At 39.6% G+C, this 576,716-nt stretch overlaps 7 protein-coding genes and 1 long non-coding RNA gene across 29 annotated transcripts; 5 read left to right on the forward strand and 3 right to left on the reverse strand.

The window, feature by feature from the left end:
• Positions 1-50,680: 50,680 nt before the first annotated feature.
• Positions 50,681-213,791, forward strand: DLG1 (discs large MAGUK scaffold protein 1). 18 transcript variants are annotated; one of them, XM_063338639.1, is made up of 25 exons: positions 50,681-51,096; positions 51,386-51,517; positions 65,210-65,376; positions 106,604-106,768; positions 148,641-148,739; positions 152,860-152,913; positions 156,238-156,288; positions 157,278-157,402; positions 158,796-158,965; positions 159,652-159,788; positions 161,648-161,792; positions 170,428-170,554; positions 172,734-172,890; positions 173,895-173,997; positions 184,398-184,512; positions 191,042-191,218; positions 191,976-192,045; positions 197,178-197,277; positions 200,297-200,338; positions 203,540-203,590; positions 204,776-204,877; positions 205,141-205,313; positions 208,693-208,802; positions 209,165-209,256; positions 212,046-213,791. In XM_063338639.1, the coding sequence occupies exons 1-25, from the start codon at positions 51,078-51,080 to the stop codon at positions 212,150-212,152; spliced, it is 2,790 nt and encodes a 929-aa protein (XP_063194709.1). In that variant the 5' UTR covers positions 50,681-51,077; the 3' UTR covers positions 212,153-213,791. The 18 variants fall into 18 exon arrangements, with proteins under 18 accessions (XP_063194709.1, XP_063194710.1, XP_063194711.1 ...); XM_063338640.1 differs by having other exon boundaries at positions 197,181-197,277; XM_063338641.1 differs by lacking the exon at positions 197,178-197,277 and adding an exon at positions 197,952-197,985 and having other exon boundaries at positions 50,682-51,096.
• Positions 213,792-213,905: 114 nt separating this feature from the next.
• MELTF (melanotransferrin) lies at positions 213,906-235,517 on the forward strand. 5 transcript variants are annotated; one of them, XM_063338661.1, is made up of 16 exons: positions 213,906-216,824; positions 218,647-218,801; positions 222,513-222,612; positions 223,384-223,566; positions 223,883-224,039; positions 224,901-224,968; positions 225,698-225,885; positions 226,065-226,245; positions 227,197-227,348; positions 227,761-227,857; positions 228,699-228,893; positions 229,982-230,138; positions 232,896-232,963; positions 233,068-233,255; positions 234,093-234,289; positions 235,326-235,517. In XM_063338661.1, the coding sequence occupies exons 1-16, from the start codon at positions 216,770-216,772 to the stop codon at positions 235,450-235,452; spliced, it is 2,268 nt and encodes a 755-aa protein (XP_063194731.1). In that variant the 5' UTR covers positions 213,906-216,769; the 3' UTR covers positions 235,453-235,517. The 5 variants fall into 5 exon arrangements, 3 of the variants coding, with proteins under 3 accessions (XP_063194731.1, XP_063194729.1, XP_063194730.1); XM_063338659.1 differs by having other exon boundaries at positions 234,093-235,517; XR_010071594.1 differs by lacking the exons at positions 233,068-233,255; positions 235,326-235,517 and having other exon boundaries at positions 232,896-233,067; positions 234,093-234,217.
• Positions 235,518-235,666: 149 nt separating this feature from the next.
• On the forward strand, positions 235,667-241,169 carry PIGZ (phosphatidylinositol glycan anchor biosynthesis class Z). The gene is made up of 2 exons (XM_063338662.1): positions 235,667-236,707; positions 237,192-241,169. Exons 1-2 carry the CDS (start codon positions 236,497-236,499, stop codon positions 238,751-238,753), a joined length of 1,773 nt encoding a protein of 590 aa, XP_063194732.1. The 5' UTR covers positions 235,667-236,496; the 3' UTR covers positions 238,754-241,169.
• Positions 241,170-241,280: 111 nt separating this feature from the next.
• Positions 241,281-242,097, reverse strand: NCBP2AS2 (NCBP2 antisense 2 (head to head)). The gene has a single exon (XM_063338663.1). It carries the CDS (start codon positions 242,058-242,060, stop codon positions 241,785-241,787), a length of 276 nt encoding a protein of 91 aa, XP_063194733.1. The 5' UTR covers positions 242,061-242,097; the 3' UTR covers positions 241,281-241,784.
• A 199-nt stretch (positions 242,098-242,296) lies between these two features.
• On the forward strand, positions 242,297-246,056 carry NCBP2 (nuclear cap binding protein subunit 2). Its single transcript, XM_063339619.1, has 4 exons — positions 242,297-242,427; positions 242,547-242,728; positions 243,536-243,674; positions 244,266-246,056. The coding sequence occupies exons 1-4, from the start codon at positions 242,347-242,349 to the stop codon at positions 244,335-244,337; spliced, it is 474 nt and encodes a 157-aa protein (XP_063195689.1). The 5' UTR covers positions 242,297-242,346; the 3' UTR covers positions 244,338-246,056.
• A 14,191-nt stretch (positions 246,057-260,247) lies between these two features.
• On the reverse strand, positions 260,248-281,357 carry CPB1 (carboxypeptidase B1). The gene is made up of 11 exons (XM_063339744.1): positions 281,287-281,357; positions 281,105-281,180; positions 279,366-279,490; positions 276,871-276,970; positions 275,284-275,385; positions 274,411-274,512; positions 271,968-272,078; positions 271,779-271,869; positions 270,855-271,057; positions 261,670-261,754; positions 260,248-260,435 (listed from the first exon to the last, which is right to left on the reverse strand). The coding sequence occupies exons 1-11, from the start codon at positions 281,355-281,357 to the stop codon at positions 260,248-260,250; spliced, it is 1,254 nt and encodes a 417-aa protein (XP_063195814.1).
• Positions 281,358-303,264: 21,907 nt separating this feature from the next.
• On the reverse strand, positions 303,265-331,862 carry AGTR1 (angiotensin II receptor type 1). Its single transcript, XM_063339547.1, has 3 exons — positions 331,751-331,862; positions 326,586-326,703; positions 303,265-311,887 (listed from the first exon to the last, which is right to left on the reverse strand). The coding sequence occupies exon 3, from the start codon at positions 311,832-311,834 to the stop codon at positions 310,785-310,787; it is 1,050 nt and encodes a 349-aa protein (XP_063195617.1). The 5' UTR covers positions 311,835-311,887; positions 326,586-326,703; positions 331,751-331,862; the 3' UTR covers positions 303,265-310,784.
• Positions 331,863-541,365: 209,503 nt separating this feature from the next.
• On the forward strand, positions 541,366-550,428 carry LOC134516845 (uncharacterized). The gene is made up of 3 exons (XR_010071468.1): positions 541,366-541,490; positions 548,758-548,916; positions 550,345-550,428. It is a non-coding gene; the product is annotated as an uncharacterized LOC134516845 (long non-coding RNA).
• The last annotated feature ends 26,288 nt before the right edge of the window (positions 550,429-576,716 follow it).

Below are 576,716 nucleotides of genomic sequence, written 5' to 3' on the forward strand. Positions count from 1 at the left end.
ATCTGCCTCTGTACCAGACTCACGCAGATTACAAAGGATTATTATGGATTATTCCCAGGGAGCAGGAAGAGAAACTGAGCTCTGAAGAGGGGAGGGGGATGGCGGTGATTCAGCAGGCCAGGCACAGAACAGGTCACTGACAAATCCAAACTAAAAACCTGGGAGAGACTTGCCAGCTTCCAGACCTTTGTGGTGATCTCCAGAGTCCTAGCAGTGGTAGCTGCATCTTGTGGTGCAGGGTGCTAGTGCCTCATTTTCCAACATATGAACTTCTTTCGGGGACAAAACGTAAAAGTATGACCCACAAGAGACCCAGCAGGCACGGGGCTAACTTGCAAGACAGAGCAAAACACCTGGATAACAATATTTGCTGCAGATGACATAGCAGAAAGAGAAAAGCCTTTACAAGAAAAGTTCTTGTAGTCTAAAAATTTAGCCCCAAGATGCTAAGTTACACAAAAAAAGTAATTCCTCTTGGGATGCTAGCTCCCAGTTGCTGGGTTTTAATACAGACATCAATGAAGTTAGATGTGGAAAAGACTGAGTGCGCAGCTGAGTTCTCTCAGTTTAGCTCAGAGATGCCTAAGAGCAAATGTAGCAGACATTTAACAGTGTCACATTCGTTCCCAGCCAGAAAGGTAAAGCCGAAGTGATGACTGCGCTCACATCTACACAGCATCTCTTCTGGAGGCTTCTCTTCTGCATGAGGTGCCCACAGGGAGCTCTGAAGCCGTGGTACCGCTCCAGGGCCAGAGGAGATGTGACAGTACCGCTGCCCTGCAGCGTGATTCACAGGGGACTGTGTGGCCACGGACGATGGGGAGGATGCTCCTGTGCATCATGGCCATTCCTAGGTTTCTGTGGGAGTTTGGTGGCTTATCCATGGCCAGGAGAGCAACAAGCTAGCTAGTTTTCCTTCTGGGATCTTTGCAATCCCACAATTTCAGGGTTTGCCCTGAGAAGCGCATTAAAAGCTAATCCCCTCTGGTTTTGCATGATTGTCCTAGGCGACTCAGTGCACTCCAGGTCCTGCCTGCACGGTGCCACCGCAGCTCCTGGAATAGCTTCAGCCCACCAAGTTTATTTGAAAACTAAAAAGAACAAAAGCATAGCAAAAGAGGACTTGGCTGGGCACCTGATTCTTTGCACTCCCAGAGCTGTCTCGGTGGGAGCTTCTGCCCCCTCGGGAGGAGCTGGGGAGCCTAGAGGGGTCAGTTTGCAGTGGTGCCCAGCCCCGGGCTCTAGTCTGATCCCAACTGGCTGGAGGGAGGGCTCTCTCTCTTCCTAAATTTCTTGCCAAGCAAAGACCGTTGGCAATGATGCAACAGATGTCACTGTGCAGCATCCCTTGGGCAACCTGGAGTTAAAAATAACTTTCCTTTGTGTGGTGGGAGGCAGCAGAAATGGGGTAATTTTAACTACAGCTGTTACATCTTGTTCTGAGCCTTAATGAGGAAATCATGAAGCCCTACCCACTTCAGAACTTTCTGCTCCTGGTGGTGAGGGTGGTGAACGCTGCACTTGAGACCTCTTTACTGCCACATTGTCTGGATGAAGTGCAGGGATTTCCCAGTTAAACACAAAGTGATTTCACAGCCAGGAAGGCGCACAGCTTTGGGAGAGCCGGTCCCAAGCCCATGTCTCAGGTCCGACATCCTGGCAGAGGTCTGGCACGGGCTCCCCCCCAGGTCTCAGCCCCGTGCGTCTGGCTGAGGCTCACGGTCGTGGGCTGGCAGTTCAGACACAGAACTGCTCTGGATGCAGAAAAGAGGAAAGGACTGCTCCTGTTCAGGCAGCATTAAATAGCTGAGTGCAGGGTGTCTTCCCCAATTGAATTATATATAACAATTAAATAGATAACTCAATTAAATATGAGTGGCTCAGTTGCTGAGCTGCAAAGTCAAATCCCTGCCTGTACTGAGACTGGACTGAAGCCAAGGGCCCTTGCTGCAAAGCGTGCGTGCACCTGCTGGTACTTTGTGGACTACAGCTTTGAAAAGAAAGTATCTTCCCAGCAACCAAGAAGGGAATCGTAAGCAGAACTCACAGAAGATCTGATGGCACCTCCCTGGGGAGATACCACTTAGGAGCACAGCGCCGGTTTCTCTTCCCTCTTTCCCAGCAGCGATGTAGGGCTTGTCGTGCAGCCGTGGGTGCTGCAGACTTAAACCAGTGCTTCCCTGTGTGATATGAAGTGGTGGCCTGGTACCACCAGAGCAGCGAGCAGCGAGTTCTTCCTCACCATGCAGGAGTGCAAGAAGCAGGAGATGCCAGGGCCAGGAGCAGCCCATGCACCCATCACACGGATGGCAGGTTGCGCTGGCAGTGCCACCCCCTGCTCGTCACCACTCACCCATCACCTGGGCATCACAGCCCTCGCTGGGTGGCGGGTGAAAGGGATGCCGTGAATGTCCCTAATTTTGGCAGTTGGCTGGGGTGGCACACACTAAGCCAGCCGGACAGACTGACTGCCGGGAGCACCATCATCCCTCACGCCAGCAGAGCCGGGAGGGTGGCCATGGGAAACACGGGAGTCCCAGCCTGGCCTGTGTTACTGGGCGCTTCCACCCATGACCGCGCAGAGAGGGACATGCAATGGCACAGGTGCCGTTCTGCAGCTCCCTAGCAACTGGTGAGGGACAGGCGGAGGTGGTCATCTGCCACCTTCTACCTCCCAAAGGGCCCCAGGACTTCAGAACTGGAAAACTGCAGATCAGCTGCTCTGCTTCCATGGCCAGAAGGCAGCTCACTGTGGTCTGTGGGAAGCGCAGGGGCGAGGAGGCTGGCTAAGATGTAGGTTGCTATCTTAAAATAATTTTTGCCAACGCAGTGTTTTGTTTGTTACTGAGTGTGGTTATTCGAAGATGCCTTCTTGTCAGCATCTGTCCCCTATCGCAACTGAGTCTGTCTGTCTTTGTGGGGCTCTATCACCATAATGAACTGGAAAAGGACTGGACCTGGCTGCAGAATCCTCCAGTATCTTCCCCCTTCCCTTCTCTAGCACAGGGTTGTGTAATTACTTGCGTGATGTGGGACATCTTCAGTAGAAAAACTTGGGAGACCTGTCCTCACCTCCCACAAGAGTCCTGGGGAAACAGAGCTCTCCCAAAGTGGGGGTGCTCCGGTTTCACAGCCATGCAGCAAGCGGGTCATCCCACCTGCAATCCAGTTGGGATGTGACTATGGTGCAGAGGAGCTGTGTCCTGGGAACCGCTGCCTCACAGCAGCCACCTGAGGTGTGCAGCCCTCGGCGGGGACTTTGGCCCGTCCTCCCTTTGCATCTCTGACAAGCTTCAACGTGCTGGTCCCTGAGGTGTTTGCTCCCCTCACTGCTTACCCCTCCATCAGCACACGGGGCCGGGCACTGACGAGGGGTCATGCCTTTCCCAAGGGAAAAAAGGACATAGAAGACTAAAATCCCCCTCCTGGGTTTGCGCAGGTATTCATCCTTCAGCACAACCTTACTTTATTTTCCACCCAGAATAGCAAGTTGGGGAGTAGCTGGAACCTGCTTTCCCCCTCCCGAATACCCGCACACCAAACCCCCAGAAAGCTCCTTGCCGGAGCCGGCGGGGAAAATGTAAATGTTCCTGTCCTCATTTCTCCCTCGGTTGTGAATGTCAGAGCAGTAGTGTAAAAAACGCGGTAATATCCGGAGCCATCACTGTGGTGGTATTTCTGACTTTGCCTGGAGCAGAATGGACCATAAATCTTGCGAGATAACATGTTGCCACAGAGATTTCCAGCCAGTTTTTCAGGCCTTTGGAGTCTGAACACTGTGGGCGCATCTAAGCCAGCCCACCCAGGGCCGGGCATCGCTGGCACGGAGCAGCAGGTTTCTGTTATACCCACGAACGCAGGGTGAGTGTTTGCTGCTTCCCCTATCATGAGGTCTTGGGGGCATTGTGGGAAGCCTTACCAGGATCCAATACACACCACAGTGAAATCGGGATATTTGTTGTCATTAGACTGAAAGTATAACAGGTCTGGAGAGACCAGGAAAAAATGTGGCTTGGTTCAACAGAAGCTTTGGGTTATTGTTGGTGTGTCACACCTGGATCTGCAAGTTTAACACCACTGAGAAAGATCTTATTCCCTGATGGACCATCAGGACCTGACCAGCCCCAGCTGGGATCCCCCGCCCTGTCCATGGCCCAGGATCCTATTTCAACCCCACCTGTGGCTGCTCATCCCCACCGGGCTGGGGATAGAAGATGCTGGTCTTCAGCCCCACTGGGCTGGATTGATCCTTGCAGCCCCTGCCCACCCCTCTCTCCAGTGAGCACAGCCCATCGTCCCGCTCAGGGTGAAAGCAGCACCTGGGGGGTAAGGGATGGATCTGCTCCAACAGGGGTGTTCCTGGCAGCCCTGACACTGCTCTCACTCAACCTGCCATACTTGGGAACAGTCCTGGTGGCACCAGGAGGTCACCCCCTCCCTCCTTGTCTTGCCTCTGCTTCTTGACCCTGCTGCTGCCTCTCTCTGCTGAGAGGTCCCTGCTGTCCCGGTCGATGTCCCTGCGGCTGGGTGCTGGATGCAGCAGAGGGTGCTGGATCAGCAGGAGTGGAGGGAGCCGCTTTCCTCCGGCTCACCAGCGCTTTCCCTGAAGCTCCTCTGGATGCCACTCTGCTCCCTGCCTCTCCGAGCCCGCTCTGTGGGGATTAGCCATGCTTGGCAGAGACCTTTCCAGATGAGGGGATCACTCTCCACCCTACGGAGACAGGGATTTGCATCCCCTTTGCTGGCGCTGTGGGCCAGCTCTGCCTCCGTGTTAGTTACAAGTCTTCTGCAGCACCGAATCCTGCAGCAAGGAGCAACGCGGGGTTCTTCAGCTCACCCGCTGCGGAGCGGCACTTCTCATGAGCAGCATCAGGGCTCTGCGCAGGAGAGAGGGGGCTGAATCCCCAGCATGGCACGGCACAGCCCAGCCGTGCTTGTACTGTTGCTGCAGGGGCAGCACCCCGCAGGGATGCAGCCCTTCCTCCTCCTCCTCCTCGCTTCCTTCTGGACCCTTCCTTTGTTTCTCAGCTCCTGGGAGGTCCCTGAAGTTAATTGCTCAGCCAGATCAATGCTCTTCCAGCTGTGCTTGGGCACTAATGGGTGAGGGGCTTGGAGGGGTGAATGTCCTGGGGGGCAGCAAGTAGCTCCCAGGCTCCTCTCGGCAGTGGCTGTGTTTTCGTCACTGTATGCTTGCCTTTGTGTGGGGCCAGACTGATGCCTCTCTGTGTTGACGGGGCCACCAGTGCAGGGGCAACTGGTGGGTGGGAAGCACTGGTGGGCACAGGGAGATGCCAGCTCCTCTGCGTGGGGATGGCATGTTCAGGGCTGGGAGTTCGGAGGCCAGGGGGTGACTGCAGGAGCAGTGAAACCCCGTGTTTCACAGCGCCCTGTGGCCCTGGGGGTGCCCAGTCTTCATTCTGTTGCTGAAGAGGAGGCAGAAATGCACAGGCAGGTGGACAGGGTCTTCTGAAAGATTTAGCTCAACTATAGTTTGCCATCAAGAACCGATTCCGTGCCTGGGGGATGGTGACCATTCCTGGCTGAGCTCTCTGAGCGCTCTGCACCAAAACCCGGGGACCAGAGCTGGTGCCCCCTGCGCCAGGGAAGGTGAGCTGCTGGCAGGGACATCAAGAGCACCTCAAGAGATTGGTGGGCCTTTTTTTTCCCTTCTTGTTCCTTAAAGCAAGTTTCCCTCACAGTCTCAGCTGGGCCAGAACCATGGTGCCGATGGGCGGCATGGGTGGGGGTGCTGTGGGGCAGCTCACAGGGAAGTGGCAGGGGTGCCACAGGAGACAGTGTGGCATCTTGGGGAGGCTACAGGGGCACAGGGCAGTCTGCCCTAGGCTGGGTGTGAGCCTATGTGGCTAAACAGCAAGTCGCCATGCGCTCCCCAGGGGTTCGGAAGCCTAAAGCAGCCCTGCCTGCAGCCCGGCTGGCAGTGGCAGGGAGAGGGCTCATCCTGAGAACAGCTTTCCCATGTGCAGCATTTCCCCCTGGCTGGAGCAGCCCTGGGAAGCTCTGGACCCACGCTGTGCTGATGCCAGACCCTCCCACACAAGCACTGCCAGAAGACACGTAGTGCTGACCAGCTGCCAAAACCACCCCAGCCTTGCGACCTGAGCAGATCTGCCCCACTGCCTCCATCCGGCTGCCACAGGAGGGGTGTGGGGTGGTGGTGGGAGGACGGGCTGTCCCCAAGATGCTGTCCCCAGATTGAATCCCCCAGGGTCCTTCCAGCACCCATCATCTGCATGCAGAGGGGAGCTGCCAGGGCATCCCCGGCTCCCAGGACAAGCATCCACCAAAGCCCCTGTTGTGCATCAGCTCGGCCCTGCTGGGTGGAGGAGGTTGTAGGAACGAAGTGGGCAGAGATCCGGGTCCTCGGCTCTAAGCATTAAGCCATTGCTTATCCCTCTCCCAGGGGTGTTTTATCTTGCCTGCGAGCCCAGGGCACCCCCCACAGCACCAGGACATGGTACCTTACAGCTGTGCTGCTCCCTGCAGTTCCCCACAGATGCAATGGGTGTTGGTACCATGGCCCAGACAGGTGCCCCAAGTGCTGGGCAGAGGTGAGCAGCCATCCCTGAGCCCAGACAAGGTCCCTTTCAGCCCTGGGAGAGGGAGAACAACGGGCGACGGATCCACCAGAGACAATTCAGCTGTCAGCACAAAGCACAGACAGAGCTGAGCTGCGTGCCGGTGCTGCTGGCCATGCACGGGCTGGTACCGCGCCACCGGGCTGAGCCCCGGCTGCCCTGAAAGGCTCTTTGTGGCCCTGGCTGCTGCCACCGGCTCCTGTGCCACTCGTCTGCGTGCCCAGCCACCGGTGCACAGCAGGGTCCTGCGGGCTCATGCTTTTGTGACTCTGAGCCACAGCGGTTGTGCTGCAGTTCGCACCATAACTGAAACCCACGCTGAAATCCTCCAGAAATCCCCCAGAGTGAAGAGTGGAACAGCAGCAACATGGGCTTTTTTTGGTTTGCTGTAGATGTGGCCACTCTTGACCTATGCTGAGCAGAAGGCCTCGTGTGACAGCGTCTGGGGTGTGATGCTTTCCCAGGACACTGCTGTCCCTGCATGAATGTGTCCCATCTGGATGCAACGTCCCACACGGCGCTGAGGGTCACCAGCTCCGTTCCCTAACAAAGACCCATGCCAGAGCCCCCCACGTTGCCCTGAGGTCTGTGGCCAGGAGCTAACCTGGCCTTGGGGCATGCCGCACACAGCTCTGCCCAGCAGCACGGGGACTTGGCTTTCCTGCCATTTGCTCTTCCATGGGATGGAGGATTTGCTGCCAACACTGTCACTTGTGACTAAAAGGGGCCTCCAGTGGTCTGAGGCTGGGCTCAGTGGTGGTGTGTGCCTGGGATGTGCAGGGGATTTCACCAGGAAGCAGAAATGGAGTAGATATCCTGGGATCTGAGAATAACCCTGGGCATCTTGCTGTCCCATTTCAGGGAAATGTTGGTGCCCTGGAGGACTGCGTTTTCTGACTGTTGTTACCCTTCTTCTCTAATTCTTTAGAAAAAACATCCAGCCATGCTAACTCCATCCTGGGGATGGAAAATATGTTCCTGGATCCCCAGCCCAGCTGATAGCCAGGTCTCCAAGAAGGCAGGACACACGATACAGCCCTTGCACTTGGCGTCTCCATCTCCGGGAGATGCCTGCCAGGCTGAGCTCCTGCTCCTGGAAAACACTGCTCTGGCGCTGCCTCCCAGCCAGCGGAGACGGGACTGCCAACATCGCAGAGATCTTTGAAATGTGCTTTTCGACCGGATTCATCCCGGTTTGACACAGCAGAGAGAAAAGGAATCCGCAAGGAATTACCCGGGGGCCTGTAGATGTCTGTTAGACTGCAGCGAGGATGAAAGCAGATGAGCTTTTTTTAGGACTCGGCTGAAACGCTCTTTAAGATCCGCTCTCAGCAGTGCTTGGAGCTGAGCTGCCGGCTTTGATCCCGAGAGCAGCGGGAGAGCTCGCGGGAGCTCTTGTAGCGCTGCAGCGGGCGGACGGGAGAGGTTGAGCTAATAACAGCGTTTCCAAAGCGATCACAACTATTTCGGAGGATTTCTGCGAGTGAAGGCAGCAAATGGGCAGGGCTGGATTCTTCGCCAGCTGGTAACCAGGCGGTGGATGCGTCTGAAGCTGTAGCCCCACCAGTGCGCATCGCACCCCCACGGCAGAGTTTTGAAAACATCGCATTCCTTAAGAGACCTGATTTTGGAAGTGGTGTGGGTGCTGGCAGTGCCAAAAGCTCCTGAAGCTTCTGCTGCAGCAGCAGCCCCTGAGCAGCCAGGGGAAATGCTTAGAGATGCTCCCCCAGCCCGGGGGTCTGCACCCTTGAGGACGAGCCGTGGGTCATTGAGCTCGGGCTGTGACCCCGCTGACAGCCAGATCCTTGTCACCTTCCCACCCTTACGGGATCAGCCCTTTTCCAGCCTGATTACAGGCCTGGCTGGAAATGCAGACAGCTCATGGTTTCGGTGTGAGTCACAGGAGGTTTGGTGGCTTTTCTCTCTGTGCTGCTCCAGGCTCGGGGCTGAAGCGGTTAGCTGGCAGCGTCAGCCGCCTCCCCCGAGGAAGCGGATCCGCAGCCCTTGTATTTGCGGAGAGAAGTTCGGATGTGTCCTGAGCCGGCTCAAGGGGAGCAAGTCAGAGTCCCAAGTGTTATTTTGAAGACCTTTCCTCTTTTTGAGGGGGGAAAAAAGAGACCCCTGAGGTGGGTGGTGGGAAGGCTGGGCTTCCTGGGGACCCCCGGTATGGGGGCATCTGCTCTGGGGGGCCCAGGCTTGGTGCCTGTGGGCAGAGCCTTTCTCCTCTCCCGGGGGGCACAGAGACCTGCCAAACTCGCTCCCCTCTGCCCAGAGGAGTTCCTGCCGTGCCAGGTTTGCAGGGAAGGCGGGTTTTTAATTAAGCAGACTTTTGCAGCTGGGGGACACAGCCAAGTGCTCGGGTAGGCAAACCCTTGTGCCTGTCGGGCCAGCGCAGGACCTCGGCTCTCAGCTCTCCCTGCCCGCGTGGTCTCGTGCTGCTGGGGACAGAAGCAGCAGTTCTGGTACGCAGAGGGTTGCCCCGGAGGTCGTGTAACATCTGGGAGGTGAGGGGAAGCCTGGCTGGGCTACGGTCGTAAAGCACTTCAGGGAGGAAATGTCTTATCTGTGTGCTACGTGCCGCTGCCTTTTATTTGGCGTGCTGTGTTTGGGGAGAGCACGGTGCTGTGCCAAGGTGGGGACCCACAGCTCGGTCTCCCCCCGCTCAGGCTGTCAGCCATGTCCTCCCCTCCCTAGACCAAGTGCCCAGCCACACGTGTGAGCATGGAGTGCCCACGGGGCTGGGACGGGTCCTGGTGCCCCCACAGACCAGCTGCGCTGGACGGGCTCTCCCACGCGGTTTGCTCAGGTACCACCGTGTCTGGGCTCCACAGCATCCGCAGCATCTTCCAGCTCAGCGCCAGGCAGAGTCCAAATGTCCCCCACCCTCCGCTTTGCACCCCTCCCTGTCTTTCCTTTGCCCATCACCCTCCTGTGAGCCCCCTCCCCATCCACAGCCCAGCAGGGACGGGCACCCTGGGCTCAGCTGGCTCTCCCAAGCCCACGGGCAGACTCATGCCGCCTTCACCAAGGCTTCCGCATCCTCCAAGACTGCTCCCAGCCCTCAAAATGCTGATAATACCCCTTAGTACTCCAAGGCTTAAAGAGGCTCGCAGCAGTTGTAAACTATGGGAGCTGTCTTTTGTGTAAAACACTATTATTTTATTTTGTTTCTACTAAAAAATAGCTCAGAAGCGCTGTCGATGAATAGCTCCTGAAGCAATATGAAATATCTCGGGGTGAACCTTTGCAATGGGCACCACCTATGTCCTGCCTGGGAGCCCACTGACCCCAGCAGCACTTCTCTGGCTTCAGCATCGGTTTGTAATGTCAACATAACCCTCTGGTATAATAGCAGCCCTGTCATTTATGCTTACTTATCAGTCTATTTATAATACCTCTAAGCAAGCCCATTATTTATTGGGATAAAATTGGCTGTCCGGAGAGGTTGAAGTCTGCACGGGTCAGGAGGAACACGAATATCCATTTTCTAATTCTGACACTAAAAGCCTCCCAAAGGCGGAGGCTGTCAGTACTATTAGCAGACATTACTGCGCAACGGGAAGACAATTACCACAGGAGAACCATTTCTCCTGGGCTTAACGATTCACCAGCACATGTGAGTGCCATTCATCCCCAAGGGAGCGGGGGCAGGTGGCCTCATGAACACGCTATTCCCCACCCGAGCGTTGCAGCGATGCTGTAGAGAGATTCTCCCTTCTCTGGGTGTCTCAGAAAATATTCTGAGAGGGCTCAGGGCTGTTCTGCAGCTCATGGGGCCGGGCACTTGAGTTGGACCACACTTTGGGCTTTTCCGGTGATGCTGGCTACCCTGCAATGGGAATCCTTGCTCACCTGGTGGGGCCTGCTGTAGAGCAAAGGCTGTTGTTGCAGCAGCTGCCATCCCACACAGAGTCAGGAGAGAAGCTCAGCGCATTCACTTGCCTTTTAGGTGTCCAGGAAGCTCCTAGACCCTCTGCAGTTCCCCGCAGGAGACACCACAGTTAGGCTCCATGGAGAAACCATCTCCAGCTCTCCCCTAACGGCAGCGCATCGCAGCCCCTGTGCCGGCTGCTGGGCTTTGCTGGGGTAGAGCCTGGGGATGTTCCTCTGCCTTTGTGGCCACAGGGCATCCTGGTTACAACAGCCAGCTCCTGCACGGGGCTGTTCTGTGCCGGCTGGTCCAACGTGCACAACACAAGCTGGCGTGGGCTGCGGAGTAGTGGGTTTGTAACAGAAATGCTGCCTGCAGAGCTCCCTCTGCTCCTCAGCAATACTCTGAAGCTCCTGTGCCTTCTATTATATGGTTTGTATGAAATCATAGGAAATTTCTGGGCATAATAGGAACAATTAAAGGTATGATGATACGCAGAGGAGCTCACACTAGGGCTGCAAACTGAAGAGATTCTCCTTCCCGGCAAAGGCTTGCACATTGGGTTTACTGACTGCCTTTGCAGAGGGAAGGTTTGTAAGAAAAAATAAATAAAAGGCCTTTTTTCCCCCAAGCTTGAAAAGCCGGGTAAAAATCTGTGCTCGTTTGTTATTTATTGCCACAAAATATTTGTCTGACAGTTGTAATCACTATTAGTACCTCCAATGTGTCATAAAGCCTAATTGCTTGAACTTTTCTGTTAACAACGAGATAATGCAATGACCTTCTTGCATTGACAATTAACTTATCCCAGAGCAGCTTGTGGCGCCTGCTGCCTCCCTCCTCCGCCAGCTCCGTGTGCTCAGGAAAGGCCATTTGCTGGCTGTGCCGCACTCCTGCGAGCCCCCACGAGGCACGGCACCTGCAGCGGAGCGATGGCGTGGGTGGGGATGGAGGTGAGGAAACCGGGGGGAGGAGCGGCTGCGGGGACCAGGAAGGCGAGCAGCGACTGAAGAGAGACATAACTATGAGGAGTTGAACCAGCACAGGTCCTTCTGGCGGAGCGATGTGCCTGGCGAGCGGAGAGGTGCCCCTGGGCTGTTTTTAGGGTCTCCCTGGCAGAGTGCCGTTGGGGTGGGTGGGGAACAGCGATGCTGCTGCCCCTCGACACGGGTTGGCTGAGGGCTGTGTGTGCACCCTCCTGCCCTGGGCAAGAGAAGCTCTTGCCCACCTGAACCCCCGGGGTGACCCAGTGCACAAAGGGTCCCTGCGGCAACTGGATCTCGGGGCTCCCATGGTAACAGCAAAGCCACAGGGAGGAGGAATTGCCCTCTAGCACGCTCCACAAGGCAGCATGCCGTAAAATTCACCACCCTGAGACTAGTTTCGGCCCTCCTGTAAAACCCATTTTGTCTCTAATCTAAGAGACAACGCAATGTCTCTTCACCACCAGCCTGGCAGCGCGTTTCACTGCCGATGATTAAGGAGAGAAGCCTCGCTGTAGCGGAGAGAGTGGCCCCGCTTGGCAGGCACACATAGTCCCCTTTTTCTGGAGACATATTTTCCCCCGTCAGGCTGTTTTGAGCTTCCTTAACCTGAAATCACCAGCTCTTGTTCTACAACGCGTCACGTGCCGGGCGAGATGCCGCCTCTCTGGCTCTGTGGTGGGGTGGATGTGCCCCAGGGGTGAAGTGCGAGGCTGAGCTCGGCGTCCAGCCCCGGCTGCCCACAGCCTGAGGGTACGTACAGGGCTCGCACCCCTCCAGGAAAGCCTTCAGTCCGCAGTCAGAGGCCCACAGGCACGTCTGCCCTCCAGAATGAGCCACAAGAGCCGTGTTAGACCAGGACAGGGTTCATTTCTCCTTGTGGGCACCTACAGACCATTTAAATCTATTTAAACCAGTCCGCAGAGAGGAGCATCTCTCCACACTACCCACAAAGCAGCCTATGCTTTGCTTCTCGTGTACAGAAAACCAAACAGTCTTAATTTCTTCACCAAAGGAAGGCTGAAGAAATATTATTGCTTATGGGGAACCTTTGCTGAGTGAGAAAAGACAGGCTTTTATGGGTTGTATCAGGCTGGTGGAGGTAGCTAACGAGAAAGCCAACCCCTGAGGGAGGCTGCCAAACCAGCAAAACCCCCGTGCACCTGGAGGTGCCGGGCAGAGGCTGCCTGTGCTCCCTGCATCCTGCATCCCGCGCCAGCTCTGCCTCCGGCCCTGCGGCATCCCCAGCCTCTGAGCCCTGCCGCTGCCTCCTGGGCGCTCCTCGCCAGCTCTGCTCACTGTCCGCTGCCCGGAGATGACCCCAACCGCAGATTACTATTTGGTTCACGTTTCGATATAGGGGGAGGTTGTAGCATCCGCCTTTCACTCCCGTTCTTGTTCCAGAATGAGTCACTGGGATGAAGGAACTGAGCAACAGGCAGGAGGATAATTTGCCTTGTGATGGTGATTCAGCCTCTGCGGGGTGGTGACAGAGCGAGGAGAGCTATTGTTTCTCCTCATCAGCTGATGACAAAAGCCTTCTTACCCCTCTTATGACATTTCATTGTAGAAGAAGAAATATGAACAAAGTGGTGTGTAAAACGGTGATGAGTGATGCCCCGGCTTCAGGGAACACCCTCTGGTTATCTCAGTCTACCCTGGATGCCAGGGCAGCTTGCTGCACCATCAGCCAGCCCCTCTCTTGCCCAGGGACGCTGCTGTTGCACCGCCAGTCCCCGGAGCAGCCCAATGCATGGGAGGGATGGAGCTAGCCCTGCACACGGGAGGGATGGGAGTTTTCCCTGACACACGGAAGGGATGGGAGTTAGCCCTGCACACGGGAGGGATGGGAGTTTTCCCTGACACATGGAAGGGATGGGAGTTAGCCCTGCACACAGGAGGGATGGGAGTTAGCCCTGCACACGGGAGGGATGGAGCTATCTCAGCGCCTGTAGACGGAGGAGCTCTGCTGGGGCAGCCTGGGAGTGCCACACCAGCTGCTGGTGCAGACCGCATCAGCAAATTCCTGCATCCGTGTGTCACCCAGTACCACCTCAGTCAAATGGTTCATTAGGGACATGGCACGGTCATCCACTGGGAAGATGATCTAGGATTTGAACAGTTTCCACACAAGGAGTGGTTCAGTAGGTTAAGACAGTTCTACAGATGGCAAAAATGCATGACCCGGGGAGAATGTTATAGAAGCCTCCTAAATACTGTGACTAATAGGGAATAGCTGTCTCTGGCTTTTCTCATACGAGCTTTGGGGGCATCAGGTGAAACTAGCAGAAGCCTGTTCACAACAACAAATGAGGAGATACTCATTAACAAAATTCATAGCTAAGCCTTGAAGCTCTGCTGCATGGCAGAGAGGCTACTAAAATTTTACAAGGATTCAAAAAATGATTCCTTGGATTCATGGAAGAAAATACCTGTTGGTCACTAATAATTCAAATACAATCCCACTATGAAGTGCCAGAATTAAGCACCAGCAGACGTGGGGAGCACATTCAGGAGTCATTTTTGCAGGCTCCCCTGGACACTTACTCTTCCCTTGGCACGCCCTGGGGAGACGTGCCACCGGTCTGGCTCACTGCGACTGTTTCCACCTCCCTTTGCTCAGCCTATGTGTGAGGTTCATAGGTTTCTGCGTAAGTAATATGTGGACTTGCAAAAAATGCTGCGTGATTAGTTACTGCTCCAAAATCCAGAATGGCAAAATTAATAAGAAGCTGAACTGGGAAAGCTTAAATCAGCATTTACTCACTTCAGGGTTTTCTTCTCCCGTTCTTTACATTTTACATACTTTGCATTTGCATTTTAGATGAAGTCCTAAGAGCTGTGTGTAAGATTAATGCATGATTGATAGCAGCTTCAGGATATTCAGGCAGCAGTAATAAGTCTATTATTGACAGTGAATATTCATAGCTTGGAGGAGATCAGCTTGGAGGATTAAAAGACACATCCTAGAGGGGTGGATATAATGAAAACGGGGGCAATCAAATAAATGAAGCAGAAAAGGTGTAGGTTTATTGGCCCTTTATAGTCACTCTCTCTGAGTCTCCTTCGGTTCATAATTACTGTTGCCGGAAGATAACAGCTATTAGCCGTGGCTGCAGATCCCCGGGCTCTTTGAAGTCCTGAACAATAGACCACAGGAGGTGCTACGAGACCTTCTTCATCTTCTCCCTAGTCTACGCCATCCCTGGGTCATGCAAACTGCTGATGGCTCTTCCCACCAGCAGCGTTCTCTGTTGCCTTTGATCGCAGCCGCCCTTGTAATAGCTCCGAGGAATAGGTTTCATTTCGGTAGAACAGAAATAATTTGCTGCCTGATGGTAAGAAAACAACCACAAGGGAGGCAGTTGCTGTATCTGTCGGGGCTGAGAGGAGAGGGGAGCTGCTTGGGGCAGAGCTGAGATCCCGCAAGGGAACTTTCTCCCCTCCCAACCGTCTGGTCCAGCCCAGCGACAGCGGCACCCCAAAGCCAGGCTGGGTTCGCCTTGGCCACAGCTTTGCCATGTGTGAAATAAAGCATCAGGCTCATCCTTAGATCCAACAGGCACAGCAGGATGCAGAGGGTGCAGAAGGCCAGCACTCATCTCTCAATTAAACCTGCAATCTAATAATAACATCTCAAAATTAAAACCAACATGTTTCTTTAGTTCCAGTGTGTTTTCCTCAACTGCCAGCAACTTACAAAGATGTTCATCCTGTACACAAGACCCATAGATACATGTTAATGTCTCCATAAGATAAAAACACCATTTAACTGTTTGCTATGTGGTTTTGCTCTGATTTCATACCATGAAGATGTTAGATGACGGCAGCCCCGTTTTCGCACGCCGCATGGGTACGAGCAGATACCTGCCCACTGCCACCTGATTTCATCTGTCTTGTCCAGGGCTTTGCAGCACCAGTAATAAGTGACTCACGCTGAGCATGGGGGTTTTATGCTTTCCATGTGCAGAAACCATAGGAAGGGCGGACCTCTCCCTTCCCACGTACGACACCTGCCAGGTGCTGCTCAGCACTTCCTGCACCATTTCTGCACAACACCCTTGTGATGGCCGAGGCGGCCGTGCGAGTGCCTTCGCGGGTGGGGAGATGGGTTTGGCCTCTTCGCAGGTGTTCTCCGAATTAGCCAGCTCTGAACGCGGAGGCGAAAACACCCTCTCCTTGCACCTCAGAAAATAGGTCAGGAGGAAATTCATGGATGCTCAAATCTGATGGCTTATTATCTCAAGCAACGACATGATGTAATCCCTTTCATAAACAGCGGGGCTCGGCCTGCACTATTTCTATATGGAAGCTGCTGCAAACACCCCTGGTTCTGAGGGATAGAAACCTTTTTTTAGAAAAGATAAAGTATCACAGCCCAAGTTTTAATTGGGGCCAGATGATATCAATTTGTTCCTGTGGCAACACCGGCCTAGACGGCTCCTCCCCCTCCCAGCTGCTCAGGTACCCCTTAGTATATAATCGCTTCTACTCTCAGCTTTGTTTTCTCAAATGAAGGTGTGAGATGGTGGGGGCTCATCTGGACTACCAGTTTGCTGTCTAGGTGAGTACCTGATGCGGTGGGAGCAGCATCATGCAGTGCTGTAAGCACCATGTGAGGTGGGAGAGGGCTCTGTAACAGCCAGAGGGGGAACTGCCCCATCTTTGTCTAATGGAGAGGCAGCAAAAGGTTTCTGACCTCTAAACCTGTGCTTTGCTGTAACCAGAGCAAGGTCACCCTTTGAACAAGGCAAATATAGATCTCCTGTATGAGTGACCTTGTTGTAGACCTTGCCATTTGATTTCCTCCTATTGCTGTGTCCTGGGAGGTTATAGAAGGCACTTAACTCCAGTCTTGCTATCTACTTCAGCAGGTTTCAGTGTCTCCTGAGATATTGCAAAAAACTCTGAAAAAAGTCTTCTGGGTCTCTAGGAAGTCTTTCCTCAGCTCTGTCTCTAGGGCTGGTTTTGGCTTTGTTTTGTGCTGTGCTTGTTTCATCAGGGTCTCCAAGCTGGAGATGCTCGGTGCATCTCTGACTCTCTGCCTGCCCCAAGTTGCACCTGAGAAACTTCCTGAGCCTGGTGGGTTCAGGTCCCTGCCAGGAAAGGGCTGCCCCTCCCTGGAAAGGAGACGGAGCACAGCAGGGCTGGCAAAGCCCCTCTGGCTCCTAGAGAGGGAAGCAGAGGGTGTTCAGCTCCTCCACAGCCAGTGGACAGTACACATGTCTTTGCAGTATGCAAAGCTGGAGTTTGTGGGAAGAGATGTATTGCAGTGCCAGGGATGTCCTGCTTGCTTGAGCCTCCCTGGACCAGCCGGGTCCCATCCTGCCCTGCTGCTCCTCTGGCCCCTGCCCTGGGGGCTGCCTATGTGACAGCTCTGCTCCATTCCTGCTGAGCAGCAGGGGTGTTAAAGGAGGTAGAAAACAAGACCCTCATCCCCAGCCATATAGCCCCAAACCTTTAAAACTTCAGGATAACACAAATGTTTTTTGGAAGTCACTCATCCACCATAGCCTTGACTTTCAAGGTGAATCGACCTGTGTTTAGCCTGGAAAACTGTTCTCCTAGCCATCTGACACGATGTGAGTTCACGGCTCCGTTGGAAATCCTTGCTGTCAGACCTGCAATTCAACATGCTGGCTTCCAGCTCTCCAGGATGGTGGTTGCCTGGCCTCCCCAGCCTAACATGCTCAGCTTTGGAATTTTCCTTTTGCCTCCACTGTGGTTATTTCCTTGCTCAACTGTTCCTTCCCAGCAGCCTGTGCCTTTTCCCACACCCACTATTGTTGTTCTAGAGAAAGGTAATTAAAACTGCTTCCTTCTTGCAGACCTGGAAGACCTCTAGTTATGCCCCAGCGTCAGCATGCCACAGCCTCACTCTTTCCTTGCTCTCATTTGGTTGTATGGCCAAAAATCCCAGTGTTATTTACCGATTAATTCTCCCTGCAAGCCCAGCGCTGCCCACTGCTCCACCTCTCCATCTGGCCCTGGGCTGTGCAGCTTCCTAGGGCTCCCTCCCCCACTGGCTGGAAGTGGCTGTGTGGATTTTTCTTGTGCTACTAGCAAGTCTATTTTCCTCTTTATTTTGGGTTCAGTTTTCCCTGGGCTGTGCAGTACGGATTGCTGCTTGGCTGCTGTCGGTGCTGCAAACCACCCCTGTGGTCTGGAGCCGCCTGGAATTCTGCTGTGTAAGAGGTCTCCTGTAAGACTTATCCCTGCTCCTGCTGCTTTGCCAAAAGCATGCCTTGCCTGAGGAAGCAAGAGATTCCCCTCTTGTCCCAGAAAGTAGGACATGGCAGGACACTGGTGGCCGTGCTGGCTTGGGGCATGTGCTGTTGGTGACTGGTGGGCTAGCTGAGTGTGGGCAGGTCTGGGTAGATGTTTGCTTGGGGAAGATAGGTGAGGAGCGGTTGGAAGGGGTCTGGGATGTGATGTGGCTTATGGCTGGCTAGCAGCTAAGCTGGTCCTGGGGCAGCAGCTTGTCCCTTTGGCAGCCCACGCTTATTAACATCCCCTTTTTTAACTCTCTTCATCAAGGTCTCTAGGTCTTCTCTTTGATTTCCCTGCACTAGGTGGACTTGTGCTTTCTGATGAGTGGTATAAAGCTTGTTTTTGCTGAAGTGTTTGAAAGTTTTGAGATGTTGCAAACACTCCTGCTGCCCAGGTGTGAAATGCTGCTCTGCACTGGTGACTGCCCCGGGGCTGGTCCGCCAGAAACCTGTCTCACGGGGGATGGTGTGGAGCACGCTAGGCTGACGGCAAGCAGGCTGGGGGACAGAACTGGTATGCAAAATTATCTCCATAAATTGAAGAATTATGCAAATCTGCACTATGTTTCTGCAGTAGATGTGTAGAAACAAAATTTTACTGAGGCTTTTTTGCCAAATGCCTTTTTGTCTTTGCTCTGGCACTCCTGTGTTGCTGTAGATGCTGTCCTGCAGGCAGGGGAACCTGTCCCTGATGGCAGCGCGAGCACTGTCCGGGGGGTATATTGCAGTGAGTGGCTTGTTGTGCAACCACCATGAGATGGCACAGGTGTTACCTTTTGCACAACTTTTTGGTTTTGCTCTTTTTGCTGCCCTGGTGAACACACCTGTGTTCCTGAACACTGTTTTGGCTTTGCTACAGCTCTCATCCGTCAAAAAGCCCTGTTAGTTCCAGGCTGCCCATCACCTCCCAGCTCAGTGAATTAGACCCTCCTCAGCTCCTGTCCCCTGCTGCTTTTTTCCCCCCACTCTGCTGCTCTAATCCTGCTCTGAGCTGACAAGCAAAGCACAGTGAAAGAGTGGCTAGGATATGCTACGGATATAATGCTTCCCTCTTAAACCTTTGGCAGTTCTCTTCTCTTTGGTCATTCCCCAAAACTTCTGCTTACCTTAGTCCAGTTGATGCCACAGTCTTCCCTATATTGACTACTATAACCTGCTGCCAGAAACCTCCCCATTAAAACCATCAGTGCTTGTATCTCCCATGAGTGAGGAACTCAAGGGTAAAATACATCTATTCCGATTAGCAGTCAAGCCGAAGGGGGGGATGACGTACCATGCGTGTGCTGAGGAGCTCAGCACGCTTGCTGGCAGGCGTGCAGCCAGAAAGCAGGATGGCGGTTGTCCTGAGGATGTGGGGTGCCAAAGGACTGCAAGCGGCTTTACCAGTTGTATACATTGAGTTGTCTTTATTTGCTTCTGTTCAAGGGCTCGCAGTCTGGGGTTGAGTTTTTTGTGACCTTTCTGGCTCTCACTCCTTTGAGCGAGTGTCACTGCATCTGATGGCCCCCAGCAAGGGGACTGCTGGTGAACTTAGAATCATAGAATCATTAGGGTTGGAAGGGACCTTAAAGATCATCTAGTTCCAACCCCCCTGCCATGGGCAGGGACACCTCCCACTAGATCAGGTTGCTCAGAGCCCCGTCCAGCCTGGCCTTAAAAACTTCCAGGGATGGGGCTTCCACCACCTCTCTGGGCAACCTGTTCCAGTGTCTCACCACCCTCATGGTGAAGAACTTCCTCTTAACGTCCAGTCTGAATTGACCCAGGAAAAGTTCACAATATAATTTCAGCTCGGTGGAGAATTTCCTGGCAGGGCGTGTGGGTGTTTGAACCCTGAGAAGGTTATTAACTGTTAATTGAGAGGAAAAGCGAGGACTATCTGACAAGGCTGATGTTGGTGTAATAGACGAGCTGAGCTCGTGTCCTCCCAGATGCTATGGAGGGGCCCAAACCACCATCCTTAAACTTTAGAAGAACCTTTATCCATATTACACCTTTAACTGGCCCCTTTGTCAGCTTTGAGTTTACCCTGAACCCCAGATTTAATTGCTTCCATGCTTCTGCAGATCTGTTAGCTTCCAGTTGTATATTGCTCAGAGGAAAAAAAATAAAAAAATTTGCAAAAATCAGCATGTGAATTATTCAGCTCAAAGGCCTTGGCTCATTCTCATTCAAAAGCGATGTGTGCTGACAAGCATCAGCGCACAAACAGAGCAGAGACCTGGGGAGTGATAATTAATTGCGGATGGGGCTGTGAGGCAGGAGAGGGGCAGCTTTTACTGGGGGGGATGCAGCATTAGAGCCCTAAAGGGAGCAGCCTGGGGGAAGGGGGGGAGTGGAGCACTGTGCCTATTCTAAAACTTTGCAGGCTTTTGTAGAACTCTGCAGGTCTGATATTCGGACAATCACCAATTTCTGCACATTCACTTGGTGGCTTATAACTTTTTTTGTAACACCTTCTCGTGTGGAGTGCTGCTTTGCTTAAAGAATAATACAAAGTATTGATGTAATAGTGAAAAAATTGTTTTAAAGCATTCCTGTAGCATCTTCTTACATATGCTAGTCCAGAAATGTCCCTTATTACATGGAGAAGCCAGTGATGGTGCCTCTGTGCCGTGTGGCATCCTGTTCCTGCGCACTCGTTATTTCCATGCTTTTGAGTTCTCATTCTCTTCAATGTCTGATGTGCGAGGTAGGAAAGAAGGGGGAGAAATGAATAAATTGGAATAATGAGGAAGAAAACTTGCTCTATCTGCATTCAGAGTTCTGAACAACCTAAACGTAAGCCTTTTTGATGAAACCCAGAATGTATGAGTGCTAGTTGTCAGCAAGGAACAGTATTAATAGACAATTGCAAAATATTCTTTCCACAGGAAAGGGCCTTGCAGCCTGAGGCAACATTTCCACAGTTTTCCAATGGCTCTGGTCACTTATAAAGGGTTTTCTCTATGCAGCTGTGGTCTGGCACTTTGTATGACAGGGAAAATTTTCAAGTTACAGTTTGCAGACAGTGGGTTATTAAATAAGTCCTGTACAGACAGAATAATAGCTGCCTGTGTCTTTTCTGAGTTGGAGCAATTTCATTCTCAAGACAGAGGCTTTGAACAGGATGGTTCTGTCCTCTGACGTGTGAAAATATGCAGTGAGTCTTTTTACCTCTGCTCTTAGTACACAGGACAAAGTGTAAGGGCTCCTGGGGTTTGTTTTCAGTTGACTCCTGTAGAGGTCGGGTAGTCGAGTCCTCTAATCCTTTTTGTGCCTCTGTTTACGCCTGGGACACTTACCTACTTCCCACGTGTCCTGAAATGAAGCACTGCAGAAATTAGGATTCTTATGTCGAAGGTATAAAGAGCAAACAGCTGCTGCTTCCTCGTGCTGGTCTGGGAACAGGCATGGTGCTGGGGAAGGGTGGGTTTATGCGGGGCGGCAAAACAGTGTGTGTTGGGGTCTGACGCTGGCGATGCGTATCACGCTTGTAAGGTGTAGGTCAGGGACTTCTGTTTCTCAATACTGAGCTTTTCTTTTACGACTTGCTGAACAGAACTAACTATACTCAGTGCTGTAGCCAGCAGAAAACAGATGAATGCAGCCTGGTCATGGCCAGACGATGCCAAGCCCATGAAGAGCAGGTTTATGGTTTGCATAACACTATACAGCCCGCACTGGCAATTTTCTTGTGTGGGACATAACTACAGCTTCACAAAATGTCTCCTTCCAACAAGGCGAAACCCCCAGGCAGCAATACAGAAATAACAGGCCATATTGGTCCATGAAAGGGAAGCTCACCTGCCACTGGGCGGCTTCTTTGTGCTTTGCTGTGGCAGATATTTGCTCCCGATCCTCCCTCCCTCCTGTCCGGTTCCCGGATCCCATCCTCAAAGCTGCACGGATGTAATAGTGCAAAAGCCTTGTGTGGAAGAAAAATCCAAGGAATGAATAAGGGAACAGAAATACCACTAAACCTTTATACTAAAAATTTCCTTGGGAATAACTCCCTCATTTGCTTAAACTCACAAGAGAACTCCCCTGGCTGACCTTGGGGCCGATGTCTGTCACTAGAACTGTCTTGAAGCATTTCCCCAGGCAGTGACCCTCACCAAGGTCCTGTGTCTTTGCCAGCAGGTCTGGATACGCAATGGAGGTAGCATCTCCCATCCGTCTGTAGTGCCATACTAATGCACAATGAATGGTGAAACTACGCACTAAACCCACTGAAAAGCCAAAGCAAAACATCCTCAAGGGTGTCCAGTTTCACCTGGTGTCAGAAAGGGAGTTTCTAAATCAACACCAGTGCTGCTTGTCTAGGAAAAAAGAGCAAGTTAATTATTCCCTGCCTGACACAGAACTGGTTTTGCGTGATTTGCAGATTCTGATCCTTGTCTCCTTAATCTGCCTTTTTTCTCTCTCACCACCCACACAAAGCTTCTCTTTCTATATACTTCTAGCTCCTGCGTGATGATACTAGTTATTACCTCCATTCATGGTGCCAGGCTCAAAATATTCTCTGACATCAGTCTCCTGCCACAGCTGATGGAAGCAGCCCTGTGGTGCTGGTCACCTGGGGGGAGCAGCCCGTAACCCAGAGTCTGTCCTGACCTGCTGCGTGACCACAGCCATCAACAACCTGCGAGACCTCTCCATCCACCAGCGCAGCAACCGCTGCTGTGCCCAGGGCACTGTAGAGTGCCCTGCAGGCAGCGCTCTGTATGGCCTCGGACAGGCAAAGCCAGCAAAAAATAAAGCTAACTGACTAGCAGCCCAGGAGAACGCCTTATTTTGTGGGTTCTGTCCAAACTTAATCCTGGAGAACCCTCCTGACTTCCAGTGAAGACTTATTTTTGTGACACTTCTTTAAAACACCCACAGTGCATTGCTCCTCTGTGTGTTGTTACCTGGAGGAGTGTGTTGGTATCTGCACAAACATGCACAGGTACAGCTGCAAACAAATTTCAGTATGAATAAAATTCATATACTCTTTGTATATGTGATTTTTTCTGACCTTTGGACAAACCAGACAAATAAGAAAAAGCTCTTATGGTGGATTATATAAAGGCATTTTCTATGAAAAAGCCATGTCAGACACTAATATTTCTAACAGATCATTCTGTGGCTACTCTCTCTGCTTGGAACAGCTAAGTAAGCATGTTTTATCTACTACCTACAGCAACTCAGAAAATGCATATCACCTGCAAAACAATCTTAAGATACAGTATAGTCAGGCAAAATTCCAAGAGCAAGAGGCCCATGGTCCTGTGACAGGACACTCTGTTGGAACAGCTGTGTCTACCTCTTTGCTTCCAGAGAAGAGGTCTCATGTTTCTGGGTTTACACTAAACGACACCCTCGTTCACAGATACTTTAACTTTAGAAGAGACTCTTCTAACTTGAAAGAATCAGATGGAGAGGGGACTGAGGTGGGAAGCAGACAGGCAAGAAATGGCACTGCTATAGGAATCCAGGTGTAGTACAATCTGCGCTGCTGCTGTTGGCCCCAAAGAGCTGCGTCTGGATGGGGGAGATGATGTTTTGGCGTGGGGGGGAAAAAAGACCAGGCTAGACTGGACTATGGGGTGAGGACAGGTCTTCACTCAAATTTGTCTGTTTGTGCAACTGGTACACACAGTCTCCGGTCTCCCGACATGGGTCCGAAGGTGGCTTCGTGCACCTACTCAGTGGTCTCTGAAAGCATCCCTCTTCAGAGGTGAGGAGCCCCCCGGCTCCTGTTAGCTCTAATGGGGCTTGGGGGCTTGGCTTTTTTTATGGCTGGGCCTCGAGTTTCAGGTATTGTTAGCACGTACTTAATGGAGCGGACTTTGAAGGTGCTACTTCTAGTATTTATTTCATTGTGAACCAGCACAATCCTGTTCTGTTTTTCAAAGTCAACTGATAGAAAAGCTGTTGCGCACACTCCTGAGGTCTGCATTTTCAGCTTGTGCTTCTGTCAGGAAGGACAACAGGAAGCTTTTGGTGACTCAACTCAAAGCTGTTTCTCTACCTGTTACCTTCTCACGTGTCCTACAGACCAGAGTCAAGTCGCACTGATTTTGCCGAGCGGTTGCTTCTTTAGACAAAAATTAAGAGGAGAACTGGGTCTAGGATTTGAAGTTATTAATGTGAATTTGCATATGAAAACTTTTTTAATAACTTTCCACATCACAAAACCTTCCCACTGGAGAAATAGGGCACTTCACAAAAATCACTTATTTGAATACTTTTCTGGTTCTCCAGGAGACTTAGTAGTTTGCTATTGTACAAATATTTCGATATTAATTCAGCTGGCACTGCTGTGAGTTACAACCGTTGCTGGAGTAAGTGCACAAGAAGGGAAATGAAAGAACAAAGATGCCTTGATGAAATATGCAAATCTGTGAACACAATTTCTAGCGACATAAATATAAAACTAAACTTCTCTATAAAGTAGGCTTTTATGTTGCAAGATTGTTCTTGTACCTAAAAGGACAAACACATATCAGTTACCCAGATGTTTCCAGAGGCCTCTGCCAAGGTCAGTCCTGCTGAGTGCAAGACGAGTGATGCAAGGAATTAATGGGCAGCAGAACAGAAAAACACTGTGGTGCTTCCAGGGGAACGTGATTACCCTGGACAAACCTTTGCTCTGCCCCAAATGCTGCATGCGCATCTGCCTACTGGCTGCTGAAAAAGGAGCAAGTGTTTCTCTTCCAAGAAGCATTTATGTAACTGCTGCTCTGAGCAAAGGAAAGGTTGTCATCTGTTTAGAAACAAGGCTGGGACTTCCATTTTCCCCCTACTCTAGCCCTCTGTGAGAAAGGGTCAGGCCTGTTTGGGGAAGCAGCTCGCTTTTGTTTCTGGCACTCGCTGTTGCTGCAGTAATGCTCATCCTCCCCCAACGTGTCCTGTCCCCAGGGAGCCCAGCCAAAGCAGATGGGACCCTCCATCCCTCGTCCCATGACAGACTGCAACAAGTTCATTACAGAAATAGGTGATATATCTGCTGAGTTTTCCTGTGTTACTTTTCCCCGTTGAAACCTTCTGGCACTCTTGAGCTCCTCTCTGCCTTTGCCTTCAGGGGCTCTCGGAGGGTGGGTGCTGCCCTGCAGCAATGGCTGTGACAGCGATGTCTCTGCTCTGATGCTTCCCTAGCTGCCTAGCTAGCACTGCGCTAATGGGGTGGAAGTTTGTGTTCTTCTGATCACTGCTGCCTCCTTTCCAAAATTGTTGCTTCCCCAGGCTTGAGCTGTTTGGCAATTTCACGGTGACCACATGGGATGGAAACGATTAACCATCAGGAACTGGGGCACTACCAAGAGACAGGGCTCAGGAGGTGGAAAACCTCTCCCAGACTGCTGCATTTATAGATTGAGAGCAGAATTAACCTGTGTATTTCAGTGCGACTTCATTCTTTCGCTCGGGAGAGCTGAAGCTATGTGTGGTATCACAGGTATAGTCAGCTCTGGCAGATGTGAGGGCCTTGGGGGACACAGCTTGGGATGGGTCCTTGAAGGCAGGGAATAACTGAGGGTCAAGTCCTACAGGCACGCACAGCTTGGTGACCTCAGCTGCCTGCAGTGAGCTGCCACACTGCAACAGCAAAATGGCCTGTGGATAACCTTTCATCAGTTTCATAAACTGAAAGCAGCCTCTCCCTTTCTGCCCTGTGCCATCAAGACCTGAAGAGACCTGGTGTGGGCAAGACCAGGAAAGGCTGAGGGAAGCTCAGATCTCCTTCCTCAGCGTGGCACCGGTGCCAGTATTGCTACAGAGGCTTTGCAGAGGGGTTACTGAGCTCCGGACGCTGCCAGCTCCCAGCTGGGGGAGCAGCACAAGAGCCCTGTGCTGCCCTCACAAAAACCAAACTGGTTGAGCAGTGCTAGGTGTCCTTGTAGCTGCCTAATAGAGCAGAGGGGCTGATTTTTAAAATTATTGTTATTATTGAGCACTGCATCATAATGTTCAGCTTCTAAAACCACTAGTGCTGGTGGAACAAAACCCAAAGGGGATGCTCCTGCCCTCCCCGTTGCCATGGCACTGCAGGGACGGATGCAGGACCATGTGGGGGCACACAAAATGGCCCCGTTCAGATCAAACACCTTTCTGCACATTAATGTCATTCGTAGGACTGTGCTTTTTAGGCTCAGTTCTGTAACTCTGAATTGCAAAGGCCCATCCGTGACTAACCACTTCTACGTAAGGCTAAATTATCATAGTAAAAGGCTTTTTGGTTACTAGCCTGACACAAAGCACTACACCACTAGCAGGCAGCAGAAGGTTTAAATGAGCTCTGCAGGCTCATAGAGGCAAGAAGATGGCTATAAAGGGGGTACAGCTTTTTGGATAAGGAGTGGACAGTCTGCATGACCAAATTAGTTAAATAATGATGGGAAGCAAGTGGCAAATATCCACAGTAAACCATGGGGGAAAGAGTTGGTGGGCAAAGATGTTGGGAAGCTTGATCTCTGAAGGAGACACAGAGACCTCTGCACAGTTCCCACGCTTGTTCCAGACCAAGGACTGCTAATTTTCTGGCTATGCAATTAGCCTTGCTGTGAGAGCTCAGTGATGGATATTCTGCCATGTCCCTTGGGAACCTCGTTCATTAGTTTATAATTTTAATTAAAATTCTGCTGCTTAATTTCTTTGAACTGTACTGACTTCACTGGAGTGGTGCCATTATCTGGCAGAACAGAAGGACACACCTGATGCTGGCTGTCTCTAGCCATTGCTGTGCATGGTCCCTAGGGAAAACTAGGAGGCCCAGGCACTTTTAGTGCTTTTGGGCCCATGTTGTTTCTGGGAGTGCTTCCCTGCTACACAGCCATTGCCACCTCCTGCACGGAGCCACTGCGCCTTTGGCTCCCATCGCCGCTCCCACCCCTGATGAACAAGTCATTAACTTCCTTGGTGCTGCAAGACACTGGACATGTCTTCAGTGGTGTGTGAGGCAGATCGGAGACGCAAGGGGCAGAATGACAGGCTGGGTTTGTGCAGTCCCGCAGTGGGTTGCTGGCCATGGACATGGGAGAGAATATGAACATACTGGTAAAGAACCCTCCCACACACCTTAATTGGTGGTGCCTGGCTGATGCCCAGCCACATCAGTCAAAACCTTTGCTGGAGATTAACAGGGGAGAGATGTATTAAGTGCTCTGCAGAGCTTGAACAATGAAATTAACCTACAAGTGAGGAAAGAGCCTGTGCCAAGAGATCTTATCTTCCATGAATGAGCTGGATACAGAAGGGCTCCTGGCTTTTATGAAAGGCAGGAAACTTAAGCTACTATTTTATGAGCCAAGAGATTCGACCACTGTGAAGCAACATCTGTGTCGTTAACTTGGCTAGACGGCCCAGAATGTGTCCGGACAAGGGCGGTGACTAATGCTGCTAGAAATGCTACCAAATTACTTGGGAGCAGCCGCTCTGGGGGCACCAGCTGTCACCGAGGGCTACATCCCGGCAGCGGGGCTCCCAGCCCCTCCCTGGCAGTGCCGCAGGTACCGCCACCGTGTGAGCCCTCCCTGGCCAATTTGTACAGCGCCTTGGCACAGTCTGAAGTGAAACCCTGCCCAAACGCAGGCAAAAAGAAGCAGGCGGCGAGGAGAGGAGTGGCGTGTTTCTAGGGAATGGGGTGACTTTGCTGGCGTGGGTGTCTCCGCGGAACCGCACTCACTACTTTGCCCTGTCTGCTGCTCTTTACAGACTAATCCCTTTTGATCTGGAAATGAGTTTGGCTTCTTGCCCCCGCTGCCCTGGTGGTGAGAGGGCTGCTGATGCACGCCGGGTGTACTGAAATAGCCGTTTCCTCTCTTGTGCCTGTTTTCTGGTCTGTTTTAGAGAGGAGCGAGATCTCCTCTGGTTTTCTTTTGCAGCTTGAACTATCCAGCCAGTTAGTCCTTGCTGAAGCAGGCCGGTTTCCTGGTGGTACCCTCTTTCGTGTCTGTTGAAATTTACCCAGCTCTCTTGAATGTAGGCAGCAAGAGCAAACTTCACTTCTTGCGCCAAAGGCACAGAGAAAAATATAAAACTCAATGGCAGACCCTTAAGGACCTGTGAGAGCAATTCCTCGTCGGGCTCAGCCTGCCTTTGTCAACACTGTTTTTCATTGCCTCCCTTGTAGCTAGTTCCTTCCAATTTTGTATCTTGTCTTTTAGCAAAAGCATCTTCAGTTTGCCAATCTCCCTTTGATGCCACGTCAGCTGTTTCTCCGAAGTCCAAAGGGATGAGCTCTAAGGGGCTTCCTCTGGCTTTCAAAGGAAGAAAGAACAGCATCTGACAAAATTTCTCTTTGCAAAGAGACTGTATTTTTCATTGTCTTGTACTGTTTCAAAATTTGTTTTAAGATCTAAAGTCCAGCTTTCTACTGCAGCTGGACTACCAGTCCTCGAGCTTACCTCATCACTTCTCCCTTCTTAAGTATAGATATTGTTTTGCTTTTCCCTAGTCATATGGTAACGTCCCAGACTTGCTCACATACTGCTATTTCTGCAGCTTCATGTGCCAGTCCACTCCTGTAAAGTATGTGAAACTGCTTATTTTCCCCAACTCTGGCCTGAAAAAGTGTCCAATTACAATATTTTTCATATTTAACCTATTTTCCATCTTGCCTTTTACCTCATATCCAACATTATTGTTTTCCTATTGAAAAGTAAGGCAAAATGTTAATTTAGCTTGGGGCCATCCTGAGATTAGTATTTACCCCATTTTCTCTGTAAAAAGACCCTCCCTTCTCCTTTCTTTTGATCTATTTTTTCTCATATAGCTGACTAAACTTTTCTATTTTTTTTAATACACACCGTGAGGCATAGTTCAGTCTGAGGACTGCCAGAGGTGATAACCCAATGGTTTTGACCTGCCCTGTATCGGTACCTTTGCTTTGATTCCCCATTCCGTTCCACTCGCAGTCTCTGTGAGCTCCTACTACTCTTCTAAGGTAGCGGAGTGGGGACTTGGGCTTGCAGTGCAGCTCCAGACCTTACCCCTTTTGCATGAGATACAAATCCCAGAGCAGTTTAAGAGCTTTGTTTCTATTTTTTGGTCCTTGGATTCCTCAGCCTAGCTGATTTCTCATTTCTAGTGCTGATCAATTGGCCTTTTAGAATTGGAAACTTGGAATCGGACCTATTTTTCTTTGAGGTTTGGTCTAAATTGATGTGTGCTAAATTGATAATAATTTATTTTTATCCATTCCCTTTTCACAAGCTCTGTCACTGCCGCTATATAGTGGAGCAACCATCACCATGTGTCCCTCTCAAGGGTTACGTATACCTTGTGGCACTGCAGTCTCCTGTTTCTGCACTGTTTTGCATTACCTTCGTGCTGCCTTCGTAACTGTCCTCATCTTTGTCTCCACTTCCCAGGCAGATAAATCCCTGCTCTCCTGTTCGCTGCCCTTGGCTGGTGGCTGCTTGACTCCTTTGCTCTCCGGCCTCCATCAGACCTGCCCTTTCATTCAGGGCTCAGCGGTTCATGGTCCATCAGCTGAGAGTGAAGCTTAAATAGGAAAAGGCTTATTCACGCGGATCAGGTGATGGGGCACTCCTGCAAAGCCTGCCTTGGGGAACAAAGCATTTTTGGGGCTTGCCAAGTTGCCTCTAAGGATGCAAAAACCACCTCCTGTGCAATTCCTTCCCTTAACAGAGGGGATTCAAAGTTCCTTACGTAGCCATGGGGTGCATGTGATTATGTAGGCACAGTTACACACTCGCAGCTGCTGTGCCCTTGGAGGGACTGGCAGGGAACATCACAGCTGGTTTTAGCTTCCTCTCTATCCGCTTTAGCTAAAAATTAATAGCAGACACGCTTCCTCCCCACCCTCAAAGTTGGGCAGCCAAAGCCTTCCCTTGTTGTAGTTTGCAGGTATTCACATTCTGGTTAATTACATAATTGAGATGTTTCCAGTGATTTAAAAGGCTTCTGACTAAGCTGTTGGCATAAAGGGGGAAAACTGAAAGCCAGAGTCAGGGGGAATCAAGAATTCAACAGAAGCCTTTGAACCAGCTTTTGATTTACATATGAATAACGTTGATCTGCAAAAGGAATTGTGTCCAGCCATCCCCAACAGAGGCACCAGGCGGGAACGGGTTCCTTGCTGGGAATGCTCCCCCAGTTCCTACTAGGATTATTTCCACTGTCGTGCTTTCATGACCATGTATTTCTGCCTAGCGACATAGGATCTCATCCAGATATAAATTCCCTGGATCTCAAGGGCTCTGAACCACAGAGTCCAGTGACTGTGGTGCATGGAATAGGGACAGATGTACAGAGCGGGAGGCCTGGGAGGTTCATGTGCTGATGTAGAAACAGAAGCAGCAAGGAAGATGTGTAAATGCATCACTGCCCGTGCTGGCGGTGGGACCATCCTACAGGGACACTTTCTCTGCTGTGCTGGGACACAGTGGTACCTCTGTGCTGGGCGCTGACCTTGCGACTTGTGTCAGCTTCTGGTGTGGCTGGTCATCAGTTCTGTTGCTCTCAAAGGTTGTCAGAGATGAAGGATTTTGTGGGTTTTTGCTTTACTTAGAGGAGGCACTCGAGCATAACGTATAGCCTATAAACGGCTTAGGAGACTCTAAGCTTTACTTACCGTTCCTTCTGAGGTAACCAGCGTCACATGCCTACTCTGACTAATGCTTTTTAAAATGCAGTAGATTAAAGGTGAATGTGTTGTTTTGGATTTAGCAATGAAGTGACAGCATTTCTCATCGCTCTTTGCACGCAGCTCGTCAGGGAAGAGGAACACTTCCTCTGCCTGAAACCTGCCAGTCATCCCTGAACGTGACAACAGCAGCTCCGTGATTACATCTCTGCCCTCTTCACACACATCCCTAAAACACACCTGTACGCTGTCGCCCTAGCCTCATGCTACGTGAGGATATATTAGCAAGTCAAAGCTATGAATTTTCATATAAAGGTGTTTTTGTTCTTCTATTATTTTTCTGAATGTCATCTAGAAGATCTAGTCAGTAGGTTGGTGGATTGCGTTGTTACCTGGCCACATGAAAGGGGGAAGCAGCCAAAGGTGTTTTGAGGAGCGTATAACAAAAGAAGACTTGCAAATAGTTTGTCTGCCTCTCCCTGCGCAGGCTGGCGATCCCTCCCCAAAGGGGGCTCTGCAGCCGCACGCCTTAGCTCCCGGTGCGCTAACGTTACCATGAGTGTAACTGAGGCTTAAACTGTACTTTAATTCCCAGAAGGTCCGTGCAAGCCTTGTTTGGATCTGGATGTTGCTCCAGATCCCTCCGGCGCTGTGGGATGCTCATGCCATGTTTCAGAGTCCCAGCGCAGAAGGTAACAACCAGTGCTTTCAGACTGCACAGGGACCCTGCGGACTTAGTTCTTTCCTTTCTGTCACCTGCCTTTTGCTGCTTCAAACTTATCTTTTCCACTCGCCCAAAAAATATTTTTGGTACTGGGTTTTGATTTGGGATTTCTTGCCTTTGTTGCAGGGAGAATTTTTACTTACAAGCGCTCTGTGCCTGTGGTAGGCTGCAGGACATCTCTTCTCTGTCTTGCTGGAGCTGGTTTAGACCAACCCCACATTCACGGCAATTTATATTTAATCTGCTGTCCAGATCTAGTGCTTCTGAGCCACTTCAGTCCATGCGCCTCCTTCTCCTTCCTATTTTGGGCTCCTGGGTGTGCGTTGACGCTTCTTCCATGTAGCTCAGCCTTCCAAGCTTCAGCTTACGTGAAATCCCCAAGACAGCCAGCTTATGTCACCATCATCCATCAGGGACAGCCACAAAGAAATCTGCAGCTCAGCAGAGCTGCTTTTGCTCCCATTCGTCTGGGAAGGGGCAATACAAGCTTAGTGAGAAGGCAGGCGCGCTGCAGAGTTACATATGCAACATCGCAACATTTGAATGAAAGAAAAAAATGTAAAACACAGATTTGTTATAAACCCCACTTCTGAATGTGTTATATAAAAAAATGATTTGCTGCTGTGTTAGGATAAAAAATTAAGTCAAGCATCATGCTGGTAAGAGAAGTGGTTCTTCTCTTAGGAATAGGAAATTACTTTATTCATGAGACGATGTGGAAGAGTGTCCCGTAGAGCTTGTCTGAGCATATGGCCAGGGTACTGGACACAGACAATGTATGTCTTCTGCCTCTTTCTTTCTTTGATGGAGCTTGAACTCATCCCATTCCCTTTCGGTCTCCTTCTGGCAGGGCCGACAGAGGCTTTAAGTGAAGGATTGCAGCTTTCTCTTATTTTGACAGAATTTTGAACGGCGCTACCCAAAGCGCTGTTTTGCAGAAAGCCAAGTGACTTCTGTGTCCAGCTACAAACGCACTGTCCCTGCCCCACGGTGAACTTGGGACACCATGCCCAGACCATGGTCACTCCTTTCGATGGAGCTTGGCGTGCTGCTGGTCTGCTGGGTGACTTTGGTCAAGTCACTTTGCCTCTCAGGTCGCCTCTTTCGGGCTCCTTGCCCTGCCAGCGTACAGGGAGAGTACTGCTCCTGCAGTACCGGTGGGAGAGCCCAGAGGTTCAGCTGGTCCCGCGGGCTCCTCGGCAGGCACCATCAAGCGCAGAAAGAGAGCACAAGACAAGGTGTTGTGCAGCGACTCTTCTGCTGCGCTGCCTGGCGCAGCACAGACCCGATCTTCACCAAAGCAGGCTGCCACCGCAACAGAGGTAATGGAGTGTAACACCTCATGTTGTTAATCAGCTACCTATTATCTGCTTTTCAATCCCTTTTGGCCCTTACTAGATCCACATGCTATTTGTTTCCTAAACAGCCTCGTACCATGCTGTTAAATAATGTGAGAATTTTGTGCTCGAGGAGCTGGATGCAGGGCTGCTCTCTCAAATGGCCGTTGTTGTTCTGTGTGGCAAATTAACAAGATTGCACTGGGTTTGTAATCAGCAAGAATTGACTTGCCACAGAGGTTACAAGAGAGATCTTCAGCCCACATCACAGGCTCTCCTGGTCCTTTTCAGAGCATGGAAAGCCACGGCTGCCGATGCCTTGCACAGACACACACAATCTCACAGCTTTTCTTCTGTACAGCAGCGGGGCTCGAGGTGTCTGCAGGTGTCCCCCCGAGCCAAAGTCACCACTTGGGAGGGCAGAAGGGAATAGCCCGGGGTTAACGGAGTCCCACAGAAAGCTGCTCTGTGCCCTGCCAACTTTGCCTGTGGCCTTGGCTCCCACCACCCCCCCGCCAGGCTGACCTCCCCTCACTGGGGCCGCTCCTGGTAGCAGCGAGGTGCAGGCAAGCCTGACCTCTCCGCAGATCCCACAGGGAGGATCCCAGCGTGCCCACTGCCTTTCCAGTCTCACCTGGCATTTCTCTCACTTTTCCTTATGATGGAAAGAGCACCTAGGAAACACGCCCTGGACCTGAGCCTCCACCCAGGGACCTACTAAACTTGTGTTGAGTTTCCTTTTAAAAAAGGTTTGACATCCCTTCTGCCCCTCCAATCCTGCCCTTCCTAGGCTACGCTGTAGTGAAACCCTTCCATTAGCTCCGCGTTGGATCAAGTTGGTCTCTACACCCTGGGTTGAAGGAGCTTGTCAGGCTTGCTGCTTAGGGAATGTGCCATCCTTGGAGCAGGGCTCCGTGCCCAGCCCCTCTGATGGCGGCAGGGACACAGCTGACCAGACAGCTGCTTGTGCAGATAATTGCAATATCAGTGAGATATAATTAAGTTATGTCTATTTCATGATCAGTTATATTCAAGCTCTTACAGAGACATCTTTATTATGTTAAATTAAAATTAATTAAATCATTGGTTCTGGGGAAAGATTAGCATCTAAAAGCTACGTCAGACTTTCAGGGCTTGTCTATTTAGTAGTGCTTCACTTATCTGTGAAGACTTGATCTTTCTAAGTCAAGAATGAAACATGAAGTGCATCAACCACGAGTGAACTGGATGTGGGACCTGCACAGGAGTTTGTACTAACTTCACACACTGCTGGTAATTGCCTGCTTCATTTTTGCTGGTGTGCCTGAAGTGTCCTGGATATAAACTGGCTCAGCTGGTGGATGACTGAAGACACCTGTGACGTGCCTGAGAAGGGCAGCCAAGAGGCAGTCCTACCTGGGGCAGGGCATTCATTTTGGTACCCATGGCAAGGGGTGCTTATGGAACTGGGTGTAGCTCCAGCATCTCCCTCCCACATCAGAAGTATTCCTGCAGATGAGCACTGCCCTCATCCCTCCCTGCCCACCACTGGGAGGCAGGTCCTGTCCAAGCAGATCCGGCAGATTTCTGGAAGGTGAGAGGATATGTCCATTTTTACCTTAAGCGTCCCAAGATTTCAGGGTGTTGAGGTGTCATAGTTACCCAGGGAGCTGAAAGAAACTCTCTAATCTGCATTCTCTGCATCCACTAAAAGATGGAGCAGCACTGCACCCAAAGACTCTAGCTAAAAGTGTACCAGCAATATGTTTGAAAGCAGATAAAGTTGCTCCTGCAGAGGCAAACAGGAGATAGTGGACAAGGACCCTAATCAGCCTCTGAACGTGGGGCTCAGTCCTTGGTGTCTGTACTTTTCAAATGGCTTTTTGAAGTAAACTTTCATGGTTGGCCACTGTGTTTGTAACCTGCTTTCCCTCTCCTGTCTTCCTGCCTGTTCCCGTATCAGCATAGACGTTCTGACACCTCAGAGACTAGTGTTTTATTTCTGTCATTCCAGTTTTTCTCATGTATTGTTAGATCAAGATGGTTGTCTCTGTCTCTTTTGCTTCATTGAAACTACTATAATGTAAAAGCAGCACTGACAGAAGGGTATTACCTCATCTACAGTATTTATCAGAAAAATTCTCACTTACCCTAAAGCAGAGTAACTTTTTCTGTGCTGTTTGTGGATGTCTCCACTGTGGTGAGAACAGGGTTTTCCGTCACTGTGAAAGCCACAGACCACAGAACGTGCCCTAGGTCAAATGCCCCAGCGTAATTCTCTTTAAGTACAGATCTCAAAAGGAGATTTGCATCCCACTACACAGGCTTTCTCCAGGATTTTGATGCTTTCCGGTAAAACAATCTCTATTTTTGGTGGAAGTTTTCTTTGGCGAGGGACTCCAAGTAACACCTGCGCTGTGCAGAGGAAGCATTACTCCAGATCAGGGTTGCTGTGAGCATGGGTGAGATCAGCTCAGTCCCATCTCCAGACCCCCGGCACCCACAAGATCCAAACCCAAAGCAGGATGCAAGCCCCCTGTCCTCCTTAGGTACCTTTGGCTGACAAAGAACATTAATTCATTCTGGTTTCCTCACCTGTCTCCTGCTTGGTTCAGACTTGAGACTGAAGGAGCTGCAGGAGCAAATGCACCATGTCCACCAGGTGCTATGTTGTGTTGATAGTGACTTTTAATTAAAAAAAAAAAAAAATCTCCATTTGAGTCTCATAACCTCTAACTGCTATTTATCCCCTCCTTTTCAGTTTCTTTATGGGTTTTGGAGTTGGGGAAGAACTTGCTGTAGGAAGAATAACGGGGAAAAAATATCCACTCTTTTCCTCTAGGCTCTACAGAGGGACCTGGGCAGGCTGGATTGATGGGCCAAGGCCAATTGTATGAGGTTTAATAAGGCCAAGTGCCAGGTCCTGCATTTTGGTCACAACAACCCCAAGCAACGCTACATGCTTGGGGAAGAGTGGCTGGAAAGCTGCCCGGCAGAAAAGGACCTGGGGGTGCTCGTGGACGGCCAGCTTAACATGAGCCAGCAGTGTGCCCAGGTGGCCAAGAAGGCCAACAGCATTCTGGCTTGTATCAGGAATAGGGTGGCCAGCAGGAGCAGGGAAGTGATGGTGCCTCTGTACTCGGCACTGGTGAGGCCTCACCTTGAGTACTGTGTTCAGTTCTGGGCCCCTCTGTACAAGAGGGACATTGAAGTGCTGGAGCGTGTCCAGAGGAGAGCTGCCAGGCTGGTGAGGGGTCTGGAGACCAGGTCATATGAGGAGAGGCTGAGGGAGCTGGGCATGTTTAGCTTGGAGAAGAGGAGGCTGAGGGGAGACCTCATTGCCCTCTACAACTACCTGAAAGGAGGTTGGAGAGAGGTGGGTGTTGGCCTCTTCTCCCAGGTGAATAATGACAGGACCAGAGGAAATGGTCTGAAGTTGCGGCAGGGGAGGTTTAGGTTAGATATTAGGAAGAATTACTTTACTGAAAGAGTGGTCAGGCACTGGAACAGCCTGCCCAGGGAGGGTGTTGAGTCACCATCCCTAGAGGTGTTTAAGAAACGTCTAGATTTGGCACTTCAGGGCATGCTCTAGTGGCAGAGATTGTAGGTTGTTTGGTTGGACTTGATGATCTCAAAGGTCCTTTCCAACCATGAAGGTTCTATGATTCAATTTACTTTCATTTTGCAGGAAATAAATGACAGGCTGCAGCTGTCAAATAAGAAGGGGCAGTGTATATTTATCATGTGCTGTTCCCCTTTGATTGGTAGTGTCTGCCCTGGCTCATGCTACTCATGTAAAGGCACAAAACCCATGTCTTGGTTTTAACTCCTTGTTTCTTCTCCCTGAGGGAAAACAACCTTGTAAATTCTTGTGGCTCTTTTCTGGGGGGAGAATATTGAATTGCCTGGTGGCATAGCAGCTTTTCAGGCTTCCCTTGTCCTCAATGGATGGCGGGTCTGTGCCCTGTCCAGTGCCAGGAACTGACAACCGCAGCATGTCCGTTCTTTGAATGGAGAAGTTCACCTGAATATTTAATTACAGTATTTCATAACACATTTAGACGGGGCTAAACAGATACAACTCCTTTGGCTCTGTGGGTAGGTGTCTTGCTCTGGATCCAAGCTTGGCTGTTCATTTCTGTACATTATTAGAGTTCAGATGAAATTGCTTCCAGCTGCTTTCACAAAGCCCATATATTGCCAGGGTCCCACATGATGTCCCTTTTCTGCCAGACTGTGGCCTCCTATAGAGAGTTCTTCAAAGACCAGTTTCAACAAAACCAAATTATTTTGGAATATAATTGCCTCTCGCCCCCTAAAATTTCATTGTGCTCCAAAGAGTTTCCTGTAAATAGATCCCATTCTTGAGAAGAGCCGTGTTATTCTGCAGTGCTGATGGAAGCCAGCCCTCGCCAGGCTCCGCTCCATTAGCAATTCTTGGACAGGCAGTGCTTAAGTAGCTTGTTATGTGATAAAACGTCACATTTCTTCTCCCCCCCACCACCGCTTGTGCTGATATTCAGCTCCTGCAGGAAACCATATGGCTTCCAGAAGCCTACCCACATACCTATACATGCCTACACAGCCCATGAGTCACACTTACTGTTTGGATGCCCCCTGAGTCACGCTGAAAATCTGTGAAATTTCCACGTCGACTTTCCATGCAATCTCTTAAGAACTTTATACAGTTATGCATAACCATTCACATATGTATGGTTTTTTTCCTGTTCTGCTTTTAGTTTCATGGGTGGAAATGCAATGGTACTTCTTACTTTGAAGAAAAGCGAATCGAGATGATTGCAGAGCACTGACTGCAGCTGTCTCAGGCTATGGGATCAAACTGGTAAAGTGAGAGTCTTTTGAAAGTAGGGGGAGCTTTAGGAACAGAAAGTCCAACACAAAAAAAAAACAACAAAAAAAACAAACAACAAAACCCACGAACGGGGTCACATTCAACTCCAGTTGCTTTAGCCCTTTGTCACTGCTCTGGAATGACCCTTTCTCGGTGGGTTCCTGTGTCTGAAGGTAGGTTCTGCGCTGTCTTCGGTGGGATGTGGGCACCCTGGAGCCTTTGCTGCTGCTTAGCTGTGCTAAGGATGTGGCGCAGATGGGGAGCACGCTTGGATGACTCCAGTGTGTCTTGGGGACCACTGACCCAGGCCAGCAGAGCTCAGGACAGAGGGGCAGAAGTCTGTCTTCATGCCATCAGCTCCTCAGATGCATGGAATCCAGCCTCAGACAAGTCTATCTGCTCTTTATCAGTCTCATTACACAGTAATTTTGCCACCTCAGCAACGTGTAAACTTTGCCTGTTGCTTTTTACTGATGAAAGTCGATAAAAGATAGCTCTTCCGCCTTCCTCTACAAAGGGCCAGCATGGGAGATGCATTATAGCCCAACTAAAGAACAGCAGCCCCGAGGTTTGCTGCAGCAGCAGCTGTGAATGACGTAACGAGCCTGCCAGAAATGGAGCTATTTTTGCAGCTGTACCTCAAATGCTAGCAGCATTAGGTGTTAAGCAGAGAAATCTCACAACCAGGCTCAGGGGAAGGAATGTGTAGATACACCGTTCCGCTGCAGAGTGCGCGAGTTGCCTGTTTGCGTTAAAAACACCTATGTCCCCTCGTAAGCGTTCCCCAACCTAATGATAATTCTGTGGTCTAATACATCCAGAAAAAGTGGCAGAGGCCACATGTGAGCGTTTTGGAGAGCTGGAAGAAACAACATTAGATTACAGAGAAATTCTTGGGGTGATTTAGCATAGTAAAATTGCCAGAAATATTCATTAGGCCAAACAAGCCAGCTGCCTCCCCCACTGTGAGAGAATATGTCACTTTACTCCTCTGCCCAAAACGCAGGTCGGTGGAGGCAGGGGCTTTCCTAGTGTTAGTGTGCTGTCGTGAAGCGAGTCTGACCTGGGAAGCCACACACGGGCACGCGAACCCAGTGCTAATTTAGACCCCTCCCACCCTCCATTCAGATTGGTACTGTTTCAAAACATTCACTCTGAATTATTAAAAAAAAAAAACAAACAACAAACCCACAGATACTTTGACAGAGTGTGCTAGTAAACCTGGATAACTTGCTATATAGTATTGAATCAAACAATATTGATAATTAGTTGTGACTGAAAGGACTTAACAGTCCGATGGCTGCTCTGGAATGAGTTTGTTTCAGCCCATTTCCCAGAGGGGAGGTGTAACGAGGGTGGGCAGTTTTGGTGTTTCGTATCAGCAATCTTATTGGAGACAACCAGGAGGAAATGTTTGCATCCTTCCATGGCGATGTTCAGGTGCTTTGTAATAGAGCTTGAAGAAAGCTTTATTTTGGCAGCCTGCACAGCCAAACTGAGCTCAGGAATGGCAATACTGAGTCCTTTAAAAACTTTAAAGGCGTTTTTATTGATATTAAAAGATCAGGCTTAACATTACTCCAGTGAGCCACAAGGTATGCTATATACAGAGTTATAAGGACCATGGGTGCATGAGGCACCAGGAGAGCTTCAAGACAAGCTCTGCTGAACCTGCTTTGTCGCAGAGGGTGCCAGGGAGGGCTGCTGGCGTGCTGAACCCCCACCCAGCACTGCTGGGGAACCGTTCTGCCTGCAAATGGAACATCACCACCGAATGTTTCTGTAATGACCGTTTACAGCAAAGTAAATGCTGTGGTAGAGTGCCTGTGTCCCAGGAAGCCTTCTGGTGGTCCCTGAGGGGCCTTGCTGCTCTGTCAGCCCCAGGGTGGCTCTCTAGGAGAGTGCATTGCATTCCCCAGCCAGCCCTCTCCCTGGCACTGGGGCTTTACCCGTTCACGAGTGGCATTTCTGAAGCTGTCTCTGGTTCAAGCTGAGAAAGCTTGAGTGATCTCAGCTGACCAGGGGAACTTGGTCCCCAGCTGAGCTCCCAGTAACTCTTTGAGAAAGGTGGTGTTCCTCCTGTAGCCTCTCAGGATGAAGAGGCCACCAGAAGCAGCAGCAGCAATGTGGCACACATGTGACAAAGCTGGGCATCCCAGATCCCTGCTTGCTTGTGCTGCTCCATCAACATGAACTAGCAGGGACCTCCTTTGCACTTCCCACACGCCACCTCATTGTTCCTTCTAGCTGAGTGGTTTTCCTCAAATGGTCTGTGGATCTCTGGAGGACGGGCTGCTTTTAAGGATATCGTAAGAGTGAACCAAGAAATTAAGCCTATTGCTTAATGAGGGTAAAGGTGACCCCCCAGGTCTGGACAGATGTTGAAAAGCTTTTAGGGGTCTGTAAAATGAAAAGCTGCTGTTGTGCTTTCAATGTATAACACGTATTCTGCTTTCAATGTATATAACATTGCTGAAATTGTCGTGGTACGAGGCTGATGATTTCATTCTGACTGTGGTCATTGTGGAGTGATCTCCCCGGTTTTAACAGTGACACTGTTGTGAGGGATTGGACTCTGGCTGCCTGGGCCGGCAGTCTGCTTTCCATTGTGGGCACCAGCAATGAAGTGGAGTTGGTCCATGCGTCAGCTGTTAAAATCTGCAGGGTAGTTGGAGGAGTTTTATATGTTTTCCACATTTTCAAAAGTACTTTCCACCCAAAAGGCTTACAGAAATAACTTGCCGCAAAAATATAAAAAGCAGCAAGTGTTTGTATTGTGTGGAAGTGTTAATTTAAACTTACTGGGGTTAGACCACATAGTTTACTTACTGGCACTTACTGCATGGCCAGTGACATTTTTGAAGCACCACGAGTTAATAAGGGCTGAAAATCAGCCAAGCCTCCTTCAGTCCCCTTGCTGGTAGGGCTGTGGCCAGCAGGGTCCTGTGGCCCAGCACGGAGAGCACATAGACGCTGGGGCAGCAGCAGAAGCGAATGTTTCCTGACTAACTGCAGAAACTCAAATGAAGTCCACATGAGGAATCAAACAAGCAAGATCTGAGGGTGCAGCTTTATTCTCATGCAACGTCCCTTTGATGCTCTCGGTTCTGCGGGCCTATATGAAAAACAGGCACAATGGGTATCTAGCAGCTCATTCCAGTCACAGATAGAAATTAGCACACTTCAGTTGCTAATTCCTTGAAGGTATGAGCTGTTTCTGATATAAATATGAGCATGTGGCTCACTGTGCAGGCACTACCCACAAGAGTATCATTTTTAGTTACATTAAGCCGAAGCAGAGAAAAATGAAATCTGCAGAGATGCATCAGAAATTCACTGGAACCATGCCGAAGATGTACCCTGCATAAATAGCCTTAACAAACAATAATTAAAACAGCCAGCATGTTTCATCATATTATATTGTTAAACAGAATAGAAACAGAGTTAGTTGATCCCATCTGAATTGTAACGTAATGCCATAAATAATGATATAGTTGTCTGTCTTTGGACTGCTGGTTTTGCTTTAAATGACGGAACGGCTTCAGAGGGTCTAAATTAAGTGTTCGCAATGAAACTGGATGCTTCCTCCAGCATGTGATAGAATCATAATCAAATGAGATTTTAATTAATAATTGAGTAAATCCTTAGTGAGTTTCTGAAATGTGAGGCATGCTCTACATCTGCACGATGCCAGGAGATCTATGAGAATACTGAGCTGTTTCTGACTAGGAAAGTAAGCAGGGAGTCCTTGAATCCAGACCAACGATGGTGGACTGAGGTCTTCTCTCAAGACTACCCTCAGTGTGATCCCACAGCAGAAACATAAATTCAGTGCAGCTTTGATGAGAGGGATACCACTCTTCCTCACTAGCTGATTTTTGTCCCTTCCTTGATATGATTAAATATAGATCAGTAAAAAAGCCCACAAAACCAACCCATAACTAGCAGAGATTTTAGTCTGTGTCCCCCCCATTCACCTTACAGTAGAGGAGTGTATCTAGTGTTTTACTATGCTAGAGATGTCCTCAGCTAGTCCTCAGGACTCCAGGTTTTCAGCGGCTTGTTACCTTGAAGCCACTTTACCTTACACTGTCCAGACCACCTACCAGAGGGCCCAGAAATGTCAAGAATGAAGGCACAAGAGAAAATGTGTGTGAGAGAAAATTTACTGGAATGAAGCAAAACCAAAATCCATATCTTTGTACACTTTTTCCACTCAATATAGAGCAATGCCAATGCAAACGCAGCCCAAATCTGGCTATGAAATCTAATTTTCTGTTTAAATACATGTTGTAGTCTGTGAGTACGAAAGGCAGCAGTTGTCTAGGACGTGGAATTGCAAGGGCATTGTGTGCACTTAGAAAGCAACATTTTACTGTGTTTGGTCTACCATGATGTGTGGCTACAGCAAGTCCCACCTTGAAACCAGCTCAGTGACTTGTCTGCACTCTTCTAATTAGGAAGCAGCTCCAAACCTCACTACTCTTGTCCCTGTAAGCTTTCTGGGAGAACCTTGTTCCTTTTCCTCAATAGCCCTGCTGACCTGAGGGTATCCTCTGAGGCTCTCCACTCCAGTCACCATCCCAGAAGCCCTCCTTTGCCTTCTAGTGCAAGTTCACCTTCGTTGAACACAGACGGTCATGGTTGTATATCATTCTGGGTGAGGTCTCGCTAGTGTTTTTTACAGGGCCATTAGGATAACCCTACCTGCTGAAAATCTCTTCTGAAGCCCGCATCAATCGTCTTCCCCTTTCATGGTCACATCTCAGTAAGGGGTCACAGTCATCCTGCATTGAATACCCGCACTTCTTGCCTCTCCCTCCTGCCTGGTGTGACTTTCATCTCTACACTATCCAACTTCTCAGCATTTCTTTTGCTGCAGCTCTTCATGTCACCCCACGCTTCTTCTGTAAGTCTGACTCCGCAGAGTGTAAAATATCTACTGATGAAAGAAAAGGGAAAATATTTTACCTTTAAGTCCTAGTCCACATGGTCTCTGCAACCAAAAATAACTAAAGGAACTTTACTGCTTTCAGCATTAAGCAAACACATAAATGTAAACCATTCCAGAAGAGGGGCCTGCGCATCACCAAGTCAATGTTTTCTTCTGACCCATTTTTAAATTATCAGGGAAAGGGGACCAGAACTGCAAGCACACACCTGTCTTCCAACTTTTCTTGTCCTTATAAGTCAGTCTTGATATAGGACAAACTAGTTACTCAATGCACTCTGCTGTTGCAATAGTGTAGATCTGAGAAGGAATGTGGTACAGCCTCTAGTGATACCACTTTTTACCTTGCAAAAAACACGGTCATGGGTAGTGGAAGAATTTTTTTTTTTCCCCTGTAATGAAACTCTAAAAATAAGGAAGGTTTATAGATTGTTTCCAGAAATGCTGTATTTTGAGGACAAAAAGCTAACGGAAGGAGTAGAAGCACTGGAATATCAGTAGTAAATAGCCTTACAGTACTTGTTGTCTCTGGGTGTGTGTATTTGATTATCGCAGCCAGATTCCCTGTAGCTTTCTGGAGTGTATAGCTAGATCCTTGGAGCTAGCTGAAGAAGTTATCTGTCTGTGCGAGCCTTTGCGAACAACAGCAAAACGCTTAGGTCGGTGTGTTCAGAAGTAGTTCTGATTCAGAGTCTAGTACAAGCTCCTTGGGAACACGCCATCAGAAACTTAAAATTTCCATTGACCTCAACTTGCAATAGTATTTGATCACGGAACTGGGGCAAGATAAGTGATATGCAAGCTACAAAGCTTAAATGAACTATCTATAACAGAGGATTTACTGAAAGGACAAACTGGAATCTGCATGTGAACCAGTAACAGATTCCTTTGGACTCTGACAACCTCTTTTATACTAAGTAAGAGCAGATACAATACCACTAGGATTTAAAGGGTGTTTTTTTACAAAGCCCACATGAGGGCTCTCTGCAAAGTCCTTTCTTGAAAACAGATCGTGTTTACAAGGACTTTCTGCACCTAAACACGTATCAAAATATAACAAAAAAGCTGTGTGGGCACTGCAGGATGCTCACTGTTAACAGCACCACTGAGTGCTCAGTTCACCTGGGACGAAGGGTGGGATGCATTAACGGTGAGCAATTTCTGCAGCCCCTACGTCTTCATCATCAGTAGATCCCTGCATAGCTAGACACAGTTTTCCAGGTTTCGCCACTGCCCATCCAGGGTTGCTCCAGCTCTGCAGCTTTCAAGTGGGACACTGGAGGACTCACCCTGCAGCTTCAGTCACTGGCAGCCTCTCCCTCCTAGAACGTAAATTATTCATAAAATTCCAAACAAGACAAAACTCTTCTTGAATTCTTTAACTGCATTCCTCTTTAGCACTGCTCTTTTCCTTCACATAGCTGTGGAACATACTCACCTTTATCCTCCCAAAGCTTCTGCACAAACAAGGAGGAAGAAAACCCATTAAAGGGAAGGTGTGCCTGATAATTCAATTACCTGCTCACCACCAGCAGCAGCCCTGGGGGCCAGCTGAGCCTGCTAGCTCCAGTAACTCCTTCCCTCAGCTGATGTCTTTGCAGAAAACTTGTACCATTTCAAGCAGCAGGGAGTGAGGAGGGACGGCAGGGGAAGCTTGTGGCTTGGTACCCATAGCGAGCGTAGCCTGTAGCTAGTAGCAGGCGGAATGCTACAGATGGAGCTACCGTTTGTGAAGGGCAAACCAGCAGCCTGCTGTCTGGGCTCTCGCCAACAGCTCTCAAATATGTATTTCTCCAATTATCTGGTGAGCGCAAAAGGTAGGTGTTAGCACAGGAAGAGGGAATTTTAAACAAGCTGTCCGTCATGCCAGGAGAGAGTGGGGTTACTATAAGGGCTCCTCATGCTCAGGGTGTTCCTGCAGCATTTAGGAATATTCAGTGTTGGTGCAAAACAGAATGTCTCAGTACCTTGCAAGGAAACTGTTTATTTGGAGACTGATTCTTAGCTTCTAAAAGAAGGCACTTTCTGAAAGTATGATTTTGTTTCCTCTAAAAATCCACTGGCAAACTCCCTTTCTAGTTTTTCCACTCATGTAATCTAGCTACCTGTGCCTATAATCCCAAAATACAAAGAGGACTTGTTTCCTCAGGCGCATGTGTTGGAAAACGTGGTGGCAGCAGACGTACGTAGATCTCACCCTTGTGTAAGAGGCATAAAGCTGGGCACAACCCCATGCTCTCTGCTACAAATATGACATTGTTCGGGTTGGGAAAACAAAGGTATTTTGATGTGATACGCGGTGATGTCATTTTGCTGTGTGCTACTGGATCACATGGTTCAGGCACACCGTTTTCTGTACTCCAGGGGTGGTTGGGCTTGTAGAGATGCCTGAACTGACACTGGGACAGTGCAAGGACACTGGCTGAGGTAGCTCCTCCAGAGAGCAGCTGCCTGAAAATCAGCACACAGTAAACAGACCCATGGCAGCGGTTCCACTTCAAGACATGTTGTGGACTTGAAAGTCTAGAAAGAGGGAAAAAGCAGCAAAGTGGCTTCTGCGCTTTCTGGGAGAAGGTGCTACTTTGCATAGCCAGTGACTGAATCCCACAGTGAGATTTAATAGCACTGTCTTGTCTGAATTAGATAACCTTGCTGTTTTGGGGGGAATTTGTGATATGTTCATATGACGTGAAGAGTTAAATTCATTTCAAATAGATTTTGTTTTAATTGGGTAACACTTGATCATAGAAAAAATTCCCAAATTAACTTTCTAAACACACCTGTTAGCATTTGATCAGGCAAACCTCAAAGCGACCACTGCAGCTCCTCACAGGAACACACTGCTGAAGAGCATCTAACCTGCTCTTTGAGGGTTTACTTCTAGGGTCAGGTTTTCACAGAGACAAACCTATTCCATCCAATTCACCAACCTCTCTGCTTAATTTGTCTGGGAAAGTTAAAATAGGCAGGTTATATAATGATGTTTATCTTTCCATCGGGAAGTCAACTAAGAAGCTGTTAAGCTGATATTATATAACACGGGCCCGATTATAGAAAGGGTGCAGGAAGATGATCTAGGTTGATGCATGTCATATCGGCACTAGTTGTTAATGGTTATCATTAATATTGTTTTGTATGTTTTTGGTTTTTTATATTTTGCAGCCTTCCAGAAGGTGTTAGAGCATTAGCAGCCAGGCAGTGAACTTTAATTGTTTATAGAAATTCCAATTAAACTATTCTATATATTAGGTGAATGCATTTAAATAAAACATTCTAAACAATGAAATAGAAGTCACATATCATTTCCTATAATGCCCTAGTTCCTGAGGTTGCCGGAATAACAAAACTCACTGTCTCTTTTGTAGGATTGTGAACTGTCCCAACTGAATGGACACACATTATTACAAGAGCAAAAGAAAGATGAAATGACTTTATACACACGGCATACAATCCCTAATTGAACAAGAGCTCAAACAATTTCAGAGCACACAAACTGCACAATAATAGGGTAAAAAAAAAAAAAAAAGGTTTTTTTTTCGATTAAAAAAAGACTAGTTCTTTGTTATTCTCCCTGTAAACAGGAACATGTTCATCTACCAGTCATACTCAGCTGGACTCTCTAACCCTAAGAATAAAGGCATCCTTGTATTCTGGTCAAGATCGAATTAACCTAAGACAAGTTTCAGTTATGAGGACAAACACTGGATATAGAGTTCACAAATTAAAAATATGAAGCTTGTATTACTGGGAAACTGTCTTCTCTGTATAAGATTCAAATCAAACAATCAAGGATATGTAAAATGATCCCATAAGAATTCTATTGAGTAGGCTTAATTAAATAAGCTAAACTGTGATTTTTAATAGAACTTTGATTTTAGCAATTGCAATAAAATTGGATCCTTCAGCGTGTGATAGGCAGCAACTCATTTTACCCACAAAACCAAAGACGACAGAAAAGAGTGAGCAGGTATTTTGACTGAGGCACACGACTCACTGGATCGTGTGACACAGTAACTGTACAACATAATGAAAAGAGTAGCTTTACCCTTGAGTAGCCTCATGAAAATTAGCTAAGTGTAGTAGCTCTTGCAGAAAAAAGACACATTCGACCATTCTTTCAAGCAGAATGCCTCTATAAGAAGTTGTTTGCATCTCTTATAAGCAAATTACAGATGATAAAGAGAAGGCACTCTCCTGAAAAGACGGCTCCTGGAAGGTAAGGCTGTCCACGTGATCCAATCTTATCAGACATCAGAGAGTCCAGATGAGTGGAGGCATAATGAACAAGCTAACTTCACTCAGGCTTCATTCCTTATTTACCAGGGGAAATTAGGCTTCATTAGTTTCATTGCTTCCCTAGTTAGCTGTGAAGTGAAAGCTTTTCTGCAGCTGTCAGAGATCCTTTTATGAGTAACAACTCTCAGTTCTTTATGAAAAGCGGAAATCATCTGCTCTGTATACTATATGGAGACTGCTATACTATATGGTGACTTTGGGCATTAAACAGATGACAAACATAAGATAGAAAGGATCAATTTTATTGTTCTTGTGTTTTCTTTCATTAGTAAGCCCAATATAAAAAACTCTTGAGTTTTACTCATTACTCTTCAACAGGCAGCAACTCTTTTTTGATAAATTTAATATTATTGATTCTAGCAATATGCTACCTAACACACCGCTGTCCAACTTGAAATGAATACGACTAAGTGCACCAGTATTTATTGAGTTAGTCTACCCCACCTTCCGCTGGAACGGAGTTTGTCTGAGCTCATTACTATTGTATTTTCTTGGCCATACTGGTAACTGTAAACTCTTGCAATGTGGTGGTGTCTGCTGTCCTTTTTGTCTTGGTTTTCAAATGGTTGTTGCTGTGTTGGTTGGTATGTTATGCGTGGATCTAGTGAATGTTTCTTGAAGTCTCATGTTCTGAGTTCACCATACCTCTCTCCTTACTGTGTGGGGCACCAGCTGCCACACATTTACTTATATTGCCACTTTGTGCAGTCCACGTAGTTGTCAGCTGGTTCCAGTGGGACTTAAGGGATCCACCAGTTACCCGGCATGAAGTCTGACCCCTCCACAGCATGTTGCCCTGCCTGTGGCCCATGAGTGACCACTGCAAGACGCAAGAGCCTGACAGCATTCCACCAGTGGGGTGCCAGCTGTGCAGGTGGCGTTTCTAGAGCATAAAGAGCTGTTTTCAAAGTGGCATCTGGCAGCTGGCCTGCCTTGAGGAGGTGGGAGCAGGTGTGTGATCAGGTACAAATCCCTGACAGGGGTCACTACGGTGATCATTTTCAGAGCAGGCAGCCACCAACAAGCTCTGGCATAGTTCTCAAAATGGGAAAGCATTGTCTCTGTTTCACTACGGGTTTGTAAACAGGGTTCATCAGCCTCTCACACAGGGCTTGCTTTTCCCTGTGTGCACGAATGGCATCGGTTGGGATCAGGTGGCTGTTACGAAGTTCCTCCACATCTGGGCAACATGTTTGTGCTGTGCTGGTCTCCTTGCTGCCAAAATCTGTCTGCTCCTGTATCGTGCTTCCCCCCACTAAGCACCATCTCCATGCAAAGGCAAAACAATACACACGTTGTAGCAAGCTGCCTGCCCCTGCCAGAGGTACGGTCCCAGACAGAGTATCCCACGCAGGCTGGTGGCAGCGGTCGCAAAAGAAGGGGTTTTAACAGTGAGACCTGCAGGCAGGGAGCGGGGGCTGTAGGGTCCTCAGCTGCTTCTGGGGCCAAGAGGGCTACAGCTGCCCCAGGCTGCTGCTTCATGTAATTGTTCTGGAGTTCCCTCACCAAGGGTCATTCCGGAGTGCAGCCAGGAGATGCTGAGTGCAACATAATGCTGACTTGTGTGCTGACCACATCGCCCACAATTTAAGTACAAGCCTTTCTGTATGCTGTCTATAGTGCTTTGATTTCAATGATACTGCTTAAGTTCTGGCATAAACGCTCTGCTTCGTACCCAGTTTTCCCCTCCTCCAAGGGAACTACACAATTTCCTGAAAACTGGAGCTTGAAACAGATGATATGTAATACAGGACAGTTTTGCAACACTGACTCTTATGGCCATGTGCTAGTAAAAATACCACTTTACATTCATGGGGTATTTTCTATATGCACTGGAATTTCAAAACCACTTTAGATACTGAAGTTTAAGACTGTGCTTTCTGGTTCAACCACTTTCAATCAACAAATATCCTCCTAGAACTGAAACAGAAGTGCCGGGAACCAACACCGCTCTCTGAGGTACAATAAGGCTCACCTAATTGCTTCCTGGCTCACTGATCCGTCATCCTGACCCCCTCTTTGATGTTTTCTTTTTTTTTTTTTTTTCCTGGAGCATTAGTAACAAGTGAGAAATGCTGTCTCAGGGTGTTATATATGGGATTATTTCGCTATCCCCAGCACAATGACCATATGTAATGGGATTATCTCTGATTTAAAATAAAAAAGCCTTGGAAACATCAAATCCTGTTTATGAAAAAGTAGTTTCTTTATGGTGGTTCCTTTAATTGCAAAAAAAAATAATATTTTTTTGCTTTGTAATAATACATTTCTGTCAGTCAGCAAAACCAAACTAACTGCTGCAGATGTCTCCTTTCTCCTAGCTAAATTTAGGCTGTTCTTCCTCTCCTTCTGTATATATATTCCTCTGACATCAAGAGGACTATGGCCCCTTTAGAGTACTTTTATTGCTGTTGTAAACAGTGAAAACTGATGAGGCCAGATGATGAAGGCGTCTGCCAATGTCCCTTCTTAGCATGCTTTCATTTCAAAATATAGGAACTGGTACCAGTTCCTGCCAAAACTCTGAAAGTATGAAAGTACAACTATAAAGGAGGAAAATGGGAAATGTGTGTCAGTTAGCACTAAATGTATATTCTGTTTTCTTCAATGATGTATGTGAACAATTTTGCAGTACACAGCTGTGGGAGGAGGAGAAACTCCTGGTGAAAATCTAAGTACAAAGCACGAGAGTATTGGGGCAGGGGGAGAGAGAGGGATAAGAGAGACCTTTTCTAGATGTGGGTTAGATTTATTGCAGTGTATGTTTTCTTTAGGATTAGGACTTTGCCACAGCCAAATCTAGTCATGATTTTTAGACTTCAAATTTGCAAGAGTTGCCCCGGAGATTCTTTTTAGGTACCTGGGGCAAGCTCTTGTACATTTTTAGTTGTGTCTAAATCAAAAGAGTGTAAATGGAGATGCAAACTTGGATCAAAAAACCCCACATCAGCAGGATTTGCTTTGAACTTTCAAGTCTCTCTCTGCCTCTCACATGCACATACATACAGAGTTTGAAGTGCTTCAGATCTGAGGTTCCGGCTGATCATCGATCTGATTGGGAAATAAGTAACATTCTCCCTCAGGACAAGCATTTGCGCTACCTCCAAATTAACCAGTTTTAATATACATTTTCCCTTTGATGGCATCTAGAATATGCTGCAAAGGTCATTTACCTCACGCATATTTCTATCCAAGTCACTCATTTCTATGCTCCGTCTCCTCTTTGCTATCACGCGAAAAAGCAAGCTGTTTGTATTGCCTTTGAAGGCACCTCAATACCATTTCCATGGTAGTTTTGAAAAAATAGCTTTCATAATTCCGATTGGTCCATGATGTTAGCCTACACAGGCCACTTCTTAAATTTTCAAACAAGCAAGGCTTGTTGCTTTCTTGTCATGCTTTGTCCTATGATGTCCTTATGTTAACCTCATGTCCTCTGTTAACCACAGCAAAGCTATTTCTTTATCCTCCTTCATGCAAGCCCCTCCTCTCCTTCTCATGCTGTTCTTTGCCAGGATGGCAGAAGGAAAATCCCAGCAACAGGTGGATGCCAGTTCTCTGTGGATTGCTCTTGTGCGTAGGCCGGTCCTGTCTGTAAGGTGCCTGTGTCCCCTCCCTGTCCCACCACCTCCTGCCATGCAATTAGCCATCAGCTTCCTGGGGCAAGGAACATCTCCAGTTATGTGTTTTTTACAGCAGGAGCTGATCCACACAGGGACTCCTACAGCATCAGCGCAAACACAGGTATTTAGGCCATTTTGCCCCTCAACTCCTGCCAGCTGCACACACATCGTGCAAACGGCAATTAAAGGGGGGTGACAGAAACCGCCAACTAACTTTGCCGACGCACCTGTGGCTGTCCCGCTCTCCCAGGGTACAAGCCGGCCGCCCCGGGCGTTGTGCTGGGGAGAGGGGCTCCGCCACACCGGGGAGCGATCAGGGCTGAGGGGAGCCGAGGCCGCGCCGCCTCAGCCGGCGGGAGGGAGTACGCCGCAGTCTGCCCGTCGCTGATGGGCTGTGCGGAGCGGGGAGCTGGGCTCTCGGCAACGGGCGCTCTGCTCGCCGGCGCCGCCCCGGTACCCGCCGGGCGGGCGGACGGGCCGGGCCTCAGGGGCCACCGCCCCTTTAAGGCGGGCGGCGAGCGCTCACCTTGCCTCCTCCCTCCCCGCCCCGCCGGCTGAGGTACCGGCCCCGAGCCCAGCCGAGCCCTGATTGGGCGGCCGCCGGGCCCGGTCACGTGGAGGGGGGGGGACGCGCTCCCCACAGGCTCTAGGCCGCCATTTTGGCTGGAAAGTTTGGAATTTCCGAGCGGTGCGAGCGGGAGGCGGCGGGTGGCGCGAGCGGCCACAGCCCGGCCCGCCCCGGCACTTGCCCGGCCCGCCCCGCCCGGCCCAGCTCGGCCCGTCCCTCACGGAGGCACCGCGGCGGGTGCCGGTGGGACCCCCCGAGCGGAGCCGTTTGCTCGCCGGCCGGCGGGTGGGTCGGTCGGTCGGTCGGCGGCTCGGTGAGTCAGGCGGGGCGGCCGCCCCCGCGCCCGGCCGGCCGGCGGGGGGAGCCGCGCCCCCGCCTCGCCGCCGCGAGTCGGGCTCAAAGTTTGTGAGGCGGAGCCCCGGCCGGCGGGGGAGCGCCGCCGCCGCCCCGGAGCGCCATGCCCGTCAGGAAGCAAGGTGAGCGCTGCACGGCCGGGGCCCCCCGCAGCCGCTGCCTGACAGCTGCGGTGGTGGCGGGACGGGCGAGGGGGGGCGGCCGCCGTGAGCCGGCGGTCCGCGGGCGGTGCGAGCCCGCCGAGGGGCAGCGCGGTGCCGCCCGCGCTCTCCTGGCCGGCGAACAAAGGAGCCGCCGGGCTGGGCTGGGGCGGTCCCAAGCGCGGTGGCTCGTTGCGTGGCCGGTGTGGGCATCCCCGGTCCTCCTGCCCGGTGCGGCGGGGTCACCGGTGTGTCTGGTCTCCGCTTGCAGATACCCAGCGAGCCCTGCGCCTCCTGGAGGAATACCGCTCTAAGCTGAGCCAGGCGGAGGACCGGCAGCTGCGAAACTCCATCGAGCGTGTCATCAGCATCTTCCAAAGTAACCTCTTCCAGGCTTTGATAGGTAAAGGCTGGCTTTTCTCGGTTTATGCTCGAGGCGCTCGGTTCTTGCTTGTGTTGTGCCTTGCACAAAAGGGTATTTTGCCCTTACGTTATAAGCCATGTGTTTTTTGTCCATGTGTTTTTGTTTTGCATAGTAACACACGTGCTGTTACAGATCAACAGTTCGCTTGTTTTATGTACTTAGTGTATTTAAGGCTTGTGGCTGGCCCAAACTGCTTAAAACTGTTGTGCATTTTTTTCTTCTGTGATGTGTTATGGTAGACTAATTTATGTAGACTGTTTTTTCTCATGTCTTTATTCACCTGAACAACTTCTAAGGACTGCTTTTTTTTTTTTTGTGACTCCCTATGTAGCAGGTTAATGAATGAGTTGAAATGGTTTTAATCTAAGGTAGGATTCAGGCGAGTGTTCTGCTGAAGAATCTAAAAACACGACAAAGGGTATATATGCAGTGCAAAGTTAACTTAAAGTAAATGATAAGATATCTCTAATCCTTCAGGGAATACTACAGTCATCTTTTCTCCTTTGTTTGTTGCATATTGAAGTGTAATGAAAACACTACTAATTCTTATTTTAGAGCATTCATAGTGCTTCAACTAAAGTGTTCCCATAAGTCTTGTTGAACTACTTACATGTAATTTTGAATTTCCTGTGTGTCTGTCTGGAAAAAAAAATAAGCATAAGTACAACTTTATTTTCACCCTGCAAATTTCAATGTTGACTACCACCTGTCTTGTTCTGGGTATGTGCGTGGATTTTTTTTATTTTTTTTTAAAAACTGTCTTGAAGATCTGTGCAGTACTCCCTTTTTCTCCTGCTCATTGAATGAGATACCGATCTATTAGGCTTTGATATTCTAACCTGCAAGACATAGTTTCTTCTCATATCCACATACGTATCTTCATTGTTTTAGTAACTCTACACCTAGTAGTAAACTTGAAACAGCAGGCAACCTCATGCCTGCGGCTTCCTTCTGCAAGAGCAGAAAACAGGAACGTGTTGTTGCCTGGGTGGGCCACTTGGCCTGTTTTCTGGTCTTGTGTAGCAAGTTGCAACCATATGACCCTAGTTCTTGTTGAGTTCAGTTCATCTGTGCGTGCACAATAGGTATCATGCTTCTTGGGTGTGTTGCATTAACTTTGTGTTTACTGGTCCACTGTATGTTTGTTTATTACGGAGGTTATGCGTATATTCCCAGAATGTTTGCCTGAAAGGTGATAACGCAGAAGACTAGTACTTTCCAAGCAATTTATGCTGTCAACTTGAGTGTCTGTCCTTTAACCTGATCCTTTCTGTGGAAATATGTTGGGGGAGTTTTTGTTGTGGCAGGGTGCTCCTGGCTATTGTTTTTCTGGGAAGATCTTGTTATGGTGTGACTACTGCATGATGGGGGTAAAGAGTGGGAGGACTCCCTGGAAAAGATGCTAACTGGAGGATGCCTGCAGTTACTGGGAAGACCTTGGGTCTGCTTATGCCTGTCCTGTTTCCGTGAAGATTTGGGAGCAGGCTGGATGAAGTATTTGGTTGTACTGCAGGTTCATATTACTTCATAGCAGATTTTTAAGTGTGCCTTTTAGAGGAGTTGTGATGATCCCCAACTTAAATAGCCAGTGCTGCTCTGACAGAAAGTTTCAAGCTCGACTACAAAGTTATGTCTCATATAGATTCTTTTTCAGAAAGCATGCTACTTCTAGTTTCTGGTTGGTTTTTTTATTTTTTTATATAATACTAAAAAAGAAAAAAAGCTTCATCCATTTATTTTCTGCTTTTTCTGCCAAGTTACTGCACTATATCCAAGACATGCCTGTCCATGATAGGTGAGAATGTTTATGAAGGCTGCAGTCAGGAACTGCTGTCAACTTCGTGTATCTTTTTTAGTATAATTTTTAACTTGGCAATCAAATGCTGTTCTTTCAAGCAAAAAATAGACATTACTTTATGCACAGAAATGTATCTTTAGGCTTATAATGGGGGAAATAAAATATTCCTGAAAACTACACATTTTATCATTTTTTTGTATATTTAGATACATGTGAAGGAATTAAAGGTTTGGGTATGTTGTGTTTTTTTTTTTTTTTGTGAATTTCCATTTGGATGCTGAAGAATAAGTGGTATTATTTTCTCATTTAAGCCTTTTTAGATGTTGTCTGCTCCTTTTAATTCTATCAATAAATCATTAGTTCAGCAATCTACAAACCTGACCTGGTTCTTAAATATACAATTACGGCTTTAAATGCTTTGAATTAGAGCAATAGCTAGTCAGTGTGGACAACCAGTGTTATGAAGTTGACATTATTGCAACAGTGTTATACTTTAAGTGAAATAACTGTAAGAACTTCAAATGAGTAACAAAATTGGTAACCAAATGTGTCCTCCTTAAAACAGTCTGTGAAAAAGCCTATTTTTATGATTTTCCATGTCTTCTGTACTGTGGTATTTCCCATTGCCGTTGCTTCAACCAGCCAAATGTGATGATGTTTAGTACTTTAATTAAATGGATACCAATGGCCTGTAATTAAAATCAGCTTGACAATAGTGTCAGTTTTAAGTAAACTTCCTACTGTACAGTTTCAGAATTGTGTGGTATTTTTTCTAGCTCGTGATTTCTTGGTTGTAGTTAAAATAGCTTGTTATTGATATTCTGATAATTGGTGAGTCAGTTTATTAAGACATCAAAGTAAGATATACACATATGGAGGCATGGGATAGACTTAATTTCACTTTAGTAGAGATTTGGTATTTATCTTCAAATAATGAAGTAATAATTCTGAAGATAAGTTCTGCTTCTAAGTTAGGCATTTTTTACCTTCTTGAGAAAGTACAGGTTCATGTAAATGTACAGATATGATGTATTTATCTATTTGAAAATATAAGAGGAGGAACACTTGCAGAAGTCTAACACTTCTGAGGGGAAAAACATGTGAAGCAGTCTTCTGTTTACACACGGAATCTTTTTCTGTAATTAACGTCTGTTTTTCATGGGTTGTGTGCTGCAGTTGACCATATTGAAATAGTCTTCTAAAATAAAAATATTACTAGTTATAGCCAGAAACATGTTGTTTACTAATTTAAAAATATTTCTTTTCCTGACAATAACTAACTCCATTTGCACAGGTGTCAGAAAAAGGGAATTCTAAAAGAGTCTCTATGTACCCTGTCAATGGAGTTGGCTGTGCTGCCTTTCTTGCCTTGTCCATCTTAAGTGTTTTATATATATATATTATTTTATTGCTATGCATATAAAGACTTCGTAGTATAAAAAGGCAAATTTGACTAGGGACGGTTGAATGTGTTGAATTTCATATGTGTAAGCAGTCTAATTTATTTTACTTGGAGTCCTTTTGCATGAAGATCTGCCTTAAGAATTGTGCTTACGCGGGCTATTCCTAACACTAAATATCCAGTGTGGGAAATTTGGAAGAAGAAAGTTGTAGGGGTTTTGGTAATCCTTACTGCACTAAAGAACAGCTCCCCTCTGGTAATCATTAAGTTTTTTTAACCATAGTTTGGATCCCTGAGCTGTATGAATTGGATGCAATGTATTAAAATCCCCGTTAATATATTTTTACACACCAGAGAAAGAAGTCCTGTCTCTAAAATTCTTGTAAAATTGATGGTTGCATTAAGATAAACTCTTTGTTCAGATTTATCAACAGTCTAACCAGGGCTGAAACTTAAAGGAATATAAAACACATTCTGCATCTTTCTCAGCTCTGTCTGCACTGGCTTTCTGAACTGAATTAGGGGAATGGAACAACCCTAAATTTTGGTCTGAAGTAGACTGGATTGGGTCAGCACTCTAACTAACACAAAGGGTTAGTACCCTTTGGAGTGGATTGACCACACTTCTGATAGATGCCATGTGGCCCCAGTTAGCTGAGCTGTGTGTGGCATTTCTGTAGACATTCTTGCTCTTTTAGCTCCCTCTCAATTATCCAGCGTGGAAATATTTTCTGTACTTGCTGGCCAAATTAAAATCAAACACAGTTAAAGCAGAAGCTCTTCTTCATAACTGAAACCAAAAGTACTTGCTCTTGGGGAAACTTCAGTTATCAGCTTTTATTTCAGTGATATAGTTAGTTAATAGAGCTAATGGCATGATGACACGGTTAACTTTTCAGATCAGCTCAGGCCTTGGAGAATTTTAGTTTTGAGTGTGTGTTATTGTGTAAGACTGCTCTTCAGTTAACTTGAGGAAGTTACTTTGTGAACTGCTTCCCATTTTCTAAGTGTTACTGAGGCCCTAGTACAAGTTCTTTCAGACTCAGTTGAATAATATTTACATTAAGAATCCAGAAATTCTTGACAGTAAGTCGAGGATCTAGTTAGATAGTGAGTATTGTTTTGTTTTTTTTCTTTTATTAGAGGAAAGTTCAGAGGGAATTGGGTCCTCTCTTATATTGGATACTACTGAAATTGTTGTGGATGCTAAATAGGGTATTTTCACATAGAAATCTTACCCTTGCTGCGTTTTTGTGACTTTTTCCCCAGATTGCAGCTTCTGTAATACAACATCTTTGCTCACATTTGAGGTTGAAATATCCATGGATATAATTCCTGCAACTTCGAGGTGGTTGTCTGCTTTTAGGACAAGTTACCTAAGGGTGTGCTGTTGTTATGCTTACTATGGTCTCCTTCTGAACCTTATGCAAAAGTTGGTCAGTTTCAGAGAGATTTGACCTAGAGTTGTGTCTTCAAAGGTAGTTAGTTACTTGATTATTTTAATATATTCTTCTTTTTCTAGATGGGGGGAGGATAAAACATTTTAGTTGGTGTCCAGATGATTGGTGTTTTAACTTAGTCATTGTTAGGATGCTTACTGCCATGTAGTTTGTTGTTGCTTCAGAATGTCAGTTTTTCTAAGAACTGCGTGTCTTCCTCTTCAAGGAACGTAATAATGAGTGAAACAGTCTCATTGCTCCTCCTTCTTAAAGCATTACTTCTTGTTTTGTATGTATGTAATGCACACAATAGCATGGAATGTTTTGGGGTTGTGTGCTTTAAGTGTTTTCCATGCTGTAATCTGTGTGTGTGTGTCAGTGCAATGCAATGAATTTTTGGGATTAGGTGCTGCTTTTGGTAGCCTAAAATAGCAAGTAAGACTAGTGTAAGTTGAGTAGCTACTGGTATGCAGAGAAATAGTATTGTGGCAAAAAGACTATCCCTGTGGTTATTAAACTGACTGTGTATTCAGTGTTGAATAGCTACACTGTAGGATTTATCAATTACAGTATTATTCTCTTCACAGGGTTACCATTAAAAGGGGCTATTGACAAGAAAACTGTCAATTAATCTGTTCATCCAGGGCCTGAAAAGAAAGTCGAAGCTGGGGATAATTGGTATAACTTCCAGATTTTGTGGAAGTTTATCTTCTGTCCTGTTCTTCTTGTTTCACTTTCTTCCCTGTGTTCTTTGACCTGTGTTCCCCAGTTGTGATGCCTGTCTCCTCCCATGCTGCTGCATGCCTGGCTTTGCTCCTAATCTCCCTCAACATTTGCTTCAGTGCTTGGGTACAGTGTAGAGGAAGGGGGAAAGCACAAGAGAGGATATTTGGTCTTAATTTTACACCTGCTTCCATGATGATCCCAGCAGCAAGAGCAGAACATCTTGTTCAGCTCTGCAGCTGGAGTGCCTTCTGCCTCCTGTGCATCTGGTTGCCTGTGTTTTGAGGGATGGTGCTTGTTTTGGTGCAGGTAGAATGAATCTTCAAAGAAACTGAACTCTAGCAGCATACTAGCAGTCTCCTTGCACAGATGGCTTCCTGAATTATAACTAGGCCAAATTTGCAAGAATGGTAAGAGACAGCAGAAGGTGTAGGGCTGACACTAGAATAACCTCCTTAGCTTCATGTTCCCTCTCCAAATTAGGGGAGGCTCTAGAGCTCTTGGGTAAAGCTTTTATAGGAATCTTGTCATGGGCAAGTATCTTCCCAGTCATGTCCTCAAAAAAGTGGAGCTATTTTGGCTTGGAGTTAAAAGGTCAGTCTAAGACAGAGATGCAGTAAGGAAAACTCGTGGAGAAATTGTACAAGCATTGCAAATTTAAGTCCTGTTTGCAGAAACGTTTTAGAATTTGGCTGCAGGAAATGTTCAAGTGTTGCTGCTGGTGGAAATGCTAGTATGTGGTATCACCCATCCTTTTGTTGCCACCAATGTTGGATAATTGCCTTGGAGTCTATGAGCTTACTGTTGGTAGAAAAAACCAGTGTGTACGCCCTCTCTTTTAAGCAGAGCTATGCACCTGTATGAAAGCTCAGCTTGGAGTGTTGCGTGAACTCATCCTAAAAACAGGGTGTGTTTTTTTTTTTTTTTAAGGCATTCATCTGGAGAGAAACCTCCTCAGTCCTGTACTGGCACCGTTTAGGGGACATCCTACAAATTAGACTTGCTAGTAACACTTCCTTTGGCCTGCCAGGTTTTTGTTACCACTAAAGACAATAGTAAATACACACTTTTAAGAAAAAGAAGTACACTGTTATACTGGCTGCTGATTTGCTACTGGAGTTGAGGTAGTTGGAGAAGGTGGATAACTGGGAGTTCATTTTTAGTTTGTTTTTTTTTATGCTTAGGTTGATGACTAAGTGTGCATGAGGTGGTACAAAATGGAAAAGAGTTTGGACAGCAGAAGGTTGTGCCAATTTTTGGCAGTGTGATGACAACTTTAATTTTTTTAAGTTTTTCCTACCTTAAGTTCTGAAGACCCTGAGAAGACCCTGTGAGTTTCTGAAGGCAAATTGGAAAGAGAGCATGTGAAGATATGGTGAAAGAGTGATTAGTAAGCAAAGAGGAAAATATGAATGAACAGTTTGGAAAGTGTAAATGGACAGGCTGGAAAGGAGTTGAACATGTCTGACTAAAAAGCAGCCAGAGGAATAAAAGCAAACAATTAGATTCGAGGTTAGATGAAGATGGTTTCAGTTGAACCCAAATTAAGGAGCATTTGTGTTTGAAGTGGAAAATAATATAATCTGTAATTTGAGTTAAGCAAAGAAGTGTGTGGAGAAGTTTGGTTTAAAGGGTAAGACACAGTTATTGAAATGAGTGGAAGGGCTGAGGTTGAGTGGTTGGATGCTGCCGCTCATCGCAAAGGATCTGGTAGAACACAGCATGTGTGGTGAGAAAGTTGCACTGCAACTTGCAACTTTCATTTTTTTAAGAAGTCTTGATTGTGCCAAGCAGTAGTTGGTTTAACTTCTTCAATAAGAAGAAAAACAAACAAGCCAAACCTACCCTGAAAGGGGCTTGTGATGAGGCTGGTTTTCACTTTTCATAGTATGAATGCAAACATTTATTTTGCCCAGATACATACAGGCACCATGACACGACACAACCAATGAATACACAAAGAGAACACTTAGTTGACTCTGGTCATTGGCTTGGTAGATGGATATGAAGCTTTTCTTTGTTTTTGTACTTTCTTGCTGACCACTAATCGTATACTTTTCAAGTCTTGGTTTACTTGTGTTAAATGGATATTAGCTTGATATAGCAGGTGAGGTAAGCATGCAGGATTGAGAATTTGTTAGAATTAGTAGGAGTTGCTTTACAACTGAAGATAGAAAGTCCTGTAGCGTTGGCAGACTCTTTTGCCTGTTCTGACAGTGACTCTACTTACATTTTTGTCTATACATTCATTATGTAGGGCTGCTAAGAATTTGGCAGATGCCATACATCTCAAATTGCCCTGAACTGAAATAACATGTTGACCTTTGTTTTCCTTTCTAGTAGTTTTAAGACTTAAGTTTTCAGTGCTTCAGGTGCTTTGGAAAGAACCCCTAAGAAAGATAGATGTCTCTTCCTCCCCTCTCCCCTAGAATTAGAGAAGCACCTAGTTTGTAATGGGAGGACACCTCTTTTTACTGGACGATGGACAGGTAGTCAAATTCTTAACAGACCTGTTTGTTTATGAACTTGCCCATATTTGAAAAAAACACAGGCATTTGCATGTGCTGTACTCGCATGAGCGATGTCTGAGAAGAGGCAGATCAATGATGACAAAGGAATTGCTCAGATGGATGGATCTTCAAGTGAAATACTAAACTGAAATAAGTCAATTTCTGAAAGAATTCATAAGCTTCTTGGTTGCTTGCAAGCCTGAGGGGAGCATGGTTGCACTGAAACGTTCTCCTGAACAAAGCTGGTATTGAAATGCTTTGTGCTGTAAAGTTTGTACATTGATGCAAATGTATCTAGTGGTTTTCTGACTCACTGACTTTGACATTGGCCAAAATTGGTTTGTTCTGCTCTTGAACATCTATCGGAAAGGAATATGTCATTGATGTCAGTGCAGAATTAACTATATAGCTGGAGCACGTAAATCCTGGTCATGCTGCTGTGCAGAGGACCTCAACAGGCTGGAGAAATGGGCTGACAGGAACCTAATGGAATTCAACAAGAAGTGTAAAGTCTGGGGAGGAGCAATGCCGTGTACCAATATATGCTGTTTGCCAGCCCGATGGAAAGCAGTCTTGTAGAAAAGGGGGTCCTGGTGGACACCCAGTTGAACATGAGCAAGCAGTGTGCCCCTACAAGAAAGGTGGTGAATAGTGTCCTGGGCTGTATTAGACAAAGTACTGCCAGCAGGTCAAGGGAGGTGACCCTTCCACTTTGCGTTTCAGAATGCAAAATATGAATTTAGAGCTCATAAAAAATGAGCAAACAGAAAACAAACGTGAACTTCCTAAATTAATTCTTGTTCATGCACAAAGCTGTTAAATACATTAAAATTGAAAATCTTCAAATGTGGATACAATTAATACCTCATATATGAATGTGGTTGTTAGCTTCATGTGTATTGTGGTAGCAGTTTGCAACTTTGTGTAGTATACCATGTAAGGGCAACAGGTCACTGTTTTACATGCACAGTGTCCAGTGCAGTCTGTTGAAGTAATTGTGTCAGTGTTTTAGTCCTTGAAATGTTAAGCTTGTGTGGAATTTCCTGGCATTTATTTAAGAAAAAAAAAAATTACAAACCAGAAATGGTCAAGATGCTTAAAGCATAAAAATGCAAAGCCCAAAAACAGTAGGTTACTGTGATCATTGAAGGACTGCTTTTAGTTTTTTTTAAAAATACTTTCAATGAGTACTAAATGCCAATTAAATTTTAGTGATTCCCTCAATACCATAACATTAAAAGTCCTATATCAGAAACCTAGAGAACATCATCATGTAAAAAATTACAGTGAGTTGCTTAGTACTTGTTGGAAAGCCAAAATATATTAAAATATGGGCAGGGAAGGGCAGGGAATGGGAGACTGAGTGGTACAGGGAATCCTTCCCATGGAGATGTATGATGTTGATAGTTTCTTCCTCCTCATTGTGTTTTCTTGAGGTTATCTGCTAACATACTCTGTGCTTCATTCTTTCTTCATTACTTTTCAGTTCCATGTTGCATTTGAATTCCTTGTATATACGGTGTTTTTATATATATGCTGGATGCTTGTTCTTTGTTCTGTTATCCCACAAACTGTTTTTGCCCAGTTCTCAAGGTTGGTTTCCTTTGACCAGTAATTAGGAGTTGAGGAGTTGTTTGTAGCCTTGAGGCCTCTGATATCATCCTGTGCCTTTATTCTCAAGGCCTCTCCTGTCATTCTGTGCATGTGCTCCCCTCTGCAGTTTTTTATTCTGGAGTCATAGGTAATTCATTCCCTATAGAATAACTACTTGTTATTGGAATCTGTTAGTTACAGAAATACACCCACCCACTCTTGTTTGTATATACGCTCTATGTGTGTGCATGTACTTATGTATAGCATTTATTTAGCTTCGGACAATTGTGTAATGTAACACCTATTGGTTTTACGTGTATTTATATATAGTATATATGGAATGCATATATAACATTTATATGAAAAATATATATTTAAATATTATCTATGTATAAGCTGTGTGTATTTATATATAAGTATTTATGAAAATAGGTGTAACATCACACAATTGTCTGAAGCTAAGTAAAAGCTATATAAATTAGATAAGTCACCTGGTCTTTAGATAATTGCTGTTAAGAGTTGGACAAGCTAAAACAGAGCTCCACACAGGCCAAGACAAGTCCAAAGGCCTGGTTATTAGCTTAGCATGAGGCCCGTGGCCTTTTACAAGCAATGTCAACACCTTGTTTATGGGGTTACACTGTTCTCTTAAGAAAATGCCACTAGAGGTATCCCATCTTTGACTTGCAAAGTTACAGCTATCAAAAGGTTCATGTGTAAGTGAATACAGAGAATAATTCTGCTCAGCTTTATTTTACTAGCTGGCTATACTAAAATTACATATTCCTTTCTGCAGGAAAGGTGTATGTGGAGAACTTGGCTCGACAATGAGATTTTTAGAACATGCATGCATCTTAAGTTTCCTGATTACAAGTGTACTCTCTGTTGAATATACAGCAAAATGTGTCAGACACTCCACATACCAGTAGAAGTGGCAAGCAGAGACCTTATGTCTGATTTCTAAGGAGCACGGAATAACTCTATCTGAAGGAACGGTGTCATGTTGATGGTTGTCCTCAGTGGCAGATCGTCTAGACAGAATTGATGTAGGGTCTTGAAGTGCCATGAAATATACTTAATTTAGGAGATGTTGTAAGAATTTGTTTGCTTCTGCAATTCTGCAGTTCTTTTAATTACTGTGCTGTGGTTTTTAATGAACCTGGAACTCCCTTGTGAAGCTGATTTGGATTTCAGTTTATATTCGGTAGATAACTTTTTCTTGTTTGCTTTAAGAGTGAGCAGTTTTAGCTTCTAGTGTATCATGTTACTGGTGAACGAACCTGTTCAAAGAACAAAACTAAGATGAGTGGGGAATACGAGAAGGGAAAAGAAAATAATACACCAGCAAACCGCTTGTAGTTAGTTGGTCAACTTATACTGTAATGAGTACTGGAAAAAAATACTCTGTGTGTCACCATTGCTTAGCTTTTCACATTACTAATAATTTAAATTATTATAAATACTAATATGTTATTATAATAAAATAATTTTCTTTTTCATGTCTTAAGAGTCCTCCTTTTCAGAACTGGTGGTCTGTCACTTGCTTTATATAGACTTTTATTCTTGTTGCCATCAAACATACTGCTGATTTGGCTGCTTAATGTGGATTTACTTAAAAGCTGACCAGGGTGATTTTCTGTGTTGCCCACCATTCATCACTTTCTGTCACTTTCACTTTCCTGAAACCTTGTGCTCCTATTTTTTTCAGTGTCAGTCAGATGTTCTTTTAATGTTTCCCCACTGGTTAGAAATCTTCCCTGTCTTTATTTCCTTTTACTGCTGTGTGATATCTGATTTGAATTATTTCTCTGTAACTTAGCTTGAGATATAATTTGTCTTGAAATTAGTATGAGAGGAAAGGTCTGGGACATGAAAAAAAAACACATCCAGCTTGAAGAGGGAATCTAACCATAAATTTAAACTGCTATTTGTAACAATCAGGAAAACTTTTCATATACTAATAATGCATCCACAGCTAATTATGACTTCAGAAGATATTTAAGTGTGTTCATGCGATTAAATATGTTTTTGAGCTGATACATAGCAGTAGACCAGCAGAAGAAATTTTTTAGGTTAGATTTAGTATGCCCTGACTTTCTGACTTTAAAAAATGGAAATGTCCAGCACTCATTCATTGTGTACCTAATGCATTCAGGGTGCATAGACTGCTTACCTATACTCATAAGTACTTAATGTTTGCATTCTGAATAGTGAAATTGTAAATCTATGTTTGTTTGGTTTGTTTGTTTTTTAAAGATAGATATTATCATATAGACACCAAGTTTCTAGAAACTTTTTTTGAGAGTTTGGAGCAGGTTCAGGATAGAGAGAAACTAATCGCCATATTAAGTGGTATTTACATTTTTGACATCTTTCAATAGTAAGTCTATTGTGATGTCCTTCATATAGAAGTGGAGGAGGTGTATGGGAAATAATGTGCTTTTTGAAACAAGTTATTCTGAAGTATGAATAAATGGCTACCTTCTCTGTCAGGGACTTAAAAGAATCATAGCAGAATGGAGAATCAGTGCCCTAGATTTCTGTTGCAAAACAGTTGCACAAATAACCCCTTCCCATAAATAATGTAATAATCTTCCTGGCTTGGTTGCTGTGGATTGCAGCTATAGAATCAACTTAAACCACTGCCTATTTTAATATACAAAGTACTCTCTATTGAGGGGGGGAGGGAAATATCTGTATTTGGTGTGCTTGATTGATGTATTAATGTTAATGCAGCTACAAGATAAATTTACAACTGAGGGAGCTAATGTGAAAGATAGATTTAAAAGCAATTTGTATCTCTTAGGCTGCTTTGCTCCTGTATATCTAGGTCACTTAACATCTTCTGCAACCCTCACTGCTATTTCTTCCAATCAGCAGTGCTAAGAGCAAGTATAACTTTAAAAATTAATGTAAGCAGTTGATAGGAGTTTGACTCTTGCTCAGAGAAGAAGATACAAATGGAACTTGAGAATTGCAGTTTTCTGAAGTGGTAGAGAGCAGGAGTGCAATGTCTATATAAAAAAAACAAACAACCTAAGACTGGAACACCAGCAACAGTAAGACTTCTCTTATTTGTGTGGTCTTTCTTTTGTGGTGCAGCTTTATAAAGGAATTAGTTATTGTGCCTCTGTTACTGACTCTGGGCAGCTGCTGAAAAGCTACAAGATTTGGCAGATTAGAGTCCTCCTAATCCATGGCTGGGTCCTATTTACTTCTTGGGCTAGCTGTGTCTCTATGTTTGTCTCTTATGAAGTTGGTGTAATTAAAACCATGAGTTTACAACTCCTGTTTAGCAGATTCTTACTTTGAAGAAGAGACTAAAAGCTTTCCAAGACAATGTCTTCATTTGTCTACTCTTCCCTTAGCCTATATTTTTTCAGATTTTTTTTTAATGTGAGCGTTTACAGATGTGATTACAGTTGTGGTAGCAAGTTTCATGTGCGTATACTTCCATAGAAACACATCTGATGCTTCTTTAGGTTGTGTTATTTCTGTTGTTGCTTCATGTAGTTGACAGGATGTCAATAAAAACTAGTGCAGACAGATTCTTATTCCCCAGAATTTTCCATTTGAGTCTTCAGGAAAAGCTGTTTATTAGCTCATAAGTATGAGCTGTAATTCATACTGTTAAAGTCTCATTGTATTTATGTTACTTAGACTGAAAAAGCAGACTATGAGCCACCCTGATCAATCTCCTTTTGCTTAACTTCTTGCAGCTTCTTGCAAGTTCTCACTCTTGCCGATTTCATCAGTATACTTCTATTTCTGTGGACATTTAATTAAAAAATATACCCAAAAAAGACCTTCTAATATTGCCATTGAGCAGTAAATTTCAGATAGCCAAAGGCTACACTAGCTGAAGTTACATATACCATAACTTGAAGCATGGACACTCATCCATTCCACTGCTCCGCTGCAGTTATTCTATATGCTTCTGCTGTTCCTGCTGCAGATCGTTCTGCCAGGGTCAGTGGCAGGAGCCCAAAGTGAGCAGGGACACACAGGCTCTGAGATGTGGGGCATAGAGAGTGCGTTGCGTCTCCTGTGGGGAGGTTCGTGTGATCTTGGTGATACAGCTTTGTTTGTAATAGGTAGATAAAGTAGTAGGTATCTAATTTGTTTTGCAGGAGGAAGATGTTGTTAAGATCAGAATGTTACAGAAACTATAAAGCCTAATTTCTTAATTTTTTCACATCTTTGTAGATATTCAAGAATTTTATGAAGTGACCTTATTGGACAATCCAAAATGCATCGATCACTCCCAGCCATCTGAACCAATACAGCCTGTGAATACCTGGGACTTCTCCAGCCTTCCAAGCACAACAGTGACATCAGAAACACTGCCGAGTAGCCTTAGCCCAAGCGTAGAGGTATGATATAGAAATCTCTGGTTTATTTTTCTTGTTGAGACTATTAGCTCAACGTTATTCTCTACATTTCCTTCATTTTATAAAATATTTATTTCCATAGAAATCTTACATTATTAATATCAATAGTCATAGGGGATTTAATTATTGAAATGTTTAATAACAGATGCGCGCATTTTGCTTATTCAAAAATTTATAAACTTGTTTGTCAAAGGTACCATTAAGTGACCATTAAATTGGATTTATACTTTGAATTTGGAACCTCACTGACAGGCTTAGTATGTTTGTACTCATCCATACTGACGACGCTTCAGTCATTACTTCATTAATAATTTGAGAAATCTGAATCTTTCTGATAGTAAACTTGGGAAATCTGTATCTTTCTGATAGTAAACTTTTCCATCTGTTCACTAGAAGGTCTCTGCTAATTATACAGCTGTGTTTTGGAAGGACTGTTTTTTTGAAAATTACATTAATCCAGTTGTCACTAGTGAGTGGTGAGAAAACTGAGCAGGGAAATGCACATTGATATATATTTTCACTAGATGAAGATCTTCCTGCCTAAGTTAAAGTTACAATATTGCTTGAATTTTTTTTCATCGGACCTATTATTTGTCACCAAAGAGGTGAACTTTGTTTCAAGTGTGCCCTCAACAGTAACAGCATTGGAAAAGGTGCGTGGACTTCTCTGTAATAACTGAAGGCAGCGTGCTATGATGACCCACTTTCATGAAATTGTCCTAGAGCTCAGGAAGAGCAATGGGGGAGATCAGCCAAGGGACCAGTGCTGCAGCCTGTAGGGAAGCTCGGGAGCTTGTGGTACCCAGCAAGACAAAGTGGTGCCTTACTGAGTGCACTGGATCAGATGCTGTTTGGACTATGTAAGAAAGTCCACTTAGTGGCAGAATGTAAGTACTCATGTGATGTGGTAGTGAGTTCATGCAGTTAAAAAAAAGTGCTTGTGCTTATTGTAGCTTTTCTGAAATTTGTCATATTGAAGCTGTTATGAAATGTGTCAGAAATGCCTTAAAGGAAACTATAGAGGAAATCCAAGAGTTGTGTTGTGTTCTCTCAGAAAGTAGAAGGTGGCTAGTAGATAAAAGATAAGGTTTTTAACCTAGCCAGGGATGAGAGTTATATAGCCAAGAACAGTCATTAAAATCTCTTTACATGAAAAAACTGAGCAGCCTAGGTATACCATATTTTTCAGGTTTTTAGGTAATTGAACACTGAGGGATTAAAAGTCTACTTAAACTTACATTGTAGGAATGGATTATTTTCCCTTGATTTTTGTGAATCTTGATTATACACTGGAAAATTTAAATTATGTCTCTTTGGAATCTTAGTCACCTGAAATTGTGTGGAGAAGGCCACTGTCATCACAGTCACCTTAATGAAAACTTTCTCTGTTGTCATTTTTGGAGAAAATGGAGTAATGCTAGGTTATATGAGAAATAGTATGGAAAACACCATTGTGATATTTAATTGTATGCCATGATCTAATTCTTAGGCTTAGAGCTGTAGGACTTCTCTTTCTAAAGGTATGGTGGAAATGGAGTCTTTTAGAAGCAGGAGGAAAATGGACTGTAGATAATCGGGTAGGCAAGGATAGGCGAAGTTTATTTTGTCTACTGAGGTGTTTTAAAATAAGCTGGTTCTAATGCGTTTCATGTTTGCATGTGCAAAGGACTTAATGAGGCAATTTCAGAGTCATTACAGTTGCCCTTAGTCACGGAGGATGGATGAAGTTCCAGAAAATAACAGATGGGCAAACACTACCTTTTAAAAAGGGCCCATATAGGAGCAAGGCAGGAAAGGAGGATCCAGGTTTAACAGGTACAGGGAGTGATTCTACAGTCTTTTTTTAGCTCCTTAAAAGCAATAAAGGAGCCAAATAATAGCCATCATAGTTGTTGATGGTAGTTCTGTCAAACTTAGTTTCATTCTAATGTGGTAATAGTTCTTGTGGTAGGAAGAAACAGTAAATGTGATCAGTTCTGACTTCGGTAAAACTTTTGTCGTGGTTTAACAGGCTATCTTTGGAGATAATAGTTGAAGTTTCTAAAAAATGCATCCTAGTTTGAGTTATTAGTGAAAATATCCTGATTAAATTAGAAATTAAACCCTGTGAGAGGAGTGGTATGGTGCTGCTTCAGAAGCTAAGATTAGAATGAAGCCTGTAGCAGTCGAAGTAATTAACGGGCAGGCTGTAGTTCAGCAGGACCGAGTACGGTGTCCTGCACTCTGGTTGTACTTCAGCAGCAACCATAGAAGTTGAATAGCTAAGATGTGGTTTCTCAGAAAAGATCTGGGTCATTTTTGAATCTCAAGGTGAGTCAACCATGTCATGTTAATACATGAAAAGAAATACCTTATTAACATAAGAGTGTAGTGTAAAACTTCTGTTCTATTTAGTCTGCATCAGGCTTTGCTGGAGATACTGCCAAATTTAAGGGTACTATGGTGTAAAAAAGATGTGGAAGAATTTAAAAATGCTTAGAAGAGATTGACAAGGAAGATCTAAAGCTTGAAAAGAAATTAAGACCGATGGAAAGATTTGATGCTGCTTAAAAGAATTGAACACTTAATTGTGAAATAGAATTTTCCTGTGTTTGTAGGCAAATGCGAAAAAGGAAGATAATCTTTTGGCCTATACAAGAATTATTAGACTTACACTATAGTAATAGGCGTAGCAAAAATGTTTTAAATGTTTTCTTAAGCACCAGAATAGCTGTACATGGGCAACCTCCCTTATTGAAGGTCTTTAAAGGCAGCTTAACTGTCTTAAATGGCTTAAATATTTGGGTTTTTTTTCCCCTCTAGTATACCTAATACAACAGTGTAATGAACTTGAGGATTTATGTACCTAGCAAGCCATTTTGTTGTTAAACGTGCTTCTAATTCCAGCATCTGGGATTGTGAAGGAAATATCTGCTGCTGTGAGTTTTGTGTTGCGATGTTCCAACTGTAGCACATGTTCTCTGCTTCCCCTATGGCGGAAACCAGCTGAAATCTCAAGTATAGTATAGGGCATACCATTAAATCCAGGCTTTGTGATGATTTTCCTTCTGGCCCCCTCCAGAAACTGGAAAGCTTATCTTATGAAGTTTGCTTATTTTGCTACCAAGAGTCCACAATTAGAAAGATTAGCATCAGCTAAAGGGTAGTGTTGTCTCTGTCTTTCTAAATTTTACGTGAAGAGGCATGTGAAGGTGTAATTCAAATGTGAAGTTGCATTTTTAGTTTTTATTCTCATGCGCTAGTAGACTGCGAGTAATGCAAGGACTTGTCTGTGGCTCTGGAGCAATGAAAACAGGTACATTATCATGGCAAGATCACTAATGTGTTGAAAGGAAGAATGGCCTAATTTAGGAATTCTCATCCTTGACCTAAGTGTATGTTCTTAGCTGAACTGTTTCCTAGATAATGCAGCTGCTTCTCCAGTACAGTCTGGTGGTCATGGTATATAATGTTACCTAACAGAAACTGATATAGTATGGGTTACTTTGTTGTTTTTCTAAGTGGCACAGATTTCAACACTTAGGACAAAGCCACCTGCCTTTCTTCAGATTTTTTGTCTCACATATCATATGAAAGTCAGACAGTTGTTTGACCTTCAGTATATGAAGGTCAGATTCTACATTTACTGCCAGTATTTAAAAGCGTAGTTGCATGTGTTAGTATTGATGCTAATGTATGTGAAACTGAAACAAAACTTTTCTCACAGTCTCTGTCACCTACAGTAAATGTTACTTTGTATTTTGTTAGTTAGAATTCGGCTTCCACATTATAGTTGTAAAAGTGGACAATTTTGAAGAGTGATTATTTCAGTGTTGGCTTCGTTTGCTTTTTCTAGTATATCCGAATGTCTTAGTTTAGCTTTCAGATATCTATGAAAATTTTTATAGTAAACTTATCTTATACATATTATTGGCCTTAATTCTTTTTTTCAGTGACTGTTGTTTTTTAGTTCATATACCCATAAGGCAATACCTTTCCCTCAATATTTTGAAATTTAATAAAAATTATGAGGAGAATGTCTTATGTATTGACAGTTTATATTCCACATACTTGCTATGTGTAGTACGTGAAAATGAATGGTTTTGTCCTGTAAAACTTAATACATTTTGGTTTCAATAATATGCTTCTTTTTTAGCACTTAGGTGTTTTATATATTGGGTTTTAATGAACGCAAGGGTGTAATGATTCTGGTACAGCATGTGTTTAATGATTTGTTTTACTTGCTGAAACTTACTAGGGATTGGAGGGAACTTGAGTTTAGTATATCTGATTTTGTTCATAGACAGCTTTTTTTTTAACAGAAACTGTCACTTTTTGAACTTGCCAGGCTGCTGTCCAATTCAATCTTAGTTCACTAACCAGATCAGCATACCAGCTGCACTTTGAGGTTATTTTAGCTGTATTCTGTTGCTTGCCAGGCTGGTAGGGCTGTAGGTGGTAAGAATGGGACAGTTTATTCTTGCTTGCAAATTCTTAGCCTTGGAAGTAGTATCATTCAACCCTGTTTCTTTTACCTCGATGATATATTTTTGCTGTAGTTACTCTGGGCCAAATGAGTATTCTTTCAGCTGACACTTTGATGGTACATGTGAGAGTTGCTTGAGAGTGGGAATATAGTGCTCCCCTAAAGTGATTAAGGATTGTATTACAAGAACTTTCTACACAGCTGACTTTGGGAATGACTTTTTAGCAATGTGTGCTTGTGTATATACATAGAATAGTGGTATACAAGCTTAGGTTGCCTGAGGACTTTTAATGGAACATAGCCTAGTTCTGCTTTTGCCTTCCTACTTCTGGATCAAAAGACTGGATTTTGTAATCCCCACAGGTATTGTATTAGAGAAAGTTAGAGCTACAGATTGCAGTTTTCCTGTTCACAGCAATCTGTTTTCTTTTCTGTGCTTTATTTTTCCTGGAACCTTATTTGACAGTTTTATTTGTTTTATTCTTCAGTACAAAAAGTTGATGAGGAGGTAGAAAAAAAAAGATACAAGGCAGTGATAAGCAGGAAAGGAATGTTAATCCTTTCAATACTAGGGACTAGCAAAAAAGAATATAGGTTTAATTTGAAAAGGAAGAAGGGTGCATACCTTTTCCTTATGTGCATCAAATACTGAGTTTTAGGTGTGCATTGGCAAAGCAGTGAACAAATCTAAAGCAAGATCTCTTAATGCTAATAATCGTGTGAGAGAAGTATGTGTACAGGAGGGAGCAGTCTTTTAAGGTGTTTGCTGTGATCTGTAGTGCCATCTGTGGGTGGGACAGTTTGTGTTTGGGAAATACGTGGTGAAACTTGAATCACTGGTAGAAATGTCCTTTGACCTAATTGAGTAGTGTATTACTAAGGAAATAGTAGTGATATTCTTTTCTTTTTTTATCTGTAGGGTATGTTTTAATGTTGTGATCATTTTAATTGAAGCTAAAGAGCGAACACTTTTTAACTTAACTTCTCAGAGTTAAAAGTAGCCGCAATAACTTGATCTTCGATGCTGAAAAAAACCACACACTGAACACAGTCTCAAAAGAAATGTTTTATCTTAGGAGGTGGAACTCTATCTGGAGTGTCTTTCTTCTTCTTACAGTTGGGCTAACAGATCTCTGTATATAGTGAGTAATGGTGGCTGAAGTACTTTGGTCTGATCTGTGGTTTCCCCGTTTATCTGCACATGCCCATGTGTTTAGTGTCTGGCATGTAGAGACTGTCTGGCTCACTGTATTCTAAGGCTGTTTGCCAATTTCTTTTAATAAAAAGAAAGCAAATGAGGAAATAAGGAAAATAGCTGAAATTAGACATGTCAGCTAAATTTGAGCCATGGGAGGGTGGAAATGAAACTTTCTAAACACCTTGAAATCATAAAATAATTCAGGCTCACCTGTGAGGTCGATCAGATTGCAAAGAGTTTCAACCAGCTGAGTCCTGAAAATCTCCAAGCATGGGAACTGCAAAACCTTTCTGGACCACTGGTTTCAATGCTTGACTAACCTCATGGTGAAAAAGCTTTTCCTTATTTCTGATTTAAATCTCCTTTTCAATTTATTTGCAGTTTCTCATGTCTTTCCATCATGCAGCATGCACTTGGCTCTGTCTTCTGGGTAACCTCGTTGTAGGAACTGGATGGTTGCTTTTAGGTTCCACTGAACTTTTTTCTCAAAGCTAAAACAAGCCTTGTGCCCTCATCCTTTCTTTAAGTGGCAAGTCTTCCAGCCCCATCAGCATCTCAGTGGCCGTCCGCAGAGCTTGCTCCACGTTATCAACATCCTTGTAGTACTGGGGTCCCCAAAACTGAATGCAGTATTCCTGATGCCTTATTAGAAGTGCCAAGCAAAGGGTAATAATAGTTTTGCTTGATACTACTGACTGTTTCTGCTAATGCAGCTCCTATTAGTCTACGTTTGCTATTAAGACATGCTGCAGACTTGTGTTTGGTTTGTTCAGTATCTGTAAAAAGACAAATAATAGTCAACGGGAATATTCTGAGAAGGTATAAAGTCAAGCTAACTTAATTTTCAGCTACAATATAGGAATTGGTTTTGTTTACAAAGCAAGTGGTGAAGTATTTTTGAACTTTGTAAGATTTTGATAGAATCATACAATCATAGAATTGCTGAGGTTGGAAGGGACCTTTAAGATCATCAAGTCCAACCATTAACCTACCCTGACAAAAACCACTTCTAAACCATGTCCCTAAGTACCACATCTACCCTTTTTTTAAACACCTCCAGGGATGGTGAATCTACCACCTCCCTGGGAAGCCTATTCCAATGTTTAATAACCCTTTCAGTGAAAAAGTGTTTCCTAATATCCAATCTAAACCTCCCCTGACATAACTTGAACCTGTTTCTTCTTGAGGAAGAATATAGGATTCCTCTTAAGAAGAGCTGACATAGTCTAGAGGAAAGAACTTTGGGTGTATGGTTTCTAAGGGAATGAAAACAATTTAATCAGTAGCAGTTTGTACTCAATGGTGCATCAAGCAGTTAATCGTGATCTTAGAGGAAATCTCGGAAAGAGATAACTTGCATATGTAGAGTGTGTTATTAAAGTGGCAGGATACTCTAGTTCTGTTTTTCTGTTTCTGAATTTTGTTGACTGCGATATCCTCACCTGGCCTTTACAAATGCAGGCAATCGTACCTGTCATAACAGCAAGCTGTTCCTGGGACAATCCCAGACCTATTGCACTGTTTTCAAATACCATCTTTGCCTTAATATTTACAAAGATTCAGTACTGGCTAGGTTGATGATATGATATGCTGTGTCTGATTGTTGTATTCCCTGTTGTCATACTGTTTTTTCTTTGTGCTTGTAACTCTGTGTATCTGTTGCCCATTACTTATATCAGCTCCTTTTCTGCAGAAATGATGTGTTTGTTTTATACGAGTGCCTAGCAGTGTATAGTCTTGGGTCACTCAGGAGCCTCATTGCCTTCTCTGTGTTAACTTTACAGTGGGGAAATGGTATTTGGCTTGCTATGTATTTTGCCTTCAATTCTTGAAATCTAGGCTGTTTTTGTAAATAAAAGAATGTAGAGTCTTGAACCAAAGCTTAAAAAAGTCTTCCAGAGGCATCCTTCTTGTCACACTGAATGCAAAAGCAAACAAACAAAAACTCCATTCTTGCTTCAGGATGCGTACACAAGCAATAAAAATGTGCTATTTTAAAAAACTTTTCTTTCTCAATTCAGAAGTAAATAGAGAACTTACAACAATGATGTAGATTTGGTATCTAATTATGTTTTTTTAACTTGTAATAATTACATCTTGCAGACAGGTTCAAAGGTAGCTAGATAAATTAAGTTACAGCATCTTACAATTTTAATGCCTTCTTTACTAAAGGAGCTGAGAAAATACTTGCAGTGATGATAGTGCTTGATCTTTCCTGAGTCTTTGAAATGTCTCCTCAAATATGCTGAGGTCAGGCAATTGACATACCCTTGCAAAGCTGAGCTGAGCCTGCTTCTCTGGTTACACCTGTGACAGCTGTGTGTTTTATGCAGGTTTTCTCATAGAGTCTGAGGGCAAATTAGCATTTAAATAACCATATGCACTTTTAAATTTGTGGGTAGATGAAGAAATTATTTATCTGCAAAATCAGTATTTTCCAAAGTATTGTTTTCATTTGCATGATTTATTTCTATGTATTGTTTATCTCTGCATGAGTTTTCCTTTATTTAGTTATCTGATGCCTTTGTAGATCAGATCTCTCACACTGGAAAATAAAGAAGCCTGTGACGGCACAAAAAGTGATTGCCAAACATAGCCTGAAAGAATTGGTAGATAATTTGAGGCAAGAAAAAAATACCTCTTTCCTTTGTGTTTCTCACATGAGAATCATCCTTTGTTTTTTAATATTAAAGCCACAAATAGTGCTGCGTTTTTTTCCTGATGGCTAAACTGTGCAGAACGGTTGTTGCTGATTGTTACTGAGATCACTTGGAGCTGACAGGACAGCAAGGTTTATTTTCAATAAGTATGAATGATGTGAACAGGTTGCAATGCTTCTCACAAGTTCAGTAGAATAATAGTGATTTTAATGGCTAACGGCACTATGTGGAAATGTCATACTCTTCAGTGTATTAAAAAAAAATGGGCTTTTTATGCATTTCATTATTTTGATTCAAGTTTTGGTGTGTCCTTTAATATGTTTCTGTTGCTTCTCTCAATAAAATTTAAGGGAAAGAAGGTTCTAAGTTATTTTATTAAATTGTTTAATTCCAGTAGTTTTAGTTTTCATTTCCTTACCTAGTTCTTATTTTGAAAAAAACTGTCTTCTGAGCTCTAAAATTTAACACATGCTTGCTCATTCGAGGACTTCTAAAATTTACCTTCAAGAACCTATATAATTGTTTCTCATGACAATGTTAAACCTCATGAACGTTTGAGTCTTGGTCAATCTTTTTCAAATCTATTAATTTCTTCAATGTGCAGAATTTCCAATGAAAAGTCTGCAGAAACTGCTTTCAGGCTAGGAAAAACTTTATGTACAGTGCTCTCCTCTTTGGGTGCTTATGCATCTGTGTGCTATATTTATGAAAACGTGTATTTGTGCTTGCTACAAATTTTTTTGCTCTACAAGTGTGGTATGTGTGATTGGTGTCTCTCTCTGGGTGGCCATTCTGTTGTTTGTGCTTAGCTGAAGATGGGTCTCCAGAGAACTGTGCAAACAGCTGCCAGGGAGGGCTTTTGATCATCGTAGTGGTGCATTGATTGGTAAAAGGCTCTAACGTAGCTTGGTTGTCCATGCTATTCTGATCCATGCAGTGGATGTGCTATGACTTTTCAAGCATGCTTGTTATGAGACTTCTCTGTGCCGTCTGCGCTGACATGTTTAGTGTGCCTGTTCATGATAAGCAGTCTAATCCACAAATCCTCAACTAAGAAATGCCTCTTCCCACCTTTCGATCGGTCTCTTTCCACATTACAGTCTGCATTGGCAACCTGAAAGAAGTGATGTGCTTCTATGGGAAAAGCAATGGGCCTCAGGTCTTGTTAAAAGGATGATAGTGAGTGGGAGGGGAAAAAATGGTGTGAGGATGATCCTGGGTTCTGAAAGAATCCCAAAGAAGGCAAGAGAATAAAAAGGTGAGGGAAAAGAAGAAAGTGGTTGCTCCTGAATGTAAGCTTGTTGTAGCCAGGATTAGTCTGCAGAAGCTTAATCTTGAACCACGGTGGCTGAGAGAAATTTAAGTGTTGAGAAAGTATCAGTGATCTTTGCCCTTTGTAGACAGAGCATGAGGGACAAGCAGGGTTTATGTGTGCTCCTGAAGTGAAGTTTGTGCAAGAAACATACATGTGGATTGACTGCATGTCTTGGACTAGTCATTGGAGATGTTTCTGGGCAAGACACTGGACATGTGCTAAGCCACCTAAAAATACATTTCCTTTCTTTACGAGTACCTTTTTGCATACTTGCACTTAATCAGTTTCTCTGGCCTTTATAGTCTGCCCGACAGAAGACTTGGGAAATTCAAGGATAATTTCTATGTGGGGTACCTTGTGTCCATTCAGTTATGAGAGTAAACTATTATTTTTTTTCCTCCTCTCACAAAGAAGACAAAGCATCAGCTTAACTGGTGCCCTGCTTTTCTGCTTTCTAAAGTCAGAACTTTTAGACTTTTACATGGGTTGAGCCTTATCAATTGTAAAGATGCATTATTTTTTTTTTCCACTGATGCTTTGCAGCAGGGAAAACTTCACCTACATGTTCATTAATAGAAATTCTTCACAGACTTTATAGACAATATGGGAATGAAAAGTTTCTCTGGCTTGACTTGGACACACAAGGTGAAAATCCTGGTCTTGGTGGCTGAATGGTGTAAGATTTACCTTGAAATTCCATTCAAGGTGAATGGGATTATTTTTACTAGTGTGCAGTCAAGCTTTTCTTTAATTGTTTGGGTTTTTTTGGATGTGGTTTGGTTTTCAGGTTATTTTTTGGGAGGATATTTGTGTGGGTTTTTTTGTTTTGTTTGGTGTTTGTTTTTTTTTGTTTTTTAAATCAGAGAAGGATTTTGCAATGTCCTTTTTTTCTCTTTGCTCTGTAAACACACCACCTACCTGCAAAATTAAAATTAAAAAAAAAAATTAAAAAAAAGAACAGTTTCCTTATTTCTTAACTTTTTCTTTTCTCTTCCATGCCTTCCCCTCTATGTATGGCAGGGTCAGGGAATCAAGCAGAGTAAAGTTGCAGGAAACTTAAAGTGAATAGTGGGAATGCTCTAAATGCATGCTTAGTATATTCTAGAGTTGTTTACTGATGCGAAATCTAATTGGTTTGGGTAGTTGTACATCTTGTGCTAAAAGCAAAATGATGCAGATGATATTTAATAGTTTGCAATAATTTATTAAATTTTTTCAATATACTTCATTGTGTTTGTAGCAAAGGTGTTGGTGCGAGACCTAATAGGACAAGATAGTGGAAACTGAGTTAACTAGTTCTTTTCAGTGCCTCTTGTGGGGAAATTAATGTAATATGGTTCTTAGCAATGTACGAAACTGACAGTTTAGTCTTTCATAGTACCTAGAAGGGGTGTTTTTTTTTGTGCCCAAGTGTTTGACTTTTCCCAGCTGTGCTAATTAGGCTGAGAAGACAATGCCTGCACATACAAACTTCGCCTTGTCACTGCATTATAGCCTTACAAAAGGAAATGAAATTCTAGGTTAATTCGAGGCTCAAAATAGCATTTCTCTTGCAATATGCATTACTCTTTCCTTGCCACTTTCATTTCTCCCTGTTCTACATGGAATATTCCATTCATTACTGCCTAAGAAATCAGTTATTTTGCAGTCTGCAAATGCTGAAATGACGTTAGAGGAAAAATACTTACTTGCAACCAAAACTATTTTTGAACAAACGCTTCATTTTAGAAATTGTAACCGGCTAAGAAAAGCTGGATTGAGATTTTTTTGCTGTAAAATAATTTTGTTTTGCATTTCATCAAATGATTCCCTATGATGCTCATGTGTTAGGTAATCCTGAAAGAGGAGTATATGAAATAGAATACGAGGAGGTACTTAACTGGTATGGAAGAGGATTTGACATCTTTTGTAGGATATTTTCAAGGACAAATTTAAATTTTTCAGACGTAGATAATCATAATAGGTTAAGAATCTTTCATGAAACTTAAAGCATTTGTATTTTAGCTCACTGCTTTTTTTTTCTTCCATGGTGTTTCTACCTCTGAATGAATCCAAAGGGAAACCTGGCACACATTCTACTGTTTTGACTATTAAATAAGTGTGCTCTTTCCCGTTCTGTTGAGATGCTGTTTAGCTGTGATTGAAAATAAATCTTTTAAATGTTTGGAAAGATACCTGCTATGCTGAAACGATGGATTGCTTATGCATTGTAACAACAAAGGTAAGATGATAAAGCTTTTGATTAATGCCTACAATCTTGAAAGTTCTTGTTGAATCTTTCTTCCAGTTTTTGTCTACCTGTAATGAAAATGTCTTGATGGTTTTCTAGTGTTGATTTTTAACTTTAACTGCACAGATTGCAAAATAAATTCTGTAGTTTTTGCTAAGAACTATCATAGATGTTAATTCTTCTAAGAGCTAATTATACACATATTGAAAAACTCAAGTGTAGTAGAATGACGAATTTTTGTCATTTTGCAGTAAGATTCTTTTCTACAGAAACTCACTCTCTTCAAATGTGCTAAAAAAGTTGTTTGCTTTTTATTCCAGAATGAGGAATTCCAAGTGATGTTTTACATAACCTTTATTGGGACATGTTTAAAATAATCATCAAAGAGAATAAGATGCATCTGAGAATAATTTGTGTTAGGGATGGATATATTTCAAGATGCTTTGTAATTTTGACATTTTGCTGCTTTGAGATGAAGACGCCTGGATAGCTTAGCGTCGTTACTTCTGTGCTAGGACAAAGTTTTGTGTGTGATTGTTTTTAATACAGTCCTCTTGCAACTGCTAAAGATAAAATCTGATGCATAAACAGAATGTATTAGTAGTGTGCTTGTGAAATATTGACATGGTGAGTTTGGTTTTTTGGAAGCTTTTTATTTTTCTGTATTGGTCTCTTTTCCCTGGATGTTCAAATATTTGCAGGTTTAATTTTTTTTAACAAGTTACTTTGACTTCTAGCATTTTTCTGGATAAATTGAAACCATAAAACTTCTTCATGCAAACATCCTTCTCAAGAAGTAGAATAAAATGGAATGTCTTCGAGAATATTATATGGGTTTAGTGATAGCTTTTATAAAAGAAAATGTCGAGATGCTTATCAGTCTGTTTGACACAAGGAAGCACAGGCTGATTGGAATGGGAGAAGTTACTTTGTCTCTCACCAGCAAAGGAGTCTTTGTGGTATCTGAGCTGTTGGTTGGGTTTTTTTGGAAGTGGAACTTACCCTTTAAAATCGTGTTTGATTAATTACATTAACTTATGGCATGTCTGCTTTATTTCTTTTAAAATATTCTCTTCTGTACAGTGAGGTTCGGATCGTCTTATTAATTCCTTGACTTTGGTTATATCAATATGCACCTTAATTTTGTTGTACTTATTTAAAAAAGGGAGGGGCAGTGCTGTCATTTTTATAATGGAACTGCTCAACTTTAGCTTTATTTTGTGCATTTATTTACTTTCTCATATCTACTTGTCTAAGAGCAGAAAGAAAACTTACATGGCAAGTTAAGCCAACAGAAAATGTATTCTGGGGAAAAAAGTGTTGCTTCTTAGTATGATTAGCCTAGCTCTGAGTGCTAAACGAGCAAGACTGCTCACAGAAATGCTGCACGGGAGAGGAAGAGATCATCCTCTCTGCACAGTGTAGTCTTAGATGAGCTTAGACTGATTATGCATTTCCACCTGGAGTCTTCAGCACTTAATCCTTCCTGCCTGTTTCATGTGAAGTTTTGGCCTCATTTAACTAAATGCCGCTGTACCTTGCAGCTTCAACTAAAGCTGTTTGTTTAAAGTGGGGCTTATAAAAGGACTGTGAACATGTGTACATCTCATGACTTGAAAGTTGTAATCTCCTGAAAAATACATTCCTTAATTTTGTGCATAAATCTGTTTCTCAGATGTAAAGGAAAATGAATGCATGTAAGGCAATTTTGAAATCAGCATTAAAGAAACGTATCACAGGATTAGTAATAGTGTTAGATGCTTCCCCCTTCTCCACCTCGAGGTGGAAACAATTTGAAACAATTGTTACTCTGTTTTCTAGTGAGATAAATTTTATACTGAATTTGAGAAATATTTCATATTTTGATCTTTGGTAATTCTGTTTTACTTAGTTCAGAATTAAGCTCTAGTCACGATAGGCAAACAGCTCCTTAAACTACTTTCTGTTCTGCCTTCTAAGGTCTATGTGGTTTACTTTGCCCTAATCTAGTGCAAAGTGTACTGATTAATACAGGTTTTTTTTTTTCCTCCTTATGTGGGCACATTTGGTTTGATGTAGGTAGGCAAATTTGCATCACTGCAACCATGGATACTATTAAGAGCAGGCACGTGGGCTGAGCTTACAGTAATGATTTTTATTTAAGTAACAGTTTTAAATGAGTTCATGGCACTTAAAAATATAGAATATGAAAATTCATTAATTTTTCCAGAAAAGCAATTTTTGAGCAGTCATTTGTAGCTTGTTGTCCAGTAAAACAGTTGAATTTAAAGTGATGTAAAATTTCTTCAAATAGCATGTCTAGTAAGACCACTGCAAGAGATTGTATTTTGAAATAAATATGGTATAAAAGAAGCAAAGAAGCAAGCCGCTTGGACTCTACCAGAGCAGTATCAGTCTAGTCCAGTACTTTGTTTCTGACAATAGCCAAAACCTGGTATCGTGGGAGAAGGGAAGCATGTATGATGCATCAGCCTATTACCAAGGGAGAAAGATGAAGGTTTTTATTCCAAGTTGTTAAGAATCGTAAGCCCTCATAAGTTCTGGGTCATCTCTGTTCTGGACAAGCACAGTGATGTGGCTGTGCAAGGTGGGAGGCTACATGGGAGCACAACTACAGCCAGTGTGACTGAAGTTAGAAAGATGACACTGGGTTTGTGTGATTCCTGCAGATTTCCTCACTTGGTATGCAGTGTACTGTATTTCAGAGAGTCCCATTGTTATTATTACCCTCAACTTAAGAGACTTGTGCCTCCTCACCTGCCAGTTGCAAGTGCAAAAGGAAATGACAGAATTTCCTGGATTGGAGGTGATCTAGTCCAACACCTGCTTAAAGCAAGGTCAGCATTAAATTCAGACAAGGTTACTTAGGGCTTTGCTTAGGTCTTGTGAATCCCGTTGCCCTGTCTCAGTTTTAAGGTTGTCTCTCCTGCTGTGCACAACAAGGGCCAAACTTTTGTTTTCTTGGTAGCCTCCTCTTGGACATTAGAGGGCTGCTACTAGCTACTGGAAAGCTGCCTTTTCTCCAGGTTGAACAGACCCAGTTCCCTGAACCTTTCTTCATCGTACTTCAACCCCTTGACCATCTTGGTGGCTCTCTACCATAGTACTTGTTTCTATATTGAAACAAGTCACCCTTGTGATGAACACCTAGCCCTCTATGGTGAGGGACTTTTTAGGATGTCAGGTAATGGTAGGACTTAGAGGGAATGGATTAAAACTAGAGATGGAACGATTCAGACTGGACGTTAGGAAGAAGTTCTTCACCATGAGGGTGGTGAGACACTGGAACAGGTTGCCCAGAGAGGTGGTGGAAGCCCCATCCTTGGAAGTTTTTAAGGCCAGGCTGGACGGGGCTCTGAGCAACCTGATCTAGTGGGAGGTGTCCCTGCCCATGGCAGGGGGGTTGGAACTAGATGATCTTTAAGGTCCCTTCCAACCCTAACGATTCTATGATTCTGTGATATTCCAGATATGATCTAGCAAGTGTTTGAAAAAGCATAAGGAGAGGCTACAGTGCAAGTTTTAACCTTCTGGAGGTACTGTGCACATAACTAAAAACTCTGATGTTGGTAGGAAATAAAATATGATAGATGCAATTGTGTGAAAAAGGAAACAACTAAAATCTAGGCTTTTATGTGTAAACTTGATGCAGAAATTACTTGGTGGGCCCAAGAGAGGATGTTTTCTTTAATTGGAGGAACAAAATATAGAATTTCATGAATTTAAAACCGTAGAGGAGATGGAAACAGTTATATGGGAAATAATTATGCTAAAAGCTTGAGAGAGCTAAATAATCCACAATAGCCCTTCCAAGTTGGCACATGAGAATTATGTGTCATGATGGGTTTTGGCAAGGAACTTCATTTTGCCAGCATTTCATGTCATCACTAAACAAATTGCTTTCCAAATGTGTTTGATTGGATTGCATTTAAATCGTAGTTATCTGGTGAGCCAATTGAGTAGTGCTAATAATACACCACTTGGATTTGATATGCCATCTGGTTATAGTGTTGAAGAAATGTGTGCAGAATCAGTCATCATAAAAACTTTGGAAAGTGAAAAAAATTGTGCATCACTGATGTTGGCAGTGTCAGCAGATGGTATGAAATTGCTCTTGCACGTAGTCTTCAAGTATAACGTAGTGCTAAAGAAACAGCTGCCTACTAAGATAGTTGGTAGATGTCAAAATCAAGGATGGTTGTCTGCAGACTAAAGGAATGGACAACTTTCATTTGGAATAGGAGACCAAGTGTGTGAATAATGTACACCATAGGTGGGTTTAAAGGTTATTTGATAAAAACAATGAGTAATACAAGCAGAGAATACTGATCTTGTGGTCGGGCCAGGAGAAGTCATGTCCCAGCTGTGTGTATGCATGATCATGAACAAGCCTTTAAAAAGTTTGAAGTTTTAATACACAGAATGGATTTTGGCAAGAGGTCACGCTTCTAAGCCCTACATGGCAAATAAAGAAGCCCATTGCAACACGAGATAGCGTGAGGTTGGTTAAATCCAGAAGTTGTACATAAAGAACTTTAGTACTGCATTTCAGATTCCATGGATAGAACCGAAGACGGCTTGTCTGAGTTTTGAAGATGAATAGGTTTGAAGATGATGAGTAAGGACACCAAGAGTGACAAAGAACCTAGTAGAAGCTGATGTGTGCATTTTGGATTTCTGCTGGTTAGTGAGTGAAAGCAGCTCATGGAAAAGGTAGCTGCTGGAATGGAGAGTTGGAAAGTATTGAGCAGTTAAATTGACTTAACTGCCTGTGAAAAGGCAGGTGAAATGGTAAGACATAACAGCTCAACACTTTTGGAAGAAGGGGTGGAGAGCAGCGGTTCCCTCTTCAGCAGAATCAAAATGTTTGCTCTCTTTGGCTGCTGCTCTTGAAACCAGACCCTCAGAGTGAACGGCTTTGGCATAGTTTCCTGTTGTAATGAAAACAGTGGGAGAAAACAGTGGGTGAATAAATGTAGGGTTGTTCATAGTTGGACATACGGTCTCCAGCACGATTCCTTCAGTAGGCAGAGGTATTTAGATTTCTTGATGGCAAGAAAAACAAAAGGCTTCCTCTCTTACTTGAAGTGAGATTTCAGGATGGCTGAGCTCACTGGCTGATTATCTGGTATGCCACTAGGCAGTTTGATTTTACTAGCCGGCACCGTGCTTGATCACTTCTCTTCTGTGAATGCAGTAAGTTGCACTAAGGCTTTGTTAACATGAGGTGTTTTTACAGTTTATTCAAGGCTTAATCATAGCCTGATTTATTGTCAGTGGGTATTACTCATACTTTCATAAGTGCTAATAACATTCCTTGAATCTTATTCCTTGGACTGGTATATACCAGACCAAAAAAAGGAAAATGCTGAAGATGTCTTCAGGTACAGGTGGAGACTATCACTGTTTAAGTGATAAACAGCTTTGTTAGGTTTTGTTGCAGTTTTTTTGGGTTTTTTGTTGTTGTTCTTGTGGGTGTTTTTTTTTTTATTATTTTTTAAGACATGGTTCTTTGAAAACCATACGCTGCTACATCTTGGCTTTGGAGGAGGGAAGGACATCCTTTAATGAAATTCTAATACATACTAAAAGTGTAACTGAGGGCTGCTGTCTTAAAGGTCAATGTGGGTAGACTCATCTAAATGCCCAACAGAGAATGAACAGTCCTTTGGGTGTTTTAGTGACAAATCCATATTGCCTGGAAGAATGATTCCCTCCCCTCCATTGTGTGAAAACGTGAGAACAAGGATTAGTTCCTTCTTTTGGTCTTTGTGTGTTCTCTAACAGTGAGTTTACTTGTGCCCACATATAATATATGTTGAGGACATTTTTGCTCCTTTCTTATCTTGGCAAGGCTGAGTGTGCCAGCCACCATTCAAGTTTTGCTCAAATGTGCCATTGAGATGGAATGCTCCATTGCAGTGAATTTTCATTCCTCTGTGGCCTATTCTTTCTTTCCTATTGGAAAAATAGTGTGATAGTTGCATTTAGCCACTCACATTTGGGGTGCCTTTGTTACCTGGTGAAGACAGCACCACTGAGGAATGCTTTGTTTGCATGTTGTGTATGTGATAGATAACGTGCAAGTGGCGTAGCTCAAGCTCCAGAGCTTTTCTCTTAAGCAGACTACAGGGGCTCTTCTGACTTGGGCTCTCGCAACTGCTGGGGTGGTGGGTTGGCCAAATGTGGTAGCAGTGAATCTGAAGCATGAACAGTCCTGCTGCTTACATTGTTGTACTTGGTTTTTATTTTTCTTTGTGATAACTCTGTTGAAGTCCTTGGAGTGTTATAATGATGAACTTGGTTATTTTTTTTTTTTGTAATTAAAAGATGGTCTTTCACTTTTGTACATTCATTATTTCTTTGAAAGTATATAGTAAATTCAAAACTATGGGTGTTTGACTTAGAGTATATTCCTGTATCTCTTTGTAAATGTTTTACCCAGAAGGAGACTTCTTTCTTGTTCTTCAATTTGCTATTTTTATATTTGAAAAAAAATAAAAATAATTCATTCACGTGTGATAAAATGTGACTATTTATTACATGACTGAGTCTGAAAATCTGCTTTGATTGCTTTAGCTTTACTTTAGAAAAATGCAATAGTAGTTAAATCAGATAGTTTTCCTCAAAAAAAACCAAAACCCCAAAAAAGCACAACACAAAATAAACAACACAAAAAACCCACTCAAAAAAAGACTAAGAAATTTCTGTTATAATCCTGCAGTCTAGAGTTATGATGCTATTGCAGTGTACTTAAAGAAACCCAAAACACACACACACCTGCCCCAAAAACAAAGAAACAAAAGACCCCTACAAAACCAAACCTTCTTTCTGCTGCTACTTGTAATAAAGATTGATAATAACTCTAACTCAAGAAGGCAAAAGTAGGACTATTTTATTACCTGAAACTTATTTACCTGCAGCTTTCATGCTAAGAAAATGGCCAAGGAATACTTTAGCTAGCCACTGGGGTTTTTTGTTGAAGTTTGACTTTTTATATGCTATAAAAATTCCAGTTAAGATGAGGAGGAGTGGTTGTCTTCGTGACCCATTATTGATAAATGCATCTTAAAATCTGCTTGTAGAAAATTTCCTGGAAATAAGCATCATCTGTTGTATAATGCGAAATGCATCAATTTTTCTATTTCCTCACTTCCTAATAGGTTATTTACAGGATTGGATGTACACAACTGGTTTTATGCAAGTAACTGGAGTTCAGGTGACTGGAGAAAAGCTTGAAGTTGGGCTAGAAGTGGCATGGTCTTTATAACTCTTATTCCTCACCTTATTTTGATTGATCGTGAAATACTCCTTGGAGATAATATGAGTATTTTGAGGATCTGGGTTTTATACAGTGTTATATAGATGCCACTCCAAATTGTACATACACAGCCACATAATTTTACATGTACAGTACATTGTACATACATAGTATTATTAGACCGGTGAGGGGAGTGCTGTCTGGGAAGGAGCCGGGGAGGGGAGGAGCTTGTCTTGATGATGTATGGAATATTTTTCCAAAATCAAAAGATGGCAAATGACTTTTCAAACGAGAAGATGTTAAAATGGGAACAGTAAGAGTTAAGCCAAAATAAATGAAGGCTAGAAATCAAAAGCTTCCTTGCTACTAAAGTAATTGGTTCAATAAAATCCTTTTATAACAATAATGTAGATAACACGAGTTCATTATGGTGTAGCTGGATGATTTTTAAAGATCGTATTAAGTTGTTTACCGTGGGTTTAGGTTGTTTGAGAGACCTAGCAGAAAAATCCATCTCACTTTGTGTAATTTTGAAGGAAAAGCATCAGATTGGGTTGTATCCAAAACTAAGGTTTGTTAGTCATCTAAAATCATGTAAGTACTGTTTGTAGCTTATTCTAATGTAACTCTCCTGTCAAAAGGATTGTAAAAGTACGTATATAATAATATTAAACAGGAAAGTTAATTTCAAAGTAGGATTGTTTCAACTTCCTGAGTACTCACTGGCAATCTAAAAACCTTTATTTTTTCCTCACATTAATTAAAATGTTTCTTTATGTGTTCCATCAGAGAATAGAATCAAAATGAGTTTTTGTGCATTGGTTCACCAGTGCACTGCAATTTATAAACAGCATGTTGGAACAACTTCGCTAGCAGATTGTGACTATAATGAAGGAAATGAAAAACTTTCTGGCAGAACCGACTGTTGTGTTCTCTGGCTTTGTCTCTACTTTAATTCTGATGCTTGGATATCATAGTGTATTTTTTGGTTTGTCTTTATAGGCTGTAGAGTGTATTTCTGTAAAATGAAGACTCTGGAAAAAGGAATATAGTATACTATAAGCCCTTGTGTTTTACATCCTCATCTTTGAATGCTGCTATTAGCAAGCAGAGAAATGCTTTCGAGTGGAAATGGAGAAATGCTGCCCTCTACTGTTTATAAAGTGTTTTCCTCAGATTGACAAAAGCAAGACAACGTGGTTATCTGTGCTTTTGAGAACTTGGCGAGGGTTTCTTAGCCCTCTGAGATTTGAAATACATGAGGAGGTCCTTTGGAAAGTTAGGGAGGATCACAGAACTGTAGTTAGGGTACAGGTTACAGAACTAGAATTAAGTTGTTGGTTTGCTGATCATGAAGCTGTAAAATTCTGGTTGATGTTACTGTATTTTTTTCTATTCCTATATTATTTGGGGAATTCCTTTATACAGTTAACATGCTTCCAGATCCACTACAAAAAATATGCATGTGGTAATTTTTTTTTTTTAAAATTATTATCTCAGCCCTTCATTAGCCTAGGTAATGATTTCCTGTGATATGAGAACTGGCAACACTAAACAGTTTTTGGTTTTGTGATCTCTATTTTTTTCTAAGAAACGTTCTAAAGGGCCTTTGAAAACTTCGGCACGTACTGTTTGTATCATTTTCCTTAATTTAAACTCCTTAACTTTTAAACTTCTTGTGTGTCCTCAGCAACCCAAGTATTATGAAAGTTTCCTCAACTCTGTATGATGACTTCCCTTATAATATCAAATAAAGATACGAGAAATGCAAAAACCGTCTGACCCGCCTTTAGTATTATATGGCTTATGTAGACACTATAATGCACAAGTGTGTTAAACCTTGTGTAATTTTCTTTCCCTTTGTTGTTCCTGTTTTGTCATTGTATTAGTGTCTCTAACCCATACTCAAGATGCCCAGTGGAAGCCTTGAGTTGATCTGAGTCTCTGATGTTCTGCCAGTAGTAGGTGATGCAAATATATACTCTTTAAAAATGAAGCACTGTCAAATACCATGAACCAAAAGTTAAGTGAGAGTTCAATTGGCAAGGGTCTCTCCCATCTTGAACTAACTACTCTCCAGCTGATTTGGTGTTGCTAAAGGGGCTGAGTGTGCTGCTGCACTTAATGTATGTAACAATAATTATCCCTTGGTTAAACCTTTCTGCTTTTCCTCATGCTGGACTGTTCTCCAAAAAAATGCTGATACAGTCAATCTCTCACGTGCAGCAATACTTTTCCTCTTCTTTACTGCCTCCTATTGGTTTAATTCAGTTGTACCTTGTGTTAGTTCTGGATAATGTGTAACAGAATTTGCGGAAGTTAAATCTTAGCTGATTTCACAACAGGTAGCTTGTACAGGTTCAAAATATGCTTCAAACAACTACTCTTTTTTCTAGGAGTTACTAGTCTCTTAGCACTGGTTTAGTTGACGGAAGTCCTTCTTGCATCTTGGCTTTCATGCTTATGTTCAAGTGCCAAGCATTAATAAGGCCACTTTGACTAGAGTTGGAAATATAGTTTGAAAAGAAAATTATAGGATTGTACTGGACGTGAGTTTCCAGGTACAAAATTGCTCTTGAAAGATTTTTTCTTTAACCTCTTATGAGGATAGTATCTCTGAATTCCTTGATTGCCTCACACAGCCTCTTTTTAGTGGTAGAAGTGGCATAAGAATTGAAGTAAAGGAACTGAAATTTGCTTTGTTGTGACCTGACTGCTTTATTGATGGATCAGATTGCGATGCTGTAGGGAAAGAGCAAAAAATCTGCTCTTCTGCTTCCTAAGTTTAAAATGCCTGCACTCCTATCAAAAATACCTTCTCTGTTAGGTTAGTGAGACATGATTCTTATGTACTACCTGAAGTCACCTTCAGATATATGTAACCTCTGGTTAATGACTAAAAAGGAATTACTTTGACAAAATAACAATAATGCAAAATTCTTCATTTCTTCTAAACAGTTGGTGCACAGAAACTGAGGAGTGTATAATGTATGGAAAAAACATGTACAGGACGAGACCAAAATCTTCATGTAGCCTAGGACTCTCTTTTTGAGTTTGATGTTGTAAGTAAAAGACATGTGCCCACTTCAGTTACTGTTCCACTCCAGCAGCCAGCATCTTAAAGATTTCCTGAGATAGTGATTACACTTGTACATTTTTATTAGACCTTGGTCTGCATTTAATTTACTACTTTGTAGTTCCTTTTTGAACACTTGATGTCCTTGGCAGTGAGTTCTACAGTAGTTTCTTTTGTTGCTTAAAACATCTGCTGGATAATTTAATTGTCTGCTAATGCCTGTGTTGTCTTAAATATTTAGTAATTGCTTTTGTATGCTTTTTTTATGCCATTCATCTCTTTAAAGATCTAATATCGTGTTCCCATGTTCAGATGCTTTCTTTATAAGGTGAAGAGCTTTGTCAGTTTAATCTTTCCAAATGGAAGGCACTGAGTATCTTTATCCTTGCTGTTGTTCTCTGTACGTTTTTGATTTTTATTACTACTTTTCTCAGATGAGATGATCAGAAATGTTTTCAATAATCAAGACTTGTGAACACCTCAAAATTATGCAGAGAAATAATACTTTCTGGTTTTCTCCAAATTTCATTTTTGAAAATTGGAACTCTTCTGAGTTAATAGCTTTCCTCTACTTGGTGGTTTAAAAACTCCTCTATCTTCTTTGATAAAGTACTATTTTTTAGGTGTTTGAAAGGCAACAGAGGGTAGAGGGAAGGGGAGAATGACCTACATTTGCTATAACATGCTGTCACATTCACTCAGTTATTTGGGTCCTGACTCTGAAGTAATTTCAAAGCTGAAGTAGGGCACTATTTTCTGTAGCAAGGTATTGCACCTTGCTAAAACATACTAAGAAGAAATACTCAGTTTTAAAGAGTTGTGCAATTAGTTTGCCAACAGCTGCTGGTGTTTCTTAAGGACTGGTGTGTGTGTTGCCCTAGATTCCTGCTGAAGTACTGTGATTTAGAAATATGTTTTAATATGCAAAGGCTCCTGGGTTGATAACTAGGATTGAGTTTAGGATCAGTATTTTGAAAGTTTGCTTCATAAACTGTGGATACAAATCAAACCAAATTTAAGTTTGATTTAAGCTAACATTGGAAAAGTTTTACTAAGCTTAAAAACTATGATTTAATACTCATATGCTTTATGCCTTATCTTCTAGGTGAGAAAGATTCAAGAGGCTCTGTCAGAAGCCTTTCGAAGCCTTTGTCTCTGCCTGCCTGTCTGTTCTGTGCTTTATTGCAGCTCTCCTCTTTACCTTTTAGGTTCCCAGAAAATGCAGGAGGGTCCGTGGCCTGCAGGCAATAACAGTCTTCCTTATCTGTTCTCAGTTAGTAACAAAGTGTAGATCGCCAGTATCCTTCCCATCTGGATTGAGATGGCAATCTTAGTCCTTTCCTGTAAGAGGATTTGCATTTTAAGATGGAGAAAGTGATGGAGTTGCAATGAATTGAAACTGTAGGCTAGCAAATTCTTTTATCCATTGGAGTTAAATAGTCCATAATAGCATTATGGATCTTTTCCCTTTTAGAGGGAAGGGGTCATCTCTATTTTTGAAATGTTCAAATCTATTAGAATGACAGAAGAAATATACTATGGGAATTTCCCCTTTAAGTATTGTACCAACTTTGTTGTATGAAAAAGTCTTTTTGAAAACAGTTGTTTCTTATAGAACCTAGTGACAGTCTTCTGTGTATCAGAAATGCATGGCAGATACTACAGCATCGACAGAACAGTATTGCTGCCTAGATTTTGTCCTGCTCTCAGTAAACTATTTTATAATTGAGATGTGATCTGTTTTTACTGTTTTTAAAGCAGTAGGACTGGTTTGAACTAAGGACTGACTTGTGACTTTTGACTGAAGGACTGGTTTGCGTTTGTCTCTTGGAACAACCTTCTCAGTGTCTGCAGTGTGGAAAAAAGAAAACAGTTTTTAGTATTGTGCAAGCACTTCATCTCCCCTGGCTCTACTAGCTTCTACTCTGTTGGTGCTACATCAAAGCAGTAGAGCAGAAACATGTCAAATTGCAGTCTCTTCTTGATGTTGTGTTAAGGAAGCATGAATGGCTATTGAAATGATTCTGGAGTAGTATGGGGCTTCACCAGATAAAAGATGTATTATTAGTGTATTTCCTCTCCCTCTTTTTCACTATTTTTTTTAATCTGTATGCCCTTTTTTCCCCAGTGGAGGCACAGATGCTTAATTAATACTTTGAGAGTTATTCATCAGCAGTGACACTTCTCTTGGCTACATTGCATGGACCATTTAAAGGGTATTCCGCTGCTGAAAACTGCTGCTCCAGACGGAGCTCTTTCACAAAGATAGGGTGGGATGACCCAGATTCAGAGCAATCCTTCAATAACTGAAGGATCTTCATACGTTATCCATTCTGGAATAAGCCTTGAAGGTGTTGTCTTTCTTTCCTCCCATGCTTCCCTCCAATAAAATTCCTGCCTGACAGTCTGAATCAAACTAGCCTTCTGTCTCAGCCTAATAGATGCTTAAGGAAAACAATGTTTTGCAGGATAAACTTAGCCTAGTCAGCCTTGGTCCTACAGGGAGGAATCCTGAGTGAAAAATTGCATCCTTGCTCCAGCCTGGTCTTTACATTGGGGAAAGCAGTCCCAGCTAATCACACCCTGCTGGATTCAATCTTTATCACTTAGTATAGTCTTGAAAGTATAACTTTGCTTGGCTATTAATCTTTACCACTTGAGATTAGGGTCCATCCACTTTAAATATAAACTGGGTAGAAGGTTCATTGAGGGTGTGGGGAAGAGATGAGACAAGGGCACGATGCTTTTGAGTCTTTCAGAAGGTCTGTTACTTAAGGGGCTCTTACGTCTTATCAGTTTTATCTTTGGGAATCATTATCTGTTGTTCACGAGAAATCCTTTTGAAAGTTGGATGGAACTATCTGGGGCTAAATATATATACTTTTTTCTCCTCTGTGGACAGATGGGAACAACATATCAAAGGCAACTTTAGAATAATCACGTACTTTTATTTGAAGAGTGATCTCAGCAATGTTTCTGATCTTGCAGTTCTTAATTGTAAAGGACTTTTCAGGTCAGACTGGTACCGGGTTTGGCTGGGATGGAGTTAATTTTCTTCACAGCAGCCCATATGGTGCTGTATTTTAGATTGTGACAAACTGTTGATTAACACACCAATGTTTTAGCTGGTGCTGAATAGTGCTCACATGGTGTCAAGGACTTCTCTGTTTTTCACTCTCCTGTGCTAGTAAGTAGGCTGGGGGTGGGCAAGAGGTTGTGAGGGGACACAGCTGGAGCATCTGACCCAAACTGACTGAAAAAATGCTCCATATTTTTTAATATCATGCTCAGCAATAAAGCTGGAGGGAAGTCTTTCCAAAGTAGCCGTTGCCCAGATTGGCCGTTGATTTGCTAGTGGGAGGTAGTTAGTGATTTGGCTTGCATCACTTGTGTGTGTAGTTGTTTTTTTTTTTTCCCCTTCACTTATTTATCTTGACCTATGAGGTTTTTTCCCCCTTGCTTTTGCTGTTCTGATTCTCTCCCTCATCTCTCTAGAGGGGGGCGAGAGAGTGACTGGATGGGCGCTTCCCTGCCATCCAGCGTCAACCCACCACACACAGTTTCTAGGCATGTTAAATATGTTTGAAGTAATGTGGTACTTCTTGATTTTAGGGATTTCCTAGTTACATTCTAGTTACAATACAGTCTACTCAGATTCCTAGTTACATTCTAGTCACAATACAGTGTACTCAGAACACGGTCACCTTTGTTTTGTTTTGTTTCCCCCACCCCGAGTTGTTACTAATATAACGAAATTAATTTCTGCAGTGAATTTTAACAGAGAAGGTCAGGTAGGCTTCAGTTTATCTGCTGCATTTACATTCTCTTTATTGGGTCAAACTTGAAGTCTTGCAAAAGGAACTATTTATTTTCATTCCTTTCTCAATCTGTTTTGAAGGTGTTCTCCTGATTCTGGTGGTTTCCAGCTAGGATAAAGTAACACTGGATTTTGGATTTCATAGTAGTCTCATAATAGTCATTTCTATAACCTCTCTCTAATTCTCAGGAACTTTTTGTGTGGAAACTAAAGATGTAAAGGCGTGTTCCAGTAGTGCTGAAATACTTTCAAAACATCAGAAGAAGGGGAGTAGATTTCACTCTGGGCCTTTTTAATTTCGAAACATGAAATGGCCTCATACCTGCCTTACAAAGCATGACTTCTTATAACTTTTTGTCAAGGTGTGCTAACATTTTAATATAAAGCTACCATAGACCATTTTACTATAATTGCCCCCTCCTCCCCCCCCCAATATTCTTAATATCTTTCTCAATATATACATTTTGACTCTTCTTGCTTATGCAGCTTTCCCCTTCCCCTCTGCCCTTTCCTTTGGTGGGGATTTTTTGATACTTATTCCCTTGCCTGCTGCTTACTTTTAAGAAACTTGCAAATGATTGATACCCTTGGAGACCTCTATCCTTCCAGTAAATTTGGCTGAAATTAACCTATAGTATTAGAATTGCTAAGAGGCAGAGGCTGACACCTGAATGATATGATTAAATGTCTTTGAAATCACACTTTGAATACATAGGATGACTATCCAGTGGTAATTGTCAGAAAGGTCTGGTTTTTGTGAAGTTTTCTGAACACTTTTCAATCTGTCATTATTTTCCAGCTCATATTTTGAAGTCTGATTATTTTTGCATATAGAGGACATCATAACACAGACACCTCTGGGTTCTTTCTCTGATGTGGCGTTATATATTCCTCCTCTGTTCTGGACTGAAGATAACTCCAAAGAAAAGTTTATAAAAATGCCCATAATGATGGTCACTCAGTCTGGAAGGAAAGTATTCTTGTCTGGTTTTTGGCTTGACTTATCAAGGCTTATGAGGGACTTCATTGGAGTGATGTCCCAGATCTGTCTTATACTTAACATAAGACTCAGAATAAACTGGGAGAAAAATCACAGACACCCACTGAAAAGTTTCTATTCATAGGACTTGTTCTGGGCTTAAATGCCATTGCGGGGCAAGTTTTAAAAATGCAACTATTAATCAAATTCCTTTTTTGCCAAAGTAATATTTCACCTTCCTTCTGAAGTTAACGGGGCTGTGGTATTCTTGAAGATTTTCGAAACTGGAGACATACAGATGTATTTACAATCTGCTAATTTTCCCAGAAAATACTTTCCTATTGTTGGCGTCAGAACAATAGAAAGGATTCTCTCAATTTTTGAGAGTTTGGTGTTGATTAAGGGTCAGATTGAGTGGGCACTGCAGATTTTGTATATGAGAGTATTAAGTTTCTTAAGGGTAGATGCACATCAGCGTTCTGGAGGTGCAACAGTGGCTGCCCATTTAACTCTTGCAGATGTGTTTACCTGCCAAGCTCACAAAGAGGTGCTTCTAAGGTATGGATACCTGTTAAAGATGCCCTTTAGCAGGGGAATTTTCAGTTCATAGCGTTTTCAGTGAATAAACCTGTTTGCCTGAAAGCTCTATGGAAATGATTCTTCTGTCAATTCAGGAGCATGCAGGAACAACAGTATATTTTTTTGCCTGCTTTCTCAAAATTGGCTTGGATGGTCATCTGATACTTCAGGGAGCAAGAACTGCAAAGCCAAAGAGAGCTTTACGGGTGCTAATGGATGCAGTTTGCACTGGATGTTGGTTGTTACGAAGCTAGTGTTCAAATTTCATTTACCTTATAGGATATGCTTATAAAGTTACTAATTATTGAGTAAGGAATCATTACAACCATTACGTTAGAGCTCTCTGTTAATATGAGGTAATCTTAAACCAGTATCCAAGATGCTTTCTAGAGACTAATTTTGGAATTCTGTGTATTCTTTCAAGACAATACAGACTAAGGTTATGCAGAGCAGAGCTTAAAATAAGGTTGTTCTGGTGTGGGGTTTTTTTTTTTAATTGGATTGTATTAAGTATCTTGGAAGTATACCAGTTCAGGCTTCTGGGGAAGGGGGACCTAAACTAGAGTCCCACCAGCTTATGTCCCGGCAGTGATACTTAAGGGATGTGTTCTGTCTGAAGAAATCCAAAGATTAGTATAGCCTTTTCCCCTTTAGTTTGGCAGTCTGAACAGTTCATACATTTGTCAAGTTAGACCTTCACTTACTCATTTCATTAAAAGCTCCAGCTCTTACTGCCTACAAGTTTGCCGTTTCCTAACCTGTGTTGCATGAGGATATGGGTGGAACACACGGACCGATGAAAATGGGTACTAATGTGTGTGTTCAATCAAGAATAGTTGGCAAGTGCTGAACAGAAGCATTAAGTTTCTGAAAGCGTTGTAGTGTGGTTTTTTGATGGTGCATTACTCTTGTTTCTCTCTATCCAATGTTCATACTGCTTGGGGAGACTTGGAAGTAGGAGCCTTCTTATTTTATGTTAACAAGAAAATTAGTCTTGCTCACTAATTAAAGATCTTAATGATGTTGATGTTTTTATTGTGCATGTGGGAGCCATGCATAAAGATGGATTATTACCAAGTAAACATTCAAACAAAACTTGAAATAGAGCCAATTAATTTTATGTAGTATTTTCACTAGGACGTAACTAGTCAATGTTACTGGTAACACTTCCGAGTAAACATGAGTTTTTAAAAGTTTTGAATTGCTTTCTTTAGATTGTTGTGTTTAAAATTGTCACTTCAATGTTTGTATAATGCTGGGTGGAAGCATCCTGTGCAATAAGATAATTTAGGATTTTGTTTTTCTATATTCAGGAAATGCTAATGTGTTCTTGACTGTCTATGTGGCAGCACTGGATGATGTCCTGGCACTGTGTCTATCTTGCAATCTCACAGTTTAAGAATTGTTGCTTTGTATCATCAGCATGGAAACAGTGGGCTCTGACTCTAGGAGCTCAAGCTTGTATGTGATAACACAAAATACAGACTGATAAATTGGAAGGGTGTATTGATAGATAGTTAAGGAGTTAAGGCCCTGTTCTTCTTGTCAATCGCTTAGTTATTGTGTTAATAAATTGGTTTTTGAAATGTTAATCTAACCTTCACTTTGAATCAGAGCAATAGTTAAATAAGTGGGGGTATGTTCTCTTTAGAGCTCAATAGTAGATTTCCAAATATTCTCTGTTCCAAATGTTTCCCTACATGATAACATACTGTATGTTCATATTTCGGAAAATTTTATGTTCACAACTGTGTATTTAAAAAGTCTTTGGGTACAAATAATTATTTTGAACAAGTGGAACTTTCATTAGAATTAAATCTCTGGATTTAGTCAGCAAAATATATAGGAATATATTTTAATTTTACAAATTTAAATATTGTATTTTTAAGCTTGTGTGCAAGATGTGTAAAAAGTTCCATCTTTTTGTATAAAGACCAAGACAATTTCACAGTGTAACCAATTTATTTGTTTACAGCTGAAAATATATGGCTGAAAGATTCGGATGTTTTATGTAGGTCTTCATCAACAATCTAGATGTAATTGCCTGAAGTTACTTAAGCTTTCTCATCTTTATTGTATCTTACTGATGGAATCCTTTGTAGATGTGTAGACTATATCTTCCTCTTACTGATTCTTCTATGCCCATGGCACATTAGAGCTCATATTTTCTGCATCACAAAAAGCTATTTCTGCAACATTCAAGAACTGCTTTTGGCTCTTTGACTTTATTTGTTGTCATGAAATTGCCATGCATTTGACTGTGTATTATTTTAGTGAGAAATTATATTATTACAATGGGATTAGAGGTATGGAAGTAAGATGGATTGTTGATCTGGTGCATAGAAAAGGTGTGTTTGTGGCATAGGAACATCCTTGTGTTCTTTTGGCAAGAGGCAGTGCTCTGACTGTTTCCGTCCTCTTGTTCATTATTTTTCCTTTTTTCATTTGTGGTGTTTGAGTATGTGTTCAGTTATGCTCTGCCCTGTTTCTTCAGACAAGAGGCTGTGTACTGTGACCCCCAGCCAGCTGAAGAAAATAAAGGGGGTTTTAGGTTCTTGTGTCATTCTCTTTTACTTAGGGGTACCCTTGGATTTGAATGTTCTTGCAAGAAAAACTTAACCTAACATAGCTAAACAAAGAAAGTGTATTTTTTTGTTATTTATAGTTTTTGTTTCTTTTCCCATGATGTTTAAGCAGAGTGTTAGAGATTTTTTTTTTTTCTTTGCTCCTGCCCCTATTGCTGTACTTGCATGCAGAAGATGACCTACTGTGGGAAATTATGTCTAAGGCTATTTGGTAAAAATTTGTAGGTCATGCGCATGGTGGAAAGAAAACTATGCTTATTAGTGTAGAAATGCTGTCATGTGTAGTCCTTGAATATTCTACTAAGAAAGAGGTCCTCATGCAAATGAAGTTTATTTTGAGTTTTACTGTGGGCCGAGTTACACATTTTTCTTCAGACATCTTGCCTTAGTATTGGTTTCATCAATCTGCACATTTATATAAAGATGACTGTCTTGGTATAATTCATGAAGTTACTCGTTTCTGAGCTGTAAGTGTGGATGCCAATTTTACACTACGTTAAACTTTCTACCTCAAGGGGTGCTTATCAGTTTAAAAAAAAAAAAAGCCTTTTTCTTCAAACTGTTTTGTTTGAATGTTGACACGTACAGTTGCTTGAAATAAAATACTTTAACCAGAGATCCTCATAACCAAATTGATGCATAGTCCAGATTATTCATGACTTCCTAGAGACAACTAGGGAAAAAATAGCAGCTTCTGATTTCATTGTATGTTGAAGTTGGAGAATATTCATGTATTTCTGCAGCTGTGGTTTTTTTATTGCTTTTGGTAGCCCATTAGGAGTTTTACTCAGCAGTTAAAGAACATTTTTTAACGTGTCAAATAACCTTGAATTTTTAATGCTTGAAAATGAGGATTAAATATCCCATAGCCATTCATTTTGTGGTCTGCTGACATTTCCTTGAAAAAGCTGGTGTAAACTGCAGCTCAGCAAATTCCCTGCTGTCAAGCTTACAACTTCCCTGGCTTTATAATTACACACAGCTGATTTCAAAAGGGGTTTTCACATGCTCATTGGTGCAGTGCGAAAGCACCTTGCAGGAAGCGTTGGGTTTCTCTCTGTCGGGCCGCGTAACGAGTCCCTTGCTGCAACATCTCGCCCCTCCCCTAAGCAACCAGCACACACTGAGCGTAGTGGCTCTGCTGGAGTTGCTTCTGTTTTCATGGAGGAGACACCAGACCTTGCACTGCAGCAGGTGGAGCTGCCTTGGTGGATCTAACCCTGGGTTCTGGCTGAGAGGATCTGAGTATTACTTTGGGCTGCGAGACAGTTGTCACTTCAAGCTGCTGCTAACGTAATTAAATATAAAGCTGACTTGAAAATTTTAAAAATGGACACAGGATTTTTTCCTTGCCTTTTTTTAAAGATCTGGTTTCTAACGTGAAGCAAAATTTTTCCTGAAGGATTCAACCTCTTTTATATAAAGGCTTATTTTTGAACACTATGGACCTAGATTAAATGTCAAAGACAGGCAGCAAGCAGCGCTTACAGAGGCATTTTTCTGGAATCTCAGTCACGGATCGATTGAAGTGCACAGGGTCTGAAAAAATGTCTCCTAGCATAAAAAACTTGGATTGTTTTTCTCCGATGCTATGCCACTGTAAAGTAGCATGTACCAACAACACAATATCTTTAATGTTTGGATGTAAGGTGGGTCTATAAAAGGACTTTCCTGGAAATGTAAGCTGCTTTTAGTGAATGATTGCCATTATGTCTAATGTAACTGTACCTTAAATTTCTGATTAAATGGTGCGTATTTTGTTCCATGCCTTACTTGATTATCGGAGCTTGTGGTGATTGTGACAGAAGTAATGAATTATCATGCCTACTGTTTAAAGATCCCTTTGAACAACACTTTGAATTTACTGAATGCCGCATGTAAAATGTCGTCATTCTCCATTAATCAGCATTAATCATCATGTAATCAGTTTATTGCACTTGGCTTTCATTTTCTTCAGCTGTAGAGAATTAAATACACAGGAGACTTGTGCTGAGATGCAGGGCTGGAAATGCCTCCTGACATCATATTGATGGAAGCAATTGTTAGTGGCAGGTTTGGGTTTAACAGTGCCCTCGGGCATTTAGTCATTTTAGGACTACATCAACGGTTTAGGTTTCAGAGTAATAAAACATACGTAATTTGGTAATCCTCAGAATAGTAAACAGAATATATTCAGTGTTGTGTCAAAACTGCTTTTTTTTCAGTAAAATTAATGTGCAATGTGAAGGATATAATGAAAACACAAAGTACTGGAAAGCCCCTTTAAAATTCAAGGGATATGTATGTGAAGTTACTTTTGAGACCAAGATTCAGAAATCATTCTCTCTAAAAGTAGCTGTGCATATTCAGTGTTTCCAGGTCAGCGTTTGTTATTTTTAAAAAAAACATAGTTGAACTGTATTTTATTTTATAAATTTGGAACAGTTCTGTGTATGTATACACATACATACATATATGCGTATATGGGTAATACATTTTTTTATATATCTATCACAAAATGTTGAATAAATGTCACCTAGGTTGGGAGGGAGGAGTCTAAATTTTTATGGATCTTTTGGTAGTGTGGATGATTTATTATGAAACTTTAAGTTGAATGCTTTATTTCCAGGAGGGAAGAATTTGACTTCTTTTGAATCAATCTACGTATGTTTCATGTGTCCAAAGCATTTTTCAATTTGAATTATGTATATATTTATTGATGCAATTTGGAAACTACTTGCTATAAAACTACAATTTTTTTCCTGCTTTTTGTGGATCTGCACGTCCCTATTTTTTTTTATTAATAAGATATTCTCATGTTTAAATAATAAACTTGGGAAGAAAGCCATAGAATGAAAATACCATCTTGATTTTAATTTTGCCAGTTGAACTGCAGAGAGGAGAGATGCTGTTCACTTTAAGACCAAACTAAAAATATCCAGCAAACATCCAGAATTCACTTTAGGCATTTTGTGTCGGATGTGAGCGATGGCGGCATTTTCTGCTGTACTCGCACGTCAGCGGCTCTCTTGGTCTGTCTGAATGCCTCAGTGACTCCTTACCTTGCTCTCCTTCAGCCCACCCCAGGCATGGGCTGGAGGGACCCCCCATCACCGGCGCCTGTGTGGCAGGCAGAGATGCCAGGGGTGGGAAGAGGGAGGTAGAGCACCTTGTACAAAATAGTCAGCAGAATTCCTTATTATTATCTTTATTAATGTCGTCGTACGCTAACAAGTAATGTATCTGGCAAACTAATAGTTTCTTGACTGCAATTTATTTAGCACTGTTGTGTTTTAAAAATCTTAGACTATTTATGCACAGGCTTTAAATAAACGCGTATTGCTGTTAATACAGAGTGGGTACTCCATACTATCTGCATCCCAAATGAGCTGAAATATTTAGGTTTAAATAGCATGAACTGCTGGTAGTGCAGAGAGATTTTGAACTAGGCAGTTGTTGATATTTGAAGAAAAGTTGCAGGGTTGTATTGCACTAAAACTAAAATACTCTTGTCCTCTGAGGAGATAGCCTTTGAATACTGAAAGGGTCAATATTTAAATGACAGTGTGAAACAGTAATACAGGATTACCTGTTCAGTCCTTTACATAAAGAAACAATTCATCTCACACAAGTAATCCTATGAAATACAGTGCTTTCCATTTTCCTTTACTGTTTTTTTGAACCACATAGGAAAAGAACATCCACAATCTGACTGTTCCTTCTTTAGTCTCTCTACCTTGGCATTCTGGAACAGGTGAACTTCTTCACTACAAATATTTCTGGTGTTTTTGTAAATGTATGTACATATTGTAAATTGTTGTATTGTTTCTAGATATCTGTGACATGAAGCATTACATAAATACTTACATTTAACACTAGTTGTGCATTTTGACATATGATGGAACACTGTGACCTAAATAAATATGTTATAAGCAGTTTTATTCAGGATAGAATGTCAAACTGAAACTGTCCAATGGGGTGAAATGCCTTATGTTTTTGTCTTGGCTCCAATTATTAAAAGAAAACTTAATGCTTTTATTTGAGAATGAAGCAGTTAGTTACTCAAAGTACTGAACTTGTGTTTAAAAAAACAACAATAATAAAAACAACCAAAAAAAACCCCCCAACAACCCAAAGATCAAAAAACCTGTTCTAATATTTCAAGTCATTCAGTTTATCATATGTTGAGGCCTAAATTGTAAATAATACTGAATGTCCTGTTCCATGGTCAGTGAAGAAGTTCTGAAAATACACAAACACATATCCTCTTTTCTTACATTACTGAAATGTCTTCTATTATTCACAGGCTTTCAGGTTTTTGGTGTGCATTGCTGTTCACCTGCAAAGAGACTTTATTTGGTTTTTGTAATCTTCCTGGTTTTTACAAATGAAAAGCTTCCAAGTTCATTTTGGTTCTCCAATAGCGGAGCATACCTTTTGTTTTGTGTCCTTTTCTTTCCTCCATGAGGAAGGCACTATTATTTTCCTAAGCACTAGTTTCTGATTTAGCACTTCCCATAGACTACAGGGAAGACTTGTACAAAATGCGTTAGCATCTTAATGTACTAATCATTTTGGATTAGTTTTGTTTTAGCAAGATTATGCAAAATTTATCTGTGTTATTGCTCTTGTTGTTAGAGTTGTTGGAGCTCATTTTCTGCTGAATGGTACCTGGATGTCAGAGTTGTGAACGCTGGTGTTTGGGGAGATGGGAGGAGCACTGAGGGTATTCAGATTTTTCTACGCATCTGCTTTTGACATGTTGATTCCTAGTCCTTTTATGCAGGAGTGGAGATGTTGAACATCAAACAGTGTTTCCCAGCAACTTCAGTCGCTGAAATCATCTTTTGAAGGGTCCTTTCAGATTTAGTTTAACTTCTAAGGTGTAGCGGTGACTCAACAAGGACAAGTACTTAAACTTGGGGAGTCGAGTGCAAATAGTCTAAAGCCACTTTGTTTTATTGTGCTGCCTGTTCATACTGCATCAGAGGGGGTATGACCCTGTGAATGTCTATATATTTATCAAATTAAAATGATTAAATTTACGTATTAAAATCCTCACTTATTCTTAACCTCTTTCACAACATGTACAGTGAAAATTAAAACTTACATGGGTTTTTCTGGGTTTTGTTTCTCGTTTTTGTTTTTTGAAGTGTGCAGTAACTTGGGACTCCTATTGATGCCTGGGTGGGGAGAGTTAAAACCCGGAGGAGAAGGGACATGAGTACAAGAAGGTCAATTTACAAACTTTTTAATTTTCTAAGCACCCTTTCACTCTTATATTAAAGCTAGTTTGGTACTGATTTTTTTTCCTTTGTGTATAGAGAAGATACTGTGCTTGCAAACTTGTTTTTGTGTAAGACTGTATGTCTAATATGAACTAGATTTTGACACGCATCCGATTTTGAGGAGAACTGTAGTTACTGCTGCCTTGCACTTTGTCATTAAATTATCTGATAGTTAAGGATGTTCTTGTGTAATTAATTTTCTACCCATGAACATGGCATTCTGTATGGCCTGAATCTCTGGAATAACAGCATTGCATGCTGTTGTGGATATGGGTCACCAGTTTAGGGCATGAGATTGTTTAAGTGTTCTTTAAATAACTTCCTTTAATTTCTGTTTCAGTAAGACTTCTCATTAGAAGGTCTTTTAAAAAAAAAAAGTAAAATAAACCCACAGCTTAATTACCTTTAGGGGGTAAATTATGTATGAATCTGTTTGAAATATCTTTGTAAAATACAGATACGAGCTTAGGCAGGCTAAAGTGAACCTTTTTTAGAATGAGTTTCCTAAAGCTTTTCTGTGTTTATTCTGTGAACAGGTGATCTGTATTCTGAAAAACAGTGCTATAAAATGTCCACAAAATCCTTGTTTGTCCTGGACATTGTTGCAGAAACTTTGTTCCTCCTTATTTTTGTCTAACTCTGCTAGGCCTGTGAATTCAAGCAGAGAGGCTGTGGACCTGAACAGTTAACACAGTGACTGATTTCTCTGTGGTGAATTTAGAACCTCTTCTTGTCTCATGTAAACTGGCATTAGTTTATTTAAAAGTAAATGGATTTTTCAGTGGCTTACACCAGTAAATAATTTAGTTCATAGAATTTGGTGACATTTCAAAAGTCATTGAAGGTGTAATCTAGCCTGAAGAAATTTTGTTAACTATGTTGTATCAGAAGAGAGATGTTTTTAATTAATTTTGACACACCTGCATACCTGCAACTGAATCCTTTGGGGCAGTATCTCTGTCAGAATTATGTGTTACATGTTTAGCGCTTGGTTGCTTTGGACTAAAATTATGATTATAAATTTTACAACAGTCCATAAAGCTTCTTAAAAATAGTTAAATTGCTTGACTACTACCTAATTGAGTGCTGGGAAACTTCCGTGGTGTGCAGCAGAGGCAGTCTGTCTGCAAGCTCAGAGCTGCCTTGCCACACCTGCCTTTTTTTCTTTCCTTTATTCTGTCTTGCCCATCGCTTGGCTGACTCTTCTAAGCTGGGGTCTCCTTGGAACCTGGATTTGGGTGCAGGATTGGATACTCTTGGTTGTAAGCAGAGAAATGGTCTTCTGCTAGCCACGAGGGGATAGGCTGGTCCTACTCTCTACCCGCTTTTCTCCCTATTATGCCAGCACTGGTGCATGCCTTATCTTGCTGTGAGCCACTTTAGGGAATTAAAGAAAATTTAATATTGCTGGAAGAAGGAACGAACATTCTGCTGGGTCAGCTTGCTGAGCTTGCTCACTGTCTGAATTGAGATGCGTACTAACAGCAAGGGGCAGGGAGACGTAGTCGTACGGCTCGACCAAGAGGGATTGATTGAGTCCTGCTCCTCTGGACGGTAGCTGCCCTGTGAGTGAGCTAGGCTATATTGTGAAACAGTATCTTTAGACTCCCATGGAGGGTAACTTGCATGGGATTTCACTTCGTAGGTAGCAGCAGCATTAACTTGGCATGACTGAAACAGTTGACTGAATTCTCGTTCAAGGGTTGGCAGCTTCTGGGAGAGAAAAGGAACAGGCAATTTTGAATGGCGGCTGTACCACCGTGCCATATCACTTGAATGCGCTACTTCAGTCAAGGGGCAGAGTATTTCAGAAGTGATGTTCCATAGTAAAGCAGTACAAAACACTTCCACTCCTGTGGAGAATTAGCTGTTGTAAGAGTCAGTGATTTGCTTTACTTGAAGCACTTTGTTCAAGAGTAATTTCAGCAAAGGGCAAGGATAGTGTGGTACCTTTCAGAATAAGTATTGTGGATATTAAGTTTTCATGTACTTTATGTCCTTGTCTTCTATTTGCACACTTAATTTGTAAGTATTTCAGTTAGTGTATTTTAAACATTAATTCTGGTGGGCGTTCAGTAGTTTCAAGTTGGGAAACGTTTTGCAAATAATGAAGTTAATCTTGAATATTGCATCAAAATCCAATTAGTTCACATTTAAAATGTTTTTTTTGAGAAGCTTATAGCCCGTGTCAGTGCTACCACAAATTTTTTTTTCGTTTCTGATGTAAATAATGACATACTGATCTATTAAAACTTTATATGCGCTATGCACTGATACATTGTATAATGTAAACATATAGTTCTTAGTGAAATCTAGAGTCTGCTTACACTCAGGCATGTCCAAATACCCTTTTCTAATAAATATGTCTAGTTTAAGGAAAAAAATCAAGGTAATTCTGTGCTTTGCCTAAAGGTATTGACTGTTCTGTAAAGGAAGTTAATTTTGATTGACCTGTGACTATTCTTTTCATTTATTTTTTTAAAATAAAGCTGGGATGATCTACTTCTAGCTTTTCACAGTGTCTTGCCTGAGATGATCTGGGAACTCAATCCACTGTCAGGTCTCGTTTTCCTGCATTTTATAGTCAAATCAAAGCTTGAGATCTGGCAAGGACACTTTGGATTGCAAGTCCAGCCAAATACTGCCTTCAGCAGCGGGGCAAGCTCCCTTAAGTTAGTAGACATCCTGCTTTGTCTGATGTTGCAAGATATTTTCTGTGCTTCTGGAAGCTCTAATGTTTATTTTCTCTAATTTCCAGTGTGATCTTACTTAAAATGCTTTGATAATGCTCACTTATATTTTTTGCTAATGCCGTTCTTTAAATGATTATTCTTCCCTGTTTCTGATGTTTAATATGGCTGCTCTAGAGAGTTCATGTTGAACTCCTTTCAGGGTTTTGTTTTGATAAGATAAAAACAAGTCAATCTCAGAAAACAGATGAATGGCAGGAGTCTGAGGCTGAGCAATCTACCATCTCCCTGCTGCAGGGAAAGAAAGAAAAAGAACTTCTGCCTTCTGCTAGTAGTGAGTATTAGGTTGGCTTGGTCATCTCATGAAACCTCTCTGCTGAAGATTTGAAAAAATAAGGCTTTTTGAGTAACCGTTGCAATTTTTCACAACTATCAGCATTCACCATCTCTCCTTTGCCACCTTTGCCATCCAGCTAAGGAGAGAAGGTATGGAAATGTTTGGAGGTTGATTGTTATAATAACAGAAGTCTTAATGTTTTTGCTTTCCTCTTTGGAATAACTACTTCTGCCTTGTGCTTCTCTGGTAATCGTTGGTATTTTTAGTGAAAATATACTTTTATTGCTTCTAGTTTATAATTTCTAATACTTAAAAAGCATAATTTCTCTCACATAGTAGAACTTGATCTCATATGGTCTCAGCAATGAAGGGTTGAATTGAGTAGGGTGGATAAAGATATCTTTTTTTAAATTTTATTTTTTAAGTATAAAAATAGAGCAGGGTTATAACTTCAAAGATCTCTGACATCTCATTAGTTACTGACAAAAATAAACTGTGCATCTTTAGTCTCTGCCTGTATGTGTGTGGTCGGGTGTGGGTTTTTTGCTGTTGTTTTGGAGTTTGGAGGCAGGGTGGGGATGGCGTGCTGTGGGGTGGGCTCTGACTGGGTAAAGTGCAATGGGTGATCAAAGTGTAAAGCCGCAAGTTGTTCCTTCTAAGTTAGTAAGGGAACTTTGCTTGTCTCCCAAGGAATCTTAGTGTTGGCAGAACAACGTGGCAGGGAAGAGAAGAGCAAACAAATCCTTTCTCTTTCAGCATGAGTCAGTTATGTGACTTCAGCTGCCTTATTTAACCACTTCTTTACTGGCAAAACTCTGCAATATTGCTATATGATGTGTGAGCTATGCATCAGTCTACTCTGTCTTCTATAGACTCATCAAAGAGAGTGATCCTGTCCTGATTTCCCCCCTGCTTTTGCGCTCTCTGGTGTTCTTTGAGTCCCTGTCTGGATCAGGGTCACTAATCCAGCACAAGTCTAACCCAGCAAAGGAGGAGAAAAAAGTGTGAAATTCTCTGCTGACTTGAGTGCCAGAACCAAAGAAAGGAAGGGGATATGGTGCCTTCCCCAGGCTTTAGGTGACAGGGAAGAGTAAGAGTAAGATTCCTGTTGTTTAGCTGTCCTATTTGACCATGCTTAGAGATGTTTTTTGCTGGATAGACAAAAAAATTAAGTCTTCCTGGAAGACAACCACAGGAGGCGGTTGTGAGCAGGAAATGAACAGGTTAAGCATTACAGGAGTCAATAATTGATGGACCTTTTCAAGCAGCTGCTTTATAGTTTTTCCTGTATGCTTCAATTTCGTAATATTGCAGGACTTTCTGTGAAGGGCAGGGATCTTTGTGGTAGCCTGAAATCGTACTTTCATGTAACTGTTAACAGGGTTAATTGTCATACACCGTTTATTCGGTACTGCTTTGGTGTAGTGCTCATGTGCTTATAGACACATGATTTACTTGCAGTGGTCTACTGGATTATGATGTAGAATTGACTTACCAGGATGACAACTATTTTTGATTTAAATTATAGTACGTAAATCTTAGAATTCTGTTTAAAAAAAACAAAAAACAAAACAAAACCTCATGGAAATGTCTTCTATCCTAAGTATACTTTATTAATAATAGGAGTAGCTTTTTCCAAGTTTAAAATCATTACACGTTTAGGTCTTTCTGTTCCTTTAATGACATGGTGCGCTTTCCCTGTAAACTAGTAGCAACTATGTATGTACTCCAGAGTACAGTAGTAGTGTGTGAAAGTGAATGTGGTTATAAAATGTTGGGGTGCCTCTTATGGACACAGTAAACACTGCTGGAAAAGTTACATGACTTCAGACTTCAGCTTTAGTTTAAACTAGCAATAAAATGCATGGACTACCTGAAGTACCTTGGAATTGACCAAAGGGGTGAAGCTTATATTTAATTATGTTTGTAATGTGAGCCCATGTTAGCTCTGGAGTTTGGAGGTGCTGTATGAGCCAGATAACTCTGCAGTCCAGAGAACAGGTGAATGTTATGCATCCTCCTGATTTCATTAATACCTTTTAGTAGGGATCTGCAAGTGTGGATACAGCACAGTCTGACTAGAACTCATCCCTAGTGGCTAAGTAATAGGTTCTGGTTTTTGAAATTGAATGCAAATTAATAAGACTGAGGCTGAATAATATCTTGTGTTTCTTTTTGAAGACTTACTTGTTGGTGAAGCTCCATCTGTCTAGTAGGAAAAACACATCTTTATTGTTTCCTAATGAAGTTAGCAGTAGTGAATTGCTATGTTGATGCCCCAGTATAAAAGCTGAAATTATTTAGCTGACAGAAAACAGTTTTGGCAGATGTGCTAAATTGGGCGTACAGAAAAAAGGTTTTGAGGCTGATAGTTTTTAAAGGCAGGACAAGGTGATAAACCCAGTTGGTGCTGAGCCTCTGCTATTAGTGAATAATGTAGTGTTAAAGTGTTTGCAAGAAAAAAATAGTAAAGGGGAAAGTTGTTTGGAGAAGTTTTTGGGGACATGTTACTGTATGCAAACAGGCAAAAGAAAATTAGGTAGATGTATAGTAGTTCTAGAGAAGACTAAAAAGGCTGGAACCTTTTTAGACAGGATCTAAAAACAGTAATTTAAACTTTTATTTCTAGATTTTTTTGCCTTTAAGTCAGCCGGGTCAGAAAATAACTGTTTCTGTCTGACCTAGTTTTCTGGATAGTCTTTTCCTATTTCTATGGTGGACTGATCTTTTTCTGTAATTGTTTTCTTCAGAAATACCGCTATCAGGATGAAGATACACCTCCACAGGAGCACAGCTCTCCACACATTGCCAATGAGGTGACGGGTCCAGAGCTGGTTCATGTATCGGAGAAGAATCTGTCACAAATTGAGAATGTCCATGGATTTGTTTCCCATTCTCACATTTCACCAGTAAAGGTAGGCATTTTAAAAGTTATTATGAGTGAACTCTTTTGATATACTCCCCAGGGATATAATTTTCTGGGGAAAAAAATAATGCATGAGTTACACCTGCTTCTGTTTTTTAATGGAACTGCTCATTTGTAAAATTCACTTTGTAGATGTTAAGGCATTGACTTAGTTCCAGGCATTCTGACTAAAAATGCGTGGTAGTAAAATGCTCAGATAACAAATGCATGTAACTTAAGGGCGCAGTTGTAGTTATGATGGGCACTATGGTTACTGGTGTCATTACGTGTTTTGGGTTTTCTACCAGGATCCTGTAGAATCACTTCAGAGTTTTTCTAGTAAATATTTTAAATGAGGACCTATGTGGAAAATGTAATAAGCTAAGTGCAATATACGTCTCTGGAGTTTTTCAGCATACGGTGCCATTATTTACAAAACAACTTCTTGAGTTGTCTTGAGACTCTTGAAGTTACTCTGCAGTAACTTCAAGATAGATTAAAAAATTTAGAGAAAAAAACTGAGAGGGGGGTTTTCGGGGGTTGGCGGCTGTAGCAGGCAGTTTTATGTGCTGGGTTAGTAGGGAGATGTAGCTGAATCATTTTCAGAATAGCATATTATTTTAGTGGACCAGACTAAATACTGTTTTCTGTAACACTTCTGAATCTTTATGGCTTTTTAGAGGAAAAAGTGGAGAAGTGCTTTGATACTAATGAGTATTTGGGCTTTAGAATGATGAGGTGGGCTTACATTGTGGTAGGCCTACAGTTTGGTATTTTTAGCATGAACTGTTGGTGTGTGGTAGTAGCCTTTGTGACTGAAATTTTCAGTGTACTATAATGCGTGCTGGTATGATTTAAGAAAAAAAGTTATTTTTGAATTTAGTTACATTTCCAGATATATATATATATATATATATATATTTTTTTTTGCTATAAAGAAAAATCTTTTTGAATGTATCAGCTCTTTATAACTGATTTGTGAGGATTTTGCAGAGGAACCAACTGTAGTGGGCGGGTGTGTTTAATAATTATGTTCCAGCTTTTCTAAGATTTTTAAAACGTACATGCTGGTATTGAACACAGTTACTTATTTTTACTTACAACTCCGTAAGGAACTCCGTGTGTTTCCATAGTCTTCAGGAGTTAGGCAAAGCCAAATTCTTTAAGCCCTAATGAATAACCTTTTTGAAGTGGGCTATATTAACCTCTGAAGAGCCTTGTAAGAAAGCTAATATGACAAACCTTTCATTTTGAGAATGGCTAGGACCTCAATCTTCTATTGTTTATGAAGGTAGCCACAAAGTAACACTTCTACATATCTAATTCCCTGAATTTATTGATATTCAGAAAGTAATACATCACACTTTGTGTGCAAACATTAGAAATAAAAAAAACCAATCCTCTGCCTCTGGGGACTTAAGGTCAACTCTGTTTATTCACAAGCTTTTTCTTGTTCATAGCACAGTTAGTCTTGCATTTCAGAAAGCATACAGGGATCAAAGAGGCAAACAGTAAAACTGTCTGTGATAAGTGATCACGTATAATGCATTTCACAATCCATAAACTCAAAAATAAAAAATAAAATTCTAGAATGGATATGTGTTGTGGTTTAACCCCGGCTGGCATCTTAGGACCATTCAGCTGCTTCCGCAGTTCTCCCTCTTCTGCCCCAGAAGGGCAGGGAGAAAAGGAGGAGAAAAAGGAGAAAAGGAGGAGAAAGGAAAGAGAAAAAACCTCATGGGTTTAGATAAAGACAGTTTAATAGAACAATAACAGAAAAAGTAAGATAACAGTAATAATAATGGTAAAAGAACATACAAGATAAAGTAATACAATGCAAGTGACTCTCATCACCTGGTGAACTGGTTTCCCAGCTCCTCCTGAGCAGTGATTGTGGATTCCTGTCCCTGGCCAACCCCCATTTATATATGTGTTATATTTATACCAAGCATGCCGTCTATGGTATGGAATATTCCATTGGCCACTCCATTGCTCTATCTGTACGCCTTCCCAGCTTCTGTGGGAAGCTGAAAAAAGTCCTTGAATAGTATGAACATCACCCAGCAACAACTAAAACAAATGCATTATTGAGATTCCTTTCATACCAAATCTTAACTCTGTCCCAGCTGAAACCAGGACGGTATGTGAGACTGAGGACCTATTTCTTGCAACTGACTAGTGTTATTTCATTGTACTTGAGACTGTTCAAAGGGCTGGAATTACCTTGGTGTTCTTCTGGCTGCTTGGATCTAAGGGAAGCCAAACTACTCGGAATAGTTCCTGTGTTTGATTTTATTTCAGAGAAGTGAGGATTTGATATTGGCAATATTAACTTTCCATGGAAGATGACTTAATTTCTTACCTTTCTATAGTGTGAGTGATCTCTAAGTTACAGAGGTCCTACCAGGCAGTTTCCTCAAACAAGTGAGGCTTGTATTTAGAGTGTTGTATGGGATCCTTAATTATCTGTTTCAGTTGAGCTTTATCTAACTCCTGTAACTTTCTGTAAAGACACAGATGTAAAACCCAGAACAGTTTTACAGAAATAGATGTGAATGATTGTACTCTGCCTTTCTTTACTGAGATGTGATCTAACCTGAACATTTTTTAGTTTTCTTGGAGTGCGTTGAATGTAGAACTCTGCTACACTGTTCTGGAAGAAAGAAACCACGTCTCTAAAGATGGAACTATTATTAAACTTTTCTGGAAATTGAGTTAAGCAGCCTGTAGGTATAATTACAAAATATGGTGAGACCTCTTCAAAATACTGGGTATCATAGGTCTCTGAGGAGGATTACTATTATCTTTCTTAGATGGGTAAGTGCTGGGAAATCACCATGTGATAGGAAGGAATGTGTATATGAGAAATACCATCATGCAATTCATATTACCATTTATACCCTACATCTGATTATTTTCACAGGGCTACTCTCTATTAATTTCAAAGTTATGTGTGGTAGAACTGAAATTTCTGAGCTTTGTTAATCTGAAAACTGGGGTGGGTGCTCCAGGGGTCAGTTGTTTACCAGCATTTTGTGGAACTTTGAATTCCGATGTTAAGTTGGCTGCTGGCTTGCTTCTGTCCTGCAGAAGCTAACTTCTTTGTGTAAATAGTTTCTAATCAGAGTCTGAGGTCTTCAGGTGTTTGGAGTTGAGGGATGCACCCATAGTTTCATAGGCCCTGGGAGTCTTTATGGGACCTTTTAGAGTAAAATGCCTTTGAGCTCACAAAATTTCTTCTCAATCAGGAGATGGTTTGCTAAAGTTATTGGAATAAATGCTGTTAAACTTGAACATGAGTATGTCAGGAAAAAAAACCCAAGGTTGGTATGGTATTATTAGTATAGCTGGTCCTCTCTTTTGGCTTGATGATCTTCCAGATTTGGCATAGCTCATGATGATCAATTTAGCAACCAGGTCTGAGGTGAGCACTATGTGTAATTTATTTGGTAGGTTGGCTTGATGCACTGTGTAGGGACTGGGTTTTGGCTAATGTACAAGATCCTGATTAGCTTTGTTCAATAGTGCATTTGCTTAAGGAAACTAAATGTAATAGAGGATGTTGTCTTTATTCACTAATAAAATAACAAGAAGCTTTAAAATATGTTAAATACACTTGAAATTTCAACTACAGAGTTATTAGTTTAAGGAACAAATGTAAACAGTGGTTTTATGATCGTATGCTCCTTTTTAAGAAATGCTGCAGAGGGCAGTAGAATCAGATTTTGAGGAATACCTTATTTTGTAGCAAGCCCTCTGCAGTCTAGAGCAATAACAGAAAACATGAATAGAAAATAGTGAAGAAAGGAGATGCCTGGTTGTAACTGGTTTACATTTTATTCTCAAGAGAAGCTTTCAAATTTTCTAGTACGTAAAGAAGCTTTTACAACTTGCTTGGACAGGTAGATGATTTTCAAAGAGCAGTCTTCAATGACCAAAAAGACAAATTTGTATCCTAAATTTTTAGAAGATGAGCATGTAACTAATATTTATCAAATGTTCCACATTAAGTACTGAAGTAGCTCGAGGTGGTTTACCTTCTTGATGGGGAGGGGGGTGTTCCCCAGATTGGGGTTGGGATAAGATATTGCACATTTGTAATTAGCATTAAATGATTGTTTAGCATGATTTAAAGTTTAAACATGAGACAGGATTTACAGGTTTTGTCTTGTTAGGGTGGAGCTTTATCAGTTAAGAAGAAATGTATGCTTTGTATGTCTCAAGCATCAAAGAAGTAAACTTGACCCAGGAGATTTCCTGTCCTCTGTTCCCTATTTAAAACTGTGTGAAGTAGAACTCTTCCTCTGTAAAACAGCTTCTTTTTTTTTTTTTTTAAATGTCATGAACGAATAGTGAAAATGGTCAAATTCCAAATCCTTCACAAATATTCTGTCCCAAACATTTTAAAGAATATTTCTGGGTAGATAAGCAGCTAGTACCAGAATTTCTTCAGTATGAGGTTTCCAAATTCCTCATTGAAATTTGTGATTACAATGCGAGGTTCCTTGACTTGTTATGAAATAAAATGGGATGAAGTTGAATTGACTTTGATGTTGATTTGACTTTCCAGTACCTGAAGGGGGCCTACAGGAAAGATGGGGAGGGGCTGTTTGCAAGAGCATGTAGTGATAGGACGAGGGGCAATGGCTTTAAACTAGAGCAGGGTAGGTTTAGAGCAGACATTAGGAAGAAGTTCTTTACAGTGAGGGTGGTGAGACACTGGAACAGGTTGCCTAGAGAGGTAGTGGAGGCCCCATCCCTGGAGACGTTCAAGGCCAGGCTCGATGAGGCTCTGAGCAACCTGACCTAGTTGAAAATGTCCCTGCTTACTGCAGGGGGGTTGGACTAGATGACCTTTAAAGGTCCTTTCCAACTCAACACATTCTATGATTCTAAATGAAGCAATACATTGCTACCGAGATTGACCACTAGATGGTGATGCTACAAAAGGATTTATTTCAATTGTAAAGCTGAATTTAACTTCTCCATCATACCTTCAGATTGCTGGTTTTGAATTTAACATTAGTTTTTATTAAATAGCTGCAACCAAGTGAAATTAGTCATAGATGTGATATGATACTAAACAAGTTTTTAAATTGTGGAATGGAAGTTGGAGTTTTCTATCAAGGAAAAAAAAGCTTTGAGTAATAGATTATTACAAGGTTTTAAAATAATGGTCCATGATGTAATAGGACAAAAAAAAAATCTTCCTTAAATTGCAGTATTCTTTATTTAAAGCAACCTGTACATGAAAGGGAAAATACTTTATTTATAGCTCTATATTTATGATGCAGCATGGCAATTCAGTATTTAAGTGTAGACCTTGATTTGGGCTTGTATGTATTTCTGTATTATGTTTGTGTATTACATGTTGGTATTTGGGGCTATTGTTTCACTGATAATACAGAACCTCCAAAGGAAGCATGCAATAGTTTGTAAGCTACTAAATATACCTTGTACTGGAAAGATATACAATGACTAGTGTGGTAAATGTTAATCTTTATCGTTCTCTGTAATAAATTCTTAGTATTACAATATGCACTGCCCATACAATATTCACAATTCCCATTCAAAATTTGCACGAGGCTGTTCTAAGAGAGTTTTCCAAGTATTTGATAAGTTCATAAATTATATTATGGTGTGGCTGCCTGCAGTAGCAGGAAACTAGACTTAATGATTAAGAAAAGTCTCTTCAGTTCTTTTTTTCTTTAACCAAATCTTTTTTGCTGATCTGTCTCTGGATATTTTCACCATAACAGTAATCTTCAAAGGGTGTGAGAAAAATGCTTGCCCTTGGTTTGTTCCATAGCACACGTAGCAGACATTGACAACTGAAGATAAATGTTTTAGTTGGAACATTGTACTAGATTTATTAGTCAAGTAAGGTATCTCAAATTTCTTATTCAGGCTATACAGTAAAATTTTAATTGCTGACTGAATAGCACAGCCAGAAGGAACTAAAGGTATTCTACTGGTTGAATATTTGTCATCTTTAGAATAGCTTTGTGCAATTATCAATGAAGTAGCAGAAGACTCCAGGAACTGTGAGAAATAGGGGAGGGGAGTATGTTAATCTTTACTTTATGCTTATGTAATTATGGACTCTTGTACATAGTTCATGCAACATAGTCGGCTACTTTACAGTTCTCATGCGTTCACAGAAATGATCATCTCTGTACAAGTGGTGCCTGGAACAGACAATACTGAGCAGGTCGGGCAGCACAGTGATCGGCCTTTTTCATTACTGGCTGCCTGTTTGATTTCATGTGAAAACCTGTTGTTCTGGCTGAGTGCTGTTATATTCTGCTAGAGTACTTCAGCTTCAGATAATGCGGTAAAAGTCCCTACTTCCATATACTAAAGATTTTTTTAAAAAAATGTTTTTCACATGCAGATTAATGCTGCTTGTACATTTAAAGCACAGTGGTGGAGTCTCTTCTGGTTATATAAACTTCATTCAGAGAAGAAAACTATGACTTCATAATATTATGACACTAATGCAAATGAGGTACTGCTTTCCTTTCTTTGAACAGTGAAGTATTTCAAACTAAAGAGGAATACTATTCCGCATTGAAAAAAAAAATATGAAAATTTTACTCCCAAATTTTAACTAGAAGGATCTCTTTGCCCAAGTGAAACATCTGGTGCTGGGTCAGAAACTAATCTCATAATGTGTTGAATGCCTTTGAACCAGTAGCTTTGCCCCAAGTCAGTGCCCCTCTGCTTTATCTGTCTTTACCTAGCAGTGTCAGATCTAGGAAAAATTAAAGTTATTCAGGCTCAGTTTGCATTAGAGTGAAAGTAGTCCTTTATTAGAGTAAAAGCAGTAAAACAGAGCTTACCTTCTTTGGCTTTATGAATCTCTGAGCTGTTGGAGCTCGGGATGGTATAGTGGGGATGGAAAGATTACTCTGTGCTTATGCTGTTAGCTACTGAGACAGGCAGTAGGTTAGTCGGACATTTTATTTGACCTAATGCTGTGATTGTGTGCTTTTTGGTTAAGTAGTATGCTCTCTAGCCTTATCTTTCCTCTTGCTAAGAAGTAGTGACCCCTGCTTTTTGTGCCAGATACCCTCTACTTAATGTAGTGTACACGTCACTTCAAAAAAGTTTCTGATCGTATGTATGTGGTACCCAAACCTTCTACATGATGAGTTTTGTAACCCTAGTAATAGCAGTCTAGTTGACTACATGCACACTCTAGTTTTACTCTGTGAAATAAATGTCTTGTCCCCACTTAGCGTATGCCTGTTTTTTTTTTTTCCCACATATTTAGACATATTTGGAAAAGTATTTCCAGGACCTAATGACTTTTAAGCTTAATGGTTTTAAATTAACTCTGATATGAAACCACTTATCTATTGGTGCTGCAATGCTGTAGAACAGTCTACTTAAACTGACAGTGGTATCACAGGAATGAAATATGGCAAGGTGGTACTCGTTCTTAAAGTAGCATCCGGAAGGGAGAGGAGAAATGAGAACTTACTCTCATTTCTGTACTGGAAAACATGGTGAAACTATTCTAAGGAGCAGAATAAATAAGTATGTGGAGAAATTACAAATGAAAAAGCAATGAAAGCTTTGTAAATAGAAGTTCTGCCATATAAATATCTTAGACCATGTGCATAAATAATCCTCTTAGTGTAGGTTTCTAGGTTTTCATAGATGCATGCAATAGAACTCCTCAAAAAATGCTTACGGAGAAATTTAAGCTGTCATGGAATAAGGAAAAAAAATCTTGGGATTTAATTATTTAAAAAACCCAACAACAAAAGGAAAGTAAAGGGTAGGAAAGAAGATCAGTAGCGATGATGGATGGACGTTACCAGAAGAATCTCATAAGAACTTGTGTTCTCATTGCATCATCTCAGAGAAATGAGAGCTCAGGGTTATAATAGATTAATGGAATAATCATCTCAGTACTCAAGTTACAGTCAAAAAGGCAAATGGAATATGAGGAATATCTGGAGAAGCAAATGGGAATAAAATTGCATTATTTTATCACTCTAGAAATCTGCACTGTTCCTTATCTGGATGAAGGCATATCAGTCTAGAAATGGTTCACAGAAGAGGAATAAGAGTGGTCAGAGGGTGTTCAATAAAAGATGCATCAATTTGACTCCTCAGTTTGTGAAAGAGCTGAGTCAGGAGATACCAATAAAACCTACAGTCAGTAAGCTTGAGTCACTAACATTGTGAAAATGACTAGGCAATGGTTATTCCAGAAATACAAATTTACATTCAGAAATATAAATTAGCAGGTGATGGTTGTCTTATAGCCCCTAAACACAGTGATCTACAGTCAGCTGATACAGCTACACCGATAAAGGTGTTACAGCATACATTGCTTGTCTCTTCTGCCCTTTTTCTTCAGCTGGAAGCAAGCACCTTTATTTAACTCTTTCTCATTAATCTGTATGGGAAATAACTGCTTGTGTAAATTTTGCATATACACACATGCTTCCTTTAATGCAGAACAACATCCTTTCCTTGTGAACCTGAATCTTGTGCTGCTAAGCTTAATACGTTCCCTTCTCTTTATCTCCTGGTGTGTCTTCCCTCCAATCACCCCATTCCCTCAAGTGCTTGCCTCGAAGTCTTTTAGAGCTTGTGGTGCTTCTTTTAAGAGTTCTCTGCTCATTAGAAGAGTTTTTCTGCTCTCAGAAAGAACTGATGGTCTGTGATTCGAGGAACTATGAAGGGCACCTTCAAGGCTAGCCAACAGTCAAAGTAATTGTGACTTCGTATTTCACCTAGTACATTTTCTTGCTTCTGTTATTTCCTGAATCCTGCTCCTGGCTGAGCAGGTAGGTGAGATTGCCCTGAAGATGAAAGATGCAGTTTCTATTTAGAAATTAAGGATCGATTGACACGTAATTTGCAAGATTGATTATGATTGTGAGAAAGTTGCAATCTGTTACCTTTTTCTAAATGGACGCCTTTCTAAAGCTTTATGACACCTTCATCAGGAAGACCGTACTTCTGGAGTTAGGAACATACCTAGAATAGTGAAGACTATAAAGATAAATTTGAACATACCCTCAGAAATGCCCGTTTTTAGACAAGGAACATACTTTGGTGTTCACGCTTGAGAGGAAGTGCTCTACAGTCTTTAAGTAAAATGCCTTGCCCAAATTCTTCCTAGTTAACTACTTTTAAATTTCCTGTAATTGAAAAATATACAAATATGAGCAAAGATGTCAGTTTGTGTCTTACAGTAAGAAGCAATTGACCAAATCTGCCCCTTTCTCAGTATGGATCTGCTCAACAAATTCTTGTCAACAGAGACAAGAAAGAAAAACTGTAACAGATGGACCATGGATTAATCCAAACATTAGAACAACCTGAGATACAGTAATCAACATCAAGTCGTCTTAATAACTGGTTATACTCTTTTCATCTGAGATTTCCCCTTAGCTCTCAGTGCAGTTGGGTTCATTTTGGTGACTGAAGAATGCCTAAAGAAACTCACATTAAACACAGGATGTTTTTATCAGTCTGGCGTGCCAAAAAGATGGGCGGGAGATTCATGAACAGGGTACGGAAGACCAGGCACTTTAATCTGCAGAGGCTGGTAGGTTCTCTAAGGTGTAATATGAGTAATAATGTAATAATCTTTTATAATCAATATTTATACTAAAATGTATCACTATAGAATAATCATGCTGGGGTGTTTACTTATAAGGTAATTTCAGTGGTAAAAATATCGACTTTTTATTGACCACATAAATCAAACTTGATCAAGGGCTATTGTTTCAGTCCTGTCTCTCAACGAAAAGCTAAGATGAGTTTCCTAATGTATCTTAGCGGAAAGAGTTAACAGTTTCTTTTTCCACAGTATCCAATTTGAGTAGTGTATTCCTGGGCTTTGGCTTAAAATATTGTATATGCTTGTTAATGAGACTTAAAATTTGTTATGCCAGTAAAAATGTATTAAACATAGAATTCTGAAAAGTCTAAAGAGTAAACATGAATTTATATCTACATTTTTCAGTGGTGTGTTTTGTTCCCCTGCCTGGAGAGTTAAAGTTGCATAATCTATATTTGAGTATTTAAATTGCATTCTGCACATTTCTTTTGTCTCTATTTTTTTTTTGTAAAAACCTAGGTGATACTGAAAATAAAATAAGTCACTGCCATTGTTTTTGGTGGTTCTTGAATTTTCTCTATTAAACATATCAGTTTATTCCTTTAGGATCTGTGCTTATTTTAGCCAATGTTCTGTTTAGCAGTATGGTAATAAAACTAATATAAGACACTTCTCAAATGCTTCAGGGGTTTTGTTGTTATTGTTCAAAAAGGGTAATTGAGATATGACTGCTGTTTGCATATGCAAACAGTTTTTTTTGCTGCGCATTTTTAATTTCAAGGTATGCATGCAGCTTGTAAAGGTATGTCCAGGAAACCTTTATCTTTGAGATTAAAATATGGTATTATGTCATGTTTTAACTTGTCCTGATAACAAGCTGATAATAAGAATTGGCTCAGGTACAAAGTCAGAGGAACTTTGTTCCAAGTATTTGATGTTAATTTTTAAATTCAGTAACCACTGTGATTACTGTATCTTGTTAATTGGCCACAGAACAAATAATGTTACTTTGCATCCACTACAAATGCAGATGTTTCTTGCAGTAATAGTATCAAGCTGTACAAAGGTATGTGTACTGACATAGAAATTGTAATTATGTGCTGGTTTGGTTTGTGGTTTATTTTTAGGATGGGTGTGTTTTGGGTTGTTGTGTGTTTGTTTTTTTTTTTCCTTCTAATCTGCAGAATCTCAATTCTTGCCTCACAGTAGATAGGGGCTTTTTTTGTTTTGCTGTGGTGTTTGAGTTTGGTGTGGGGTTTTTGGTGTGCTGGTTTTGGAGTCTGGGGGGGGCGGGGGCGGTGTTTGTGAGTTGGGGATTGTTTTTTGGTTTTATGTGGGTTTTTTGTTGTGTGTTTTTTTTTTTTAATGGTATCCACATCAGTTCAATATGAAAAAGGGATGATGGAACCTCTCGACACTAGGAGTTCCTGAGATTCCCTGGTGAGCCTCCCTGTTCTGCCTCCTGACTCCAGAGGCAGTCATTCACAGGTGCAATTTCAGCTACCATCTCTGTGTTGATGATCCTTAGATTGTCTCCTTTGTCTGGATACTACTTCTTTTTCTGTCCAAATAGCAATTTCTCTGTTATCTACTGCAGGTGTCTGACCCTCTGTTGAAATGTTCTTTGACCCTTGTCTTTACTCCCACACATAGTTTTTTCAACTGTACAAGTGGCCATTCTTCTAGTCTGGACTCCTTTTGCATTATCCTGACATTGTACCGTCTCTAGCTTTAGGGCATCCCTTTAACTTCAGGTTGCTTTGTAACTTGCAAAAATCAGGATTTGTCTCATCACCACAAGTACAAGCTCCTTCTACAAATAACTGCAACTGTTATCTTCCTAGGCATCAGCAACTCTTGCTCAGTATCATTAACATCCATATGGAGTGTAGGTGACACAGATTGCTGTCTTTTATCACCAGTGTGATTGCATAACCTCTTCCTGAAGTACTTTTCTGGATTTCTGTCTCCATTGACATTAAATCATCATAGCTTCACTTTCAGGATGTTTTTTTGTCCATAAGAGCTTTTCCTGAAGTGCCGATTTCTAAAGTCTCTTTGTTAGTGATGCCACTGTTGATCGTTGTCTGGGTGGGAATCATCCTTGAAAGAAACTGCCTTAAAAAACAGCAAACCTGTCTCATCTTCAGACAGATTGATATAACAGCAAGAAAAAAAGAAAAATAGGTACTTGGTGTGTTGCTTGTCCATGTATTGTGGTGTTTCAGAATTTTAAACAATACTCTCCGACGTGACTCTGTTTGGTGCCTATGGAGACATGCATATAGAATCATAAAATGTGCTGGGTTGGAAAGGACCTTTAAAGGTCATCTAGTCCAACCCCCCTGCAGTGAGCAGGGACATCTTCAACTAGATCAGGTTGCTCAGAGCCTCATCGAGCCTGGCCTTGAATGTCTCCAGGGATGGGGCCTCCACTACCTCTCTGAGCCACCTGTTCCGGTGTCTCACCACCCTCACTGTAAAGAACGTCATCCTAATGTCTGCTCTAAACCTACCCTGCTCTAGTTTAAAGCCATTGCCCCTCGTCCTATCACTACATGCTCTTGCGAACAGCCCCTCCCCATCTTTCCTGTAGGCCCCCTTCAGGTACTGGAAGGCCGCTATAAGGTCTCCCCGGAGCCTTCTTTTCAACCCCAGCTCTCTGACTGTCTTCATAGGAGAGGTGCTCCAGCCCTCCGATCATCTTGGTGGCCCTCCTCTGGACCTGCTCCAACAGGTCCATGTCCTTATGGCTGAGGGCTCCAGAGCTGGACACAGTACAGTACACAGTATAAAAATTCTTAAAGATGTTTTTTTTTAAAGTTATACTAATATTCTTGCACTTAGATCTTTTAAAAATGTACAGCAGTGTTGATGCTCAAGAATACATGAAGAAAAACATAAAAAATATTTTCACTTTGACTCTTTATAAAAAGACTCGGGATTCAAAGCATGTAATTTGTAGTTTGTTGCAAACGTATTCAGTCATAGCCAGGGATTAAGAAGTTTCTCCAGTAATAAATTGATAGGCATTTTTTTCAACCAGGTATTTTCTTTGAGTCTGGAAAATATAGGGCTCAGGTAGGGCTGCAGTCTTCCCATGAAAAGAATTCACATTGTAAAAAGCTTGTCCATTTCAAAGGATCGTTGCATCTACTATGTCTCAGGCATTTCTTTAGCTCCATTATCTATCTTATGAACATAGCTTTGAAGACACTGCACAAAGCAGATTGAGTTTCATATGACTTACACTGATAAGCCATTGTGTTTTATGAATATTAATAAAGGCTATCTGAAAGATGTACTCAGAATATTTGTATGTGATATATTATTGAGCTGTACTAGTGAATAGAAGTAAATGGTGCATTGATTTATTACCACAGCTTTAAATTAAGGTACTTATTATTTCTGCTTCTAATGTAAGCTGTCAGGAAAAATTTGTTACACAGAATAGGATAGCTGTCAGTAACAATTCGTTAAGCAGAAGATCATATTGCACCAAAAAAAAGTGTATGAGGGAATTTGGTAATCCCCACTGGTGGGTTTGTAGAATTGTGGTGTTGTAAGTTGTGATAGCATTGTAAGGAACTTTTCTGCATTTGTTCATCATATGGAGTTTTCTTCTTTTTGAAAATGTTTGCCTCAGTGTTATGATTATAACTATTAGAGTATTTTGTATAGAAATATACCACAAACCATTTTGATAACTTTGCATTGGATTTCCAGAGGCAAGCTTGTACTGAAAACATTGACACTTAGCTGATTTCCTAAGTAATCTCTTTGTGAGCTGGAAGATTTTTTTTTAAATAGTTGGCTATAAAAATTTGAATGGTAAATTCTGTATGGTAACTTGAATTCCATATAATCTTTTAGATAATTACTGCATGAATTCTTTTTTACTGTGAAGAGGGCAGAGAAAATGCACATCTATAGCAGTAATACCCTTGTGATTTGCATTGAAAATCAAAGTAATGCTACTGAAAATTCGTGCATAATAAGAACTCTTCATTTTTTGCCAATTCGTGTACTTTGAGAAATAATGTTGGGTCACAAATACATATATTTATTGTTTTTGTATTATGCTTACAGTAGTCACAGAATTTTAGAAATGGGTGGATCATGACCTAGAATAAGAACAATGGAGTGTTGACTTTTAGTGTTTAATCTTACTATCTCTACTCTTCTTGCTGACTTAAACCACAGCAAAACAACCCCACTAGACATCCATTGATATGCAACACAAAATGACTGTTTTGTGGCACAATCATATCTTCCCTGTATAGTTGTTTTATGCAGTAAGGAAGGGAGGAAAAAAGAAGAAGAAACAACCAGCAAATGCTGCTTTCTTGAATATTTTTTCTGAATGTGTTGTTAAGGTCTTTGTATTCTGTGAAACATTTTCAGAAAGACAGGATCAGTGAACAAGTGCAATTATACTGCATGCTCCCTGTTTTATTCGGTTCAGGTTTATAATTTATGCAAGCAAGGAAGTGAAAAGATGCTATTGGATCTTACTACAGGCAGTGGTTGAAACTTGGTTATTTTTGATCCATGCTTTCTCCACCCAGTAGCTGTTATCATGCACCACCATCCTCATAGCTGTGAATTTATAACATTGTACTGTACCTGCTACCCAGTTTCTCTTAAATATCTGCTGTCAGCTAGGAAAGAGAAAACAAGCTTTTGATCCTGTGGATTCTGAAAAAGGAAAAATAAGAAAATAAGTTGCTTTTTTTTTTTGATTGCTCAAGATTATGCTCATCATTGTAATCACAGGTAGAGAAGGGATGTAGGGGGTGGAAAAGCTTGGAAGAAAAATAGCACCAGCTATCAAGAATTTTGTTTTCCTGCTTCGTAAATGATGCTGCTGTAATTCTATCTGCATTTTTTTTTTTTTTTTTCTGCTCATTCACCACTCAGCAGCTGGTAGGGAAGTAAGACTGCCTGGCAACCACCTGCAGAGCTGCAGAGATGAATTACATTTTCGGAAATAACACACTCCTCTATTCTCGCGCCAATCGAGGCAACACTAGCTCAAGCCACAGTTCTGTAGGCCCAAAGCAAAAGCAGTGGGCAAAGAAAGGCTCGACAGATGAGTTACGGAATGAGCCTTCCCGTTGGCAGCAGATAGTTGCATTTTTCACTCGGAGACATGGTTTCATTGACTGCATTTCTGTTGCTGCCAGCTCCACCCAGGTAATATGCCACTTGTTGAAATTATTGTGTCTGCATGTTTTCTGGTTACTTGCTAGTTAGAAATAGCAATCTATTTATATATGCATGATTTCACGTAATCTCCAATTTATGAATGGTGATTTCTGTCTGCTTTCATTCTTATATTTTACAGAGCTCTGTATGATTGTTAGCATTAAAGCATGAAAATGGAAGCACTTAAATGAGATCTGATTTTTTTTTTTAAAGTTATTTTGCAAGTGGTGAGCCTCCAGCAAATGTAAATATGAGGTATTTTAATGAAATACTGAAAAATATAGTTTGCATTCTACTGCCTAGCCCTGGAGGGGAATAGCGTAGTTAAGAAATACCAATTTCATAGCTGTAGTAAGATCACAGTTCAAATAAAGATTACATGTTTCCTGGTTAAGAAATTGTATTTAAAGGATTACATAATTTAAAGTCTTAATTATGTGTAGCACAACAAATTCTATCCTGTAACTGTTTTCTGGGATTTTTTTGCTGCTAATAATCCATAAATAAGGTGAAGGAATACCTTCCTTCATGCATACATACATAATACATATTTCATAGTGCAGCCTGTAAGAAAAACATGACATTTTTCAACTTGACTGTCAGTCTGCTCTGAGTGATGTTTTTAGTAATCATTATTGAAAGTCGGGTAGAAGGAGGCAAGCCAAATTTCAAGTCTGTAGATTTTGGGATGAGTTCTTAAGGTTGATAATTGGGAGAAGTTTAAACTTACTGGCATTAGCAGATGAGTATCTCTTTGGAGAATGCTGAGGTGTTAGCATTGTTTAAAAATGTGACATTAGATTAGTTTTGTTTAACTAAATTCAGCCTTAATCAAGAATAATTGCTTTCTTGATGTTGTGTAACCTGAAGTACTCCAAGAACTTGTAAAAAAAGGAAAAAATTATTACTCTCAGACACTGTAATATTATTAAGATATTTCATATCTCTTGGTAATTGTTTCAAAGATGATAAACTGGCACTTCCTATAAAAGTCTGCTTTTTGCCTGTTTTTTGCTGGTGAATTTAGAGTAAACACTGAATAGGAGATCTTAGAAGAGGATTTTAATTTTCCTGTTGCAAATGTACATGAATGTCAAAGAAGGATCCTGTAGCTTCTATAATAGGTTGTTATACAACCCTAAGTGATGCATTAGGCAGATATAATAGCCTTTAAGTACTCTTATTTTTTTAAAGCCAAAATATACAGTATGAGCCTTTTGAATAAATATTATGATTGCTTTTATTTGTTTAATGCTCGAACAAGTAATATTGGAACATGTGAAAATTGCAGTTGGACTGACTAGTCAGGACTAGATATTGGCTGATAAATAAAATATCAAATAGCCTCTGCTTTGGGTGTGGGTTGGACCAGGTAAAGGTCCCGAGATCCCTTCAAACTGAAACTGTTTCTGTGAATATTCCAGTCTTCGTTCTATTTTTCTACTGTGAAAAAGATAGCTTACCTCTGTGAAAGCCTGCCAAATTTTTCTTGTAAGTCTGACAGTTCTTCCATTAAAAAGAACTGCTTATACATGTTCATGGCCAGAAGGAGGGAAAGAACCATAAAATATTTTGAAGTGGTGTTAAAAAAACTTAATGAGCATATTCAGAAGTAATGCACTGAAAACATAAGAGCTTATTGAAGCCTATTCCTCTGAAAAGATGCTGTACTATCCTCCTACCTTATCCACCCATTGCAGCTGTTCTAGCCTCAGGGAGGGAAAAAGACATTTAAAGATTGCTCATTGTGGTGCAGTTTTGTTTTTCAGTTCTCTTCAGTTTTTGTTCTGATATAGTACTCTGAAAATTCTTGATGACTTTTATGTGTTCATTTAAGATACATCCCCATCACTTGAACGTAATCACATTTGCAGAGCCCAAATAAATAATTAGATGTGATGTACTTCTCTAACCTTGTCTGTTGAAATTCTACTTGTGATGATGGGCTCTGTGTGTTCTTGTTGTTGTGACATCGTGATTTTTAACATATACAAAATCAAACTGATGTTTTTTAAAGTACTGGCATCTTGCTTCTCTTGTCAATCTGCTACATAGCACCCATTTTTAGCTATCCCTTCATTTGCCTGGCTTTCTTGGATGGGGTGGGATGGCATGGAATGGTGATACTTGTTCAGTTCCCTCTGTTACCAGAGAAAGGGAAACGACTCCCGGAGATTGGGGTGCGTATCCCTGTCCTTCTCTGGGGCTTGCAACTGGTCACCTTCTCCCCAGCAAGGTGGCAAGAGGACTGTTGCTAAAGCTTTGGATTTTGGGGTAGGGTATTTTTTGAGTAGGGGGTCTTGTACCCTAAAGGAGCAAGGAAGAAGCTGATGATGGATGTGGTAGCACTGCTTTTTGCTGTAGTTAGCACTAGGCTTATGCCCAAAAGAATGCATGTCTGCACAGGCACATTGTGGCATGGGGGACTAGGGAGGAGGGCAAGGCTACTGTGAAAAGCCACAGCATCCTGAAGACTAGCAGTCCATTTTCAAGGATTAAAGGTGTCTTATTTACTAGGATTGCCCCTTTTTAATGTTATTAGAAGATTCCAGTCACCCAGCTATCACAGGAAAAAGGCAGCAGTGTAAACAGACAGGAACACAATCAGTAAGTGGGCATTCTGACTCTCTGCTTGTGCCCTGCACTAGCCAAGGTCTCCAGGGTGCTTTGCATGGAACTTGTGGTGGTTGTACTGATTTGTAGACTTTGCATTACTTTAGTAACAAGGAGTTCAGCCATCAGAGGTTGCAGTCTGTCCGTGGAGCAGCAGTACTTCCTGCGGGGCTGATAACCTGTTCCATTTGCAGTGGTGAACTGCCATAGAGGCAGCGGTCCCTTCCCGCCCTGCTGACCACACCAGTCTGCTTTAGGAGTCCAGGGAAGCTGATTTAACATTCTCAGACGTTTGAGGCCTTTATCGTTTCTTCCTTCTGCATTCCCTGTAATAAGGAGTTAGTTACTCAATTAGAAGAATTAGGGAACTTGATTAGAAACTGGTCTTTCAATTTTTGTCAGCAAACTTATTAATTTCTTTAATAAAAGCCAAATTTATGGCATAAAATGGAAAATAAGGATATAAACAAATGTACAAATTGATGCTGTCACAAGGGTGAATAACTAAGCCATGAGCTGAGTAAATGTATGATTATGGAAATGAAAAATACTGGGTAATTTGGTGTGCTGTCCTAACTAGAGATATGCGTATTGTATCAACAAATATAACTGTATCCAGGGTACTTCTTTTCCCCAAAGTCTTTCCAGAGCTGTGAGAAGCACCTGTTCCTGACAGGGATACAGCTCTCATGTCTCAGAATGCATTTTAACTCTCAGTGGTACTTTGCCCATGTTGTGCTATGAATTCAGAAACCGGGATTTGTCTGAAACTCACATGGCATTGAACAGGTTCTAACAGCAGTGCATTTCGGCTATTCTTAGCATGTAATGTAGTATAATATGTTTCTGGCATTTGATACTGAAAAATCATTTAGCTCTTTGAATATGCTGTGCTAATTTATACTTCTACTTTTTAGGACATGTTTTAGGAAAGGGGAGGAGGAAGGAGGACAGAAAACCCCTCCTAACTCCACTTACACATTTCAAAAACTTAATTTTAAATTTCAGAGCTTATCAACTGCTTCTGTGAGTTGTTTGAGCCCAGTCGTTTCTTGCCTTTGTATCTCTTCCTTTTAAGATCTTGATAAAAGTTTTACTGTATGTCATTACTCCTAGAATATTGCTTTCAAATGCATTGAAATATCATGAACATAGTTCTAGCATGTACGAAATGCTCTATGTAATCAGACAGCGATATAGAGGTGTTGTAAGGTGCGTTTCAAAGATACTGATTAAAAAAACCCAACAAATCCGTCTCTCTCTCCTAACCCCTTTTTTTATTGTACTACTTACAGTTCAGGAATTGCAAAAATTGATTTCTAAAGCAATATCTATGATCCTTCCTATAATTTTGGTATTGTTAAGTATTTATTTATTTTTGGACATACAGATCATAACATGGAGGCACAAGCTAAAAATATGTGAGAGAATAAAACATAAAATAGTCCTGATGTAATATGTGGAGGTTTAAACCTGTAGCCGGAAGATACTGCAACTAAAAGTTCAGACGATTTGACAGCAGTTTAACTATTAAATATCTTGGGCATATCAGGAGGTGTCACAGCGGGTGGTAAGTTTTATGACCAAGATTAAACTTTGGTGTGGATGTGTTACTGTTTTAGCAGCCCCTCAAGTTCACAAGTGAAACTGGGACTTCATTATGCCAGCCATTGCATAATGTGAAGTTCTTTACTTGCAGGATTTGTTTTATTCAATATTTTTTTTTTTTGATTTAAAGAGGTGGCATAGCAAAGAAGAAAGGAGTTACAGGAGTAACTGTAGGGAAGTTTATATGAGTACATAGAAGAAACTGTTGTCATTGTTGGGTTTTTAATGCAGACTTTTCCCTGAGTTTAAAATTTAAGTGTATGTTGGCTGGAAATTGTTGCTGCTAGTACTGTGATAAACACATGAGAAAGCAGCTTGAAATAGTATTTGCTTTGGATGATTTTAACTATAACAAAGCACCTTCTGAAACTTAAACACGAGTTTTACTGTACTAAGTTTCCTTCTTATTGATTTTTAGCTATGTAATGGCGCACATTTGTAACAGTATGAATTTATTTTGCAAACTTTAGTTCAGCCACCAGTTGCATTTTCATTAAGAGGGTATTACAGCAGAGATAATGGTATGAATTTATTCTGTACGTGGAACGCATTAATATGTGTTCTAATCAACAGGCTAAGAAATAGGAAATTCTTCACAGTTTAAACTCAAGCCTTAAGGGACTGTCTCTGGAACCTTTGGTTTATTTTGTAAACACTTTCTAACTGTACAGTGGAGACGGAAACTTCTTGAGGCTGTGAAGTTTGCTTGACATTTAAAAAAAATATGCATTTTTAAAAGCATACTAAAATCATTAAATCTTAAGAATATGTATCATGAATCATGTAATGTCATGTAGATTGTGTTGGCATCATGCTGGTTCCCTGCTGTAGCCAATTATCTCTGCTCTTATGAAGTCAAGCAGTAGGCCTGGGGAGTAATGGGGGTGTGCAGCTTCCTTCCCAGCCCCGTGTGTGCGGCTGCAGTGTTGGCATGTGCAGTGTGGTACTTCACTTAATCACTTGCAGCACAGCGGTGCTGATAAGAACTGAACCGGTGCTTCGGCTACCTGCAGGCACTGCTGGCTGCCAGAGGGTTTTAGGTTCTGCTTTCTCTCACAGCTGTTCTGTCTCACTCAGAGTTGAGAACAGAATTTCTTCTTATTTCTGTTCCACTGTATCTCAAGAAAATTACTTTTTCCAGAATGAGTCAGAAATTTGGTAAGCGAAGGAGAAGGGGGCACAGGATGTTTTGCTTTTGGAGTACTACTGCTACCGCAGGGGCTTTCTGTCTACGTTGTGCACAAGGCTCTGAACCTTCAGGAAAGGCAGGAAGTGGATCCGCTCTTAATCCAATGTCTTCAACTCCAACTAATAACTCAGGTGGACTAACGGGGTCTTGCTGTATGAAGTCAAGTGCATGGAAGCCTGTGAAAGAGGTAGGACTCTTTAGGTCTGTTACATAACTTCGCTAATTTATTTTATATTGTGATAGTTGCCCTCTCAGTTGAGGCTTGTATTGATTGACAAAGTGTTTTGAAAGTCAAATACAGGCCAGTCTGTCTTTCACCACCTGTCGGCTTACTAAACAGATCTAGCACGGCTTCTGTGGTAATAGCATTTCTGTTTTGCTGCCGACGCTGCTGTATATGTTTCAGTTAATACAATTATTAAGTAAACGAATGTCTGACAGAACCACTGGATCTAAAGTGAACACGGTCTTCTTCCTGTTCTTCTATTTTGGTCTACAACATCAAGAGCACTCTCAATTATGATTAAGGATGTGCAGGATGTTTCTTTTAGTTGGAAGAGGCTAATGCAACAGAAATGTCTTAGATGTTTTTAGAAAATGCGACTTTGTCTTTTAGAATGATGTGCATCCATGCTTGAGGGCTGACATGATATCATTTGTTGCGCAACTTTAAGACTTTTAGTTTATACCCAGCTCAGAGTCGTGGTAAACTTTATGTCCACAGCCTTTCTGGGATTTATAGTAACTCAAGGAGAGAAATTGCTGTCTTGTTAAACAAGATAAATTGAAATCTTTATCTGCACACTCGCTATGCAGTCTCTTTTCAGAAGAATTTGGTTCTCTTTTCTAGAACCTTTGTGGGGCCAGTGCTTTCCCCTGTACTCCAAAACAGAGGAGGTACTTGAATTTGTCTTTATGAATAACAATTACTTAATGAAATTTTCAGTGAAGCTCTCTTCTTGAGTGCTCTCTTCTTTTCTTTTTTTTTCTTTTTTTTTTTTTTTTTTAATATTCTGAAAAGCATTTTCTTTCATTCAGTTTTCTGTGTGAATGTTTGAATCCTTCTCAGAAGTGGTCCTACCCTGTGTAAACTATTTGGGGTTAAGTAAACTCCTAGTCCCTGACAGGTAACTTGTATTTCTCTATTCCTTCCCTATCCTCATCTGAGTTTCATAGTGTAATATTTTTTTAATTGTTACGTAATAACCAGTGATTCTTGTTTCATATATATTATTCTACAATCTCTTGAGACCAATTTTCTTTATTCTACTGATACGTTTTGAGACCTACATAGTACTATCTTCTTGTTGCTTATACCTTGACACTGATTCAGCCTTTCAAGTTTTTCAGTGCATGGAAGGAAACGTATTCTGGAGCTGTTGTAAAATGCCAGATGTGCGTATCTGTAGGTCCTGTTAAAAAAGATGTCTTTGCAAGGCATGAACTCTTTTTGACTAAGCCTACCTGTGTGGGATATGCACGCAACTTTTGCCATCACAGGGGCATGACAGTCATGACAGTGAAGAACATGAATTTCACTGCTCTTCCTGGGAGTGAGTTCGAACTAATGTTTGCTGAACTTCAAGCACAAGCATACTCTGAAGCATTTCCAACATGCTTTTTTTTTTAACCTTGGCAGATTGTTAAAAGATGAAAACGTCAGGAAAACATCTGCCCTGTCTCGTGGTGCGTCTCATGTGCAATTGAAATGAAGTGCCTCATCCTTGTTTATTGGTATAACCACATCGTTCACACTTTGCTTATCATGTAATGGCTCTGTAACAGACAGGTCCCAGTGGATGTTTTTCCTCTCTTGAGGAAGGATACTTCCTTTAGTGCTGTTTCTAATATGCCTTCCCAGATTTAATTCAAGTGAAGATTGCATAGTTCTAGATAATGATTTCAGGAATGCTTAGAGATTTCTCCAGTGAGAAGGCAAAGAGAAATCCTTCTAATCAGTTGGGATTGTTCCTGCAAAAGATGCTTTGCTACCCAAGTGCTATAATGAAAATCTAGCAGGTATAAGTCTAAAAGCGCACTGTAGTTACAATGCTGCTCTCAGGGACATGGGCAACAACAACAATAGTATCAAATACATCAGTAGACTTTGAGAAGGATGTAACCACCCTGTCAGACGCCATGTTCATGTTAAGCCAGTGCTCTCAATCCCTGCATTTTATTTCATACAAAATGAATAGGAATATTCCTGTTTCATGTCAAAGACATAACCGTGTGCCATCTGTCAAGGAAGCTCCGAAAACTGTAATAGGCCAAATTCAGCACTGAGACCTGACTTGTTGTTAATATCACTACCACCTAGCGAGTCTTCCCTGAATTCCGGAGGTACCTTTAGAGGACCTGCCTTTTCTGGTTTTGCCCAAAGTAACAGCGATCATTTCTATACCAGTCAAAATTAATTAGGGCAATATTTTCCCTGAAAGTAGTCCATCATGACAAATAAATAAATAAATAAAAAGGTTTACTTTTTGATATACTCAGAAAGCTGCAGTATCTTTTAAACTGTACCTTTGTTTACTTGGGATCATCATTGGCCACTTCAAGCGGTCAACTCTTGCCATTAGCTTGGGATTTTTCCGGAAACTGCTTGGACTCCAAGACAATAATAAGTCCGATAGTGCTTCATGGCTCTCCTGAGCTGAGTACATTCTCTGTACCTGATTCATGTTTTACAAACGTTACCTACTGGAAGCTGCTGCTAGAGAAGATTAGCTAAAATTGTTAAAGTGATGTTCTAATCTCTACTTGACCAGCATGGCTGATTCTTATCTTCTGGTGGGTAGAAGCCACCTGTTCCACACTGACATGCATTTAAGAAAAACTACTGCACGTTTTTCTTTGAGGAGGTGGGGTGGGAGGAGGCACTTATTTCAGTGGGCTGTGATCATCTTTTCTTGCCTTTTCTTTTAAGGTCCTCTCATGTACCATGGCCGTATGGTCATTTTATCCCCTAAAAATACTGTAAGGGATTCCAAAACCTGTGCAGTTCTATCACTTGCTTTTTGGAAGTGTTAATGTTCCCTTCCATGTGTACCAAGTTTTTGTGTACACACATACACAAGGCTCAATATCAAAAAAAGCACTCTGAAAGACTGTAGTCAATTAAAGCAAGGACTCCCTTCTGCGTACATCTCTTACAATTTAAAAAATTTTTGCCACCAACCAAAGGACTTCTGGCCTTTTTTTCCAGTTTGGTCTTCAGAGTGTCTCTGTGCTGTTTATTGCTCTTCCCATGTGACTTGGGTTATCGGTATTGAATTTCATCTCGCTGCCTGTAACCCACTTCTCTAATACATCAGGCTTCCTCTGCAGCTTGGCTCTGTTGTGCATTTGCTGCTCTTCCAGTTTTTTTGTGTTTAGCTGCACATTAGGATGTAGTTGAGCTGACGTGTTCTCCAGACACATTACAGACGTTTATGAGTCATTTTGTCTCTCTTGTAAGCTGATCTCGGCATTTATGAATTTTCAGTGTTTTGCTCCATTAAACTGTTTCCAATGCATATTCTAGTCCCTTGCAACAGTTTCTGATGTGAAACGATACATCTAAGCAAAGATTTAAAGAAAACCAGATCACCTTATCCATACTTTCCACAGAAAAGAAGAAAGGATCGGGAGAAAATAATGTAAATTTTATTTTGAGACTGGTATAATAGAAATGCTTAGGTTTTTTTTTTAAATGTCCTTGTAGTCAGTTTGAGCATATTCATTTTTTTTTTTGTTTCCAGTAGTTTTTAAAATGTGTCTAAGTTATTTTTGAAGACTAGTATCTATGTAGTTGTGTCAGTCTTCTAATATGACTTCAGATAACTTATGAGATGCGGGTATAGTACAGAATTTTTCTTTGACTGTGGAATTTTCAATTTCTTCAGACTGCATTGTGTAGTATTTACTGGAAACTGCCGTACCGTGGGAATGTTTTGGATGAGCGTTCTAGCCTCTCCACCTTTATTCCCTTTATCAGTGCTGCCTCACACTGTGTATATTTGCTTATTTAAAAATGTTTCTCTAAGACTGATGCTCGTAGAAGCTAGTTGAGCAACCTGTATTATGTGCCTTCAAGGTAACAGCATTTGGTTTTCATAACAGAATAGGAAGCAGAGTAAAGATTCCTTGTGCTTCTGGTGTACAGTTCTACTTCAAAGCAAATTTAATTTAGTAAGTAAATTGTAGTTGTTTTTCTTAGGTAACTAACTGTATCTGAGTACACGGTGTGATGTTGCAGGTGAGAAGGGAGTCAGCTTTCCCTTTGGAGAAGAGAGAGGGAACTCTGGATTCTGTCTGTAGCATGTGTAGTCTCCAGTCTGAAATCCTGGCCTGAAAAGGGATCCTGATAAATTGGGGGTATTCAGAAAATGGACTATAACCGTACATTGTGTTCAGGAAGACCTGCTTTAAAATGAGAAACTTAAGAGCATCTGCTTAGTTCATCCAAAGGAAAGTCAGGAGATGATTTAGTCACAAACTATAAATATATAGAGATAGATTTCAGAAACTAGAAAGCTTGTTTATTTAGTAGAAGAAAGCATCTGTATTCAAAGTCAGGGAACTTAAGCTAGACAAATTTAGATAGAAAACTCAATTTTAAAGCAGGATATTAATATAATAAGCATTTCAAAAGCTTAGTGAGACACGATGTAGTTGCCAAATCAGGGTAATAAATTTGTGTTTCCTCTGTAAAACGCATGATGACAAATAAAATTTGTACTTGAAAATGTCAAAATACATCACAGTATCCCTGATTCAACATGTAATATAATGACTTTAAACTGCGATTTGGAAGATGTAAACTCTTTCTATTACATCTCTTCACTACTGCTTTTAATTTTTGTTTTAACCCTATCATTGTTGTTACTCTTTTTAAATTATGAACACCATAGGGGAAAATTCTGTGTACAGCTTTTTAGAGTTGGAGCACATTAAACCTCATTACGGAATAGCACTTGAGTAGTTAGATGCTAAATCAAGCGGTATTCAAATTGACTGTGAAATTCTACTGATCGTAGTGATAGTACAGACCTAAGACTGTATTCCCAGATCAGTGCGGAGTGCCAAAGCAGATGCCTATCTCTGAGCAAAAAAAACCAGCTAGGGCTGTCCCACCCTTGAGCTTGGAGTAGTTTCTATGACTCATTTTACTGTATTAAAAATAATAAGATTCAGGTGCCAATAGAAGAGCATTTAAATTGATGTGGTAAGGAGCACAGGTGATCAATAGGAGATGGCATTTATTCAGGATTTCTTAAGGAATTTATGTTCAATGTGACCGAACGGTCTTGTGTGTGACCTTTTTGTTTAAAATGTCTGGGTATTCCTAGAAGAAAAGCTTTTAAAAAAAGGCAAATATGATGCCCTTTTTAAAAGGAGCTAAGCTGTACTCTCTGAGACTACAGCTGATCAGGTCTCATTTCCTTATTGTACAAACTTTGAAAAATTCTTTATTATTAGAAAAGAATTAACACATAGATGGATAAACAGATATTTTGATGAGAAGTCTGCTTGTCTTTGTAAACGGAAAAATAAGGACTTGCAGATCCTCCAGACTTCTTTGAAAACAGAACATGTAGATAAAAATCTACATGGGAACATGTGGTCATCAGAGGGTCCTTGTAATTACAGAAGTCTTTGAAAATAATGCTTCTTGGATCAAAGGCTGTTAAAATTAATGGTGTCACGAGATAAAAGGGAAGGATGTTTTGTAGATTTTTTGATTGATTAAAACAGGTCCCTTCAACTGGGACTGGATTCCAAGAAGGTTGTATTCATGAATGATCGGGGTAGGAAGAAGCTGTGAGGCAGAGGTAAGAGATTTTTTTTTTGTTATTTTTTAAGTTATTTTTATTTTCAGGTTAACTAAACTAGCTGCAGAGAATAGTCGACAAAAGTGAATGGGCACGAAATTAGCTGATGACATTGTAGAGTAATGAATGAGGAAGAGAGTTGGAAAGATAATTCTGCGGGTGTGCGTATAGTGATAGGCTACTAATGAAGTATTTCTATTCCAGAAAGAGATGTTGGATTTGTCCCTGATACTTCTCTCAAAATGTCACCTTAGTACTCTGCAGAAGTGAAAAGGGTAAATGAAATGTCAGGTATCACTAAAGAAGAAGTAGAGAATAACACAGAACATGACATTGACAATAGTTCTTGTGTATCTGTTCTGAATTTATTGTGGGGTTCTGCTTGCCTTGTCTTAGGATGTAGCATAAGTAAAAAGGAAAAGGGTAGTAAAGTGTTAAGAAGAATAAACCAGTTATCTATAGGGACAGCTAATTTAAAAATAATGATAGAAACTTATAAAAAAAAAATGAAATTAGAAGATTCTCAATTAGAAATGGTTTTATAGCTCTCTAATTCTAAATCTGTCACAGCTGTCCTGTAAAACTTCTGCTAAAATTGGGAAGATTGCTGCCACAAAATGCTGTGGGAGAAAAGAAGGTTCAAAAAGAGAACGGTTTCCACATGGAGTTAAATGGATTTGCAAAGGGCAGGTGGCAGGTAGCTATTACAGATAGTGGTTCAGGAAGGACCTTCACTGTCAGGTTCTGAGATGGTTTTCTGGGAAAACTACTGGGCATATGTCTAACTCCCACTTGCCCATCTATCAGTTTTTGCTGTTAGTAAGATCCTTCACCAGTTGGGCCGTAGCTCTTGTCCAGTATGGCAGTTTTTACTGTTAGCGCGGAGTGCATTTTTGTAATGGAGAGGGACATGAACTATCAGAATAATTTATCTGTGTGTGTAGTACGTTGTGTTATTTGATGTTTCTGAATAAATTACACTAGGAAAAAAAGCCCGGGTAAATCTCTAGAGGATGTTATGAAGCTTGGTGATAATGTGAGTTAAATGCAGGGTATGGAATCTCAGTTTCTGGCCTTTGCGTGTCACTCAGCAATCGTGAGCACCTAACCTAGAAAACTCCAAGTCTTCTAAGAAAATGCCATCTGATAGATTCATGCCCTGAGTGATGCATCAGTCATGAGATGATCAGAGTGGCAGGAATTAATCTTGAAATTTTATCTGTGAAGGTCCAGTAGTTAGATTAATAGTTTCGGAGAATATGATTAAGGAAACAAGTAACAGGTGAATTTCTTAGTGTTGTCCTTAGGCATGTCTAAGTTAGAAACATTCTCGTTGTGTCTTGCTATGCCTTATTCTAAGGACAGTAGATATATTGCTGTGCATCTTAGAGAATTGGAGAATCTTCTTGTGTTTTAATGTAGTTGGGAAACAGCAGGAGCGCTGGCAGTTTGCTTTTTGTCTGGTGTTAATTTTTATACCATACATTATTACTTTCACCTACTTTCTTGTAATGAAGGACTTGGAAAATTTATTTGACAGCTGCTAATTTGGGTTTGAGCCTCAGTAACCAGCATAAAAGACACATTTTGTTTTCTGGTTCGTAAAATGTAAAACAATTAAGTGGTTATCTATATCATTACTGCTTAATAATTTGGTTTTGCCTGTCCATTAGGCCACTTTCGTCTTTCGTAGTTCTCAGTGTTAATTTTTCATTTGTTTCAGCGTTGTTTCTTTACCTGCTCGTTTTTACCTATGTTGCACTGCTCAAGCTTTATCAGTTTTTATCCTTCAACTTCATCAACCATAATCAGATGAAGTAGATCATACTGTAAAATATCATTTTCTATTTACATTTTTGCTTGCTGGAAAAGAAAAATACTGGAATGTCTGTCAAGCTGCTGCCCTGCTTCTAGCAGCATCCAGAGGAAGGGATAAGGAAGAGGATAACCCCAGGACAAATAGGGGTGATGCTTCCTCTGAGGGCTTTCAGAGCTTTCTGCCTGTTCCAGTTTAGGGATTCCAAGAGCTGGAGATGACTCGTGTATTTAATAACCCTGAATCCATGAATTTTCATGGACTTGGCCAGCCTCCTTTTAGTGGCAAGGATTCAACAGTGGAAGAACAGCTTCTGCTTGTTTGGAACCTAATGAGGGGAGGAGAGTTGGGGTTATGGCGCCTGTTGTTCATTTTGTTCAAAGATTTTTAACGCAAAACAGTGTTGGCAACAGAATTCAGGTTCTTTTTAAAGGAAATACCCTCCTCTTGGACTGAAGAGTCAGACTGTGGGCCCCACCTCTGCAGGAGCAGCTTGGGCACAGTCTCCAAAAGTGGAGACTTTTGAACCTCACATGTCAAAGTCAGCCTGAAACCAGAACTTCACCCATGGCCTGACCACTATTATAAAAGTGTGGCTAAAGGTACATTTAGCTCGGTACTTTGTCGTTCTGAGGATGTAAGAATGAAGAAAGTCTTTTTTGAGTAATTGTGGTAGGGAGGTAAATAAATGCAGGCGATAACCTTCCTTCTTTTTTCCTTTAAACTGTTTAGGATCCAGAGATTTTATTGATGTCTGTTAGCTTTTCAGTGTATAACAGGTTGAATCTTTAGTAGAACTGTGTTGTGGAGTGTTGTCAGAATTATAAAATGAAACTGAAAAGTTTTCTTTAAATACTTTGTAATCTTGAGGGCCTGATGAATCCTGTTTTGCTTTTCCTGAATCGTAAATTCAGGAGTCAGAATCCTTGTCTTAGCCCTTTCTACAGATTTTTTTTTTTTTTAGTGAAGACTTTCTAATATTTGTATCCTTCAATCCTTCAGGACTTCAGATGTTTCATTGTAGATTAGGCATTTTAATTTTCTGAACTAAATGGAAATTGGCAGAAATGGTTGTGTAAACTAGTATCCTGCCAAGATTAGACCAAAAAAAAAAAAGGAATTGAAGTCATAACTCGAAAAAAAGCTTACATTTTTAAATGTATTTTAAAGTAATCTGAGAGGCTTAAGCTACTTGTTGTAATATTTATTGATACCTACTTTTTTTTCAGGTCAGTATAGTTAATATTTCTTTAATCCAGAGTAGATGAGGCAAGGATGTGCCACACAAACCCTGGCTGATAGACATTTTGGGCAGTGTGATACCAACACAAAATTCTGGCTTTATGTGATTCAAGGTTTTCCCTGGCACTCGTACAGAATAGCAAGTCTCACTTTAGGTCTGACTTCTGCAGAGCCATGTGGTTGTCACTGCAGTGTCGTCTTCCCAGAGAAGGTTTGCCACCTGGTCTCAGGGTTGAACCTCATCCTCTGGCTCCTGTGTCTTTCTCCTGAGCACGTGAGTCCTCATGGAAACTGCAGGGAACTGTTTAAATGACTTCTGCACTAATTTTGGGTGCACGATGGCTTGGTTAGCTCCATTTTAGTTCCAGCTGTAGCTGACTTGGCCTAGTTCCAGTTCATGAGATGGACAAGCTGGTTTTGTGTGGAACCCAGAATGAGCAGCTCAGGTTTCCCACTCTGCTCAAGAGGTGAAGCAGCTTCTGCACTAGCCAGGTGTGGATGCACCATATTGTGTCTGTTCAGCAGTGGTAAAAATAAATTGATCAGCTCTGACTTGTGTTTCTATGGCGCAATTAACCTGAAATCCAGATAGCCTATGGATAGTTATGGACTGTAAGTCAGTTTATCTATAAACCTTGTTTTTAAAAACACGTTAGTCTTAGTCAATGCTGTAAAATTTAAATTATACATAAATGTTTGTGTTTCCGTTGCAAGGTTACATAATACTATATTCTTTCCTAAGTTATACTGAAAAGTGCTAGAATCTTTAGAAATTGTTAGCAAACAGCATTAAAGTAAAAAATCAGTCTTTATTTACTTGTGGAGTGAAAGTTTGCTCAGGTAATTTTAGGCAGTAAACCTGTTATAACTTTTATAGTATTTTAATTTGCTGACAACAGCGAGTTGACAATGCATAAAAGATGCCTATTTTGCTGAAATGTTGCAGGGCTCCTATGACTCATTCCAGAGCCTGGCTATATTGTATAATGGTACTTATTTTGAGATTGTATTAGAACTGCATGTTGTCATGGAAGCGAATCTGCAGAGCTTTCAGTGTTTCTATGGTGTAAGAATGAATAAAATCAGATGAGGCACCTAGCTAGTAATTGCACGGTAAAGATTTGAGCCTTAGCTCTGAGCAATGAAAAGGCAAAGCATCTGGATATAGCAATATAAAGCTATCAGAACTGTAGTGAAAGTAATAGTGTATGCTTGGGAAGAATTCAGCACGTGTAAAGAAAGATAAAATGCTAATGCCACTTAGGTGTGTGAAGCCTTTTGTAAATGAAGTAAGGAGTGCCGTTAGTGTAAAGCTGCGTTATGTGGAAATCAGGTCATTGATTTTCCAAAATTTTCTGACATTTGCATGCTGAAAAAGTGAATGGATTTTAATTAATAGGTTGCTGTAGATGACTGTTCTTGTGCGGTTTTCTGTTTGCTGTTCGTTAATGTGAGGCAAATGACTTTCTGCTCATGCTCAGTGTTTTAGCGCAAATTTGTTTATTTTTGTAAAGAGATTTTGGACAGATAATAATAGATTGCTCACAGAATAATAACAATTGTCAATAAAATAATAAATACTGGTCTTAAAACAGAAAGCTCTAGCTTGGATTCACTGACTTTCTTCATATCACTTTATTACTCCTTGAGTACTTTGAGGGTAGTGTGTTGTTATAAGTGAACCTGAATTTTTCTTATGCTAAAGAAAAATCAGATGGTGCTTTAGATAAGATGAGGTTAACATGCATCACTTTCACATTTTATGACTAATGCTTCTCTTAAATTTATTCAATTAAAAAAAAAATCCCCAACCAAAAAAGTTCTGGAGAGATGTCGTGGGGTAATTTTGAGAGTTAACCGACACATTTCTAGTATTGAGAGAGCTCACTTGCTACTATCAGAGCTAGGTAGATATTGGTCATCTTTGCTATTTGAATGAATTGTAAAGAACAAAATAACCATGAGGAGGATTTAATTATCCCCTGAATAATTTAGGATTGATTGGAAATTATGCATTCTAAGAGCTTTTAAGTGTGGTATCTATTGAAGCACATAAACAGTAACCAACTTTTATTGTTGTATTCTGATTTAATAGTGTTCTCAAGAGCGAACAGTCTGTCACATCTCAGTTTCATACCACAGCATACCCTTTCTGGCATGAATTTCAAAAACTAAAATATTGACACCCTAGAACTGCCATTATTTTTCTATAATAAAGTCTTAGAACACATTTTCTCTTTGCCTGGTCTCTTTCTGATGCTGAAACCCTGCTTAGGCTTCTTTGTGGACTCTTTAGCATTATAATGAAAGCTACTATTCTTAAGGCTGATGTCATTTAAATGAAGCTTTCTAGACCACGCTTTAAGTTGCAAATTAAATGCATTAAATTCATTCTCAATGGCACTTATGAACCTAAATGAGGAGCCTTGTAATTCTGTTTTGAGCTTAGAGTGTTGGGTTGCTTGGTGAATACAGATGACCTGCTGCATAGGGTTCAGAGTTAGACGTTCGTTTAGTATTTGAAAAACAAAAGTCACAAATTACCTCTATTAAAAACATTATTAACTTTGTGTGAATTTTGTGTATTATGGATTTGGAATATGGCTGAGATTCATTTAAGCAATCGCTGAGAGATTTGGCAGGACAAATTAGACTGAGCTAAGTGCATCTTTCTATATGACAGACATGAGAAGTGGTTAGTGGCGGTCTTTGTATGAAACATTGTCTGTGATGTTAAGTATATAAAGGTCTGGTTTTAGGTCAGGACAGAGAGAGGAGAGGTGGTTTGCTGAGATTATTGTTCATATTTGCATGAGGTTCTTAGGACTTGAAAGTGTTACTTGTCAACCAGCCCCTGGGTACTGTGCTCACTGTGAGAGAGCACTGGTGGTTAGTTTTGTAGTTCCAGGTTCCTCATTTCTGCTTTGTGGGTGTCCATTTATCTCATACGCAAAGCTCTACTTTCTCTACATAGTAGAACTTCATCCTACAAACCGCTGGACAGTCTGTCTTATTCTATATTATTATTATATTATATTTTTTTCTTTTCTGCACTAAAAATTGCTTACTAGGCCTCAGCAAGTATGAGTCTTTCTGTCACTGCCTTTGCTGCTTTACTTCTGCTTGGGTAATCATGGTGCAAATTGTTCCTCACTGGATTGTTTTGGTAGTTGAAGATTGCAATAAAGAATTGGCAGTAAATAAATGGCTTATTTGTCTCAAAATCAGTTCAGATCATTGTTACCATCTGTGATTTTATGGATACTCTGCTGTCACTGCTTTTTCCTTTCAAAGCTATTTATGTATGTTTTAAGTTCAGAGTTTTAAGTTCATTTGAGTTCATTATAAAATGCTGTGGGGTTTGAAGAGAAACTAGGTTATAGAATCAATTTGTTGACTGAGTTTAAAAAACAAACAAACAAACCACCAGATAACCCCTATGGTTTAGTCATATCTAGCATGCTAACTGTGTGTCTTTAAAATAGAGTGCTTGTATAGATACAATTTTCAAAAGCCATGGTTTACTCTGAAAGAAGGTGAGATCTAAAGTAAAGTCACAGGCCTTCAGGCTAGTCCTTTTAATCTACAAGGGCTGGGTGTGTAACCTTTCCATTTCTGGGATCCAGAAAAACTTTCATATCTTTGTTGCAGTACTTACATGAACTAATGTTGTAGCTCCAAGATCGCTTGTCTGTCCTCAAAATCTCTCAGTAACACCATTATGTACTAACATACCCATCCTCATGTAGACACACCCTGACCAGCGGCTTCAGGCTCAGCTTCTTCGTTTCTGTGCTTTCTGTCCAAACTCTCCTTGGAGAGACCTGGATAGCATCCAGGTGGAGATGTGGGTATTTTTATTCCTTTATCCTTAGGAGACCATGGGAATAAATTGGTCTTTGCTACATCATGGTAAGGAGCAGGGAAAGCCCTCAAAGGGGTAGAGCAGTGTCAGAAACCCAAATATGAAGTCAAAAGTTCTTCATCCTTTTATCAGTGCAGAATGATAGGCAGGCTTAATTGTAACCACCTATGGGTTATGGCCATCATAATTAAGCTTATCATTTACCCTAGCCAGTCTCCTAAGGTTTTTGTTTGTGGTAAATCAATTTATTGTTGAAAAATAGTATGGAGTATGCTGACTTGAACAGGGAAATCTGACCAACACCTCCACACCCATGGTAGCACGTGATACAAATGCAGTTACAAAATTATAAGCACGAGTGGTTAGAAAGCTGAAAAAGTGCATGTATTTTAAATAATTTGTTTTTTAGCCACTGTGTATGAAATAGATACGGTGTCCATTTCAAAACTGGAGAGGTACTGTACTAACATGCTGAGCAAGTTGGACGGGTGAGTTTATCAGATGGAAAGTGCATTTTTAAAGCAAAGTAATGGTTTGTTGATAGAAGAAAACCTTTCTCATGTGAAAGAAATAACAAATCTGTAGAGGGAAAATCTTTAATAAAAGTCATACTTAATGATATGGTATTAATGGTACTCTCTCTTTTTTTTTTGGTCGTTCTGCTTCCCATCCTCTGTATTCGGCATGTTTTACCCTCTAGACTAGCTTATCAATGATGGCAGTACTCATGCCTGGGTAGAATTGAATCTCGTGTCTTTGCAGTTCTCAAAATTCAGATACATGCAGCATATTAGCATGTCTAATTGTGTTATATGCTGTTGTGATATATGAACTTTGTTTGGAATTTCAAGTCAATACTTGCCTATGTTCAGATAGTACTACACTTTTTTAGCTCTTGTGAAACTGGGTAATTTTTTATTTGATTTCTGTGAAATGCTGTTTTGATAGTAGGGAAATACTTGTGATACGTTTTATTTTCAAATCCCTTTGATGCTCCATTTTGTTTGCAGTCCTGGAGAAATACACTCAGGAAAAATATGCTTGTCTTAAATTTATTGCTTAACAGCTGAAGTCACTGCCTGTGGTACTAAGGACCTGCGCAGGCCACAGGATGACACTGACTTAGGGAGGAGTATGGCAGAGATGGGACATCAATGTTAATACTACCTGTGTGCCCTGGTTTAGATGCTCTGGGCAGCACACAGCCAATACAGATTATGACTGAGGATGGATGGTAGTTGATGGTAGTTGTGCTTTACTCTTACCAAAGTTAGATTCCACCAAACAGCTTATAAATCCCTGACGGTATGTTTAAATGAGTGTTGACTCTTGTGAGTTTGAGGAAGACAGATACATAGTTCTTAAAATAGCAGGCTTCGCTAGTGAAATGTCCAGTGGCATTCTAGGATGTAGTTCAGAGAAAAGAGAAAACTACACTGCCAGACCTTAAATTATATATCTCTAGAAAGAAAATATGCCATTTGTGTTCAGCTTTGTCATTCTCTATTGAATCAAAATTGGTTTTTCCTACCATTTTTAAAGTTTTGTTCACTTTGGAAGATATTTTATTTCCTACTTTCAAGAAAAGGTAATGAATATGGGCTTGTTTTCATCAGTCGAGTCATATTAACAGAAGTTGATGGTTTTGTGGTATCTGCTTGAAGGCAATGAATAGGGTTAAGTACAAAATTATTTTGGGAGGTTTCTCCCAGCTATTAGAGTTGCTTTTTGAAGTAATGAAAGTTGGTTACTGAAGCTTTAAAAAAGACCTTTGCAGTAGACAATGCTGGTCAAATATTAGTACTGTTGTCCCTTTCTGTGGGTATTGTTGTTATCCAGCTATTGAGTGGGTGTTACAGAATGTGGAAGAAAATGATTCTTGAAGAAACACTACTTGTAAAACTATTCCTGTCACTTTAACAGATTGCTGCAAAGAAGTATGCACTGCACATTCAATGTAGTAATTTAAAAGAATGAAATATTGATGATTCAGCTTTGTGTTAGCAACAAATTGTTCAGAGTTGGTGTGTAATATGAAAGCACAACTTGATCCTGAACCCCCTCTGGTTATGAAAAATCACTTAGTGCTTGATACTAGAGTGAAGCAGTTCATGGTAGTAATTAATACAGTCAGCAGAGAACACTTGTGAGTTCAGGCTTTCTGCAGTCAAAAGACGATTTAACAAACCTTTGCAGTTTTAGTTGCAGAACTGCTTTTTCCTGCTTTGAGTTATGCAAACGTCCCCACTGCATCGCCAGATCTCTTTTTTCTCTACCAGTGGGACTGCAAGGCAGGCTCTGCCTTACCTCAGACGTGCAAACGTATTTTGGCAGAATGATCCCCCTGACTTTCAAATATCTGATTAATCTCTTTTAATATCATGCTTCTTGCTTTCTCTACTTGCCTTTTTCCTTCCTTTTTTTTTTTTTGCTGTTGTCTGTTTTCATTTTGTTTACACCATGATTGTTCTAGATAAGCCTTACTATGCTTTGATTATGTATTCCTTCCCTCTTCTTCCCACGTTTTTTGACCAAGATGCTATATTCACTTTCCATACTTGCATAACACTGAATTTCAATACAGCCCTAGCTTTTTCACTGGAGATTGCCCTGGCACACCGTGCAGCCCTGGATCAGTTAGGTGTTCTGCCTGTATGTCATGTTCCTTGGCTGTGTTTTGGTGCTTGGACTATTGCTCTTGGAGCTACAAGTGCCTTCAAAGTTTTGTTTTCCTTTAATTATTGATATCTTATTGATATCATCTCAGGGACCAAAAGGCATGAGGACTTCCAGAAAAACACTTGTTGTTACCAGTTATCTGCTACATCATCTTCATTCTTTTGCTACTGAAGTCAGTGTGGCTGAAAGCACACTGGAGAGATGTGAATTCCTCTGTCTCATCTTTTGCCTTGTGTCTTTCTCTTTCTTCTTTGGAGGAGGATATAGGAAACCAGACACTGGGTTTCCGACAATATGGTATCCAGCACCTCCTTCCCTTGCCCTCACTTTCTCAAAGCTGATTCTCTTTTTAATCAAGAGGCTACTTGGTCTGTGTGTTTTCAAAAATGTTGATACCTCCGGGAATAAGGTGTTCCTTATGAATCTGGATCGCATATTTTGGGGTTTATTATGTATGCAAGAGAAAAGCCTTATACCTCAAACTTCTTGCTTTTTACATGTTGGTAATTAGACAATGTCATGCTGGGTAGAATATAGAAATTACTGATATGCAAGTAAAATCGGTGTTATGAATGCAGCCTGATAAACCTCATGCAATCTTGATAACACCTCTGGAAAAAAACGTTCCTTTGTGGTCTACAGAAGCAGCCATTTGGCACACTGTTGCCAGAGAGGATACTGATAGACGCTTCTATGCAAGACCCAGCCTCAGCTTGCATAATCCTGCAGGCTGGGGAATGTGCCTCAGAGTTGCTTAGTATTAACGCGTCTGTGGAAATTTCTCAAAGGAGAAATAGTTCAAAACCAGCACATCACAACTGTTTACCTATATGCACATTCACAACATGCTTATCTTCTTCTCTGCCTTTGCCCTTCAATAACAAAATCTAGAGATTCTTGAGTTGTCTGGAACAGAACAACCCAGGTGCATCTGTCCATATGTATTAGTGGGGCACAGTCCTCCAGCTCCCTGATACTTCAAAGGCAGAAAACATGCCTACCACACACATGGGCAAGTCTGCAAATGTTTTTATAACCAGCGCATTTCCAGCTTCCTGTCACTGGCCAGAATCCTTTCTGTCTCTGCATTTATAAATATTGCATTAATGGTATGTTATGCATCTCTTGATTACATCCATTCTGGATAGATGAGACATGGCAGCTCTTGGTGATTAGAGGAGCATCTGTCAGTTCCTATTTATGTCTTAATATCCATGCTATAAATAACTGGAAATGTTTGTACTTAGGTCTGTATTTCTAGGTTTTTATTCTGTGTGTAAAAATTATGCTGACTCATATTAATTAAATATTCAGATTTGTTGTAGGAAAGTGGGAGGGAGAATAACCATGTTTTAATGCCATGAACTTGATGAAATCTCTCCATTTTATCCAAATACGGTACAGCTGACCTAACCAAGCTTTGTTTCCTATGGGCTGGTGTCCTTCATTCTTATCATACCCGGCATCAGGTATTCAGATTCACAGCATATTCCTAGAACAGACCCATGGGGCAAGAGGCAGATGGTGTGTGCTGTGGCTGGTCCAGAGCCGTGCACATGCTGGTTGTGTCTGCTGTCGAGAAGACTTGAGTCTGCTTCTTCCTTCTGTGAGGCTAGGAATATAGGTGTCTCTATGTAGCTGTTGATTTTCATGTAGACTCTGGGAAATTGTTGATCCTTACCTCTTTTTAGAATGATTGTTAAAGTCAAATATTCAACAGCATGATTAAACCAAACTGGCTCCTCAACGTGTACTTTTTTTGAGGGGGAGGAGGCATAGGAGTTGTCTTGGGGCTTTTTTGTTGTGAATATTGGGGTAAAAATGTAATACAGAGATTGTGCATCCATGGCATTAAAAACTGAACAAATAAAATAATAAAGAGCTCAGGTTTATTTAAATGTCTAAATTTTACTTTTTTAGCTTTTATTTTAAGCGATGTGCACCTTAAAATTGTGGTCTCAGAATGCTGCTGTATTTCATGGAAATGCAACTCTTAAAATTATTAAAACAAAGTAATTCTTGTTATGTTCTGAACAAACTTGTTTTCTTTGATGGAAGTTTAACGTTGAAAACTTGTACAATGTGTCTGCCCATTCACAATTCATATACTTTTCGTCATTAGCTTCTTTAAGCCCCCATAAAGTGTTCAGGAAAGTAGAGGAATTGATATATTTTAAAATCTTCTAGATGTAAACCTTGGAGAAGTTTTGAGGTGATAAAATATAACAAAATTTAGGGATAGTAGGAGCTTATGGAAGAAAGAAAATAACCTTTTGTAGCTGCTTTTTAATAAAGTCAGATGATTTTTGCCATCTGTTCAATAACTTGTGCATTGCATCGATTATTTATGCCCAGAAAATTGGCTGTTGTGTGGTGGTTCAATGGTGCTCTTTAAATAGACTGAGAGAGTACACAACATGCAGTACTAGCCAAAACAGCATTTTCTGTTTCTTCCTATGACTGTAATCTAGAAAACAATCATATTTTGAACTTTCTCAGGGAGCAATATTTTCATTTATTTTTCCTCCATTTTTTTGGCAAAAAGGACTGTTTGTGTTGCTAGTTTCATGACTACTCACTGTCACAACTACAAATACTGTGGTGCTACAAATGACGGTGAAATGGGAACGCTCAAGCTCACTGATTTAACAAGGAGCCCGAGAATGGAAATACATCAAAATCTTCATATGCAGCCAAAGCAGTCTTTTCGGCATCAGCAGCAGGCACTGAGCTTTCATACGTCTTTTAGTTCATCCACGTTGCCAGTGTCTTCCAAACACAGAGGAAAATTTATAAACCTACGCGACAGTGTAAAAAAGAGTCCTACAAAAAGCACAGCAAAAGTAAAAGCTGCTAGTGGTTGGGTGTCCGATGGCTCATGTTCTAATTGTTCTTTAGAAAAGGTACGTATCGCACTAGGTATTTATAAATGTGCATTTCTGGTGCAAACTGTAGAAAGCGTGTCACGCTTTTTCTTTCTGTAGCTTTATCCCTGCTATTTCTGTAGACTTAATGTTACTTAATCTTCTTTTGTATTTTATTGCTTGAAATCAAAGTAGTAATAATTGAAATTGGGCTGGCAAAGCAGTACTTCTGTTCAGTGTTTTCCCATTAAGACTGTTGCAGCGTATACAGTGTAGGGTTTTTATAGTAATTTCTTGAAAGTGGCAAAAGTCTGGCTTGCTTGACTTTTCTGCTCCAAAATATGTCTTTTAGTACCTGACAAATAGCAGCATCATGGAATTTACTGGTTTAGTCGATCTGCTTCGGGATGCGTATGGTGCTTTGATTATTTCAGGTTAGTTGGTATTTCCTCACAGAAGGAGTTATTGTGTGTGTTGGTTAAATGTGAGAAAATGGGTGTGATTTTCCTTTTCACAACATCTGGATTTAGTGTTAGATTTGGGGACATTCTTTTTAATTCATCACTTAAAGGTATTATTATCTTAGCTTTTTTTAAACATATCACTTAAAATTAACCAATAATTTTTGTTTAGAAGTATGACAAAGTCTATCCTTACACTTTAAAAAATAATTACTTGAGATTTATTGTACTGTTGTAACAGAATGGCTTTCCATTGTAGGTGTTAGCACCTACGATGTTATTTAAGCTGATAGACTCTGTTAAAGTGAGTTACTGTTCAAGTCATGCATTTCTATATATAATAGTTTATCATACTTCTGTGCTGTAATTCATACATGCTCAAAACAAGGTTTTTAGTTGGCCTATTCTTGTCTTTGTAGTTTAAATTTGTGTCCATTAAAACCAGAATTATTAAATGTTGTAGTTGGAGACATATTAATTTAAAATTATTTTGAGGCTAGATTTTTGTTTTCAGAATACTTTAGCTTACTAATTTGGAGAATTCCTGAAAATTACAAATGTTTCTTGAAAATTCTTGAGAAGCAGAGCATTGAAAGCGAAACCCTGAGCTATTGGAGCCTATTCAGCTGCTCTCGCAGATACCTGTATCATATAATAATTTGCAGGCTGATTATGTGCCATAGTAAAAGAAAAAAAGCATTCTTCCATTATAACTATGTTCCAGGTCTTCTTGCTCTGAGGGTTAAGAATCTTTGAGTTTCTTGCATTGTCCTTCCTCGTGGTAGCCATAGTGCCTACTTCAGTTCACTGTATTCCATGAAATGTTGAAGTGAAGACAGTCTTACCTTCATTTGGATTTTACATCCTTTGAAGGTGGTTGCCAGTGTTGTCACCTCTTCCCTTACCCACGTTATAGTAGAGGAGACTCAACAGGAACATTGCCAGGACACTTGGAGGAACAGGGAGTAGATTATAAGAGTCAGTGGGTATTAAACCATCAGCACAAAGGGGAAATAGAATGACAGTACTGATAGCTTATCAGACTGGAACCTGAAAGAATTAGAGGACTTTGAACAATGTCAGTTGTAAAATAATAAGGGTAAAAATTGGAGCTGGATGGGAGGGTTCTTGAAGCATTTGGGAATGAGAAGCCCAGAGAGAAGAGAGTTAAGAACTGAGAAAAGGAAGGAAGCAGGAAAATAAAGCTGCCATTTGGCGCAGAAAGGGATACAGATTGTATGGCTCATAAGGAAATGAACTATGGCTGTGTCAGTTACTTTGTTAAGTCAAAGGGCAGGGGAGTGTGGTTGATTTGTTTTTAACCTTCACTTATTGCCGGAGTTGTAACTGCAAAGCTGGAATTTCTCTGACCAGCAGGCAATCAGTTCGTCAGCTTTAATGTTGTGTTATATTTTGATATGTAATATGTGTATATTTGAAATTTTGGTTAACAGCATTTTTTTTTTTTTTTTTTTTTACTGTGTGCATACATGGGAAGCTGCTTACTTTGGAACAAGGCAGAGTTGAAGGGGTGCTTATTTTTTTGCATTTGTAGGGCTGAGTGCTCACTCAAGCTATTTAATTTGATCTGCCCTCTAAAGATCGCAGCATTCTTCCAGTAGCTGGAGATTTGTTGCACTGAGCATTTCCTGCATCCTTTTCAAAATGCATATTACCTTTGGTCTAGACCAATTTAGATTCTTCCCCACCCCCCTTTTTTAACACTTGAAAGATTGTGCTGTTGTCCACACATGTAAGGATGTCTAAATGACATTATTAATAATCTTTCAAGATACCAAATGTATCTTGTTCTTAAATCTTTCAATAACTGCAACGTTTTTCACCAGCTGTTCATTTTGGGTAGATTGACTTTGAGCTGATAAAAACCTATAGAAATGCCATGTGTACATTTAATAAGGGTTGCTACTCTTGGGCTGTTTCAGATTTAATATTTACTTTTACCCTTTAATTTGGTATGTGCTATTGGTATGTATTGCTTAGTGTTTTAAAATATCTCAAACATTTAAAATATATTTAATACTTCTGTGGTTTTGGTTCATTTTCAGGATTTAGTATTTTGTCATTATGCCTCATTATATTTAAAGATTACAAGAATGTCTTGGAACAACTAAGTTGCAAGAGCTCTGATCTGCTGTTCAGCTTGTACTTTTGATGACAGTTGCCAGTAGTTTATGTTGATGACAGCTTGTTGACAACCAGTATGTTAACATCTCAAAATTATTTGAGTCAATGTTATGCTCAAGATGCTATTTGTAATCTTGTTCCCTTGCAGCTTAAGTATCAGTAGCTTTTCTGGTTATAATTTTTTACACCAAAATTCTGCTAGTCTGAAGGTGTATGGTAAAGCTGTATGAAGATCTTTGAGAAGTAGATGGAATCTGTTTTAGGCGTTTCTGCCCATTTGACTAAAAGATTTTCTTCAAATTCCCCCCCTGGTTTAGAAACCTAAATGTACTTCTGGTTTTTCCCCTTTATCAAAAAGGTGCATTTACGTTGTTCAGTGCTATCAACTTCAGCCACTGTTTCCCAGCTTTTGCACACTGTTGTATAATGGTGAAGGGCTTATGTTGTGAAACCATCCCACAAAAAGCCTGAGTCTGTCCATTGACATGAACAGGTTTTTTGTTGGACCCCGAAGTCTTATTACTTTGTACTGCCAGGTGAGTAACTTGGTATGAATGAGCAAAGTGGATGTGTCTTACTACTTCGGGTTCTCTGACACGAGCATGTTATTGGGGATGTTCTGCAGCATGGTTACAGGTAATAGTTTGTCTTCAGTTGTGGTTATAGTTGCCAAAACTGTATGCTATTTCAGAATTATTTTTTTTTAAGCTGCTAAATCTGAATCTCGTTTGTTTTAAAATGTTTTTCTAGTTTCCATTATTTTTGACATTTTGTTGGTGATTTTTAGCCCACAGAAGCTGTTCCTTCCTCTCCTCCCATTGTCCCTGTGATCCCTGTCCCACCAGTCCCTGCTGAGACCACTGTCATCCCATCCACCATACCACAGGTTTTTATTCTTTTTTTGTTAAATTTGTTCAGCTTTTATTTATTCAGTTTATTTCATTGCTTTGTTTAAATCATGCGTTGGTTCTCTTACACACAGTTTTGAGATGAACTGTGAAATTGCTGAATTAGTAATACATTGGAGCTTCATCTTCATTTTTCTTTGTTTTAAAGCAGGTTTTAGTCCATTTAAAATGTCTATTTCTAATATCTTCTCATATGTAAGTATATTAGTTGTGAAATAGCTAAAGAAAAAAAGCCCAAAAGAATGGAAAGAATAAATAGGATATTTTGTGTTCTCACATAATAATTTTAGAGCCGTTTCACCCTTACTAAAGTGTTATTGCTTGATTTATTTACTTATAGAAAAATGTTGTATCATCTTATATACAAACACTTAATATATGTCTTCCATCAGTAGTGCTTGCATGACGTTTCTTCTGTTCTTCAGTCATTTGTTGGTATTAGTGTGCTTGGGGGCATTTAGAATACAAAAGGGTTTTTTAGCCTTCTATTCCTAACATATCTGACTCATCGAATGTGCTTTCCTTCTGGACCTTCATCCTTTAGGTCGCATCATGTCAATGCACACACAAAAAAATAAACCCTGACAAGACAAGCGAAAGCAGTAAACATGAGTTAACGTTAATATCTTGCATGTAACTTGGAATATGTGACCACAGCATGGCAGGCTATGGAATAATTTAGGATAGGTAGCAGTTACATTTTTGCATGTTGAATGGCATTCTACTTCTATTTTTTGTAACTCTACTGTAACTTCAGTGCAAAAATCTCAAACGATGAATGCACCCTTTCTGAAAAGATGGATCACTTTAGAATTGCTTGGTGACAGATATTTATTAGCTTAATTCCCTTTCAAAGTTATCTAGAATACTTAGATATTTTTGTAGTATACGTGTCAGTATTTTTTTTCTTAAGGTCTGCTTTCAAGCTACGCAGCTAAACTTGCAATAGGCGGTAATCTTTTTTTATTTCTGCTACGTTGTTAAATTTTACATAATGCAATAATTATCAAAAGTTTTTACAGTTGGGTGTTTTATAGTGCAATTTCTAGTGGGTGTATGTTTACATGAATCTGTCATCTGTACTGTTCCCAGCAGGCAGACCAGAGATTTCATTGGTTTCGGAACTATTTCCTCCTTGCAGAGGGATTCTGCCCACATCAGGATTTGAGGCAGCCAGACTAATGCCACCAGTGGACTGCTGCTGTCAGCCCTGGGGGATAAAGAAAACTGAGTTTCCAGTAGTCTTTACTTTCAGGGAATCGCCAGTAGGCTAAACTTAATTTAAAGTAAAATAATTAGTGCTGTATGTGTTTATATTTTCTTTGACCGCCATTGGTGTGACAGTGTTAATGTCCACTGATGATGCTGGGTTACAAGCAGAAGAGCAAGGCGGCTGTGGTCTTCTGAGTGCGTATAAATGTCTGCACGAGTTAGCTATGTAATTCTGCATCATTTGTGATTCTAACCAATTAGAAAATGCCACAGAAAGTTATAATCACCTTTGGATTTCACAGATGCATTTTTGTGCAATAGATACATCTCTCTATTTTGTTAGTCACTTTGCCCCTTAGGCAAGTCCTTAGTCTGCTTGTAAACAAACTTGTCAAATGGCTCTTAAATATTTGAACAAGCCCTGGCACAGAAGCCTGAAAGCGTTAGGTAATTTGGAGAACTCTTGCATAACAGACTGAAATACCAGGTCTTCCTTACAGAAACATTTGATGTTTTGTGTTAGTTGTTGCCCTGTGTCTTTGCAGTGTCCAGGCGTACCTTTGGAGTGCCTGGCACAAAGCTTTTCTCCTGCCTGCTGGGAAACGATGGTAAATTATTGCTTCTTGATGGAGAATTGAGATAAACGCAGAAAGAGTGTTAGGAACAATCAATTTATGGAAGGTGTTTTGCATCTGTTGTCTAGTTTGTGTCTCAAACATACTGTTCACGTAGAAACCTCACCTGCTAATAGCAATTTGCTTTTAGCTAGTTTTCCTCTTCTTTTTGTAAGACATTAAAAGAAGAACACTTGTCAGCCTCAAGAAAAAGACTCATGGGAAACCAGCTTTCACTGGCGCTGCTTCTGTTGAATATACTTGGATATTACAGAATCCTAATATTAAATAAAAATAAAATCCAAAATTGAGTGAAATGTGAAGAATGTGACTGAACTTTCAAAATTAACCCTTGTTTTGTTTTCTATTTATAAATTGAAAATCTTTTCATAGGTGATATGCAAATATAAGAAATGTATGTATGCTCCTCTCTTGTACATCCAGTGAAGTTTAGACTCCTAATGCCTCATATTCAGTCAAGTTCTTTTTAATGCAATGTATTGTTTTGTTTTTCTTAGAATTGTGTTAATTATAAAGCTCTTACAGGGATGGTGATGCATAATTTAATTGATTGGCGATTTTAATAGAGGATCTTGTTTTTAATTTAATCTTATTTTAATAGAACTTATTCTCGAATAAGAAACAAAAATTGGAATGTCACTCAATGGCAGAAAATGGTTGTGAGAGATAGCATTGTTTTGACAGAGATTTTTATCATGACAATAGTAACTAGTACTTGGTTTCTGTACTGCGTAAAGTGCACCCATGCTTCTACTGAGAGAATTGCTGGGTGAAAAAGGTGTTTGATGGCATCTTGACAGAGTCCTAAGTGTCATCCTTTTTGTTTCCTTTTTTTTAATAGTCTACTCTGTTAACTGGCACAGATACCACCTGATTTTAGTACTTATTAAATGATACAGGCCTAATTTCTGACAGCAACCTGGTAACAGGTTGATGACTCTCGTCTAGTGGTGGTAGATTATTTGTCTCAGTCTTTTGTGAGGAACTTCTGAGTCATTGCTTACTTCCTAGCTTTTGGAGGCTTTTAAAAATCATGAATTCTTCACAAGTATGTTGTTGTTGTCATGGTAACAAAACTAAAATGCAGTGTATGAATAGGTTAATTTAATTGTCATGTTTTTGTAGATTTTAAGCTTATCTTTGAATGAGTTTAATACCGGCTTCTATTGCTTCCTGGTAAACTGTCCCTGAGTTTATTTACACACACACAGATTTAAAATAAAATATTAATAATTAAAAAAATAAAGAATGTCTTAATTTTAAAGATAATGGATTTTTATACGTATAAAAAAATCTCAGCTTCATTAAAGCAGTAAGCAGATTGACTTTGTTTTGTGCCATCAAGTTTGCAGGTCCTGGTAAAGTTAATACATCAACAGTATTTGGACTCTGGAATATATCTGCACACTTTTTTTTGTTGTTGTTGTTAGAGCAGGCTAGATGCTACCTATTTTAAAGGCAGCTAATTGATACAAAAATAGGAAATGTATTTATTTGGCAGTATTTCAGATAAATACCATCAGTCTATATGGATTTTCTTTCAGTTGAAACCACATTCCTCACAGAAAAACTCCCAGTAACATCAGAGAGTAAAAGTGTTAGCTTATTCAACTAGTTCCTGTCTAGCAAGAATGCTATACTATTTCCTATTTCTATAGCAGTCATCTCTGACTGCTTATGGCTTGTGAAGCCGTAACAATTTTCTGATGGAAGCGTATGTTGCTATGTGGTAGCTGAATATCTGCTGTGGATTTGCTTTCATAAGTCAGTTTTGTAGATCCTTTTTTCCATAAGTTTGCATTTCTGTAAGTTTCCATTTTGCAGTTTGAAGAAGAATAAAGAAAGTCTTCCTGGTTGGAAGAAAAAGGAATCAAATGCACCAATTTTTTTTTTTTTTAAGATATGGGCTGGTAAAGCAGCTTCTGGATGTTGTATCACAAATTACTAGGGTAACTGACATGTCACATGATAGCATGATTCAGTTTTTCTTTTGAAAAATAAGATAATAAATGACAGAACTTTTATATAAAGTATGAGCTCAGAGTTTTGGAAGAGTGTGATTTTGTGTCATGAAAGCACTTTGTTCAGAGTAGAAGCAAGTGTTTCAAAAGGTGGGGGTTTTTTTGAGATTCTCAAGCTGAGACTACGTTTTAACAGAAATTTGAGAGACAGCGAATTAAATGTTGTATGATTATCATTAACATTATTTTCTCTTATGATGTATAATTTTTTTTTTGTTCTCTTGTTAAAGGCAAATCCCCCTCCAGTGCTGGTGAATACAGATTCTTTGGAGACTCCAACATATGTAAGCCTACGTTTGCTTTCAATTATATCTTTAGATAATGTTTTCTGTATGTAGTTGTGTAGGTCTGTTGTTACTGATTAATAAAGCCTATTTCATGTCTCTCGTGATGCATGATATCCTCAGCTGTCCTGATGGTTATTTGAAGTCCTTAAATAACTGTTTCATGAAGAAAAAAGCTGTAGATTGCAGGTGGAGGGCTCTGTGTGAGTACTAGTGTGTGACAGTGCAAAACACAATTGTTTGAACACTGAACCTCTGGAACTCCAGAGAACAATCTGTTTCAACTGTGCAGGCAGATGCTTTAATATTTAATGTGCCATTTCAGTTGCATTTCTCATCAAACCACTTCTTAATGCAGTTGCTATACTTAAGATTTTAGTGCTCTGAATGTTCACAAAAGTGTGTTTGTTCTGTTTGAAACATTGAAGTAATAAGTGTAGATATGTGGAGGCAAAAATTTGTGTTCGTGAATGTGTTTTTTGTGATATGAATACCACTGGCATATAGAGACTTCGGAGGCTTTGGGTGTAAGTTAGTTTGGCATAGGTTTCAGGTCTGCATCTTCCTCCTACAGTTACTTATATCCCACATGCTTGTTGTTTTTTCTGTACAGTGTTAATGCCTGTACTAATTGCTTTATATTGTGTTTGTTCTAGGTACTGGTATTAGCAAGTAAAGAGTAAATCTTGTCCTGGTCAAAAGCATTCATAACTTAACAACATTGCTGGAAAGGAGCTGTAATAGCTCAGTGGAGACAAAAGTGTGAATTAACAATTTAAGCAGAAGACAAAAGATTAGTACAGTGACATAATTGTCTCAAAAATTAATCCTGAGTGCATTCATGATGCCTCTGACTAAAAGATCACAGCAGCAGCCTGCAGCATGTGGCCCTTTTATTGATGTGATGCAGATACGGTTTAGAAAAGCATACTGAGGGTGAGGTGTCTTCCTGCACACACCAACTAAACCAGGAAAAAAAGATTAATAAAAACATATTCATGTTTTGGAAGGCCCCAGCTGATAGGGGTATGTTGTAGGACAAAAATTAGTAGAAATAGGAAGAGAAAATAGCATTAAGAGAACAAACTGGCACTCAAAATTATAAGCTAAATTATCAGTTTGCAGTGAATGTAAAACATAACTATCTGTAAGCATAGGAGGTTGAGTAAAGGAATATCCTTCTAGATTCCTAAGTAGCTAACGGAGTTGTTAAGTGATAAGTAACGTAAAATCATACTTGGGAGGTAACGGCATCATGAATCTACAAAAACCTTAACTAGTAAAGCTTTTTCTATTGGAAGAAGAAAAAAGCAAAATATGATTCTAGAAAGTCATCAAGGAACACATGGTCAAGAACACAGCCGTCATTGTCTTGGTCATTGTATAGAACTTCCTTCATCCAGGGGAAGTCCCTGCAAATAAAGCTTGGCTTAGTGCATCTGAGATTAATTCAAAACTTGCAAAAGGAAGAATAGGACAGTGATTTTTATAATTTGATTTTTATCATTTGACATATCCTTGCTCCTGTCTGCTAATGTTTCCATTCAAATGTAATTCAAATTCAAATGCAAATTAAAAAAAAATAATTATGGAGGTTTTGTTTGTTCCTGTTTATCTAGATGATATTTTAAAATTGGATTACAGAGTTTTGTACAAGGAAATAAACAAGAGACTGCTTAAATATATTAGGATTGGTTTTGTTTTTGTTTAGTGTAATGGTAATAAATAGGGAAATGATTAATTGTTCTTGTTATTTAAAAAAAAAAAAAAAGCCACATACTGATCAGTTATCACGAACCATTTCCCAGGTACTGTAATACTAGCTGACCGGTTCAGTTAGCACATGTTGTCATTCTTGTAGATAATAGCTCAAGCACTAAGCTAGCATAAAAACTTCTTGATCACAGTGGCTTCTTTTGTGTTGGTGTGGTAATAGATACTGTTTCACGTGTTCAGAAGGTCAAGACCTCTTCCTTTTTTAATGGAGAAATATCATGTGTTAAATTCACAGTAGCTTTTCCACTGAACAAACTACTAAGAACATATTATTTTTGAGGTACTGAGCAAGGAGAAAGATAGTAATCTGTTATGTCTGGAATGGACATGAATTCTGTTGTATTAAGGGGAGATACAATTAGAGACTGAGGAAAAACTGTAGTGAGGGATAAATGAGCTTGATATTTAACAACCTATGAAAGTTGTGGTATCTTGAGCTTTTAAATATGTTGAACATATTATAAGCAAATTATGTAGATGAGATCTTAATTTTGTTTGGGGTTAATTAAAGTCCCTTTTTAAATTCTCTGCTAGAAAACTGTACAGACTTTAAAATGCTTTCTTCTATACATATATGTTTGTATCTTTATAAAATCTTGAATAGAGAAGACTGCCAGATACAGTATATCTTAAGAATAGACAAGATGTCTTGTAAAATAATAGTATAAAAGTTATTTCTTCTCTTGTTAAATATTAAAACTTAAAAGGCTTGAAAATAGGGAATTACCTGTAGCTGCGTTTTATATTCTGTTGAAGGTATCTGTGGAGGAAAGAATTTGAGAAAAAAAATATCTTAATATTACTCTTCTGTTAAATATTATTAAGAATTTTATATTTAAACTGTTTTCACTTAATTAATATATTTATTACTTCTGTTATTTGATTCTGTCCTAGTCTGTAGGCAGCAAAGAGTGTGGGTATCCTTTCTAACTTGAGGACAACAAGGCTTACTTCTAGTATTTGGATTTTTCATCTGATTTTATAAAATATTCTTCTAAACCCTTCTTCTGGTTTTGGTCCTATTTTAATTTGTTGATCTTTAGTATATGTGTAACATGATAAATAGTAATATAAACAATCATTAAATGTTGCTTTTGAAGGATCTTACTCATTTCTCGTGAGAAATGGTGTAAAGCATCAGTCTTTGATTTTTCTCTGCTCTGTGAGGAACAACAGTTGGAAAATCCTGCTCTGTTAATTCTGTACAATTTCTCCTCTACCCCATGACCCCTTCCTTTTTTCTCAGTTTCAACTTGCTATATGGCCTAAGGAAAATCTGATGATCTCAAGATCCTGGCAATCAGAAGCAGAGGGCCTCTGCTCTACAGTATGTTTGTAGAACAGACTGCTCTCTGAAATCTTAACTTTTAAACTCATACAAAAAGAGTGTCTGATTCATGTGCAGAGCGGTGTGAAAATCACACGTCCCCTCTGAGCTCAGTGGTCACCGTGAATCAGCTGAGATTTGATGGGAGTGGACCGCCAGCTGAGCAAACAGTGTTGTGTAAAGTGTAAAATTCGCTATAAGTCTCTTTTCTTTCTTTATAGGTCAATGGCACAGATGCAGATTATGAGTATGAAGAAATTACTCTTGAAAGGGTAACATGCTAAATGTTTCTTTTCCTCTGTTTTAGATGAAAATTATGATACTTTAATATGAAAAATTAACCTCCTGATACTGGAAGTGGCAATTCAAAACAATTCTTACCGTTCTGTTTTGTTTTTTTTTAAGGTAGATTATTTAACCTAAAGAAAAAAAAATACACCCAGTTGCTTGAGCAGGAATAGAAGATTTTATTAATATTAAGACCATTAAGAGTAAAATGGAGGAAGGATCTCCCGGAGTCATACTGCGTTTAATGTTGTTATCTAGACTTGTAGAGAGTAATAACACAAATTATCATTTCATTTCCTATATTGCCATTTATTATAGGCTTTTATTTATACCATGAAGTTCTATAGTGATACTCAGGCTGCTTCTAGTTGAGATTACAAGTTACGCCTTGTAATATGCATTGCTTTGTTAGGTTTACCATGTAGAGATCTGTCTCAGTTCTCTTTTTTTGAGCTGCACTCTTAACAAAAAGAAAGAAAGAAAAATGGTCGATTCCTGTGTGGCTCTGTGATTGATAGTAAAGGCAGGCAACCTTTGAAGAGAAAAATGTCAGTCTGAATTTCTGCGTGAGAGGATATATTACGTATGTGACACAAATTACTTGGGGACTTCTAGGAAAAATAATTTGTCACTAATAATTTAATGAGGAGCAAATATTCATGTGAATAATCTCAAAGATCTAGCTCACTAGAGAGAGAAGCTTTTATCTAGTTTATCAAGTTAACCTCAATGAGAAAGCTGTGGAGTTGGAACTGTCTCTTACAGTTACACAATGACTTATGTTCTCCTGTGAAAATAAGTATAATTACATCTTACCTATGCTTATATGTAGTGTCCAGCTTAAAGTGTCTTTTAATATTTTTTATCAGGGAAAATTATATAGTTTTTGTTCTATATTGAATCAGATAGATATATTAGAATATCTTTTACTCAAAAAAGAAATGCATAATTTTTTTTCGCCCTCTACCTTTAGGGAAATTCAGGACTTGGCTTTAGCATTGCAGGTGGTACAGACAACCCACATATTGGGGATGATTCAAGTATTTTCATTACAAAAATTATAGCCGGGGGTGCGGCTGCACAGGATGGAAGATTACGGTATGATGACTTTCATGTGTTGGGTTGCTAAATGTTTGTTATTATATTTTCGAACAGTGGATAGAACGCTTTCTGTTACTTTTAGTAGTTTTATTCTGCTACGTTACATTTTAAATAAGTTTTTCTTACATAAGTATTTCTTAAATAATGAAAAATGTTTAAGTGGACCAATTGTTTTGTTGTTTTTTTTTTTCCACAACCAATAAAATCTGCAGTTACGTGAAATTAGGTGAACTTTACATTTTCTGTTCAGGGGTGAAAATTGATTATGCCATGTGCTCTTTAGTCCTTAATTCAATATACAAAGGAAAAGCTTAGACAGGTAGGATACGTGTCTCGTGGTTATCTATGTGCAGATTTTCTGATCTGTAAGATAACTGACTTTAATAACAACCCTCTTCTTGTAAGGTATAATTCTGTGTCTTAATTTTTGAGAATACTGCACATCTTCAAAAGCCATTTTTAAAAAAATCAATAGAGTATTCCTTCTACAGTATACCCCATTTTCTTATTTAATTGTGGACTGATGCTACTACTTAACTCCTAGTGAGGAAGTGTTGGCATATTATTAGACGGCAGCAGATGATATTTGCAACCTCCTTTGAAGAGTACTGTTAGAAGTTAATAACAAATTGCATTAATGCATTATTTTTCTAATCCAGAACAGTCTTTAAATATACTCCTGTATCACTGTGTGGAAAAAAAAAAACCCACATCGGATTGGAGGACCAGCTTTTTTTCCCTCTTGTTTTGTCAAGAACTTGCCCTGTCGTTTTTGATACAAATGCCTGATGCCTTATAGTTTTTAGTCTTAATAAGCTTATTTCAAGGCATCCTTCTAGCTTGTTGGCTGTTGTCAGGGGTACATCTGGCAGAACGTGGTGACAGGTGGGTCAGGCATTGTACTTAGTGTAATGAGAGCTCAGTGTTACTACAGCAACATGTTAAATGGAGTGGAAGGCCAGCACTTAAACAGCTTGTGAAAAGCAGGAATGGAGGTTGACTTGTTCATATCATGGCCTAAAACTAGCGTGTTCTCATTGTGTGCCTCCTAGTTTCAGAATATTTTAATTCTTTCTTATAGACCTAAACAAAAGAGAGTTCGTACAAAGCTGTTCAGAATACTGTTTAAAAGAAACACATAGAAGATGGTGTCCACTTCATCTGTGAACAAAATATTCCCTTTAAATATTTTCTAGTGTTCTTTGTTTTATTTTTAAGCACTAATAATTACTTTTAGAGTATTGTCTCGAATCAATGTATTTTTGAAGCAAAATCTGTGTAACTTAATGTGTTAACATGTATGTTAGTGTATTGTAGATAAAATACTAGGCTCCTAATGTGTCCACTCTGCTGTAACACAACAGCTGAACATGAATGTTGCTGTCTCTAGGGTTAACGATTGTATTCTACGAGTAAATGAGGTGGATGTTCGCGATGTGACACACAGCAAAGCAGTTGAAGCGTTGAAAGAAGCAGGGTCAATTGTACGATTGTATGTCAAAAGAAGAAAACCAGTCACAGAAAAAATAGTGGAAATCAAACTTGTAAAAGGCCCTAAAGGTACGTAGGAAGTACAAAATTTCTGTTTCACAAGAAGGGTAGAGTTGACGTTAGATTTCTGCATTTATTTTTCAAAATAAAATCGTACCTTGTGTATTAAGTTCTCAGAAATGCAGAATAATGAAAAATAAGATGATGGCATCTCAAATGCTTCTGAATTTTCATCCCTGTATCTTGAAACTGTTCTTGTAGAATGCATATTTTTCTTTCAAATGATACAAATGTGTTTCTGATAGTATTTATTAATTTTTAAGTACACTAAAAATGGGAGTAAAATACTTCATTGAATTACCTAAAAAGATCTTTGAGAGATTAAAAAACATTTAGAGAAAGTATTATTTTGTTTCTACATGGAAAAATGTTGGACAATGGTTCCTTATATATGGTTCTTTAAATATCACTGGTGGTGCTATAGCTGTGCTATGTGTATCTTTCACAAGGCATGAAGGACATGATTTAGCTTTTGATTTTCAGAACTTCTGTAAACGTTACATCTTTAAGAAATTTCTGGAAAATTGTGGAGCTCACTTGGAAAGGCATTTAGTATTGCTTCAACCAGAGCCTATTATTTCTTTATATATATATGTATGTGTATATGTGATACAGACAGCATTATTATTTACGTAATAATTGGAATCTAATGAATGCTAAAAGGTTTCTTGAGTAACAATTTTATCTTCAAGCAGGTCTTGGTTTCAGTATTGCTGGTGGTGTAGGAAATCAGCATATACCTGGAGACAACAGCATCTATGTAACCAAAATCATTGAAGGTGGGGCAGCACATAAAGACGGCAAACTTCAGATTGGAGACAAACTTCTAGCTGTAAGAAAGAGCTGCTTTTTTTTTTTAATGGTCATTGACTTTTAAGTCCAGTAAGGGCATGATTCACTTCGTGGTTAAGCTGCCTGCCAGTGGTGTGCTATTTCATAGAAATTGATAAAAAAGTTGATATTGCCAGGAAATCAATGATAAAAATTAAATCTGCAGTGTTCGACACCATTTCATCAAAGAATCTGAAATCTGCTCCTCAGCACAATGTTTCATGCAAAACCTGTGTTAATCAGCCTGTTTATATCTGATGCCTGCTATTATTTTTTTGGGATCTGAGTGATGGGAATGTAAACCAGCATACAATGGGATTGTTTCTCTTCTCAAAAAAGAAGAATGGAAAGGGACTCCATGTACTGGTGGCTGGCCAGCCTGTAGTGAAACTGCTGTTTATATTGGATTCCAGTGTTTGTAATGCTTTTGAATGGCATTTTTTTAAAACTTACAATACTTCAAAGTTGAATTTTCTATGCACAAAATAAAAATAACTTTAAACTTTCTTAAATTCCATCCAGAAATCTAGTTGTCCAGCTAGAAAAACAAGAGCCAGAGCCAGGAATTTCCGAATGAATTTCTGAATTGTAAACTCAACTCTTGTAGGGTGCAATTGCTCCACCCGCCTATGTCTGCCAGGCGGTACGTGCTGCTGTAAGAGCTCTGAGTACAGATGTACGCAGAGTACATGACAGCAGAACCTGTGCTCTGTTGCCCTTTGAGCAGTAAGAAACTGACTCTAAATGTTTAGTGCAGAGTTTCCCATCTGTAAAAAGACTTTTTGGATAAGTTTGTCACTTAGAAATACGGAGCTGGGAAAATTGAAGCTACTTAAAGGTAAAAAATCGTGGGATTATCCCTTTAGATAAAGTATCCTGATCTTTTTGAAGTGTTAGGAATGACATCTTGGTGTTACAGTGGATAGTTCTGTGAAATCAGCTCAAGACATGAGCAAATCCTCATGAGAATTGGTGGGAAAAAAAGAGAATATATTCTGTTTACTTATATTTAAGCAGTAGAGGTTTTTCCCCCTGCAAGCAACAGAACTGACAAGGCCCAATTGTTTTTACACAGTGTACAGAGTAATCAAACAGAGGAAAGTGTCTTTGGTCCCTCAGGTTCAGAGCAGTACAAACCTTATTTCCCATGTTGCCTGGAATTATCTGCAGAAGCTACTCCCCTCTGCAAGATTCAAAATATGGAAGAGAGGGTCAGCAACTCAATTTACTAAGGCTTTACGTGAGATACTAATTGTTAAAGATTTATTTTATTTTATTTTTTAAACTGAAGTGCCAGTGTTTCACCTTAATAGCAGTAGATTAAAAAAATCTGTTGCCTGTAAAGTTAAAGTACTTGGCATGTAAATCAGTCAGACATGTTGGGATCTTCTCCAGTTTTGATCCCTGCTTTTGACCTCTCGTGAGAATGTTGTCCTATTGTAATGTCTAGAACTTAATTACGTCATGAGAAGATCCTGTAGGATTTATTCTTACTAGAAGAAACACTCTTCTATTCAATGCTTGCAATAACATAGTGTGTCAGTGCTGTGATTGGGCATGCTTATGGCATTTTGAGTGTCAAATTTCTCCTCTTAGTTTTCCAAAGTCATGTGTGCCTTCTTTACAATGTTACAGTCAATACAGTTTATTATAATCTTTTGAGGAAAGACTTGTCTTTCTTATATTTCACAACACTACAAAGCATCTTTTATTTAACTTTTATATAACCAATTGTGTCTGTGCAACATGAATCCTAATAAAAACTCTCAATGCCAGAATGCTCCAGCAGCTTTCAGTGAGTGTCTTAGGAAAACATAAGTTTTTCTGTGTTGAGAATTTGTTTATTTTTTTTATCTTTAGGTGAACAGTGTTTGCTTAGAAGAAGTTACTCATGAAGAAGCAGTGACTGCTTTAAAAAACACATCAGACTTTGTTTATCTGAAGGTTGCAAAACCCACCAGCATGTTCATGAATGACAGTTATGCCCCTCCTGACATCACAAACTGTAAGTTCAGCTTATCTTTGTGATTTAATTACTTTTCCCTTTAATGGTTTAACATACCCCATTTTTAGTATTGTAACAGCTTCAAGCTTTTAAAAATTATACAGTGTGAAAATCTGATATAAGAAAGCTGATTAATCAGGAAAATTATATGCTAAACAGAAATAACATCCTATAACTTGTGCACTGAAACAACAGCAACAGTGGTGGTGCTCTCATTGTGTTTCCGTGAGTGAAGCCTATTCCTGGTGACTCGATGTTTCTTATCACTTGCTGATGGAGTGCAAGGAGAACACGTGCTTCATTCTCCTGGAGGCCGTGCACTGTGTAGATGTTCAGTGTCCTGTGAACTGAGCAAAAGACAATACTGTTTCAGGTAGAGGCTAGTGATGTTTTGACTCCTTTTTTTTTTTTTTTTTTTTTTCCTGTGTTCCTGCTTTTTCATGAGCTGCGTGTACTTGAATAAACTCCACTGGGAGGAAGGGGAGGTCTTTACCTCTGATGCCTGTCTGCAAATGTATTGCAAAATTCCATATTAACTTACTTGAAATCTTGCTTCAGTTTTGACGTAATTGTTGAAAATTCAAGTGGAAAACCAGTGAATGCTGTATTGAGAATAGTTAGAAGAATTTCTTGTTTACATAAGGGTACTACTTACAGGAGTCTTTTTGAAGTCAGACGTCCAAGTCCAGAAAGTTCCGGGCTGAACTAAAACATGAAGAGAAATTTGAATTTAATATACTGTTTCCTCAAAAATGGATATTACCATTTAGTGTTTGGAGGAAGGGATGAGAATGGTATAAATGTATCTTTCCAAGACTGAATAGGTGGGTTTTCTGGATGACCAGTTTTACCCATCTTGTCACATAAAATGGTTCTGGGGGAGAGTTATTTTAGGGTTTGTGGTTTTTTTTCTTCCTGCAGTTAGATACAAGTAATTGATAGGTAGCACTGATCTGCTCAGATACTACTTCGTATGAAAAAAGGAGCACTTTTAGACTAAAAAGCCACTAATGTAATCTGAAACAGTATGTAAAGAACAACAACAAAAATGCAGCACAACAAAGGACTGAAGTACTTTATAAGCCCATCATTTATTGGGAATAGCTCTGTTATCATTAAATCTATTCATAAGCTTACTGAATTACAATTTGGAGCTAATTAGGTTTTATATGTTCACTGTCTTATTAGAAGGATGTTCTTGAAGGCTCTGTTCTTTGACATTAAACTAATTTTCAGCCTTCACTTTCTCATCCCTGGTTTTATACTCATATATATGGTTAGAGAGCAGCCATTTTCCCTTCTGTTATCTAGTCTGTCCAATAATTCAGCCTTTCCCACTATTTCTTTGGAAAGCAGACTTCTTTTTCTCTCTCTATCATAACTGATGCCTTCATATGTTTCACCTTGAATTCAGATTTTCTGGAACAGAGATAACCTGATTTGTTCGTAGTGTTCCTGGTAGTGTTGCAGTAATACAATTACACAGCTACGGATAGTGATGCGACAAACATAGAAGTATCTTATCTATTACTACTGTATCTTGACTCAATCATTGGGGTAATTACTTTATGAATCTGTTGTGGGGGAAAGGCAAAACCTCAAAGTTTGGGGAGAGGAAGGTAGAGAAGGAGCTGGTTCCTCATAATTTGCCTAATTCTAATAATTCAATGATACCCTGATATTGGCAGAAGTCATACTTATTAACTCTTGTTCAGTGCCCCTGATAATTAAGAACCAACTTGATGTAAGGCTTAAATGGAAAAGAACAAAGCACTATAGCAATTTAGAGGACTGGCTATCTCTTTGGCTAGGAAAACTGAACTGAAATTTTTCAATTTGTGTGACTGGAGGAAGGAACCTGTAGTAGGATTTGAAAAACCTACTTCTTTACTAGGCAACCATTACATATAAATGTAGATTCTAGTTTTAAATTTTTATGTGCTTTGGTACTGTTAATTAAATGACACTTTGCTATTAAAAAGACTGTGTAGACTCAAGAACAGAGATGCCAAACTCAGCGCAGCTGATTCTCAGTACTGTAGTTCAGTTTTAGATAGGTGAGATCAGACTGCTGAGAGTCTTCGTTAAAGCAGCAGTCATATTTCACCTACAGATTGGTGTTCTCCTTTGTGTGCTTATTTTGTTTTTATATTCACGTTATCTGTGTCAATATGTACTTTTAAAGTAATATTCAGTATGCATAGGGGCATGCAGTTGGCCCTCTTCTCATGCAGTGAATTAGTTTCTTTCAAATGGTGGATGAGCTGGAGACTCAGTTCACTGAAGTTAATTGCATCATAACTTAGAGCTGTAAGAGACAGTGGTATCTTCAAGAATAACTTCTTACCATGTCCGTTGGCTCTTCAGGAAGGTTCTGTCAAGGGTTCCAGAGGAAGTGCACTGCCATCTTGCCTAGAGTCCTTAATTTCCCAGTATACATGACTTACCTCCAGAAAATGGATGTGAGAGTAAATGACCTGGCCACACACGTAGGCCTTCTTTTGTCCCATTACTGTCCTCCCTCCCGAGTTTCTCTTCCATTCGGCTGCTCTCCCTGTAAGTGGGACTTAAAAGACACAGTGGATTTCTGCACAGCCCAGTATCCTGTCCTTGCGTGAGGTTGCACTTCTCTCTACTGAGAAGTGAAAAGCCAATCTCCTGAGCTGTCATGCCCCTCAAGTTCCAGCAGCGTCTTCTGGGAACCTTTCTTCTCCTGCTGAAGCATTTTGGAAAATAATCACGCAAGATTTCTCAGATTCCAGGTGTCTGTCTTCTGTCCTCTGGTGACCTTTGACAAGTTTTGTGGCCTAAAGTGGTGTCTGTACTTTTGAGTAGATTTTCTGGTTTTTTTTTCATTTAGTTGCACTTTTAGTGTTCAGTTCTCTGTCTGAAGTTACTCTGTTTTTTTTACACTGTTTCTGTAGACTTTAGTCAACAGTTAACCAAAGAACAGTCTTCTGCAAAGTGCTGGGTCCTGTGATGAAACTTCAGTCTGTTTCTTTTCCTTAAAACAGGAAAGCCTTTCCTACCCAAGGCTTCATAGGTTTGTCTTTCTCTGTTGATCAAAAGTGCAGCTGTTCTTGCGGCTGGCATGGAGGCTCTGGATCTACTGCCTGAATTTTGCACACAAAATAGATACAAAGGTCTTGCGTTAGGTGTTTAATGAATTAATTCAAGGAAATCAGTTTAGCCTTTTCCTAAATTTTTCACTTATCAGAAACAACTGCAAATGGCTAAGATGCCAGGTGCTATTTTTCTAATACAGTCCAGAACAAAAGCTTTTTCAGGACTCCAATATTTTCACATTTACAGCGGAAATTTCAAAGGGAGATAGCAAGCTTCTCAAAGGCTATTGCTTCTTTATAAAGGAGTACAGTAACTTGGTAACTAGGAAGCCTCCACTTTCTGTAAGGAAAATTCCTTTCACTACCGAATCTCTTAAATTCACACAGAAGCTTCCTGTGGACATGCCTGTTACAAATGATGTTAAGATAGAAACCCTGTCTACTGGCTGAGTATATGTGTAGACTGCTCACTGCCCAGAACTTCCCTTGGTGTTTTTTTTTTTAAATTTGTGATGTTGTTTGTGTTTTTTTTTTTTAAAATGCTTGTTTTATTAGAAACATCTAAAAGCACAGTGCACAGTACTTATCGGCTTGGTATCTGTACTGTCTGCAGAAGATGCAGTAGATTGCTCATTGTAGTAACTTTTATGAACATGGTAGTTCATTCAAAAGTCCACAAAAACGCTAAATTCATAATTTGGTTGTTTTTAAGACTGTCTTTCTGGAACTGGTCTAGCTTAGTTGTGTAGGGCTGTCTCACTTTCCCTGGTGATAGGGATTTAAAATGCAGAGCTAAGGATACTGAAATACTGTTTGAGAACCAGGTTCACAAATTTCAGTACCTAGGTTTTCTGCAAAATCTGTTTTCTTTTAGAACTCCTGTAGTAAGAGTACCAGGCACGCAATAGTAAGGTCTTGTCAGATGGTCTGGTGGCGCAAAAGATGTGGCAAAGTTAAGTTAGCATCCATATAGATAATTAAATAATTTGATATTTCTTTGGGGTTAGCATGTTTGTATCAAAGGACATTTGATCAAGAGGTTTCTGAGATTCTGATTTATGGCAGTATTTATTGAGAAGAGTACAGATCCTGCCAACATAATTCTTTGTGCACCTGAGGCTGAAAGTTGGCCTCCGTCATTTGATATTTATCAGAGTGAGTGATCGGCTTCTGGCTGCCCATGGGGGAAATTAATGTTGGAAATCTTGGTAAAGAAGAGTTGGAGCTGTCTGAAAGCAGAGCATTTAGGAGGGAATGAATGTGTGGAAAAAATAGCTCATAGTTATGCACTGTAGCTCTAGAGACTGGTCCTATGAGCAATGAAAGCTTGACCACAGCCCTTGACAGACTGGAACAGTTGATTGCTCTGCCTGTTTCTATCACTTGTGAGACATTTTTCTTTTAACCCTTGAGGTGTGGATTGTTAGTTTAGACAGTTACTTTACAGCGATCTCCATTTTCTGACTCAAGAAGAATGCAGTTATGAAAGATTGTTCTTTCTGAACATGTTGCCATTTGAGTACTGTTCTCCTCTGTGGTGTCCGGTCTCTGAGACACTGAGAGATGAGAAATTCCAGTAGAGCAAACGGAAATTCAACAAAAACCCTAAGGTTCATTGTATGTAGAAGAACAGCAGCACCGTAGTCCTGATAGTCCTGTGGACCGATGCCACCCAGCTGGCTAGCACCATTGTGAGCTAAACTGATTTGTGTGTTTGATAATCATAGCTATTAGTCTTCTGTGGTAGGTCATGTGTCAGTAGGGGATGTATGCTGCCTCAGTAATCTATATGTAAGTGTTGGTCATTAAATGGTTCCTGGAACAAATGTCCAGTAATTTGTTGGTATAAATGCTTTTAAAGTTATTCAGTTGAAATATTACTAAAAAGGGCTAGAACTTGCTATTTAAAAACACCAGTGTTACCTGTACATATTGTAGAATATCAGAGTCAGAAAAGTGTCTCCAGAGTTTTTGAGACAGGGGACTTGCTTCCTCTACATGCCTCCTCTGAAGACTTTATTAATGATGTTTTTTTGACTCCTAGTCAATTTTAAAGTATTTTCCTTTGTGTGTGTGTGTGCATTGCTACAGTATTTCCACTCTGCATTGAGAAATAAAATACTGCAGGGTAGGGAATAATCAGTTTTCTCACTAGAGACAGAAATGCCTTATCGTTCCTTAAATGGCGTAAATATAGGAAGAGAGAAATATATAATAGCAGTAAATTACAATAAAGTTTTAATTTTATGTCCCATTTTAGAGAAGTACTTATGATTGGTGTCCTCAGTTTGCAGATAATAAGGAAATAATAGGAAATCATCCATTCTCTTTCTGTGTGGAACTGTGTTATGTCAAAGGGGGTGGATTTGGAAATGGAGTTTCTCCTTCAGAGTCTTCAACTTTTCCTGTCAAAGCAAGTTCATTTATGCATGTAACTTTTTCTTCATCCAAAGCACAGTTCCTTTATCAATTACATCAGTAATAATATTTACTTGGAAACAGAAATTTAGACTTGAATTAGAATTCAGAAAATGATGGCTTGCCTTTTTTTTTCTGTCATGTTCATCATGAATATTCTTTAGGTATAATCTCCAGCTAAAGCAGTTTAAGGAAAGGCGCAGACACGTTTTTTTTGCAGGAACTCCATAGAGCCTTTTTATGCCTTGTAGGTTGGTTTCCATAGCGCTGAGAGTAGCAGCCTTGAAAAGGGACCTTATAAATGATGTACCCAGTGATGATGTGGAACAGTCCACAGATCTGAAATAATAAACTGTTATATTGTTTGATAGCTGAGTTTTAGTTACATGGTGAAAGGATACAAAATCTCAAATACAAGAGTATGTGACAGTATTATATGGTAGCAATGGCTTCTGAACAAGACGCAGTTAAAAGCCTTAGCAACCTTAAAAACAATCAAATGAAAAGCACTGTAAGCCAACACAGAATTTGTTATGAAAAATCTAATTGCTTCCTATAAAATATGCATCTTTATAGCTGCCACTGACTTGTTAGAAGCAATTGTGAATTTATTTTGTGAAATGAGAAGAGTTAGTGCATGAACAGAATGTACAGAGCTGCTATACTATGCTACAGTTGTTTAGGGCTTTTTAATCAAAAGCCATTTACCACTAATTGGAAAAGCGATCATAAAGTCTACATTCCACTTTGTGCTTTAGTTGTGAAATTTTCTGAGGGAAAACCAAAATAACTGTATTTATGTACAGTAGTAATTTTTTAAAGTATCATTTACTTTAAACAAAGGGTATACACTTTTGTCTTAAAATACCTATATTATTTTCCATTGAAAAGTAAATGTTGCTGTGTGGTTTGGTAATCGTGAAAATCTGTTGCCAAAACTCCAGTGTGGCTAAAACCCAAGTTTCGAAATTGACAGTAAACTCTCCAAGTGTGTTACCAGTGCATAGAAGCTACATATTGTGCCAGGGGCAGCCAGAAAGAATTTAGTGGGATCTCTAGTCTTTGAATCCTTGCAGGGAGCAGAAGGATGAAGGTGCAATGTACATGTGTGACAGCTGTTCTAAAAAATGGCTTTAGGAGTAATGTGTCTCGAACAACTAATTATTCGGGAATTCTCAAATATGAATGCTTTTGTTGACCACTTGGTTTTAGCAAAAGCAGTGTTCTCTTTGCTGGAGACCTCATGAAGCTAACTTGAGGAAGCTTCCTTTTGTCTGTGTCGTAGAAGGAGACAGGCTACCTCTTGTACTCAGATGCTGATTTTTTGCTGAAACCATTTGTGAATCCAGAGTTGCAGTTTCCAAAAGTTCCGCACAGTCCCAGACCGGAGCATGCAACTCACTGAGGGCTGGTGTGTCCGAATAACACGCTTAATTGCTTTATCAGATAGTGCTTCTAAACTGCCTAAGCTGTTAATAGTGGTTTTTAGTGCTTACTGAAACACATTTTTAGAAAACTGAAAGAACTCTAATACTGTGACAAAGCTTTAAAGAATAAGAAGCAATCTGGGTAATCAGATATGATACCGGGTATTATGTGCCAGGCACTAAGGTACTATGCGTAGTTCCCTGTCTGGCTCGGTACCTCTTCATTAGACCTTTGATCATGGTAAGACAATGTTGGTGTGACACATACTCCATGTATGGAATTTACTGCATACAGGTTTACTAGGAATCTAGAATAATACAGAATCAATCCAACGCAGATTGGGTGATTTCAAAGCTGGCAATTTAGTAAACCTGTCACATAAAAATACTCTTGAAGAAGTTTGTACGTGAACCAAATGTTCTGCCAATGGTTTTAAAAATTAAAACAAAAAAAGGAGAATATACAGGTCACTTCTGCAATTTGTGTCATGTCTATGCAGTTGAAAAGCTTTGTTTTTAGTGTAAATCCTCAATGGTCAGGCATCACATCAGATACAGCAAGCAAATGAGAGTCTGGCAGCTTTAATAATGTTGAACTCGTGAAGTGTCCCCACCATCCATGTTTAAGCCTCAAAACTTGAAGCGCCTACACCAGGAAAAAGACTTTTTCAATTGTAGAATATGCTTCGAAATAGGAGACAGTGGGTATGACTACATCTGGTGAATGGACATTTAAAATTGATGTGCCTAACTTGGAAATATAATGGAACCTTTTAGTTATTTATTGGAACAACTGTCCTGGAATTGTAGGATATTTTCCATAAATTGAAATAATTAAGATGTTACATTATTCTAATGCGTGTGTCGTGGTTCATGTAAAACATCTGCACTTTGTGCACAGGATTCACGGTCTGTTATGCAAGATGGTTAGACTAAATCCTTTTAATACTCCTTTCTAGTTTTAATCAATGAACCTGTGGTTCATGGGTAAGGCAACTGACCCTTGCAGTACCGTTGAAACTTTTTTGCCCTAGCTTGTTTATTCCTCTTGATAAATTAATGCCTCTTACTGTGAAGAGTAGGAGTTGGAATAATCCTGTGTTTGTTTCCTGATGTGTGCTGTTGGCTGAGCACATACTAGCATCCCTACCAGCAGCTGTGCTCTTAAAGAGGGTTTTGTTCCATGTCTAAGAACTGTAACATCCCTCCCTGTTCAGTCCTGTTGATCAGGATGGCCTGGAGTATCCTGGAGATGCTAAGACACTGCATTAAAGCATTGAAAAGAAAGAGGTAGGCAGCTTGACGGTTTTGAAGAAGTGCAACAGGAAAATATATTTTTCACTGTTGCTCCGACATGGTGATTTTAGAAGCTGAAGTTCTTAATTGACTTCGGTCAGGTTAAAAACAACTTTAAAACCACATAAATCTCCAGACTGTCCTCAAGGGTTTCAGCTTTCCACAGTGTCTGTTTCTAAAAAAGGTTTTTCTGAGACACAATCAAACTGAAAAATTAGCTCACTGACTTAAAGTGGGAGGGGATTGTGTAATGTGTAGATATGACATAGTGTTTTAGAACTCTGGTATTTATAATGTAGCATTTGAACTGTTACATTTTGGTTTTAGAAGAGGTCACTCCTTATAATACTTTGTTTCAGTTCCTCCATCTTTTTTTCTCATTGCCTTAATGATTTTTTTATTATTATTATTTTTCTTCCCTCTTCGAAGCTTATTCTCAGCCAGTGGATAACCATATCGCTCCGTCTGCCTACCTGGGACAATCCTTGCCCCCAGCATCACCAGGGCGCTACTCACCAATTCCCAAGGGAATGCTTGGAGATGATGAGATTACCAGGTAATGAATAACCAAAGCTACGTGTCAAATTAGTTAACCAGGGAAACTAACAAGGTGTGTCTGTGGGCAAAATACTAGTGAATAGTATAATTTATTTCAAGAAATAAATGCAAATCACTGAAGTCTTAACATTTGTAAACATTGGTGTAAGGAGAAAACTAGATATATTTTTATATATATATATACACACACGTATATGTGCACATACATGATTTATCAGTCCAGGAATAGTATTAAAATCAAAATGCCATCTCAAAGTGCTCCAGGAGTTGACTGGATTGTGGTATGAGCAGAGTAGAGATTATTTCTTATTTTAAAGCCAGCAATCTTTTTTTTTCTTTTTTTTTTCCTATTTTCACAGGCAAGGGTTTCTTTTGATGGATTAGTAAATCCAGAAAGGCTAGAGAGCTCTTAATCCTTTCCCGTTAACAGACCATTCATTCCCTCACTGATTCAGTAGATTACATTAATCTTTTGTTCATCATCACTGATAAAAGGAAGGTCTTGTAATTTTGTTACCCATCTGTTCTGCAAGTACAAGGATGTTACTCTGCATTTTCAGTATGTTGTTGCTGAATTCTGTGTCACACCGTCATCTCATGTGGATAATGTCACTCAGTTTTTGAGGCAGGGTCTACCCAGTATTGAAACATAAGGCGTATAATAAGTTGGAGAATAAATTTTTTGCGTGCTGGAATGTAGGAGACTCTCGGATGTGTCTAAGTCATTATTTTTAACTTAGGGTTAGATGGACGTATAAGGCAAAGTGATTCTGTCCTGCTGATAATATTGCTGAACTTACAGTTTTGTAGCTTTCCTTTTAAAATTACTGTAAAAGGAGGTTTTTAGATTTCTTCTGAAATGCAAGGGCTATTCAGAGGAGGTTTTAGGTGATTTTCTTTAAATTACCTACCCATCTTCCGCTCCCTTCATCCCAAAGAGAGGTTTAGAAATTTTGAATAATATTTTAAAAGATACTGTGTATCTGTGTTCTCTAACTGCAGCATTTTTGTTAATGGATTAGTGTGATCAGAGCAAGATACATAGGTTTTTAAAATGTCATTTATTTGTAATAAAATAGTACTCTGAAAAGATGAATATAACAGTTGATAGGGGGTGAGATTTGAGAATTTGACACTAAGTTGATTTAAGAGCTAGTGCAAAAACGGAGTGATTTTTTTTAAAGATCGAACTACATGATGGTTTTTTGTTCATTTTGGAAAAATGCAGCTTCTTAGTTTATCGTATGAATTAATAAGTAATGTCTCCAAATACTTAAGAATGTCTGTTAATTGTTCTTTAGTGCTCTCTAGTGATTTTTCAAATGCAGTGCACAGTTACTCTGCTTTATTATAAGTGTCTGTTTCTGAAATCATTTATGCTTTCCTTGTACTGAGTCAAGTAGCAGATTAGTAGATTTCTGGAAGGAGTGTTTCTGCATTAGAAGTTGTCTGGCCTTATCTTAACTTGATCAATATCTCTTCTTTTCTCATCCAAGCTAGGAGGGGATCCTATAGAAAGAATTCAACAACTTGATTTAGAGTTAACTTTTCCAATTGCAGTTACTGCAAATAAATTGCTAATATATTTGAGACTGCCATAAATTCTGATTTTTTTTTTTGTTCATAATTCTTTAATTGTTCTTTGCTATATTTATTGTTTGACTAACTGGAGTGAAATTAAAGCCATAAGGACATATTTTTCATCATTGGTGTTTCCATTATTATTTGTTCTTAAAGTTTCAAAAAGGGAAAATAGTATTTTGTTGCTTGCTGTTACCATTAGATAGAATAAGACTGTGGGCTATGTTGAGGCTTGGACTATACAGAGAGTGATAAGTAATGACATTTAGTGCTGAAAAGGATTGTTGTATAATAGGAATTTAGAATACATACATACTTACAACCTAACGACAAGAAGGAGGTTTTGTGTTGCCTTTGGAAGGGGAATTGAAAGCGTACAAATAGTAGAAGCTCTTATTTGAAAGTCTAAGCTTTGGGGGGGAGGACCGGGGAGGGGGCGGGAAGGGCATGTGACACTGTTGCCTAAAGAAATGTGTAATTTTTGTTACCTAAATTTTCAACACTACTTCTCTTGGAAAACTTAGCTTTTCTAATTGTTTATTTTACTTTTACTCAGGACTAGTGATAAAGATTTCATATTCCTTTCTTTCATCCAGGGAGCCTAGGAAGGTCGTCCTGCATCGAGGATCAACAGGTCTTGGTTTCAACATTGTTGGAGGAGAAGACGGAGAAGGAATCTTCGTCTCTTTCATCCTTGCAGGAGGGCCAGCTGACCTGAGTGGAGAGCTTAGGAAAGGAGATCGTATAATTTCTGTAGGATTTCTTGCTTCTTTTATTTAAACAAAACCAAAAGCTTTCCCCTCCCTGGATATTAGTACCAGTTCATATGATTTATGTGCAAAGAATATCATTAACTGAGATAAACTTGAGACAATGGAACAAATGACAATATACTTCCAAAGTATCTTTGAGGACTTTAGTCTGCCTCAGTTTCTCATCTGTATCCTGATTAAAATAGCACTTTTCCTATCTCAGAGACTTTTTTTTTTCACTGAAGTCATTAACTTATCTTAGTCTGGTAGCTGAGGGGGTGTGTGTGTGTCTAAATAGACAGAATGCAGGCTTCAGAAATAAGCCTTCTAATGAGATGGAGACACTTGTCAGTAGTGTCTAAAATTGAGTGCTTTACTTCCTGGAGTAACTGCTAAACTTCCCATTAGTCTTAAATAGATCCATCTCGTACCTGTCTAAGGGCTTTTTCTGTATTAGTTCTTGAAGGTCCTAAAGATTTTGTATATTTCTTTGGGAAATTAATTAATTTATGTTGAATCATTTCTTTGCACCATTACATTGTAATTTGGTAGTTATTTAAGAGGAAAAAATAATTTGGGTTCTGCTGTTATTAAAATGCTGATGTTAAAATGTATCTTTATTTTAGTTTGAACTATGAAAAATGCTTTTTATCTAAAACATGATACACATTTCTGCTTTGGTTTTTTCTGACACTGTTTTTCAATCTGCTTCATTGAAAACAAGGCTAGACCATTTCATGCAGGGTGTGGTCTGTTGCTGGATGTTAAACTCAATGGTCTGTAGGCACACTTTGGCTAAGGAGGTCCCTGAAGCCCTGTTGCAGAAAGGTGAGGTGAACCATCACAGAAAGTAACATCCTCTGTGTCTCCTTAAAAAGAAAGAAAAAGGTCTTAAAAAAGAAGAAATGAAAACTAGTTTGTGTCCGGTTAATTTTTATTTTTGTGAGTCTGTTCTGTGATGATAAACATTTATTTTGATGAAAAGCTTTTTGGTATTATTTGTAGGTGAACGGAGTAGATCTCAAAGCAGCCACCCATGAACAGGCAGCAGCAGCTCTGAAGAACGCAGGCCAAGCTGTAACTATCGTAGCTCAGTACCGTCCAGAAGGTAAGGGTTGCTTTGTGTATTCAAGCTCACTTCTACAATTTGAAACTTAAAGAAAGATAATCTACAATGTCCTCCAGCCCCATCTAACCCCTCTTTTGAGCAGAGGAGAACCAAATAATGTAATAAGTGTTGATGTGTACCTGTTAGCATAATTGCAAATGACCAGATAGGAATATGTGCAAGTGTTGGCGCTACAGCTTGATATGTTTCTTGCTCTGATCATATTGATAATTTTGATTGTTAACATGTCATAACATGAAATTTGAGCCAGTAGATACAGAACTTGCTAGAAATATCATGTTGTTACTTTTGTATTTCACAGTTCTCTTTGCTCTTTAATGTGGTGGTTTTATTTTCCGTAGTGGTAGGAGGATAAAAGACTTAATTCCTTCTGTGTTGTGTTGATTCAGCTGACCTATGGAGACTATTAAGTTTTCATTCCTCTGTTTTGTAGTGCGCTGGTATTTCTGTTTCTCCAGCAATTTCTTCTGGTCCAGATTAGGCGGCAGCTGATGCACACATCCTTTTGTGTTCTGCAGAAGCAAAATAATACTGCCTCATCACAATACACATTTGTTGTCCTCTTGTATTTCTGCAGCACGTTTCAAATGCCTTTGTCTATTTGAGACTTTAAAAATTCAATAGTCTAAAATTATATGCTTACCTTTATATATATTGTTTTTAAACCCATATATTACTGTTTATATAAGAAGTCATTTTTGGTGTCTTATTATGAACTGTGATGATCAACAGCTTTCTCCGATTCTGATATATTGGATGGCCCATCACTAAATCTTGCTTGCAGTGACTTGTCTGGTTAAACCATTCCTTTAACAGTACTGGCAAGGGGTAAGTTTAGGTGTTTATCAGGACTTGTCATTGAGCAGGACTGCTGCCTTCATCTAAAATTGTTCGGTAGCTGCTTGCAGCACACTTTTCATTCTTTTTTCTTCTTTTCCGTCATGTTTCTCTTATCGTGTCCTCCCCAAGTCTTTGAAACATTAGCTTTCACGTCCCCCTCCACCCACATCAACATCATGTATCTCCACTGACCCAGGAACTCTGCCAGTAATAAGGCCAACTGATTTGTTTGTGTCTGGTTCATGGTCAAATCCCTGCAGCCAGCCCATGTTGTCAATGCCTGTATTGTCTTGAGAGGGTGTGCATCACGTTCACATGTTCAATCTGTAGACTGCTCTGTTCCAGGATTTGTTTTCTAGGAGTCCTTTCCCCTTGCCAAAAGAGGTATCCAGACTTCGTGCAAAAATAGCAGTTTTTCTTTCTTCCCTTTCTGGGATTCAGGCTTTAAAAACAAAAGAATCCCTTCATACTCTGAAAGTCAGAACTCTTTCCCTTTTATAATAAGAGAAATGAGCATTTTGGATGGTTCTTGCTCTTTCTGCATTGGAAATAACAGCTTTCTTCATTACCGCTTGTCCAAACAGATAATGTACTTTCTTTAAACATGTATTGAGGTGCTTGACTGACTGATGGGATTTTGAGTCATTGCACAGAGATTTGCTCAGAGCAACATACGCTGCCTCTTACAAATTTCTCAACGACTGTCACTCGAAGACTTCAAACCTAGAGCTGTACTCGTTCCTTCATGATTACTGAAGCATTCAGAACAAAGACTGCATGCAGTTGAGCTGTATTAAGAGTGCAGTTCTCAAAGAGTTTATAGGGCCCATTTGACAGGATGCATGTGGGAGATGTTACTTGAATTATGCTAGATTATGGGCAGACATCTGACACATTATTTAAAGAAAGGATTTTTTTTTAAATATGTTTGGTCTGCATGGCTGTCTGCCTTTCTGAAATAGTGCTTAAAATCTCCATTTGGAGTGAAGATGTTGGAAGCATGTTAGGGTTTACTCTACTCTTTTGAAGTATGCCGTGAAGGAAAAGTGTAACTAGGAGATTGAGATCCGTCGTGGTTTCGAGACGAAGTATGAATTGACACATGGCCAGCCTGCCTCAGAGAGGTCTAGTTACTGATGTCTGAGTCTGGTTGACATCTCTGCTTGCCTTTTTCTTACTCCTCGTAAAAAGAGATTGCATGGAACTCCAGCTGTCAGCTTCTTTCAGGCCTGGTGTGGGAGGTAAGTTGGATCAGATACGCACTGTTCATATTTTAGAGATTAGCAAAGAGAATATTCCCTTAAAGGTTATTGTTTGTTTATTATCGTAGGAAAGCAGGCTATTTGAGATTTGACTTTCCAAAAAGAAAATATCATCCATGTGATTAAGTGTACTTGATAAGTGTTTATATGTTCTTTGATCATTTTCAGCTTTCCTAAATTATAGCTGTGGGTACTCTTCCCCTCACTTATTTAAATTGGGGAAAAAATATGAAACATATCTATAAAATCATCTCTGCTTTTTGTTTGTGCCATTGAAAAAAAGGTTAACAAGTATTAAAATGAAGAGTTCATAAAATTATCGTTCATCATTGACGTTTCTCAAATATGTTCATAAAAATGAAAAGCATCAGTTGTAACTGCTTGTATTGCATATGTATTTTATTTATATTTATAAATCCAGCAGGATTTTGTAAAAGATGCTGACAGCTAGGACAGATCAAGGTGATTTTAGACATCCATCAGGGCTCATTATAACTGGGTAAATAGATTCAGTGTGATAGGAGCAGTTGGAAGACACTTGGGACCAGCTCACTTCACTCCTTGTAATTGTATATGACAGTTTGTATGTTCATAGATGTGGTGGGGAATGCTAATTTGTGTTTTTACATCCTACCACACTAGCTGTATCAGAAATTGTCCATTTGTCTTTCTGCTCAGATTTCTGGGAAAAGAGGATTTTTGCAAGCAGTTCTGTCATGGAAAAGCCTGAGTAGGCTGTAGAAAAATTAATTTTTGGAAAACCCCTATCATGGAATGGGTTGAAGTTTTCGTATCTGTCTCTTCAAAACCAGTTAGACAACATGGTTTATCAAACACTAGTTGGTGGACTTGGCGTAGGATAATGTGGCTGACTGATACTGCTGCTGTTATATCCAGGCTCAAATTACATAACTGTTGACTTTTTTTCCCTTAAATCTCCAAATATTCCTTGGTTATAGGATCGGGTGAAAACAGATGTAATCTTATTCTTAAAAATATCCTTCTGGGCATTCATTTAGCTTCCAGCAACGTTCAGTAAATTTGACAGATGCCTTAAAAATTTTCCTATTATACTGAATCAAATTTCAGCAGCTGACCTGTACCCTTTGGGATCGCTAAAAGCCAAATGTGAATGTGAAGGTATTCTCCTGTTTACAAAAGTGACTCACGCATCAGGCACCACTTCTGTACTACCACGATTGTAGTCAATTGACTTCTGCTTGCTCCTTGTAGATTCCATGCTGTATCTTGCAACTTACCTAGGAGCTATTGTAAACCGTTGACTCACCTGTTGGGTTGTACTTGTACATACTAGTGTGGTACAAACACACACACACACATGTGTGGTCAGGATGTCACTCTCATTTTTCTCTTTATTTGGAAGCTTTTCCTTAGTCCCCCAGTTGTACTACATATTTCTATCTCCTTTCTAGGCATCATTGATGAATAAAAAGGGATTTTGCTTTACTGTGAGCTCCACTGGAAACAAAATACCATGACCTGCATCGATTTCAAAGAAAGTGATGTTGCTCCAGTACCCAAACACATTTTGAGCCATTTTCATTCACAGAGGTTTCTGAGCCTTTTCATGTTCCTGTTGCTCCCTGGCTCTGCAGAGACACTTCAGTGCCACACTGTTGTCTGCCTTCTTTGGGTTTTCTACAGATGTAAGGTGGCAAGGAAAAAAAATGCGATATTAGCGTGGAAGAATGAGAGGAAGCTCTAGGCAATTTGGATATATGTGTATGTCCTGGGAGTGGGGATTCAGAGGTAGTCAGAATTATGACCATGCTACTTATCAGGGACACAGGATCATGGGAGTCTCAGTGCTTGAAGGGAACGTAGTCAGGAGAAGAGCAGCAAGGGGGAAGTATAGGACTTTTACAGCCCTTGGAGGGCTCTCCACTCATTTCATTGACACTTCCATTTTTATGTCTATTCAGATGAAATGGTCATCTGAAACATTCTTACTTGTTTTGAGGATGACATAATAGTAGTGTTGCCTCAAAATTCAGAATTTCTGGAAGGTTAGATTTTGTTATTCTGAAAATGTAGAACCTGGCATTAGGCTACGGTAACTGTATTATAGCTTGACTGCAGGTAAGTGTTTAAAAACAAGAAAAATAGCCAAAGAAATGCATTAAAAATATGAAAAATATATTTGGTTGAAGTGGAATAGAAAATAATTTTGTGGATTAAACTTTTTTTTGTAGTTACATGCTACTAAATCAGAACTGGGCAATTAAGTATAGGTATAACTGTAATTCCATACACATTAACTGTGAAGCCTGCTTTTGGAGGGCCTTGAAAAAGCAAGCAGGCAAAGTGGCATCAGCAGTCGTTCACTGGTCACCTGATTCTTTCCCCAAAACAGGGACAAAATTCAGATAAGCCTGTCGTGACAGAAAAGGGTAGTAGCACTTTCTGTTTCTCAAGGTTCCACCTGACATATAAAAAATAAAATTATAATTTTAACTAGTACAGCAGTCTTTATTTCATGTGGGTTATCAGCTGCCTGTTATTTAGAATTTAGAGTCTGCACTGGTCTTCTCTTTGTAACTCAGATGATCAAGTCCATCTCTATGTATCCACTTCTTTTCTGAAAGAGTAGTAAGATGGTTAAGTGATCAGATTAGCTCCATGTTCTTAAGTGATTGGGTGGATCAGTGTGAGATTAGGAGAAGGTGGAGCCAAAACATCAAGAGAAGATTTTAAGGTTGCTTAAACCCTCTGCTTCTAAACTTATATTGTTCATACAGAGGGTTAAAACACATTTTTCTTTCAGCTTTACTAAAGGAAATAAGTGATTTTCTGTTGATTTATAGTTCAATCAAAACTCCTCATACGTTGTTAGCCAGATTTTTAGGTGGATTTTCATGTATTTGGTTATGTTCTGAATGAATATATTAATCTACTGAAGACAAGACCCAAGTAAGACAACTTTGTATTTTTCATTCTCTCTTGTCTTTAAAACAAGTGAATCAAAAGGAAAACAAGCAAGCAAACAAACAAAACAACGGGGGGCAGGGGGAAAGCTTTGTTAGAGCTCACCTTTCAATGGCCAGTATTTGACAAATTTTTCTGTTTGTAATACGTCATCTATGTACCGTTTTCTGGTGGAATTTAAAACAGAATAGATAAGCTCTGGGAAATGGTAGCACTTCCGTGTGTGTAAGCTAAGATTATTTTCTGAGCATTTGTCTTGAAATATATTGTAAAAGTCCAGCTGGAGTAGCACAAAAGCAATAATGCTTTTGCAAAACTTAGCTTTCAGTATTTGTTTTGTATGTGGAGGATGAGCTTCTCTTGCTTTGTAGCTGAGAACATGGATTGTCTTAACCAAAGGTGGTTTAAAGATCAGTACATCCCAACTTGATAAAATGAAAAATTCTTTTAAAAAAAATAAAAATAAATGTTTACCCTGTTTTGGGGTCTCCAGTCTTCCAAACTTCTTCCTGCTTGTTGTGTGCCTGGTTCTACTCATTTGCAAGTAATCGGATTAGTCAATTAAAGTACCTTTAAAATCAGGCCTATTAAGATTAGAAGGGTTCTGCTATATATAGTCCTCATAGACGCTATAAGGCGGCTTACACATGTTTTAATCCTTTAAAACCTCGCTCCTGCTCTTTAATATAATAGATAAAATGGTTTGTCTTCCTTTAAGAATAATTCAGCCATTTACGAGTTGTGAATATGTGGTAAACCTTCCACAACATTTTTGTCAGCAGTGGCTGGACCTAGTCTCTGTGTTTTGCAGGCTCTGCAGGAGGTGTTCTTAACTAAATACAAATGCAATTTTTCTGATCTGTTTTGAAATTCCATGGCCTAGTCTTTCAAGCGATTAACGTGGTACAAGCTCATTACACATTAGAGTGCATGAAAGCCACCAATAGCATGTGGAATACATTGTGGTCTCTCTCGGGTCATGTTAATATAAAATGACAAGCATTGAAGCAAAGTAATATCTCCTCAGAAATGATTTATGATGTTGTGGTCCATACATTTTAATAAGTAATCTCTTTGCTAATGTTTTTGAGTGCTTGTGCTCAACATGCTGTATTCCGCAACCTCCTCTACTAACTGAAGCTTATACTACAGTCTGTATCAAGAAAAGATGTGCAAAACATGAATTTATCAAATCCCAGTATAGATAATCAAGGGATGGTAGTAGTACGTGACTAAACTCATAAATACAACTTCAGTCAGCTGCGTGCTGTGGCCGTCCTGCCTCACAAGCATAGAATGGAAAACAAATAGGAGGTCAATACAAGATCAGTCCAGTGGTGGCTGTTCTAACTTACTGCCAGGCTCCATTTCTCAGTTTGGAGGCACCGTGAAAAGGAAAATTGAATACTTTGAAGTGGAGAAAAGAATATAAATCAGTAGTTATATAAAATTGTTAACACAAGAGTCCTGCTTTGACAGATCCAATGGGTCCTGCGAAAGGAGGGCTTTCCACAGACAGATGGGAAGAGGGAAGCAAGGGGCATTCTTTTATAATTAAAGTGAACTTTTTCAGCTCTTCATGGGTTCAGTATATGTAAGAATCTCTGCTTCTCAGTGCTGTGCTGCCATCTGTTCCCTGTGCACACACCCATGCTTCCGTGAGTTGCTTTTTCTTCTGTACTGCTTGCTGAATTTTCCATCCCTTGTTGCAGTCTTCTGTCCTTTTGCCTCATTTGCTAGAATGTGCATTCCAGACCAAATAAATTTTCATTGCAGATTCTTTTTTTTCTCTTCCACTACCCATATAGACTATTCACCATGTATCTCTGTTTATTACTGTCCTCTTGTTTCCTACCAGATAGGCAGTCCAGGAGAGTTTCACTGCTCAGACCCTTTCTCGAAGTTGTGATTTCTGTTAAAGTAAACGTTACAGTTTTCTAGGTAAAATCATTGTAGGAGCTCAGGAGCAGAGGAATCTTCCAGGATCTAATCTCGCCCCTCTCACTCCTTGCCCCCCTCCTCTCGCCCCTGTTCCTATTCCTTTTTCTTTGTTGCTGTGCAATACTTGCAGACAAGAAATAGAGCAGATTTATTCTAGTTTTGCACCATCTGCTTTATCCAGTATAATTTTGAAGTTTAAACTTGAGCCCAGATGTATCTATCCAATGTTCTTAACAACTGATTACGTGTAAACCAGAGTAGGCTTTGGGTTTTTTTTTTTTTCCTTTGGTGGTGGTGATGATGTGCTCTTGGATAAATGCCATGAATTGAAGCAGCAGATGCTTGCGCTTCTTAAAGCTCTATATTATCGTGGCAGGTGCTACTCCTTCCCTGCCCCTAAACTTATTGGAAACTTTGAGAAAATTCTAGGCAAGAAGAGATACTGTTATTCTTATGTTCTTATTTTATTGCATTTCGTGTTAGTTTTGCTGCCTGTTACCCTTCAAAGTGCTGAAGATAGTTGATATCCAGCTCTTCTTAATCATAGAGATAGAAATATAACCTCTTCTAGACAGATTAGCAGAGCTTGCACTTTGCTGTGTAACGCTGAAGTTGAACCAAGCCTAATTGGTCAACAGGGGATGGGTGCTGATCCTTTGGGTACCAAACTGATACTGTTTTACTGATGCTATCAAGAGTCCTGCTGTTGTCTAATTTTCTGTCCCCAGCATTTGTTTCAGTACCACTGTATCTACCGCCAAGCTTTCTTTTTTCAAGAACTAAAATCCCGTGTACTTTTCAGCTCCAAACCCAATGATGTTGAGATTTCTATCCATCCTATTCCTCCCAAAACCTTCTGTAAGAGGCATGTAACTCAAATTTTTAGCTTGTTTGACACCAAAGGAGCTCACCACATTCCATCTGCGCAGCTTTTCCTCAATATGGCATCTCTTAGCACCCCTTCTTTTTGAACACAGAATCTTCTCAGTCCCAGCCTGTTACTTTCCTTTTTTGCTTTATTGGTATGGCAGGAGCCGCCATGTAGAAATTATTCTCCTTCTTACTCCTACAGATGTCCCTGTCACTCATTCAGGACTTACTTCCCAGTTCTGATGAGAAAAACTAAATTACTCCAGAAAACTGCAAGACCTGGAGATGATACATAAGATAGAGTTAAGGGATAGTGAGGAATAACTGCCTCCCCTGTTAACTCTCTTACGTACTACATGCTATATAGGAGGAAATCTGATTCTTCCAGAAGATGACATGATACTTTCTTAACAGAAATTTGTAGTCTTTTCCAGTAGTTATTGCAAAGAACTGCAGATATTTTTAGTACTGAACAGGCTGTAGCACAAGAAAATGCTTGGATTATCTGGTCTTTTCCGTGCGTACTTTCCTTTCTCACAGGGGGCATAAAAAAAAATATCTCTTATGTCAGAAATCTCAGCTACCATTCTTGTAGTATGTTTGAAGTTTAAAACTTTAATCTTCCAAAATACCCAAGAAACAGGTGAGAGGCTTAAAAGATAATTTCTTAGGTATAAATGAGCAAAATGAGGTGACTTAACCAAAGCCATGCAGTGCGGTAGTAGCACAGCAGGAGTAGACTATTCTGTCTCTGCATCTGGGCCCTTCCCCTAAGGGGTACTGTGTTCTAAAAAATGTCGTTTTCTCACATTCCTGTTAGGCTACCTACCATCCTGTCATCTTAAATTCTTTTGCTATTAGTGATAGCACTGGTAGTGGTGGAAATAATGTTTTTTGTTTCTCTTGTCAAATGAGAGATCGGTCTGATTTAGTGCTGGTAAATTATTTGATCTGGACTTCACTTGTAAAAAGGTACACAGTTTTAAAAACTAATGTAGTATCTTAAAAACTACTTGCTTTTGGTTTTAAAGGATAAAAGTCTGTGTTATTTAAGAGACTGTTCATATTGTTGTAATCTGGATAGAGTTAATTATAGTTGCTAATTGCTAGAGCATCAGATTGATAGTTACCTTGATGAATGAAATGATACACCAGAAAACTGGTTCACAGAATATTCTACTGTAATTAAATATTTTTTAATTCTTCTCTGGTTAGTCTGTGTAAGCATTGGTGCTCGCTCTCTGAGTGTGTGGGGAGAAAGTGCCACAGAATGGAATATGATAAATAATTCACAGTATATAGATGACTGTTGAAGGAACCTTAGTTTAGAGTTTTCCTCAAGATTTTTGCATTTGAGTGCCCTCTTTATCAGTCTTACATTTCCTGAGTAAAGTTGATGCCTGCAGGGAATAAGGGTGCAGCTGGGAAGAGCACCACATTACCCAGTTGAGCGGCTCCTTGCTGCACACACCCGGGCTCTCCCAGTGTTGACTTGTTATAATCTGGCACCACGTGGTCTCCTGGCGAAGGTGGCGGCTGCAGGACGCTTCCTTTAACTAGAAAGGTTTTACAAGTGGATCTGTTGATCCTGAAGTCCAAACTATTCAACTGAAGGAAAAACTTACTTGTTTTGAGTTGATGTTTTATGCTGACAGCATGTAAGTACCTCACTTCAGGAAATGTTTGTCCTGAAGAAGCTATTACTATTTTACTGCCTGCCTTTGTAGCTAAAATCAAATGCATTTAGCTTAGTTTTATTAGTACACAGTGCTGCTTAAGAACACAATCTGTTTTTCCAAGATTAACATTGTACATAATTCTATAGAGGGAGTTTGAATCTCTAATGCCATTTACAAGTGGATCGAGATTCATGCCAGAATTCTGGATTTTTTTCCTTTCCTGAGCTCCCATGGGAACATTGTCTCATTCAGAAAATGTTTTTCATGTTTCCCACTGCGTAGTACTAAATTCTTTATCTAATTCAAGTCCAGTAATTTTAAAGTGTCTGTTCAATAGTATTATTTCAGACACGTTTAATTCCCGTTTCTTAACATTTACAAGGTAATATAAATAGTTCTTGATTATAAACTTGTATTTCAGATGTATGTTCTGAAGTTTTCTTTTTGTTATGGGTTAAAACTTACATGTATCAGGTTTTTTTATTACTATAAAATTATAATTGTTAGCAGAAATGCTTGTTTTCGTTAGGAAAAAAAAAAGTTACTGTGAACTACAGATCAAAACCATGAAATTATTAAGTAAATGAATGTGTGTTTCTGTTTATTTGCTTTGCCTAATCAAAATTATTTTAAATTTTATTTCAAATATTGATAATTGTAAAACCTCACATAGACTTTAATTGCAAAACATGGTGCTTAATGTTGGGGTTTAAGAGTTTTTTTTCTTGTACTTAAAAAAGCTGTAACAACTGCTTATTGTCTGAGATTTTCAACGTTTTTGTGAGTAATTTAATTGCTAAAGTTCAGAGGAAATTAATTGCCATGCCTCTCTTTCTTACAGAATACAGTCGTTTTGAAGCTAAAATACATGATTTACGGGAACAGATGATGAACAGTAGCATTAGCTCAGGATCAGGATCTTTGCGAACCAGCCAGAAGAGATCCCTATATGTCAGGTAATCAGCTTTTTCACGATATTGCTAGTGTGTTTTTCTGATTTTCTGTAGCCATAGTATTTTTGTATTTGCATTTTTATACAATCATTTACTCACTGTTGAACTTAATAAATGGATATTTGTATGAAAAATATATTAAAAATAAAGCTTAATTTAGATCAATTAATATAATATATCTGAAAAAGAAGTACTAGCCCTGAGAACCCTGTATGAACTTTGAAGAGGGGTGCTATTACTTGCTTTTTGTCCTGCCTCTCAAAGGGATGATAATCCATCAGCAAAAACATATTTATTCTTTAAGTCAGTGTGTGTGAAGTCTTAACGTGGTTAATTCAGTTCCTGTTTTTGTGACAGTAGTCTTCATATTCTGCCTTATTCAGTTCTTGAGTTCAAATTGTAGTCTCCCTTTAGTCTCCCTCACTTAAGATGGAAATCCGTCAAAGCTTATTTCCTTCACCTTACTTTAGTTGTATTCTCAGGTTGTATTAAGAAATCTTATTTCTATATCCAACAGCATTTTGTTATAGAATGTTTTCCATGGTAACCAAGAGAGCAAATGCATCAAAGTAAATGAACTGAAACTTCTTCATTAATTTATTCACATAGAAGTAAACATAAAGGAGGTAGAAAGAAGTGGAAATATAAAAGAGCGTGAAGCAGTTAAGAAAATAGGTGGTTTCCCTGGGAAATTGTGGCAATTTGCAGCTCATTAATATGCCAACTAATTCCTACATCAGTTAACTTATACTGATAAAGCATAACGTTTCAAGAATGGAATGTGGGTAAAAGGATTGCATTTTTTAAAATAAATTGATTTTTGAGTTCCCTGAACCATCTCATCTCCGGATTGAATAAGGGCCAGCAGTAGCCTCTTGTTAGGGACCAGAACATTTTAGTAGAGCAGGTAAGAAAGACTTCAGTCGTGCTGGTGCTTGGGTTAAACTTGGTTTAAAATGTTGTAAGACCTCGCTGGTTTACCTGCTAAAATCCTAGGCTCGGAGGCTATTGACTTTTCCCATCTGAAGCCGATACTGTTTTGTTTATGGTGCTGTATGTATTGAGCTATGGGACAGGAAGCAAGTCTTACACAAGGCAGTTACCTGAGTAATTGCATCTGGGCTCAGAAAAGTCTCAGTCCTTTGCAACCTATTTCTGAAGGCTTTGAAACAAGTGTAGCAAATTACTCATTGAGGGCTTCTGTTCAGATTGTCTAACATGTAGCCCTTACATTTTGACCTATTATTTTAGTAAATTTATCTGGATCGTGTTTTTGCAGTACTCATCTTGTTCTTTTCTTTTGTACTTTGTCTGCCTTAAATATTTTTGGGAGTCAAAATTTAAATCTCTACGGATAAATGCCTTAAACACTAAGGATAAGTGCTTTATATCACAGTTACCCGTGTCTTAGAATTTCCACAGGTGGGTGTACATATGGATATTGTGGTGAGATCATCTTCCTTTCCATAAACCCAAGATTTATTGCTTTAGCCCTCATTGTATAACTAAGCCTAAACAATTCTAAATGCTTTCATTTTTCTTGGTTAGCTATAGCCTGATTAGGTTCTAAACAACTTATGCTCATGTTCACGTGTTTGTCTGGTATTTTGAACCACTGACAAGCATTTTGTGGTTATGTAGCTTTTATTCCATCGATGGAAGTTGTTATCTGTAAATGATTGAGGTTAAGCTTTTGACCCTGCCAGCTGCAGAAAATGCAGCCTTCTCCGGGTTGTTGGCAGAAACCTCAGGGAGACTGGCGATTCCCTTTCCAAGGAAGGTTTTTGAGACTCGGTCATCAGCTTTGTTACAAGTCAGAACAAAAATGCAAAAAATTCCTCAGGAAAAGTACTTTTCCACCCACATCTCTTACCAGAGGGTGCCGCTGGGGCTTTTGAGATCTACTCTTGTCGTCGCATCAAAAGATGCCAAAGACTGGTAGGCAGCTTGTTATACACAGGATGGGTTCACATCTGTTCTGTCTGGTTTCTGATGTAATTTTGACCTCCCTGAAATAAGTTTTATGAATCTGTTCACATATTGCTAGATACTGACAGAACATGTTAGTTTTCCAGCTCATTCCTTATTCTAAGTTTCTCTGGTATGATCATTCTGTGCTTTTAATTGTATCAATTCAAAGCCAAAATTAGTAACTGACGCTATCTTCTTTCTCTAATATTTGTTTTTGGATATGCCTCGAGGGATTCCAGTAATGCTGAATCGGATGGTAAATCCAACAGTAAAATGTTTATAGGTATTCGACCGCAATTGTGGAAAACTTATCAAATAAAAATACTCTAAAAGGAATGATCTCTGGTGATTTCTCAAAATCATGTTAACAAAATAGCAAATAAAATCAGATAGGTCATTGTGTCCCTGTAACTGAAACTAGGTATCTTTATGACTAGTCTGCCTGTAAACTGCGTTTTGGGCGTGTGCTGTAATACTAAGGAAAAGACAGTTGTGTTTGCTTGAAAATACAATTTGAAGTACAACGGCAGATTTTTCTTCTTAATTGTATGTATATCAGTATATGATGAATAGCAATATAACAAACAGTCCTTGGAGGACAATACAAATATAGCAATTCAGCAGCAGCTAACTCATTATTTGCACATCTAATTCTCTCTCTTTCTTCCCCCCTGACTAATTAAGATGTGCTGATTTAATGGTCTTATTTTTGCTTTGTATTTCTTTTGATCTTTATTATAAGAGGAGGGAGATTATCTCATACAATGTTTATATTTTTGCATCTGAACTATATCTATATGCTCTCCTCCTTCATCTGCAGCTTCAAAAACCATGTGAAAAAGTGAGTTACTTTCATGGTATGAAGTTTCTGTGATAACACGTTGAAAGGGGATAAATTTGTTCCATGTTTTATCTCATCTTGAATGCCAAATCTGAGTCTGTGCAATGTGTGCAGAATTCAAAATTGAAAATTACTCTTACCTTTGTGCGTTTTTCTGACCAGCATGATACGTCACGAATTCAAACATTGGTGCTGATTTCTCCTTGAATCAGAGCAGAAAATGATCACATTGCCAAGTGGAAGAAACTTTGCAGTTTTGAAATCATTAGGAAATTTTAAGTAAATCCATTGAAAAATAAGATTTGGCATTAGAACCAGGCCTGAAAAGTGTACTTGCCTGCAGGAGGAGCTGAATTGGGCATCCCTATGTTATTCTGGTAGTTAAACATCTAGTTTCAAACAGCTTCCCCAAATACTCAGGGAGAAAAAAAAGAGAACCTCCTTTATGAGCTGACCTTCATTCATTCTGAAGTGGTGAGATTAATTCATGTTTCATGAAATTAGACATAGAGATGCTTTTGCTGCAGGAATTCCTGATTGCTTTCTTCAACAAGAATTCCCTAAAAGAATTAAAAATTGATAACAGCCTATGATATTGAAAGTAATGAGTGTGGCCAGGCAAAAAGACATTCTGGAAAATTTGGCTCTCAAAACAGACATTAAATTTTTGTCTTTGAGGCACAAACACTCATGAAACATGCAAGTTAACTTCAGTTTCTGTAGACTTCTAAATGAAGTAACCAAGCTTTTCTAGTGCTGTTCAGTTGCTGAGTAACACAAGGCGAAATAAAAGGGAGGACTCGGTGCTTTCTCTGTAAAATAACTTTTAGGACTTCTCATTTAAATAGAATAAATATCATGGGACTGCGTTCAAAGCAGTAGTTGATCAGGAATACCAAATTTATTTTCAGTAGGTTTGTGCTTCTAACTTACAATAAATAAATGTATACATGCTGTTAATCTGTAGTAAAAGTCTCCATACAAGGAGTTAATAAAAGAGATTTTTTTTTTTTTAATACATATACCAGTCTGGAGATAAACATTATCTTTACAGTGAAATGAGTTCTAGTTTGATGACTTACCAGGCACCCAGGAAAAGCCACGTTAGTCAGTTGGAATCGAAAGAGATTTTTGTTAATTTTGCTTGCTTTTAGGCTCATTTATTTGATAGTTATCAGTTCCTGGTGTTCCTATAAATTTTAGCTGCATAGTTTTGTCACTATTGTGTGACACTGTAATTCATCTTATCTATCTTTATCAGCTTTGACTTTTTTCCCCAATAAAATTATTTTTCCTGAAGTGACCTCACCAGAGGAAAAGTATTTGATGAAACTGCCTTTCATTGTGCAAAAGCTAGTCAGCGTTACCACTTATGATTCTACGATTTATCTGGTTTGAAGAGCACATGTTGATAATATGCTTTTATACATTTGTGCTGCCATTTCACTCGTGTATTTTATTTTTTTTCTTATGCAGTCAACACACATTTTAATGCTGTTAGGCCCGGCTCACTGCTCATGTAATTTTGTATTCAAACTAAAACTTCGAAGTTAAAAGTAATGTTGTAGAAATTGTTACTTGAATGCTAACAAGAATTTTCAGGAAATAAATTTCACGATGCATTTAATTAATTCAGTGAAAATGTTCATAACTTGAATCTGCATTAAAAGTACGTAGTGGATTATGTGCAGTTTATTTTGAGATACGGAACAGTATTTGTCCAGAGTGCTTCTTGAACAAGCGTGCAGAATAAATCTGGAGGAATAACTACTAGGTGTGTAATTTTCTCAACTGCAGTATTTAGGCTATTTCAAAGAAAATAAGGGTTCTGATTTTTTAAAAAGAATCAGGATATCTCAACTGTTTTATGGAATTAAATGGAAAGATCTTACAGTGGAGGCTGCACCACTGAAGGAAGGTCATATTTCAACCTCCATGCTCTTTCAAAACTGAAAGCTTAAATTTTATTATATATTTAACAAATTAACAGTATTGCATATCTGAATATAGGTCTTAGTATCATGAGAGTGAATATTTCTAAGCCATTTCAAAATGTCTGCCTTGTTCTAGACATTTTAGAAAATGTTTATTAAAACCTTTACCCCTTTATGAAAAGGTTTTGATACCTTTTATGGCCCCAGAAAGGCATAGTGTCTCAACCAACTCTGATTTTGCAGTAGACCTTATGCTAAAGATGAATTAATCTCACAGAAGATGTTGAATTTTTTCCCTGTAAGCAATTTGTCATCGGTTATGAACAAGTACAATTCACACCCAAACAAATATAGTCAGTGCTTTAGAAAGGCAAAATTCACAAAGCTACAGTATGTTTTGGAGCACACAGTTATGACTTATAGGTACTTATATGGGTTAAAAAAATTCGGAGACATTAAAAATCTATCAGAAACAGGTACATAAGACCAGTGTTTCGGATGAAGAAATGAACTGAATTTGGACAAGGAAAAGGACACCATTTTAAATCATCACATTGTGATCTGTTGATGCTTTGTGATGCTCTCGGTATCAAGTCTTTAAATTGAGATAGGGTGTCATTTAAGAAGTGTATCACTGACAAACCTATGAGCTTGCAGATGAAATAAAGTTGAGGATTTTTTGGCATGTGTCATACAGGCACTTCTCACTTTACATAGGCGAGGTTCATACATCTTTTTTCAAATGTAAAATGAGAGTCCTTTTTAAGGCATAATCTTAGGAGTATCTTTTACAGTTTGGTAAGAGGCTCCTGTCATCGTTCATTTCCACATCTCCACTAAACCCTCGATTCTGCTGGGAGAAACATACTGCAAGTCTCTTCAGTTCCTCAGGGAACCGATCCAGATACAAACTGATCCAACAGGGAGAAAATAAATTAATTTTATCCCTGATCAGCTCTGCAGTATGGTGCACCGTGTGCCTTTCCAGACAATTGTGCTTTCATAAGTAAGAAGGGGGAAGGAGTCAGTACAAAGCAGGCATGAATGTGGGGTATGGGTAATAGTGGACTCTAGCAAACCAACCTTGCTGGCAAAGGGAAAGTTAATAAAATTGTACCCACGCAGATGGTGTTCTGCTATTGCTAGTACCTATTATTTGAAAACAGGCCTACCTTAGAAAAAAGGATGAAGTTCTCTTGAAACGTTTGGGAATTTTCCAAAAGAATGCACATGAGGGCCTTTGTGTTCTGGTCCTGCAGTAGCAAAGTTGTGTTCAGGTCGTATTTCTAAGCTGTTTTTTTTTTTCCCCTGCAGCCCTATAGCAGGATATTGACTTTTATTTCAAAGAAAAACAGTATTTTTTATTTACTAAAATAATTCCAATTTATAACTTGATATAAAATAATGTACCTTACAGAACTTCTGACAGCACTGTATGCTTCAAATATTTGCTTACCTTTTTTTATCCTAGGCTGACATGTAACTTGCCCTGTGCAAAGGACTTACTGTATTGCAGGAAGCATCTTCTGTGGACTTTTAGAAAGAGTTTCACTTTTACAGAGTTTTGCTCTGCATGAAGTTTGTTCTCGTTCATTAAAAGTGTGTGTGGATACTATACTACGTATTCTCTGTATGTGTATGAGAGAGAGGATGTGCGTTCAGCATTCTAGTTTTAAACAACTGTCAGAATGATGCAATCATTTATGAACAACACAGGCAGCTTGCTTCATATTTTGTGCTATTCATACTCTACTTTTCTACGTTCAATTTTTTCTTTTCAATGTAGAGCTCTTTTTGACTATGACAAGACTAAAGATAGCGGCCTTCCAAGTCAAGGACTGAACTTCAAATTTGGCGATATTCTCCATGTCATTAATGCTTCCGATGATGAATGGTGGCAAGCACGGCAGGTAACTCCAGATGGAGAAAGTGATGAAGTTGGAGTTATCCCAAGCAAACGCAGGTATGACGTATTTTATGGACTTGAGATGTCTGCTATTAAAACGTCTGATATGACTAATATGTATGTTGTGTAAGCTTTACTCTGTTGTTAATTCTGTACCACATCATGCACTTGTGTTTTGGTTTTTTAAAAAAAAAAATAACCTGGAGTGGGATTCTAACTAACTCTGAGAAGTTTGTTAAATTCCTATTTAGTCTTTTGAGTTGTGTGCTGAAGTCCGTATCTCTGTTCTCACTGTAAGCAAGTTATGGGTTTAATAATATTACAGGTAGGTTTAAAAACATTTCACCATTTATGTATGAAACCACACAAAGTAAATTTTATCCGAATCATGACACTATCATGAATTCTTTCTACCCAAACCCTTTGGTGGCCAGAGTAAATCGAGACAAGGTGTTTGCTGGTATACCAGAGACACAGATAAGAGATGAGGTGGTCTGAGTCTTCATATCCGCTGTTGCTTCATAATTGAGACTGTTCACTTATTCTGTCATGTTTTCTCTTTGCGCCCTCTGAATTTATTGAATCTCTATAATCGCAAAATACTCTGATACCCTCACAGCTCATCACTTGAGAAATAATGCCCTACTTTTCCCATAAAGTCTGCCATTAGCAGGCTTCCATTTTCTGAATGTGTCATCAGCAATAAAAATCTGTGCTACAAATGGTACATCTATACGCTTATGTTGTAACAAGTAGTAACTTGAAGTTCTGCAGTTTTGCTGATTTACCGTTTTTGTGTATGTTTTTGTGGTAGAGTTGAGAAAAAAGAACGAGCCCGTTTAAAGACAGTGAAATTCAATTCCAAAGCAAGAGGAGATAAAGGGGTGAGTTAATGAAGTGCTGGTTACACCTGGCATTGTGAATGGTAACATTTTTTCAGTGGTTTATGTATGCAGGCCCAGTTTCAATTTTTAGTGAAACGATTAAATCCTGTCAGCTAGAAAGAAAATAATTCTGAACACCAAAGCAAACTTCAGCTGCCAAAACACTGCAAGATGTTTGAAGAATTAGCTTAGATATATATATAATCATTAATAATGTAATAGGAGTTGAAGGCACTAACCAAGTATTGAATAGTGCCATTTATAACAGCATTGCAAGTGCTGTTTATAAAGCAGTTTAGTCCTTTAGTATGGATTGTATTCCTAGAGCCTTGTTTTGGGAATTGGCTTTCTACAAATTGTCAGAAAAAGTGAAATGTTTTTCTCTTTAAGGCTTTTTAAATTCATCTAGCAAACAAGGAAATAAAGTTCAACAGGGTCCCTGTGATGAAAGGGGGTTTTATGATGTGCACGGTTACACAGACAGCATAAAGTAACTTCTTTGTTACAATTATGGATGTAGAAGCTTTAGAGAATTTCATGCAAGGCCATAGGCCACCAAAAGCTCAAGGCTAGCGCCATTACTGACCAGAATCAGTCTCCAAAGCACAGCTGTTTTTTCTCTCCACCACTCTCTATTGGCGCAAATACTGATCTGGCTGTGCTCAAATCATATATACAATAACCAATGCAAATGAAAAATAACCCAATCCAAAAGAAATCCTGGTTTCAATTTTAGTCAATCGCTTGGTGCAGTTCACTGCATGATGTGCAATCCCTGTCCCAGTACACATGATGGGAATGAGTGGTGAGAAAGCAGGGTAGCTACTTAAGTAGTAATAGGAATGTTTGTAGCTGAAATTATAGCAATTTTATAATGGTAAAGCAGCCAATTCTTTTTTTTCCTTTTTTTTTTTGAGGGTGAGGCTTTTTTGCAATGTTTTGGTCATTTTGGAATTTGAGAAACAATTTCACAACCTTATAATTTTTACTGGTAGTATATAACTAGTAATTTCAAGACTTACGCATACGCATTTTAGATCTAAGAGCCTTCTAAAGTAATAATATATTGTCATCTTTTAAAATCTGAAATGTGCTTTAAGCTCCTGATCAAGCTATTTCTTAAATAGTGATTATTTTTTTAATAGCACTAATGTTGTAACATTAGTCAGTCATTATTATAGATACCAAAGATTCATTTTAGTTATTTATATTCAGTTACAATTTTCTCACAACTTCTAAAATCACATATATAAAGGATTAAAGCTTCAATATTTTATCGTGATAGTGTAGGACTTTATACTTCAAAGACTGTTACATCCGTGGGTACATCCCTCTGCTACATGGCAAAGATTTCAGTTTAGTTTATTAATGAAGAAAATGTCGTGGTTTTTCATGGAAGTATTTGTTTAAAAGAAAATCAATATCTCCAGTTACTTTCTGATGAACAATTATGGTACCGCCTTGAGGATTCACTGAGTTATTTACAGTTTTTTTCTGTTTTGGTACATTCATATTTTTGGTATTGGAATAAGTATTATCAACTGCTGTGGTGATTTTTAACCTGATCATTTTTGTAACTTGAGTTCACTTTTTAGAAGTCACATAAAGAAAATGGCTTCAGTGCTTCAGATTTGAAAAATTACTTAAAGTAATGTTACCATGTTCTTTGACAGATAATTGCATGGGTTAATAATTTGTCTACCAATAAACTGCAAACAGTTAATTAACCATGTATTTGAATAGCATTTTGACAATAGTGGAGTTAGTGCACAGTTGTTGTGTACTAGCATAGCACCAAAGATATGCATGGAATACTGAGTGGAAAAGCAACTACGCTTGCCATTGATATACAGCTGCAGTTCTTTTTCTTTAGTAACATTTCATTTTGCAAACACGCTTACACTGATCACAATCTTTTGCTTCAGCTGTAAATGTTTTAACATTACAATTTCTCCTTAAAGTAATCTTCCTGTATTTGTCATAGTCATATTTTTCCCAGTAAGCTGCCTGCACCATACAGGTCCTAATGGACTGTGTGCTTTCCTGTGTCTGTATTTGATAATACTCCATGGACAGGATGAAATATCAACTTTGTACAATTCTTCAAAATTTCCACATTAAAACCTTAAAGAATAACCCTAGTGATGGCAAACATTAAAATCCATGTTCCTTTCTTTTTAAAGAAAGCTAAAAATTCTGGAGCAGAAATGGTTGATTTTTTTCTTGTTTGTTCATTTCGTATACACATTTATCTCACTTTATGTGCTGCTTCTGTTTTAATATATTCTTGCTTATGATGCCTGTTTGTGATTTGCAGTGGGCTTATAAAAAATTTAATACAATTACTATGCATTTTCAACTAATAAGCAATCCTTTCTAGCTTTTTATAATCATGGTATCTTTTAAAAATAATCTTTTGGCTAATCTTTTATGCAAAATCAGTATAATATTACTTTTATTTTCCCTTTTTTTTTTTTGGCAATGGAACTGACTCTGACCATTATACATGCAGTATATAAATTTTAATATTAGTTCAGTAAGATTTACTGTACAGAAAGTTAAAATAATTATTGTTATGAAATATTTTCAAAACTAAAATGAAGAGCATGATTATGTTTTATGAAGTACAATAAATCATCCATTCCTTTTTATTTTAACTATACAAATTGCAGAGTATCACTACCTCAGTTAAACCTCACCATTTTAGCTTTGTTACGTTCATTTCCCATACTCTTTTGCCCAAGCTGAGGGACTTGTCTGAATGAAACAATTATATAGATGTGAGACTTCACTTTTTGAAATTCTTGTTACAGTATTTTTCAGTATACTCAGCAAAGATCTGCTCCTGGGCATATTCCTTTGTTGCCTGTATTCTGTAGATTGCATTAATCTTTATGGTTATGAGGAATCAATTGCAATGACTTGTTAACTGCAGATAAAGAAGGTCAGAAAGACCATAACCTAAAAACTTGCCCATGTCAACTATGGTTCCAGCAAGCATATGATTGGCTCAAACCCAGTTCTTTTGTCCATATGTCAGGTTGATAATTTACCAGTTCTTTCAGTGGAATGACAGTTTTAGTGGAGCACAGATTATTATGGATTTCCCCCTTAACACAGTATTGCTATTTCCAGAGCTCAGTGTGGCCAGTTGTGCTCCCGTGGTATCATGTGCCTCTTTAACACCCGGTAATTTTAAGCATACTTTTTTTAAACAATGGTAGTGAAAATATCACCGGATGTTTCAGTATATGATATTGCCAAGTAAGTCTGTATTAAAACAGATGGCCAGAAGGGTTGTTAACAGTCTAGCAGGATGCAGCTTGTGTGTTGCACTATAGGCATTCCCTTAGGAAGGCCAAGTGCGAGTTTTGTATTTGCACCAAAGAAGGTGGCCCATAGTCTGAAAAAAACTTTGTCCTACTTGTCACCCCCAGTTGTTAATATATTTCATTCCATACTTAATGCTGGTAGAAAAGACAATATATCTTTTTGCAATTGTATTGCATATAACAGAGGAAGATGAGCTCACGCTGACTGAAGACAACTACTTGAAATTCTAACATGCTCCAAATTTTAGAAATATCTGTTAGTAGAGTCTTTAATGTATGAATTGAAAGTATTTTAATTTTTTTTAAAGTAGCTTTTAAAAAATGGTTCTGGGAAAGTTTTATAACTTCTTGCCACACATGGGCTCTGCTTGGCATAGAAATTAACAGTCCCCCTGCAACACAGGGCCTCAGACCCAAGTTGGGCGTTTTCTTTCTTTTGCCATCCTTCCCGTAATTAATAGAGTTTCTGCAAACCAAATGACAAAAACATGGCAAACTTCATGTCTTGGCACAACTGGTAAGACGATTCACTTATGCCTAAAGATGAAAAGAAATTTCAGCTGGCTTCAAGTTAGCTGCATTAGTTCTCGGCATATTTGCAATAAAAAATGTTATTGATTTATTTAGACATTGAGTTTCTTTATTGACTTAGAACAGTAAATTAAAGGTGCTGTAGTCACATAACGTCTTCAGCAGAAGACATGGCAGATATTACTAAATTGTGTGTTAAATTATGCCTGTAGACATACCTATATATGAATGAAAATACATTGGTGGTCTCCATCACTTAGACAAGGAGCACAATAGTAGTTTGTATTCAAATGTGTGGATATGGATATGTCTATATAGATAATTAGAAATTTTCATAGCAACTGAGATGCAGAAATTCTTCAGCAACACAAACAGTTAATGTCAGAAGTTGCTGAACGTGATCCTTGGACATACAGACTTTTTTCATGTGGTAATTCCCTATAAATGCAGCCTTGAAAAAATAATTGCCACAGTAAACAAATTAAATGAATTTGTATCTTTTTAAAGTTAATCTTGGTATTGGGATGCAGACTTACGTAGAGCAAAGTCAACTCTGTCAGTGAACTGGCAATGAATTGCAATTGTGAAAGATTGAAACAAATAGTTTGATTTGGGTTTTTTTTATTGTTTGGATATTTTAGCTAGACACATTCCTTTTTTTCCTTTTTTCCTATTTCATTCTTACTTAGCTTTATCATAAAAGCATTCAGTACAATGCCTGCTTTTAACTTCCATTTTTCTTTACCGTATGATATGTTATTTAGCAGTTGTCACCAAAGTATTTACAGTTTTGCCTTTGCAGATGGGTAACACTGGCAAATACTTCTGGGGTGCTGTTATGACGTCAGCTCTTTGAAAAAGCATGTGTAAAGCCTCAGTGTATTTTTAAAATACTGTAACCCCTCTATTAGATCCTGTCAGTGATTTAATTGACTTTGAGTTCATTACCATTTGGCCATATTATAGCAGCCTAGTTTTTTCACATCTTTCTACACTCCCAGCAAGCCTGAGTTTGTGAAATACAGGTCAGGCCATGGAGGATGAACCAGCCTGTCAGTTCCCTCAGTAGTAAGCATGTGAAATACAGAGGGTGTGAGCAAAGCCATGATCCTGATCTCTGTTTTTAATGAGCAGAGAAGATAATGTTAAACTGGAATATGCACTGCATAATGTGGTTATAGGAGTCAGCTTCCACAAAGCTGCTGGTCTGGGCCTTTGTTCACACAGACATTAGACATCCTTTGTTTTGCCCCTCCTTCTCTTCTTCAGCAGTCATTCAATGACAAGCGTAAAAAGAACCTCTTTTCCCGAAAATTTCCCTTCTACAAGAACAAGGACCAGAGTGAGCAGGAAACCAGTGATATTGACCGTAAGTATGTGGCATTCGATGGAGAGTGAAGCACAAGTAGAAGGGCCTGCTAGATTGCAGTAGGGTGTTACCATGGAGACAGTTTCATGAGCTGCAACAGGCTAATGAGCTTGAGGTGCCAATGACAAACCAATCTACAAAATTGATAAAACCGTTTGTTTGCTGTTAAACTGAAATTTAACTCAAGAGTATCCCAGTTTGGAATAAACTGGATAATACTGTTGAGTAACAGTCTATGTGTACCTGGAGGAGGTAACAGCCTCCAGCACTGTCAGTGATGGTTCCTCGGTTCTGACTGAGCAACAAAGAAAGTATAACGGAGCTTACCAGATTCTCGAATCAGTCCCTTTAACTAGTTACTTCAAAGTCATTCCATTCTAATTTGGTTTTCTAATGAAGAGAGCTTACTTTGATTTGCATCGTTGTTGCCAGCACTAAAAAAAAGTGTTGCCTAAGTCTGCTAATTCAGACCAGGTCCACTACAAACTGCATTCTCTGCCATTTGCATCTCTGAATACACCTCACGTGCCAGTCAGGTCAAATCCTATAGCGTTGCCTTCCCCTGTGATGTTCTGGGAAACTGTCTCCTGTCGTAGCGCCAATTTTATATATTACTGACAATTATTTTCTTTGTGATTGTCTTTTTATTGCTTGCCCTCTGGGGACTACTGCAGGAGGTCCCTGACGACATGGGATCAAAAGGCCTGAGTAAGTGATCAAAATACTCCCAAGTTATTTTAACCTCCATCTGAAAAATTACTACTTTTTTTTTTTTAACAGATCTCTTTGAGACTGGTGCTCTACTGGCATAAGGAGGTTGACTCTAGAAATGTTTCATAAGGTTTTTTTAGTTTGTAACATTCTGGGGGTTTTTGCTTTCAGGAACGTATTACTTCCAGTTCATGTGGCTATCACATTAGATTTTTTTGTTGTTGTTCAGAAGCTTACCAGTGCTTTCTTGTTTGTCCTTAATAGTACTGTGTTTTTAAATTTGTTGATTTTTTTTTTTAATGTCACTTGTATCTTGTCTTTGTGTTTTTCTTTGTTTAAAAATAACCTATGGCTTTTTACAGTAATAGTACAACCATTGCCGTAACACTTTATCTAGTTACAGTTTTCAATCCTCTCTCTAGGTGACTGATGTTTACAGCTTCTTAAAACAAACAAACAACTTTGCTTAACAAATGCCATGAGAGTTTTTGTCTGACTTATTTGAACGCTTATAATGCTTCTAGAGCGGGTAGAGGGGTAGCTAATAGGGGAGACACATAAGCATCTGTTGTATTTCCTGCAGAAATGTTAGCTACTAGAATACAGCAAGATTCAAAAGTTGTGGAGTACTCTAACATCTGGTTTTGTACACAGACTACACCACCACTGTACTAAAACGACACAAAAAAGACCTTGCTTTCATCAGATATTAAACGGATACATTGTTATGCATTTATAGTATGCAATATAGTTATGCAATATAGTAAAATTAGTCGCTAAAGATAAGTGACTAAAGGTGACTAAATGTTAGATAATGTTTCTTCCCAGGGCGTAACTGTTATGCACAGTGTGCCTGAAATTACACGTAAGAAGCAGTATACTTCTATAAGTGACCTAAATAATGAAGTAAAAATTCTAGTAGCTATAACATTAATTTTCCGTTTCTGAAATGGCTAGTGTCAAGGAGATTCTTGGTCTAGAGCAGAAGACCTTAGCAACCTTTATGGCCTTGTGGTTTAAAGCAGAAGATGACAAGCAGCCTTTATGGCTTTATGATCATACCTAGTTTAAACCATGTAATGTGGTCCAGCAACGTCACTAGGTGATTCTGTTATAAAAAACACAAATGACTTCTAGCCAGTTTTTCAGCACAATCAGACTTTTTGAACCTGCCTTACCACGCTTAATGCAAGCTGTGTTACTCGACTCTGCCAGACTGCTGTTCTTGTTAACATTTCAGGATTTACATCTTCACCCATGGTGCCTGTTATCAGACTATCACAACACTCGTATTCTCGATTGACAGTGTCTCCCTTTCATGTTCTACCACGAGGCTTTTAAACATCACTATTTGCCTCTTCCGTGCCAATGTGGACATTCTTTTTACAAGACAAGAAAATGAAAGGGAGGTAGATCCAAATTGCTGGTACTCGCAAACACTTGGAAATATTTGTCTGTTTTTCCTGCATAGAAATGAAATGAGGGAGTTCAGTCCAGCCAGAGATTTGTGGTTTAAAGATACTAGTTCACTTTATCCAAAAACATTTTTAAAAGGCTAATTAGTTTATGTATGACAACTAACTTTTTTTAATGTTTCTTGATCACTAGAAGCATACTTGCTTCATAACTGCATTCTTACCTCTAGAGTCCCCTTGCTTCTTTCTCTTCAATCTTGTAGAGGAGGAACCACACTGAATTTAATGTGTTACAAAGGCACCTCATTAAAATAATATAGATAGTCCAGAATTAAAGTCAGGAGGTTTTGAAAATTAAAGCATTACTGGGGGGGGGGACACAAAAATCTTAATTCTGCATTGCATTTCAAGTAAACTATTTAATATACCGTAGGAAAGTGTCTATTATTGAACGTGCTACACTATATTTCCTGCAGTATAGCCTGGTATTTTCTGGTACAAGACTCTTAATATAATCAATAAATTGTCTGCATAGAAGTTGAAATGCATAATCCCATAGTTTTTGCACAACAAAACTAATCTTGAAATGAAAACTTAAAAATTGCGGGGTTACATGTGATCTAGGAATTAGTGTACTTTTCGTAATCTTGTTTTGATGTGCTATTTAATGTTTTTCTTTTTATTAACATCCATTCCTTTCATATGAAATTAAGCTTGATCCTGAGAGCTATGAGAAGTACCTTAAAACTTTTATATGCAGTATGTATTGATTTCAGCGTTTTGATATCCGTATTGTCTTTCACCTGGATTATTTTGTGTCAATTTGCTTTCTTTTGGACTCATGCCATTAGTGTGTTTCTTATTTTTTTTTTTCCATTGTGTTGCATTTTCAGAGCATGTAACCTCTAATGCCAGCGATAGTGAAAGTAGTTACCGTAAGTGTTTTTAAGTTCTTTGTTTATTTAGAATCTTTGTTTAATGACTCTTTCTTTGGTTTTGTTTGTCTGTCTTTTCTGGGTATTTACATGTTAAATAGAACTTCCCAGTCACCTTCAGGTGAAATCCATATTCATGTGTTCGGTGGGGTACTGCAAATTCTGCTCTGTCCTTGTGTTTAAAAAACCGACTAGAGAGAATCGTTGCAAACCTCCTTTATGGATATTTTTATTGTAATCTATTATTTTCTTAGTTCAGCTTAATTTGAATTAATTCCTATCTTTTTTAAATTATGTGAGCTAGCTAGACCTATTAAAACTTAAATGGGAATTTAATGATGACAAATATAATTATATGTAGTTGAGCTTAATATTGGAAGTGTAACTAAACTGTGTAATCTGTTAAATAGTGCAATAACTACTACAGTTTTTCACAACTGATACTCAGATCTAATATGAATATACCTCTCATGACGGTGAAGATAAGCAAACGTGTATTTACTCTTGCTTTTAGCTTTCATTTATCTCTTTTGTCAAGCGTGGGTGCTTAGTATGAATTGTCTTCAAAGCATATGACACACATTCAGTGCTGGAGTCAGTTATGATAAATTAGCAAGCTAGGCACGCGTGCACATCCTCTCTCTCTATGAAAACACAGTATCTTTTGAATATTAGACTGAGTTAGCTTTTTTTACTAGCCCAAGCTACAGTGCTGTTTACTGTTACCCAAGCTACAGTAGTACTACATGTTCACAGTGGGTAATATGCCACGTGATGATCCTCTACAGAGCTTTAAAATGTCTGGAACCAGAGCCAGGATTTCAGTCCTGCTGGTCGTTTCCAGTGAGCAGCTCCTTGGTAAGGTCGTACCATCCAGGCCTGGAACCCAGGATAGAGCAGAGCAGAAATATGAAAAAGCTGAGGATTTGAAGAGGAACAGGAAGAGAAGGAATGCTAAAAGTCACGCAGTGTGACACTGAGTGGCTCACTGATCAGCTGCTAACTAGCATGGGCACTTCAGAAACAGATATTATTTATGTTAAGGTAATAAGGAAGGTGGTTCATTAACAGATATATTTGTTTGGAAGCTGTAGATGATCAGAGGTGTGATGATCCACATTTTTTTTTTCTTCCTGATATTTACACTCAATGGGAAAATTTACACGTGTATATAAAATGCTAACAGTGTAACAGACTAATTGAAAAGAATAATAATTCTTAGATTGTTATTAGAATTGTTATTAGACATTTGAGAATAACACAAAACTAAGCATGTATGGAAGTTGCCTTCGAAAAACTTACAAATTCTAACCATTTTTAATGACACACCATTAAAACTATCTAACCATGATGGTTTCTTCATAAATTTACTGCTTTCCTCTCTTCTGCTCCCTCCCGCTGCCCCCCCCTTCCCTCAGGTTTTTCTCAGAGCTTGCTTTATTTATGTTTACAGCTCGTTATTGGTACTACTAGTTAGCTTTTTACTCCGTTGTTACTTGAGAAGCCCTGATTTTATGATGAATGTCATGGATTTGCTTATCTGAATGTGTAATTCCAAGCACTTTTTATTAAAATTTTTTTTTAATTTCTTCTTGCTGCTGTCTAATATGAAAGTTATCTTGATTACAGATGAGTACGGTTGTTCAAAAGGTTCATTCTATTAATATTCATTTTTCCGAAGTATTGAAAAGCAGTGACAATATATACTTTTTGACCTCAATCAGGGGATGCTTTTTACTTGTTACTATCTCTTTAGTAGTTTGCTTAACTAATTTTTGACCTTATAGCAATGTGACTTCTCCGAAGAAGTAGCTTATTATATGTGAGCTGGATCTTTCTTAGATGAGTTGGTAGTTGGTGATTCCCTATTCCTCTTCCTAGTCTAAAAGGGGTTCTGAAAGTATATACTGTCCTTCTAAAATCCATTTGCATGAGTAACTATTTGAGATATTAAAATATACAGGTTGCATGTTTTCGTGTCTGTCTTAAGGTATTCCTCACTTGCAATAACTTACAAAATTAAAACGTTCATTCATGTATTGCTGTAGTACAGTTTGAATGCACATTTATTGCAAATAAAAGAAATAGTTCTCTTAATGAAATTATAAATTTTACATTTAAAAGATCAACGGTATTTGCTATGAAATAAAGACTAGATATATGGAAGTAATATATGAATTTATAAAAGCCGTCATCTGCCATCTGTTTCTGTACAACTGTGGTATAGCATTGGTGTGCTGCTTTGCCTGTTACAAGTACGGCTTATGAACACCAAAGAAGGTACCGAAATTAAACGAGTTATTTAAGGACTGTATTTTATTCAAAGTTCATAATAATGTCATACAATTTGAGCTCATCTCTTCAGAATTATAAATTCTCTGCTTTCATGGAGTTAACTTTTAGTGATTGCATTGCAAGAAATCTTACTCAGCGATATCTTCTTAAACTAGAAATAATCATTTAGAGAGATGGCAACTGAGGTATATTTCAGATGCTTTTACTAACATTTAAAAAACCTGCAGCTGTCAAAGGTCAAAGTTCAGTTATTTTAGTTTCATTCACTGCTGATGTGCTTCCTGGAACTGAGAACAATACAAAAAAAGCATTCTTTGTTTTCAACTTCGTCTTTAAAATTCATTAATAAAATAACTATTATTTAGTTTATACAATCAAAATTTTTTTTTTTGGTAGAATTAGAGTGGGTGAAAATGTTTATATAAATGCCACCTCATGATAAAGTTAATAGAAGATATGTACACCTAGACATACATGATTTTCAGCCCTGTATAAATATACAAAAATGTTATTGTTGATGCTGGCTTCAAAGTATGGAGAATGTTGATGAATGAAGGTGGCGTTGCCTCTAGCAGTGAATGATAGCATGCATGCATTTCATTCAGGGAACATGTATAAGAGCATTTCAGTAATGCTTTAAAATTCTTGTGCTTGATGTCAGTTTGATATGCTAACATAAACCAGGGAATTATTTATACTGTGTGTGTCTTATGCTTTAAAATTTTGTGTTTGGCTGATCTTTGTGATTTCTATAATTCATTGCTCTTGAAAAATGTCCCTCATCAGTATCATTGTAATGCATATTTCTGAGGAATGTCTGTATCATTATAGTTCATTGAATGACTCTCTTTAAATATGTTGGTTTAGAAAAAAATACATAGATATGTCTTTGCATTTACATTTTAGGCGGCCAAGAGGAATACGTCTTGTCATATGAACCAGTCAATCAACAAGAAGGTTTGTAGCTCTCACTTAGTGTAAAATAAATGTCATCTGAATTATCAGAATGCTTCGTGTGCCCTTATGTACTGAGCACTGTGATAAACTTCCTCAGTGTTTTGAACTTGTTACCGTTACTGAAATGATAAAGCATAAGGGCTTAAATTATTAAATATAAGTGCTAAATTGTTTAGTGCAAAATCCAGGGGTATGCTACTGAAAGTAACTTATTATGTGTGGTTTACATTGCATAAGGAAAATATGGCATGTTTTAACAGTTTTGTCAGCGCGAACCTCAGAAATTATAGTCTTCTTCTGTTTCATGTTGCTTTAGCATTCTCACTGCTGCAGTTCCTTTTTTTCTTTCACAGCAAAAAGTGTGTCAATAGAGTGTCTATTTTAGTAAGTTTTAATTGAAATGTCAAAAAAATGGCAGTCCCCATTTCTGTATGGGCTTCTTGTATGGCTAGTTTGGTTAGCAATTGCCAAGTGGGTGGGGTTTTGTGGTTTTGGTTTGGGTTTTTTTTTCAGAAAAAAAAATATTTTTTTGAATGAAATGGAAATTGATAGGAGAAAATATTTTCCCACATTTGCATTTAAAATAAAATGCTTTTCACTTATTTCCAATGGGATGCTATAATTTCCTTTTCACCTTGGTGTCAGTCGAAGTAAATATACATCATGTATTTCCATGAATTTTGAGTGTCAACATTTCATTTTTGGTTTCATGCAGTGAGTGGTACAGCCCAGTTGCTTTTAATAGCATTGTGGACCGATGCCTGTATAGGCTTTCCACTCCAGCTTGTTAATCATTGCATGTGGGCTCCATTTCATCAGGAACCTTCCAGAAGTAGCAAAAATTGTTATACAAGACTAACACAAACCCCCCTTTTGCTTTTTTCGTTACAATGAAGGATGTTACTTTGTGAAAAGGCTTATTTATTATTTTTTTTTACAAAGACTTCATAACTTAAGACTCGTGTTCAGTCACTCAGGATAGCGATTTGAGAGTGAAGATCTAATATCTTGCTGTGACTACAATATTAATTGATTTACGTTCTTCAACGTGTTTTTCTTCTCTTTAGAAGTACATATTCTTTTAGGTATTAAAATCCCTACCATGTGATAAAACATACTTTGCTGAACTGTGAAAGTTACCAGTCATACTGAAATGTAACTGATGTTATTCCTTATGTTTAATAGTTAGTTACACTCGCCCTGTGATTGTTTTGGGACCCATGAAAGACAGAATAAATGATGATCTGATCTCAGAATTTCCAGACAAATTTGGCTCCTGTGTTCCACGTAAGTCTCAGCAAATACTAAAGCAATTCTAAGTGATTTTATTCTGTTAATTTTCTTAGTAAACATTCTCCGTAAGTTGAGTTTAAAAAAAAAAAAAAGTTAATATATTGTCTAAACTTTTTAGACCTATCTTAATTGTCAGTCATCTCTTTGCATGTGACAATTTTTTCAGTATAAATGGGGAGACTAATTTTGGATATTTTAGGGGAAAAAAAGTCACTGTTTTTTGTTTTGCTTTAAAAATTCTTGGTTTATATTTAAAGATACCACTAGACCAAAACGAGATTACGAGGTGGATGGACGTGATTACCATTTTGTCACTTCTCGAGAGCAAATGGAGAAGGATATTCAGGATCACAAATTCATTGAAGCTGGCCAGTACAATAATCATCTTTATGGAACAAGTGTCCAATCAGTGCGAGAAGTAGCAGAAAAGGTAAATCAGTGCCAGTTACTTTCATTTACTGAGGTGATTATCTGACTGTGCTGACAGGGGAAGAGAAGAATGACAAGAAGCCATTAAGAACCCTCTGACTTTGAAAGGAATTTGTACGAAACTAGAAACAAAGGGCATTGTCACAAATGCATTTAGGGAAATAATGAAGCTTTGGAATAATGAAAGCATCGTGATTTAATCGTGGGAAAAGAGCAACCATAGTGTTTGCCCTCTTGTAAAAAGAGAATAGAGAAGAAATAATTGGAATTACGGGCTAATTAGCCTAGCTCACATACACAGATCATTAACTAGTTAGGAATAGTGGTGGAGTCGATTAATATGATGATGCATTTGATATAGACCTATGCAGAAGAAAACTTGTAAAAACATTATTCTTCATGGATTTATCTGACAAAGGGAAAAGAGTAAATGCAATAAATTCGATTTTAGAAAGAATTTTTACATAACTACCACTACATTTTGAAGACTGACCTTACTGGTTTTATCCTGAACAGATTTTAGTTAACTGTTTCTTGCCAAATCTAAATATTTCTAAATTCAAACTGAAGATTACTTGAGCGCTTTGAAAAAGAGTGGGGGAAAGAAAGCATATTTCCTAGAGTAAGATTCTTGTTTTAAAGAAAACATTTTGGTGAAAATTATTTGCAAATTTTCCACATTACATTGATGAGTGTTGTTCTACTGCTTTGCAAATATGGTACGTTTACAGTAGACAATGTTATCTGATCTGTATGAGAGAAGAAACAGTTATTTTCTAGGTGGGAACTCACAAGCGTGAGCGCTTTCAATCTGGACATACAGAGGGGAAGTGTGGTTATCCTGTGTGACGTGGGAGTGTAGCGAGTCCTCTGAAAAACAGTGTAGACCATTGTGGCCAAATGGCTGCGTATTGTTATTTCTGGCAAGGTAATTTACTGGAATCAAAACCAGGGCAAACATAGTGAGATTCTGTGATTCATGTGATGAAGTTTTCTTCTGCTGTCTTTCACTCTATGGAATAGAACCTGGCCCCATGGTATATAGTGAGAAAAGTAAAGAAAATAAAATGAATTACAAAATTGTTAAAGTAAGTGAACAGTACTTTGTATGGGAGGCTGAATGAAGTTGTGAAACTTATCGTATGTGGTTAAATGATGAAACTATTTATCGAGCAGCTTTATAAACCTGTTGGCAGTTGCTTCACCTGGTAGCACAGTTCCGTCCTAGACCTGAAGTTGGCTGTCTTCTTTTGCCCATCCTAGTGGGATTAGTAAGGTACAAAATGATTGTGAATCTTTTATAAACTGACATGAAGAACAAAGTACTACCAGATGTCTGTTAAATCTCTTGCACAGGCACCGTGGGACTTTGGGTAGATGCAGCAATTTCTCAGTTCCAGCTAACATTATTTTTTCCGGCAAACAATGGCTTGTCCCTCAGAACTTGACTTCAGAATCATGGCAGGGCTGCAGACCAACTGATCTGGGGCCACTCCGTCCTTGTATTCCTCTCCATCTCATTTAAGAGATGAGTCTCTTCAGTGGGTCTTATTGCCGGGATACAAAAGATAGTTTCCAAGTTTCTGTGGTGAATTTAGGGGAAGACACAATAGAAGTGACTGCTTCTAACCCAAAAATACCAGAAATAGTATACTTGCCATAGCGTTAAATTGTGTTCATTTGCTCATGCTTCTAGCTGGTCCCTATGTCTCTCACTTCCTTACTTAGAAGGGACACAGCTAAAGATGCTTTTTGATGTCATTGTTCAGTTTATTGTAAAAGGCACTGAGTGCTGTGCTGTGTTTCTCAATCAGATGCAGTGCAAATAAGGAACTAAAAAAATATGTAAAATACTGTATAAAAGCACTGTGCAAAGAGTGAAATAGTTTTCCTGCATGAAAAAATAAGGTCCAGCACAGTTACTGTGCTGGCAGTCTAGTCCTCCACTCTTTGCCTGAAGTCTTTTGGTACCTTGCATAAGTTGTTGGGCCAAACACAGCAAATACTAAATGTCTAATCCCGAAAAGGAAAATGGACCAGGTAATGCTCTTAATTCTCAGTTTCCAAAGCATGTGCCACATTTTAAAGGTAAACCATTTGAAACATGTGGACAGGTCAGTACGTGTAGTAATATACTCTGCTAGAACCTTAAAACACCTTTCTTAAGTGATACCATCAGCATCCAGATCCGGGAAACAGCTATCATCGGTTGAAAGCAAGCAGATAGGTATTGTTCGTGTGGGAAGAACACTCCTGTCCTCCTCAGAATTCCTGAAATAAAATTCTGTGGCTTTGTTGTGCAAGAGATCCGATGTAAATGATCCTAGTGATCTCTTCTGCCAAGAAGCAGAAAAGTGTCTGTTATTTCAGACTGGAGTCACTTCCTTGCTCTTCGACCTGCCCTCCAGAATGATATCCCAGGGGTTCAGGAAGGGCGTTGCATGATATGAGTTAACCTTTGGTTTTATCGTGCTTGTGGACTTGTATCCTGGCTCACAGAATTCGGCCTTTCACGTTGGTCTCCTGCTAAAGAAAAAGCTTTTCTTATTTTGGTCACCTGACAGTGGTTTTCTATTCCTCTCCCCCCATCCCTTTCTAAAATGGTGGTATGCCAAATTATGCTACTCAGAAAGGACAGAAATAAAAGTGAGGTGGAAATTAGCAGATCAGAGATGAGAGGAGCTGAGGAACAGGGGAAGAGCCTTTGAGGTGAGGCATCCCAAAGAGCTGTAAAATTACTTATAGTGGGAGAATAGAGGTGGGGAGAAAAGAAAAGCAGCCCTACCACATTGTCTTCCAACTGCTTAAGGAACGGTTAAGTTATATTTGTTTCTCAAGAGATGAAAAAATAATCAGCCCAAATAAATTGCATTCACTGTCTCACAGTTGGTACCTGGCGGGAGGAGAGTGCTTGTGTTCGGTTCCATCTAACCATTCTGATGGTGGCGTATTTCCCTGCCATCGCGGTGGTCACTCCCTCAGGTATGCCAGTTCGGTCATCTGGCTCCTCTCTAAACTGACATGGCCACCTCCCTAAAGGATCCTCAGATTATTAAAAAAAAAATTAAAAGATCGTGTTGGTGGTGTGGTTGAAGTACAGCGTTCCACTGGATGATTCTACATTGTTGCTTGGGCTGTAACCTCTGATGAAGAAAGGAAGGAAGAAGGGTCAGGAACATCTCAAATGCTGTATGTTCCCAACAGAGGTGCATTGTGGGACCTTGTGCCAAAGTGGTGAAATCACAGTATCATTGAGGCAAATGTTCTAATTTTGTTGGCTTCACTGTGGGGGTGTGTTTTCTCTTCTAAATTATTACACTATGCATACCTGTGAGTTAAACTTTGCTTAGTGCCATTTTTCCTTCTCTCTCAATTTTTAGGGTAAACATTGCATTCTTGATGTTTCTGGTAATGCGATCAAAAGGTTGCAGATTGCCCAGCTGTACCCAATCTCCATTTTTATTAAACCCAAAACAGTGGAAAATATCATGTGAGTAAAAGTAAAGTACCTCAGGCTAAATTGTTTGAGACTGTCGTATTTGAAAACCCAGTTGCAAGTTACATGGCGACAATTGTAATATTTGCATTTTAAACAATGTTTTATTTCTAGGGACTTCTGAGGTGGGGTTTCTAATACAAATTAAACTGCTTGAAAACAAATGTCATTGTCCTAAATTCCATGCAACATAGTGTCAGAACAGCTCTTTCCCCACTATAGTCTTTGCTTAGGTGTGTCATTTAGGAGACTGCCTCTTACTAGGGTTAATACTCAGACAACAGTTTAAAACCTTATTTCAAAAGGCTCCAAGTATTTGATAGTAGTTTTTAAAGGTGTAATGTTTTCAATTTCAGGGAAATGAATAAACGCTTAACAGAAGAGCAAGCTAGGAAGACATTTGAGAGAGCCATGAAACTGGAGCAAGAATTTACTGAACACTTCACAGGTGAGTTTTGCTTGGGACTGGACTGTTCCCATGCTAGAGTTGAAATGTTATCGCTTGCTGTAAAATAGTAATTGCCTCGCTGCCGAGATAAGGCTGAACTTTGTTTTCCAGCTGATCTGTGATTGGTTTGAGGCGCAAAGCCATCTTTGTAGCTCTACATTCATTTCAGTTTGATCAATTAATTCAATATATAAAAAAATGTACTGGGAGCTTAGTTTAGGTTTTAAAAACTGTGAGACTTTCTACCATTTTCCTGGGTATTGTAATGCAGATGTTTGCTTTATTGATGCATTGTACGCTTAAAGCTTTTTATTTGCAGAGCTGAGATTGCCCAGCAAAGCTCCCTGTAGAAAATGATTAATTTGCATTTCTTTTTAAATCAGGAAGTAAAGAATTATGGTAATTAATTAAGCCTCTGGAAGTTGGGCACTACGGCATTATGGTACTTAGCAAATCAAATTTGTGTATGCCGTGGATCTAACTGTAACAGCAAGGGATGGACTGCAAACACTCAAACTGTGCCAATTGTTTACATTATGGCTTGAAGTAGGAGGAGATTGATCAAGTCAGCATCTTCAGGAGGACAGAAATGCCCTATTCTTGTCCTGAATGGACACTCACTCCTTTCCTTCCTGTTACGTTCTCTTTTGCGGTGTTTCAGTGTTTGCTGCCCCATTCACCTCCTTTCTGTGACATGACTCCTTTGCCCAGTTCCTTCTCTGCATCGTAGTGAGCAGAGCTGTGAATGCAGCAGTCTGTTCCACCTGGGCAGAGACACAGGAAGGGCCAGTGGCTTCACAGGGGAAGAAGATAGAGGAACCAGTAGACTCCCTGCCCCAGTCTTCCCGCTGCCTTGTTCTCGACATTGCGTGCTACCCACACAATGAACAAGTTGAGTCCGTCCCTTTTTGCCTGCCTGCCTCCCTCTCTGCTGCCTTGCAGCTGTCAGTTTATACCAATGCTGCATCTGGCTCTCCCACTCCTCCCATTGCTCTCTGTCTGCGCCCAGAAAGTTATGAGACTCCCAACATATACTGCAAATTCTTCCTAATGTAGAGTCCCTTACCAAATACTTGGAAATGTGTTAGGTTTGTTTTTCAGGAAACAAATGAGCTTGCTTTAATAGAACTTAACTAAATATTTAGTTAGCAGCTGCTGTTCTCCCAGGCTGTCTCAGGGCATTATGTAGGACACTTTTGCAGGAAATTAAGGGACACAGTTCAAGATGTTGCAAAAACCTGTGGGCCTTTTTAAGAGCTCTAGTGCTCAGGGCCACATTTCTTCTCAGAAGTATAAGGTTTGCTGCCAAAGGAAGATAGCAATGGTCAGGCTTTTATTTTTGATAATCCAGTTCAGGCCAGAAATCCTTTTCTGGATCTGTTTGAGATACTTGAAGACGTTCGTATTTACAGTTTGGAGGCTACCACACATATGAGTCAGGTGATAAAACAGCATGTGTGAGCATTCCCTAATCTGTTTAAAAAAAAAATACTACATCGTGTGAGGTAACTGAAATCAACTTCATCAGCAGGTTAAGTTTAAACAGACTTAAACTTTGTACTGAAGCACATGAAAGGCTTTTCTGTTTTGAGGGTATTGAGCTTTGGAAGAGGTGTGGTTAAACCATAGCTGGAGAGAAGTAAGATGCTGAAGCTTACGGCTATTTGCATTGCGAAGACATATCTAAATCTTTCTAATGCCCTGTTGTGCTGTGATTATACTTGACCTATAATAATTGAACAGCCTCCTCCCACAGGCCCTATGGCAATGGGCTGCAGATAAGGAGAAAGTTTTTAGGAGATCAGAATGATGAGTAGGAATAAAAAGGAAGTAATCTGCATGAAAGCAAAGCTCAGAAGCAGCGGTAGTACATTAATGCACAAAAGAGTGTGTCTGGCCTGCCTCCAAAATTATCTTTCAAGCTAAACTTTGTTTCTTGGATTATCAACACTGAGGTGGCAATCCTAATTAAAAAGTTGCCATCTCATGGTGATTGCTTTTTCAGACTGCAGAGTGGTAAGAACAGCTCAAACTTCATCCTCATTTTCACCAGATTGTACTTTACTCTGATATGTCAGAAGACATCTATATTGGCTCATTTGTAATTATTTTCTAGCCTTGGAGAAAATATATCTAACTTACATCATCTGAATATAAATTGCACTTTTAACTATATAAGGAAGCCTATTGTCTGTAAAAGTTAAATCTATTGGCTGGGCAGCAAAGTCCATGAGTTTTGGCCAAACTCTTTTTGGCCAAAAGCAAAGGTAGTGGTTGCAGATAGAAATCCCAAGGTCTGCCAGCTTTGCTATGGGGTGTCAGGATCCAGCTGAGGAGTTCACCTCTCCGTGTTACACCAAGTCTGATTCTGACTGCATGTGAGGACACAGCCCTGTACTCTGTCTTGCCTTCTTGTGTTGGAAATACATAAAAGTTGGACCGAAAAGAATACTGGAGGATGCAAATTGACTCAGGCAAACTCTCACATGTGGTTAGGAAAAGCAAAAAACCCTCCTCAGTTGTATGTGTTACACTTGTAGTAAAGCAAAAACCACTTCCTAACCCCAAGCCTCTGAGTGGGAGAGATGGTGCTGTGTGTGTCCTAGTGTACAATCAGCGATGCGCTTCACTCCAGCACAGAAACGAGAAATCTCAGTGGGTGTCCGTTCCTTCGGCACTCTAAAATCCTCTTGCCACTCTGAGAGAAAAGACTGGCTTGGCTTGGAGCATCTTGGTTTCTGTACGGAGCCGGGAAGGATGATTGCTGATTGCCACATTATGTTTTGCAGCTATTGTCCAAGGAGACACACTGGAAGAAATCTACAACCAAGTGAAACAGATCATAGAGGAACAGTCTGGGCCTTACATCTGGGTTCCAGCAAAGGAAAAATTATGAAAACAGATTTTTATTTTTCATTTTCTAACTGACATCACCTACTACATCTGACGACTCTTAAGCCCTTCCAGTGGAGCCTGCCTCTAGTTCTTTCCAGCGTGGTTCATACCCTAACCATCACATTCTGCAGTTCCCATAATGCTTTACATTTGGTGTCTCTCTTAGTTTAAATAATTTGTATTATTGTGTGTTGTTGGTTTGCCATTTTTCAAACATGACAGTGGAATGGCCTGACCAGCTATTAGTTTGGGGTGGGGGTGGGAGGGAATTGCTTGGTAAAATTCCTTAATGTTTAAGGGAGAGTAACTTTCAAAGATTTTTTTCAAAAAAGCTTTATAGACGTTCTTTTAAAAATTCATAACAATTGAAAGAAAAGTTGTATTCAAGGAAGTTGTAACTCATGAGTAACTTTGCACGCTTAACTTTAATAGCATGGTTTGGTCAGGGCAATCAATTTCAGGTTTTATTTTCTGAGTTAAATTCTATTCTCACATTATTATTTTTTTTTCTTTCCAGGCAGTTAGAGAGAAACTTTCAAATTTTGAGTTAACGTTTTCATTAACTCCCATTACTACTCCTCAAGGAGTATTCATTTTCATAATTTCATATGGATATTCTTATAATCTATTTTTTCATTTTTTGCCAATAAAATTGCTAGGGACAAAGATGTGTAATGTTTTTAATCTTCCTCGTGAAACACTATTTATAGTGTCTTACAGAAATTGTTTATAGATAATGGTCATCACACTTTTTGAGCCTAAAATATGTTTAGGTGCTAGGAAACCTTGTATTTTTCAGAGGAATGCCAAATTTCCATTGGCAGTAATACAGAAAACAGCTGCAGAGATGGTCATTAGGGCAATGAGAGAATGATTCGTAGCCTAAAAATGTGTGTGTTCTTAGGGGTCAGATTTTAATGAATATTTTACCCACAATAACTGCCTATTTTGTTATAATAATTATATATATATTAAACTTTCTTTAACTAAACTCTGTAACTATGGGAATTATTTTCTTTACATAGTTGCGCACACGTATAAATATATATATAAAAAAATATATATTTTTCTTTTACCACCTACTCCTAGCTTTTTGTTTTGAATAAAAATACAAATTAGAATTTACCTTCCTTAATCATGAGAAATCAAATGGGCTATGGTGGCTGGGCATAAAGTCCAGGGAATATTAGTTACAAGAAAAAAAAAATCATGCAAGTTCTCCTCTTTTCTACAGAATTTCAGGTGTTTGTCTTTCCCCCCTCCCCACCTTGTAATATGCATGTCTTAACCAAAGGGAGATTTCGGAGCCAACAATACATCTTATTTTTCTGTACGTGTTCATCTCGGATTGCATAGGCACAGGATCTTCCATTTGCAATGCACAAACCTCTGTGCCGAATGTTATAAATACTTTGTACCAAAACATGGAACTACCTTCAGTAATGAAATTCTTTAATTCCCATATTATTTGATACCTGCCATTGCTTGTTGGAAACTGATTGTTTATAAGAGGGATGGGGTTACGGCAGTCACGGGGCAGTCACACAACCAAATTAGCTTTGGTTTGTAAAGAATTATCAACACTATCCATTCCATTTGTTAGAAAGAGGAGAACAGCTAATAAACTTTATTGTACAATATATTTGTCAAGTGTGTTTTTAATCAAAAGAAATACAGGTGTTGTAGCATTTTAACATCATTGACTCAGGCTGTAAATGCAAATAGTGTGTGTTAGAGGAACACTGGTGACCAGGTTGGAGCTAATGAAGTTATTACATTGAAAGCAGGTTTAAACTTGGGACACAAATATTGCTGGTGTTATGTGGAATGCTTATGAGACTTACAGTAAGCATAAGTTCCTGGTGTATGGCCCAAAATAACTTTTGTTTTTCTAGATTTGTGAAGTAGGTGTGCTGTCTGAGACTCCATGGAAGTGCAGGGTGTGTAAGATTGATGCAACTTTTGATAAATAATGTCATAAATTTTTAAAGGAACTAAAAGTGTGCTATAGTCTGCCTCTTTGAAAGTGACTGATTATATGAGGTATATGGTGAGACATCTTAAAACAGACCAACTTTAAAAAATATAAATGGATCCAAATCTCAGCTATCAAATCTGCAAAACGTAATAATATCTGAGATCTCTATATTGTATACACTTTTTTTACTACTTTTTTTACTTACTCACTTACTACTTTACTACCCATCAGAAAGAGTCCTGTTCAACTGAGTAGGTGTGTGAGGAACTACTCTTTGATACCTTGGAATGTCTGATAACTTGCACGGAGCTTTTCTCCCAGGCATTTGTCATGTACTAGCCAGGTGTCACCGAATACTACACCAAGACTCAGGTCCGCACGGTTGTCACGCCAGAGTGAAAACAAGTCTTGGATCAAGAAAACCCAAAGGATTCTGGGGTATTTTGTATGTATTTTTGGTTTTGTTTGTTTCAGATGTTGCCCTTGGGCCCTGGCAGAAAAGTTGATTCTGATGCTCCTAGTTGACTTGTTTTATCTTGTAATTTTTAGGATTTTGCATTAATTAGTGTTTCTCTGGCTCTCACTTTTCCAGTATCGGGTGCTGATACATCTTTTGACTTTTGGGTATACTTTCTGTATTTTAAAGATGCATTTTACAATAAGTGCACTTCTCTTAAGGCTTTCAATTTAACAACTAGGGTAATTAGGAAATCCAAATAGAATCATACTGATGCGTTACCACTTTACTTTTGCTGGCCCAGTGAAGGCACCATGGGTTTTCTTCCCTGTCTACTAACTCAACTATTTGTAACTGCTACACAGAAGCATGCTCGATGTAAAGTATTTGCTGCTCTCTATTATTATTTTAAGCTATAGTATATTAATAATTTTCTTTGCGGGTATTTTTGCTAAATGGTGCTGAAGATTAGGTTGAGAAATTTAGTATCTCCTTAAAGCATAGATATTCATAGAGTTATGAATAAAATAGGAAAATAAGCTAAATTATCATGAACTGTCCTTGTGTGGTGGTTTAGAGGGTGTTGCATTCAGAATAGGCCTCCTGCACTAAAAGGCTGCTCCTCTGCCTTCTGAACCTTTCCCATAGAGGATCAGAGGAACCACAGGAGAGGCCTGGTAGCAAATTATTTTTTTATTAATCTTGCCCTTGCAGTCCTAAGCAACTGGTGCTAGGACTGTGCATCAGTCTTGTCATCTGTATATGTATGTAAGCTTTGCTGCAAGCAGCAGAGGGCTTGAGAGGTTAATCTGGCCAGTGGGAAGGGCACAGGAGGGATCCGAATAATGGATCCTTCCGGAAACTTGAAAGGACTCCAGTGGTGACAGGTCGTCTTCAGCTCTTTAGACAGCAATGGGATGACTAATTCCAGGTGTTCTAGGCAGCCATGAATCAGAGTTCAGCCACAAGGTTTTGTTTAAGGAGGAGGTCTGGAGGGGTCATTATCTATTTGTTTTGATGTTCTAAACTTGAAATAGCAATTAATTGACTTAAATTCAGGTGTCGTCTTACAGGTACTGGTAGGTGTAGGTGTTAAAACTATCAGCCTGGCCAAATTGTAGTCAGGTAGCTAAGTAACAAACTCCTGAAAGCATCCCTGCGACATTACTGGATGTATAAACTGAAGAATGCACACAGTTGTGTTATTCATGCATGCTCTCGACAGAAGATGCTAAAGACGTGTGCGTGGGTATTCATGGCGGTACACAGCTGTTCTTTTTCTGGTAGCTGGGTGCTGAGCTGAGCAATGGCAGTCAGCAGAGCAAAGCAGCATTAAATGGCTTTTATGTAAACAAAGTCTTACAGGCAGCTGCAGTTCATTGACTAATGGAAAACAAAGAAAATAGCAGCACAAAGGAGTGTTGCTCTGTGAAAGATACCCTAAAAGTCACAGCAGCTTTTAACAGAGCTATTCTCAGCGCAGTTTTTACTCTCTGGGAGAGAGAAGCCTCCCTGGGCCTTCTCTAAAACCTTAAAAAAAAAAAAAATCAAACTACTTCAGCTATTTCATAGCACTTGCTATTAAATTTGAGGAGATGTGCACTTGGCATGCACTGTACCACCTGGAGAGTGTACAGGCTTCACTCTTGTAAAAGCCCATGTTTCTTGTTACGGCTTTAGGAAATTCATGACAATGCTGAGAATGTGGCGAAAAAGTGACCATCACCTCTGTCAGATAAAGTGTTTCACTTGAATCTGCTTTTGCTTCCTGAGCCCCGACACGTAGGGAATACATAGAAGTCATACTTAAAATGAGGATTTCTTTATGCAGCCCTGCCTTACCCCTGTGAGTCAGTGTGTAGCTGTTTGTCTGAGTCTATAGGTGGTGCTAAAGCAGTGACAACCTCATTGGTGCCTCGGATATTTTGCAATTTCCTAGTCTGAATTTTTTTCCAAGTGTAGAGGCGGTGTGAAGAGAGGTAGGCTTTTTTTTTTTTTTTTTCCTGTAGTCATTATGAGGTGACGTGTGCCAAGGTAAGCAAGATAAACTGTTGAACAAAGTGCACCTGCAATTGAATGCTGCTGATTTTCACCAAGGAGCAGGCTGGGGAGCACACTTACAGAAGCCTTGATCTCTGGAGACTCTGAATGCTGGAAAAAGCACAAATCCCAAAATTTTCACCATGAAGAGCTCCAGAATTGTCTTCTATCTTCTCTTCTTTCTCTTCTTTTGTGGTGGTAAGTGCCTTCAAAAAACCTCTGCTGTGGTGTGGTGTCTTTGGGGTTGACTGCTATGAGATGTGAGAGAGCAGAGGGAAACTAGGACCATTTCAGAACCAATCTCGTATGGCCAGGAAAAAGAACAGAAAGACAAAATAGAAAAGGAGTAGAAAAAGCTGTGTTGATTACCATGTATGTGTCCTGACTCATTGGTGTCAAATGTTGTATTTCCTCAGCACTGAATCTACTTTTGGTTCAATGGTGTCTGTTTCTCACAAGTGTCAACAGTTCTATGACACTTATTTTGTGAAAATAGAAATAGTTGCCTTATTACACTTATCAGGCTCTGTGTGATACGTTGGCTTTCTCCTGTCACTCCCAAATTCTAATGGTGATTTAAGTTCCATACGCTTCTGTTTAGGAGATGAAAAACCCAAGCCCCTTTATCAGTGAAAACCTAGATTCTTCCTCCTGCCCCGAGAAATTAATGGTGAAAATTTGACTGAGGTAGATGCTAAGTTTCCGTGAGGTGCCTTTTTGCTATGACCCTGTTGTGCCTTTCTTCTAACCATCTTGATTCTCAGGATTCCTGCAACTCAGAGATGGGCAGTTGTTTCTCCCTCTACTACCACATGCTGCCATGAAAACTTCCTGTAAGCTTTCCAAGTCTGACTTAATGTTTATTGACAGCAGTAGTGTTGTCTCCGAGTTGCAGTGGAACAGCAGGCCAAACCCTCTGGTTCAGTATTTGGTGCAAAACAACCTTCACGGCATCAACAATCTTGTTTAGTCTGCAGCCACTAAGTCAGAAAATGTGCGTGGCTACTATTGAGCACCAGTGCAGTAATTTTAACTTGCAAAGTTAGATGTGGTATCTCAGCTACATGCCAGTGGTGGGGAAATAGAGGGGCAGTTAGAGCTTTTAGAAAACCGCATGACAAATAACTTGCAGCGGACTCCAACTTAAAATAGAAATTGTAGAAGAGCAATAGAATGTGGTGCCCCCAGCTTACAGAAATGATCTGTGGCTGTTTAGTAGCATAAACCATACTTGCACATGCATTTTATGTACAGCTGCACCGTTTGCGCATGATGACATACCCTTACAAAATCAACAAAGTGTTTGTGGCTTTGGCACTTAGCAGGGTAGCGTTTGGGCCTCCTGAAAGACACCTTTCTTCACTGATTAATGGAATCTCCTCTACTAGGCTTGAGTCTTTTCATTCATGGAACTGCCCTCCCCTTTTCGTGACCGTGGAAACAGCCTCTGGTGAAAGTGTCTTTTGAAGAGACAAATTTACTTTTCTAGTTTTCTTAATAAGCCTAGTGGTAAGGCTCTTGAACACCTAAGATTGCATTTTCTAATTCAGACCAAAAATGGCTGGGGCAGGACTCTAGGTAGTAACTAGCAATGCTTGAGTGAGAGTTGTCTTTGGACAATCTCTTTAGTTTTGTAAGATATCATTTTAAATAATCATTCTAAACACTTTTGACTCAAGAAAAGATGATGCATTCTGAAAGGTTTAAAGAACAGTCTGGATGCCCTGACCTATTCCATGGTACCCATATTTCTTATGTCAGAAGCAGATGCCATTGGGTTTCAGTATCTGAGTCTGAGCCTGTCCTGTTTCCAATCCAAAAAACGTCAGTATTCCTATTAATCTGAATGGAAGTGGGAACCATCTCTAAAGACTCTCTGTTGAAAGAGCCCTGTTTTCTTTCTGTTTTGGGAGGGGGAATGGAATGAAAGGTTGGCCCTTCGGGAACCTCTAAATGGTGAGCTCTGTTGCAAAGGCACAGATGTGCTTTATGATATTTTCTCTTGGTGTTGTGTTCGCAGCGCTCAGCCTGAAACGTATCCGGTGGTGCACTGTCTCTGAGCAAGAACTTGCCAAGTGTAATAACATGAGTAAGGCCTTTGGTGGGGCTGGCATCCTTCCCCCTCTGGAGTGTACAGCGGGGGGGTCAGCTGCTAACTGTACCCAGATGATCAAGGTGAGTTGTGAATGACAGCAGTGTCACTGATTTAATTTCCCCATGTGCCTAATAATAATGCAGTAGTGATGTACACAGCTCTGCTGTGAGTGTCTGACGATCCAGGCAGCTGACCATATGCTTCGTGGCATTCATGTCTCTGAAAAATCAAGGCATATATCTTTTTTTAAAAAAGACATAAAGGTATACATGTGAACCTGAATGTCAGAATGGCCCTGTCATCTGTTTCACTAGTCACATGTGGCCAGATGCGAGGAACACAGCAAAGGTCTTAAATATTTCCTCCCAAATGCTAATCTTTGATTTGGGAATTGCGTCAGATTTATTTAGCAGATATTTAAAAAGGGATGGAGGGATAAGATGCAGACAGTAGTTAAAGCTGTGCTGTTGAGTCTATAAGTAGATTGTATTTTGATAAACTCTGGATCAAACTCCCATTTCAGGGTCCCATCATGGAAGTTGCTGTATGTACAGATGAGATAAGTGTAAAGCCAAATCAAATCTCCATATACTGGAGTAGAAGAGAGACAAAGCAGCAAGTAGGGTGAGCAAAGGGCACGCAAATCCAGCTGTATTAATTCAGCTGCCCGGAGCGTGCTCAGTTTCCAAAAGGAGCACAGCTCTGGGGAGGGTTTTAAAGACTGTAAACGTGTGGCTTTGCAGAAGGATGTATGGAAAATAATTCCCTCCTTAGGAGGGGGTGGGAGGCAACAAGTGGATATTGGAGGAAATGTGGAGGCAGGTAGTCATGGTCGTCTTCACTGGCAGAGTGTGGGGGAAGGGGAGGATGGACGGCTGTGTTAATAAATAATATTCTCTGTGTATCCTGTATAGACGTGCCCAGAAATCAGGGTTTTGTGCAGCCTGTCAAGGACAAAGAGGTTCAGAGCCATGAAATGAGTCCCAGCAGAGGAGTTTGAAGGGACATGAGGCAGGTGGTTGTGTGGCCTAAAAAAGGAACAAATTTCAGAAATTGGTATCTTGTAATTTTTTGTCAACAGAAGCAGAATGTTTGTCTGACTACTGACACTACCGCGTTGCCTCTTGATAAATACTGTTCTTGAGCGAGGGAATCAAGACGTATTGAAGAATGTCAGGAGCAGATAGCAATACATACGTGGATCTTACCTTGGGATTAGACAGGAAATACTTTCCAATGTCAGATCTTCCTAAAACCGCTTGGCTGATTGCTGCATTCCACAGAGGGAACTGTTAGACTCTGTAAAGCAGGTTATTAAAAGGGCCGATGAGTGTCTGCGTCTGAAATACAGTGCACACAGAATTGCATTTGTAAGCAGCAGGCACCTATCTAAAACCTTGGATTCCTATAAAAACTTGATTAGCTGAACTCAGAAACCTGCTGGCGGATAGCCCGAGTAAGTAGCTTTCTGATAAAATGGATCTTCACTGCAGGGCTTCAGGTGAGGCTTTGTCCTTGAGACTACTTTTTTCTTGCGCTAATAATCTACGAAATGTTTAAGCAGGCCTACTCTGCGTAGGGCTGTGTGGAACCCTTGAGCCCACATCTGCACTGAACTCTGCTCTTTGAGGCCAAAAAGGGAGCGGGACGCAATGGCTGAAGAGGTAGAGATATGCTGGTTTATAACACTACGTAACTTGGACTTAGTCCTGTGAATGTGTTAGCACGTGGATAAAGTAAAAAACCTTTTTCTCTGAAGGTGTTTAAAAATTGAGAGATGTTTAAATATTTAACCAGGGAACCTGACAATATGTAATGCGACCAGAGCTATTCTTCAGCAGGTCTTTAAACGCTTCCGTAGGTAATTCTCAAACGTTGTGACACACAGAAATTAAGTTCCTCTGAAAATATTTAACAGGGTATTACCATCACACATATACTTATCAAAAAATCATATGTGGAATAATCCCATGCTTTTGCTAAATGTATTGGCAAATGGTTGCTACAAAAAAAAAATAAAAATACCCACACTTGCTGATATGCCACCTCAGCAGTGAGTGTCTGCATTTAAAGCAGACGTCAGTAGTGTGTAAACTACTTCACGTTAAATGCAACAATAGGCATTTTTTTCCGTCTTGTTCTGTTATTTATACAGTTATTCATACACAAGCTATTGACAGGAGGCTCTTCTGCTAAACAGAGCTCAAAGGCTCAGCTTTCCAATCAGAAAAGTGCTATCTCACATGGAAATATGTCCATATAATACAGTCCTTGTCTTCTGTGACCAGCCCTTCCCGTTTCATCTACTCTGTTTCCTGTTCACCACCATTTCTAGAGGGGCATTTTGTTCTCCTGAGGGTAAGGTCCTTCTACCTCCCACCTCCTTTTCTTCCCTCTCACTGTCAGGTGTCCCTTCTAAGTAAGAGGCCATATTTGATTCCTAAACTGTCCCATCCTCTGACTCAGATCTGGTTATTCCAGAAAGATTCTTTAAGATGCAAATATCTCCCAATTCCAACTCCTCTCCAGGTTCCTTTGGAGCTTTGTTCAGCTCTCATTCATGAGGAGCAGCTCTCAGGTCAGCTAATTAATGAATATTACCTTTTTTTCTCCCTTGAACAAAATAAGTAAAACAATTTCAGATGACACGGTAACTTCAAATCTGATTTAAGTATCAACATCAATATATTACCTATGCTCTCATGTGATCCTTTAAAAATTTTCAAGCTTTTTATGTGGCTCAGCCTGTGGGAAATTGCTGTGATGTACTGGGCAGCATAGTCCTAGCCCTACCCTAACCGATGCTCAGCAAACTGCTAAGGAACGGGTAAACTCAGTTACCCCCTCCAGTGCCGAACCAGAGGTTAAGCAAACTGATAAGAAACTTGGAGTCGGCTTAGAAATGCAAAATGTTAAGCTGTTGATTATTTTCTCAGCAGCGTCTTGTCTCTGTGCGAGGTGCCCTTTCCTGGCTCCCACTGTGTTCAGTACACACCAAGAGCCAGGTTCAGCTGGTCAGAGGTGTGTGGAGCAGTTCTGTAGTCCTTGCTGCCCTGGGAAGTCCTTATTTCCCTGGAAATCCACGGCAAATCCTGTGTCTGTAGCAGGATTTCAGCCAGCTTGGTGTTACAGTCAGCTGAAAAGATGAGGTATTCTTGGGCACCTTCCCAGCAGTGGATGCCCCAGATCTGTATTCCCCCGCTCTGGACAGTCTTTTTAAATGCTTTCCTCCTTCTCTGAAACACACTGTCATCTGCTTGCCCTCTCCCAAAACGTGTGGCTGTTTGTCTGCTGAGGTACAAGCTAGCATGCTTTAAGGTTGCTTTTGAGTGTGCTTTGGCATTCAGATTTTGCAGCCCCAGAAGACATTACTTCAAACTCTCTGTGTATGATCTCTAACATAGAATTACTTTATTTGAGTCTTCAGGCTTTGGGGCACTAGCTATAGAGAGGAATGAAGCTCCAGATTGATGGGCCTTCAGATTTGTTACGGACCTGCAGGATCCATTTCTAAGATTCCTTTGGACTGTGAAGACTAATGAGGCTATCACAGTCCAGGGCTGGTTTCTGCATTATTTCTGAAGGAAGGCGGTTTTGAAGTTCTAAAATCCCTCTTGGTAATTGTTCTTCAGAAATTTGAGTGCCCTTAAAAGAACTTTTTGGAGAAAAGAAAACTCACAAATGCAGATTAAGGGGTCTCTTCTCTTAAATGCATGGGTGCTCTGCCTCTGGCTGTTGAGAAATATCGATAATTAAGTTTCAGCATATATTCTGCCCTTGTGTCTCCACAGGATGATTTAGCAGATGCAGTGACACTGGATGGTCGATTGATTTACCAGGCTGGAAAGGAGCATGGTCTGAAACCTGTGGTTGGGGAAGTCTATGATCAAGGTATATTCTGGCTAAATAACTTTTAGATTCCTTAATGCGAGCTTTTTCTCATGCATTTTTACTGTTTCCATTTTATTTTGGGGTTCTTTGGGGGTTTATCTGGGGAGTAGGTAACGGTCAGGTTCCCTCATGGATGTTCCTGCCAGCAGAATGTGTGGGGAAAACAGGAGACGCGGGGCTGTGGCAGAGTCTGTCCTGAAACAGTTGGGTCAAAATAGCTGTTCCTGTAATGGGTTCGTTGGGTTGATCTAAATAAAGTCAAATTGAATGACCTTATGGTTACTTCAGATCCTAAACTCTTGATTCTATGAGTTATATCAAACTGTAAAACAAAGAGAATGAAATCAGCTGTGATGCTCCAGTCACATCAAGTTGCTATGCTGTGTCAAAATTAAGATCAAATTAGTAGACAACTGGGGAATAATTTTTTTTTCTTACTATTAATTATATCGGTTTCAATTCAATCCAAATATATTTAGAATCATAGAAAATTTTTTCTTGGAAGGAACCTCTGGATGTTTTTCATCCCACTTCCCTTTCAAAGCAGGGTGACCTTCAAAGGTCAGATTGCCTGTGGCCTTTAACTGAGGCATTTGACACTGAAAAGATAATGGAGGACACTCACACGCAATCAGCAGGTTCTCACCAAGGATGTGAACAGTGTGACTTGCCTGTGGGTAGGGGAGCCACAAGGGGCCACAAATCAGCGTGTGTCCCTGTAATGCTGCTGCAAGGCTACTTTGCTTGCTTTTCTTTCTTCCTACGCTTCAGAGATTGGAACTTCCTATTATGCCGTGGCTGTGGTAAAGAAAAGCTCCAACATCACCATCAACAGCTTGAAGGGCGTCAGTTCATGTCACACAGGCATCAACAGAACTGCAGGCTGGGATGTGCCAGTGGGTTATCTACTTGACAGTGGGCGCCTGGCAGCAATGGGATGTGACCTTCCAAAAGGTAAGAGTTACAGGGAAAAGATCTGTTCTGCAGCAACGCCTTTCCCTATGGCCTTGGGAGCACAGAAATGTGTGGTTCTAGCTGCTGGTTTGGTCCTTTGCTTCGATGCTCCTTGTAGGGTGCAATAGACCTAACGTCAGTCTGATAAAGACTGCAGGGTTGGTTTTTTTTAAAACATGGAAACCATCTTTTAAGAACAAAATGACTTATCCCTTCTAAATGTTTTTAGACATGTACTGTGTAGACGTGTTAAAATGAGATTGTAGGACCTTGCTTATTTATCGCTAAAAATTTCTCATTCTTATTTCCTATTTAGCTGTAAGTGACTACTTCAATGCAAGCTGTGTTCCTGGAGCAAATGGCGTAAACTATCCCGAATCCCTCTGTCAGCTCTGCAAAGGGGATTTGGCTGGGCAGAACAAATGTGAACGAAGTTCCCAAGAGCAATACTATGACTACAGTGGTGCTTTCAGGTAAAAATCATGGCTCTGTCATTTTTTTTTATTGCTATCCGTAGCCATTGTGTCCAGGCCTCACTGACAGGAAATGGAAGCCAGAGAACTTTCAGTTCATCTTGTTAGAAAATCTGCCGTTGTGTTAGGACAACCATGCTTTAAACCTACAGACTGAACAAAAGTAATTCTAAACCCACTATTTCAGGTATTAATACCTGAGTGTTAAAACCAAACGGATATTTAGCACTCACGCTATGCAGGGAAATCCTGTTGCTGTTTTCTTTGTCCAGCAGCTGTTGACACAAGTCTGAGTGTTTCAGCAGTCTGTATCTTTCCCGGTAAAACCTGATGACCCTTGGAGTCTGAGAGCTGAACGGCCACCCTACTCTGCTCTTTCAGTCATCCCCCCTCGGTTGCACTGAATTAGCGAGTTGCTCTGCCCTCCATTTCTGCATCTTTCCCTGATTTTCCTTCTTCCTGCCTGTGTGCCGTGTGGCAGCTCCCAGTACCTGAGCGATAGCATTGACCGAGTAAGGGCAGAATTTGCTCATGTGAAGCACTTGCTCCTCTCTGCCTATTCCCCAAAGGATTGTGCAACTCCCTTAGACAGAGAACTCTCCTGGACAAAGAAGGTCATGGTATTTGTCCCAGGCAGCACTGAACATGTTGTCCGTGTTCACCAAATGACAGTGATAGTTTACTTCATGCTCTAACAGCCACTAGTTTCTGCCTTGAGCAAAACTCTCAGCACGAGGAAATAGGTCAGTGTCTGTGGCTGATGGAACACAGCACACAGCCCTCTGGCTGTCAGCCGGCAGTGTCCAGCGCATGGGGGCTGTGCTTTGTAATCCGTCTTTGTGCTTGGGTTTTATTTATTAGGTGTTTGGCTGAAGGTGCTGGAGAAGTCGCTTTTGTGAAGCACAGCACAGTGCCTGAAAACACTGATGGTGAGTAATCCAGAAGCTTGTTGAATAGTGTCTGCAAGGTCTGAAGTACAGTGTCTGTAATGGCAGTATAATATCAAACGCTTGATTTATTTTGAGTTGAGGAATCAGCAAAAAAAATGCTCTAATAGTGAGAATAGGTGTACCCACAGATGTATGCACCATGTGATCCTTTTTATTGTCTGTCTTTTTTTTTTTTTTAATGCTTGATAGTTTCTCAGTAAAGATTGTAGGTGGAATCTCAAGCTGCTTCTGGGAAGAGAGCTTAAACAGCATTAATCTCCTAGTTTCGTACAGGCCTGGGCTGTTACATTGCTCATGCCTACCCAAGGATTTCAGCAGAGACTAGCAGGAAGTTACCAAGACGTGGCCTGCCCTATCTGGCACTTCGTGAAAACTACCTTGAGTGTAACATTAGTTTAAGATCATGGGCCTATCTGACCATCGTTTACAGGGGAAAAAAACAAAAAAATCTGCGTGTGATTCTAGACTTAGGGGTGCTTTTGATGCTGCTGCAGACCCTAGTGTCCAGTGCAGCCTCACAAGTGTTAAGCTGTTTATTGTCTTACTGGAGATATAAGACGAAAGGACCACATAGATGCATGACAAATATCATGCAGTCAGAAATAGTTCAAAGATGCTCAGGAGATGTTTTCTGCTCTGCAGATGTGGAGCCAGAGGCATCAGCCCCAGCTGATATCTGTTCCATAAGCATGTTCTGTCTGATTTCAGGCAGAAGTCTTTCTTCGTGGGCCCAGCGGCTTCGTTCCCAGGACTTCCAGCTTCTGTGCCGTGATGGCAACACGGCTGATGTGACAGAGTGGAGAACCTGCCACTTGGCCCGAATCCCAGCTCGTGCTGTGGTTGTGCGGCCAGACACAGATGGGACAGTTGTCTTCCAGCTCCTGAACCAGGGACAGGTAGGACATCATTTTTTCATCAGCGTGTAGCATTTTAGAGGGGTTCTTCCATCCCTATATCTGAAGGCAAGATATCCAGGCACCTTCAGCTCAGTGGGGTTTGAAGGGATATGGGATGTCACACATCCCAGGCCAAGGGGTGTGTGACACATGTTTTTTTTCTTTCTCTGACATTACAGCAAAGATTTAACGGAGTAGGCACCAAGTTTAAGATGTTTGACTCCTCAGCCTACAGTGCCCAGAATCTTCTGTTCAGAGACTCCACCACGGAGCTCATTCCAATCACAGCTCAGAATTACCAGGCGTGGCTGGGTGATGAGTATCTTCATGCCATGCAAGCCCTGAACTGCAACCCCAACAGTAAGTTGTTTTTAGATTGCTGTTCATAACCAAGAGCAAAGATAGCTGATAACAGAGACCATCTTTATTTTGCTTTATTTTCTTCTGACTCTTAGAGGGCTATGGCAAGATGCCAGTCTAATCTTTGAGCGTGGAGAAAGGTCTCTTTTTGATCTAGAAACAGGTCAAAAATCAATACCACATTGCGGAATGCTTTCCTGTGCAAACTGGCGCACTTTGTGTTACAAGAATGCAGGCTCTTCTACTCTTTCTGGCGTATGAGAGACATTAATCTGGTAAGCTGCTGCTGCTACCTGGTACTGCATTTCTTGCCTGCTAACAAGGCAAAATGGTAATGCACTGCTGTGTAAATCCTCAGGTAGTCTATAAAGAATGGATGAACAGGTTCCTAGCAGAGAATTTCCTCCAGAAACTGAAGGAACCTTGAGTTGCTCTTTATCAAAATGTTAGTCTTTTTATACTATTGGAAGAATATAGAAATGACTTGATGTGCATTCTGGCAAAGTCATAAAACACAGGTTGTAAGAATCCCTGCCTTAATAAGCTTAATAATCGTGGCAGCTGAGCCTGCAAGATGTGCTCTGTGCTGTGGCAAAGCGCCCCATCTCCAGAACTTCACTCTTCTGGGGGTCAGTCAGTGACTGCCAGGTATGAGGAAACCTCTGTTCAGGGTGGGTTTTGCTGTACTCAGCTAAGATATTATGGCTGCATTTAGTGGTCGGCAGTTGTAGGAGCTCTTGTTACTTCACCCTGGGTAGGTTTGCAGTGTGGGCATACAACTCGTCTGGGGAGCTCTGTGGTTCCTGATCAGGTGTCTGAGCTGGAGAGAAACACAGAAGTAAACATTTTTAATAACACTTATGGTACATACGTGACAGCGGGCAGTGCGTATCCCTCCTTGTCTATTACAGAGAAAGTCAACTGTCGTATTTCCTTTCCAATTTTGTGCAGCATTGCCAGAAAGCCTGAACTGGTGTGTTGTATCCACTGAGGAGATTTGGAAATGTGGTAAAATGGCCATTGCCTTTAAGGAAAAGAATTTGAAACCAGCAATTCAGTGTGCTTCAGCCAAGACAAAGGAACAGTGCATGGAGCTGATCCAGGTAGGCTGCTACAATCCTTGTGTAGTAAAACAAGTTAACACAAGCTTTTCTCTGCTGGGTAGGTAGGATCAGAGATAGGTGCGATTAAGTGGCCAGTAGGAATACTGGATTTCAAGGAGGTGATCTGTAGCTGACGTGGTATGGATGGGCCTGAACCCTGATGATCTTCAGTTGTGATGAGGGCACTGTTGCCCATCTAGCTCTAGCCTGTATGTGTGAAATCTCCTGTCCCCGTTTCACCGATGATGCTTTATGCAGGTTTTGAGTCTTTTCTTTTGCAGCATATTGCTCTTTTATTGTCAGACTTGCCCTTTGAGATGCAACAGGTGTGATGCTAGAAGTGTCATCATTGTAGCAGGGAAGGTATCTGCTGTTTTTTCACAGAAATCCCAAATTTTATTTTATTTTTCAGAGAAAGGAAATTGATGCTGTGGTTCTGGGTGGAGCTGATATTTACACAGCTGGGAAGACATACGGCCTTGTACCAGCTGCTGGAGAAAGTTACTCTGGTAAGCAGGTCGGGAAACGTAAACATAGACCCTGTTTTTCCAGGTTGTTTGAAAACAGCTCTGAAAGTACAGCCTGAGTTCCCTAGCCCTGCCTGGAAAGCTGTTTTCAAAGGAAATGAGAATTACTATCCTCACGTCATGGATAGAGGAGGAAATAAGTATGGGATGGGTTCCTACAGTGAGTTTGTGGCAACTTTTATCTGTCCTGCTGCAGGACAGGTTAAGTCTCTGGCAGTTTTGAGTTTTGTACCTCTTTATTTGTCTTTTCAATTGCGCAAAAAATATTTACAATGGAAAAAAACCAGTATTTACAAAATCAAAATATTTTTAGCATAAGCAAAAATACAGAAAGTACACAGTAGACTCTATTTAGAAACAAATTCTTCCTGTCAATGTGGCTGCTTAAGAGTCACCAATGAAAAGACTTGTGGACATTGTGTCACTAAGGCAGAATTTCAATATGCTGCAAAACTCATGGAAATTTTAATACAGAATTGAGTTTTCACATACAAATAACTTCATAAAGTGCTTTTGCTAAGTCACTAATGACCCAAATGATGGTTTTCAGAGGGATGGATTTATAAGAGCTGATGTTAGTTGAGCTTTCGTGTTGAGCTCTAGATTGTTTGGTTCAAGTGCGGTACCAGGCTATAAGTGAATGCAACAATGTGAAGTAGAAGTAAAGAATAATTACATGTGTATTCAAAATTCCTGACTAGCTGATTGTCGGTGCGATTGAAGTTGGCACGATGTAAGTGTAACGGATCTGTAGACGATCGTTAAGCAGTGGGAATGCTTAAGGGAAGCTGTAATGTGTTTCGTGTTTTCTTTTTCCTGCAAGCTGATGACAACAGCAATGCGTACTATGCTGTGGCATTAGTTAAACGAAATCTGTCCAATGCGTTCACCATCAGTGACCTGAAAGGGAAGAAGTCCTGCCACACAGGGCTGGGGAGAAACGCTGGATGGAATATCCCCATTGGTGTGCTAATTAAGAGGGGCATTATTAAGATCAGAGACTGCAATATTCCTCAAGGTAAGACAACAGTACTACATATCAAAAGTACAGTAACAGTCTAATTACAAACTTTCATTAGGGAAGTAATTTTGATATTAAGCTTATCTGTTTGCAAAAGGGTGTTGTGTTTTTAACGTGACGATTTGAAATTTTGAATTTGCCCCCAGAGTAGACTAATGGAGGGGTCATACTGAGAATGTCACATCTAACATGAAAGTATTCTATCCTTTATCACAAAATCATTGTCTAATTTAGGTTGGAAGGTACCTTTGGTGGTTGTCTCGTCCAACCAGCTGCTCAAAGCAGGTTCAGTTAGATCAGATTGCCCGAGGCTGTGTCCAGGCAGGTTTTTTTACAGAATTTTCAGCCTGGCAGCCTCCAGCCTTTCATGGTCTTACTCCATCCTAAAAGCAGGATTCTGCATTTGCCTTTGTTGAACTTCGAGGTTCCCATCAGCATGTCTCTCCAGCCTGTCATCTCAATGGCAGCCTTGGCTCCAGTGTATCAAACTGCAAACATTTATTCCAGTTTTCAGTAATGCATTTGAAGAGTCAGTTGCTTTTTTTATTTAATCAGCTTCAAGATTATCATATCATCTTGAAAATCCTGCTTTCAAACGTGTCTGTCTCAGCTCTTTCTTGAGGATGTTGACCCAAGTCAGATATCAAAAATTGGATAGTCACAGAAACTCACACTGTCTCTTCAGACATATCCCCTTTAGGTAGTACTTCCTCTGGGATGTCATTGCAGTAAATGTATCCCTGTCCTGAATTTTACTGCGTTCATTTTCAAACTGTATTTAGTAATGGAGCAACGTAGCACAACAAGCAAAGGATCTACGACCGTAGGACTCCAGATTTGAATTTTGTTTGCTTGTTTCCTATCTCCCAGGGAGCTCTTTGGTTTCATTACTTAATTGGATGAGTGGTGCTTTGAAAATACTTTAAAAGTTGTAGTTTGTGAATTCCAGTAAGGAAGCTATAACTCAAGTTTCCAGCGTTCTACAGAAACCTGCATTAGTTCTAACTTCGTGACAGTGCAACTGCCTTTGTTGTGGAGAGCTCATGCTTTTCACTCAATATATCGGTTTGTCTTTCTTTCCCCAGCTGTGAGTGAGTTTTTCTCTGCCAGCTGCGTGCCTTCAGCTAAGCAGGACAATTATCCATCAAAACTCTGTCAACTCTGTATTGGAGATGATAGTGGAAACAATAAATGCAGTGCAAGTAGCCAAGAACGTTATTACAGCTACAGTGGAGCCTTCAGGTAATTAATGCATATGGTTGTTGTTTAGTCTGTCAGCTTGTCAAAATGCGAGGAGGAGCTATTTTCCATCCCAGCCAGCAAAAAGTAGTTATTGTTGCTACAGTTAGATGGCATGTGCTCTAAATGAATGTCCTGGTTTGAGGACAAACCATGACAATGAAGTGGGACATGTGTCCCCAGGTGTCATCAGCAATACAGGTATGTCATAAGGCATTACATTAGATCATGTCAAAGCCTTTTTCCAGCTCCCTCGCCCACAGCCAGACAGATGACCAACAGCCAAATCCATGTCTCTGTTTACAGAGCAGTGGGCACCCACCTAGTGAGGACCAAGTGGATTGTCATCGGTCTCCAGTCTTGCTTTAATCTCTCGTGACAGACAGTCTGCCACTCTGAATGGTGGGTCATCCATAAAGAGCTTTAGCAGGGAAGCAGGCAAATAGAATCTGGCTCATACAAGTCCATGCTGACAGTGGTGGGCTGGTGAGGGGGAGCCAGGAGTGGTCTTCACTGTCCTTACTCATTGGTGGCTGTATGCGAAGGTAGGTTTCTGAACAGCACAAACAACTATGGCCAATGTTCAAATACCAAATCCTCTTCAAAACAAGATTTGGTAAAGGTACAAGGGGAAAATAGCATAAAATGAAATAAATACCTTGTGTAACAGTGTACGACTACATATGGGGCCGTACCCAAAGACTGTGAAACTCTAGTTATGGAAGTGGCATTTCCTTTTCCTGACCGTCACCTCTGGTGCATGTAACCGGGTGCATGTAACGGAGCTGGCAGTGACCGGTCTTTTTGCTTCAGGGGAGGAGACTTCAACAGCAGCTGCCTGGTAAATATTGGAGTGCTAGGCTTAGATAACTACTTTTTTGCAAATCTGTTTAGTTGTGTCCAGCTGCCCTGCTGTGGTACATGCCTTGCAGGCAAACTCCAGATCCTCTGCTGTACTTCATAGATTAACAGAGCTTAACCAGTCACCAAACAAATAAGCAACAAATGCCGTTGTGGGCTTTGAGTCTTGCTCATATTTAAGGTTTTGCATTTGATAATAGTGACCACAACCCAAGCTTTATATTGAGATCATTACTTTTTCTTTTTTTTTTAACAGAGAAGGCGTTTAATTTATTGAGCGATGTGGAAAGTATTTAGGTATTTAAAAGGTTAGGATTTGGGTGAAAAATGGAGGGTCAATATCTTCTGCAAGGTAGGAATGGGTCTGGCTGTGATACTTAGGTGATCCTCTCTGAAAGAAGAATGAGTTACACGTGATGACCGACATGAGCTTAAAATTCAGCCTCAGATTTCCAGATTCCTTCAGCTATGGAGAACTTCAGATTAACCTAACTATAGAGCTATGAGATGTTATTCAGTTTGTGTATATCCCACTGCCTGTGGCAAATTAAACTGCACAGAGTACTGAAAAATATATTGGGAACAGCTTTTTCTGATGGGGGAAGCACTGAACCTGCTGAGTCCTCCATGCTCTACATGAGAGTGTCAGGCACGTGGTGATAAGAGCTTTGCTTATAACTGCTCATGTTAAACCGGGCACATGTGAAATATGTGTGTTTTTAGTACCTGTTGGCAAGAATAACTTTCCTTCACACTTTGTACTGCAAAAACCATGCTCAGTTACAGTTTTACAACTTCTTGATTGGTGGGTTTAATGATCTTGTTTTAGAAAATGCTTCTTGAAAGCACTTGTAGAATAAACTACAAGGTACAACCACTAAACTCCGTTACCCACAGACCCTCTGCCAGCACCCACTGCCCAAAATACCTGGGAAGTTAAATCTCTTTGCTAGCTCAGCCAACTCGCTGCTTTGAGGTTGATTTTTTTGATGTGTTACTTGCTGTCTGAAGCAAGTGCCGTGCATTTTTTTTCTGTCTGCTGAATTCATATTTCAGGCCTAGCAAAAATCTCCTAACAGTCTGTGGTGCCTGTTGCATCGTGCACTAGACAACACCACAATATAACATGGGAAACAGCAAATCCCGGTAGAGGTGCGTTGTTCTACACCTTCGCCCTGACACCCTCTGGAATGGGGTCTCACACTCGTAGGAGAGGAGGAGCTTTTAGGGTGCCCTTGGCACGTTGGGCTGCCTCTGCTTCAGAAAATTGGAGGAAACTCAACTTATTTCCGGAACAGTACCGTTAGAAGCTGCAGTTAGATTAACTAAGTATCTGCAGTGTACAGGGCAGTAAAAGCAGCGTCTGTGTGAGCACCAAGGTCACTCTAACTTGAAAGGAAAAGAGGAAAGAAAGTATATGTGTGGGTGTGCACACATGCACATACACAAAATCTGATAAACTCTTGGGTTATGCACTCAAATTATTTTATTCAAAAAAGTCTTAATGACACATACTTTGTACATGATTTAAAAAGGAATGAAAGTGACTTAGCAGATGGAGAATTGAGTATCACATAATTTATTTTCTGTTTCTTTGTTCATCTAATATTGGCCTCTTCTGTTGTTTCTTACACTGTTTTTAATCAAAATGTTCTCCTGTATTCCTCTCTTAAAATTCTTCATTCAGAATATTTTTTAATACTTTGCAAATGCGTTGGTTTTCTCTCCTTTCAAGATGTTTCGTTTCTCTGGTTTTGCTTATTACCTTAGGGTCCAGTGCATTTGTTTGCAGGAATGTATGTAAGAAAAATTGAATTCTAAACCTATTAGTTGTTAAGAAAAAAATGTGTTTCACATAAAGATGCTTTGAATTGAATTTTTATCTCTTGCTTCCTAAAGGTGCCTGGCGCAGGGCTCCGGGGATGTGGCCTTCGTGAAGCATTCGACAGTGTTTGAGAACACAGATGGTACTTAGTTTCACGTATCTCTTAATTATAATTCAGCTATTTTTCCAGAACCTCTTGTTCTCTAAAGTATTCAATGAATGACAATGACCAGTTTCTTTTTTCAGGTAAGAATACTGATAGTTGGGCCCAAAACTTGAAGTCCAGTGATTTCCAGTTACTGTGTCTAAATGGTGCCCGTGCTGAAGTCACCCAGTTTGCTGAGTGTCACCTGGCTCGGGTGCCAGCTCAGGCCATTATGGTTCACCCAGATACCAGCATTTTTGCTCTATATGGACTACTGGACAAAGCACAGGTACTAATAATCCACTTATGCTATGGGGGAGTTCTGTATGGTCTGACGCAGACCAAGGATAAAGACAACAGGACCATACTGCCATCCTGTGTCCCCTGTGTCACGGGACTGGCAGCATGTGCACCGTGCAGAGCCCTGTTGTTGGAGAGGGATGGAGAAGGTAAAACACAGCCCATGTAATTCTCCTAGTAAAACCACCCTGGTGCACAAGGGATTTCGACCTTTTGCCCAGCCACTGGTTTCAGTAGCAATTTTCCTGGAGCTTAAGGTGTTTTCCCAAACTGTGTGACTTTGAAGTCTACAAAATAGAGTACACACTAACACTTTTCCATCGCGGAATTTTCCAAGGAAGGCAGGAGAATGTTGCTGGGTGTATTTATTTATGCCGCAGCCATGTACATGGTAAACCATCTAGGCAGACCACGTGTCGCTGCGCCAGCTAGGTGCCGGTTAATACTGAAGTTAACTAGTTTTAAAAGCAGTGCTGGGTGTCTCCATGCTAGGCTTCAGTCATTGCTGTCAACTCCTGTGCAACCAAACCCTGTATTACACAACAATATTTAAACAGAAGAATTTTTTTAAAATACAGCTCTTTCTGGATAGTTACTAAAAAAAACAAAATTACAAATGCATTCTTGTAATTGCCAAAGGCAGAATTCTGTATCTAATCTACTGGAGTGTCTAAAAGCAAATGCATAATAGAGATTCTGCAATTGTGTATGAATTTTTCATCTACAAAAGGATTTCTATTGTCCTTCATGTTGTACGGAATTAGGAATTAATTGTACAGAGAGGAATTAATCTTGAAAAATACTGAAAATTTTGCATTGTTTTCAGGTCTACTTTGGAAATAGCAGCAATGAAAATGGATTCAAAATGTTTGATTCTTCAGCTTTTCAAGGAAAAGACTTGATCTTTAAGGATTCTGCTATTGAGATTGTGCCAGTAGAAGAGAGGAGGACATATGCAGAGTGGCTGGGGAGCGAATATATTGAGTCCCTTGAAGGGATGCAAACGCCAGAGTGCTCTGGGGCAGGGAATCAGATAAGACAATACCTGCTCCTGACTACTGTCATTCCCCTTCTGATTTTATGTCAGATACAGGGCTTGGACTAGCACGGCCCAAATGGCAACTTCCAGGCCACCTCTGCCCTACCACCTTTTCTTCAGATAAGCTGCTGTTTGGATAACGTGTTGTGCTCACATTTGAATGCCTCTTCCTCCCTCTTTGCAGGGCAAGTGCCAGCGGCACCTGCTCGTCAGGGGTGTGGGGTGGGGCTGGAGCTGCCCCTGTCCATGGGGATGGGATGGAATTTGGGGCAGAAGCCAGCAATACAGTGTCATTACAGTTTACAAGATCAGTCCAAAACTGGAGCATCTTTGGCATCGTTGCTGATGTTGAACCACCGTGGGCTGGAGGATTCCCAGGTGCTGTTAGATGGATACAGGGTTTCTGACCTGTAGAAGAATTTCTGCATCTTGGAAGGCATATCAAAAATCTTGTCTAGTGAATCCTCTGCCCTCCTGGCTGGTTACATTCAGACTCCTACGTCTTTGCTTATCCCATCCCACCCTTGCTGATGGCAACAGTTTCTCCTGAGCTCTGCTGCTGGAAGAGGTAAGTGCACAGAGGACAGACGGGCTGTGGACAGAGAGATGACCTGCAGACCAGAACACAGCTTCTGCTACGGGCAAGGTCCTCCACCTTCCAGTAGAAGAAAGAAGGGGGAATCTCCAAAGTCACTGGATGAAAAAGAAGGACCCTAGAGACTTGAAGGGACTACCTGTTGGCAGAGGAAAGAATGAAGCCAAACCTGTGCATCCACTGAGCTTGTTGACTTTCCACAACGAGTGCTCTCACTGCGTGAGAGAGATGGCACCTGCCCTGTGATCTTTAATTTGATGCAATCATCTCCATCAAGAAACTTGGCTGTCCTCCTCGTACATGGGGTTATCTGAGTCCCTGTGCATGAAACTTCTATTTGCTGTTAGTGAAACAAAGTAGTTCACTTCTGATTAACTGGTTCTGTATCTACTGGCTTGTAGCGTTCAGTTTTTACTTTTATCCATAGTTGCAGTAACAACAAATGTTGCCGTGCTGCTGGCAGGCAGCATCCTCCTGACTACAGCTACCACCTCATGGTCCTGGGATGAAAAGACATTCAACATAATTAAAAAAACTGGTAACACTAGATGATGATAATAATGATGATGATGTAAATAAATGAAAACTAACAAATAAACATAAGTAATTACAGTTTATCCAGACTTTGGCCTGATAGCTAAACTACATAGTTTTGCACTTTCCTGGGACATTAACACTCATCTGTTTAATTTGCTCCAAGGTTATCTGGGTTTAAGTGGGAAAGAGAGAAAATATGGCCCCCAGCTATTTCATTTTAGATTTTGGAGCTGTGTCTGCAGTAGCAAAGCAGTGACACAGTGCAGCAACGCCCAAACCCACAGGTTGAGGATTGAAGCCTTTGGGTCTGAGCTCTGCTCCTGTCAGCCAGGGATCCACGACAGCTCTGGCCATTTAGTTGAAGCCCCTGGGCCATGGCTTTCTGTCTGTATGCCTTTCAATATGTTGTGTTAGATTTTATCGGCCAAACACAGCTGATGTATTAGATAGATACTCCAGGTGTTTAGTGTGTGTGTTTCTGCCACATTTGGATCGTTTCTAGCTTGCAGAGTGGCTTTTTAAATAGGATATAGAGCTAGATCTCGGAGTCCGTTGTTTTTGTGAGTCTGTGTCGTCACTACCAGGCATTGCTCCGTTCCTTACAGGCCCCCTGCGGCAGCCTGCCTCCTCCTTCTTTTCTTGCAGCGCTTGCGTGAATGTGCGGATTCACCACCTCTCTTCTTTCATGGAATGACTTTGCTTGTAGGCAGGAATTGCATAATTGTTTCATTTTTCTCCTGTAGCGGATTATCTTTGTGAATAAAAAACTACAGAAACGCTGCTTAAAAAAAGAAACCATTCTCCAATTTGCTCAGCCGTACAGTGACGAGGGGGCAGGGGTGGCATTTTTGCTGCAGAACGGACGCTAAGAGCTGCGTCCCGCTGGCAGGGGCTGGTAACTGCCGTCGCCCGAGAGAAGGGCGGGCACCGAGTGCCCCCCACGGCCGGTGGCTGCCGCTCTCCGTACCCCTGCGCCGCTCCCGCCCTCGGGTCGGTCGTGAAGCGACCGAAGCTCAGGCTGTGTCGAGTGCGGCCCTTGCGCGCTGCCCAGGGCTGCGCATGCGCTTGCGCGCGGGGCTGCGGCGCGCGGGCCGGCGGTGTTGCGCCCCCTGGCGGGGCGGGGGCCGGTCGGGCGGCGGTGCCGGTGCCGCCATGTGGGCCCGGGGGCTGTGGGCGCTGCTGGCCGCGCTGCGGGCCGGCTGGTGCCTGCTGCCGCAGGCCGGCTACCTGCACCCCGACGAGTTCTTCCAGTCGCCCGAGGTGATGGCAGGTAAGGCGGCGGGAGGGGCGGGCCCGGCGGAGACACCCCGGGGGCGCGCTTTCCCCGGCGGCGCGGGGACACGGGCGCACCGCGTACCGCCGTGCGGAGCGGCGGCCGCCTCCCGGGCTGCGGGTCACGGGTGGGCACCTGCGCCCCAAACGGAACCGAACGGCCGCTTCGCCCCCCGCGTTTTGCTGCAGAGCGATTCTGCAGGAGGGCCGGAGCGGGGCTGCGGCTGCTCCCGCTGTCCCTGCCGAGCCCTGCCGGGAACGCTCACCCTAACAGACCGCTGCTTGGGGTTTTTTTCTTGAAGGTGTGTAAGGATTAATGGTACACTCCTAAAAATGTCAACCATGACAGTAGTCTCAAAAGTTTAGCGACTGCTTTGCGTCATGATACTTCTCGTGCTAAGTTGCATCCCTAATGAATAAAATATATCCCAACTGAATAAAACACATTATGTATGTATGGGTTTTTTTTTTTTTCTTTATAGGTGACATTTTAAACCTACAGGTCTATTACCCTTGGGAGTTCCTTTCCAGCTCTCCTTGCAGAACAGTTGTTTTCCCATTAATGACATCTGGAGTTACCTACTGGGTGATCAAGTCTTTGCAGCAGCTGGACATGTGTTCAAGTTGCATCAACAGCTACACCCTTCTCGTGTCACCTCGCCTTCTCTTTACCATCTTTTCTTTCATACTCGACTATAGCGTTTATCGATTAGCTCCTTTCTGGGAGGCGGATCCATGGAAAGCGCTGGTACTTCTTGCCGGATCCTATGTCACTCTGGTATTTTATACAAGAACGTTCACCAACACACTCGAAGGACTTCTCTTTGCTCTTCTGATGGTGCTGGTTTCCTCAAGAAAGGCTGGTGGCAGCGTAGCAGAGCTGACAAGCAGCCCTCTCATAGGTATTGTAACGACTGCCGGGTTTTTCAACAGGCCAACCTTTTTGGCATTTGCTCTAATGCCCCTGCTTTACTGGGCAGGTTTAATTGTTGACTCTGAAAAGGGCATTAAAACTGTCATAAACCACTTTTTGAAGCTTGTCCTATGTGCCTGTTTTACTGCTGTTGTTTTCATAACAGCCGACACCTTCTACTTTACCTCCGTGGGCTTAGACAACCTCTACAGCATTAAGAACAGCAGCCTACTTGATGTAATAGGTCAATTACATGAGAAAATGATAGTAACCCCTTTCAATTTCCTCAGCTATAATCTTAATCCTCATAATCTTGCACTGCATGGAAGTCACCCAAGAGTTACACATTTTACAGTCAATGGCATAATGCTCTTTGGGATCTTACATATTCTGGCCATTAGTGCTGGTTTTAAAATGTTGAAGAAATATATCCATCAATTAATACGAGTCAAATCGTATTACCATGGGTCATCTGGGCTGTTAGTGCATTCTGAGGGCAATCCAACGTTACTGCTGTTCTATTTTGTTCCTTTGGCATTTCTCTCCCTATTCAGTCACCAGGAACCTCGGTTTCTCATTCCTCTCATCTTGCCATTGGTCCTGTTCAGCACGTCACAGAATAGAGCTGTGAAGTGGAAACACGTTATTACTATTTTCAATGTTCTCGGGGCTTTGCTGTTTGGGTGCTTACACCAGGGAGGACTGATACCATGTTTGTTTCACCTGGAGCAACTCACTCATTCTCCGGAGCCCTCAAACGATCCCAGACACTACACTCTACTCTTCGCTCACACCTACATGCCTCCTAGGTCTCTGCTTAATATCAAGGAGCGAGACACACATATAGAAGTCATTGATATGGCTGGGTCTGGAGAAGAAACCCTCTGCCGGATAGTAGGGCAGCGAGCAAACAATTTTACCTGCAACAACTGTCATGTTTTTGTTATAATCCCTGGTACAGTCAGAGCCACGATTACAAAATGTGGTGTCTCGTTCAAGAATGAGACTTTGATATTTCCACACTTATCAATGGAAGACCCACCACAACTACCCTTCCTATTCAGTGGAAATTGGAGAAGCCAGTTAGGACTATACATCCTTCAGCTAGACAGAGATCAGCAGAGCCTTTAGATTCTAGGAGAACAATGTTGTAGTTTTTCACTTCACTGGGGCGCTGCCCAAGTGTGCTGCAAGACCTTCCTCTTCACAGACCCATCTTCAGCACAAGCGGTGGCACTGGGACTTGCCCTGAGTCTCTTTATTCCCTTTCTTCATAAACTTAACACTCATCAATATAGCCAGTTCTGGATAGAACCTGCTTAAAATTTGAGTTATTCAGCCCCTGTGGTGTTTCATATGAACTTGTGTTAATTTTTCTGATGAGAGAGGATGAAATCAGAGTCCACCAAAACAGATTCAAGCTTAGCTCTTTCTGTGTAAGATTTATTTTTGAAGGTTCTTATAATCTCTGACAGAGGGTTTGTGCATTGTGTGTTTTTTGCTGGTAATAGGCATAAACTCAGCTGCTGGAGAGCAGTTACAGGACTAGACGAAAGATGGTCTGACTCAATAAGGTTGTATTTTTGTGCTCTTAAAAATTCAGAGCATCCTGTATAGGCACCAGCGCTGTAATATTGTCTTGGCTGGTTCTGTCTTGAAAAATCCCTGGCGTTGATCTGACAGGATCTGATTTAGTACATGGAAGATACTTCAGCATAAGTACTTGTGCTAAATCCTAAAATCCAAGCTTTGCCTGCTTAGCGTTTCCTTGCTACACTTCCATTCTTGTGGACACACTACATATGTATTACATACAGCAGCTTGAGAGTGCTGCATTTTGACAGCGTTAAGCCCGTCTGTTGTTGAGCCGTGCAAACGGGGCAGCCCTTCCCTTGCGTGCTCCTGCTGTGCGTCTCACAGCTTCCATCGCTCTGTCGTGGCTCCCGCACTGGCAACGGTGCAGCGCAGGCCCTGCAGACAGAAAATGGGTAACTCACAGGGATTTGATGCTTTGTGTGTGTTTGACCAGATGTATCTCCAAACTGGCTTACCGCAGGGTCAGAGATCCACCAGTTCTGCTGCAGGGAAGCGTGTGAGGATCCGAGGGAGGAGCCGCATCCCCTGCGCCCCCCTCCCCTTCAGTAATGGCTCCCAGTTAAATCAGCTTGGTGAGAATGACAGGTCACATCCTGGCTCTCAAATGGAGAAGAGTCCGATTTTAAAGCAGGATACAAATAATCCTGAGCTTCAGCTGAGAATGATGCATATGCTTAATAGTATAACCCAACTAACCATTTTCGGTTTTGCCTGCATGAATTTCTGGATCCAAAACATTGCGACACAGACGGAGATACTAATTTGGCACATACAGTGTAGGTCAAGCCTCTCTCTATGAAATGAATCCAACACTTGAGTTCTTTCTGCTCACAAAGGCAGCAATGCTTTTTGCAGTTCTTCATCCGCACAGCTTTATGTAAGGTCTTATGAGCCAGTTTTTTAACAGAGACAATATAGGTTGATGCCAGGCTCTAGAGGGATGCTAGGAAAATTCCCTGTGTGTAGGATTTGCCTCTATCTTCCAAATTATACACATGAGCTAGATTTTTAAGTAACATAGTTCTTGCTCTCTTGTAAAACATTTTGTGTTAAGTCTCCCCTACATGTTCATCTCACATCCCTCATTACTGACAAGCCTGTAAATTAAAGGTGTATGTTTTGGGGGGAGGTAGGGGAAGACAGGGGTGCATGTATGTATGTACTGATGACTCACAAAATAGTGAAAGGAGTTATGAAAGCATCATGACACCAAGTGTATTCTCCAAGTTAATTTCCTTTTTGTTCTCTTACATTGGGATGACAGCCGTGTGCCAGAGCTGGTACTCCATGTCCTGCTTACTATTTTTAGCTTTCTTAAACAGCTTACATTTTGAAAATTATTTTCATAAAACTTATCACCTCTGGCAATCTCAGCGGGGTAGATCCTGAAACTCTTCAAGGATGCAATGGAGCACCATTCTGATGGCACAATGACAGCTCTACTGCTAGCCAGGTAACCTGTGATAGAGAACCTGGACTACAAATGCTAACTCAGACTGAAAATACACTGCTTTTGTCTTGCCAGCTAGACCTTTTATCATTTACATCATAGATGCAGTTTTTCCATCCATGCACACCTAAGTCTTTGTTGGTGGGAAGTGTAATTTTATCAGCAATGCCAGAAACTGTATCTCAGATCATTTGCAAGGTTCTTTTCACCTGGGGTGATACAAAGAATGGAAATCATCCTTCCCAGTTACCAAGCACCTAGTCAGCTGGACTAAACAGTGAAATATGCTATGAAGGAAGCTTAACTACTACTTGTCTCATATGTTGTTAGATACAGCAACTTAAGTAAACCACCCCAGTGCAGTGCACTACATATGATGGATACATCTTTTTCCATACTTATAGTTAGGATAGCTCTATTGGTCATTTTTTCCCCCAACCCTTCTTGCTACCATAGACTTGAGGTGTGCTACTGAATCTCTTTTACCTACCTGTAAAATGGATTATTATCCTATCCATCAACATCATCATCAACATTTAGAGCTCTTTCTGTATCAAAATTGTATCAAATGTAGAACACTACTGTTGTATAGACAGACATTGTTAAAGGAACTCCAGTGAGACATTTGTTTTTATTTCGAGTTTCTTATCAAGCACTTAAACTGATGATCTTGACAGTATTCTGGATGATGTTTAATGTGAGTCTGCCTTCTGCATGTTCTTGAGTACGGTGGAAAGTGTAAACTGACTATGAAATGAAAGTCCATCATACCAATAAGCAGCATGCTTCACGTTTTCATGCCTGGACTCAGGAACCACTCATGGCTATACGCTATGGAAAAACAGTGTCAGTCCACAGCTCACGTTCTGCATTACGTAGGCCGGGGGGTAACGCTGGGGTCCCAACGGCAGTGCACCGTGCCCGGTTCAGGAGAGGCTGATAGGGTCCGGCTGTCACCAGCAGCCCGTCACCGAGGCCTCGGGGCCCGTTCACCCGCCGGTTCTAACGCACTCGTCCTCCTGCGCTCGGCGCAGGGAAGCGGTGGCCGTTTCCTTCTCCTTGGCGGCATCCTGCGCCTGCCGCGGCTCCGCAGCTACCTCCCTCTCGTCGCGGCGATCAGGGCCCTCCTCCGGGTCGGCCGCCTCGACCGGGCCCTCGGGGCCCGGGCCAGCCCTTCGCCCGGGCTCCGTCCTTGAGCTCTCTGAGGAAGGTGTCGCGCAGGCGGAGCAAACGCGGGGCAAAACTCCGCGTCGCCTGGCGGGCGCTGAGCTGCCCGCGGGTGATGGCGGCGGCGGTCAGGCGGGCGGCGGCGCGGATGGGCCGCGACTCGGAGAGTTTCTCGATCAGCCGCGGGTTGCTGAGGAGAGCGAAGAGCACCCGCCTCAGCACCATCCTGCGCCAACTCTCGCGAGAACAGCGACCCCTTCAGCACCATCCTGCTCCAACTCTCGCGAGAACAGCGCTCACCTCAGCGCCACCCTGCGCCCGCTCTCGCGAGAGCTAGTGCAAGGGGGGGCCGTGGCCGTTGCTGTTCTCGCGAGAGCGGGCGCAAGGGGGCGGGGCGGTGCCTGTCCGTGCCCCGCCTGCTCTCGCGAGAGCTTCGTCCCGCTTCGCCATTGGCTGCCCGCCCGGCGACGTGCTGAGGGGCGGGAAGGCGCTGAGGGACGGTCCTGCCGCCATGTCTGCCGGCGGGACGCTGAGCATCCTGCGCAGTGATTCCTACGCGGATCTCAGTCAATACCGGGACCAGCACTTTCGGGTGAGCGGGGTGCCGCCGCTGCTGCTGGTGACGGGGGCCGCGGGGTTTGCCTGGGCTATGTCCGGGCCCAGACCCGGTTGCGGGCCCGCCGTGAGGGTAACGCTGTCGTTGCGGCTCAGGGGACGCGATACGACCAGGAGCGGCTGCTGAGGAAGAGCTGTACGCTGTACGTGGGGAACCTCTCCTTCTACACCACGGAGGAGCAGATCCACGAGCTCTTCGGCAAGAGCGGCGACATCAAGAAGGTCATCATGGGGCTGGACAAAGTGAAGAAAACCGCATGCGGCTTCTGCTTCGTGGAGTATCCTTCAGCGAGCCCGGGCCGGCGGCGCCGCGGGCCGTGGAGCTGGGCGGGGGGAGCGGACCCTGCGCTAGGGCGGCGGCTGGTTGTGCCGCCCGCAGGCTGCCGCAGCGGTGGGCAGGAGCGGTCAGGGCGTGGGTGAGCTGAAATGCAGGCTCTGAGTCACGGGAAAATTATCCGAGGATAAAATTATTCGGTTGCTAAAGTGTCTGTGGGAGCCCTGGGCGAGAGAGGGCAACTCGACTGCACGTCGAGTGAGGATTGCTTTCACTCTGATGCTTTAAGCCAGACACTTTTTAGATAGTTGGTCTCCGCAGTAAAAGCGTATTCTCGGTGCCCGAGTAAAGAGATGTTTCTTTTCATACAAGCATACACGTAAAGTTTCTGTTGGTATCTTGCGTCCCTGTCACATGTTGACCTCATTACATGCAAATCTCTTTGAAAGTCATGGTTTCTGGTTCCAGCAAACACACCAAAATGGTGAAAATTTGCAGCATGAATGGAGCATGCATGGGGCTTCTCATTCTTTCTTTAGTAATAGAGCTTTATGCTTTTAAGGGTGAGCGTGGTTAAAGAACTTGATCTAATAGATGCGTTTTTAATATGCTTTCATTCCTGCATGTTACTCTGCTTCACTAGCAGTTTTCTTAGCTCACATAGCTTCTTGGAAACGGTTGCTTTTAGAAGGAATCAAGCAGGAACGTGATTCAAGCAAATACTTGGTTTTGTATCCCATTTGATATTGTTCTTTTTTCCATGTGTTGAAAATAGAAGCCTAGGGGTTTTTTTCACTAACCTATTCTTAAGGTATTATGCAAGAGGAGATGCTGAAAATGCAATGCGATACATCAATGGAACCAGACTTGATGACAGGATCATAAGGACAGACTGGGATGCAGGATTTAAGGAGGGTAGACAGTATGGTCGTGGAAGATCAGGGGGCCAGGTACGTTGTTGTACAGCCTAGTTATTAAGGGACTGGTGACTTTGCCAAATGAATTGCTTTTTGAATGAACACACTCAGAACAACTTCAGAAATAGCAATTTAAGAGTTATTATATAAGATACCACTGTACATTAATCTGTAAGACATCTTATCAATGATGTTGTTATCTGCTAAGAATAAGTAACTTTTTCATATGTTTCACTGACAGTACTTTCAGTGACTTACCTTTTTAAGCAGATAATGCTTATAAATAAGCCCAGAAAATATAAGGCTGTTAAGAACACAAAGGACAGCACTTAGCTTACCTGAAGCTGGGAAGATAACAGATGCTTTTACTGCTGAAGCATGAGGCTAGCCATCCTCACATTGTCTTGTTTGAAGAGTCCCCTTGGACGTTATTAAAAGGAAGTTAGTTTATGCTGTGTTCTGGGCTTCTGCATGATGCACTTTGCCTTCTGTTTTGTCAGCCAGCTCTTTGAGGCCACTTACATGTTATGAACTCAGTTTGACTATATTCTGATGGTGTGATAGTTTTTGAGAAATTGTTTTTCGCTGTCTTTACTGGGCTTCCCTTTTTCCCTCCTTCATAAGGTCCGAGATGAATATCGGCAAGACTATGATGCTGGAAGAGGTGGCTATGGCAAAACTGTTCAATGCCAGTGAATAGTGAATGACTCATCAGCCTCACAGGAGAACTAAATCTGCATTGTAAATGTCATGAGGCACAAAGTAGGTCTGTTGCATACAAATTTACGTAGCCAGAATTTCACAGAAACTACTATCCATGTTCCTGTGATCACATAGTATGTTCAATATCTCTTCTGTTTTAATACCCAGATTCAAAGCATTGCAGGGTACATTAATATAGAGGACTTGGGAGCGAGGTTTTAAGCAATAGTAGGAGTGAGACTTTGGTCTCTAAATGCTGCTGTAACTCTACTAAAAGGAACAAAGTTTCAACACTATGGTGCTTTTTTTCACTGGCAAGACTTGATTATTCTGTCACTGGGTTTAGTTTACATTGGTATCACAGGGTGGAGAGTGGTGATTTAGGAGGATTAGTGTATATTTCAGAGATGAAAGAAAAAGTCAAAGAACCCAAAAAGGAAGTGGGATTTCTAGGGAAATTTTTAAGTTTCTAGGGAAAACGTAATTGCAGATTTTCTGGGGTTTCTGGATTACTGTACTTTTACACTGAGGCTGTTCCTAGCACAGCTACGTGAGTGGCCACAATAAGACAAGTCAGATTGAGCCCAAAAATCATAAAGTGAGAAGCAAGCCTGGCAGAGCAGAACAGACCCTTGTGATCTTCTACAAAGTATAATGTTATTGCACGACATTGTATGGTTCAGAACCATTTTGCTTTGTGGGGTACGGAGAACAGCAAGTGTAAGGATTGTAGTAGCAGTTATTTTCACGGTTGGAGTAGTAGTATTTTGCTCCCGTCTCGTAGCTCTCTACAGCCTTAATATTTGAGGAACAATATCTTTCCTGTGCCTACAAGGGTGGGATGAAGCCAAGCTTTACAGTAAGCCCCAAAAATGGGCCGTTTGAAGAATTGTATGTATAATGAGAATTTTTTTTTTTTTTCAAACTAGATTTTCTATTTGAGAAACCTGATTTCAGACAAAGCTAAAAATAAAAAAAAGCTGGGTCTTGGGAGGAGCCTTAGTTTCTACTGAGCATGTGGTAAGAAAGGTAGAAGAATTGCAGGACTGTGTAGATTCCCCTCACGCCCGTTGGATCTTATTAATGCTGCTAATTTATATGGTGGGATTTTGATGTACTGCACGTATAGGGATAAAAATAATAAGTGATGCTAAGATCTGTGAAATTGATCTGCTGAAATGAAATAGTTTAAAAGGAACTGTTGCAGGGCTTTGGATTTATTTTTTTTAATGGACCTCTGAGTTCTTTGGAAATGGTAATTCATAAAATATTGCCCAAATACCTAGTTGTCCGTGACTCCTTAAAAAACTTTATAAAGTACCAGGTATGTAAAAGTTGATGTTTACTCACTGAAAATATTGTTGGAAATCTCGTTGTGCTTCTGGTGTATGCTTTGTCACAAACTGGAAATACAGTGAGGTGGAACAACTACTATGAGCCTTCGCTTAATTAGGAAGCAAGGTGTTGGGTGGGCTTCGTTTTTTTTGGCACATAAAGTAAAACTAGATTTTCAGGATCACTTGGTGCTGGTGTGCAAACAAGACTTTGAACAAAGTTACCTTTTTATATATAGTACATTTAATTATGAGTTTACAGCCTGTAATCTGCTCTAGGAAACCTCTGAAGTTTTTTTCATTGTATCAATTTTGTATAAAAAATTGTGTTACCAAAAATCAAAGTCATTTTCAAATAAAGCTACAACATTAAAATGGATTGGGTTGTGGGTCTTTTTATTTTTTTTTAACAGAATCGGTGAGAGAAAGGAGCTATATTTAAGACTCTTTTCCACATCCTTTGTTCTAGTGTCTTTTAGAATGGAGAGAGTGAATATTCCTTCCCTTTAACTGGACTTTCAGGCTTGATCAGTATTTAACTGTATGCTGAAAGACATTTGGTTAAATGCTCTTAATTCTGGTACTTTTTGGATTACAGAACAGAAATTGAATTATTTACTGATATTGAAGTGGATGTGAAAGTCCTTGGTGTGTAACAAGTAGTTTTCAAAGTGCACTTGCTTATAAAAATGAGCTTTAAATATATATTTTTTTTCTTTTTATTGTAAGTGCTGCAAGACAGTCATTCTCAAATGAAATGGATGTGAAGATAAGTTGTTTGGTTTTTTTTGTTTTTTTTTTTTTCACTTGAACCCTGGCCTGCTGTCACTGTCTTTTGCTGGATAGGTGCAATGTGTATGGAAAGGTTTTGTTTTAAAGTGAGATTTTCTATTTTGAGAGAGGTTTCAATCAAAGTGGGATTTAAAAGCACATGATGCATTATGTGAAGTCTTAGTATCTCAGAAGTGCATATAGAGGAGGTTGCTTGAACATGGTTTGATTTTTGCCTTCCCTAATCAAAATCAGACATGGCTCTGCTGAAGTTAGTGCTTTACAAAAGTAACTGAATTAAGTCTTTAAAACTTCACTGGGGGGCTGTTTTAGCTCTCTTACATGCCAATTCATCGTGATAAGGTTCTCTTGGAAGTTTAGTATCTCTTGTGGTTTTTTTGACATGCCAGTTCTACCATAGAAGTTTAAGCTCTATATTAGCTCTTCTAAATACTTGTTCATCATAATTAGGTACTTTTATGGAATTGTAAGAATATGGGTGGAAGCTTAGATGTGCCTTCATGGAAGAGAGGCTGTTACAAATCAAGGCAGCAAGAGCTTCATCCTCTCCCTCACACTCGTGCGTGCTCATGGTGGGTTGATATACATGCCTCTCTTTGGCACCCAGAGCTGCAAATAAGGTTTGTATTCACAGCGTTTGAGTCTTTCTATCAGTGTATGCTTTGTACAGTGCGAAATCTGTGGAGTGTAAATTGGAGCATTAAAGACCTTCATTTTTAATGACTGACAAAATAATCCCAGTTACCAGTGTACCCCTGTGGGCTAGTTTCAAGGTGCTCTTATATTAGTCAGGTTACTACCCTGTGCAGCAGCAAAGTTCCCGCTTAGGTTGATGCGAGTGCAACCACCATTGATGTTAATGTGTTCTTGCTACGCAGGTGTTCTTTCTACATAGATGATTCTGAAAGACAAAATGATTAAGGTATTTAAGCTAATATCCAGCACCTGATCTTCCATATCTTGTCCGATTAGGCTGCTTGTGAAGATAAAAATTGATAAAGAACTCTACTAAAATTGACAGGGTTTGTACAGAGGCTTTCATCTGTACAGTCAAAGATAATACTAGTCAAAAGAAAGCAGGCCACAGGGACTGCACATCTAATAAACTGTTGTCCATTTGAGTTTCTAAAGCACAAGTTGTTCCTTACGCTACAGCATATAAATGAAGAATTGGAGTGGACATTTTGCTTTGCGGTCTCTGGGATTTCTGCTGCTATCTGAGTATATTTGATACTTTTAGGTTAGCGTAGGGCCTGATATGTCTACAGGCGAAGTACCAAAAAATTGGTGAAGACTGCAGAGAGAGGTGTCCTGGGCTTCAAAATGTCTATCATGTTTGGGAAGCAATGGCCTAATTTATTAGTTGTCTGCTTTCGTATGTTTCCTGCCTGTTCCTATGCAAATAAGAGTTTGCCCAAGGGATTACATATACTCAGAGCTGCTCTGTAGTAATGCACACAACTCCTCTGCTCGCCCTTTTGGGATAACTAGATGGTGTAAATGTTTCTCATGGCTCAGGGGAGGAGGCCTCCCTGCCCTTGTCTGACTAAGACCAGTGTTGAGTCCCAGCTTGTGACTGGCAGGTGTTATCTCTGTTACTGCTTCATCTCTTTTTCATGATCTTGTCTGTCGTAGAGCCTTGTACAGTCCATAAGGGATATGTACACACGAAGTTAGGACTGTGCACTTCAGGCATCTGAAGTTCCTGGTATAGTGTACCATTATAGGCATAACTAGTCATGATCAGTTCTAGAAAGCAGAATTTGAGAGAAAACAGATCACAAAAGTCTTTCATTATCATCTACATATATAATTTACTCTAAGCTTGACCCAGAGAGTTCTTCTGCAGGTCCTACTTTCTTAATGCTTCACGTTTTAGTTTCTATAGCACATTGTGGGTCAGGATTGAGCAGAGTCTTCCATGTTCCGTTCTAATTTCTGGGAAAATGATCTATCTATGGAGAATCCATAAAGATACAGTATTTGTACGTTAAGACCATATAACTTCAATGTCTGTACCGCAAATGTAGAAAGGTTATATTACATCCCTGTCAGTTGAAGACGAAGTCACATGAAGAAGAAAGTTTGCTGACCTTCAGAAACTGCTTTCCAAAAGCAGGAGAAATCCATTCTTGTGTGCGGTTTCCACAGTTTATGAAAATTATCTTCCTGCCACTCTGCTTTTCAGCCTGCTTTCGAAGACAAAGACGTACTTTGCTTCAGTGAGGTAATATTCTCTAAGGTTATTATTTTCTACCTGAAGGTTATTTGAATGTCTATTAGGGTTCTTTACAGAATTGAGGGGAAAAAAAAAAAGATAAATAGGTAGCCAGACTCTTCTTTGCAACACTTACTAGTTAGTATGTTTAGATCTGAAACAAATAATCTTTCCCTTTAGCAGAGCCATGAAATTTGAGTTTCAAATACTTGAGGAGCCGCACAAGTAAAATGCCGGATGGCTCCCTCTAGTGGCTACAAAATTAGTATACTTTTATATTCTGACATGGCGAAGATGGTTGCTGCAATGCTTGCAGGATATAGATCGAATCTTTTAAAATGTTTTTACAAAATAATAATAACATAGTATGTTATGATAGTATTACATAGTATTGTAACAAAGTAGGGATCTAGTGGAATGAATCTTCTCCATGCAGGACTGATGTTATTTGCTTCATATTAATACCTTCCAGTGCAGTTGCAGGCATCCTTGCTTATGTCTTCAACTAGTCTGATGGTACTGCTGTGCCATTTTACAGCTAGGGGACAGTTGAGTAAAGACTATGTTTAAATCTTTCCTCTTTCATTTTCTTCCCAGAAGAAGATTTGCCTGGATTTCCAGAGGGTGCTTCTCAATGGCAACAGGACTGCATGGAATGGCTTTTCACATGAATCCCTCTGCAGAATAGAGATCTTGGTTGCTCACTGCACCTTTGTGCTGTGGCTAAATTTGGCAGAAGCAGTAATCTAAGAGTGCGTGACCTGAATGAAATGTAGTTTTTAATTCTTTTTTTTCACATTCGAAGGCCAAATGAGAGTTATTCCTCGTGTAGGATTTTATTGCCTTGAAGGTGCTACAGCAGATGTTTTCTTTTGAAAACCCTTTCTTGACTGTTCAGGAAGAGCAGCAGTTCTGGTGAAATGTTCCTCCCAGGAGCTTTCTCTTTGTTCTCCAGTGCTCATCTCTTACTATGTAAAACCTGGTTTGGTTTTGTTCTGTTATCCTCAAACAAAGTCTACACAAAACCAGTTGCTTGTGCCCTGACAGGAAAATCTACCACTGTTCCAGGGGCTGTATGAGGGGCTGAGTCAGGATTTCAGACGCCAAGTTGCATAGAGAGAAACTGAAATACCTTCCATCAAAAAGTACTGGGAATTAGGCATTACTCAGTTAATGATTGGGAAAACAACTTTCTTGAGGGCCTTGAGGATGAGTATATTTTTGAAAATAAGACACTATCTTAAGTAATTTTGTTGGGTTTAATTTTATTTAATTAGAGGTACTTCTGATTCCCTTTTCAAGGTGGGCCATTTATTGATTCCTCTAGGACTCGTGTTTTTCAATTAGGACAGTATTGAGCCACAATTTATGTTATTTCACGTATAATTAAAAATTTTTTTCTCAGAACACAATTTGAAAACAAATGGGAAATAAAATTTGCTGGTTTGATATTTCTTCAGTTACATGCAACATAAAATCAGCATAAATTATCCTAATTGTAATTAAGTTTCTGGACAATGCAGCTTTTCCCTTCTGTACCTAATCTATCCCTGCAAGCCACAATTTGAAAAGGAGATTCTGATTTTCTAATTAGAATAGCTAAGAATACAGTATTAATAATACATACCTGTCTTTAAATCTGTAGCTCACATGCAGTTTGGATTGCTTCAAACTGAACTCATTTCAGTTTTCTGACTTGATTTTATTACTTTAAAATAATGCTCTTATTATTCTATACTTTGTGTCTTTAAATCTTTTATAGGTAGTTTTTCTGACTTAAAAACTTGTTGCTAGTCTGTTCATCTTAATTTGATTTTAAGTTGGTGCATTTTGTTGTGTGTTTGGTTTTCTGTAATATGACTGTTTTGCAACATCATAAATTACTTGTGGAAACAAAACCCCTGTCGGCTTGTCACGCTGCCACAAGATGTCATGAGAAGCCGTGTCTCGCTTGCAGATGAGTGTGCTCTGCAAGCCCTCGCAGTCAGCTCAGTCGAGTGGTTCTTCTGGAACGATGTGTTCTGAAAGCATCTCATTGCACCACACAGCTAATGGCAGTGTCTCAATTTCTTCATATTAGCATTCCACTTGAAACAAAAGTGACTAGTGACTGATTATCTTCTAATATACCCTGAAGCAACAGACGTAGGTGTGCTTTAAGGTTGCTGAGAGGTAGCATGCCTTGTAACACTAAGCACTGCAGAACTGACAGGTTCTGTATGTAGTAACCATGATTGTGCATGCTGGCAAAGGACTGGTTTGTGGTTTGTTTTTCGTAGGGTTTTTTTCCCCAATTTTTTTCTGAATTTACTCCAGTAAGAGCGGAAATATGTTTCCAGGAACTGTAAAGGACTTTTTCCCATTAAATCCAGGAATGTCCCAGAGCCTCTGCACTTCTGCTTTTGAATTCCCAGCTGAATTTTCTCTTTGAAATCTACATATTAGGTTGAAAAAGTGTTCAAGCAGCGACCTTGCAATCCTCCATCCTGCACAACTGTAAGGAGAAGGTGTTTGGTTTTGTCTGAGTTTGCCAGAGGGAAACTCATCAGAGACTTTGTAAGTTACTCAGATCTTGCACACACACCTTGAGTTAAGGTGGAATTTTTGATGAATTGTTTTATAGAATGCAGTCCTGTCGGGAACTTAGTTTTGTTTCCTGTTGAGTTCAGTGAGATATGTGTGCATAGTACTAAAGTACTTCCATTAATTTTATCTAACTTATTTCTCTATAAACTAAACACGAATAATGCTAACATGCCAGGAGAGTTCTAGAAAGGTCGTGTGGGAGCAGTATTGACTCCTGAGTTGTATCTCAAAGAGAGCCAGGCAAGGTGAGCAAAACGGTGTCACAGAAAGTAACCACAGATTTTTGGTAGGAGAGATTCAAAATCCCTCAGGGTAAGTGTCCAAAATTAGTATCAGGACAGTATTCTTCTCAGAATCCAAGGCCATGAGGGCCAAGAAATATTACTTGTCTACAGAGTTTGACAGAGAAGGAGACCTTGCTTCAGAAGAGGGCGGAAAGCTGGCAGGATGTGCAAATCTAGGGAAGATTCCAGCTGATTTGTGCTAATCCAGTAATTCGGATTCTAGACACAAAATCGTCACCAATGCAAAGTTAATAAAACATTAAAAGAGGCCCAGTAGCCTGAATAAATACATGGTGTCCGTCAACAGTCCCCAGATACGGTGTTGTTTCTGTGTTTGATCATGTATTTTCCCCTAAAGATACTTAATTGAACTAAAACTGAGGTGAGACTGAGTTTGTTATGACTGATTCATTCCCTATGAGAAAACAAAATCACTTTGATGTACGTGAATGAGCGGTGCTGTTTCTCGTTGTGCTCTGTGAATTGTTTTCTCGGTTGAGCCGAGTACTTCACAGGCTGGAGTACTTCATGAATGGTGCACGCCTCAGCAGGCACAACAAATTTGTTGTCAATATGGAGATGAATAGAACTGACAACTAAATAATTTTAATCTCTTTCTAGGAAAGAATGAGCCAGGGCTCCAACTTCAGACAAATATGAAGGTAATTAACTATTCCCAGACTCAGAGCTGTCCTGAGAGGAGAGAAAGCACAACATACAAAGCTGTATGCTTGAAGTACCAAAGCTTTGAGGTGCTCAGGATTGTGATGGACTCTCAGACTGTAGAGTTTGGTGGGCAGCACTGGAGACAGCGTATTTTCACTGGATATTTGCAGAAGGAGGTGTCCATCCCACCCGTTGCAGGATGATCAGTGATAAGTAAGTCTGGTAAAGGCTTCAGAGCACACAGGGCGCTGTACTGTGACTGCCTTCTGTGTAGAGGGTCAGGGTGCTTTTCCCTGCACTCGTGGCACTATGACAAAGCTTATGATTTTCCTTTTTTAATGGCTATGGCAGGCGCCTACTTTGTTCAGGAAGAAAGTTTCACTACAGCTCTTACATTTAGGAGAATTTCATATGCTCTATGGGTGTAAAGATACAACCACACAGAGTTTAGTCTGGGTTGAAGTTAATGTGAGGGTACTGGAACCTTTCAGGTTTTGGTATTTTAGGTTTTAATAAATTTGAAGTGACTATTTTAGTGTACATAAAATGCAGAATTGCCTCTCAATAATTACTTTTTCACTGTTTCAGGTGTTTATACTGGGCTATGCAATTTAACAATGAAGTTCTCTCTCAGCTGCATATCATTACAATCCTAGGAAATTATCTTCTTCAAGATTTCACAGATACTTGAACAAAGTCCAGTGTAAGTACAGTATAATAGGGCTTTTTAAAAAGCAAGTTTGAATTTCTTTTATTTTTTTAAGTTCGTAGGTGTAACGGATTTTCTAATTTAGAAAGCATATAATACAAATTCATTTTGTATTAAGAATCTTTAAAAAGAATTCATTATTTCTAAACAATTTTTATTGCTGAATATGTTGTTGCAACAACTGCTGTCAGTGACAGTATAACTTACAGTAGAGATGTGAGAGACTGAAACTGCCAAGGAATAGTGGTGACAAAAGCTAGAAATAAAGCATCATTTTTCTATTCAGCTTTCCTTTTAAATGGAGGAAAGTTATTTCACATTTATAAGGATTATATTGTTGCTTTTCAGACATGATTCAACAGTACATATTGAAAGAGGGAAAGTATAAAACATCATTGTGTCATTAGGAATTTTAGTTCCACTCGAATAGGAAATGTTCTATTTATGATCCTTAATGAAAGCCTTCAGGTCATGAACAGCATTTCCATTTGTGGAGAAAAATGTAAGAATAATTTTCTGAAAGTCTGTATAAAATGAACATTCCCTTTTGAACCCTATATTCATTCAATTTCTGGGCACATTTAAAAAAGTCATTGAAGAATTAATAGAAGCTATGTGAAAAACAACAAACCCTCATTGAAATTCCAATGTTCTTTGCCATATTCATAGTTAAGTTTTTGAGTGAAATAACTGTTGATTTCAATAGGCCTGAACTCGTTAGTTGAATATACCACAAGGACCTGCTTTTCCTTTCATTTACTCCAGGGTAGATGAAGAATGAATTCACAGACCTTGGTGCCATTACCTAGGAGAGAGTGGGTGAGCAGAGTATCTACTGTCATATGCGAAGGATATTTTTTTAAGAGAAAAGATTCTCACTTTCTGGATTTAAATGTACCATAAACCTTGACATTAGAATATTTCTGCCAAGTGTGTTGAACACTTGAAGTTCTAAAACTTTACATATGTGAGATTAATATCTTTATGGGCACGCATCCTATGAACAGGAACATGAAAATATCAGTGAAAAGCAGGCTCTTTGCATCTACCACTGTATTTACAGTTTCATAATCTGAGAATGTTGCACGTTTGCAATGGCAGAGAAAGGACCATGCTGATGAGTAATGATGAAACATACATGTCAACAGTGATGTCAATGCTGCATCACAGCACATTTGTCTTTTGAGTTCTGTTTGTCATTTTTAAAATTCACTAGCATCTCTTGATTTTTGTACCAGACTGATTAGATTATGGACTAACTCTGGTAGGAACAGAGATGCTCTGAGCTGTATCGCTTCTGGGCATAAACTGATTGATCGTTGTGACACTGAGCTGTACTCCGTGGCCTCACTCTCTCATGTCAGCAGCAGCACAGGGATCTGCAGGGATGACAGCTATTAGTCCTGAACCGTGTCCCTTTTTGTTTTTTTTTTTTTCCATTACAGTCTTTATGCTGGTTCTTATGGCTTAATTTATCCATGTATTAAAGAGAAACATGAATATTTGATTTTTCCCCATGAAGCCAGGAAATTGGGAGTTGATTTTATATTAAAGCAATGTGATTCATACTTTCCTTGAAGAACTCCAGAGTTAAGCATCTTAGGTCTTCTCTTAAATGCAGAAAGGAAAAACTTCAGTGTTTGCCAAGAAACTGGGGTGCTTTGTTTAAAAAGGTTTGAAGAAAAAGTTTTACATGTTTTGCAATATTTCTGTATTTCTTGGCTAAGCTGTATATATTCATTTATTTATAGCAAATTCTCTATTTTTCTGTGGTTGCATAGTTTACTGCAAGTAGCCTAGCATCTTTCCTGTAAAAGATAGGGATGCAATCCCATTCTTGAAAGCGGCATTCGGCTGTTTCCTCTCCTCTTGTGGTAAAAGACTATGCAGCTGTAATGCAGCTGTTCCGGGTGCAGTGGGGAGCACAGAGGCACCCTGCTCCACTGCACAGCCCACATCTGTCTTTGCAAAAATGAGAAGTGCCAGGAAGCGTACTGAGGCATATCTCAGCAAAGCAGAGTTCAGAACAGGCTGAGTTGTAACCATAGGTTTAATTTCTAGCATGGTTTTTGAGGGAGTTGAGCCTGGATCATTAAGAACAAAAGTTTCCTTCTCTGAATTACCACTATGTGTCAGCAGCTGCTTGAGAACTTTGAGCAAACTTGGAAATATCTTCCCCAGAAGCACGTGTTTAACTCTCACACAGCTGTTGGGTCTTACTGTACTTCATTGGTTTTGTGTGTGAGTTATCTGCTTTATACGTTAAAGAATTAAGAATGTGTATAACGCTGCCTTTGTCAGGCCTTTGTAATCTGAAGGGACATTTCCTCTGTGAGTGATCTGGTATCTCCGATATCACTCCTGTGAGACCTGGCTTGTGGAAAGTACGTTGTCTTTAAAACACTTCGTCAGTTCTTTAATTCCTTTTGAGTTTTGGAGCACAGAAATGAATTGACTGTTTGAACGTATTTAGCTAAACAATAGTTTAATATGAGAAAGATAGTAGCTTTTTGATGTGATTCTTAACCAAGAAAACAGAATGATCCTTTTCTATTTATCTAATTAAAGGAGCAATATAAATCAAATAGGGAACGCTGAAATTGTTCATGTCAGTCCTTGGTTGACCTGCATCAAGCAGAGATTGATCTCACAGGATCACAGAACAGTTGAGGCTGGATGGCACCACTTGAGACCATCCAATTCAACCCCCTGCTCAAAGCAAGGTCGCTTAAAGCAGGCTGCCCAGAGTTGCGTCTAGTCAAATTTTGAACACCTCCAAGGATGGAGACTCCACAACATCTCTGGGTAACCTGTTCTAGTGTTTGGGCACCTGCACAGTAAAAAAAGTCTCGTCTTGTGTTCACATGGAGTTTCATGTGCTTTAATTTGTGCTCGTCACCTCTTGTCCTGCCACCGAGCACTACTGAGAAGAGCCTGTCTCTGTCTTCTGTAAACTCTCACATCAGGTATTTATACCCATAGATAAGATCCCCCTGAACCTTCATTTCTGCAGGGTGAACAGTCCCAGCTCTCTCAGCCTCTCCTTGGATGACGCGTGCTCCAGTCTCTCAATCATCTTTATGGCCCTGCATTGAACTCACTCCAGTGTGTCCCTGTCTCTTGTACTGGGAAGACCGGCGCTGAACCCTGCTCTCCAGATTTGGCCTCACCAGGGCTGAGTGGAGGGGAAGGACCACCTCCCTTGACCCACTGGCACTGCTCTGCCTAATTCAACCCAGGACACCCCTGGCCTTCCTTGCTGTCAATACGCATTGATGGTATTTCTTTGCTAGAGTCCTCCATTCTTGACAAAATTCCCAGGTATGTCAGGGCTGCAGAGTTACTTCCCTGTTTTTTCATGGCTTTTTTTTCATAAACATGATTATGGTTAAAAATATTCTTATATGCAGAACTGCAGTGTAGGCTTATAGTGTTCACAGTAAAGACTCAGCTTAAGCTGTGCAATTAAAGAAATTAAAGAAAAATCAAAACCACAGATTGTTTGTGAGGTGAATTCTATTTGTATCAAACATTTACTGTTCCTTTATGCATTTATTTGGTTTTAGAAAGCAAGAAGATTCAGTTTGGAGAACACTGGAAATTTTTCTTTGGAATTGTTGAAAAAGCCCACATTTTACAAACATCAAAATGTACATCCATCATGCATATAGTATGTTTTTATTTATTTTCCTGTGTCTCTCCTGGTTTTCTGTAAGAACTATTTCATAACTGAGGAACTGGTTCCAAATAACTACAATGGCATCTTTGAAAATATGTTATCAATCAGTTTTGCATATGGATTTTTGATGGTCTTTTTGAAAGCAATGCTGAAATTTGAAGCATTGCGACTTGTTGCTGAACTTTTGCTTCCTCTCCATGTTTTCTTTTAGTGTCTCTAACAGCTTACTTGCTAGCAGAATGTCCTTTCCTGCTTAAATTAAATTTCTCGCATATATTCTTTGGTTTATGTTCCAAGCTGCATGGATGATATATCATGTTTAATTGCTGCTTTTCTTTGGATCTGTGTAATTTGACCAGAGGTGCTAAGGAGTGCCATCTGTGGAGAAGGCACAGAAAAGCTACGTATTACTGCCTTGCTGTGATTTGACTTTGTGGTTTTCAGAGGTACCAAATATGTGTCATATCCTGCCTCAGAGTCACAGTTTTAAGTCAACTGGGGTAACCCTAACACTGAGCTGCTGAGTGCCGTGATCTACCCCTCAACAGTATTTGTAATTGTGTGTTTGGTTGCCTGCAGTCCTGCAAAGAGCCTTCATAGTGATAAACGGTGCTGAGTATCAACAATTCAGCTTGCAGTTGGTGTAAGGCCTGTGATATCTTCCCACATAATGCAGTTATGGTCAGGATAGTCCCTGGGTGGTTGTTAATCACAGAATCATGGAATAGTTTGGGTAGGAAGGCACCTTTAAAGGCCATCTAGTCCAACCCACCTGCAATAAGCAGGGACATCTTCAAATAGATGAGGTTGCTCTGAGCCTCGTCCAACCTGACCTTGAATGTTTCCAGGGGTGAGGCATCTAGGACTCCTCTGGGCAACCTGTTCCAGTGTTTCACCACCCTCATTGTAAAAAATGTCTTCCTTATATCTAGTCTAAGTCTACTCTCTTTTAGTTTAAAACAATTACCCCCTGACCTACCGGAACAGGCCCTGCTTAAAAGTTTGTCCCCATCTTTCCTGTAGGCCTCCTTTAAGTACCGAAAGGCTGCTATAAGGTCTCCCTGGAGCTTTCTCTTCTCCAGGCTGAACAACCCCAACCTCTCAGCCTGTCCTCGTAGGAGAGGTGCCCCGGCCCTCTGATCATTTCTCTGGCTCTCGTCTGGACCCGCTCCAACAGGTCCATGTCTTTCCTGTGCTGAGGGCCCCAGAGCTGGACACAGGACTCCAGGGTGGGGTGTCCTCAGGGTGAAACAGAGGGGCGGAATCATCTCCCTTGGCCTGCCCAGGATATTGTTGTCGTTCTGGGCTGTGAGCGCATGTTGTTGGCTCATGTCCAGCTTCTCTTCCACCAGTACCCCCAAATCCTTCCCAGCAGGGCTGTTCTCAATCCCTTCATCCCCCAGCCTCTGTTGATACTGGGAGTTTCCCCTACCCAGATGCAGGACCCTGCACTTGTCCTTGTTGAACCTCATGAGGTTCACATGGGCCAATTTCTCGAGCTTGTCCAAGTCCCTCTGGATGGCATCCCATCCCTCAGGCATGCCAGCTGCACCATTCAGCTTTGTGTTGTCCACAAACTTGCTGAGGGTGTACTCAATACCACTCTGTATGTCACTGATGAAGATAAAAACAGTACTGGTCCCAACACGGACCCCTGAGGGACACCACTCATTACCAATCTCCATCTGGACATTGAGTCATTGACCCATCAAATCCATATCTCCCAGTTTAGAGAGAAAGATGTTGTGGGGGACCATATCAAAGGCTTTACAGAAGTCTGGATAGACGACATCCATAGCTCTTCCCTTGTCCACTGATGTAGTCACTCCATCATAGAAAGTCACAAGGTTGGTCAGGCAGGACTTGCCCTTGGTGCAGCTGTGCTGGCTGTCTCAAATCACCTCCCTGTCCTCCATGTGCCTTAGCATAGCTTGTAGGTGGATCTGTTCCATGATCTTCCCAGGCGCAGAGAAGAGGCTGACAGGTTGGTAGTTCCCAGGGTCCTCCTTTCTACCCTTTTAAAAAATGGGTGTGGTGTTTCCCTTTTTCCAGTTAATACTCAGTTAAAATTAGCCAAAATGTTGTCTATTCTGAGTAATTTATTTTTCTGGCCTTTGTGACATGTGTGGCTGTGGCCTGTATGTTCTGCTTGTATCCTGTGCTATTTTTAGTAATGTTGTTTACCCTTCCCCCTACTTCTTTTGCAAAACAGAATGACATGTCTTTTTCCCGGTATATGCTACTTTCACACATGGGTTCAGTTTCACCACTGATCAAAACCATACACTTATCAGTCGTGTGTGAGGACTAGTTTAATCTGAGTGCTACTGGGCTAATCGGAGTGGGCCAGTGGATGTGTTCCTTTCTTTTTCTTATGCATGTAAATGAAAATGTCGTTTTGAATTGGACCTTGCTTTTCTATTTCCCTCCACAGAGAAGAGACAAAAAAGGAGAACTTAGTTTTTTGACAGGTCCGAATTTGGAGATTTTCTTGGGAGAACCGTTTTCTCTGTAAGATGCATTTCATGGGCTGTTTTGAGTGCATCAGCTGGGAACCTGCCAGAAAGAGTGCTAATTCCAGGAGCATCAACGGGCAGCGGAAGTCTTCTGTTCAGAGCTTCCAGCAATGGCAGGGAGATTAGCCAGGTTCTGTGTTGACATAAGGTTTTTCCCCATCTTTCTGCAGAGCGTGTCACATATTAGCCAAGCTCTAAACAGCATTAATAAATGCCAAACACATTTTCTGCAGCTGCGTGAGGAAGCTGCCCAGAGTGGCTATTTATCACTCTCAGTCACTCTGACCCAATCAGACCCGCATTACCTGTACAGAAAATTGATTGGGAGGGGATAATTCTTTACAGCTTCTCATGAAAGAAACAGTTAATCATTTATCACCAGGCTTAGTCTTTATGGCTGTTTATGATTCTTCCGCTCATAACAGTAGGCACATGTGGGGCACCAGGAAGTACCAGGACTCTCAGAATAGTTTGAGAAATGCTACTGTAGTGAGTGCGAGAACTTTAAATGCAGGGTAGTTTATAGTTTGTATCAAATGTTGGTCTTTAAAACTAATAGTGATTATAAACTTCAGCACTGAGTTCAGATTGGATTAGCAGTGACCTTGGATCCAAACTAGTTTTCAGTGACAGGGCAGATCCATGGTGGGTTTTGAGGAAATTCACAAGAGCATATCACAGCTATCATCATTTTAGAAGTATGTGATGTGAACTTTTCCTTGCTACTGTTGCCGTTAAGGCAATGAATGGGTGGATGAAGGTGCGTTTGTATGAATCCCCTATCTGTTTTCATTCTGTTTAGCATTCAGGCTGTATAAGTTCTAATGCTCTGCCTTCTGCTCTGGATTAAATTAGGATAATTTTAATCACTAAGGCAACCTTTACCTTAAATTGATTAAGCTTCTTGTGGTCTTTCTTTTTAGACCCCCTTGACTATATCAGTTGCCTTAATAAAAGATATAATTTCTCTTGACAAACTTGTAATTTTATTGACCTATGATGGACCAAGGATATGACGAGGAACGTTAAGTAAAGAGAAATAAGCACCTATTTTTAGAGAAGAAAAAAAAGGAAGGCATCTTTGAATAAAACCTTCTTTAATAGTTTTTAGAATTCCATTCTAATACAAGTGCTCAAGGACATAATTGGCAATGTATTTAACAGCAAGTAGAGTCTCTTCACAGGTTGGCTTTATCTGAGATTCAGGGAGAACAAAACCATATCTACCAGTGTCTCGGAGCTCAAAAGTGAAGGAGTACTTGATGCCTTCATCGTAAGCCCAGTCATCAGAGCCCCCTGCAGCAGGATCTGTTGATAAAAAAATAAAATAAAGCTTAACTGGAAAAGTGTGGCTACTCGTTGAAATGTGATATACTTTGGAGTCATGTCATGTAGCCAGAAATGCAGAAATGACAGAAAAAAAAAAAGGGGGGGAGGGAATATTCAGTTAATTTTCTTGCTTATGGAAAAACTTCTGTGATTTTAGGCTATTTTTGAGCTTCTTTCCAGCTGATGCGTGCAAGCAAACGTAACAAGCTAAACTGCTCCCTCCTTGTCAATATTTTGGGGAGACCATGTAAGGAATGTCTAAGGAACAGGAGAATGGCATGCTTGCATGGGGTTGTTTAGAAAGATTTGGTAGGAAAAGATTTGGTAGCAGAAGCTACTCTCACTGAGTAGCTTTTTGAGGTTCATACAGATCTGAAAGAACTGCAGATTGGGGATATCAGCTTCATCTTTTTCTTTGGACAAATGGTACCCTCCCTTTCCAGTACTTTGGTACAATGAAGGCAGTGTCTTTTGCTAAGCAAGGAGCCTGCAGAATTGCTAAGCATCACCAAAACATTTTTAAAGGCAAAATCTCCATAAGTATTCTAAAAATTGAGAGAAACTGGTTTTTTAAAGTTTTTTTTTTTAATTATTTAAGGAAACAGAAGTAGGGAAAAGAGGTTAATTTACATATTTAAGTAAATTAAGTGATCTTAAATATAGGAGATATTAAAGTTCTAGAAATCTAGATTGGGTAACCTCAGCTCAACTTTTGACATTGCAAAGGCCATATCCTGACAACTGAGTTCCCATAAATGAAATTGTAATTAGTGCATTTCTCAGACTGTAATGCAAAGTAAAAGAAATAATTATCTGTGTTGCTAGAGTGGTTGAAGCCATTCTTCAGGATTCACATCATCTTTTCACTTTGACTTGGAGATACTGGAAATGCAGAAAATCCCAGGTCAAGATTTTTATGTTTGAATCTAAACTGTGTACGATTTAGGAATTCATGCTATGCACATGAATTTTACCACTAAACACTTTACCACATCACTTTACCTTCCAGGGGGTCACACACTCCCTAGGATCCTTAAGGAATATATCATCCCATATTTCAGAAATGACAGGTTCCATTTATACCTCTCAGTTTATGCATGTGAAGAAAGTAGGGGACTACTCGAGAAGAAGAATGAGAATCACTAGAAAACTGCATTTGATAGTCTTAGTAGCACTTAATATAGACAGCGAGTATATGCAGGCCAGTACTTACAGATTGTTGTAGCTCCTGGGCCGTAGGTATACTTGGTATTATACAAACTGGCCAGCTGTTTGGCTGCAGCACGAGCAATGGATTTCTGTAGGAAAAGAGGAATGATAAATGCAGATTTTCAGAAGCTTTCTGAGTGAATCTAAGAAAATACATTGTTGAATAAACTGAAAAGCCATGCTTGAGAAGTTTTTGTTTGAGAACCGTTGTTCATGTATTCAAATGACCAAATGTCAGTAGCTGACAAGGCAGAGCTTGTCCTGTTGCTGTGAAAAGAGTTTGTCGGTAAAGAGCTCGCTCTTCCAAGCTTTGATGGAGTATAGTCCAGTCTGTGTATTGCTCCATTGATGTACAGCCTGCTGTATAGTCCAATATAATTTGGATAGGCAAGGGTAACAGAATTTTCTATACTTAGAAGAAACCTGTACAGGAATAAAACTAAATAAGGAATCTGATTTAGAGATAGGAGAATCTTGGAGAATAGTAATAACTTGGTACAGTAAATTGCAAACATACAATAGCCTTTCTTTTCCTTCTATTCATGCAGCTATAAATTCAGAGTAGAGTCAGCTTAGTCAGTACAGTTGAACGCTGATACAAGTGGAAGCAGATTAAGGTCCTATAAATATTAACAGCCAGAAAAAGGCATAAATTACCTCGGAACCATATGTAGTCTCATTAATTTCAATTCATTTCCTGTGCACAGAGGGACTCACTCAACTCCCACTGATTTCAGTGAGGGTTGGATCAGGCCCATCGATAGCTTTGTGTGTTTGCATTAAAGAAAATTACAGACTTTTCTTTGGAACGTGTGGCTTTTCCAGTTCTTCATTATACAGCATGTTGGTAATAAAACATGAAAACTATTACTAACAGATGATAACTATGAATGATTTTTGAAAGCAGATGTTCAATATAAGAATAAGCAATGGGTTGCCATATCTTTCTTTATAGCTTACAGCTGAATGGCTTGCTATTCCAGGAATTTCCTCAAGCCCCTTCTTCCTCTGTAGGTTATACTCTGGCTTACTTCCCAGTGGAAGATATATTGTAAAATATTATCTGTTCATCCTTATGCTTCAAGCGTTCCTGTGAATTACTCAAAATGGCATGTTGGACAATGTGTTTAGAAAATCTTAGTTAAGTGAGAGAGCTTTCTCAGCTTCTACAGAATAGCATCAAAATATGTTTGCATTAGCACTGGCACCCTATTTATTGCCCAATTGCAAGTGTTTCCCCATTCCCAAATGTTGGATTTTTAACATCCTAGTATTATGTGAGTTTGCTGTAGGAAACTGTGGTCATTTAACACATTAAGATTATTTAAACAAGGCAGACTAAAGACTATTTGAAGCTTGTCCTTCCATCTATAACATCGGCTGTACCTGAATGTGGTGTTTGGTTTCTGGCCTCTCTATTATCCAAACACAAGCAATTGTAGGAAGAATGTTGTTGCTTTGCATTTTACAATCTTGGATTCAGAGGAATTGGGGTGTCTGAGCTCTCTCCAGTGTTGTTTTTGGGTTTGTTTGTTTGTTTGGGTTTCTTTAATCCCTTAACAAGCTGATTTTTTAAAATCCATAATAATTTTTAACACATGTTGAGGGAATTGTAGAGGTTGGAGACTATCTGCTAGTGATACCATGTTTTCTTCAGTCCTGTTTTGTTTATAATACATACATTTAATCAGCAGCTGAGGTTGAGCCAAATCTTCTCTCAATAGTAAATGAATTTTTAAATGTAAACTGATTCTTCCTCTTTTTAAATATATGCAAAGTGGAAATTAAATTTGTAAAGAAAGATAGTCTGCTATTATGTATGGACCTATTGGTAACTAGTATTTGCTCTCTCTTTCATAAACTGCATGGTAGGGAAAATAGAACAGCAGAGCTGCTCTTTGGGAAGAATGGGGCATTCCTTTCACTCAGCTGCCAAATGATGTATTTAAATAATTCTAGAACAGATACCAGAAAAATTATGTCAGGAAATCTTTTTACCTGAGGGATTTTTTATTATTGGCCAGGAAGTTGTAAAAAGAGATTTATAAAGAGAGCAGTTGAGATTTCCAGCAGTTAAGAGCCTGGAATCCAAATAAACAGCTTCCTCAAGCTCTCCAGGCTGGAGATCAAGGTGGTATTTTAAATGACCCTCTCTAAGTGAAAAACATGACTGAGCATTTATGACTTCATCATGAAATGAAACTTCATCAGAAGTTTTGATATCTATTTTTTTTCCTTTAAGTGACCCTCTATCATTTGTTTTCCTAATAGATTTATAGTCCAAAACCTAAAGGTAAAAAAAAAAATAATTTCAACTTTGTAGGAACTAAAGCCACCTCTTAATAATAATACAATACTAAACAGCCGGAATAATAAAAATTAAGTAAATATATGTGAGTATAAATACAAAATATGAGGAAATTTTTTCTTTTTTTAAAAAATAGCACAATTACTAAAACCATCCATAAAAAGGAAATAACATGGAGATTTATGCAGAGGTATATAAATAATGCCTAGCATTTTCCAAAAGGGAAAGTAACATTTAGCTTTTGAAAAGTGGTTTGGATTTTGAAGACTGTATGTTATTTGGAATACAGCCGCAAGGAGAAACATCACTATCTTTTTGACCTTTGAGGATGCTCTTTGCTGTTGGGTGATTTGCGTAACTGGCTTAACTGAATTGTTGTGGTTTGTTTGTTTGTCGGTTGGGTTTTTTTTACTGTTAAGAATACCTCTCTTCCAAGGAAAATTTTGCTGAGAGTTATAGTAGCAGAGAAACAACTGGCGCCCTGAAGTCCTAGAAATAACTCCAAATTAATACCTTGTAACTGGGAGCAGAAATGGCTTTTCAGCTTCTGACTTGCAGCTGAACTCACAGAGCTGGTGGTTTCAGCAGCAGGTAGTGCTCTCTGCGCTGAGCACCCATCTGTGTTTACACAGCAATTACTAATATTTTGCTTGATTTGTGTACAGAGTGCACGGGCCAGTGAGACAGCAGAGTTGTGTTCTCAGTAGGCATTATCTTACATAATTCACAACCTTTAAACCTATTTTTTCAGTTATTAGCTTTTAATGAAAGATATGTGACTGGCCTCTCTTTCTCCCTACATCTGGATTTTTGAACCGACAAGATAAATTATCAAGCTGAGCATCTTCTGTGTGCTAATAGGTAATTTTTTTGGGAGCATCTCCCTCATTTTACCCTTGTATCATCAGGCTAGATTTGGCAGCAAATTGCAGCTGTTTAGAAACACTTCAGGGACGTCGATTATGCAGCTGCTGCATGTGGACAATTCCTTCGCCCTCACCCTGACAGTGATCTGGAGAAGTCTTTTCACTGGTTGACTGGACCTCTTGCTCTCTTCCCTCACTGCACTGCAAACTGATTTGCCCGAGGCTGACAACTGTATTTTCACTTCACCTGTGTCTCATGTGCTACTTAACACCTTCCACCTTATATGTGGTAGCTTTCATCTGACCTTTGCTCAAAACTGTTTTACTCCTTTTTTTTTATACCACTATTAATCTGTTGAGTTTCACAAATTTGCATGAGGTAGATGATATTATCGATAATTTGCAGACAAGGAAAATATGATACAGACGCTGCATCTCCTCTTGGGAAATACCAGTAACTTGGCTACCAGTGCTGCTATTATCAAGGAAAGTTTTACTGAGAATTTGCTGAGAATAAAAACACTAAATGACTTGTCCATGAGTCACTGGAAGAATTAGAAATTTAAACCAGGAGCCTTGTTACAGCTATGTACTAACCTTAGGCAGTGCTTAGCTCCATAGTTATTTGATAAATTGCTCAAATCAAATACCGATTCTTCTACAAAAGATCATATAGCTTATTTGTAAGTACCACAACAATCATTTTACTTTTTCCTACATAGAAATTTTAAAAAAGGATGCCATCACTTCTTATCTGAAACAAGATTTCATTCAAGAAGGAGGTTGTAGAGAGGTGGGGGTCGGTGGGGGTCAGTCTCTTCTCCCAAGTAACAGGCCATAGAACAAGAGGAAACAGCCTCAAGTTGCACCAGGGGAAATTTAGACTGGATATTAGGAAAGATTTTTACACTGAAAAGGGTTACTAAGCATTGGAAGAGGCTGCCCAGGGAAGTGATTGAGGCATCATCCCTGGAGGTTTTTAAAAGACGGGTAGACATAGTGCTTAGAGATATGGTTTAGTGATGGGTTTTGTCAGGGTTACGTTGATGGTTGGACTAGATGATCTGAAAGGTCCCTTCCAACCTAGGCGATTCTATGATTCCATGATTAAGTGACCCTCAACTTCCTTTGTAATGAAAGTCTGAAAATGTGGTATTTGCAAAGTTAGCCTTAGCCAAATGAAGCTAAACTTCTGAGGCTTCTTCTTTTGCCAATAAAAACAGACTCCCCTCAAAAGAGCCCATGACTGATGTGTAGTTTAGTACACTATTCTGTTGTTGCTCATAGTTAAGCACGTCCCCCAAGAGTTCAGGGAATCCAGCCAAGTGGAGGACTTAGTATGATGATGCTTTCTTCTTTGCCAGCCTGTTTGTCTGTGAGAGTCTCAGAGAGCGTTTAAGAAATCGATCCCTGGTGAGAGGGTTTCCAGTCTGACTGAGTTAAGGTGAATGTGCCCTACACCTGTTGGAGACTCTTGTCTTTCAGCCAGAGTCATACATGAGCTTCATCTGGAAGATGCTGCTACTAAAGACATCCTTTTCACAATTGTAAGACTGTCAGTACAGAGCAGTTTTGTTGTGGCCAAACTAGGTGGAGGAGCTATGAATCCAATTGCAAATATTGCTTTTCTGTCCACTTTCCTGTTTGTTGTGCTTCCCAGTAGAGTTTAACAATATTTACTTGTAACAAGTAATACAACCACAGGAGTTTGCAATAGCACAGGTAGAACAACAGCATGGGTTGCAATTCCTCACTGGTGTGTCCAAGTTTCTTAGATGACAGGATTTTTGCTGTTCAAAAATTCTTACCCACAGGTCTTCATATATCTTAAACACATTTAGAATAAAGTCAGGAGTGAAAATACTTTGCTCCCAGGTTAAATAATCAGACTGATATTCACAGAGTCATGCAATATATTTGAAATTCACTCTTCTTGCATGCTGCACAGACTCTGGGCATATCTCTACTTTTACTGTATCCTATTTTAAGCACTCGAGAGGAAATGAAATGCTAGACCAACCCAATATGGAAGGTGAATTTCAGTGAGCTTAAGCAATAGCCCATGTGGCCAGTGTGCCTTCAAGTCATACAAACTGAAATCCTGTGTCTAGAAAAGTATCTTGGGTTGTAAATTATTATATTATTCTGCAGCCTGCCAAACTGTAATAATACACATACATGAATCTGACAATGAGTATGAGCTGCCTGCAGACATGTATTTGGCACTGCGTTTGTTATTTAACTGAGACGGAATTGAACCTGGAAAGGAAGGAAGGGCACGATGCACATTCCTCTGCTCTATCAAATCTTAGTTCAGAGCCAATTCAAATACAAACAAGAATTGATAAAGCTAGATTTGTCTGCTGAAAATGAGGAAAGCATAGGGTGACCTAATAAGAAGCTAAGGCCAACATATTAACTGATTAAAAAAATATGGGATGAACTGCTTATAAAAAGTGTGATTAAATACTGAGTTCTTTTTGCAAGAGGACAAAAATGTGAATAGTAAAATAAAGATGAAAAGAATCTTTTTGGGGTGTGGAGAGATACTGGTCTTGCCAAGCACGTTTTTTAATTGTGAAAAGCTAATGCTTCTGTTCTCTGTAGGAGATGGATTCAAGCGTGTATTCTGTGTGCAGGGTAACACTCCAGGGTATAGTAAAGAATGAGTCAAGAGGATTATGAAGCAGGCAAAATGTGATTCACCAAAAGGAGGACATATTTCTTTCAGGGTGTCATCACAAGAATATTGTGTAACTTCTCAGAAATTCCTGACCTAGATTTTCCTGTCTTGGATGTTTTTATTTTTGTTGTTCAAGTAGTGTTTGGATAACAGTGAAAGTTTTGTGCAACACCCCGGGGGGGGGGGGGATTGGGGGGGGGGGGCGGAACAAAGGAACAACCCTGAACAAAGGGAGAACCCTTGTGAGCTGTGGGGTTGAGGTCCTCGGTGTTCCTCTTGCATTTAAGGAGAAGAGTGGGAAGTTGTGGGAACGAAGGGACATACGTGACTTTCGTCATGTTTTACACCCCAGGGCCGGGGGTGGTTGAGGGATAGTTCTAATCCCCAACTCAAAGTAAATTACACTAATTTTGAGGTGGTTCTGATTTGCTGTAGCAAGGCAGTGGAGCACAAAGGATGTCTGGGATTCTCAGAGTGCCCTGTTCTACCTGAGAAACCAAAACCAGAACAGTTTTATGCCTTCTGGTGATTTCTTGAGGCTGTGAACCGAAAAGTCTTTTGAGCCCCAAGGACACACCATTCAGTATGCTTGCAGGAAAGGAAGGTGCAAGCATTCTCTAGATCTTTCTCTTCTGGAGACTTAATGTCTTCAGTCTCAAATTGTTCAATTTTGATGCCCTTCTATGTCTCAGACACTGGAATGCAGCTTAAGCCCCATGGTATTATGCTACGTTTGATTAAATACAATGGAACAAAATGTTGTTAATGATAAGGAGACGTGTGAGGCTTTGTTTAAGTACATGTCCAGTTCCTCACTGAAAGAGATAAGAAATTGCAACTATATTTCCTCTAATTTATTAGATCTGTCAGAGTAAAAATAACATCTAAGATAAGATAATGGCACTATAAATTTTGCTTCTTCATTTGCAAAATGATTTATAATCCTTTTGTTTGCCCAGACAATTTCTATTAAAAGTTGAGATTCTCATTCTTCAGCATTTCTCTAAATTCTAAATCTAGACAGCACTTTTGGACATGAAACACAAGTAGCGTACAAAATGATACTTCTTTTGGTAGCTGTCTCATTTCAAGCAAGTAAATTTGCTTGTTGGTTGTTGATTGAAAAATCTTAAACTTTCTTTAGTCACAGATTAAATGAATGTGTTTTAGTTGTTTGAAGTAACCTGAAAAGCTGCACTTTCAAACCTGACCCAGAGCCTGTTGAAGTCAGTCTTTCTATTTAATTCACTGACATTGGAGCGAATTAGGCCCTTTCTGTTTAATTATCCCAACTACAGGCAATGTTGATTGGGTGATACTCTGATCTCATTCTCCAAAAGAAGGATTTTTGGTGAGAAGTCCTCCCTTGTAAAAGTCAGATACTGCACAAGTTGAACACCTCTGGGATCCTGCTGTCTTTTTGTTGGGATCACCAATAGAGGAAATATTTTTCCTTAATTAAGATGTGAAAAACACTCATAAGGTCACCTTGTCACGATGGTGAAACTTGTGATTGCTTTGCAGTGGGAAATAATGGAACTCCCTCTGGGATCAGTGTGCCCCAATTTAAAACGTAGGATAAAGTGATGTTAGAAAGACTAACTTACAAAGTGAAATCAAATGGTTGAAGAGAAATATATAGCCTGCATTCCTGAGCTATTTTTTTTTTATGCTGAATGGTAACAGCAGAATTGTCCTCTAAGTCAGGAAAGGAGAGTTTTTATTGATAAAAATTGTAGAACCTTAGTATGGGTGATTCATTAATTTTTACTGTGTATTAGAATAGAATATTGCTAATATAAAATTTTGATTTAATAAAAGAATTTGAAAACCTAGAAAAGCAAATAGGTTCTTTCTTATTGTTACAAATTGTTTTAATAATGACTTGTCAATGTAAACTTTTCCCATTTAATACTGTGAGAAACATGCTGTACTTTTAGTTATGTTTCATCACATTTGCTTTTGATTCAAAAAATAGGGCAGAATGTCATGCAAATCTTTAACACATGGGAACTTTGTGATCTTGACAACAAAGAAGCTTCAAGGGTTTTATGTTGTTTTATTACTTTAGACTCACCTCCAATGTGTGAAATGGGAAGCTTTTGTAAAAACTGAAGACAAGAAATTACTACAGTTCCCTGGAATAATTGCAATTAAAAATTTCTGCAATATAAATTATGAAACCAAAATCCTCATCTTAATTTTATTCTCTCTTTTAAGCTGTAAAAAATGCAACAAGAAACTTCAGTGTTGGACCCAGTTTGTATTTGTGCTTCAGAATCATGACATCTGTTTGGGAGCACTCATAAATCTGTCAAACCTGCACAGCCGAGCAACACACAGCGTTGTTGCCTTGGACTTTTGGCAGCATCCAGGAAAGAGAGGGAATCAAGATTTGTTTATTTTGTTTTGCTATGTTTTTTTCCCTGCTGACAGCTTCTAATTGCTAATACGCCAGAGAACTGAAGTCATCTTATTATTCATGATTGGTGATTTTTGGCCTTCTAAAATGTTTACAACTTTTATACACATTTAGTCGTTTTAAATCCTCTCTCTATTTTTAAGGACAAAAAACATAAAAATAAAAAAATCCAGACTATAGTTATCTTATTTAAATGGTATTAGAGTGTGGCCTTTCTAGGGTGAATGGAAGAGGCATTGTCCTTTAAAACACCTCATTCATCCTCTCCTCTTCCAAATAAAAGGTGTGTTTGAACACAGGCCTGTTTACAAAGGCCTCAGAACTGAAACGGTTTACCTGTTTTGTATTTAACTGTTTTTAATTATACATTTGATAAAAACTGCCTTGTTGTCCTGAACCTGTATCAATAGGAGTTTCACCATGTTACTTAAGTGCGAACCAAGGTTCAGTAGGAAGTGGTAGACAGAGATCCTTGTCTGCTGTTGATGATACCAGTTCAGTCATTTCCTAGATACTACAATCTGTCAAGCCGTTAGCTTGACTTACAGGGCATAATGTTTCCATGTCATGTATTAAAGCTACCTACACAGCAAACTCGAGTCGGGAAGCAGCAGTGCTGCACAGCATAGTGGATTTCTGTGTAGCATGACTGGAAGACAAACCTGACCTTGTGTCAAATTCATTGTGTATATGGAAATTAAATAAGGCTCTTGAGTTTATCCTGTGCTTGAACTGTCTTGAAGCCATCATGATTTCCCTTGTTCTTGCTATGAAAGACTGAAGTATTTTCAAAAACTGGCAGTACAGATTCTTTCCAGATGTTAAACTGCTTGAAGTTAAATGGACCTAAATAACAAGTGATGATTTTTACTTATTCTTTTCGTTATGTCAAAATGACAAAGAGACTTACCAGTTCCTCGTAATTCGATGGTAATTTGTAAGCATACGAATAAGGAAACAGTAGCAGCTGGGAATAGGAGTGAATCGTCAAGTATGCCTTGATTGTAGAAAGATGTTCACGAATAAAATCAGCCAAAGCCTTGGTCTCCTTTTCAGACTCAGGTGCCGAGCCACAGTAAGTGGAATCACAGGGGCTTTTTGAGGCCCCAAGAGCTGGGAAGAAAGGTGAATTTAATGAGAATTTAATGAAAAAAGTTGGTTGTTAGGAGAGTCATGTTTTGTAGATAAGCCTTGGAAATCCTACTGACACACGTGCCATATCAGAGGAGAGAATACTTTATTGTATAGTTAAGACGCTGGGCAACATGACCTAGCATTAAATAAATATGCCCTCTACAGTGTGCTTAGTTGGAAGAACATGAGTATTGATGTAAAGTTCTGTATTATCTAAGTTATTTGGGATATTGATTTGCTTCAGTACTTAATAATCCTCTCCTTGCATATCTCTTCCATTTCTAGGACGCTTCCAGGAACCAGCCAAGTGGAAACCACTCAGAAGAAACCCCTGTCCACCGAGTGAAACCAACCAAAAGCAAACTCTTTCAGTTTCTGTTCTGAACTCATAGAAGAGTGCACGCGTGTGTGCGTGTATATATGTGTATGTGTGTGTAAGTGTATATATGTTCATATATATGCATATGTGTATGCATATATATACATTCATAGAAGCAGCCATACTGATTATGCTAGTAACCAAAGTCTTTTTTGCCCCAAACTGCCCCAAATATTGAACACAAGCTACTCCACAATGCTATACTGGTCTTCACTCAAGCTTGAGCTAGACCAATCATCAGGTAAGGAAAATCTATAATGAAGCATCTTAGCTATTGCACCTCTGTATGATCGCTTGCGGCTATTGTTAGGAGACACTTACTGCACCAGCCAGCATTAAAATTCCTGTTGGGATCTGTACCGATGCAACGGCTACCAGCATTTTTAGAGCGTGTCTTTCTCCACATGCGGTCCTGAAATAGAATGGTGAAGCACAGATCAAAAGTAAGAGAAAGTTCTAACAGTTGGCTTTTCCAGCAGTAGTCTTCTTGAGTAAGAAGAATGTACTTACATTGGTCCAAGTGTAAACGTAACCATCGATATTAACAACAGGCAAAACATAGAAGTCCAAGCTGTCGAGAAGCGTGGTCATGACAGTATCTTTTCCATAGGTCTCAACAGCCTAGTTGGAGAAAAGTAGAAAAAGCTGATGATACGTTCATAGATCTGTATCTCCTGTGTGAATTTAGAGGTCTGGGTCTGGATCGGGAGTTACTGAATGTGGTGAGCAAAGTCATCCAGGTCACTGCACCACGTGAGATGGCAGCTCTATGATACTACATAGACTTAGAGGATTTACACTGACTTAAACTACACTGCTGCTAGAAAGCCATCTCATTCTGGTAGATAAATTATATGGTAAAGCGGTGTTGATTTTGAACAGGATATTAAATCACTGGAAAGAGATTTCCATCTACTAGCTTCTTGTTTACGGACAGAGCAAAGTTCCTGTCCATATATTCTCTCTACATCCTGACACCTTAAAGGCTTGGCTTTAATTTATGTGAGAAGGAAAAAATCATTATTCCCATATTTTTATATCTGTTCTGCAGAGAAATTTCACCAATAACCAAAATTTAGAGAATATTTCCAAAGAACATCCTTACGCACTTCCAGTCATAATGCTGTGGATGCACGTGTTCACAGGGAGCCAGATTTTTCCCTGCACTTTTCCAGATGCATACATCAAATAACAAACATAAGAACTCGTGCCATAAACCTGTAGATCCTGATTGTTCATGGCTTGGCACTTTGTATGCTTGTTCACAGATTTATATCACTGTTGAGGGAGCATGCAATGATCATGGAAATGTGCTCTAAGAAGTATGTTGCACCCGTGTTTCCTTTACACAGATGTAAAGGACCAAAGGACAACACAGGGAGCAATGCAATGGAGGAAGGTATCGATTGTTCTGTGACTACCAGGTGGGAAGGTTGACTGTAGAATCTAGAAAAGCAGTTTCAGATCACTAGAACTTATTCTTTCCTGTTTTATTTTTCTTACGCGTGTTTTTTTTCGGAGATACATATAACAATCCACTTTGCTCATGTTTTTCTCTAGTTGTTTATTTATTTTTTTTTTTTTTTACTTTTATGTCTAGAAGCAATCCCAAGTGAACCACTGATGACGCTCAGAGGACTGCACTTTTAAAGCACTTCTGCCTATCCACGCTTGGATCTACTGAGCAGAGCCACTGCTGGTGTCAGGTACACCCATTAATTAAGTGACCAGACAGTGAAAATGACAGCCGTAGTGACGTGAATTGCTAAGAGAAAAATGGTAGCACATACTGTCTGCAGCCTTATTAGGAGATAATGAAATCACATTCCCATTGACTCCACTGAGATGTCACTTTCAATTTCCACCACTCCCTACACAAAACCGCATGGCTGGCTGATCAGACTGAGATTATACTTGCCACCAATGAATGCCTCTGCCAGCGTAACTCACTCACGTACCTTGGCTTTCCTTTCCTTGGGTTTTAAATCCCAGCTGCTGCTTCTGGACATTGTTGTTTGGTTTTTTTTACTCTTCAAGCATGAATTCTTACAAAATTTGAGATTCAGTCAGTGAGTTGTTCTGCTAAGTTGATTGATCTCCCTCCACTGAGAGGGAATATACCTCTTCTCTGTAGAGAAGACTGTGCAGCATTTGATAACTCTCACCTGCTTTATATTGGTGGTGAGGAGAAGGAAAAGACAAAGGAGATAAAATTAATTCAAGGCCTAAAGTGTCCGAGCCTGAAGCGAAGCTAATTTCACCTGTGTGGCTCTTTTCTGAATATGGTTTCATGTTTTAGAAACCATCCTGTACAACTTGAAGCGACAGCTCAAAGGGACGTACATGCATTTCCCTCTTCCTGAGTGGAGTTTAGGGAGCTTCATCTATAATCATCCTCCTCTCTTGGGTATGTTTCCTCAGTGCACTCTGTGCTTAGCTCAGCGTGGGTTTCCACTCTCTCTGTTGCCTTACTGAGTAAAGCTGGTTGCAGGGAATATGGCACCTGACGTTGTAGGAAGGCAGCTGTTCTGAAAGGCATTCAGATGCCTTCTGATGTGCCCTTGAATTTCCTTATTCCCTACTCCTTATGGCTATGTGAAGAACGTGACTATGTTTATAGTATTACTAGACCTGTTTTGTTATCTCCCACCTTTCTCTGACTACAGGTGCAAAAAGGAATTTATAGACTGTGTAAGTAACCCTTGTAGTTGTCAGTATCTCTTACACATGCTTTTAGATAGTCTTAAGCTGCTGAAAGATTACAGGTCCAACCATTAAGATCTGGTTTAAGTAGTTACACCCTAACCATCTGAGGTGAGAGAAGGGATTTGCAGACAGGTATTTAGAGGCAAAAAGGCAATCTGCAGCTGCCTCAGCTCTTGCTGCTCACTTAAGATTTTCTTAAACATAGTTGCATTTGGTAACGTATTTTTTCATCGTTAAGCTTACTGACTTCTTTCACAAACCACTGGCAGAAAGCAGGGGAGATCCACTCTCTTGCATGGAAACCACAATCCATGAAGATGGCCTTCTTATTTGGACCACTTTTTCCCATCTGAGAAAAAAAAACAACAAAAACCCCCGTGTCTTAAACAAAATAATTTGTATGCAGAACAAGTCAGTCAGCTTGCTGACCTTAAAAAGTCAAACTTTATACAAATACAGCATTCCTTTGTTAAACGGAAATGTATGGGGTGCTCTCAGCTGTAGCTGATCATGATATTCGAGCTAAAACAATAGGCTCTTAATAATTTCATTTTTATTCATGTAGATAAGCTTTCCACACACCACACCCCCAATTATTTGATTATTCTGCTGTTGATTTATTTCCTGTAGTGTCTGTAAGAGTTGATCTTGTTTGCTTGAATGATAAACTACTGTAAATGCTTATGCCGTTTTGGGCAAGTAATCTTTATCCTTTCACCTTTATTTAAGTCATCATATCTTACTGATTCATAAAAGTTATGCCAAAAAATTATATATGATGAAGATACAAACAAATTTGTTGCCTATCACTAGAGAAACTGACATTTATAGATCCTTTTAGAGTAAATGGGTTTACAAACAACAAATGGAGAGAACATAAAGGTCCATGACCATTCAAGTAGCTCTCAGGAGTGTGCTTATATTTATATGTCTGAACTTCTAATATTTCATTATGTCCCTTTTTAAAAAAAAATCTTAAGTTGAACAAATCACAGTAGTAGTGAACAAAATGTACTAGATTTTCTGCAAAATATATATTACTATCTTAGCATCATTGGTGTTTTAATATTGTGGAAGTTAACAGAGGAAAAGTCTGGCACAAAGAAATCAAAGCACTTACTTTGAGAATGTACATTGGCCGTCCTTCGTATGTTTCCCCAATTACACTGCGAGAGACAAGGTCTGGGTTCTGAGCAGCGATATCAGCAGTCCAGGCAGCTATCTGTTTAATAAGGAGATTAAATTTACTGATGTCTCTGTCCTCCGGTCCAGAGTAATTAATTCACAGGCTTCAAACCAGAATGGTCCTTCTGAGCATCTAACTTGACCTAATATTTAACACATTTTGTAGATTTCCAAGAATGAATTCCTATTTGTACTAGAGCTATGTATCCGAATTGATTGTTTTAATATGAATTTATTTAAACCAGTCATTGGAGTATGGCTGGTGGATTACAAAACCCTTTGAATGTTAACCCTATATAGTTATGACCTTGTCAACCCTTAAGCTCTCTTAACAAAAGAAAACTGTTTTCCTTGTTAAGCTAAGTAGATTGAATTCCTTAAATCTTCTACATGTTGTAATGTTTTTGAGTTTCATGGCTCTTTTATTCATCATCATTCTTGAATTACTGACAGAAGTGCTGGACAGGGATTTGTAGGAACGGTCCACCAATGCCAGATACAAAAGAAAGAAAGTTTCCTTCATTCTACTTATTATTTACAGGAAGTAATAACAGCCTTTATTATCTTAATATTGGAGCAGATTCCCTTTGTTACAGGTGCCTTCAGAAGCTCACAAAAAAGTTGTCACATCCACACAAAAAAAGCATTTCATGCCCAAAGAGCTATCTATGAACTTAGAAAAAGACAGGAAACAGCAGACAGATCTAGACAAACTGGCAAGAGAATACTAGAAATAACAGTTGACATTATGGATGTTGATGGTTTTTTGCATGCCAATAACCTTTGCAGAGTCAGAGGAGCTTTTGTTTTTTATTTTTTAATAGCCTTGTAAAAAGAGAATTTTTTTTTAGGAGAGTTCTGGTGGAAAAAAATTGATTAGTTCTGTGTATGATCTATAGATACTACTTGGAGAGGAAATACAATTTTTCTCATTTGAAAAAGTAACATGTGCTTAGTGGGCAATGATCGGCACAAAAATGAAAGATTTTTGCAAGGAAAGACATGAAAGGGAGATTGTCATACTTTGAAATGTAAGAACTGTGATGCAATGTGATGCAAACTTGTGAAAAGTGACGTGGTCAAGATTACATGTCCAGAGAAATGAGCATAGCTGTGGCAAAAAAGAGGGAGGAAGGGGAGAGCTTGTGGTAGAAGATGAAGGGTTAGAATTGGGGCAAGAAATGGAATCAAGTTTTTTAGCAGAGGAGGTGGGAGAAGGAGTGAAAAGGAAAGAGAAAACTAGTAGTAAGCACGTCAGCCTGGTCGTTGAATTTCTGCCAGAGTTTCTTTGCAGCACTGGGAGCAGAAGTAGGGGAAATTGGTGTAGGGGGATGGGTTATACAAATTAACTCGGTAACGAGCACTAAAGGGGACGAGGAAAGAGAGTTTGGAGAAGGAGTTATCGTATTAATGTATGTAACAGAAGAGGAAAAGGGAAGAAGGCTGGAAGCATATCGGAAGCAATTTTGCCTACAGAGGATAAGGTACCAAGCTAAAAAAGTGGCAAACTTCTAGACTTTACCGTTTCCCAGTTGTTGTACTTTTCATAGCTGTGACTGGTGGTACGAGCTTTGCTGTCAAACTGGGCATCCACTGCAGCCTGCAGGTTGTCAATCAGAACTCTGCAATAAGGCACCACGAAAAGTGTAAAGAGAAGCATAGAATTTGCTAGCAGGAAAGCAAGCACCAGATAGACTTTTCAGGGTTTTCCTGGAATTAAGGCTGCATGGATTGTGAAGTGAAATGTGGGGGAGTTGATTTATGTGTTTGAAAATAAAATATATTAGGTTTAAGTTTCAACCTACTTCCTGCCTCAACCTTGCCGCTAGAATGATTCCTCCTAATTAGCAGCTGCCTACTTACTCCCATACTAACAAACCTCCAGGGTGGCAACAGTTTGCTTTAGGAGGAATGGCAATGCTGAGACAGAGCGCGTGCAGAAAATGAGCTCTGGGCTGACCTCATGTTGCCAGATTGCCTCTGCCTCAATAGGAAAAGGGCCCTCGCGTGAATTTACAGGACTGGAGGACAGTTAGGCTGCAGCAACGTAACAATCCCATGCAGCAACCCAGAGATGTTTGTCTGATTAAGTTCTTTATCAAACCAAGCTTCCAAAGGTTAGGTGCGGTTTGACAGCTCTGTTGCAGGTGGCATTATCCATCCTCCAAGCTATTTTACTGCATGTGAGGCGGGCTATTAAAGTAGAACAAACAATGGCAAGAAAACCCCAGCATCCTCTCTGGATCTTTCCCTGGGGCTGACACAGAAGCACAGCTCATTGTTGAGCACACTCTTGAGGACCTTTCACTTGTATTTCAACCTTGGCTATCAAAAAATTAAGTTCTCTTGTTTTTCCAGTGCTTGTATTAACATTCTTACAGATCTTATTCATCCAGAATATGTCCTTGATCATTTGTGACTTGGATAGAAGAGCAGGAGGCCAGTTTGTGAGGCGACACCAGCCTTCAGAACAAACAGTGCAAATGACTACATTGACATGATGTCACGGCATTGCAGCTGCACTTCAAAAGAATTGTAACAGCTTGCTTTGCCACAAGGACGCTCCACTCAAGTTTGTCAGGGACGCCTTCCAGACATTATGGCCTTTGTTGCAATCAAAAGATTTGTGCATGGACCTGAGGGAGTTCGTGAATATTATAGGAAAAACTAACACATGTAGAGTAACTCTTCCTTTGCCAAAGAGGAAATTCCACTGAAATTGGATTCTGTGCTGTATGTGGGCTGTGGCATTATTGAAAATGATTTCTTCTAGAATGTTTTTAGATTCTGTTCCCCCAGCAGCATCCAAATCAGACATAGCTAACGTGAGGCCAGTAAGTTTAGGGATGGATTATCCTTGGATTTAGCAGATCATGAAAGTAATGTTTAATGAGAACTGTGTGGTCTCCAATGAAGGAGTTTGTTCTAGTGGCAACAACAATGGGGCTGAGAGAGAAAAACTCTCCACCCATCCAAATGAAGTCATGAGAATTTGATCCAATAACACTGACTTTCAGCATCTGAGTACATGATGTTGACAGAATATCCATTACACATTGAGGAAGCCTGATAATCAAGATGGGCCGAGACAATTTGCAAAGCTCAGGTGGAGCTAAAGGAGCAATGATGACAGACAGACCCACTCCACTCCAGCCCAAAGTCAACTTCTCATCCTTGATTAATGCTCGCCCAGTGACTGGAATATTTGAAGTATAAGCAGTTGACTGGTCCTGCTCTTTTCTCCTTCCCCTCCCATTAGCGCTGCTCACCACAATGATTCCATTCTCGGGGATGTGTAATGTGGCAGTGTGGTCTATTCACTCCACTTATGCTACAGTTGTATTCGGTTATGGAAACTCAGGGCTTTCTTACTTCTGCGTAATATACTTACAAAATATGTAGGCTAATTAAGAGCTTTCTCTGAAGCAATCCTTGCTATGGATTTGCTGTGTGACTTGAGTAACCCCAAGGCTGTCCTAGGAATCTGTTCTCCCCACTCCTTTAGCCCTTCACCTGGCAACTGCCTTCTCTTTGTCACCAGTTGCGTTTTTTTGCCCCTCTAGCTGTTGTTCTGCAGGTTAGAGAACTCAGTGGGAACCCTTGGGGCCCATTTTCTGTCTTCAGTTCCCTGATACTATCATGCAAACCCATCTGGTGTACTTTCTGGCTCTTTCTAGACCTTTGCTGCATTTTGTCTTTAATGGGCAATTTTTCTTGTCCCCTCTGTACTCCACCTTTGTGTACTGCAGTGAGCTTTCACCTCCGGGAAATTCCTGGTAGTAGTAGTCTTTACTTCCTGTCTCTTACCTCTATCAGCATTTCACCTCACCCCTTTAACTCAGAGCAGCTACAGTCCATTTGAACTACCACAGGAAAGCTGAACCCTGGAAACTTCACCCACAGGAGGGATGAAGTTCCTGACAGGAAGATCAGTTGGCCAGTATGAAAAGATCAAACACATTTTCCCCAGTATTTAATCTCCTTCCATTCAAAATACAGTAGTGAGAACAAACTTACCTATACTCCATTCCACTTTCTTTCAAAAGATCTTCAACCTCAAAAGAGGTGTCAGCTTCAACTCGGAAATCAACTTGCATTTTTGGCCTTACCAGTGTGACAGAGTCTGGCTGCCAAAAGTCAACCTGGAAGAAGACCAAATGAATACGTACACAAATACATACATACATACGTATAGCTGTGATTTTTAGGTGGGTGTATGTCTGATGGTGATGTTGATTGTGATTAATATATCAAATTTAATTCCTGTCCTGTTACACTGACCCAACCTTGCTTGCCAGAAGCATCAACCTAAATTTTAAGTGGAAATTGATTAAGATGGCAGTGACAGTTGCACAAATGCCAAGTTTTCTACAGCATCTGAGTGCATACAGACTTGTGAGTATTATAACTGTCTTTACAACTTCTTTCACTCTTTGTACAGATTTCATTGGAAGTTTTTGCCTGTAACTGTTAGACATAAAAAGACTCCTGACTCAGTAGCAGGGGGATGCCACAGGAGTACTTTACTTAAATCACCGGGGAAAGACTGTTGTCTGGATGAGCTCTTTTAAAACTCAGTTCACTAAAAGTGGTATGAGGAACCTGTGCCTTTGGAAGATATTTAGTTCAGGATGAACAAACGGCAGTGCTATTACTATTTCACGTATTTTTGCTGAAGTCAGTTTCCAGATCTCTGGATTTAGCGCCTATTAAAGGCCAAGGAAAGTAAAGCTGGTTTGCCAACCTAATGCCTTTTCAGCCTCTCATCTCATGAATATAAAGGAAATTGGGGCTGGTGGGCATATTCATGAATTACGTGTCTTTAAGCAAGATGACTATCCCAGGATATACTACTACATCAGTCCTGACTGATTGTTTTGTATAACAATGGTAGTCCAGGGATATTTTCTTTGCTAAAAAGAAAAGGAACAATCCCTTTATACTACACACTTAAAAGCAAGCATGGTATATTAATATTCTTAATATTGGCAGCACCATTCCAATAGTACATTCTTCTACAGAACACTGTTCCAGCATGCTATACTAGCCTGTAGAAGATAGTTCTCCACATCTGTACTTCGTTAAAAATACCATCCTTTCATCCTACAGATAATGGTTTCTTTTTCACCAACAGCTATTTTACAACATCAAAGCTGAAGAGAAATATTGAAAACACATTTGCTGTCTTTATTGTTTTTTCTCATGTCCTTGTGTCATCATATATCTACATCAAGGTCAGCAAGAAACGTGCAGCTTGGATGGAGAGAAAGAAAGCTTTAAAGGAAAGTCAGAGAAGAAAAGATGACATGAGAGACTGGAGGTCAAAGAAAAGCTCAATTTGTTGGGAGTATGGATTCTTAGATTGTTTACATGAGCAAAATGTTTTTGCCTGTAATGGTGAAATTTCTGGTAGTTGCAATTTCCGTATTTTATCTAATACATTCTTGAAAGCACCCCACTGAATACAGCATTTCGGATTAACTTATTCTATTAAGAAATTCTGGTGGGCAATTTGATATTCAGACTGGATTAACCGGACTTTCTAGGAAGGTATTAGAATGTATTTGCATAGCTCTAGCTTTATCACCTTGTCTTGTTCCTTCTGAAGAAACAGTCCACCTGACTTGAATGGAATCAAGATTAGGTCTTTAATCCAGTAGCATGACTTTTTTTTTTTTTTTAAGATATATGTTAGTTGAACAAAATGAGAAATGTTCCTTTCAAATGCAATATGGCCCTTTCCCCAAGTTCTTTACCTCTATGTTGCTGGCAAGGGAATTGAGGATTGCCACCTGCTCGTCATTCTGTGGAATCACACGAAAAACCTTCTGCCTGAAAGGGGAGAAAAAGATTGGATTTGAAACAGGTAAGTCAATTGAGAGGCATTTGCTCATGCAGAAGAAATTGTGCAAATATAAAACCTGATGTCTGTTCTTACCCATCAAAGGCAAGATCCTGCAGGTGCGCAGAAACAGCTGCAGCACCTATGAGAACCAAGAGCGCCCACATTTTTTTCTAAAGAAAAAAACCCAGTTTTTCAGTTCTATGCTGCTTTTATAACCTGTTTTGTCCTGCTTTTTATCAATTGTACACCAGAACAACCCACTGATCAACTGATAGATTATACCCTTGGCCTTGTTTTATTTGCATACTATTTGTAATGTGTGTTTTACTCCACACCTGTGAAAACAGATGAAAGTCTCAAGGGGGGCTGGCTAAAGAATCTTGCCACTTGAGCTGGTTAAACTCTTGATATGAGAAAGTGAATTTAATTTACTTTATTCTTTTCTGTTGTAGATGAATTTTGATTATTTAATCATTTGATTGCTGGATTACAAGCTTTACTTTATAATACTTTATTGTTACTTTATGTAATGATAGATGTCTATCGGGGTTGTTGCAGTGTGACTGATAATCACACAGCATTGTCCCTCTTCCTGAATAATATGGGCCTGACTCTGACAAAGAAAGAGGAAACACAGTTGGGATGTACCAATTATCTTTTTTTTTCCCCCAACAGAGAAGAAAAGTACTGAACTTGTTCTATGGTCAGTCACTTCACTGAAACTTATAAGCAAGCCAGTGTCTGCAGAACTGAGGGTGTAGTTGCAGTGGAGTTGTGTTAATACTCCACATAATATATTCGCTGATTCTCGCATGTTCTCTAATTTAATCATGTAAGGACCAGAGGTATATATCTTTTAAATTAAGCACCACCGTGGGCATGACATGTAAGAAAAGAAGATTAAATGAAATGTAGTCATACAAAAGCTTTTTTATCTTTACCTTTTACTTTGTGCTTAAACTATCTGAGAAACAATGGTGTGTTTGCATCACTGCACTTGCATCTGTTTAGTTTTCATTAACGGATACTTGGCATTAAATGTAATGTTAATTGTCTGTTGCTGCTCTCTCCTGAGGTGACTGCTGTTTTCAACTGTGAGCTTCTAAATGAATCGGTGTATAAATATATAAAGAATGGAATTTATGAGCTCACTTCTGTCTTCTGTTATCCTTAAGTGACCAGACAAATTAAAGGGGTTCAGACACAGATAATCTTGAAGATGTTCTTTGACACCATGTCTGCTATTTTGCAGAAATCTATATATATGCATATGACTTAATATGTGAAAATTTATTAGAAAATTAATATATATTAATCTCAGATTAAAAAACATAGTTACAAAGTGCAGAAATTTGAATTGTCAATGACCATTTTAAGAATGAATGTGGCATCAGACTCTGCACTTATTTTTTTATGAGGTTCTCTGGAGTCAACTCAGTGAAGCTGTGGCAGCCTTATATACAGAATACCTAGAAATATATTTTTAAAATCAGTGTACCAAATGTGCAGGAGTTTATGCTTAACAATATGACCCGTGATGAATATGTTCCTAAAGGAAGATTCCAAAACTACAATGAGCCTATTTATTCAAAACTATCTTTGCCAAATCATAGGGTTTGAACTTACTTTACAATTAATGATCTAATTTGTAGCACTGTAGGCTCTTGCACAGTAATAATCCTACTTAGAGTCAAGTCTCCTAAGAAGGATGACAGCAGGAGTTATTCTGACAGAATGCCAAAACAATACCGCAAAGTCGTCAGAAGTTTTAATTTTACAATGATGAGATCTACAGTATCACATAAAATGGTCTGATCCCATGAACGCTGCTAAGACAATACTGGGGAGATGATCAAGCCCAGATCTTGCAATGAATAAGTGATCACAAGAAGTAATCAAACAAATTGCAGATGTCATCATTCTCTGTTGAGCACTGAGAAGCATCTTGGAAATAGAAGACTGCCAGATTTCAATGCGTGAGTTTACTTTTAAGAAATTCTTTGCTTTTTCATGCGTTAGGAGATGATGGGGGATTTTTGTTGTATGGTGGGTTTTTTTTTCTCCAAATAATCACTGACACAGCAATACTGACATCAACTACTAAGCTGGCAATCGTTACTGAATAATATCATTTCTAATGGCAGTCTTTGCTGTTTCCATCCCAGACTATGTCAGAAAAAAAACAATGACCTAGAATCCTACTTTAGTGACTTATTTTACATCTCAGAATTGATGATTTTTTGTCAGATTGGCTCATAAAGTAGCTTTAAAATTTGTCTTGTTTTTCTAACTGTATAATATAAATGTTTAATATTTGTATGACAAAGAGGCAGCATAAGAATAAATAAAATAGCAAATTAAATTTCGTTAAGCCATCTGTTCTTTTTAGTGCCGGAGTACAAGCCAACAGCACATCAGTTGGCCATGGCTGAGTAAACCTTGGCCTTTGTTACTTAACACTGAGTGCAGAGGCTACTATTACCTATATCTTTGAAAAGATTCAGAAAGAAGATTTGATTTTCTCTAATCAAGAAAGTAACAAAACCAGCTGAATCCTGAAAGGAGAGTGTGTGGTAATTTCCTTCAGGGTATGTATTTTATCTTATACTTAAGGTGAGCACAGCTGAAAAAATTGTCAGTTATTGCAATTTTGTTGCAGTTGTTTGCTTTTTTTGATGATTAAAATAAAGCCTTCTATGAAGTTGTCACTCACAAGCAGTATTCCCTGTGTTTAGTGACATGAGCTGTAAAAAGTTTTGATAGTAATAATTGGCTGTATTCCAGCCGAAATTCATTTTTGTAGTAATTTCTTATTTCAGTTTTAGGAACAGAAATACTCTGGTACTCCACTTTGAAAAGCTTATGAAGGCTAACTGCAGCCTGATAAAAGGAAAAAATGCACATCAACATTAGCATTTCAGAAGCATCCCTTGTCCTCTAAAGCCTTTCATCCCATTTGTTACCAAACCAACTCCAAAAGTCTGAGGATAAATAATGTATCTTTTTCTAGGAGTTTCAGTAGATGCAGATTTCCTCAGACTGTTCAGCGGATGAGGAATTGGTTGGATGGTGTAATCCAGAGGGTAGTGGTCAACGGCTCAATGTCCAGATGGAGATCAGTGACAAGTGGTGTCCCTCAGGGGTCCATATTGGGACCGGTACTGTTTAATATCTTCATCAGTGACATAGATAGTGGGAATGAGTGCACTTCAGCAAGTTTGTGGATGACACCAAGCTGAGTGGTGCAGCTGGCACACCTGAGGGATAGGATGCCATCCAGAGGGACTTGGACAAGCTCGAGAAGTAGGCCCATGTGAACCTCATGAGGTTCAACAAGGACAAGTGCAGGGTCCTACAACTGGGTTGGGGCAACCCCTGGTACCAGCACAGGCTGGGGGACGAAGGGATCAAGAGCAGCCCTGCCGAGAGGGGGCTGGCAAGCAGGTTGAGGGAGGTCATCCTCCCCCTCTACTCTGCCTTGGTGAGGCCGCACCTGGAGTACTGTGTCCAGTTCTGGGCTCCCCGGTTCAAGAAGGACAGGGAACTGCTGGAGAGGGTGCAGCAAAGGGCTACCAAGATGATTAGGGGACTGGAACACCTCTCTTATGAAGAAAGGCTGAAGGATTTGGGTCTCTTCAGTCTGGAAAAAAGACGTCTGAGGGGGGATCTTATCAGCGCTTATAAATACTTTAAGGGTGGGTGTCAGGAGGATGGGGCCAGGCTCTTTTCGGTGGTGCCAGGACAAGAGGGAATGGGCACAAACTTGAGCATAGGAAATTCCACCTAAACATGAGGAGGAACTTTACTTTGAGGGTGGCAGAGCGCTGGAACAGGCTGCCCAGAGAGGTGGTGGAGTCTCCGTCTCTGGAGACATTCAAAACCTGCCTGGACGCATCCCTGTGCAACCTGCTCTGGGTGACCCTGCTCTGGCAGGGGGATTGGACTATATGATCTCCAGAGGTCCCTTCCAACCCCTACCATTTTGTGATTCTATGACTTGGGGGTACTGGTGGAAGAAAAGCTGGGTCCTGCACCTGGGTAGGGGAAACCCCCAGTATCAACAGAGGCTGGGGGATGAAGGGATTGAGAGCAGCCCTGCTGGGAAGGATTTGGGGGTACTGGTGGAAGAGAAGCTGGACATGAGCCAACAACATGCGCTCACAGCCCAGAACGACAACAATATCCTGGGCTGCATCAAAAGAAGTGTGGCCAGCAGGCCAAGGGAGGTGATTCCACCCCTGTTTTTGCCCTGAGGACACCCCACCCTGGAGTCCTGTGTCCAGCTCTGGGGCCCTCAGCACAGGAAAGACATGGACCTGTTGGAGCGGGTCCAGACGAGGGCCAGAGAAATGATCAGAGGGCCGGGGCACCTCTCCTACGAGGACCAGCTGAGAGGTTGGGGTTGTTCAGCCTGGAGAAGAGAAAGCTCCAGGGAGACCTTATAGCAGCCTTTCGGTACTTAAAGGAGGCCTACAGGAAAGATGGGGACAAACTTTTACGCAGGGCCTGTTCCGGTAGGTCAGGGGGTAATTGTTTTAAACTAAAAGAGAGTAGACTTAGACTAGATATAAGGAAGACATTTTTTACAATGAGGGTGGTGAAACACTGGAACAGGTTGCCCAGAGGAGTCCTAGATGCCTCACCCTGGAAACATTCAAGGTCAGGTTGGACGAGGCTCAGAGCAACCTCATCTATTTGAAGATGTCCCTGCTTATTGCAGGTGGGTTGGACTAGATGGCCTTTAAAGGTGCCTTCCTACCCAAACTATTCCATGATTCTATGTTTAAAAAAATCTGCTATCTTTTAGTCACAAAATATTGTCAGTTCTTACAATCCTTTATTGACAAATTTAACTTCTTAATGTTGTTTGATATTTATTATGTTCCAAAAGATCAGTGAGAAACTCCTCAATGCCCAAATCTTAACACTGCTTACATATTTTTGCTAATGTAGCAAAATCCTAACATGTGCTCCACCAGCCATGTGTTTGAATTATGGGGGGACGCACTTATGATCATTTATTTGTTAAGGAAATATGTGCTAAACTTGGTTTGGAAGAATTATACTGTTGAATATATTCTGAAGACCTTTGACAGTACTTTGAAGCGGCCAGGATCAGCAGAATCCACTATCCAGTGTATGCTCCAAGCTTTCTTGGTAGTTTCTCTGTATTTATATATTATTAATATTGCATCTTTTAATTCATCAAAGGCTTTTTCAACTTCAGTGCCCTGGCACGTGCTCATATCCTGCCGTTTTGGAAGCTATGTGTAGGTATCTTTTTTTTTTCTCCTTCACATTTGCAGATGCTGTTTAACACATGAACCGGAACTGGATAAGGAGACCAAAGAATGGGCGTGATGGCATCTAGGGTAAGGAGCAAAGATAGGACAGCAAAACCCGTAACTGTTCTTTTGTAGGATTGATGGATTTTTGCCAAGGTGTCTTCTGTGAAATAGGTGTCATATTTTTACCATTGAGCTCTAACAGTTGGGATTAAGACTGAATGTATTGCAGCTTCATTATACGATCAATGCATGGATTGCTTAATGTTTAGAAGGTATTTTATATGCCTAGCTAGAAGATGCCATATATACCATATGCATTCAGATTCTTATTGTCTTGGAAAAAGTGTGAAATTCACTAAAAATAGAAGCAGTGAATTGGCACTACCAGAATTGTTTTAGTAGTATTGGCAATATTTGCCTCAGTCTTCACTGGCAACCTCCCCTCCCACACATCTCGAGTGGATGGACTGCAAGGCAGGGACTGGGGGAGCAGGCAGTATTGGCAGTGCCAGAATTCCCAGAAGCCAAGCACCAAGAATCTGCTTAGTGCCAAACAGAAAAAAGGTATTTAATGAAGCAATGAGAAGGACTGACCTCACACCCATTGGTTATAGACATCTTCTGATTAATTAGCTTGTACTTGGGATGGGCTTTCTGTCGTGTACAAGAGGTTATTATACTCAAACTTGTTCCCTGGCAGCTGTAAGGCTGGCAGGGCCATGGCAGGACTTGGTGATAGTTCAAAGATACAAAAAAGCATAAAGTCCTTCCCCTTACAATTTTTAAGGCACTGAGATCAGCGTGTGGTGTGTAGTGAGAGATCATGCCTACAGTGAAAAGTTCATAATCTTAAAAAAGCACATGAGTAACTAGACACTCAGTTCTCTTACTAATAGAAGACAGTTGAAATTTTCAGCTTTCATCTTCTTGCAGTATCTGATGGGTGTAAGGAGTTTCTCTTCTGGTGTAGATCAGCACAACATTTACACCTATATGATGTCTCCAGCAATGCCAGAACCAGATGCTGTTGAGGCGGTGCTCGAATTATTCTGTAATGAGATACAGGAGTATCTGCTCGGTGCTGAGGTCTCTCCAGGATATCTAATATGGGTTGTTAGCACATTGTCGTTCTCAGTATTCCCCTAGTTCCCATTCTGGGCTCTGCAGGGGCTAAAGGTAAATCAGGCTGTCAGTGTGCAATCATTCACCTCCGGTTTTAACAGAAGGATTTAGACAGACAGATTGATCTCCATTTCATCCAGCTAAATGCGATCCAGATAGTGACGCTATATTGCAGTTAACACAGCACAGCAGGAGCACCATGAGTGGGAGTAAAGACAGATGATAGATAACGGGAGAGTCCAGGATGCATAAAAAAACATCAGTGAGAAAGGTTCGAGGAAGAGAGTGGACTGAACAGCTTGATTCCATACTTAGGCCTAACTGAAATTTCTTTTTTTTTCAGTGCTGGGTAATTTACTGTTCTCTTTTGCTTTTTGTATGTGTTGGTCTTCATGGTTCTGTTTTACCTCAAACCAGGACATTCATGAACATTCTTCTTCTCCTGTATAGCTTGTTTTTGATCTGTAGTGGATAAAATTTGAAGCTTAGGGCTTGAATGATTTTGAAATCTTGTGCCCTTCACTGAGAGACAGGTTGTATCAACTGCTGTTATACCTGGGCAAAGGTCAGGGACTTCTACCGTTTCAGAAAAACAAGACCATTTAGAAAAGAGTAAACTTTCTCAGTTTGCATTTATTGAAGTAACACAAATTCACGAGCTGCAGAAGAAAGCAGAACTCCTCTACGAACAAGTAGAACTTCAGCTAATTATCTGGCTTCCTCCCCAGCAAAACATACACAATAAAACATCATTAAATTAGTTCCCTTCTTACTTTCTACCAGAGTTTGCTCTTAGATTTCTTATGTCATGCTGTAAAGAGGGAAAAAACACAAAAAAATTATGTAGAAACACCAAGGCAAAAGTACAAATAGATTAAGTAATTTGGGTATTCTGCACAACAATTTGTTCATGTAACAATATGTTCCTTTTCGAAAGACTCGTGGTTCTTAGTTGATCAGAAGTATTCATAAAACTCTTCCCAAAGCAATTAATTGGACTAATCATCTACGCTTGGACAGCATTATTAAAACACTAATTTGAAAAACCGTAGTGAGAGCTCACCCGTTATAAGAGTATGGGGTAGTAAATTAAGCTTAATGAATTAATCTTGGCACTCTTCTGTGAACATGTTAAGTAGACAAAGTTCAAACCGAGGGGAGAACCTGTCTGATTTAAGTAAGGGTATTGGCTATTTGGGAGATATCACAGGGAAAAAACAACAAGAAATCAAATTCATGCTGCTGGAGAGCGTGGAACCAAATCGGATTGAGGTATGGATTTTTGTCTAGACGAAAAGTTCCTTTTATTCATAGAAGGAAGTCAATGACTAGAGATAAAACTGGACTTCACAAGAGATGAATAATTTGCAATTTTTCAGTAAACAGTCGGCTTCACGGAACAAAGAAAAACATACAGAGTGCAAACAATTTCATCATGTAGCCACAGTCTAATCTTACTTTCATGAATTTATCTGGAGATTAATTCAGTTGGATTCATCTCTGTTAAACTTGTATGAAAAGGACCTTGATGAAGCAAAAAAGAAGCAAGCTGCAGAACATAAACAAACAACATTCTTGGGAAATATTTTTGTCTGTACACATGGAAATGTTTAGGCATCAGAGATAAGATAGCTGCTTTAAATTCAGTGTCGGGATTCTGCTGTATTACATGCAGCCAAGTCTGTTTGTTTAAATTCAATTGTTTTGCTTTTTTTGCTTGGTAGAGCATGATTGAAACTATTATTTTTAGCAACTTGATTGGAAACAGTTTGTAAAACTCTAGTTTGTAATACAGGTATTTCAAACACTGGGACTACACGGGTCCAGTTTTAGGCAGAGACTTTTTGCTACTAATTTATCTCTGCTTCTTACTTACGTTTCTCTGCACTTCTCAGCTCCCAACCCTGAAATCAGATCTGCTGGGAAGCAGTGAGGGAGGAGTAGAGAGAGACCATGCTTTGATCCCCTGCCTCCTGAAACATCACAGCTACCTGAAATCCTTACATTTTCTGTGAATTATTTAAAACATTTTCTCAAAAAAAAGAGATATATTTTGATGTGGAAATGTTGCTGTAGTGCTTCATGGAAATGGTTGGGAAGGTATCCCAAGGCCCTGTGCTGTTTTCTGCAGGCAGTGTGTCACACCCGTGATGTTCTGTGACTAAGGACTCCAGCCATGCAGTGCAGCAGCTGAGCTGCTGGTTTGCTGTAAATGTCATCAGAAGATCTGGTCCAAGGGCCTGGCCAGATGGAAAAAAAAACATATTAAAGTATATAAAAATACAGACTATAAAATCTATTTTTTATATATATATATAAAAATACCTTTTTTCTCCCCTGTAAAAGTAACATAATATTCCTACCTTGAGATATTTCGTAGGGAAAGATTAAGTTCCTTCCCTGCTGTCATTAGCTGTTTTTAACTACTATGCAACAGGGTCCTTGTGGAAGGGTTGGGGAATTTTTTTCTCTTCTTTTGCTGCCAAAGATTTTCCTACCTTAGCGAAGTTGCCTCTTGGTTTTTTCATTATGTTGCTCACATTTGATTTTTGACTTCTCACTGGAAGGCTTACAACAGAATACATGAAGTTTTGGAATTTGCTTGTTTCTGAATCATGTGTAGTTTTTAATTAGATATTTGCATTGTTGATGCTGCCTTTGTCCCAGCTTATTTTCTGAATTAGATAAATTGATGGAACTTCTCACACGTTTGAAGAAACTGGTAACTATTAGTCACTCCAGGAAAATAAGAACAGGTTGTGATGCTCAATACCTCCCCCTCACTGAATAACAAGCTTCTGGAGCTTGAACTGAAAGATTTTGTCAGGGGTAAATTTTATATATATTATCATTATATATATTATATATATTATATATAACATAATATATATTATAATACTATATATTATATATTATATATATTTATATATATATATATAAAATATATATATATAAAAAGAGAAATAATATAACAGAATATAAACAGAAATATAATAAAACCAGAAATATAAAAGCCAGTAAGGTTGCCAGTCACATCCCAGCACCCTTAAGATGCAGAAACTTTCCCCTTTCCCTCTGGCCATTTTAAGGTCTTTAGATTGATGCTTCAGCATGTGCGAATGGAAAGCCCTGTTCCTCATGAGTGATCCATGTGGAGCAGGCCAATGGGGTGTACGTTGTATGAGACAGACCATTCCTATGTTTAGCAGGCATGAAAAGTACCCCTGAGAGGTTTACGCAATCCCAGGATAAGCCTTCCAAATTATGCTAAATGTAGAGGTATTTAAGACTAAAGGAGAGGTAATTTTTTTATTACTTGCTTTACTGGAAGTTAAGATTTGATTGAAACTTGGAAGAGCAGAGTTTAATTTTCTGGAGAGATTCATCATGCTTTTAGTAAATGACACATGAAAATAATTTATTAATGCAACATATAATATTTGGATTTTAATTTTTGAAATTATTTTATTTGTTTATGTTTAAGATTTCCAGTTCTTGTGACATATAGGAAAGGACTCTCATGTATTCAGTAGCAGTGTAATTTGTAGGTGAGAGGTTTGACTAACAGCACTGCTGAAAGAATACCTAGGCCCATAGGAAAAATCCAATAGTGCAGAACTCCATGATACTTTACAGAGGAGTGGATTTATAGACTTTCTAAGACTTTTTACAGAAGGAAAGCCCTTAGATGTCTTCAGGGTGAGTTGCTATTCATACTTTCATCCTGGTAGCGTTTACAGGGGTTTGTTGGGATGGTGACATTTCCAAACCCGTATAAACCCTCTTCACTAATAAATGGAGCATGGAGAAGCGTTGCCTAATATTTCAGGCTCTTGAGCTCATGAGGCCATGTAGCACAGGGCAAAGCAATGAAGATTTGCTAATTTAAGTCTCGATGAAAGCTTGCTGCAGGTTTTTCTGCATATTCAGGGTAACTGTTAACATGCTGAAACTGACATATTAAAGGTTGCTGTAATATGCTCTGCATTTCTATTGTATGGTCTGGCAGAAGTGAGATAATTGCTCTGGCTTAGAGCTTTCCTCTCAGTAAAATGAGGATATCTGAGCTGAAAAAATGCGGTTTGTGAAACACAGCATTTTGTGTAAGATTTGGCATCAGCAGGTTCATGGAAAAGCGACGGTTCAAATTGGGTGGCAAAGCAGTTCAGCCAACACGCTGACCAGAAAATTTAGAAACAGTCTTTAAAAACTGAGGCCGATGAGTTCCAGCTGGATCTTCTTTATCCCCTGGCTGATCAGATGTAAAACAGAGACAAGAAATTTTGAAGGCATGATTAGAAGTGGGAAGCCAGGTTGAGAATAAGAGGTGATAGGGAGACTCAGATTAGAAAAGTCTCATTCTGTCTCTATGCACTGTCAATCAGCAGACTTTCAATTCATTAGTAGGTGCAGTTCTGTCTAAAACAAATGTGGTCATCAGTAAAGGTTTTATATTTGCATGCTTAGATACCCTGCAAGGTGTGTGTTTTCACATTTACTTACTGCATGTCTAAGTATTACTTAAATAAAAACTCCCTTAAGCTGACAGAACAGAGTAAAAGCAGGAAAACAATTGAATTTACAGACCTCCAGGATGTTCAATATACACACAAACTTGGTCTTGTATCTATTTCCCTTGCTGTTTCCCTTGATATTGCAGATTGATGAATGCATCCAAATCAGAGCTGTGTAATGCAGTTCACCAGGGGAACACGCGTCCTCCTTGCTTTCTCAGGCACCATACTGCGTTATCCTGTTCACAAACACATCAAGTGCCACCTTAGGTCTGTTTTCGCTGGTGCTCTCACTACTCCTGTTGCAAAACTGTTTCTGATCATTGCTCTTCTGATGGTTGGAAACTGCCTTTTAATTTAGCCTAAGTTTTGTTCATGATAAGCTGATACTCAATTATTCATGTACCAGCATTACCCTTTAGCTTCGTTTTCCTTTCCATGATGTATTTATGAGGAATAATCCTATCTCATTTTAGATTTTTTTTTTGCTAGACTAAACAAACCAAAGCATTTGCTGGATTAAATAAGCCTTTTTTTTTTTTTTTTGGTAAGAAAGACAGGCATACACTCCATTCCTTACTGTCTTGCTCTGTGCTGTTTCAGTCTCAATTTTGCTTCTAAATGTGGCTTACCAAACTAGCATTTCAGAGGAGGAACCACTAAAAACTTTACTTAATTGCATTAGTGCTTTCCTAACTCCTGACAGCACTTCATGTCACGCATTGTAGCATTGCAATGGCTTTTCCATGATGGCATTGCATCAGAAGCTTACGATCAGCATATTTTTGACCACAACTGAAACAAGTATGTTTCTGGAGAGCAACAGCATCTTGATCAGCTGATAGAGAACATGGAGGGCTGACTGTTTTAGTTAGTCTTGTACTTTAATCTTTTCTCTAGTTAACTGACGCTTTGCATAGGTCAATACTTCAAAATGTCGCTTTATAAGTTCCATTTTAAAATCACATGGATGCACAAAGGAAATTTCCTTTAAATGTTGGGCTTGGGCTTGAGATTTTAAATGCAAAACCACCAAAATGTTCAAAATTATCTGTACCAAGCGAGAGCAATGGGCCTGCAGTACTTCCTTTAACAAATACCTGTTTAAAGGCTTGTATATATTTCTTTATAAAATGTGAAAAAAGATATAGTACTTGTAGGGAAAATGCTTGTTTGTGGGTTTGGTTAATTTTTTTTTCAGATTTATATTCTCAGACTCAAAGTTCATGAAACAAAAATGACTAGTTTGGCTTATTGGAAGTAATTCTGGATCAAGTTAAGAATTTTATGCAGAACAAAAGATGAGAAAAAGATCTTTTCCTCAACTTTCTCCTTCATTACGTTCTAAGATGTGACCCTAACATCCAAAATAGTTAAAACTGTGATCTTTCTAACTGTCACATTTCACTAAATTCTGGTAGCATGAGGGGTGGGTGGGTCGGAGGTGGATCACTTGGTTACAAGGAAGATTTGTCACCTTTTACAGCGAAGTTGCTTGGAAGAAAAACCATTTCTTTTGAAGCATTTTGTAGCACTTATTCTTTGAATCTCATTCTTGTCTCTTCATAGATGCAAAAAAAAAAGGAAATACCTGCTTGCTCATTCTTCTCCCAGGCCGACTAGTTAAGCAAATCCTGGTTTAGTCATTGCACTCGGCTGCAGATGGACAGGAATGTGTGCTGGAGCTGTTTGCTTTAACGGCTGGTTAACTGCTGCTTCTTCTCTGGGACCAAAGAACCACAGAAAATACTGGGAAGGCAGATTGGAAGTCAAAGGCATCCCAGACCTACTAACAGCAGCACAATGAAAGCTGGAGACCTTGAATGGTAATAAAACGACTGAGTAAAAACTCAACTGGTGAAGCTCTCATGTGGAACATATTGTGTCTACAATGTTACAGGTCATTTCCTTTGTCTTTCTCTATAAACATGTTTTTCAAATTGGTTTCAAGTTGGTCCAGCTGCTTCAAGCACAGTATATTGAAAGCATATTAATATGACAGATAACTAGCAGCTGTTGTTGGAAAATTGACAAAGCGAAGGGTAGATGTTGCTTCGGAGGATGAATTTGTGCTTTCAGGCAAAACATCTTCCTCGATATTTAGCTTCTTTGAGTTTTGCATTGCAAAGGCTGGGCCAGTGACACTAAGAGGTCATGTTCTTTCCAGATATAGCTCTAGCAAACGTAGCCATGCCTTACAAGAATGAGACGAGCTGATGGACTCATTGTTCAAGGAACTGAATGACAGAGAAAACGTGTTCTTAATCTCCCTGCAATTGCTCTCTCTGTTAAAGAAGATACTGTCATCTGTTAACCCTGCCTCTGATTTATTCCAAGCAATAGAAGAATTTCTGTATCAAAGATTTGGCGATAGTGTATGGAGCACATGCTCCTGATGAAAATCTGTGTTCCAGAGGCGATCTAATCCATTTAACCATGCCCCACCTCCTACCCCTACAATTCAAACTTTGTTTTAAAATTTTTTTTTTTTTTAATCCAAATACAGTTCGGTTAAAACACTGGAAAGCTACACTTTTCATGACTAAAAGAAGTATCTTTTTCCCTTCTAACCATGGGGGTGTTTTTGTTTGTTGTCTAAAACACTGCGTGCTTGGCCTGAGGAGAGAAAAACACCACAATCCATTTAACTGGCAACATTACATTCTTATTTTGTATTTAAATCTATCAAGACACATACTGCTTCAAGTTTATTGTTGTTATGATCCTACAAGTTTCACACAATTCTCATTGCCTGTAGCTGTCAAATACCATACAGCTTCCTTAATAAGAGAGAGAAACCATACATGTACTTTGATCTACTTCACTACTTCAAAGTTTGAAATGCACTCTGAGAGCTTTTCACAGGATTTCAAAAAACAGTTATTGAGAGGGGTAATTATGAAAGTAGTAATTTTCTCACTGATGTTATTTTTCTATAATTGAGAGTTAGGCAGTAAGAGCAATATGTTTCTTTATATTTTTTCCCCCACAGTGTAATCTAGAAGGACTTTTGATTTATACCATTTTTCTTTTATAATTCACTCTGCCCTGAGGAACTGCAGTCAGGCAGAAGGCTAGGAGACTGGAAGAATGCAGACAAACTGTAGAAACATATATAAGCAACCTGACAAACACAAAGCATTAAAAAAAATATAATAAAAATCTGCATTTCAAATAGGCTTGCATCAGGAATTCTTAAGCTTGTTTCTGGGCTAGGCCACATGGTTAGAGACAGATTGCCTTATGTAGTCTGTTCCGCCCATTCAGAAATTGTGCTGACCTTCATTCCTTTCATAATTTTCTAGCATTACAGCAGCAATTACTTACATGGAAAAAGGATTTAATGTATGTTATACCTCTTTTAATGCAGTTTAGCATCTGGAAATTTGGAGGGAACAGTCTGCTTCCAAGGGACCACATTTTGAGAAGTGCTGACTTAGGCCACAATCCCACGTAGTCACAAGGATGCAACTGTATGGAGCTCTGCAGATCATTACAGGGAGCTATATAATGTTACAAGTTGATTTTTTAAAGTTGCATTAATGCTATTTCAGGTACCTATTCGACTTTTTTTTCCATTAGTCCAAAATTGCACATTAATAAAATAGCTGTTTAAGGTTTATGCCCTTCTAGGAAAAGGGCATGTTGTTATGAATATCGTGTTGTTATGAGGTAGCCCAGTGCTGAGAAAAAAGAAAGATTTGTTTGTTTAAAAAGAAAAATTGTAGTTCTCTAAATAAGAGAAGTGAAGCCTTTTATTTACTTTTTTTTTTTGCCTTAGCTCCTCTGAAGTCTTGTTTCAATATCATTCAGAACTAAATTCTTTCATATTGTTGTTTTTAACTCGTGTGCATCCTGAGAGGAGTAAATTCTGATTTGTTTGCCAACTAGATGAAGTTTTTAAGTCTGGAGGAGAGATGGGAGTTATATTTTACACACGGGGTCAAATAACATAGGTTTTGTCATCTAGGAACATTCTTCATTGCAAATCCACAAAGTTTGAAGAATTTTATACTTTTTGCAGGTCTCTAACACGAATATTTCCAAGGTTTTACAAGCTCTGTGGGGAAAATGATGAACCTTGTAAAGCACATGTGTTCACAATACAAACAGTTCATCATAAATATAAGTCACCGTGACTCATGCCTCTTTCAGAAAGTACAACTAACGGCATAAAGCAGAGTCTGTCCTGCCATCTTTGAACTGCATATCTTGCTATCAGAGTTTGTAAGCTCTTTGGTGGAAGAGACTGCAAGTTCTGAAAGAGTCAAAGGTAGTTAAAGAGTATGGATCTTGTTGATTTTCCGTGAAATAACACCTATTGGAGTAATACCATCCCAAGGGACAAGAAGCCAAAACACATCTCAAATCCTGCTGAAACTCTGCCAAGGCCTTTCCTAATTGTTCCAAGCTTATCAGAGGTATTTGTCTGCTATAAATTAATGTTGTCAGTATCTTGATCTACGACCTTAGCGCAAGGCCAGCACTGTTTCTAAGTAACGGCAGTGAGTTTGCCCGCTGTCAGGAACTGCAGCGAGAGCTGAGAAATCTGAAGCTGATGTCTAAGACGTGAATTATTCCATCGGTTTGCCTGCTGCCTCAGAAGCAGCCTCTAAACCGAGAGAAAGTTTCTCAGAAGTTAGCTAGTCCACCGCTGTGACCCAAAGCTGCATAACCGGTTTCATTCCTGACAGCTGTTTGAACTACCTGTTCTTAACATTTTCCAGTGCTACAGATGTCAAAACTTCCCCTCATAGGTGTTGCAAAAAGAAGCGATAACATTTAAAAAAAACATTGTTATGAATGGATAGAATTGGTTGAATTTTGAAATATGGAAGCCAAATCGGGTTTCTAGTGTAAAGGACCAAGAAGAAAATGGCAAAGGAGCGAAGCTACAAGTTCAGGGCTGTAAAATACCCTGTTTGACCTGCCTGCTAAGGAGTTTTGTCACTAGGCCAAACCAGGCTGCTGTGCACATCTCTTCCTTGCCTGGTTTGTTGCTTGTCAGGTGGACTGTCTAGGTTTGGGAGAAGCCTTCGGTTTATCTTAAATCACCAATACAACTAAACTTAGACTTGCCCCTAGGTGAGACTGAGTCTTAAAAAGCGGCTAGGTGCTAAAACGTGACTGAAATTATTTTGGCAATCCCAACCAAAGCACTCCCTCGTTATGAATTCCAAAGCGTGATTTATGCAGGATGCAATGCTAGTGTTAGGTAAGCTTGCGTGGAAAACTTTTATATCCTGGTCTCTTGGCCCCGGAGACCTCTACCAGATTGATTTCAAACCTTTCAGCTTTCAGGACTGGGCCTGGTGGCAGAAACCAGGGTCAGACACAGCCAAGGATGGCCATGCATGGCTGTGGAGATGGGGACAGGCTGGGCTGGGGCAGGACTGGAGACCAGTGTCCTTCAGTGTCACTGTGAGCCCTGTGCTGGACGGAAAACAAGCTCTTTGTGCTGGGGCGAGCGAGAGACCGGTGTAACTGCCTTCCCCTTCAGCTCAGGGCTTGCACCAGGCCCAAGGCTAATGCCGTGGCCTTGCCGACAGGGAGAGGACAGTGCTGTTTTCTGAGGTAAGCTGACGGTTTGGTGGGCTTTGCCGTGACAGAGTTACAAAGAGCTCCTTGCCCTTTGTGCTAGCTGATAAATGAAGTGAACAGACAGTCTTATTTTGTGTTTTATTGGTCAGTGTCCTGACGAAAGGCAAACGTGCTCTCTGTGAGCTGTATCTGATGTGGGGAGCACCAGATCCGCCAGCAGTGAAGTTACACTGGGGCCGGGTTTGTCCGTGCGTCTGTAAGAATTTATGTCATCAGGATTTATGCTCGTTGGGCCAGGAAAGACCGTATGCGGCCAAACCCTGATCTCAGTTGCACGTGTGCGGCTCCCAAGGCAGTAGGGCTGCATCCTGGCTCAGCACACGGCCTAATGAGGTCTTGCATGATTGCAAATAATGTGGATGGCACACTGGAGAGCGAGCGAACAACTGTTCCTTGTTTTGCTGTGCTCTCTGCGCTGCAGCATCTGTTTTGCTTCATCATTTTTCAAAAGAAAACCGCAAATATTTTTCACTAGGGAGCTGATAAATAACAGCGCTTACATTTTTTTAAAAGTTTAAGGGGGGGATAAAAGTGATTCTTTTGGTGTATAAAGTCCTTATGTTTGGATTTGAGCATTAATTCACAGATTGTCTCTTATTATTTTGTTCCCAGCTCGGGAAATCCTATGGGGTATTCTCCCTCGGGAAATCACATGGGGCGATGTCTTAGCTTGATTTATTTTTATTTGTGTATCTAACTTTGCACAGAATTGTCTTTCACAGCAGCGGGGTTTTTTTTTTTTTTAATGGAGATTTGTATTTCTTGGAAAATTCAGCAAACTGGGGAGTATTTAACAATTTGTCAATGAAACTTTAAGTGAAATTTGTTGAGACTTTGTGTGGGTGCACTTGATACTGGGTTGATGGGTGTGATGCAGAAAACTAGAAAAAAGTAGCTGTTTGTTTTAAAGAGCTGCGGTCAAAACATTATACTATGTTTTTTCAGTCTTAAAAGAGCTGCCTGAGAGAAAATGTATTCTAGCAAATGGCAGACTACATGTATAAACAGAAGCAGGGCTAGCCTGAGTCTAGTCTTAGTACCTCTCTAATACTTTTTGTTTTTCTGTAGTACTTTCTGTCCTGGCTTCTAAATGCATGTTTCATGTGGTATTTCATTTCTTCTGTCTTTCCTAGTCTTGAGATGATAGAAAAGGTTTCAAAATTATTACCTATCAAAAAGGATATTTAAACTGTGGTGGGGCCTTTGTAAAGAGAAATCTTCAAAGGTTGATGTTAAGACTTCAATGTTATGACTGGGTAGGTTCTGAGGTAAGCTCAGATATTTTTGTAATAAGAAATTATCATATATATATATGCTTTTCTAATGGCTCAAACACTTACTATCTTGTTTCTGAGTTTCTTAAGTAAATGCTAACTTATTGTATTGTTGTTTATCCAGCATCCTAAATATACAAATGGATTTACAGAGCAAATGCATGGACTTCTCTCCCATGTCTGCAAAACATTTAATTTTAAGATTAGACATAACAAGGAGGTCAACAACAAAGCAGGGGCAACAGGGTACACCTGTGAATTGGGAGAGGACAGAGAAATCACAGAGCTCTCTGCTCTGGTGGGGCTCTCTCCCTATCAACTCTATACAACTCTAAGCACTCACTTGGAAGGGCAGAACAGAAAAAACCTGCTTCTTCTAGAAATTGGTGGCATAAGCAGAGAAGATGGTCACCTCTTTCCTGGACAGAGAAGGTAGCCTGCAATACTTATCTGTTTGACAGACGTATCTGCTTGGCTGATTGGGGTGGGAACTCTGCATTTTTTACTTTGCTTTATGGTTATGTGCTGATGGGCTCTGAAGTGGTGCTTGGAGTAAGCAAGCTGTTATCTGTCTAAAGCTTTGAGCAATTTTTTTAAATGATAGGGTTAGGATTGGACCTTTCAAATTTTACTGAAATGACTTGATTAAATCAAAGCCAAGATTTTAATAATACTAGAGAGCCTTGTTTGGGTCTCTGCTATGAAGAATTGTAAAGTTCTCTGTTCTATGCGAGCCTTGTTGTATGACCTTTAAAAGAAAAAAATCTCTTACATTCCATGACTGAGTAGAAGTCATTTTTGCTTCTATGATACAGGTGTACTTTGTTTACATCATAGGACAAATTTTGCTGAAGTGCTTGAAACTTCATGTAGGCTTGACTTCATTAAGATACTGATTTTTCTTTTTATGACATTTATCTTTCTGTCAGTATTTCTGACTGAATTTATTAAAATTGTTTCACAACTCTTTCTTTCTCCAGTAATTCCTTCACTGTAATTGGATTGTATATTTTCCACTGTAGTGCAGCATAATGTAAGTACTGGGTACTGAAGTGTATATTATTACTTTAAAAACTCTGATTGGGTGACAAGAATTAATTGCAATTATAAATTATTACATAAGTCTCCTATTCTATAGTAGGAGCTTCAGTGAAATGCTGGCACTGGATAATTAGCTGGTGCTAATCTCTGTCTTCAGTTTTCTTTAGTCCAAAGCAGATTTGATGTTTCCTTTCCTGAAATAAACAAAACCAGCTTCCCAACTGTCAGAAAATAACAGTAGTTCTTAAGGGCTAATCATTACCAGCCTTGTCATGGGGTTGTAATTGTTTCATGAATTCTGCTTCAATCAGGGAAAAATACGCTTAAGTGCCAATAAAAGTTTTTATGCTGCTATGATTTCTTCCTGCCTCATCTTCCTCCTCCCAATTTATGGCTTTATTCCACTGTCTCTGTTACTAAGCAACACTGTACATGGTTTTAATGCAAATGACTTCAAACTCTCTGATAGTGAGGCAGAATAACATCAGGTTAATTTCCTGACGAATTTATGCTACAAAGAAGTGCTGTGCACTAAAAAACCCGAAAGACGATGGCTAGGAAGTTGCCTCATAGCATAAGGAAATAAAATATTTAAATTTCTTGTATTTTCTCAATTGCCTTGTCTGCATTTAAAACAACCTTTCCAAACAGACGGATGAAATGCTTGGTGCCGCCATTTTGACTTGATCTGTTCTGTGTTGGACTGCCCAGCTGATTGCACAGCGCACGCGCCATGAGCATGCAAGTGGTTGCATGCTGTATTTTCATCTCTATACAAGAGGAGAGAAAATGATTGGTCAGGTGCTGGTTTTGCTCCATTTCTAAAATTAATGGTAGCTTGTGAGACTTTTTAGTACTGTCCTTTCATTCAAGCCAGTAGTAAAATTCCAGCTGACGTTGGTGTGAACAGAATTCAACCAGTGTTCGTGCTTCTTTGATGAATTTCTTTTGCACGCCACAGGACCACTCCCCATATTCTTAAAGCTCTTCAGTATTGTGCATTGCAGGTGACTGCACGTTTTTCTCTTTTTTCCATAATCTTAAAAATGTGAAGTTTCATTTAACAGGCTAGCAACTATAACCTTGTCCATATAGCAATACCATTTTATAGGGAAATAAAACAGCTTTCAGTACCACATTACAGAAATCTTAGGAACTGTGTTTAGACTGCAACGTTTCGTCACAGCTGTGACAGGTTTATGGCCAATGTTTGCAGACCTGCTTTGACTGCTCTAAATCAATGGCAATGCTTGCTATTGCAAGGTGGAATTTGAAAGTCTAAGTGTAGAATATTAAAGGGTTTAAAGTATACTTAAATCCACACGTTTGCAAATTTGATTCCTCTAGTGCCTGAAGATTTATACCTTACAAGCAGCCTGAGGTAATATTACGCTTTCAGACAACTTCTACCTTTCAGATAAGCTCTTAGTTTGAAATCTACCCATTTTCAATGTAACGAAAGAGTGTGTAGTACAGCTCTACAAATCACATCTGCATTGACCTGTCTTCAAGTGTTTCTTGCTCTGTGTATCTTTTTAATTTTTCCCCCTATTTAAAAAAAGTATTTTATCTCCTGTGACTTAAAGAGGTCCTCCGAGGGAGAAAGAAATGACCGCCAGTAAAATTTTGCAAAATGCATAGTCAGCAGAATGAATAGTAGACCAGAAATCTAGTTTAAATTTTAAAAATAGTGTTTAAATTGTGATTCAAAACTTGTGCATAAGAAGGTTCATTTGTTTTCAAATTTGGTAGCTCCCTCCTAAGGGAATTGCGCTGTGCTCTTGGGAAATCAAACATTTCCCAAATTTAAAGCATATAGAGAAAGTCTTAGACTCCTTTGTTTTCTGTGAAAGCACACATTTAAAAACAATGTGGGATTAACACAGTTACGGAGCAAGTCCTTAATACTGCCCATGTGTTTTTCTCCACTGTTACAGTGTACTTAACAGCTATACATGAAATACTCTCTGTGGGTTAGGAGAACATATAGTTGAAAACCCAAAAGTTAAATGTAGGCATGGTTAATTAAATACAAGGCTTTGCCAAGTAAAAACACACCATAGTGTATTTTAGTGCATATTTGCAGCATGCTGATGTGCAGCAGCGGCACTTATATGATATGTGCTGGATGGCAATCAGTATTATATATTATCAGTAAATGCAGCACTGCAGGCGTTGCAGGTATTTAATTGTAGGTGACATTTAGGGATGTCCCTATCTACAGTATCTTTTTTTTCAGTATGTCATTGCCTCTGTGGCTTTATTGGGCCAGAAGAGTAAACCTTATTTGCAATACGTGAAACTGGATTTCATCAATGTGCGCAGAGCACACTGAGATTCTGTGCAAGTTTGAATGTTGGGGGTGATGATCTGCTTGTAGCTGAAAGTTATGGAGCCTTGCAGTGTTGATCAGCTTCTCCTGTGACATAGGCAGATCATAAATCAAATGGTATCGCGGGAGAGATAAAGACATGTTCTACCACAGATTAACCTTGTCAAAATATTTGAATTAACTTGGTAGAAAATTTAGCCTTTAAACAGCTCCAAGATAAGCAGCAAAGTGTAAGGAAAATTTTATCTTGCATGTAAAGTTTGCAGTTTTCTTTTGGGCTGGAGGTAAGAGGTCAAAATTGGAATATGCCTTTAGATTATTTTTTTTTAAATGTATTGTATACTTTTCTAGTGTCTTGACAGTATTGTGATTCAGTTCTACATTTAAATCCTGTATGTGCTTGTGGGTCATTAATGAATGATGATGTTATTTTGGCACTGATCTGTCATGCTCTTGAAACATATTTGATACACACATTAGCAGTGAGTCCCACAAGAAAACTGAAGTTAGATGCTTAAAGAGACCACAGGTAAAAGACCGTAGGAGCATATCCCTTGGTAGAATATAATCTAGACTTCAGCAATAAGTACAATGTATTTTTCCAATTAACATGTATCATTTTCTTTAATTAACAGGACATTGAGTCACAAACCTTGTTGATCAAAATGAAATTGTGTGCAATTCAGAATTTCTGGGGTATGAGCTGTACGTTGAACATACGTTTTCATTTACAATCCAGTGTTCTTGTCAGACTCTGTACCATGTTCTGCTACCTGTGTTGGAAGTTAAAGCTAAAAACACAGTTACTTGTAGGTTTGATGAGAAACAAAACTTGGAAGAAACAATCTAACCATATGGTGTGAAGATTAAATTAAGCCAACACTTCTTTAAAGTTATTTTGGATTGTTTAATACTTTCAGTATTTCAAAATACAATCAGTCTGATGTAGATGTTCCTGTGAAAAACGCTTACTTTTTTGCGCAGTTATGTTAGACAGAAACATGTCTAAAATGTGCTAAACTTTTCTGAAACAGAGCATTGCATATCTACTGTCTACTCTCATGTAAAAGTTACAGATGACAGTATAGAAAGCTATCATAGATAAGCATAGAAATTCAAGAATACCAGAAATATAATTTTGCTGGATTTAGCATGTATACACTGCACTGTATACTACAGTCTAGTCGATAATGTAAAGTATGCCTTTCTGCATGCTTCTTTACATTTCTATCTAGCGTAATTGTATCACAAAACCCAGACTCAACATTAACAATTCTCTAGTAGGTGAAATTATATCTCATGTACCTTTATTTACGACCTGCCTTTGAAAGGTATCCTGCAAATCGTACACATTCCCTAACTTTGTAGGTGCTCTTATACAGAAAGAGGGCTTTGGCTTTTCAAATTTTTATCATGCTTGAAAGGTTTTTTACAGTGCAAAACTAAATCCTTATAAAAGATTAAAAAAGCTATTTAAGTTTGTTTTCACATGTTTTTATTAATTTAGTTTAGATCCTTTAGTATTTCATAGCTGTTCATCAAAATTAAATATACATAGCGCGACTATAATTACACTATTTTTTTTGTGAAATTATTTTATTTTTGTTTTGGTTTCTGGTTTGGTTTTTTTTTGGTGTATCTGTATATTGTGTGATAAACTGAGCATGAGGAGGAGTTCCGGCTAGGTAGGCAAAGCTCATGTAAGTCTATACGCAGTACGTTGTCTTCCCTTCCTGGGCATGTAATTATCTGATGGGATTCTAATGCATAATTTGACTTTTTTTTTTTTTCCTGAAAGAAAAGTCAATAGTGGCAAATTAGCTGCTAATATCTTGTACACATCTGTTGACTAAAACATTTCTGGTTATCCATTCAATTTCATAAAAATGGCTGAGTTTGCATTTGCTTGAGAATATTAGTTGGAGATGCTTCAAAGTCTGTGTGTATGTGCAGGGCTGTTCCTCACCTATAACATAAAACCTTTCAGTATTTTCTTTTCTAGTTTTTTTTGCTTTCTTATTCTCAATGAGAGAGAAGCTTTTTGGCTCACTTGAGTTTAAAAAAAAAAAAAAAATTAGATTTTTTTTTAATTTAACAGCAGGGTGAAATACCTTCTCAGTTTTGTATTTGTTCAGCAACAGTTTTTGCCTTCCACCCTATTCTAACAATTTTTCACCCTTTGATTGAGGCTGTAAAGCTTCAAGGGATCATATATCTCTCTGTGTATGTATACTGCCTTCTGCATCATGTAGCTTGATTGTAGCCTCACAGCACTGACAATATATAAAGCTGAAGAATAATAAAATACATAGAAAATAAGTAAGTTATTCAGTAGATAAAGGCTGGACCTATGAAATCGTATAGCTTAACTGTTTTTCACTTTTTTCCAGGGTGTGACGCTATAAAACAGAGTATAAAGTAGGGTTTACTAGAGATATGTAAGATTAAATTCAATTTTATTTTCATACAAATTTGAAATGGAAATATGTGATCCATTCTACCATTCTTTTGGCAAAAATACCCAACAAACAAAGCACCAAAAAACCACCCACCAGTCCCCTTTTATTATGCTGGAACCTGATCTCGTTTTCTGGTTTCCACTGAAGCCACTGTACAATGTGGCACTGCTTAGAAATACCAAAGCTTATTCTAAATAAGTGGATATATTTACATTGAACACTCAGCTACAGGCAGCCTGAGCCTGGCTTTTCAGAGCCATTATTCATAACGTAATTTGATCTTTTATTTCTCACAATATTCTGGGTGAATCTGTCTGTATAATTTAGGCTTAACTTTTTAGAAGCTGCTTTAAACTCTAACCTGTACATAGGAAAATTAGCAATTTGTTAAGTATCCACTCCAAGGAAACTTTATTACCTTAACCAGTTCTGTGAAACACAGGTGAATTATTGAACTGCTGTTCTACATGTGACTTCTGGAGCTAGCCTGGTAGCCTTTCCGTTATGAATTGCAGACACAGCCTGTTCATCGCAAGAGTTTAGGGGTAGCTGGGTTAGGTTTTGGATTAAAAGGAATGAGGAATGGTGGTATAAAACATTACAGCATTAAATAGAAATACTTTGGTAAGGATGATATTGTCTAAGGTATATAGCTATAATATACTGATAACAGTGTAGTACTTAATACAGAAGCAGATCTCTACAATAATACAGAAGCAGATCTCTGCTTTGAGTGGATTAATACAGCAGGTGGAGATGGCTTTCACAAAGACATCTATTGATGACGTGTATGTTTTTAGTAATACTTCAGACAATAAAAGTTCTTATATAATAGTAGTAAACTTCTACAATATAAAATTATTTCTATTGAAATAGAAAACATTAACATTCACCACTTCACAATATATGACTGCACAAAAATATTTTTTAAAAAAAAGTAAAATCTAGTTCTTGCTACTTAATTTACCAAGTACTTTTAAAGCTGCAGGCCATGGCACTAGTCCACTAAAAAGATCGCACAATGCTGTGTTCAAATGTGGTCTGTACCTATTTCTTGAGTGTCTAGCCACATCTGCAGAGCTCACCAGTGACAATGAGCTTGACAGCTCTGCCATTAACATTGAGGATTTGTTAGTTCAGCCTTGGTAGTGAGGTCGCCATTGAAATGGACTCGATGGCTGATAGGACAACCTCATCACTTTGCACAAGCTGGTGGGATGATGGTCTGGCCAAGCCTGTAAAGTGATGCAGAAGTGCAGAGCTGGAGACCCTGACCTTGTGAGCGGGGTAAGAATGGCTTGGTATTTTCAAACTGAGCAGGACATTATTAAGAAACTTAAAAAGAGCCTCTCAAAAACTTTCTGGAAGTTTCTACTACTTAGATAAAAGACTTAGTTCTTAGGTTATTTTTTTCTTTTTTTTTTTCTTTTTTATCTGTTGCAAAAATAAAATTAAGTATTTACATTTAACACTAAATATTTCCAAAATCAGCAAGTCCCTGCTTTAGGCCTTCTGCCTCCTCCCAAGTATTTGTTTCTCCTTTCCATTGCAAAGTTCTCCCTGGGAATACTTGCACTTCAGTATACTTAAAAAGGAGATCAGTAAGATAAATCATTGCTGAAGCTGTGCAAGCAAAACTGAACAAAACCTGGGAATCCTACTACATTCTCTGCTGCTGTCACAGTTTCAAGAAGATAATCAAAACATCACCTAAATAATAGCTCTGGTAAAGGACTTTTGGCCTTGTAGTTACTCTGCAACATCTTGATTAACAATGTAAACATGAGGAAATCGTTAAGCCGAAAGCCAAATTAGTCCCTACTGTACCTGTAAATAATTTATTGGAATTTAGGCTAATCAGTGCAGATTATATTATATGATTTAGGATGGGTATATAATGGGCAAGCAAGTAGAGAGCAAAGCATGAAACATGAGTCATATGAAGCACTGCTGCGCAATAAATAGAAATAAATATTATGCATGTATATGTCAAACATAATGTGATTTAGTAATTATTCTGCCAGCAGAAGGAAAGTATTCACTCAAACATGTCAACAGAATATAATTGTGATAGACTAGGAGTAGTGATCCCTATATTTAGGGCTGGCTATATGCTGTCCCCATTAATACTGCCTTGAGTTCCTCACACCAGGAGAGAACAGGGACGGACTAAGAGTTTGTCAAGTATTTTACTTTTGGTCATCCTGAGAATGAAAAGTACTTTGGATACTTCTTTTTAAAATAACAGATAGTGGGACTTTGTTCTTAAGCATACATATAGCTAGTTCTTATTTTGATACTAAATTAAGATGGCTCAACCCACAGTTCCCCAAAGATGGTGAAATCACATAGAGCCAGATCTTACTCCCTCCTCTTCTGTTGACAAGGAGTAGGTTCTTACATCAAAGCATACTCTGGCCATCTCCTACCTGCACCTCAGAGGGGACCAGGGACCACACAGCCAAGGGTCCACAAGAGTGGCCAGATCCTGCACTCTGACACACCGCTGCTCTGCACATGTGCAGGTCTCCAGCACAGTATTTCTGCAAGCAGGTGGGCAGGGGAGCGTGAGGCTCAGCAGCAACGTGTTTCTCAGCACCTGCATTCATTGCAGCTAGAAGTGTGATGGAAGTGGCTTGTTGTGCTGAGGGAAATGGGGACTCATCAGGTTGGGGCTTTGTGGGGATGCCTGAAACTGCAGGATGTGCCTGTATGCAGTAACTCTGTGCTCTGAAAGAGTTTGCTCTCTGCTGCTGCCCAGTTGCTGGAGAGTTTTGTCTCTGGATACTTTTCACTATTGATTGATTTGCCACTTCTTTTTTGTTGTTGTGGCTTTTTGGTGGTGTGTTGTGTGTTTGTTTTTTTTTTTTTAATAAGGAAACACTAAATTAGGGTCCACTATATTTGCTAGCTGATGATCATTTTCCCACCCCTTAGAAGAATGAAAATTTTCCAGCATAATTTAACAGCAGCTTTGCCCTCTACTTTCTTTGCCTATCAATTCAAGGTCAGTCTTGCCTTCAAAGCACACCAGCTGCAATCCCTCCTGCCTTTCCTGCAGCAAGCCAGCTGAACGTGCATGCTCGTGCTTTTTCCCATGACGCAGGTAGGCACAGGTGGCAGCAGCAGCCTAGGATACACAGTCTCTTAGAAACGTAGGATCTGGCATTAAATGATCAAAATCACTAAGCAATGGCTTCTCTTCTGTTTTCTACTGTAATACAGTCGGTTTTAGTGTTCACAGTCACTACTGATTCTGCTTCTTCTTGGTGATAAATGAGTTGAATAAATTCAGTTGAAAGACTGAATACTTAGTTATCACTTGCGCAAATATGCTTTGATTTTTATTTTTATACATATATATATATTTCTTCTCTTTGGGATGGCTCTTGTAGTAATGCAATTAAAGTTTTGCAAATGAGTTACCTATTGTGGTCGTTGGGGACACTGGATGTCAGCGACCAAAGGGATCAGCAGGTGATGAGAATGCTTGCTTGGCCTCTGTCAAAGAAGTTAACTGCTTCCCAGATGGACAAGTTTGTATTTCATTTCTAGTGGAGTTTTGCCACAGGTAGGGATCTCTAGATCCATCGCGAGGCAGGGAAATATTGCTGTCCCTTCCCATAAAAACTTTTGAGATGAAAAACAAATTTGTGGCTGCATCCAGCAGGTGGCAAGCACAGCACACTGAATTATGTCTGAGACAGATCTGCTTCTGCCAGGGGAAGCTCCCGATGCTGCTCAGCATGTGCACACAAACAAAACATCATACCGATAAATGGCAAGCTCTGTCAGTCCTTTGTCAGCTTACTGAGTGCTGAGGCAGTGGTACTGTAGTGGGTGCTAGTTATAGTGCACAGGACTATTGCCATATTCATTTTTAACCAATGGCTGTCTCACACGTAAAGATAGATATAAGCTAAATGTAAAGCATTACATATAATAAGAATAATTTAAATGTGTCTTTAAATGACACATTCGGGTTTCAAATTTTGAGATACTAGCTTGCAATTAAATTAACTTAAACCATCAATGAAAGAGCGTTGTTTTGTTTTTTTTAACATGCAGCTTTAGAAGTTTTAGTGAATCCTCACGGTGCCTTGTGACATATACAAGTAGAGATTGTTCCCATTTTGCATGTGGAAGAACAAAGGCAAAACTGAAGAAACCTGCCTTAAAACAAATTAATGAAAGAGCAGGAAGAGGCACAAGATTCCCAGATCTGGTTGTAGTCCCATTTTTCTTGAAAAGTACTAAACTACAGAAATAACTTTTTTGTTGTGTTTTGATTTGAAAGAATTTCCCAAAGTAAAAAATAATTTAAAAATATTATTTGTGTATATGCAAGAGACTGACAATCAGACTTGCCACCTGAGACAAAGCTGCATTAGACGTATAATCTTGAAGATTATAAATGTTGCAAATTCTTAAGGGTCAGGTAATTGTCTACATGATGTATGTAAAGTTTGGGAATTTTTCTTAAGTTTTACTGTATGAAAAAGAATTTGTGAACTCATTTATCTTTGAAGACTGTAAATGAGTGTGAATCAAGAATAAATATTTTCTGGAGCTCATTATTTGAGGTAAAAAGGACGTATGAGGAGTATCATTAGTTGAAACTTCCTACAGTGCTTGTCAGCATTCCCCTGTTATTTGTATGGAGAGTTTAAGCCAGACTTTCGTTCTGATTTATGCTAGTATAAATTTGAATTCATTCCATACACATTAAAAAAAAGTTCTACAGCGAGCAAATACTCTAGGCTTAGTTTTGTATAAATGGAGAGTAATTCCATAAAAGCCAAGAGTCAAGTGTGGTCTTAGATGTTTTGTGATGTGACTAAAAGCATTATTAGCTAAACTGTAATACAAACGTCTTTGCTTCTCAGAATGTGAGTTTATTTAAAATTTGAAATTTGAAAATTTGAGTGGGTTTGATTAGTTGCTAATTTCTCTCAGACATCTCTCAGGTTGTTATACAGAAATAGTTTGACGTTTTCTAATCACCTCTGTCCCAGAACTCATGTTTTCAAATATAGAATTTTACTTTTAGCCATATAGAGTATGGAGTCAACCCACTCCATAAGTAATGTTCTTCAAAGTCAGTGTGGCATATTATGAGGAAAGGTTAAGTGAAGCCCATTTTGGGGGGTGCGTGTGTATATATATATATAGTTTATTTTTTTTAAACTACTATAAAAATACCCACTGGGATATAAATGTACATTTATGAAACAATGTTTGAAATCTATGAGTAGGAATAGAAATCTAAAAATATATTTCTTCTATATTTAATAAATAAATCTGCATTTTATTGCATATATTATTATGAAAAATTTGCCACTTTTAAAAATGAAAAGTAGTAGCATAAATCGAATGAGACCAATTTCAAGGACCTTAAATTTCCATTTGAGTTTAAAATTGGGCCTCTCTATATAGCATATATTTGAAAATGTGTTCTAAATATAATGATATGCCTTTTATGTCATTAAAAAAACAACAAAACAAGCAGTGTAGCTCCACCAGCTCCTTGAACAAAATTTGGAATAGCTCATGTACGTGCAAAACAGGTCTTTCATCATTCATGTAATTTATACAAGCTTTTTCTTTAAAGAGATCTCTGAATTTAGGAGTCTTCTGTACCCTTCTTTTGTAGTTCGAGTAAATGGCAGGATGCTGACAGAAACTATGCCATGCCGGTCCACCATTTATGTTGTTTTCGGTAAAGGAAAACAAAATGAAAACCAAGCAGTCCTCTTCACAATGTAAAAGAAAAGGCCACTGCTAAAATCTTTACAGCATGATTTCTCTGAGGTGATCTCATGTTTCTGTAATGAGCAGTAAGCTGTGATGTTCAGGACTGCAGATGAATTTTGTCATTCTTGCTGCTTCGTTCACAAGGTTGTTCAAAAAAAGTATATTGCAAAACACATCACTTGGTGTTGAAAGGCCCAGCAGTCTTTTTAGTGGGCAAGCGTGTATTTTTCTGGTGGCCGATATGAGAGGGAGCTCATTTTTGTTGTTAGGCTTGGATGTGCGCTGACATTTGGTGGAATGTATTTTATCAGCTGAAGGAAGTATTTTTTAAAGTTTTTTCCAAAAAACACATAAAAAAAAGGATTCAAACAGTTGTTAAAGTAAGCAATGCAAATGGTGAATGGCATAGCCGTGTCCACAATATCAGTGATTTTGCAGTCTGTTATTACATGTAATTGAATTAGTACATCCAGAAAAGTGAACACTTGATGAGGAATCCAGGAAAAGAAGAAGAAAAAAACTATTGCCACAATCATCTTAAAAATATCATCATTTCTAGTCTTATTTTTTTGAATTTGATATGCCTTCTTCAGAGTCTTCCAAATTAAGGTGTAGCTTGTTAATATGATCAGAAAAGGAATTAAAAAGCCCAGCAAATTTTTGGATAAACCCAATCCGACCCGGAGCGTTGTGTTATTGTTGTCATACCGAAAACCGCAGACTGTCATGTTCAAGTTCTCAGCAAAGAATATGTTGCGGTGAATGATGACGGGCAAACTGGCCACACCGGCGAGAAGCCAGATGGCAATGCAAGTTATTCTGGCCACAAACATGGTACGTCGAATTCGGGACTTCACTGGATGTACTATGGCCAGGTACCGGTCAATACTGAGGCACGTGAGGAGGAACACGCTGGCGTACAGGTTGAAACTTATCCCTGCTGATGCTAACTTACATAAACAGTTGCCGAATGGCCACTGGTACTCCATGGCTGTGTAGGCTGCCCAGAGCGGCAGAGTTATTAAAAAACACAAGTCAGCCAGTGCCAGGTTTAGCAGAAAGATGCTGGCTACTGTTTTTAATTTCATGTAGCAGTAAATGACAATAACGACCAGGCTGTTCCCAAATATGCCTATGATAAAGATGATGCTGTAAACAGTTGGAACCATAATGTAGATGTAATTGTGCCTTCCCGAAACGGGACAGTCGACATGGATTCTTTTAACTGTTTCTTCAGTAGAGTAATTTGGAATCATCTTGATTTCTTCAGCTCTAACCTGGTTTCAGGAAGAAAATATGAAGTTCACACCTAGGAGGGGAAAAGAGGAAAAAAATACTATTCGTGATAGCAATTTAATTTTTAAATGTCTTTGAATTTAAAAATAAGCCATCTTCAAGTGTTTTCTCAACCAATTTCTATTTTAATATAGACCTCGTTTGCAGAATAAAACAGAGGTAGGAGTGTTTCAGTTTAGGTACTCATTTTGATCTCTGACATGAATCACTATAATTTTTTTTCTATACGTTAAAGCTTAATTCTTTGAGACAATTTTTACATCACAGAGAAAGATGAAGACACTCATACAATCTATTGTTCTGTTGTACCATAAATACCTTAAATATTCAGAAGTTACCTAGCTCCCCATCTGGCTTGGATCTATGGTATTTAACAACTAATGAGGAAAAAAAAATAATCTCTGAAAATTTCAGACACGTGTTGATTTATTGCACATTAACTGTAGAAACAGTTTAAGGAGGGCACAAGGGGGAGCAACAATTCATATTATCTTTTCAGTTACTGACAAAATTTATGTATCCAAGAGTTGAAGTTGCAGACTTAGTGTATGAAAAATATTTCTGGATTGTATTAATTGTATGGAAATGGATGAAATCTCCTTTACAGGGCACCTTCTTGATTTGCTAGAGCTTGTGTTCTGCAAGAACGATTTCCTTATTAATGACTTATGACTTTAAGAAGCAAGTCATATGATATACACGACTCTATCTTTTGCAGAGTCTACAAATAGACAGTCTTCCCTCAAAAACAGTGGATATTTAAAAAAAACCAAAACTGATAGTTATTATTGCAGAGTAGTGTTTACTGCTGTTTGCAAGATCCTGACAGCTGTCAGCCAAACCCAACTTGTGCTGCCTCAAACACAGATTAAGTGAAATATATTTGCTTTAAAAAAAAAAAACAAACACCTAAAGAATCCCATAACAAACAAACCCCTTATAAATGTAAGTCACTTTTATATAGATAAATATACACACCCTAAGACCCTGGGCAGTACAGATGCATTCAGAAAGAAAAGAATGCCTGTCATTATAGAAATACAGGCTATGTTGTTACGGAGGTGGTTGCTCATTATTTGCGTTGTTCAGCACTGATGTTCCTGTTAAATACAGAATGCTACTCTATTAAAGTGTTTGACATGTTCTTGTTGGGAGACAAACCTTATTCCAAATGGATTGCCTTTTTAATAGCGAAGTGAGGCATAGATTTGCCTTGGCAAAGCCCACACAGGAAGTCTGAAGCAGAGTCAGGAACTGAACCCAGAATATGGGTTGCAGGCAGCATCTTGTGAGCACCGTCATCCTTTGGCTCTCGATTTATTAGCTTTTACAAGACTCACTATTTCTCAATCTCAGCTCAAGTTCTATTATGTTTGCATTAATAAGCTGACTCATTTCCATAAAGTTAGTAGGGTAATACCAGGATTTAGGTTCTTGATAATTCTATCAAGTTTGGAATATCTAGTTAAATGCAACTAACAAACCCTTTGTCGAGATGCGCAATGTGACACCTCACAGTCTTTTCAATTCATTCTCTGAATTAGTCTTGTTACCTCGTTGGTACAGATGCCTCAAAATGACATCAGCTATTTTTGCCATGTTTAAGAAATTAAAAGATCAAGCCAATACAGCTGACACAGAAATGCATGCCATTCTGGTCACATGTAGCACTATACTTGCATCCTGAGCAAAACTTCCTGGCTTTCAAACTGTGCCAAATCTAGAATATATAGTGTTTGGCTCTGTGGAAGGTCATGCTATCTGTAGGACAGGGAAAACTACAATAAAAACATTTCAAGGTAAATCCTCTTATCTCATCCCTTGGTTGTGAAAGGGCACGAGGAGATTTGACAATAACTGATAGGTTCTGCAACATCAATGTCTAGCAATATTTGCTCTGTCCCAGCTACACGCTTGTGCTGTGTGGTCTATTCATTATCGTAGCCTTTGCGGAGTTATACACCCACTGAGATTACCGCCTGGAATTTAGCAGTAAGAAACCCTCTTCTAACAAAATCACCAGTGCAAGTTAGACTTGTAGTAAAGTAGATCAGGGTCCAGTTAAGGCTGAGCAAGACCTTTCTCCATGGTTAGATTAACCAATTGGTGGTATTATTTGGCAAGTGCATCCTGTTTGGTGTGTACCAACTGCAGATTCAGTGGCTAAAACAAATGTAGCTGATGGTAAATAGTTCCCTTTCAACAGGATCGTTTCTGTGCAGCAGTAGATGCCAAGGTACCTTTCTCACGGTCGCTTCATGAAGCCTTCGGTGTAGTGTGTTCTGTTGTTTAAATTCCAATTTCCCTTTTCTATCCACATGGTGGCCTGTACTTTTTCATGCTAGTAGTAGCTTTAGTTGCTGTAATTAATAGCATATGCACTTTCAAGAAAGTGTAATAGTGGCTATATTGCATTTTTAGAAATGTGTTAAAATAAACAAAAAAAAAAAAACTTGAGTTGGGAAACTTGTGTCCGGTGCTCGAAGGTATTGAATTCCCTGAGCTTATTTGGGAGTGCTTGGGAAGTAAAAAAGGCAGAAAAATTCCCATGAAAAATCAGGATTTGGTGAAGAAATAGTATGATACTTCAATTTATCTGTATAAGACTAACCCTTCTGGAATTAAAGGTTTTGGTGTTAACACTGAAGTCAGTGGAACTGTGCAAAGGATGTGTTTGGTATGTTACCAGTTTTAAATTATTCTAGGGAATTACATTCAATAAATAAAGAAATCCATCACTATTTTCAGTAAATGAAAAGGAAGTAGAAATATATAATGTGGTTGCTTTTTGGGTAAATAGATATGGATTGCTGTATACGTATCTGAAAACAGTTTGAATGTTGCTATGAGAATGAACCTCGTAAGAGTCTTACATTTGATGCACAGTGAGGAAGGCATTGCTAATTTCAACCTGAATTTTTAAATTTCATGGAAATTTTAAAGTTTCAGAACTAGCCTCAGGTAGATCTGCTGCCTTGAGTACATCTGTAACTTAAGAACATTAGGAAAAGCTTCAACACAGGAGAAGAAAGTCATCTGTTTTGGAAGGCATGGGCCTATAGTGGGCTGAGTGGTGAGACAAGGAAGTGCGTGCGAGTGGTGCGAACTCCTTACAGGTGATGATATCTCTTTCCCTACCACTGTCATTTTTGCTGTTATTCTCACTTGCCACAGTTCACCTGCTTGTCCTAGGATCATGGTTATATACCTTTTATGCAAAGCGGATACTTCTACATGGGAAGTACTGCAGATTGTTTAAAAACATTACAGAAATAGATGACTGGTACAGCTTTATGCTGCCAGAATTCACTGGAGCACATTAAACCACTGGCCAGTTAAATGCAAGTATTGAAATTGTGCACATTGATAATTCCATTTAAAGCATCTCAAATGACCTGAGTTAACAGAATGATAATTGGATCATTTTAAGGCTGATACACAAGGAGCTTTTTCTAAGAGGATTGAATTGATGCAACTGTGAATCATGTGGCTGCATCAATCTCAAAGTAAATTATCAATCTCAAAGTAAATTATCTGGTAGGCATCAAACCCCCGTTGTATGTTACTGTCCTGTTTGACCTTTTACCTTTTTTAATTACAATGATTATAATAAGTCACTGATAATGAAATGCTTCAGAGTGCTCTACCAGCTATTATTTACCACTCCATTCATTGCTTCTGTTGGATGAACATGCATCCTAATTAAACTGCCTGTGGAAACAACAAGGAATGCTGAGCTCATGCAAGGTAAACAGCACTTTGCCTACTGAAAGATAAGACAGCACTGACTGTGGCTTTCTGTGAGAACTTCATCAGCTATAAATAGGTAAGCAGATGTCACAAGTCAGATCTTAAACAAAAACGTGTTTTTGATATTTGCTTTGACAAAGACTAAATAAACTCAGGCTGACCAACCTTGACACAGTTTAGCCACCTCACCATTAGGTAATGTGAGGGTTTTTTTGTCTTCTGATGGTAGGTGGGTTATTTGCTTTTCTTACAAATGAGAAGATACTTCCATGTTTAAAAGGACGATACGTTCTGGTTTTGTATAAAATTATTGCACAGGTAGAAGAGAGGCTGAAAAATGCTTGGATCAATATGTTCAGTATATTAACTACATTTTAGTTCTTTCTGGTGGCATAAGCTTTTTTCCTTCACCTTGAGAGTTTAGCCCCGCCCCCCCCAGTTTCCTCTATGTTCTTTTTCTAATTGCTGAGAAAGTAATGACACTTTCCAAATACTTTATTTAACTGCCTTGTTTTTTCCTCTCCAGCAGATCAACCCCCTGTTATCCCCAGTGCCTTAATGAATATGGTTTCTTCTACTACATATGCCTACTTCAGCCTCTTCCCTGCTTTCCCAGTGTTCCTGACTGTGAGGCCATAAATTTACCTTTCTCCTTCTTTCTGTGCTCCTCCTAACACTCTGTGTTCCCCACTCGTGCCTTTCCTAAGTATTTTTAGTCCACAATTGATAGGTGAATGAGGAGGGTGAGAGAAATGCAAACACTTGGGCAAATAAAGGCATATAATTCAAACTGTTGTAGCCTTGCAGTATGCACAGGCCTCCTGTCATCACTGCCGCTATCTTCCACAGAGGTCCATGTCTGACTTCATGGCAAATGACAATAAATCAAAATATTACTGAAACGGAACTGGAATAGGCAGTTAGGCAGTACAGAACCAGAACACTGTCCGGACATCAGTTCATGAGCACCAAGAACAGAAAGCAAGCTCCAGAAGATTCGTATTAGAACCTGTGAAGTTGGCTGTTGCTTTTGTAATTTTGGATCAGGAGGTGGTCTGCCATCAGAACAAACAGAATTTGCAGGACCTGGTACTGGCCTGTGCCTTTTCGTTTAATAGCTGTCCTGCTGTCTGTTGAAATTGCTGTTCATTTTGTGGTGTTTACTTTTTTTTTTATTTTAGATTAAAGTATTTATCTTTTTAATCCTCTAACCAATGGGTGGATTCTTTATGTCTTCCCCTTGCAAGAGTTGAAGCTGGTCTGCTTCATTTGTGCTAGCTCTATATTGCTGGACAGTAAATTGCCTGTGATCCTTCTAGGATCTGGTTCTTCTATTACATCAAAACTCTAAATTGCTTGTTACTTATTTTGTGCTAGCAGAGGAACAGCTATGGCTACCTTGTAAATGCAAACTGTTTATGTACTCTGACCTTCTCTGTAAGAACTTGTCTGCATTTTATTTCTTCCATCAGACTTCAAAAGAGTCTGTCCTTCTGTATGATGGCTTCATAGTTTATTCTGAAAAGAATGAACATCTTTCTTTGTTTGTTTTCATAGACTACGCTCATTAATTTTCCCTTCACTTCCCAAGTATCTTTCAACTGTACCCAGTTTCAGTCATAAAATTTATGTGAGAAAAGGGCAGATGAAAGTACTCTTTCCTCTGGGAAAAATCAATGCTTGTGGAATGACTGAACAGTGGAATTGGGGGGTTGTGTGATTTTGAATGATTGAGAGGGGAAGAAAATGTAAAGAAAAAGGAAAGTAACACAGTTAAGCACAGTGACATTAAAATCGCTTTGAAGTTTAACTCATAATATATATTTCGACCACTAGAGGTCTGTATTTCCCATTTTAAAATAAGAGAATTTATTTTGTATTCAAGTACCATCGCTTTTCAAAATACCCTCTGCCTTCAACATTATTTAAGATGAAAACACAAGGCAAAATATCTATCAAAGAACTTCTGCATTTATGTAAAGTATAATGTACCAGAGTGAACTATTTTATTTTAGTATCTATTAGTTTTAAAATGCAGAATAAAGAAAAATTATCTTTCATTTTCACACTCAAGGATTTCATGTTAGAAATGTGGATGTGGCAAAAACTGGCATAAGTGAAAGGACACCTCTAAAACATTAATTTTTGGGTCTGTGGATTGATGAATAAAATCTTTCAAGTACTTTTTTCGGACATTAAATGCTTAATAATACTACAATGTAATATGTGACGTTTTCTGCATGCTCTTTTTAATAGCCTACAGTGTAATGATGTCATGGTTATAATTCTAGCAGTTGCAGCAGCAGTGAAAGCTTGGACTATTTTTTGCATATACTCTTGCAATACTTACAGAGTCCGGAAACCCTGGAAATATTTCTTCATGTTACTTAGCTCTTTGGCCAGTTAACTCTACCAATTCCCTTCTCATGTATGTTTTTTTCTACAGCAGTTGAGAAATCCTGATGTACCTATTTCTATAAAATCTTACTTGCAGATACTAGGGCCAAGGAAGGATTCTCAACCTCACCAGAACTTAGTAGTTTAGTGAACGCTAGCATGGCAATGATTAGGGGTGGGCTTTGTATAGAAGTTTGACCAATTGATCCACAAAGCACTTGTTATGGTTAGACAAAAGTCTTTCAGGTGAGACTAAGTTTCAGTATTTTAGTTTATGGGTTTCATTTTTCAGATCCTCTAGGTTTAGGTTTAAAAGTAAACATTGTTTTCTGGGACCTTTTCCTCTATACACACAGGATTTTGTTTTTCTTGGGTTCAATAAATGTATAACTGGACTCCAAAACACTGAAGGATTAATCCTTTTCAATATGCAGTGTGTGTTCAATGTGCAGTGCAATATGCATTGATCTTCCCGGGGAAGATCAGTGAGGCGGTGAGTTTGGAGATCACTGGTTCTGGCTTGACAGTGTACCCAATACTCCAGATATCTTAGATTTTCCACGTGATTTTCTGATCTCTTTCGTTCATGTTTATCCATCAGAGCAATCTCTGTGTTCTTTCTTTGACCAAGGGTGCAGGAATGTGTTGCAAACTCTCTGGTGTTTAAAATGTCTTAGGTTTTACATATCCTTAGATGTGAATATAAAATTATCTGCGCACCAGTAACTTAAAACTGAAAAGATAATTAAATAAACAAAGTGAAATATCCTTCTAGCTTAATACTTCTAGTTCAGTACTTCTGAAACTAAATACCAAAAGGCTAAGCTTCAGAAAAGATGATGTCTGAAAGGTGAATTTCCATGTGATATCCCCAGGTAATATACCCTTGTCCCAGTCACCTCAGTTGCTCTGTCTTGACAGGAATGAAGATCATATTTTCCTTATCTAGGTTATTAAACCTATAGCTGAACTAGTTTTTAAATATGAAAAACTAATTGTTACAGCAAGAGGCAGTCACTCTTGTTTATACCACAGGGTAAAGAATTGTGTCTTTCTAAAAGATGCTACAGTCACTTAAACCTATTAAGACTTTGAAATGAGGGCATCGTCATCAATCCAGCATGGATTTTTGCGCCTCTGTTCTAGCCATTAGCTTTACTAAAAAGGAAGATTGGTGCCCTCCTATGACATAAAAATAATAATCAGCAGGCTAACCTAAAGTCTGCTTATCAGGGATGTGCCATCTTCTCATATTGCTAACAATGCCATTTATAGTACATTAGGTGCCAGGAAAGAAAAAGATAAATCTGTCTCAGATCAAGGTAGGACTAGAATTTCTAGGGTTTTCAGCACTGACATGAAAAGATTGTTGAAGGGCAACACAACATGAAGTACTGTTTTATTATGAATATACAGCTTACTGCGCATTCATAACTTCAGATTTGATGCCTGGTTATGTAGTATCTTTAGGGTATTTGGAAGTACCCGAAAGAGTCAATAGTTAACAAGAATTAAGCCATCAAGTCCCAGAACGAATAAAAGTGAGATTAGTTTGAGCTGTGAAAGGTTACATGCTGCACGGTTACTTTCTCTGAGTGATAGTAAACGAATGGATTAACACATTTCCTTTATTGCAGCTGGAATTGCCTATATAAAATATAGTGTGCCCCATGTGATCATTTTTAATAAAAGACAGAAATCAAATTCAGGTTTGTTAAGTGCGAGTGAAATCATCTGACGAATTTTACATTTCTATTCTGATAGCTTAGTTCCATGGAATAAGACGTTTAAAGTATTCTTTTTTTTTTAATATCACAGCAGTGCATATCCTACACAAATGTAGCTTCTGCGTACCTAACCACACACCTGAAATTTCCATTGCCATCATTATTTCCATATGGAATGAACCATGAACTTCTACTGTGAACTCCTCCAACCCGAGGAGTAAGGGAATTTACATTAATTCTGGGCTTGATCCAGATCTATATTTCAGCCTTATATTAAAAAGGCCGTGTAGAGGCAAGAGAGAAAAAAACCCAATGTACTGAAATAAAAAGCACTACTGAAAGCCCTTGTCATGCCCTCTTCTAACAAAGCAGAGATCAGATACAATGTGTGAGGTATCTTAACTCCTTTCAGATCATACATAAAATTGCAATTTGACTTACTGGATATTTCATATAGCTATTAATCTGTCTTTAAGGTTATACGGTCTTCTTCACTGATGCTTGTGGGTGCCTCCATAACTATACAAAAATAGCAGTAACAACAGCTGTTCTTCCTTCCCAGCTTGTTGGAGAAATACTGTGTTGTATTACTGTGATTTCAAGCACGCAGAGCTTAATAAGGGGTTACAAGACATTTTCCATGCTGTTTCGAGTATCATTGGTCTCTGGTCATTCTTATTTTTTGCTGGCGTGAATGCCTTTGTGCATCCAACACTGAAAGAGATCTTAGTTTCACTGTCCAGATCTTCTCAGTATTAGCCAATGGTTTCACTGGTCCATTAGAAGGTAGATATCACTTGGAGAGTAGCCTTTTGGGGGAAATAAAGGCTACTTCCACAAACTGCTCTGAATGCAAGACAGAGACTTTATCTTCTACTGCTTTCTAAGGAAGAGACGAAGCTCTGAGCAGCAGAGAGAGACATCTAGGCAATTAGGTTGTTGCTTTGCTGGTTTTTAACAATATCTGAATTTTTAAAGACAATAGCTCTAGATGCAGCTTGGAGGTTCCAATTGTGCCAAGGATTGCTAAACCCAAAACTGGCTCTGACAGGAAGAAACAGCACTTGTGTGTAAAGATCCTTTATAGAACGGAGGATCTTTAGGGTTTTATGCCCATTTTGAAATTCAAAACTATTGAAAAGGTGTCAATATGATTATCAAACTAAGATCATCTCCAGTGCTCAAGAAAAGGCAAGTTTTCTGGATTTCACTTCTTATTGGCATGATCTAATTTTGTGATTGAACCACCCGACTTGTCTGTACTTCAGCCACTTGCTCTTTTTCTAGTTTCACAGCGGCATCAAGAAACTTGCCTTGTAGCAATGCTGGGGCTGGTCTTTTGATGGAACATTGTTCCCACTGCGAGCTTTTTATCTTTGCAACTTCTTGAAAACAGAAAAGTGTGGAGCCTACAAATATCAAAGATCCTGTAGGAGAAATGATGCATTTCTGTTATCTAAAACACATGAAAGGATGATGCTTTAGAGTGCTGCTGCAAAAGGCACAGACTGTTGTTAAGAAGGGAGCTGCTTTTGCTAACTTAGAAAAGCACATAGTTACCACACAGATTCTACAAAGCTCCTGAAACTCAGCCAAACTTTGGGAAACCTACCCCCACTGGAGGGGATGATGCAACTCCTACTGACAAGGTCAGGCAAATGCTGGAAATATCTTGTGTAGATTGTTGTTCTCTTGGTGTTGTGCAAACATCGACTTTTCAAAGCAGCATGATATTAAGGGCATAGGCAATATGGAAGATGCAGACCGAAATATTTTGGATGTGTCTGGATCTGGGCTCTGCTAGGGAGTCCAAACACAAAGGTTTTAATGAATCACATGCACCAGTGTTGGTAGGAAAGGATGAGTTAGCCCCTCCTTTGTTAAAACACACAATGAAAATTCACAGCATGTGGAAATTATTTTTATACAGCAGAAAGAAGCGAGAGGTTAGTAACCTCAGGGGTGCTATGTAAATCTTTCTTTTGGGAGGCAAATGAAGTCTTTGCTGCTTTAGAGGTTATTATTTGCATTCTGGGATTTATCATTTGATGATTGCAATTACGGTGCAAGTAATGTTTCAGGGCCTTGAGAGTAACAGTTACTCGTGTAGACTACGGCTTGTAGACCTGAGCCCCAGAATATTAGTGTCTCATGGGGACTCCTTGCTCACAACCTGTTATTGTGTTACTGACTCCAGGACAGGAGAGGACACATCTATGTATTGGCTCTTCCTCACTGTTTTTGCAGCATATAAATTCTAACCATTGTTGTATTTTAATTTGAAGCCTAAAATATTAGAAGTGCGCACCACTTAACATGGCTGTTGGCCAGAGCAATTTCTAAAACACTGATTCTTTTTCTATAGGGACATGGTGCTACTCCCACAGGCAGCTGTGAGGAAGCAACAGGTACACAGTTCACTTCTCCGCTAGACTCCCCTGCCTCCCATGATGAAGACTCTCCACCCTCCCAGCTTTTATTAATTGAGATGAGCCAATGACAAAGGTAAATGGTTATATCTTTTCGTTTATTATGGGTAGCTGTACTGCAATGTAACGTGTGTGAAATGAAACATGGAGTGTCATGAAACCTGGGCTTCTTCTGCTTTTTAGTCCAGAGAGAACAAAATGTGGTAAAGGATAAAACATCTCTCAAATTCTGTTAAGAATGTTAAAATAACAAGTGTCATTAAAGGATGGATAATAAGTATTACTATACTCATTATTACTAAAGAAAAAATTAGAAAATCAGAATAGCCAGATTAGGATTGGCTGTAAGAGGGTTACTACAATCTACTCTGTGAAAGTCCAGATACTGAGTATACACTTACCAGCCTATAGGTAAAAACAGGTAAAATTTGTGTAAATTCAAACTCTTGGTTATATTAGTGGTGGCTGATAATTTTGCAGAAAATGGGATTTCATGCATCTAAATTAGAAATGGTAATGTTCTAAAACGGTTAATGTATGAGTGCCATGGCCACAGCAATATGCAATCACTGTCAGAATCTTCTCTCTCACTGGCAGACAGCACAATAGAAAAGGGAATGGAAAGGTCAAAGCTGCAACTGATTCCTCACAAAGCAAAATATCTAGTTCAGGGAGAAAGGGATTTTTCTGAATCTATGTGCAAGTTCTTTTGGCCTTTTTTTGTTTTAGAGCTTTACCATGAAAGATGCAACTCAAAAATCAGTGCTGTTACTAGTATAAAACTACTGAAAGTGATGTTTTAAGTAGGTTTATGTTGCTTCCTCTAGGTAAAGGTGTTTGCAGGAGGAAGGGTAGGGAACACAGTAGATAACTTTGTAGACAAAAATGGGAGGTGATAGGACTTCTTTGTGGAATTTCAGGTTAGTCCAAATAGAGGCTTCCTTAATTTGTCCCGGTAGTTTAGTTTATTCAGGGACTACTGTGTCATTTGCCTATTCTCCCACAGTCATGTTACTCTTCTTCTGCTAAGCTAGAAGATGCAGAGGCAAAAGTTAACATTATGTATGCAACTTAAGCTCCTGAACGACTTCCCTGAGTTAAAAGTGAGATAATAATATGATGAGCAATGAACCCTGCAAGATAGCGTTATTTCTACTTTTCTGGTACAAGGAACTGCCTTCCTGTACTTTCTTGTAAAACAATAAGAAAGGTGCTACAAGACAGCTTATATACATAAAGTTGCTCCAAGTCGTGCGGCAAATCAGTAACATTTTGACATGTGCGGAAACACTCTGATGTGTGAGACATTACCTGTACATTAATCCTCAAAAGGACATTTTCGTACCATTAAGCTAAATAACCAGGGTGGAGCCATGATGCACATATGAGCTCTTAATATGCAGTCCCTTCTGCAGTACGTACTTTTTATTTTTACTTTTTTCCCCTCTACAAACATAGAGGGCAAGTGTAAATTAGCGAATAACAAGCTTTAGAAATGCATTGTGCAGAACAATACGGTTCTTTTCATCTGCAATGTTGCTAATCTGTCAAAAAGTGGGAGGGAAAAGAAACACTTTAAACTCTCTGCTTCTACTCCAGAAATGGGGAGATCTCTGCCAAGCAGAGGTGTTACACTTTCTAATCTAATGGAAATCAGTTGAGCCAGCTGAGAGTAGTTCATGTTGTACATTGTTATCTAAAAGGACTTTTGCTTTCTAAAAACCTCTAACAAATCACATCCCTGTTTCTTGCCTATTACCAATGTGGTTAAAGTGACTGATAGAAGCTTTTTGCTTTGAGTAATTAAAACATTAACTGAAAAACAAGCACACATGCAGATGCAACACGTCTATGTCTGTGTGAACATAGACATAGAGATATCACTAAAGTCTCTGTCATCTTAACTAAACCAATTAATGTGGAAGTTTTATCACTATGCTTCCAATACCGCGGCTAGTGATTTCCGCATAACTTCCTACTACTCAAAGTGTTACGGCTCTGGGGAAAACAAACCTCACATTGAACATTTTTTTTTCTTTTGACTTCATGCTGAAAAATAGTGTTTATCTTACTGGAGAAGTAAAAGTTAAATGTATTGTAGATTTCTGGGCAAGGAAATGGATATTAGATTTCAACACCTTTGTTCAGAGGAAGCTTTGTCTTCCATGTGTTGTAATTCAGCAATATGTAATAGGATTTGGTTCACTGTGTCTGATTGCGATACTTGATTGCTTCTCTTTCCTATAATTAATTTAGATATCCTTACAGTGGGAAAATATCACACAATCGCAATATGCCTCAGAAAAGGCTTTTCTTCCTTAAATGAGAATGTTAGGAACAGCCTGGAGGGAAAAGTTAAAAGATTAAAAGAAAAGGATCAGCATGGAGGCTTCTTAACGAATACCTCATTAGGGTCAGAAAAAGGGAACCAAAGGCAGAAAAGAAAGAAAACAGTATGAGAAACTGGTAAAGTACAAGAGTTTATTCAGACCAAAAAAATCTTTTAAAATGGTAATGCAGCTAAGCCCAGGAGAAGTTAGTATCATTGTAAATGTTACTAAGTATAACATGGAAAACGTAGAGGCCCAATAGCGCTTTCACTTGCACAAAACTCCTGTTAAGGGGAGATCATTATGAGGACTAGAAGAACATCTGAGTAGCCAAATATAAAGACAAGCAAAGTATCTCTGATTTTTGTACAAGTCAATTGGACTAGTGAGGTGCTAAGGGGTTAATCAAAGAGAATGGAAGGTCAAATACAGACACCTTAATTCGTGTCAGTGTGAAAGTATTATCACCCATGAAAAAAAGAAGGAACTGTGATCCCTAGTGCTTTGTCTGGAAGGCGGCACACTTAATAGAATGATACCAGAAAAGATGTTCTGCCAAATTTGTACAGCTTGTTTCCTGGTTTGTTTTTGTTTTTTGTTTTTTTTTTTTTTTTTTCCCAAAGTAAAATTTATTGCTCTATTTTGAAAATAAAATTCATTAGTGAACTCTCTTTGCTGTCCTGGCTCTGAGATGTTCCTTGTGGATACTGAGCACTAGCAGTAGCAAAACAAAGGCGGCTGTTACAGCCAGAGTGCGAGCTAAGCTGTGATGCTGTGAATCAGTGCATCCTCAATGCAGTGCAGTCTTACTCTCAAGCAAACTTAACTGCACAGACGCCTGGAAAGGGTAGCGCTGTGCCCTCCAAAAGGTGCCACATGAGCTTTACTTTAGTGCTAGGAAAATTACCAACTGAGCTGAGCAAATGCTTGGATGTGTGGCTGTCCTGTACTGACATGACTTTTTTTGATGGTATGTTTAAGGACATGGAACACCATCATAAAATGTATTTAAAAGCAAAATATTTTTGAACCCTTTCCTTTGAAGTGCTTTTTAGGAAGGACATAGGTAAAGAAATAGCTTTTACCTGAAATAAAGCCTGATTTGAGAAAAAGAAAATCTGTAATTGTCTTATGGTAAGCTGCTAATAACAAAGCCAAAAGGAAAATAATAAAGACAGAAATCTAACAGCAGAGCTAGAGTCCCACTTTGAAAACAGACGTTGATTCCTGCCCCATGCTTTCTATTTCTTATTGTTGTACATTAAGTAAAGAACCTGAGGAGGAAGGAAATCCTGAGCAACTGCCAGAAAATTGAGTGGTAGGAGACTAACTCTTAGACTCAATGTACCTCATGGGGAGAACGGGGGAAAAGAAAATTGTATAAAGTTTTAGGCTTGGATAACAAGAATGGGGGGAGAAAGGAGAAAAGATGAAAACCAATAAAGAAAAAGATGAAAAGGCACCAAACATCCTATAAACTTGGATTGGGAGGGGCATGCATGGTTCCTCAATAAACAAGTTCAGGCTGCATATTTGTACATTATGTGCTGCCTGCGTCAAGCAAAGGGTCTGGCCAGGCTGTGATAATGCTAAAGCAGGGTTAAATGGAAGTTAACTGCCAACAGAACATTTTTTAAGGAAAGTCAACTAGTGCATTTTTCTCCCATGCGTAAGCCCCCCAACATAAAAGTACAGCTGTTCAGTGGTTTTCTGTAATGTTTTACTATTTGTGTGGGTCCCTCTGAGCTAGAAATGCTGAGGCACAGTACTCTCACTCAGTGTATCCCTCTCAATTTTCAGAAAACTGAGGGATGCTGCTTTATTTTCTGTTTCTGCTCCTATACTTCATCTACCCATTATTAGATTCAATGAGCCACTGATCAATCAGTAACTGACAAACTTGTGACCTAGAAGTAAAGAAAGGTATAGGCAAATTATCTGAAATTAGGCATTCAGTTAAATCATTCTTTGTTCTGGCTGTAACTCTAATTATAGCTTTCACCTCTAACAGTGAAATACTGTCTAAATATTGACCTAGCCCAAATTCAGTACCAGTTTCTCTAGATATTGCCAGTTACCTTTTGCAGTAGCCTGCTTTTTGTCTTGTCTTCAATCATGCCACTCACTGACGCATTGCCAATCTGATCTCACTTTCCTGCTGTGAGGTCATCTTCAGTTATTACCCATTTTCTGTGCCTGTAAGAGAAATGCTACTCAACTACAATAAAAGGAGATAAACACCACAAATAGTTACCAAGCATTCTAGCTAGCGTTGTTATATAGCTGATACCTGGACAGTTTTGCTATCAAACGAAAACCAAATGGAATGAAAATTGTAAAAGACAGTTGACAGCCCCAAATCTGTAGTTCTTTCAGATGATGGGGCAACAGAGAATACTAACAGCATGCTATTTGGGGCGTGATATTTTCCTACCCTTAGTTGCAATTCACTTGAAAGCTCAAGGTAATTTTACTATAATCCATCATTTATCTGAAGATAAGGCCATAAATGATCAGACCAGCCATTCTATTTCATATGTGCTTTGTCTCAAATAAGCACAGCTGTTAGGGCTTAAGAGTCAAGATAACTTCTTTTCACTTGTTTGTTACAGTTGAGGTAAAAAAAATAATCAAGAATAAGTATCATAAGTCCCCTTGTTTGCCAGATTTGTTAAAGTCCCTAAAATGTTCAGAAATGACACAGATTCTTCTAGAGTACATCTGTCATTATTATATTTTTTTGGAAAAGGATAAGTTTTAGAAGATGGTACAGAACATGCCGAGTGCTCTGAGTATGATGACTATCAGTGAAAGTGATCTTAAGGGACAAATCTGTTGATAGAAAGGGAACTAAAACCAATATTGTGATTAGCAAAAGCTTACTGGCTTGCTTTTCACTGCAGGGTTTTTTAGACCAGAAGGAGGAGACAGAAAATGATACTGTGATTAGTAACTTTCTGTGCAATAGCAGCTGTATATAAGAAAACAGCTCTGCTGGAGCTTTTCTGATCTTGAGGCTGTAGCACTTGGGCCCCATACACGAGGTTTATACATCTTTAAGCTCTAAGAGTCAGTTATGTTGCCACCTACTCAAAACTCTGCAACTTATTTGAACTCACCTTGTACACATGACAAAATGTTAACTTTGCATAAAATCTTAATTCCAGAATCGTTTTCTTAATCACCTGGAAAAATGTATCACACTTCTAGAGTGGAACCTGTCTTGATAACTAGCTGGGGTTCAATTCTCAGCAATAGCAACCTGTTTATTCCTGTTAGCATGGTGGAAACTAACCCTAAAATAGTGTGAAAAGAAAAAAGTTAGTCTCCCCTCCACTTTCCCCTCTCTTCATAAGGGAACTGCATTTTCCATTTTGTCTTCAGAATTCCATGAGATTTCTAAAAACTTCCCTTTGTGATGCTTTGCAATTTTTTCTTACCTAGGTCCTCAAACCTGATGCTAACAATGCAGAGGCTAATATTTTAAAAAAATACCATAGTCTCCCTTAGGACAAACTGCCCAAAAATCAGAAATGCTATCCAAGAATACTGCAAAATTGTTAATTAATATTTGAGAGTAACATATGGTAAAACACATTATCCGCACCACTGCACTTCTGATGGAATTGTTGCACAACTGAGAGCACGAGGCACAAATATCAGCAAATAAGCTAGATAAGGCTTAAAAACTGAAACAAGATTACCCAAAGACTAGAGATTTACCTGTACATGCAATAGAGCCTACAAGTAGACTGCCGTGGGCCTGTAACGGCCAGACTATACCCTGACCCAGTCCTCGCAGCTGTAAACCAGAAGTCTTACCAAACTTGTAAATCTGAAATGATTCTGAGATTATACTTCTCTTTCTGGAGAGAGATGATGGTTTAAAATCAATGAATCTAAGAATTTGCAAGGGATTCTGATGCATGATTACTCTTTAACTAGCATTACAGTCTAGATTAATCTCTGCTCTGTCATTTATCGGGGCAGGTCTGATCCTATTCCCTGTCAAATAAGTAGTCTCTTTCACTCAACTTGTGCCATTTCACTTAACTGCCCGAGTCTCCTTCATTATAGCTAAGGAAACAGCAACGGTGGTTTTGTTTAAACTTTCAGACATCTCTTCATGTTAGTGCTTTGGCTGCCAAAGGAGATATGTTGCTGGGTTGCTAGCATTCCTGTCACAAATAGGCGAGGGCTGATTTTGCTTTGCTGCCCACCCCAGTTCTCCTAACTTCGCTGTTTGGCCGCTTTCTCTGTCACATCTAATATACTGCCCTAGAAGAGCTATTCATATGCTGATGAAACTTGATAACCTGTTTCCACAACTCAGCTTTAAGTATAACATATCCAAATTTAATTTTAGTTTATTTTTCCTCTTATTGAGGTGTGCCTGGGAAGATAACCATTACATTCAGGTAAAAAAAAAGCACAAGATTAACCATGTAATGTGAGTCAGACACAGTATTTCGTTAAAATAATGCATAAATACCCATGTTTTCTATCCAACTCAGGACAGAATGTGATTTTCTGTGAACTCACCAAGGCAGAAAAGGAGACTTGAAGTGTGGGGAATAGAGATATATGCCAACCACTCAGAAACAACTGGATGCTTCTCACAGTGTGATTAGATGCCCTAAAATTTGGGCAGCAATAGCCACAGGAGAGATTATGAGTAGTCCTGGTGATGACACTAGAAGCTTCTGGACCTTAAGAATGTCCAGAGAAAAAAAGAGAAGTAGCGAGCAAATGAGAGTATTCTGTGACTGCTTAAAACATTTTCAACTAATATTATACTTTTGAATAAACAAGAATTTAACTAGGAAACTGTAATGAGAGTTTGTAGTTTATGTAATCTTAAATTACCAGATTAATTACTGGAGCTGTAGTAAGGAACCACAGGCAGTGCCAGAGAAAAGGAGTACCTAAATGCGTTCCTTCAACAAACACAGAGGATAAAATTACTGCAGTGCGGAAAACTTAGGAGTGTAGAAAAATGCAGTGAGTACCCATTATCCAAAATAAATTTTTTAATGGGAATTAACTCTGACACATATCTCCACATTTGCAAGCACAGTCCATACGTTTTAACAGAATTATTCTAGAAAGTGTAAATAAATCACCATGTTTACATCCCACATCTGCCCCTGTTTTTATAGTACTAGAAACAGCAAAAAGAAGTGAGATACATTTTCAGATATTTAATACAATTAAAGATAATAATACTCATTCAGCGGGTGACACAAATATAAATCATGCACCATCTTGTTCTAAGTGGACTGCAAAAAGCAGGTTGTAGAGTTGTGACACTTTAAACCTAAAGGCAGCGCTCTCCTCACTTCTGCAGTGCTGTGGCTACTGGCATTTCAGGCTGGTATTTACTGCCTTTTAAACCAGTAACTTCTAGCTGCAGTTTGCACCTGCTGTCCAACCCAAGCAAGGTATGTTTCCAAGCAGGAACACAGGAGATTCCCTGCTCATTGCAGGTGGGTTGGACCTGTAAAGGTTCCTTCCAACTTTCCTCTCTTAATCATACAGGACCACTTTGCTTTCTCAGTTTAGCAACACAAACTAAGAAGCACTCCATAGTATTAACTGATTTTTCTCTGCTATGTACTTCAAATTGTAGAGAGGAAAGGCGGACAGAAATAGCATATTCCTGCTGGAAGGGCATATAGTTAAAACTCTTAATACAGGGCAAAAACCTAATTTGTACGCACTTCATAGTTTTGAAAGATGCTGTAATTTAAAAGATTGTGGTGTCAACAAGTGAAATGGGCTGCCACAGTCAGCAGAGTGAAACATTTGTCTGACAGTGAAACAGAGCTAAAAGAGCCTTTCTACATCAGCATGGTAATTACCTGCTTCAGGCCATATTCAATCCTCCTATTCAGGCAAAAATCTAATCATGTTAGCGGTGTGGGTTCATGAAAGTGAAAAGAGAAGATACCCACACGGAGCCCCCATCCCCCCTAAAAATAAAATCCAACAACCTAAACAAAACAGAAGTCTCTCTTTAACCTCATCCCTTTTTGGGGCTTGTATTTTACTGAGCCCATTAGGAGCCTGTCCCATGCCATGCAACACAACACAATCAAAACAAGGACTGCTACTTATGAAAGTGATGGAAATTTACAGTGAGCTGTAGCCTGCTCTGGCCAGAATCCTGCTGCCACTTATTGCCATATGTCTCATTAATTACAGGGGGTTTGCAGAAATATGGACGTGGACATAACATAATCCTACAAATTTACTGTTTATAATCCAATCTGATTGATTTATCCAGCTACTGATGTGCGAGTGGATTGGCTCAGATGAATACAGGGCTTGTGTGCCTGTAAATAAGTGATAGCATTTTAAGTGTTTTAGCATATGGAGAGCGGGAGGACAGTAAATATGTTACAGGGTGTCACCTGAACATGTTGAAGAACTCTAGTCCAGTTTCATTTTTCAGTCCAAACTAAGCTTAGGAGCTGGCCGATAAAGAGGGGGGGAAAAAAGAAAACAAACAAACAACAAACACCCCCCCATTTTTAACTAAAGTTTAATCTCTGGTTGTAGATCACTCCATTTTTTTTTTCTCCTGTACGAAGAGGGATAAGTCTGGTTACGGAGCGTGTACGCTACAGAATTTTGATGAAACCAATCCTAGTTGCTAATAGGTGTAAGTTGTTCGCACAAAGTCTAGAAAATAATCAGCATTGATTTTAGTGATTTTTTTTTTTAATTATTATTGTTAATTTCTATCATGGGCTTAGCACATTAATGAAAATTTCAAGTGCTCATCTAGATGTTGCCTAGCGCTAGCAGGGCTGCCTCTCCTGGGCTGCTGGGAAGAGCCTTGATGGTGAGAAGGTGTCACTGCTCCAAGCGCTGTGCCCTCTGTCAAAGGCTGCCTTTGCTCTAGCTTCAAACTGTTGACGAGACACCAGAGCTCACACACGCGGTGCGGCTGACAGCCTGTGGGACACTTCGCTGTCTCCAAAATAAACCTGTGGGGTGGGCCTCGCAGGGCGAGCCAGGGCGCAGAGCTTATGTGCCTGCTCTTTGTCCGGCACGGAGCCTTCATCTAAACAAAGTATAAATTCAGCGGGAGGCTGTACCAGACACCGCGAACACCTTCCTTCCCCCGGGGCCCGGCGGCGTGGTCCCAAGCGGCCGGCGGGACGGCAGGCTGCCGGCCGGGCTCCCGCGGCAGAGCCGGTGGCGGGCACACGGGGGCGGCCGGCGGGACGCGCCTTACCTGGCTCCGCGGAGGGCCGGCCCCGGGGCGAGGAGCGGCCGCAGCCCGGCTGGGGCGGGCGGCGCAGCCCCGACGGCGCTGGCTGGGCTCGGCTGGGCTCTGCGCGCTCTCCCTGCCCGGCCGCACCGCTCCTCCCGCTCCCTTTATAGCGAGGGGCGTTGCAGCCCAGCCCAGCTCGCCCGCTGTCTCTCCCCACCCATCTCCCGGGACAGACCCCTCTGACCGGTCTCCCTCCCACTTCCAGTCCTTTTCCTACGCCACCTCCTCGCCCCGCGTCCGCCGGCGCGCCTGCAGCCAGAGCGCCCCCCGCCCCTCCCGCTGCGGAGGCCGCCGGTCCGCATCCCTCCGCCGGCAGCGAGGACGTGCCCGAGGCGGGGGGAGGACGGGCAGGACGGGTGTCTCTCTTCATGGTAGTGCAGAGCCAGCGCCCAGGGACCCGTGGGTACTTCGGAGGAGGGCGAGTGCCAGCCAGAGCCGGGCTGCGTGCGTAGTGCGAGGGATGGGCATGGGGCGCCCGCTCCTTCCTTTTGCCTTCAGCTTTGTGAAGTAGGGGTTGCAAGCGGTGTACAAACTTTTCCAGTTTTTCTAGGAATCCTCCAGGCTGCCTGTAAGCACAACTGAAACGTTCAGATCATCACTAGTGAAGCTGCAATATATGTCAAGTTGCCATAATAAATCTGTCAAACTTTATTCTCTGGGAGTAGAGGGGAGACGGAAACAGGGATGTTAAATCCCCTCGGAATACATACATGCTCTTCGTGTCACTGCTGGCTGACATTAAAAAATGACTTTGTGTATGAGGGATTGTTTTTTGTTTATTTGTTTGTTTCTCTCTCTTCTTGATCTGGTAAACAGGACAGGGAGCAACTTTTCAGGCAGTATTTCTCATATTCTCATCAAGTTCTGTTTTATTTTAGGGTCACCTGACCATAGTTATGGACAGAGATAATTCTTCCAATGGGAACTGCACAACTGCAGATTGCTTTCTAATCTTTTTATACACCTGGTGTGTTTTTGAAGGCCCTCTTAAGGAAGACACCATGACCTAGGATGGTAATATCTTTCAAGGGTTGGCAGTCTAACTTTACTGTGGCTAAGAGTAATTAGGATCTACCTAGTGACAGTGATAGGAGAGGGCAAATCAAGAGGAAACATTTGGATTCTGCAGTAATAACAACTTTAGCTGGAATAATAATTGCTTTTCAGCATCTGCACATGTATAATCGGCAAGGTCTTGTCTGGCTATAATTTGTTTTTGAAAGTCTGTTAGCTAAATCAGAGGTTCAGATAGAAATGCAGAACTGAGGCACATTACATGAACTTAATTGTTCCAAGCTGTGTCTGGTGGGCCACGAGTGCGTTACATGAAGGCACTAATTCACCTGTGACATAATCTTGTCTTGATCTTATTTATGTCGCGTCAAGAAAAATCATCTGCATTTTCATCAGAACAGCAGTCAGGATCGAAACAGTCTATATTGGCAGCGTGCTGCCCTCCTGCCACTTGGGGAGTTTGTAATAGGCTTCCTCTCTGAAGAGATCGTGCTGAGTTATCTTCTAATGATGAACCATGTGCATGTTCACAGATTTATCATGACAGGGACTGGAAGCCACTTGCCAGTAAGTGCTATTCAGGCCTCTACAGTCCCTGAAGCCAGCTACAGCAGTGCGCTTTTATTCCCATATATGTTGTTGGTTGTGTTACATCGGGCTCTTGACATATGGGACACATTTATTCTATCCAAACAATTCTTTGTACATGTGTGACTGATTACAAAACTCTACTGAGTATCAATGTATTTGGCAGTTATTGCACAATTCTGCCTCGGTCTGTTCTATGGTAAAACCTGCTGGATGAAGCTGATGGGGAGGACACCTCCGTAAGGTGATGCTTGAAGGGATTTGTCCTCTAGTGGTCTTTCCGTCCTCCTAGAGCTGAGCTGAAGGAACTGAAGCCAAATCCCAATGCCAGCATCAAACACTGGCTACTTAGAGTCACAAAATGCCTCTGGATGTGCGAACCACTTCTGGAGATCAGTTGTTCCCTTTATTACCTTCTATCATCCCTTCTGTTCAGGAAAGAGATGGGGAACATAGATGATAACTGTATTTTTAACCAGAATAAAATTTAAAAAATAAACTTATTTTTAAATTGGATTCTTTTTGTAAAGATGCACGTAAAATTGAATTTGGGTCTGCATCTCTCTGTTGAGTTCAGTCCAGCTCTGTGGATGTGCACAAGAGAGAAGATGTAATTTCATGTAATTTGGGGAAAATCTCCTCATTACCACAAGTTTTGTGTCTGGAATCACAGTGACAGCATTGTAACATGATGAACATTGAAACATGCACTTTCTGTAGAAATGTGTTTCACAGGAACAGTGAATAATGGACTTGATGACTAGAATTCTGTTTTCATTGCACTGCTGTAAATAAAGAGGTTTCTTCCCACCAGAATTGATTGAGGTGTCTATAATGCAGAAAGGGCTTCACAGAGCAGATTTCATTCTACTGCTTGTATTAGAGCAAACAGCTGTCATTAAGAAGGTGACTGGACTGGGCAATTTGATTGCTATCAAATCAAATAGATAGCTCTCCTAACAGCAATCTTTATTAAAATCACTAGTACTATATTGAGAATAAATTGTTTAAAGCAAATCTTTATTGGGACTTCAAAATCCCATTGCCTTTAAAGCCCTTTGATTTTTAGTAAGTAATACATTTGGAATGATTCTCCTCTGAACCTTTTGGTTGTGTTTTTTCACATTTTCAAGATTTCCTTTTTCCTGCAAGAATGAGAAGTAGGAAATCATTTTCCTTGTTGAAAGATGATGTTCCATACATAGATCCCCATGCATCTGGGTGTCAAGAGCCAGCCCTGAGGAAAGCACCACACGTGGTGTGGCATGACGCTTCTATTCATTATATTCTTTTGTATGTATTTCTTATGAATTTTCCCACTGTTGCTTGTCTCAGGAAATAGATTGGACTTTTGCACATAGAATATAGCTGTGCATTTGCTTGGAAGAAAACGTGTTATTTAGAGGTAGGTCTTTGCCTGTACTGGAAACCTGTACATGTCCTGGTAGCAAGCTGATTTGAGTATGCTGATGACTTGCCTGAAGACAAGAGAATTTATAAATACATTTTTAGGAACACTTCTTGTCAAAAGACTCTCTTCCTGCCATAATGAGTATTTCAGTCATATCCTGTTTACATATCTAAACCTTTTTCTGAGAAAAGGGATCAAGAATCGATCTTGAGTCAATGCATCTATTATTTAGAATTTTTCATCCTCTTTTGTCAAGGAACTGTGTTTTCGGAGTGTGTTCCCTTCCTTCATGTCTACTACAACTGAAGGTTACTGGAAAATGTTATGGAAAGAAAATTTTGAAAAAAAGGTAAACATAATTCTCACTGTCCTCCTCTTGATCCCAAACTTGTTCAGCTGTAGGAATAATGTTAGTAGCTTGTCTTGTAGGAATAGGGAAGTATATTGCTGTTGTCATCCACTCTCTATGTGAGACCATTGGAGACCACAAGGTTTTGCTAAGGCTCGCAGATTCTACTAAGAGTAATACGTATTTGTGTATGTGAGAGGAGAGCGTGGGAGAGAGAGAAACATCTTTTGGGACAAGCGAGGGAGGTCATTTGCAGACTTTTGAGCAGCAGCAGCGCTAATATCCACAAGGTTGGCCTCTCTAGAGCTATGGAAATTTACATTATTATTTTTTTCTGATGAGGTCCTTGAATAATTAAGATAGTTAATCTCTTTCCAGGAAGATATATGCTTTAACTTCTAGTCTTCCTCAGCTTGTATTCTTTAATTGTATCCCTTATAATCATTATAGCATACAGGAAAAAGGGAAGGTGGAAAATATGAAGACTCTAAGGAAGACAATGTTTTAAATCTCAGCATTTTCTCAAACTTTAAAGTTTAGCTTGTTTTATTTAATAGATAAATAGTAGGTTTTTTTGTTTGACTTCTACTGTGAATTTAGGAAGCTGAACTGAAAGAGAAGTGTGTGACATCCTCATTTTCTGAAGTTTATAAACCGGGGCAATTATGTACTTATTTTTATATCTAGATTCAGTTTTATTAGATCATTAGTTTAATAACAACAGCAGCTGCTTTAGTGGTTTGGACTGCTGAATTCAGTGGCAGATATAACATGTGTAATGGGCTTGTGGTGTAGGGGGTGCTGTGCAGGTGGCCAGCAAGAGCAGGCTGGCTGCCTTCTGGGTCTGCATTGCAGCGAGACAGTGCCAGACCTGTGGGTCCATAGTGAGCACAGTGCATCCAGCCTGGCACGGGCAGCTGCTAGTATGAACGGGAAAGTGTAGCATTAGATGGTTCTGTGGGCTTAGACTTAGACTCTTCTTTATTCCTAGAGTAAATCCATGCTTGATGAAACCATCAGGTGACCAGATTAATGCAGAACCTTGACACTTCTCTTGGAACTCTTTCTGTGACAGAAGGAAGCCGGCTACCTCGGTGTAAACTTCATGTTCCCCTATAGATGTTATTGGGGATCCCAGGGGAGTGAGAGGATCTGTAGGAAGCAGAGGTGACAGAGCCATGCCGTGTTCCCACTGATGACAGAGACCAGCCTCTTTTTGAGGCAGGGGTCTCCCCAGCAGCAGTGAGCTGGGAAGCAAGACCTGAGCCCGACGAGCCCAGACGCTGACAAGGCAGCATCCAGGGGCTGGGCTGGGCTCCCTCAGCTGTGCTCACGCCGCTCTGCAGTCCACAGGGTTGGGAAACCACGGTCAGCTCTTGGAGAAAATAACTGCAAAGAAGAATAATTTGGGAGATATTTTCTCTTCTTTTGCAGACTTTCTTAAGAGTTCATGACAGTTCAGTTCCTTTGCTTGAAAAATCCTAGATGGCAATCTTGAAATACGGTATTATTCAATGAACATTTACTACAGTCTTACCTCATTTCCATGGCTTCCCTTTTAGCTGATGGAGCCACAATCAGTGCAGTACACTCTTGCCTTCAGATGCGAGCACAGGTCAGGTTTGCAGGATGGGGAAAGAAAATGCAGGGAGGCTGGATTTGCTGCCTGTGTGCTACTCCACCTGCATAGTCACAGGAGCTGCTGCAGGACTGGCAGTTCCAAAATAGAGATACCTTTCTTCCTCTCTTCCCTTCTGGGCAAAATACCTGCTTCCAAACTGGATGTAAAGTAGACCTGACTGGGGCAGGCAGAGCCAAGAAGAGCCATCTTTTGAGTGCCTCTAAGAAATGTCAGGCTGGAGTAAAAGTATGTCATTTGTGAGAAGGCAGGTATTTGGGGTCCTTTATTTATCAAACATGTTGCTATGCTTTTGGAAATCAGCCTTATAAGCTTTAGTTTCAAATAGTGTTTCATCACAGGCACATATATCATTTAGCTTGGTTTTGCCATTTAAATCTGGTCTGGGGATGTTCACCTGTTCTGCATGATCGTGGCCATGTTCCTTCTGGGAACTGCCAGCAAAATGTTATATTTTAAATGTGTTTTCTAAAATGATACATGCTCTTAAATAAAGTGTTACACAGATCATGCCATTGAAAAGAATATTTTTACAAAATTCAGCACAAGACAGCGTGTGATTGTGATCCAAAAGTCTGTGAAGCTTGGCTCCCATTTCTGTCACTGACTGTTGTGTCTGTTCCAGATTCAGCTCTGATCTCCACACAACACCATGCTAGTGGCATCATTTATGTTTCAAGTGATACAAAAGCAGAAAATGAGCCAAGAAAGTATTCCTGTAAAAGGAATTACGTTTAAATTCCTTAGAGCTGGAAGCAGTGATGATGGTGGTGAAGTATGTTTGGAGAGGCTGTGTGATTTCTTCTCAGTATGTGATACTACGTGTGAATTGAATTGGGTACTGTTAGTGGGGGACCACATTATAGCCCTTCATTTACCCTTCCTGTGAGTAAATTCATCTCATCTGAAGCAAACTTTATGTAAAAATTATGTTCAGGGTAAAACTGAGTTAAAATTTGAAGGGAGCATATTAAATACTGAAATAGAGAAATAAAAGTTGTAAAATTTTTGATTACCGTATATGTGGTTCTTTTATTGTGCAGTAGAACAGGATGGTTTGGGCACCTTCTGTTGACACGTTAATGATTTAAGGTTCTTGTAGGTCATAAGAACTATCCCATTTAATTTTTAACTGATCGTAAAATTATCAGTTTCTGGAAAAGGCTGTGGTTATGGTAAAGCAAGTTGTTGTTTGCATTGCTTAATCATCCCTGAAAAATGGGTTTGGACTAATGTGTAATTAGTAATTTTTAAAATGTCTTTTCTCAAAACAACAAATAAGACTTACCATTGTGGTAATCTTAAATACAGTACGTATTCATAAAAACACATTTATACTTTGGAACAAGAGGAGAAACAAAAATGGGTGATTGAGCTGGCCTCTACTTATTGTTGGACCTAATCATTGTGATTGCAATTTAATGGACAGTGTGCAGTGTTATCAGCGATAATTACTATGTTAAAAACACTCTTCTCCAACCTAACTGTGGAAAGACTTAGAAGTCAGTTTTTATTTCTGGAATTCTGTAAATTTGCCAAGAATTACAGCTATAAGACCCTCTGAACGTTATTTACCATGTTCTTCAAGCTAAACAGAAGCACAAAAAGATGGATTTTCCTCTCTGGGCAGATTTCTTGGAGAAAACACTATTGGCTAGTTAGAAGGGTTTTTTGCCGTTTCTGAAAAAGAAATGTAACCAACATGAGAGTGAAATATGGTATTTTTAACACACAGGTATTGACCAGCTGCTTTTGCTTCTCTACTCAAAACCATCATTTTTTCCCTCCTTATTGGAGCATGTAAGAGTGAGGATAATAATTATTGTAGTTGTGACTGAACCCCCAATTGTTCCAGGCACATATTGGTCATCAACCTAACCCTGCCCAATTCCTGTGGGATGAAAACGGACAGGGCAGAAGTACTATTATCGTCATCTCACAGGGGAATTAGGCCACTTAATCACTCAGTAACTTGCTGGACATCCTCAGGAAGCTTATGGCAGAGTGAAAATTCAAACCCCCGACTGTCTCAGCCCCGGAGCAGTGCTGTCTGCAAATCACTATGGTCTGAGAATCAGCACTTTCTAATCAAGTTATTATAAGTAAGAGCAAACATTTTATAAAGTAAGATAAAAGGCAGCTAAATTCCAGTACTCCTCAGCTTTATAATGTTAAAAATAGGTGCAAGTTTCCAAGTATGGAGTGGTACCTCATCTACTGTAGAAGTAACCCTTCCTCACAAATCTGTGAGTTCAATCAAAATCTAATCAAAGTACCCAGTATGCTACTGAAAAGGTGTGTATGAGCTACAGAACCAAAGAGCTTGACTCTTCGTTGCCTTACGTCGCTACTTACACATATATATGGACTAAGCATAACGTCCTGGCAGAGCAAAAATGGAGGTAGTGTGAACATGTGAAAATGGGAGCTACATTTTGCAGGAATTCTCCACATTTCAAAATGTGTGTTCGTTCTGAACTGGGGCAGAAAGTTGGCTTCTCTTGTGAAGGGAAAAGTTTAGAAAAGACTGGCCTAGAATGATTGGATTGATTTGAAAGGTGAGAGTATAAAATCTTACACATATTGTGGTAAACCTAATACACAATAGTATGCTATGTTACTTAGGACAGTATGAAAACTAAAGAATATTTTTACCTTTAAAAACACAAAATTCCTTCATTGAAGCAACTTACCTGATCAGAATGATTCTATCATTGTATGAAGATCACTAATGAGAATTTCTCTTTTAGTGTTTCAGTGCATGTGAAATATTTGATTTGTTTCGATAGCATATGACTGTAGCACAAAAATACAAACTTTGAATAATCACCTTGGCTCAATGACATCTTTTTTGAAGGTCCTTTATACTTTCCTGACTCCCGTGAGTAGCTTGATAAGTATATTTGCTCTACCACCCTTTGCAATACAAAAGCCAACTTCTCAGTGCGTTGTATTGGTGTTTACGAATTTATTTTTCTAAAAACTGTGAATCTAGATCAACTGGCAATTTTCAAACACTCCACCAATTTGGAGTGTTTGCATTAGAGCCAGAACTTTGGTTTGGGTCCAAATTTCAAAGCATAAAATCCAGCGGAAATTCACAGATGTACGCATTCAGCCATGCATTCTGAAGTCCCTCCATTGTGGAGCTGGAAGAGCACCTGGGTGCACAGGCTGTGGCAGGAGGCTCCAGCTCCTGGACCTGCCCGTGTAGCAGGAGCTCCCCTCTCTTCTCTGCAAGAGCTCTGTGTTGTGGGGCTGTGACTTTTGGGGAAAAGACACGCCTGCTGTACTTTTTCTCTCAGCCCCACCAGTACATGTCTCAGAGGATGGAGGGCCCAGAGAAACATTACGGCACTGCATAAAAAACAAGTGTGAGCACTGCTGGGGCAGAGGGTGAGGGGACGCGGCTAATTAGTGGGGCTAACTAGCCCCTTGGAGCCATTTTCTTTTGCAGTTAATGAATGTCTAGAAGACCTAGTTATTCGTGCTAATTTTGATTGTTAATGGTCCAAAGAATCAGGACATATCTCTGTATGATTACATATGATTTAAAAGTCTAATTTAGGTGGCTGCTTGCTTTATTTAAATCTCGGCCCGAGCACACTGCCATCCCTATTAGTAAGTCATTAGCTCAGTGTTCTGGGACAGCCTGGCCAGGCCAGGGTGTGCCTTTGACACTGGGCTTTCATAGCTTTCAGATGTTACCTCTTTGCACTGCACGTTTTGGGGGCTGGGTTGTTTATCCAGACATTGACTGTTTTTCAAAAAAAAGTAAAACTAGTTCCTAGGAAACCTTAATGAACAGTAAGAACACATTAGTTTGTTCATCATTTAGATGACTTCAGCTTATCTACTGTGATATTTGTTTATTGCAATGCACTGGCTTAGTTTATTAACAGTGAACTATGCAAATACGGGGTTGAGAACAACAAACTACCAGAGGGATCACAACATGGTTATCAGGCTTTTTTTCTTTAAAATGTTTTTATTGATTAGGCCTATATTGTTAAGTTTTTAACAGCAAAGAATAGCAGCATTTAGAATGCTTTGATCTGTAGAAAATATGAATTACAGAAGGTGAATGACAGTTTCCTAAAGCCTCTCTTAGTGTACCTACAAAGAAACATAAAAAAGTATACACGTGTAAACTTATCTATATATACTTATTCTCTGTACACTTACATAAGCATATGTAAAAAAACATCCTGTGTATTATAATTTTCATTCAAAATCTTTTTCTCCAAAGTACAGATGTGTGGTTTTGATGTGGTTGCCTTTTATAGCAGGAGCTTGGACTACTAGGTTTAGGAGGACAATTCTTGTCATAATGAATGACGTGCTTAATTTTTTCCTCCGAAACATGCATAAAGGGTCAGGATCACTCTGTGTTACGCAGTCAGCAATCATTAGATGTTGAAATCATCTAATGGGTGATGTCAACATGTGAAATGTTGCTAAAATCAAAATACTAGCACAAAGACATAGAAATCCTTTTAGAAATGCACTGGATGAAATATATGTAATTCCTACAGGTAATCAGGGAGTGAGGCTGTATTTATGAACACATTTAATCATTAAGGTCAATTTTCAGAGAAGTCTGGGAAACAGAATGTGTTTCTGCCATTCCCAGTTTATATTCAGCCCAGAGCATGTTTTCCTGACCAATTTGCAAGGATTTGGATACCTGTGTTCCGAAGACCTGATGCAGCCCAGCTGGACCAGTGTTGTACCAGTGAAGGAATGTAGAGTGCTTTGAACAACTGGTGTAAAACATGCTTACTACCTCCCTGTTGTGGCATGTAATTCTAACACATAAGCACATAAAAATCTTAGTGGATTGATACTACCCTAAAAACCTCTGTTTAAAAGTGCCATGTACATGTCTGTTCATATTTCAATAACCTAGATATAGGCATCAAGATTCAGCATCTTTTTCAAGAACTATTATTTCTTTTGCAGTATTTGGGTTTTTAGCTTTGAGCACAGGGTTATAACCACAAGAGATTTACTTCACCATTAGCGCAAGTTGATTGGAAACAATGTTCTGGTTTAATTACATTAAGCCAAAAAAAAGGGAATCCATACAGGAAAGTGTAGCTATGTGATATAATAACTATTTATCAATTCACTGAATCAGAAACATTCTTGGTAATTTGCCTTGTATCTGAGCAACGTGAAATCAGCACAGTTTACTTTGTTCTGATTTTTTTTTAGAACCAAAACATACCATTCTTTCTCTCACAGAACTGTATTTTCTTGTCTAGTTTCCTGATATATTTCTATAGGCCTGTTCAAGCACAAAGGTAGTTCAAATTTGGAGTGAAGTGGAAGAACCTGGTACCAGGAAGATAAGCTTTTACTTACCTAGAAGTTACATCTGTAGTCAACTCTCCAGAATTGCATATGGAGAAGCTGGCAGGACAAGAGCTATCTGACGTATCTGGCAGGTCTCACACTCGCTGCAAGCTCTGACACTTATGAGAATCCCGCATTTAAAAAAGTCACAGAGATGGGAGGAGGAACATTTGTTGCCTTACGGAATAGTATGTGTAAAATGGGTTTCAAACTATGAAAATCTGGAGCCAGACTGCGTCAGTTGTGTTGCAATTTAGGGTGTGAGTCTGCTTCTGTGTACCAGACTACCAATAGCACCCAAGGAGAGATTTTCATAGCTGGGGAAGGAAACTTGCCACATTGATCCTGTGTTCTTTATGCTGCGTCTGAAGCAGGGATGAAACAGGAATGGTCAGTGCTGTTTGTAGGTTACTTCAGAAGCGGGAGTCCCATAGAGGTCAGCCCCTGGATGGAAGAGGACAATGTTGCTCTTGGGCAGGCTGCTCTGAGGCAAAGTAGGACCTGGCTGTGTGTTACTCAAACTTTCATCCATAGGCACCTTGGTAGGAGGCCTTCTGCAACCAGCTGTAAAGCATATTCCACTTTTTAACAGTGATCATGTCCCATCTCTTTTGTTGCCTTTTCCTCTCCTCTTCTGTTAACTGCGTTTGTCTGCTTTTTCTTCCTCATAATCTTGCTCCCTTAGCACTTCTGACCCTTTCTTCACTGAGAGAAGTCTTAAAGGATTTGTCTGCCTCTCCACATTGCTTTGGGATCTCTCCTGCTTGTGTGCTCTGAACAAAGTAAAAGCGTAGGGTTGGTTTGTTTGTTTTTAAGAGCTATTTCAAAAGAGCATTATCATTATAGAAAAGCCTGCAATAATCAGGAAATGAAAGAGAAGGAAGAACATCAATTCACAGGCAGATATGTTGCCTGTTTCCGTGCATTCTCAATTAAAAAACCCTCCGTATTCTTTTATTTTATTCTTATAGTACCCCAGCATTCAGGTCTGTGACTCTATTAAGTTTTTGAAGTGCTCATAATTTCCTTCTGTATTATTGTTGAGAAAAGAGAGTAGATGGATCCCAAAACCTAATATAGGACTGATCAGGTTGAAAATTGGTACCCAAATAGCAGTGTCAGGTGTCTTTTGATTGTCCCCAGATGTATTAAATCAGGGTAAATGAAAAAAGAGTGTTACAGCTGAGTGGCAATATGCCTTCTTGGATATACGGTCTCTGCTGCAAACACATCACAGAGATAATGTGAGCAAAATAGGAGGACTAAAGTCACATTTAGCATGGTTCCTCCCATTTTTAATGATATGTGTTTATAGCTTGTTGGTAGTGAGGAAACTCATAGTGTATACAAAAGTTCAGCTACGTGCAGTAGGATGTCGATAATAGGAACTCATAATAAGAACTTAGGATACCTTCTTATTCATGGAGACAGAACAAACAGTCCTCATTAGGAGGCTCTGCAAATCAGAAATTATTATTATTTTTCTCTCCTTGGCCATTTTTCTATTTTACTTTGCTGAAATCTCACCAATGCTTATAATATTCTATCTATCTCTAGTATCTCCAAGATTCATTTTGAGTCTTTCCCGGGAGACTTGTTAAAATAGCCAGTGCTTGCAAATTGAATATTTTCAGATCTGTAACTTAGTTTTCATTTGCTTTTGGTTTTTTGTTTGTTTTTCTTGGGTTTTTTGGGTATTTGGTTGGGTTTTGGTGTTTGGGGTTTTTTGTTGTTGTTTTGTTTGGTTGTTTTTTTTTTTTACATTCCTCTATCACCTAAAATATGGCTTGGAAGAAACCAATCTGTTTTGAGGGAAGCTCTTAATTCTGTTAGGTTAAGTGAAAGTGATATCATGAGATTTAATTGGCCTTAATAGTGAAAGTCATAAATCAGAATTGAAATTCTGCTGCAGGCAAAACTGAATTTAGTAGAACAAAATTAGCAGCAACAAATAGCAACAGGATTTTATTTAAAATGTTATTTTATTAAAAAAGTGGTGAAATTGGTCAAGAATAAAATATAAATGGAAAAAGAACTCATCAAAAACCCAAAACATTTCTAGAAAGAATATCTGCCTGTTCAGACACCCAAATTCTATCAATGTGTAATTCTCATGTCTTTAAATGCAAAGGTTATACGAGCACTCCATGTTCCTTTTTCTTATGGCATGACTCTATGGAAAAAATGTGTGAACCACTACCTGATGTATTTCATGCTGTTCTGTGTTGTCTCTGGGACGCCTGTAGTTTCTGACTGGAGCTCACTGATTTGTCTGGTGTTGTGCATTTTACATGCTTCTTTATGGAGAATGTGGGAGGTTCCTGTAGTAGCTGTAATGTGGTTCCTGTAGTTTTTTTAGTGTGCCTCAGCTTACCAGATTGCTGGCAACTATTTGGATTAGAGATCCATCATGCTAGAGCTATACATTGACCCAATGGGGTAAGTGTGAAAAAAGAACTGAGACAGTTCAATTATCACATCCAGAAGGCAATTCACATGGCAGCTTTTGATTGAAGCTGTTCATAAGCTGAGAAATTGCTTATGAATCCAGAGGAAGAAACCAGTTCTGCTCAGATACAATGAGGCAAACACAGAGATGACAACGGGGGAACAAAAATGTTTGAAATGCATAAATGTTTACAGGAAGGGTTTGGAAGAAGATACCTGGAGGGAGTCAACATCGTACACCTGGAGAGGGCAGGCTCACACTTCCAACCCTATGACTATGTAAGCAGACAAACAAAAGCTAACGGTTTCTAAGAGTCATGGGTAGGACTTCTACGATGTTTGAATCTAACTACTAAAACTCTCATCTGGGGCAGCTGAATGCTCAAATTCTGTCATTAGTTAGCAGGGACTGCAGCATACATGAGGTATGGTGAGCCCTGTCACACTGCACAAAGAGTTCCAGCTGGTGGAATGGCTGGCTGAGATGGCTTTCTTTTGAAAGTGATAAAACAGTGTGTTTTGAATGCTTAAAACGTAGCAGAGCAAATTGGTTCATCCTGTTTTGTGGAAGAAGGAATGGAAGCTACTCCAGGGAAGTAGCTGATACAGCTGTGGAAAGATGTGAGAGTGTGCTTAGTTGTGGTAAGCTCACCAAAGTCCACCCACATGCCTCGCTTTAGGAGAAAATAGATGGAAAGGAAAACAAGAGCAGAACTTGGTGAGGACCTATTTTGATAGTGAAATAAGAGGAAGAAAAAATCAGTCATAACTAGGATTCGTTAAAGAGAGTAACTGTTGTCAGATGCAGGAAAATGGAAGGACCTCAGGGTTAAATTCTCCAACTCATGAGGGGCTTGAATGGGCTGAATGCCAGCTGGATGGTGAGGAGCTACAGCTGCAAAACTTGCTTGGTAGACAGAAACAATGACTTAGAGGTCAAGCAAGTGAAAAGAAACAGGCTTTATAAGAGATGAGCATATGAAATGCCAATTCTAGAGTGAGAGAATAAATAAATACATGAAAAATAATAAAAGATGTAGGAGGCTGGAGGAAATGTAAACACGTATCTGACTTCACAAAGGTTTGATGCTGCTCATAGTGTGTGTGGAAAACTTCTCCCTCAGTAAGGCGTACAGTCTTTAAGACTTGGGGCTGACCAGCAGAAAAGTAATGAAACTCTTTCTTTAAATACAGTCAACACAAGAAAAGCATTCAGATGGTACATGAGCACTTGGAGAAAAATGGGTGTGGTGATCCAGATGAGAAACGTGGAAATGAATGAAATGTGTTGTGGTCACTAATGTGGTGTTTTAAGATGTAATTGCATTAGAACAATTATGTGCCTGGAAACTTAGAAGGTAGCTAGTAATTATGTACATAAATTGCAGTTGTGTTTGGAAAAGGTAGCCCAAGGAGGAGTGGCAAAACACCCATTTTCTAGGCTAGATAGCAAACTGATGTGCATTTGAAAGATAGAGATTTCAGGAAAAGGACTGGTAACTTCTCAGGAATCCTGAGAATGTAGTAAGTAGGTGATAGGAAAATGCATTTTCTGTCAGCCTTTTTAGATATCTCTCCTCTACCTGTGTAGTGATAACCAAGTGACTGAGGTCTAGGAATGTAGGAAGTACAACTTGCTGTCAAGTCCAGGCCCTGCTACCAGAGGCAGATGGATTGTATATTCTTTTACACAAATTAGCTGTATTCCTTTGTAAATGCCTGGGGGTTTTGCTGTACTGATGATTTGTGTTGTAAAATGCTTTATATAGCAGCATCTTTCTTCCTTACGGCAATACTACCTCTGGTTTGTATAAGTTCAGAAGACAGGCCCTGGCTGGTGTATGTAGGTTTGCACTCTCCATTTGAATTTAGGAGCTGTATCAAGTTGTAACGACTAATGTACTCTGTGCGTGCTGAGGTTGGTCACCACCTGTTTGTAATGAAAGATAAGCATTGCTGCTATAGTGTCACTATTCCTTCAACTGCTGTCGGATTCCGCCTCCTAAAATTTACCAACAATTTTGATGGGTCCAGAAGTTGTCTCCTCCCGTTCTTATGCCTCTCCCTGTTTTAGAGCTTGCTTTTCTCTTTGTGGTAATGGCAGTCATCCACATTCAGGTGGGCATGAGGGCATGGATTGCGATATTCAGCTAGTCTTCAGTATTTCTGGATCCCTTATGTAGGCTACAAACAGATTCTAAAGTGGGCCAAAGTTAATACGTTAAACTTTGTTTCTAAGCAAGTCTGCTCTATAATAATTCTGGAAAGTCCTGAACAAGTCTGGGTTTGGTCAGCAGTTATTTATCCAAAGCATTTACAATGTGGGGTTTGCCATGAGCCAGACGCTACTGCAGTCAGTCCCCTCCTTTCATTTTGGACAAATCTAAACATGCTTGGTTTGCTGACTAAAATTTACACGGTCAAGTTTATGTTCCTTGTATTCTCTCATGGTGATAAGTGCCATAAACTCACCCGTGTTTTGTTTGCTTTCCCTCCCTGTTTTCCCTCACGTACACATGGAATGAAATGTGTCTTCTGAAGGTCTTCACAGACTGTTATCTTTTTTACTTTACAAAACAAGTTTAAAACTTCTGTTAGTTAATTAAAATGCTGTAGTTCTGCTGCACATAAACTTGTTGAGGTTGGTTTTGCATCCCTAGATTACATGATTATGATACTAGTCCTGAAACTTTACCTTTGTGAGGTTTCCCTTTTTATTTTTGTAGATGAGGACATAGTGGCTGCTGGCTCAAGCCAAGTGCATATTTTTTCATTGTCTGGGGTTCAGAGATCTTACTACCCAAAGCCCACCAACATTAACAAAAAGGTTTCTTTTAGCTCTGGATCGCATAAATCCTTGTGTCCTGAAGAGCATATCTGTAACATAAACAAAGAAGGATACAGCAACAGCTCACAGATAGAAATTATGTAAACTAATGTGGAAAGAGATGTTAACAGTGTGATTAGTTAATGTGATCTGTGTTACCAGCCGTTATTTCAGCAATGGTAAGTGGCAGATTAAATTCTCAGTGGAATTTTCCTTTCTTTTTCCAGGCAGCGCTTGCAGCATGCGCATCCCCTCTCTAAAGGGGATCAATACATGTCACAGTTCTTAGCAACAAAACCGTGATTCTTTTTGTCAAATTTTATGCCATATAATGTTTCGATTAAAAGGGAATAGTGGAAATTGGTAGAAGACTCCCGCCCTATTCTTCCTGAAAAAATACACGAGCAGTGATAACAACTCTTTTCCTACTCTTATGTTGTCTGTGTCTAAGATACTGAAGTAGTCTACAGATGTTAATTAGGCTTTACACAGATCTGAAAGTAGGAAAAAATTGTTTTATTCACTTCTAAAACCTAGCAAGTTCTGAGTGGAAAATGATAGCTGTTTTAAAGCTAATTGTGATGCTATGAAATAAGCTGAGGGAGGAAGTTGCACATATTGTGACAACCAAAAGTTTGGAGAAAATTAGGGAGGAGAGCAGCAATCAATCGGAAAAAAAAGGTTGGAGCCTGGGGTTAACAAACACAAATTTCAGAGAAAGTACCATGAATTTCATAGTGACTGTATGCAGAACTACCCTTCAAAAATTTTCCTCTTACCAGGAATAATTTTTATATGCTAAGAAATCATTTTATAAATTGACTTTGAAATTTAATTATAAATATGGTATCTGTCACTAGCGACCTAATGTTGCCTCGTAGCACTTTCGAAAGCAAACAACTACCACATTCAAAACCAGGAGCAAGATTAATCTAAGTTGCTCCTACAAAGTCAAATGATTATAAATGTTCTGTTGGCTTAAGGCAAAATCCTTCTTTTCTATCATTGTGCAGTGTGCTAGTGGCTGATCGAAAGGTGCAGGAGCAGAGGGTGTTTTGTGAGGGTGGGGGTTAAATGTTATACGTTACACACTTTAATGCTAATCCTAAAAGATGCAATCAGTGCACCGTCTGCTTTCCCCTCAGCATCTGCTCCCTCTCTTAGGGGCCCCAGAGGAGGTGGTGAGCATATGAAAAGGTGTATTAGCTCACACCTCCCATGCAGCAGTAAATGCATCGTACATAGCGAACTATCCCAACTGGGGCCCCAGTTCACTTATAGCCTGCTCTGCAGTCTGCCATCAATGGAGGGGTTGGGTTTAATTTCTGTAAGCCATGGGCCAGGTCTCCAGCGTTTAAAAACGATATTAGCTGATTTTTTTCCTTTCATTTTTAATACATTGAGATAGATTAAAATGTTACGATTATCTTCCCTGCAAATTAAATTTTGTTTCCAAAAGGACCTAATCCTAGCTGGAAGCTTTCTGGAATAACAATATTGAATGAATGTTAATGGTACTTAAAATCCATGCAATTAATATACTTAAAGACTTAGAATGATAGATGTTGTCCATAAAGTCTGAAATTGTAGGAGGATTATATACACTTTAGTCCATGTTTAGCTACGTATATTTTAATAAGATCTTAAATTTCTTGCTTGTTTTTTATTTCAAACAACAATAACAAAACAATTATGTACAAAAGGGATTTATAAACTTAAAAAAAACCCCACATAAAATTCACAACGTGCACTAATGCTTATTATCCTAATTACAGTGGTCCCTTTTGAGGCATGCTTTGGTGTAAAATAATTAATTTTGATGCCTGCAGCTTAAGATGTGCAACTTCCTTCCGCCAGTTGTCTTATTGTAGAGCCCACAAGGGTGGAAACTGATGCTTAAGAATATTTTGTTATTCTAATCAGTCGCTTCATATCTTTAGAAGTCCTATCTGCCTTTGAGATCAGAGCATTCAGTATTATTCAAGGCTAATATGGATGTTCCCAGTTAAAAAGAAATGAAGGAGTTCCCTAATGAATATAGGAACATAGAATTGGATTCATTTTATATCAAGTTGGCTAGCAGATGTTTGTATTTTCAGCTGCATAACTATCTTCTTTCCCCAAATCAGGGTTACTGTTTTACATTTGGCTAACTTTTGCACACTTGCTTTAATACGGGTTTCAAAGTTGTTCTTGGAAAGGCATTATCGATTTGAAAATGGCTTCAAGGCGCTCAGAGTCATGGTGATTTGATGGCGATAACAGATGATTAAAAATACTTGAATATTGGAAACAGCTTAGAAGTAACGACAGCCCACCTGGGGTTAATGAGGTGCTGGGAGTGCTGTTAGCTTCTGCCTGCCCTGCCTGTGAAAAATGCCAAACACTGGAGGTGGAGGCTTAAGTGGGAAGAGGTGATACAACCCAGTTAGGTAGGTTTCTTTTTCCTAGTGTGGTAATTTGTTTTTAGTGTCTTTTGTCTCATTAGTAAGCTGGGAGGTTATAAACGTGGCTGGGTGCAGCTCCAATATGGAGCATCTTGCAACCTGGACTGTCTGGATGTTGCAGAAGGACCTAGATCATGTGGTACCTGATGATGTGCTGAGAGCACTGAAATTAAAACAGCTGGCAAAAATGTTGGTCTTGATTAACTGCTATATATTTGCCTTTGGTAAGTCTGCTTCACAGTCCTTGTTACCTCCAGCCAGAAATCTCTCAATGGCAATTTGTTTTCTCAAGACATTTAAAACTGCATAGAAAGGGCTCTATGCTTTCTTAGTAAGGCAAAGAGGTCTACTGTGATTAGACTTGCCTTAGAGACCTCACATGTAGCTCATTGCTGCTAAGTAGGAGAAAAAACTTTGTCTAACACCGGGAGGGAGAGCAGGAAAACAAGGGAAGCAGAAATAAAGTGAAAGATAACGTTTTAACTATTTACAAAAATGGAATTGGAGATTTTGGTGGGCACATATGTATACTTCTTAAATGCAATTTCTAACAGAGAAATAACAATAATATTGTTTATTATTAGAAAAGTCTAATTTTCTTTACCTAGACTAGCAAAATTCTGAGTCTGTGTAAAATGAATGGTGTGTGAGACATCAGGTTATTACTAAAAATCTCTCAGGAGGAAAAACTACAAAAACTACATAAGAGTTTAAAGGGAGAGGTTTTGTTTCTAACTTTGATGTCAGATTTGGGTAAGTCTTTTGGCTCTGGAGATGTTTGGCTCTTTTGTATGCTTTGGGGGTTAGGAGCCAAGTGGTAGCAAGCTGTAGAATAATGTTCTGCTTAAGACCTCACCTCACTGCTGCCTCGTGGAGTCGGCAGTGTTGATTCTACAGAGAGAGTAGCTAACTTGACATGAAATGAAGCAATTAATTTCTTATTGTTACATGCTTATTTGCACCCATGAAAATCTGTAAAGTGCAATTGCTTTTCTTGCATTCTAAGATAAAACTTGAAGGATTTTATCTAAAAATTCCAACTTGTTAGCAATGCTAGACAAGAGTCAGCATCTGGAAGACCATCAACCCTTGGAGCCTTTGTGTGGCTAATAGAGAAATGATGTTCTTTCCTCAGCACTGCTAAATGTTAATAGAGAAGTGCTATTGAAATGTCAGTTAAAGCTTATTTTTTACTGCTTAGTGTAAAGTCTGTGTTCTGTTAATGACTTTAGATAAACAATAAGGGACTGAAGTTACTGGCTTTGACTATTCCTCCCAAAATTAAAGCTTCAGATTAGATGATGCCAAAAGCCCCCTTCAATGACACTAATAAAGAGAAATGTCACTAGTATAACACCTTCAAGTTCTTTTTCTGTTGCTGGTGCACAGTTGACTTTGGGTGAGCAGCTTTTTATCTGATGTTGCTCATCAGTGAGGACTGTAAAAACTGAAAACAGAACTGCAGATGCCCATTTGGCCATCTTTTCCAAAACATGTACGTAAATGGCCTGTGAACAAAATAAAACACAAGGTCTGGCACTTCTCTTGTCGCTTTTTGTTATAACTGAAATTAAGTGAGCAAGATATGGTATCGTGTAGGAGAGGGAGAGACAAGGATGATTTTCTATTTGAATTTACCGGAGTGGTGAAAGCACAAAACCAATAACTAATTCATCCTTTTGGTAAAATCTGAAGTGTTGCAAGTGTGGGGTGTTTAACTTGTCCCAAGTTGCCTTGTGATGAGTTGTTGGTGTTTTGGTCAAAGTGATCTTCATATCCTAGCTGTGTATCGACAAAATGCTCATCTGTTTTACTTAATGCTTGGAAGAAATACATTTGAGGCAGGTTGGAGTATAGTCTTGCCATGTTTTGTTTTGTATGTGAAAAAATTCTCAAATGTGGCAAAGTGCACATTTATTTATTTTACAGTAAGTGATACAACTCCCATGTCTGTCTTGTTTCTGACCTCCTGCATGTTTCTCAGTTTGCTAATTAATATGGGTAAAGAACACTCACATATCTGGTTTTAATTATGGTGTTCATTGCATAATAAGTAACAGATTCCTCTTATTCACAACCGTTTTGTCAAAACATATGTTGCATTGTTCTTTTACTGTGTTAATGTATGCAGTGGTCATAGCCACAGCATCAGAGATGCTTGCCAAGGTGGTCAGTGGCAGCACCAGCAAGAGCAAAGGGCCAAATAAGAGATCCAGTGTGATTGGTTCCACTTTGAGAAATACTAGCAAGTTCAAAGGGAGTAACACTGGTAAGTGAGAGCTTGACTAAAGATTAGAAATGCATGAACAGTGTTTGCTGCGTTCAGTTCTTCAGCCTAAGAAAATTAATACTCAACAACTGAATGAGTGGGATTGTTTACAGTGAGTTCTGTCTCCTGTGCAGGATGTGGATTTGGATGCACTGTAAAACTGAATCATTTCTGTGGAAGATGGCTTGTTGTAGACTGTTGCTAAATATTCTGATCCTGATGGAATGATGAAATCAGTGGTAGGCAAAAGTACTTCTCACTTATGGAATTGATTTTTTGGAAAATGCACCTTTCACAATGTTCTCTGGAAAATCTGTTCCATATGGAATTGCTCAATATTCAGTTGTTCTGCAGTCCCTTGCACAGAGAACATCTTGGCAATTTATGAAAGTTATTTTGTGTTAATATGTTAGTCTACCATTCATGGGTGTTAACTTTGGATATACACATACGTATTTGTTTAATCCTGTCCTTTTTGTGCCTGCTCTGATGAATTGTTCTTATCTGATGGTTTATCACTTTTGGTAAAAATTTTGCTGCAAATTAAAGACAAAAGTGTTTTTAAAATATAGGGCTCAGTACGTTGTGTTAGAAAGCAGCTGTGTGTTGCATTGTAAGCTGTGAAGCTTTCACTCCAGGTCACCTGAGTTCTTCACCTTTGCAGTTACTTTCAGTGTTTCATTTAAGCTCTCTCCCTCTTTCTCGACTGTCTTCTACTCTCCAGCTGCAGTCAATGTTGGGTGAATCCTTTGGTTAACTACCTATCTGTCCTAGCTTGCCTCTCACTAATATGTCTTCACACATGACCATGGTCCTTCCTCCTTCAGTAGCCATGCAGTCTCATCCTGGACACCTGCCTGCCAGCAGACTGTTAACTTGTCTGGTTCAAAAACAAACAAAGCACAGCAAAACCTGACCATTGTGAGTCCTGACTTTGCCTGAGCTAATATGGCCTAGACAGCCTTACATGCCTTGGAGTCCAGTAATTAAAGAAATACACATTAAAGATAATTTCTCTACATTCCATTCTTCCTTTTGTGAGGCTTTGGTGGTGTTTTTCCATCTGCTTCCTAATAGTTGTATTTGCATGGTTAAATACTGTATCTGTAGGTGAGCACAGTGCAGTGTTTACTGTTCTATATGAAGAAGATCCTGAGCTGAAACACACTTGATTTCCTTTGTCCATGCTTGCTTTTAGGAATTAGCTTTCAGAAAATCACAATGTGTTATGTGAGTTTCTAGCAGAATAATGAGTGCCTGCCTGACCGCATCCTGTGTGCTAAATAATCTTTTGGTTGTTTTTATTAGCCTATGCACATTTTGTTGCATTGACTGATGGATGGTTGCCCTGAAGTATAAATGGTCTGAATATGACACTTAATGCACACATAAGTTGTGTTGATAAATACTAATCTTACTAGGTATTAGCTTTATAAATGGTTAAAATATGGCACTTAGCTCCAAAGTGAATCAGGTTGTATTCTGGGCAAATTGTTTATAAGATTATATCTGCTTTAAAAAAAGAAGTTTTAAAAAAAACCCTCATAAAACAATTAGCCTTTCAGCATTCTCTGAATCTGTCCTTCTTCCCATGCACGCCCACAAGAACGCGTACTGGAGTGAACTCACTTCTCCTGTTGTCACTAATATCTGTTCCTTTCTTAAGAATACATTCAGTTCCTCTGAAATACAAAGACTGACTGGCAGATTTTATTTTTCCCTGCTTTGGGGGGAATTGGTAGCCAAGAATGAAGCAGAAGATTCACAGCTAAAGAATAGGATGTCCAAATTTTCAAAGCATCTTATCAACTATTCTGATTTTTATGAGAAGTCAGAAATGACTGAATACTATCTAGACTTATGGTATCCCAAATTCACTTTTGTCAGACCAAAACACCAACAAGGTGTCACAACTGTCGTGTTGTGTCCTGAAGACTGTTCTTGGAAAGCAGAAAGAGAAGGGAGCACAGCTCTAAGAAAAACAAGAATTAATCTTGTCTGCCATTTAGCGTTGTCTAGTTAAATGAACGGTTGTGGGGTTCTTTTCTGTATGTTTTACGTAGGTTCTGTTACTATTGAAGAGTGCATTACATTTCTACTCTTAGAATAATACTGGGTTTTAGTTGATTGTTCATAGGAGTGAGGACTATGGGACTGGTCTGTGTGTAATCAAAACAGACTTTGCAGGCAATTCAGCATCTATGCATGGCTAATAGCAACGATCTTTTGGCAATGTCGGTCCTCAGAAACTTCCAGGTCATTTATCCGGTGATAAATGTGCATCAGTCTGCGTTTGTCTTTTGTTTCCTGTGCTTGCAACAGAAAGTAATACTTTGTGAGCTGACCAATGCCCTCCCTTAAGTTACCCAGCACAAACAGCATTTTCTGTTTCTAACCCAAAACCTGTTATTGTTGATGCACTCCTTCTAGCTATGTAGTATTTTAAATTAAAGAATAGGTGATGACACAGAGGTGTAATCAATTGCTCTCTACTTGAGGAGTCATGTAGCTCCCCAGTGATTTTGTTAGGCAATGTGAATCAGATGCGTTTTGGTGAGCCTTGCATCTTGCACTCCATCTCTGTCACCTTGTCACCATTCTGTCACATCGTTTCTCCCCTCACAAGAGAAGGGACTCGGTGGTACCTGAGGTAAGGAGCCCGTGAGGAAGAGACTCTGCCCCTTCACTGAGCAGTCCTGGTGATGCTGCACACTGAGAGAAGGTCCATTTGAAGGCTTATTCCTGAGCTGAGCAAGGCAGCACATCCCCTGTTGTGTGGCAGGGTGTGTCCTTCTTGTGCGACGAACTGGGCAGCTGTGCCTGTCTTGTTGCCTGAGGTGTTGGTTCCCGCACAACAGGAATAAATGCAAAGTCTGCCTGGAGGAGAGCATGGTTCCTCCCAAGTGAGCTTGTTTATTTCTGTAGACGAGTAGGTCTTTACGGTGTTTGTAAATTTTCATGACCTGGATTGTTTTCAGAAAGAGCTCACCAGAGAGAAGGGATAATAGAAACTATGAAAAAAGCTTTCTTGATACTTGCTCCCCTTCTATGCTGGATGTGTCTTTTGGGCTTTCTGGCAGTATCTTTTACATGGATGTCTTGTTCTCTCATGGTCCACTAGAAGCTTTTGGTGGTTTCTCTGATGTAGTCATCCTAGCTGTGTTGCATTGCCCTATTCCCTTGTCATCAATGACATCAGCTTCTAGCTGATAAAAAAAAATATTCTATTTTTAAATTAGTTTATTTACTCACTGAAGTAGAATTAAATGTACTGTTACTCTAAAGGAGACCAGAGTAGGGCTTTAGACCTACATTTTAATACCTAACAACAGCAAGGAATACCACGTTATCATATCAGCTCTAACCATTAACCATGTCGCTCTGGTATTGATTTGTCGTCTCACTACTGCTTTTCCACCTGGGCAGGGAAATCACTGTTGCTTGTAGGAATGCCTGCTCCCTGGTTTCCTGTAACCCAAAGTCATGCATCTTGTGCAGCAAAATATCTGTCCTGGGGCTCCCTGGAACTATGATGCATCTTTTGTGCTCATCTAGATATGAGTCTCATTACCTCTGAGGACAGTATGTTGTCATTACTGTCACATACGCACATTGTACTGCCAAACAGCTGTTAGGAACGTGAGATTCATGTTCTGCTACGTTTATTTCACACTTCACGCATTTGTTCTCACCTCCAAAGTACTGCATGGTGCTGTGTCTAATCATATTTTCATTTGCAGAGCAACTTGCAGAATGAGTGATTGACATTAGTAAGAAAATAACGGTATGTTTGAGAAGGCTGATAAACTGACTTTGCGCTATACTAACAGACTAAATCCTAAACGAATAAAGATTCATACCTCATGGCAATCTGTGGAAGAAAAGCTGTTGGTGCAGATGTTTAGGTGCATTGTGTGTATATATATATTTTATACACTTATATATAAAAGCCCCTTCTTGTTATATGCACCTTCCACAAGTATACATGCATTCACTTCTAAACCAACTTGACAGCTACTGTTTGTATAAGCAGCTACTATCTATATAAACAAAATCACAAATTAAAAAAAGCTCGTAAGTATAATTGGGAAGGGCATGTTTGCTTTCAATTGCAAAGCATTGTAAATACCAGTGACTGGACTCCATTCTGCTACATGCTGTGCTAGAATATGATTTGTCTGATTTATTTAATGAATTGCTAAATAATTCAATTCTGAAATACAGGAGACACTACCAGTAATGTTTCAGAAAGTGAAGGTTTTTAAATATATTGTAATACAACAGTATTCAACATTCTTCAGAATAGGTCCCAAACAGCAAAGCCTAATGGTAATTGGACATTATTTAGGGTTATAACTCTGGACGTTTTTATTGTGTAATCTGTCTTCATTTGTCTGAACAGCCCCATTGGTAAATAAGGACTTAACTTCATTTAACACACATAAAATGGCTGATTGCTTTGAAGTTGAGTAAAATTAATTCATTTCCAGTATGGCAAAGGAGGAGATTGTATTTTGGTCCTTTTTTTTATTACAAATGACTCAAAGAGCAGCTTCCCATTAATCAGACTTGGATACCGAAAGAAAAGTGCTGGAGAGACACCAAGAGATCTCCAAAATGGATCAAAGTACCTTTCTTCTAAAATTCTTTGAAAAAAATCTTGATACTGAGTGTCTCCTGTTGTTCTGCTCTGTGCTTCAGCATGGTGGGTGCGAGAGCAGGCTTACTGTCTTCAGAGAGCAGCAGACGAGAGGAATCCTCCCTTGGGGAGTAAAAAGCCCCCTGCAGGTCTGCTGGCTCCTTTCATTAGCAAGGGTGGCTCTACCTTTCCAACTGCACAGGTGCTGCAGAGATGGAGCTATAAAAAGCTGCCATATCTAATATATCGTAGGGTACATTTTTCATGCTTTACTTATTACTTCTGGGGAGCTATGTCATAGGATCTGTATTTTACCCTGCTTGGTCTTAGTTGTGCTGTGTGTCAACAGCTGCACAAGCTAACTTCAGTGGTGCAGCAGAAGTGTGGCCAAAGTCAGGACCTAGCAACTAAGCCACCTGTAGGTACTTGCTGCATAAACAGCTGTGGAGCCTGTGCTGGCATTATTTTTTAACAGAACTCCGTGAGTTTTGTGAAAGGGAGCTGTAGTTTTCCCAACACTAGGCAAATGAAGAGTACGATAATAGTAATAGATGGCTTGTCTCACCTTCTCTAGACTAATGCCACCATGTCACTCCTGAAATTTCATAGAAGGAAGGAAATGGTTTTATGGTTTCTAAGTCTTCTAGACATAACAAACCTAATTTATTCTTTCAACTGCAAGTCCTAATCACTTACTACATGAAAGGAATGCCTGTATTTTATTTAAATACCTAGTTTACCAATCTTAATCAAAAAAATAAAAATAATTGTCTCTTATCACTCTGAACAAAATTCTCATTTTTAACCAGAACAACCCCTTGGATTTTCCTTTATCCATTTTTACCATTCAGTGACCAGATATTTCTTAATGCGTCTGTGTTACAACAACCCTGCCTTGAATTCATTGACTCTTGGACACTATACAAAACAGCGTGAGTGGACAAAAAGGTAGTAGATAAGCTTCAGTATAAGCAGTGGAGGTAATGCATTGTGGAGGGAACATGCCTGTATGATCTTCGACTCAGAGCTGGCAGTTAAAACTCAGGAAAGAGGTCTTTGAGCTATCATTTATTGTATCAGTGTGCAGTGGTCAAAAAAGTCAACAAAATGTTGGACATCGTCAGTAAGGATATTGAGAGGGAGGCAGAGGACATTGCCTGTATCTGTTAGGATGCGAAAGGGAATAGGCAGAGATGTGTCCTCTGGCATTCGTAACCAAGGTAAGCTGTAGACACTGGGCAAGGCAGAGGGACTGCAGAGAGTGTGCTTATGTGCTCTTCCCAAGAGTTTCTCTTAGTGCTGCCGTGTGGAGTATCCTTGTGTACAAGGGCCTGATCCAATTCTCCACATAATAATTTTAAAATCTTACTTTTGTCTTGAGCGGACAAACTGGAACAGTCCGTCAGCTGTCAGGTAGAATAATTTTGGAGCCATTTTCTCCATATTTGAAGATAAGAACTCATACAAACAAACCAAGGTTAATATGCTACCTCTTAGCGTATTTCCCACAGTAAGCCGGAAACGTATCCTTAACAGGAGATGCCTTTTATATTTATGAAAAATGGTTAACCACTCGTCTGTATCATTGTTAACATTCCCCTTGGATAAAAATCCAGTGATGAACAACTTCCTGATGGAAGAGGTCGTGGCTTTTCCCCCTCCCATAAGCATTAAATGTCAGTAATATGTTTAACAGTAGTGATGCAGATAAAGATTTAGTGCCATGGGGCCAGTGGCATTAGAAGAATAATGTAATCTGTCTGCTGAAACTGCTTTTAAAAGAGGTACAAAGCATATTTATTATTAGGAACATTCATTGAATTTCTTGTTGCACCTATGTTCCCCTAAGCATGGTACAGCTTCTACCCATGTATGGGAACTAGTTAGTGAAATTCTGTGTTTATGCTGTGTAACCGTGCAGAACAATGGCATATCAGGCGCCAGATGTTAAGGGTGAAGGAAAACCTTTAGGCATGCAATCTTTCTTGTTATTTGAAAGGTGTAGAAGTTTAGCCAATTTAGAGACCTTATGAATGGCCCATACTAATGGGGATACTTCTGTCCTTCCCAGCTAACAGCAGGGTGGAATCCATGCTGTGTCTGGCGATGCCCTGCTGCTTGTGTGTTTGCATGAAGGACCACCTTATGCATATAATGTGTTAATAGCATTACAGAATAGTTATTCCTCTCCAAATTCTATGCTCTTGTTTCCAGTAATATTATTTATTTAAGCTGCAGTGTGGCTGGACATTTTCATTTGGATAAGGAACTCATTTATTGTTGTGCTTGTATAGTAAAGCAAAATACTTCCCCCCCCCCAAAAAAAAAAAAAAAGTGTGATCTTTTTTTCTTGGTTACTATCAGGGTCCTCAAATAATACCGAAGTTTGATTCATCAGAAGAGAGATGTTAAATCATACACTGAAGACGGCCTGATAGGAATCTTTTCATGCATTATTAGTCGAAGCACTGTCATTGTTTAATTAAGAGTTTAAATTAAAAACATTCCTTCTATTTCTAAATGAAACCTATGAGTTTTATTAAAGCTTTTGAAGGAAAGACTTTGGTCTCAGAAAACACTGTCAAGGTAAAGTGATGTTTTTTTCTTTGACAATCAATCAGTGGTCATTTCCCCATGGTGTCAGAGCTAAACTGTTATGAGATTTAAGTTTAAATGTGTGAAAAATGAAGAAATGAATGGATGGTTCAGGACTCCTGTTATCTCTGTCTGGGGCAGGAGAAAAATAGCTTTCAAGAAAAGTATCCAGATTGATTACTAAATTCAGTAAGAGAGATGAGATTCTATTTCAGAAAGTGTCTAAATTCAATTTAGAAGCTAATATTTTAAGGCTTTCCTCTCTACCCCACCACAACACAATCAAGCTGATGTTTCCAAGGAAAACCATTTAGCTCCAGAATGGATATATGGGCTAAATTATTCGTATTTTATGTGATTAATACCAAATGGTTTATTTAGGAGAAATATAAATATGTCCTATTGATTGATAATAATAGGTACCCTTGAAACATTCAAACCTTTTTTTTAAACAAACATCCCTAAGCTGACCTGGGGCTAGCGAGCTACGTGAAGTGCAGTGACTTGGGAATTCTGCCACTGACTTCAATAGGATCAAGAATTTGGTTGAGGTGACAGTAAGTACCAAATCAATTATTACAGAGCTGAAGCTGTAGGTTGCTCTTGAGTGTTTTCCAGTACAGCCCAAGGTCTGGATGTTTGTTTCCTGTTTTTTGATAGTTTCAACATTGCCGTCTTTTGGTATCCTCTGGTTTGATGCATTTTTCCATAACAGTTACCGGTCTGAAATTGAAAAATCTTGCAAGGTTTTAGTCGGAACTGTGTAATGAATTTTGAGAGAATGGGGTTTTTAATAATTTATTTTTTTTAAAAAAGGAAGTTATATTGTAGTGAACTTTTGTATTAGAGGACCTATGCTTTGGAGCAGGAGCTTTCTGCATGAAAAATGGTTTTAGTCCCTTTTTGCACATGCTGTTTAGTGGAAAAAAAGAGAAAATACCTTCTCCTTTCCTAATTCCTCATACCTGACACCTTGCACTTGTGTGTTGGGTCTGAAGGCAGGGAATCTGTGGTCTGATGCTTCATTAAGAGAGCGGGGGGGCCATGGCTATTGCAGCTATCAGTCAGCAGTGTGAGTGGTGGGGATTTCTGTATAGATCTGCAAATTCCAAGTCTTGTCTGTTTGAATTTTGTGTTCTCTTTTGTGATCTGTGAACTGGTTTTTTCCTACTTTTGCATGCATCTGCAAGCTGATGATGATAAAAACTGTTGCTAGTGGATGGACTGTCTGGAAAAAAATCATGGTGAAAAGCTGTTTCTAAACAAATATGTTGTTTGGGTCCAACCACTTTTATCTGTTCTTTGGCCTGGTTTTGTAAAGATGGCCTAATAAATATCAGGAAGCAGAGAGGCAGTTAGGTGTTTTAGCTTCGATTCTTCTCTAGCATAAGGCATGGTATAAAGTTTCCCACTTTCTGGGAATATACTCAGTAATAAAACTTCTCAGATGCTCAGTTCTGTAAACGTTACATTGGCCAAAATCCATGTTACTAAAAGAAGGCCCTAGCTGTACTCTTATTTGGAAGGTGAAGTGATTTACATATGTGAAAATTATATACCAGCCCTGGAAAGATGAGACTGATATGCAGAGAGCAAGGAGGTGTGCTCTGTTTTGCAGTCCTATGGTATATTTATCTGTACTCAATAGCGTACAGCCAACATAATTTACTGGCCTTTTAAGGGATGTTTGCATCGTAGTTTCTACAAAAGGTTTAAAAAGAGTTTAAGTGTGGAGAGGCCTTTGAACGTACAGGTCTTTGACTTTCTCAGAACTGAATCGTAAGAGCTACTTGCCATGATATGTATCTCCATATAGTGATCTGCCTTTTTGTCTAAACCAAAGACAATGTAGAAATGGTATCAAAGGATATATTCGGCCTTTTATGAAACTGTCCTTCCTTCACATGTAGTCCTTGTTGCTGTGCAATAAAATGAAGTAGTAAATTCTAAAATCCATAAAGTCAACTGAAACGTTTTAAAGATTAAATTGCATCTGGTTTTCGTGGGCTTTGTGCTTTACTATCTTGTGTTACCAATCTAAATCGGTTTGTGGAGGTTTTGCTTTTAGCAACAGATCTATAAAATAACCTAAGAGGTATCCATGGAAGTGTTGTAGGTGTTCATCAGCTAACAGAAAAACAATTATTTGGCACATGGTAATTTTATGTCTTAAAATCCTTTCCCCCCAGTCTTCCATTTAAGAACAGCTTGATTTGCAAACTGATGGAGTAATGCACAATAATCCTAAAAGGATCTTCAAGATTGAGTTCTTGTGGAATAGTATTGCATGGTTGTAACCCTGGTGTGTCCAGCCAGCTGCCCCACCGAGCATGGAAGTAGGAGGAGGTTTGGCACTGAATTACTTGGGCCTCTTCAAGTGCTTCTTCCAGAACTTCCAGAAGTTTTTGAAGTTACTTTGACTAGGATCCTTTGTCTGTGAAACAACATCTAATTTTTATAGTGGAGTTGGAACATTTGGAGGAAGGGAAGGTACTAGAAGACACATTAAAAAAAAAAAAATTAGAAAGGCAACCAATAGAAACAGCTCAGAGAATACCCAACAAGTTTTTTTGCATTGCAAGTTTAGCTTAACATAGTTAAATATACTGAAGTATGTAAAGGGGATGGAAAAATTTTCTTCTTCCTACACTGTTGACATCTTTCCAAACTTGTATTCCATTGACCTGGACAAGTTTGAAATAATGTGTTTTCCTTCTTGGCACAAGAGATCTCTTGCTCTTAGTTATTTAGAAAAGGCATTCTTGGTGAGCTATGTTCTCTGAATAAGTGTAGGCAGTATTTCTTTTTTATAATAACTTAATGGTGGCCTTGTGATCAGTGGTATTTTTTCAGGTAAACTTTTTGGGATTTGTTTGGTTTTTCTTCCCCTCTCCAGGAAATGTCTAAAGATTTTATGTCATTTAGATGATCTGTTTTCATGGAAAAGGGGATGCCCACCCAGTAATATCTCAGGGCAGTAGTTAGGACAGTCTTGAACTGTATGATGAGATTCAACTTGAAGCTTGAGCTCAAAGTAAGCGAGGTGCAAATGTTCTCTGAGCTGCACAGTAACAGCTGATTTAGTACTTGCAAAGGCATTGTTATCTTCTAAGGCATCATTTCCAACACAAAATCCATTTGTTAATGCAGTGAAATGTTGGGCAATGAGCTAATGAACTGTTTTGACCAACGATATCTTAAATTATGCTGGATGAAATTTACCAAACTAGAACTGAATTAATGATTTAGTTTTGGTTCCTATGAAAAAGTGGGTTTGGTTTTTTTGGGTTTGCTTCTGTATGTGTGTGTCCAGCTTTACTTAGTATTATAATCTGCCACCACTGAGTGGTTTCTATGGAGTGTATTTGGTATAAACACAAAAGACAATTCTCTTCTGTGTGTATTAGGGGATTTTAGTGCCCAACCTCCACCTGAACTCTGTGAGAGATAAATTGGCTTCCTTTGAAGTAATGGAAATGCTCCCTTGATTACTTCAAAAACTGGCCGAACCAAAAGAGGTAATTGCTTTGTTCCTTACTTGAATTCAGTCAGAATGCTTTAATGTTCCAGAACTACTATTTTTTTTTTTTTAATAATTTTTAGTGAAATTCAGTGAAGCTTTGGTTCTTATGCTGAAAAACAGAACTATCTTTACTAGTAAGGACAAATGCATGCTGCTTACTTTAGGAGTAAAAAAAAAAATAGAATATAATGTCTATGCTGATGCTTTCTTGACTTCTGTCATTTAGCAAACATGCAAATTTCTTTTAAACTAATCACTGGGAGTCATTCTGTCTTTTTTTGGAGGGGTCCTAATTTCTGTTTCTTTCAGAGCATATGCAACCTCCCATTCAGCTACACAGAGCTTTAAGTATATTTTGCCAATCTAATTCTGTTCTAAACTTCATATTGGTTTAAATCAGTATGTATTTCATCAGCTGCAATGGTGTGAGGGGATAGCTGGTCTCTCAGGTACACCCCTTTAATAATAAATAAAATAAACTTTTAGTCCGTGAAAGGCAAAAATTATATTTTGTTCCTGTATATGTTTAGAATGATGGAGACTTAATAGACCAAGTGCCGCTTCCTCCCCCTTCTACCCCATCCCTCAAAGGCTAGTTAGAGTGAACTGATAAGCATCAATTCATGAGGGGAAAAATGTGATATGGAAAAAATATCAGCATTGCCAGCAGTCTTGCTGGTTCCTGGCAACATAGGGTTGAAGGGTGTCAGGCGGCTATGCCTACGTAGACATTGAGCTCTCTCTATATACCTGGTCAATTTTCTGGTCTATATTTCATGAACTTATTCTTGGGACACTTTGCAATGTAATACCTATTTTCAAGGTTGTAAGAGGCTTGGATGAATTGAGTAAATACTTTAAAGGAAATGAAATGATGTTTACCACCAATCATCCTGACCTTTGTCAATATAAACAATTAAAAAGTCTACAATGTCTGTTATTTCTCTTTTGTGGGTCCCCTTCTGCATATATGTAGTTTCTGAGTAGTAAAACTAATGAAGCTTGGCTTCCCTGCATTATCGCATATGGTACCACATTTCTCCTGCCTATGGACAGGAGGACACACCAGGGCTGTGCATGTGATGATTGACCTGCCAATGCTCTCTGAAGCTCACTGCTCCTCTTGACTCCTTGGAAAGCTCTGACTCTTGGCTGCTGCATGTGAAATAAGTGGCTTTAGGGGCAGCCTGGGGCTGCATGGTGCCTCTGGGTATTTGCTGTAGAACCTTCTTGTTGGAGACCCACAATCCTCTGTCAAGTTTGGTTGAAGTTGGGCAGTGTGTTCTAAAGTTACTGTGAGGTGCTGACATGATCCTGTAAGAATTGCTGCCTTGGAAGACTGCTTGGAGTGGGATTTTTCCATCTTTGGCTGCTAAGCTCCCCTTCATGGCAGCCTTGACATCCTTTCTGGTCTGCCTGTCTTCATTATAGCATCCTTCTCACTTTCTGGTTTTCAGTTCTTGTTGGTTTTAAGTGAAACTGTCATGGAGAAATGTACTTAGGGTGCAGATGCAATAAGGGGCATGGAAGGGCAAGCAAAAGCATGAAATGCCTCTTTGCTGCTGTAATGCACTGATTTTTTGTGTGAATGTCTTAACTGACAATTTTAGTGGCCTGATAGCTAAAGTTTAATGCCTAGTTCTTCTAGTGCCTTGTTACATGAACATTAATTTTTTGCCCTTTGGCTGCCCCATCTGTAAAGAGAACCTGCTTATAATTGTCCTATTTTTGAAAAGTTCTTTGAGCTCTGCAAACCAGAAACAGGTTTGGAATTGTTACAGGGTATCTGGTCACTCTCCAAGTGAGAGCAATTGCAGACTGACAGAAATACGTTTATGACAAATCCAGCATAGCTTTGGGAGTTTTGTATTTTCAACCCTATATCTGTGTATTTTTATTCTTTCCTAAGAGTTTTATGTTTCTCTGTTGTATTGTTTATAGTAGTTTTATTTAAATAGCAATCCTGATCTGCATCTACTTATGCTATATTTTTTTTTAGCACGTATGCCTGGCAAATGTCTTATATGGAGAGCTGATATGCTCTGAATATGCTCTTATGCTTTGAATAACAAGTACTTGTTCCTCTTTGTATGTTTGTGTTTTATTGTGAAGTTTGAACAGACAAAATGTAGAATGTTGTTCCTTGTGTAATGCGAGTGAATTTTAGAGAAGCTCAGGTGCAGCAACAGACAGTGCCAGAAACAAAAGCAGAACATGGGTTTTCCAATTTCCAGTCCTCTACCTGCTAAACCACTTGATAATCATACCATCAGTTGAACTGGTAGACCTGAAATGAAAACAGGCCAGAATATTCAATGGCACCTCATTTCTCAGTTACAATGCAAGCTATAAATCCCAAGCAAAAAATTTCTCCCTCCAGCCCAATTTATATTAATTAAAAGAATAAAAATCCAGAAAAAAAACCAAACCCGCATGCTCAATTTGTAGCCAAAAAATAGAAAGCTCTGAATCTGCTCCATTTTTACCATTTAAAAATATTTTTCTATTAATAGAGTTTTGTTTTGAAAGTGACTTTTTATTGCATCCCAGGAGATTCACTTTAACATGGGAAAACTAAAAAAATCCTTTAAATGAAATACACGATAATTTCAAAGGAGTCTTGTCAAGACAGTCAAAATAAATGGTGGGTTACAATTAAGATTTATTATATAGTTGTGGAGGGGGAAACCATCTGTGTTATCTGGTTTAAACATAAATACATCAGGCACTTCTAAATACAAGATATATAAGCAGTTCTCAGTATGCTAAATATTGTTGAGGTTTAGTGCATATCCCCAGCATAACAGGCAATCATCTAGAAAAGTCAAAACACATTGTAAAAATATGTTATAATCTGTAACAAATGGAATTATCTCTTTTCCTGCCCTGTTGATCATTTATGGATGATCCCAGGCTCAAATTGGTGCTCTACTCATTTGGCTAGTATTAATATTTCCTCTGTGCAATCAGAAGAAGGAAAAAATACAAAGGAAATGTGAGATTAACACATAGTTACTATGGCTGAGTCAAATAGAAATATCCTTCATAGTAAACTCCAAAGCTGTAGTTAAATTTCAAACCGCTTTGGATCTGGTCTTAGTGAAAACCTTGACGTTCCAAAGAGGAGTGAATCTTTCATAAAACAGATCTTCATATGGGAAAACCGTGACTGGCTAATGAAAAAAGAAGAAGAAAAAAGAAGAAAAAAAAAAAGAAGGTTGCAAGTCAAGTAAAGCTGTGTAGAGGAGCTGCAATGTAGGTAATAAGCAATAAGGATTTACAGGTGCAGTTTTTTTGCTAGCTCCTATGGAAACTGCTTCAGTACCAGCTTATTTCAAAGTAGGTGAATTTTTTGTCTTTATAAAAGCTTCATCTAGTAGCCACTTGTCAGAGACAAATATTATGGCAGAATCAAATGGAAATTAAAATAGAGATCAGAATAAGAGGTTTATAAGATTTAAATGAAAAAATAATAATAAAAAAAACCCTAAAATGTAGCTAGAGACAACATCAGTATCTCAATAACTCAGAATAACTGACATTAAAGGTTGTACAGGTACATTCGTGTTTGGATACACAGCTGAATAATTTTTAAGGGGGAATAACATTGTTCCTTTGTGTCTGGGGAAGCCATGTGACATCTGAATACTTTGTTGTCATGCATTCAGTATGAAAAGTTTATAGCCTGCTGGGAGCTGTAAATTTTACAGGGAAGAAAGTTCCTCTATATAATAAAATTATTCCAACACCCTCACTTTTAATGTTGATGCTCTTAAAGAAGAAGAAAACATTATCTTTTGTGCCTCTTATTCTCTTGACATTTTCATTTACATTCCATATTTCCAACCTCTAGTGCATGTAGGCAACTCAAGTTCCTGCACAGTGCTGGAGACTTACTTCAGGCATGTTCTGCTTTCACGGAGGAAATTGATTTGTTTGAATGAAGTCAGATCCAGGAGTTGGAATGAGGAGAATGGCATTGCCAATATTTCCGAGACTTGGAAGCTGGAAAGATAATGTCTATCTATGCTATTGCTTTGATTAAAGTCATTACATGACATATGCTTTATATACAGTCAAGTGAATAGAGCTTTGGAACAGGGCCGGGATAGTGCATTTTGTTTCTAGATCTGCTACTGACCTGCTGTGAAATGTGGGTAAATCTTTTAATTTCTTCTTGTCTTGGTTTCTCTACCTGCAGAAATAGTATTATAATCATTTTCTCATAAAAGAAACATTCTAGATCAAAAGGTAGAATTCTCATTACTGTTAGTGATAGAGCATCATCAGCTCACTTTGCATGATATTTTCTATGAAGATAAAAATATTGGACGGTGCTGGAGCAATGTAAGTTCTATTAGTCATGATGTGCCACTTCTCTGCGTGTTTGGATACTAAAATACAAAAAATGTGAACAGGCATCCGCGGACTACTAACTCCTGTTCTGGCTCCCTATGGTGAGAATAGAGGCAAGAAGGGTGTTTATTCGTTCTGCTCAGAACTGAATAAAATAACAAACAGTTTACTTCAGAGGCTGACCACAGCAATCTGTGGTGTCCTGCCAAAATCCACTCCAAGCTGTTGTGAATGAAATCACAGTTTTTCATTTCAGCTGTACTCTTGAAAGTAGCTGGGAGCATTACAGTAGCCAAGTGGTAAACTCTGGATAAACTAAGACATTAGATAGCTTTCAGTTGTTCCAGTTTCTGTTTAGTAAGTACTAATGATATAAGGCAGCCCACAGTCGAGCTCTTGAAATATCTTGTGCAGCACATTTTTTTATTTTTTTTTGCTTCAGATACCGTTAACAGTAGAAATGTTCTTGTTTACTTATCTCTAATACGGTTCACTTGGTTCACTTCTAAATGCAGATGCAGAATTGTGGTCACTGCACTAATGAACTCTATGTTTAAGCCATTTTGGAAATTGAGGGTATCGGTGAACTCTGACACACAACATAGAAAGATATGCCTTTGTATAAATATGGCTTGGTAAACGGCAATGCCTTGTCCTTGTGTAGGATAAAATAATATTTCCCATTTTTGTACCTTACATTCTATGGAAAGTGGCCACTAAAATTACTTACATGAACCGTATCTCCGTAAGGTACAGTTTAAAAACAGTTTAAAAAGTTAATAATCAGGATGCTACTTGTGCCATTAGGTGGTGCTTTCAAGCTTCTCTAGCACTAGGAGAGATGCAAAAGGAGCACTCAGCTTTGTGCAGGACGTGCTTTCGCAGGGTTTCAGAGGGTGCAATAATGAAGCCCAGCTGTGTCAGTAACGGGATACAACTGGGTGGTTGTAGGAGAAGGAGGTGGGTGAAGCTGAAATTCAGCTTGTGAAATATTTGATGGAGGAAGTCACGTGCAATGTGTGTCCTGTAAGTCTAAAAGATGATTCTGAGCCAAAGAAGTTAGAGTTTAATGCTGGTTTCTATTAGCTGAAAATCCGGCTGATTGCATGCTGACTTTGGATACGCACTAATGTCTTTAGCTTTCTCACTTTGCTGTTGGTTGCCTGCTTGGTATGCTGCCATACTTGTTTAGAATGAGATTAAGCTCTTTTCCACAAAACACCCAGACCGCTGGTTACAAGGAAGGATTTTAGAGGTGTGTACAAGCTTCTGTGAATAGGTAGGGGGATCCTGGGGTCCCAGTTTTACTGGTATTGGTCTTAAACAGACCAACTCCTGTCTCCTAGGATGCTCTCTGTTCACAAGGAAGAGGAATAAAAAGTCGAATCAGAGCCTGTCAGGGCAATTGGATGGTGGATATTATTTATGTAGGTCACTCTGATGCCTTTGAGCTCCTTGCTGAGGTGGTGTCCTTCTGCTCAGTAGCAGGATATATTCCAAGATAGTGTTCCGAGATACATACTTGGGAACTATTTTCTTGATTGCTGCACCTGTGATACACAAACAACGGGTGGCCTGAGCAAACTGCTGAGCCCCCTGGAGTGAGGGGTCAAAGCCTCCTCTCATGGTTCTCTTACCTTTTGTATTAGCAATATGGATGGAGAATGAGTCCAGTGCTGCAAATGTTCTTGGGATGCAGCTTAATCAATGGTGCAAACGTAGCCATAGGGATCTAAGTGAAAATGTCTATGGGCAGAGTAATCTGTAATTGTCAGTTTGGGGAATTACGGCTGCCTCTGGGGAAATGTTCGGAATTGCTGTCAGAGGCCGAATGCTTGCGTGGTTGAATTACAGCTGTGCTCTGATATGGCAGGGTCCCATTTTATATAATAATGTTACCTTTTTTTTACCTCTGTCTCATCCTTGCTAGTCTGTGATTGAGTTACTTTACAGTAACTGTGGCTAAAATTTACTACTAGCTGATTCCTTGTTTTTCTGTTCACCTTTCAATATTTTTGTTTTTATCAAAGTTCCAGCTTCTGATATAGCTAATGACCTCATTAGCTGGTTACTTCTTGGTTTGCAGAAAGCATGTGGTGGTAAATTCCCACAATATTATAATGACCAATGACCACATGTAACATTCATCATAATACACTATCATGAGTTTCTTTTGGTATTGGTATTCATTTGTACTGGGTTATTTTTAATCTAATTCACAACTTTCTATTCCTGAGGATCAGTTACTGAACAGTTTTTCTGGTATTTGTGGCTGGGATCCTAGGGACTATACAAGCAATCATTTAACTTATGGTGCTTTCTTATTTATTAGGTGCTCAATTTTTTTTTTTGTTATATTTTTGCACCAGTATTTATATTACAATTGTACTGAAATTATTTCTCCAAGATTGAAACCCTTTTCTGCAAGCTGATGTAAAGATTTAGTAGGAAAAAATGTACAGTGGGACTCCTCAGAAATACACCACGTTGCAGGATCTGAGTCTACAGAGACCAGGCAAAGAACAGGAACGATAAAGTATTGCAGTATTACACATGAGGAAATGAAACATAGAAAGAGTAAGTGATGTGTGTAAGAAAACACAAAAGGCTTAGGAATCTCTGTTATGTATTTTTATTGTGAGTTGGTAGCATTATTTAATGGGTTTGCTGAATTTTAATGACATTTTACTTTTAGTGAAAGGCTGCTGTGGTGTACAGTATTCTATAAAGTTGGATAACAGAGGCTCAGCAACAGCTTGACAGTATTTATGAAAATAGTGAAACAATGGTGTTTGGAATTGTGGAAAGCTATTAACAGCATGAGAGAGTATAAAAAATAATTTTAAAAGATCTTTGAAAGAGAAGATGGGTGCATAAGCTTTAATTGGTAAGGGAGATGGTGAGCCTGCTTTCTAGTGATGGAATAGTTGAGGTACTTTTGGAAGAAAGATCTGAGAAAGAAGTGAACCCCAGTCACTTTTGATCAGGAATGGATTCCCAAGGATAAGGCTGTGTAGAAGAAGCAGTAGCCCAGAATGTTTTAGTGGTTCATAATCTCTGTTTTCTTGTTCAGAACGTTGTTTCTAGAAATTCTGTGACAAGCCTTATTTCTATGTGCAAACCTGTTTGAATATACTTGCATTGTGACTTCTGAAGGGTTAATCTTTAGCCAGAGATGTACATCTGTAAGTGAGAATTTGTGAAGAGGTAGCTCTGATGTGGGTTCGCAGTAGATGTTGTCATTTTGGGTTCCAGCTGTGCCCCATGAGGATGTGATGGACTAAGCTTGAATTGGAAAACTGTTCCTAGAGCACCAAAGACTTGTGGATAGAGCCTAGACTCAAAGTGTTTTCTTTGAAAGAAGTTTGAGATAAGAATGCGCAGACTTCTACTGTTTGTAGAAATGTTTGTTTTTTTCCAAGAGAATTCCTAAATGAAAAATAGAAATACAAAATTACTCTCTGGATTTTATGTTGATAAAAGTTTGAATATATAACTGACAGCTTATAAATAGACCTGAACACAGTAAGGACTCATGTAGAACTCTTTTCAGACATACTGACATCTAAAGGAGGTACTTTAAAGGTGGGATGAATTTGAAATACAACATGGTTTTGTTTTAGATAAAGGTTTGTCAAGGAGGATTGCATTATCTCCATATCGTAGAAGTTTCCCGCTGGAGCTCTTTGAGTTTCTGTTCAACTTGATGGATATTTTAAATATTCCTGCAAGTTCTGTTTCCATAGTTATGTCTGCTCCTTTCCTTCAAAGTCTGACTGCAACTGGGATCTACATCTATTTGTGCACAAAGGAAAAGAGAAAATTCATTTCCCATGGGTTGAACAAGAGAGTTAGTAGTTTCAATACAGGAGTTTGCAGAGAAATTTTAAATACTTTATACTTTACTATTCTCCGGAGTCTTTGCAATTTAAATCTAACACTGGGAAACTATTAGGTAGCAACTGGGAGAAATAGTGGCAAATTATTAGCTGTGATGGTAAGTGGTAGAAAATGTACACAGCACATAAGGAACTGTTTCTAATATGTCAACAATGAATAGTTATGAAAAAAAGGTTGGATAGAGATTACTTCTTATTTCCTCAAGGATTAGCTTGGAGAAGATTTACTTTTGTTCTGTGTTTTTTATTAATGACTTTGGCATAAACAATGGGATTATGCTCATGAAATCTATTGATGACAACAATTTAAGAGGGACTATAAAGACAGTTATTTTATATTATAAAGGAAAGAACTGGACAGCCTTGGAGACCAAAGTAATAGAAAATCAATAAATCAAACCCCAGGGCTGGGCATCTGGGAATTGAAACATCTCTTCCAGAGGCTCACAGCTGGAAGTATTCACAGAGGAAGAGGACCTGGGTGCATTGGTTGCATACTCTTCCTACACAGGAAGAGTATTGAGCCATTAGTGTGACATGGCCATGGAAAAATGAAATGTGTATCCAGTGAAGTGCTCCCAAAGGGCGAGTACTGATCCTCATGTTCAGGCACTTGAGAGACCTCTTTGGGTATGTTGTGAGCAATTCTAATCACTCATGATTGAAAGATGTGGATCCAAACTGGAATGTCCAGCCAGGATCACTGGAGGAATGGACAACTCCGTGTACAAGAGGAGATGAAAGAACATGACTTACTCAATTTCAAAAAAGCAAAGCTGAAGAAGCTATTGTGGCTGTTTATATTGGGAAGGAGAAGAGCTTTTTTTGTACTTAACCTAATATTGTCAAAATAGTACCAAATAGCCATGCGTAAATTTACAACCAGTTATATTAAAAAAATCTCAAAACATTAAAATTGTTTCCAATTATAACAATATGAAAATTTTGTAATTGCTTAGTTACTTCAGTACTTTTTTGATTTGTTTTTAAGAACAGAAGGAGAAACTGAAATGTGTTTGTCAATGTTACATGTAATCGCTTTCCCTTCAGATAGTGCACGGTGGAAAATTGTATTTTTGAGACAATAAGAAAGTAATGAATTCCTAGGTCTAATCCCAAGTTATCAGTAGTCAGTAGGTCAATGCTTTTGAAGCAGCAGTTGCTTGAACAGTTTTTGTAGGTTGAGGCTGAAGCTGCAGGTTGGTGGCCCAAGAGAACTCATTTACCCGATCCTTAACAGTGCAATATAAAATGGTTTGGGGAGGAAAAAATAACTTATTCAGCCATACTGGAATAAACATTTAAAAGTATTTAGGCAAATACATCATCCTGATAGATATAGTATCAGTTTTTAATCTCTGAGAAGTTCCTCACCTCAACAGTTTCACTCCTTTTGTGTGAACACCAGACCAATTGCAGATTCTCTGGTCTAGCCGCCTCTGTGGACTCTGCTGTTTTGAAACTCTGTATAACTGTGGTTATGTTTTGCTTTTTAGGCTTCAGTAGTATATGTGGAGAAACTAATGATTTAGTTCAGTATGATTTGACAAAAGCAATTCCTCCTTTAGAACATGCCAGCTGTGGTCAGCTCTCCTGATATTTTTGGCATGTTACCATCCAGGTTTGAATGACTGCTAGGAACGGGTCTGGGACGGAAAGGAAAATAAAATGCTAATTCAGACTTGAAAACAGGATATTTTGTGTCTTTTGGTTTCCAAGAATTCACTGCTGACCAACCTTCACTAGCTTGTGAAATTCAAAACGCTTTCAAAATCACAGTGCTCTGTGCGTCATGTTACACGTCATTCACGGGGTCTTTATGCAGACTTCATATATAGAAGAATTTTCTTTCGTAAAAGAATGTGACATGGAATGTATATGTAGAATTTTAAAATAAGGTTTTAATCCCAAAACTAATCAGCAGTGTACAGAACACATTTTGAGGATTGTTTAATTTTGCCTTTGACATGTTAAGATTGCTTTCTGTTTGGGAAACCATACAGTGAAAGTCCCAAAGCAATACCAGGTGACTTATCTTGCAGGTGTAGTTCAGGAAGGATCTGTAGCCCACAAGTATGTGACAAGAAATTGAATCTTGAAAAGAAACCAATTAATTTCTGTACTTTTGCCTTTTATGCGCAGGCAAAATACAGCCAGAAAGAACTAACATTCACTATATACGTTACATGCCCAGCTCTATTTTTATTCAAGAGTCAGAGCTGGTCCTGCCTGGACCTGACCCTTCTAGGCAGCCTGTGTACTTCAAACCTGGGTCTTGGAGTTTGAAACCATTGCATCCAGCTCAGAGAGACACTCTGCCTTTCCCTTCCCAGCCTCCCCCATGGGCAAACAATCCCCTCCAAACTGTGTAGCCATAGTAGTGATACATGTTTTAAATCCTTGGGAATCCCACTGTTGGGGTGATGCTTATGCCTTTTAGTTGAATGGAATTCTTACTGGCTTTGAAAGATTTTGGACTGGAGCTGTAAAGCTAAAGTTGTCAGGTGAATAACTATTCATTCTGTCATCAGTGTATTTAATTTGATGGTTTCATTTTTCCTATGATCACTTCTCTTTTAACTGCAGACAGACAAGACTGCAGGCTTCTCTTTCTCAAGTGAGGACTTATAAGTTTGCTGCTGGAGTGTGCATAGAGTAAAAAATTTAAACTTACAGGTAAGATGATGTTCACTTCTGCCATCTGTGCTGTGGGCAGTAGCGTCTGGCTTGCAAAAAGGGAAATGGTAGCAACTTAAATAACTGCAGCTGTCAAGGTGTCATTCTAGTGCAGATCAGAAGTATCTTTACCAATATCAAATTAATTTAATAACCATTAAAACCTGCCCAGGAAGTTCAGCCTCAAAACCAACATCATTATGTTCTGTTTCTGGTACCACAGTGCTGGTCCCTACGCAGATCAGTGATACACTGCAAACTAACATGGAAGGGTCCTTATACTCTGATTCTTAGATTTTCAGATATGACTCTTGACAGGTTTTTCAGTTTCTTCATCTTTGGCGTTACTATGAGCCCAGATTTCTGTGTAATTTGATCAGGATTAATCTTTACCATATGTGGCATTCTTCTTTTCCCATAGTTAAAATAACAGATGTAAGCCCTGTTTCTTTTCTGTGCAGCTTTATTTCACTGTATTGTTGGAAACTACAAATGTCATGAAGAATTAATTTCCTATGGTAATGGATATGGGGCCAGAATAATTATGTCTTAATTACCATTTACAATTAGGTTGATCTTTTTGAAATTAGAAAACAATGTATAGTTCTTTGCTGTGCATATCAACATATGAATAGAGCATGCTGTACACTGAGCATATGTAACTTTCGTCTCCCTACAGAAGGCACGCAAAACAGAAAAACAATCTCCTGCACTTAATTGTCTGAAAAAAATAGTTCTCTCTATCTTGCCGTACTATTATTTCCTCTTAGATGCATCCTCATCTTTGTTGGATGATACACTAATGGGACAGCAGAGCTGACTCTGCCCATTCCGTATCCATTTTCACCCACTCCATGCCAGTTGAGTGGTAGAGAAAAGAAGGTGAATTATTAGATAGAATTTCATAGCTTGTATCTCCATGGGGCTTGTTTTTCGTAGGACCCCAGTACTGCCAAATTAGTGCTATGTGACTAAGAAGTGAGATAAATGACAACAGTAGGCAGATATTTCTCAACATACCAGCTGTAGGGAAAGTTCAGTCTGAAGTTTATTTAAAATCAAGAAGGGTCATCTTATTAATGTACTTTTTGTACTTGTTGAGACATATATTTTTCTCACAATTTAGTAGTATATAAGTTACTGGCTCTTGAGGGTTAATAACTTTGAGTATAATAGACCATAATAAAAGACTGGATCTCCAGCTGGTCTGAATTGTCACAATCCCATTGCTCTTAAATTCTTCCCACTTCAATGAAATGTTAAGTATTTCCCTATTCCTAGCATCTTTATCTTTTTTGGTAGTTTCACCTTTAAGGGGAAAAAAAATCTGTATTGCAATAAAGATTAAATTACTTTATCTTTTTTTTTTGTAAATATACAGTAAACCAAGTTGTAACATCACTCAGAGTGGAGCATTTCTGACTTATATTTGCCCTTTATCTCATTATAATGATGCCAGAGGTCCAATGTAAATATCCTTCTGTTCCGTCCAGCAACCCATACTTTAATTTAGTGTAATCAGAAAATAATAACTTCTGTAAAACAGCCTGTCAGGGAGAAATAATAGGGCTGTTAGGCGTTTGGCAAAACTCCATTGCATACTGCTGAGATACAATATTCCAGTTTTGCAGGACGTTTGTCAAACCACTTGGTTGCTGTAATGTGCTGGGAAGATCTTCCTATCATCAGATAGCACCTGACAGAAGACTGTGAACAGCCAACTCTTCACAATTTAATGAGCAAACCTGGAGCAGTAATCCCATCAGGAAGGGCACGTAGTGTAGCTCAGATTACCATATTTGCAACCAGCGCTGTACTTACTGCTTTCATATGGTTCCCCCTTTTTTTTTTTTTTTCCTACCAAGAAATTATTTTTCATGGCATTAACTGTGAATCAAATAGACTCTGTGGGGAAATAACTTTAAAACATATCTGGATCTTTCAGTTATTTTCTGTATGTAAATGGTATAATATTTTTCTGAGCAGGATTTTACTTCTTTATTTGCAGTACTTGAAGAAGCACCAAAATAGGCTTTAAGGTGGTTGTTGGAAGAAGGTATGGACTTCTTTTATCCATGCTGTAGCGACTGGCAGCAGTTCAATTTGTTGCAGTCAGAGCACTTTTAGCACATCCAATATATGGACGTGTGTAAGTGTCTCACATATGGAACCCCATGTGTTGGGAAATGTGCTACTGCCTTCTGTGCACTCCTGAACACAGTTCTATAGGACTCATAAATAAAAAATGGAGGGGAAGGAAAGTCTTGTTTTAAAAGCTGAATAGAGGAAAGACAACTGAAGGGGAAAAAATTAATGTATAAATGCAAACAAACCAGGACAGCCATTCATTTAGTTAGACTCGAGGGACAAATGAATGGAAAAAATGGGATGATATTTTTTCAAAGGATAGTTCAAAACCACTTCAGTAAACAGCTTTTTCAGTGAAAACCTCTTTGAATTGCAAGTTTTCCCAAATGGAACAGGCTTTGACATTTGGGGAGAAAGGAAAAAAATCACACTTGTTTTTTGACTTAGGAGGAAAGCATTCTTCATAGCATGTATAATGTTAAGAGTTCTGTGAATGAAAATGAGATCTGTGGTATTAGCCATGTTTTGTTGTTTGTTTTGGTTTGGTTTTTTTTAATTGTGTAAAAGTACATCTCAGAATAGATTCATAAGTGTTGTCATGAAACATGTGAACACTGATGGATGCCAAGTTTTTCTGTGTGGAGTCCACCCAGAGCAATTCCTGGAATGGTGGGAGCCCTCTGGAGAGCTGATAGCTGGGAGGACAGTGCTGACTGTCAGCTCTCTTTCTCACCAAGATTTTTGTTTTCCAAAGTAACTCTGTGTTGGATCATCACCTGGAGTAAATCAACATTGCTACATCTGATCACAAAATTAATATTTTACATTAGGTATAGAAGATTAGAAATCTGTGATTTTTCTTAAATTTATTTATTAAACTTTTAGAGTAAGTTAAGTTTTTCAGCCATTGGTATAGTTTGTACCTCAGGTGCTGTTGGAGTGGCCTCTTGGGAAGTGTTGCTTTTTCTGCTTGTGGCAGGAGAGCAGGAAAAAACATCTCTATCCATCTCTTTCATCCTCTGCTGAGAACAGCACAGTGTGAACTCTCTAACCTTACAGCACTGAACTCAGTCCTTGTCTGCTCGCTTAAAGGAGTCCAATATTGGTTGCGGAAATGTAAACTGTTTGTACTTGGTGTTGTTATTTTGGATATCAGCACTGGCTGATTTCCAGAATTTGATCAAAGAGCTGTAATTGTTCTTATGGCAGACGTTAAGTTTTAATGCTCTGGATGGTTAGTACAGGAAGAAAACCAAACCTTTGTTTTTCTTGAATAGCAGTTTTGGGAGATGCATGCTGTGGAACTTAATGCAAATTTTGAGGACTGTAACAGATGCGAAGGAAAGTGAAAGCGATCAGTGTATGAACACTTATGCTGAGATACAATCTAGCTCTTGCAATTCCTCTTGGGACAAACAAGCTGGAGCACTGGGCGACTCCCGCAGTACTTACGGCTTCTTTTACTGCATGGAATTACATGCATCAGTTATTGTCATTGGCTTGCTTGGCTTTAGAGTGATCATATTAACATCCCCCTCCCCCCCCCCACCGAGTCTCTCTTCTTTACTAAAAGTTAAGTTAACTGGCTTTGTAATATTGTAAGAGCAGTTCTCACACAATCTATAATCTCTTCCAGCCCTGGTGTGTCTCAGTGTAGTATGAGGTTGATGAGTATGTGATACAACTGTAGATGCTTGTTAGTTAAGTTAGTCCTCAATGGTAAAGAGACTGTTAAACAGGGGACTGATCCTCTCTGATCAAGATAGAAAATTTAACTCTGAGGAAAACGTGCAGGATATCTTGAAAAGCTTGGCAGGGCTGTTGCAGCTGTGTTGGTTTTCTAGATCCTAAGCTTGTCCTTAATGTTAACTTAAGAGCATTTGAATGAATTTCCTATCTATAAATTATTTCATTAGCAGAAATGTTTTCTGTTTGTGTGTACTTTACTGTAAAACTCAGAATTCAGGATTTTCCGTGTAGTACTTACAAGTAGAGAAGACAGATACTGTTGACTTTGCCAATTGGATAAAGTAATGCATGTTCCAGTTTACACATATATCAAATTAATTGTTTGCAGCTATTTTTTAGAGCTTTTAATTGAAGGATTTCATGATTATTTGAATTATTACTGGAATTTTTCAACTTAGTTATTAGAATTCCACTATCTGCTTATGGGCTGTTTTGAACAAATAAATAAAAAAAAATGCTTGTGGGAAAATAGTTGTAAAGTATCGATTCGGATTTACTTATAGTAATAATTTGATCCTACACAGTCACTGTATGAAGAATAACTGCAATGTTTTTTTTGTCTCATTAAACTGGTGAATTATAAATAAACACTGGCTGTAGAGTAGCGTATACTATGCATTACATTCATGTATGTTATTTTTAAATTACTAATAATTTTAAAACAAGGACAGTCTAATCTGTTTCAGATGCAGATGCATTATGTATTATTTTATCAATCTGTAGATCATAATCATCTGTAAATGTAATCTGTTGTATAATTTTTGATCCTTTGTTGATTCAGTCTTTAGAAATAAGCCAGAGCTTTCTGGAACTGTTGCCTACAGAAAAAATAAGTATATTTACATCTTACTTTCTTAAATGTCCCTTGTTTTCTTTTGGTTTGATTCCCACCCCCAGCAGTTCCCTTGATTCCTGATTATCATCCTAATATCCCTTATCACAGCATTTTAAAGTTTTACTTCATAGCATAGCAAAAGAGAAGAGCACTTTTTCAGGACTATACTGCTGTTTCCTCTGTATCTTGCTATCCATATTTTGCTCTTGCATTTGGTACCACTTGTAATTTTCGCTTCTTGATGAGACCTTTCTTGCATTTGTTTTTTCCTAGTAGTTGGAGTTTGGTTAATTCATTCCTTGTGTGAGTTTTTGTCCGTGTCTAATATGTACTGGACCAGTGCTAAAGCAGGAGTGATGATGGACTTCCCTGGTTTCTGTCTTTAAGGCACTCTTGCATGGGCCAGCTTTGATCTCGGAATGCAGGTCATATTTTCTCTGGAAGGATGAGGCAGCTCCTGCATCGCGGAGCTTCCTCCGTTTTGGCAAACCTCACACACACAAATGTAACCCAGCAATGTCAGGCTCCGGGGGTTTTGAAAACAGAGGGCTTAAACATTCTAGAAAAATATGGGGAAGTGTTGAAATAATTGCCACTTCTTCCTTCAGCTGTCCTGCTTAATTTTTTGACCTCTGATTATCTGTCTTCCTCTATTTATTTCTTTTTTTTTCCCCCTGTCAGTTTATACAGATAATGTCATCCATGGTTGTGATGGTATCAGTTTAGAGAGTTCTGGTTTGGTTTTAAGTCTCCCAGACTAAATGACCCAACACCAACGAGACAGTGGAACATTTGGCAATTGGTAAACGAAAGAAAACTTGTAACGACTAATTCTGTAAGTAGTTACACCTACATTCCTATAAAAATGTTTTCTGTCAGTTATTCTGTCCTCAGCAAACTGTTCACTTTAGGAATGTTATATGCGGAAGTTGAAAGATTTTCCTGAATGTCTAGTGGTAAATAGGAGCCCTATGTATGGATACTTTGTGGCACTCAAACGACAATAATGTTATTCTATACTCTCCCCAAAAAATGTAGTAGAAATTACCGTCTCCCTAGCATCTGATCAAGATAGGCACCCTTAGCAATTATGAATCCATTGATATCCTCCTAAAGCATTACAGTTTTGATCTTTGCCTCTTTCACTTTGTTGATGTAAAAAAAATGAAGGTTTTAAAGCTGCATCAGTTTTCAAGCTGCTGTGCAAATCTCTGTATCCTGATTTTATCTTGTGTTTTCCTGGGATTGCTTTCTGTTCTTGTTTCAGTTTGCTTTCAGTGATCACAAGCCTCCGTGACGTTTTTCTTTACATGCGCTACTTCTAATTTTGTCACTGTTTAATGAATCAAAATCTGTTTTACCAAATTAACAGATGTTCTTTTTTTCCTATGACTTGTTTTCCCTGGTATTTGCTTTGTAATGTTGCTGTCCATCATGCCCTATTTACTGGAGTTATTTGAATAATGTACTTTATTTCCATGGTTAGAGCTACCTTCTCCTTGCTTGGTTACAAAGCCTTACTCCTGCAAGCAGCTTTCTCATTTGGCTCGTAAATATCAGTCAACTGTGAAATGTTTAGTAACCTTTGGGTATACAAGGGAAGCTTTATGATCCAGTAAAAGCTCTGAACATGACATCTCTTTTAAGTATTAATAGATGTTATGGTGTTTGGAAGGTGGCAAAGTGGCGACCTATGTTCTTTTGTAAGTGCAATTGGAGAAGGAGGTGCTAGTTTTGAGAACATGCTTCATATTTAACTGAGAAATGATTATTTATGTATTGACCTATTTGCATTCTGCTGCATATAAATCTAGCCTTTGTTATAAGGCCATATTTTTGAGCATATATGTGAAATCCACAATCTACTTGAAAATTTGTACTTGATCTGAAGACCAGCCCTCACTGGTGTTGCAAGAAAGCTTCAGATGTGGATTAGTTTTCTTATGTGAGTATTTTTGCTAACATAAGCAAGCCCTTTCAAGTTGAATATTAATGTTCTTGGTCAAATAAAACAAAACAGATAAAAAATGAGATACTTATAGGATTTTGAGAAAATTAAGGACATTTTTGTATTTCACGTTTAGCTATAGTCTGTGATATATACAAATGTGAGACCTACGGTCCCTGCTATTACAATGCCAAAGGCAGCATGTGTCCTTCCTGGGTACGTTATAGAGATGGTATTGATAATTAATTCTGAGGGAATCTGAACTGAAGGACCTTTGCCAAAATACTTCATGTGTCTTTCTTCGTGGAAGTAGGGGAAGATCAAATAAAAGTTAATGGCAGAGTTTGATAAGACTAAGACCCATCACCCATGTTTTTTATCCTTTTATCAATTACCAAATGTTAAAACAGTCTTTTGTAACTAAACAAAAATATTTCTAAATATATAATCTTCATTGTTTTCTGGAGCTGTGAGTGAAGATTACCATCACTTCCAAACAAAAGTGGGTGAAAAAAACAATTAGAACTGTGGTGTCTTAATTAAGGCAGTCAAATTAAGAAGCTAAATATGGATTTGTGTTGTCCAGCTACAGTAAGATGCTCTCCAGTTTCAATTTCTTATCTTTAAAAGATTGGAAACCTCAGTATGAGCTTCTGCAAATTTTCTTGTACATTTATGGTTGCCTTGGCTGCTTTTAAACTTAAGCGTGAGATGATTTGTGTGATGGGACATTAATCTCTGTGTACGTGTGTGTTAAATCAGATGATAACACGAGACAAGAAGATAGGAAAGGAGCAACCTTGGGTGAGACTTTTCTAAGTGTGGGGCCCCGCTGGGAGAGGCACAGGTTTTGTGATTTGGGCACTGTCTCTCATAGAATGACCCCTGGCACCTTCTCGTGGGAAGCTGCATTGTGAAGTGGGGAAATGCTGTAATTCTGTGCTGCTGGCTTGTGGCAGGGTGGGTATTAGGTGGTGAATGAGCGAGCAAGAAAATTGCATGTTCTGAGGCTTCAAGTATCTTTGATTTGATATAAGAAAAAGGAAAAAGTCACCTGTTCTTCATAAAGACCAGCTTTTTGGCTGTTCCGCACTTCAGCGTGAGCAGACAGATTCCAATAGGGATAGCTGGCCAGTGTGCAAGACAGAGGGGACTGGCTGGATAATATCTGTTGTCACTTCTAGGTAGTGATGGTCTCTTTCAGTATTGACTATGAATTTGACAGCATGTGGGGGAAAAATACAGTCATATTATTTGTTACGTTGAGGAAAGGGGGAGAAAAAGAATACTTTTTCTGTTGCCGTGCACATAATGCTGGCCACTTCACTTTTAACAGAGAAGTGGAAACTACATAAACACAAAAGTCATAAGCCCACCTTTTGAAGAGCATTAACCAGCCCATGGACTTCATGATCTTTTGCAAAATTAGTGCAAGTTTCAGGGCAAAACTGGGTTTGAATTCCCCATCATGTGAAAATCCTCTTTACCCCCTCCCTCAATAAAACCTATGGAAGGGATGGCGAGGTTCAACTGAATTTTTTTTTTGTTTTCCTGGTGATATTTTTAGTGTTTTCCTGTAGATAGTGTAAGAGATGACATGAGTTTCACCTTTTCCTGTCGTATTCAAAGGATTTGGGATTGAATATGTAATTAGTGTTGAACTACATTATTTCTTAGGAACGATGAAACTAAAGTCCAGGTTTGACTATGGCACCAATAAATGCTTGCCACATGTATTTTTATTTTGCTACTTAGTTAACTAATCCTGTTCTGAAAAACATTGAGAAGATGCCTCAATAAAAGGAAACATCTCTACTTTGAGAACTAAAGTAATACTGGATGAGATTTTGCTCAGCTAGTTTTGTGGGGTTTTTTAAAGATAATTTATGAACGTCACTGAGTGAAAAATTGGCTAGATTAACCTGAAGGGACTTTATTGTGAGATTTCTAGTCGTTCCTGGTGTGAAACAGAAATGAAATGCTATGAATATTATGAACATTATGTGTATTCCATCCTATGTATTTGTGCTAGCTGAAAGTCAAAGGTCTGTGCTTGGAATTTACCCCCTTGATTGAGGAGGGATTAATATAGTAGTTCTGTAGTCCTTGGCCTATAAAAGTGAAAATTTTTTTTTTTTTTTAAATGGGGAAAAAAAAAGGCGTGGGGAGAAGTGGGGGCTCTATTTGGTCACATACCCGTGATCACACCCACTTCTTTCTGGCTGCAAATAATCCCCTTTTCCTCCTCCCTCCTTCAGTTCTGGCTCCAAGACGTGCTCATGGAGCCAAGATCCATATTTCACATGGAAAATGAAGCACCATGCGGGCCTGATCTGTAGCTACCCTTACCCCACTTCTTAATCATAGGTTTTAATGATGTGTGTGAAAGTGATGTTTTTGAAACTGGTTTTCTGCTTGCCTTGTGTCCCTTTATGCGAAGTTAGCTTTACTAAGAAATTGTCTATCTGAGCAATACATAGTTTGAACATCAACTCCTTTGGGATTTTTGTGAATTTCATTCCATTCAATGATTGATGTTTAGTGATATGTGTATCCAACGAAGGATAAAAGATGTATAAAACTTGCAAGGACTGCCATAAGATCTTAAGAACAGATCATTGCGTATGCAAATTGCTGACAAGGGATTAAGTGTTCTTACTCTCTGACTTGAGGGTCAACGTTCAATGGGAAAAAAGATAGGAGAAATTTTAGATATCTATCTTAACTGTTTGATGCACATACTTTGAAATGATTTGTCTGATTTCTACCTAAAACTGCACGGCTGCATGTGTAAGGGCACCTTTTTCAATTGTGGTTACAGAGTCAGGAACTGAGCATGACAATAGAAAATTCTCTGTAGTTGCCGATGATGGCGTGTTAGCCTTGCGCTAAACTGATTGACGGGTATGGCTGATTGATGTAGGGACCTGTTGAGCCCTTTAAAGAAGAAAAAAAAAAAAAAGCCAAAAGGAAAAAGGTTGGCATTCCCTTTCTTCCTTTAAACTTATAAATCAAAACTCTTTCCAAAGAAACACTACATGAATGTTTATAGTGTCTGGTAAGTGTAATGTAACTTAAGAAGCTTTTTGTACGCTTCCTATAGTGACAGATTGAAGTTCATCTTAATGTCTGCATCTGATAGGTAAGTTTTTATTAAATATGCTTCTAAGAATCAGAGATGTATCTGTGTACAGGGGAACCTTCAGCTTCCGAAGTACTATCTTTTCTTACCTCTGTTCGCTGAAACAAAGGATGTAAGTGTTGACTATATTTTAGGATTATTGTATCCAGTAACTGAAGTGAAAAACTTTGTCTATCAAGTAGATGATGCTATGTTATAGTCATCCTTTGCTGGACCCATGCACACACACACTGCCAGAAGAGCCCCACCACACCCATAATATTCCTTAGAAAAATAAAGGAATTTCTTAGCCATTTTTTTTTAAATTACATTCTTCTAGGCTTTCACAACAGCCAGATGGCTGAGCTTTGCAGAAGATAAATCATCTTGCAGACATGCACTCCCCAATAATTTAATTATTTAAATTAATATTAAAATATTAATTTAAAAATATTTGTTGTGAAGGGATTACATTCTTTAAAAAATTAAATGGTGGCATATATATATGTATATACACTGATGCTCCATTTCAGCTGCTTATATGCATCATTCAACATGTTTTTGCTCTGTATTTTTAATAACAAGCACAGCTTTCTTTTCTGAAAATTTGCTGGAGCAAAAAGCTTTTCATCTGTAGAATACCTGAAAAATAAAAGGACAAAACTTGTTTATACAGTATTATCAGTGGCCTGAAGGAAAGAAGTCTATGGGAAGAAGTCTGGACTGTTATGCGTATATCTTTACGAATCTATCAAAATGAAAGTAGTAAATAAAGTCACTATATTTGAGCCCTTTGAAATAACTCATTAGGGATTTAGACAATCTTGTAGAAGGGAAGAAGAATCCTTTGTTAGGAATGGATTCTCAGAAGCTGGTTCTCTTTGAAAAAGAGTTTATACCACTGTGTGTGTGTTTATTTTTACTTTTGTTTTAAAACAAATGAGGTAAACTGTATATTGATGCTTGTAAAACCATTGCGGAAAATTTTACTGGCTGTAAATTTTTGCCTTGCTTCATAGCGCAATTAGCACTTCTAACTGTAGACTAATTAAAATGCCAGTCAGCTCTGAAAAGAAGCAAAATAGCATCTTTATTTGATTTCCCAGTGTGGAAGGCTAAATGATGGAGCCCATCAGACACCCAGGACTCTGCACGACTGGAGTGTGCAGCCTCCCCGCAACTTCACAGAGACACTCATAGTCGGAGGATGGCCTGTCTCTGATGGGTTGGTGTCTGCTGAGCTGCATCTTGCACTAAAAAAAAAACAAGACTGGGGATTAGGGGAGCTGTAAAAAGGATCTGTACTGGCTTAGAAGACTTTAGCCATGTGTTTTGTGCATGAAGTTGCATACTGTCACTTGGCAGAGTGAAATATTGCTAGTATTTTCACACTGGGCCCAAACTGTAGATATTTGAAAATACCATGGAAAAAAGGCCATTAATTAAATAAACTTTTCTTTTTTTTCCCCCATTGAATAAAATTTAGGTTGTGGTCTGAATACAAGGCGGTGTTATCTCAGACAGAAAAGAATATTTTGGTAACTTCCTGACTGACAAAATCAGTTTTTCTTAAAAGATTTCCTGGTATTTTTTCATCTTTCTGAAACTGATTATTAGTCAAGCTGGTTGTTCTTATTAAAGATTTTTATAAGGTCATATATTGTGATATTTTCTATCCATTCCACATTTTCACTGATCATGTAAATGAAAAGATACAAGTGCTGGCTTCTCCAATTGGAGCTCAATAGGAGCAGCACTGGGGCCCCAGTCGTTAACAGTATTTTTTAAAGCCAGACACTGGGAAGCTGGGCAGATTTTATTGCTGTTGAGAGATGCAATGTTCTCTGTTATTCTTAGCCTCTGACCATTGCTAAAGATGAATGTTGGCCACAGTTGCCTGTTGTTTATCTTTTGAATTGTAAAGTCTGCTCTGCCTCTAGGGTACCAGGCAAGGGCTGGTAAATTTATGGGACTTTTGTCTCTGTGTGAATCTCCCATTCTGGTCTAGAGGACCATTTTGGGTTGCATATCTGCACATATTAGACTTTCATTCTGTAGAGTGATGTACCCTTGGTTTTCTAAGAAGTATTTTATAACACAAAGAAAAATTTTGGTCTTGAACGAGTCTTTTCTTGTTAAAAGCATATCTTACACCTTATGGCACTGTTACAATTCAGATCAAGTAATTAGGTTACCGTTTTTGTTTTCATTACTTCCTTTAGGTCTAGAGCTGAGTTCATCACACGCAGTAACGCTTTTAAGTAACTGACTGATAACATAATTAATTTTTAATGTCTTTGTATTAAAACCCTAGGTATTACCAGAGACTGAAAGAAATCACATCTGCTGTGGTAAAGGTACTATTGCTGTGGTTTCCGTTAGGGTGAGACTATTCCATTTAATGCTAACAAAGTATTGTGGTTTCTTAGTATTATGTCGCAAACAGGACCCTCTTGGATGAAGAAGAACGCAGATTTTGTAGAGTCTAGGCTTGCCCTTTTCCCAGTAGTGATACATAGCACTGAACTGTTCCTCTGGAAGTTTGTTGTGTACACAGCTATGAATGAACATCTTTCAAATGGGTACTTGATAGAGGAAAAGTAGTAAGGTACGTTGCGTTATGCTTTCTTAATTGGATTAGATAAAAATGAACATGACTTGGCAGAAAAGCTGTCTCCTTTAAACAAGGATATCCATCAGTTATGTGATTCACCCGCACACACTCCTCCACAAATACCAAGGAGACATCTTTCGGTGTCCTTGTGTTAAAGTCATATAGGTCACTGTGATTGGCTGTCATTAATCTTATAACTTGCTTTCTTTTGAAATGATATTTATGACTTGAAAAACAAAATAACAAATTCCGTGTGCCTATCTAGTTCACACTTCCAAATGTCAGCATAGTGGTCCAGTATTAGAAATAGGTTATCTGTGTAAAATGTGACCAATTTATGACATTATTATTTGATGCACTTAATTTCATAAGTGCATTAAAACAGCCATATAGAATCAGCCCACTGTCTGTTTAGTGCTGATTTGCTGCCTCTGTGGCCAGGAGAGGAGGCTTTGTAAAAGAAAGTGAGAACATGGCTAGTGTACGGTGACTGCCAGCTTCTGTCTGTCTGATTTAAATGCTTTATTATCACATTGAGCAATGAAACTGTTCCTTCACATTGTGCAGCTCAGACAGGATACTGCTTAAAAATTTGCTGTCAGTAACAGAGTTGCATAATTTCAACTGATTTTTATCTGAGAAAAATATTAACAATACAAGACCTGGGTAAATAATGACTGCATGTAATCAAGTTTAAGCATTAATGAACAATCGACACTTTTATTCATTATTATTGTTATTAGAGAAGTCAGGTAGAAACTTGTACAGCACTGAGTGAAAGCTGAGCATGTTTGCTATTTAAATAGCTCTTGTTGGTCCTACTGATGTTAAATAGTCCTTTTGTCAAAACTTATGTGATCATCACTGACTCTCTGGAAGGCTGCACCTCTGGGCCAAGGTTGTAGTTCAGACTTATCAAATACTTAAATGAATTACGCAAGGCAAATGAAATCAGTAACACAGGAAAAATTAAGGATCATATTTCAATCTTATATTGAAATATTCAATCTCAAGAACAGATTTTTTGAATTTTTTTTTGTTTAATATTAACAAGTTTGAAGCTTTGGGTGTTTGACATGTGGAAGCATATTTCAATATTTTTCTATAGCTCTTCAAATGTACCATTTGGCCTCCGTGAGCAAGTGGAATTATGGAAATCTCTATTTTTATTTGTAATTATTCGTGTACTTTAGGTTTATGTTTCATATTAGTTTTTATTATAATGTACACTCAGACGTATCAGGGATTACTGTACTCTGCTGTGTTTAAAAAAAAAGAGTGCACTGTACTATATGGATGTAGGTGAAGTGGTTATTTAATTGCACTGTGATAATAGGTGGTTACTATAGCTTGTAGCTACATACAACAGAACAGGATTCTGCAATGACATAGACAGTTGTATCCAGCTTAGCTGAAGCTTTCATGTGACAAAAGGGAGGAATAAACATCCCATGTTTAAATTGGGTTAGAAGGCAGAATGAATGGTGAATCAATGCTTTTCTACAAAGGGCTTAGCTTACATAAGCAGTTAAGCCTTCATGGAAGATGATGTGTTAGGTGGGGTACAAGTGGTTGTGTGGTCTTCACTCTTTTTTTCGTGCAAATACTAAATTAGTTGGTGACTCAGCCACTTCCCTGAGCAGCCTGTTCCAATGCTTGACAATCCTTTCAGTGAAGAAATATTTCCTAATATCCAATCTAAACCTCTCCTGGTGCAACTTGAGGCTATTTGTTCTCATCCTATCGCCTATTACATGGAGAAGAGAGCAACCCCCACCTTGCTACAGCCTCCTTTTGGGTAGCTGTAGAGAGCGATAAGGTCTCCCCTCAGCCTCCTTTTCTCCAGGCTGAACAACCCCAGTTCCCTCAGCCTTTCCTCCTAAGATTTGTCCCCTAGACCCTTCATCAGCTTTGTTGCCCTTCTTTGGACACACTCCAGAACATCAGGGTCTATGATTCTATGACTTCCAAGAAGTTGGATTTGAGTAGCTAATGAATCCTAGAATACTGCATCTGTTTCTGGGGTCAACACCTTCAAAAGATATGAAGAACTGGAAAACGTCTTCAGAAGAGCTAGAAAGAAAGATTTGGGGGCCGGAGAAGGAGTGTTGAGGAGTATCGCAGCCAATCCAAGTTTTTTAAAGGGCAGTGATGCAAAGCGGTGAGTTTTCCATAGAAAGATAAAAGCAACATTAAAAGACTCTTTAAATTACGTGAAGAAATTCAAAGCTGGGTCCTGAAAATTCAACTGAGAATAAAGGAAGAGGTTCTTGTTTTAAAACAAAAAAGAGAACACTGTAGTTTTCATAGAAACCACCATCAGTGAGAAGGGTAAACTCTTGCTTTATGTCTTCAGACAGTACGTGTTGTTTTGAGATACACCAGGAATGAACACAAACTGTAGCAGGACAATAGGATAAGACATTACCCATAGGTAAATTCTAGGAATCCAACTTAAAAGGAAGCGGAGAATCAGGCCTAGTGATTGCGCTAACTGCTGTAAACTTATGTTAGCTTAAATTAAATGAAGATATTTCCCATGTAATTAGAGAATCAATCCTTAACTCTCAAGCATATATATTCTTAAACAGATTAAACCAAAGAATGTATTTTTGACTATTAATTAGGACAATATAAACAATAGCTGGCAGACTAGTCCACTGGGAAATGAGGCAATATTTTTTGATTCTTTAAACAGTCCACTAAAAGGAATTCTGTTTCTGTTAGGACTTCTTGTAGTAAATCGTTAAAAGCAATATACAGCTCTTATTCTCTATATAGTTGACTCGTTAAGTATTACTCTGAGGGAGACTTTAAAGGACTCCAAGCTCTTATGTTGCATCTGCATAGGAGTACAGATGTAGAGCTAAGGGAAGCACAGTGTCACAACGAGCCTCTGGGGGCTACATTGCCGAAGAAGATTGACGGGAATTTGTTGCTGCATGTTACTAAGAATAAGCAGTTAGTGACTAGTAGGAAGTATCTCCCTAGGGATGCAGATAACTTCCATCGCCTGTGGATCACGGTTTCTCCCTCTGTATTTAGTTTAAGTAGATGTGCTTGTAAAAGGTACATGTGTACCCTGGCAATTAGGTAGAAGAGAGTGGGCTATTTGGAAGGGAACACTGTTTTCAGTCTTATTGTATGGAAATCCTCTACCTATGAGGTTACACCAAACCCAAGAGGGCCTTAAAAAAGGCATTTCTGTGCATTTTTGCACAAGTGTGCACCTTCACTGCTCTTTTGTTGCAAAAGAAAGGCAAGTCTGTACTGTATGATGAAATTAAAACTTTTGTTTTCACAGACATGAGTTTAGGAAAGTTTTTTCTGTCAGGTGGCATAGCTGAGGTAGAAGCAGTGAGATGCTGATTCACCCCTTTTTAATAAGAGACTCTGATCTTAGCTAATTGTATGTGGAAATGGAGTGAGTGACTTTGTACTTGTTGAAGGTTACTAGGGAAAAATCTAGCAAGAGGAGAATCATTAAGTTTTTAAAGATGAATGATACTACTGAGATAAGGGAAAAAAGGAAGAGAGCAAACTTTGGAAGTACTTAAGACCCTAACGAATTGGACTGTGACCTTTTATATAAATATGAGTATGATTTGTGAAGAGAATCTTGAGTAAAGTATTTCCTTCCCTTTTCAATTATTTCAATTAATCTACAAGAATATGTAGTGCATTAAAACCATAGTGTGGCTAAGAAATGCTAAGGAGCTCAGACTTCGGGCTGAAAACAGACCAAATTTGGGGGGTATGAGTAGTACTGGAACCTGTGGCAGCAATGCACAACATGCTGTTTGCTTGAGCACACCTGTAAAGACAGTGAATTGTCAGGGTAGAAACAACATCCTTCAGCAGAAGTTGCCAAGTCTGATGTCTGTTTTGTGTTAATGAGGGGAAAAGTATTCATTCCTGCAGCAAAACTGAGTGTTGTAGGATACATAAAAACCTCCCAGGTGCTTTCATCTCCTGGAAGGACAAACAGGGGGGAAAAGGAGGAGCCATCAAGGCATTCTTTACTCTCATAGGAGGAAGTAGGTTTTGGTAAGATCATCCCTATTTCATTTTCCTCATGTTACTTCTCTTGGTGTGGGGTTGTTTTGATGATGATGATGACTAAAGACTCAGAATATCCAACTGAATCTGAATTCTCAATTATGTGATAGAGACCTTGCAACCTACCTTAAACCCTTGAGTGAAAGGCTGAAAAAGGTGTACTTCCCCAGAGTTAAATGGCTAGTAGTTCCTGTTGCTTGACTCACTGTTTCTCTCTTATTTCACCTATTCCAATCACCCACAACATGAAATGGCTTCAATATGTAATAACTGGAACAAAAGGAGACAGAAAATATAAGACTCACATTATGGATTTTAAAAATAAATAGCTTCAGGAGGGCTCCTGAGCTGTCATATCTGCTTTTATCAGAATTGTAATGAAACATGTAATTTCTCTAAATACAACATGTTTAATTGCAATTTTCAGTGTAGACTCCTTGTCTCAATATCTTTATAGGGGGGTTATTCTTAGGCTGAAGTTGCTATGAAGTCTTTATTTTCTTGTTTGTAACATTCTCATCATTCCACATTTAGTCATCACTAGTAACATCATAGCGTGGGGGTTTTTTTAAGTGTTCATGTATGCTTTTTTATCTTCAGGTTACAATGTTGACAGATTGTGAATACTTTAAATCTTGGCATATCACAATGTCTGTTTTGAAAGACAATTTCTTTTGGAGTGATAAAGACTCAAATCCAGCATTGTGGAGCACAAGGGTTTCTGGCCTCAGCCATTTACCTTAAGGGACTGTATGTAGCCTGCACTCTTCTTGAAGATCAGGGATTTAGTTTCCAAAACGCCTGTATAAGTAAGAGAAGGCCTTAAGCTAAATCATTAAATTATTTCAAAGCCAAGTTCCCCATTAACAGGATTGTTCTTTATTTGCTTTTACAGTTAGCTCTGTGCTCTTAGTAAATGAATGTGTACATTTTTGTAAGAAGGCTTTCAGAACTGTTTTATGTAGCATTATTCCTGCCGTCTAGCAATAATTATTCATGGTCTATCACAAGTACTCTGAGTAAAAGAAGCCCAAAGTGTTCCTTCCCTTTAAAGGACTGTGTTTGCATAGTCTTGTTTTAAGTAGCTTTAGCTTTGTATTCATCAGAGCTCCATAAATGTAATGGGAATTCATGTTTTCGTAAGGCCAATCCACAAGCCTGCTACTTCTGCCAAAATCACTTTCAGTGAAAAGTAGTTATGTGCTCTAGAGACATAAATGTTATCACAAATAGGTAGTAAGAAACACTTCATCATTTGCATTAATTTCAATTCCATTTCAAAACTTAGAGAGACGGAGGGAAATAAAAAAAAATAAAAAAAAGGATGAGTAGCGTTAACTGTATTACATATGATTTTCACAGGGACTACAAAATGCGATGAGGTAAACTTTCTGAAATTAAATTCTTGTCATGATGCATTCTGCCCTTGAACAATTTAATATAAGCAAAAATATCTACTAATCGATGTGAAAAGCACCAATCATGCCATGAAACCACTTATGATAAAATTTAAAATACATAGTTCACAAATGTTCTGGTATCAATTTGGTATTTCACTTGGAGTTTCTCTTAGGAGTAATTTAGTTGCTTCTAAGTATGCTAGCGGTGAAAGTAAATGTCTGTACTAAATGAAGTAAAAAGTAAAGTTTTGCGGTATGGAAGGAGAGTTGCTGGATTACTTAAACTTCTATGTGCAATTCTTCCATGAAAAGAATTTGGACCTTAGCTTTAAAACTCTGAATAAAAATATACACTAGGGTATAGAACAGGTAATTAAAGGTTGCCTGTAACACTGAGCCTGTTCAATCTGTGTAATTAGAGCAAATCAGGCAGAAACACTATTATCAGCTGTTAAATGCTATTGTACTACTTTTCTTTTTTTCCACTTGAGGTGAGACATGACACCTTAATTGAATACATCTTGATGTTGGTGTCAAATTTTAGAGCATATACAAGTGTGTCTTCCTCTTACCAAATTGTGGTGAACAGTTTTAAAGTAGCTGACACCATCTTCCAGTGACTGAAAAGTAAACAGACCGTGCTGCTCAATGTATGAATCGACATTAGACAGTTACAAGTTAAGGTCACTGGTGGTCATTATCCTTGTGATACCATCATTGATCAGGCTTTTTCTCTGGGTTTGTTAGCAGCTCTTGGTATTATTGAATATTCATGGTGTTATGGATGTGCTGGTGGATCTTGGTCAGGAGAAATGGAGCCTGTCTGCAGTGGTCAGTCCTCCTTCATGGGCAGGCTCTAGAGGATGCTGGTGACCCGTGTTTCTTAAGTAAGAGCTGTGTTACACAGAGCCTCCTTTTATCCTGGTCGTGCTATGAGGCAGCAGGGGTGGCTGAGGGATGGAGGGAGAAAGGGATTGGGCTGCAGTGTTGCAAATGACACGAAATTGTACAGATGCACCAAAATACCCCTGTTTGGAAGACATGGCATGTACTACAGCCCAGAGACTCAAATTTGGTCCATAGAAGATGGTGAAGAGGTTAGTATACTAGGTTACTGTACTGTATCCATGGTATCTCATTATAAATACATAATTATAATTTTTTAGCTTCAGTCTGAAAATGTTTTCCCTCTTTACACTACCTGTATCGGTAATAATAAATATTACATTATGATGTAAGTCAATGTTAGTATCATTGATTTTTACATCAAGACTGCCCACTTTTCACAAAATAGACTCTAAACTGGCACTGTCTTTTTGTGTGTTTTGTTTTTTTCAGATTCCTTTTTGTGAAAGATCATATGAAAATTTGCAGTCAGTGTCTTGCAATGTGTTGATTTCTATGCTTGAGGATATTTGCCGTGTGTTATTTTAGTCTGATGCTAGATTTTCCTACAGCAGCAAAATCCTTATATGTATAAATTATAACATCTAATGATTTTCAGGATTTTCCTGTTTGCAGTGGTCAATTGCCATGACAGCAGCATTGAGCAGGATGCTAAAATATGAGCGTATGCCTTTGGGATACTCTCTGACCCATTGGGTCAGAGCTGAAGACTAGCTCTGGTTAGGAGCTCTTGTCTTCTCTGTACCAAGCTTAAAAATCTAACCTGCTTATATAAATGTTTAATATGCAGAGAAAGAGTGTGTGTAAGCAGGGAATCTATTCATGAGAGAATACCCTTCAGAGAGTTAGAGTTTCTTCCATCAATATCAGAAAAAACATGAGACAAAGAGGAATGCCTTTGCCTTCCTTAAGGCAGTTAGAAAAGAAATACACTTAGTCATCATCTGCCAAAAAAAGACACACACAAAAAAGCTGTCTGATTTGGGTTTTTTTTTGTGGATTTCTTTCTTCTTCTTCTTTTTTTTTTTTTTAAACCAATTCTCTAAAACCAGATAATGACAAAAAGGAATCGAAATTTAAGTAGATCAGTACAGCAGTCATGAAAAGGAAAAGTAACCGGTGTAGGGACTTCCCAACACCGGTCTAGTTAGAAATACTCTTTGTAAGCTGATGCTGGAAATCAAGGAAAGGCTAGAGGGAAAACTGAAAGAATATGGTCTATGAATGTTCATGGGGCTGTCCGAGTGATATGTACTATCCTCCAAATCTATGATGCTGTCTTCCAGCATTGCAGAAAGGCTAAAACTAAGTTGATAAACTAAATTGTTTAAAGCACAAGGTGGTGTTAGCAGCAAGCGAAGATGACTAAATACATCCACTGTCAGCTTCTTTCCATGGTTTGTGTGAGAGAGAAAGTCTCTTGCAGCAGTAGCAGCTCCCAAATTATAGTATTACATGGCAAAATCCTCTGAAATTAGAGGAAAAAAACATATGTTGGTTATGCTGTGAGAAGATAAGGTGGAAAACTTGGAGGAATAGGAGTATGTCATCCTATTTTTATGAGATCCCTCGAGACCCCCTCACTTTGGCTTGATTTTTCAGACAGAACACTGTGTGCTTCTGCATTACAGTACTTCAGAGTAGCCTTCCCTTCTCCAAAGAGCTGCGGGGCCTTAGAGAGAAGCAGTAGTTTCTCTTTGAAATACTGCCAGTAGAGAAATGCTATTGATAGCTCTTCAACGAGAGACGAATTCCTCTTCAAGCCTAGCTATGCTATTCCTCAGCAATGATAGAAGAAAATACTTTGAAAATAGCTGAGATCACCTGCAGAGGTGTTGCTCGCCAGGTTATAAATGGTATTTGTTAGTTGCAGAGTGGCAAAGCCTGCGATAGAAACGCCACCAAAGATCAGAGTCGTGTTGTGCTAATTGATGCTGAAATAGACTCTGGTTCAGAGCTTTCTATTAGAGATGTTTGGGTTTTTTCCCAATCTTGTGGAGACAGTTTGGGTATATCTGTTCCTGACCTTCAGTACCTAGCAATGTAAATAGCACTGCCTGGGTGTGTTCTCCTGGCAGGATTCAGTTTCTCTTATTGAATGTTAGCATGTAGTTATAGTTATTTACTTAAACTCAAAATAGGCAACAAAGCATTTTTCATCCTTAAATCAATTCTAAGTTCCTGAACTATGAACATGTCTCTATATCTTTCAAATGAATAATACTAGATATTAATGTTGGTGGAAAAAAATACTTTCACCCCAGATCCTATGAATGTTTGAAGTAGGATCTTTAAAGCTATTCTGACATCTGAGGAGAATTCTGGTCACTGAATATCTGATGCACATCTATTCACTTCAATTTATATCTTTAAGCCAGGGGACATTCAGAATATTGACTTTTTTTTCTTAGAGGAAAAAGCTACTAAAGAACCTAAATGAAAATAATTTAAGAAACATTTTTTTTTCTTCTTTGCCTACTTCTAGAATGAGTGTGGATCTGTCATGTGTAAAGACGAGCTACAGCAATTAGCAGTTATTCACTGTTACAGTTTGAGGACTACGGAGTCCTTCTCAAGGTCCCATTGTGATACGTCTGCTTCAATTTCTAACCAGTACAGCCTTACATCTAATCATAAGATTACATAAAATAAAGTGTTATGAAGGGCAGAGGGAATGTGGCATAAAAGAAGAGTTATAATATGATATTTTGGTGCTTCCTTCCAATCTGGGTGTGCTTGGACACATTTTCCTTAATTTGCCATGTTTTTTTCCAACACATTGTTACTACCAAGTTACTGTTCACTAAATTTCCTGGGGAGGGATTGCAGCACACAGATGCTGGTTTTTCTTTATTGCTTTGCTTGGTGGAGGGCTGCCTCTCAACTTTTCATGCCTATTCTTCAAGCCACATCAAGGTGAATGTGTAGAGGAAGGTGAATCTGCCCTGTGCTGGAATTCACACCAGGATGCTATAATCTTTCTGAAATTCCCTTCTTAATCTGATTTGCTAGTGATGAATGTGCATGGAAATTGGGGCCCGGTGATGGCATCATCTCTGCAGTTTAGCAGAACAATTACTTTGCCCCCTTGCTCTGGCGGTGGCTTTCTTGCGTCTGCCACTTTCTGCTCTTGGAGAGAAACCTCCTTAATGAGTAATTAATTATTGTGGTGTTCTGCACAAAGCCCTCCTGGTTTTGGATGTCTTTTTTTTTTTTTTTTTTTTTTCATTGTGAGAAGGAAATAGTGGAAAAAATACTAAAAGCATTAGCAAAAGTGTTGTGCATTAAGATTGAGGTCAATAATCTTGTTTTTTTATTCTTGGTCAAGAGTTTTCACTGATTGAGCATAAAAACAACCACAGTGGAAATGAGTTTGCTCTTTGAGTTTCCTTGTTTTCTTCTGTCTTTGAAAAGCTTCTTTCTTTCTTTTCCTAGTTCTGTGAAAGAAACTATGAAACCCACATTTTTTTAATTGAAACATACAAACATATAATTGATTAATTAACGTATCTTTTTGGGGATATAACAGGTCATTAGGAAGTAGTGGGGTATTCTTGGAGATTGTTTTTTCTCTACCAATGCTGGCCTACAAAACAAGCTTGTAAATGTTTGGTCCATTTTGAGAATTCACCTTTGTGTGTGTGTGTGTGTGTGGTTTGGGAGTTTTTTTGTTTAGTTGGTTTTGGTTTTGGGGTTTTCTTGTGTTTTTATTTTGGGTTGTGGGGTTTTTTGTTGGGTTTTTTTTTTGTTAGAACACAGAGTCAATCTTGTAAAAATACTATTTGAATCTGATAGTTCTATATTTTTTCATTTTCTTTTTACATTTCAGGAAGATATCCACCCAAAGAAACACGACAGTGGGTCTGGGTTTTTTTCCTGTCTGTATAATTCTTTGCAGACAGTATTGTGCAATGAGTTTTTAAGCAGAACTGCCCTCAGAATTAATGGGGTAGTCTACTTAAAATCAATGTCAAAGGATAGTCCTATGTATTTGCATACCTTAATTATGTAATTGAATTGTGCATCTTAATTATTACATGATTACATGCCTTAAATGTGTAATTACAACTACTTATGCTAACTGCATGACCAAAAGCGTGAAATTAGGGTGTGTAATTACAGTATATACAGTAGTTGAACAAGTGTGATTTAGCTTTTTGTGTACTAAATATAACTTTAAAATAAATAATACATTCTGCGCTTTGCATAATATTCTCTCCAAGATTATTATCAGGAAGCTGGTAACAACAAAGCCAACAAATGCTTAATTTTTGTTTATTTGGGACACATGTGTCTTGAATTCTACACTGCCTACCCTGCCAAGGCAAAAAAACCCCCAAACCTGCCGTAAGACAATGGCCCCAAAGACTGATCTTAAATAAAGTAGTCATGCAAAATTAAAAATAACTCTTTCATGATCTTCACCTATAGTATAATTTTTAAAATCTGTTTCATGAAACTTTGAATCTATTGGGCATATGTTCTGATGCTGAAAGTCAGGGTTGCTGGGATCACATGGAATGACAGAAACATCAAGCCCAAATGAGTCATCTGCTTTAAGCAGAGTTGAAATGCATTGTGCAGGTCAAATACAGTCAGTATTTCCTACCATATATTTTAAGTAGTGGCTAAGTTTAAAAAATCCACTTAAACCCATCTTTCATTGCACAGTCACACCAAAATAAAATGACTTACCTGCCGTGATTACTCAGGGATGCTGGAGGTCATGCCTGACAATCCCTTTAAGCAGCTAGGGACTGTACATGCTACCCTAAATTACCATGCTGAATTAACAGACAACCTGAGGGAGAAGAGAAGGGGGTAAGGAATTCCGCTTGAAAACCCTTTCCTTTCTGGAAGCTGTTTGTCACTCTGGGTTTTGTTTCAGACAGGTTTTCGTTTGTAAGAAACCCTTGTAACTTCTTACTCCATCCTCTGTCTTCCCCACTTCACATTGAGATACTGGTGCATTCCCAGTTCTGGGTCTGCAGAAACCCAGATTCTACAGGCAGGGATTTTCCTACCATGGAGCAGGTTGTAGTTGTAGAAGAGTTTGTCCAGGGATTTTTGTAGGGGAAGCTCAGTCTTAAAGTCCACCCTCAAAGTCTACCAGTCTGATCTATTGCAAAGTGGCTGGCTGATTCTTCAGCTTAACTTTACAAGTATTTTAAGATGAAGGCACAGATGACGTTCTACTACTATAGTGTCTGGAGAAAGAGGGAGGTGTAGGAGCTGTGTTTTTTTGTGGAACTGTGTTTTTTTGTGGACAGATCAACTTTGCTGTTCCTGGCATTTTTGGGGGGAGTTTGTATAAAAAGTAAACTCTTTAAAAGAGGTTTTCTCCAAATATGGAGTGTCTCTTCTGGACTACAAACTTTTTTTTATCTTGAGCAACTTGATTTTTTTTCTGTGCCTCAATTTTTGATGTGCACAAAGATATGATATGCTTTTCGGTAATGCAGAAGTGTTGTAAGGACACTGGAGATTGCATGGCCTCAGTAGGAGCTCTGTGAATACCTTTTATAGGTAGGGATGAAATAGGGGAGATTGCTAAGGGTGAAACAAGTGTTCCTTCTCTTTCTTCACACAATCGGAGGCAGCTGCTGTTCCTGTATGAAGCAGTAATAGGTTGTTGTATTCTCTCTTCAGGCAGCTGCCACCAGCCTTACCTCCTGCTGTTGACCAAGAGAGCCACTCACAGCAGGGACAGGCGTTCCCAGGGAGAAAGGGACAGGTCTGGAGCCCCCAACTGGCAAAAATCAGTTTAACAAAAAAAGACCAAGATTGGTCATTTATTCACCAGGACCATCACTTTGCTGCAAAGAAAAGGTCAGCAGGAAGATGATGCCTGCTGTGCTTTAGATCTGAAATGTTCCTTCATTTCTCAGCCCTGTGTGAGTGGATCTATTTGTGTCTGCTGTCTTCTGATCCTGAGAATTGTATGTTAAAAGTTATATAACACGTTTCCTGGTTTTGTCCAAAACCAAGATGATAACTGAGTAGCAAACAGTAGAGCCACTCCAGATCCCACGTCTTCAGAATGTATTAGTGATGTGGTTTAGATATCGTGACAATAATGCTGAGGTTATATACCAAAATGATTACAGAACTCATTGTGCCATATTCAATAAGATGATTGCTGCAGGCTAAAAGATCTTTGGTTGTTGTTTTTTTTTTTCCCATTGTTGTCCTGAGAACAGTTGTTGGCAGAGATTTGATGCCCAAAGTAGGAGCTGTTTCTTAGGGCATCTGTTGTAATTCATTGGTGACCTTGGGGAACAGTAAGCACGTGATTTCTTGAAAAACTCATAACAGGCTTCAGACAGGATTTCTGTGTTTATTATGTCATTACTTTAGAGGAAGGAAAACAGAAGCAGAGGCAGCAGGAATGTCAAAAGCATCATAAGGATTTAAGATCATTAATTCCTTGGACTTGCTGAATTTTCCATCTGGGAAATTTGCATTTTTCCATTTGGAAAAATGATTTTCCTCAAGTACCATAGTGAGCCCCTGGGAAAAAAATTAGGTGTAAAAGTTTTTTGAACTTTATAGGAAAAGTGTTGATGGTGAAACTTGTGGAGGTACTGCAAGCACCACTGGTCTTGTCACCACACAGGTATGTTTCAGGAGCTTTTTTACAAGACCCATGGTCACATTTTGTGTGCTGATAATGTCCACAAAGTTTCTCCTGGAACTCATCACATGCATGAAACTAATATGCCTTTGCATTTTTTGTGGGGGGAGAAGCTTTGTCTAAGAAAGACTTCCAGTTGTTATTAAAAATTGTGCTTGTTTTGAGTTGGCAAGTGTAAGGCCACATTGCATGGGAGTTTTTTCTGTTTAAAGAAACCCACGTTGCCTAATCACCTTCAAACTTTAAAAGAAAAATGCTCTGTGTGGATTAATGGCCACATAGGACAGTCTTCTGATATATTGGAAATTTTTTGCAACAAAGCCATGGGCTTGCAAAGGGATGTCAGGATTGAAAAGGAAACTGTTCTATAACTTATGAACTCCACAATTTCACAGATTCGATAATACACTTTACGCTTTCAGGAGCTTGTTCTACGTCGTTACTATTCTGAAAGCACTTGCACAAGAGAATATCAGATTACAATTTAGTGAGAAACATGCACAGAATCTTTTTTTCTCCTTCGGTGGTATTTGTGTAAATATTTCCATGGTGGTATTTAAATCCTCTTTGTCTATCATTATTATTCCTGTCATTTTTATGTTTACAAATAATTGGTAACACCTCCTGGGGAATATGCTACAGTCTCCTGGCATAGGATTCCTCATTCTGCAGGTTCCCAAGAGGGTTTACATACTTGATGCGTAAAACCCCCCACTGAAATGTAGCTGTCTTAGGCTTGTAATAGAATCTCTGCTTCATTTACACTGTAGCTTTGTAAGAGACCGCAAGGTCCTTTCCCATCCTCAGTGAAGCCAGCTTGTAACTAAGATGACAAAATGTGAAAAACTTCTTAGTGGAAGTTAAGAAATAAATGAAAATAAGAGCAACGAAGCCAAAAGACAAGACTGGAAAAGTGTTCTTGCCACATGCTAAGCTTTGTAGGAGGTGTCCGAGTGGATTAAGACACTTCTAATTGCTTGACGCTGGAAATCTCCATCTCAGGTTTAAAAAAAGACAAGAAGATTTGGAAATTTTTATAACATTGAATTTCTCCATTAATTAGGATGTGAGCCATGTGGTCCAGTAGTTAAAGCCAAGGGCTTGGCAATAAGAAGATCATGGTGTTCTAATTACGCAGTTTGGATAATTTTCCATTGTCTGTATTACTTGTTTATTTTATTCACATGTGTGCAGTGGATGCTTTAAAATGTGAAAATCAGATTTAAAAGTTTGAGCTCTATATGTAGAGCTTATGTAAATTGTCTTCTCTTGTATTTTTCATTCTCCCATTTTCCGCACCTGCTCCAATGTTTCAATAATAACGCACATGTAGAGGCTTCTGTTCTCAGCCTGCTGTACAGACCTGATCTCCATCCATGCACAGGAAGAAATGCTCTTTGCTCTCATGGTTCAGAATTTCCCAATGGCGTGTTTCTGGCACGGTTCTTTTGGAGAACCCTACTTTCCTTGTGCATTTTAGTCTGAATATCTACACCAATATTATCAGAAAGGGGAGACCTTGGCATACTGCCTTGAATCTCAAGGCTATGCACTCTATACCTAGTCTGTATCTTGGTGTGCTCCCTCAGGCCTATATATCTCATCTTTTCGAGGTACATGGGGATAGGGATAATACAAGCTCCCCACTGTCATGGTTGGTCAGAAGGTAAAGGGGAAGCAACCATTTAGATGATTATTTTTTAAGACCTTCTGCAGAGTCAGATGTTCTATGTCTTCTGGCCTCCTTAGCAGATCACGAGAAATGGAGGTAGGATCTCTGTGTATTGCAGATGGCCCTCCGGAGTTGTATCGAATTCTTAGAGCTGCAGCCCCAAGAATATCGTGCATCTTCTTGTTAGGATAAACCGTAAAGTTTACACTGCTGTCTTTCTGTAAAGAGGTGAACTGATATTAAGCAAGCACAGAATTATAGTTATACTGACCTACTCTCTGTGGTCTTAAACCTTGGTCACTTTTTGCACACATGAACTTTTCATTCATTTCCAATACAAGGCAGGATGGGGGAAGAGGACTTGTCTTTTTCCTGTTTTGAGAGAACCTCCTGTTTGTGAAGACCCTTCTTCATGGAAATTAAAATTGATAATAATTTCTGCTCTGGCTCACAGAGGAGAACTTCGCCTGAATTCAGTAACACTTCAGTTTCCTTGTTCAGGATGTGGTGAGGAACACAGTGGGAGATGCGAATCAAGGGTGGAATAGACCAAAGTCATTTAAAAGTGTAAGTGCTGTTCTTGACATCAAGAATTGTGTAAGGACATTAATTATTATTATCAAATAATACAGGTCAAATAATAGGTCAGAGAAGCGGTATGTCCACAGATACTCCGTACAGGGTGCCACAGTTAGCTGGCTCCAAGAACACACAGTACTGCTCCAATTAATTGAGAGAATAGCTTGATACTTCACAGGTTGGAGCAGCCAGATCATTCTAAAGCAGTGATTATCTTCCCAGCTACAAAGTGTGTTTAATTTCAAACTTAATTGTATCCACATTTCCGTTTCTAATTAATCCAGATATAGAAATGCTATAGTAACCGAACAGCGTGTTCTTTGAGGAAATAAAACATGGCACAATCCCATGGCACCAGAGTAATCTGATTAAAGAGATGTTTATGTAACACAGGTCTTTAAAAGTTAACTAATTTCCCATATGCTTACTATTCTTGTGATGCACTTTAGATTTAAAGGAAAAATGAGAAATGTTCATCTTGCTCATTTTATGCTTTGGGATTTCCACTGTCTCTAGTTTGTTATGGAATTTATGGAGGTGATTTGAAAAGGTACTCAGCCACTTGGTAGCATACGCTTTTGAGCAGGGCAAGAATCGCGTTTTTACTAGGAAATTTCCACCACTGATATCTGCACAAGGGACTAGATGCATTGATCTTCTTATAGTTAACAAGGTGTACCTCTGTAATCTATAGCATACATTTCTGAGAGGGTTCCTGCGGGTGGCCAGTATTCACAAGAAGGTCAGAATGGCCTGTAAAGGACTAGGGACAATTTCTTTCACCTATGATTTTGCATGTACTGAGCTAAAGGGCTGTGAGTGCTACAAGGCAGTGCAAAGATTTCCACGTATCTGAACCACACTGAAAACCAAAGCTTTAACAGAGTGCTGTCTGTGACTGACCTCTGTCACTGATATGTCAATTTTGTGGCTGCTGTGCAAATATATAACCCTAGGAAATTAAAAATCTGGGAGAAATGCATGTTGAAATAGCTCTGAATATTTCTTTTCATGTAAAAGAAAACTTTGCCACAAGCAAGTTGGATTGCTTTTTCTTATGCTGGTTTTTCATCTGGAAGTGCTGAACGTGCACTGGTTCTGATGGACAGTATTACAATTGATTTTTTGGGTATTTGATTTGGAAGTTCTGGCAATGAAGGCCTATCAGTGCTTTCTTAGGAGGCAAATGGAAAAACTGTAATGCCGACACATATTGTTAGTAACAGCAATATGAAACAAACCACAGCTGGATCTTTAATATAGTATCAGGCTTGGAGTTAAATCTAATGTTTAGACTCTCATTGGTGGAAACTGAGTGCACTGAGGAAACCCTGTTCATAAACTCCCTCTGAGGGATCCCCTGTTGCCACTTGATACAAAGCTAACAAATAGATTTATTTGTTTGTTAGCAGTCTCAGAGAAAATTGCTTGTGTATCTCCCTTCCAGCTGAAAGCCTTCGCCCTGGTGACATCCAGTTGGTGGGCTGGATGAGAGACATCAGCTAGAGAGAGCTTGGATGATGGAGTGGAAGATCTGGAGGCAGAGCTATGACAGAAGAACTGATAAATGTGGTGGGGGGGTTCATTTCATTCAGTAAAACATCTTAAGTACTAAAGCACTTCTTTTTCTAATTTAAATTTCTGACATCGAAATTCTGGTTCTTCTGGGGAGAAAAATGCCTTTGAAAACTGGTGGAGTTCTCGAAGAGAATAACCTTTTCCTTTCAACATGTAGAGCAGACTTGAAGCTATTTACTAAGAGGAGAGCACCACCTTGTGTCAGTAAGTCACTACACCTTCTGGCACCGTACGTGAACGTTTTCTCGACAGTTGAATTGAAGAATGAATATGTACTTTTTTCTCACGTAGTGGTCCTGTGCTTGTGCTGTAGAAAGCCTAGAAAGAAAAAAGTTACCAAGTGCAGCGAATACGAGCTGGATATGTGGTCTGAGGGTCAGAAGTTACGTGTCACCACACACTGACAGAACTCTGGGTTTATTCTGAATTCGGATTCTTATATAAAATTCAGATTCTTATACAAAATTCAAGTTTGTGGGATCTTATGCTCTTCAGAAAAGCTTTACCATCATTAAAAAAAAATTGAAGTGTATGCATCTATTGGGAGGTGATAGTCATCTGTACGCAGTAATGAGGATGACTACTGTACTGTGAGACTGTCGTTTGCTGCATACACATATGGAGTAATATCTCCCATGGTCTAAGTGTTTTGCCATGTCTTCACCAAATCAGATATTTAAGAAGGTATCTCAAATCTCTTCATATTAATTAGGATGATTGTCTCACAAATTTTCATTTGAGATTATTTTACCATAAATTTCTACTGAAGCTTTTCTTTTCTTTATACTTTATTGATTTATGATTTGGGTAGTATATTCTGGGAGAACCTATTCCATAGATTGGACTGTTTGCAGTTAATTTATATTATGATACTGTGTTTGTGACAAGTAAAATGTCCAAATATTTGGTTACATGGATTCCCATAAGGATAAATTGGAGACATTCCTTTCTTTAATGTATAAATACGTTTCTAGTTGTGTAACTCACAAACCTAATACATCATAGGTGGTTATTTTGCATCAAAGATAAAAAAAGTTTTAAATATAAACCCAGGTTCTACATTGAGTTCTTTTGCAGTCTTCTTCAGTGACCTTAAGAAAAATAAGTAGGAGGCAGTTTTGTGGCATTGGAGTCAAAAGCTAAGCAGCTAGGAGTCACGTTTTCATCATCTTTTAAATACTCTTTAAAAATTGAGATTTGGGGTGTGTTCAACTTATCTTGGTTGCAGGAAAAAAACCCCAAGCAACCTGGCTGTAATAGTTCTAATTTATTTTTTATTAACACCACAATAAACAAAACCAGTTAATCTCTGCAGATGAAGGAATAATACAGATGTATTGCATATTATCTCAATCTTGGTGAACAAAATAGGGAAGCATTCCGAGAAATATTTTGTTAAGGCATTGAGTAAAAGTGATCTACCTGAGGATGTAAACTTAGAACTTTCTCGTTGATGACCATGGATACGTTTTGTCTTATTTGCCAATCTTCAGTTAATCAATTTGAATGCAGGTGATGTTTTTGCATTGTTATTTAACCTTCATTTCCCTTATACTTGTCTTTTTGGGAAGGAGATGGGGAAGAGTTTGATATCTCATCTATTTTCTTTTATACAAAACTAAATTGATCATGTTTCATTTTTTGTGATCAGAATATTCTCACAGCCAAATTGTCAGGACCAGTGTTTTTTGATGTTTTGTGTGTGTGATGATGAACATTTCAGCAACTTCATTCACAATTTACTACAGTAACTTAATCCATGACATTCTCATTTTGTAAGGATAATCTTTGCTTTTTGTGAAGTCCTTTTACAGATGGACCTGTGTTCTGATTAGGGGCTTTTCTGAAAGGAACTCAGCTCTTCCAGTATGGAAATGAGCCTGGAGAAAAGGATCACTGTATGATGGAGCCAGTGGAAAACAAAGAATAAATATCTGCATTTCTAAGTTTGAATACGAATGTCTGACTCTAAACTGAAATTGGGTTGCAAGTGGGGAAACAGAAAAACAAGGAAAAATAGGTCTCTGATGAAAAAGAACTGAAAAAAGCAAAGAGGAGTTTAATGTATTTGCATTTAAAATATTTCCCCTATGAATGAAACAAATATGTGTAGTGTGAATGAAAAACACACAAATCTTCTAGTTCCAAGAACTATGCTAGAGATGTAGATATTTAAGCTCGAACGTACTTTTTAAATACTTTAAAAGGGTGGCTAAGCTTCGGAATTAATTATTTGATCTCAGAGACGGAGACATGATATATAACATGGTGCCCAGCAGTGAATGCTGCATGCGTATAGAGTCTGGATCTGTATATAGTTATGCAACTCTTGCTTTGAGTATTTGCCCTGAACCATATAAACTAACCACAGTGGTTGTCAGTCTACATGTGTGTTCCCTGCTGTTCCCAGAATCCCGGCATGTGTTCCCAACATGTGTTCCCAAAATATCCCAGCTGTATACTATCAGTTCTGCTCTGAATCCTTTGTAATACATCAGATAAAGCCTGTTTTCCCACCATGGAGGCACAGTAGATTGATGCTTTTGGTGAAAGGAGACAGAGATGCTGCAGGTTTGATTGAGCATAGTAAATTCTGGTGCCTGACTTAGTTATCATGGCTGCATCTTTAAAAGTGCAGGAATTTCAAGTGTCTTGTATAAAACATCATATTGGACACGCACATTTGAATTTCCTGTGCAAAGGTGTCATAGATGCCTATTTTCAGAGAATTAATTGAAGCAGGTAAACGTTGACTTGGTAAGATTGGTTTAGGTCAAAAACTTGTGAAGAGCCAAGGTGTAAGAAAACACTTCTGTTCCAATATTTTAGAATCATTTCAGATCAAAATTAATTGGCTGCCATAAAAAAAAAAATAAAAAGAAGGCTCACTTTGCTTCTTTGCTTTAGTACTAGAGTACCTCTAGTGATCTAGAGTTTGCTATTGTTGATAAAGAAAGATGAGAAAACGCAAGAATAATTTTGGTATAGAGGGGATGCTTTCTTGTCTTCAGGAACTGTTTACAGCTGTGCACTGTAAGGGTTCGAAGAGGAGGAGCATAAAAATCCTACCATAATCATGTAACGTTCAGATGTTTGTTAGGATACCGAGATGCCATCCTGTTAGTAGGGAAATTGGAAGAGATGGCTATAAAAGCTGATTAGCTTTAATACTGTGAGAGGCCACGGTATGAGCGTATATAGTAAAAAAGGCTAAGCAAACCTCTCGGACTTAAATTAAAAGAAAATCCAAGCCAGAAAACTCTATATTTATATGTATCTCTGCATTGAAATCAAGATACTTTTTTTCCCAAGAAGCAAAATAAGTTATAATGCTGTCTTATTAGATCTGTTTGGTTGTTTATTGAGGAGGGAGGGGGGAAGATTTTCCATCAGCTAAACCTATCTCAAGTTTCCTTTGTAAAAGGTTTCTCAGGTCTAGGATGAGAGTGTAGCAAGGTGGCTGCGGTATTTCAGTGGCATGTGGGAGAGAGGGGTTCGTTTTCTGTCTGCAGCAGGAGGGAGCAGTGCATGTGCTGACCTCCCACATCCCCAGGGAATGCCTCCCCTTACTTTATCTCTTCTTGTCTCCCACCCTGTTTTGCTCTGGTGGTACATCTGTTTCTTCTGGAAAAAGCACTGTGAAGACCCAGTATGGAGGGAGAAAATGTTTGAAGAAAAAAGTGAAATTTCAGGCCGGGGAAGGGGGGATGGGAAGGGAAATACCCTTTCCATGCAACTTTGTTTAGGATGTCTTCTGCTTACTCAATTTTGTGTCATAAGCAAACCAGGAATGTAAGCAATGGGTAGTGTCTGCCTTGTATGGAACTGTGTATCTCCTGTTCCTTGCAGAGACATGCAAAACAGTACGGGAAACATGGAGCTTCTTCCCAGTGGTAACTGCAGTCTTTTTACGGTTGTCCCAGCATGTGTTCATGATATAGCACAGCTAGGGAGATATCTGGAATTTCTGGGATTTATTTCTGATCAAAGCTGTGCGCAGAGCTTAGTGAACAAAGATGAGAAACATTACATTGCCTGGTGAACAATAGTGCGCTCAGAAGAGTATTGCCTGAGAAAGCTCATGCTGATGGAGCACGTCGCCTGGGCTGTTCCCCCAGCTTGGCACACTTGCCGTGTGGAGCTGTGAGGCTGGATCTCCCTGCTATGCTGCTCCATGGAGGGAAGAGCTGTTTATGGCGTCCCCAGGACGCATTTTCCCTGGGGAGCACAGGAGAACATGTGCCTTTGGCCATGTGCCTCAGCAGGGAGCAAGCTGTTGTGCTTCTCAATGGCAAGTGAAGGCTGGCCAGGCTGGCTATGAATGCAGCACGTTTGTCCTTCCCCTTCTTCCTCCTTTGCTTATTTTTACATTTTTGGGGCAGGAAAGCGGTTTAATTCTGTTCTCCCTCTGCCTTCCACTGCAGTCACTGTTCTGACACTCATCTCACCTTTCCTGACTCTCAAAGTTTGAATTAAGGATGACATCTTGTGGCAGGGTTATGGTCCCAAAGGTCACCTTTCATTCCAGGAGTTTTATCCAACTGGCTCCTTTCCAGAGAGATAGCTTTCCCTCTTCTAACATTACATGTTTTCTTTCTGTTGTTCTTGCAATGCTAATGCTTCATTGTAACTGTAATTAGTACATCAAAGTTCATAGTGATGGGCTACCAATTAGGGAAGAGCAGTAAATCCACAATTTTGAGGTACACTGTATAGATATCTCAGTGTTATCTGGTTTAGTTTGTCCTGCTAAAGAAGGTTCTCTCTTGACTCTCCCAAATAATCAGAATTTCCCACTTGCTTTCTTCTTGTTCCTGCCTACTGTTTCTCTTTGGTTTTTTCTGCCTTTACCTTCCAGCCTTGGATGCATCTGGTCTTATGTTGGTTCCCAGAGACCAGACCTGTGGTGGACCTTTATTTCCTTCTACCAAGGCATAACGGATCTAGGTTTTGTGACTTTAAGTGCATCCTGGCTTCTGCTTCTGAAAGTTGCTGGAGTAAACAGCACCTGCTGTATTTTATGATGCAGGTGGTGAGGATTCATTTCTGGCCTGCCTTACCATAGTCCTTAGGGGAACACAAATCTGTTGGGATGTGGAAAAAGTGAGCGTTACTCTGCACTGCAACAGCTTAACACACATGCAGTTTATTAATGCTATTTACAATATTCGCAGTCCTTCCTGCATGTTAGGCTCTTGTCCTGCTGTGCCCAAGACGATCAACAGCTAAACAACTCAATGACCACCATCTTTCTTACTTTTGTAAAAATTTGAGAGATTCCCTTTAAAAATGTACTGTATTTAACTATTTACTAGTGTGAAAGGTGTACACTAATCCTTAAATGTTTCCTATTGTTCCTGTTCCCCTTTTTTGTTCAAAATTTTGTGATAAATGTGCTTTCAGTCACTGCCTTCCTTCATGGGTTACACCCATTTTTGTATGATTTCAAGAGACACACAAGAAACAATAATTTGGAAAGTCATTACAATGCCAGGGTTTATATGCTCTCATTAAGCATTAATTGGTAGTTGATGGCTATTGCTATTTTTAACACCATTAGTTCATAGCAATGTAATTAGTGATGCTAAGTACAGGATCCACATTAATAGCATTACTAATTGTAAATCTGGAGATAGAAACACAAGATGACTGGTTAATTTCTAGGCAATATCTCATGATAATTGGCTATAGGACATTTGTGCTGAAGTAGAAAGGTAAATAATTTAAAATCTTTTCTTGTAGTTTGCGTTGTACTTCACTATGCTAAAATAGTCTGTTGCCCACACTTTAGTCCTGTGAAATACAATGCCATTAGTATCTCACAGCTCCTACAGTTATTAATTTCCATGCTCCTCAACTCTTTCATGTATACTAGCAACCATGAATTAAAAAAGAAGCAGAAACAATAAACCAACAGCTTTAAGGATATCTGTCTGAGAAACTTTGCTTTTACATAGCAGTGTCATATAGGCACAAAAGAGAGGAGATTTAAAATAGGTTTTTAAATATAGAATGCTTAGATTGCAGATGCTTACCAATGCTGGTTTTTTGTTTTTTTTGGTTTTTTTTTAATAAGGTTTATATTAGCCATCAAAAAATTACCTCCCTGGGTATTAATAATAGAGTGATCGCAGTATTTACATTCTACTGAGCTAGGTTTTAAGCAATTTTTGCTTCAGTGACTATGTGATAGGTCTTTAGATGTAGAAGTTCCTGTGTACAGATGCCCAAAGTGTTTCTCAACATCACTATAGGCTTTCATAGAGCCTATATCCCCAGTGTAACTGAGTACCTTCTAAATATTAAAAGAGAAGTAACAAATCAGCATGATCTTTTCAGCTCCCAGCAAGTAGGAGCACATGTCTTGATTAGATCCTGAGTTATATAAATAGTATAAGAACTGATATTAGGGAGGGAATGGATGTGTGTGAAAGCGAGACTGAAAAAATTAATGATGCATCTTTACAGCCTTACTGAGACCTCATTGATTTCCATGGAAACCTTTTCATTGACTTCAGTGGGTCTCTTTAGTCTGACGCTGGAAAGGGTGGTTGACAGATCGTGAGGTGCATGCTCTGGTCTGGGCTCCATTGTGCTTGCCAGTGTTGCCCGCTACTCAGCAATGCTCTACTTCAGCGGATTTTAACTACTCCCTGATTGAGAGAGGCTTTAATTTGGAGCCATTTTCTGTGGTTAGGTAATACTGATCTGTGCTTCCCAAACCAGAGCACGTAAGGTGGTGTTATTACTGTAAATACAGATCTGCTACAGGTAAACCAAGAAATCAGAAATACAGGGAAAATGGTAAGCTGTCAAGGTCTACCCCAGAGGTATCTTTGCCTCTTCTGACAACGTATTGAAAGCCTAGGAGAGAGAGAGAAAGCCAACCTTCCCCCTTGAGAATTTATTTTTCCCAATATTCCTTCCCCCCACCTGAAAAGAATTTGGTTTTCTGTGAATAGGAGAAACGCTCTGTGTTTCTTGATTTGTTGCATACCTCTCCCCTGCTGTCCTATCCCACCTGATTTGATCACGGAATTCCAAGACGAAGTTCTGAGAAGAGGGGAGATGCCTTATCATGGTGATTTAGCAGGAGAATTCCTGTTTCAGGTCATTAGAAAAATTGTTTGCTTTCTCTGAGCAACATTACTTTCTTGAGGAAAAAAAAATTTAAAAGTAAGAATAGTGAAGTAAAGTTCTTCTGTAAGCACAGCCAATATAAAATGCTTCATTAGAGGTCCTGCTGCAGATGTGAACAGTACAGGAATTCTGGAAATTGCACTTGTTCTTGCTGTGATTTTATTCTTTATCAAGGCCTATATCTGTTTGTTTTTTCCAGATCTGTTTAACAGGTGACTGTCAGTGATGGCACATATAAGGAAATACAGAGATAAATCTTCTTGTTTTCCCTGTCATTTTTTTTTTTTCTAAAATCCTTGTGTGATAGCATACTCATAGGAAGAAAGTTCTTTCTTCCTCAGTGGAACTGTTCCACACTTGTATTCTGAGAACCCCCTGTTTTTCCCTGTTCATGTACTTAAATATATTGCTTTATAATTTCTTTCAGACTGCAAAGCCTGCAGGTACTGGAAGGAGAGCTGGTTTCCATTACTGATAATATAAGGATTGTTAACTACGCTTTCATGATGGCGATCCCAGCTGACTTTCAGACCTAGACTGAGTTAGCAGAAAATATCCTTTTCCTTGTAAAATGAAGGCTTGGATCTGGAGAGACAGACACAGTAAGGAGCAAACTGTTAGTACCTTTGCCTCAGTCCTTAATCAGTCTGAACTATCCATCCCCTGCCAGCTGGGTACCGCTCCTGAGCTGGGAAAGCCCCGCTCCCTCGTCCCATCGTGGAACGGTGATGGGTCTCCTGTCTGATGAGGTCTATATCCTCTATGTGACAGTTGAACTCAGCTGCATGGGGCTGCAGACAGACTTCTCAAATTAGGCTTGTCGTGGTTCTAACATCTGTAGACAACAACATATGTAACCGATTTAGAATTGTATAATACTTTTTTTGCGTATATTTACTTTATGATATCTTTATTTCTGCAGCACTTCTTTATTTCCATTTAATCTTTTTCTAGGTCTGTATTACAGGCAGGCATATCCCAAAATTTTCTCAAAACAAACATCTAAATGTTTCTGTGCTAATTTCCTCCTTTTGAGTTATTGAATGATTGTGAAACTTTACTTTATGGACTGCAATCGAAATCTCTGTTCTTCTTTCTAAGGTAGACCCATTTTTGTTGTTTGGGTTTTTTTGGGGGGTGGTGTGAGGGAAGGGACAGAATGGAAAGATATGTTTTTCCTGTGATTTAAAAAAAAAAAAAAAGTCAGTTTTCAAGTAAAACCAACCCAATTTCATCCATTGCCTCAGAGTAAAATTTTTTATTAAACTGAACCTCGTATTTATGAGGAACTTCACTGGTCTGGCAAACAGATACCTCTCTTTTTTTTCTTTTTCTTTTTTTTTCCTTTCTTTTTTCTCCCCTACACTTCTAAGGATGTTCATGTTTGGGTTTGCTGCCTGTTTTAGAAGAGAAGAGCAGCCAACAGGAAATGATGAGTTTTAATGGGCTCTTACTGTTTGGAAAAACAAAATCGTGGCTTATGAGTTTAATATTTTGCTGAAAGGGTAAAGTTAGACCAAACTCTCCTCCCTTTTCCTTGCCACATCAAATGGGAAGGTGTGCGTGTGTGCTCAGGCTTGCGCAGGAGTGTATTTATAGTGCAGCAGAGAGATAGGTGAGTTTCTGCAGAAAACAGATGAAGATGTCTGCCTTGAAGGTTCTGAGCCAAGGAAGTTCACCAGGCTTTTCTGAGCTCCTGGGTTTTGTAAATACTGAGGTAGCTGACTATAAACATTATTGTATGGTAGCCGTAGGTGGCTAGAAAGCACATATGCTTGTATTTAAACTCACCATTTTCCAGTAGAAGTGTTACATACACATTTAGTCACTGTCTGTGATTAAAAGACAGATTTCCTTGGTCGCAACTTGAATGATTCTACTGACTTTTGCTTCACAGGGGCTAGGGAATAACTGAAAACTCTTTAAACCAAAGACTAATTGGTTCTTGAAATTTTATAAACAGAGAGGGGAAATAAAAGTTGATGCAGATAGCTCTTATTTTTCACTATCTTCTTCCAGTTAAATAGATGCATTCCAGCATGTTCTGCGTTGTTGAGGCAGGCAAGGAAACTAGCTGATTTGAGGTAGATCAATTAGAATATTTTTATTTTCACAGGAAATTCTGTGAGTTTCAAATTAATCCTTTTTTTTGTTTGTTTTTGTTTGTTGGTTGTTGTGGGTTTTTTTGTTTTTTGTTTTTTTTTTTTTTTCAAAAATGATTTTTGGGTCAATCGAAACAATGTACTCTGAAAGAAATTGAAACCTCACACTGATTTTGGTTCCCAAGAAACGGTATGTTAAGTTGCAGAGTTTTTAGAAGAGTATCAATACTGGGGGGAAAGAAAGGTCATTTGGAAAAATTAAAAAAAATACTCATTAACATAGGGTCCGCGTGAAATATTTTCACTGTTAACGAAACGGTTTGCGCTGTAAGAGCGGAGCAGACCTCGCTGGTTCCACTTAGCCGCAGCCCTCGGAGCGCCGAGCCCGAGGCGGGTGCGGAGTGAAGGCAGGGGAGCCCCGGTGGGTGTGTTAATATGCAAATCTCCAGCACGGCGCTAATTACCCTCCGGCTGACGGCGGAGCCGCCTCCCGGAGCGCTGCTGCGCAGGGTCCGTGCCCCGGCGCGGCGGCCGCCGGTGTGCGCTGGCGGGGTGGGGGGGATCGTCGCACCCCCTGCCCCGAGCCGGGGAATGCGCCTGCTCCGCCCCGCTGCTGCCAGGAGGTGTCTCTGTAAGGCAACAGTTTCGAGCTAAAGCGGCGCTCAGCTTGGCAGTAAATTCACACACGGCGTTTAAATACTGGAACGGCGATTCCTAGAGACAGGCAGGCAACAGCACGTACGCTTAAAGCTTGTCTGTAGTATCAGAAATACCTTTGCTGCTCAGTTTTTTATTTCTTTGGATTTCAGAGTCCCATTCTTCCTGTTTGTGGAGACGATTGTAATAAGGACAAAGTGGCTTGCGAGGGTTTTGGTTGTGCTCTGTGATTGATGAGAGCTAGCTTCAGTGCCTTGCACTGTCCCTTCCAGCTCTGTTTTCCTATAAAATGGTCACTGTGGACCTGGAGGATATTCCAAGCAAAACTAGGGTGAGATGCATCTTTAGGTGTGCAGTATGTAGGCAGTTAACTTTATATAAATTTCCTCTGTGGGGAAAATAGCGAACTCCAACTGGGGCTCTTCCAGGTTACCCAGACACTGGGTTAAACAACTCTCTGCAAATGCCTTAGTCCACTTCAGAAAGAGCTTGAACAACTTGGACTGGCCAAGTGAACAGCTGAAACTAATAACTTTAAACACTGAAGTCAAGTGAGATAAACACTAACCATAGTGACTAGATTGTAAGGGCTTTTGGGCACAGGCTTTCTCCTTTGGTAGCTGGACAGAGTTTCCTGCAGGACCCTGATCCATGGCCAGGCTTCCTCAATACTGTGTGGGTACAAACAGCAGTAACTGACTCGGGGTTACAGTTCTTGCCACGCTGGTGTGAGTTTTTGCATTTTAATATCTCCATGTTTCAAGCCCATCTAGAAAATTTTCTGCTTTTCATGACACTTGTAGTCTGACCCTAGTTCTTCAAGTAATTTACTATGGGATTTTGAATTATTCAAACTTTTCATACAGATTCCTAAATGATCTTCCTTACCTGATACTTAGGAAGTCTTTTGGATTTCGTGATGATGAATAACAAAATTGCAAAGCATTCTTTTTTTTTTTTTTTTATCAATGCCCTTACAGGGTATTATCCTAACAAACACGTATGATTATTTTGTCATGTTTGTGTATTCTATGCATTTGCTTTGTGTGCCAAAAGCTAAAATAAATAGTTAGGAATGAGAACACTTTAGCAATGCTTCACAACTTCTGCCCTTTTTCCCTTTTTTAGTACAGTAATTTCTATGCCTTATAACAAAGATACCAACTTGATCCATACTGTAGCAGAGTTTATTGTGAAATACTGTAGAAACCTGAACTGCAGATTAATCCTTTGAGGAAGTCTGGCTTGGTTTAAAAAAAGCAAAACAAAGCCAAATCCTAACCCACAACTAGCTGGGTTTTGGCTGGGGTTTTTTTGGGGGGGAGGGCATGGTGGGGTTTTGGTTGGGCTTTTTTTTTTTTTAGTAATGGAATATGGTGCCTTCTAAATAATATTGCCTTAGAAGCTGTGCGATAGACAATATCGTAACAGGAGTAAATTTGTGCTTAAAGATCCGTGTGCAGTAGTTATTGCCATCTAGTGTTCCCATACCTTTACGGCACCAAACACACAGAGAGAACAGGAACCGTTTTGCAGGTTCTATCCACCTTTCTTTTTACCTAAGCAATGTTGGGACAATGCTTATGTTTCTTTGGAACAGAAAAGTTCATTTAAACTCAACATTGCTAACTTTCTCCAGTGAGTGAGAGACTCACGGTGAAACAGTAAATTTCAGACAAAAAGTTATAAGCGGTGTATATACACATACCCTAATTCAAAATAACGTGGCTAAGAACATGAATGGACGATAGATGGATAGATTCTGTGAGAATTCTATCTGAAAATATCTTATGGAGAATATAAATATGAAGTACTGGTACTTATCAAAGTAAATGTTCCATGAGTTATTTAGTGAATTCTCCTAAGAGTTCCCAAGAGGGCTCTGTCATTAAATAAATTTTGACAAGTCCAGTGGGACTAACTGGTGAATTTTTTGGTGTATAGGAAAGAACTGTAAATGAGTTAATGAAGTGGACTCTTTCAGTCCTCAGTTTCAGGAAGTGTGCTTGTGCACAAACATACGAGTTTTAATGATAGTGTTATTGTAAGAGATGTTATTTATATCTCAGTAACACTTAGCAGTCCCAGTGAAGACCTGAGCTCCGTGGAGCAGGGTGTGAGGTAGGAGTGCAGGAGGCTGAGTGTATCACTAATGAATCCTGGAGCACGTTTGAGTTGTTACCAGTCGCTTCTAGTGCAGAAGGAGGAAGGAAATGAACACTATTACTGATGTCGGCTGGGATACAAAGTGATGCAGTAGGTTTTCCTAGGACAAAAGAAGCTTGTGTTTAAACTAGGAATCCGAAATAATCTCCTGCATCCAAGCCTTAAACCAAATGCATAAGTCTATGCGGGCCCTTCTTTTAATTATTGTGTCAGATCTAAACTATCATACAAATCTTAATACTGCTGCCTCAAAGATGTTTTAGTGAATCGTATATTCACTGACAAATTGAATTTGGGGAGTTCTGTGCATACTATTATGTCTTAAATTATTCACAGTTCTTGAAGTCTCTGTCTTTAAACTCTACCCTCTGGTATACTACCCGTATGGCTCAATTCACAGCTCTACCTGAACAGCTGTTAATGAGACCTGCGATACTACGAGAAGTATATATAGTTACGTTTAATTGTATGCTAAAAATGGCCATAGGGGAGATAGCTTCTGTGGCTACATTAAAGATCTCATGTACCTCCTCTTTTTCTTATAAATCTCTTTATGGCTTATGTCTAGGATTTTATCGTATTCTATTACTGGACTGAATTTTCAGAAGAGCTTAGCTGGCATATAGATAATAGAACAAGGACTTATTTTATCAGAATTACTAATTTTTTGGAAGGAATATTGTTTTCTACTACAAGGGGCCTTTTCTGTGATGTCCTTTTCTTATACTTTTGCACATTCTCTTTTCCTTTGTCTTCCTCATTTTTCATTTTCCATTCTTCTCTGATAGAATTGGTTTCTCTCAGTAGGCTGGTATCCATTCTAGCTACTACTGAGATACTACTGAGAGTTAGCTCCGTTATTTTGAGGTTTTTGGTCACAGGTTTTTTTGATGATTTTTGGAGTCCTGGAAATTCTTGTGGGTAAAAAAGCCTTATACCATACTTGAAGAAGCAGCTCTTCCTGCCCTGAAGCTTGGTGCAGTCTGTGTACGACTGCTTGTTTCAATCATATGTGTATGTGTGTTTATGGCTCCCATCAATGAATTTCACATCACAGATCCACTGGAATGCTGGACAGAAAAATGAGACCTGCATAGCATAGCTGTAAATGTTCGACAGTGTGAATGGGATGGATGCCCACCACGCATCCCATCTACCCTTGTGAGAAAAGCTCCAAGGCATAAACACAAGGGCAGCTGGGGGGTTTGCAACCTGTAAGTGGGCTGTGCTTATACAGTGGGGATGTCAGCAGCTGGAGGCCCAGTTTCCCTGAAACAGTCAACAAGGTTGGAGGCACATCAGCTTTAGCCCCAGCTTTCCTGGTCTGGTCAGCTTAGGTACAGTGTTGTTATAACCCATACTTACTTCTTGACCATTCACTACTATGGCCATAGGTTGATTTTAGTTTTGTTTGTTCTGTCCCACAAATCTTGTGCCAGCCCTCTCCAACAGGAGCTATCCTGTGATGATGTTAGTATGAGAAAATGTAATGCAATCTTAGTTTCTGACGGCATTATGACCTACCAAAGTGGCTGGTTACATGATCCTAAAAATAGGGCCTGTACTGAAAGTTATCCTGGGAGAATCTAAAATCCTGGTGCTGTGCTGCAGGTTAAGTTCTGACTTTTCCATAGCTGCTAATCATCCTTTAGGAGCAGTAAGAGGTTTTCTCCCAGAGCAGGATTATACACATTGTTCAGGGCTGAGAAAGGCACTCAGCTTATTTTGACGCATCACAGCTACTTCTTCAGATTTTTTTTTTCTGTGAGCCCAATTGTAGGAATTTAACAAAAATAGGTTGCCCCTTTTTGCCACATCTAATGAAATAAGTACATTTCTTGTGCTTTGTGGTATAGGCTGTTGAAATTACAGCCTTAAAAACAACAAGCCCTTGATACATCTCCATTAATGGAAGGCTTGATTCTACAGGCCTCCTACATAAAGAAAAATCAGTTACTCTCTTACAAATAGTGAACATGGATTCCCAATACTGGTTTTGAGGTAGGCAATATTAACTAAACTGAGGCAGAAACAAAGTGGTTTGTGTCCTGCTTTTCCAAATTCCTACTCAAGCGCTCCAAGACCATCTGGGAGTCTTTACCATCCCCTCTGCAATACTCCTTGGTATCCAGACTTCTTAAGTTCTGTAGCTGTAATAATGTTTTTAAACATTTCTAAGTGTAAGGTAAGTACTGAACTATTTCAAAGTTCTCAGACTCTCACAGAGATAAACTTGCAGAACTTGCGGGCAGAGGTGGCTTTGTGACAAGAGGTACATATTGTAGCAAAACCACTATGAGAAATATACCGCTATCGTAAAGCACTGTATTTTTGTCAACAATAAGAAGCATTAGGTTTTTGTCTGAGGGTTTTTGTTTCCCCTCAAGAGCTAATTCTGCAGTGCTCAGCAGTTTCTCCGGCAGTTCATTTCAGAAGGAGTTAAGGGTACTTACGGTGCTCTGAAGTTAATAGAACAGTTAACAGAACAAATGGCTTTGGAGGCAAATTTGTACTTGTCTTCTAAGCATCATATACCTGTTTATGCTGCATGAAACACTCTGGTTTGAGGTACCCTCTTAGTTTTGTAAAATCGCGCGTGCAGGCATACAAGTATTTCTTTCAGAAACTGACACTTTTTTTTAATAAAAATTGATAACTCTAGATTTTTTTTTTTAACCCATCATTCCTAGATAGTCACAACTTGTCAAGTGAAAAATAAACTGCCAGTTTCGTATACGTTTGCCGGCACACATTTTGTTAATATGTGAGTAAATTCCTTCGTGTATACACCAGTGTCTTCTGTTTTCCTGCAGCAAGTACTTTCTTTGATTGATGTACTTGGAAGCGATCCTTATCCTCATTCATTTTAATTGAGAGTAATGAATTTAGAGCTTTTATATGCACAGATTGGCTCCGTTCCATTTCTAACTTTCCTCACCTTTGCTAGGAGCGCAGCCTGCTCAGGGCTGCATTGGAAGAGGTTCAGGACTTAGCGCAGCGCTCCTGGAGAGGACAGTATCCCATGAGGAGTAGCCATCTGTTTATAGACAGGCTGATATTTCCAAAGAGCTAAGATTTTTTTGTAGGCAGGTTCTCCCTCCCCACCATGACCACTGAGGAATCGCTAATCAGGAAATAAGCTTCTTCCCTTCCCTGATTTGCACAAGACAGAGAGAAGTGGCCACAACTGTGTTCCGAGTTGTTTTGAATTCAGAGAGTAGGTTTGAAAGCACTGCTATATTGATGGCATTTGGGGAAAGCTTTACATAAGAAAAACTTGCCTTTCTGGTGGTTTTGTCTTTTAAAGTGTATGCTATTGGCATAAAATAGAACTGTTATGCTGTGATCTCTTATGGATGCAGAAACACTGAAATGGTCTAAGGTTAAAATGTATTTTAATGTCACGTTCCCTTATGTTCACTAAAATTTCTTACTTGCCAGAGTCTTAGAAAGAAGGGATGTAATCTTCCTGTTCCTATTCAATTTTGAAGGGAACTCTAAAATGAACACCAAAAATTAGGTGTTTACCTTTCTCATTTTTATAGATACTTTTCATTTTAACGTGCACCTGCTATGGGAGAAGTCCCACTGGCCATTTTATATTTGTATGTCATGTGTCTATTTGCACACCAGTGACGTGATGGCTTTTTATATATGAAGAACATGAGGCTAAACTGGCCAGCACTGGCAACACCATGCTTGCGAGGAGCTGCTGAGCCGTACCTGCCGTGGTAGACGTTGTGATCACCAACTAGGGAATTACTTCTTTTTGGAAGAGTTTATCGAGTGTGAAGCAATCAGTAGAGTTACTGACATCAGTACTGACAAAGCGACCTGCGTAGCTGTGAGGATTCATCCCAAATGAATCTTACTTTTTTTCTGAAATGTGCAAAAGTAAGCGCATGACTAGTACTCCACTCTGCTTCAGAAACTGTCTTAACACATGATCTGGAAAGGCTGGCATGGGGATAAGGTTAATTGCAGTGACTGCTTGTCTTCTGCATTGCCATGGACCTATAGAAGATGTGGAAGGTGCTTTCAAGGCAAATGCCTCTGCTTTTTCCCATTTCAAAAAGGGGGCTGGTTGGCTTTGGAAGCCTAATGTGTTTATGCCCAAGAGAAACGTAGTGACTGTGCCTAATCCCAGGTATATGGGAAGGGTTGTTCTGTGCTCCTGCATTGCATGTGTAGCGAAGATCTGGGCTCCATGCCACAATCATGGTGAGAGAAACTAGGATCCAGCCTCCCCTCTTAGAGCTCGATCAGTGCTGCCATGCTATCATTAGTAACAACTTGTTTTGTCCATAAAGGTATCAGAGATGACTTAGAAAATATAGAAGCAGCAGCTCTCTTGAGTAAGAAGGTGTTATTTTTACAGAGTCACTTTTCTGACCATACCAGCACTTAAATACTGGGTGTTGAAGTCCAACAGCTGTGATAAGGCTGAATTGTTTATTCAGTCCCAGAAACAGCATTGTCAAACTGTTTATCATTATCCTGAAATAATAACATAGACAGTTCTTCCTGAGTCTTCATTAAATACTTCTACCATCATTATTACTGTTATTAAATTCCCATGTGGTTTCCTCATACGTGGGACCACTCGCACAGCACTGCTGGCACTACCTCTTTAAATTCCTAGATTGTGCAAAAGGCAGAAGAGAGTTTGCTTCCATCCTGCAGTATGTTCTGCGCGCTGCTGGTTTTCATACTCAAATTCACAGTTAACAGTAGGGTTGATTGTCTCCTTTGCCTGTGTGGGGGAAGGGAGCGATGTTTTGTCGCTGAAGCACAATGCCTCCCACACTTACTCTTGGGTTCCTGCCGCTTAAGCACACACCCCATGTTCCTGGCTCTGCCTTAAGGTACAATCTATCTCCAAATTAGTAGGGAAAAAAAAAAAAAACAAAAAAAACCAACAAACCCTGAAGTTGAGCGAAGTACAATCAAGCCCCTTGGAAATTAGTTAAACACTTAGAAGGATGTATTTAAAAGAAAACTTTCTGCAATCAACAAAGTACAGTTTTCATCATGTGTTCCTGGTCAGAGACTTCTTTTCCTCTTGATGGCCATTTAGCTTTTTCTGAGCAAGCTGTCTCGTGTGAATTTCCCTCCTGTAAGGAGGTGCTTATTAACTCTTCAGCTATGCTTTTCTTTGATTTTGTTTACTCTGTCAAAGCTTACTGGCTTTTGTACGTAGCTGCCATTCAGCTAGTTCAGGTTTTGCAAATGCATATGTGCAATGTTACATGCAATGTACAAATACATTCTTCAAAGAAGATGTCAAAACAAGTTTCAGCTCATTTTCAGCAGTATCTAATTATAGATACATAATTAATGAGTCTGACATTTATCTTTCTTAACACAAAAGACTAACAAATAAAAGCATTTCCTACAGTAGATGTAATAGCTTGAACATTAGTCTAAAAGAAACGAGAATTTAGTTTAGAACATGCTATATTCTGAGGAAATAGAAAAAATTCATTAATGTAAAGCCATCTTTTTCAGAAAGCATCTAGGTACTTTGCAACTGTTCTAGATGAAAGAGGTGGTATTTTCTTTCTTGTTTACTCAGTGCATTTGACATTAGGTATAGAGAGTGGCAGTCTTTTTGTTGGTGTTGAATACTATCTATTTATATATTCCTTTAATATATTTTACGTACTCAGAGCAATGTATTAATCACCTAGTGGCCTAGGGGAAACTCCTCCAAAAGTCTTTATCTGTCATTTGCCTACAAGAGTGGCCATATTGAGTACTAATATGCTTCACCTGCTTCAAGAAGTGAGTACTACTTATCTTCCCTTATTTCTTACACTGTAAAGGCATTTCATTTGGGATATTGGGTTTCTCCTAAGTCTTTAAAGTATATTTCTGCTATATCATTTTGTCTTTCTTCTCCAGGAAATTAGTTGTAAGTGAACCATGGTCAACCTTTTCCCTTACAAAAGTACCTGGTCCTTAATGAGAAGAATAGAGAAAGATATTTTGTGATTTATAAAAAGGATGAGTTAGTATGTCTATGGAACCTTATATTTTCTATCCTGTTTCTTTTTTTAATTATAAACTGGTATACATAAAGTGGCAATAACACAAAATCTGCATTTTTTCATTTTATGAAGTAAGGGAAAGTTTGGATTAATAATGCTTCAATTGGTTTTGCTTAAGCTTTGAAACTGATATTTCAGCGAAGGGGATGGGGAGAGAAGTGAGTTGGTATTTTTCACTGCTGTTTGCTATGTAGGGGCACTTTCCTGATTAGAAAAGATCTCAGTTTAGGAGACAGTGGATATATTTTAACACTTTTCTTTACAGAATTCTTATTGTTTGCTCTTATTCCCTGGTACTATCCAAGTGAGTCATAGGAAAAACACCTGGTGAATGTTATTTGTCTGACATACCATTTGCAGTGATAGTGTGAAAGTTCAAGGCTCGCTATTTCATAACTGCCTAATTTGAATTAGTTTGTTAATTGCTTTTCATATCCAAACATAGTAACTGAGAAGCATATTATCTTCTTGCACGTTGGAATAATAATATACCTTTTGGTTAGACTTAGAAACTTCAGTTATATAAATCTGTAATCTGTGACTTGCATTTGCAAGTAATTTGTAGCTTGGAGTAAAGGACACTTAAATCCAGCTACATAAAAAACGATACTGGGAGCAGGATCTTGAGGATGGTTTCTTCTGTGTAAGTGGAGGGAAGAACAAGTCAGTCTTCAGAAGAAAATGCCCCTGTTCTGCACAGAACAGTACGTATGATGACAGTGTGTCTGCATGAGGTACTACTTGCTGAAGTAAAGCAGAAACTTTTCTAGCTGGTGTTTTGTCCTGGGTGTGTTACAGGTTACAGGGCCTGAAGGTGTTTAAACAACGTGGAAATTGGTCTGTTATATTGCAATGACATGAAAAGCCCTGGGCATCCTTGAAGGCCCATTTATAAGCATCTTGATAAGTCTTTGGCCTGAAGAGGTTGCCATCTGAGCAATTGTAGTAGGCAACAGGGAGAAAAAACCAAAATGCGGAGTTGAAATAACTTGCCTGATTCTACGTGTGACTTGGCACAATAACCCTCCTCCCCTCCCCTGTCTAAGGAGAAAGGTCTAGACTTTCTCACTTCACCCTGACTTCCCTCCTGTAGCTCAGGTTTTAGTGTCCTGTTTCTTCATCTGCTCCTGCAAATGGAGCCCAAAACAGGAGCCGCAGCGTGAAGGACTGTACATATGGTGGTCTGCAAGGAGTTCTGCAAAAGGAAACCAAACAAAAATCTTCACCTTGGACAGTCCCTCAGGCTGACTCTGCAAGTCATCAGGAAAATTATGGACACAAATACTGTTCCCATCCTCATCCTCTCTTTGAGTTGCTTTGGGCTTGGTTTTAAGCTTTTTGGTGTTTTCCCTCTGTCGTCTTTCCATAGTGCCACATCTGATGGAATGCCATCCCTTAATTTGCTTTAAGAGTTACTATAGAGAAACAAATTATGTCCGTTTACTTTTAGCTGTAGACACAGCTGTTATGATATGGTTTGGTTTGTTTGCATGTGCAGATTTCCAGCTCTTCCTACAAGCTGGCATTTTAGGTTTTGCTTAGTCCTTATGTATGATTCTTTTCAATTGTAGGTGGCTCTTTCTTTCTGAGTCTGGATGAAGGCTTAGTTAAATGCCTATTTAAGAACTGATGAGTAATTTAAAGGATTTAGGGGAACATTCTGTGCTATTATATGCAAATACATGCCAGGCATGGCTCACTGTGTCATTAACCTGGCAGTCATTTCATGCATGACTCGCCATCTTATTAAGCTAGCAGTATGGAATATTTGATTTACTAAACTGCTATGAACTACTTAGTGTGCTAATATAAGAATATAACTTTAAAGTTTCTCTGGAATAACTATCTTTGAAACAGATTCAGGAAAACAATAACATTATTTTGACAGCTGTGCTTCGTTTCTAAGGTCTATTTTAGTAAGCTTCACAGAACTGGTGGAGAAGTACCTGTGATTTGAATAAGCCATACAATGACTGAAAACGAAAGCCACCAGATTAATTAGGGCCCTTCAGAATTCAGCAGGCGTTGGAAGGCCAGGTCTCTGGTATGCGCATAATTGTTCAATGTGCAGAACTTGTGGGAGTTACGTATAGGCATGAGAAGTTCTGAAGCTAAAACTCTACTCCAACATTTTTGAAAACTCTGCTTATATCCTAGCTCTTCCCCCTTCCTAGGCTTTCGTTACCATAGCAGCATTCACTGGCCATGGGATTCATTGGGGGTTGTTGGGGAAGGAATGTATGTTTGTTGGCTTGGTTCAATGCCAAATGGAGTAGGAATTATATATGCAGGATGTTGGATTCTTCCTTTAGTGTCCATTTCAGCTGGCATCTAATGTCATCCAGATAATTGCAAGCCACTCTGTCATCATTCAGCCAGCTGCATAGAACAAAACAAAGAGAAATTTAGGATCAAAAGGAAGGAATAGCAATTTAAAAGGCTTTTAAATGTTGTTTTCTCTCTTTCTCAATCAGTATTACTTAAAAGCCTTTAATTTACCCCACCCCTTATCCCCCTTCAGAGATATACACATACACTCACATTTGTATGACTGAGTGCTGCTGGCTTGAATGATAATATGTGAGCACTGAGCTGCCCAAGAAAATGTCACAAGCAAGAAATGAGGTCAGATAATGACATCCAAAACCAGAGCAGAGGGAATCATTCAGCATCCTCTGGTAGTTTGATTGCAGCTAAGTGTGTGAATCAGCTCTACTTTTATAGCTCCTTTATGTTGAAAGTTCTCTAGTACAGTATGTGTGCTTTAGATTTGGAGCAGGCATATGAATCGCAAATGCCCCATAATGCCATACATACAGTATGGGTCATCAGAGACTTATTTACCTAGAAGGACGGTGATTTCAGAGGGCTGTATAGGTCTCCTCTGAGATGTGCCTGTGCTCTGTGGTACTTTTAGCATTGGCAGAAGCTGTGAATGTGCATTCAACTGGGAGCTGTGTGGAAAGTGAGCCCGTTGCGTGTGGAGGAAGGAGGGTATGAAAGTACTGCTAGGACCGACTGGGGAAGTGTGTGTACACAGCTGTATCGGGCAGAGCTCGCCGCAGAGAGTGTGCGTGCATGTCAGGGGGATGCACAGATGACTTTGCTTAGCAGACCATAGTTATAGAAAATAAAGTCTGGGTAATGTGTCCTATCCAGCATACCCAGTACCCTGCTCAGCAGAGACCATGATTGGTGAGGGGCTGTGAAACCAGCTTCTGAACGGGCTAAGACGTGGAAGCATTGGCAAAACACACTTGGTAGTGTGGCCAAGAGGCCAAAGGCAGATTAAAGAGTGGTTCAAGTCTCTCCCATTTGAACTTTGGAGAAAAAAAAAATCTAAAATGTTGGCAGGAAATTGTGTGAGTGCCTTGTGTGACACACATCTGTCAAAGGAGAACCAGTAGTCCTAAATGTAATAAATCTGTACATATTTCAGAACAAGATTGTTTAATCTTATTGACTTCTTGACAAGATCCATCTGCTTAGTTCCTGTCCCACACTCATCAATCTTTTCTTTCTGCATTAAAAGTTTTTTTTCTTGTTTCTATAGATGCTTGCCTGCCTTCCATCCCTCCCTCCCTACCTCCCTCTTGAGGGCAAAATTGATTTCTGGTTTGCTTTAAATTATCAATATATTTTCCCTTCCCCTCCCCCAACTCCCACCCCCACCCCCGCCCCCCCCCCCCCCCGCCACGGTGGCAGGTTATCTCTTGTTGAAAGTACTCTTTTCATCAAAGCTGGACTCCGCTTACCTTGCTGATCTTTTCTGGTCTGCTTTATTTCCATTTGGATGATTAGGTCTCTGGTTTGTAAGTGCTTGTCACTTTTCTCTTCACACAGTAGAGGGTCCCTCATTTTTTGCCTGTTGTCAGCCAACCCTAGCTAATGAATTGGAAATGTGAGATGAAATGGCCTCTGCGAGTTAGTTCTGTGGGTGGTTAGGGTAAGGAAAAGGGATTGTTTTGTTGGATAGCCACAGGCTTCATCATTATCATTTCCCAGTCACTCCATTCCTCATACAGAGAACCTTTAATCCCTACTCTAGCAAGTACCAGAGGTGGCTTCTTGTGTGTTGTCCACACACAGATGTGGGTACCAGAGAGGTGGGAAGCAAGACTGTGAGATTTTTAGTTAGCCATTTGTGATCAAGCTAAACCTATTAATTCCCCAGAATAGAGGCTGGCTAAGTATTATTGAATCATACAAACTCACAGAGTAGAAGCAAATTAATGGCCCTGAGTACCACAGGATTACTACTTTTGTCTTTGTTGAAGTCAAGCTCTGCACCTAGCTGTTGATCATACAAGAAACCACACACTGACTGCAAACTAGGAAAAACAATCTACTTTCCCTCTATACACAGGTAAGTCAAGTCCTGGCAAGTGTTGTCGGTGGTTATCAAGGCAAGGTCAATCACAATAAATGTCCTCTGCTCATTTATCTGAGCAAGTAAAATGATTCAAAACTAACATTGCAGGCAGAATTCCTGTGTAAAGGATACAGTCAGGTGCCTCGGTTGATAACCTGCTACTTTTTTGCTGTGGGTAGACTGATGTTTGAAGAACAAAGTAGCCAAAGGTGGATAGCGTGCCTGACTAGAGGCAGCTACTTGGGGTGGGAAAATAGGAGTCAGTGATGCAGTATGTGATGGAGCGATTGTGGGTGAGCAGAACAATGTAATGTAGAAGAGGCAGCGTGAACCTGAATGTCAATAGCTTTAATGGTAAGCACTATAAATGCTTTTAATCTGGAACATATCCCTTACAACTGCAGTTTTACGGTCAGGTTTTTTTGTTATAAATTTTTTTTGTTCCCGCATGAGCAGCCCACCCAAACATGAGGCCCTTACTGGCTACTGTGTTAACTAAGCATGAAACAGAACAGATTCAGTCACAAAACTTCATCCGAGTAGTCCATGCAAATAGTTCAATTTGACAAACTTCTTTCTGGAAATACGTAAAAGTTTCAGCCTGGCTTCCTGCTGGTTCACCCATGCAGCTTGCTGGAAGCATGCCAGCTACAAAGTGAGATGCAAAGGATGTGGAGGTTGTTTGGCTGTTCTGCCAGGTGGGCTACCCTGAGTCTGGGGCTCCCGGACTTCCAGGCTACTGCCTGCGAGCCAGGGCAGGTGGACTGCCAAAGGTGTGAGGCAGCCCACCAGGCAGCCTGGGCTGGAGCTGCAGTCACCTCCTCTTTTGGAGAGAATTTCAGAATGGATGAGCAGAGTAAATTCCTCTTAGAAACAGCAACGTTCTCTTTGAATGCCTTCTCCTGCTTTAAAAGTGGATGAGATAAGGGCGGGAGAACAAACTTAAGGACAGAGAAGGAAGCATTACGTCTTTCAATTAATGTACATTTCCTGTAATTATTGCTAAAATTAAAGCTGGAGAAGCATTTTTGAAGAAAGTTGTGATGCTCACTCTCCTCATACAGAATTTTAGGCCCAGAAGCCAAAGGAAGGTAAGACAAAAGCTAAATGCTTTTCAGACATAAGAAAATTGCAGAGGTTTAGTTAAATGTGGGCTTTTAAATCAGGTTAGTTAATCCAGAGGAGGAATTATGATGAACATACTTTTATAGGTCTAAACCCTAATTTTTTACTAACTCAAATCAAAGGGACTGGCATGGCAAGCCACACAGTTTGAAATGTGGAAATGTCTTCCTGGGAAGCCTCCCACCGGTTCAACGATTAGTCAGGATGCGGTGGCCAGCCATCACTATCAGCAAGCAGCTGTCACACCCTTTGGCTGAACTGGTGCTGTTTCTGGCCGTACAGTGCAGTACACAGCTTGTGGTTTTATTCACTGCTTGCACTTCCTAGGTTTTGTGGGTTGAATTATTCATACGGTAGCAATTGTCAAATGATCTAGGCCAGGGAAATTCATTTTCTTGCAGGACCCAACCTGATGTGGCAGCATGCTGTTATGTACCACACCAGAATTAGCAGCTGCTGCTTTTTAGAGAGGCAATGCTTCACCGATGTACCGCTAGAAAGGCTGCTGCCAAGAGACAGCTCTGAATGTTTCAGAGGCAGCTGTTTGCCTGGAGAAGGTGGTGACATTGGTTTGCAGATATGAACCAAAGTTGATAACAAAAACAGAACTGCTCCAAATGAGTGAGGAAAGGGGGACTGTCTTAATTGTGAGTTTTGTAGCACATTCTCCCTGTACTGGTACTTTCCCATTTTCCTCTATTCTGCCTACTATAGGCCACCACTACTGGACTAAGGTCAGAGCCGTGTGCAGGTGGATTTCTCCGGTTGAGTCACAGATGTGACTGGGCACAACTGCAGTTTCCTCCTAACAGCAAAATGCATGGTTGTTTAGAGCTTGCCCTTCATCTCGATTTAGTGGTTGCCCCACAAGTAATCAGAGAAGCTGTGAAAGTGGGAATGCAGGTCATATTGCAGAGGAAGCCCTGCCTACTCTGCACAACAAAATATGCATGTTTACCAACAAGGAAAACATTAACTCAAAACATCAATCCAAAACACCATACCCCTCTAACTTTTTCAGAGATGCTGCTGGTTTTTTCCTCTTCCTCCTCCCCTCCCTACCTCCACATGCTTTCTCAGGAGAAAAATTTCTAAAAGTAAGGCCAAGTGAAAAGTAGATTTTGCTCTGAAACCAGCGGACTATGCTTTATGCATCGGAAGGATATGTTCGGACTTTGGGGCTCGCTCACACTCAAAATCGAAGTCAAGCTCCCATTCATTGCAGGAAGAGACAGCCCTGCAGCTGTTGGGGGTTTACAGGCTGTAGAAATGCTTTAGGGCCCATGGGCTCTTGCTAGTCTGATCCACCCAGGGGGACGCGTATGGGAGAATCCCAGAGCAGAGGTAGAATTTGCATTTGGGGTCAAACGTAAAAGGAATCGTTCTTCTGAACTGCAATACATGTAACCTATCATTATTACTGTAGAAGAAAGCTCTCTGATACTGGATGGACTCTTTAATCTAGCAGAAAAAGGCATAATGAAACTATGTTGCTAGAAACTGAAGGCAGACATAATTGGTTTATACAGTGAGAGTAATTAATCACTGGAACCGAAGGAGGTTAAGATTCTCTATTGCTTGTAATCAGGGTGGAATGTCTTTCTATACCTCAGCCACAAGTAAGGGGCTTGAGATAGAAATAATTGTGTTACATCTTTAGTCTATGCTATGCTGGAAGCCCTAAACAACATGGTTCCTACTAAACTAGGAATCTATGAATAATTGCTATTAATTTTTGCTCCTTTTCTGGACTAGTGGTTATCTTGAAAGCAAAATGGGAGGGAAATCTTACAGGTCACTTTGAAATCACAGATGAGATTTTCTTTCTTTTTTCATTTTTTTTTTTTTTTTAAAGCTAATTTCAGGGTGGTTGAAAAATGAGGCGTTTGGGGATTTTTGTGTTGGTGGTGTTTTTTTTGGTTTTTTTTTTTTCCCTCCAAGAAAACCCACTTATTGGAGACTTCTGAAAAAGTGTCACCGATAATGGAATAAGAAGAGAAAAAGCAGATCACAAAAATACCCTTCCCAACATTTCCCCTCTCTCATTCATGAGGTGCTATTTGCAGTCAATGTGATCTAAACCAAATATAACGGTTTAGGTGCTGTTGCATTGCATTCCTTATGATCAGAAGAAACTATAATTAACAGCTCTGCTTTTCCCCCCATTTTAATAATAAATAGTAAAAACTAGCAATTCCATTTAAAATAGCTCTAAGTGGCACTACAGATCAGACCAGTGAAGTATTGTTTGCCTTTCAGATTATGAACTTGTGGAGGGTTTCTTGATTACCCCTTTTCTTGTTAATATCATATAATTAACTTAGCAACATTCTGAGTTTTAATAAAGATTTGTGTATTACTGAATTATACAAACAAGTTTCATTTTTCCAGGTCCGCATGTAGGAGAAGTGTTAGCAAAAATAAATATTCTAATCACTTTTGTCAAAACAAATTGCTAACAATGTCTTTACTATTCTGCATGTGAGAGCTACTTGTAGCATTCATTAATCTAACAGTTCATGATTTTGATTTCCAGATGGAATGATTAGCATTTCTAAGGTTTTCATATTGAAACTGCAAAAAAGAGCCTTTTTCAGGGGTCACTGGAGGCAAATAATTTAAGTCTAATACTTTGCTCAGTTAATCATGGTGGTTCCTAAGTAACTCATTCAACATATTCTTTCTGATGCCTTTGTTTTGAATATTATTTTAAAACTTTATTTGTCATATGAAACAGTGGAGTCAATTGCTGTTATCCCAAATATCTACAAAGGTCACTTCTACATTTTTAATCTTTTCTTTTGTCTTCCTATCTCCCTTCCTGATCAAGAGTACCATGTCTCACAATTCTGTACAACTATGAAAGAAACTCCTGAAAGTATTATATTGCATATTTTTAATAGATTTAAAACAACTGTTCTTTGAAAAGTAACAGTGAAATTTCTTTACATAGCACTGGAGATTTATAATAGTGATTGGAGTTCCTCAAGTAACTTCTAGAGTGGTATCATGGGAAACATTTTTATTTTTCTAGGTTTTGTGTCTGAATGGAGCACCAACGTATTGTGACTGATTGCAAAGTGTCATCGCTTCGTTTTATCAGTTGTAAGAGTAGAGAGAAATGGGTGAAGCTAACTATGCTTTTATATCTAAATGGCAGGTATTAAATAGGTCTAGTGGGAATCTCCCAGCATACCTTGTAGAAACTTAGGCTTAGCTTCATTCTTTTTAGCCTAATTCTTGTACGTATTTTCCTTCAGATCATCTGCCAGAGGGAATGGTAACAGCTCTGCGAGGTCTCTGTAAAACTCCTAGTGGCTTCCATTTGTCCTACGTGCAATATCACGTCTTTCCTTCAGTTTGAAGGATTCTTTTAGAATTCTATTTGCAACAACATTTGAGTATTTTTTTGTTATTTCCTAGTTTGAAATTCCCATCCTTATTCTGCTTAATTAAAAAAAACTGGTCAGTGATTCTGGTGATCACATGCCTATTGCCATGTCAGTTGTCTGACAAAAGGAATTCCTTCCTCAGCCCCAAATGGTTCCTTCGAAAAGGGAGTTGTGCATGAAACCCCCTTGAGATACCAGCCAGTTGCTGTTCCACCATCAGAGATTTGTTCCTCTGGGATTTGCAGCAGTTTGCTGTAGTGTAAACTGAAATTAAATGCTCCAAACTAAGTGATGTGTTATTACATCAAATCTAAGTCTGACGCACGTTCAACTGTTGCCTACTAACCAGTGCTGCAAATGCTGTTCAACAAGCCTGTTGTAATCCAGAGACTTGGTATTTTGGCAACCTGAACAGCACTTTTTGATCTTGGTTGTGGCCAACAGCCTGAGGAATGATGACAAACCAGCCTTTGCAAGATGCTGAGTGCTGTTGCTGAGGCAGTGGGAACACAAGCCTTTCCCCTTTCAGGAGTCAGCAATAAAGTTAGTAGCAAAGTTGTAGCAAGTGGTCAAGCTTGCTACACTGTTGAAAGGAATATAGATTTTTATTTTCCCTGTACAAAAGAGGTAGCTGTGAAATTTCTGCAACCTTGTAGATGCCCCGTAGTTTCCAAAGGAAGGATGCTGACTTGATGGCTCAAGAGAAGGACCGATAGGAAGGAGAGCCTGCTGCTACTCCAGATTCGATATACAATTTTGAGCAGCTGTGTGCCTTTCTTTTTCTCTCTCTCTTTTTTTTTTTTTAAATGCATCTAATTCCCATTTTTACAGAAAACTTCTCAGAATTTAGGAATTTCATGTCAGAGAAGTGCTCCCAAGTACATAATGTAAAGAAGAAATATAACAAGAAAATACTGAGTTGATAAGAACCTAATTACTTCCCATTATCTATCGATAAGTATTTGCTATCAGTGGACTTATAGGCAGTTTTATCAGCATTAAATATATATAGCAATGGGGAGAATTGGGTCGCAGATCTTCATAATTTCTAAATTCTGCATACAAAGAATAGTTAAATAGGCTGCCAAAATAGTGAAATGGATTTGGGGAGGATTCGTATTTTAAGTCTTTAGAAGGGCATGGCAGGAATCTTTGTTTTGTTTGAATGGGCAAAATTCTGTATCAGTTTTAGCACCATAAATCCAGCATAACTTTATTGATTTAAGTGGGGTCTGTGCAGGATAAACACACAAAGCTCAGAGTTGATCCCAGCATGCTGTAGGTTGAAGGCTTACATTTGCAAAAGTATCCCACAGGCACTGATAACTGATCAGTTCACATTTTGCTTTGCACAAGTTTTATTACTTAATTTTTCTGTGTTTTCCCTTCCTCTTTATTGACTTTAATTAAGTTTTCCTTAGGGTTTGCATGCCTAGCAAACTTTGACTGCTTAAACAAGTAATCCTGTTTACTCATCACATTATCCCAGCTCCACTTTTGGGCTGAAGTGTATATTTTCTTAAATTCTGTTGGAACTATTGCTATTCAGCATTCTGATGATACTAAGAACTGTTCTTGTAAAAAGGAGGCAGCAGTTTAAAGAAGTGTATTAAAGATTTTGCAGCTCTGGAAACAGTGTCTTTTGAGGGGAAACTTTGAAAATGGTCCAAGAGCCCACACTGTCTTCCCTCATGTTTCATTTGAAATTTTTTAATTTTTTAAAGCACAGAGGTTCTGATAACTGTGGGTCACTGGCATTGGAGCTTGCATAAGAAAATACAGAAGGTGTGTAGTTCTACATATGGACAGTAGAACAGCAAATGGAGCTACTCACATAAAGTTTAATTCATTTATATAATTCTATGCATCGTGTTTTAGGCATCATTTCATTATTATTTGTTTTTTGCCAAGTGATATTGAAATGATGGAGAATTTCTAGACAGACTGGTGAAGCATTTACTAGCTCTGATGTTTTCAGTTTAATGAGGGAAACTTTAGCAACCTCTTCTTAAATGTTTGTAAGTTTTGGGATTTTTTTTTTCCTTTCCTGTGGGACCCTAAAAAGAAACAGTGAAAAGTCAAATGAAATAAATAGAAAAACAGCTAATGTTATTAAATTTTCAGAGGGAACTTTAATAGGAATAGGGTCTGTGAAGAGCTATCTCTGAATTCTCATATTCTGTAAAATTAGCATTCTAAATTTAAAATGATGAAGAACATACCTTTGTGGCACAACAGGTGAACTTTAAAGACAAAACATTTGTTTGTGCTTACCTGTACGTTCACAATTATTTTTAAAAGTCTTAGGAAAGGAATTAATTTTTTCCTGATGAAAAACGTTGAGAACTGAATTTTAAAATAAAAGTAAAATTTATTCATTGTTAAGACCAAAGGGAAAATGTTTTTTTCCAGTGCATGGTTATATATGTTTCCGTATCTGATTTGGTTGTCTGGTTCTAACACAAGCAAATGCATTAAGTTAGGAGACAGGAAAGTAAAAATACGTCTTCAATAAATGCAGTTATTAATTTTGTGGAATTCAAATAAGTATGAGAATTAAATCTAGAGGCTGATGCCTCTGTGTATCTATCCAGTTGCAGCTGATTTTCAGAATAGAGTTTTGGAAATTAGTTTTCTGATGAAAGAGGAGTAATTTCATGACATAATGGCAGTTCCTTTGATTTCTTGGCCATTATTTGTGTAAGAAAAAGTGGTGTACTTTTTAATCCTTTATTAAAAAAAACCCCGTATGTTAATAACACTAGAGTTGTGGAGTTCAGCTCTTGAGTTCAGCTGGCATTCATATAGCTTTACTAAAGAATAAACTAATTTCCACCATCGCTTTCTGCGACGCATACTTCTTTTTTGGGGTTACTCCTGACCATTATCAAGTAAACTATGTTTTTTCATTTTTCATTCTGCTCTGCTTTAGTCTTGGAAATTGTTAGTTTCAAAGAGAGAACTTCAGCAAGCCGCTGCCCCAGGAAGTATTCCAGGTACCTGTACATGGGCATGTGCATGAAACCTTCTTACAGGAGTGAGGGACTATGAGACAGAGATGTAATTATCTGAGAGATCCAGGCAAGTGACCAAGTTGCAACGTAATTTTACTTTCTATAGTAAAGTTTTTAGTTTTTATTGGAAGTTACAGCCACAGGAACAACCATACTGTAATATTATTGAGAATTGGGAGCTGTCAGACTAGAATGAGCTTTTTTTAGAATTGTGGATGGAGTTTTCAGAACTGAGATGACAGGAAGGAATGAATGGATAACCTCCATCCATATGAACTGCATTCTTCTGTAGAAGCTGTGGATCACAGACATTTTTACAAAGTTTCATAGAAAAATATTTCTCAGTGTAATTCCTTTCTCATGCGGTATCAAGTAACTGCATTGCATTTGATGGAGCTTCTACTCACTTATTTCTGTTGGAAAATGGATCACCTGGTAAACATTTCCTTGAGTTTGAATCTAATTGGTATATTTTAACTTCTGTTGTTAAATATCTTTGTGGGAAGTATACAATATCAGATTTTTAAAAAATCAAATATCAGAATTGCCTTCTTCCAAATGGGATAAATAGGAAATCCTATTGAAACCACTCACCATTTTGAGATTTTCATGGTCAGACCTGCAGAAAGAAAGAGGAATAAAATAGCAGCTTGTTTAATGCTGGCCTGCACCATTTACAGGGCTTTCATGAGATCTCCTGTCAGCTCGTGTTAAGCAGAAGTCATTGTTTCCATTGGAAACATTGACAACTGGAAGTGTTTGGTTGCACTGGGCCTCATTAGTTATGTTTTGTTACCTTGTGATAATACTGTAATAGGTCATTACTGTTCTTGTTATAGAGAAAAAGATTTAGTTAGGTGATGCATAGTGGCTGTTTCTGTTGAAAATGTTTTCACCTTGAAGCTGCAATGCCTCGTCACATCATTAAAGTACAGTTCTTGGAAGAGGGAAAGCATATTTACTGGAAACGATCAGGATGGAATGACATCTGTGTGTTTGTGAGTCAGTCTTTAGCATGTTAATGGCAATATGAAAAATGGGCACTTGCTGGCTCCGTTGATGGTGGTGAAGGGGAGTCTGCCCAGCACAGACCCTGCTATTTTTGTGGAGGGCATGAATTTTCATTACTGTTGCTGTGATATTTGCAAAAACCTGGGAAGTGGCTGAGGTGACAACAGTGACTTGAGTTTTGTTTATTTCCATCTCAGCATTTACCAATACTTAAACACGTGGTTAATCTCTCTCTAGTTTTAAAATGCTAGTTTAAAAAAGTGTCTGAATGAAACTACATACTGTAAAAGCTCTTTAGAAAAGAGATTTTTAATGGAAACACTGCTGCAAGAATTACTATAGTGGCTCTGAAATTGCATCATTATAATAAGGGTTAAGGCTCAATTGTTCACTCTCTGGCAGCAATAACTTTCTCATTGGAAACTGAAAATAAACCCCTATGAATAAAATGACACCAAAGACTTCAGTTGTTTTCTTGAGACAGCTAGCCTTTTTGTACAGAAGCTATTCTGAGGTCTTGTACTGTAGTTCTGCTGAAAAATTACACTGGCTTGCCAAATATCTTAATGACTTTTCTCTCAGCAGTTGGTAATGGTGAAATGTTATTCTAGTAACCATAATGTCTCTCATAAAACAATTGCATACAATATGTACTGTACTTCTATTTTAGTGAGCACTTCCATCGGGCTTGTACTGCCAGTAGCCATTTAACATTTCATAGCAAACTGCTTACCAGTCCTTCAAGTGTAATATTGCAGAAACAGTGAAGAAATGCGTGATTAAAAGCATTCACTGAGAGTGGACCATTTAGTACTACCCTATCTTGCAAGATAAACCAGCCTTCACACATGTAGGCGCTCATCATATAAATGACAGTTCTATGTGGTCATTTAATTTTACGATCTCAATTCTCGCATATATTGCTAACATAAATATAGCGTTCTCCTGCAGGGAGGTCTGCTGGGTGTTATAAAATCAGTAAGACCTCAATGGGTTCAAATGGACATCTTTTATAATTATTGCTATAAAATTTCTTGACAATGCATTTTGTTGTCCAATGGGTAAAGAAAATGATTTTCTGAAAGAATAGGTTTTGACAAAGAGAAGAACAGAGCTTAGGCATTTGTTCCCGTGTTCAAGCATATTTAAATTACCTCCGTTACTCTTACCTTTTGGACAGAAGCCAATATCCTGGAATAACTTTTTACAACGAGACTCCAGTCGGTGCGCGGCTGTATTTTCAGTTGTTTTCTGGTGTGGCAAGACACTGTAGGATATCTAGGGGGAAAAGATTAATTTGCTATTTAATGCAATTAAATTCTATTTGCCAAGCAATTCTTTTTACACGCCCTTGAAGAGACTGGGGAATCTGAAAGAGGATGAGGGCAATAAATGTATTCCCAGAAGTGGTTTTGAGGGAAGGAACCAACTCGTCCGTGCTGGAATTCAGGACAGTACTATTGGCTACAAATCATCAGGAAGGACCCAGTTACATCTTTCTTATGTTTCTCAAAAATGTTTCTCTTTGACCTGTGTCTGGAAAGGAATTTCTATCCCATTTATTCACGTTTCTGTAATAAAAAGGATATTATGTTTCTTTTAGAAGGCTGAATAGCAAAGTTTCTCTTTCTGTGCTTGCAGTGCCGCTGGGAGGTTGGCTTTGCCTGCGGAGCAGCTGGTTGCCGGGCAGCTCAGCGCCCCGGCCCCGCTGAGCACCAGCGGGATGCGGAGGGCGCCGTCTGTGCGCTGCCGGCGGGACCTCACGTTAGGAGGCTTGGTGGTGCTGGTGTCTCTTTGGAGGCAGAGACATTCAGAAGTGATTCAGCTGTTTAGTGCCTCAGTTTACTTGCTATTGATTCAATTTTGTGTAAAGCATCTGTAGCGGGTTTTTTGGACTAGTAGTGAATTTTGTATCCATCAAAACTGAATGGCATCTGTACCTGTATGGATAGACTGTGTCAGTATCTTCCTCCTATTACTTTCCACACCAAGGTTCTTACTTTACATACCAAGGTTCTACTTTTTTTTTTTTTAAATGCACATCATATTTCATGGAAAGACAGGTAGTTTTCTTGTGAGTTGGTGACGCTTCATGGATTTAATTGAAATTACAGTGATTGATTTTAACTTGTGGTCTAGTTCCTCTTGTCCACCTTGGACCAGGCAGGGACATTCTACAGCACACAGGGGGTCTCTGTCTTGCTCCCTTTTATTTTGTTTTACAATAAATGTATCTTTTACGTAGCAACAACAACTTCTTAAAGCCATGCATGCATTCTTATTTTATTTGATTGCCCGCTGTCAGTAACAGGGGGATTCTGATCTCTAAAGGTCTTGTAAGCGTGGCAGTATCACATACATAGTAACAACAAAAATTTAAAGCTAAATGTGTATTGGAGCAGGAAGTGCAAGAGCAATATGCATTTACCCCAGGAGTTAATTGGATGTTTACTACATAATTATAGTAATGAAGTTGTAGGTTTGCCGTTGATAAATAACTGCCCAGTAACCTTTGATATGATTTAGGTAGCAAGTAAGTTAACTTGTTGCCACTACTGTGTTCATTAGAAAAAGGTCTAGGCAAAGGCAAAGCAAACAGAATATTTATTAATGTATCTGGGTATTGGGTGTTGGCAGCTCATATTTCTGACTTTTTTTCTTGTGCTGTTCTATAACCGTTATATTAATTGTTTTTCTTACCTGAAATGAAAGCCAAATGCCTTCAAATACATTTATCTTTGAAGTAATTAAAATAAAGTGTCTACTGACCATAGCAAATAAGCAAACATGCTCTGCATGAAAATGAGAAATGATAAGGAAAAAATTGTTATGCAAGAAAACGGTAAGGCAAGGGGAAAAAAAGAGATTGTAGTTGCAGTTTCTTAACTGGAACCTTAGCAAACCTAATCAATTATTCTGAGCCATCTTACACATGAATATGTGTTAGCTGCAATAGCTTGGAGATATTTGTTAAGAAGATTGTCAGACTTTTGTATAAAGGGTCAAAGCCATCTTCTTCCATCCATGTTCCAGGAAGAATAAATTTACAGGAATTCCAAGCATTCTTGAAGTTTCTCGTTGTATAAAAAGGTTTTCGTGCCTCTCTCAAGTATTACTGTTTTCTTTTTCATGTTCGTGCTTGGGTGTGTGGGCAAAAATAAGGGTGGGCAAATGTGTAATTCCTAAACAGATACAAAATAGAAAGAATTAGGTGAAGAACAGGGCACTCACCTAGAGCTAGCTGAGAAAACGTAAATAGTTTGACTGAGCTCTAAACCAATTTATTTTTTTCAGATGAGAAATGTTCTTCTGCTCTTTAAAAACGTACATTACAGGTATGCAGGTAAAAACTTTCCAAATATTTAATGCTGAGATTAAAATGCCTAGGTTCAATCTTCAAACTACACAGGCTGGTTTTGTTGTAAGGCAGCAGCTCGGGTTGTGCTTCTTGGGCAAGGGTGGTGGTTTGCTATACACAAGATTCAGGACAGAGGGTCTCAATCCCAGTTTGCTCACGTAACCTCAGCTGTGCAAGCGGCAGCTCCTGGCAGTGACCGTATCTGCAGGACATGTTCAACTCTTTCAGACTGCGTTCACATACCTTTGCTGTTGCGCCCAAGGAAGCACAATGCTTTTCTGACAGTGCTTGCTGCGAAAGTGAGTTTTGCAGCTTTGCTCTGAAGATGGGGAGGTCCAGATTCCAGTGAAACAAAATACATTCTCCGGGGTGCTTAGAATTTATTTTAGCATTTTAAATTTTTTATTATTATTATTATTTTTTCAGTGATGGTACTTCTGCGATGGTGACTTCTGTGGATCTCGACTGTGCCAATATGATTTCAGGCATTGAGTCCCAGACCTGGGGGCCCTGGTTGAACAGACTGTTAGTATTCTGGAAACTTTTTGATGTTCTGTGAAAATTCCCAAAGTATTGCTGGTCTGCATTCCCGCTGTCAAACTTCACTTAATATATACTAAATACTTTGTTTGTTGGCTTAATCCTGGCTCAGGTATTATTTCACACTAAAGAATCTTCTTTTAGTGTAGTGGCTGCTCTCAGATCTTCTACTTGTCAGCACCCAACACTTCTCCATCTCTGCAATTTATTCCAGTTGCTGCGGTGCATATGTATGCCGGCTCTCATGGTCAGCAGTGTGGAAAGAAAACAGGATCGGACACTGCATAGGACAGTACGGCAGCAACCTTTAGATGTATTTTGTTCTGGGAGCTTCTTGAGTCTGTTAAAGTGCAGGCGGTAACGGGGGTGGGGTGGGTGGTTTGGAAGGCCTAATGATTCTTTAGGTTTAGAAAATGCTCATTGAGGACTATGACTGAAACTCTCTGAAGTCAGTAGACAGACTCCAGTGGATTTTGATGGGCTCAGATTGGTCCCACAGGGCATTATGATGATTTTCTGCATACACATTGCTTTTCAAATGACTTGCCTTTTGGGTCTCTGGAGACATAAAATATTCCCAAAATATTGAAACATCCCAGCAGAGGAAAATTAACCATTTCTGTTTATACTTCAGTGACCTTATTTGGATTTAATGCAATTTCTTAAAGAACGTGACAATAATAAAGGGGTAGACATTCTTCCAAAACATCACAAAAAATAAAAAAGATATAAAGTAATCTGTAATGCAATGACAGCAATTTTCATGTAAACTTTTATTTCATTTACATTGAGCCTATCTTTGAGTCTGAATTAAACCCACAGAAGCAAAAGCCAAAAGAAAAGAGGTCCCTACAGGTTCCACAGGACTCCTGTATATGTTTTTGCTTGATTCAATGTCTCTTATATTTGTATAATGTGTCTTAAGCGTGCCTAAGCTCATATGAAAGACTGAGGACTTGATTCTCAGACTTCTGCAGTACAACTTGGAGTAATTGTACTGAAGTCAATGGCCCATATCTTGCCACCAGGTCTTAAATAGAACTTCCAGTGAATTTCAGTAAAGACTTTTGCTTAAAAGTCAACAACACAGCATGATTCAGGGAAATTACAAGGCTGCAAGCAAAAATGTTAGTTTATTTTTCCTTTTCTTGTCAAGAATACCTTGTGTTTGGTTCTATAAAACAAGACTATTACAAGTGATTCAAATCAGTACGGCATCAGAATTGGATCTTAGAGGTTTCAGTAACATGCCTAAGCTTCACTGACAGTAAAACTAAATAATTTTTAATTAAGTTTAACAGATTGAGAGCATGTGAGGGATATATCCCTGTGTTTCTTTCAAAAAATCTTCCTTACTTTTTCTCAGCACGGAGATAAGCCATATTGCTGCCAGGACAACCTTTATATTCAGTATGAATTACTACCCCCTTCTTTCCTATCCCAACAGAAACAGCAACTTCTTTACGGTGTACAGCTTGCCAAATCATAATTGAACTCCACTCACCAGTGCTGCTACCGATGTGCACAAATAGAAAGCAGGAGTGGTTTTTGAGGAGGAGGTCAGTGTTTCAAAGGAGATGGTCAGTACCTGGGCTGTGAGATAGCGCTGGGGGCAGACCTTGTATAATGCACCGAGGAAGTGAAGTCGTTATGAAGCAGCAAGTGAAACTAATGACTGGCATATCTTACCAGAACTAAAGAAAACTCGGAAGAAAAAAAAAATAATCTGTTCTTTGCTTAATTTTAAGGCTGTATATGAAGTGAGTGCCAGAAGCTTGCTATAAACCCAAAGGTATGAGTTGCTGTTTCTGATGGGAGATGGAGGCAGAACTGGACGATGTGTCCAGTGAAGTGCTGCACGTTGTTGTGCACACATGTGAATATGATTGTGTTCTGCTGACATATATTGTCGTAACCATGCAGAAAACAACAGAGTTGCTTCAGTGGAAAGTTAGTCTAAGTGTCATCATAAGCAAGGACAGGAGTCTGGACATTTCTCTCTCGTTTTCCTTGCTGTCTCTCAGCTTCATGCCCTACTTGTGACAGGTAGCAACTAGGACAGAATGGTAGCTGCTCTTAGAGTTCAGGTTTCTCCATTATCTTGTAATATGGACCAAAATGTGATTTCCTTGGTGTGGGTGACATAAAACAGAGAGAGCAGAGCTCCTTTCTCTTGCTAGGAAAATGATACAAAGGCAACCACAGTGTTGGGAAAGGGTATTGTGTATGTGCAAGGATGCCAGCTGATGAGGTGGGCTGTAGTGTGTATGGTAAGGAACAGGTGTCAATGGCCAATTCTAGCTGCATAAAAATAGTACTCATTGGCAATGTGTAGGAAACGCCTTTTTCTCATTCCTTTTAGACATTTGACCTAATAGTGTTTTTGCTAATTTAGTAGACCATATTCTTGGGGGACCCTGTAAGCAGTTTCTTGTGCTCAGTCTATGAAGAAGAGATGTAATCTAGCTGTAAATGCTCACTGAGGAGTCCTCCTGTGGTAGAACTCTCTGCTGGCTATTATCAAGCCAAACGTGGGTCTACACTTCTGGTACCCTCTTACAGGTCCACAGAGACAACGTAACGATGATGTGACAAGACAGAACATCCCTGCCTACCACACTGTATGTATCATGTGTCAAAATGGGGCAAACCAAGGATGTTATATTTCAGGAGCAATGAGCATGGGCATGTGACAGCAAATTATACTGTAATTTCAGTGTCCCAGCTGCCCTACTGCAGCTCTCAGTGATACCTCTTCTGCTGTGGTAAAAGGGAGGTAGCCTGAAGCTGTAAGCTGCTTTAGATAAACCATGTAGTAAGAGAGTGTCCCAGCTTTTTCCCACGATATACTTCAGGAAGCTCACACGTTACCTGCTGTATGGCACCAGCTCCAAACTGTGCCAGGAATCCCACAGAACTGGAAACTTCCCTCACAGCCCTTTCCCACTTTCTGCAGCAAACAGGGGTTGGGGGCTGGGGAGTTTTCCCCTGCATCTATCCCTGCCCCAGCATACTGTTTGGAAATGAAGGCAGCAACAGTGTGAAAAATGTTCCCGCTCTGCCATTTTGATGTTTGTTTGTTTCTCTTTTGCTCAGTAGGGTAGTTATTTGATAACACAACTGTCCTGAATCCACCCAATGGAACCGCTTAAAGATGAGCCATTTGAAATGCTGGACATAGGAGGAATGCACACTTTTATAATGACAATCTTTATATAAACAGATCATAAGTTAATGTAAGGGTGTTGGTGGAATAAGGCAGGATCCTGGCATTTCTGTTTCAGTCAAGTGTATTTTAGATTGTTGTGATACTTCATTTCTGAGAGAATTTTCTGTAGATGTAAATGAACACTTCATAAATAAATCTGTAAGACACGCTCCCAAGCATAAGTCTGATAGCCAAGGCTCCGCTAAGCACATCAAACAGTGCAGTGTACAGTAAAGTACATTTCACTGAAAATAAGATAAAGATACATAATGGTTCGGAATAAATACAGGTAAAGGGGCTCTTTGTGTCCAATAGGTTTTAAAGCTACTCAAAATTATATGCTTTCAAATTTCACAAAGATATTTTTCCATAGCTGTCATAAAAGAGATGAATTCAAGTTATGTTTGAAAAAAAACTGTTAAAAAAATATTGATGGAAACGATTTTTATTATTATTTTTGCTTCATTTTTTTCAGAAGTTTGGCATGACAGTATAAATTTACGTTTGCATAGATGCTTTGCTGCCCATGCTTATAGCAGGCCAGGAGCTATCTGTTCAAATCGAGTCCAGAAGCTGAGTATTTCTGTTAGCCCTGAGAGGAAGGGTTTATTAGTTTAGGCACTGTTCCTTAGGTATGTGGCTGATGAAATGAAACTGCATTTGGAACCCACCAGCTTGGAGTGCAGGTGGAGCAAGCACGTGCCTTTCAAAAGACATAATTTCAAAACACCCTGTGAAACCCTCCGTTCCCTTTACTGTCTGTATAAAATGGATAGTGTGTAGTTCTCCACTGTCACATAGGCTGCCCTAATTCAGTGAAGCACCTCTGTTCCCATGTGGAGGCACTCTTACTCCTCCAAACTGTAATCGCATTTTTATCTTGAATATTATTTATGTTCTCTCAACACAGGTTTGAGTCAGTAATATGAACAGAGCGAGCGAGAGAGACAGAGCCATCTTGTGGAAGATTGCTTTAATATCTTCCAGTTTTAGACGCCAGACACTTCTGAAGCTCTTAATTCTGTAGACCTTATTTTTGCGATGAGAAACCTCAATTACAAGCGAGTGTCCTATAATATTTATACAGATATGTCGGTTTCTGCAGAAACACACATTAAGTGAGCAGGGAATGATACTGCTCCAACATTTGGCTGCTGGCACTCGATACGTGTGAACAGCACGTTCTTTCGCCCCATCTTGAACTACATAATCAGCAGTTTCTTCTCTTCTTTCCATATTGCTGCTGAGCACAATTTAGATATTAAATATATGTCTTGATTTGCTTTGTAACAGACTGCAAATGAAGCTTCACTGCCTCATCTTGGAAATGTGCAGTGGAAGTAGAATTGAAAATAATATTTTTCCCTTCATCATTACTGCTTTCACTTGAATAAATGCACAATTCTTCCAGACTACAGCGAACATTAAAAAGCTGTTCTCATCTACAGGTTCCAGCCTGAGATGTGCAAACTGCCTGTAATGAAGCTGCAAACCATGTGAAAACAGAGTGACAAGAGCTTCTGTGTAGCAGAGAGGGACTCCCGCTTCAAGCAGAAGAAAAAGCGCAGAGGGCATCTTTCTGGTAAGAGCAGATGATGTGGGTCTAGGAAGGCCTGAGCTGTTGAAAAAGGGAAAACGAAAATGGTGCCTAATGTTCTAGCTTCTCTTCCCGAGTTAAGGGGATGAGCTGCACTTTTCAGCCCCTATATGGGGTAAGGAAGAGCAGTGCCAGGTCACTGAAATGCCCTGTAAAAGCAGAGGGGACAGACTGAATGTATGCAAGTTGGCCTATTGCATGTTCTTCTGGTCAGTCCCTTATTTACACATTTATGCGGTGATTAGCATAAGACTATCTAGTACCTTAAATGCTGTGGTCAACAGTTGCTCTGAGGGTATTGAAATTCCTGTTAATCAAAGCTGTCGATCCCTTTAAACGTGCCTGATTTCATTATCAGTGGGAAACTTAGCCTTGATTTAGCTTTAAAGATGTCAATTGTTTCTCTGCCTTATTTTGCAAAGGATTCATGAGCTATGAAATAGAGAGAGATCAAATATAAATTCAGTTTAAAGTGATTTTTGATAGATCAATAATAAATACACATTTAGAGAAATTTTTTGCATACAGAATTGCAGCATACCTTTAATTTTGATGCAGAAATGAACATAGTGCTTGGGAGTTTGATCTGTTTTGGTTTTCCCCATCAGCAGTCTATTTGTTGTATTTTAGTATTTGCAATACTCGATTCAAAGTCAGTTTTATATGGAAAGTATGTATCTACGGTGTGCCACATTCAAGGTTTGGGAAGCTAGACCAAAATGCATGAAATGCTTATAAGCATTAGCAAGAATATATGTTTGTGAAGTGTGGGATCTGAAACAATCAACTAAATAATTGTTGCATAGAGCTGGCAAATCTGTAATGATGTGATAATGTTGATTTAAAAATGAAATCAGCCATAACACTGGCAGACTATTACTCTTCTATCTCAAAACACAGATTAGCCGTTCAGTTGAAAGAAATTTTCTCTACCAAATGATATAACATTTTCCTTTCTTAGAAAAGACAAACTGGAAAAAAAAACCTTATCAAATGGAAAAGAATGTTACGTATTTACCAGTATGTGAGAACTGATGAGTCAGCCCTGGGCGGACCTGCTCCATCAGTAGCGCTGTTCTGGGAAACAGCCTTCCCTTCCACTTGATGGGCTACTGCTCTGTAGCAGTTGCTCAGCAATGCTAAACGACCCCCCCTCCCCGGTCCTTTAGCCACAGATCTCCTCCCAGGCGACAACTGCTGTCACTGGAAATACCCCAACTCTAGTAGCTGTTTTCCTGTGTAGAATGACTCTTTCAGAATAGTCAAAAGCAAAGGATAATGCTATATTGCACCCTGTCTTTTTCTGATCTTTCATTAGAAGCCCAAAGTGTGTGTGTTAAGCTGTAAATGTCATTACCTATTTCTCATGAATATTTCAGATTCAGAAATTTACAGGCTATTGTTCTCATAAGCAAAACATGTTGTTTCTGGATACCTCAGTGATGAATGATAACAGAAAGCCTCAGTAAGATGAAATAAATCTATTCTGAGTGTGAAGTACTGCGTAGTGTGCTTTTGCTTTATTTTGGTTTTTTACTTGAATAGTCAGAGATGAAAAGCGATGTAACATTTGATTTAAGTTTGGTTATTTGCCTGTGCGACATACAGATGCCATAATATTTCCTTACTTATTGTCAGATGTCAAGGTACCTGAACTGCTGGAAAATGTTAATGTCTTAACGATAACTGTTTGACTGTGGCATATATTTTCAGTTGACACACTAGTAAGTGACCCGAGCAGAACTATAGTAAAATGGGTGGAAGAGGGGTCTCTGCCTCACTTGAGCGCACCAAGCATACAGCCATTCAGAGCAAACAGGGTCCTTCTCCCTCCCTTTTGCCATCTTAAAAAGGGGTTGCAAGCCCCTGATGCTGTGGTGCGGCAGTGGCTGTGGCGGCGCAGGGGGGTTGGAAGGAGCGCTCAGTGGTGTGCTTGCTGCCCGGTGGCTAAGGATTGGGGGACTGGTGCTGGGTGGGCCTGGGGAAAGGAACTGGATGGATACTGCTCTGCTCTGAATATAAGTCCAGCAAATTGGCAGTGGTGAGTTTTGTCACCCAGAGAAGGCACTCAGGTACTGTTCACTGGTATCATGCAGTTCACAATGTAAAACTGCTTTCAGGGAACACGGAGAAAGTAAGAATGAGTCATGATGAGCTCTCTGCATTATTCTGATGTGTATTGTAGGTTTCTTCAAACTTGCACTTTGCTGCCTGAGTGAATGCAGCTTTATGTCAAGGAAGTCTTTAAAATGATGTTTAAAATTAGAAGAGGGAAAAGGAAAGTGCTGGCACAGGTAAGATAACTTTGGATGCACAACTTTAAATTGTCATAGTAACAGTCCAGAGTAGGATAGTTTACTTTTTCCAGGGCTCATTTGATGGCCAGGGAGAATTGCTATTCTTCTGTCCTAAGGAAAGGGAAGAGGGTTTTAGAGAGTATGGGGGCGGGGAGGGGGAGGAGAAAGAGAGAGAGGCAGACCCTGGGAAGAATCAGGGCACCAAGAAATTGCAGGCTGAGGACTTGCTGTTAGTCCCAAGCTGGACAGGCAGAGCAGGTTATCTTGAGCGCTGGAACACGAGGTTGTGCTAAGGTAGGAGAATACGTATGTATGGAACTTTCCTTTGGCTTTCTACTATGGTACTGATGCTTTCCACCACTGGGTCAAAGAATAGCAAATGCTTGCTTTTGTTGGTGAATTGCTTGAAATGGTTGCTGTCATGGTGTGCAGCATAGGATAAATCCTGTGAGAAGCCCATCCTTTTGGCTAGGGAATAGCTAACCATGGCTGGTATGCAGGCATGTGCAGTCTAGGTGCTGATATGGGAGCTGGCGAGTTGTCAGATTTCGTTTTGGGAGAGGTGAAACCCCAAGGCCTTGCCAATACCACACCATAAACTTCAGATCCTGAGAAAGGGCTGCAGATCAGACGCATCTGGTACAGTAATGGTGACATGAGCTGTACCAGGAGAAGAGGGAGGGCAAATGCTCAGTTTTCAATAATGCAGAATACAGTGTTGGAGGAAGTGCCTTTCAGTAATGTAAAATAAATTATAATCCAACATTTTGTTTTCTGTAGCATTTCAGTTGTATATTAAAAACAGTAAATTACACTGATAGAGTGAGTGTAATATTCAAAGGTCTAAGCAGTCTTTTTGAATGTCTATTTCTAAGTGATACTTGGGAATGATACATAGGCTGAGCGGTGGGTATTGCTATATTGTAAGATTATCTAAGTCTGAGTAGTTTATATCCTGAAAAAATACTGAGGATTCAGCTTCTTTTTACTTCCGCCCCAGTGTCTCTGTGCTTTGATTTTATGACCAATGTGTCGTTTGGTAATGAGTATTCTTCAGCTTTCTGCAACATTTGTAATAATGGTGGTGCCTTCACCTACTGACGACATCAGTAAATAAGTCAATTTAATTTTTATGCACCTGTCAAACTGTCGTGTTGTAACCATAGAATTTGATAACCATAGAACAAACTATTATTTTTATAACGCTCTTATTCCATAAAGGGTGCTGTAATTTCCTCAGGATAAGTATGGAAACAGGTGACAAAACCTCAGGGACGTCTGTGTCACATTACCAAGTTTCTCATATGCTGTTGGTTCACCATCACCGTCTGATAACCTGACTGTGGCAGAAGTGAATGGAAAAATCACATTGTCCTCTTAGGCCAAGATTTCTAAACAGAAGCCTAGCCAGAAGTATTTGCAGACAAATCCAGGAGTCTTTCTGTGTCTGTTAGTCACACAGGATCATGTGTATCATCTAGAATGCCTTGGTCTCATGCTTTGAGTTATAAACTGCTACCTCAGAGCTCCCTACGCTCACATGCAGCTGCATTTTCCCAGGTCACTTCTGATTCCTTTTACGGACTTGTCCAAGAGACATTGTTCAGCCGTGGCAGAGGTGGTATTGCTGCTGCGGACACATTCAGGGCTTTTCTAGCACCCTCAGGATCCTCTACCACCAAACTGAAGGGAAGCTGGAAACATTTCCCCCCTGCCTCTCTGTCTCTCCAGATACTCCCAAGTCACTCCTGAAAAGCAGCTTTGTAAGAGAAGAAATTTCCCCAAATGGCAGGTGTTTTCTAAGCATTTCCAGGGGGGTGGGTTAGAAGAAGAAATGCTCCCATCTCACTGTGTCTCTTGTCCCTGTGTCTGCAGAAGGTCTTCTGTTCGCTGTCACATTGCCAATGTAACAAACAGGGCTGCTGGGGACAGGGTAGACCTGCTCAGTACACACATTTTGGCGCAATCGTTCACTGAACCATGCTGCCTCTGTCTTGCATATGATTGAGGGAATTGTTTTACAATAAAGTAAACCAATTGATTTAATTCCCTTGTTCCTCACTACGCCTTTCTGCAGAAACCCAATGATACTGGCTAGTGACATGCTAAGGGGAAACAGTGTGTAGGAATGACCTGTGCAAATGATGCTGTACATTTTTGCAGGCCACCACATCTCGTGAGTGAGGAAAAGATATTGCCTAGAGTAGGCAATTATTGCATCTCAGGTGTTACAGGATAGAGGTTTCTTTGGGCCAAAATGAGTGCGCACTGCAGTTTTCTGACAGTCTTACAGCATCCTTCACCCCAGCAGTAGTGTCCTCTCTAAAGAGCTCTGTATACAAGCCAAGATGAGATCAGCACTATCTTGTACTAATGATGGAGGTTTTACAGTTTTAGGGAAGTTCTGTCAGCATGCAAACTGCAGAAAATCCTAAAATGAGTTACCAATATTTAAGATGTGTTGCAGGTGCATGGACATGCCCCTCCATTAGTACACACTTATCAATTAGCCATATGATTCTCAAAGTTGTCTAGCCAGTAACAACTGTACGTATTTGAAACTGGGTCAAGTTCATTACATTGGTGATACTGGACAACTCTATCTATGCAGTTGAATAGATAGATTTAATAGAAAAGCTAAGAAGCTAGAGGTTTACGTTCATCCTTTAAGCTCGAGCCTGTACCACAAATGTTACTTCCCAAGTGCCAATATCTAACCTGACTACTAACCTTGTGGTCACCATTGAAAGAAAAGTACATTGATGGATATCTTTCTTCTTAAAGATTCCTTTATAGTGTTGTAGCTGTTCAGTGATTGCAGAATAGCTGCCTGCCACAGGAAAAATGCAAGTTAGACAACCTTCAGACCTTTGGTATACACTAATTACGATATGAATTGTGTGAATTTCATTTGTACTCACGTATTTATATATATCTCATTAATTTGTTACAAAGAGGGAAAAAATCATTACTGTGGAGTCAAATTGCCTGTAAATGACTTAAGGAATATGTTAATGATCCTGCTTCAAATGAATAATTATAAAGCAGGTGCACTTGAGATGTGATCATTTAACTGACAGCAAGCAGCTTCTAATGTCTTGAATATCCATGATAATGGTGATGTCATAGCAGCCAGTTAAAATCATCGCTCACGTCCTCCATTTAATACACAGGAGAACTGTGGGTATAATTCCCATATAGAGCTATTGCCGTGCTTATTTAAGGAACGGTTAATTTATAAACAAATCAAGAAGTCACTCTGCATTGATTTTAATGCAATATGTTTGCGTTAAAATGTCACGCTATTGTCTCAAGTAGAAAATAAACATTGATGGCAGAAGGCATTACTGCATCAAACTGACACTACAGTTTAAATGAACTTGGCTCAAAATGTCCCGATTTAATAGAGATGTGAATTGTGTTTCACCTGCTTCGCTACTAACATCCAGCTAAACTTTCCACATTTGTTGTTTTAAAGGCGCCTGTAGTTTTGTTCCCTCCAAAGTTGCTGCCTCTGAGAGTCAGGGATGTACGCTCTGCATGCACAGAATGGCCCCTGCCTGCAGATGAGTTGTCTCATTAAGAAAAGATTTGAACTCTTTAGAAGCCAGTCTTCATTTGGGCTTATGTCCCACTCAATTTTACATAGCTGTGCAACATGTTAAGCTTTCCAGTTTTCTTTGTGGTCAAGAACAGATTTTAAGTGTCTACCATTCCAAAATTTAAATACCCTGCCTTGAATGTGCATGAGTTCACAGAAGGCAGCAGTGTGCTGCCTAGGGGTTATCTCCATGATAATAGCAATGAAACTAGAGCAGGAGCTAAATATAGAACAGGTTTTCTGCATCTATTTCATGTGTTGTCATGTAATTACAAATAGATGAAGAATTAAATCTCGAAGCTGCAATGAGGTTTATGAGGAAAACCTACAGAATTCCTAATGTAAAAGGGGTTGCTTCCAGTTCAGGTTAGCACTGTATGCCTTAAGAAGAGCACTACCACCTTATTTAGAATAATAGTACTTTATTGATGCAGGTTATTTTAGCAGCAAGAGTCTGTACTAGGAGGGGAGAACTCTTTTGAAGATATCGGTTCCAAAGCATAATAAAACAGGTGCATCTTAATAGGTCTACTAGGAATGTTTTAGCTGTTAGCATCTTTTAAATGCTTCTGCTGAGAAACCCTGTTTTCATAACAAGGTTGGTGAGTATTAAACCTGTGATAGTTCTTTCTGGGATTACTATAATTTACAAAAACAATAAAAACCTGCTAAAAAACATTTATGTATTTATAAATGTTGTAATCCAGGGGTCCCACTGATATTTGTGGTGAAAGATATGCCTAAGGGCACATAACCCTGCTTGTACATTGCCAGGACTGCAATCTGGTTTATGACAAAACAGATTCATTTATCTCCAAATAAATAAATTACTTTTGTGAACATTTAGAAACATTTGCATAATTAGGCTGTAAGATCTTAGCAGTCTTTTTCATAATAATTAAACTAATCTAATCTTGGACAGGGTAAACAGACTTACTAGGCTGAGAGCAGCCTTCAGGCAAGGAACTTACTACATTCTACAGGAACTGTAAGGCTGATGATGTTTGTTAATTATGCAGAGCTTTTACTCCCCAGTAATAGCAGCGTTTGTATTGCCTGAAGCTTAGATAGCTACTCCCAGGCACATAAAATTAGGCTCTGGGTTTTTTTGTCATTCTTTAAAAAAAAGAAAAACCAAAAACAAAAACAGAGCAAAACAACAAAACCACAAAACAAAGAAGATACTTCAAAATGATTATACGCTTTCAACAAGGAGGCATTAACCTTACAGTGTCGGATCCTAGATCCGCGTACAATTGGCTCACCCTTCAGTCATGTGGTCTTGATTATCTTTAGATCTGGAGCCTTTCATGCCATATAGGGATACAGAGTTGTAAGGCTTGGTAAAAGAACAGCAAAAGGCACCGCTTCGTTTTCCGGGGACTTCAGGAAGAAAAGATTGAGAATATCGAGTAGGTCTTACCCGGGACAGGTCTCAGTTAAGCAGTCAGTCAAAATTTATTATTATAAATCAAAAAAATGAAGACTAGAAACAGTACCTGGCAAATTCTGAAAAAGATTTGATTTCTTTAAAGAATCTGTCATCTTTGTCTAGTTCTGTGAGAGCCATCTGTCCATGAAGACTTCAACTGACAAGTAAACTCACGAAGAAGGATTTTTTCTGCTTACAAACAGGGTATGGCATTAACAAGGATGATACTCAAACTCTACAAAATTTTTAAAAATAATCTCTTAATGAAACTGTTTCATAGACAAGAATTTAATTTCTAAATATTATTTTCCTAGAAATAGGGTGTGAAAGGAAATCCTCCTGATGTTTTCTTGTGCTTTGTTTCATTTAGAGTATTTTTATAAAATGTGATTAGCCCTTAAAAATCTGATTTATAGTTTATCAATTATTTTTTTCTCAGAATTTGCATACAACCTCACAATGTACTTCCTCTTTTCAGTAAAGATTTAATTACATCTGAATGGGAATACTGATGCCTGACTCCTGCAAAATAGATGGTTAAACCATATGAAAGTGGTATAGCATGAAGGATTACCACTAATAACAAAGGGCTGGATTTTATTCACACCAAGAAGTGGCTTGCTTTATGAATTTCTCCTGTTAATGTCGAGGAGATTGTTCCCTGAGTAAACACTGCTAGATGAAGTTCTCAGAACCTACCTCTTAAAACAAGTTACATCAGGATTTGCTGATGAAGAGGTGACTCATGGATCTGAATAATCATCAGTCTTTCAAGGCCTTGAGGGTCAGAAGATCTTCAACAAGCGATGTATCTAGGGTTGTTTTTTCCAGAATAAATTAATAAGTAGAAGCAAGAAATTGACAGGAATTCATTTTCAGCTTTTGCCTCTTCTGGCCTGCACAGCTGAACCATCAAAGTGTGTTGTAATGTATGTATAATAAGGAAGCAACCCATCACCAACTACTTCCTGCACAAAAAAAAAAAAAAAAAATCAATTCTCCCACTGCAGTTTGAAATATCCTGCTTCAAGCCTTATTCTTTCTTACTGCACTGTTCATTCCTGCACACATTAGTTCACCAAATCTAGTAAGTCCGGTGTGTTTGCCAGTCCTTCCTATAAGTTAGTGGGTTGTTGCTGTTTCAATTAATATTTTGTGGTATTGCCAGTGGCATGAATTCAAGTACCATGTGTTGCTCTTTATTAACTTTTATGGGGGAGTAATACAAGTTTCTTGTATCAATAAAATTAATCAGAAAGAAAAATCCTGTTTTAAAGTGATGAATTGCGTAAATAAGTAATGGCTTTCCCTAGTCTCTAGATGGCCTTTCAAAAAGTTTCCATTGTCAGCCCAGGCTGTAAAACTCTGAGCTAGAACAGTTTCTCCCAGTGCCGCATGTAGCGTGGAAATAGGGCTAGAAGGGACAGGTCTGGGCTCCCTTGTCACCAAAGCAGCCACCGGTTTATGTGTGGAGCACATCCCCACCCAAAGCCCTCTTCCTCCTCTCTATGCAGTGCAGTGCATAGCTATATACTAGTTATTTGCCAGTAATACAGAAGAGCACGTTTGGGATAGAGTAGTTGCAAAGGTTAATTCAACATCTGTAGGCTGGACTACAAGACTTACAATGTGAAAATGTGGCACCGTTGCTGTTGTAACTCCCACCCAATAGTGCCATTTCCCAGAGGGTCATTGCTGAGCCCTTGGACCAGTGGTGGCCAGAAGAGGCCAGAGGAGTGAGCGGGGAGTAACCCTGAGCCTCTTGTCCTGGTGACAGCAGGAAATCTAGGAAAAATCCCATTGCCTGTTCTCTTAGCAAAACCCAAAGATTTTAGATTATAATGTGGAAAAGCTGCATTATGTAAAATAACTGGTGTCTCTGGTTATTAATTGCCTTTGATAGTTTACAACTCGAACATGAAACAAATTTGCATCAGATTAGTTTTACTAGGCACATCACTTTAAATTTTAACACCACTGCTCTGCATGTTACTGTGTAGTGTATTTGACTATACATTGTGCAATATAATACACACCTTTAGCTCTATCACTTAGCAATGGAGGTCTTTTTTTTTTTTTTTCCTGCCCCTTCTCAAATTGTGAGTCAAACTATAAGGAGAATATAGATGGCATTGTCTTCTGTTTTTATCTGAGGGGACGAAATAAGACCAAGGAAAAATAAAGCTGTTGCCATTCCCTCTGCTCACCAGACCTTCTTTGTGTTAAAGTCAAATTTTCCTTCTCCTCCCCCTTGTCTCCTCAGAAGAATGAGAAAATGGTACATAAGCTGTTACTTGAGTCACAGTTGATTCCTGGGTGTTGTCTGAGTAGGTGCAGATACGTGCTGCTGCTCTTTCAGGACAGAACTGGCCCATCAAACACATCTACCACCTTCTATTTGCAGAATGGCGCAGTGTGTGGAGGACATCAGCTGCATCTCAAGATGGGGTTAAGTTGAATACCTGTATATGATTGCAGATAATGAAAAGAATAGATTTTTTTTATAATTATAAGTTTGTGAGAAATGCAGATATTTGCATTGTTATTAGGTCATCTGCAAATCATGGACCAGGCAATAGCATGTCTTATGAAGATAATCCATATTTTCCAGTCCCTGTGCGGTGGTTTAAAGTTATTGCATTCATATCTGTAGCTTTTTCTCTTTTCTAGCTCTGCCTTCATGTTAGAATGTCAATTGGGTGAAATCATTTCAAGTCTTGAATCCTGAATAGTTGAAGTACTGAATATTTTTGTCAGTATAAAGCTAATTTTCAACAATCACTTGTGATCAAGGTGTTCTAAATTATGTTTACCCTGTGAACTCTTTGAAAATGGTATTTTAGGAAAACTTGGTATATACAGGTATTGTTCTCTTAAGAGTTTGAGGGGGAAAAATATTAAAAATTGCCAGCTTTCTCATTTCCAACACTTCAAAGCATATTTACTAAAGACATGTTGACTGGATTTCAGTATAATTTTGTGTGAATGATTTATCTTGTCTGGTCCAGAATGTAAACTTGCTAAACATTGTAAATTAATCATTTTTTATGGAGGGAAAAATGCTTACTAATTTGCATTATAAACAGCAGCCCAGTTCCAGGCAATCTATGCTTTTATTTCAGTAATGTTAGAGACAGGGAGCATTAATAATTTGGTAGTATAGAGCAGGGATTTTCAAAGGTGGCTAAATAGCAAAAGCATAAGTCAATGTCATAGGCACTCTTAAATTACTTAGATTGCTTTGAAAAGTTGAGGTGATTTAATTCTCTCCTTATGTCTTCACTATAATCTTTATAGAATATAAGGATCAATCCGTGGTCCCTCATGCTCTAAAATCACTATTATTGGACAGTTTTGGAATTTTTTTTCTACGTCGTATTATGCACTGAAAATTCTCACACTTTCATGTTTGGTCTGAAAGAAATTGCACTTACTTCAAGTTAAGAGCTTGGGATCACTTCAAAGTGAAGGGAATCCAAACCTCGGTAACTTCATCAAAAGCAGTTGAATTAAACTGTCAAAAGCCGTCACAACCCCCCAAACCTCAGAACTCGATGGATGCAGATCCTAAAGATTGAGTTATCCTCTAGTTTTGTAGTACATTGCATTTCTTGCTCTTTGTGGTGTTATTTGTGTAGCAATGCCAAAAGAAGCTTACAATATTGACCAAAATGACTTTAAGGAAAAAGATTGAATGGGCTGGAGCCAAGGATACCCAAGAAAAGTGAGACTGGAATTATTAGACTAGCATCTCAAGAAAAATAAGATGCATAGCTTTCACCTGTAAGTATCTGCATGTTATTTACTGGAAGGCACAACTAGTGACTATTTGAATCCTTAACTTGTTAATGAATTCCATATCAACCCGTTTAAAAATGTTGGAAGAAAAGCTGCTGTGTAGAAGATGTGGAAGAGTGTAGATGAATTCAGCCACTCCTGGAGGAAGTGAAAAATCTGTTTATCCAACAGTTCAGTAACTGAAATCAAAAATAATTTTAGCACAAACCTGATTTTTGTGATCCTTGATGCTCTTATCAGAAATAATATTAATCTAAATACGTCTACTGGATGCACAGTAGAGATAGGATTGTTAGGAGGCTGGTCTAAATGAGAAGGTAAAAAGGGACCTGGCAGTTCCTTAAAGAAACACTACTAAGGGCACAGTGCAAATTATCCCGTTGAGGAGGAAAGATAGGAAATACGGTAGGAGCCTGAGTTGACTAAATCAAGAGCTCTTCACATACTTCAAACATTAAGAAGGAAGATTGCACAAAGTAGAAAGTAGGTCAGCTCGCTAAGGCCAACTGCAAGCATAGAAATCAGAGAAGCTATTCAAGAGAGTGGGAAGGCTATTTGAGGGTGACAGTGGAAGGGCTCAAGTGTCATGCCTTTTGTGTCAGATTTCAATATAAAGGTCAGCTGCAATAAGGTGGACTAATACTGGCACCAACAGGAAAGAATAAGGAAGAAACAGGTTACACAGTATTTATAAAATTTAGATGTTTTCATGCCAGTTGGGCAGGTGAACTTTGTCCTTGGTACTTAACGGGCTGGTTGATGAACTCGCAGAGCCTCTAACAGTTATCTGTAGGAACTTCTGAAGGATGGACAAGTTACCTAGATGCTAGAAAATATAAATGTAGCAGTTATGTATAAAAAGTGGGAAGAGTAAGGAATTTATAGAGCACCCAGCTTTATTCCAATTGCTGGAAAGGCACTAAAATATATAGAGACATGTGCAGAGTAAGTACACTACTAAAATATGTGTTGGGTGAGCATCCAAAGGTTTCTGTTCTGGATCTGATACTATTCTTGCCTTTATTAATGGCCGAACTGATGGGCTAGAGAGTAGCTTACTAAATTTGAGGGTGCCACCAAACTAAGAGGAATTCTCTGTGGGGAGCGAGACACTGGGTTTACAAATATATGTAATCTACATTGAGAGTACTGGCAAAATAAGACTTTTGCAGAAAATGATGTGGTGGTCGTGGTGGACCACAGGTCAGAAACAAGTAAAAACTGTCGAGCTCTTGCAAAAATTTCAAATGAAGCACTAGGATATAAACACGAGGAACAATGTATATTAAGCACCAGGAAGGTCTGGGTGGGACTGTTGTTTCCAGTTTGGGACACTCTACTTCAAATAAATTGTGAACCAAACAGAGATAGTCCAGAGGAGAGCAGTGAGAGTTTTTAGAGGTTGTGACCTGCAAGGAATGGTTGGAAGAGAAGTAATTCAGCCTAAACAAAATGATACTGAACTGTGTTTGTGTGTGTAAGCATATGATAATAGGCAGCATATGAAGAAATAGCTGCTATAAAAAGAAAAGAAATTATTTGTTCTCCATGTCTGTGAAGAACAGTCAGAATGGGCTTAAACATGATGCAGGTTAGATATTTTAAAAACTTCCTAATTATGAGAGACGTTAATTTTGTAGTGTGAAAATCACTAGAATACACTACCAGAGAAGGCTATGGAATACCCGGCGTTAAAGATCTTTAGGAACAAACAAGTATCTAATATGGGTGTTTTAAGGACAATTGTTCCATTGATAAGACACAGGGTAGATGACATTTTGTATCTTTTCCCGCTGTTTGCTTCTACTTTATCTCCTATGTGAGTGTCAAATGAGTGACAAATTCTAATCTGAGCAATCACATGCAAACCTGGGCATGAGGGAGCTGCTAGCAGTTCATTTTTTTTCCCCAATGAGCTCTTAGTCTGAGCACTACTGCATGAAAGTATGAATGATGGAGGTATTTTCTGGTGCGTTGTGCTGATGAATAAATGTCTCTTCCTTTCTTTCCTTACTCTCCATGTACAGGCATCCCACTCCTATTGTGCATATGTCCCCCAAGTATAAGATCTGAATAATCTGGCTGTGTGTATGGTCTGTAGACCGTACCCTACTGCTTTGGCGGAGGTCATAGGGTAGGGGCAGACACTGTGCAGTCCTACTTGTCACCCACAGTGACCACCCAGAACTCTTAGTTTTCCTTTTAGCTCTCTAGGGGCTCTTGTGAGTTGTCAGAATAACCAGTGCAAAAGGTTTCATTGCATGGCGTTTTCTTGCTTATACAATCCCGTGGCCAAGACAAGCAAAATAGCAAATGAATGATGAGTTTACTGCTCCAATATCAAGGCAGAAACCTATTCTCCAGCAGGGTGTACCTTTGAATGATGGTTGTATGACATTTGTCTCCTTATGTGAGAACTGTAGCCTGTAAAGCATTCAGTTTATAAATTATTCATTAAATACACCCTAAATTCTAATATGGCTCTAAGGATTGTAAGAGAGCCATAAACTTTACTTTTGACGAATAAAAAGACCTTCATTATCTATTAGCCGGTACAGAGTTAATCAAAGAGATTCTGAAAGAAACAAAGGGGCCAAGAATAAGGCAGAGATAAAAATCCATTCTAGATAATACTAATACTCCTGGCGTATGCACTGGGGAAGATATTAATTAGTGAATACCTGTGGCATGTACCCACCTGACCTAAAAAAAAAAAATAATCTTTACCTGGACTAGGCTTATTTTTCCTCAATCCTAAACTTTTCATTAAAAAGAAGGCAGCTTTGTCAGCGTGTTGAACAGGCAGACACAGAGAGAGAGTCCTATTAGCAAGACAGCTGTGTCTTCCAGGAGAGGCAGGAATGAGCTGGATCTTTCTTCATTTGGAATAAAGTGGTTACACTGAGGTAATGAAATATTTAGATAACACTCTTCTGTGCTTTGGACCCATTTTCCTAAATTGTGTATTCTTTGGCAAAGAGCTAAAACTTTTCTTTTGAAAGAGCTGTTTCTTGTCTCCACAGATTCACTGACAAGCTCTGAGCGGGTGCTGAGCCCCCTTTGGTCTCCTGACCACAACCAGGATTGTTCCAGAGAGCAGCTCTGGGAAGGGGTCATGAGAGGATAAGCCATTTGATCCCACTTCGGGGAAAGAGACAAACAGGGCCGTGACTTGAAAGTGCTATGTTTAGGAAAATAGGAAGGCTTCTGAGGAGGATGGCTGACCACAGACTGACAAGCACCTTTAAAATGGCTTGGACAGTGGAGTCAGTGAAAGGGACATTTGATTCAGAACTTCTTCCAGGGAAGAAATCTGCTGTTTCTTTCACACAACCATAGTCTACTATGAGCGTGTCATCTGTTAAAATGGTTATCCCAGGCTCTCCGGGAATAAAGAGGCCTCTTACAGCTTCTAAAGTCTCCAAGAGTGAACTGTAGGCAATCTTGTATTAGTCAGATGCCCCTGCTGTCCACAGAAGAAAGAAGTGCTGCTCAAAGGCTAACGCTCCACACTGATCTATGCCTTTGGAGCACTCTAAAAGTCTGTGAGTTGTCCTTATCTGTACTTGGCTAAAGCAGGTTTTTTTCACTTGATACCACATGCTGTTTCTGCCTCAGCACCTCTTTACATTCGTCAAAGTAATCTTGAGCTCTACTTCCTTCTGCAGTATCTGTATCTTCTCCTTCTGTGCTAAGCAGACAGAAGAATCCTTTGTGGCCTCTGCTTCTGTTTCACTGGGTCAGAATTTTGCCTGCCTTTTGCAGTGGTCCAGTTTATCACTATAACCACTGGGTTGCAGGGGGCTTCAGGCCAAATGTTGCACTGGTCCCCATCCTAGGCTTGATATTGCTGGTGAGCAGGTGTGGACAGTCCTCTTTTGGGTTAAGGCTGGAGTTCATGTACAATAACAACTGTTTCATCCCATCATTATCAGAGAATAGCTTAATTCAGTAACCACTGGATGAAGGTTGGGCCTTTAGAAATCCACTGTGCACTCTGTAGATCACTTTGTAGCTCAAGGGAAACTGAGAATCTTTTCAGAGCCTGGATATGTTGCCTTTATTACTTTTCCCACCTCACCTGCTGCTTGCTATTTTATTGCAGCATCCTGGAGGAAGCTTTCCTTATACTGCCTGAAGAATGAATATGAACGTTCCTCAGGTATATTAATTCTTCAGTAGAAAGAATGTCCTTTACAGGACAATGCAATCCTCTGCTTCCTGGTAATTTGCAAGAAGTATACATCCTTTCTGAAAATCTTCTGGTTTATGATCTGGATTTTTAATGAAAACTGTACATTTTAAGAAAAAACATCATTCTTCTTATTTCAGCTGTAAACTGCAGATGCAATTTGGGCATCTTGTCTACCATCTCCACAGCAGTGTGTGCTCTAGCATCATTGACAGTTCAGTTTCTCTATCCTGCTTAACATAAAATTAGTATCTGAGATACTTAATCTCCCCTTTGAATGGTTATGCTTCCATACCACGGCATTTAGGCAGAAAAGCAACTGTCAAAGTGAAAATTGCAGTATCTTTGAGCTGGGAGACGTTTAGCTCCTTTGGCTTTGATATAGAGCCTCCAGTCACTTACTTGCGATGAACATTAGTTCATCCCCTGGTTTCTGCAAAAATGTAGCAAAAATGGCCCATCTCTTCTGTCCTGTCCTGTAATGTTTTACATGATCTGAGAGGTTTTAATCTCGGACCGTTTCTGTAAAGGGTGAATATTCAAGGTATGGTCTTTCATTGTATCCTTAGACAGTTGATGAAAACAACATTCTTAGTATTGATCATCCCTTGAGCTGTCGCTTGAACAGGGAGCAAGTGTTATGCTTGGGGCACTCGTACTGGGTAGCCTGAAGTGAAGAGGCTTCAGATGCAGCGACCACTGCCAGGTTAGAAAATCACGCTACTTAAGAAATCAAAGAATCAAGCAGAAGGAGAGGGCTCATTTCTAAAAGAGCCACAGTTTTGAAGGTAAGTAACTGCTCTAATAGTTTGCAGGATGTCTAATTATCTAAGTTATGCAAATAAAATCTTTTGATTTCTCCTTGTAGTCCTACCACGTTGTTCCTTTGGGATTCACCTTGAGTTAATGTACAGAGAGTAAACAGAGCAAAACTAACAAACAGTAATGTCACATTACAAAGTAATTCAGTTTATGGACGGTGTGCTGGTGGTTGGGTTGTGACTTTTTAAAGGTTTTCTGCCTTTTTTTTTTTTTTTTTTTATAAAGCCTTTGTCCCAGTGGGTAAGACAGATAAATGTTCGCTTTCACTTATCATTATGGGATCTTGGAAGAGTTCAGTTGCGGTCTCTTATACTGTCCTTATGGGAAAAGGAAAACTATATTCTTGGCTTGACAACAGTGCCGTTTCCAAACGTTACCATGGTGATCACCTATGTAACATCACTACCACTTTTCACAACAGCTCAATTTAAGATTCAAGTTGAATATTTCCATGATTATGGGAGGGTAATTATTTCATTACTCAAGGGAAGAAGATTTAGGAGGTAAATAGCTCTTCATTATTTCTTAAATGATTTCCCTAGTCTTTTTAGGCCACAGAAATGCCAAATATTAAAGTGACAAAAACAGGGGGTCAAATTCTGATCCCCTTATTCATCCTGTCTACCTCTATGCAGCCAAGAAAGTCAGAGTATCTTTACCCAATAAATGTTCTTGAAACTTGCAGACATTTGGTGTAGGGCTCAGTCTTCAAAGGTGCCCTGTTTTCAAAGGTACTCAGTTTTTCAAAGCTGCAATCAAGCTGAAGTCAGGAAAAGTTGCAGGTTGGATCGCCGACAACCTGATGTAACTGAAAAATCCCACAAACAAGGAGGGGGGAAGTGAAGTACCCAAAGTTCTAGCCTGTGACTGTAAAACTTTTTCCTTGTTTTGACGACAGATGTCAACATCTTTTACGGCTAGGTCAAGTCAGAGCCTGTTATCTGCTTTCCTTTTTAAAATTTATTTATTTTTCTTCAGAATTTGAGGAACCAGAAACTTTGAGTACAGAGAAATTGTGTGGGGACTGTTGATACCTCATGTCATTGGTGGTGATCTGTTACATATTTTGTGGAGTTCATGTGCATGTTTTAATTAAACAAAGCCATCTATTTATAATTAGAAGTGGATATAAAAAAACCAAAGAAATGAAATGATAAATTCTACTGGGAATTTAAAGAAAAGTTAAACTTTTTTTGTTTACTGCAAAGGGACTGTCTTCTACTAATTAAATCAGAGGTGGAACTTCAAATAGGCTTTGCAAATAACTTAGTGGCTTGTAAACAAATAATTGCCACAGCAAAATAAGCACACATAAGAGAAAGAAAATAATTACACTGTAACTGTTATTAATTTGTCCCTTCATGTTATAGAATATGCTATTCTTAGGAGTCTTTCATTAGAGAAAAAAGCTTGCAGATACCTTCCTTTGAATCACTGTTAGTTAGGAACCAAGAGGGAAATGATTCATGATTTCTATTGCCCACATTTTTATGTTTTCCAGTGAAAATAAATGAGTAGATTTACATAATCACAATAAAACATTTCAAGAATAGTGGTGCAAATTTTTTTAGAGTATGTCACCAGCCTGCCAAGGTTTCAGGACACTACTAATGTGTCTAGACAAGCAGCTGTTTGTGTTGTTTTGGCTGACTGTCATTGTGTTCCCTCGTTTTTTATGGGCCAGGGTTCAGCAATGATGCAACTCAGTAATCAAGTGATTGGGGATATAAAAGACAGAAAAATACTGCAGTGTTATGCTAAATCAGACTGAGGTAGAACATGGCAAATCAACATTTTTCTGTTTTGTATGCCATTTCTCAGGGATATCTGCCAGAGAGAAAGTAAGACTAGGTCACAGTGGAAAGAACTGGAAAATGCTTAATTTGTTTTTCTAGAAAAATCTGATTTGTGGAAAGACTTTTTACAAGAACCTACCAGTTTTCTTTATGCTTCCTCAGGTGAAGCGTGAAACTGCATATCACGAGACACCCACTTCGGGAAGCTTGCCTGGAAAACTGAAATTCCTGTCCTGCCTTGGTCAAGCTAGGGACTCTCAGGTGAGTGGCTTGGATGTCGCACGCAGATGTCTCAATATAAAATTCCATTCTGTATAGTTATGACTTATCTGTTGTCTCAGAGACAGGCACACAGCCAACATCTGCCCCTTGGGCAGTCTAAACATGATTCCTGGGCTACAGCTATATCATATGCTCTCTTGAGGAGTTGTGCTGGCCTCAGGGATTTGTAAGAGGAATGAGCTTGAAGGGTCCCTAATTGTCAGCAGCCAACATGTCCAGCCCTGAGCAATTCTCTGCGAAGCAATGGATCCCCACAGGGTGCTATTGTCACATCCTGTTTGAGAACCATTTGTGAAGTTCCCAATCCCTTCGGCTCTTGATGGTGTCAGGGCTTATTTGGGACTCTTGACCACTTGGTGTGTGGTCCAAATGAAAAAGAGTAGCTCTAATTGAAACTCTTAGAGGCAAGTGTTAGCATAGAAGAGCGACCTGTCAGCATAATCAGGTAATCAGATACTGATATCTTTTACTCTAGTTTTCCATGAAATATCTCCCAAATATTTTGTTACTAGCTGTTAGAACAGAAAAATAAAATTAAAAAATCACATTTTATGAACGTATTTTGGTGTCTAACATTACAACACAGTTCTACTCAGGAGCAGATACCTTCTTGAATAGCGTCACATTATGATCCATTTTAAATGTTCACATGCATGTTTACGGATTAACATTCAATTTAAGATGACCATATAAAGTTGAAATCTATCAGTAAGATACAACTTAGATTACTGTGCAAAAATTCGCTTTGAGATCAGTGCTAAATTAGGAAAGATTACAAAAGATATATGCATATGTATATGTGCACAGATTAGCAAAACACATTACAATACAATAATACCTGAGTGTATAAAATAGCATAAAACAATGACCAATCATAGAATTATTTAGGTTGGAAAAGACCCTTAACATTGTTGAGTTCCAACCACTAAGTAACCACTAAACTAAGTCCCTAAGCGCCATGCCTACATGTTTTCTAAATACCTCTGGGTATGGTGACTCGACCACTTCCCTGGGCAGCCTGTTTGAGTGCTTGATAGCTCTTTCAGTAAAGGGCGCAACGTGAAGCCATTTCCTCTTGTCCTGTCTCTTGCCTGGACAAGTAATGGAGGCACCTTTAGAGCTGCCTGCCATCACTGCTAGCTGTGACTCACTGTTGGCCAGTGTGCTAATTTCATTGTAAGTTTTCCTAGCAAGGCAATAAGGTTCTACCAGAGAACTATATAATAAGAGAAAAATACAGCTGGAACAGAGAGGTAATGCCTGGTAGGAGGGGAAATATTTCATTTGGAGTGCCTGCTAAACTGAATACTTTCTGTTCTCATTTCTGTATAAAGTGGAATTTAGGCTGTTTATGCTATTTTTGTTCTTAAGAAGAATGATTTAGTAGGCTGCCAGGGGTGTAAACTGAACAAGGTGTGATGTCTGAAATTAAGGAAAGAAAATGAGAAAATAGCTGTTCTTGAGTTTGAGCTGCCTACATCTACTTCATCTGACTTGGTTCAGGCAAGCAACCAATTTGGACACAATTCAACAAATGATTACTCACATGCTTAGTACTCAGTATTTTAATGCATCCACTGAAGTAAAGCGTGTAAGAGAGAAATTAGACTTCATTTAGCACAGCACTTTTTCAAATTATTCTTGCTTTGATTCCCTGTGTTCAAAAATTCAGTTTTGAGGTAGTGGTGAAATCCTGCCTTATCTCCCTGGAAGAATAAAGCTTGCATTAATTTCCCAGGGCCTGAATTAGTATAAAAAGTCTTCCTACTTCTTCTCTGCAGGTTGAGGTTTCTTCAGGAATGGTCAGGCAGACTGCTGGCACCTCCACCGCATTTTATAATGTCTTTTTCTTTCCCATCATGTCTTGTTCTTTTCAAGATTCTATAAGCCAGTTGTACCATTTTGTGTTCCAGGACTAATTACATCTTACCATTTTTACTACTTTATACAGAAAAAAAATCATGACATCCACTCCACCTGGTTTTACCATCCATAAGAACTCACAATATTTAATTATCTAGTAATTTTATCCATTATTTTCAATAGCATTTTCCCTTCTTTATTAAATATAAAATATTTAGTGTTCAGTTGCAAACACATTCCGTCCCTTTCAGAAAGTTTCCTGACTCTTCTAAGGTTCATTCACTTAATTCTAGATTATATGTTCTTCGTATACCCTTATATCATTGCAACAACATCGAAATTGTTATCATCGTCTTAGAAATTTTTCTGACTTTGCTTCTACTGCACTTTTTCTATCTCATCTGAATCTACGTGCAACAATTCTACACCATTTCAAGATTCAAAAAGCCACTTGTTAATGGGTTTTTATACTATCTGATGCCAAAACAAGATTTTTTTTCTGTCTCTTTCGAAATATCTCACAGATTTTTCAGGTCAAATTTTGCTTCTTTCTGTTTCATTAGCTTCCTTCATGTACGGTGACATTTAGATTGGTGTGGTGCAATAGATACAACAGTGTAGAAGAAACCTTTATTATTAGTCTGTGGCATAAATTATTTTATTTTATTCCATCCAAATTTCAATTAATTAGTTGAAAGTGTTCAATATTGTTGAAAAAGCTGTTATGAAGAAGGTGGAGGCGACTTGAAGAATTGTCTCGTGTTTTTTTGAGCAGAAAATCTCACAAAAACCCAGTGAGTGTGAAGACACAAATGCGTACTCTGGCTTCTGCCTCCAGGATGAGGGTAGCTTTAGGAGTATTTCAATATCTTCTGTATGGTGAAAGAAAGACAATGTCTACTGCCTGAGAACCACTGCTAAAGCAGCGTTTTTCTGCCAGTTTACTTTTTTGGTTGACCTTTATCATTTTCAAAACCAATAGGATAAAAGCACTACTTAAAATATTTAAATGTTCTTCAATTTTAAAGCACATGCTGGTATCCTGGCAATTAGATGCAAATTCTCTTCAATGTTAGAACAGAAGGAAATTCACTCAGAACTACAGTTTTAATAATTAAAAAAACATAAAAACCTTTAAGTAGTATAATAAAATGGTTTTAAATCATATTCGTAAGATCCATGGTAAAAACTTTAGGAGAGAAATGGTGATTTTTATCTTTTCTGTCACTCTAGTATTTTTAAAAAGTTCTCATATAATTTTCCAATCTCATAAAAAATGTAAGCTTTAATTGTGCACACAGTATAATAGAACTAGAAAAGATTTCTGCTGTCTCAAAGTTGCTCGGAATAGAATAGAATAGAATATTTCAGTTGGAAGGGACCTACAATGTTCATCTACTCCAACTGTTTAAAATTTGAACTTATTGTAACTGTAAAAATGTGTAGCATTATTCTATGTAGAATAGAAAGTTTACAGATTTCTGTGGACTCTGAATTTAGCAGAAGGGTAAGTGCTCTGAATTTGAGTTTTAAAACATACTCCCTAGGCACCACAAGGCTATGTAAACCTGTTTTCTCATGAGAGCCCAGAACCAACATGCAGAACCTAAAAACTAACTCGTGTCTTTCCTCCCTTGTCTGTATTTTCATGTTCTGCATACCATCTTGAGTGGTATGTAGACTTGTCCCTTTCCTGGGAAATTACTTGTCAGACTTGGGTTCTCTTTGTTAAGGCAACTCATCTTTATTCTCAATTATGCTACCACTGCTGCGTGGTCTGCTTTGAGACTGAAGGTACACCTCAGGAGTTCTGCTCAGGCAGTGGGAAACTGGGTGGGTCACCGAGAAAACAAACCCCTCTTTCCTCAGCAATACAGACTTCCTTGCTGCCCATGACCAGTTTGCCTATAGGAAACTCACCTTTGTGAATATGAAAGGCAGGACAAACCCCCCCAGTTTTTCAGGAAAAAAGTATCCTAGGGTTTTTTCAATTCAATTTTTATTTTTTACTGGTAAATAGATACTTAACACAAGACCATTTGGTTTAGTTGTTAGCCAATTTCTTGTTAAACCAGATTGGAGATAAATTTGTGCCCAGCCCTCATGTTGCCACCATGTTAAAAACATATGTATTTTTCTCTAAGACTCACGAGTAATTGTAGTTGCTAAAACAATGAGCATCCTTTTTTCCCTTCAAGAAGGAACATTCCAATGTGAGAGGAAGGATTATCCTCTTTTCAGCTGATGGTCAAACAGATCAGTACTTTCACCGGTTGCTTAACGGATGCTCCCATATTCTTGCCTGATATTTTCTGTAGAAAAATATATGCCTGTGTGCCATGCCACTGCCCGTAGTGTTGAATTTATTGCATTACACAGAGCTCAAAACACTATTCATTTGCAGAGCAGTCCCGTGAGTTTTTCCTTTACTTTTGGCATATTTTTGAAGAGATTCTTAAACTCAAAACTTCATCCAAAATGTTTGTGAGTAGGACTGAATAACATTTGTTCTAGGGAAATAAAGCCCCGAAGAGTAGCGTTTTTTTAAGACATCAGAAGCATTTGAATATTTAGATTAAGTGCAGTGGATAATTGTAGCAGGAAAAAATAATGAAAGGAAAAGATGAGAATATTGATTTTTTTATTTTTTTTAGAATATGACAAAATGTTTCATTTGAACATTTTTTAATGAAACTAACTTTTCAGAGGTTCATTTCCTGTTTAAAAATCAACCTCCATTGAGGAAAAAGGTTTTAAAATAAGTTATTTGAAAATGAAACGAAGCAATTCACTCTAGGTTGGTGCAGAGTAATTGCTATTTTGATTTCTGTAATGTTTGTTTCTTGAAATATTTTTATAGCTCTATTTGGCCCAAGTTACCCATCAAAACAAAAAAAGCTATTATTTGTCCAATTCTGTTTGCAAATTTCAGTTAATTACTTGCAGTAGATGCTTTCTTGGTTGCAGGTAGATCTGATTAGAAGGTATTTTTCAATGCTCTGCGTATTTTGTAGAGAGTTTAGAAGGTGTAGTTAAAAAAAAAAAAAAGCACAGCTTTTCTATGTTAGCGTAGCTGAATGAGTGTAGGAACTCCAAGGATTACCCCTCCTAACTCTTGTTTTGTGTGGATCTTTTCCAGATGTCCATTGGTAAGGAGTAATGAATGGAATAACGAGTACAGATGATTTTAAGAAACTTAAAGAATTTTTGGCTCTTTCCTGTCGCCTATAGGTCATTGAAGCTCCAATCAGTTGATTTGTTTCTTGTTAGTATTATTTCTGTTGAGATTAGAATGTTTGTTATTCTGCAGTTAGAAAATAAATAATTAAGATGTAGGCTGAAAAGACTGGGGAATTCATTCTGTATGCGATTAATTAGCTTGTTTGCTCCAGTTTATTTCTGATCAAATAGAAGATGCTGAAAGAGTATAAAATAAGGTCCTTAATATACTCTAAGGGCCTGTTTCTGCCCCAGCTGACATTAAAGGCAAGTTCCCACTGATGTGACTGATGCCTTAATTGCCTGGCTTGACATTGATGGTTTCTCATTTCTCAATTCCAATAGCTTTTCTCTAGAAAGGATGTTGGGATGACGTCAGTTCTCTATGCAGTGATCATATGGAAAGTAAATATTTTAAAAGAAAGATTAAATATCTGGAAGAAGAAAATTTTGCAGCAAAGGGTTGGTGACTATCAAGCCGCCTTGTTACAAGCGAGGACACACAGGGAGACTGGTTGCTCTGTGCCCATTCTTGCTGTGGGGGAATGCATTTGCATTTCCTGGGTTTGTTGCTTTAACTTTCCTTGCTGGGAGTCACAGAATTTCACTTAATCATTTTAAAAGAACCATACTGTCTGGAGACAACTTGTTTTCTTTTTAATCTGGAGCCCACCAGTAACAGGCTTTTTAACCTGGTCATTTAGTACCTTGTTTCATTTTTCGTCTCTTTTTGTTATTCTTTTTATTAGGCTTGGATGCAGCCTTGCTGCTTGTGATTCTCCCTTTCTTTTTTCCACATGGCTGCTTGGTTTGCAGAGGATGCCTCCTTACAGATGTGTTCCTTCCCCTGACAAACAATTACCCCTGTTCCCCTCTGCAGGAGGCCATTAGGACATCATCACGGGTTCTGCTAAGTCATCTCACAATCACAGTTTTGTGCAATCACCTCTCATCTGAGCCTATCTAGGCATATGCCATGCGGGGAAACTAGCAGTCACAAAACGCAGCACCTCCAGGCATATTATTTGTTATTTTGGTCCAGGAGTGTGACAGATAATGGCTACTGTCTGAAGGTCTCATTGGCTGCAATGACGGGCATCATATGCAGAAAAGCCAGAATGGGTGATCACGTCCTTACTTAATAACAACAAAAGGAACAATTTTGTATTTTCGCTGCACTTAAAAGCGCTAAAAAGGGAGACTAAAAAGGTAATGTTTGGAGAATTATTCCACTGAATAGACTCAGGAAGCTAAATTTACATCGCATCTGTTCTTTATTACTTATTGTTTATGAGCTGTGTGTACAAAGAGCAAATGTGTCAATAATTTGCTTCATATTTAGCCTACTTATCATAACGGACCTAAGCATTTAACACGATTTTAATAACAAAATACCACAAAACTATGCATTTGTAAGCTTGAAGTGTGGCAATTATTAGGAGACGCTTACTCCTTAAAATCCAGATGTACCAGGTGGGTCCTCCCATGCTAAACTGAGCAGAGCAGAGAGCTCCATTACTGATACACCATTCAAGAAACTGTTCACACTTTTCTTCTAGCTGTTCACACACTTCTAAGTCTTGTTAAAAAAATCCTTAATTAAAGTGGTTTAATTCAAAGATTGTGTTAGACCCCAAAATAAATGCACCCAAAACTGTGGGTTTTGTTGATAGAATGAAGCCAGCTGTTTTGTGGAAGACTTTCAGTCTGTGTAAATGTTACAAACTGCTGAATTACTAAAAGGCCCCTTGATATATGATCTCATGTTGCTTAATAGGCCTCCGATTACTTTGGGGAAAAATGGGTTTTATTGTGTTAATCATATGAAAACGAAGTTACTAATCCCTATCTAATTATGAGGGGTTTTTTAACTTGTAATAATATTGTAATTATTTCCTCTTATTGAAACAAGTCCTGTTCCAAAAGTAATCCTCAAGAAAGCATATGAAAAGCCATCCAATGAAATGTCTTGGCTTTAATTTTAATTTATGTGCGTTTTGAACGATTTTGTTGTTGTTGTTTCAAACGATATCAACAAACATTGTTTGGCATTGCACCTCTAACAAATTCCCCTTCTTCTTCAATAGCTCGCTGAGCAGAACCTTAATTTAGGTTCCACACAATGTTTAGTTTATAGTGATATTAAATCAAGTGAGTATAGACTCACCACAATGAATCCTGAAATAAATCACAGAACAATGCAATTTAAAATTATTTGGCTGCTGACAGGCAGATGATTAGATAGCATAATCATTTCCTGTGCTCTGTCTGCCTCTGAAAGTACTCTAGGTTTGGGTGTTTTGTACTGTGAGGTGCAAGAGATTAGAGAGCAGGGGAAAAAGAAAAAGGATAAGACTATTGAAAATAGGAAAGGAATAAGAAATGATAAGTCATTGTATAGATACCACTGAGCAACATCTTAACCTCATGCCCAAGTTAAAATGCCTTTGCAGCAAATGAGACTGAGAACTGCAAAGTGAACCTTGTAGTCAATGGAAGGGAAAAAACCCCATGGTTTTCCTGCAATGAACTCATCAGGGAGCTCCTCCCTAATTTAGGCTCTAGCTTGCAAAAAAGAAGTCTTTTTTTTTTTCCTTTTTTTTTTTTTCTCTGACACTATTAGATCAAAACAGTACCCAGGCATTAGACAGTATTTATTAGCTTGTAAGGACAGAGATAATGATCCCATTCAATCAGAACTCATGAATAATTCAGCAGTCCCAACTCCACATAATTTCTGGCTTTACTTTTAAAACCAGTAAAGCACCATTTGCATTGCTTTTTTGAGGGGAGGGGGAATGACAGCAAGCAGAAAAATAAAGCAGATTTTTCTATGCTTTTGGTTCTGCTTCTCAAACATACTCAGCTCTCAGAATGTTATCTCCCTTCCCTTTTGTCCCCTCCCATCTCCCAGAACAAAAACGACATCAGAATAAATATTAATCATGATACTATTGAGAAGATGCTGTTCACTAATTATTGTCAAGAATAGTGCTACCCATATTTATAGAGGATTTTGTAATCACTGCAATTTGTTCAGTATTGTTACTTATACTAGCTGCTATGAAGTAATTATACGTTTTTCACTTTTTTTGTTTTAAAAGAACACCCACACTTTTTCTCAGCTTTCAGGCAAACTTGCAAATAATCTATTCTCAACATGCAGTTTCTGTCAAATGAAACACTCTTTTCTATGAAATTCCTTTCCCACTGCTGAGCCGAACAAGCTCAGGCCTATGAGGTACATATGAAGCCTATGAAAAAGCGCCGTTTTACGTGTCCCGCCGAATGGGAGGCACAGGATGCATCTGAGGCGTTCAGTGTCTTGGAGTCTTTCTTCACCTCACCTGCCCGGCTGGAATGGTATTTTGCTTATATTTCACAGCAGATCCTACGCTGCTTTAGATATTCTTACTTTACTGATTACCGCTTTGCTTCTCTAGATCATGCTGAATAGCTGGTAAAGATTTCTTCTGTGGGATCTCGCTTGTGGCTTTATACAGCCACTTTTGTCTTTTATGTCTGGTAAATTGTGCCGGCAGTGACATGAGTATTACATGGCTTAGTCCCTTTCTGTCCACAGAGTGGTTCTGGGGTGAGCCTACCAGAGAGAGAAGATTGTCATTTGCAGTGATGCTCCCATTGTGCTTGTGAGTGGGGTCCCTGTAAATAAGTAGCATGTTCCAAACACCAACTACAGTAAACTTCCAGTAGCCTATTAAAACATTCATGACCCTGCTTGCTGATGTGAGCCTCCATAAAGAAAGGGGGATTAGAGATCTCTTATAAATAGATTATATTTTTGTTATAAACAGAAACAGCCTTGCTGAACCGTGGGAAGGAGGAGGAAGTGGTATTAGAAAGAGCAATGGCATTTGGATCCTGTCAATAGCACTCTAAAAGAGTACATTTCTCTGACATCTCTGTTAACGCAACTAATGCAGATGTCAAGGAAGTCATCATGTGCATGTGTAATGGTGCGGCAGAGTGGCTGTACACACAGTGAATTAACATCTATGATGCAGTGGGAAATATACATACTATCTTTCCATTTTTGTGTGAGGCATTGGCTTGTCTTTCCATATCTGGGATGCTATATCCTTGGAAAAGGGAAGAATTTTGCAGAAAGGAGGGTTGTCCTAAGAAAGTGCGTCAAGAGCTGAAGTTTGAGATCCAAACGTACTGGAGTGTATGTACCCTTACTGTGGGTGTGCTCGACGTGTTTCCTTGCCAAGTGGAACAGAGAAAGGTGAACTAATACGTTATCATTTCCCTTCTGGAAGTTATATCAACATTTGAAGAAGAAGGCAGCATTCTGGCCACTTTTGAACCAAGATGTTTAGAGGGCAAATAAGCAACAGCTCTGTAAGCCATAGTTTGAGAAAAGATTGTCAATAAATCCTAAGGGACTGCAGATATATTTGTTAACTTCCAGTGTCAGTCTGAGTGAAAGTGTTTGTGTATTCATGTCAGCCATTAATTAAAGGCCACTTGGGAGATTTTAAGATCTTCATCTTAGATTAGTGAAACTGAACAAAAGGACAAATTGGGTTCTGCAAATTGCCGTAGAGATTGGGAGTAGTTACTGAAGAGGTTGTTCTGATTCAGATATTGATTTCCTCATAGGTATGCTAGTATGAGAACTGTTGATTTAAGGAAAATCATCAACCAAATGTTTACAGTGCAAGTAGAAAGACTACAATGGTACCTGTATTAACAGTTGGTGCTAAACATTCAGTAACAAAACCCAGCAGATAAATTTAGGGTGATGTTATGTTCAGTTTAGCAGAACCTAATGTAGCACTTGAACTTTTTCATCAGTGTTGAGTTATGTCTTTGCAGCTGAGTTTGAAACTGAAGTATGAAAGAAATAATACATATGTAACTGAATGTTTGTTCTTGTATAGAAGAGGACCCTCTGATCAGTCCTCATGTTTAGAAGAACCATCAACATGTTTACAAATGTCGTGGTACAGAGGAATATAAGTACAGTGAATGTAACAGGCAACCAAATATGAATTCCTGAGTGTTCTGGTAAGTTCTAAAAGTAGAATCTGATCTGTAGAGTGATACGCTTAGAGCTGAGGACTAACACTTATCACGAGTGCTGGGGATTTTGCTTTGACAAGCTCTCTTCTGGTCCCACGGCCTGAATGCCCATTAGCAGCTGATGCACAGTAGATGCGCTGGGACAGCATCTTCTAGTCTGGTTTCATCCAGGAGGAATTGAGTTTGTGCAACCTGGGAATGCTCTGCAGTGTGAGGCAAAATGTGGTGAATGGGGATGACAGGGAAGCAAAATGAATTCCGGATTTGAAATAAAATGATGATGCAGGCATACTCTCTGACATTCTGTAATGCTGGTAGCTATCTCTAAGTGGTATAAGGTTTAGGTAGTTGCCACTGAAGTCAACAGGGTTTTATTGGTATTGATGTTTCTAAGAAAGGGGATCAGATGTTAGGTTTTGTCAAAAAAGCAGATTCTGGCTTAAGTCTGTGTAAATTTACGTGTCAACACATGTGGCTCTGATTGCCAAATTGGAGTCTAAATGTGCAGCCACCAGATGTAATTCAAACCATATGAAATAGATCTGTAAAGTAAATAGAGTCACACATATTTCGCCCAGAGATGAATTTAAGTAGTTGCATCACTTGGTGTGGGAAGTGCTTATAGTTTAAAAATAATCATAACAATAATAATACGTGGACAGAATCCAAGTGCTTTATTTTGTTTATTGTGAGCTGTATAATTCGGCACACAATTATCACAGCGTTGCTTGCTACTACGGACTCTGCTTAGTAATGGATAATGATGTAGACATAGCCTGGCCCAGGGAGCTTACAGCTGAAGCAATAATCCTAAACGTAATTATACATATACCTAACTTCACACGTGAAGCCAGTCCAACTGAAGTCTGTGGGGCACAGAGGTGCATACAGTTGATCAAGCATGTGAGTAATGATTTCCCAGAACGGGACTTAAATCTTCATGCTGCAAAGGTCAATTGTAATATGCCCTGAATGTCTGTATGTGAGGCTTTTCCCCCTTTATTTGGTGGAGGAATAATGCCATTTTTATTGTACCGGTTTGCTTATGGTGGTTTCTGCAGAACAAGCAAAAGTTTAAGAAGGGATTTTAAGTCTTGACCCACATAATGCCAAAAATATTTACCCTGCTACCCCATTTCCTTCTGCATTCTTAGATTACTCAGGTTGTCCTGCTGTGTTTGTGAGAAATTCTGCCCAGCATTAGGCCGTGCACCAGGAGTTACCTGCAGCAGTTTTATTTCTAGCGCTCGCTGCAGTGGTTGCAATCGCTGACACACCACAGACTGCAGAAGTAAAATAACGTCCAGCTTTCTCCCAGTGTTCATTTTTTCAGCATCAGAGTTCAGCATTTGAACGTGCTGATCTCTTACAGGGTGTCTGAGTTATGCAAAATCATATTGTAAAGCCCATTCAAACTCTACTAATGATGTAGTTAAGCCTTTGGAGGTTAAAACCTGATCCTACTTCCTCTGAAGGCAACGGGAGTCCTGAAATTGAGTTCAGTGGGAACAGGATCAGGCCCTAAGTCACTAAATAACATTTTCCATGGTAATAATTAATAACAGCAGTTTTGAAGCTAAAGAAATTCATAATTTTATTTGTAATGCAAGTTTCCAAAACTGCCGGTGGATTTAGGAAGAGAATCAAACAATTATCTGAGGTATTTTCGGGGATGACAAGCTCTAAAATCAGGACATATCCAGAGCTGCAGGCTGAGTGAGATACTGTAGGATGGATTAAGAACTATCAAATGCTGTAACAGAAAGGTAAGTATTATTGATTGGGGGTGGGTCAGGAAAATAATATGCTAATAAGGTGCATTGCAGAGATCTTAAAACCTGGCAGATGCATTTTTCTAGTGGAATGTTTGTAGTGCAAGGGGCTGCAGAAGATATGTCTGAAAGGAGACCCAAGGGGAAGTTTAGTCAATCTTGGTTGCTTTCTAAAAATGTTGTCTTGCCTTGTGGTTAAATAATGAATGCAAATCTCCTTTCATGGATTTAAAGCTCTGATTGCTGACATGGGAAAACCAGAAAGTTTTTTTTTTCTCCTCTTTTGTAAAATAACACCAAATGACATGCATATCTCTTTGTTCTCGCATATGAATTTATCTTTATTTCAGGATAAAAGAAGCACCAGATGTGACCGGGACTGCATTAGCAAAAACGAGCTGTGCAGAGTGCTGTGGTTTTCATTTGTTAGGGTTGTTGCAAACATTTCCCTAAGTGTCTTTCACTGGACAGCAGTATAGCTTTGAGCTTGGGGTTCAAGAAAATTGAAAAATATAATCAAGCTTCTCAGATGTAGGAACTGAGCTGTGCTGTGGTATGTATGAAAGTGCACCCTGGCTATTATTCAGTTGAGTTTCATTAACTCTAATAGTCCTTCCATATGCAAATTTATAACATCACATGAAGTCAATCATATATTGAATAGTTTCATCATGTTCTGTTGCAAACATTTCACACGGTTCCGAAGAAGAACTTCTTGTTTTGATCATATGTGATACCTTACTAACTCAATGTGGTATTTTTTCCCATTCCCAAGCGTGCTGGTTTTACCTTTCCTGAAGGTTAAGAGGGGGAATCTTTATGAGATTCTGGCCAGTCTTTTCCCTGTATTATTCACATTTTAAATACAATGGGGGGACCCACAGTATGGCCATGTAAACAAGAAATGGGGGATTAGCCCTTCTGTGGTTACTGTCCATATGCATAGAGTATATCTAGACAATTTACCCCTCTTTAGGAAATAAATTATCTCAAATTATATTCTATTTACTGTGGAGTTAGATGTGGTGACTTGTAGGCAGCGAGGCTGCAAGTTACTACCCATCAGCTGGCTGGTAATAATTGCTCAGTAGTTCCCAAACCTGTAGAAATCGGAAGATAATTTAGGTGACATACTCAGTTGATGAAGATGACCTGTTATTCCCAAGTAACCTTGCTTTCCATCAAAAGAGATGCTATCTCCCCAAGGAACTTGAAAATGTAATACAGTAATGCTTTTCCTGATTAAACTAACTGAGTATGAAGTAACTTATATTACATGAGTTAAAAGAGTCTGTCTATTAGCTGCTCTATTATAGTTCAGCCCTCATTAGCAAGAAAATTCATCATACTAGAAAATGTGAATTGTGCTTTATGAATTAGTATAATAATATTCTGCACCTGATAGTTATTAATTTTGATTCAGTCTGATTTATCATAACATTAAACTGTTCAATGTTTGAAGAGACAAATAGAAGTTCGTTTTCATGTGGTTCTGAAACACAGTATGTAGAATGTTGCAGGATAATAATTAGATATTGGATGCTACTATATTTTCTGAGGCAGAGCTAGTGATTGCTTGAAAATGATATTTAAATGATCCTGCTCTGCTTAGAAACCATATAGCCTAAATTGTGCCATCCGTTGCTGCTGGATGGAGCTCTACAAGAACATTTCTTTCAATGAGAAATGACACTATTTCTGTCCTCAGAGTTTCTGTGTAATAATAGTGTTAGGTTTTGCCAATGAGCCACAATTGTTGCTAATATGACAGTTTGTTGAATTTTGAATGGAAAGTAATTGAAGATGTACATTACTGTGGACTTCACTGGGTGATGCAGGGGAGGGTGGAATTAGAGTTAGCTTCTGGCTCTACTCTTGTTTAAAATGCACATGATGCAGTTTTGATTGTGCAAACAATTTTTTAAACCAGTCTTAGAAAGCAGCCATTTACCAGCAGTTAGCAGGAAGATTATGCTGGGGAGATGATACAAAAATGTTTATATTGACTTAAATTGAGATGGATTGCTTTAGCTTATTCTGCATGCTAGTTCTAATAATATTGAACGTTGGTAACTATTTCCGAGAAACCCAGAATTCTTTATAAGCATTTAATGAATTTTGTTTTGTAAAACAAAACATGATGTATCAGTGTTGCAAGTACAAGAACACACAGTAAAGTTGGTAGTGAGAGGAGGGTCTAGGTTTGCTGATTCCCCTCTTGAGCTTCTCTGTTGGGACGCTTTTTCCTTTGGGTTGTGACAGAGTCAAAGCAAAGTTTGATCTGTAGATACTGCAGTATCTGTTAAAGCAACCTGACGCACTTACTGAGGAGATCGCAAAATTAAGTATGAACGTGTCAGGTGGTAGCTGAGAACTTCTTAATGTGAGCGAGAGAAGAGCTTGATTCTGGCTGTCAGGGACTGGAGGCAAATTCTCTATTGAGTCATACCAGGTTTCATATGGATCTACAGCTATCGGTTTCAGTGGCATTGCTCAAGATGTGTATGTATATCAGGAGGCTTGAGAGAAAAAAGAAATGCTGTGTTTTCTTACGTGTGTCTATAACACAGAAGAGATGCTTGTCTCACATTCTCTGCTGAACACAGAGGTCCTTAAGTTACTTAGCCCTCTTCCTCCCAGGATAGCGAGTGTTCATGTTTTGCTTCTCACACCATTTCTGTACTGTCTAAAGCTCCTTTCTGTGACCAGGTGTGTCTCTTGCTCAGGTTTATGCTGGGACTGTAAGGGAACAACAGTTTAGGATCTTATGCTTACCCTGTATCAGGTAATTCCTTTATTCCTGTGTTTTGGAGAGGCTGGTCAGAGTCTTTAAGTAAGCATATATAGTATATTCCCTTAATTTCCTACGTGAAACCTTTAAATGAAATTGTGTGCTACTCTGCTAGTGTTGTCAATTAGAGAAGATATTCCTTAAGTGAGTTATTATATGCTATGGTGTGAGTAATACATTCAAAAAGGGACCATTTATAACTAATATTGTGTCAATTTTGCGCTTTATGTTTTGCAAAATATTCTTCAGGAATTATTTGTCCTTCATTACTAAATATCTCCATCTACATATGCAGAGGTATATTGCCTTGACTTTATTCATGGTTCATGTCATAGAGTCTTTCATTCGTTTAAGAAGTTATGTTCCTAAACATAAATACAGATGTTTTTGTTCTCAGTTGAATTTGGAGTAGGGTTTTCTGCTTATGAATATTGCATTGTTGAAAGGGTAATCATTTGCACACACTGGAAATACATAGCTTTTGATTGTATTTCAGATGCTTCTGAGATTAGAGTGAATATCAGAATCTCCATAAATGGTCTGAGCGACAGAGATGTAAAAAGAATAGATTTTCAATTTTCTGAACAATAATGAACCATCCCAAATTATTTTAGGTCAAGTGAAATATTTTTCCAACCTAAAATGGATTTTTAACATCTTTTCTGTTATTAATTTTTGTCAGTTTAAAATACTTTGTATGAAAAACTCTAATAATGCTTTCAAAAATATTGAAACAAAATGTTTCAGAATTGTGCGTGTTCTGGATTTAATCTTTTGACCAGTGCTGCCTGGTGAATAGCTCCAAGTTTGCAGATAGTTACATCAGATCTCTTATTGCATTTCTGGGTGAATAAATTAATTGTCTGAAAAGTTTTAGCATGTTATCATCCTGGCAGAAATTCATCCTGGTGACCGCTGTCTTTTCTTTCTTCCAGTTAGGATCCAGGAGTGAAAGGCTGGTTTTCTTTCTGCATTTACTGACTGCACTTAGACACCTCTTTAGCTGGTCTAAATCAGCACAGCTCAGGTGGATTTGTACCTGCTGAGGAGCCGTCCCTTTTTGTTCATTACTAATTCCTTAAACTCATTCTGGCTTGATTTTCAGCTAGTTCACCTTGACTTATTGTCCTTCATTATTTTAATATTCATTTATGTTTTTGATCACCTGCTGACTCAATCATTTTTGAGCCCTTGTATTTCATTGCAATAACTAATTTCTAACACTAACAATCTTGACTTTTCTAATCATTGTTTACTTTCTCTTTTTTTTCTCCTTTTTCTTTTGGTGTCCTCATTAATCTTCTCTCACCAAAATTTTTTTCTGACATTTCAACTTTTTTCATGATGATGGTGATTATTAATTTACATTTTACTATTTAAATTCATTCCATTTCTTCCCCTTACAGAGTGAAAATTGCTGTAGAGTCCATTAAAATCCCTCAGCTAATTCCTGGTGGGCTCTGGCAGTCTGTGCGAGTTCTCATCGCTAGAGTAGCATTTCTTGAGGATAAGAAATCCTGATCACCTTTCTTTGTTTTGGAGCTGGCAGCATACAAGAACCAGCAGAAAACAGTTAAAATTTTTCAACTGGAATTCCAAATGGAAAAATAGTTCTGTTTCCACTGTTTTAGTTATTTAATCGTGTTTTCTGTACTGCTGCTCTTCTTCCTCTGAGGACATACTTGACTGTAAACCTCTGATTTCCTTCAATATAGAGGAAAGGTAAATTGATATTGTTAGTCAAATGCTGCATCAGAGGAAGTCCCACACGTAGGATGGATCTCCACTTCACACAGTGGGTGACTTTCTGTACGTGGGTGCTCTGAAGAAGAGAAAAAGCTGCTACTTCAAGTTAATGTTTGACTGTGAATAATTTAGTAACGCTGATATTCTTCTAGTTCTGTGAACATTTTATGATAAGCTTTGTGAAGAATCTGTAACTTCAAGTCTAAGATCAGCATGAAAAATGGCTTCCACTTAGGTTTCTCAGAGTATACACAATGACTATTTTGTAACTACACTATTACTCATCTGATGCAATACAAATGGTGAGTTATAAATTAAAAACTAGGTTAATGATTAGAGTACAGATTTCTCGTACTGTTATGAAGAAAGACTTATTAGCAACAGATTGACAGACACTCTTGACAATTTTGGACCAATCGTTTAATTGTCAGTTATTTTAGTTTATCTGTAGTAAAACAGATAAACAGAGGGAGAAAAATTGACGCAAAATCTTCTGTAATGCTTCACCTGAGAATTTCATTGCATTTTAACTATAGCACTTACCTTAACCATCTCCACAACAAAGATCAAACTGTTTTCTTTCTGAAGTTATTGTTCCCATTTTCCTTTTGCAAGTGCTGGTTGTTGCAACTTCAAATGTGTCTTGCAGCTTATAAATGCTTGAGAACACAAAACCCAGCACACCTAAAATCTGACTTTGGTGCTTTTACTGGCTGATGTTGCACTCTCTGAGTCTGATTTCTCACTCTGGAGCTCTCCACTGTAACGCTGAATCAAACTCACCTATTGCATGTTGCTTTGGGACTAAAAGGGTACAGCGAGGGAGGCTCAGAGAAGTGTGTGCAGAGAGAGAGGGAGAGTCTTTAGCTGTACAAACTAGAGCTGCTGGCGTTCACCGACTGGAGCACTGAAACCCACTACTCCTTATGGCTGGCTACACTCTGCTATAGAAAAATCAGCCCCTCTCCCCCGGTTATTTTCAGAACGTTTCCTTTCTTGTTCAGAACATTTCTGTTGTGAAACGTTTTGAGACAATGAACCGCTGCTTAAAGAGGGAGGGGGGAAAAATCAGGTATGGTTTTGATCTCAGCAGGAGCCAGAAGTCAGGAGCAGCTGCTTCTGGCAGAGGCACCATCCTGATTTCACTGAGAAACGGGGGCCGTGGGGTCCCAGCTCATGGTAATAGCTTGTCTTCCTGCGCGTCAGCACTGCTTGGGTTGTAGCAGCACCCCTGAAGCTCACAAAGGGCGGCTGGATGTGCCGCTCTGGAGGTAAGGTCTGTTGTCTAGGGATCCCCTGGCTCCAATTAGACATGAACTCACCTGGGGATGCTGTTGTCCTGTGGCCTGAATCTTGCAGCTGCCTCTCACAGCTGACTGGTGGGATCTTCTCTTTCCAGCCAGCAGCCCTGGGGCAAGCAAGGGTCAGTAGCCAGCCCAGCCTGCGTGCTGGGGGTAAGGGCTTAATGCCAGCCTCAGTTTTGCAGGGACTGCAGCAAGCAAGATTCCCTCTCTCCTAAAAATTCCCAAGACAGCCCAACAGCTGAGGGGCATATCTTGGATTTGTGAGAGGCAGTAGCTCCAGAGTCAGGCCCTGCTGTGCTTTTAGAAACCTACTGAGAGCAGCATCTCTCCCCAGGTAGCTGCAGGCACTGCTGCTACATCTCCCTCTCCCAAGAACTGGCAACTTGCCTGCCTTCCAACTAAGCAAGAGATGGTGCAGCACACACAGAGTGCTGTGTGCCACGTCCTCCTGAGGATAGCAGGGACCCCAGGAAGCAATGATGAAAACATATCTTTCTAATAAGCTGACTGCCATTAGCAGTTTTTATTTTCAGGGTCTCTGGTGCTGTTTAAAAGCCTGAATAATATTTAAGCATGTTTTAATAATGGTTTAAAAAAAAAAATCCAAGTATTTTAGTGTGCGTCTGTGTGTGTGTGATGGTCTAAAATAAAACCGAGCAATAGTAGGTGTGCCGTAAGAGTGTAGTATTGAAATATACCCTTTCTTAGTATTGAAAAAGGGTTTATACTAGAGATTTTCAGTAGTAGAATATTTGTTCTCACAAGCCAGTGCAGAAATCTTTCTAACTAGGACATGTTGTTTTGCAGTTGAAATTGCTACCAATGATTTTCAAATATCTTTGTGGCATCTCCATGAAGTCCAAAGGCTTACTAAAAAGTTTCTCCTTGGTCAGACAAGAAGTTGGATGGGATCTTTCTAAAATCCTGGTGAAATGCGTATAAATCCAGATTCACTAGACTTCAAAGAAGTCATCTTGTACTGCCAGCCCAGAGAGAGTGGTTGTAACTTTAAGCAATGTTTGAAAGGACCAAAATGGGAGCACAGAAGTAATTTTGCTTTGCTGATCCAGTAGCAGGAGAGGCTGTTTTAGGGGTGACAAAGCACCACCAATATCAGAACATCATGAAGGCCAGATACAGTATCTCTATTTGAGTACCATTTACTCACCTGCAGGAATCCCAATTAACTGGAATTACCACCCCAATTAAGCAGCAGTCCTTGCCATTAAGTATCATTAGGCTTAATTTGGTTCCCTGGGAAATGTCCCGATTAAGCGGATTTCATGATTAAGCACCTGTAATAAATGTTTTAGCTTACATCTAAAATTCTTTTTTATTTCATAGGATCTGATCACTAGCACCCAAATAGTAACTAATATGCCAAGTACTACTTTTGTCATTTTGTTTTATTAATTGCGTTGTGTGTACTAACTTCTCATCTTGGCTTTGCAAAGTTTTGACAAGGAAATCTTTATATTTTTGCATGGGGATTTTGTAATGCAAATATATCCCTGTATATCTCACTGCTCTTGCTCTCTGTCTGATAGCCTGGTTAATATTTTGTCACTATTTGTTAACAGAGCAGCAAACCTCACGTGACCATCAACCATACTTTGAGGAAACACCCCATTTGCTGTACTTTGGAGGAAGTTTATTTGGCTAGCCTTAAGTTTCTGCTTGGTGGCAGAACGGTATTTCATGACAAGTATAGAAACATTTCCTGTACCAAACTGTTCAAACGACCACGCATCAGGTCTCCTTTCTCTAAAAAAAGGTGGTAACAGATAAACTGTGTTATAGGAAAGATCTCTTGTCCTGAGTCAGTGACCTAAATTAGGGTCCACATTGTAGATGCCACGAGAATGTAGAGGTACCCAAGACAGCTGTAAATAAGGGACCAGATCAATCCAGCCACAGCAAGCCCAATGCTTTGCTGGGGTTAATTTACTCTACAACTCATGAAATAAAGCCCTCTAGAGGGACAAAACAATCTAATGAGAAATGGAGTGGGGAATTGTAGTGTTTAGTACTGCAAATACATAAAGATCTAATACCAGCTGGCGGTAGCATCTCTGGTGAGTGTGGGCTGTTGGGATGTGCAGTTTACAGACAGAGAAGATGACCAAAGTCCTTTGCAGTATAAGCTGACAACTCCCATGTAATCATGCTGCCAGATTTGCAAGAGTTGTCTTGAATAGCAGCAAGGACAGGGCATTTGCCAAAGAAACATGGTATCATTGGAAAATGTCTATTTGTGGAGCCCACAATATTTTTTTTGGAAACATCTCTTATTCACTGACCCTCCACTGAATTCACGGCTGGGATCCAAGAGATTCTCAGCAGGGATTTTTGGCCTTATGGCCAAGAGCAAATTTACAATGACTTTATAGTGAAAGTTGTTAAATGGTCAGAAAACCACCTTACTTCTCTAAAGGAAGAGCTTAAGTTTATTTTTTTTGCTGAATTTAAATTTACAAGTCAGATAAAAGAGAATATGTATGGGCAAAATCTATTAAAAATAGTCAAGCAAGGAAAAGAAAGTGGAGTTATTTCTCCAAGAGATTAAACTGAAAAGAAATAGAATGGAACTGAATAAGGGACTCCTTTAATCAGGTCTCTCTCTAATGGGAATGTATGACCAAGGAATCCTTTTTTGCATATATGAAAGATCAAGGGGTTTTAATCACAAAATAATGACGGGAACATACATTAATTTGTAGGATCAGAAGGCACTGAAAAAATGGGAGTACAAGTACTTCATGGCATTACATACAGGGGTTTAAACATCTTGAACTGGTGCCATGTTACGCATTGCCTAAGCAGACAAAAAGCAATGAAAAGATCTTGTCAGGAAGGGAAACACTTCTACCAACAGTTCTAAATATAAAGTAGTATGCTTTTGGTCCCCCAAATGCTAGGAAAACATACCAAGAAACTGTTTTAAAGAGTTTTCATGTCTGGGGCGGGGGAGTATTTCTGTCTCCCTCTCTCCCTTGCTGCCCTCCTCTTCCACTCCCATCTCTCTCATTCTGTCTCTCTCTCCCTTTTTTTCCTCTGTACAGGTATTCAGCAGCAGAAATAACACGAGAGATTTTGGCACCTTCCTGTAGATAATCCTGCAATTGCACTGGTCAGAGAAAAAATATTCAGATTTATAAATTGCTTAAAGTAGGTTTTTCTTTTGATGTGTGCATAACTCCCATAAATGTTAATGCTAGGTCTGGGCTTCAAAAGGAGAATATGCCCCTTCTGTACTGTAGAGTTAAGACATAAGTAAATTTAGGAAATAGAAAAACCCATCTGGCTCAGCACTCCTGCTATTTATTTGTTTTTGGAGCTGTGAAGAAGAGAGAGGATTAGATCTCTCCCATCTATGTTATTTTACCTAGTTTTCCTGCATACCAAAATATGGATAAGTACATCAAATTATTTCTGTAGTTTTTTCCCTTCGTTGTTTTAATTTCCATATCAACTTCTCCTTCTCCTCCCAACGTTTATATGTAAAATAGAACAGGTCAATACTTCTCCAACTGAGTTGCTTACATTGCTCGTGTAACAGAGCTGGAGATGGATCACTGACCAAAAGGCCACCTGACCTTTTATCTTCTAGTGCACTGTGTGCTTGGAGCACGATAATATAAAACTTAAAAAGAAATAATCGTGAAGTTTGGTAACAGGTCTAGGTACTGTGAGTCTCTGCATCAATAACTGCAGCCTAGATGTAAACCTGGAAATGATCATATGGGTTTTGAGAAAGCAAATGTGAATGCTGTCTTATTAAACCAAAACCTATAAGCTGAATAGCATGTCCTTCCTCTTAGAGACTGAGTTACCTAAGAATGAAGAGCCAAGTGCCGTGTCAGACAGAGCTATAGAAACAGGCTTGCCAGCTGTAGAGCAGTCAACTGCACTCACGGGGATGATAGCTTCAAGAGGATGGCCTTTCATGAGGACCAGAAGATAAGGGGAGAAGCAGTCTGCTACCCGAAGCTAAGACTGTGGAAAGGACTTCTTCATTTTACTCTACAGTAATGTAAGTATTAACAGGGATGGTCTAGCTGTGTTGCCCTAGTGGAGGGGAGAACATTCTTAGTGCTTTCTTCTGTTAGACCACATTTATGAAAAATAGAGCTGTAAGAGTCTAGTAGACATTTGCAAACTGCACATGAAAAGAGGTTTGAGACCAGGGAGGAAGGCAGGAGGGAGATTTCATACAGTAGTATCAGGCTGAGAGAGTTGGGGTTGTTCATCCTGGAGAAGAGAATGCTCCAGGGAGACCTTATAGCAGCCTTCCAGTACCTAAAGGGGGCCTACAGGAATGTTTCCGAGGGACTCTCTATCAGGGAGGGTGATATCACTACACCGATAGGACAAGGGGTAATGGTTTTAAACTGAAAGAGGGGAGATTTAGATTAGACATTAGGAAGAAGTTCTTTACTGTGAGGGTGGTGAGACACTGGCAGGGGTTGCCCAGAGAAGCTGTGGATGCCCCATCCCTGGAAGCGTTCAAGGCCAGGCTGGATGGGGCTTTGAGCAGCCTGGTCTAGTGGGAGGTGTCCCTGCCCAGGGCAGGGGGTTGGAACTGCATGATCTTTGAGGTCACCTGCAACTCTAAGCATTCTATGATTAGTTCTTCTAGTATGGGAGGTGAGATAGGAATTGCTGAACTGATTTTGAGAGGCGGGATGAAAATCTCAGCAACTGCAAAAATGTTTTACACAGTCTTGTGTGAAACAATATGGAGCAGAACTCCTCCAGTCTCATAGTTCAGAACGGCAGAGTAATTTTCTATTTGCTTATGTCTCCTGCAAGGGTGTCTGTTTTCTAGACCAGAGACAATTAAGCAGGTACCTGCTTCTAAAGAGGAAATTGCTTATCTTTTCTAAAAAAATTAATCTTTCATAGTGTTTATCTGCAGAAACTTCAAGCTATATAAGTGAATTTTTAACAGGTTTGGAGATGGTACTTTGGTTTTGACTGCAGATATGTATAGCTGGTTCCTACTGTCTGAATCCCTTCAAATACAATAAAATTCTCAGGACAATAGAAGGTGAAGGTTTTGAAAAAAATTCCTTAGGTGAGGTCTATGTCTTCCACTGACATGAGAAGTGTTTTGTCTGCGTGGGGAAATGCAGAGGCAGGACCTTTAACTCCTACATTACACTCTTTTAAAAGCAATGCTGTAAAGCTGTCTAGACTGAAAATAACCAGTAAAATCTCTTACCTAGAGTAATTCGGTATTTCGACCAGCATGCTAAGCAATATTCTAATATTTCTAGTTAAATAACTGATGAGGGAGTTCATATAGCCTAAAGAGCTCTTTTAAACAGAAAATTCTGCAGATTTCTGCCTTCAGTTATAAAGTCAGGCTGATTTCCAGACCTCTGTATGCATCTCCAATTAGAATTTGCACATTTGCCATTAATCAATAGTGGGTGAAAAAAAAAATTTCACTTGTAAACCAAAGGCTTAGTGATCAAAAGCTCAAAAGATCAAAAAACATAACAGGTTAGAAATATTTTTGCTAAATGTTATGTATTGCACTCTTTATTTACTATTTTGTTTGCTATAGTATTTTAATAATGGCCTGAGCAACATGATGTTAAAAGGTTTGCATGTGTCTTCCCCCCTACTGATGAACTGATCTTGAACAATCGTTTGAATGCTGAACAGGAGTTTCCTTTTATTATTATTTTTGTTCTTTCACATGATCAGAAATCCTTCTGAGGAGAGAGATGGTATCTGTGGAAGGCATCTGACTTCTAAACAGATTGCAGGTTAAAGGAGTTTCTCGGACAATACAAATAAGTAGTCATTTATTATATGCAAATATAACAGGTTGACATAAACCCCATGACTTCAGTCAACTAGAAAATAATACTATAACTGAGATATGTTTTTGAAGTTGCTGTTTAGCTTCATATAAGGGGAGAAAATCTCCTGTAGCTCAGATGGGCTTATTTGAAACCAAAGCTTTTGATGTTATAATGTGCAGTCTAAATTCATTAATCCCTCTGTTAAAAAAAAAAAAGTCTCTTAAATGAGTAATAAACATAATAATGAAAATAACTGCCAGGAAGAACATGAGTTACATCACACTTAGTGTTCCAGCTAAAGATGAAAATGAACTTTGGAAACACAGGTTACGCTAAATGAATTTAATTTGTGTTTTGATACAGAATGTTTAAACATGTTGTTATTTCTGGCACCAGGGCTGATAGCTATTAAATGAGAACATCTAAGAACATCAAAGGAACTGGACCTTTTATACTCTTCAGCACCCCCTTGGAGATGTTTATCTGGGCTGTTATCTGGATCCCATACAAGCATCGAACAATGTGCCAGTCTCACCAAGTTACTCTCTTTTCCCAAAAGTTCTGACGCATGCATTTCCTGCACAAATGTTCCATATTTTAGAGTTCACTACAAGTGCACAAATAAAAGTAGTTTGTACTAACAGACTTGACTGTAGATACTTGAAGTTTTTCTTCTATAAAGTATTTGAAATAGAAAAGAAAACTTCCTTCTGTTTGACTCAAACTAAGTTTCCAGATGTCAGGGTCAAAGGTTGGAGATAAAAGTATCAGGTTTTGGCCTACTCTAACTAGACTCCAGGCCCAAATGTGTGAGATCTTCCCTAGAGGGGGTTCCTTTTGTACTGGTTCAGTTTTCTTCTTTAGCCTTTCCCAGTAAGAGGTCCCATTCCATACTGCTGAATTATGATACTTCATCTCAATCGTTAAAACACTTAAAACATGTATTTACTGTTTAACACTTGGCTGCAAGTCAAACCTTTTAAATATCTCTTTTTAAAACTTTTTCATTTTTGAAGGCTGTTAATTCTTTCCTTCCTGGGGCTTCGGTGACTGTGCGTGGGTCCTCTCGGCTGACATTACAAGATTCCTGCTCCAACTCTGCCAACAGTGTGCAGTAAAACAAGAAAGAGGCCTTACAATTTACACAGAGCCTCAGAAGATGTATAAAGGCTGCAAGATATTAGCCCTGCTCTGCCCTTGTCATGTTCACTGGCTTTTTGGTTTGTTTTGGTTTTTTTCACCAGCTGAAACTCTTCAACTACCTGAGAGAAAAAATTAAAATCTGTCCACGAATGAACAGAGGATCCTGGAAAGTGGTTGAGTCAGATACTTATTAATGTAAATATTAGGGTTTGAAACAATAAAATGAAGGTTGTGAGGACTAATTGTAGGTATTATCGTTCAAGTCTAACCTGTCTCTGGTCACGGGGTGAGTGTTTTGGTTAAAACCTGAAGGTCTACACGTATAAAGAAGCACCCTTCTGGTCACAGAGGGACTGTGGAGCCAAGAGATCCTGAAGGTATTCTTCCTGCACTCCTCCTCCATGGGGAAAAAGGTACTGCTTCATTACGAATCCTGACTTCTCCACTCATTCTCCTCCTCTGTGCTTCCCTAGTCATCTGCATTCCCATGTGGTACACAAATGTGCACACTCCCCACGCCTTCCCCAGCAGCGCTCTCCTGTCTCCTCCCGTGGAAGCATGCCAATTCATCTGCTTTTGGCAAAGAAGGCAGAACAGAATTTGAGAGGTGACTAGCACTGTGGCACTCAGCGTATAGTTTGGAGAGAATCAATTGAGGTGGCTGCAGAGCTGTGGTTTTGCTCCCGTGACCTCTGTTGAATCACCCCAGTACACTAAGCAGGAAACAAAAGTAGATCCTCCCTAGGTACTAGAGGATAAAACCACTAAGGATAATTGAACTGACACTTGCAGATGGATACCTAAGGTAAGGAAGTAAAGTCATATGATGTAGCCTAGAGTCATTATTTTCACTGGAAGAAAAGTTCACCTCCAAGTGCCAATTTCTACCTTAGTGCAGGAAAGCACTTCAGGATATCACAAAAAACAGAGACAGAAAACACCTTTTAAGTTGCCAAGTTTAGTCCCTTGCCAATATTGGGTTTTCCCCATGTGTACTGTGCGATGCTTTGTACTGTCTGGTTTTAAACAATTCAGACAATAGGAACTTGACTGCTTCCCTTGGATGGTAATGTTACTAGCAGTTTGAAAGGGGCTTACTCTCTCTTTTTCTATGACAGGGCAATTAGGAAAGTCAGATGCCTGCTATGTTTGGAAGTCCCTAGAGGAATGAGGCGGTAGGAGAGTCTGCAAGTTATGGTGGTGTGGAAAAAAGGCCTCTCTTTCTAAGCTGTCAAGGAGTTCCTCGCACAAGGGCAGTGGCACAGAAAGCCAAATGAACAGTGAAATCAGTGGAGGAAACGGCTGCTGACAGAGCAGAAACATTGAGGGGAAACTTCACAAATGGCAGATCTAGTGTGGGTTCAGGGCGGTAATCACTAACAAGTTGGGCTAGTTGTAGAAATAGGACTTCCTGTAGATAGGGGACTGTCACAGTGGGACTATGATAAAGATGAGCTCAAAGAGACAAGAAAAGGCCAGACATATAGGAATGAGAAAAATTTCCATAGTAAAATCCTGGGGTCAGGATGTGCTGGAGTCTTGCTGGTAGTAAAGCAGCAGTAGTTGTGGGCTGGGGCAGAGAAGAAAGTCTGGGCTGGATGAGATGCAGGCAAGTAAGAAGGTAGACAGTTTCACGATGAGGCAGAGCAATATTTGGTATACTGCACATGCATTAAGATTGGTAAACAGGATTAATATAAGTAATTATTTTGATGTTGCTAAAGCAGGGAGAAGAGAGTTTTTGTCTGTGTCGCTTTACTGCAAATGCACGAATTGTTCCTGTGTGTTATATATCTATTGGCATTATTGTAGCATTAATTTTCATGAAGGAGCCCACATTTTAGTGATTTTTGCAGCTGCTATTTTATACTTTGCTTCTTTGCTTTTTATTCAGGCACTTTTTGCTTCAGATAACTTGTCTGCTGGTTCATTTGGTTTTGGTTTGAAATGAGCCTGCACTAAATGGTCACACTTGTTCACTTACGGTCCTTGGACCAAATTTTGTTTCTCTTCATTTAGTCCTGTTATTCTGACTTATTTTATCCCCTACCCCTTCTGAAATTATACAACTTCCTACCAGGTATTTATGCTTGTCAACTACTTATGGGCCAACTCTTTTGGATAAAATGCTGCTTTGACCTCTGCAAGCCCCTGAACTCAGATCCAGTGGAAGCTTTGTGAAGTCAAGGAAGTTCAGGAACTGAGGCATAGTCCCTCCCGGATCTTGGCTAAATCAGTGCAGTGCTGCCACTGTTGCCACTGCTGCTTTTTCAACAAGTTAAACCATGCTTCTTTGTACCTTTCCAGTTAATGAGGTCAAAATCATACATGCTTCCATTTGTATTTTAAAAACTAACGTGGAACTTTTGAAAATGTTAGCTCTCAATTCTTTCTGAGGCCCATATGACATATTTTAAAATAAAGTATCTGTTTTGTAATTAGGTTTCATAAACTCTGTCACTTTACGTATTTTTCTGTTCTAAGGTCTGCTTTCAGTCTGTTAGTAAATGTACCTGCCAGGGGTTATATTCTTCTCATGCATCGCTGTTAGGACAGAGATTTCAAAGCAAGCAGCCTCTGACAACTACCTGACAGTGCAGAGTGAAGAGAAGATCTAGGAAAACTCATATTTAGAATAAAAAATGGAATTCTTTGGGAATTGACAATGCAAAAGACAAGCCCATATGGCAGGTCAGAGAGAAGCTGTAGTTACACGTATGGCAGGATTTTGCTGGGCAGTTTGACAGGAGCAGTGAGTAGCTGGGCCAGGGGCAATGAGAGACCATGATGAAAAGCCAAAGCCTTACCTGCAGAATCACTGCTAATGCTGCTCTGGGATAGAGCAAAGAGAGTAAGGGAGAAAGTGAGAGTGATTTGAGCCGAGCGCTGGCAAGGAAGAGCTTGGATCTGTGAACAAAGAAACCACTTGCTGTTTGATTCGTGCTCCGCTTGCTCTCTGATTGTGTCAGGGACTGGAGGTGATGTGATTTACCCAACAGTCTCAGGTTTGCATTTGGTGTCTTGTGCAGTTACATTTCAAAAACCTGGCTTCAAGTGAGGTGTTCTGCTCATTTTTTTCTAGCTAAGTTTGCATATTGCAGAGAAAATACATGTTATTGTTTGCCCTTCTCTCTTTCTCTTTTTGCCTCTACTGCCTCTAATGGAAGTTGCATCTGTAAAACTTTAAAGGAACTGGGCTAGGGTCACACCCTGACAAAAAGGCAGACAAAATAACTCAGTAACTGATATCACTAAATTAGTAGTGGAGAGTAATGATTCATCTCAGGAGGTGTGGGGGTGTGTGTGTGTTTGCGTTAATAACTATTTTTATTTTCTTTAAAGTGCCATCAAAGAATTGAAGCAGTAAACTTCCCTGGACAGCAAAATATTTTTTGACCAGAAGACCTGTAATGGGGTAATGCACTTTCTCTTCCCTTCTTTCCTCTGTTCCACATTTTTAAAGTAGCTTTAAAGTACATTAAACATAACTGAATATAGTGCCTACAAGAAAGTCAGTGAATGCTTTAAATGAAAGTCTACTGTTTGATCATCTTAAACAGAATGAAGGAGAAATACACGCAGCAAAGTCTTTCTGCAGATTTGTTTTTGTTTTTAAAGCCACATTTTTTTTCTAGTTTGTTTTTAAAAGAAAAAGAACAGACTGTTCCAGATTTGGAAACAAATCATGAGGTCACCTGAAACAACAGAAAAAAAAAAAACCCAAACCAAAACCCCTCTCGACTCTCGCTCCTCTCCCAAAATGTTTCTTTTCACAAAGTGGACAAAATTAATTATATTTGAGAGACCATGACCATTCTGATTGTATGTTTTAATAGCGCTGTGATTGACTAGGAGTATTCATTTGATTATATTTGAAGAGGCTTTAGAGAGTCTATCCAGACATCTGAAAGATATTGTTTACAGTAATTTGTCATGTATATCTGGATTCTGGCTGTAGTTTTGCTGTTCTAACTTTGGAATAACTACATTGAGGTCAATGAGCTACTTTAAATTTTACACATTTACTAACTTTATCATCTGGGTTTTCATGTCTTAGCAATTTGCTGTAGTTGTGGAAGGACTCTGGAAACGGCCAGAAGTTTGTCATTGACAGCAAATACTGTTTGCAATTGGTGTACAGTATACAAAGGGGTTATTGTCCTCACTGGACTGATTTTACAAAAAACCCTGAAGGGTATTATCTTTTCAACTCCTTTTGTGCCAAATTCAGTTCTCCCACACTTGCCCTTCTGCTCAGGACAAATAAGGGCAAATAGGAAATAAATGAACATAAATGGTGAAGACATGGGGCCAACAGGAAAGAAAGTCAATCTAGCTGTAGCATTTCCAGGATTTAAAAATCTGCCAGTGCTGTGTCAGTGAAGCACAATAGGTACCTACACTATCAATTAATTATCAGACTTGGATTCTATATCTAAAATAAAGGATTAAAAAATTTGCTCAGGCTTTCCACATAACCATGCACTAGAATTTGGCCTGCTTTCTCCATTAGGTACACTGGGTTTTGTTGAACTGTATGAGCTTCGTGAAGATACCTAAACTTGATTGATAGACTTGAAGAATCCTCCAGTTATTAGGTAAAGCTTTTATAGAATAGCTTCAGCTATTCAATGAGTCATACCAAATAACTGGTGCTACTTCTGTCTACAAACTTCTCTTCCTAAACTCCTATAAACTCCAGGTAAATACTGTCTGCTCTCCATTAAAGATCAGTCATGACATCCATGGGTTGGAGATGTCACCTTATGATCCTGACATATATTATTCATCTCTTCCTCTGCTTTAGTCTCTCACCGGTAGCAGATTTTCCAGGGCCCCTTCTCAGAGTTTATCTATTTTCCGGGGGTGAGGGGGTGTTGGATATGAGTGTGTGATGGACAAGAACTCAAAGAACCCAGCAGTAATTTAGCCTCGTCCCTGATACGCTGCTGTCACCCCCTCACCACCCTACACGTTGTCAGTAAAATCTATCCCTTAAGTACAAGTGTATACATATTTCAGAAAATCAAAATAATTTAAAATTAATTGTCATAAAAGTCAGATGGAGCTAATATAAGAAATACAGCAAAAGTGTATTTGTACCTTTATTTGTATTTTAACTATATCTAAAAGAAAATGGAACTAAACCTTTTCCCTTAATAATTTTCTGCTCAATAATATAGTGTGAGTATCAATGCACGTAAACTCAATGGGTGACTTTAGGCTTGTATAAATGGGTACTTTCCAGTCAGAGCTTTATAATAATTATTTTCATAATTTACATATTTTCCCCTGACATTTAGTAATTTTAAATGTAGCCTTTAACTGAATTTTTAAATTAGTATGGGTTATACTTTAATTTCATTAATGATCCTGATAGTTTCTGAGTGATCCCATTATATTAATTCTCCTATAACACTGAGTTATTTACTCTTTATTTCTGTAATTTTCTCTGGATATTATTATTCCTTACTCATTTGCGGTATCTAACTGATTCTGCTGATACATTAAAGAAGTAAAAAGAAAATTAAATTGCTGCCCATTTCAGGCAAACAAAATGCTCTTACAAATTAGTCTGTAGCTAAAAGAGATGTGGAGCAAAAAGTTATTGTGAAAACAACAAAAAAATCCTTTTTATGATAAGTCTACAAGCTACACATGAAAACAAAATGCTCTAGCTACAGTTTTACAGCTCACACATGCTGAAGTAAATTAATAATCCAGTGTCTTAAATCTTAAATGGCTTTTTAAACTCTTTATAAAAGGATCTCTGCAGGTTTTAGCCATGTTTACAATTTACCACCAGCTACTTGAGTGTATAAAATAATAGAGAGAAAATTTAAAGGAAAAAATTGTATAAGGAGCTTTTATAGCTAAATTTGGGCCAGTTTCAACGAATCTGGAAATGCAGTTGTAGTTTAAATTGTCATTCACAACGTGTATTCCTCTCACAAATAATATATGTAAAACAACTACAAATGCTATATGTCTTTATGCAGTAGAAAAAATAAACACATTGTAGTCAGAAAAAGACTGGACAGCAAAAAAAAATATTTACAGTAATTTTCCTAATTGAAAGAATGATTTCATCACTGTGATGCTGCATTTACTAACACATGCATTACTAGCAATAGGTTGTGGGCAGAGAATAACAACGTTCTCTTTGATTGTGCAGTGAAAAGAGCAGGGATGGTTTACATGGGGAAGATTCATAAAGATTGGGGCAAAGAAGAACTGATCCTGTGGACATTTTGGTGCTTGTCCTTTGTTGCAAAAAAAGTTTAGCTGCACAGCTTTGCCAACTTGGACATCAGGTCTTCCCCAGGGATTTGCTCCTCCAAGCACTTCCTCGCTCCACTTCAGCAGTTATGTGCATTTACTGCCCCGTTTTCAACCTATATATTTTCTTTCTTAATGTCATCTGTGTTCTACATAGAAAATGCAGGCGTTTTGTGCTAGAGAGCCAGCAGTAACTGCAGTCCTGTGTTGCTGTGGGGTGGAAAATACTGGCTTTTGAGTGATAACAGCTTAGTGACTCAGAGTAGCCTGTCTCATCCTTTGCAGTCCAGTTGCTGCGTTTCTGCTCAAAGTACTGGACTAGAGGCCTTGAGGATGCCCTGTATGTGTAGCTGATATTGTCTTAACTCACACAGTCTTCTAAAGATAATATACAAGTACCTGTAAAAATAGAGCAGTAAAGCAACATCCAGGAGTACACTGCTAGCTTGTTGGCTCCTCCACTTGCACAGGGTTTTGAAGTTTTTTAATGATAATAAAAGTGAAAATGACTCCATCTGTTAAGAGAAATGTTTACTCTTCTGTACTAGGAAGCTTGCATCTCTCTGCAGCTTATTGTCAGTTTTACTTTGTCAGTTTTACATCAAGCAGCAGGAAAAAGAAAGCATAAAAATCAAAATGAGCTGAAAATACCTTTTAGGCTGATTTACGGAATACGATATATTACTGAAAAAGATCTGCTTCCTTTGATGTTATCCAACCCACCATACTGTGTATAGTTTATGGATACGAGAAGTAGGTGATTCTTAGAAAAATGCGTGCTCTCCAAACAATAACAATTTGAACAGATTAATTCCAAACCTGCTAAAAGTTAGTCTCTGTTATATTTTATTATAATACTGATAGAAAAATACAAAAGAAAGAAAACAGTCTAGAAGCTATCTAAAATTTGTACTTTGGATTTTAGACTGATACTGACACTGAAGTTGAGATAACGCAGTTTGCAAAAGAGCTAAGAAAAACGCCCTTGAAAATCAGGTAAGGTCAAAGATCTACACACTTCCAGCCTTGAATTCTGCAGGAGAGCTCCAGCTAGATGCTCAGTTTTCCTGCAACATAACAAATCCCTGTTATTTGCAAGGAATCTAGAGCATACAGAAGTAAGAACAATCTTCTGCTCCCTTGTTGCTTTCCTTTTTCCCTGTGGCTTTTTGGACCACGTGGTTTCCCTTTAGAAAAAAAAAATATCGGAGGGGAGATTCTAAGTAGCCATCCTTCCTTTAGGATGAGGCTCACCTCTTCCCCTCCTGTTCTGTATCCTGCTATCCTTCAAAGCGAAGGAGGGGTGTCTCTGAAGTCTTTGTCATTTAGCCGTTGTGGGAATTGAATTCATTTTGCCTTGAGTCATAGACAGCCTTTCTCACCACAGTAGCTAAAACCTCCTAATTGTTAGGGTCTGTACCCACCCCAACATGCCTGAGGAAGGGCAGTCATTGCCATTGCCGAGACACGGTATTATGACCATAAGAAGTTATCTGAACTGTGGGACATAAGTGCACACCTGAGCTGTGATCTGACTCATGCCTAGTGTGGGATTCAGGCTTTTGTCATGCCAGGGTGGCTGCACCCTGGTTTTGGAGGGTGACCCTGCAGCCAGGGTGGAGCGAGTCTGGCTGATCAGTGGACTGGGAGCTCAGGGAGCAGCACCAGCATTAGGTGACCTGGAGGTCAGGCATCATCACCAGAGACTGAGATCTCTGGCCCCTGTGCTTTCCATAAAAGCACATAAGAAGGCTTAGACATCTGTGGGTGGATAATCACTTAATTCTTAACAATCGCAGTGGCTAGCGTGCTTCACTGGGCATTGCTTCACTGCAGAAGGCAACGTTACTATCCTCCAGAACCTGCATAAACACAGTGGCTGCTGATCTGTCATCTTAAGGAAATGAGACTGACAGTGAGCCTCATACCCCAAGTTTTTGAGGGAACTTTCAGCTGCTGCTGTGTTTAGTGAGATTTGCTTATGTACGGTTGCATGTTGGATTGGTCCTGTAGTGCATCCTCTAATCTGTGGATCCTAAGCCAAAGCACTGACCTGCCCAGGGGTAAGGGGCAAGTTTTAAGGTGTGCCTAGGAAATTTGCTGACAAAACGCATCAGTGCTTACAGGGACTGGGAAGGTGTTTCTGGGTTGCGCTTCAGAGCTGGGTACCCATGTACCACGGAGTCGACAGGAGCATTCAGTTGCCCCCATATAGCAGTCTAGTACCATTTAAGAAGCCTTACTGGGTTCTGCTGGCCTCAAGCTGCTATTCCAGAAAGTTCTGGTATCTGCATGTCTTATATTGTATCTGCCATCTTCATGTGCTGAAGGCAGACCCGTGTTTTAGGCAGTGGAACCGAACCCTAAGTAACCTACTGAAGGTGTGTGCAAAAATCCACATGCTGGAGACAAGCCCCAGACACGCCTTCTCTGAAGCCCAACTGAGTCCATAACCCAGCCACTAATCTACTTAGCTCCTTGCCCAGAGTTTCTTGTGCAAGTGTGAGGCTTTTATTTTGCTGCCATTTCCCTGCTAAATAGCTGAATCTTGATGCTGTGATCTTTGAAGTCTTACCCTCGTCCACAGCTTTTCATTTCAAATACTCAGTTGCCTTTCATAGAGGGCACACAGACTGTAGCCAGAAACAGCAAAAGTTGTAAGAAAGATGCAACTAAACTGATCAACGTTTTCTGTTCTGTGGTGACATTTATCCTCTCCTTTCTGTTATATTTCATGTATCAGGTCATTCCTGCTAAGCAGTTACTATTTAAAAGTAGATTCGTAGATTTAATCCTACTAATATTGATAAAATTAGTTTCACAACTGCTGACTTTGGATTTCACACATGCGTCGCATTTGCTGGATAATGCTGTAATATAATGCACTCTTCAGAGCAAGGGATTCTCTCCTGTTTGGCTTACTGCATAAAGAATACTGGAGGGCTGATCAGTGCCCTTCTTTCTTATCAGCATTAAAAAACAATCAACATATTATGGAAACTGTATTTAGATGTTACCCGATAGAATTGAATACAACGGTTGAATCGGTTTTGGATAAGTTTCATAATGTCTCGTTTTTATAGATTTATGCTATCAGCTGCTAATACAGCATTTCAAGATTTCATTACGTGCGGCACCTGTATGTTTGGAAGGGGCTATTTAATGAAATGAGCAATGTATTCTGATTGATATTTGAAAAAAAAAAATCAGAAGTCTGTTTTTTGGTTTTGGTTGTTTGTTGGTTTGTTGGAGGTTTTTTTGTGAGACATCTCTAGGATCTGAAAGGCATTTGGAAGCTTGAGAGGTGCCTGAAATCCAATGGATATAAGAAGAATTACTGAGTTCTCAGCATTAGTCCTGTCTCACGTTAGTTTATTATATTTGAAGTTCAGAATTTAAACAATACATTATCATATTTTGATGATTCCCACAGAAGAATGAAAATAAAAAGTGCTTAAAAACAAACATATACTTAAATTTTGGCAGATAAGTCCTTCTTAGTTAACACTTCACAGAAATTACTTGTATGTACTTGACAACAGCATACATTTTTCATAAATCTGATTCTTGTGTTCTCAGGAAAAATATAAGGAAAGAACAGCAAAAAGGAAAGTGACAAAGATGACACCTTGGCAAACTCACTGAACTTATTATCATCTACAGTAAAAACCTGGAATATCAACAAGGCATATAACTTTGGGTCATTCTGTACTGCGCTTTCTCTTGATCCTTAGACTATGGCCAAATGGGACAATTTTTTTCCTTTTAGATGCATGAATAAGGTAGCCCATACTATCTGCCAACTGAACCTGTTGTTCAAGTTCCTGTTAACTGTAAGACAAGCGATAGCAGTTGTCTGCCCTTGAAATGAGCCCTGAAGTCTTTCCAATTACCAGAAATACTGATACTCGTATTCTAACCTCTGTCCTTTGAATCATAGTACTGTCTGCTCATGGTTTACTTTACGTTATTAAATTCAGGGTGGTTTGGTCGTAGTTTTTAATGCCTCACTACCTGTTCCTCTGTGGATGGTCACTTAGATCCCTTTCTTATTATGTCATGAGGATGTCCCTGTAGTGTAATTAGTGCGTTAAACATAATTTTGTTTTCCTCAGGTCTCATTTGTAGGTGAGACATTACCCAAATGGCTGTGATGGTACAATGATCTCTGGTCTTGTGCTGTTGTCCAAGGTGTACTGCTGCAATTCAAACCATCAGCAGAGAGCATGCCCTCATTCTGCCCAGGGGGAAAGCCACTGCTCTTGGTAGTCTGTGCTCTGCTGAACTGACCACAGAAATAACCTGGAATCTGGGATGTGAGAGTGAGGAACAACTGGTATGTGACTCCTAAGGGATCCCAGTAACAGGGATGAATAGGAGAAAAGACCGGTATCTTAATGGGTGCAGATCTAAACATGTCATATCCCGTGCCAGAACACGCTGAACGTGATATTGCTAAGCATGCAAAAGGATTATCATGCAGCAGCCATGAGGAAAGTATCCTTGCTTCTCGATTTGGAAAGGTCTTTACATCTGCACCCTCCTTTTTGTAATGATGTCCAGCTGTGCTTATTTTATGAAAGTGTTGGCATTAAACAGCTGTGGTATAAACAGCACCATGTACCATAGTTCTGAATCTTATCAGTGCATATCATGCAGCTAGCGAACATTACACATCAGAAAACAGTTTCCACTGATCTGTTGCATTTAGAGTAATCTCAGTTTTTGTTGAGTTCATCCTGTCTGTTGCCTTACTTTTTGTAGCACAAAATTTACATGATGTGTAGGCACTTCAAAAATAACACCTAGATTTGGTTTGGTTTTGTTTTATTTAAAAGCTATTTCAGATTGCCCAGGCATATTTTTGTCCCATATCACCAGCAGGACTCTTAAGCTCAGAATATATTATTGTTTTCTTGATGTGTTATGTGTTATCTGACATCTGCTTTCTTTGTCATGCCAAATCCTCCAAGCAACATTTTGAAAGACCTGAAAGATATTTTAAGTAGTAAACATCTTCTGGCAACAATACTTAATTTCATCACTACTCTTAAAAATTTTGTCTGCATGTTAATTGCTTCTGAGTTTCCATACGGTCTCTCCATTGGTATTTAGGATTTTTTTTTTCCTTTTTACTACGCACCTCATGTAGCCAATGCCATAACTTTTAGAAAGATACTTATAAAAAGGTAATAATCTTTGTGATTTCCTTTCCCTTATTCCCTTCAGGCCAACGTCCTGAACAGAAGAAAAAATAAATTGTTGATGCATGAGAAAACAAATACAGTGCTCTTATATGTACTGTAGTTTGAGTTTTTCTCTATAGCACTCCCTTAAAAACACTATTGCATAGTTATCCTAATTACATGGTTGCTGTCTGGCCAGCAAAAGACGAGTTCAACAAAATAAGCTTCAGCAATTCTCTAAAGACTGCATTGGACTTTGGTATTATTTTCTCTAGTTCTGACCTTAACCTGGGACTGAAGGTTATCTAAAGACAAAAATAGACTCAATGCTGTCTACTCTGAATTTTCTGCAGTAATAAACTTTGGTATGTTTGTGCTAAGACTTTAAGGTTTTCTATAGAGCCTGCCTGAATTTCTGTCCAGGACCTCAATTTTCCACTCATAAACTGGATTAGAGACTGGATTTTAGATGTTACCAAGCATCATTGTCCATGTGTTTATTTCCATGTTAAAAGGATGCCATTTTCAACTAACCTTTGCTTGGAAGTACTTAGCTATGCAAGCCTACAGGGAGGCACAAGGAAAAAGGAGTTGGTTTTTGCTCTTTGTTTTCTTCGTGCCCAGGGACTGCATGGATTTGAGGCTCACAGGTGGAGCTATAGGCCATTAAGGAACAGGATGCTCCAGTGCCCTTCTCACATGAGGGCAGAAGAATACAGACCTTTTGACTGGAAGACCCATTTCAGCCCACTGTGAGCAGTCCGGCTTCCAGATCCTGGTCCAGCTATACAAGAAAGACCAAGTGAGTTCAAATGAGGTGGCAGCATCTGCTGATTTGCTTGGTTGTCATTTCAGCTTTCCAGAAAATGTTGGCTGACATCAGATGCTGATGTCATTCTGTAAATATTACATTTCTAGCATGTCACAGACAGGTTAGAAGCTCAGGATGAATATATTGGATGTAGCTATGTGATCTTTGGGGCAGAAGCGAGAGACATGGGCCTGTGATTTAGGACAACCAGGAACTGTGGAGACATGAAAGATAGGGACAAGTGTGAGCTGTTAACAGTCTCCCAGCTGGGCACACTAGTGTGAGCTCAATACCATGCTAAAATGACTTCTGCTTTAAAACCGCTCAGAGCATGGGCAGACTCTGCTCTGCTCCAAAAACACAGCAGAGACTTACCTTGTAGTCTGAGGGGAAACCAAAAATCTGTTCCTGTAAATTAAACTTTCACATTTTTCCTTTCAAGTAGGCAAGAATTCAAAGAACTCCAGAATCCAGACAGTTCACAGTTTTCTTCCAGAATATAATTTTTTCACTTCTCTGGATTTCTGTATCACTTTGTCCAAAAATAGCCAGGGAGCAGGAGAGGAGAGGGAAGTAAGAATTTCAGGAAGGAGTGATATACTCATGAAAAACATAGAGATAAATATCTGTAAAGCTGGACTACCCCACTTCAAGGTACAAGCCAGCTTCTGAGGCAATGGACATAACAAGCCAGCTATCCCCCCAGGGGACCCATAGGCTGCAAAGTGAAAACGGGCTGTGTGGTTACGTGTGTGCTGGGATCTGGGAGTGAGAAAAGAGAGGTGCCTTGTTTAATAAACATATGCTAGAAGTGTGAAAGCTGCAGTAATTTGGTTTCTAAGCCCTACCCACATCTCCATTTCACAAATTGTCTCTTTCATATGGATATAGGGTTGACCTTGCAGGCTTTTAGGCTTCAAGTGAACAGGGTCACTCAGGGCCCAAGCCACCGCTCAACCTCCCCCACACATACCCCAGTTATATCTTTTTACTATCTCTGCTGGACACCGCACCTTTCTGTAATTATAAATGTCTGCTTTCTGTCACTTCAAAGGTTTCCCAGCACTGGGAGTCCTTCTTCAAAGACTTTACATCGCTGAAGAACCTCTGTCATTGACAGGAGGTCCGTCTTTGAAGTTTTTCATGCCATTTATTGATTTCCCCTTTTTAGGATGTTCATATTAGAAAATATTTCACTGTGTTTGAAAATCTGTATATTTTTATGTTGTTGAGGGGCTACCTCTTTGAAGAAACAACACAGTTGCAGCAGTGCCTCCGTATGAAGAAATCTGATAGTGTATCTGCTGTATGCTTTATGCCCCTTCAAGCTCTCATTTTCAGAAACTTCCTCTCTTTGTTTCTTTTCTACTCATAGGTACTATTTTAGGTACTTAAGTCAGTGTGCAGCTGTATTACCTATGTGAATAGGCATAATTTAATGGTCCTATCTGTGTACTTAAAACTTTTCATGTGCTTAATATCCTATTGAATTAGTGATGAAAACGTGAAAATAATAACTTTGGTTTGAGCAAATTAAAGTGATGTATGCCTATTTAAGTGACAACTGTTGGGAAGTGTTGTTATACTGTTCCTGTAAGTCTGAATTTTCTTAAGTTTATACATAAAGGCAACAAAATTCTACAGGAGGATATCTCGGATACTTTCAGGTAACCATCATTAACTCTTTGCTAAATTGCTAAAAGGATTTGTGTGAGCACCCGCTGTCAGCTTCAGTGCAAACTCAGCCTCTCAGCATGAACTGCTTGGAGGATGATGTGAGCAGGCTTAGCACCGGCAAGTTCATGGAAGCTGTTCTGGCAATTCAGTTGAGGCAAATAATGAACACCTGATGGGTGGAAAGGTCTTCAATACTTCAGCTATTCCTAAAATACTCTCTGATTCTGTTCTAATGGGCAATTTTGTTAGTTCAGGTTTTTGGATACTCCAGTCACATTAATTTATTAGAAGTATCTGACCTTTTTTTTTGGGGTGGGGTGGGGTGGTGTTTTGTGTTTGTTTTTCTTTTCTTGAGGCTTGACTTGAACGCCTTTATTTATTCAAAGGATGCAGGCTCATTTTGTATATACCAAGGGGGTTTTGTCGGCATTGTCCGCAAAATGTCTCTGAAAATTAAGGAAGTTTGGACATTTCAAAGGAGAGGTGCCTTGAACCAGCCACCACTTTGCTCATTTCAACCTTTGACACTATGAAGAGTTCCAAGGACTTCTCTTCTGAAAATGTTTACCTTGTGAGGTGGCTTCCTGGGTAGGGTAAGTTCACATTGCTCGTATATTCTTAAGAGGAAACTTTTGACCTTGGATTACTTCAAAGGTCTGACAGATTCTCTCCCTCCCCTCCACCTCCCCATTTTGTCAGCTCTCCTCTCTTTGCACATAGGTTAATGCAGGCCTTTTGTTCTTCAGGATCAAAAGCTAGTATTGCCTTATTCTTTGTATGCCTTAAAATACCATAGTCTGCTCTGATCCAGTGAAAAACAATGAAAATAACTGCCTGAGGTATATACGTGACTGAATAGAACATTCTTGAATAACCATGGTGTATTTTAGAACAGAAAAGTATCTTCCCCTTGTGACAAGGTGGGCTTTTGATACGTTTAAAGACTATCTTCCACTGTGTCACTGGGAAAGATTGCAGTAGTTCGTTGTGTCTGAGAGTTGTGTCGTTAACACGGAGCTGATCTCTGTGCGCACAAGAGATCTGATAATTCTGTACTCGCAGCACACACGTGTGGACTGGCCCTACATCACGTGTGATGAGGAAGCCCCAGGTCTGTCCCGTGTGTGGGGTGTATGCAGAGAATGCATTGGCAGTGCTGTGGATGCAGAGATGAGATGTATGGTAAATGTTTTGCAGGGCCAACCTGCCTACCCCATGTTCTGCATTCCTGTGCTGTAGAGGCAAGCAAGGCAAAGCAGGCATTGCCCCAAAAGTCCACATTTCCAGGAAACTACAGAGTCAGCTGGGCTGTGTGACACGGGAGCGGGTGGGTGAATGGCTGAAGTTGTAGACTTACCCAAAAATTCATTGCAAAAGTATATGTGTTGCTAAAACACTTAGAGCTGTCAGGTATATTTAAAGGAATAAATGGCTTTGAAAATGCAGAAAGATATGTTTTATCCTTCATACAATACCCGGGCAAACAGCCAGATATTTCTGGTTGTGGTTTGTTTTTTTTTTTCCCACAGAGTTTTAACAGATCTGTTTAGAGCTTGAGTATGGCAAAACCTCTGAGAAACTGACTGATATGATAAGTGGCGTGGAGTACCCACATACATGCATGTCATGAAGGTAATCTAAAATGAGCCTTAGTCAGACGCCTTGAAGTTAATGTCCTTATACTGTGGCAAATATGACCTGAGTCTGCATTCTGTGGCTGCAGCACTCCTATTTAGATTCACAATATCATGGTCTCACATTCCTCTTGTGATATGAAAAAATGATAAAGTTACTGATGGCTTTTCAGTTTACATACAAGCCATCTTCCTTTTTGGGTGCTACTTACAATGGCTGAGAAAAGAAAATCTAAAGCTTTGTTGGTAAATTAAAAACCCAGCTCCTCTGCTGGAGCCAAACAATCTACAGAAGGAAGCATGTATCACGATGTTATTAGTATAAGTTAATTCAGACTAAGAAGCTGATGTTGCCTAGACTAAATTAATTTTACCTTTTATAGGGGTCAAACCAAGAGAATATTCTGCCTTCATGCTCAGAGACAGGAGGTTACTGCTCTCCAAAGCCGCTTTAAGTGCTTCATATCTCTATAGGCTTAATTTGGAGGCTTCTGCTGAAACTACCTGCAAAGCTGCTGTTCCTGAAGTTATTCTGATTTCAAACTCTGCTTTACTAAGGTAACAGACTGACTTCTTTTGTAGCCATCTGGAGCTGACTTCTGTTGTTCATATACCAAGTTGAGCTGACCCTGCGGTAGACAGGAAAATGATAACTTCTCATCTCCTTGTACATGTTTGTCATTTTCCAGCTGAGACTTCCCTACCTACATTTTCTGAATATTGTCTAAAATAATTTGCCAAATTGTGGAATTGTTACTGTTTTACTACTACCCTCCCTAATTAAAATTATCCGTAATACTTGATAAGACCTTTACCGCTTTCATGTCTCCATCTGGAGTCAAAAGGACTCTTCCCACTTCTATCAATTTTCTGGGCTTGTATAGTGCCGAAGTGCTTGGTATTGCTGTGTAAAAGAAATGACCAACCCTTTCTGTGGCATCAATCTTTTTATAAGCTTTGATGACACTAGCTTTTAACACAGAAGGAAATTTATGTAAATGAGATTAATATATTTTTCCTTCTAGTGGGTTTTATTGACATTTCTTGAATATGAAGGAAAGAAAGGAAGGGAAAATAGTTTGGGATATATTATTTATCCCATATGTTTACAGTTTGCATTCAATGATTATATAAAGGATGGCTGCTTGTAGTGCTGTTCTCTGTGCATCATTAATGTGATACTTCTTTCCTTGTCACTAGATTTAAACTGTAGCATTGTAAGACAAACATCCTCCTTCAGCTGCTTCCATTATACTGCATACTATTATAAAATGAAAGGGGAATGTTGTACTTTATCTCTTTATATATTATAAAAATAATGAAGAGGATAATTATCAAGGCTGTAGTGCAATTTCATGGCATTGCTGTCAGTTACAAACTGCTTGAGCTGCATTCCTTTGGTATAAAATGTCAAGAAAACCCCATGATTGAAATACAGTCATCTAATTAATTTCTCTCTATTATTACTTTCATGGGCTGTGTCTGTGCAGAATACTCGCTGATGGTTAATAAAAAGAGAATGAAATGTAGACAGTCCAGTTTCAGCTTTTAAGTTCTGAGTATCTTTCCATGCCCAACCTTTCATTGTGCTGATAAACACAAATTAGCAGACTAAAAAAAAAAAAAAAGCAAAAAAAAAAAAGCTGAAACTTTGTCTGGCATTCTGTGAAGAGCCTTTGCTGAGTGTCTGTTTCATCATCTCTCTCTTCACTAATTCAGTTCAAAGCTGAGTGTTTATGTTTGAAACCTTTCTGGTATTGCCAGTTTCTTGATGTGCAGCATTTCTACCATAGCCATAGGGTACCATGTTGTCTGAAGCCCTTTGCCTTCTTTACACTGCTGGACATTAACATTTGTTATTTGTATAATCCTAGAGATGTCACTGGGCCTATATACACCAGTAGCAATGGTGCCGTTTGTATGAATACCAGCCACTTTACCAATTTTTACTCACTGAAATTGCTTTAGTAAAAATGCAAAGAAATCTCGCCATCCGGATTTATCACCTTTTTTTTAATTTTTATTTTTAGACATTAAAAAGCAGGCTGTTTATATGCTGCCAGTGGGTGGTAGCTAGCTCCAGCCTGAAGGTGGGCACTTGCTTCTACTTAAATACTTTGCTATTAAGAAATGTCAGTGCAGTCTGTGCAAGTTTGTGCAAAGAACGGAGAGCAGGGACGCCATACAAGTAGAAGCTAAAAGAAGGGCTGTGGGTTCTTTCTTGGAAAAATTTTGAGGGTAAAAACTCATGTTTCAAAGCTGATGGCACCCTTCCCCAGTTTTATCCTAGACCAGATGTTCTTACTGAACTTCTTGCCATTTTGCATTTCTTGTTTTTAAGAGCAGTCATAGTTTTTCAGAATCCTCTGCAAAAGTTCATTAGCATTGATAAGTTCTGCTTTCCACACATGACACTGCCTCCTGCAGGCTAAGCTATAAGTACCCAATATAATTACGGCAGACCATAAATAATGAATATACCTATCAAGGCTTTGCAGGATTGCTTGTGACGTGAACATAAAACATTCTGAGAATAGGAGAGGCAATTTCTTGGTATCGGCTGTTAAATTGTCTGATTTATAGAGAAGCGGTTGAGCCTGGATTTGGGCCATAAAGGACATCAGTTAATTCTGGAGTTTTGTGCCTGAATGGGTTTAACTCCAGTCTGGGATAGACATTTGTGAAAAGAAATCAAATGTTGTTTTTGTTCCTCCGCTGCTGTTGCTGCTGTGCTGCAAATCCTCTGAGTTCTTCTGAAATCACTGAAATAGCCGGCTGTGTACCTAGAATGGTTGGCAGAATGGCAGGGAGCTGCTGCCAGGTAGTCCTGGTACGTTTGGCAGCTCAAATGAGGAATGAGTTAATATCTTTTTCCAGGGCTCAGTGTTGCATTTAAGCAGAACCCTGCTCTGGAGGGAGCCACATCCCTTCAGTCATATTGCCTCAAGGAATCATGTCTCAAAATACAGAAGCCCTCCTAGGTGTCCTGGCAGCCCAAAGAAGTTGTCCCTTTGCCGCTCCACTTCAGGGGATGAAAAATCTTTCTGTTAGTATAGTCAGCCAGTTCTGGTAGCCAAAACATTGGGTGAATTTCAGTCGTGGTCCTGCTTTTCCCTCACCTCTTCTGTCCTCCTGCATTTGTGTGCAATAGTAGAAGGGCATAACAGTGGACCTTGTTCCCTCCCTATTCTCTGATGGTTGAACTGTGCAAAGAATAACGAAAAGTATTAGATGTTGATTGGAAGAATGTAATTTTATGAGTTTGTTTTCTTGTTAGGTCCATAAATGAAAATGGTGGTGCATACAAGTATCCATTTTATTTCTTTTTTTATGTCACACGTGGTCCATTTAGTCCAATGACTGGGAAGAACCAGAAGAACTTGCTTTAGAGGAAAGGAAAATAACTCTACCATTGATAGTTACAGGATAATCTGTCCTCAGAGAATGTTTTTCTCTAACATTCAGGAGACAGAAGTGGGATGCCTGCATGAAGTTTATCTTTCTCAAACGTCTTTGTCACAGTCTAGAGGTATCTTCATGTTGCATCTGTCATGTTCAACAAACATTTGAAAAATAGATTGTGAGAGGGTGACTTGAACCACACAATTTTCTAAAGGCCAAATGTTTGTCTCCATTAAACTAGTGAATGTCTGGAGTCACACTATTGCATTTGCTTGAGTTACTCTTGTTTGACAGTGGTGGTATAGAGGAAAACCAGTGTCCAAAGACACTGCTTACTCTTGAGTGCTGGTAAAAAAAAATTAAAAAACCGCTAATGGCAACAGGGAAATCTAAAGCCCTTTTAAATCTTAGGCAAGGAGCTGCGTTTTGGTAAGAAACTCAAAAAGGAAAGGAATCCAGTTTGTAAACAGAGATTACATTAAGGTTTGATTTGAAAGTGCATTTGGAAATTCACTATGTAGCCTATGATAAAACAAATCCTGAAATCAGTGAGGTTATATGGAATGGTTCTCTGATCTGAGCATGGTATGGTGTTTGCAAATGACTGTTCTGTGTATTGTGCTTTGCCAAGCTCATTTTGTATGATCTTCGGTGTGCTACAGGCTTAAAGTACTTGGTCATTATTTTTATCTCAGGGAGTCTGTTGATTTTATGATCTGCATTCCCCTTATGAACTCTCCAGGTCTAATTTCTTTGCTTACCTTCAACTGAGGCATTTCATAGTTATACAAATATGTGTTTATCTCTTTCTCTGCTTGAGGCTGTTCTAAACTGCCAGGATCTCATGGAGGGCTAATTTCAGTAATGTGTAACACTGGATGCATCTGCAAAGGTGGCAAGAGATAGAACACAGAAAGCACTCCATAATACTTTGAGAAGGGAATACCAGTGAAGAACAGGGACAAGCACGTCAGAAAAGCCAACAATGTCATCTACCTCTGACAAATTCAGCATAAATTTATCTGCAGACTCTCTGTCCTCCTGGCATAAAAAGCTGGTTATTTGCAGGACTTGCTCTGTATATGTAATTTTTATAACAAAGGTTACTGTCTTAAATGGGTTTATTTCCTTTCGTCTGATTTCAGCTTACACAGTGATCCTCTTTGTGGACACTTTGCAGTTGTCCATTTCGTTGATTCTATTTTACTTTTTCCCAGAAACTGGGGGCTTTTTCTTTCAAATGCCATGAAATATCTTTCCTTGAGAATGTTGGCTGCTTTCAGTGTACTGTTGGATCCAATAGTTGATACCCTAGCTCGCCATCTGGCAGTTGATTTTTCCTGCCCTTGTGTTCATGAAAGAATAGTTTGTCAAGAATGAAAATAAAAAGAAAGAATTTGATGTGTTATGGATAGCTTTTCTGGAATCTCCATGTGAGCAACTGGCGAGACAGCTGATCTGGTTTTGTTTATATTGTTTTGGAACAATCTCTAAGTATCATTTAGTTCTCTTACTTATTATTTAGGACCAGTTTAGACAAGTAAATAATCCCTTTGACCTTAGCGAGACAATTAAAATGGGTGGGGTAGTATTTGGCTTTAGATTACTAGATGCTGTAATGGGTAAGAACTAAGCAGTAGCAGGTTTTCCCTCTCTTCCATGCATTCATGCATGAGTACTTAACAACAACAAAAAAATTTAAATAGTAAAAAATAAAAAACCATGGCTTACTCTTGGTGCACCAGAAGTGTCCGCTGGAGTTATTTATAGTGTAAAACCAAAGTCAGTGCTTTTGTTCACTCTGGAACCCTTAGTATTTTGTATTTTTGTCTTTGATATTTGTGATGCAATGGTCAGTAAACCAGCTATAGCTTGTAATTTCTGTGATCTAAATGTTCTGAGGTACACTTAAAATGGGTAAATGTACCTAAATGTATACAGAAAGGAAAGAAGCAGCAATTTAAAATACTGAGGCAAAGTTTGAGTACAAAGGTCTGTATAGATATAAGGAAGAAAGAATATAGTCACATAGCTTTCATTTTGAAATTATTGTTGTGTTGCAAAAGAAATGAGAATGATCCAGTACTAAAGCAACAGGATGGCGAAATTATCCAAACATTTGAATTTTCAGCATGCCTTCATACAGTGGTAAAGCCTATATCCAGAGCCTGTATTCTCACTTTAATGATTATGACAATAAGATCAAGAAATTTGATATGAAACTTCCTCATATGAATGACTTTAAGAGCACAGCACTAGCTGTAGCGTAGCTGCAGATGGGGAGGTACGTCTCTCCAAGTTCAGCGTTGTTTTAATGCTAAACATGTTTCTTCTCTCGTCTGCCTCACTCAGCTGTATCGTTTGTATCAGTATGCTAGAGTTGGCCTTATTAAATACAAATAAAATTAAATTAGACCCTTGCCTGTAAAATCTGAGCTAACTGTAAAACTGAAATGTATCTCTGTGGCTCTTAACCAACCTATTGGCAATGAGAAGGGGGCATTTTAAAATTTTTCTTAGCATTTCCATTCTGATTCTAATCAAAAGCTTGAAGATGGAAAATGTTGGGGGTTTTTTTTTGGTCCCAGATGATTTGAAACATTACAAAATACAAGGCTGGAGTCTGGCATTGCTGCAGTCCAGGTAAAACAGCAGGAGTTATTGTAATACAGTGAGAAGGATTCAATAAATCTGAAACTGTTACAGCAGCAGTGGGGTACTTTCAACATAATTCCCATTTCTTTGGGAACAATTTTGTAATTGGAAGTATTTATTTATAAAGTAACTCGCAGAAAGAAGTAAAAGTGGCAGTGTTTTCAGTTCTTAACTAGTAATCATAATCTAGTTCAATTCAGGGTAGAACAGCTATGGTAGCACATGAGAAACACAAGATAATAACAGAGTTTTTGCTGAGAATACCGAACATCTTGTATTTCTAATTGCATCCATCTTGTAAATGAACAGAAACTTTAATTGAGTAAAAACTTATTATGGGAATCACTAGCAACAAAAATCTGTATTATGAGCCTTAAATAGACAAATGTTATTTGCCACAAATCAAATTTGTTCTATTAGCTTGGTAAAGCGAAAATAAATCAATCAGCAGAGCTTTTTGGAGCTGCATATGTGTTGTATAGGTCAATATTTTCTTCCGGTAAGGAGCTATTTAATGAGTTTATGATATAATAAAAACCAATGTAATTTAGTCCATTTTCAACATATTACAGAAAATTTTAGTAGTCGTAAATTTGGGGCAGTTATTGGTTAACAGTATATCTTGGGTTAAATAAACTTCAAAGGCTGAGGAACTGATAGCAAAATAACACTGTGAGCAGGGGCGGAATGCTTCAAGACGATGAATGTTTTTTGAGAAATATCAGATGACTTCCCAGATTCTAGTTGGACACAGGAGAGATTGGTAAAACTTAAGCAAATCATATCCCATGACCGTTGCAAATGTTATTGATGCTAAAATGCTAAGCAATGATGCCATTTATTTTAAAATATATCCCAAATTGCATTTGATTTCCCTCTAGTGAGACAAAAGCAGAGGATGGATCTCGAGACAGTGCAACGCAACCTGTATGACACATGGAAGTGTACGAGAGTATTATTTATTGCATGTAAATATCTCGGATCCAATTTCACAAAGTAGGATATTACACAGCTTTGCTATCTAAGCATTATAGTTCACAAATATTGGGCATTGTAGCTCTCAAATATTCTCTACCATATCATGTTGTATGAGAGAAAAACAGTTTTATCCCCTTGTTCCAGTGCGTTATTCTGCCACTCCCTGAGTAGAAAGGAGGGGACTGGCTCTTCAGATATGTCTATACTTCTCTAGAAAAAATGGAAAGATTTAAAAAAAAAAAACAAAAAAAAAAAAAACCAAAAAAAAACCCCAAAAAACAAACCAAACAGACAGAAATGGAGATTTGCAATCTCTATTGCAATTGACTCTACAAAGTTGGTATGCTGGGCTGCTGACAGGAGAGCAGTAGGTAAACTAGAGTATTGGGACTCTCCTCGCAGGTTAGTAAGATCTGACACTACCTCTTCCATCCTTCATTTTAAAAGGTTTTTAACAGTGTTGTGGGGTGACTGTCTAGGCATTATAGGTCTTCAGTTTAATTGCATTGCATTGCAAAAAATGCTAGATCGGTGGTGTTTCTAAACACATAGACTGGATAAAGCTACCCCATCAAATTAGCTAATTACACTATATGCTCATCCAATTTCAGCATTTCACACTTTGCAAAAGAGTGGGCGAAGTCTCATCTACCATGTCAGCCTCTATACACTACAATCATTAAATCCAGTAATAAGCTTGGATGCAAATGTGACTAAAATAATTTTATAAAGAAAAAGCTCCTAAAAGGAGAGTTTATTCATTGCCATACAGCTGAATCCTGTTTTCACAACAACACCATGTATTCACTTACTTTAACAAACCAGACTGTACGATGGGAGAATCAGAACTTGTCTATAATTTGATTTGTTCCTGGAGTCTAGAGGTACAGCTATTCCAACAGCACGGATTACGTCCTTTTTACACATGGAAATTGAGCAGAGGAGCACAAACTATTTCACAATAGCTCCCCTTGTGGACAAATTGTTTTGGAATAAAAGATACTTTAGTCTGGAATAATTAGTGCACTGATTATTCTAGAACAGAATAAGTGCACTAATTATTCCTACAGTGTCCACACAGGGACAAACAGAAAGCTATTGAAGAATGGCTTGTTCTGCAATAGCTATTTTGGTCCATTTCCTCATATAGGCAAATCCTACTGGTGTTTTCAGCAGGTAATGAGCGTATAGATGGAGAATGTGGATGGATTGCATTAATGATCTCTTCCCATTAGTGTTTCTTTGTGCTTCGCTTTTGTGTGCTTGCAGAGTTAATTGCTTAAAACTCCCTCTTAAATCAGACACATTTCTAATCCTAACTTCCCGGTTCTTACACAGAGACCCTCCAAACTCTTTTGTGGGTGATCCACCACCAGCCAGCTGAACAAATCAATGCTCATATCTGACTGTAAAATTGTTGGTTTTCACTGGAATATATTTGTTTTTCTTCTATGTGTTAAAGGTTATGCTGCATTGAAGATCATTTATATTTTCCTCAGGATCACTTTGCAAAATAGTTTTGCGATCATTTGAAAAGCTACTGGAAAATTCACAATTCACCCCTGTGATTATTGTTTCAAGAATACAGAAGATCCATCTGTGTGGAGAGCTGAGAGAGTTACTGGTGGAGGATAAGAGAAGAGTCTGCTAGATCCCAGGCTGTATTTCTGCCTTATGTTAAATTAACACTCAATATTCAGGCAGCACTTTGTATCTTTAGCTCTAAACTAAGCATGTTTTCACCCAACTCACATAGCCATCAGTATCGATACTAATGTCTTTGGCTTAGTCTGCATGGCCCCTGTTAAGTTTAGAAATGCATGTTTTCCTTGAAGAAAAAGTTGTTGTTCTGCTGGCACGTGAAGGCCAGAGCACGGTTCTCACTGTCTGTTTAAAAAGGAATTGCCAGGCAAACGAAGCAGACTGTCTATGCTCTGCCTAGTTTCTGTTTATGTTACTGTGGAAACTGTGGCCTCGGTGTAGAACTGAAAGAAATAAACTCATTTCTCAGTTCTTACACTAAGTTACTGTAAAAACTTGAGCAACTCTACCAGCCTTTGTTGAAGACACAACCTATAGGTGAAGCATGGCATTATAAAGTCTTTAATACGTTTACAAGCAAATCTGTTATGGGGAAGTTTAACCATTTAAAAGCAGGGAAGTTGCAATATGAGATGAGTGAGAAGCAGAGTGGGATTGTGCTGTAGCAGCTGAGGCCTCTGTGCAATCCGTGCACCTGGGTTAATGCTTATTTCATTACAAAAAGCTGCTTGTAAAGTACTATTATTAAGGCCCATGAGAAGATAGTCTGAAAGATAGCGCTGTATCTGGTCCTCTAGACAATATGGCTTTTAAAAGCACGTTTTCCTCAGTGACTAAATTTCCCTACTAAATTGACTACTACATTCCCAGTTAAAATCAGGTTTCGCTATGCATAACCTTCTTTTTCTAATACTGTGTCATAAAACTGTAATTTAGGTGATGCTATCTCACAAACATGAGTTAGCAGTGTGCCCATACTATGATTTTGATAGAGCAAATTCTCTCATCGCTGGTCAAGTGCAGCCTCTCAAATGAGATGGTAGGTGATAATATTTAGAAATCTGTTTTCATGTTAGGAGAGAGGGAAATACTAGGAGTAATTTCGTTGTCCCTCCCCTGTTATTGTGCATTTCTGCTTCTCTCTGCTTTGTGCAGTAACAGTGGAACAGGATGCAGATGGGTCCCTAACTAGAAACATTCTAAAAATACTCTATTGGTGCCAAACACTGGAAAAATACCTGATTTCTCTTCATTGAGAGGTAGAGAAATGAGCTGTTTGGCTGAACAGCAATTCAGGCAATAGAAAACTATTCTTGTATTACTCTGATCATCTGAATAAAACACTATATCGTAGCAATATAATGTCTTAAGGATACAATGCCACTTTGTCACTAAAAATTTAAGACATTGTACATGTTTGCAACTGCAAAACTGCTGATAGTTTGTCCAGCTGAAATATCATTCTGAAATATAGCAAACCACCAGATTCTCTGGTGAACTGCCTCCTCTGATTTGCAAGGGTAAACGGAAATGCAAACAACTGGAGGTTGGCTCGTATTGCATCCAGGCAATTTAGGGACCTGTCCTGGTCTTTTGTACTCTCTCTTTCCCTCCAAATCTTTTATGATACTCAAGGAACAATCTCTTTCTATATTTTTGTCCATTACATGGAATGTAATGCCAATCTAGGCAAGTGCGTAGGTTTAGACTTTCCCGGTAGAATCTCACTGAGTGATGTGGAAGAATTTTGCAGTTCCCTGTGCAGTCACACATATCAGGAATTTAAGGGGTGGGTTCCTCACTGTGTTTGGGGCAGCCCAGAGAGAAAAGGGAGCTAATTTTGCTCTTTCCACTGTAGGAGTTTGGCATGTGACATTTTGTGTCCCAAAGTATATTAGATGCTTAATCCAGGTACTTAAAGGATTGGAGATAGGAGTGTTTAGAAGATAGTGCAGCAGGGACAAGGGAACAGAAGGTGGCTGACAGGAGGAGGAAGGGAAAAATGCATCCTCGTTATTTATAATGTAGAGAAAAGCTGCAAATTTAACCAAGTGTTTCCTATCCCGTGTGTACTCTTTTTATTGCTCTCTAAGTGCAAAAATGTTTATAGTTGGGTCCCCAGGTGGAACATTATTTAAAATCTCAGAGAAGAGATGAGGGTCAGACTCTGTGCAATACTCATAGGTGTGAAGCTATCTTCGCACATGCCTCATAGGCGTGAAGCCCTACCAAGCAGTCACGGGAATGTTTTCCCACTCCAGTTTCTTGGTAACATTACACATTTTTATACAATCAGGCCTTAGGGTGCCACAGATTCCTCCTTCGTGATGCTGCTGAGCTCAGCAGTGCTGTTTTGTTCTGCATGAGTTTTAAGTTGGAGAGAAGGGAGGCTGCAGAACAGAAACAGACGTGACTTAGAGCATCATGAGCCTTGTGGGAAACTTCTTCCCGAAGAGTTGTGGATGATCAAAAGATCAGAAGTTTGCTTTACCTACCTAATGATCTGTAGAGTCTGGAACTACAGAAGAGAGTGGATTTTCTCTTTGCAGAACAGAAATTTTTATTTGAAGTGGTAAAAGCTCTCGATCTGCTGCTTTCCCTTGGGCATCACTGGTGGGCATTCCAATGCTGCCTTTCTTTAGAATTTGTAAGGTTCATACTACTTTTTGTAATAATTTCTCTAACAGTTATGGAAATAGCATATGTAGAGGGGTTTGTTTATTTATTTTTGGTATTTTTTTTTTTTAAAAAGAAAAAATCTATTCTGGGATGAGCAGTTATTCTGGACAGAGCAGAGGCAAGTGACATTGTGCAGCTCGAGGAATGTGGACCTCATCCAGCTTAGGCAACAATCTCAACAGTTGCTTGGGTTATAACACACCCACAAATTTAAAGCAAGGCAAGGTCAGACATTCATAAATGATTATCAACATATTTTCAAAGAGATTCTCAAGACCTTTGTGAAAAACTTATCATGAAATGTGCATTCACTAGACACTTGTCATTATTCTGGCTGAACAAATACTGGTGGTTTAGCTTGTTTCAGAGTTGGCTAGTTTTTCACATGGTTTCAATAGAGATCCCTTTCCCTGTGCCTAGAAATAAAATGGGGGGGAAAGAAATTATTGAATATATTTTGTGTGAGCTGGTGAGTATAATTTGAATCCTCCCAGCCTTTGAACTCCATTGCTGAACACACTTGCTGCTGTGCCACTGTAGTTCCATCTCTCAGGAAATAAACGTGCCCTCTCGAGTCGCCCGCATGCTGGGCAAGGAGCGAGCGAGCCTAGCGTGCTGCCACCCCAGTAGTGCTGCTTGCAGGGACAACTGGCACTCCCTGCTCTGCGCCTCCACGGCTGGAGGGCAAATGACATACAGGCAGGAGGACGGACTGCAGACGTGGAGGTCAAAGACTCTGGTTCTGTGAGGGTCACCACCACAAACTTTTGTGGACACCAGCGTGTGATTTTTATGTCTTTGAGACTCAGTTTCCCAATCTATAAAATAAGAAACATACCCGGAGCATACTCAGAACAGCTGCAGTAGTTTGCTTCCCCTCAGCTATTCATTAACCTCAGCTAAAGCGTGTATCTGGCATGGGAACAGCCCTGATTCAGCTCAGGGCAAAGGCAAGCAGGCCGGCTTAAACTATCTCCAGCAGTTTTAGCGGAGTGACAGGAGTGCTGAAAGCTAATCCCTTTGACTCTGCCCTGCTATGGACTGGGAGGTACCACAGCTCAGATGACAAACTGATGGGGGATATTTTTTACTCTAGCTGTTTGTGCCGCATGGAAATACGCTCCGGGAGTGTTTATATGGATGCCACTGGAAGTTGTCAAAAAGCAAGGTGAGGCAGTATCAAGAAGGCTGAGAAAATTTGACCCAGTACAAAATGGTGGGAAATAGTACTAATGCATCCTAGTGCTTTTCTAAATGTCCCTAATTCAAAGATCTCATTTTTGGGAGTTAGATTTGGATCATTTAAATTCATAGCTTTGGGTCAGACCTATGCAGGGTTCTTTTTGTGTTCAGACAAAATTCATTGTGTCTGTATTTTTAGCACAGCGTTTCTTGCCTATTATCTGAACTAAAGGGACAGATTCTGCTTTAAATTGCATTGGCTTGGACTTGGAAGGATTCTGACGAAGCCAGTGCAGTTGCTCCAGATTTACACTGGTGCAAACACGTGCTGAAGTCAGCTCGTAAATAACTTAAATTTGTGTGATATTTTCTGAGGAATTCAATGGTATCATAGTCTACATCTACGCTAGGAACCTGGGAGCCTGTCCCTGGCCACATCCCAGCTCCTCAGTGGAGCAAGACCTTGGCATTCACCGGCCTTTCTCCCCTCCTTTTCCTTGGAAGGGAAAGCTGGGGAATGTGTGCTGGATGGAGCCGAGGCACATTTCGACAGCTGCCTGGTTGGATGAAGGAACAGTGAAGACCTCAGGGCACAGGATGGCACACAATGGTACACTCAGAAATGCAGCCATAAAATGAAAACTTGTGGTAAAAGTTCGTGTGAAGTGTGAGGTCTATGAAGTGTAGAAAGCTTGGCCGTTGCATTTTCTTTAAAGCCTCTGTAGCACATACAGCAACTGGGCAACAACAGCTCTATGAAAGAGCAAAGGTGGGAGAGGGAATTAGCCCACCCAAGCTCTGTCCTTCCCTTCTGAGCTTTGCAGTGTGACAACAACTCCTTGGTGTCTGGTCATTTACTGCAGAAGATTCCTCACCTGCTGTCACCTTACCCAGGGTACAAGCAGTGCCTTTAGGTATAACTGACTGTGCCAAGGAGCACAGTTGCAGTACAATTATGGACAAAACTTGTTACTAGACATTTATGAAGTTATTAATTTGTGTATAACCTCACGTAGAGTGGAGAATTCAATGTGTGCATAAAAATGTATTTTATGTTACCTGAATGGTCCAGGAGTGAACTTACCTGTTGAATGCAGGTCACACAGAGGGTCATGCAGCGTGCGGGAACAAAAAGAGATCTTGGCAAGTTGTGGGGAAAGAAAAATGGAAACGTAATGGTGAAATATGAGCAAACAGTTTGGCTGTGATGCCGCATGAGCATGCTCCTTCTCACTTGGAAAACAAAGGTGAGGCTACCTCCGCTTCCCCATTCCCATGGTTGGGAAATAGGTGAGTCTGTATTTCAGGTGATCATCCCAGTGATGTCATGCCTTTATTGCTCTCCACACCTCTTAAACATATTTTAGGGAGAATATAACTGCTTTTGTGTTTCATTTGCTCAGTATTGAATAACGTTCCGAATATAAGACTTTCAGCTTTGTTATTCACTTGCATCATTGTTTCCTCAAAGCATCTCCTGATTTCAGAGGCCCACTAATTCCAGAACAATACTGGGTAATCTGAGATCTGAAGGGGTTTCACACTGTTCTAAGTGCAAATCGTTCCTGTTGAACTTCTTGACAAAAATCTTGAGGTTGGGATTCTGATCTTAAACCGTGTTTTGCATAGGCATGAGCAAAAGCACACTCAAGCTTCATTTGTAGCAAACCATTCGTTTATTAAAAATAGAGTTATTCTGTTGTTTTTGAAAGAGAGCACAATGCTGTGCCAGCTTGGGAGAGTGGCTTGCTCTTTCACTTTCATGCTCTTTAGGGAACTGGGGTGTTTCTTGCATGAATGTAAATAACCTAACTGCAGATGATGGATTCCAGTTCTTATTCTTCTGAAGTTCACGTTTTCTTGTCTCCGAGGGGTCACCTGAAGTACTTAGGAAATACGATTGCTTCAGTGGAGAGGGAGACTTCCATAAATATGATGGGAAGGGGAGACGTTTATTGTATTTATCTGATAAATAGTTCTCTCTTGTGCATAAGATAAAGCTTTGTAAATGTAGGGAATGCATAATTTCAATAGTAAAATGTCCTAATTATTTTGGCATCCTCAAGGTGTATTTTATGAAGGTGGATGTTGTTCCAGTTCTTAACTCTGTTTGGTTTAATTCCAGGAGACACACAGTCTGTGTCTTTTTGAATTTCAGTGTTACTCTTTCCTTTTCATAGCCAACTTTTTTTCCCTTTCTGAAATGTGTAGCTTGGAAACGAGGTCCTTTTAATGAAGCTTTTGAGTCTCACAAAATATGATTAATCTGATTAGTGGTTCAGACTCTTTTTATGCTTACATTAACTAACACAAAGAGCCCCCCTACAGGTTAAAGTTTAAATGTGGATTACCAGATAAAGCTAGTCCTGACGAGGTTTCTATGGTGCAAGGAAAAATTGAATTTGCCTTTCACCTCATTTCAGCCTTTGTCATCCTGGTTTTTGCCCTTCTCCCTCATTCACAGTGAGGATATTAATTTTGCAGTAAAATCTTTAAGCAATTATGCAGATAGCTTGGAAAAAGCAACACACAAACACAATAAGAAAAGCTTAACTGAAAAATGGACCCCAGATATTCATTAAAACCAGATGGCAACATTCCTAGCAGCATAACTTTGGATGTTTGGACTAAATTTGTATTAATGTGTCACAACCAGATGACAAAAATAAACCACTGTCATATGATTGTATGTATGTATTGTACTTTATATTTACAAAGTAGTGAAGTATAGTAACTAGTCCATGAATGTCTTTTTTTGATAAACAGCTAAGAAAGGCTATCCTTTCACACACAAACACATCCATCTTTAGATAGCATTCCTCTGTGGGAGGCTTGCCTTCAATTTAACAGATAATGAACTTCTTTAGATGAATCAGAAAATTGATAGTGAAATGAAGTTTAGTATTTTGCAGTGCAGCATCTACCCATACAAGCATGTTTATAGTTTCAAAATGTGGTTTATTAAAATTGCTCATTTTTTTAAATTTCTCATCAGTCTGGTAACTCTAGCTAATTTTTATCCCTAATCACTTTATTTTGCAGATTATTTTTGTTATTGCTATAGGAAATTGCAGAGAAATAGCACCTGCAAATAGCACTTAATTAAAAGCATGATTGTGTACGGGGGCTTCCTATATATTTCTCTCTGAACAATGAAGATGGAAAGGTGTTTTTTCTTTTTTTATTTGGCATGCTCCATATGATCCAATAAAGCACAGCTAACATAGCACACCATCCACGGTAAACTACAGTCTCCCCTCAGTGAACACATATAATTCCCATTACTGCTAATGGGAGATGCATGTCCCTACACAGAGGCAAGAGGAATCTTATATGTACATGTCATACATATGAAAATATCTGGCAGGGAAAGAGGTGTCTAGTCCTGACAAATTGCCAGGAGGCATTTTGTTTTTCTGTTAATTATAGTAATTATTTATCATGCATTAAAATAGTGCCCTAAATTTGCATGGCACTGTGTGCAACACAAATAAGCTGTGTTCACTGCTAAAAGGAACATACAATGAAAAGATGACAAACAAGCACAATGTGAGGCACTGGTGCATCATCTGGAGTAACAAGAAGTCGTGATCCATTTCCTGGAGACAAGGATTTTAAAAGACTGTAAGGGCAAGAGACCTGTCCTGGGACAGGGGGCACTGTGAGCTCAGCTGAAGAGCCCTAATCTGCCAGAAGCGAGGTGAAGGGTTTGGGAATAGCAGAGGGAATTGAAATCCGAGGCTGGGGAGGGTCTGTCTACCCTCCTAGGAGCGATGGCATGGGCTGTGAATGCCGTCGCTGATGAGAATTAGCAAGGGGATCAGAGCAGGCAATGCGCCTGCAAGAAGGTGAGCTCAGCAGTGGCTGAAGGAGAGAAAGCGGCAGTATAAAAAGTGAAAGAGTGTTGGCTAAACCAGATGGAAAGCCAGGCAAGTGCTATAGAGGGCACGTTAGCCAGGAGCTGGAGGAAAAAGTCTTTTCTGTGACAAAGAGACAGGGACGTTAATGGTTCACCACTGTTTTATATTAATCTTTGCTTACATAGCCTTGGCCTTTCCCTATTGTTGGTTCTGTCTACACCCAAGAGAATATAGTTTTTATCCTGTTTGTAAATATGTTTTATATGATCACTGTCCTCTGCGTGTATTTTATGTCTGTGTCAGGCTGTGCCCTATAGGTAGTGAATTGCCGGCCAGTTCCTATGAGCTTTGTGGAAATTGGTAGCAAGGGAAGATGTGCTGTTGTTCCCGCTGCGGGAAAGGCTTCTTGGGTATCAGGAGTCCTTGCAGGATGGAGAATGCCCCACCTGGGGCAGCGCTTTCCCTTGGAGCTTTGCACCTCCTGAGGTCCCAGGGAATCTAACTATGAGCACAAAGCCAGGGGAGAAATGGCATCTTTCATTCTGCCGCTGATGGAAGTACTTGTATTGTAATTGAAATTTAATCTGAGTTCATGAAATGTTTATGAACCTGGAACAATTGTATAAAGTTTCAGTCAGTTGCACTGCAATTTCATTTGCATATGTATTTTTGGGAAGGAACATGGGCCTTCAAATATTGCAAAAGAGAATTTTTACTTTTTTTTTTTATTTTGAGTAGGTCTAAAGTAGGTTACTGGAAACTTTTGGGTAATCCCCAGGACTAAGAGGAACAGTTTGGACTCTGTTTTCCCCAAAAGAAGTAGCCACAAGCTTTCAGCCCTTGTGTTATCAGCCCTTGTGAATCTGTTGAAAAATAACTGAAGGCAATAACCAGTGGCAGGACTCCCAAATTGTCAGCTGAGGGCTCCATTATGTATTCTTTCCCCCAGAAGGATTACCCAGGAGAGTGCAAGGAGGAGCGCGACTGCCTAAGTGCTGCTCTAGAGACGCTGGAATGTGTTTAATTCAGCAGAAGCTGAAGGCAGATAGAAAGCTACACATTTGTTTCCATAAGGAAGAAAACAGCAGAGACAGATACTATCTGAGGACTTTATATTACACGGCTTCTTGAGCTACTCCGGAGATGTAGGTAGTTTAGAAAAATCTCTTGACCTTTTCAGGCTTCCTCCACCATGATGGTTATACGTAGCTGTGTAAAATGATAGGTAGTTTACAGCTTGCCTTCCCTGGAGTGAAGCTGATTTACAACACGCTTTGTGTGTAATTTGGCTATAGAGAGACAGTTTTACACCCAGCTTTTTCTTTTTGGCTATGATGAGGACTGTAAAAATGCTGAGATCCTGGAATGTGCATGTTCTTGATTTGTTTCTTCTTGGAGATGCAGGGCTTGCCGAGATCAGTGGTACACTGAGGTAATCCACTGACCTAATATCTAGGCCTAGACTGATTAGATAATCTTCTGAATGAATGCATATTTATTTTCCCGAGTCAATGGAGTTATTGTGCCTGAGCCAGTCCTGACTTCCACTCAGTGGAAAGACTGGGCAGCTGCTTCCCTTCCTCCTCCTCCTCCTTCTTCCTTCAGGTCACTAGTACTTCAACTTAATCATACATTGAGAGATCCTGAAATAGCGGGCCTTGGCAGAGATCTTAATTATTTTCTGGAAGGTGGACAGGCACACATCCTTACTTCTCTGCTTCATCTGTCCAGCAAAGCACTCATATAACAAATCTATACATCCAATTTACCCTCTTTCCATACTACTAGGATAAAGTGGAATTCACTTACTTCTTAGCAAAGCACCAAAGTCTGACTGCTTTGATCTAGTGCAATTATTCAGGATTCCCTCACAGTTCCGTACTGGTCCCTGCTGAGGCCAGGACTCAATTGAGGAAATGTCATGCCTTCACGGCCTCCAAGGTGGGATTCACCCTTTCCAAGGGGAGCTCAAAGCCTGGTGATTTCTGCTGTAGAAGGGAGGCTCCAGACACAGCCTTGCACCAACAAACCAACAGATTCTGTGCGAGGAAAATGGGTTCCGCGCCCTCCCTTGTCGATCTCGGGAGCACCATCGGCACTGGGCTGTCTCTGCTTGTCCTCTGCCGGGTGCTCTGACCTCTTGCAGCAAGGCCCTCAGCCGAAAGCTCGGTTAGATGGCGCTGACAGCTGCCTATGCCACTGATATCAATGCTGTCATACTCTGGGGACTGGATCCACACGATAGCTCCTTGGAGCCACCTGCACTCAATATTCATTATCCTCTTACCTTGTAGGGCATAGAGCTGGTGCTTTGCTGACCACTCGTATTTTAGACCATTTGGTTGGTAATGTCCCACATCTCATTAGCTCAGGATGGTAGGCAGGAGTTTTGTATTGCATCAGCTGCGTGTCGGACAGCTTGATTTGTAGGAAGGCTTGGAATAGGGTCACCATCCACCATGGACCAAGAAGGACCAGGACTCAAAAGTAGGCTGAATTGCGTCTCTCTTCTCCACATATACCTACCATCCATCAAAGCTTCTAAATTTCTACCCAGAGAACTGATGTGGTGAATGCCTCGTGGACCATCCCTAAGAATCCCAGGTGGCAACTGTAATTACAGCATATGTTATTACTGTCCTTAAATTTTAATAATCTGTTTTTAAAAAATAAATTACAAGGGTCTGCTTATTAACAGGTATTATCAGAACAGCAAAAAGGAAATATATTGATTTTGGAAAATAGCTCCAGCGTACCATTGATGCTGATAAAGGTATACTTGCAAAAGCCTAAGCCCGCGACTCTGAATATTCATTAAATTATTGCCTCAATGAATAATAAGCATTTGAAGAGCGATTTATATTATTGAAATAGAACAGAAACTACCACAACAGCTATGTTTTCCTTTCTCTTTTTATACACACACACACACTTTGCATGTATAATGACAAAAAATTATAGATATGCATGGAGAGTGTGTGACTCCATCCTCCTGTTCCAGAGGAGAAAACTGTCTGAAGGTTCATTCATCCTCTTCTGATTGTTATTTTCATAGAAAAGTCAACCTGGCCTTTACAAAAAATAATTTGCAATATAATTGTTTTTAGAGGGTATTTTTTTTAGATTACTTTGAAAACAAACTATTTAAACCTATTTGAATCTGTCATAGTCAGGATAATTGATGCTGATATTACTTATAATGTTTTCAGTTACAATTTAGTGCAATGGACACATGGTTTATATTTGTGACTGTGTATATTTAAAGAGGTGGGGAGCAGAATTTGAACTTTTCTTTTTGGTATTACAAGTGGAAAAAAAAAATTAACTCAGCTGTGGGAAAGTTTGTCCAAACAAGCTTTATTGCTGGCAAGTTAGCAGTGTATCTTTCCTTCCCCTCCCCCAAGCTGTTGATTTCCCCCCCCTCCCCCACCCCCCCCGTTTTGGCTTTTTTTTTTTTTTTTCTGGTCAGTTTGATATATATTCACATTTTTCGGCTGATGTTTCTTATTAAATTACAGACACATGTTGAGTTGAATCAATGAATCTCACAAGTTGGGGACCAGTTTTCTTGCGTAAGAAAAATGTCTTCAGATTCTTTAGGACAAAAAGCGTCATGTATTTGAGTTCTCCGAAAGCATTTAATAAAGCATGAAAAGATATGACATCAATCCCACTAAAACACAAGAGCAAATGAATGATGTTACTGTAAATCTTTACATCAATCACGCCCAGGACTTTCGAAACAATATAGTTTTGTTTGCATTTCAGAAGTGACAAACAACTCTTCTGACTGGCTTAACATAGTCACTTTCCATTAGTCAAGACCAGAAGCAAGTCAGAATTAAAATGTGGCCCTTGGTTGCCAGGCAGCCGAGTTGTCTTGACATGGTGGTTAGTTTCCTTTTCATCGAGTGACAACAGTGAAATGAAAGAAGTTTTGAAAAACTTGATAATGGTTTTCAAAGGAGGAGGATAATTGGTGGGGCTAGCTTGTGCGGCTCTGTGTGGAAACTTTCGTCTGCGGTAAGGGAAGACTGTCACTAAAAATTTAAACTCTTGTACACAAACTTGACCTGGAATCTTCTCCAGGTTTTCACTAGTTCATTTGTAGAACACTTCTCTCAGCCCAAGGGGTGCTGGGATGAAAGCGTTAGGACAGATGGGTAAAGCCCCAAAGGAAGAAAAGAATCAATAGTTGTGATTTAATCCATCAGTGAAAGGGAGGAATTAAGTAAAATCTTTAAAATGGGGAATTTGTAAAAGATCTTTTGATAGTACCTATAGCTGAAAATAATTTATCATCTGATCGCTGTTGAAAGTTAATGGCATTTGGACTTAGAAAAGCATATTTTTGACACATTTTGCCAGATACTAAGCAATTTTCCTGCTGTTATTTTTGATATTCTCTAGACAATAGATAATTTAATTCAAACAAATTTCCCTGAGATGACAAAAACCTAGAGCATAACAAGATGATCGCAAGGTAAGCTTTTGCTGCTAATGTTAATAATGCAAAAACTAATGGGACATTAATATTAATAATCATATAAGTTGATATGAAGTAATATTTGCGTTAAACTCTTATAAAAGTCAAATGTATGCATAGCTGTCCATATCATTCATTTGTTAAAAGAAATGGGGGGGGGGGGGGGAGAAGCTCAGCAAAATGTACCCGTAATGAAAGAAGGGACCAATTAGGGTTGGATTAACATTCATGGTTATTTACAGTTGTTTTTGTACTTGTTCTTGTGCTCTGACTTCCTAAAATTTCACAACCCAAAGATTTAGAAAAATGGGGTTGTTTAGACGCGAGGTGCAATGAAGTGGCTGCAGCCATTGTGCAGACACCACCTCTCTCATTATACCCTCTCAATCAACACTCGGCACACAGGAAACCGCAATAAAGCCCATCTGCCACGGTTAATCTGCAGGCAAACCCACACCCATGTCTGTGCCCGTTACTCTCCAGCCTTATTATTCTCAGATCCAAAGCTTCATAAGGGATCAGCCAAAGTCCATTAAAGTAAATAATAGCTAGAAATGACAGGCTTAGCAAGGATTGGGAGGAAGTTGAAGACCAATCTGAGCTGTGAGCTCTGATTAATAGAGAAAAGCATTAGGAGAAAAGGGGAGAAAAATGACCTCAGCCTGCTCCAAAGAATTCCTGAACCTTGGTTGTTAGGGCAAGTGCTACCATCTGAGACGTTAGTGATCCTTGAATTTCCTTCACTTTGATGCAGCTCAAATGGGAAAATTTTGAAGGTTCAGCAAGGCCCCAGACCTCAGCTGGAAAGCCGTCTGGAGTCAACCCTGTCAAAATTCTCTTGTGGAAAAGAAAGCCTTTATTAGCTAGATTGCAACAAAAAACCCACAGCCTCTAATAAGAAGAGAATGCATGCTATAGATTGCATGTACATTAATTATTAGAGGGTATTTAATTGTTCTCATCTGTATCCGAATGTGTGCAAAAGATCTTTTAAAATACCAGCCAGGGTGTGTTTTAAAAAAAAAAAATAATTAAAAAAAGGCACAAAACAAAAACCAATACCAAACAGCTTCTCATACTGTTTTTCTTTGTTCAACTTCATTTTTAATAGAGGATTCAGTTCATTGACAATTGATAGAATGCCATGCTTGGGAGGAGTGGTAGGTAACATTGATGCTTTGCAAGGACATTGCATGTAATGTTTGCTCTCCATTATCTCAGCTGTGTGTTGTACATGAACCGATCATAAAGAAACCAACACCAAGTCAACCCTGCACAAGGATTTCTTTTTCTAGTGCTGAAGAAAATCACTGCTCTAAAAACAGGAACTTGGGCAGTTCGAAAATATTTTCTGCTGTTTCTTTGCATAAATTACCTACCTCTCTTCCAAGTGTATGGTTCGAATATGTTTTATTTTGATTACTGGGCAGCATGAACAGTCATTTACTGTTCATCCTAGTATTTACTTTTACTGCTTTTTAAATAACCATTGTGCAATTGAGATAGTGCATGTGCCACTGCACCTTTGCAACTCCAGCTGAGCAAAACCCTGGCAGTAAGGAGCCTGTAAGTGATTTTAGATCTAGCAAAGGAATCGGCGTTGAACTGATCAGTCTCAGACAGCAACTCAAGCAAAACTATTCAGAAACATCTGGTGCAGCTGTACAGGTGTTTCTCTGTCCCCGGTGACTTTTTGGGAGAGGATATTAATGACCTGAATGAGGGTTTCTTGTCAGGGCAGCTCGTGCAATGATGCATTCCTTCTAAAAGTTTGTGTTACAGTATGCAGTTTTCATAAACAAGATGGAGAGGATGGTGGTTAAAATGATGATGCTGCCATGATAACTTAGCCGGTGCCCTGCTCATGTGCACGTGATGCAATTTTCATATTTTAATCTTAAGTAGACCCAGAAATGACAATTATGAAAAGACAAAATAGATACCACCAACAGCTGTAATTGCCATCTACGCTGCTCAAGGATGGGCAAAAGGCACAGTAAATCAATATTAAGATCTCTACATATGCAGGTATCACAACAAGGACATCATATAACATCATTATAAGAAAATCCTAATAAAATTTGGGCAGTTATTCCAAAGAATACAGAATGAACATGGAGTGTGTGCGTGCAGCTAACTGGTTCTCTGTAGTTTCAGCTGATGTCTTAAGAGAAAAGAAATGCCTGCCTGTATAAAAGCATAAGTGTCTTTCCATAGAAACAAAACCCATGTGTTTTCAGGAAAACAATTATCTTTTTTTTTTAATAGGTGAATACTAGTTACAGTGTCTTTACTAGTGTCAATTTCAACATTTTTCTGTTGGTCATGTAGGAACTATAAGATTGCGAAGGATGAAGTGGCATTGGCACTCTTTTAAAATAAGTAAGCTACAATGCTCTTTTTGTCCTGAAATGTAGGTGACGTGTTTTATGTAGAACGTTGGGCCTAACAGCTCAAACTGTGTGCCTTCTCAAACAATTCCATATTAAAAATTAAAAATATTCCCACGTTCAAGACAATGTACATGATTTTCGGTGGAGTGGAAGCAAATAATATTATGATGCGGCGTGTGCATAAGGTTTTGTAGTAATTAAAATACAATGAAATATGAAAATGCTGAATGTAAGCAAGATCTGTATGCCACTAAATATTCAAGATACTAAAATAACTGGGGAAAAAAAGCAATAAACAAACTGAATATGGACAGAAAAGGCAAGCAAAATGTTCTGCGTACTGACTTCCTATGAAAAGGAACAAAAAACGTCCTTTGCTTTTTAAAAAAATTACTTTAAAAACAGCACTATGATGTTGCAAGAGACTACATGGAAAGCCTGTATATAAAGTCTGACTTCAGCTATAACCTTTTAATATGTCTTTATACAGCTATTAACTTTTTTGCTTAACGTAAAAGGGAGTTAGCCCAGCATTTCTTGGCATGCGTGTGATGTTGTCCAAGGTACGCTTCCTTTTGACCATACTCAGAGCTATCAAACACAGTTCTTTCCACGGGATTGAAAACGAAGATCACGTAGCACATCACAGGTACCTCGGTTAGTTTTCTGCACTTTTCCTAGCTGAAAACAATGCATTTCCACATGTACTTTTTCTCCTGTTTCCAAGTACAAGGCTGGCTAATACTAATTACATGTACAGTACCTTCCTCTAAGAGCTCGGCCTCACACTGGAGATACATTTGGTTTTGAATATAGACCTAGTCCAATGAATAAGGAGGAACTGGAAATGTTCAGCAATAATGTTTGCCATTTGTTTAATGAAGGTATAAATAATACTATAAATTTCAATAGGCTTTTGAATTCATTAGTTTACACAGGAATAGAAATAATAACCTCTCAGCAACACCCGATCAAATAATCCATCGATCAAAAGAGTCCATTGCTGGAATCGAACACCTTTCTCTGTGAGAATTTAAAAAAACAAAAACAGATCGGCATCGAATCTGTATTGCTCTGTTTATGATACAGGAACTCCAGTTTACAGTTTCCTCTTTTGTTATTGGTTAGTCTCCCCTGGATATTTTCTTGCCGGTTATACAATTAACTATATCTGCAGCCCACGGATATTCCTATAAATTTTGTATATTTTACTCTAAGCTTCCTTACTCCTTACTAGAAAGATTATTTTTAATGAAAGATTTAGTGGACGCCTTCTGCTTATACACGTGAGTTTGTGCAAGCAGAGACAGAGATTTGCCTGATTTCAAAATATAGAGTATCAGCTTGTACTCTTCTGTCCTTTTGTATGCAGTTCACCAAAAAGCAGTGTGGTTTTTTTCCTGTAAAGCACCAGGAGATTGTATTTTCTATAGTACAAACCACAGAATGATGTCACCTCATGTTTTGTTTAACACCTGGCACGTTGCAAAATCCCATATATGTTACACATAACTGGACAGTTTTAACGAGCGACTGTCTGGGTCTGTTTCAGTATGGCGCAAATGTACAAACCGCAGTTCTGGGTAAAGTTTTCTTCTTTTAGTGAATTTCTGCGAGAAAAAAGCAGCCTATGCTGGTAAAACCATAATGCTCTATATTTTTAACAGAAACTGTTTTCCCCCCTCAGTGAATAGATACTGCATGAAAATGGAAATCTATCAATTCCAACCAAAAGCTAATGACTGTAAAATTTTCTGGGCAACCTTCGGCATAATTTGGGGAAGCTCAGGCCAATTCACTAGCCATAAGGCACCTCTGGCCTTTAGGTTCCCCAGCATTTTTGACACCCATCACCTCAGGGAGCCAGTTCTCACTTTGCCCTATTTACTTGTCGCAAAAGCCCCATTTCTCATTCTATTACACCGCAAGTGGTAAGCGCAAAGCCCTTCTCTTCCCTTTTTTTTCCCCCCCCGTTCTTCCTTACCCCCACTAGCAGAGGACTTGCGCTGTGCACTATCGCTAGAACCATCAGGAACTTTTGCATCTGCTCCCTTCCTGAAATAGACGGAAAATATAAATATTTGGCCCCGAGATAATTTATTTATATGGGAACAGAAATTCGTTTTAGAGAATCCATGTCAAGGACTCCCGTGAGTCTTTTAGACACCCCAGGATTACCTCCAAGAGAGCAGGGACTTCATTTCTTCTGTAAACACGCTTGCAGCTCACCACAAACATGTCAATAACGGTAACAAATAGCCCCACTATGTCTCATACATTGAGAGCCGGGGGAAGTGTGCGAAAGCTATTTTTAGAGGTGAAGCAGGAAGACTCATTTTACTTCACGAGTAACACAAAGATTACAAAGCTCACAAATTTTTTAAAACATTGTACACAAGTTGGGGGGGGGAGGGGGCGGAGGGGGGGTGGCGTACTAAAAATCTGTGGGAGTAAAGGCAGAGAAATAGAAATGAAGTGCTATTTATCCTGCCATTATCTTACCAGTCTGTGTTTCTTTGGACAGTAATCACGGGACCCAGATGCTAAGGGTAAGTGATATTTTCCCACAAGCAGTTTCTGGCTGGTTGGCAGCTTTTGCAGGCAGTTGTGTTGGCAGCCTCGGAGCTGCCTCTGGCTCTGTTTTGTGGCTTTGCTCCTGATGGGCTGCCTGGGCTGCCCTGGGCTGCTGGATGCCACTCGCCTCTGGCAGCCCATGGGCTTTCTGGAGCTTTACACGGCGCAAATCCCCTGCGAAATGGGTAAATGGGCTCCTGTAAGGCAGAAAGGGAGGCTTGTTTCCTGGCTGTTGTAGACATTAGGTGAATTCCTACTTCAGGTACTCGGGAAAACTTCGTCCATTTTGCAGTTTTTGGCTTCCCTAAGCTGTAATATTGGTCACAAACGCACAGCTAGGTACAAGCCCAGGTGGCAGTCCTACCTTGTTCTCCCCCCCTCCCTTTTTTTACTATGTCCTTTATCTCTGCTACACTATCCTGTGATCTTTTGCAAACTCTTTCTTTTTAATTGTGCCCTATTTATCATATATTAACAGCACCACACCATCAGAAAGGAAATACAGTATCTCAAATATGACTATAAGAGTAAAAAAAAGATGAGTTCTGTACTTCAGACATAAATGGCAATTTTTCCCCGTCAGCTTACCTGTAACTCAATCATGCTTTAAAATATAAAAAAAAAGTATATAAAGTGAGCTGTTTCTAAGTCATTCTGCATATTCTGTCTTGAACAGGCGGATACAACTATCTTAAAATGTTTTTAAACATTATTCCATCTATTAGATATGTATCTTGCTATGCAGCCAATATACACTATTTCTTTTACATATTTATTATTTTCTTGAACAAAATTGGAAGAATTATATTTACAAAAGAGGTTTATAAGTAAGACTCTAGGGCTTTTTAATAAATCAGGGAATAATATTATATATGTTTTTGTACTGTTTCCATTTTTTGCCTGGTGTGTTCTACTTCATTTGCAGCTGAATTGAAAAAAATATATTTCTTGAGTAGTGATTAACTTCTCCTTTGTGGCTTTCTAACTTCCAGTTTATTAATTCTGGATTTTTCATTATAATCAGTAAATTGTGTATTTGTCAAATGATCCCAATAAAAATGCAGAAAATTCTATTGTAGCTTCACCTGCAAAAACAGATCTCCAGCGAATATTTTTTTCTTCCTGAGTGCTCTATGCGCTTTCTAGTGTGCTAGTTACCAGAACGCTGTGAGATCACTTGTTACATTCGACTGGAATTGTGTATCTTTTTGAGATTACTTTTGTCCATGGAATCATCTCGTGGAAGTTCATATACTGAAAATGTTTATTAATTGGCTGTGCATACGCTGTTTGTTTGGATTTTTAAATAGAAATAATGAACTCACTAGAAATAAGAAAACAAAAACCCTCTCAATCAATTTGTGTGAGCTCTTTTACGCTTTGATGTCACCAAATCTGTGTAATTCTATCTCTGTCAGGAAATTACCACATGCCAGAGATTCCTCTAGGAAATGTTGACAGTCCATATTCCTAAAAATGTATGATTGTTAAAATTTATTTTTACTAGGCTGACATCAAAGATCATTGTGGATTTTTTGGCCATTGTGAACTGACTGGCAATATTTTTATTCACCATTAGTTCTGTAAGAACCTAAAGGAAGAAATTGCTCCTCTTGCAAAGAGGTGGTTTTGTTTTTAATTTAACAACTATTTTTTTTGGTTTGAAGTCAAACACACGATGAATGACCAGTAAAGGCTATTCTAAATCTAGGCACATTTAGAATATGTTTTTCCTCTAATCCATTTTTATCAATTTCCTTTCAGGACAGTGTGGCTTGTTTCAAAATCTAATTCTGAAAATCAGTCCTTTCTGGTTTCCTGCTTTGTGAAGATGTGTGCCTGTTACCTGGGGTTTGCAACACTGGACCTGTAGATTATGAGCTATTTGCACCATAGTTTTTAAAAATCTGATATGAAATGGTGTGAGGCCGATGGAAATTGTCATTTTAAGTGCTCCCAGCTTTTCTGCATAGGTGAGTTTGTACTACACAAAACGAAAGAAAAAAAAACAAAACAAAACAAACAAAAAAACCACCAAAACAAATAATGAACCAAAACCAACCAACCAAAACCCCCCCAAAAAAACAAACCAAACCAAAAAAAAACAGCAAAAGCAAGAAAGCCACAGTGTCTTGTGCCAGTCACGCACTGTGGGCACAGTCACTGGACATACTCCTAAACTATTTCTGGAACACCACTTCCAAAAATGAATCCCCTTGTTTTTTTAATGAAATACCTGAAGGATAATATTAGTGTGTCATATTTGTCCGTCCACATGGCCGCTGGCTCCTGTGCTTTCCTCACTAAACTGATGTAATTAAACAGGATTGTTCATTTTCCTCCCTGCAGTGCTTCAGTCCTGAAAAGTTTCTTCAAAGAAACTCTGGGACTGGCCCTGGTGCAGCTTTGCAGAGCGGAGCTCTCACTGTACTTCAAAGCGGAGAAAATCTTGCAGCTGTCTGGAGCCCGCTTGCCCCAGGAGGTGTCACTGTTGGGACTAGCAGGGTGAGCTCCAGATCTGCTATTTATTTTTCAAAGGCTACATTGACCATGAGGTAGGAATTGACCTGTGTTACATCTCCTCCCCTGCCCCCAGCCCTTCTGGGGAAAGGTAACCACAGGTAAAATTAGTTGGTGGCTTATATGGAGGTATGGGCAAATAAACTTTTTTACAAAGACGTTAAGTGCTGGGTACCTTAAGAAAGACAAGCTAATCCAGGTTTGTTAAAATAGTTTTTTTCCTGTTCTTGCAGTGCTTGTAAATTACACTGAGGCAGGGAGAAATTCTCATGATATAACTTTTTTTTTTCATTTTAATACTCTTTGAGGTGAAGGACAGATGAATTTATGTGATGTGAGATTTATTGTGTAAATGTTAAGATTTTACTAAATCGTACTTTCTTAAGAGATTTGGTATTTACTAAGTCCTTTTCTATTAAAGAAAAAAAATATATATTTATAGATCACCAAGGATTGAAAGTTTTCTAACCATAACTATAATGCAAATAATCTGTGTGACTTCCTGTGAACTTACTAGAGACTGTAGACTTTAAAAAAAAAAAAAAAATTAAATTTAAGATTCCACATCATGGAATTACCACGATGTGTATTCTACCCAGAAAAAACATCTTAGTAAGTTAGGCTTAGGTTTTGGAGCAGCCTGCCACAGCCTGAGGTAAGTTACTTCCATGGTTAATTACATTCACCATCAACGTTTTGCACTTCATTTCTGATATCAGTATCGCCTTTCAGCCCTCAGCTTGAGGGTTTGTTTCACCAGATCTGTCAGTTTGCCCATTTTCCATGAGTTTTGGTTTTAAGAGGTTTCCTATCTACACAGCAGTAAGTTAAGATCTAGCAAGATGCATTTTTCTGCCTAGTAGATATTTCTTTTTCCTGTGGTTTGTGGTTGATAACTAGAATAACAGGAATTAAAGAAAGTCAATTTAGTTTTAAGTATCTTCAAATTCACGCTTCATATTTTTGTTTAAAGGATACAGCAGAAACTCTTTTTTTTTTTTTTTTTTTTGCAGTCAGAACTGCTGATTTTAGCACAGAGCAGACTGACCATTGCCTTACGATGTTAAATTTTACCTAAATGGGGGATTTTGAAGTTCTTTGTCTTTGTGTTGTCACTGTGGAAAGCCCAGAGAAGCAGGGTTCCTCTATCATTCAATAACTTCCTTTTCTCGTGCTCTTGATTTAATTTCTCTGAGCTTTGATGTATGTTTTAGTCTAGTTGTGAGAAATGCATATATAAAATACTATATGCATACAAGAATTTTAAATTTAAATGGATTTAAGCCTCAAGTTTAAGGGGAAGCCCTATGCACAAAGAAAAATGATTACCCGTTAATTTTTAGGCCTATAATCTTAAAATGTCTCAAAATGTCATGGAGGCAAATACATCACAGCCAGGATAAATCTTTCTAGTCTTCTTACTGTTTTTTTTTTTTTAAAAAGCAAAGTTATACCGTACATGATAGCTTCAAAAAGAGCACAATTATCCTATATTTGCGCCATATATTTATCAGTAATCCGTTCTGTGTGCAACTTTAAGATAAAAGCTGGTAGTGACTCCACTGCTTGCTTTTCCAACTCACTTAAAAATAGAAAAATTGCAGATGGAGAGGCTGGCCAGTAGAGGCCTCTCTAGATTTGCCTTATGATTAAGGACTCTGCCTGCCTGGAATCAGCCGCAGCGAGCGAAAGTACTTGAAAAGATTCTGTTGCGTGGGGGGCGGGAGGCGGGGGGGGGAAAGATCACTTTTTAATGCCCTTTTAAGTTGCAAGATGTTGATTAATGTTGCCCTTTACATTAATGATGTTTCAAGTAAAAGAAAACAAATTTAAAATGGATAAATTCTATTGAGGATGCATTAATTAAACAGAGACTTTACCATATGCTGTGGCTGGAGTGCTTGCTGGCCTTTCTGTTGTTGTTACCTGTGTAAAATCCACCCCATCCTCTACATGAATGCCCAAGCTGAATAGCCATTTGAATGAAGGCTTTAGTTTGATTCGCCATACAAGGGGTACTGTGTCACTGTGTTTTCTTTCTAGGAGTCACTAAGTGATTTCTATATCTGTTGTCATGGTGATATAGCAAAGCAGGGGAAAATGGGGGCAACTCCGGGCTTTCTCTACACCCTCTGCACTAAGAACTAAGATGTTGTTAGCAGGCCTATAAAACATTGGGCTTTATCTGGGCCTTCTTTTTGTTCTCTGATTGTCAATAAAACTCATTTTAAGGGTAACAAGGACATCTAAATGTCATCTGTCACAGTGTTAGAGAGATTAAGTTTGTTTAGGAACTTGTGCTGGACAAAAGGCCACTATTTGTTCGGCAGATACAAAGCGGTGTTGGCCATCAGCAATCTTGATTTAGAAGGAGAGGCCGCATGGAGCATCCAGGAAAGATCAGCTCAGTTGCAGGTGATAGTAAGAGGCTCCTTGACACGACAGCATTTAAAACAACACCAAAACAAATATGGTTTTGAGTTAGGAGTGGTTTTATTGGGGTTTTGTTCTCCTGGTGTTTTTTTTAGGGTTTTTTTGTTAGTGTCTGCATTGTAGACCGTGCGTTACTGGAGTAGCTGCATAGACCCGAGGTAAGAAAACAGCCATTGACAGCGATGGCCTGTTTAAAAACATGACACACACACCTGATAGTCCTTGAATGAATATAAAAAGAAGAGGGAAAGGAGGTTTTTCATGGAAAATCCAACAATAATAGGTGCTGCATTAACTCAGCATTTACTCAATAATGAGGCTAAATGGAAAGTACAGATTAATGAAGACATTGGTGTTATTAAAATCAAATCCTGTGGTTCATATGCTTTTCTTAATAATGAACATTGTGGCTATTGGAGAGGAAGAACAGGATTTTTTCTATTAATTTGGCACACGTCCCAGATCTCATTCAACCAGAACCTATCCCGTGCAAAATGCAACCCATGGCCTTTATGTTCCACAGTCTTTCCGTTTTATATTTGTGTTAATCCAGAAAAAAGGCTTTTCTTTTTTCAAATTAAAGAAAAGCAAAGGGTGATCTTTGAGCCTAGATATTAATTAAATAACACAGACCAGCCATGTTGATTTTAGCACAAAGGTTGGTTGAAAAATGTCCCCAGAAGGGAGATGTGATGGTGTTTATTGCACTATAACTACATTTAATTCTAACGTTTGTGTTTGGATAGTAACATGATGTGTAATGCTGACTGAAATCTTTTGTGGTTTGTTGTGTATTTAGTGAGATCTATAGTAGAATATTCAGGACGTATATCTTGACAGGTAAAAATATTTTGATCTCAATCAGTAAGATTGCTACGGTCCCCACACCAAACAAGCAGGATTGGAGGGGCAGCTGAACAATGGAGTTGGCAAAGCTAAGTGCTCATTTTGCAATATGCTCAATGTGAAACGTTTGTTTGACACGTGGAAGGAGGCTGCATAACTAACTTGGTGGTGGGTTGTATGCATCATGGCAGTATCAGTTCCTTAGTGAACTATTTCCCGTTAAGCTGACCCAGCCATTTTCCCAGGGGGTCTGCAGAGTGAGTGGTGGAGGCATATGGTGCGGCGTGGGAGAGGAGATATGACCCATGGGAAGGGCATCCTTGTCCTCTTGGGTAGACCAGAAGTAAAGAGCATGAAAGAATCCTGCTTCTCAGTGAATTAGACCTTTCTCTCTAATGGGCTACCCCAGATCAACCCATCACCTTGGTTCTGCATGGCGATGAGTGTAATTCTGGCTGAAGAAGTAAGAGCTCCCAGAACATGTTCTGTTAGCTTCTGTTTTCTTCATTTCACAAGGCTGCATTCATAGTGAAGTTAAATGCAAACACCATGGTGAAACCCCCAGAAGGAAACCTTGTCAAATACTGGAAGGTATATTGTCTCATCCCCTCTCTGGGTATGCGACAGTAAAAATTACACCCATGCAACTGGGTATATAGTAAAACTCACTATAACATTTTCAGACTCCAGACCCTGTTTCAAAACCTCACTTGCCTAATAGCTAAAAAGTTGTGTTGACGTTGTCGCTGTAAGGGATAGAAACCACCCTCGCTATTTACCGGAGGTCTGGCATCCATCCCTGCCGCAGAGGGCAGCTGAAGGGTGCCCGATGGGAGAAGATCAGCATTGCTCTCTTGTCTCTTTCTATATCACTATGTCCAGGGAATGCAAAGTTGTGGCAGGGAGCCTCTCTACCACCTACAGCTTCCTCCTGTGAAAAAGGCTTTCCCATCCAAGCAATTTACATGGTTTTCTGACCTCTCTGTGACCAGGCTCTTGCAAATTACTTATTACCAGGAGGCCAGAACCCAGGCTTTAGTGTTCAGTGTTGGAATCAGTTGGCAGGAAAAAAACCCATACTGCAAGGAAAAAATGAGTGTTTTTTTCTTTGCAGACTTCTTTATGTTTATGACCTACCACTCTCTTGTTTTCTGTTATTTTAGGTATGTAGCCTGCTCTTCATTCAGCTGCTCTCCACAGTATACCTCTGCTGAGGTACAAGACCAGTCTTGGTCCAGAAGCCGGGAGGTCCTGCCTCTTTCCCCCTTGCTCTAACTCCACTTGCTTTGGAGGAGGAGTTGCCTGGGTTTCCTTCTCTCTAGAGCAGGAATTCTAACATTTATGAAATGTTCATGGGATCTTGTTGGACCCTTGTGTGACAGACAGTTTGATGATGTGAAATGCATTCTGACTGTGGAGCAAGCTAAGACAGAAGAACGACTGAGTGATGTTTAAGGCTCAGGTATTTGATCCCTGCCCAGTTATTTTTTTGTGTAAATTTAATTTTTACATTTTCTTTCTCTCTCTCTGCAGTAACAATTTTGTGCAAGCTGTCACCTTGGCATCACTGGGACAGCTAAGTGCTACTCAGTGTGAGAAAGGGCTGCTGCAGAATTAGGCCCCAGTTAGGAAATGTTTTAGGGCCATCAAAAGCCTGACCCCTTCTCTGGCTTCAAAGAAGTTATTGCTAAGTATTATTAGACTGTTCAAACTGGGACACTCGTAATAGTGCCGGGAGCAGAAAGTGCTCCAGCTTCAATAGGCATTTTGCATCGGCAAGGTCTCCAGGAGCAAGCTAGCAGCCTTTGAGCTTCCCACGTGCTGTTGGGAATAAATGGGCAAAGGTGCCCGTGAGTCTTCAGGCGCACGGAACTGCTTCATCGAGGCCTGGATGCAGATTCCCTTCCCTGCACTGAGAAGCACCTCGTGTTGTGGAATGTCATTTTTTTTTGATGTGAAGTAAAGCCCAGAAGAGTCAGTCCTGTCAGTTGGTGGGTGCCTTCAGCAGCCATTGAAGGGAGCAAGAGCAGAGGGTGTTTGCCCCCCGTTAGCAAGCATAGACCTTCAGTGTTAAATAGAGAAATTACCTGGTTGTACCCCAGGGACTTGAAAGTTGTGGGAACACTTTATATGTTATTAGAGCAACTGCTCAGAAAAGAAAAGGGGAATAATAAAATTAGTTCTTCATATTCTTATCTGCCACAGATATTAGATATGGTTGTATTTGGTAAGATGATTTCTTTGGTAATATTTGTTTCAATGTTATTCCTGCTTGTGGTTTAAATAATGAAAGAGCAATGAATTAACTATCCACAGTGGAAGGAGAAAAGTGCTGTCATCTTCTATTGGAATAGCAGGGAGTCAGAAAATATTTTATTTTTATTATTATTATGACTAATGATTGTATGGGATGTGACTGCTCAAACTCCCTTTGTAATGAGTTTAATGTTACATTTCCAGAATCAGCCCAGTAAAAGAAGTTATTGCTCTTTAAAGTTAATTCTTACAAATAAGAAGAAAAAATTAGCAAGACAGCAAAAATGAGTTTTATTATATTTTTATAACTGTTCAGTTACTGTGAATTGCTAAGATTTGTAAAGATCTTTGAAGATGAAAAGCTCTGTGTAATATTATTATACTGGCTTGGAGAAAGTAAAAGGAAAAAACCCAGTTCATCCTGTTATAATCCTTTTAGAAATTTTAACAAATCCAACGGCTTTCAAGTAGTGGAAATATCTGAGAAAGTGCCACCACCACTACTGCTGTTGCTCCAGGCTATATTATCATATACCATAGTGTGCATGGAAGCAAAGCTTAACTAAGGTCATTCTAATGAATTTTGAACAGTTACATGGACCTAATTTGACTTTCTGTCCTGTATGAAAGGCAACCTCTTCATGCTGCAGCACCCAGCAGAAACCCCCGAGTTGTCTTATCAACCTCATCTGCGTTTTTCATCATCTGAAAGAGCTGCAAGTAATGCTCACTCTATGAACTCAGTGCACGGGTGTGCTTTTTCCATCTCCAGCATAGGGGTCCAACAATAGATTTATTTTTTTTTCAGCCTGAAAGGAACTGAAAATGTATTTTATTCTACTATCTTCACTTCTGGCTCCAGTTTCATTCTCTTATTTTTGTTACCAGATTTGAGTTCTTGGGTACAAAAGGATAGCGTTTTGCCAAATTCCTTTGATATCAGTTCTCTCCTCCATTCACAAGAGAGTTGCAAGGCTCCAGCAGCCTTCCAGGAAGCCGTTTCCCTGTAGTTGATAGAAAAGACCCATTGAAATCCTGATCTCATGAATTCCTGTCCGTGGTGTGTGGCTGGGGAGCTGGTCTAGCTGGGCCTTGAGCCCTTTGCGCTCTTAATGCAGAAACTCCACCACCTGGCGCTCCTTCCAGCCCTGCGTCTTTCCTCCTACAGGTGCTATGGAAGAGGGTATGAAAACTTTTCAGTAGCTAAACACAGTGCATCGCCCCAGGAACCAGTCTGAAACTAGGGAAAGTCCCAGAGATTTAATGTTCTTTACAAAATGTTAATTCTCATTCTTTCTATTCATTGTGGATATTCTTTACTTTGTAGGAAGTTTAATTGTGGTAAATTCTTGCTCCCAAAGAAATCCAGTGTTGGTGAGCTCCAAAGTAGTTGGAAATGAGAATTTTCATTCTGCAAGAAATGAAAAACAAAAGTGAAAATAAAAAATTCTCAAGAATTCTCAATTCCCATTTCTCAAAAATTCCCAGTTCCCATTGTTTTGGTGGAAAATGTTAATTCATGATCACTGAAACAGTTTACTTTGATAGCATTTCGGTATTACTTTTTAACTTTTATCTAATATGTGATACGATGAAAGAATTCGAATCAACACATCAAAGTTTAAATGAAATATTTTACTTTCTATGAAATAAGTTTGATAGATTTATAACATTTGTAGATATTGTTATAGGTACTTTGATGCTTCCGTGTTACTACATTGCACTATACAACGGAAAACTGCAAAAAGTTTATTTGGCTCTCTAACATAGTTAAATTACGAAATGAAAATAATAGGTTTCTTTTTATCATTGTTGCATTTGCCATCTTTTCATTTCAGTAAATCCCTTGTTCTTAGGTGAAGCTTCAAACCTTTCCCAGCTATTCAGTTTTCATACTTGGATCATGCCCTTCTTACGTGTCTCCTTTCTAATGTAAATAACCCTGTGCTTTCAATTTCTCTTCAGGTGAGGGTTGATTTTTTTATTTTTTTTAGGTTCTTGGCTATTCTTAATTATCTTTTTTATCAGCTCCCTATTTATCTCTGCATTATCCCTTTTGCTCGAAAGTGAGCAGAAATAATGCTGTACTTTTGAAATGGCTTTATCATTGGTAAAGTTATTCAATGATTTTTCATTTTTGCCATCATATTCTTGCATCCTATTTGCTGTTTTTTCACTGCAGTTCAATACTACCATTAATGATGTTTGTGTCAACTGTCTTTCTGAATGAATGTTAAGTGAAAACATTTTAAAGTTCACTAGAAGGAAAAAAAAAAGCACTGAAAAACCTAGATATATTTGCCTATTAAAATACAGTTATTATCATGGTACCTCTTCACCCATCTGGCTTACATCTCTCCAAGGGTGAACCATAGCCATCCTTGGTTGTTGAAGGTATTTAACAGCTCCAGGTTTTGTTTTAAAACCCTAAGCTCTTCCCGTTTTTGGTTTTGTGTTTTTTTTTTGACAGGTTTGCAAACCTCTTGACAAATCTATGCCAAGGTTTGTGTAATGAAACCAGGTGCATTCTGCATTGCTTTTGATTCTACAGCAAGAGTGGCACATAGCTGTAATTTTACTCAAGTCCCCAGCACCATTTTGATTAAATTGCTCTGCATTTGTGTACTACTTTTGTGTACTACTTTTTGCAGTTCACCTGTCTGCCTGTTCTTCAGGGTATACTGAATATTGCCAGGCTGCTAAGATGCTTAATGAATTCTTATCAAAATGTGACTGTGTCTTCCACAGTCTCATAGGAAATTGCAGAAAGACTGAAAGCAGAGTGTTTGAAGGCACCTGTGTGTGAGACTTAGAATAATTTTGCTTATCTTTAGACATCCAACTCTATTTGGAGGCTGATCTCGCTAGGTTTCCTGTATCCTTCATGAAGAGAAGAACTAGTATTTTAAGTGCACTGAAGCAGTAAGCAGCACCAAATGCACCAACCCCTTGTGTCTGTGGAATCCCTGGTCTTCCAGCGTCTCCAGAGGCAGATGTGATCCAGGTTATGAACAGCCTGTCTCCTCTGGGGAGAAAAAAGGCTGTGCACAATCCACTGCTCTATCCCTTCAGTCCTTACAAATCCTGGCAAAGGCCTTTGAGATGTTTGTGGAGTTCCTTGTGATTTGTAGAGCAGGATCACCAGTATCTGTCTGTGAGTCAATACAAACTAGCCAGTAAAAGTAACCCTCGTTCTATCCCAGATATTTAGAGTAGCCCTGAATGAATGAGAGAAGGGATTTTTTGGTATTGTCTGCAATCTGGTACATCGGATCTTTGAGGACCTATTATACAGAAGATGTCTCAATGCTTCCATCCATCACTCAGGCTGCTGCGTGACCTGCCTTTTGAGATAACGAGAGGATCTCTGAACTTGGTAGTTACTATGCCTTTTGTCTTTTTAGCGATCAAGACCACAGATAACGTTTAATGATGCTAGTTTGCAGAGAGGCAATATTACAAGTTCCTGTGAGTAAAACGCAGTGTTACAGGTATGGCTGATCTTAAATGCTCAGTCTTGGTTCATTTCATTAAGTATTAATTTTAGTGGAGACTTTATCACTTACGTACCACTAATATTGCATGATGTTTTGGCTTCCTTGTCTGTATTGACATGAAACAGAGTTGCAAGAGATCAAGGCAGACATTCATCTCAAGACAGCACTGTTATTTCCAAGTACCAAGCATGAAGAGCTTTATGTGTGGACACTTTGACTGTTTTGATTCTTGGAGCCCTTGCGTAGTTTCTGTTTGTTCCCCAAGTTACTCAATGTGGCAATATTTTACTTTTCACCTTCCAACTGCTAGCTTAGCCACCCTGATTCTTTCCTAAATATTCTATGGCTTTTTTGTTTAATACCTTTTTCTTAAATAATTAATCCAAAGGGCCTGATCCTGGACTTCCCCTCTCCAGTGGCAGCTCGGGGACTTGCTTGGGATTAAACACAATGTCAGTCCAGCGTCTAAAATGTCTACTATTAAGGCCTCAGAGCTGTCCAAAGAATTATATGGCAGCACATACCCCCGACTTCTAAACAGCAACAAATGTTGAGCAAGAAAGATTTGAGAGCGCTAAATTATCTCGTTAAATTAACTGGAACATTTTAATTTTTACTAGAGTTGAGTGAGCTTGAGTAAATATGACGAATTGGAAGCTCACTTCATTTAGCAGACATCAAACACACACAGAACGTTGCCCAATTTAATTTAGCCCTGCCAAGCTGGGGAAATGCTCGTATAACGTCAGTGAACAAGAAAAGGGCTAAAATTTGCTCTCAGTGGAGAATGCATGCATAAACTGGTGTTGTGTATGTATGTATGTATATATATCATGAAGCTTCCCTCAGGGAAAATCCTCCAAACACCTGCAACCAAAGAGAATCTGTGCTACTATGAGTTATTCCCAATGAAGTCAATAATAGCTTTCCCTGTTGTTCTAAATGGAATATATAAACTCCTGTCTTACACCCCAAGGTTTATCTCCTTTTCCTCTGCTGTCTCTTATCAAACACATACCAGCACAGTCGCTTGTTCAGTCATGCTCAGTAGAGTGGCTGGGTGGGTTGTTTTTTTTTTTTTTGGCTTTATACCCTGAGCTTAATGGGCACATTTTGTGAAGAGTGAGCCAACCAGGTAAATAGCTGCTACTATGGAGCTTAAGAGCTACAGCTCTCAAATTAGGAGGTGCTTTTTGTCAAATAGGCCTCTGTAGCTCTAATATTAGTAACAAAACAAGGGCTTTTCAGACAAGAAAAAAATCTTTAGTCTGACTCTGTATCCCACTTAACTCTGTTGCCTTGTCAAATATGTCAATGTTCATATTATACAGCAGCATTCATCTGTGGATGCAAAAGTGCTTTACAAATATTACCTCTTGAATAGTTTTAATTTGTACTTAACAACCAGGTCTGTGAGATGCTACTCGAAAAGAATCAGAGTGAACTATTAAAAAAGTTAGTGTAAATAAATTATAGTGATTTATTTGCTTTCCTGTTGCTCTTCAGAAGGGTGTTGGTTTGAGCTCTAGAACAATGCTACCAAAGTATGCTTCAAACAGCTGCTTTTCTCCTTTTGTTTTAACACTGTGTGCGCACATATCTACATGCTTTTATTCCAGTTTCAGCTTCTCTGCTGCTGTAACTGGTAAGCATCTACAGCACCAGCAACGAGGTACACAGCAGGCAGAATACAGCCCTGCGTCGAGGCATTATGGTGTCAGATGCATGCGACAGGCAGAAACAGTCATCCTTTTTCTCCAACCTGTTTCTGAAATTTTATTACTTTTTTGCATGCTTCAGAAACATTAGCTAGAAACATTACTGAAGGAGCTCCTTGCCTTCAGGCTACGCAACTTCTGCCAGTGTTTTAAGGCATTTTTATTGAATTTTTAAGCAAATTTTCTTTGAGCACACTCTTCCATTTTACATTTTCTGAGGGACAAGGCTGCAAGCCTGTTTGCAGAAGGCAGGTGTCCCGGACACGTTTGAGTTTTAAACTGATCTGTGAAACACAGTGCCCTGGGACAGCCGGTATTGTTACCTGTCTGGAACCAAAATAATAGCCAGTTACTTATCTGCTCACTGGTGACAAACTGGAGGTTAGTAATTCCTTATCTTAATTTATCAGCTAGTTCATCAGTTAAAATGTATTAGTTTTGTGAATATCCCATTCGCTCAGTATGTCTGGAAGAGATGTTATTTTTGTGTTAAAAGAAGAATACATTGAGGCAAAGAGAAATGAAGGGAAGCTGTCTTTGGTGTTTTGGTTCTTGGGTTCCTGATTATTGTGTTCTAGATCTTGAGTATCAGAGCTGGTACATGCTTATAACGCTGCTTTGAGTTTTCTGAGAACTGCAGGTTATTTTTCCCTTTGAAAACCAGGCTTTTGGTGCCCAAAGCTGGGTTTCTAAACAGAAACTTTTAAAAGCAGAGCCTTTGTTTGGATCAGGGGTACACACAGACCGCGAGTGAGGGGGAAGGAATTTAGACTGTGTATCAAGGGGTGGTTGGGCAACATGAAGTTGTTGCTGTGGAGCACGTTTATTCTTGCTGCTAATTTGGTGAGGGTGCTCTTGCATGCTGAGGAAAGCACAGGGACAGCTCATCCTCACAGCCCAGAGGCTGCTTTGGGCTGGTTTGTTTTCTGGTCGGCTTTAGGATAATAATTTTGCAGACAACTGGGTTGTGTAAGAAAGCTCCCGTTCATAATTAGACGTGTTCCTAGGGCATAGATAAACATTGGCCTTCTATTTTCTGAAAGCAGATGAACTTACTAGACCCACCCTAATACTCCAGGCTTCTGTCCTGCCTGATGGGCTGCCACAGAAGCGCTAAAACCGTCACACACAAAGGCACCACGGGACTCCCGCCATCAACAGGAGCTCTCTGCCTGCCTCTGGCGCTGGCTGTCAGAACCGCTTCATCTGAAATCAAGGTAAAGAATCAGCAGCACTAAATACTACAGGACAAAGGCATAAACTAGCTTTGTAACCCTGGGCAACCTGGATGTTTGCTGACTGACAGTGTGAATGACAGCCCAGTTGTCAGTCTGAAATATCATCCTCTTATCATTCCAGATGTCACCCGACAAGATGATGGCTACTAAAAAGGGGAATAATTTGGGAAAAGTCATAAAGCCCATTATCTCCTGCTGAAACCATTTCTCTTTGCCATTTCTGAAGACTCTGCAAAATAGATCCAGAATCCCATATGTAACAGGCGACTGGTTTATTAAGAGAGAGTGGCCACTTAGAACTGCAGCGGGTACCCCATTAAATTCCTAGGGAAACCTGCCCCCAAGATATGCCGCTCCTTCATGTCTTGGCAGGTGACTCCAATCTGTCCATACAGCGTAACTGAAATGTTTTACCTGTTCCAAAATACAATAGGAAGAAAAAGGCTGCCATAGCAGTCGCTCACTCGCACAGCCTACCAAATCAGAGAGGCTGGACTTGGTCACAACGGAAGCAGAGTGCAGTTTCTGCCTAGAATTCTCATTAATATTTTTTTCTCCTTAATAAAGAATGAAACATCTGAAGACGTTGTTAAGGCATTTCCATTCGTGCTTAATGTATTCAACTGCATTTCAATTTCAGTATGAAGAGAGGACTACATTCTGAACTTCAGGCTGAATGAAGGGCTGCACGTAAATGGAAAATATCAAATGAAAAGAGAAAATCTCTTTTGAGAAGGACAACAAAATATAGCAGAGAAGGTAGAGGAGGGGAAGAGAGGAAAGGTAGAAAATTATGTCTGGATCTTGAGCTTTATTTTTTGCAAGCACAGCCTGAATCACTGAAGTCAGAATATCATTTGTTAGCCATATAAAACTAAAAATTAAGCTACAGACTGGTTCATTATAGCAAGCTGTTTTAATGACATAAACTAAAACTGGAAAACATTCATCGATCATTGTGTTAATTCCTTCCAAGATCCTAGTGGAGGAGATTCCAGACTGTGAGCCAGAAAATTCTATATCTCATTCATACAAAATATCTCAAAAAAACTGAAAGATTGCTGCCAAACTTTGTCAAAGACGACAAAAGTATGCATAGAGCAACCGTTGAAAACCTGTCTCCTGTAGGCTCTAAGGGGCCTGATTCTGCCATTTTCACTCATACTGGCCAATAACGGACTGATTAATTGCAATGAAGGCAGTGGAATAATATTTGTCGTAAGGAGCAAAACCGGAATGGATGTAGGCAGAAGGTTGTAGTCATTTTTCTTAATGAATAATTTCAGATTGCTTGCTATCTACCTGAGCAATTCTAACATGGTCATTACGGCAATGTGGAGACATCGAAGAAACTCACGTAAGAAGAGGCAGATTTTCTTATTGGCAGTTATATTTCTATTGGTATATCATGCAAATACAGTTTCTTCTTAATTCATTAGTTCCCCTTGCCAAAACTTTTCATTTTATCACGTGATAGTTCCCAAGTTTTTGTACTTCCAAAGACCAGCTTGAATCTAGCACCTAAAGCTTGAATTTCCAGTGACTTGACCAGCTTTATGTAAAAAGTTATGGCAAAAGATCATACTAAAGCATCTTTCTATGAAAGGTTAAATAATATTGCTGCCTGCTTCTAATAATTGTTTTGGCTGTTGCATTGTATCATGCCTTACTTCAGCTTGGAAACACAAAGTTTGGAAACACAAAATCTTGATGCTCTTGGTCATGGAGCAGCCCAGAGCAACTTCACAAAAAAGTATTAATTTCAGCTTTTGTAGAAACTGAGCTGAACTCTCTCTTAAAAATTTGTAAATTGTGGTATTGGTTCTCAGTAGCTGCAAGTCCTAATTGTAATATAGCTGTGTTTCGGTGATATGTGGGTAAATACAAATGTGTTTGTGTGTGTTTGCATATTCTGGATTCCTTTTAAATCTATAGAATAGATATGCTTTTGTACAAATCTACATGTTGTTTATTATTATGACTCCCTTCCTAGCTGAAATCCACATTTTATTCTAATACGCCTTCTCCCCCGTGTCCTGCTAAGCTTAGCTAACAGATACAACAATGTGATGGTAACCAGTAACTCTTTTTTTTAAGCTAAAGTTGACGTATGTACTCAGATTGTAGGAATATAGAATCAGGAGGCTATAAATTCTGACCTTCCTTGGTAATCAAGTCCTATCTGATAGCAGAATTGTCGTAGTAATTCCACTCTGACATAATAAACTTTGGAGAGAGTAGCAAATAAAAATATGTGTGTGTATGCGTGTGTCTGGATCTGCGTGCCCATAAATACTTGTTATCTGTAGACAATTCTAGTAAATCTATCTAATTTTGTATATTATAGTAAAGAGTTTGATTTTCTACAAAGCTGTACATGGATTTTATGTTTATAAACAGGTATGCCGTGTCAACAAGAAAAATCCACTAAAAATTTGGGAAAAGTGAATTGCTCCCAGTTCACTCTTTAAATACAGCAGAAGGCACCTGTTGTTTCACAAGGTCAAGGGGAGGGAATTGTTTTGTTTTGTTTCAGAAATTTCAATAATTGTATGTGTTCTGGTGAAGTTTTGCTTATAGTTTTGCTGTTTGTTGCAAACCTGAAATGCATAGTGAAATCTCAGGTTGTAAAATTACTTAGACTGGAACTCGCAGAGTCCCTCTGAACCTGGGAGTCTCGTATAGCTCTGGTCTAGATGAGAAGTCTGAAAGGAAGCACCAGGTCTGTAAGAAGTAGTAGTAAGCAGCAGATCTTGAGAAAATATCTATGAGGAACCAAAGCGCCATTTTAGATAGTTGATTATTAAATTTATTGCTGGATACTGCTTGCAGAAATTTCAAAATATACTTCTCTTCCCTCTGATATTTCAGTTACCAATTTCATATTATTCCATTCTATTGGTCACATCACTAATAGCACAACTCCAATGAAACTAAAGCAACCCTAGGGCTGACTTGCATTTGTTGTTGATTTTCTTTTATGAAATTTTGAAGAAAGCTATTTAAAAAAACCTGGGTTTTATCTTTCATCTGGGAATGTCATGCCCTTAACTATGGCTTAATTCCTCATTAATATGTTTTAGTGCCGTGTTTTGAACTGCCCATTGTACATACTGCTCAGGTTTCTATAGAAATTGCTTCTATCTATGCTTCTGCAAGATTAACACCACCTTAGCCAGCAAGATACAAAGAAGTAATATTAAAAAATATTTACTTAAAAAAAATCACAACTAAAATTATTACCATTTGAACTGCATTACAGTTAGTTATGCTTTGGCGTCACACAACTACACCTACGTGACCTTTAGATCAGCCTTTGGTAACTGAACAATTGTGTGGGGATTTGCAAGTCCTTATGTGGAGTTGAGAACCTGTCTCCTCGGGTTTGGTCCTTGAGCAATGACTGCTTTTCTAGAGAATTTCCTCCTACTCTTTATTATCATTGATAATCATTTCTGTTTTGTCCCATACTATCCTTTGGCAATAGTGACAGGCTAGTGAGCATAGAGAGAGGGCCATGAGAGAGCTACCAAACATCCTGGCTTACAGCAGCCTCTGGTGAAGGAAGTCCCGAGCATGCTGCTGGCCTGTGGTCAGAGAGGTACAACCAAGCAGAGGAATCTCGAAGTACACGCCTTGTTCCTCTGCTGTTCCCCACGCTTCTGCCACTGCTGCAGGCAGGACTCTGTTTGAGAGACCTTTGGTCTCATCCAGCCTGGTTGTTCTTATGCTAAAATGTTTATGTTGTGCTTTGATTTTTCTTCTGCTTTCTGCAGATAGTTAGATTTCTCAAGGATAAAAGGACAAGAAGGAAGTTACCTATTTCTTTTCACGCTTCTGTACTTCTCGGTGTACAGTCTGTTCACTGCCCAGAAAGAGGAAAGAAAATGAAGAAGAGGAGAACAAATACTATGGCATCCCTGCCTTCCTGAGGCTAGTAATCCAGCCAGTCACAGTCTCAGCCTCTTATAGCTCAGTTTTCCTAGAAGTTTTAGGAGCATTTCCTGCAGCCATGGCTCTCAGATGTCAGAGCTGATAGAGAACTATGAGAAATGAGTTCGTAACTATTAATCTCTCATAATTTTTTCCAGGATCTTGAAAATTTTGTGTGAGTTCCCCATAAAAGACAGTTTCTCTAAAGCAAGTTAGAAGGAAAACATTTTGCATGCTCATTAGAAGAATCTCCGTTCTGTTTGAGGGAGCTCCTTTCTGATTCTGAAAATGAAGTTGTAAGGAAGCAGTCTTTTCTTAAGTTGAATTTATACTGGGAATTCTTAGAAATCCCAGCCAAGGATTATTGCAGCATTGTACAAGGCTGAAATTCCCCGTAGCTCTGTGCTTAGCACTTCCTAAAGCCCTGTGGCAGCATATGCTTTTCTAGTCACATATTTACTCGGTATCGCTGAAATTAATACAAACTCTACTATTTATTTGAATGAAATTAACTTATCTGTGGGCATCCTGGGCACAGGATGATTTATATATTATTGAGGACAAATCTGGCAAAATACTTGGGTTTATCCTTACTTTTCTTAATTTTACTTTACCTGTTTAAGCACAGTGCTCTCCTGTGAAGTTTGGATAGGAACATGCTTGAATGGTTTGCTAAAGTAAGTTCCAAGATTGGACCCATTGATATAATGCATGTGTTCTTGTTAAGAATGTGAGGCTTTAACTGTTTTTCCTTTTTGAGCGGAGAAGTCCAGAACTGCAGTTAACATTTTAAGAACAATCAAATGCTTTAACTATTTGGATATGTATTGTATTTAAAGGTTAAAGTATGCCTTGATGAAAAAGTGTTCGCCTTTAGCTGTTCATTGCTATTTTATCAATTGCTTCAGATGTGAAAAGCCTTTTTATTTGGTTGAGGTTTGTTTATTTCTCACTGATAAAATTTTTCTGTAGTTTGCACCATATGCCAAATATATCTATACCGATACTTTGGTATTATGCATTACAGTCAGGTTTGAATTTTGGCTTCTCTTTGGAGTATTTTACAAGGAGAGAGATTTTACACACTAAAATGCTTTCCGTAGAACACAGCTGTAAAAAAAAAAAAAGGTGAAGTAACTCAGTCTATACTTTGTCTCCTTGAAACGTACTCACTTTAAAAAGCGTTTATGTAATTTTACATAATTCTTTTGGCAGGAATTTTTATTGCCCAGCTGGGTGAAATTATTAATGTACCTCTCAAGCTGCATTTTCAAAGATCAGTAATATATACATATATAAACCTCTTTGAGGGTCCTTGATATGTACTATTTTTATTGGAGACCCTCATTCCACTTCAATAAAAGGATGACACAAGATGTTTACTTAAAAAAGAGTCTTTGACATCCTCCTGAGAATGTTTTGATAGAATGGCATACATTTGGTTACAATTAGTAAGCCAAACAATTTGCCATTGTTATCTCACTGTGTTTGTCTAGAGCCTGTAAGGAGCTTTCAAAAAATATCCATCTCCGTGTTTCAGTTAATTGATTGCATGTTCAGTAGGATTATTCCGTTTTATAAAACTCTCTGTCCTTTTTAGTTTTATCAGAGAGATTTTACACAAAGGCATGTGGTAGAAAGCAAAAGGGAAATATTGGCAGGGCTAAGCATAAAGAGATATTGTAGTTGTATCAAGGCTAATATTCCTGTGTGTGGGAAACAATACCAATGTGTTCCTGCTACTTCTGGGTGCAAGATGTTATACCCGAGGGCTGAAAGTAATAGTTGCTGGTGTGAAAGTATTCACCAATATCAAGTGCAGATGAATGCTTTTGGAGCCAACTGAAAGCTGAGCTAATCGTATTTTAGCTTAATATTTGAACTTGTACTCTGTCTGGTGTAATAAATGATGGGTGAGTTAATTTTATTCAAGCTTTATTAGCAGGGTGATTAGAGGACTCAAATCTTTATCTGACACCTTTGCTGTGTTGTGATTTGTTTGCTTATTTGCCATTTTATATGTAATCTAGAATTTCACTTTTCCTTTTCTGTGTTAGGTGAAATACATCTTACTGTTGAGTATTTTACTTTTTAACTAGAGATTGAAGAGTCTCAGCTAAGATACTTATCTTTCTTTTTAGGTAGTAGGCATACCTTGGTAAGTACATCCCATATTGCTACCAATTGTTTGCTGGTTACATGATGAAGTTGGCTGTAACGTAAACTAGTGTCTATGTCATGGAAATTCCCCATGCAATTATCACCCCTTGGAATCGCTGCAGTCCCGGGTTCAGGCCTGATAGCAAGACCCAGAGGCTCTGTGCCTCCTTTAATCATCATTTTTTGTTTATCCTCTTATTGGAGAAACCACCGATCACAATTCCTGTAGTAGCAGGTACACACTGGCGGCAGAGAAAAGCAGAGCCTATAGTGCTATTCCGCTTGATAAACCTGTGTCCTTGAAGTCTCCTGCATCCTTTCCCTGTCAGACTGGTAAAGTCACGCTGCTTTTATGAATTCTTGGTGGGAGTGGTCAATGCTGAATTGAATAATTCCCTTTTGAATTATATCTTTAACAAAACAATCCTTGAAAAGGCGTGCTAGGTTTCGGATGGGTGCACAGGAAGAAAAGGATAAGAAAGAAATTCCTCCTCCACTGCACGGCTGGAGAAGAGACGGTGCTTGAAGCGTTCTCTGCGGTTGCCGCCTCTGTTCCCTCAGCAGGGTGGGAAAGGAGAGACTTGCACAGAGTTGTCCTCTGTTGCTGTTCTTCCCCATGCTGCCCTCCGAGCAGCACGGCAGGAGTCAAGTCAGTGTCCTGGGTGTCTGCACCACCGGGACACAACTTGCACCTTGGCCAACAGTGCACCAACACTTCTGTGCAAAAAAATCACGCTGCCTGGTGCCTCCAAAATTGGAACGGAGAGTTTGGGCCCCTCGGTGCATGTCAGCAGCAAATTCACTCTCTTCATTTCCCTGTCAGCAGAGCTAAGTTATGTCAGTTCATGTTCTCTAGAACAGTTTGAATTCAATTTAGCTGGTGATTAAGTTACTTTGTTCGAGTGAATTGGGTGCTGGTAGCAATGTTTGTTCAAAGGGTTAACTTAACCTTCCCCAAGGTTGTAACGGACACTGGAAGATCAAAAGCTCCTCCAAACTCCCAGAGAAAAAAAAAAAAAAAATTGCTTGCTTTTACAGTTTTCAGTCAACGTCTTCCCTCTGGAAAGAAAGTCTGTGTTTAACGTACTTAAACTCACGACACAAACGATTCGTTTTGTCTCTAATCGTAAACATAATTTGTCTGGTGTTTCAGTTCTTTAGATTTATGCAGTAGCCATGTTTGTCGAAGTATTTGGCACCAGTGACATCATCTTTGTTGAAATGCCGGACAGCGTGATGAGTCCCAGATGTTAACGCACACCGAAAGTTGAGAAAGAATAAAATACAAAGATCAACTGTAACAGCTATGGAGGTAATAAAAAGTGATTCTGTTTTCTTCTAGTATTCAAAGATAATTATTTGTATTTGTTTGAAGTTTGTTTTGCATAAGTGATCAATCAGGGACTGTGCTGAATGCTCTGCATGTGCAATATAAGGGAGACTGAGATGTGAATTTGGATGAACGCTGAATAAAGCATGATTTGACTTCATGATTGCACTATTTCCTTTGTGTTTTTTCCAGTCTTTTACACTTTGCATGTGTAGATTACAATATATGCAGAATATGTGTACTGAGAACCAAATGTGCCTCTTTCTGAACTGCCAGGATTTAACGTGTCATTTGGATAATGGTCATGCATGGTTATGTCAGCACATCATGTTTTCTAATGTACTATAACACGACATGCCAACGTAGCCAAGAGTAGCACCATTTCCTAATGACATGTCATGTCCATGAAATGTAAAAAGGATGTGACCTGCTGAGAATCAGGCTTGAAAATGCTTTTTTTTTTTTAAATTTTGAAATAAAATCACTCTGTGCATAGTTTGTCCATTTCCAAAAGATGTTGTCATAAAAGTATGGTTTAGGTGCTTTAAAGCAAAAAATCATAAAGGTACCCAGGCATGGTTTCATATTGACTGCATATCTACCCAAGCATGTCATGTTGCCTACATATGGTAAAGAAAGCATTAACAAATAATATATCCATCCATCTAGAGCATCCTCAGCACTATATGAGGCTGACCTGACTAATATTTTCATGGAAAATGAAACAGTGGCACTCTCTTACTTTCATACCAAAACCAAATACTGTCTTTAGATCATTCTGTTGCCTAGATAGTGTTCACTGTCACAAAGAATTCCCATATCCACAGTTAAAAAATTGACTTGGAAAAAGCGTACCTAGTTGTCAAATTTGTTTCCTTAATGTACTGCAGTAGTTCTCCAGTCTTTATTGGCATAAGACAAATTGTGTTAAAGCCACGGGAGAAGAAGGAAATTTAGACTTTTCATGTTGGTGTATTGTATCCTATAAAGATGAATAATCAGTTGGAAGTATAATGCATCTGTCACTGTTTTCTTTTAAAAGACTTCACATCAGAAAAAAAAAAAAGAAATGCATCAAGATATAAACTTGTTCCAGTTTTTCTTAGTAGATCATTCTTCATCTGTTTATTTGGAGTGAAAGTTTTGAAAGTACTCGGCATTAGTCTCATACATGTTTTCTAAAAGCTGAAAGCAGAGGAAATGACGATGAGGTCTGTGGTGTTGGTAGGTGGTGCAATTTTCGCTGTGCCGCTAGGTTTCGAGTCGACCAGATGACACGGACATTGCTGAGTACGTGGGATTTATTTTGAAATTATTTGGATTTCTCTTACCCTTTCTTTCAGGCTGTATGGTAATTTGGAAATAAACATTAAAAACCAGATCAACTTATATTTTTCTTTCTGTTTATAGGACTGTACTCAGTTTACATTCTGATGTTGATACATGAGGAATATGGATTTTTGTAAGGACTCCTAAAGCTGTTAAAACTTACAGGTAAGTCTTTCAGATACCCTTACAAAAAACGACATGTCTACAGGATTTGGCTAGATCTCATTTTCAAAAGCACTTATGTTATTTAGGGGTCTAATTCACAGTTCTGAAAGCAGCTTGGATGCTTAGTATATTAGATCTCACTGACCTTCAAAGGGACATCTAAGCATTTATGGTCAGATACTGAATGTAAGAGGAGCCTAGTAGGATTTTTTTTTTTTTTATAGCGTTTCATCACCTCAATCCCTTTGAAATCACTTTAAACATTTTCCTTCAATTTAAAAAATGGGGCATGGATTTCTAAATCATATGTGTACTTATGAAAATATTACCTGTAATTTATTTAAACCTTGTGAATACCCCAGAAAAAAGGGGTGTTGTGGATATAGTACTTTAGTAGAAAATGTGTTCTATGAATTTTGGGACAAATCCTATTTTTTGTCACTAATGTGTCATTTTAGTCATTACTTGCTGAGCTGTATCATTAGAAATCTGGGTCGCATAGGCCATGCTTAAATTACATATCAGATGACCCAAATGTTTAAGGCAAGCTGGTGTAATTCAGCATCACTTTAAGCAATTTATGCCACTGCAGATCAACCCTCTCAAAGTCCTGCATCTTCCCGAGTGGAATTACTTCACCTTCTCAAGTGTCTTCTTACATCTTCTCATATTAGTCAGGACCCCCTACCTTCCCAACCCTGGCTTATCTGACTGGCTTGTGGTATTGATGCAATTACTGTCTCCCTATACACTCTATTATGAGTCTTAAAAACACAAAAATTTCACCTGAAACACAAACATACCTGTTATAGATAGTGTGTGGAAATACCGAAAGAGAAAACTCGGGGGGGGAAAGAAAAAGAGGGAACTTAGCTGAAGGGTGAGCAAAATGTACCTGTTTGTTGCGTGCAGTTATGATAATACAGTACCCTATCATGTAATAAAATATCACACAATATAATATACCTTTTGTATGCTTTAGTGTCAGTTTTATTTGCTGAACAATTAATAGGTGTGCAAACAGAATAGTTAGCTTTGCCAGCTTTGCTTTGCTTTTTTTTTTATTCTTCCAGCCATTTTCCAGATGACATTCCCTTTCCTTTCCATACTCACAAGCCAGAAAAAGCGTGCCACTGCCCGCTGACAGATGTGTACGAAGGTGATTAAAAGTCATATTCAGAGCTATTGATTTACACACCCAGCGACTTCTTGCGGGGCCACTATATTTGTGCCAAACTGAGCTAGCAGAGAGTCTGATAACACAGCTTCAGTGCAACAGCTCTTCATTGGTTCTGTTTAAAATACACGGAAAAGCATTTGCCAGAAGCCCTGCGTGTGATGTTGAGCGCAGACTTTGCAGCTGTCTCTGTAATTCTTAGAAAGGTGAAAAAGCAATGACTTAACGCTCCATACCACCCAAGTCTGATTTTTTTTGTCTAAGGTCACCTTATATTTGTAGATCTTGGAAAATTATCATGAATATTTATGATGGCATCAAAAAATCAAGCAGCTGCAAATTGTTTACAACATTTTTAAGAGTATGAAACCAGCTTCTACTATAAATCAAATACATCTGTTAGAACTGGATGAAAATTGAAAGCTCTTTGGTTCCATCCTATCCTCTTATGTACCCGAAAGTTGAAAAATCATCAGTAGCACAATTTTAAAACACTAACATGGACTGTATAGGTAAAAGGTAAAACCGGAATGAAAGTACCAAATTAATCATTTTAAAGATTGCACGTGAAAGTACTTTAATGAAATATTAATTTGAAATAGATGCCATAAAACTTTGTGAATACTTCCAAAATGTAGAATCGCAGTCTGCCTAAAATTTTATCTGCTTGTGCTTTTTCCTTGTTTTTAGAAAAATACATTCTTCCATAACGCAGCAGCTCAGATGTGCATACTTGAAAAATTGCACATTAAAAGTGTGTGCAATATTGGCCTCAAATATTTGTTGGATTTTTCTTCTACAGAACCATGATTCATAATCTGCCACTAATTTAATAGCTAGCTGGAGAAATACCTCCAGAGAAATAGCACTATCTTTGTTTAGGCAGAAGCAATCAATTCTAAATCTTGGCACGGCTGGTAAGTTGGTATTTAGGTTGCATTTATCTTATGAAAACATCAAAACATTTGGTTTTGTTCAAACTGGAGGAATAATGTGTGTGCTTTAGATGAGACACACTACTTGCCTAAAAATGAGTATCGCGCATGAAAGCAAAGCCTGTTTATCTCTTAGGACAACAATTTTAAAACTTTTCCTTGCCAAGTACTGCCATGAGCAGCGGTGGTGACAGGAGCCTCAGCCTGCAGCTCTACCAGGGCTCACATGTCACAGCGCAGACACTTGCGTACCACTTGTGGTATGTGGATTGCAACTTGGGAATGCCTGTATTGGAGCTCTTAATCCATTTAAATACAACTGTGCTAATAAATAAAGGATCTGATTTAGAGACTGCAGTTTCATTTTTCCCTCTCTTTAGGAGGTTTCATATTTTCTGGGTTTGGTTTCTCCAGTTCGTCCTACCAGTTAAATGCTACTTGTACTGTCTCTCAGTTTTTCGCTGAAATATTTCTGACTCGGGAAGCATGTGGGACTTTGGGGTCTCCGCGTTTCATGTTTTAAAGATAATTCAAAGACCTCTGTGGTCAGAGGTACCCCTCCACTTTGCAAGAGGATTCTTTGTCACCTGCGATATAGTTCACTCCGTTCAATAAGCCGAACAATAAACCCCGTTTCTTTTTCTGCTGGCCAGTGTTACAGACTGTCACAGACTACCAGCCCCTGAGCAGCATTGCATTACAATTCAGTAAAGTTCCTACGACCAGCATGCAAGACTTCATCAGAAGGCAAAACACTAGTCTGAGAGGATAATAACTACGAGACATTCTTTTAATAAGGACCATTTTTAAATGTTAAGAATGACTTGTTTTAATTGAAGGAGAGGAAAGGAACTCCTACCAAGAGTCAAAGAGATCCCCCAGAGCTCTCTGAAGTCTTCAAATTGTCTCGTACAGAAATGCCTGAGAATCAGAAATCAACAGAGGTTATGAAAAATTTCCAACCATCTTACTGTAAAGTTCATCTGATGAGGTTATTCTCTTCTGCATTTAAAAATTTGGCTTTAGCCTAAAATAAGGCGTCTGACCGTCCTAGTTACTGAAGGCACATCATGAGTCTCATTTGATAGGCCAAACTTTTGCTGAGTTTATGTAAGCAGGGATGCAGAACAATTACCATTCAAACCATTCTTTTCAATCTACTATACAATATCCACCTGTTCTGTCAGACAGCAGGAATGTATGCCACAAATACAGACTACTGCCGTGACAGCAGCAGGTGTATGGCAGCAACAACTAATCAAATCAGCTGAATCGGAGGTGTGAATCACATTGCACTTCTGTGCAACGAAAACAAGCAGAAAGGAGAGAGCTAAACGGTTGTGAATTTTTTGTTTTATTTTTAAGAACTTGCTTTAAATTATAGGCAGAACAACTGGTAAGTACAAGAAAAAGTAATGAGGAATTGAAAGGAAAATGACATTTCATCCTAGCTGCAAAGGACAGGCAGAGTGAGATAGGTACAGGAGACACCCATTGTAATCACGCTGAAAAAGCAAAGCATGGGTTTTGATTTTCCTAAAGAAGCAAATGCAAAAGAACTCTTGTCTGTACCATATGACTCATGATGCTTCTTTACTAGGCTTAAAGAGAATTGAACTTGAGTAATAGCACCATTAGAGCTCTTTACCAGGAGCTAGTTCCTGTGGTTTCACTGGGTCCAGCTGCTGATGACTCACAGAGGAAGTGGCAGAGATTAGGTGCACAGGGAAAAAATCAGAACAGCTCAGAAATAAAGCAAATCAACCAAGCATTACCTTTTGTGCACAACAGAACAATGGCTTAACAACTAAGGTTCAAAATGATCCGTCTTATTCCCCTCATTTGTGCTATTCCTGTTGGAAAGACCACCAGGAAACATGTGAACCGCTGTGGAATACACACTGTAATCCATGGAACATCTCAATTAATATTCCCTCTTGACTACAGCTAGAACAATACGTAGCATCAAGCAGTTTAATCTCCGGCAATAATGCCTTTTGTAAGATCAAGAGGTCTTTCCCTTGAATTAAGGTTTAAGCGAGGATTTTGAAAATTAGTTAGGTATTCTGCATAATGTATAGTGGTGGCTACAGGTTCTGTAAGTAGTAGCTAGGTAAAACGCACAGACACAGGCTGGTTGTCATTAGAAGCGTTATTAGTAATTTCCCCTTTGCGGATTGACATTGGGTTCCCTGTAGAAGAGAATTAATCCTCCAACAGGCTTTGTTACAAGCAAATATATCCAAGCTTGTATAACATTTAAAACACTGCTTTAATATTCAGGTTTGTGCTACAAAGAAAGTATGTCCCCAGCAGCAGAAAGTTAAAATATCCAACTTAAAAGGGAAGATACAAGGGAAAACATTCTGGATCTTGTTTAAATTACTAATGTACAGTAGTAGTGCTGCTGTTGGCTCACATCGCTACGGTCTCGGACACATAGCTCGGGGGGTGTTTTCTTCATGGAAATTGCAAACAGTTTGGGCTCTAAACTCCTTGGGGAGGAGTCCTGTCTGAGTTGCTATAGATTGATAAAGTAGCTTATTACAAAAACATAAGACTATTTTGACTAGATTATACCATTTCTTTAAAAAATATTTGGAAAGGTGATGTACTAAGAGCACCCTAGGAAAATATCATTGCAAATTTTGCTAGGTCAGCTACCTATCCTTGTTTTTAAAAATAAATTGGAATAGACAATTTAACCTACCTTCCACTTTCTATTTCCCGTAAGAATTTCAGAGGTAAGATCAGTTAGTGATTATACACAGCGATGCATACACATTTTATACACATTTGCTTTAGTGATTAATGTAAAACTATTCACAACCATCTCTTTAGAATATTAAGTAATGCACTTTACTTCGCATGTTTACCATCAGCTGGCATTTCAAACCCCACAAGGTGACTGTGTGACACTGGTACGTGGTCTCTGCAACACAGACTTTTTGAAAAGTCTATTTTCAAAATAGACTATTTCCACCCTCAGCTTCAGTGTGCTACAGCTTAAGCAATAAGGACTTCAAAAAATATTACCAATAAGAAAGGTGCTTCTGCTGGTGTTTTCCTATATGGGAAAGCAAACATGAATTCAGCTCGTGGCCTCGGTGCTCCCCGCATGGCACAACTGCGTTATCTGCAGTAAGCAGTAAAGCCTGCGTTTAGGATAATAAAGACTATGCCGTGTATTTATGGTAGCCAGGGAGGAAATGGGGTGGTTTGTGGGAGCCTGCAGCACCGTGGGTGGCCAGGGGGTGTGCGTAGGGTGCTGTCGTGGCTCTCCCGGACGGTGACCTGGGGCACCGTGGCCTCTGGGGAGAGCGGCACCAGCTGTCTGGGAAAGCATCACATTCCTCTTCCCTGCGTGCAGCCACATGGCCTTCACACACAGAAGCACATGGATGGAACAGGTCAGTTCATTCACTTTCCTCTCTTAAAAGTCAGTTTTTTTATGTTTAAATATTTTCGTCCATCTCATCCACATTGACTCTTTGGTACATGTGCAAAGATGAAAGGGATGAAACCTTATTCCTACCAATGCCATAAATATAGATTCTGGAGGAGAAAGAAAGGTGAAATGGAATTAATATGCATTCGAAATTGTTTATTTGATACTGTTGTACTATGCCTTTAAGATATGCTAATATGAACTGGCTGTCAATACAACATCACTTAGTTGGTTTTCGTCTGGACCTTAGAGCACAACAAAATTATTAGTACATAAATCTCTACTAATTTACTCTAGATTATGATTCTTTCATCAACATGCACATATAAATTATACCATTAATCATAATGATTTCTTTCAGTATTCATGTGGATGTAATATGTAATTTCTTGGGAATCCCACTGTAATTTAGCATGAATTAATGTCCACTTATTGGAAAGCACTACCTACATTGATATTTCTAGGGAAAAAACCCAACAACCATGATGCATCTTAAACCACAGCCTAAATGACCAGGGTGCTGGTAAACAACCGCCAAAGGAGCGTCACTGCAGGTAAAGGAAAGTTATCTTAAAGGCAGTTTGTTTCAAAGCTCATTAGGCCAGATGGCAGCCTGTCTTCTAGGAGCACGTAAAGCACGTGTGAGGGAATGGGGGGACTTCTCTCTCCTTCACCCTGCCCTGGGGAAGGACGGTGTGAATACGTGGGGCGAGGGAGAGACGAAGCAGAGGGGCATCGCTAGACGCTGGAGAAGGCAGCGCAAAGCCATCTGCTGCACGCTTTTGACAGAGCGGGAGCAATAACAGCTACATCGCTCTTCATGGGTAACACCTTCTAATTGGCCTCAACAATAAATTTCGCTGAGAGAAGCAGCAGTATTCATCCACTTTTCTGCAGATTGTATTTTGGCAATGGATTACGTGCTTGGAGGTGGCTGGCCTGTAGATGGAGCAGGTCGAGGACCCACGGAGGGGCTTCCTTGGCCTCAGTTTCCCCCACCTAAGAAACGCGGCTGCCTCCTTGAGAAGTGCTGTGCCCTTTCTGGAGGTGAAGTAGGATATTACTTAATCTAGCTATCAAATATATAAATGGAACATACATATATACATATGCATGCTTCATAAGTGAGACAGTGAGGGGGAAAAAAGGAACTTCTGACTATAACGAAAGATTCATTAGGAAAAATGAACTAATCAGTGCTCTCCAAGGAGAAATTCATTCTGTTTAGGAGGCCGTACCCTCTGCTGCTGCACATACTTAATATAATTTATATTATTATTTAAATCACTGCGTAAATTTTAGATACTTTTAAAAATCAAGTTAATGGACCATACTTTACTGCTTAGCATCATTTATATCAAGAATTAGTGGCTATGGAGATAATGTATGTGAATACAGAGGAGAAAACACAAACAAGCAAATATCATAAAACTCATCTGTAGCATGGGCTTAAAATACAGCCACAGAAACGAGCCCGTGGAAGAGTTGTGTGTTGTGTGGTACAGGTTTTCCTTTAAGCTGTGTGCACCCCTGTGTTTAAATACAAGGTATTCTTGAAATCACCACCACATGGGGGGCCCATCCTTGCGCCAACCTGTCATGGCAGAATATTTATTCCACTGGGAAATGTCTCCCTCTCCTCTCTTTGGATACAAAGGAAGGCGAGAATACAGCAAACTTTCCCATAACCATAAGAGGAAGTGGAGACAGCAAATTAAGGAATTCTTGGGGAGAACACAGGCACCTATAAAGAATGCTTAGGAGCTGAAGAAAGGGGCTGAGGCGCTTTAAAGAGACGTAGCCTAGAAACAAAGAGAGAAGGAAACAGAGAAAGATAATAAGAACCTGAAAGAGTGAGAGGATTCTGGCAGCTGAGATAAATCCAGAGCCTTCTGCTGTGGGCTCATTAAAAGACAGAATATATTCCCTAAAAAAGTCTTACCTGTACCAGGCAATAAAACAGCTGTGCATCATTGCTTCCTTCAGGTTAGCTGTGCTGTATTTCATTCCTCTGCGTGCTCGCAGCAGAGAAATTTTGACAAGGAGCCCAGTTTCTGAAGCTTTGACACAAAGTCTTTCCCAGCCCCAGATTCCTGTCAATGTCACGCTGAAGCTCATGTCACCAAAGGGATCGTGCTGCCACGGGAGAGTGGTACAGAGATGGGGCGGCCAAGAGAGTCCAGCTTCCACGGGGGAGGAGAAAGATGGATCCCATGAGACGGGCAGAGTGTGAGGCAGCAAGTACGAGTGGGACACGGATAGTGCCAAGGGCCGGTGTTAGCACTTCTTATTTCACTGCACTTTTCTAACTTATTTTGTGATGCTCATGAAAAACAGACATTTAGGTAAAGCGAGAGAGATATAGCCCTTGGAGGGGAAAAAAAATGACCCGTAGCTGAGTCCAGGAGGCGTGAGAAGGGGAAGGGCATAGCAGGGATGGTAGCCCTTGTCTTGGGGGAGAAAGGGTCCCTTATCCCCCCACTGAGGAATCTGTCCCCATGGAGAGAGTAGAAGGTTTCTTCAGATTTGAGCATTACTTTCTGATTAATTGATTTTGTACAATTTCATGAAACATGGTCTTCCGGTAGAAAAAGAGTTTGGAGCTGAGAATGCTTTGCTTTTGCATTTTGCTCAGGCCTAAATTCATCCTCTCATTTTCAGTCTTTTTCTTTCTGACCAACTTGTAAACTTTCTACTTGGTAAAAGTTGTGAGGTTTTTCCATCTAGTAAATGAAGCTCCAGGCGTAGATCCTTTGCTGCTGCCACAGTGCAAAGACGGATAAAAAAGTAACCTTTTATTAATAGAGGCAGACTTGGGCCTCTGGCATCTTACAGCAAGCCCTGACAAAGTGGCTGTAGTCAAAGTCTAATTTTAAACACAGAGAGCAAAATGCATAGACCACCTATCGCCACCTCCTCCTTGCATTGGCTAAACTTATGTTCTGCCAGGGGGACAGTGAGAAAAGCTCTTTTACCTGTGTCCTGACTTGCTCCTACTTAAGCTTTGTTTCTTTGGGAAATGCAAGTCATGTTTTATAACGCTGTGTTTTACCTTGCGCTCTGGAGCCCACAAAATCACTTAATTCCTGAACGTGATGATGGATAAAATTGTTTCTCTTTCAAAAAATACCCTAAAAGTGCTTTTTTAGTTGGCTTATTTCAGGTAACAGTAATTGTCTAAATGATTACTCTACCTAAATTATTACTTGCTGCCCGAATGGCTGCCTGCGTTGCTGGGTCACCTGACAGTTTTCTGTGAGCGTTTTATTGCCTGTACATAAATAATTTTCTTTCCTGATGAATTCACAAGCTGCTGCCTCAGACACTCCCCGTGTACCGTCTGTGTATCACTCGGGCTCTGAAGCTAAGTGGGTAGATTGCTCACAGCAATGCATTTCATCCATGTCCTTTGGCTTTGGATGCAGCGCGCGCTTCCAGCTGTCCAGGAGCACCTCCATTACCCAGCCTTGTGGTAGAGCAAATAGCATTCTGGCCTCAGTCTTCAAGCAGTAGATTAGTGACAGCAGTAGGCAGACAACTTTTGTCCCCAGGGAATATTAGAAATCTAGAGCTAGAAATAGATGGATTAACTGAAATGCAACCCAACCTCTGATCTACATTATTGCCTCACTTCTTTATCTCACAAGGGAAGCAGAGATAAAGAGTGATAGACACTGATAATGATGGAAGTCCGCGATAATACACCGAAGTGATAAACTTCTTTGTGGCCCTCATTGTGCCCAGTTGTCTTCAGCTGGTTATGAGCTCTAGCCTCAAGCTATTTACACCATGATCAGGCTAGTAATTAGCAAAATGTTTAATATAATATAGAAGCAATTAGGAGGTGATAACATGCAATTAAGATGTGTTTTCAGATTAAAGATTTTATAGTGCTCTCTTTCTTGAAAAGATAAAGTGCCTATCTCAAAATGTCAAACTGCAGTGATTTAATCTGAGTTATTTTCAATTAATATGCATGTATTCTTGCGATGTGTTCACCGTTGTTATTGACATTGATAAATTAAGCTCATCCCAGCAGAATTTATCCTTGAGTCGCTCTATATTTCCTGAATGTCAGTTCTTTATTCGTATTTTTTTTATGCCTACAAGCTGTGCATGATCTAACTCTAAGTCCCTTGATTCATCCCTGGGATTACAGTAATGTGTCAGTCTGAGTGGAACAATAATCTGAAAGGGCATTGTTATAAATAGTGTGTTAGAATATAATTGTTTGTCATGTCGTTTCTCCCCTTTAAATCCCTCTGAGTCCTGTTTAAGTAATTTAGACAGCTAGAATGACAAGAGTCTTGAGACTTCACTTATAGAGTTGTCCAACCAATCTTCAGCCTACCCTGTCTTTTGAGACTGTCTCATCTGCAAAGTAGGAAGTGCAAACAACAGATGAGTTCCGACCACACCGCAGATTTGTTATGAGATTTTGGCTCAGGCCATTTATAGAACAATGTAAATGCTACTGATACTAATTTTGCCCTGCCTAGTCAATAGAATTTGCTTAGACAACAGACATTAGGATGTTTCCTATTATCATTAAAGTTAGCATCCTAAAGCGTTACAATTCGGATACTGCAGTTCAATGTCTGAAGGCAATTTAAAAAAAAAAATTAGATTTTTTTGATAAATTTTCTAATAATAATAATAAAAGAAGGAGCTGAGGCAGCAAAGACAGACAGACAGACAGACACACACCTTTTCTTTTTTTTTTTTTTTTAAATTAGCAAAAGTAGAAAAACATTTCCAAAGAAAAATTTGCTAGAAATTAGTGTGTCCTATTAGATCATCCAGTCCAGTTCCTGGATCATGCAGGATTATTCCTTGTAAGGCATTTTTCTGCTCATTGATCCACTCTATGTTTTTTACACTTGCAATGAGGCATCTAAACATCAGAGGACGCGTACACTGCACGTATCAGAAAGGTTTTATTGAATTTAGCAATTATTCCTTTCCTGTCTCTGCTAAGAATTTTCCCCATCGCTAGTGCTAACCGTTTTCAAATATTTGTGTTTAGGTCTCTTCTTTCAATCTTTTTTCTACCCACTTAGGGTCTGCTTTATGATATTTTGTTCATATGTGGTTGCAAAAAGGTAAGTTAGCTGACAGTCATTGTGAAGCAAGGCAATTTGTATTTGGCTTTGTGTCATCTGCCTGTGATTAAACTCTTTGGAGACCATGGATTTAGTAAAGTGAGGTGATATAACTCATCACAGCTTCTGCTGACTGGCCAGTCGCTGTTATCATTTAGTCAGCTAACCCGGTTCTTTGCAGGACTGCTTGAACATGTTAAAATGTCACCATTTAACAATCCCTGATTCTCGCCTATAAATAAACACCTGTAATATTTTTCATTAATTGCGCAGGCCTCTCAGGGTCTCTCAGGTAAGTCACTCAGGACATGGAACAAAATGCATCTCCTGAATGTTACCTGTGAATACCTCGATGTTCTGTCCTTTGACTTGTCCTCACAGACCATTTAAAAGAGAAGTAAAGAACAAACACCACAATTAAAGGAAGCTGCCAAAAGCTGTGGAAGTGTCAGCTGGCACCACTGCTTGTTATACTGATGAAGCTGTTGACTTTTACATATATAAATGATCTGAGAAAAGCTATGTGAAGACTTGAAAATACTTTCTTTTGGCAAAAGGAAAAAGAATTTATTAAGAATCTCTGCTGAAGTTTATTGGTGAGTAGGTAAACATCTCACTGCCACTGAGCCAACGAGAAATCCCACTCTAGGAGTGAGATCGGCTTTTCTCAGCTGATTCAACTCATCAATGCCGAGGTTGGACAGAAAGCAGTGACAATGTAGCTGGCAAGTCCTAATAGCCTGGTTTCTCTTGGATCAGTACCAGAGATATGACCAGTTATGTCCTCTCTACGCAGAAAGTCTTGAACCAGAAAGAATGGTGGTATTTCCTTCTGCTGGTTGATGAGGTAATTGTGGGAGAGTAGCTTTGCTCAGCGGACCATGGCTGGGCACGGGATTTGCTGGATGCCCCATCCAGAAGGGATGGCAGCAGTGGGGGTAAGGTGGAGCCTGCAACACGGGGAGCAGGCGGGGACAGGTATCCCAGCCTGGGTGCTTCAGCCTCACGGCAGAGTGGGTCATCTGGACTCTAGCATGGGAGAGGTTAGGGGAATTCCTTGTGTGTTGGTAAAGCGATGCGTGGAAGTCAGTGGAGCAGTCAACGTCACCTTTGCAAAAATGAGCCAACCGTTCATCCTGAAGCTCAGGAAAGCCTCTTGATTGTCTGTGTTTCACTCCCTGAACAATGAGTGCAGTAGTCCAGAGGTATTAAGAGAGGGAAGTAGTAACTAAGGTTGGAAAAATGCATGATAGGAATAAAAAAAATCTGAATGTTGACAATATAAGACTAACACATAAACAAACAAAGCAGTATCGCAAGTGTGTTAATGCCATTGGGATATTAACCAAGAGGCATATTTCTGTGCCGATTTGCCTCTAGCTACAATTATAAGACCATTTGTATGGTATATTTTTGCTTAATATTTTTCTTTACAGGCACTCCATCAATGTCATATACAGAGCTTACTGAATTATGCCACTCACATATTTAATAACAAATAATCCTTCCAGGAACTATTATGGGTTTAAGCGTGATTACAGTAAGGATATCCAATAGCTACTTCAACGTATACAAATATCCATTTTGCAAAGCTGCAGACCTAATTATACTGTAGCCTAGATATGTATCAGTTTTAGTTGTGCTTCTAAAAAGTCGATTTACTTTTGACCAAAAATGATGTGCATTACAAAATTTTCTCAAATAGTCTTTGTGATTATTATATCATCCCCTCACGGCTGAGGAATGTGCCATTTAAAGTAATATTACAAAGTGTGCCGAAGTGAATTTCGGTTGCTGCTTCTCTGGATAAATTTCTACATTACTGAAATCGGAATCATTTCATGTAATATTTCACACAAACGGTCTTTCCTATGTGACGTAACAGGAAACTGAAAAATTTTCACTTGATCAACACTGCCAGCTGGTAAGAGCAAAGGTAGTGCTCTTTTTTTTCTTGTGTTTGTTTCTCTGTTTTCACGTTTATGTATTGCACATTTAAGAGAAGAGGAAAACAGATTTTTGCAGAGCTACCTTTGAACCTTAGAGTTGCTTTTACAACACTTATTGCATTACTAACAAGCCACAGGTGTACACTACAGGAGCGGGTGAAAATGTAATTGAGGGGTATGATGACAGTTAATTGTCCATAATGTATTTATCCCAAGATGCACTTACGCATCTGTTATATATTTAGGTATTTGTTACTAGTAGCTTTGGTGATAGTTAAGCAGAGGGGCATCTATATCTAAAAGACAATAAAAAAGGAAAATGCTATCAAGGGGCTCTAAAGTGGCAAGACAAAGAAAGTTTGTCTCTTTTTCACTGTCTCTGAAATGAATAGGTCTATTTATTTCAATGGGATTTTTTTTTTCCACATATACCATATTAAGGTTTCAGTACAAAACACTTGACTCCTATTTCTGGGTGTACTAAGGGACTGAATTACTTGATTACCTGCAGGCATTTTAGTAGTGATGTATTTTGATATTTGCCTTTCTAATATAGTTTCTTCTCTGTTTCAGCTTATTGTTGTTATAAAACAGCTTTGCACAATAGATTAAAGTAGTGTCTATTCACCCACTGACACATAGAGGATTTATGTGTGGGAGTAACCCACAAACTTCCCCTCCTCTTTACTGCCTCCCCCCATGCATGCCTTGAGAATAGATGTGATAATTAGTCATCTACTTTTATCTATATTTGTATGCCATCCAGACATTTAAGATGAGAACAACAAGTCGCTGTATTGAAGCGGTGTCCTGAATTCGAAATGCAGTGATGCAGCTCGGATGACTTGGGGCGATTATCTGTTTTCTGGGCCCGCTTCTCCTCTCTGTGAAGTCAACAGCAAAACTCCCGCAAGGGTCAGCAGTGAGGGGAACCGAGCCTCAAAAAATGAGGTTATTCTTCTTGAGATTGCAAATCCAGGGTAGATTAGATTAATAACATAATTTTAGGGCAGTGGTTAGTTATCAGGCAGACACTCGGCGATAGCTCATGCTTTCCAAAGGTCACGGTGTAAATGGACGAGCTGCACGAGGGGACGGCTCACCCGATATCAGGCAGTGGCAGAGCCAAGATCCTAACCCAGCTGTGCAGTGCGTTATGCTCCTTGGAAAGTTAACTTTTGTAATTAGAGTTCATCATTCTTGCCGTGAAGCTGGCCCTGCATTCGGATTTGCTCGCACAGACTCCCATCAAGTTTAACAGGATTTTGTAGTGGGGACAGTAGCTCAACTACGTGGAAGATCGGGGCCCGTATAACCGCATTATCTTAAAAGAGCAGAACTCAGTTCATATCAGAAGCTGTTTGCTCATTTGAAATTGGCTAAACATTAGCATCTTAGAAATATTATCTGAAGTTGCTGAACGCTGATATTAACCTGCTGCATGCTTGGAGTGCTCTGATAAAAATGCAGTTGCTGTGGTAATTGTTATATTATGTTCAGAAAAGTGCCAAGAATATAATTACTTGCAAAATGACTGTGCAGTTCAGCTTTAATCTACATGGCAAAAATGTTTGCTAAAATTAAAAATAAAAAAAAAATCAAGTCTTTGCATAAACAAATATATTCAGAAGTAGACTCTTTATTAAACTTTTAACATCAAAATTATGTTTATAGTTTATTAGCCAGACACTATTTGTAATGTCTGCTGTTTGTTAAAAACAAAACCAAAAAGCACAGCACCCAAGAAACCCCAACAAAAAAACAAAACCCCCAAAACACAACAAACCTAAACCACCAGAGGATGATTTCCTTAAGAATGTTCTCTCAGGTATGTTCAGAATATTAATTAGGCCCATCTATTTCTGTCGGATAATAACAATGTCCAAGAACTGAATAGAATCTGTGACCTGTGAAAGGGCCATTCATATGCTTTAGTCTGCCTTAGCGCATTCCTTAACAAGTGAACATAGACCTTTTTCATAGTCATCCTAAATGTTTCAACTGTGTGTTTCATGGCTTGGTTCTTGTGTCTCCAAAACACATAGCTTTTTTCTTTCTTTCTTTCTTTCTTTCTTTTCTTTTCTTTTCTTTTCTTTTTCTCTCTCTTTCTTTCCTTTTTTTTTTTTATTTTTTTTCAGTCTAGTGGGAAGTATTCCATGCTCTCCTCATTTAAATGCTTATGTCTTTATGGTTATTTTTACTGCCATACCTATGGGGCTTCTTACTGTATTGCCTGTAGCTGAAGGAGATTTTAAAGGAATTAAATTTATTCAGTTTAAATCTGCAGGGGCATACAACAATATCTTAAACAATTAGCAATAATTAAAAAGCATCTATTCGAACTGTGTAAAAAGCAAATAGATTTAATTTAAATACAGTAGTCAGGCCTAAAGGTTTTTTTCATTAAAATCAGGAGGGGTCTTCCCTCCTCCCCACCCCCTTTTTATTTTAGGCAACTTTGCAGCAGTTACTTTGTTGGAGTATTTTGTCAGTTGTTCAGTGGCTTCCAACATGTGAAATGAGTTTGTTGGTGGGGAGCACTTCCGAGAGGGCTGGCGTTAGGGATTACCGGAGCCACCACGGAGCTGACCTAGGCACACTGCTTGGTTGCCTAAGCTGAGGCCAGAGGTTGAGCTGCTTTGGAAACTTAAGAGCCTGCTCTGTTAAATGCGACTCCTTCAATGTTCGGCACCCTGGCTGTACGGTAGTCTAATGGAGATACGGTCAAATGTATCTAATCACTGTATATCCCAGGAAAATGACATCAGAAATATTTTAAGGTCTTACAAACAAATCTCTGCTCAGTGTGTAATCGTAAGTGGTTGGATTTGCTGCAGCAACTCTCCTTTGACGCAGCGCTGTATGTGAGCAGAACAATCCACACGTGCGGTGCCTGTGCCAGGAGCAGTTTCTGTTGCTAGTGGTCACCAGTGACGGGTGGAAGGTACCTCCAGAAGCTAGCTGCGGTCAGACCTCGTCCAGACCTTCCCAAGGCAGCCCCAGTCTGTGCTGCATTGGTTCTAATGTACACTTGAAAACGTGAAGTCAAATACGGGACATAAGTGGGACACTTAATTTGTGCTGTTACGACCTAATTAGGGTGCTCGTGCCATCCGTCCCATGCTTGTCTCTGATCTTCTCCCTTCCTCTCTGTTCAAAACCATGTTCAAATTTTTTCTTGATAATTGTAGCACGAGCAATCCTGTTGGAGTACAGTACTTTTTGGTGGCAATTTTGAGTTGAAGATGCTTGTCGCAACCCGATCTCTCTCGGTCCACAGCACAGTTTGTTGATCTTGGGCTGACACGTGAGGGAGGCCAGTGCACGGCAGCCAGGGACGGGGTGGAATTGGTAGGGCTAAGGCAGAGCAGCTAATGCTCGTGCCAGCGGAGGGGAATGTCTGCAGAACTGCACCTCTTCTGGGTTCAAAATAACATAGACTGTTAGAAACAAACTGAGAAAATTTTATTCGCATAGTTTGTCAAGGTGCTTAAAAACACTTGGATTCAGGTAGCCTTCGTTTTTTTAATTTAGCCAAAAATGTATATATTTGACTAATGTGGTTTGGGGTTTTCTCAGCTTGGAGTCTGAGAATATTTTCATAAAGGGTGAAAGGAGAAGGGATAAATTCTAGACAGTTTGTTGTAAGTGCCAAAGAAAGTGACAGCTATCTACATGAGCAAAATTTCTAACAGTGCCTCACATCCACTGGAAAATGCTTAAGAGTCCACAAATAGAAAAAGGTTAAAAACTACTGACCTAAATAATTGGTTCAATTTTCAAGAGTGCTGAGCATCCAACTGTTCTCATTGATTATAAACAGATGATGATAACGAATAACAGCTCCCATAGTTGATGAAAGGCATCTTTTCTGGGGAACTTGTCCACAGATGCTTAGAAGAAGGATACATCTAATACAAGTCTTTGATAAGGAGGAACATTTCTCCCTTGGTTGTCTATTTTGTATGCATAGCGTACATAAATATTTTTGCTTTCACACTATCTTATTTTTCCTTAGAACTCAGTTTAGAATTGAACTGTAGCAGATAAGAGAAAGCATAAGACAAGATCTTAGTTTCATATGTGGATTGTATGCTGCTTCATGCTTCAGTCCTGAAACTGCTTTCATATTTACTGTATTATTTGACCACCTTTTTTAAACTGACTAAATTCAACGTTGTATAATACAAAGGAGTTAGGAAAATGTATGAGTAATCTGCTAAATTTTATACCAGCTTTAGATCTTTTTTTGGTTGCCACATCCAACAGGTTTCGTGTTTTGATTCTATTTTACTGTGGTAAATACAGAAGAGCTGTGCTGTTGACTGGGAGGAAAAATGTACCAAGTGTTACAAGCAGAAAATTGAAGCTTGCATTTTAATTGAAAAGTCCGGACACCCTCCTTAAAGTTTTTCTTTTTGATGTTGTCATTCATACACTTCAGATCTCTGGGTTTTTAGAGCTTTGTTTTAATTAATCTTTTGAAAGTTTCTGCAAGATTGAGGTGGGCAGTTAATTTTGTCAGTCTTGTTTTGCAATACTAGTGCTTGTTACTGACAAGAATATAAACTGAAAATATGTGAAGTCCTCTTGTCAGAAAGGCTTATCGGTCTGTTCAAAATATCTGTGTTCTATAAAATAATAGCCTTAGTCCGTTTTGTCAAATTCGATACTGCTCTGATCTACTGGTATTTTGGGTAGCTATATTACACCAATTGTCAACAGTGAAACAAGCTTCTTGCAAAAGTGTTTTTCAGCCCTTCTCGTTGAAAGTGAGGGCATTAAGTTGCAATACTGACATTACCTGGAACCAGTTTAAGTTATGCACAGATGAAGCCACCTGATCGGTACCCTACCAGGAGAGTATTTGTATAAACTTTGGATTAAATCATTAATCTGCCCTCAGGAGATTTTGAAGACATTGAACTGAACTCTTTCCCCCAAAATTCACAGGACCGCTATTTAAAAATAAACATCCTAGTCTTGCATTTTGGGAGCACTTATGGTCACTATGCCATTATCCGACAAGGTGCTAAGCTTGGCTATATGGCCAATGCTGAGCATAGCCCATAGGTCCCAGGCTTGCTTACTGTGCCTAGTACACATCAAATGGCAATGTGGAATAGCATCTGGAGTCAGTGAGCCGCTGATAAATCATAACGGAGTGGAGCAGAAAAAAAGATGCTCGGATGGAGAGGAGATCTGCAGGCAGGTCCTTGTGTCCAGCAAGGGAATGAAACCATGCTATGGGCAAGGGCAGCAACAGTTGTGCAGGTATTGCATTGGCCCTCTTTGCGTTCTGCTCCTTTTAATGACACCCAAATGCACTTAAATCCATCAGTTTCACATTGTGACTTAATTGTTAAAGTATGGAGAGGTGGTTTAATAAATACGTACGATCATCCTCTCCACTCAGAAGAGGGAGCCAGAAAGCCAAACTCAGGGAATCCTGGGGGCCGTAGAAATACGAAGGCTGCTGAGAACACACACATGCAAATGGCAAATTTGATTACAACGATGGGCTGTCTGCTTTGCAGCTCCTGGAAGCCCACCCTCAGCCATAAAAATGCAAAAATAGTGCAACAGGCAATGTGGCAGAACAGGGCGCTCTGTATTCATTCACAATTAGGTGTTCTATTCTGTTGTCACCAGATGCTGCCACGCACATTACACAACAGAAATGGGATTAGCAGGAATAACAAAAACCTGTCAAAGCACAAAACCATGGCCTAGTAGTCCTGACAAATTAAACAGCCTACAATAAGTGCCAGAGCATGAAAATCACTCACCCTTCCTCTTCTATCTCTCAGAGGTAGGCAGTAAATGCCTTCTTAAAGGCAGGCCACCATGTAGCCAACACTAGAAGTAGAGGAAAAAAGGCATTTTCATTTCTGATTGAGTGTAGATTAAGGACAACCACCTGACTAGTGAATATCTGAAAGATACACGTTGCATTCTGTTAAATACAGTATAATTCACATGCTCCTGGTATGTCCTAAGTAACCCGTGTTAGGAATGCTGTTATACCTAGCAATGCATTTCTATACATATGAGCTTCCATGGAGTGCTGTTAGCTTGAGTTGTATCTGTGTAATACAAGATAAAATAGGTCCAATAGCTATGTGAAACTCATGTTTTGCTCACCATGCTCATGCTGGTGGGTCATCAACACATGATGCTGCAGTATTCAGAGGTGAGAGAAGACTATTTGTACAGAAACTAGCTCCAAGGCTGGAAACCAGATGATGAGTTCTTTGTGTATGACTCTGGGACAGCTGCAGTGTTTGCAGGTTTTTAAGATAAGGACAGGAAGCTCGTGTCTGCTATAGTCTGTTTTACTTATCTTGAGTTTAATAATGGTGTCATTAAGGTGAACAGCCAGATGTGCTTGAAATTTCTCTAGGGCTATATGACGCGTTGCTCTTCGTAACCAAGTTGTCCGTCCTGCATCATACTCGTGTCAAAAGTGGTGACTTGTAACAAGTTCTTTCACGTGCTTATTTCAAGGCATCTTCTGGGCTGCCTGTTACTTATCCTACTTTAGTATTCTCTGTAAATGGTTTCATCATTGGCCACTCTTATTGCATCTGTACAACTCTTCAACTGGAAATTTTTTCTCCCAGCCGCTCTCAGACATTATTTGCTGGTCCTAAACTTGGTGAACTTCTATCCGTGCCATGACCTCAGCTGTATGGTTCTTCATTTTTGCTGTGTGGGATTTCTAATAACAGAAGTGAATGGGCATCAGCTATGGGGAAACGGGAGATAAGTAGCTGGAAGATCAAAATCTTTAGGCAGCTTTCTAGATGACACTTACTTTCACAATGCTCTTTTTTTTTTCCTCTATACTTCTTTATCCTCACTTTTCTTCTTGCCTAAGGGGTGGCAGATAAGTCACTCAGCTTTAGTGCTGCTGTAAGTTTAGATGACCAATTCAGCAGGGGTGAAAAATGCTACTTTCTTTCCTCTTTTCTGACCCCATAAGATTTCCAAGATTTCTTCTGGGAATTACTTACAGAAGATGTATTTCTTCATCTGTGGCACAAAAACCATTTTTCCCCTTTATTTCCGCCCTCTGAGAAAGTCCTTGGAGTAATAGGTAAAATGTCAGAAATAATTAAGAAAAATACTGATATACACTGTGGCAGAGAATTATACCTTTTGAGATGGTTGTTGCCATCATCTGTAGTCAGTCCCCTGATAGATATAAATACCAGCTTTATCACCTTGTTTTAGATGATGATGTGTTGAATCAATGTTGATGAAGACTGTATTTTGGCAACTTCAGTTAAAGGGAAAGAATAGTTTCAATTGCGAAGCAGACGATATAAGTTCAAAATAGAGTAAGTAACTGACACTGAATACAAACATTCTTTTATATAATATCTGTTTGATCCCGTTCGTAAAAATTCTTTCCTATCTTTTTCATTATTTTTCTTTGACTTTTTGCCTTAGACACCTCTATGCGTGGAAAGTAAACATCTCTGGATAGGAGTGCTTAGACAGCAACTGGTGTTAATATGTTTAAACGCTCAGAAGATCATGTCTACAGTGGCAGGTGAGTGGTAATGGCTAAACTTACAGAGCCTATGTCATTTTAATGTTACGGAGGAGCAAATAGGTAGGTGTTGGTTAGGAATTTCCTGTGATGCGGTGACTCCATGGTATATATATACCAATATTGTGGTGGCTGTATGCTACGGAACACACAAAAAAGGCAGAGAGACCAGAGACCATTCCTAGGGTATAGCTAGGAAATTCATAGTTTTCCTTGGGGTTAACTACAGAAAATGACAACCTTGGAGATAAAGGGGCATCATGAGTGAGAAGACTGCCACTGCAAAGAGAGTGAGAGAGTGAGATTTAAGGGAGGTGATTTGCAAGATAGCGGAGACATTGGCAGATAAGAAAGGGAAATTTGATGGTAGTGTGATAGAAAAGGTAAATGCAGAAGACAAGAAAAGCTACAGGAATAAGAATAGGAATGGCAAGAAAATAATGAGGAAAGATGTACAGAGAGGGTAAATTTGCCTGAAATAAACACAAAGCTCCAGCTGAAGCTGGCGTGGCACTCTGGGCTGGCGATAACACAGTGCTGTCCCCAAGAGTTCCCTCTCTAGGAGCTTGCTTCCTGCTCGGCACGGAGAGCATGTATCCACTCAGTACCCATGCTCAGGAGCAACGTCTTTACTTTTCAGGCTAAGTGGCTATTCGGATTATTAGGTGTTTATGTCCTTAAGAAAGAACCTTTTTGTCCTGTGTCTTAAAAAAAAAGGTCATATTTATTTTCAAGGGAAATGGCTCATGACTAGATTTATAGTGCCTTGTACTCTAAGATCAAGTTGCATCGCCACGAGCATTTATATTTTTATTTATAGGAAATAATATAAAGGAGCAAGAAGCTTATGTGCAGCTTAAGTGTTGAACATTTATCTTTTTCAAAATGCATTAGAAAGGCAAATGGACTTGGAATGCCAGTTAAAAAGCAAGGATCACTCACTGTAATTTATTACTTTTTGTATTTAGGTAGAACTGAAGTACAAGTTATAGCGCCTGCAGATCAACTTGAACTGCTCTACTATATTTTATGAGGTACAAGGTAGCAATTGGTTGCATAAGGGGCTAGAGATTTGGTACTAAATCCTCTTCAACTTTTAAACGCTACTTCTGTATTCTTTGATTATTTTTTTTTAAAGCCTTAACAGCTATATCTACATAATAAGTAGGTACCTTAACGAGCTTTGGAATGGATCTCTGTATAAAAAGTCTTGCATTCACAAGAAAACCTCTGTAGATAATTCAAAAAATTTTTTCCAGACCTTGGGAATTCTGGGGTATTAGGACAGTGCTCAGGGCCAGAGTTCTCATGGTCTACAGTAGACTTAAAATTATCTGGGGCCAAAATACTCAGCAAGGGCATGCTATGTTCACATGATGGACAATCCCTTAAGCCAAATCAGTGTAAAAAAATTAATCTACTGTCTCAAAACCTTTTCTGTAAAACCCAGAGTCCCCAGATTTTTTTCTAGAGCTTTTCTGGTATGTTTTGACCTCTCTTTAGTTCTAAATTTCTTTTCTCCTTGCCTGCATATTCAAAGCAAAGCTAACAGTGGAAAAACTGTCCTGTCTGCATCACAGATAGAACAATTCTCTGATGACAAGCAATAGCTCAATGTTGATTTCCGTTACACAAGGATGAAAATACACTAAAGCTGGCTTGGGAAGTCTACATTTTACTGCCTTCATAGACTTCTGTATCCTGGAAGCATGGAAAACTCCCTGATAATCCGGGATGTGCATGCAGCCTCACAGGATGCGATATGTGAATATAAACTAATACATGTATCAGGGAGCTGGAGAGCACATTGTCTTTTCATGTAAATGTATTAGCAAAGTCCTCAGAACTAATTTCTTGAAGCGGTTAAGGAAGCTGACAGAGCATGGCAGAGCTGGAGTCTCTTTCTTGTTGCTCAGCAGACTGTGTTGAGTGGCTGGGCTCAGCGGAGCACTGCACACATCCAGTACGTACAAATTGTTGGTGTCACTTGAAGATCATTGTTATGTCTGGAAGACGGCCTGTCATGTGGTTAGTTTAAACGCACAAGATGATGTGTGATATGGAGCAAGTTTTGCGTGTTTTCATGCAGAATACAAACCTAGAGCATACCTATGCAGACAGCCAAGGCAACCTGGCAACCAAACAATGGCCCCTGGTGGCCCAAAACCTGGTTCTACTGGAGCTTCTGGAAAGGCCCCATCTCCTCACCTCAATGCTGGCTCCACTGAGCTTTGAATCAGGCTCTGCCCAGCTACCGTTGCAATGGCTGAGTCTGCCTTTTGCATTTTAGCTTGGATCAGGAGTGCACTTCTAAAGCAAATCTTGTGACCATCTCCACTGTTAATGCTGTTGTTCACGTTGAAGAACTGTCTTGAGCATGTAAACTGAAATTAATTTTGGATAAAAGTAAAACAGAAGACATACTTCAGGACTGCATCTGACACACCCCAGCTACAAACAGGCACTCGATCTGTGGGGTCAAACAAGAGCTAGTCTAAAGTAAAAAAAAAAAAAAATTAAATGCTTATAAGTAGATTTCTGGTCCTCAGTGTCAACTGTTTCTGCTGGTCTGCACTATTTGCCGATGCGGATGTAGCCTTAAGGTTCAACTGAGCATTTTCTGCAGTATAAAAAGATCTTCCTGATAACTTCAGAAGCTGCTCAGCCTGTCTGTGGTTCAGGTTCTTAAAGAGTGAAATGGGGGAGATAATACTTAACCATCTTTATCAATCAGTACACATCTAAGATGAAAGCCTGAGTAAATCCCAAGTGTAATAATAAACATTTTAACTCTTACTACGGCTCCAGGATCCTCATACAATGCTCTTTAATATACGCATGTTTTAAAGGTGCGGATCTGAACTGTAAAAATACACCAAAGTTGATGGCAGTGCAAATAATCAAACCCTCTTAATATAAGCTCTGCTTGGTCTCCCATATGATTTTCAGTGGTAATTGTTTATGGACTGGTTCCCCCTGCAGTGCTGCTTATACACATATGTATAATGGGGAAGGACAACAGCAGCCTCTCTTGGTGTAGCAGACAGTTTCTAAATAAATCTGTGCTAGATGGGTACAGCGTGACCCCTAAATGAGGCATAAATCATGAATCAAATTTTAGAAATAATAATACTAGCTAGGGCAGTGTGGCGTTGTGAAACTTCCATGAGAAAGGAAGATACATTTTGCGATGTTTTATTTCAGCTGTTTTAATAATACTCAAATTTTGTTCATTGGGGACTTCATGCCGTTTGGATTGTTTTCATTGAAATGAAAGCGATGTACTCACATCCAAGTGAAATTAGATTTAGGAGTTTTTTCCTCTTTTTGAAAAACAAAGGTACTTAGTACACAACATAGGAATTGCTTATGACACCGGGATATCAAGCTGCTTGTGTGGAATTGCAAGAACACACGATAAAACACAATTTGCTATTAATGCTGTTGGCAGTGCTTTTAACTAGTGAAAGAGATACACTCCTTATTACTCAGATGTATTTTGCTTTCTGTGCTAATATATCATAAACATACAGTCAGTTCTACAAGTCCTTGAAAGATATGGTATTCATTTCAGTATTTTAAAATTAAGTTTGATCCATCTTAAGTTTCAGCATGAGTTCTCATTGGCAGCGTGACGTTAATAAATCATCAGAGCACCATTGATCAACTGACTTATTTAACACTGCACAAACAGCAAGAACTTGTACTGGGCCACAAACCCCACTCCATGCCTTTGCCATTAAGAGAGTTAATAATTTCACACTGATAGGTTATTAAGTTCTCTCTAGCCCCAGAGTTAACATGAAAAATATTTAGAAGCAGCTTATGGGCAAAGAATGAGTTGGGTTGGGTCTGGTCCCAGATCAGGGTGAGCTGTTCCAGGTGAGACAGTCACCACTAGCTCTGTTCAGAGCCTCAGCTTCTCCACCCAAAAAATGGGGGAAATTATTCTGGTCCTTATAATGTGGTTGCAGATTGACTGGGCCCCATTCCTTTCAATCCATTTTCTACTTCTGCTGCAGGATAGCATTTCCCAAGTGCTGTAATCCTTAACCAATTATCTTAGACTTTAGTCTAACTCGGCTCATTACATGTTGCTCTGCTCTCCATTCTCTGCTCATCTTTCTTTGATGTTGCGTTTTCATACATTACATTCCCCGCATGCACTTGTAGGATTCAGCCTATATTGGCCTTATAACTTTCACTATCTTCATAATGAACTGGCTCTGTTTTCTCATTTCATGTAATGAAAAGAAACCACTGTCAAATAGCAACCGCTGATAGCATGAATTTCTCCATCTCACTAAACAAAAACACTCAGATCTTCACCTGATAACTTTAGTAAAATTTGATCTAACTCCATCTCCTTCAAAACACCATCCCAGTATGTAAATTAGGTCTTAGATTAGGAGGGTTATCAATGCTACCTCTTCCCTCTAGGAAAAAACAGAAATATTGGAGAATGATTCAGCCCATACAAGGTGAATCCTTAAACACAAGGTGAAGGTGTGTGAACACCCTCCATGGAGCAGGGGAGCAGCCTTAGATGCCTGGAGTCCTGACTTCATGTCCTTCATAGAAGGAACAGCTACACAGGCCATATTCTTCAGGCTGCCAAAAAGGGAATGCAGAGAAGATATGAAAAAAAATCAGAAGATCATGACTGCCATGGAGAGGAAGAAGTGCCCACTATTTTTTCTGATACCAAAAGCATGGGCATTACATGAAGACAATATGCCTCAGAGGAGACCACAGTGGTTCTGCATGCAGTGTGTAGCCAAGTGTTACCTGTTGTGAGTCTGCGTGCTGCAGGTATTTATCCTTTCTGGGGCTTCAGTGGACAACTGGAGAAGTTCACGGAAGAGAAATCCAGCAAGGACTGCGAATAGAAAGCCTCTACGATGCAAATCTTCGGAGGCTGGCAGAGTTTTCTGGGTAAATATCACAAAATGTACGCTCCTTTCTTGCCCTAATTCCCAGGGAGCCCCTTTTGGTGACTGTCAAGGACAACTGGGCTGAACCCACATCTTGCGCAAGCTGGTAAGAAACTTCTTATAGTCTTCGGTACCTCAGCTATCTGTCTAAAGCTGGTGGAGTGAATCCATGCCTCCACTCGCCAATATGTGGTTGTGGGTTCCCCGTAGAGGACGGTTTGTTCAGACCTGCTAATGGGCCTGCTCCTCCGAGCCGAGCTGCACATCCGCATTAGCATTTGTTAAGATAAAGTTTCTAACATAGCTTTAAATTGAGTTTTAAATGAATGAGCTGATAGAAATGCCATCCGAATGATCACATTTCAGTTCAGCAAGACTGGATTTCTTTTCATTTGAGAGCACTCTGATCTAATTTCTGTCTTCCCTGGATTTTTATTTCTCCCAGTCGGCAGAGTAATGGGTTACATTCTGGTAAAACTCACAAATATTTTCTAACTGCAAACCATCATGTTTCAGTGGTTTCAGCTTTTCAGATTGTTATCTGCAACCACCACTTTTTTCCAGAGTGAATGTGCAGCTATTTGAACTCTGATCCCACGGATAGAGCGTGAACAGCACCTTTAGTAGGATGGCAAATGCTGTCTGTTAAACCATGGCTGTTTAAATGGTCATAGTTTCTTTGTATACATTGACTGCTGAAAAAAAGAAAATAAACTCTGGTCTTTTACTAATGGATGAATTGTGTGAATTAGAATATTTAACCATTTTAAAGCATGTAGTACGTACGTGTTGAGTTGTTTGTGGGACTGAATTTCTAATAACTTTTTTAATTGGAGGTTGAATTCAGGTCCAAATGGGCAGATCTTAATAACTGTACAAACCACTAATCACACCACTAGGCAGATCTTGACGTGTCTTCAATATTTAATTCAGTCAGATATCCTTAAATAATTCAGTGATTTTTAATTAAAGAAAATAGGGTATTTAGTTGATTTTTGTAGGCCGGGGAATATTTATCAACATGATTCCATGCCTTTACTCCTCTCTAATATCTTTTCTTTCCCTGCTTGGTATTTTATGGCTTTTGGATTCTTTCTTAGTTACATGTTTTTCTGAAAACAGGGACTTTGATTTGTAAATGTGAACGTGATCAATAAAAACCTATGGCTTCAAAGTGTCCTTATT

The sequence above is a fragment of the Chroicocephalus ridibundus genome, chromosome 6 (genome assembly GCF_963924245.1).
Source record: "Chroicocephalus ridibundus chromosome 6, bChrRid1.1, whole genome shotgun sequence".
In the NCBI taxonomy this organism is placed as follows: domain Eukaryota; kingdom Metazoa; phylum Chordata; class Aves; order Charadriiformes; family Laridae; genus Chroicocephalus; species Chroicocephalus ridibundus.

What these genes read in the sequence shown, in the direction of transcription:
- MELTF (XM_063338661.1), top strand. Translation starts at nt 216,770, where the DNA reads ATGAAGAGCTCCAGAATTGTCTTCTATCTTCTCTTCTTTCTCTTCTTT. An exon ending in TGCTGGAGAAAGTTACTCTG is followed by an intron (nt 227,858 to 228,698) that starts GTAAGCAGGTCG and finishes TTTTCCTGCAAG; the next exon opens with CTGATGACAACAGCAATGCG. An exon ending in AGTGTTTGAGAACACAGATG is followed by an intron (nt 232,964 to 233,067) that starts GTACTTAGTTTC and finishes TTCTTTTTTCAG; the next exon opens with GTAAGAATACTGATAGTTGG.
- AGTR1 (XM_063339547.1), bottom strand. Translation starts at nt 311,834, where the DNA reads ATGATTCCAAATTACTCTACTGAAGAAACAGTTAAAAGAATCCATGTC.
- CPB1 (XM_063339744.1), bottom strand. Translation starts at nt 281,357, where the DNA reads ATGTGGGCGCTCTTGGTTCTCATAGGTGCTGCAGCTGTTTCTGCGCAC. An exon ending in CCCTTGCCAGCAACATAGAG is followed by an intron (nt 279,491 to 281,104) that starts GTAAAGAACTTG and finishes GTCTTCTTCCAG; the next exon opens with GTTGACTTTTGGCAGCCAGA. An exon ending in AGTACAACAACTGGGAAACG is followed by an intron (nt 275,386 to 276,870) that starts GTAAAGTCTAGA and finishes CTTATTAAACAG; the next exon opens with ATAGCTGCCTGGACTGCTGA.
- NCBP2AS2 (XM_063338663.1), bottom strand. Translation starts at nt 242,060, where the DNA reads ATGGTGCTGAGGCGGGTGCTCTTCGCTCTCCTCAGCAACCCGCGGCTG.
- DLG1 (XM_063338639.1), top strand. An exon ending in ACTTGTAAAAGGCCCTAAAG is followed by an intron (nt 158,966 to 159,651) that starts GTACGTAGGAAG and finishes ATCTTCAAGCAG; the next exon opens with GTCTTGGTTTCAGTATTGCT. An exon ending in AAGAGATCCCTATATGTCAG is followed by an intron (nt 184,513 to 191,041) that starts GTAATCAGCTTT and finishes TTTTCAATGTAG; the next exon opens with AGCTCTTTTTGACTATGACA.
- NCBP2 (XM_063339619.1), top strand. Translation starts at nt 242,347, where the DNA reads ATGTCTGCCGGCGGGACGCTGAGCATCCTGCGCAGTGATTCCTACGCG. An exon ending in ACCGGGACCAGCACTTTCGG is followed by an intron (nt 242,428 to 242,546) that starts GTGAGCGGGGTG and finishes GTTGCGGCTCAG; the next exon opens with GGGACGCGATACGACCAGGA. An exon ending in GTGGAAGATCAGGGGGCCAG is followed by an intron (nt 243,675 to 244,265) that starts GTACGTTGTTGT and finishes CTCCTTCATAAG; the next exon opens with GTCCGAGATGAATATCGGCA.
- PIGZ (XM_063338662.1), top strand. Translation starts at nt 236,497, where the DNA reads ATGCGCTTGCGCGCGGGGCTGCGGCGCGCGGGCCGGCGGTGTTGCGCC. An exon ending in GTCGCCCGAGGTGATGGCAG is followed by an intron (nt 236,708 to 237,191) that starts GTAAGGCGGCGG and finishes TTTTCTTTATAG; the next exon opens with GTGACATTTTAAACCTACAG.